The sequence below is a fragment of the Sus scrofa genome, chromosome 5 (assembly GCF_054392235.1).
Source record: "Sus scrofa isolate SSC_HxYL_T2T_F1_AM1 chromosome 5, Sscrofa_HxYL_maternal_Yorkshire_Landrace_v2.0, whole genome shotgun sequence".
Lineage (NCBI taxonomy): Eukaryota > Metazoa > Chordata > Mammalia > Artiodactyla > Suidae > Sus > Sus scrofa.
In genome coordinates, this window is record NC_139387.1 from 6,941,850 (window position 1) to 7,506,701 (window position 564,852).

At 50.4% G+C, this 564,852-nt stretch overlaps 14 protein-coding genes, 7 long non-coding RNA genes and 1 other non-coding gene across 57 annotated transcripts; 12 read left to right on the plus strand and 10 right to left on the minus strand.

The window, feature by feature from the left end:
- The first annotated feature begins 4,379 nt into the window (after nt 1–4,379).
- Nucleotides 4,380–15,270, plus strand: PMM1 (phosphomannomutase 1). Of its 5 annotated transcripts, none has more exon segments than NM_001184895.2 (8): nt 4,380–4,798; nt 7,162–7,279; nt 9,355–9,431; nt 9,554–9,645; nt 9,816–9,915; nt 13,567–13,642; nt 14,252–14,367; nt 14,748–15,268. In NM_001184895.2, coding segments are annotated over 8 exon segments (789 nt in total). In that variant the 5' UTR covers nt 4,380–4,711; the 3' UTR covers nt 14,871–15,268.
- A 218-nt stretch (nt 15,271–15,488) lies between these two features.
- Nucleotides 15,489–27,891, minus strand: CSDC2 (cold shock domain containing C2). Of its 2 annotated transcripts, XM_021090925.2 has the most exons (4): nt 27,646–27,891; nt 19,252–19,550; nt 17,893–18,015; nt 15,489–17,339 (listed from the first exon to the last, which is right to left on the minus strand). In XM_021090925.2, the coding sequence occupies exons 2-4, from the start codon at nt 19,425–19,427 to the stop codon at nt 17,177–17,179; spliced, it is 462 nt and encodes a 153-aa protein (XP_020946584.1). In that variant the 5' UTR covers nt 19,428–19,550; nt 27,646–27,891; the 3' UTR covers nt 15,489–17,176.
- Nucleotides 22,773–31,463, plus strand: LOC110260630 (uncharacterized). Its single transcript, XR_014803001.1, has 3 exons — nt 22,773–22,941; nt 23,567–23,676; nt 31,316–31,463. It is a non-coding gene; the product is annotated as an uncharacterized LOC110260630 (long non-coding RNA).
- An 8,148-nt stretch (nt 31,464–39,611) lies between these two features.
- POLR3H (RNA polymerase III subunit H) lies at nt 39,612–53,654 on the plus strand. 2 transcript variants are annotated; one of them, XM_001929133.6, is made up of 6 exons: nt 39,612–40,105; nt 43,232–43,328; nt 49,509–49,595; nt 50,000–50,063; nt 51,393–51,594; nt 52,352–53,654. In XM_001929133.6, exons 1-6 carry the CDS (start codon nt 39,995–39,997, stop codon nt 52,403–52,405), a joined length of 615 nt encoding a protein of 204 aa, XP_001929168.1. In that variant the 5' UTR covers nt 39,612–39,994; the 3' UTR covers nt 52,406–53,654. The 2 variants fall into 2 exon arrangements, with proteins under 2 accessions (XP_001929168.1, XP_013837476.1); XM_013982022.3 differs by lacking the exon at nt 39,612–40,105 and adding an exon at nt 41,598–41,783.
- ACO2 (aconitase 2) lies at nt 53,512–110,392 on the minus strand. Of its 2 annotated transcripts, none has more exons than XM_085024737.1 (18): nt 110,029–110,392; nt 79,944–80,080; nt 73,650–73,908; nt 69,150–69,242; nt 64,881–65,039; nt 64,504–64,654; nt 62,925–63,029; nt 62,028–62,119; nt 60,520–60,625; nt 58,831–58,988; nt 58,577–58,650; nt 57,816–57,927; nt 57,188–57,310; nt 56,900–57,055; nt 55,613–55,804; nt 55,075–55,207; nt 54,490–54,611; nt 53,512–54,042 (listed from the first exon to the last, which is right to left on the minus strand). In XM_085024737.1, exons 2-18 carry the CDS (start codon nt 80,015–80,017, stop codon nt 53,905–53,907), a joined length of 2,247 nt encoding a protein of 748 aa, XP_084880863.1. In that variant the 5' UTR covers nt 80,018–80,080; nt 110,029–110,392; the 3' UTR covers nt 53,512–53,904.
- A 456-nt stretch (nt 110,393–110,848) lies between these two features.
- Nucleotides 110,849–119,413, plus strand: PHF5A (PHD finger protein 5A). 2 transcript variants are annotated; one of them, XM_021091456.2, is made up of 4 exons: nt 110,849–110,930; nt 111,348–111,371; nt 111,867–112,033; nt 118,754–119,413. In XM_021091456.2, exons 1-4 carry the CDS (start codon nt 110,879–110,881, stop codon nt 118,841–118,843), a joined length of 333 nt encoding a protein of 110 aa, XP_020947115.1. In that variant the 5' UTR covers nt 110,849–110,878; the 3' UTR covers nt 118,844–119,413. The 2 variants fall into 2 exon arrangements, with proteins under 2 accessions (XP_020947115.1, XP_020947116.1); XM_021091457.2 differs by lacking the exon at nt 118,754–119,413 and adding an exon at nt 113,244–113,437.
- A 3,615-nt stretch (nt 119,414–123,028) lies between these two features.
- Nucleotides 123,029–148,753, minus strand: LOC110260629 (uncharacterized). Of its 4 annotated transcripts, none has more exons than XR_014802992.1 (8): nt 147,964–148,091; nt 139,776–139,879; nt 138,944–139,072; nt 133,072–133,167; nt 130,090–130,227; nt 128,912–129,197; nt 125,232–125,299; nt 123,029–124,200 (listed from the first exon to the last, which is right to left on the minus strand). It is a non-coding gene; the product is annotated as an uncharacterized LOC110260629 (long non-coding RNA). The 4 variants fall into 4 exon arrangements; XR_014802993.1 differs by having other exon boundaries at nt 124,058–124,200; nt 130,106–130,227; nt 139,008–139,072; XR_002343881.2 differs by lacking the exons at nt 123,029–124,200; nt 125,232–125,299 and having other exon boundaries at nt 127,490–129,197; nt 139,008–139,072.
- TOB2 (transducer of ERBB2, 2) lies at nt 126,671–138,019 on the plus strand. Of its 2 annotated transcripts, none has more exons than XM_021091455.2 (2): nt 126,671–127,098; nt 134,144–138,019. In XM_021091455.2, the coding sequence occupies exon 2, from the start codon at nt 134,240–134,242 to the stop codon at nt 135,299–135,301; it is 1,062 nt and encodes a 353-aa protein (XP_020947114.1). In that variant the 5' UTR covers nt 126,671–127,098; nt 134,144–134,239; the 3' UTR covers nt 135,302–138,019. The 2 variants fall into 2 exon arrangements, with proteins under 2 accessions (XP_020947114.1, XP_020947113.1); XM_021091454.2 differs by having other exon boundaries at nt 126,671–127,094.
- A 1,195-nt stretch (nt 148,754–149,948) lies between the features above and the next one.
- Nucleotides 149,949–185,818, plus strand: LOC110260631 (uncharacterized). Its single transcript, XM_084955250.1, has 9 exons — nt 149,949–150,041; nt 151,167–151,240; nt 156,469–156,575; nt 179,096–179,230; nt 179,673–179,836; nt 180,747–180,861; nt 182,475–182,691; nt 185,471–185,615; nt 185,703–185,818. The coding sequence occupies exons 3-8, from the start codon at nt 156,513–156,515 to the stop codon at nt 185,566–185,568; spliced, it is 792 nt and encodes a 263-aa protein (XP_084811376.1). The 5' UTR covers nt 149,949–150,041; nt 151,167–151,240; nt 156,469–156,512; the 3' UTR covers nt 185,569–185,615; nt 185,703–185,818.
- On the minus strand, nt 158,765–183,972 carry TEF (TEF transcription factor, PAR bZIP family member). 2 transcript variants are annotated; one of them, XM_084955249.1, is made up of 4 exons: nt 183,820–183,972; nt 169,080–169,397; nt 163,643–163,863; nt 158,765–162,235 (listed from the first exon to the last, which is right to left on the minus strand). In XM_084955249.1, exons 1-4 carry the CDS (start codon nt 183,920–183,922, stop codon nt 162,020–162,022), a joined length of 858 nt encoding a protein of 285 aa, XP_084811375.1. In that variant the 5' UTR covers nt 183,923–183,972; the 3' UTR covers nt 158,765–162,019. The 2 variants fall into 2 exon arrangements, with proteins under 2 accessions (XP_084811375.1, XP_020947119.2); XM_021091460.2 differs by lacking the exon at nt 183,820–183,972 and adding an exon at nt 173,841–174,050.
- Nucleotides 185,819–188,053: 2,235 nt separating the features above from the next.
- ZC3H7B (zinc finger CCCH-type containing 7B) lies at nt 188,054–240,716 on the minus strand. 2 transcript variants are annotated; one of them, XM_021091458.2, is made up of 23 exons: nt 240,518–240,716; nt 218,158–218,216; nt 214,569–214,602; nt 214,266–214,463; nt 213,022–213,180; nt 210,008–210,088; nt 209,104–209,160; nt 206,698–206,740; nt 205,893–206,086; nt 205,238–205,559; nt 204,235–204,293; nt 203,344–203,443; nt 201,737–201,898; nt 199,428–199,633; nt 198,426–198,526; nt 197,316–197,497; nt 196,308–196,393; nt 192,315–192,448; nt 192,069–192,174; nt 191,823–191,931; nt 191,535–191,668; nt 191,238–191,401; nt 188,054–190,908 (listed from the first exon to the last, which is right to left on the minus strand). In XM_021091458.2, the coding sequence occupies exons 2-23, from the start codon at nt 218,208–218,210 to the stop codon at nt 190,662–190,664; spliced, it is 2,931 nt and encodes a 976-aa protein (XP_020947117.1). In that variant the 5' UTR covers nt 218,211–218,216; nt 240,518–240,716; the 3' UTR covers nt 188,054–190,661. The 2 variants fall into 2 exon arrangements, with proteins under 2 accessions (XP_020947117.1, XP_084811320.1); XM_084955194.1 differs by having other exon boundaries at nt 199,428–200,019; nt 201,327–201,898.
- A 93-nt stretch (nt 240,717–240,809) lies between these two features.
- LOC110260635 (uncharacterized) lies at nt 240,810–248,882 on the plus strand. Its single transcript, XR_002343885.2, has 2 exons — nt 240,810–241,368; nt 247,672–248,882. It is a non-coding gene; the product is annotated as an uncharacterized LOC110260635 (long non-coding RNA).
- Nucleotides 248,883–250,676: 1,794 nt separating this feature from the next.
- Nucleotides 250,677–280,672, plus strand: RANGAP1 (Ran GTPase activating protein 1). Of its 11 annotated transcripts, none has more exons than XR_014802967.1 (17): nt 250,677–250,918; nt 253,435–253,584; nt 258,145–258,272; nt 260,487–260,546; nt 263,346–263,525; nt 265,671–265,805; nt 269,005–269,163; nt 270,164–270,277; nt 270,621–270,720; nt 270,805–270,889; nt 272,149–272,332; nt 273,833–273,952; nt 276,341–276,443; nt 276,585–276,628; nt 277,402–277,490; nt 277,766–277,887; nt 279,677–280,672. XR_014802967.1 is itself a non-coding variant. In XM_021091461.2 (16 exons), the coding sequence occupies exons 2-16, from the start codon at nt 253,473–253,475 to the stop codon at nt 279,744–279,746; spliced, it is 1,761 nt and encodes a 586-aa protein (XP_020947120.2). In that variant the 5' UTR covers nt 250,677–250,918; nt 253,435–253,472; the 3' UTR covers nt 279,747–280,672. The 11 variants fall into 11 exon arrangements, 3 of the variants coding, with proteins under 3 accessions (XP_020947120.2, XP_084811339.1, XP_084811340.1); XR_014802973.1 differs by having other exon boundaries at nt 273,870–273,952; XR_014802966.1 differs by lacking the exon at nt 250,677–250,918 and adding an exon at nt 250,962–251,370.
- A 6,029-nt stretch (nt 280,673–286,701) lies between these two features.
- On the plus strand, nt 286,702–304,810 carry CHADL (chondroadherin like). Of its 3 annotated transcripts, none has more exons than XM_084955196.1 (6): nt 286,702–286,819; nt 288,274–288,442; nt 289,189–290,892; nt 291,394–291,560; nt 292,528–292,726; nt 302,596–304,810. In XM_084955196.1, exons 1-6 carry the CDS (start codon nt 286,812–286,814, stop codon nt 302,623–302,625), a joined length of 2,277 nt encoding a protein of 758 aa, XP_084811322.1. In that variant the 5' UTR covers nt 286,702–286,811; the 3' UTR covers nt 302,626–304,810. The 3 variants fall into 3 exon arrangements, with proteins under 3 accessions (XP_084811322.1, XP_005653164.3, XP_084811321.1); XM_005653107.4 differs by lacking the exon at nt 302,596–304,810 and adding an exon at nt 298,593–298,805; XM_084955195.1 differs by lacking the exon at nt 302,596–304,810 and having other exon boundaries at nt 292,528–292,994.
- Nucleotides 297,850–317,417, minus strand: L3MBTL2 (L3MBTL histone methyl-lysine binding protein 2). Of its 6 annotated transcripts, none has more exons than XM_084955210.1 (17): nt 317,339–317,417; nt 313,727–313,967; nt 311,872–312,005; nt 309,564–309,687; nt 308,703–308,782; nt 307,231–307,348; nt 306,270–306,404; nt 305,892–305,980; nt 302,955–303,153; nt 302,512–302,588; nt 302,229–302,333; nt 301,433–301,580; nt 300,991–301,073; nt 300,541–300,775; nt 299,999–300,064; nt 298,665–298,781; nt 297,850–298,338 (listed from the first exon to the last, which is right to left on the minus strand). In XM_084955210.1, the coding sequence occupies exons 1-17, from the start codon at nt 317,360–317,362 to the stop codon at nt 298,226–298,228; spliced, it is 2,088 nt and encodes a 695-aa protein (XP_084811336.1). In that variant the 5' UTR covers nt 317,363–317,417; the 3' UTR covers nt 297,850–298,225. The 6 variants fall into 6 exon arrangements, with proteins under 6 accessions (XP_084811336.1, XP_020947121.2, XP_001929220.2 ...); XM_021091462.2 differs by having other exon boundaries at nt 299,999–300,067; XM_001929185.5 differs by having other exon boundaries at nt 302,955–303,186.
- Nucleotides 317,418–319,150: 1,733 nt separating this feature from the next.
- Nucleotides 319,151–324,303, plus strand: LOC110260636 (uncharacterized). 2 transcript variants are annotated; one of them, XR_014803009.1, is made up of 3 exons: nt 319,151–320,723; nt 322,045–322,141; nt 322,738–324,303. It is a non-coding gene; the product is annotated as an uncharacterized LOC110260636 (long non-coding RNA). The 2 variants fall into 2 exon arrangements; XR_002343886.2 differs by lacking the exon at nt 319,151–320,723 and adding an exon at nt 321,374–321,464.
- Nucleotides 324,304–350,672: 26,369 nt separating this feature from the next.
- On the minus strand, nt 350,673–433,810 carry EP300 (E1A binding protein p300). 2 transcript variants are annotated; one of them, XM_084955173.1, is made up of 32 exons: nt 433,671–433,810; nt 432,468–432,970; nt 409,655–410,292; nt 399,547–399,723; nt 396,585–396,852; nt 395,303–395,416; nt 393,903–394,148; nt 387,683–387,776; nt 386,753–386,890; nt 385,391–385,508; nt 384,452–384,626; nt 381,204–381,281; nt 380,643–380,752; nt 378,356–378,493; nt 377,154–377,591; nt 375,709–375,888; nt 375,178–375,322; nt 372,882–373,000; nt 371,167–371,406; nt 370,468–370,556; nt 368,341–368,421; nt 366,380–366,436; nt 365,858–365,935; nt 363,085–363,152; nt 361,090–361,240; nt 360,817–360,963; nt 359,993–360,106; nt 359,057–359,222; nt 358,170–358,334; nt 356,428–356,589; nt 354,103–354,384; nt 350,673–353,965 (listed from the first exon to the last, which is right to left on the minus strand). In XM_084955173.1, the coding sequence occupies exons 2-32, from the start codon at nt 432,559–432,561 to the stop codon at nt 351,770–351,772; spliced, it is 7,266 nt and encodes a 2,421-aa protein (XP_084811299.1). In that variant the 5' UTR covers nt 432,562–432,970; nt 433,671–433,810; the 3' UTR covers nt 350,673–351,769. The 2 variants fall into 2 exon arrangements, 1 of the variants encoding a protein (XP_084811299.1); XR_014802951.1 differs by lacking the exons at nt 350,673–353,965; nt 354,103–354,384; nt 356,428–356,589; nt 433,671–433,810 and adding an exon at nt 357,404–357,470 and having other exon boundaries at nt 358,014–358,334; nt 432,468–432,976.
- Nucleotides 361,405–361,506, minus strand: LOC146403100 (U6 spliceosomal RNA). Its single transcript, XR_014804720.1, has one exon. It is a non-coding gene; the product is annotated as a U6 spliceosomal RNA (small nuclear RNA).
- Nucleotides 433,811–498,020: 64,210 nt separating the features above from the next.
- LOC146403101 (uncharacterized) lies at nt 498,021–523,981 on the minus strand. 3 transcript variants are annotated; one of them, XR_014803011.1, is made up of 4 exons: nt 523,762–523,981; nt 522,185–523,393; nt 518,805–518,916; nt 514,652–515,807 (listed from the first exon to the last, which is right to left on the minus strand). It is a non-coding gene; the product is annotated as an uncharacterized LOC146403101 (long non-coding RNA). The 3 variants fall into 3 exon arrangements; XR_014803013.1 differs by lacking the exons at nt 514,652–515,807; nt 518,805–518,916 and adding an exon at nt 498,021–498,164 and having other exon boundaries at nt 523,126–523,393; XR_014803012.1 differs by lacking the exons at nt 514,652–515,807; nt 518,805–518,916 and adding an exon at nt 521,051–521,211.
- Nucleotides 514,652–518,369, plus strand: LOC146403102 (uncharacterized). Its single transcript, XR_014803024.1, has 3 exons — nt 514,652–515,584; nt 516,485–518,097; nt 518,192–518,369. It is a non-coding gene; the product is annotated as an uncharacterized LOC146403102 (long non-coding RNA).
- Nucleotides 523,982–540,182: 16,201 nt separating the features above from the next.
- On the minus strand, nt 540,183–555,305 carry RBX1 (ring-box 1). Its single transcript, XM_021091464.2, has 5 exons — nt 555,210–555,305; nt 553,209–553,287; nt 547,645–547,715; nt 544,733–544,818; nt 540,183–541,171 (listed from the first exon to the last, which is right to left on the minus strand). The coding sequence occupies exons 1-5, from the start codon at nt 555,285–555,287 to the stop codon at nt 541,159–541,161; spliced, it is 327 nt and encodes a 108-aa protein (XP_020947123.1). The 5' UTR covers nt 555,288–555,305; the 3' UTR covers nt 540,183–541,158.
- Nucleotides 547,346–548,826, plus strand: LOC146403103 (uncharacterized). The gene is made up of 2 exons (XR_014803005.1): nt 547,346–547,990; nt 548,278–548,826. It is a non-coding gene; the product is annotated as an uncharacterized LOC146403103 (long non-coding RNA).
- Nucleotides 555,306–564,852: the final 9,547 nt, after the last annotated feature.

Genomic DNA, 564,852 nt, shown 5'->3' on the forward strand with positions numbered 1-564,852 from the left:
ATTTTATTGGATTTCCCTGGCAATTGAGTGGGTTAAGGATCCTGTGTTGTCACTGCAGTGGCTCAGGTCGCTGCTATGGCTCAGGTTGGATCCCAGGCCAGGGAACTTCCACATGCTATGGAAAACACTAAAATTCTATTTGTTGTTACCGAGGTTTTAGGGGCCCTCTTAAAATTTGTGCCTACAGCAAGTAACTGAGTCCCCCTGATCTCAGCCCTGCTGGCCTGTCAGGTGCTCCGTGCAGCCTTAAGCACATCTCTTTCCTTTTTCTTCACCGTGAAGAGACAAGAACACCTCCTAGAGATGCTGCCAGAGTGGATGAAGGTATGTGGTCAGGTGTCCAGTGTGGTGGCCGGCACGTGGTAAGGGATCAACAAATACCAGGTATGACAATGTCAAGTGAAAAAAAAATGCCCAACCTAAAAACAGAAAGTTCAGTTTTATTTGAGGATCTTTCTGAGGACTCTAGCTGGGTAAACAATATCTCAAATAGCTCTGAGAAACTGCTCTGAAGAGGTGAGGGAGAAACCAGCATATGAAAGGTTTTTTGCTGGAAAAAAACAGCAAAAGATTATTGTTGATGAAACCAAGAAGAACCCCATGGGGCTCCTGGACACAGATCCACATAACAATATTTCTTTCTTTTTTTTTTTTTTTTTTGTCTTTTTGCTATTTCTTGGGCCGCTCCCGCGGCATATGGAGGTTCCCAGGCTAGGGGTTGAATCGGAGCTGTAGCTGCCAGCCTGCGCCAGAGCCACAGCAACGTGGGATCCGAGCCGAGTCTGCAACCTACACCACAGCTCAGGGCAACGCCGGATCCTTAACCCACTGAGCAAGGGCAGGGATCAAACCCCCAACCTCATAGGTCCCAGTCGGATTCGTTAACCTCTGTGCCACGACGGGAACTCCCACATAACAATATTTCTAAGCTCTTCTGCAGAGCTAAAACCCCCAACAAATCAGAAGACTTTAACTACTTGATGAAGCATTCTTCCTTCCAGAGAGACGGTTTACAGTTTGATAACTTTTAGGCCAGATTAAAGGATACCTGATCCTTATCAGCAATGCTGCCCTTGACCCCTTGCTATAAAACTCCTCACAAATCCTCTCAGGTTGGGACACACCGATTTTGAAGGCATGAACCTGCTGTGCCTGCTTTGCCTGGCAAAGCAATAAAGCTCTTCTTTCCTACTTCACCCAAAAGCCTGTCTCCAAGATCCAGTTTTGCATCAGTGCATGAAGGCTGGGTTTCAACAACATGAGTCACACAAAAACAGATATCTCGAGTTAATTATTTTAGTGCTTTTCTGTATATGGGAAGATGCAAGAGTCTGGGCTCATTGAAATTGTTCCTTAAAAATGCATCTTAGGAGTTCCTGTTGTGGCGCTGCAGAAACGAATCCGTCTAGGAACCCTGAGGTTGCAGGTTCAATCCCTGGCCTTGCTCGGTGGGCTATGGATCCCATATTGTTGTAAGCTGTGGTGTAGGTCACAGACGCAGCTTGGATCCTGCGTTGCTGTGGCTGTGGTGCAGGTTGGCAGCTGTAGCTCTGATTCAACCCCTAGCCTGGGAACCTCCATATGCCGCCAATGCGGCCCTGAAAAGCAAAAAACAAACAAACAAACAAAAACTCTGCCAATCTCCAATGCATAGAATATTTCCTGTTTTTCTCTATCCTGAATTTCCCTCAGGGCCCACCATGGGGGTGGGCTGCAGGGGTAGATGGTGCCATTCTTCTAGAACTGGAATGCCAGGCAACATTCACGTTCCACAATGATCTCATAGTCTTACTAGATAGGGATTCAATCTTTTATATAAATGAAGATGCAAAGGAAGGCAACCTGTCCAAGTCCGTAGTTATCAGGGACATAACTGTCCTCCATTCTGCCTCCAGTGATCTCCCAGGGTACCATGGCAACTGAGATGGAAAAACAAACAAGCCAACCAAAAAGCATGATGCACAACATTGCCACTCACTCATAGGTACGTGGATGTATGTGTCTCTGTAGGATCAGAACGGCCAGAGTTGATCAGAGGCATCAGGGTAAGGATGGTGGATGTGGCAAAAATGCCTGCTTACCCAGGCACACTGGCAAACTGGAGGGCAACCCCTGGGAGTAGAGAGGGAAGTAGAGGTGGGCCTTTGTCTCTGGCTTCTGGTAGAAGAAACAGACAATCTTTGAGGGGAGAAAGCTATAGCAAATGCAGCATAATACCAACATCCAGGGAGAGCCTGCTATTTTTTCCATTAGAAAAGTAGGATTGGAGTTCCCATCATGGCGCAGTGGTTAATGAATCCAACTAGGAACCATGAGGTTGCGGGTTCAATTCCTGGCCTTGCTCAGTGGGTCGAGGATCCGGTGTTGCCATGAGCTGTGGTGTAGGTCGCAGACGCGGCTCGGATCCTGCGTTGCTGTGGCTGTGGTGCAGGTTGGCAGCTGTAGTTCCGATTCAACCCCTAGCCTGGGAACCTCCTTATGCCGTGGGAGCAGCCCTAGAAGAGGCAAAAGACAAAAAAAAAAAAAAAGAAAGAAAGAAAGAAAGAAAAGAAAAAAAAAGAAAAGTAGGATTATGATCTTTTTTTTTTTAAGTAAAAAAATTTTTTTGTTGTTGTTGCTTTTTAGGGACACTCCAGGATTATGCTTTTTCCATGTTAAATATTCTACAACATAGGTGTTTTTTTTTTTGCTTTCCTTTTTTCTGCTTTTTAGAGCCGCACCTGTGGCATATGGAAATTCCCAGGTCAGGGGTCAAATTGGAGCTGTAGCCGCTGGCCTATGCCACAGCCACAGCAATGCCAGATCCTAGCCAAATCTGTGAACTACACCAAAGTTCGTGGCAATGCTGGATCCTTAACCCACTGAACAAGGCCAGGAATTGAACCTGTGTCTTCATGGATACTAGTTGGGTTTGTTACCTATGAGCCGCAACGGGAACTCCTAACAACACAGATTTCCAAGTCCTCACAGCAATTCATCTTACTGATGGATCATAATTTAACTGATCCCCAATTTTTTTTCTTTTTTTCTTTTTCTTTTTTTTTTTGGCCTTGCATGCTGAAGCTCCCAGGCCAGTGACCAGAGCCACAGCAGTGACAACACCGAATCCTTAACCTACTGAGCCACCAGGGGACTCCATCCTTTTCTTATTTTCTAAAAGCTGAATTGCTGGCTCAAAGGGTCTGCACATTTTTTGTTTGTTTGTTTGTTTTTTAGGGCCGCACCCACTGGCATATGGAGGTTCCCAGGCTAGGGGTCAAATCAGAGCTACAGCTGCTGACCTAGACCACAGCCACAGCTCCGCGGGATATGAGCTGCATCTGCGACCTATGCCACAGCTCAAGGCAATGCCGGATCCTTAACCCAGTGAGCGAGGTCAGCGGTCAAACCTGAGTCCTCACGGATACTAGTTGGGTTTGTTAACCGCTGAACCACGACAGGAACTCCAGGGTCTGCACATTTTTAAGAGTGGACATGCAATAGCTGTTTAATCAGTAACAGTATCAAGCACATTTATACACATTCTTTGGAGAGGGCCTGCTCTGTGGGATCTTTTCTTTCTTTTCTTTTTCTTTTTTTTCTTTTTAGCACCACATCTGTGGCAAATGGAAGTTCCTAGACTGGGGATTGAATAGGAGCTGCAACTGCCGGACTAGGCCACAGCCACAGCAACTTGGGATCCAAGTCGCCTCTGCGACCTACACCACAGCTCATGGCAACCGCCAGATCCTTAATCCATGGAGCGAGGCCAAGGGTGGAACCCGCCTGCTTTTGGATACTGGTCTCTTTGAAACCAGCTGAGCCACAATGGGAACTTCTATTACTTCTTTTGAAGTGCAAAGCAACCCTACAAAGTAGGTGGTGTTTTTCCCATTTTACAGAGGGAAACAGGTAAAGAAGTCTTAGAGAGGTGAAGGGACTTGTCCAAACTCACGTGGTTGGTGAAGCTGGGAAGACTATTTAGAACTGACTCCAAAGTCAAGGTGATGGTTAAATAGTTGTGAATAGAGAGGAGTCCAGGTAAACCATTAGCTGTGCTTTATGGAGTGGACAGAATGACAGCAGGAGTAAGGGTCGGAGAAGGTCATCTGGCAAACCCCAGAGGCTGAGCAAAGGCCATCAGCGGATTTCTTTAAGCTCATGATTTGTAGGTCAAAGGCATTAGTGACCGGGCGAGTCCTAGATTGACTGGCAGCGGGGAGAGTTGTGGGAGGGTGGCCCCCCCCTACACACACACACTCCCCCGGATCTCCCCACTCCCACCCCGGACTCTGCACTGCCGCTCGAGGCTCCGCCCTAGTCCAGCCCCTCCTCGGCCAGTTGCAATCAGAATCACCCCGCCAAGGGCCAGCCCTGGCCCCGCCCCTCCCTTCCGGGTTCTTTCCCTCACTTCCCGCCGGACCCAAGTCAGACCCGGGCCCAGGCCCAGCCTCCATCTGGTTTGCAAAAATCCGAAGGACCCTGCCGGGCTTTGCTCCGCCCTATGCTACGCCCCTTCTCCGCCTGGTACCATCAGAATTAACCTCCCGAGTGAGCTCAGGCCCCACCCCTGCCCGGTACCCCGGGAGAACGTGCCCTGGCCCCTCCCCCTCTTCTCTGGGCGCCGTCCGGATGGCCCCGCCCCTCCCAGGCCCCGCCCTGTCTAGCGTCTTCCCCACGCGGCTCCGGCGGCCGCATCCTTCGACTCAGCTCCGTGAGCTGAGCTGCAACCATGGCGGTCACCGCTGAGGGCGCCCGTAGGAAGGAGCGCGTCCTTTGCCTGTTTGACGTGGACGGTACCCTCACGCCGGCTCGCCAGGTAGGGCCTCGACGTTCAGAAGCTCCTGTTGGGAGTGTCACGCGGACACCTGGAGACCGAATGTGTGGCCTCCAGCAGCGTGACCCCAGATCCCCCGGGACTGTGTGTGAGATGCCGGAACACACCCGGCCCCTGACACCCCAGGGCCGCCCTCTGGGAGTGATGGGAACCCGGTTCCCCACGTCACAGGCCCCGAGCGTCCGTGCCCTCGTTCTGCCTGAGAGCGAGGGGGGGTGGGTCGGATTCTGGAGGGAGGAAGTGAGCGGGGACCTGGTCCCTCCGCCGCCAGGCCTGGCTCCACGCTCCCACCTCCCCAGCAGTGACTCCCACCCCAGTTCCAGCCCAAAGAGGCACCAGTAGCCCGATGCTGGCTTCTGAACCTAGGGTTCCATACAGGGGCTCAGTGCTCCCAAGCGTTGGAGTCCCAATCGGGCGGGGGCCGGGGGTGGGGGGAGTGTCTCCGAGCCAGCCCACCGACCTTTGCAGACTTGGGCCGCGTCTGGTTTCTCAAGCCCCTCCTCTACTTTCCCTCCCTCCCAGGCCCATCCCCCTCCTCTTGGAGGGAAGGAGGGCTTCTGTACCATTTAGGCAGAGTTTTGGGGCTTCGCCCACTTGGAGGGAGGGGCTCGTCTGGTCACCATGGGAATCTTGTGGTACCGGGTGGGCGGGAGTGCAGTTTCCCTTCTAAAAGCATCTCACCAGGTTGATGCTCCAACCTCTGCTCCACACTCAGTTTTTCTCCCTTCGGGTCTCACCCAGGATGAGCCCCCAGACCCGCCCTCACCAGGTGGGTTCATGGATGAGCAGGCTCTTTCTTGCCCTCCAATCTGGGTCCATCAGGACCTCCTGAGGAGTCTCCTAGAGCAGGGAGCCAGTAGAGGTGGGTTGCCTGGCAGAGGCTGATGGGCAGCCAGGTCTTAGTCTCCCCTCCCCTTTGTGAGGGCCCTGAGGCCAGCAAGAGGAATCAGGCCACCTCACCTTCCAGCAGCTCCCTGAGTCCTCAGGGATGCAAGGAAGAAGACAGTGGAGCGAGGGTAGCAGGGCTGAGGAACAGTGTCCACCCCTCCCTCTGACCCTTAGCTCCACTAACCTGACAGCCTGAACAAGAACAGTGGCACTGCTGGATCTGGCCTTAGCACTTTTTAAAAGTTAATTTTTAATTGTACACGTACTCGTGAACACGTTCTCTTGTAAAGAATGAAAACAGAACAGAGAAGGCTGAAGTCCCCTGATTAGTCAGGATCCCAAGCCCAGCCTCATCCCCAAAGTTGTGAGGTTTTCAAAGTGCGTTTGATTGTTTTTAATAAGTGGTATCATACTGTGTGTGTCTTTCTGCAGCTTGCTTTTGACAATAAACAGCGTGTCTTGGGGCTCTTCCGTGTTGGAAGCACAGTCCTGCCTTATTCTGTTGTGGCTGCAGTATAGAATTTCAGCGCAAGTGTGTGCCATTCTCTAACTGACTAGCTTATTTGTCTGCAGTTTTCTTCCTGTTATAAACCCTACCCAGTGAACATCCATAATGCACCTGCACAATTCCATAGACGGGGTACTTGCATTTTAAGTTTTAATAGATCCTGCCAAATTACCCTCCAAAGTAGCTGTACCAGTTTACCATCTCACCAGCAACTTGAGAGTGTTTGTGCTCTGTCCGCTCTAGATGTTGTCAGCTTTGAATAACTGAATGTTTGGAAACACGGCTTATAACTCATTAGTTTACACATTTCCTTGACAGGGAATCTTTTCAAGTGATGAGTCACTAGTCAATTGCTTATTCATTTCCAAACACCACCTCATTTAAGCCTTCACAGTGACCACCTCCAGGCAGTTGCTACTATGATCCCCATTTTAGAGGTGGGACAACTAAGGCAAAAAAAAGGCAAAGCCGGAGTTTCCATCGTGGCTCAGCGGAAACGAATCTGACTGGTATCCATGAGGATGTAGGTTCGATCCCTGGCCTCACTCAGTGGGTTAAGGATCCGGTGTTGCCGAGAGCTGTGGTGTAGGTCACAGAGGCAACTTGGATCTGGTGTTGCTGTGGCTGCGGTGTAGTCTGGCAGCTGCAGCTCCCCAGTTAGACCCCTAGCCTGGGAACTGCCATATGCTATGGGTGCAGCCCTAAAAAGACAGACAGACAGACAGGAAGAAAGGCAAAGCCATTTGCTTAAGACATCCTGCTCCTAAAGGACTTGAGCCTGCTTTTGAACCCAAGTGCATCTAGTTTTGAGATCTGGGTTCTAAACCTTGAACTGCCTCAGATGTAGGTGGAATGTGGGCTCCCAGGATTCTGAACCCTGAGTGAGATCTAAGTGGAGGGCCCAGACAGGCTGACAGTCAGAATCTCGTGCTTTCCTGTCCCCCTGCAGAAAATTGACCCTGAGGTGGCTGCCTTCCTGCAGAAGCTGCGCAGTAGGGTGCAGATCGGCGTGGTGGGCGGCTCCGACTACTCTAAGATTGCCGAGCAGCTGGGAGAGGGGGATGAAGGTAGGAGGGGTGGGCCAGAGCCAGCTTCAGGTGGAGGGAGTGGGACTTTGGGAGATTCCCTGGAGCTGTGTGCCTTCAGGGACCCCACCCTGCTTCAGGGAAAAGGAAGTAGAGTAGCAGCCAGATAGTTCCCTCGGTGAGTCAGCTATTATGTGGTGAGCACCTACTGTGTGCCAGGCACCCTGAGGGGCTTTGGAGAAACAAGGAACAAAGCGGACAGAATCCTGCCCTTCCATTGTTTATGCTCTCAGTTCTCCCTGAGCCTTGATTTCCTCATCTTTAAAATGGGCTTGGAGTTCATGTCCTCGATCAGCGGTAACAGACACAACTGGGATCCGTGAGAACGCAGGTTTGATCCCTGGCCTTGCTGAGTGGGGTAAAGGATCCAGTGTTGCTGTGAGCTGTAGTGTAGGTTGCAGACATGGCTCGGATGTGGTGTTGCTGTGACTGCGGTGTAGGCCAGCAGCTACAGTTCTGATTTGACCCCTTGCCTGGGAGCCTCCATGTGCCGAGGGTGCAGCCTTAAAAAGCAATCAATGAATTAATTAATAACTAATTAATTAAATAACATGGGCCTAATCAGGGAGTTTCTGTTGTGGCTCAGTGAGTGAAGAACTTGACATAGTGTCTATGAGGATGCAGGTTCGATCCCCAGCCTTCCTCAGTGGATTAAGGCATTGTCCTAAGTTGTGGCATAGGCCAGCAGCTGCAGCTCTGATTCAACCCCTAGCCTGGGAACCTCCATATGCTACAGGCATGGCCCTAAAAAGACCAAAAAAAAAAAGAAGCACATAATTAATAATGGCTACCATTTGTTGAGAATGACCATGTGTTAACTTCCTTTCATTTAATATTCATAATTTAGGGTTGATATGATTATCCCTTTTATTTTCTTTTTTTAAAATCCTATTTAACAGAGGAGAAATCTTTTTTTTTTTTTTTTTCCCCTAGGGCTGCACCCGCGGCATATGGAGGTTCCCAGGCTAGGGGTCTAATTGGAGCTGTAGCTGCCGGCCTACTCCAGGGCCACAGCAAATGGGGATCCAAGCTGCATCTGTGACCTACACCACAGCTCACGGCAATGCTGGATCCTTAACCCACTGAGTGAGGCCAGGGATCGAACCTGCAACCTCATGGTTCCTAGTCAAATTCCTTAACCACTACGCCACGAGAGGAACTCTAACAGAGGAGAATTCTGAAGACAGCCAGGACCCAGAGCCCCTTTTCTCAGCTGAGTTCCCAGGTTCAGCTCATTTAGGCAAAGGCCTCCAGGTCCTCAAACCAGAGACTTCCTTGACTTTTCCCTCCCCTTCTTCTTTGTTTTGTTTTCTTTATTTTTCATTTTTGGCCACCCCACGGCATACAGAGCATCCCTGGCCTGAGCCGCAGTCTCCACGCAAGCCGACGCTATGGCAATGCCAGATCTTTAACCCACTGTGCTGGGCTGGAGGGGATCAAACCCGCGTCCCAGCGTTCCCAAGACACTGCTGATCCCGTTGTACCACAGCGGGAGCTCCCACCCCTTGTTTATTCTTCAGCAAGTCCAAAACTTTCTCCCTGTGTCTCCATCTCCACTGCCCCATCATAGTCCAGGCGGGCACCTGACTCTGCATCAGCCTCCTGGCTGAGTTCCCGGCACCTCCCCGCCCCGCCCCCTCCAGCCACTTCTTGTGTTGGTCAGAGCTGGTTGGTCCCATGCAGCCAGTCTTGAGAACACAGTGATGGAAGTTGTAAAAGAAAAGGGAAGCCCCTGTGCAGAGGGGCTGCGGGAACGCAGAGCAGACGTGGCATCCTCTCCCAGGAGGCCCGGGGGGGCTTCCAGAGGAGGCGCTGGATCCTAGGGAAGGAGTGGAGGAGGACGTCCCAGCTGGGGGAGCTGCGTGAGCAGGGCCCAGAGGTGTGTCTGGCTTGAGTGCTCGTTTGGAAAAAACCAAGCTGCAGAAGGCAAGGAGGCTGGAAAGCAGGCTGGGGATGGAATGGCAGCCCAGGGAATGGGGGCTTCTTCCCTCTCCTTGGTGCTGGGCACCTGGTCTCACACTCTTTCTTTCTCCCCTGGCCTCTGCGTGGCCCTGAAGTCGTCGAGAAGTTTGATTATGTGTTTGCTGAGAACGGAACCGTGCAGTATAAGCACGGACGACTACTGTCCAAGCAGGTCAGTGTCCCCCAGGGCCTTAGGACACTTTTCCACAGTGGGATTGTCTTGGGGGCTTCTGACCGGGGCGGGCGGCGGGGTTCCGTGCCCACCACCCTCAGAGCCCTGTGTTCCTTGCCCAGACCATCCAGAACCACCTGGGCGAGGAACTCCTGCAGGACTTGATCAATTTCTGCCTCCACTACATGGCCCTGCTCAGGCTGCCCAAGAAGCGGTGAGACCCCCGCCCCGCCCTGTGTCCCACCCCTCCTGGGCCTGGGCGGGGAAGGGTGGGACTCAGAGGGGCCCTGATTGCCGGTGGGTGAATTCCTGTCTCCTGGATTCCAAGTCAGGCCCGTCTCCTCCCTCCGGCTCCCTGCCCTACCCCCTCCCCGCCCCCACCAGGGGAACCTTCATCGAGTTCCGGAACGGCATGCTGAACATCTCGCCCATCGGCCGCAGCTGCACCCTGGAGGAGCGCATCGAGTTCTCCGAGCTGGACAAGGTGCCACCCGCTGTGCAGAGCTTGGGCGATAGGCCCTCAGTCACGCAACCCTCTAAGCCTTTACTTTCTCATCCGTGGAGAGGATGGGGGCGGGGAATGCGGGTTCTGATTCGACCGGTGCCCTGATGCACGCCTGCCCTGCGCTGTGGTGCCAGGCACTTCTGCGTCTTCCCCGCACCACTGGTTCCTTCCCTTGGTGACGAGCATCACCAGCCACCTACCAACCTAAGCCAAGACCTTGGGCAGCATTTCCTCCTGCCAGCCCATCAGGTCCAACAGTGATTCCTGGCGTTTCAGCCTCCAGAGTTGGTCTTAGATCCCTTCGTGTGTAGTGTGTGTGTGTGTGTCCCCGACATGAATGAAACCCTGCCAGTCTGTGCTCCAGCAGTGCCACGGAGAACCTTCTGAAGCACATCTCTCTGGCCCTGTCCCCTCCCGGCTTACAATCCTTCCATGGGGCCACTTACCAACTGGACAAGGTCCCGGTCCCCTCCCGTGGGTCCCTGAGCCCTGAGGGGTCTGCCTGGCCCAAGCCCACCTCTTGAGCTTTCTCCCATGCATCTCTTGGTCCCTGGGACACACCAAGGTCCCTGTCACCTTTGTGCTGCCCCCACTAAACCTTGACTTGCCTTTTTTTTTTTTTTTTTTGCTTTTGATTTTTAGGGCTGCACCCGTGGCATAGAGAGGTTCTCAGGCTAGGAGTCTAACTGGAGCTGTAGCCGCTGGCCTATGCCACAGCCACAGCAACATGGGATCCAAGCCGCATCTGCGACCTACACCGCAGCTTACAGCAATGCCGGATCCTTAACCCACTGAGCAACGCCAGGGATCAAACCCGCAACCTCATGGTTCCCAGTCGGGTTCGTTTCCCCTGTGCCATGACGGGAACTCCCCTTGACTTGCCTCTTGCTTGTTGTCCCCACCGCACACTGCTCCCTTTCGGGGATGGAGCCAGTCCGGCAGGCCTTGGTATACCCGCCCCTGTCTGTCCAGCTCACCGGCCCACCCCAACAATCTGCTCTTCTCCTGATTCCAGAGATAGCAGCCATTTCCTACTTCAGGGCCGTGCCTTCTGCCCTGACACCCTGTGCTCAGATATGGCTCATTCTCTCACCTCCTCACCTCTGCTCAGACGTCACCTTCTCAGTGTCACCTTCCTTAAGTGTTGCACGTAACTTTGCACCTGCATGTACCTCCTGCTCTTCTATTTTATTTCTTCCCAAGCAGCCATCACCATCCTATGATACACTGTGTCACCTACTTTTCAAATCTTGGTTTTTGTCTGTCCCCCCAATGAAGTCGAGAGCTCCCTAAAGGCTGGGGTTTCTGTGTCTGTTCCCTGCTGGATCCACTGGGTCCAGCACAGGCCTGACACAAGTGCTTGAGAAATACCTTTTGAATGAGTGAAATAGCTGATTTTAATTTCCATTTCATGACTGAGGAAACTGAGGCTCAGAGAGGGCAGTGACTTGCCCAAAGTCACAGGGAGTTCATTTCAGCCCAAAGATTTATGGGGTTTTTGTTGTTTTTTTTTGTGGGGTGTGTGTGTGTCTTTTTGGGGCTGTACCTGTGGCATAGGGAGGTTCCCAGGCTAGGGGTCAAATTGGAGCTACAGCTGCCAGCCTACACCATAGCCACAGCCACACCGGATCCCTAACTCACTGAGCACGCCAGGGATTGAACCCACATCTTCATCAATACTAGTCACGTTCGCTAACTGCTGAGCCACAACAGGAACTCCAGCCCAAAGATTTGAATTTGGGCCTCTATCTGCTGCCCTCCGGTGTTTCCCTGAGGGTGGGGCAGTCGGACGGCGGTGGGGGTGTTGTAATGATGTCGCCCAGCTCATTCCCCTGCCCACCCTGTGCCCCAAGGCTCAGGGCGTGCACGCAGGGAGAATAGTTAGGATTGACCTTGGCCAAGAACTTCCTCCCACACACGTCGAGAGGTGGCCCTTTCTCAGGCCACCAGGTTTCCAATCCCAGCTCTACCTCCTTTTGCCCAGTAGCCTGGGAAGGTGGCTTCAGTACTGTGTGCCTCTGTTTTCTCATCTGTAAAGTGGGGATAATCAGTCCCCCTCTCATGGGCTCTGATGAGAGCTGGACAAGGTGAAGTCTGGCACATGCAACCCCCAGCGTCTTCACTTGTCTTCTTGGCTCTCGTTTGCCCCCTCTGGAAAGGAGCACGAACCTCTGGCTGCCTGTGTGCCCTCCACCAGCACAGCTCTAATATACGTGCTTTACTGTCCTCCTGCAGCCCCTCAGATGCTGAGGACGGGAGGTTCCCTTCCTTAGATGAGGACCCTGAGTAAGGGGACCCACTTGAGGTTCCACTGCTGGTCTCCGCTAAGGCTGGACTTGGCACATGCTGTCCAGTGACTAGCCTGGCTCCCTGGAGACAGGAGGTGCAGCCATCCTGAGCCGTGAAGGAACATTTATTCAGAGCATAGGGCACCCTTAGCTCTAACCCTGGGCCCTCAGAGTGGCCTCTGATAGGGACTCTGGCCTCCCTGGGGGCCCACCTACCTGCAGGGAAGACAAGGCCAAGGCTGGCAGGGAGGCCCACATCTCTCATCTCTGTTTTCTGTGAGAGAGGCAGGCAGGGCTCCCCCATTACCTTTCCATCCTTTAGCCCAGGACACAGGCTTGGAGAAGGCAGGCGAATTGCCCTGGTCACAGCCAGGAAGCATGGCAGTCTGCCTTCATCCGCCTCTCATGTGCTCCCTGGACCACTTCTCCAGGCTCCAGACTGCTGGCCACCTCCTGCCTCTCCCCCCCTTCTAGCCCTACCCAGCCCGGACTGACTGAAGCACTGGGCGAGGCCCTTCCCTCCCACGCTCCAATCCCCAGGGGCTCTTGGTCCCCTAGGATGTTTTCAAGTTCCCCAGCCTGGCCTCCGGGCCCTCCGGGAACTGATCTTCCTGCTGAGCTCTCACTGCTGTTTCAGCCAGATGGGGACTTCCCTCCTCAGCACCCTGGCACCCACCGGCCCAGCAGCCAGGACAGCTGCACCTCCAGGCCCAGCAGGGCTGCTCCCTCTGTGTCCCCAGAGCCAGGCTGGGGATCCTTGGGCTACTGAGTGCTTTGCAGACAGGCTGCAGACTTCCAAGAGGGGTGGAGGCGGGGGACTCGTGTCCCCCAGCCCTGAGCACAGGGAGGAGCTGGTGCGTGCACACTGTTGCCTGGTTGGTGCTCTGCCGGGCGTCTGCTGCCCTCTGCCCACTGCCATTTGGTCACAGGTCTTTGCCTGCTCCTGGCTACTCACCCTGTTTCTGGTATCTGAGCAATGGTTTGCTTCACTGGGCTGGGTGGAGCTGATAGGGCTGTTCTCTGCCCTGAGGCGGGGGACCTGGTACCTGGGACTCAGACTGTCCCATCCATTCAGCCTTCTTCTGCAGCCTCTTCTCCAAGGCCACCTCCCAAATACCCTGTCCACCCCCACTGGTAGGACCTGGCACTGAGCATAGTTACAGGCCCTCTGGATTCAGGCCCAGGCTCTGCCCCTGAGGCTGGGTGGCCTTGAACAAAGCACAGCCCCTCTCTGAGCCTCAGTGTCCTCCTCTGTAAATTGGGGGCGGGGTCTTAATATCCAGCCCAGGGCCTGGCACACAGCAGCCCTCTTAACCTCAGTCTGCTCCCTCCTTGTCTGCAGAAGGAGAAGATCCGGGAGAAGTTTGTGGAAGCCCTGAAAACAGAGTTTGCCGGCAAAGGGCTGAGGTTCTCCCGAGGTACGTCTCCTCCACGGAGGGCCTGTGGTCTGGAGTGGGGGCCCCGCCCGGGCCTCACTCCCCGGGCTGGGCTGCACTCCCCAGGTCTTCAGAAACCCCTCTCAACCCTGAGAGCACAGCCAGGACAGCTGAGCCAAACAGGCAGGGGACTCCAGTCCCCGAGGCTTCCCCACCTTCCCACCCAGGTGCTGAGGTCAAAAGCCAGAGCGTCTCCCAATGTCACTCACCCTGCCGTCCATCCCCTACGGTGACCAGCGGGATCCTTACAGAATAACCGACCTGGTCACCCCTCTGCCTAGAGCCTTCAGAGGCTCCTTCTCAGGCCTAATGAAAGCCAGGCCCCTCCCTGCACCCCAGGGCCCGTGCGCCTGCCCTTCCCCAGCCTTCTCTGTCGCTGGGACACTCCACGCCCTCCCCAGCCACTCTGGCTCAGGTCGCAGCTCAGTGTCACTCTCTTGGAGAGTTCTCCTGAGTCGTTCCATGCCCAGCGCCTGGTGCTCAGTAGGCACTGGGGATGTTGAATGAATACCTGGACGAAGGGCCTTGCCCAGGGCCCCCGGGAGCCACCCCTCTGCTGGTCTCGTCTGCCACCCCACTCTACCCCCGCAGGAGGCATGATCAGCTTTGACGTCTTCCCTGAGGGCTGGGACAAGCGCTACTGCCTGGACTGCCTGGACCAGGACTGCTTCGACACCATCCACTTCTTTGGGAATGAGACCAGCCCTGTAAGTGTGGCTCAGACTCAGCCCAGGTCCCCCCACCTCAGGTCGCCCCCAGATCAAGGTCAGGACACAGTTGGGACAGAACAGACCTCCTGAGCAACTCCCAGAGAACAGCCACTGCTCGCCAGCCCCAGTACCCAGATTGGAAGGCGGGGGCCCAGAGCTGGCTGGACACTTGCCCCACGTCCCAGAGCAAGTCAGGGCAGATCTGATGAAGAAGGTGAGCTTCCTGGTGGTTTGGAGGGGGTGGGAGGAGGGGCAGCTCTGTAGGAGCCAATGTGGGGAGGGGCCCCATGCCAGGGGGCTTGTTGGGCCCCCACCCTGGGGACTCCCTCCAGGCACCACAGGCAGTTAGGCCTTCACGGCCCCTCCTCTGTGTGCAGGGCGGGAACGACTTTGAAATCTACACCGACCCCCGGACCGTTGGCCACAGCGTGGTGTCCCCGCAGGACACTGTGCAGCGATGCCGTGAGATCTTTTTCCCAGAGACGGCTCACGAGGCGTGACCAGGGGCCCTCGGGACTTCCAGAAAGCTCTGCCTAGGCCTGAAGAGAGCCCCTGGCCCTGGTGTGTCGGGGAAAGGCAGGGGGCACCGGAACCCCTCCTGTTACCTGCTGAAGGCCCACCTCCGTGGGCCCAGGGTCTAGGGGGACAGCCACCCCCAGCCCGTCTGCCCCTGTGGGACTGGCCCCCGTCCTCCACCCCAGGGCCCTGGCTACAGCTGCTGCCCGCACTTCTGAACAGAGCAGGTTTCTGTCTACGCGGGAAGCGTGTGCGGGTGTTGGTACGCGGCAGAGCCCGCCCTGCCTGCCTGCCTGCCCTGGGTGGTGTGGGCAGCGAGGAAGGTACATACTTGCGAGAACTTTATCTCATGGATATTAAATGATGGAATCCGTTCTGTCTGAATGGCTATTGGTCCCAGTCACGAAGCTGTTACAGGCCCCTCTTTGCAGAGAAGGCAACGGAGGAGGCCGGATGGCAGGGACTTGCCCCAGGTCATGCGGAATCTCTGATGGAGTTGAGGAGGGTGGGCCATTAAAGCCCCAAACAAGCCGAGCCGTATGAGGTGTCTGCTCCCGGCCCTTCCCCTGGGACCCAGACAGACAGGCAGCTCTGGGCCAGGCTGAGTCACAGTTGAGGGTTTATTGCCAGTGTTAGGAAGGATGGGGGAGTCCAGGTGGCCGGGGGTCCCAGGAGGTCTGGACACTATGGGGCCATGAGTGGGGTGGCCCTGGGGGCTGATGTTACGAAAGCCTGCTTCCTGGTTGGTGCCTCAAAGGGGGCCCCTACCCCTGGGGGGCAGGGGCTGTCTTGGGGGCTCCCTGGAGTTAACCTGCACTGATAAACCTTCCACCAAGGAAGCCAGGGGGCCTTGTTCCTCAGGGGAGAGGCCTTGGGCCTTGCTGGAGTAGCCTGGCTCTAAGTGGGGTGGCAGACAGGCTGGGCCATTCTGAGTGTTAGGGGCTGGCCAGCCCAGCTAAGCAGCTCTGGCCTTCCTGCCTCTGGTGGGGACAGGGGTGGGGTTACATACCTCAGCTGCTCCCCACCCTGGGCCTCTGGGGCACCCACAGGGCCGGGGATCCTCCCGGACGGTCACTGACCTCCCCATCTGGTGCCTTTGCACCCCTGTTTTCCTCAGACTGGGTCTCATAAAGGTCACTCCCTGGCAGGACCTCCCTTGAGGCTCATTTCTCCCCCATCAGGATGGAAGGTGAGGCATGGAGGCAGGGCCCCCCCTCCTGGCCCCCCAGGCCAGGCCAGGCCAGCCCTCTGGCCAAGAGTGAATGCACGCGTCACATCCTGGCCCAAAGGGAGAAGGACACCACGCAGCTTAAGGGATGGACAAGACAGGGACCACACCTCAGCCACTGGCCCATTAGGGGCCAGCAGGAGCCTCTGTCCTGTGGCTTTGGGAAGAGGGACCTGGTCTCCCAGGCTGGGGGCCCCTGCCCGGGGGGATGTGTGTCCACCCATCGCTGGTCCTCAGCCGTCATGGCTGGGCACAGGCAGAACGTCAGTGGAGGCTGTGAGTCAGGGCAAAGGGGAGGGCTCCAGCCAAGCTGGGGGAGACGGCCCCCCCCACCCCACAGAGCCTGGCCTCCTTGGGAGAATGGAGGCAGCAAGGCCCAGCTCAGCCCAGGGTAGTGGACACAGCATCAGTTTGGGGGTCACAGAGCCATTGCCAGGCTGAGGAGGGGCCGGCCTGCCAAACAGGAGCCCCCCAGCTGCCTTCTGCTCTCAGGCCCTTCCCTCCTGCACCTCCAGGGCGCTGCTGAGGAAGAGCAGGAAGGAAGGCTGGGCCTTGGCAGCGGGGTCAGGGGGCCCCGAAAGAGGCTGGGGGGCTCCCCCAAAGCACTCACTGGCTTGGCTTCTGAGGGGAAGGATCCAGGTCGCAGGAGACCCCAGCCCGGGGTGGAGGTGTGAGTAGCACAAGCAGAGTCTGGCCCCCGAGCCAGGCCTGGGGCAGGGGCAGCGGGAGTGGCTTGTCTGGGCAATCCCAGCCCCTGGCCTGGCACAGCCCCTCAGGCTCCGTGGACACGTGGACAGGCGTTGGGGGGGGACAGGGGAGGGGAGACAGTGGATAAGCAGAGAAGGCAGGTCTGGTGGCCTCCCCCTCGGTCCAGCTCACACGACGGTCACAGGGTGCGGGGGGAGGCACACACGTCCACAAGCACAGATGGACAGACAGACACCGAGGCCGCCCGGGGACCGGTCAGCCAGGGCGGTGGGGCATGGCGCTGGCCGCTGCCCGGCTACCCTGTGTGGCTCCCCCCACCCCCACCCGCACCGGCCGCCCCGTGAGCCACCCGGCCTAGGAGCCCACGACCTGGCCGGACCACGTCTCGTGGGGAGTGTGTGGGGCCAGCTGGGTGAGCACCACCTCCACGGCTTGGAACTTCTGGTTCTTGGGCGGGATGGGGCACATCTTGTAGGTCACCTCATCGCCTTCCACTGGCACGTACTCCCCCTCGATGCTGGCGGATGGAGGAGGATGGGAGAGCGGTGTCAGCCCTGGGCTGTGGTCTGGCCCGGGGCTGCCCAGCCCTGCACCGAGTCAGGCCAGGGAGCCTGAGCCAGCTTCCCTTCTCAGAGCCTCGGTTCTCTAATCCACACAATGGGAATCACATGCAGCCCCCTCTATGCTATAAAGCGAGCAAGAGAAGGCGGTCCCGGGGCTTAGAGCTCAGACTTCGCGGGTCAGGCCTAGCCCTGGGGCTGGGGCCCGGGCCGAGACCCCTCCTCCCACCTCCTAGCCTGCCCCCGCCCCGGGCCCAAAGGCCCAGCCCCGTGATGCTGGAACAGGACCCCAGGACTCAGGCTGCGGTTCCCAGGGCTTCTGGGGTCCGAGTGTCCCCTCTCCACCTGGCCCCAGCCCTCCCCCACCGCAGCACCCGGAGGCCCTGTGGGAGGAGGAAGATGCCAGGAGCACAGGCTGCAGCGGTGGGGGGAGAGGTCTGGGGGGCGTGCTGGAGGCAATGCCAGAGTGCCAGCAGGGGCCCGGCCCGGAGAGGGAGCCGGGGGACTCACTCAGAAACGTGCACGAAGATGTCCTCCGACCCGTTCTCGGGCGTGATGAAGCCATGGCCCTGTGAGCGTGAGAACTGCTTACAGACGCCCTTGAACACGGGGCCAGCCGAGGCTCGGGCTGTCCTGAAGATACGGGAGGGGGCTTGGAGCCGCGGCCTGGGGACCCCACTCCCACCGCCCCCTGGGCCCTGCCTGCGGAGCCTGCCTCCGGGTTATGGAAAATGCTCCCTGGGCCAGAGACCACCCATAGTTAGACTAGTTCAGTCCTCTCATCATCCCTTTGGGCAGTAAGGAGACGGAGGCCCAGAGAGGGGAACTGGCTGTCCCGGGGTGCCTGGCAAAACGATCTCCTGACTCCCAGCCAGTGCCTCTCTCTCCATCCTTCCCCTCCTGAGGTGGTTCTGGCTTACATGGATTTCTGCTGTGAGAGTTCAGGGTGAAGAATGTGCAGCCTAGGCTTTAATACCTCCCAGGACGGGGAACTCACTATCTCCTGAAGCAGCAGTACCCATCCTGTTCACGGCTTTTTTCTTTTTTTCTTTTTCTTTTTTTGCTTTTTAGAGCCGCTCCCGCAGCGTTGGAGGTTCCCGGGCTAGGGGTCGAATTGGAGCTACAGCTGCTGGCCTACACCACAGCCACAGCAACATAGGATCTGAGCCACACCTGCGACCCACGCCACAGCTCATGGTGACGCTGGATCCTTAACCCACTGAGCGAGGCCAGGGCTCAAACCTGCATCCTTATGGATCCTAGTATCCTCATGGATACTAATCGGGTTTGTTTCCACTGAGCCATGACGGGAACTCCCTTCCCTTATTTTTCATTCATCCATTCATTCCTCATTTGTTGAGCCTCTGTGCTTGGCCTTGGGTTGGTCAGCACTTGCCATCAAAAACTCCTCCTTTGGCCAAGCCAAGTCGTCTCTCCCTGTGGCTCCCACAAACCCCCTCCCCAGTTTGACCCCACCTGGTGACCTACCCCACAGGCCCAGGGCTGGTCCCCGTGAGCCTGTCCAACTCACCCACCCAAAGCACCCAGCTTCCTTCTCCACCTGACACACCTTCCAGACCCAGCGAGGACGTCTTCCCTGATGCCCGACACTGGGTCCTCCCCCCGAACCCTGCCCAGTGTGGTGACTAGTGGGCAAATTCCCTCTGGACCGTAAGCAGCCTATGGGCTGAGACTGATTCATCACCGGGTCCCTCGGGCAGGACTCAGTAAATCTTGGTGGAGTGAGTGAATGCTAGCAGTCACTAGAAGGTCCATACACAGCTCCCCTGTCCTTGGGTGGAGGAAGATGGGGCTGGGCCCCGACCTGGGGAGAGGTCACTGGAGGCTGGGCGAGGGGCAGGTACTCACGCTGAGTATGTCCTGGTCCGTTTGGTGGGCAGGGGACTGGGCAGGTCGCGAGATGAGACACCGCCTCGCTCCCAGACCCTGCTGCCCTCCCGGTGGAAGGGGAAGGTGGGCCAGACAGGGGACTTGGGAGAGTGGAGTGGGGGCACGACCGGGGGCGGCGTGGGCTCCGAAGTCATGGTGGGGCCGGCCGGAGAGCCTGGTGGGCTCCCGGGCGCAGGGGCCGGCGAAGGGCTTGGGCGTCCTTGCGGGCAGGGCCCGGCCTGGCCCTGCTCGGCAGCCTCACCAGCCACAGGCTCCGTCTGGAAGGGGCAGAGAGAGAGGTACAGGTGAGTGTGGTCCAGGGTGGGCCACTTCTGGACGCAAGTCTGGAGGGCTGGGCCTGCCTGCTGCTCCTTACAGGGGGAGTTCCGGCCACTGGCAGCCGCTCCTGACTCTGTGTCCTCACCAGAAAGGCAGAATAGTCACGTGGCCTTGCTGCAGGCTGAACTGTGTGCCCGAAAATTCACATGTTGGACCCTAACCCCCAATGTGACAGTATTTGGAGATGGGGCCTCTGAGAGGTAACTAGGTTCAGATGTGGTTCGGAGGGCGGGGCCTGCGTGATGGGATTAGCATCCTTAGAAGGAGAAGCACCTGGAGAGCCTGGCTCCTCTCTCCCTGCCCCGTGAGGACCCAGCCAAAAGGGGGGCTGTCTACGAGTTAGGAAGAGAGCTCTCGCCACAACCAGACCGTGCAGGCGCACGGAACTTGGGCTTCGAGTCTCCAGAACGGTAAGAAGTACGTCTCGCTTAAGTCCCCACGTAACTGTGGTATTTGGTTACGGTGGTCCAGGCTCACCGATTCTCACCGCAGACTCCTTCCAGCTTAAAGTTCACTTGGTTAACTTGGGGGCCAGGAGGAGGATGGGCAAAGCAGCCAATGATTTGGAACACAGTTTGGCACAACTGCTAGCACTTTCAAATCCGCCGACCTGGGTTCGTGTCTCAGCCTTGTGGCCTGTAATGTGGTGACCTCAAGCAAGCCACTCAACTCTTCCAACCACTATGGCAGGTGGCAGTGAGGTCTCCGGACCCCAGTGGCCTGGGTTTGAATCCGGGTTTGCAGCCTTGGTCAACACTCATAGCTTTTGACTCAGTTTCCTACTCTGTAACATGGGGACAGTGTTGGTCTTATTTCACGGAGAGGTTGCTGTGAGGATTGAATGCCTTTCTGAAGGCTTAGAACAGGACCCGGCACGGTAAGCTCTTGGGAACGTTGGCGATTTTTCCTCAGCCCCCATTTCCTCCTCTCTAAAACGAGGTTGAGGATACTTACCACGCAGTGCTGCTGAATGTTCAATGATTTTGTGTGTGTGACAGCACCTGGCACCTTGGAGCGACCCAATAAGTTGCTATTGTCAATGCTAATCAATAGGAATTCTGGAGCCAAGAGCTCAGTGCTTGGAAAAATTCATCCTGTGTTTTCCTCTGCAGAGGAGGAGAATGTAGTTCCCCCCACCTGTGCTCTCAACACCCCCCCTCCCCGGGGGTTGGGAAGTCTTGGACGTGAAGAGACACTCGGCTGTTGCCTGAGCCTGGGGCAGGCGGCTGCGTGGTAGCTGCTGACTCCCACTGACCTCTGCTTCCTCATCTGTGTGACGGAGCTGATAAGCCCTGCCTCACTTGCTCCCAGGCTCTGGCGAGGCCTGGCTAAGAGGGGACGTAAAGAAGCTCCGGTTGTCCACGGTCAAATAGGAGGGGGGTTGATGGGCTCGCCACTTCCTCACCCCCCACTCCTTCCCTCCCTGACCCCCTCACCCAAAGGCCCTGGGGCCAGAGGTGAATCGCTGAGCTAAGTCTATTTCTGGCTTCCACTCCCCTCCCTCAAGCCTATAGTTTCCAGGGAAGAATGTAAGACTCCTTAGGACTCCTGAGCCCTGGGTGGACCCCGTTCAACCCCATCCCTGGAGCAGGACTGCTGTTACTGTTTGAGGTCCCAGCAAGTGGGACTTTTCTGGGTCAAGGTGATGAGCCTGGCTCTGCCCCCTCTGGGGATGGAGATGCAGGCTCCCTCCTCCCCAGCAGGCCCCCAGCACATCCCCTCCAGGGGGAGGGCTCTGAGGGGTGAGAATGGCCCCTCCTGGTGGTCCCTTCTGCAGATGTGAAGTTTTTCTCTCTGGGCCACTTCAGAAGGCGGGGAAGGGCCAGGTTTGGCGTTTTTATCCCCATTTTATTTTATTTTTTGGCTGTGCCGTACAGTGGCTTGATGTGGAATCTCAGTTCCCAGACCTGGGACTGAACCCAGGCCCTAGCAGTGTAAGCACTGGATCCTAACCATTAGACCACCAGGGAACTCCCTACCCCCTTTTTTTTTGTTTTGTTTTTGGCCACACCCATGGCATGAGGAAGTTTTCAGGCCAGGGATCAAAGGCCAGCCAGAGCAGTGACAACCCTGGACCCTTAACTGCTAGGCCACAAGGGAACTCCCCTACTCCCAGTTTAGAAAAGAAAACTCGAAGCTTAGAACTTGCCCCGGAATGTCCACCGCCACACAAATAATAGCTCCAAAGTGGAAACAACTCCAAGATCCATCAACTGACAAATGGAAGAACAAAATATGCTGAACCACAAAATAGAATATCATTCAGCCATAAAAAGGAGTGAAGTACTGACACATGCTGCAATTCAGCTGGACCTTGAAATCATGATGCTAAGCAGCAGAGGCCAGCCACAAAAGACCACGTACAGCATGGTTCCACGTGTGTGAAATGTCCAGAACAGGCAAACCCATAGAGACCGAAAGGAAATGAATAGTTCCAGGGGCTGGGGAGGGAGAAAGAAAATGAAGAGTGACTGCTCATGGGTACAGGGTTTCTTTTGCGGGTAATGAACATGTCCTAAAATTGACGGCAGTGATGTGGCACGACTCTGAATAGACTAAAAAATCACTGACTTGTCCATCTTGAGCAGGTGCATGACATGGTGTGGGAATATCCCAGGAAAGCTGTTACTGAAAAGGAAGACAGGCAGCAAAACTCCCCAAGATGACAGAGCCAGGAAAGCAGGAGACGCGGGCCCTGCAGCTCCCTCCTGGGTGCCCCCTACCCAACCTGGGCCAGGGTGGCAGGGGGTGAGGATGGAAGCTCCGCCTCCTTTCCCCAGGGAGCAGGGCGGTCCCGCCTGCCCACTGCAGTTTTCCCAGGCCTGGTATTGTGCTTGGCGGTGACAGCTGGTGCTGGGAGGTCGCGGGGAGGGGGAGGGGCAGCGGCCACGGTGGTTACCAAGGAGATGCAGCGGAGCTGGGCCTCGCTCTGGCCAGCCAGACCTCCAGGCCTGAGCTTGGCTCCCAGGCCTTGCAAAGCGGGCGGTGGGGAAGGGGAAAGCGGCCCTGAGTACCAGGGTTGAGGGCAGACCCCTTCTGTGCCCTCCCCCAAGTGGGCCAGGCAGCAGAGGGGAGGGGACAAATAACAGCCGTAGGCTCCAGCTCCCGGCCACCACCTGCCACCCTGGGAGGAGGCAGGGAGCTGGCCTTCAGGCAGGAACTGGGGCTGGAGGGGCAGAGGTAGTGGCCCTCGCGGTGCCACAAGTGCTGCTCCGGGATCTCGCCGCTCTCACTCCTCTTCTGAAGATGGGGATTACAGGAACCCCTCCTCCACGGCTCCAGTGAGGATGAAGGAGGATGAAGGAGGGTGGAACGGCCAGTGCTGAGCAGGTGCCGGGTGAAGGGGGCAGGACTGCTGAGTTGGGCCTGGGAGGACGAGGGAGTGGGCAGGAGGAGAGGCCCGAGGGGCAAATGCACACTTTACTCTCACCTTCCCTGTTTCCCCCAGGACTCACCTTCCCACTAGGTCCCCGCCCTGCCCCTCACAGCTTCTCTGCTCATTTAATTCCTGCAACAGCCCTTTAAGGCCGGTGTTATTATGACCCCATTGTGCAGATGTGGAAACTGAGGTTCAGGGAGGCTGTCACTGGCTCAAGGCCACACAGCAATTCACGTCTGAGCCAGGACTTGAACCAGGGCAATCTGACTCTGGAGCCCTGGAGTGGGAAGTCTGGAGTCCTAGGGTCAGGCCTTGCATTGCTGCTGACTTGCTGTGTGACCTTGGAAAGAGTATCCCCCTCTCTGGTCCCTGCCAGAACCTTGGACTTGAGGGAGCTGCGCAGTGCAGGGCAGCCTGGGAGACCAGGGAGAGGGAACAGGGGATCCAGGTCCAACCCTAGCTCCAGAACATTGCTGCAGAAGCGGGCAAGAGCAGACAGGCTTTTGTCGCCTGAATCCCATACACGGTCTTTACAAAAAGTCTTCATGGAAATTATCTTCCATTTTTATTTTCCAGTTGCCCTGAAAGGTTGAAATTACAGTCGTTTCCATTTTACAAATGAGGAAGCTGAAGCTCAGAGAGGTTAAGTGACTTGCTCAAGGTCACAGAGCCGAGCAGTGACAGAGGTGAGATTTGCCTGCAGCAAACAGTGCTTTTCTTGTGAGGATAAATCCTGTTCTGTGTTCAGCCACGGTGAGGCTAAAGTTTTCCCAAAATAATTTTTCTTGAAAAAGTAAAGGGGAAATAAATTCCAAGAGCAGAGAAATAGAAGTGTTTGTAGAACATTTGTTTCAGTGCAAACAGAGCTAAAGCCCAGCCCCCAAGGGATCCCACGTGCCTGTCTGGGGGCCTCGCTGGCCTGGAATAAAGTCCTTCAAAACTAGTAGTTGGAGGATAAGAGGACAGCTCAGGACACAGATGGCCCAGGTTTGAGTCCTGGCTCTACAGTGTCCTAGCTGAGTGACCCTCTCTTTTTGAGCCTCAGTTTCCCCCAGTCAAATAGGGTGAATCTAGGAGTTCCTGTTGTGGCCCATGGTTAACGAATCTGACTAGGAACCATGAGGTTTCAGGTTCGATCCCTGGCCTCGCTCAGTGGGTTAAGGATCCGGCGTTGCCATGAGCTGTGGTGTAGGTCAAAGATGTGGCTTGGATCCCGTGTTGCTGTGGCTGTGGCTACAGCTCCTATTAGACCCCTAGCCTGGGAACCTCCGTATGCCACGGGAGTGGCCCTAGAAAAGGCAAAAAGACAAAAAAAAAAAAAAAAAAAAAAAAAAATAGGGTGAATCTAGCACCCTGTCCAGGTCATGGGAGCAGCCAGGGAGCTCTGTCAGTGGTCTAACTGGGAGTGTTTTGGTTCTGACCTTCCCAGCCAAGTTCATCTTCATTTCCCTACATGAAGACCAGACCCCGGCAATTCCACAGACAAAAGGACAAGGCAGCTGAAAACAAAACATCAGGGCTGTTCGGAGAGAACCCTAGGCAAGGTCGTGATACAGAGTCCCAGGGCTGTGAATGGTGATTCAGCCCCATCAGCAGGGGGCCTGGTGTTGGGACCCCGCCAGTTATCAGCTCCCCAGAAAAGAACTGGGCAGAAGACGGGCATCCGAGTCCTCTGGTGCCCGTGCAAATCCCTCGCCTTCCGGGCAGGTCAGAGAAAGCAAACAGTTTCCACCACCCGGTGCTGTGTGACTGGGGCAAGCACCTGTCCCTCTCTGGGCCTCATTTTTCTCCTCAGCCACAGGAATCATCACTGGTTCAGATGACTCATGAGGGTCACTCTGGCTGTCTCCAGACGGATGAGCAGAGCACGGAATGGTCAGGCCTGAGGCGACAAGATCACGGCCACCATCTATTGATTATTAACCACGTGCCAAGGCCTTTGCCCCACTTCCACCTTGGTTGCTCACAACAACAGGGCATGGTCGTGACCATGTGTAACGTCATGCTCCTGAAAAGCAAACTGAGGCCCAGAGAGGCGAAGGGTCTTGCTGGGGTCACGAGGCCAGTCAGGGGCAGCTTCTCTGCGCCCTGGGGATGTCTTGGGGGGCGGTGCAGAAAGGCCTCGGGCAGGAGGTGGGAGGAGGACCAGCAGGCCCAGAAAGCTCCTGCCTCCCCCTGGAGAAGGAAGAGGAGGGCTTGGGGCGCTATTTCTGGCTTTGTGCTGACTCAGACCATGACCTTGGGTGAGTCACTTGCCAACTATGGCAAACTTGACAACAACTCCCACAATAAAAACATCCCAGCCCAAGGCCCCACTGTGGGGGAGCCGAGAGGCAGAGGAAGGGGTACGGTGGCTTAGAAGGGGGAAGGACAGGGACCACAGGATGATGGTGGAAGGGCTTTCTGAACTTTGGGGTCTTGTCCATGATGGGCTCAAGGAGGTTGGGGAACAGCCTCGGGACCACCAGACAGAAGCTGGCACGTCCCCGGCCCCTCCCTCTCCCCGAGCCTCCCAGACGCTCCTTAAAATACATCAGTGCCAAAGTTGCTCTAGCAGCTGGAGGTGACCTAATTAAACCTGATTCTTTCCCCCTCCCACTGTGTGTGTGTGTGTGTGTGTGTGTGTGTGTGTACGCATGGGGGGCCTGCTCCAGCCAGTACTTGAGCTTAATTGAGATGCTTTAACTCTTCTCTTTGTCATGTGCCCAGCTCTCCTGGTGGGGCTGCTATGATTAAGGCCTTTGGGCATTACGGGAGGTGGGGATGCCAGGATGGGCACCGCCAGAGCCATGCTCACACCCCAGCTCTGCTGGCTGTGACCCTGGGCAAAGCGCTTACCCACTCTGAGTCTCCCTAGAAAGAGGAATGGACGAGTCAAAGTCACATTTAGAGTAGCTGAGCTTGGACTTAAAGCAGCGTGACCCCAAAGCCCCTGAGCTTCCCAGCATGCCACTCATGGCACTCATGCCATTCCACTGCCCTTTGGGGCAGGGGCAGAGACCCCACTGCTGTTTGCCTCCCATTTTAATACTCTGCATGGACAAAGGTCTGAATGGCCCCAAGCCCTCTTCCCACCAGGTGCTGGGGCCTGGCCATGCCAGTAGTGCCCCGTGGACGTGACCAGCTCAGCCAAGCCCTGAGCGCCCTCTGCTGGTGCCACTGTCAGGGACTTGCCTCCAGACCAGCTTGCAAGTGTCCCCTCCCTACCAGCCAGCTATGTGGGGACCCACCCCGGTGCCCCCTAGGGAGCCCCCTCCAGAGCCAGTGGACTCCGTGAACAGTGCCCATTTCTGCAGAGCTGGGAGAAACTGTGGCCAAGACGGTCCTCCGGCCTCTCCCAGGCCTCTGAGCTGCTTCCTGCTTACACCTGCCTTGTCTGTTTGTTTGTGGATTTTTTAGAGGAGGGTCAGACAGATCCAGAGGGGTGGGGGAGATATGGGAGATAGATGTTTTTTGGAAAAGACTTCAGAGAATAGGAGGGAGGATGGGAGAAGGAAACATCCAGAATTTGGAGGACCCAGAGGCCTCTGGGATGGAGTCAGCTTTGGGGAACTGGCTCCCCATCTCCCAGGGGGCTGGAGACAGCCCCTTCCCAGGGAGAGGCCTCCCCTGGAGCACGTCCAGACAGGCACAGTGCCAAGCTCTCAGAGAGGTTGCCCACCCCCCACCCGGGCGCACGTCCTCCTCCCCTCCCCCAGCCCCAGCGGATGCAGCGGTTCACACTCTGTATTTATTATTGTTCTTGCTCTGCACCCCCTCCCCTCTCCCTGGGAAGAGTCTGCGGGCACCCGCTGTCTCCCTTGTGGCTTCCAGCATCGCCCCTTATCTTCTCCGCCTGGACTCCCTGTGCCAGGGTCAGGCCACTCAGGGACTTGGCACTAGCCAAGGCTGTCCCAAGTCCTGGCATCCCACAGCGGGGCACCCAGCAGCCCCCGGCCCAACTCCCCTGCCCTCTGGGGGCTGCGCCCTGGCAAAGGTGGAGGTCAGAGCAAGACCAGCAGGCAGGGGAGAGGAGTGGCCTTGGGAGAGGCAAGAGCTCCTGTGGGGGTGGCTCCAGGCAAAGGGGAAAATAATAACATGGAGCCACCTCTCCAAGCCAATTGGCACAATTACCCCCATCACATCGGGGAAGAAACAGAGTCAGGATGAGACAGCTGCTCCAGGCCCCACTGCCCGCCTGCCCCAGACAGTCCCTCCCCGGCCCCAGCCCAGTTTCCAGGGCAAAGACCCATTTGGCTCCCTGCTGCTCCGTCCTTTCAGCATCTGGTAGGAGCACAATTATTTCTCCAGTCATTTCTCTCCCCCTGGTTCCCAGACAGGAGGCTGCGGCTTGGCAGGTGTCTGCTGTTCTCCGCTTCTTGAGCCAGACACAAGTCCCAGACACACACACACACACACACACACACACACACACACACACACGCTCTCAACCACACAACCTCAGCTTCCCTTGGGGGCCAGGGAGAGGGCGGGAGGGCCAGCGGGCTCACCCACAAGCTCCTACCTCTCCTCTGTAGACTGAACTGGGCTGGGCCAGCCCCAGGGGAGGTGCCCACCTTCCTGGTGCCCCCGCCTTGCCCCTCCCTCCTTTGCCCCCACCAAAGCCCGTTTCCAGAGCCGCTGTGCCCTCCTCGGCCCCCAGCATCAGCCCTTACCTCTCCCTGGCAGCAGAAGTCCTGGCACTGCCTCCTGCAGCCGCGTCAGCCCTCTGCCTCTTTGGTGCTTGGAGCTGATGAGCAGGGGATGGGTCTGAGAGATGCGCTGTGTGTGTGACTCCGTGTGTGTGTGTGTGTGTGTGTGTGAGTGTGTGTGTGTGTGAGTGTGAGAGAGAGAGAGAGAGAGAGAGAGAGAGAGAGAGAGCATGCGGCACCTCAGGCCCCTCACTCACACACGCCTTCCTCCTGACGTCAGGACGAGCAGGAGGGAGGGACGGGGATGGGAATTTGTACTCCCTGCTTAAAGGGACGCGGGCCCCGGCTCCTCTGCCCCCCTCCCCCCAGCACCTCCTGAGTCAGGCACGGGCGGAGCGAGAGTTAGCTGCGTCTCTCAGGGCCCTAAAGCTTCTTTTTCTGGAAAGTGGCTTTTATTGCCAGGCCAGGGTATAATTTGCCCTGCCAGGTGGGAGCAGCTGCTGAGGAATGCAGGGGAGGACGAGCGGGGACCGCCTGCATTCCAGGCAGGCAGAGAGCAAGTGGGGCGGCGGGGTGAGTGTGTGTGTTGGGGGTGGGGGTGTGGGGGGGGCTTGGAGGCCACAGCAGGGTCCCAGGGACTCTCAGAGTGTCCCCTGGCCTCCGTTGGCCTGTCCCTCCCTCAGCTGAGATCCTTGTGAATGGACCAGGGGGGCCAAGACACAGGAACTGTCTGTCTGGCTCACAGCAGGCCTGGAGCTATGTCTATTGAACTGAACTGAACTGAAGGGGATCCTGAGAGGGCAGGTTGCTTCACGTGCACACACACACACACACACACACACACACACACACACATGCACGCACACGCATGCACCCACATGCATGTCCACGGCCCAGGAGACTCTGCAGGCTGAACAGCCGCCCCTCCTGGAGGGAGCCCCGCCTTCCACACCAGAGACGCCCTGGATGAGAATCTCAGCCCCAGAGCTTCCGAGCTGTGAGCTTGGCCAAGTCTGGTCCCCCACAGCCTCTCAAAGTGGGGAAGGAAGCCCTTTCTGGGGCTGAGGAGGCTCCCGTGGACCACCCCCACCTGGCCGGAGGAGGCCCCCCCACACACCCCATCTTCTTCCCTCTTCCCGCCCCTTCTCCTCAGCCTCAGCTTGGAGAGAAGGAAGTCTGGCCGTCACTTATCTGTCGAACTGCTGACTGGCGCGGCCTGGCGTTGTCCAAAGAAGTCCTATTACAATAAAAAGGAGGGAGGAGTTTTAAGGGAAACGATCAAGCACAAATGCAAATACCTAATAAAAATAGCTGGTAAGTGGCATTGACGGCGTCCACCTGTCAGGCAACCTGCTTCGCCTTCATTCAAAGTTGAGACAGGAGTTCCCTTGTGGCTCAGCAGGTTAAGGATCCCGTGCTGGGGCTCGGGTTGCTGCTGGGGCACAGGTTTGATCCCTGGCCCGGGGAACTTCCAAATGCTGTGTGTGGGTGTGGCCAAAACCCAAAAACCAACCCACCAAAAAAGAGAGAGGGTCACACCTGTTAGCTGCGGTCATCGGAGGCCCAGGGTTCTGATTCTATTCCACCAGGTCTGAAGACCCTGCCTAGAGGACTCTATCCCCCCTTTAAATCCTCCTCTTCCTTCTCTTCCATAGATAATAACCATTTTCTAGGTATCCACACAGGCATCAGCTTACCTGTTTCTCGTAACTCCGTGAGGTTTACCTGGATGAGGAAACAGGCTGGAGAGAGGGTGGGGCTTGGCTCAGAGCTGGCAGCTGGGTCAGGGGTCTGAGTCACCCCACCTGCTCCTCTGGAGAAGGGCTGGGGCCAGGATGGACACCTGCGATTCTCCCTGCCCACCACCCACCATCTGGGGGGAATCCCCCTTCCCTGCCTTTTTTTTTCCTTTTTATTTTCTTTTTAGGGCTGCACCCGCGGCTTATGAAAGTTCCCAGGCTAGGGGCTGAATTGGAGCTACAGCTGCCAGCCTACACCACAGCTCACGGCAACACCGGATCCTTAACCCACTGAGCAAGACCAGGGATCGAACCCGAAACCTCATGGATACTGGTCGGGTTCATTACCACTGAGCCACAACAGGAACTCCCCTCGGCCTTTTTTTTTTTTTTTGGCTGTGCCTGTGGCATGTGGAAGTTCCTGGGCCAGGGATTGAACCCGAGCCACAATAGCAACGTGAGCCGCTGCAGTGACAACACCGGATTGAGGTGATGATGTTTAGGTTGAGCCGCAAGTGCCAAAAGTCGGCTTTGCCACCGTCTAGAGAGAATTGCAGAATTGCAGATGCTGGACAGTCAGAAGGCCCCCCAGAGGGCACAAGCTAGGGCTACAGGGAGGAGGCAGGGAGGCCGGAGGTGGGGAGGGAGGGAGAGCTAGGATAGGGGTCTGGAGGCCGGGAGGCAGGGCCAGGTCTGAGGAGGCTGAGGCTTGGGCTTCTGTGGACAAGGTCAAGACCATGGCCAAGGGCCTGACCCCTCCCTTCAGGTCCAGCCTCCATCTCTGAGGCCCCCCCCATCCCGCCGCCTGGCGAACATGTGCCAGGGCTGCCAGGCAGCAGAGAGCCAAGCTGTGAATGAAGGAGGCTGGGCTGAGGTTGAAGGAGTGTTATGATCATTCTCGACAAAGACGAGAGGGCACAGCTGCTCATTCAGGAAATGAGCAGCGTGGCACCACCCACCCACCCACCAGCAGCTGAGTAGCAAGGATTGTCAGCTTGGAACCAGGGGCTCCGCCAGGGAGGCTATTTCTGTGAAAACGAGGAATTCAAAACCTCATCTCCCAAGCCTCCCTTGCCTTCCAGAAGCTGAAGAGGTGGGTCCGAGCAAAGGAGCCCCTTTGTCCTAGTGATTCCGACCAAACGATGATTCCTGCTTTGCTCTTGGTTATCAGCCCCCCAGTGGGGGCCGGTCCTCAGCTTATGTGGCTTTGAACCCACATAACGCTTTAAGCTGCTCACCTCCCTAAGGTGCTGATGCCACTTCACGGACACTGAAACTTAAGCACAGAGAGGTTAAGAAACGTACCCAGCACCAAACAGCTGGTAATGGAGCTGGGATTAAAATGCAGGACTTCTGGCTTCATTACACGCTTATTCTTTCTGCGATACCACACTCGCTGCCTTTGAAATGTCTTCCATTCCCGCAGTTCCCGTCGTGGCGCAGTGGTTAACGAATCCGACTAGGAACCATGAAGTTGGGGGTTCCATCCCTGGCCTTGCTCAGTAGGTTAGGGATCCGGCACTGCTGTGAGCTGTGGTGTAGGTCACAGACTCAGCTCGGATCCAGCATTGCTGTGGCTCTGGCGTAGGCTGGCCGCTACAGCTCCGATGAGACCCCCTAGCCTGGGAACCTCCATATGCCGCAGGAGCGGCCCTAGAAAAGGCAAAAAGACAAAAACAAAAAAAAACAAAAAATAAAAAATAAATGAAATGTCTTCCATTCCTTGGATGCCTGCCTCCTCCGCTATGGGACTCATTTCCAGCCCCACTGATGTTGTTGCCTAGTAAATCCGAGTTGTCCTTCCCTCTTCTCTGGCTATGCCCCAGTCATTTTTCAAATTCAGCTACTGCCCTTCTGCCAGAGAAGATATTTTTCTGCAGCTCTGGCCACATCATTTGTTCATTCATTCATTCATACCGTCGACAAATATTTACTGACAACTTACTCTGTGCCAGGTGGTCCAGGCTGGAAGACGGCAATGACGGAGACAGATACCTGCCTGGAGTTTATGAAGCTCACGTCTCATCTAGGAAGAGGCATAATACAGAGCGCACCATCGAATAAATACATCGTCGCACAAAATGAAAACAATGAACAAGCAGGGTGAGACGAAGGGGAATAATAGGGCCAAGTCCACCTGTGGAGACAGAGGGCTGAGAGGGAAGCGCGCCGAGAAGGGGCCCTGTAAGCTGAGTCCAAAGCGTGAGAAGGAGCCAGCCTTGCAAAAAGCAGGGAAGAGTGTGTCCCAAAGAGAGAACAGTGTAGTTGAACTCCCAGAGGCAGGAAAGAGTGCTGCCTGTTCAAGGAACTGAAGGTCTCCCCTGTGGCTGGAGCAGAGAATAGAATGGCAGAGGCCACATGACGGAGGGTGTGGGGGGCCTGGCAAGAGGCCTGCTCCTCATCTGGAATGAGACAGTGTTGCTGGCATCCGTGAGGCCTCGTCCAGGCTAATGGTCAGGCCAGGCAGGGGGATGCGGGGCGGGGGTGGTGGGGGGAGGTTCTCCTGGGCTTCCCTGGGCCTGGAGCCTACCCTTTGGATCCTCTCAACTCACTAGGAGGCGCTCTCTGTCGGGACGAGGGGTCCCTGGCCTGCAGTGGGTCTCCCCTTCCCTGAGGACCTGGGGCTGGCGTGGCCAGGCTGACCCCTCGGCTGAACTAGAGCTGAGCGGGGCCTCATCAGCCGTCTGTCCACAGACGCCCCCTTCTGAACACCCTGAGCTGAGGGCCCCCCCACCTCTTCAACCCTTCATGCTCACTTCCACCCTCACCTCCTGAGCCAAGTCCTCCCTGACTGCCTTGGCCAGAGGCCCATCCTCACTCTCTCACCATCACTGTGTATGACCTTTCTCAGCAGCGGTGGAATAAAGGGTCTCCTCGTCTGTCTGTTTCCCCGTTTCCTGCTGGTCCCTGTCCCTGGAGCACAAGCCCCAGGGCCGGGCCTCACGCACAGCAGCCCAACAAATACCCTTGGACTTGTTATACTTTGCTTTTGGCTCAAACCAGAGCAGAGAGCAATGTCCTTGGATGCCTTGTTTAGGTCCCCTCCAGAATCGCTGTTCCAGGAGCTCCTGTTGTCGCTCAGAGGGTTACAGACTCGACTAGTGTCCATGTGGATGCAGGGTCCATCCCTGGCCTCGCTCAGTGGGTTAAGGATCTGGTGTTACTGTGAGCTGTGGTGTAGAATCACCGTTTCCAGTGGATTTCAGCTGTGCATTTGCCTCCACGGGGTGTGTTTTAAAAGTGCCCAAATGAGAATCGTTTGGAGGCCTGTCCAGATACTGTCAAAGGCGTCATTCTGCCCCTCAGAGCTTCTGTCATTTCTTTCTTTTTTTTGGGGGGGGGCTGCCCCGCAGCACATGGAGTTCCCAGGCTAGGTAATCAGACCTGCAGCCTCTGGCCTATGCCACAGCCACAGCAACACCAGACCCGAGCTATGTCTGCAACCTACACCACAGCTCACGGCAACGCCGGATCCTTAACCCACTGAACAAGGCCAGGGATCAAACCTGCAACCTTATGGTTCCTAGTCAGATTTGTTTCCGCTTCGCTACAACGGGAACTCCTGGTTCCCAATTTAAAATAGGGGAGTGGTGGGTGTTCCCGTGGTGGTGCAGTGGAAACAAATCAGACTAATATCCATGAGGATTCGGGTTCGATCCCTGGCCTCACTCTGTGGGTTGGGGATCAGGCATTGCTGTGAGCTGTGGTGTAGGTTTGGATCCCGCATTGCTGTGGCTGTGGTGTAGGCTGGCAGCTGTAGCTCTGATTCAACCCCTAGCCTGGGAACTTCCACATACCATGAGTGTGGCCCTAAAAAGCAAAAAAAAAAAAAAAGAGGCGTCCCTTTGGCTTCTATGTTGAGTAGAGAGTGTCGGGAGTGAGGGCAGGAATGGGGCACCCAGCCTGCAGCCAGTGGAGGCAATGGGGAGGGGCTGGATTCTGGATGCATTTTGGGGGTAGAAATAAGAGTGTTCGTTCAAGGGTTCACGCAGGGTGTCAGAGACAAGGAGGAGTCAAGGCTGATTCCCAGGCTCCGGTCTGAGCGATCAGAAGGAAGAAGTCCTTTTCAAGGTGTCCTGTGGTGGTGCCACAGGTTAAGGATCCGGCATTGTCCCTGCTGTGGCTTAGGTCGCAGCTGTGTTGCAGGTTCCATCCCTGGCCTGGAAACTTCCTAACGCCTCAAGTGCAGCAAAAAAAAAAAAAAAAAAAGAAAGAAATCTTTTTGAAGAAACCTGTGATAGGAGCAGGTTTGCAGAGGAGTGGCGACCAGGAGTTCCATTTTGGCCCAGGTTGGAGTTCCCGTCTTGGCTCAGCAGAGACAAATCCGACTAAGCAACCATGAGGTTGCGGGTTTGATCCCTGGCGGAGCTCAATGGGTTAAAGATCCGGTGTTGCTGTGAGCTGTGATGTAGGTCGCAGATGCGGCTCAGATCTGGCTCTGCTGTGGCTGTGGTGTAGGCCAGCAGCTGTAGCTCCGATTCCACTCCTAGCCTGAGAACCTCCATGTTTAGGGTGCGGCCCTAGAAAGACAAAAGAAAAAAGAAGAAAAAATTTGGGCCCAGGTTACGGTTGAGTTGCCAAATGCAGAAGTGGAGCAGACAGGTGGACAGAGGACGTAGGCGCCTCCAGCCGAGGATGCTCTCCGTGCCCTGAAGCCACAGGCAGGACTGTGGACCCAGCGGCCAGGCGGGAGGCCCACCCACATGCAGAGGTGGGGGCGGAGCCTTGGAGGAAGGCGGGCCGACTGAGCCTGGGCTCCCGGAAGCCCCGTAGAAAGTGTGTGAAGAAGGAGGGGGTGATCAGCTAAAATCAACGCTGCCCTTGAGGACGGAGGAGAATTGTCACCGGTTTGGCAACGTGGAGATGGGCGACCTTGAGAAAGCAGCGTGGGTTGAGAGGTGGGGCCAAAAACCTGACCAGAGCAGGTGGAAGACAAAAAGAAAGGATTTGGAGATAGCAATCATGGATGACTCCTTCAAGCAGTTTTGGTGGTAAAGGGAGCAGAAAATGGGGCAGTAGCTGGAAGGAAAAGGGGGGTTGAGAGGGTTTTTGGTTTTCTTTTTAAGATGTGAAAAAAATGTTAATTGCTTTTTTTTTTTTTGCCACACTTGCAGCATGTGGACCCAGATCTTTAATCCAGGCCACAGCTGTGACCTATGTGGCAGCTGCAGCAATGCCAGATCCTTAACCCATTGTACCCAGCCAGTGATTGAACCCGAATTGCAGCACTGCAGAGACACCTCTGATCCCGTTGGGCCACAGTGGGAACACCCCTTAATTGCTTTTTTAATTTAAATTTTATTCAGTTTTGAATTTGAATGTAATATGTAACCATAATCCCAAATATCAAAGATTCTTTTCTTTTTCTTTTTGTCTTTTTTTTAGGGCTGCACCCGCGGCATATGCAGGTTCCCAGCCTAGGAGTGTAATCACAGCAGCAGCTGCCAGCCTGTGCCACAGCCACAGCAACACCAGATCCAAGCCGTGTCTGAGAACTGCACTGCAGCTCATGGTAACGCCGAATCCTAAACCCACTGAGCGAGGCTGGGGATTGAACCCTCGTCTGCATGGATACTAGTCGATTTCGTTTCTGCTCCAGCACCACAATGGGAAGTCTGCGCTTTGCTTTTTTTTTTTTTTTTTTTGTCTTTTTTTGGCCATTTCTTGGGCCGTTCCCTCGGCATATGGAGATTCCCAGGCTAGGGGTCGGGCATATGGAGATTCCCAGGCTAGGGGTCGAGTCGGAGCTATAGCCGACAGCCTACGCCAGAGCCACAGCAACTCTGGATCTGAGCCGCATCTGCAACTTACACCACAGCTTACAGCAACGCCGGATCCTTAACCCCCTGAGCAAGGCCAGGGATCGAACCTGCAGCCCCCTGGTTCCTAGTCGGATTTGCTAAACGCTGAGCCACGATGGGAACGTCACGCGCCTTGCATTTTTATGCTTAGCAATGTATCCTGAATCTCATTCTGTGTCATTACGCAGTGAGCATTCTCATCCTTTTTGATGTCTTCATACTGTTTCACTCCATGATACAGCATGTATATTTTTCATCCAGTCCTCCACTGATGGACAGTCATTTGAGATGGGTTCCAATATTATCTCCACTTTACAGAGAGGCTCTGGTGTGCCGAGGGGTTCTCGGGCTCGGCCGTGGTTGCTCAGCTAGGGCGCTGTGGCCTGGGAATTCCATGGCCTCAACCATCCACTGGGCTCTCCTCCTCCTGGGTTAGTTTCCAGCCCTATTTCTCCCTCCCTCCTACACTCCTAGCAATTATTTTGCCATCCTTTTGTTCATTCAAATAACACATATTTAGCAGCCCTGATCTTGTGCCAGGCACCGGCCTAGGCCCTGAGGACGTGGGGGAACAGGATGGAGACGTCCTCTGCCGTCGAGGAGCTTGCAGACCACGTCTTTGTGCGGTTTTGTGAGCCACCTCAAAGCGTCCGTGGAATGGCACAGAGAATTAATAAGGACGCCTGGTCCCTGTTTTTCCTAATGAGGAAACCAGCCGTGCCAACAAATGACTGTTGCGATCCTGTGAGCTGAATACCATAAAAGAAGCCTGGGAACCCAAAACATTGAGCTCAGCAATGCTGGCCTCGCCCCCCAGCCTGGCCCTCCTCCAGTTTCCCATCTCAGTGAAAGGCCTCAGGCGCTGGCTCCTCCCACTTCCGTTCCCAGGTCCTGCACCCTGATGCTGACACCATCCCCTGACAACCTCTGGACGGGGCCCAGCTTTGCTTTCTGTGGGCTCTCAGCGGCCCAGCCTTGCTCCCGCCTTCTCTTACCAGGGCTACTCAGGAATTTCCTCCCTGGCATTCCTGTCTCCACATCAGCCCCTTCCCATCCACTGTTCCCTCCAGCCCATGTGTCACTGTGTCATTTCCTAATTCTAACCTGTTTTGTGTTGTCTTTTTAGGGCCGCATTGCAGCATATGGAGGTTCCCAGGCTTGGGATCAAATCAGAGCTGTAGCTGCCGGCCTACCCCACAGCCACAGCAACATGGGATCCTGGTGTTTGCATCCTTGGGGCTGGAAGCTACCAGTGCCTAGAGGACAGAAGGGAGGTGAGGCTGGAGAGGAAGCCTGGGTTTAATCCAGAACTCTCTGTGTGGGCACAAGAGATTCCTGAAGGGAAGGCTTTTGTGACAGTGTGGAGGTCGCTTGCAGGCAAGATCCAGTCCAGGAGCTGGGATGTGTGGTGTCTAAACGCCACGGTGGCAGGGAAAAGAATTTCAGGGCAGTAGCAGTGGGAATGGAATGAAGAAGGGGAATTTGAGGAGTTCCCGTCATGGCGCAGTGGTTAACGAATCCGACTAGGAACCATGAGGTTGCGGGTTCGGTCCCTGCCCTTGCTCAGTGGGTTAATGATCCGGCGTTGCCGTGAGCTGTGGTGTAGGTTGCAGACGCGGCTCGGATCCTGCATTGCTGTGGCTCTAGCGTAGGCGGGAGGCTACAGCTCTGATTAGACCCCTAGCCTGGGAGCCTCCATATGCCGCGGGAGCGGCCCAGGAAATAGCAAAAAGACAAAAAGAAAAAAAAAAAAAAAAAGAAGAAGGGGAATTTGAGATTTGAGAGAAAGAATTAATATAATCTCCTAAACACACTTGTACTGAGTGCATCTTAGGAAGGATGTTAGCGGATTGTGGGAATACAGAGCTGAAGCAGCATTTTCCCCTGTCTTCAAGTAGTTCAAATCCTAGGAGAGGCAAACAGGCCTATAAATAAAAATATAGATGCTGGGAAGGCCAAATTCGGTCCCTGCAGCCAAACTCATGGAAAGATCCCTATTGGTGTGAAATCAGCAAGGTGAAGCACCATGCATTTCTTTTTTCGTTGTTGTTCTTTTTTTTTCATTTATAATGATTTTTATTTTTTCCATTATAGCTGGTTTACAGTGACCATGCATTTCTGAGTGCCTCTATCATATACTCCAAGTCTCTTTTTATTTGTTTAAATTTTTATTTGACTAAAACATGGCAGTGAGGAGCTCCCGCTGTGGTGCAGTGGGTTAATGATGGGACTTGTCTCTGTGGTGTTGCTGATTTGATCCTCGGGCCACCATAATGGGTTAAAGATCTGGTGCCTGTGGTGTAAGGCTGTGGCATGGATCCAATCCCTGGCCCAGGAACATCCATATGCCATGAATGTAGTCTAAAAAGGAAAACAAAAAACCAAAAAACCACAATGCAGTGTATGCAACTAGAGATTATCATATGATGTGAAGTCAGAAAGAGAAAGACAAATACCGTATGATATCACTTACATGCAAAATCGAAAATATGACAAATGGGAGTTCCCCTGTGGCTCAGTAGGTTAAGGATCTGGTGTTTTCACTGCAGTGGCCTGGGTTGCTGCTGTGGCTCGGGTTCAATCCCTGGCCCAGGAACTTCCACATGCCATGGTAGGCATGGCCAAAGATAAAATAAACTAAACTATGGCGAATGAATGAAACTATCTGCAAAACAGAAAGAGGCTCACAGACACAGAGAACAGACTTGAGGTCGCCAAGGGGAAGGGGGCTGGGAAAGAGACGGAGCAGGAGGTTGGGGTTAGCAAATGTAAGCTATTATACATAGAATGGATAAACAACAGGGAACTATATTCAATATCCTATGATAAACCATAGGAAAAGTATATTTTAAAAAGAATGTGTGTTTATAACTGAATCACTTTGCTGTGCAGCAGAAATTAACACAATATGGAAAATCAACTATACTGCAATGGGAGTTCCTGTTGTGGCACAGCGGAAACAAATCTAACTGGTAACCATGAGGTTGCTGGTTCGATCCCTGACCTCACTCAGTGGTTAAGGATCTGGCGTTGCCGTGAGCTGTGGTGTAGGCTGCAGACACGGCTCAGATTCTGCATTGCTGTGGTTGTGGCGTAGGCCGGCAACTGTAGCTCCAATTAGACACCTAGAATGGGTACTTCTATATGCTGGGGTTGTGGCCGTAAAAAGCAAACAAACAAACAAAAACTATACTGCAGTAAGAAATGACAAAACAAGACACTGCAGTGTAGAGTTCACTTGTGGGGCAGTGGGTTAAGGATCTGGCATTGTCACTGCAGCGGTTGGGATAGGTGCTGTGGCTTGGGTTCCATCTCTGACCCAGGGAACTTCCACATGCCACAGGCATGGCCAAAACCAAACAGACAAGAACACCCCCCCCCCCCCCCCGCTGCAGTGTATTTCCATGAAGGCTGCGTACTGTACAGATTTGCATGGGGCCCACTTCCACCACTTAGCAGCCCATGACCTTAGACAAGGTATGGAAATTTTTTTTTTTTTTTGTCTTTTTGCCATTTCTTGGGCCGCTCTCGCAGCATATGGAGGTTCCCAGGCTAGGGGTCTAATTGGAGCTGTAGCCGCCGGCCTACACCACAGCCACAGCAACGGTGGATCCGAGCCGCATCTGCAACCTACACCACAGCTCACGGCAACTCCAGATCCTAAACCCACTGAGCATGGCCAAGGATCGAACCCGCAATCTCATGGTTCCTAGTCGGATTCGTTAACCACTGCGCCACAACGGGAACTACAAGGTATGAAATTCTTTTAGTCCAAGCCCATGTTAGCTATCACATGAAGATGAGTGAGACTGGAATGTGGTGAGACAGAACAAACCAGGGCTGGAGGAGTGGACAATGACAAGACCACGCAGGGCCTTGTGAGCTATGATAAAGATTTTGGACCTTATTGCTAATTCAAAGGTAAATCAGTAAGGGTTTTTTGGTTTTGGGTTTTTTTTTGTTTTTTTTTTTGTTTTTTTTTTGGTCCCAATTTATTATCCCTTTTCAACTGAGATGTAATCTGAATTACAAGTAAATGCAAAGATCTTAAGTCTTGAGGTCGACGAGTTTTGACAACTGTCTACACCTGTGTAACCACCGGCGAAAAGAAGATACAGAACATTTCTATCATCCTATAAAGGTCTCGCCTGCTCCTTTCCAGCCCAGTGTCCCCGATTCCAGAGTATTGAAGGGTCTAGGCATACTGTGTTTGCATTTGGAAGGGCTGGCTGCGGCGTCGAGGTAGGCCTGAGCCAGGAGAGTACTGCACAGGTCAAGCAGAGGCGGCCCGGTGGCACAGAGGTCGCCTAGCAACCTGAAAGCGTTGCCTGGGATTGACGATTCCACGCAGGCGGAAGGGGTGGCCCCGTCCCGAGCAGACCGGTACGTAGCCCCGCCTCGCGACGGGGCGGACCGAAGCTTCTTATTGGTCGGTCTCCCGGAAGCTACCGGATTTGGACTATCGTCCGTAGTAGTGCTGCTGGCGTGGGTCCGCGGTGCGTGGCGGCGGCACGTGGTGCGTAGTGCGTGGTGTGTGTGGCTTGACTGGGCTGCGCGCCCCTCCCGCGCGACCAGGAGGTCCTCCCCGTGGAGCCTCAGCTTCCTCTGCTTGCAGTAGAGGAGCACGCCCCTTACGGAGATACCCTGGGCCCCGGCTTCCAGCTCCGTTGCCGACCTGGGGGGCTCCGGGACTGGGACCGACAGAGCGGGCTCCGGCATCCCCGCCGCCCCGTCAGCGACTGGGACCGACAGAGCGGGCTCCAGCATCCCCGCCGCCCCAGGTGTCTGTGCGTGACTGACACTCGCGTTCCCAGAGTCCCCCGCGCAGGCGGGATGTTTGTCCTGGTGGAGATGGTTGACACCGTGCGGATACCCCCGTGGCAGTTTGAGAGGAAGCTCAACGACTCTATTGCCGAGGAGCTGAACAAGAAATTGGCCAACAAGGTACTGACTGGGTCCATGGGGTCGCTGGCCGGCCTTGGCCGGAGAGGGCCCAGCGCTGCTTACTTGCCCGCTTTCGGCCTGTCGGTGCCAAGCCTCGGCCTTGGGCAAGTAGCCTTGCTCGGTTTCTTCACCTGTGCATGGGATAGGGGTAATCCTTACCCCACAAGAATGTTGGAGGGAATCAAAAGAAAAACTGGGCTTGAAAAAAAGGCCGTCGTGGAGTTGCCGTCATGGCTTAGCGGAAACGAACCTGACTAGTATCCTTGAGGACACAAGTTCGATCCCTGGCCGCAGTGGGTTAAGGATCCAGCGTTGCTGTGAGCTGTGGTGTAGGTCGCAGACGCGGCTTGAATTTGACGTTGCTGTGGCTGTGGTGTAGGCTCCGATTTGACCCCTAGCCTGGGAACTTCCATATGCCGCGGGTGCAAAATGACCAAAAAAGGGGGGGGGAGGGGGAAGGCCGTTGCAAGTGGGAAGTGCTAGAATCCACCCTTCCGAATTACTTTGCTTTTTTTTTTTTTTACTTTTTTAGGGCCTCATTCGCGGCATATGGAGGTTCCTAGCCTAGGCGTTGAATCAGAGCTACAGCTGCCGGCCTACGCCACAGCCACAGCAATGCCAGATCCCAGCCGCTGTCGGCAACCTACACCACAACTGCAACGGTGTATTCTTAACCTGCTGAGCAAGGCCAGGGATCACACCTGCAACCTCATGGTTCCTAGTTGGATTCATTTCCGCTGCGCCACGATGGGAACTCCTTACTTTGCAATTTGGGGCAGGTCATTTACCCCATTTGGGCTTCAGTTTCCATTTGTAAAATGGAAATAATAATTGCTGTCCAACCATCCATTGTTTCTGGGAAGGTGGATGGTAGTTTAAAGTTGGCTGTCACGTTTATTTCTGCAAAAGAACGCTTGTGCACCTTTTATGTGCCAGGCCTGCATGCCTTAGTGCCAAGTCGTCAGAGGCCTTCCCACTGCCTTTTCTTTTCTTTTTTTTCTTTTTTTTTTGTATTTTAGGGCCACACCCATGGCATATGGAAGTTCCTAGGCTAGGGGTTGAATCAGAGCTGCAGCTGCCAGCCTACACCACAGCCACAGCAACAAGGGATCCGAGCCATGTCTGGGACCTACACCACAGCTCACAGCAACACCGGATCCTTAACCCTCTGAGTGAGGCCGGGGATCAAACCCAAGTCCTCATGGTTACTAGTCGGGTTCGTCAGCACTGAGCCGCAGCAGTAACTCCCTCTCATTTTTTTTTTTGCTGGCCCGGCCCTCGGCGTGCTGAAGTTGGCAGTCCAGGGATTGAACCTGTGCCACAGTAGTGACAATTCCAGGTCCTTAGCCCCTGAGGTAGTAGGGAATTCCTGTTTAGTTGATTTCTGTTTTTCTCTTTCCCTCTCCGTGAGAGCATGAACTCTTGTCTTCTTCCCCTCTGTCCCCCATATTTACGTAAGTGTTTATTGAACGAATAAAACAGACAAGCTTTTGCTCTGTAGTCTCGTGGGAAAAGCAGATGTGAGCAAGCGATTCCCACAGTTGAGTGTCTTTAGACAAATTGAGCTAAATGCTATGAAAACAGGTGTTCGCGAACCCATGGAATGACAGAATTTCACCTGCAGTGAGGGAGACAAGAGGCTTTATTAGGAAGGTGATGCTTGAGCTGGGATCTGATGGTGAGAAAGAACTAATTTAGCAGATTTGTCTTGGAGGACACTTCAGGGCAAAGCGTAGAGCTGGGCAAAGACACTTCTGGAAGCAGAAACAGCGTGTGCAAAGGCCCTGTGGCAGGAGGGAGTCTCGCACCTAACATGGCATGGAGGAGGCTGGTGTGGCCTGAGCAGAGGAGGGGGGAGCCAGGCTGGAACTGGGCCCGTGGGCCTTGATCAAGTAATGACCTTCATCTGTAGAACAGCAGGAGGTAATAGGCTGAGGAGGAGCCAGCGGGAGGAAGATTGGCTGGTTTGAAACAGGAGGCAAGTCTCTTCCATAGAGGCTTAAGTCGCAGAAGATGGGGGGTACAGACCTGGGGGGAGTTGTTGGTGGAGAGAACACAGGGAGTCCTTAGTGGATGGTGTCTGGTTACTTTGTGAGGTAGGAGAGGGGGCCGCTAAGGGGACAAAGAAAAGATGTGAAATGACCAAGAAGGGAGTGTAGTCCCTTTGTGCCACACGTCCTTCAGTGACCTGTTGGGACAAGTATTTCCGTATTTAATCATTTGAGAGGAGGCTGTCCAGCCAAGGTCCCGTTGTGCTTCCAAAACCAGCCATTCTCTGTGCCTCATGGTGGTGAGGTCTGGCCAGGACTTTGAGTCCTCTGAGCTTCTTGCTGAGCCTTGAACAGTCTGGCGTGGTCTCTAATTCGGGGATGGTGACGCTGGTGTCAGATAGGCAGACACCAGTGGCCCGTCCTTTGGAGTAGCACGAGGTGGACATGGGGCATGGGACGTCCTCTGCCTGTTTTCTGCCCCGTCTCAGGGCCTCCCGTGTGTCACTCTGCCGGCCCCAGTCCCTGTTTTTTTTTTTTTTTTTTTTTTTGATAGGCAAGAAATAGATTTATTAGGATAGGACACTTGTGAGAGATGCAAGCGGGCAGGCACGGAAGCTCTGCTCCCCAGCCCCAGTCCCTGTTGCCACATTTCTGTGTCTGAGACTTTGTGAGCTGAGCGGCGATAGCTGTGGCTCTGACACTGAACCGTCTGCTCTAGAATGGACTCGGGACCTTAGAAAGTGTAGGTGGAACTGATTCTTCTTGGTAATGATCCTGAGCCTTGATTGAGGGTGGTTCTTTCTAGCAGGTGAGCTGGGTGCAGGCGAGGGCGTCACATCTGTTCTCTCTTGATTTAACAAGCCCACCGCCTGGTGTGTCCATTTTTGCAGATAGGGAAACTGAAGCCCAGCAAGTGACCTTGGCGGTCACACAGGGAGTCGTGGAGCTGCCATCGCAACCTGCGTCTCCCTTGTCACCCAGGCCCTGTGCATTGCAGAGCTCAGCATCCTACTGGGGTTGGGTTAACCAGCTGTAACACAGGGATGCCCTGGGCTGGGGGGAGGCCCCGAGTCAGGAGGGACTGTCCGGGGAGCTGGGCCCGAGCGTCACTGGGTGGGAACTTGGACACACACAGGTTGTATACAACGTGGGACTCTGCATCTGTCTGTTTGACATCACCAAGCTGGAGGATGCCTACGTGTTCCCTGGGGACGGCGCGTCACACACCAAAGGTAAGTACCCGCTCCTCCCGGGCGTTGGGTTTCTCGGGGCTGTTTTCAGTCGGGGGAGGGGGTCCTGGTCTGGGGGTTGGGAGACCTGGGGCCTAGTCCTGACTCTGCCAGGAACTTCCTGGGTGATCCTAGGCGGAATCTTCCCCTCTCTGGGCCTCGGTTTCCCACCTGTAAGAAAGGGGACGTAGACCAGGTGGTTCTCAAGGCCTCTGCAGCTCTGAGACTGTGGTTCTGTGTCCCCTGTGGTCTCATGTGTGATTGAGCCCTGCTCTGTCTGGCTCTTAGGCTGCTCAGGTAGGGGTGTGTGGCCAGACAACGGGAGACACTTGGAGTTGTCACTGCCAGGTTAAAAGTGGGGAGAGCAGAGTTCCCGTGGTGGCTCAGTGGTAATGAACTGACTAGTATCCATGAGGACGTGGGTTCAGTCCCTGGCCTCCATCAGTGGGTTAAGGATCCGGCGTTGCTGTGAGCTGTGGTGTAGGTCACAAGTGCGGTTTGGATCCCACGTTGCTGTGGCTGTGGTGTAGGCTGGAGGGTACAGCTCTGATGGGACCCCTAGCCTGGGAACCTCCATATGCTGCACCTGTGGCCCTAAAGAGCAAAAAAAAATTAAATTTAAAAATTAAACACAAATCGGGAGAGCAGAGGGGAGCCCAGTTACCCCTCTTGGAGGGGGTGGGAGACTTTGAGGGGCCCCAGGACATAATGGTTAAAAGTATGCCCTCCAGGGAGTGACCATTGTGGCTCAGCAGGTTAAGAACCCAACTGGTTTCCACGAGGATGTGAGTTTGACCCCCGTTCACTGGGTTAGGGATCCAGTGTTGCTGTGAGCTGTGGTGTAGGTCGCAGGCGAGGCTTGGTTCCCCAGTTGCTGTGGCTGTGGTGTAGGCTGACAGTTGCAGCTCTGAGTCAAACCCTAGCCTGGGGACTTCCATTTGCTGCAGATGCAGCCCTGAAAAACCAAAACAACACAAAAAAGTATGGCCTTTGGGTTTAAATCCCAGCTCTGCTACTTACTTGCTGTGTGTCCTGAGCAGAACATGTAACCTCTCTGTGCCTCTTTTTGTCTTTGGTAAAATGCAGTTAACAGTAGGCCTTCTCTTATAGGACTGTGGTGAAGATTACTACGGAAATACATGCAAAGCTCTTAGGCCAGGACCCTGGCACTGTGCGCGTGCTCAATGGCTCATGTACTTGAATCGTTGCTCCCGATTCTGTGGTTCTCTGGGCCGGCTTGGCTTGTGCTGGAGGGTGTGGGGTGTCTGGTGGTTGGCAGACTGGTTGGGTGGGGGGCCGGGGCTGGACTGCCCATCTCTGCTGCTGAGTATCTCTGGTCTCATCCTTCAGGAGGCCTACTCGCACCAAAGCACAGCCGGAGCCCCAGGGCACAAAGGCTGTTCAGGCCTCTGCTTATGTCCCATTGGCCAAAGCGGGTCATGTGGCCGAGGCCAGCGCCCAGGGATGGAGGAGCAGGCTCCCTCTGGATGGGAGGCTGCAGTCACACGGCCAAGGGGTGTGCACCCTGGGTCGAGGGGTGGTCACGAGACCTGGAGGGAGGGAGGGTCACCTCGAGGCGAGCGCTGGGGAGGAAGTGGGGCCTTCTCTCTCCTGCCTGGACCAAACCAAATCAGAGCAGAGGGCAGGGGCGCCTTCGGGGTGGTTCGGGGCCTCAGGGTGGAGGCCCGCTCTCGCCGTCAGCTCACCCGCCTGTCCTGCACCCGCTGAGTCAGAGGCTCTGGCCTGGGGAGCCCGGTGGTGGGCACGCGAGGCCACGTCCAGGGAGCCCTGCCCTCGCCTGTCCTGGGGGGTCAGCCTCGGCACAGAGCTGTCCGAGCTTTCCAGAACGTGCCGCGCGGCTGCCTGGTGTGCGGCTGCAGGGGCGCAGTCCACGCGGGCGGCTGCGCGGGGCGAGGGCGGCTCCGTCAGCCGCAGAGGGAGACTCGAGAGCCTCGTTTGCGGAGAAGGACGCCTTCGAGCTGAGCCGGCTCTGGCGTTGGACGGGCCCGGCTGTCCAGGAGGCAAGTGGTGAGGGGCTCAGAATGTGAAGAAAAACCCAGAAAAAAGTTCCGTCTCAGGAAGTGGCGTCCACTCATTTGGTGGTTTCTGCTCCTGGCAGGACTTCTGGCAGGTGCTCTCCCCCCTCACGCCCCTTGGCCCTGGTCCCCCGTGTTCTTGGGGACGAGGTACCGAGTAAGTGGAGCGCTGGGTTAGGCCTGGCACACGGATCCGGATTTGAATTCTGGCTCTCCCCCCCTCCCCGGCTCCATGGGGACCTTGGGCAGGTAACTGCCTTCCTCAGCCTCAGTGTCTTCATCTGTAAAATGGGATTAACACGCGCGCCTCTAAGGCTCCTCATGGTCCCTCAAGTGTGGAGCAGGGTGAGGTGTGTTGTGTGGTAGGGATCAGTTGTCAGGCTTCGGGGCCCACCCCGAGCCCAGGCCCCGCTCCCACCACTGCCCACCAGGCCTGTGGCCGAGGGGGGAGTGGGGTGGGTGGGTGGGTGTGTGCGTGTGCACGCGCGCATGTGCTTCACCCGGCCTCTGCCTTCGCTTAGAGGGTTGTTCATTTACCAGTCGACCTCTAGTTCGTTCTAGGACTGCTTGTACCTGGGGCACATGCCCTCTCTCGGGTCTGGAGAAATGGTACAGCAGTAGGAGTCCCTGCCTCACACAGCGATTGCGAGTGAACCAGAACAACCGTGGGAAGCCTTTGGTTGCTGCCTGGCACACGGCAAGTGTCATGAGATGCCAGCCTCTGATCTGTGCCCCTGGCCCTGATCGGCCAGCCTTACCCCACTTAGGGCACCTTGACATGGCACCAGCCCCATGTTCTCTGTGCCCTCAGGTCAGCTAGACCCGGTGCCCGCCTGCTGCCCTCGCCTGTGGCCAGCTTAGGGCCGCCCTGGACTCTGGAGCGGCCTGTCTGTGCTCACCGTTTGCTTTGTTCTTTTTCCTTTTTTCAGAAGTTATGATAAAACATAGGTAACGTAGAATTTGTCACTTTAACGACTTTTAGTGTCTAGTTCAGTGGCATTCAGGACATTTCCTTCATTGTGCGCCATCACCACCATCCACCTCCAGAACTTTCTTCTCTTCTAAGACTGAATCTCTCTCACACTAAAGAGCAGCCCCCCGCCCAGCCCTGGCCACCGGCGATCTGCTTTCCGTCGGTGAATTCGGCTGCTCCAGGCACCTCATGTGGGGGATCGTGCTGTTGGTCCTTTGAAGAAACTCTCTACGTCCTAAAGCAACTTGCTATCCTGGGACAAAGGTTGTTCGAGCCCACACCTAAGGACGGGTCTTTGTCTTCTTACTGGTCCTTCAGACCCATCCTTTTTGACTTTCCAGGCTTCCTACCTGCAGGTGAAACATCCCTAGAGCATCAGGTGGGGCCCTCGGGAGGTGGCCCCCAGCACAGCACTATCCACCTGGCCCTCCAGCTGGTCTCTGGCCTCCTTTATAATTTTTAATTAAGATATAATTCATATACCATAAAATTCACCCCCCCCTTTTGTTGGCCGTGCTCAGGTCAGATTGATCCCCAGCCACAGCAGTGACAACACCTGATCCTTAACCTGCTGACCACCAGGGAACTCCAGAATTGACCCTTTTAAAGCATAGAACGCAGTGGCTGGTATAGTCACAGAATTGTACGGCTGTCACCGTTGTCTCATTCCAGAACAGTTTTTCGTTCGTTCGTTCGTTCTTTCGGTCTTTTTAGGGCTACCCCCACGGCTCATGGAGGTTCCCAGGCTAGGGGTCAAATTGGAGCTGCAGCTGCCAGCCTACACCACAGCCACAGCAATGCCAGGTCTGAGCTGCGTCTGCAACCTACACCACAGCTCATGGCAATGCCGGATCCTTAACCTACTGAGCGAGGCCAGGGATTGAACCTACATCCTCATGGACACTAGTTGGGTTCGCTTCCACTGAGCCGTGGTGGGAACTGCCTCAGAACAGCTTCATCACCCCAAAAAGAAACCCCGGGGAGAGAGACGGACCGGGTGTTTGGGATTGGCACCTGCGTGGTGTACTTCTTTACGGAACGATGGTCTGCTGGATGGCGCAGCTGGTTTTGCTCAGTGCTTGTGACAACCTTTATGGGAGAAGAATCTGAAAAGAATGGAAACGTGCATGTATAACTGAATCACTTGGTTGCACAGCAGAAATTAACATTGTAGATCAACTGTACTTCAGCAAAACATTGCAAAATGAAAAAAAACTGTAGTAAACCATTAAAAAAAAAAATGGAGTTCCCTGATAGTCTAGTTGGTTAAGGATCTGGCCTGGTATTTGTCACTGTTGTGGCTCAGGTCACTGCTACGGGGTGGGCTCGATCCCTGGCCCGGAAACTTCGCATGCCACGAGTGTGGGCAAGAAAAGAACTAAAAAAATATATATGTGTGTATGTGTGTGTATATGTGTGTGTACATATGTATATGTGTATATATATGTGTGTGTGTATATGTGTGTGTGTGTGTATAAAGAAACCCCATATCCATCAGCAGTTATCCCCCTCCCCGCTTGGCTCGTCCCTGGCAGCCATCAGTATATGCTTTCTGTGTCTGGATTTGCCTATTCTGGACGTTTCATATGAACAGAATCCTATAAGATGTGACCTTTTTAAAAAATTTTTATTATAGTTGGTTTACATTGTTCTGTCAATTTCTGCTGTCCAGCAAAGTGCCCCAGACACGCACACACACACGTATACATTCTTTCTCTCATGTTAAGATGCGGCCTTTTGTGACTGGCTGATTTTGTGCAGCACAGTGTCTGCAAGGTTCATCCATGTTGTTGCCTGTGTCGGTACTTTATTCCTTTTTGAGGCCATCGTATGGACGTGTCACATTTTGCTTATCCTGTCACCTGTCGAATGGGCATGTGGGTTGCTCGCCGTTTGCTTTTGGATGTGCTTGTTCCCGACTCGAGTCCCTGAGCACAGGATCATGTAGTGTCCTGCACCCGTAAGCCCAGTGCCCAAACTAGGCCTGGCACAGATCTGGCAGAAGCTCTGTGGGGCCTTTCTTAAGCTGAATGGATGTTGGGATGGACAGGGGACAGAGTTTTTCTATACTGTGTGTGGTGACATCTGCCCTCGGCTGCTCCATCGGGGTCAGCCTGAGCCTCTCCCCTCTGGGTGATGCCCAGGCTTGCGTGTGTCTCCCCACAGGGACGGAGGGGGCACCAGCTGCCCCCTCTCCTTTCCCGCCTGGTGGAGCCCTGTGGAAGCAGCCTGGCAGGGATCTAGGGGTCAGGTGGTCCCTGCTGTCCCCAGGGTGAGGCTGGCAGACCAGGCAACTGAGGGTGCTGGTAGCAGAAGCTGTCTGAGGAAGGTAGGTTCAACTCCGAGGCCCTGTCTGGTGGTTTAGAGACCTGAAGTCCTCTGCTGGCGGAACAGCTGAGTGGCTGGGAGCAGGTTCTCAGCCTCTCTGAGCCACTTCCTCACGCACAGAGGTGGGTTGTGATGGGCACTGGGCGACTGACAGGGGGAGCCTCATGGTCGTTCTCTAGCCCTGGCCGTGTTCAGGCCCCAGACGCTGCCTCCGGGGCTCTCGGCCGGGGCGGGAGTGATGCAGAGATGGCCTTGGCCAGGCCACGGAGTCGGTGTGTGATGTGGGCATAGACCTCACCTGTGTTTTCCTTGGAGTCAGGTGAGTGGGGACAGCAGGACCTGAGAACCCGCAGAGGCATTTTTGCTGCATTATTGGCCCCAGTTTCAGGGCATTTTTAGCATTTTGTGCCAGGTCAGAGTTGCGCCTGGGGCAGACTTGGCCAATCAGCAGGACGGGGAGCTTGTTTCCAAACCTGGTTCTCTTTGCCGTTGCTTCTGCCCTCGTTAGAATTTAAAGGAGAGCCTGGAGGACGGTTGGGATTGACTTTGGAGTCATCGCTGGCCCAGAATCTGGGCTCAGGCGTGACTCATCTCATGGATTTGGCAGCCAGGCCTCAGTTCCAAGGCCAGTGCTGCTGGCCTCTTATGAGGGTCAGGCTGTGGCCTTGCAGGAGGTGGGGGTGAGCCGACAGGTCCAGGCCCACAGGGGCGCCTGGCCTGGGCTCTGGGGGGACACTGGGCCGCGTACTGTGAGTAAACGTGGCCACCAGAAAGTGCGGGCTGCCAGAGGCAAAGCCGCTGATCCTGGTGGCCCGCATGTCACCAACCCGCTGTCTTGGCTTCCAGTTCACTTTCGCTACGTGGTGTTTCACCCGTTCCTGGACGAGATCCTGATTGGGAAGATCAAGGGCTGCAGCCCGGAGGGCGTGCACGGTAACGCGGGCCCCGAGTCCTCAGAGGGGCCCTGGGAGCACGGCAGGGACAGGTGGCCTGGCCAGCCCGCCTCCCGTTAGCTTCTGTGCTGGGCTGCGTGGTCCGGGGAGGGGTCAGACACTGAAGCGGAACCTTCCCAAGTGGTCTGAGTAGCTGTGAGCGAGGGGGACACGCAGTCCCCTCGTGTGACAGGGAGGACCTCGGCCAGCTGGGGGCCCTCACCAGGTGGCACAAGTCAGGACCCCGGGGCGGGCGTTGGAGCTGGCAGAGGCGACTCAGTCCTCGGGTCTGCTGCTCCCCGCGCCCGGCAGGGGAGGGGCCAGAGCTCCTTGGGCAGCACACGTGACAGGGACTTGCCTGTCGCCGCGAGCCCTGTCCCAGGCTGTCCCCTGTGTGTCTTCCAGTCTCTCTAGGGTTCTTTGATGACATTCTCATCCCTCCGGAGTCGCTGCAGCAGCCGGCCAAGTTGTATCCTCCCAAGGTTAGAGTGGGTCACAGAGGAGCCCTGGGTGGCCCTCAAGCTGGCCCTGGGTCTGGTGGCCTGATGCCGCTGGCCTCTGCCTCCTCCTCCGGGCTGCATTTTGCTCTGGGGGCGCCGGCCGGCCTGTGCGTCCCCCACGGACCGTGGTGTTTCCACACCTGTGCCTTCGTCTGGGCCGTCAGGCCTGGTTCCAGCTCCTTCGCTTAGGTCGTCGCCTCAGGAATCCTCTCCAAGGTCACCTCCCTCTAGAGGTCCGCCCGGCTGGCCCACCTCCCCTCCTCTGCTCGAGGGCTTGGCTCTGCGGGTCCTGGGCTGGTTTAAGATCCCCTTGCTGGCTTCTCCCGTTGTCCCTGTCCCAGCACCCTGTGCACGGGGTTGCTGTTTCTGTGGGTGTCACTGAGCCTGCCCACTGGGAGGGACCCCACCTGTCCCGCTGCACCCACAGTGCCCACATGGGACTGAGGAGAGGCAGGACCCACCTGCGGGGCTGCTGCTGGAGGGCAGCCTGGCCCTTCAGTGTGGACTCTGTGGATGCGGGCACCCGGGCTGTGTAGGGATCCCGGTGTGCCTGTGTGTGTGCAGGTGTGTGCTCACGCGTGTCTAGCTGGTTGGGCCGGGGCAGAGTTTCCAGGGTTTTTGACTCTGGAACTTGTCAGGAAACCTGGCCCAGGCTGGCTGGTCCCTTGGGCTGGTGACCTCCCCTCCCGTGTGTCCTCCGGAAGCTGGCAAAGCCCTGCACTGCCTGCTGGTCAGAGCGCGCAAGGCCCGGAGATGGGCCTGGCGCTGGGCACAAGGTGTGGCCAGCTCAGCTGTGCTCGGGCCACCACGGGTCCCTGGAAAGCACTTTCCTCGTGTGCTGTTTGACTGCCTCCCCGCTGAGCCCTGGAGGGTAGGCCGTGCTGCAGGTGCTGCTTTCGCCAAGGGGACCCGAGGCCTCGGGAGCTTGGGCCTGGGCCCTGGTGGGTGGCGGAGCTGAGAGGCCTCGCGGGCCCCAAGGGGCTGGGGTCATTCCACATTGAGAGGCCAGCTGGGCTCTGCTCTGGCGCCTCCTTCCTGCTGTGTTGCGTGGTGCCAGCCGCACGTGGGCCCAGCCTGGGTCCCTGCGCTGCGGACCTCTGGCTGCTCCCTGTGGGCCCGGGGCTGGCCCGACCCGGCCTGGCCTCCTGCACCTGGGCCGGGCCTGTTTCTGTGACTTTGCAGACACAGCAAGCTCGGCCTGGGATTGGGTTTCCTGGGGGTGGGCGCCTTGGGAGGAACCCCCAGCCGCAGGGCTCCCCTGCGCCCTGGTTGTTGCCTTGACCCTGCGCCCTGCCCAGCGACGAAGCAGAGCAGGTGTGGGTGTGGGAGTACGAGACGGAGGAGGGGGCGCACGACCTGTACATGGACACTGGCGAGGAGCTCCGCTTCCGGGTGGTGGACGAGAGCTTCGTGGACACGTCCCCCACGGGGCCCAGCTCGGCCGAGGCCGCCTCGTCCAGCGAGGAGCTGCCAAGGAAGGAGGCTCCATACACGCTTGTGGTGAGCTGTGCGACGCCCCCGTTCGAACCGCGGGAGGACCCGCCAGACCCCATCCCCCCATGGCGGTCACCTCTCCCTGGGTGACCTGCGGGCCCGGCAGGGACCCACGCAGCAGGGTCAGGGCTGCCGTGGCTCTTGGGAAGGGGGGTGAGTCTGACCCCTGCCCACGAGAGAGGGACGAGGCTGCTGATCAAGGGGCTGAGGCAGAAACCAAGAGAAAGACTTCAGGGTGGGGTGACCCTCGGAGCTGGTGGCAGGGACAGCCATTTCTGACCGGGTCCCTTTTGTCTTTTACCCTCATGGAGCCAGTGACACATGACAAAAGGGGGACCTCAGGGGCCTGCTGGTAGGGTTTTCTGGTATTCATATGGGTGGCCCCGGGCATGCCCCCTCCATGTGTTTGGAGGCAGGGGCTCGGGGTCACACGGCCTCTCTGGCAGGACTAGACCCCAGGTGGCTTGGAAGGGCAGGCCAAGGACTGGTCTGCTGGTGCCTGTGTGTGTCGCCAGGTCTGGGGGCCGTGGCCCCAGTAAACCAGCATTTTCTGGACAGGCCTCAGGAGAGGCTGGAGGACAGGTGTCTGGACCAGTGGGGGTGCTGGTGTGGCTCCCAGATGTCCCCAGAGCCTCCTGATTGATTGGCACCAGCCCCACCCTCGCTTTAGCCTGTGCTGGGCTTGCTGGGTCCCTGGAGGGAGGGGCCCCTCTGCTGGAGGTGGCTCCAGCCCTGAAGGTGCCTGTTCCTCTACCCCCGGCAGGGATCCATTTGTGAGCCGGGCCTCGGCCTTCTCTCCTGGTGGACTAGCAGCTAGCCCTGCGCCTGGACAGTGGCCTGCGGCCGGCCCTGGAGACCACAGCGCTTCTGCGGATGCCGAGGAGTGGAGACCGTCCCTCACCAGGTTGTGGCCGCCCCCGACCTCCCAGAGCCGACGTCTCAGCCCGGTGGACCGCTGCCTCTCCGCAACAGCAAAGACATGTAATAAATGATGGACGAGCCACCCTGTCTCAATGATGTGAGGTCACCGGGTTGCCACAGCTGGCACAGCATGTCCTGCCTCACCCCAAATCACTTCTGGAGATGCTCCAGCCCCCGCAAGCAGGACTTGGGGGTTGAGAGGTCCAGGCGCCCTCAGGCCAGGCTCTGGACTGGCAGAGCTTGGCATAGCTGCCAGGTGCTGAGCCGGGTCTGACCTTGTAGGGCCAACCACCTTCCTTCCCACCAGCATGTGGACTCAGGAAAATGGAGGCGGTGGGCTTGGCTGGCCTAAGGGGGCGAGGGCTGGTGACCTGCTTTTGTGCCCCCACCAGCAGTACAGCAGGAAGCCTTGGGCCAGCTGTCACTCTCGGACTTCGGCCACACCAGGAACACCCTGTGGGTCTGTCTGCTGGTGATGCGGGATCCTGGCACCAGCAGGCGCCTCCTCGTTTATTCAGCAGAGTGGCTTTGCCAGACTCACTCCTGGCAGGACTGGGACATGGTCGGTCTGGTAGCACCACCAGATGTCTGTCAGGCCAGCCTTGTCCTGATGAAGGGGTCTCCCGGCTCAGGTTCAGGCGGACACGGGCCTGGAGGTGCTCCAGCGAGAGGAGCAGTTGCAGAACGGTGCCTGCTGCCACTTTGTGCTGGGGGGGGACAGTGCACAGAGGAATGGACGAGTTGTGACCTTGGACGTGGTGGCCTGTCTGTAAAATAGACACTCTGGGGCAACTCAATGCCCAGGGGAAGGGGGAGGCTCTATCTTGGGCCCACTCCCCAGCGCAGCTGGGAAGCTACTGTAATATTCGGGGGTAGGGAGGCGGCCTGGTAGGGCTGAAAGAAAAGTCCCAAGTGTGGTGACGGGTCCAGCTGTGGCGGGGCTGCCGGGCAGCCGTGGTAATGGAGTTGGTAATAGCACAGAGAAACCACCACTCACAGAGCAAGAGTCACTGGATTTAGATTCTTATTTTCTTTGCAAGAGCAAAAGGTTTCTTTAAAAATCCTTCAGCTACCAGTGAAATGATCAGGCAGGAGAAAAATTTAGATGGAAGTCTTATCATCAAAAATAAATACAGTTGCATGAAGCTGCTTAAGATCTGAATCAAACTAAAAACAGGAAGGCAAGGAGTTGAAACATTACGAACCTCGCCCCTGTCCCCAACTGGCGGCCACTCCGTGGGCCAAGGGAAGAGAGGGCCTGGCCGCACCCTCTCGGAGTGAAGCCGTGGCGGGATCAGCTCAGGTCCGGCTCTGATGACATGGACTGCACTTGGGACAGCGGAGCTGGGTCTGAAGAGCAGGACGGACGGTGGGCAGTGGTGGCAGAGCAGGGCCTTATTTCTGCTGCAGCTCCTTCATTCTGTTGAGGGCACTGCCGGCGCGGAACCACTCGATCTGGGTCTCGTTGAAAGTGTGGTTCAGCAGGATGGTCTCCTGGGTCCCGTTGGGGTGCTTGATGATGCACTTCAGGGGCTGTGAGGGAGGGGCAGGTGTGGGTGGGCTGCGGCTTGGGAATGTGGCCCCAGGTCGGCCAGGCCGTGGGAGGGCTGGGCCAGCAAGGCGGCCAAGTCCCAGGCTCGCTCTGGGCCTGGGGGGACCAAGGTTAAGACCTGGGCGGTTTAATGCCCAGAGTCCTGCTGGGCACGAGCTGGCGGCCTCTTAAGTGCGGAGCCTGGGCCAGCGAGCGGCCTGTAGGCGGGCCTGAGCTGGCTGCGCCCGCATCGCCAGGAAGGCGCAGCTCTCTGAACGGTGACTTGAACTGAAGGCCCCTTCTAGCGGGAACAAAGGCTCGTGGGAGGAGGTGCAGGTGGGGCCGGGTATAGAAGGAAGGGAACCAAAGTGGCTGCCGCCCCTCCCCCTTATCAGCAGGGCCCTGGGGAAAGGGGCTGCCTGACCCTCCCGCCTTCCCTGGCCCCTGACCTTGCCAGGGGCAAAGTCCTTCAGGCCCTGGATGGTCAGCTTGTCCACGGGGTGGATCTTGTTGTAGTCCGCTGGGTCGGCGAAGGTCAGGGGCAGCAGGCCCTGCTTCTTCAGGTTGGTTTCTAGAAGGCAGAAGACACTTAGTCCACAGGGACAGGTCCCGCACCGCCCAGATCTGCAAGGAGCCTCGCCATCCAAGCCAGATAGGGCTCTGGGAGAGACAGCCCTGGTCCTGCCGTGGTGGGACACACTGGGGCAGTGACCGTGAGAACCAGGGTGGCTGCCCTCCCAGTGACGTGGGGCCCCGTGTTGGGTCCCCGTCATGTGTACTCTGTGCCGTGTTTCACAATCGGAACATCCTTTGACCACGTGCCCCAGACTTCACTTGCTTTGGTCGGCAGGTTTGGAAGGAGACCAGCACATGCTGCAGATGGAGGCTGAGGCGGCCACACAGCCTGTGCACGGCGGTGGACAATGGGAGCTGTGTGGACGCAGCCTGGAAACCAGACACCGGGCTCTAGGCCCGCTGGGGCCTTGGGCTGCCAGTGAGGGAGTGGATGGGGCTGGGCCCCGGCCCCAGCTCACCGTGGATCCTGGCGAAGCTCTTGGTGATGATGGCCCGGCCCCCGAGGTGGCGCGGCTCCAGGGCCGCATGCTCCCGGCTCGAGCCCTCGCCGTAGTTCTCATCTCCGATCACCACCCACCGGATGCCGTGTTGCTGTCAGAAAGGGGAGGAGTGAGTCTGAGGGAAGGGGGCTCACCTCCTGCTTAGCTCTGGGGCTCTCAAGGCTCACAGGTCAAGAACAAGTGAAGCTGGAGGTGGCTCAGGCCCAAACCAGGCACTGGGAAGATGGTGACAGACAGGGGCCCTGACTGCAGGGGGCCTGGGAAGGTGTTCAGACGGGAGGCAGGTGGGGGGTGGAGGGCACAGCGTGGGAGCAGAGCCAGGCAGAGGGAATGCAGCGGGGGTGACAGACGTGGGACTGCCTCCACGGCACTGGGACACAGTTCAACTGCTGAGCTGCCGGTGTGGACTCGGGGGTGGAGAGCACCCACCCTGCCCCACCAGCCACCAGGAGGTGCCAGAGGACCCCCACCCCTGTCCCCACCACCTCTGATCCACCTTGTAGTAGCGGGCAGTGTCAGGGACAGGACCAAACTCCTGGGTGACAGCATTGCGCACGGAGTTGGCCTTGCCGTTTTCAATGTTGATGGCACCGATGAGCAAGTTATTGGAGATGTTGTCCAGGTGCCCACGGAACTTGAGCCAGGGGCCAGCAGCCGAGATGTGGTCAGTGGTACACTTGCCTTTGACCTTGAGTGGGTGAGCAGAGAAAACAGGTCAGGGCATGGCGTCTGAGTGGTGGGTGAAGGGTGAGGCCTCTAGAAACAGGCAGTGGACCCCAGTGGCTGCAACCCAGGAATGGTGACAAGAAAAGCATGTCAGTGGGAGTTCCCGTCGTGGCTCCGTGGTATTGAACCTGACTAGGATCTATGACGATGTGGGTTCGAGCCCTGGCCTCACTCAGCAGGTTAAGGATCTGGCGTTGCCGTGAGCTGTGGTGTAGGTCGCAGACACGGCTCGGATCCCGCATGGCTGTGGTGTAGGCCAGCAGTTATAGCTCTGATTCGACCCCTAGCCTGGGAACCTCCATATGCCACGAGTAAGGCCCTAAAAGGGACAAAAAATAAAAAAAAAAGAGAAGCACGTCAGGCTTTCACATATGGTCTGCAGTCTTGGCATCACCACACTCAGGCCAAGAGGGCTCAGGCCAGACTGTCGCCCACCCCCCAACAAAGGGGCAGAGACCGGACATGGAGGACAGGTATGAGATGCCCAGGCCAGAAGACCAGCTACAGACCTTGTGTCAGACACACAGAGGAGCCAAGGGATGTGTCTGGGTTTTGGCTGGTGACTGATCAGTTTCATCTACCTCGTGGGCTTAACAGCGGCTGTGTCACCGCCTGGAGACCCCTTAGTAAAGAGGGTAAGTGCATGCCTGACACGCGCCTGAGGCCTCTGGCCACACCACAAAGGCCAGTCTGCTCCACTCCCAAACACAGGCCGTACCCACTGACACCAGTGGTGGGAACAAAGGAATCAGTGGCTTTGGAGACCTGCTATGCAGGGTCACACCTAGCCCCGGCCCTCCCTGTGCCGCATTCACACCACCAGAGGTGGCCCTCACTAGCTGCAGCTGGACTGCTGAGCCAGACAGCAGCTGGCCAGACCCGCTCTGCTCGGTCCTGGGCAGTGGGAAAGGGGACCGTGGGTGACAGATGGCCTCGGCGCCCTGCCGCCAGGCCTCCCTTCCTGCCCCACCCTGATCTGGCCTGTCTCCTCCACCAGGGCCCGGAGGCGGGCGAGCTGGCGGGCAGGGCTGCGCTCCCCAGCCCCTACGCCACCGACCTTGATGAGAATCTGCAGGTCCTCCAGGTCTTTGCCGTCCCACTTGTCGAAAGGCTCCAGGAGCTGCAGGCGCTGGCTGGTGGGGCTCACGTCCACCCGCTGCCCGCTGCTGTCCTTGGGGGGGTGCTGGTACGTGTCCTGTCCAGGGTCGAACTCCTGCAGCAGGGGACAGGGCGTGATGGCACCACACGCTCAGTCCCCACATGGACAGGCTCTGGCCCCTCCCTCCTAGCGACAGTGGCTGCCTGGGGTCCCCGGGTCGAGGCGGCAGTGGCAGCGCCTGCTCACCGCTCGGGGAAGCTCGTCTGCGTCCGGAGCCTCCAGCTTGAACTTCTTGCCATCCTTGCCTGTCAGGAAGTCAGTCTCTGGGTTGAACTTGAGGGTGCCAGCGATGGCCAGGGCGGTGACAATCTGAAATGGAGGTGGCCCGCCTGTTGGTGAGCACCCAACACGAATCCCGTCCTCCCACCTCAGCAGAAGCCCAGACCAAAACCGAGACGGAGCCCAGGAAGTTTCCAGATCCTGCACAGCCCACTCTTCCCGAGAGGGGACCTGCACAATCTCTGGGACCAGGGCCCTTGGGCCTGCGGGTGCCTCGCGAACCCTCCTCTGGGGCCTGGACCTCAGAGCCCCTCAGAGGCAGGGCCATCTGTCCTGGGTGGCGACTCTGAAGCTCCTGTTCACGATGACAACTGTACTAAACAAGACAGACGCCTGGCACCGAGGGAGCCCGCCAGGGGCGCCAGGGAGCCCACCGCCTGGGGCTGGCCAGGCTGTAGCGCTTGGCTTCTGCTCCAACGAGCCCTCGTCCTGGGTGCCGACCCTGCCTCAGCTGCCCTGCTGGGTCAGATGGCCTGGCCCGGTGTCCCCACCTCCCCGAGGCCACCCCAGGACGGGCCGGGCCCGGCAGGCTCACCTCCGGGGACGTGACGAAGGCATGGGTCTCAGGGTTGGCGTCGTTGCGGCCTGTGAAGTTGCGGTTGTAGGAGGTGACAATTGTGTTCTTCTCCCCCTTCTTGATGTCCTTTCTGCCAGGCCAGAGGGGACAGACTTAGGGAGGTCTGGCCTTGTCAGCTGGCCCGCCTGCCTAGCTCATGGCAGAGGAGGGGGGTGGAAAGACCCCGAGACGGTCACCTCCTCCGGGCACGCTCGGCACAGGGGACCCTCGGGCACCCGCAGTCTGCTTGAGGCCACCCGGGGGAGAGGCCAGACCGAGGTCAGGGCTGCCTCCTGTTGAGAGGCTCCGGCAGAGCCGCCCACTGTGCACTGTGTGCCTTAGGATGAGGCCTCCCTGGCTCCTTCTCGCCAGGCCAGTGCTGCTGGGGGCTCTTCTCTACCCCTGTGCCCAGCTTTCCAGTTCCACCTGGGAAAGTCTTTTTTTGCTTTTTAGGGCCACAGCTACGGCACATGGAAGTTCCTGGGCTAGGGGTCGAATTGGAGCTGCACTTGCCATAACCAAGGCAACGCCAGATCCCTGACTCACTAAGCAAGGCCAGGGGTCGAACCCGCATCCTCCCGGACACTAGCTGGGTTCATAACCTGCTGAGCCACAACAGGAACTCCCTGGAAAAGTGCAACAGCCCCTGAAGCTGGGTTGAGTGTCTTCTCTCCACCTCAGTAACATCTCCCCTCAACCTCCCGGGCTCTGTACCCAGGACGCAAATCTCCACTTCTCACCTGTCCCACTGGCCAATGCAGGGGCCGCAGGCATTGGCCAGGACGATGCCGCCCACATCCCTCAGGACCTGTGCCTGCAACGGGAGAGGGAAGGGAATCACAGGGCAGGCCGGTGGCAGCTTGAGGGGTCAGGAGCTGCGTGGGGACCCGGGGCTGCTCCTGGGACCTGTACCAGCCCCTGCCTCCAAGGCTGTGGCCCGTCCCGCCCTGAGGCCACACTGCTGAGCAGCGGGGTGGGGGGTGGGGGCACTCACGTAACCATCCCGCTCAATGGTGGCTCGGATCTGCTCAGAGCCCGGTGTGATGGTAAACTGGGACTTGCACTTGAGTCCGTGAGCCAGTGCCTGCTTGGCCACGGCTGCTGAGCGCCCCATGTCCTCATAGCTGGAGTTGGTACAGCTGCCGATCAGACCTGGCGCATCATGGTGGGGGCGGGGGGGGGCAGGAGTCAGGAGGAGAGTGACCAGAGCTCTCCGCCCGACCTCCCCCTACCAGACCTGATCGAGAGTTCACCAGCTGTGCTGGGCCAGGGCTGTTCTTACTGGATGCAGCCTACCTCCCTGTCTAAGAGTAAAGGACCGGCTCCTCTTGACCCTGCCGCTGAAGGGAAGACGAGGGGCCGGGGAACAGGACACGGACCACCTGGGACAGCCACTCCTGCAGGAGTGCAACCCGCATGTGTGTGCACAGCCACGCGCCCACACGAGAACCCACAGGGACCATGGCTGGGTGAGGGCTTACGGGAGGTGCCGGTGTCCCTCGTTTGTACTGTCGCATTCTCTGGCTTTCTAATCAGAGGAAGGAGAGGGGTTTTTTGTTTTCTTTTTTGCTTTTTAGGGCCGTACCTGCGGCCCATGGAAGTTCCCAGGCTAGGTGTCAAATTGGAGCCGCAGCTGCCCGGCCTACTGCACAGCTCATGGCAATGCCAGATCCTTAACCCACTGAGCAAGGCCAGGGATCAAACCCACATCCTCATGGATCCTAGTTGGGTTCGTTTCTGCTGCGCCGCAACGGAAACTCCCAGGAGTTCTTTTTAAAACATCACCGTCATTCAAAAGTCAGTAAAGACTGTCTGTCACTGCAGACAGTCTCTCTCACCAATGCAACAATTTCTTTTTTTTTCCTTCGCTGCACTCGAGACAGATGGAAGTTCCCAGGCCAGGGCAGAACCTGAGCTACAGTTGCAGCCTGCACCACAGCTGCGGCAACACCAGATCCTTAATCTGCTATGCTATCCGGGGACTTAACAGCCATTTATTTTCTAGTTACTAAGATACCAAAGATTTCTCTTTGGTTCTTTCAACTAACAGGGCGGAACACATGCTACGCACTCCCTGTCAGCACCAGGGAATGTGAGAACTTGCCCCTCTTCCCGGCAATTTTTAATGGGTAGGTACAGTGTCACTGCCACTTTACAGATGGGGAGGGAACTGGGGCACAGGAGGTGAAGGACTCTGCTCACGGTCGCCCAGCTATGAAGTGGCAGAGTCAGATTCAAATCTAGGCCACCTGGGTCCACGTGCTTCAAAGCCACACTAGACGGTGACAACGGCAGGCGCTAGTGACACAAACATGCCAGCGTGTCCGTGTATGTAAATCATGTGAAGTAAAATCAGGCATCGTGGTTGGTATAAGGAGATGCTTGTAAAACAGAAAAACACCCCCAGTGTGCCGAGTACACAGAAACATGGGCAAAGAGCTCCGAGAGCTGGTTCTGCCTGAGGGTTGAGATCCAGGGTATTTTAAAATTCTTCTTTGTCAATATTTCTCTACACGGGTATACATATGTTTTATACCAAGAAAAACAGTTTCTTCAAAAAGCCTTAAAGAAAAAAAAACCAACTATTTCTGAAAGTGCCCGGCACATTCAGGAAGGACCCTGTGGTCAGCACAGGCGACTGGGCGCTGCCCTGGGTTGGCCCTGGGCAGGGGGAGGTGCTCACCTACTCGGATGTCCAGCGGCCACCCCTCCTTCTCTGCCACGCTGCCCACTTCCGCCACGGGGTGAGCCAGGTCAGGGGTGAAGGGCCCGTTGATGTGTGGCTTCAGCTAAAGGACAAAAGGCAGGAGGAGAGAGCAGGTCTTGGTGTGTGGACCGCCTCTCTCTTCAGGGCTCACCAAGTCATGCGGGGCCTGGGAGGCAGGCCAACCCCTGCTCGCCTGGCTCAGACCTCAACCCAGGAAACGCCTGAGCAACAGGCACCATCCATGCACCAGCCCCTGGGATTCCTCCAACCCCACAGGCTGTTATCCCAAGTCTGCAGGTGACAGAGCTGCCATGCTTTGCTCAAGGTCACACAGCTGGGAGATAGCAGAGGATGGAATGAATCAAGGCTGCCAGCTTCCTAAGCCCATTTTCTCCCATATTGTGGTGCTTCTGGAATCTTAGGAAAACACAGACTTAAGGGCCAGATACTTCTTAGGGCCACGCCCACAGTATATGGAAGTTCCCAGGCTAGCAGTTAAATTCACCAGTTTAGCTGCCCACCTACACCACAGCCATAGCTATGCAGGATCTGAGCCAGGTCTGTGACCTACACCACAGCTCACGGCAAACGCTGGATCCTTCACCCACTGAACGAGGCCAGGGATCAAACCTGCAACCTCATAGATGCTAGTCAGATGCGTTTCTGCTGAGCCATGACGGGAACTCCCCAGATACTTTATATGTGATACCTTTTTTTTTTTTTTTTCTTTTTAGGGCCACAGCTGCAGTGTATGGAAGTTCTCAGGCTAAGGGTCAAACTGAAGCTGCAGCTGCTGGCCTACACCACAGCCATAGCAAGAACCAAGCTGCATCTGGGACCTATGCTGCACTTTGTGGCAATGCCAGATACTTAACCCAAAGAGCAAGGACAGGGATCGAACTCATATCCTCAGGGACACTATGTCAGGTTTTTAACCCGCTAAGCCACAATGGGAATTCCTATATTTGATAATACTTATTAATCAATGTGAAGCATTTAGCAAAGCACCTGATACACAGTCAGCGTTCAATAAACGTTAGCAATTATTACCCTTGGCCACTCCGCTGCTTCTGCTCCTCTGACCCACCCTTCCTCTGGCCTTCCAAAGCCGCCCTGTCTACAGGTCTCAGGGTGCCAGGCTCAGGCCTGGGAATTTGGGGCCTTGTCCTCTGAACTCTAACAAAGCAAGCTCAAGTGAAATCTTGGCTTCTGCTAAAGCTGAAGAGGGGACAAATGTTTCTGAATCACTAGCCACCGCCACCCCTGCTCTCCCCTAGGCTACCTATCCTTCCTGCTGCCCTACCACTCCACTGTGCCTGACTCAGCCAACGGTTTGCAGACACACTAGGGAACCAAAAGCTTAGGAGCTGTGCTGGGTGTACAGGCAGGGACCTGCCCTGGCTCTCCCCAACGCCCACCAGAAGTCCCCAGACGGGGTCTGATCGCCCATCCTCAAACTCCTTGGAACCAATTCCCTTCCTCACCTCGCTGAGGTTAATTTCAATCACTTGGTCATAATGGCAGCCAGGGTCAGGTACCAAGTGGTCCTTGAATTCGTCAGCGAGGTTGGCAATATCTGAAATTAACAAGGGGGAGAAAGAGGCATGTAAAGCAAACTGGTCATAAGCCTCCATCCGTCCATCCACATGAGCCACAGGTACCTGGCACCTGCCCAACCCTGAGCCCTGGGCACTGGCTGGGAAAACAAAGAACAAAGCAAACACCACAGGACACTGTTCCTGGCCTTGAGGGGATCGCAATCAAGAAAGGAAGCTATCGGCCAGAAGTTTCAACATAGTATGACAGAGGCACCCAGGAACAGAGGGACACGGAGAAGCACTGAGTTTTAAAGGAAAAGAAGTCACATGATATAAACACAAGGGAAGGGCCTTCTAGGTAGGACTCCATGTGCCAGAGCTTAGAAACAGACACACTCTCCCCAGGGCCCCCTGGCCTCGGGCTCCCCCAATTCCCCCTCATCTCTCTTCAGAGGCTCCAGCAATCTCTCCTGCAGGCCTTATTTCCAACTCTGGGCTTCAAAGAAGCCAAGCTAGAGCCTCAGGGAAGTTGGGGAAGGCTGAGAAAGTGTTCTTGTTCCTAACGTTTCCGCTAGGGCAGGAATTACAAACAGAAGCAAATCCATGTCATTTCCAGAGCTTCCTGTAGAGGGCACTGGGGACCAGGCCAAGGAGAGCCGGTGTTCAGACACCTTTCAGGTGGAACTTCAATTCCCATCCTGAGGTACGGCCGCCTCACACCCTGAGAAGCTGAGAGCTACAGACACCCCGCTCAGGAGCAGTAGGGCACACATGCCTCAGCGACTGCGAGGGACGCCTCGGAGCCAGTCTGGAGGCCCCTGGTTTAGACCCCCACTGGCTCACCTGCCCGGCCTGTCTTGCTCAGGTACTTCTTCATCCTGTGGTTGTAAGGAAACACGGAGGTGGTGGCCCCGATCTCTGCGCCCATGTTGCAGATTGTCGCCATGCCTGCGGAGAAGCAGAGCCCACGGGCAGGGCTGGCTGAGCAGCTGGTGAGGGTCCCACACCCCTGGTTAGGTCTGCACACATGCCTTCACACCAGGGAGCTGGCATCATTCTTTCCCTCGCTCGCACTGTCCTTGTGGCCCATGGTTAACACAAGAGCCAGTAAAGAGAGGCCACGGGGCCAGAGCTCAGTGTCCCAGCTCCGAGTGGCCACTGGGTGGGTGGAGTGAGGAGGACACAAGATTCAGCCCCTACAAGCCGTGCTCCAGTTCTGGGTCTGGCTGACCTGTCGCCATGTAATGAAAGCTGACCTGGCCAGACTGCCCAGTCATTACTGTGTCTATCTGCAGGTGAGCGAACCGGCTCAGGTCCAAGGCCGGGCCATACAGCAAATGCAAGCGTGGCGTGCAGGCCTAGGTCTCTGCGTGGTGTGCAGGCCTGCACTCTTTCCAGCAATACTACCGGAATGATGTGCACTGCCTGGACAACGAGCCGCCCACAGAGCTGAAGGGGTTACAGATGTCCTGACTGCTCTCAGGACTCCAGCCTCACGGGTTATGGGGACATGGGTCTTGGCTTCTTACCAACTTCCTTTTTTTTTGCTTCTTAGGACCACACCCACAGAATATGGAGATTCCCAGGCTAGAGGTCTAATCTGAGCTACGGCTGCCTAGCCTATACCACAGCAATGCCGGACCTTACCTGCATCTGTGACCTACACCACAGCTCACGGCAACACCAGATCCTTAACCTACTCAGTGTGGCCAGGGATCAAACCCACAACCTCATGGTTCCTAGTCGATTCGTTTCCGCTGCGCCATGACGGGAACTCCACCAACTTTCTAACTGAGCTGTCCAGTGGCAGTAAGGACCACCTAAAGAGTGACCCCATTTCACTGGAGGGAACAAGGGCCAGCTGAGCTGAGGCAGGTGCCTGGGGAAGTCTGGACCAAATCCTCTCTCAGGCTCGTGCCCGGTCTACCTGGATTTCCAAGGGCCCAGGCACTGAGACCAGGGCACCCGGAGTGGTGAGTAGGAAGGGGCTGGCTTCTCCCGGGTCTGGACACTAACAAGTGATGGCCTCTCCTTCAAAGGAAGAGAGCGGGCTCCACCTTCAGCCAAGACAAGATGTAAGAATGGAGCGACTTCATGACCCAAGCCCTGGCGCTGATTCCCCGTTCCCACCACCACCCTCTGTGGATTTTTCTCCTGGATCACCCAAGGCAGCCCAGGGCCATGGCCAAGCTGGTTCAGGGCCTAACTCCGTGCGGCCACAGCTACCCGCCATCCTTGAAGGGCCCCGACTCAGACAGTCTTGGACTAGACCGTCTCCCCTCTACCTCAAAGTGTCCACCCGAAGTCTCTAAACTGCCTGGGCGGCTTCTCAGGAGGCCATCCACTGCTTCTATGGCTCGACTGCAGGCCCCATGAGGCCCAGTGCAGCCTGAGAGCCATGTCCCGTGGCCGCCTTCCTCACCAGTGCAGGAGATGGAGTCCACGCCAGGCCCATGGTACTCCACGATGGCACCCGTGCCACCTTTCACGGTGAGGATGCCCGCCACCTTCAGGATCACATCTTTGGGTGAGGTCCAGCCAGAGAGCGAGCCCGTCAGCTTCACACCAATCACCTGAACAGTAGGGCAAGAAAGCAGTCACAGCCCCTGCATGCCACGCGCCACGTCCCAACCAGGAATCCGCCTGCTGGCATGCCCATTTCAGCGTATTCAGCCCTGCCTCCTCCCCAGAGGTCTGAGCCTGAGCTTTCCTCCCACCCCCTTTGGGCCCCACACCTCCCACTCCTCCCCACCAGCCACCCCTCTGCTGCCGCCTCAACAGCCTTTGCCCACCCCTCACCTTGGGGCACTTCAGCTCCCAGGGGATCCCGGCCATGACATCCACGGCATCAGCACCCCCGACTCCAATGCAGATGCCCCCCAGGCCACCGCCATTGGGGGTGTGGGAATCAGTGCCGATCAGAAGAACCCCAGGGTACGCGTAGTTTTCCAGAATGATCTGAAAAAGAATCCAAGACCTTGGAGTTCCCATTGTGGTTCAGCCGAAATGAACTCAACTAGTATCCATGAGGATGCAGATTTGATCCCTAGCCCTGCTTCATGGGTCAAGGATCCAGCGTTGCTGTGAGCTGTGGAGTAGGTCGCAGATGCGGCTTGGGTCTCGCGTTGCTGTGGCTGTGGTGTAGGCTGGCAACTGCAGCTCTGATTTGACCCCTAGCCTGGGAACTTCCATGTGCTGCAGGTGCGGTTCTAAAAAGGGGAAAAAAAAAAAGAAGAATCCAAGATCTTAAGCTTAAAAGCCCTCAGCAGAGAATGGAGGTAGGGCTCCCGAGGGTTCTGCAAATTCCCAGGCATTCCTCCAGGATGGAGCCTCTCCAGTGAGGCCTGGACCTGGGAGAGCTGGGTGGCGTGGCTCACGGACAGCTTGGACAGTTCCTGACTGTGAGACCTGGGCTTTGTAAGTGCCTCCCCGAATCTCCGTTTCCTCATCTGTTAGCACGGTTATAAAGGCCGCCCCATCTTGACCCCGGGATTGTGATGAGAACCAGATGACCTGGGATGCAAGAATATGTCCTGTGACAAGCCCGGGGACATGTGCTGACCACACTTCCTGCCTCACATGGTGGACACGTGGAGTGTGCTTATCTAGCTTCTCAACAGGGCAGACCGTCTTTCATGGCCTGACTCCAGCACCCGCAAGGGAGCACTGGGGACCCGGTGGAGCTCAGGCCAGGAGTTCTTCCACTGCTGAACTGAAACAAAGTACAGACAACGCCTCTCCGGCCTCGGCAGCCTGGAAGCGGCTCGGAGCCCAGAGCAACTTGCTTAAGGAAGATGATGACTTGGCTCATGACCTTTCCTGGTTCAGGGTCCCTGCTTCCTCGAGGCCCCTCTCCTAGCTGGGAAGGAGCTGGCCAGGGGCAGAGTCCCCAAATACCTGACGAAGCTACAGGGGCAGCTTCCCAGTAAGATCTGCCCGCCACCCAGACACCTGAGATGCTGGCCACTGGGGGCTACACGACTGCTCTAGGAAAGCCGTGGCCAAAACGAACCACGCCTGGGTCTGGGTTCTGGCCTCACCACCTTCTAGTAGTCACTTCCTCTCCAAGCCTAGGCTTCCCATCTAAAAAAGTTGCTGGAATTCCCGTCGTGGCTCAGTGGCAATGAACCCGACTAGCATCCTTGAGGACGCAGATTCCATCCCTGGCCTCGCTCAGTGGGTTAAGGATCCAGCGTTGCCATGAGCTGTGGTGTAGCCTGGTGGCTACAGCTCTGATTTGACCCCTAGCCTGGGAACTTCCGTATGCCACGGGTGCAGCCCTAAAAAGACACACACCCCCCTAAAAGAAAAATGTTGCTAACGACAGTGTTCGCCTCATCGGATCACAGCAATCACTCAATGGAACAGGCACATCAAGCTGTAGCAGTGCCTGGGAGAGGCATTGTTTGTATTTATTATTTTGCAGCAGGCTTCTTCATCTGAGGCTCTGCTGACCTGTCAGATGGAATTACACCCCGACACACACCTAAGGATGTTGGGGAGGACATACGAGATCGAGGACGTGAAAGGCTCTGTGAACTGTCAGAACCGACTGAATGGGGGCAGGCTCCCCGGAATATCACAGAACCCCAGGACCTCTGCATCGGGCGAGGCATCTTGCCCAGTAGACTCAGCAAGGTTCGAGGGGGCTCGGCTCCTTGGAAACGCATCGAGTTAGAAGACCCGGTTTCTTCCCCAGGAACGAGGCAGCCGGCTGGGAGAACAGGCCAGCACAGAAGAAATCCCTGACAGAGAACAGCTGTTGGAGAGGACACCATTTAACTGTTTCAGTTCTCTGGCCCACCTTGCCTCGGCCATGTGCAAAGATTTAAAACTAGTTAACCTCTCAAGTTCCTCAAGGTTGGAAAAGGCTGATCCGTGAAGACCAGACACAGAGAATTCAGTTTGGTCGCACAGCAGAGACCGACTGTGGTCCACGTCAGAGGGGAGTGATCAGTGCAGACCCGAGGACCGCAGGAAGCAACACAAAGCACTGGCTGTGGCGGTGACCTCAGCGGTCGGATGGGGGTGTGGCGGGGAGAAGGGTATTTAGTCCAGAAGGCTGGACTAACATCCAGAAGGTAAAACTGGAAAGTGAGCCATCCGTCTGCACGACACACGTACACTGAGGACCTATTCTCTACTGACTGGCACCGGCCCGAGCTAGCGAAGAGAGTGAGCCCCCGTTCCTGTGCCTGCAGCGCACGAAAGGCCGAAGGCAAGGCACCTGGCACACACCGTGCTCGTGATGAGACGGGCCCCCCAGAGGATCACACACGGAGCCGAGCGCTGGGCCCAGAGGGCCTGGGACTTCACGGCGGGAAGGGGAGAGCGTGCAGAGGAGGAAGGCTCACCAGGGCCTGCGAGGCGGAGGGAGAGGGACGAAGGCTTGACTTGGACACGGTGGATTAAAGCCGCCTGACACCAAGGGCAAAGAAGGGTAGAGCTGCACAGAGATCACGGGATCCCCGGCAAGTTCCCTTTTAAAGGAGCAAATGCATCAGGCTGTTCGCCTCGTTGGTGGCCAGTGGCAGGTGTGAGCTGCCAGCACTCACAGCTCCAAACTTTGACCCCGAAGCTGCCAAAAAGGCCTGGGCGTTTGTACTGAGGTGGAACAGGGGACACTTGGATCGAGGTCAACCTGACAACAAAAGGCCAAGCCTGGGTCCCTGACTCCCAAGCCCTGCTGCTGAGAGGCTCTCTGGTGCCTGCAGACCATGTGACCTGCCCTTCCCAGGGCGCCCCTTCCTGGCCAGGGCCATGGTCTGAAAGGGCAGAGTGGGGATCTGCGGGCTCTGGTTTCAGAGTGCGGCAGTGCTGAGAGCCCTCAGGGTCGGATTACAGCCTGACTCAGCTTGTCCTGAAGGAAGGCCGGGAAGTGAGGCCGGGAAGTGAGGCCTGGGGAGGGTCACCTTGGGAAGGTACGATGGAGGCAGGTTTCACAATCAGGATGGATGCAAACGGACTCTAAGCAGTACACACCCCACAAGCCAGTCAGCGAGCCTGAGCAGGCATGAAAGCTAAGCACCCATCTCCCCAGAAACACACACAAACACACACACTTGAACTTACAGACAGAACTGCCTAGCAAGACATAACCCATCTTTGGGGAGACCCCAGGAGAACGCCTGCCCTAGGCAGCCACGCGGCCTGTGGTCCCTCCATCCTCTGGAACACCAGCAAGGGGCTGAGGCCACCAAGCAGCACAGGGGGGTGGAACTCTGACGCCAGGGCCAGGCTGCCTGGATGCGAAGCCTGGCTCCACGATCGGCCAGCTGGGTGGCCCTGGGCGAGGAGATGAACTGCTCTGCGCCCCAGTGTCCCCATCTGTGAGGTGTGGACGATAAAACCACCAGCCTCATAGCATCAAGGCGAGGCCAGGGTTACCATCTGCAGATAGTGGTGGCTGGCACACAGTGTGCACTCATCAAATTAGCTAACCACTCAACAAGGCAGAACACTCGTGGAAGAAAGCAAAACAGAAGACAAATGGTACCACAATGCTTGGAAGAAGATGTGGCAGGAAACATGTCACCTTAAAATGATGGTTACCAAGCGGGTCAGAGGGGACTATTTTATTTATTTAATTTTTTCCCCCTTTTATTATTATTTTTAATTAACATAGTTGATTTACAATGTACCAATTTCTGCTGTACAGCAAAGTGACCCAGCCATATACATATACATATATATATATGAAACATACATATACATATATATATATATGAAACATACATATACATATAAGATACATATATAAGAAAGTTACATATATATATCACCGGGTCACTCGGTTGTGTGTGTGTGTGTGGTATAGAAGGGACTCTTCTCTTTCTTATGTTGGAAGGGACTACTTCAATTTCTCACACAGAGAGTGAGAATGTATAACCTGACATACAAAAATTAATTTTAAAATGAAAGAAGAGGAGCCTAAGGGCTCGGAGAGGTCATCCAATTCCTCCTCGGCCCCGTGAACCCCCTGCTCCCGCAGGCCCGCAGGTGCTCTCTGTTCCTGAAGGGCAGCCTGTTCCCCTGCCCACACCCAAAGGCGGCCAGGCCCTGCTTTACCTGGTGAATGATTCCGGAGCCAGGCCTCCAGAAGCCCACGCCGTACTTGGCACCTGCAGTTGCCAGGAAGTTATACACTTCCTGGTTTATGTCCTGTTGAGACAAATCAATAACCAGGGCATCAGCAACAGTGTGCTCGTGCCTCCTCCCTTCACCCCACCCCGACTCCGAAATGCTGGCACCGTGAAGACAGGCCCTCTGCCGGAGACTTCGACAAACAGTTTCCAAAAGGCTTGGACGGTGGCCCACAGTCCGCCGGCAGGCCCAGGAGAACAGCAAAGGTACAGAGACACAGCTCCTTCGGTGACACCTGGCCAGGGAGTGGGTCCACATAAACCCTTCCCCGCACCGGGTCTCAGGTTCCTTACTTGCGGAAGGAACTGGGCTACATCGTCTCCAAGGGTCCCTCTGGCACTTGAGTCCTCTGTGAATGGGGGAGGGGGGTGGAGCCACCACAGGATCAACTGGGACCCTGTCGGGAAGGGGAGCTGTCAATGGGAAGCGGTGGATGGAGTGGACAGCCGGTCCCACTGCACCTCACGGTGGGTGGTTCTCTCTCCGTGGGCGCCCCACGGGTAAACCTGGCTGACGCATACGGAATGCCCACAACGGAAACAGCACCGCGCTCAACGTCCTCACTGCCCATCCCACAAGCAGGGAAGGAACCGCCACCCGTCCCATTTTATAGATGCAAAAACAGAAATGTGGGAGTTCCCGTCCTGGCGCAGTGGTTAACGAATCTGACTAGGAACCATGAGGTCACAGGTTCGATCCCTGGCCTTGCTCAGTGGGTTAAGGATCCAGCATTGCCATGAGCTGTGGTGTAGGTTGCAGACGCGGCTCGATCCTGCGTTGCTGTGGCTCTGGCGTAGGCCGGCGGCTACAGCTCCAATTAGACCCCTAGCCTGGGAATCTCCACGTGCCGCAGAAGCAGCCATAGAAAAGGCAAAAAAGGCAAAAAAAAAAAAAAAACCCAGAAATGCGGAGGTGAAATAACCTGCTGGAGATCCCAGGGTTAAACAGAGAAGCCAGTGTTTGAACCTAGGCCTATCCAGCTACAAAGTGCTCCATTATAATAAAAATAAAGCCACCTCCCTTAAAGGAGACTGCATCTCAGAACACCGAGGCCGCTGTCTGGCATGTCATAGGTGCTCAACACTTGGTATATGGTTGACGGGCCCCAAATACTGTCAAATGGATCACGTCCTGAAACTTGAGTTTCAACAAAACAAACAACAGGATGGGTCCCATCCTGCCTGTAATTCGAAGGCTATTTCCTCACGGGGAGGAGAAGGCTTCCCAGCACACGGATGTGAGGCCAGGGTCTATGTGGAAGACAAGGCACTTCCCTGGATGGGGGAACCCCGGGGACAAAGGGCTAGAAGCACAGCAGATAGCACAGAGATGCAAAGAACTCAGAAATGAGAGCTGCTAGCCTCTGGGCATGGGTGGTGCTCCAAGGCAGAGGAGGCCTCACGGTGGGCTCTGCTGGACCCTCCATAAAACACCCTCCAGGAAGTTCCTACTGTGGCTCAGCAGGTTAAGAATCTGACTAGTATCAATGAGGATGCGGGTTTGGTCCCTGGCCTTGCTCAGTGGGTTAAGGATCCGGAGCTGCTACAACCTGTAGTGTAGGTCACAGATGCAGCTCATATCTGGCGTTGCTGTGCCAGCTCTGATTCGACCCCTGGCCTGGGAACTTTCATATGCTGCAGGTGCAGCCCTTTAAAAAGATAAAAAAAAAAAAGTCTCCAGGAGTTCCCGTCATGGCGCAGTGGTTAACGAATCCGACTAGGAACCATGAGGTTGCGGGTTCGATCCCTGCCCTTGCTCAGTGGGTTAACGATCCGGCGTTGCCGTGAGCTGTGGTGTAGGTTGCAGACGCGGCTCGGATCCCGCGTTGCTGTGGCTCTGGCGTAGGCCGGTGGCTACAGCTCCGATTCAACCCCTAGCCTGGGAACCTCCATATGCCGCGGGAGCGGCCCAAGAGATAGCAACAACAACAACAACAACAACAAGACAAAAGACAAAAAAAAAAAAAAAAAAAAAAAAAAAAAAAAAAAAAAAAAAAAAGTCTCCAAACCATGCAACCCTTTACTTAAATCCCAGACCAACCACTCGCTCTCTTCGGAGGGCCCCCGTGTGGCTCCCCCAGGTCAAAGAATGGCAGACAAAGAATTTGGGTCCCCACAGCAATCTCTTTCTGATTCATAATAAATACATTGTTTTTTCATTCACAAATCAGTCATTTATAAAATTGGTCCCGAGGGTAGGAGGCAGCTGGTTGTGTAGATGGATTTGCTCGTGTGTCTTCGAGGGGGCGGCCTGAGGCAGAGGGGTGGCCAGAGTGGTGTAGCAGAGTCTCCACCTGACCTCAGCCTCCATACCTCTCTGGCTGTCTGTGTGACCCTGGACAGGTCACTGTGTTTCTGTGAGCTCCAAACAGAGGAACCCTTTATAAATACATGTAAATGTGACCATATCCCACTCCTCCTTAACCTTTCCACAACTCCCAGGATGGTGCCCACAGCCCTCAAGGCCCTGCCTGCACCTGTGCCCACCCACATCACAGCTCCAATCCCACAGGCCCCCTTCCAACTCCACCAACACACCAGGCTGCTTCCTGCCTCTAGGTCCTTGTATACTCTGTTCCATCCAGAATGTTCTTCCTTATCTGCTCAGGTGTCAGCTTACATGTTACACCCTAAAAAAGTCTATCCTGGGAGTTCCCATCATAGCTCAGTGGTTAATGAATCTGACTAGGAACCATGAGGTCGCAGGTTCGATCCCTGGCCTTGCTCAGTGGGTTAAGGATCCGGCATTGCCACGAGCTGTGGTGTAGGTTGCAGACTCGGCTCGGATCCCGTGTTGCTGTGGCTCTGGCGTAGACCGGCGGCTACAGATCCGATTAGACCCCTAGCCTGGGAACCTCCATATGCCGCAGGAGCGGCCCAAGAAATGGGGAAAAAAAAAAAAAAAAAAAAAAAAGGCTATCCTTTCCCCCTCCAAGTCTAAATCAGACACCTTTCTTACACTTTCACAGAATCCTACACTCTCCCTTCATATCACACATGCAAACTGGCAGTTACCAATCTGCGTGAATGCTTAGCTTTTCTCCCTGCTAGACGCTAAAGCCAGAAGGCAGAGGGCAGAGCCCTTGTGTGTCAGGCTCACACTGAGTCCCAATACCTAGCAGTGCCTGGCACATAATAAATGTTCAGTAAGCATTTGTTAAATAAATGAGGGAAGGAGTTCTGAAATCCTGTGATTCTGTGACTCTCATCTCCAGAAGGTAGATTAAATCCCTAGAGCAAGGTGAGGGCCGAGCCCTGGAGGTGGGGGACCTGCTGTGGGGTCTCCATCTCTGGGGCTGAAGAGGGAGAACCCAGCACCCAGCACTGCAGGGTCCTCTGTACTCTTACCAGTTACCACCTCCACTGCTGCTAACATGAAAACCACCAGCCAGAAGGCTGGGCTCTTTAGCTGAGCGGAGCTGCTGTGCCACCAGGACAGAAACGAGTGGGCCTGGGAAGGGGCTTGAATGAGAAAGCTGCCCCAAGCGTTTCCCATGGGCCTGAGAGGCAATCTGAGCTGTGCTGACCCTGGGAGCCAAAGCACTTTCAATTGCATGCCCTGCTCTGTGCCCAGCGGGCTGCAGCCCTGCCAGCATTCAGCTCCTGCCAATACCCCTCAAGAGCAGTGCTCGTTCCCACTCAGGGGGTTGCGGAGGGTGTTGGCCCAGAGCTGGGAGAGACCTGCTGTTGCCAAGAGTAGACACACTCAGGGGTACCCCAACCTGAGCCTGCAGGGAGGAGCTAGACTGTGGTTCATGGAAGGGTGAGGGGAATCCAAAGAAAAAACTCTTTGGCATGGCACCCACCCCCTCCACCCTGTCACGCACAACTCCCCGGGGAAGAAAGGCTGCAAAAGGGGCAAATCAGAAGAGAGGACACTGAGTGGGGGCTGGGATAAGGGGCTGGCCCTAACCTCGCACCCAAGCAGTTGTGGGACTTGGCCGCACAATGCCTCCACCACCTCTAATTTGCCAACAGTGACGATATGTGCCTACCTCCCTGCCATGGTCCTGAGCGGTCAGGTGACAGCACGAGTGACCACATGTGATGATGGCAGCAAGGTGACTTTATGAAGTCCCCTCTCCAGAGCAACTGGCAATATGTGTCAGAACCTGCTACTTCCATCATTTTTCTTACAAAATATTCTGTTATATTACAGCAAAGGGACCAGAAAAGAATACCTTTAGTGTAGTGAGAATGAGAATGATTTTTGTTTTCTTTAGGCTTTACCAGTATTTTCTAACATCTTCATTGCAGCAAATGGTATTTTTAGAATTAGAGAAAAGCAAAAACAATTCAAAAACAAAAGACTACACCAAAGAGCCCATTAGAATTTGGGGGTGATGCCCTAGTTCAAGGGCTCTGCCTCTTATCCCATGTCACACCCACTGCCCCCTCCACCCCTCCCATGCCACCTGCAGCTCACCTTGGCCCGACGCAGGTCTTTCTCGCCCCCGAGCTGGGCCTCGATCAGATGGTCACAGTGGATGGTGGAGGGCACGGCCACCTTGGGCAGTCCACTGCTGATGAACTGCAGCATGGCCATCTGGGCCGTGGCATCCTGCATGGCCACGCGGTCGGGCCGCAGACGGAGGTACGTCTTGCCCCGCTCGATCTCCTGGTTGGCCGGGTCATCCAGGTGTCCATACACAATCTTCTCTGAGAGGGTCAGAGGCCGGTTCAGTCTGGAGGGAGAGGGGAGGGGTTGTCTGGTACTGGCAGCACAACCCCCGTCCGCCCACAGCCTTTCCCTCTCCGTGCCCACAGCCATCCTGACGGTGGGCAAGGAGGGGGCCCTGTGCTCTGTGGGGGTGGGGCCAAATTGGTCCTGCTTGCTGTGGTACCTCCAGCACACTGTGCAGCGCCTGGCACGCCCTAGGTCAAAATCACTTGATGAACGACCTCACGAGAGGTGGTTTTTCTCAAGGATATTTGCTTTTCTGGCATATTAATCACTATTATCTGATGAGCACTTATTACATGTATATCTCATCATTTAATCCTTATTGTATCCCTGTCATTTAATAAGATGACCAAGTAGAAACAGCGAGTCAGCAGAGTTCAAAGCTCATGTTCACGGCCAGAGTCTCACTGGGGATCCTCTACTTCTCTGGCCACGGCCATCTCCCCTCTGTACAGTCAGCCCCGCCAAGACACAGAGAACCCGCACCTGCACCCCCAACCCATCCTCCACCCACAACCCTCCCCTTCACAGCAGGAGGCCTCCCTACCCTATTACGATTTCCCATCAGCCCCAGTGGCTCTCACCCTGTTAAGACAAGGGTGGCTAGCAGCTCTCAAGAAGAGACAATGCTTCCGGCCTCTCATGAGACCCTCTTCCTAGACCTGTTTCACTGTGGAACACACCCCTCCCTTCCTTGTCAGGGCCAAGACGCCAGTACAAGCCCAGGCCCTGGGGAGGCACAGTACCTGCCAGGACTCAACCGCCTCCTGGACACACAGACGGAGCTGGGTGAAGCCAACTCTCACTCGCTCACCTAGGGGCTCCCTGCTGACTCCCTGCTGCCACCCACTCGGCACAGCCACCACCCCTCCCTCTGCCTTCCAGCATCCTCAAAGCTTAGGCCAAACCTGAGGCCTCCTGGGAAGGAGCAGAGTTCCACTCACACCCAATAATCGGACGAAGAGCCAGCGGCTCTGGGTTTAGATCTGACCCTATTATTAAACCCACTGATAACCAGATAAGCCACTGCCCTTCTCTGGAGCTCACCTGTCCACCACTAAAGTCCAGAGCTTGGACTGGAACGTGATAACAAACAGCACTTGTATGGCACATACCTGTTTTTAAATAGCTTTACTGAGGTACAATTGGCATGTAATAAACCACACATAGTTAAAGCATTCGATCTGTTAAGTTCTGACACACGAATATATCTGTAAAATCACGGCCACAATGAAGTTAATGAACCTAAAAATTTCCATGCTCCGCCCTTTAATCCTTCCTCCTGCCCTCATTCCCGAGCAACCACTGATGCACTTTCTGTCTCCACCGTTTGATCACACTGTCTACCTTCAGCCCAGCACTGCCCTAAGCACTATGCTGTACAGAACTCATTTCACCTCGCAACACACATGAGCAAACTGAAGCACAGTGAGGTCAAGTACTTTGACCCTGGTCATGAGCTAGCAAGGGGCAGAGCTAGAATGCAAGAAACCAAGCGGTGTGACCCACGGGCCAGGCTCTTTACGTGGCCTTACACGGTCTCTCAATAACATCTGGAAACTCAGAGCACAGCCTGCAGTGTTCAATTATTATTATTACTGTTTTTTTTGGGAGGGGGTGCACCTGTGGCATATGGAGGTCCCCAGGCTAGGGGTTGAATCAGAGCTACAGCTGCTGGCCTACCCCACTGCCACAGAAACACAGGATCCTTGAGCCACTGAGCGAGGCCAGGGATCGAACCCACAACCTCATGGTTACTAGTCGGATTCGTTTCCGCTGCACCACGACGGGAACTCCTATTATCATTATTGTTATTGCTATTACCAACGTGACCCGGCAGGGAAACTTCCTTCTGCTAGCCTGCCTTTCGGCCCCCCGACCCTTGGAAGCAAGAGTTCCCTGGAGTGCTGGCTCTGTGGGCAGCAGCAGCAGAGCCACTGGAAATTCTGATCATCTCTACAGTTCTGCTGTCATGAGAACCTTGAATAAAAATAGCACTGGCCCAAAGTAGAGCCTGCCCCTTTTGTGGCAGCATCGCCAAGGCTGGTGTACAGCAATGACTCACTGCTCAGAGCACAGCCCCTCTTCCTGGATCCCAGGGGAGGTGAAAAATAGCACATGGGCTTTAAAAACAAAGACCTTGACAGCAAATGCCTGAAGCTGGATAAAAAAGCCTGACAATGACAAAAGCCTAAGGATGAGTTAGTTCATCACCTTATTTCCTTGGGGATTAACTGAGGATGGCAAAATGGGTCCTCTTTGTCCATCTGTCCTGGCCCCCCCACCGGATGACAGAGACCCAGTTCTCAGGAACAGAGTCAGGCCCCTCTGTCATGGTTAGGGGCTAGTTTCCCTGCAAGGCCCCTGGCCGCCTAAAATACTCATATCTATTTTAATGCAATGGCATCTTCTAATTTTATTTTTTATTTTTTGCCACATTTTCAGCATGTGGAAGTTCCTGGGCCAGGGATCAAGCCTGTGCCACAACAGTGACCCAAGCCACTGCAGTGACAGTGCTGGAGCCCTAACCCACCCTGCCACAGTGGGAGCTCCCTCACTAGCATCTTCTTATTTATTCATTTATTTTTCTCTTTTCAGGGCCGCTCCCGCGGCATATGGAGGTTCCCAGGGCAGGGGTCCAATCAGAGCTGTAACAGCCAGCCTACGCCAGAGCCACAGCAACCCGGGATCTGAGCCACATCTGCAACCCACACCACAGCCCACGGCAACACTGGATCCTTAACCCACTGAGTGAGGCCAGGGATCGAACCCGAAACCTCACAGTTCCCAGTCGGATTCGTCGACCACCGAGCCACGAAGGAAACTCCACCAGCATCTTTTTAGAACAGCCTCACTCCCCTCTTCTTTCTTTTTGGAAGGGTTTCTCAACTATGGCACCACCAACGGTTTGGGCCAAATGACTCTGCATTGTGGGGGCTGTCTTCTGCATTGCAGGATGTCTGACAGTATTCTTGGCCTCTACCCAGGTAGAAAACAGTAAAACACCACCCCAACCTGGGTTATGACCACCATCAGTCTCCAGACATCGCTAAATTCCCCTGGGGGCAAAATTAACCCTTCGCCCTTACCCCTAGTGAGACCCACTCCTCAATGAAAATGGAACATCCTTTGTCTGTGCTAATCTGGAAAATGCTGAAAGGTGCTGCTAGAGCTTTTCTGGTTAACACAGGGTTGGAACAAAAAGGCAAAGAAAAAATTTTAGGGGGAGGGTGAATTTTGGGTGAATTTTGTTGATAAAAAAATTAACCCCCCCCACCAAACAGGAGTTCTCGTCACGTCTTAATGGTCAACGAATCTGACTAGCATTCATGAGGATGCAGGTTTTTTTTTTTTTTTTTTTTTTTGTCTTTTGTCTTTTGGTTGTTGTTGTTTGTTGTTGTTGTTGTTGTTGCTATTTCTTGGGCCGCTCCCGCGGCATATGGAGGTTCCCAGGTTAGGGGTTGAATCGGAGCTATAGCCACCGGCCTACGCCAGAGCCACAGCAACGCGGGATCCGAGCCTCGGCTGCAACCTACACCACAGCTCACGGCAACGCCGGATCGTTAACCCACTGAGCAAGGGCAGGGACCGAACCCGCAACCTCATGGTTCCTAGTCGGATTCGTTAACCACTGCGCCACGACGGGAACTCCGAGGATGCAGGTTTGATCCGTGGCCTCTCTCAGTGGGTTAAGGATCCAGCGTTGCCATGAGCTGTGGTGTAGGTTGCAGACGTGGCTTGGATCCCTCGTTGCTGTGACTGTGGTGTAAGCCAGCAGCTGTAGCTCCAATTAGATCCCTAACTGGGAACCTCCATATGCCGTGGGTGCGGCCCTAAAAAGACAAAAAGATGAAAAAATTAAAAAAAAAAATAATAAAAACCCCCAAAACAATTCCCAGTACCTTAAAGGGCAGCTTTTTAATTAAATTTTTGGCCACACCTGTGGCACATGGAAGTTCCCAGGCCAGGGATCAAATCCAAGCCGCAGCTTTGACCTATGCCACAGCTATGACAACACTGGATCCTTAACCCAATGCACCAGGCAGGGGATTGAACCTGCACAGCAGCAGAAACAATACCAGACCCTTATCCCACTGAGCCACAGTGGGAACTCCTGGTTAATTTTTTAAAGCAAAGACAAAATGGTGAATAATGCTCTTTTGTCAAGTTATCTCAAAGCAAGCGTCTATGTTAACTCTCCTTCTAAGCATGACGAAGAGCAAGGGGGAAGTATTTCTGCACACTACAAGAAAATCCATTATTTTTCCACTTAGCTGTGACCCGAAAGCCCTAAGAATAAATAAAACAGTGTTTTCTGGGGGGAAAGTGCAAAAGGTCTCACAGTGATGGGGACAGGGGTTTCAAGGCTGACTGCACGTTAGAACCGGCTGGCAAACTGGCCAGGGCTTCTAACACTTTGATAGGCACTCCAGCCACCTGGGGCTCCTGATAAAACTGCAGATTCTGACTCAGTGGGTCTGCAGTGGGGCCTAAGGTTCTGCATTTCTTTTTTTAGGGCTGTACCTGTGGCACATGGAAGTTCCCAGACTAGGGATCAAATCGGAGCTGTAGCTGCCGGCCTATACCAGTCTCAGCAACTCGGGATCTGAACTATGCATGCGACCTACACCACAGCTGACGGCAACACTGGATCCTTTAACCCACTGAGCGAAGCCAAGGACTGAAACCATATCCTCGTGGATACTAGTCAGATTCTTAACCGGCTGTGCCAGGTTCTGCATTTCTCATAAGCTTCTGATGCTGCTTGTTGATGCTGATGCCACTGATACATGGACCACATTTTTAGCAGTAAGGCCCGCAGCACCTGAGCCACATTAGGAGGTCCTTGCTATAATTAGGGATGCCCCGCTGGAGGTCCTTGGAGATGAAGACTCAGATAATCCCTTAACCCTTAAAACTGAACTGGGGGTATCAGTAAACAGGAAGCAAAGTGGCAAAAGACAGCAAGGGTTGGATGGTGGCGCGGGCGCTGGACAAGCGCCTGGAGACAAGGTCCCCTCACTCGATCGCTGTGCGGCCTTGGGCAAGCTGCTTGTCCACCTGAGCCCCGTCCTCAGCTGTAAATGGGTGTACGGTGTACTCGCATGTGATCTCTCCTCCGCCCAGGGTCAGGTCGCCACACAGGGAAGCGCGCAGCGCTGTCTGTAGCAAGTCGAGTCCCGGGCACAGTGCTGGCTGCTATGCACTACCAGTCCCCGCTCCCCACCCCCCTGTGCCAGCTTCTAGCCCAGGACCTGGCACACAGGGGAGGAGTGCTAAGATGGCTGCCATTTCACCAAATGAGCTAAGACAGGCCCAGAAAAAAGGTATGCTCAAGATTCCACCTGTGCTGCCTTCTAAGTCTCAAGCCTGGGCTCTCCCCTGGGCTCATGCACCAAAGAGGAAATACATGCGTTTTTTTTTTTGCTTTTTAGGGCCACACCTGCAGCATATGTAAGATCCCAGACTAGGGGTCAAATTGGAGCTACACCTGCGGGCCTACGCCACGGCCATAGCAACGTGGGCTCCAAGCCGTGTCTGCAATCTGCACCACAGCTCACAGCAATGCCAGACCCTTAACTCACTGAGTGAAGCCAGGGATCAAAGCAGCATCCTCATGGATCCCAGTCTGGTTCGTTCACCTCTGAGCCATGAAGGGAACTCCATGCATGTATTTCTGAACCCACCAGGCCTGCCAGATCCCCAGAGAACTTGCTGAGGCTTAGTCATCTGTCCTGGAAAGGGTGGCTGGGAGGTTCAGGCCACAGCACCAAAGAAGGCCTGGGACCTTCCCTATGGGCCACATCTCCAGGCTTCTCGAGAACACCTGCCCTTTGCAGAAAGGGCAGAATGTCCACCACTGACCTGGAGCACCCTTCCTCGGCAGGGACCTGTGTACCCTAAATGACTCGATCCTGCCACTGTCATCCACCATCCTTCGTCGTCAAACATCTCCTACGCGGCCCCGGAGGGGCGGGCAGCACCAGAAGCCCCCACACCCTTTGGTGCTCTCCGCCGCCCCCGCCGTAGCCTTACCGCTTGCGAACGATGTCGATGTTCTTCTCAAGCAGGTCATAGCGGATGTACTCGTGGGGCTCGAAGTGGCTCATGGCCACCTTGGCCCGCTGGCACAGGACTGAGGCCACATGGTACTGCCGCACACCCAGGGCTTTCTGAAAGAGGAAAGACATCAGCAGCTGTCAGGGGAGTGTTTAGAGCGGGCCACCCCCCTACGGGCGCAGTGTGGGGAAAACAGCCAGGCATTAGAGTGTCAAGAGCTCTCAGCGCCAGTCAGTTCCCTCACCTGAGGCACAGGAATGACACAGCAGCCACTAAGGACACAGCATGTGGAAGAAGAAAGCACAAGGGACTTGGATAGTCAGAATTTCTGGGACCAAAGTCGAGTTCTATATCCATTTAAGAAAATCCTGGAGTTCCTGTTGTGGCTCAGTGATTAGCGAACCTGACTACCATCCATGAAGACATGGGTTCGATCCCTGGCCTCGCTCAGTGGGTTAAGGATCTGGCATTGCCATGAGCTGTGGTGTAGGTTGCAGATGCAGCTCGGATCCTGCGTTGCTGTGGCTGTGGCGTAGGCTGGTGGCTACAGCTCCGATTGGACCCCTAGCCTGGGAACTTCCATATGCCGTGGGTGCGGCCCTAAAAAGGAAAAAAAAAAAAAAAGAAAGAAAGAAAGAAAAGAAAATGCTCCATCATCTGAGAGCCAAAAAGGATAGGCAATGAGGATACAAGCTGCAGCGACCATACAGTCTGTGGGGAGGTCAAATGAGAACATCTGTGGACGTCCTCAGGCTGGTCAGTCGAAAGCACTGCCCACACGGTACCTGCTATTCTGCCGCACTGCAGCGTCCTTGAGGCTTGGGATTAAGCTTAATTTGTCTTATTTATCTGTATCTGGACTACCTGGCACATATTAGAGATTTACTTCTAGTGGATAAGCTGTGGCAGAGTGAAGCTATGGGACCTCTGAGACTAGGTCATAAAAATGACCGCTTCTGCCTGGTTTTCTCCTTCTTTGAATGCCGGGGCGGGCGGTGGGGGGTGGGGGAGACAGTCTCTCCTGCTGTGAAAACATTTAAGCAGTCCTGAGCGAGGCCCACCTAGAGACAAAGTGAAGCCTCCTGCCAAAAACCAGCACCACCTTGCTAGGCATGTAAGCTCGCCCTCTCACAAGCAAGTGCTCCTGCCACAGCTCAAGCCTTCGGGTCACCACAGCCCTGGCCAACAACCTGGGCTGCAATTTCTCTGAGCCAGAAACACAGTCAGGCCGCCCCCAAATTCCTGGCCCACCGGAACTGTGTGCAAGAAATAAATGATTGTTACAATGGGGTCTGTAGTCATTAACTTTAAACTACGGCTGACAACCTTCACAAGATATGCTGTGACCAAGGAAGACTATGGGAACCCAAAGATGCGACAAAGATAAGAACAGTGACGTTCCCTGTCTAGGAGGTCATACCCTTGGGCAAGGAAGGAGGCAAAGCTTAAGCCACTGTCCCAGGCTCCCTTCCATATGTCAACTGGACGTTTAAATCCAAGCCCTGCCAACTTTAGCGTCTGGACCAATACAAATACTCCCTGTTTAGGTCATCACCCAGCAATGAGTACAGAACGCCTCAAGCAGCACCCACCTACCCACCACTGCAGTAGTGACCTCCCAATGCCGACTTCATTTTATTTTTTTTTGTCTTTTTGTCTTTTTTTGTTGTTGTTGTTGTTGCTATTTCTTGGGCCGCTCCCACGGCATATGGAGGTTCCCAGGCTAGGGGTCCAATCGGAGCTGTAGCCACCGGCCTACGCCACAGCCACAGCAACGCGGGATCCAAGCTGCGTCTGCAACCTACACCACAGCTCACGGCAACGCCGGATCGTTAACCCACTGAGCAAGGGCAGGGACCCAACCTGCAACCTCATGGTTCCTAGTTGGATTCGTTAACCACTGCGCCATGACGGGAACTCCCCAATGCCAACTTCAGATCCACTTGTCCTCCAGCTCAAAATCCACCAAGGGACCCTCTCTATCTGCCTTACTGGGTAGGGGTGAAGAACCCACCAAAAGACTTTCAACAGCTTGTGCAGAGGAGGAGCGTGGGGCACGTGCAGCTGCAGGCACGTCTGCTGCTGCTGCTGCTTCCAGGTGGGGGCGGGGGGCACTGACAGCGGGAGAGTGGGGAGACCTGGGCTTAAATCCCAGGTGCCATTTACCACCTGAGTCACCTAGAACAATCAACCCTCTCCAAGTACTCATTTCCGCACAGAGCTGTTGTGAAAGTTAGGAGATAACGAAGTACTTGGCAGTTTCTATCACTACCGCTGTGCATTTATAAGCATACGCTCAGCCTCCTCTGTGTTTTTCACACAAATGAGAAGCTATACAAGCTGTTCTGCAACTTGCTTTTTTTCATTTATCAACCTCTGACATCTTTCCAATGTTTATGCATAAGTCTATTGCCTTAACTACCCAAACTTCAGTTTTCCTTAGAAATAAAAATGAGTACCTAGTGTCTGGCCCAATAGGCAAAACGAGTAACTGTCATAATTACACTGTAGAGAAAGCTAAAGGACCAAATTCCTAACAATCAGAACAACTAAGAAATCTATGGATACATATCGATACTTTAAAATGGATTTAAGTAATAATGCTGATATGTGAAGTTCCTGTCGTGACAAAGCAGTAACGAACCGAATTTGACTAGTATCCATGAGGACCTGGGTTTGATTCTTGGCCTTGCTCAGTGGGTTAAGGATCCAGTGCTGCCGTGAGCTATGGTGTAGGTCACAGACATGGCTCAGATCCCATAGCATTGCTGTGGCTGTGCTGTGGCCAGCAGCTGCAGCTCCGACTGCACCCCTACTCTTGGAACTTCCATATGCCATGGGTGTGGCCCTAAAAAGAAAGAAAAAAAAAAAAAGTAATAATGCTGATTGGAGAAAAAAGGGACAAAACAATATGTTCATACAGAGTACAACTTTTGGATTAAAAAAAGAGACTATTTATTAGTGCCTGGTATGAGACGAGCACCATGCTAAATAAATAAGCACTTTGTGTACGTCACACCCATGGAATCCTCACGGCCACCCAGTGAAGTGGCTTCTTTGATTAGCATATTTTCCAAGGGGGGAAACAGAGGAGTGTCCAGGACCACAGAATAGCAAGTAAAACCCAAATCCAGCCTGACTGGCCCACCTTCTGCTGGTGCCCCAGGCTCTACCTGCTAAGCTTTGCCCCCCAAATGAAGATAAACTCCATACGTTAATAACAAATGAACCATCGAACAAATCATCATCCTTAATCCTGGTCCTTCTCTGCTTACCAACTATGTGAAGATATCTGTTCATGGTACAACTACTATGGAAAACAGTATGGAGGTTCCTCAGAAAAATAAATATAGAACTGCCACATGACCCAGCAATCTCACTCCTGGGCATATACCGGGACAAAACTTTCATTGAAAAGATACAGGTACCCCTGTGTTCACTGAAGCGCTATTCACAACAGCCAAGACACGGAAACAACCTAAATGTCCATCGACAGATGACTGGATTAAGAAGATGTGGTACATATACACAATGGAATACTACTCCGCCACAAAAAAGAACAAAATGATGCCATTTGCAGAAACATGGATGGGACTAGAGGTTCTCATTCTCTAAGTGCAGTAAGTCAGAAAGACAAATACCATATCACTTAATCTAATATACGGCACAAATGAACCTTCTACAGAAAAGAAACAAACTCATGGACTTGGAGGACAGACTTGTGGTTGAGTTTGGAGTTAGGAGATGCAAATTATTGCATTTGAAGTAGATAAGCAATGAGATCGTGCTGTATAGCACAGGGAACTATATACAGTCACTTGTGATGGAACATGATGGAGGATAATGTGAGAAAAAAATATTTATGTATGACTAGGGTCACTCGGCTGTACAGCAGAAACTGACAGAACATTATAAATCAACTATAGTGGAAAAAATAAAAATCCTATTTAACAAACAAAAAAAGACACCTGTTCACAATAGCCAGACTGTCCAAGAGAACCTCCTGCCATAACGGACACGCTCTAGATCCTTGCCATCCACATGTGGCCATGGGGCACTTGAAGTCTGCTGAGTGTGACTAGGGAGTGGAATGTTTAACGTTATTCAGGTTTTTTACTTGGCTGTACCCAGGCCAGGGATCAAACCTGTGACCCGAGCCATTGCAGTAACACTACCAGATCTTTTTTTTTTTTTTTTTTTTTGTCTTTTTAGGGCCATACCCATGGCATATGGAGGTTCCCAGGCTAGGGGTCGAATAGGAGCTGTAGCTGCCAGCCAACGCCACAGCCACAGCAATGCTAGATCCGAGGTGTGTCTGTGACCTACACCACAGCTCATGGCAAAGTTGTATCCTTAACCCACTGAGTGAGGCCAGGGATTGAACCTGCAACCTTCCGGTTCCTAGTCAGATTCGTTTTTCACTGCGCCACAATGGGAACTCCAACACCACCAGATCTTTAATAACTTTCTGAGCCACATGGGAAGTCCTCAATTTTAATTAAAGTTGCCACATGTGACAGTTCAGGTTTATATATTACTAAGAATGGAAAGAGTTTTTAGGAAGGCTAGAACAAGCTGAAATGTTCATTAGTTCATTTTTTTCTAAAAACATTTTAAAATTCAGATCCCCTCATCCCACATGACTACCAATCCATTTCTGAAAAATTTAAAAATATTCTCCCACATTCAGCCAAACTGTGTTTCCTTGCAGTCTGCTTTTTAGTCTGGGGTCTGCCCTCTGGACCATATGAAATAAACCCAAGCTCTTCCTCAGGACATTGGTTCCTAGACCTCGGATGCAACAGAATCTTCTGAGTTTGTTAAGAATACATAATCCTGGAGTTCCCACTGTGGCGCAATGGAAACGAATCCGACTAGTAGTCATGACGTTGTGGGTTCGATCCCTGGCCTCGCTCAGGGATGGAGTGAGTTGGACCCCTAGCCTGGGAACCTCCATGTGCCACGGGTATGGCCCTAAAAAAAGGAAAAAAAAAACAAAAAAGAGTACATAATCCTAAACGCTACACAGGTCAGCGGCTCAGTGGCGGATGAGGGTCCCTCAACCATGTGGAGACAGCTATACCGTGTCGTTCTCTTGAAATCTCTTCTCCAGGCCAAGGGCAGTGCCGAGTTTTCCAGCACTCCCTTTACATGGCACGTTTCTAACTTCTGTAACAGGCTGACCACGCCCTGAGCTGGAGGCTCAGGGGTGGCCATCTCCTCTGTGAAGCCCGCGACAGCCCACCTCATCGCAGACAGGCACGTTACTTCCAGGTCTCCCGACACCCCAGCAGCCGTCTTCCTCTCCGACTGCTCAAACCCCACTGTACCTGCACACTTGGTTTTCAGTGCAGAGGAGCCCTACCTTAATCTCGATTTAGTTCCAGCATCAGTGTCTGTCCACCTCCAGCCCCTTGTGGTCTGCAGGAGTCCTGGTCAGTCACCTCAGGTCCTGACAGGGTGGCTCTCCCAGGGTGTGCGAGCCGCAGGTGCAAGAAGCACAAGCCCAGGTTCTTCAGCCAAGTCTCGGTACCAAAGTGAAACATCCCAGGCCAGGCTCCGCAAGGTGGACGTGTGCTCAGGCCAACAGTGATCTATTTAGTGACACTTCCCAGGACCAGGTCTTCAGCCCACAACATAACCACCTGACTGAGGTGTCACTAAGCCATGGCGTCTGTCTCGTGGTTAGGGACACCTGACCTGTCAAATGCCCTACAGAATTCAATACTCACTCTCGCTGATCTCACTCTACTAATCCCAACAAAAAAGTAAAAAGATGTTCGCTTGGCTCTGAGACCTTAAGCAATTCATTTTGTTCCTCCAGGCCTCAGTTTGCAAACTTGTAAAGGGTGAAATTTCAGCCTTGCTCCCTGCTTCACTGCAGGGCTGTGACAAGTGTATGAAATGTCACCTGTAGCTCTGCAGAGGTGGACCATGCTAATATGCTTGCTCCAGGACTGACTTCAAGGGCAAGGACACCACGTATCATTCCCTCACGGACCACACACACGTAAAATGAAGACTGGACTCTGGGTGTCTCCCCCCACCCTCAGGATAAAAACAAAAACAGCCATTACCTATTAACTACCTGCTCTATGCCAAGCATTGCCTGTGCCTAATTTTTTTTTTCTTTTTATAGCTGCATCCACGGCGTATGGAAGTTCCCAGGCGAGGGATCAAATCACAGCTGTAGCTTGCCGGCCTATACCACAGCCACAGCCATGCAGGATCCCAGCTGTGTCTGAGACCTACACCACAGCTCATGACAGAAATAGATTCATAACCCACTGAGCGAGGCCAGGGATCGAACCTGAGTCCTCATGGATACTAGTCAGATTTGTTTCTGCTGCGCCACAAAGGGAACTCCACTGTGCCTAATTTTGAACTCCAGTAACAGTGCAAGGTAATTGTTATTCCCATATTACAGATGTGGAAACTGAAGATCAGAGAGGTTAAGTCAGAGGTCTTACGTGTAATAAGCAGTGAATCCAAGATGCAAGCACAGGCCTCTTTCTAAGATGAGCAAATCCCCCTGGATTCTAGTACCCTCTTACCCCACACAGCCTATCTTTTCCTATTTGAAGGTACCATGGTGTGATGGGTCAGATTAAAGACCTGTAGTCAGACAGTCCAACTCGGTGAAATTTTATCCTGCTGTGGCCCTAGATAAGTTAATTGGCCCACCCCAAGCTTTAGCTTCCCCATAGAGGAAAATGGAGATAAATGCCAGTGCTCATATTAAATGCAGTAATCTACTTCAAGTGCTTGGCACAAAGCCTGTTCAGATAATATACGTTAAATACGTTCGCCTGGGTTTTTTGGCCATACTGTGGCACGCAGAAGTTTCCAGGCCAGGGACCGATGCTACGCCACAGCAGTGACAATACTGAATCCTTAACTGCTAGGTCACCAGGGGACTCCCAACGTATGTTAGACTGTATTATTTTCCTTCATGGAGGAGACAGACATAGAATTCGATGTTTTCTGGAGTCTGGCAGAAGGGGCATGTCTCTTCCTATCTTGCTTACTGCAAACCCAGCTTTTGGTTGATCAGCATTTTTCAGAAGCCTTAGTTCATTTGGGCCTGTGACATTCCTAACCCCTTCCTGATGTAGTCCAGCTGCCAGGGTATTTCTCCTTAGTTACTTGCCCTCCTTCCAGCTTTGGCCAAGCCATTCTAAAAATCTAAGCTGTATGTGCACCTCTTCTGCCTCTCCTTCAGTCAACTTGCAGTTTGTGAGAATCTGCCTTGGAAAGCCTCCTATCCCTCTGAAAGCCCTTCTGCTTATGGGGTCCTGGCAGTGGGACCTCATCTATTTGGTCTCTTCTGAATAATTCAGAATTTGCTTTCCTCCAGGGCACCAAACATGTTGAATTTCCTTAGCCAGTACAAATCTTTTTTTTTTTTTTTTTTTTTTTTTTTTTGGCCATGCCTGAGGCATGTGGAAGTTCCCAGGCCATGGATCAAACCTGAGCCACAGCAGCGACCCAACACCAGATCCTTAACCTGCTGTGCTACAAGAGAACTCCTTAGCCAGTACAAATACCAAAAAGTTCTGCCACTGGGCCTTTGCACATGCTGTTTCTTTTGCTTACAATGTTCTCCACCCACTCCCTTCCCAATCCACCCTTTCTCCAGGTAATTCCCATCGATCCTTCAAGTTACAAATTTCACTTTCTTTGAGAATCCTTCTTGACCTCCTAGCCCAAGCAAAGCCTCCTGTTATATATGCCCACTTACTACTTTCTGACATTCATTTATGAGATGGTATCTGTCTCCACTAGCTTGTAAGATCTATGCAGGGAGGGATTGTGTGTTTATCCATAATAAAACTGCACCTGCCTGAACACCAGGTCTGACACACAGAAGGTACTACATAAATAACAGTTAATTAAACCAATGAATGTTGCTTTTACTTTACTAACTAATTCTTCCTCATTGAGCAAGATTAAATACAGAACAAGTTCAGTAAACCTTGTGGGAACCAACAGTAAGAAAAAGCAAGCTCAGATGCTTTTGGTTAGAATGTAAACAGGTTGAAACATTTTGAAACAATTAGGCAAAACCTATTAAAATGTAAAATGTTTGTACCTTCTGCCTAGCTTCCCCTCTTCCAGTAAACTATCTTATAAAAATACTCACTTAAGGGAGTTCCTATAGTTGATTAGCAGAAATGAGTCCAACTAGTATCCATGCGGTTTCAGATTTGATCCCTGGCCCCACTGAGTGAGTTAAGGATCCAGCATCACTCAGAGTTGTGGTGGAGGTCAAAAACACAGCTCGGATCTGGCAATGCTGTGGCGTAGGCATAGGCAGCAGCTATAGCTCCAATTTGACTCCCAGCCTGGAACTTCCATACACTGCAGGTGCAGCCCTAAAAAGCAACAACAACCAAAAAAACCCCAAAGCCCCAAAACACAAAAGTAACTCGCTTAAACGAGCACTGCAGGTGGAAGGGATGTTCTCTGCAGCACTGGTTTTAAAAGAACAACCCAAGTGTCCAGAAACATGACACTGATTTTAATAAATTCTGGTTCACCCACAAAGGAATGCCATTCTACAGCTGTTTTAAAAGAATAAGAAAATGGTGGCGGGCATTCCTGCTGTGACACAGTGGGTTAATGACCTGGTGGTGTCTCTCTGGCAGCGTGGGTTCAATTCCCAGCCTGGCACAGTGGGTTACGGATCCGGTAGTGCCAAAACTATGGTGTAGGTGTTCTGGCTTGGATTCAATCCCTGGCCCAGGAACTTTCCTATGCCATGGGTGCAACCGAAAAAGAAAAAAAAAAAAAAAAAAAAAAAAGATAATGGTGGTGATCTCACAACAATGTGAATGTAATTAATGCCACTGCAGTGAAGAGTTAAACACGGTTAAAACGTCAAATTTTAGGTTGCAACAAGACAAATCAGTGCAGAAAAGCATGCTGACCATCGTGTAGCATACGCAGTATGGTAGGATCAGCTAGTAGCATGTGAGCCACCAAAAGTGTTCTGGTTTTCAGAAACATGCAAAACCTTTGTTCCATCAAGTTAACTTACAAAAGTGTATCGCTACTAAGGAAAAGGAAAAAAAAAAAAAAAAGTACCTTCACACTACAGGGATCTGGTTCAAACCTGCTCAACCTAGAGTTCAAACTTAGCATCATCAACAGCTTGACTATCCTACATTCGTGCCTTCTGATGAGACAGCATCACCTATGAGGACTTCTTGACAAAAAAAAAAAAAAAAAAAAAAAAAAAAAATTTAACCTGAATTTAAGAAAGCTCTGGGACCTTACTTTCAGTTTAAGGGAAATGCAGGGAATAAAAGAATAATCAATTACTTCCAGAAAGCGAACAGTCTATAAGACACTGGACTAGTCGCTTTGAAAGGTCAATGTAGGAGTTCCCATCATGGCTCAGTGATTAACGAACCCGACTAGCCTCCATGAGGATGCAGGTTCGATCCCTGGCCTCGCTCAGTGGGTTAAGGATCCGGCGTTGCCATGAGCCGTACTATAGATCGCAGACACAGCTCGGATTCTGCATTGCTATGGCTGTGGTGTAGGCTGGCAACTACAGCTCTGACTAGACCCCTAGCCTGGGAACCCCTACATGCCCCAGGTGCGGCCCCAAAAAGACAAAAAAAAAAAGGTCAATGCATGGGGAGAAAAGTGTATGTGGGGAAGGTAGGAATGGTGAGGTATTGCTCTAGAGACTAAAAAAGTAAAATCAATGCAGTGTGCGAATCTTTTATCAGATCTTGATTTGGAAAGAGATAGCTACTAAAGACATTTTTGGGAGAAGTGAGGAAATTAAGACTGTGGTCAGAGACGTAAGCAAAGTGCTATTAGTCTTCTAAGGTCAGGTAATGATACTGTAGTTATATGACTAATTCACTTATTTTTAAGAGATGAGGAGTTCCCGTCGTGGTGCAGTGGTTAACGAATCCGACTAGGAACCATGAGGTTGTGGGTTCGGTCCCTGCCCTTGCTCAGTGGGTTAACGATCCGGCGTTGCCGTGAGCTGTGGTGTAGGTTGCAGACGCGGCTCGGATCCCACGTTGCTGTGGCTCTGGCGTAGGCCGGTGGCTACAGCTCCGATTCAACCCCTAGCCTGGGAACCTCCATATGCCGCGGGAGCGGCCCAAGAAATAGCAACAACAAAAGACAAAAAAAAAAAAAAAAAAAAAAAAGAGATGAATGTTTTTAGGAATGAGGTATCACAATACCTTTAATTTCTTCTGAAATGGTCCAGAAAAAAATAATTTAAAATAAACAGATGAAGCAGATACAGCAAAACGTTAACTGATGACCCTATATGGTTAAGTACATGGGTGTTCTTTGCACTGCTGCCAATTTTCCCTTATGTGTAAAAATGCATAACACTTTAGGGCATCAAGTGTGGTTAAAACTATGTGTGGGAGCTCCCGTCATGGCACAGCGGAAACGAACCCAACTAGGAACCATGAGGTTAAGGGTTCGATCCCTGGCCTCACTCAGTGGGTTAAGGATCTGGCGTTGCCGTGAGCTGTGGTGTAGGTTGCAGACTCGGCTCCGATCTGGCGTTCCTGTGTCTGTGGCGTAGGCCGGCGGCTACAGCTCCAATTAGACCCCTAGCCTGGGAACCTCCCTATGCTGCAGGAGCAGCCCTAGAAAAGGCAAAAAAAAAAGAAAATGAAAATGAAATAGTTGTTTTCCAAAAAACAACAAAAAACCCCCAAAAAACAAAACAAAAACCAAACCAAAAAAAAAAAAAAAAAAAAAAAGAACCCCAGAAAATGTGCTAATGTGTAAGAGGGACTACTGAATGCTTTAGGTACAGAGGTCAGTGAAGGAAGAAATATGAGTGGTCAGATTTTTCAGGCTAAGATCTTCTCAGGGCTCAAATAAAAATCATGTTTGAGTTCAAAGCCACAGATGCAAAAGCCAAAGAGACAAAATGAGCTGACTTACTCAAAATCACATGGCATCTGTGGAGCGTCATCAGGGAAGGAGGAAGTCGTTCAAAGTCCATTGTATCCCAGTGAAACCATATCGGAGAAAGAGCCCTAGCAACATCCAAGTACTGACCAAAGTTGTTCCGAGCTAAAAGGAGTCTTAGAGAGAGGACTTTCAAATTTTGACTGAAAACACACACATACAAAATCCATTTTAGGTTGTGACCCAGCAGCAGGTAGAGAATAATGTAAGAAACAGAAGTTTCACTAAACCATACTCGACCCCTGCAATGCACACCGATACTTTTCATTCTCTCTTATTACTTCCATTGTGGTAAAATATGCAGACACAGAACTCCCCATGGTAACTATTAAGTGCACAATTCAGTACACTCACACTGTTGTGCAATCATCACCACTTTTCCATCACCAGAAGCCAGCCCTAAACAGTTGTTTCTTTTTCTCTTCACTTCCCTGTCCTAGCCACTGGCAATCACGAACGTGCTTTCTGTTTCTATGGATTTGTCTATTCTAGGGATTTCACATAAAAAAGTCTAGGTGACTTTTGTGTCTGGTTTTTTTCTTTTTCTTTTCTTCATGCACCTGCAGCACATGGAAGTTCCCAGGTTAGGGGCTGAATCAGAGCTGCAGTTGCTAGCCTATGCCACAGCCATAGCAGTGCTGGATCTGAGCTGCATCTGCGACCTACATGCAGCTTGTGATGACACCATATCCGTTACCCACTTAGCGAGGCCAGGGATCAAGCCTGCATCTTCACAGAGACAACACTGGGTCTTTAGCCTGCTGAGAAACAGGGAACAACGGGAATTCCCTACTTGTTTCATTTAGCATTCTATACTATCTTTTTTCAAAGGCAACTTGCACCCCATTAATTTCATGATCCCAAAACAGGCCAACAGGAGTTCCCGTTATGGCTCAGTGGTAACAAATCCAACTAGTATCCAAGAGAACACAGGTTCCACCCACGGCCCCGCTCAGTGGGTTAAGAATCCAGCATTGCCATAAGCTGTGGTGTAGGTCACAGATGTGGCTCAGACCCCGAGTTGCTGTGGCTGTGGTGTAGACCGGCAGCTGCAACTCTGACTGACACTTAGCCTGGGAACTTCCATGTGCCATGGGTGCCCTAAAGAAAAAAATTAAAAAAACAGGTCAACATAGACAGTTTGAAAACACTACCTAAGAGAACTTCCAATTAAAAAAATTAGTGACAGAGTTCCCACTGTGGCTCAGCAGGCTAAGACCCAAAATAGTGTCCATGAACATGCAGGTTTGATACCTGGCCTCATTCAGTGGGTCAGGTATCCGGCATTGCCACAAGCTGCAGCATAGGTCGCAGATGCAGCTCAGAGCCAGCATTGCTGTGGATGTGGCATAGGCCTGCAGCTGCAGCTCCAACTGGACCCCTAGCCTGGGAACTTCCATATGCTGCATGTGTGTCTGTTTAAAAAAAAAAAAAAAGAATGATGGTGATGGTGGAGGTGGTGAGAGGGGGTTAGAATCTGGATACAGTCTGAAAGGACTAACAATAAAGTCTGCTGACAAACTGGCCAAGGAGTAAGAGAAAAGTCAAGAATATCACTGGGAAAAAAAAAAAAAAAAAAGAGTATCACTGAGGTTTGGGCCTAAGTAGCTGGAAGAATGGAGCTGCTATACACTGAAACAGGGAAAGCAACAGGAAAGCAGTTTTGGGGGTGAGATCGGGAGTCTACTTGTCTGACACCCAAGTGGAGATGTCAAGCAGATAGCTGGATTCTCATCCTAAGTCCCATCCCTCCAGAACGCTGCTAATTTTTTTGTCTTTTTAGGGCCACACCCGCAATATATGGAAGTTTCCAGGCTAGGAGTCAAATCAGAGCTGCAGCTGCCGGCTTACACCAGAGCCACAGCAACATAGGATATGAGCCGCATCTGTGACCTAACACCAATAGCTCATGGCAGTGCTGGATCCTTAACCTGCTAAGCGAGGCCAGGGATTGAACCCACATCCTCATGGATACTATTTGGGTTCGTTACCACTGAGCCACGACGGGAACTCCCAAGAACTCTGCTAATTTTTCTCTCTCTCTCTTTTTTTTTTTTGGCCAAACCCATGGCATATGGAAGTTCTTGAGCCAGGGATCTAATCCAAGCCACAGCTTTGGCAACGCCAAATCCTTAACCCACTGTGCTGGGCTGGGAATCAAATCCATGCTGTCAGAGAGGCAATGCCAGATCCCTTACCTGCTGTACCACAGCAGGAATTCCTAGAACTCTTGCTAATTACATGGTTCATCTAGAATCTTAGATTATCAGAACCCAAAGCGACCCCAGATCATCAAATTTCCTTTCTTTTTTTTTTTCTTTTGTCTTTTTGTCTTTTTAGGGCTGTACCACAGCATATGGAGGTTCCCAGGCTAGGGGTCAAATTGGAGCCACAGCTGCCAGCCTACTCCACAGCCACAGCCACACAGTACCCAAGCCGGGTGTTCGACCTACACCACAGCTCACGGCAACATCAGATCCTTAACCCACTGAGCGAGGCCAGGGATCAAACCTGCAACTTCATAGATGCTAACTGGGTTCAACAACCGCTGAGCCATGACAGGAACACCCAAATTTCTTTTCTTGACAGATGAGGAGTATCCTAGGTCCCACGTACCTCGTTAATAGCAGTTTGGAGCAGAATCCAAGTCACTCAATGCTCAAGTCATTGCTTTTTTGACCACACCACCTCCCTAATTAAAACTGAAGTATTAAAAGGAATTCTCATTGTGGCTCGGCAGTAATGAACCTGACTGGTATCCATGGGAATGAGGGTTCGATCCCTGGCCTCACTCAGTGGGTTGGGGATCCAGCGTTGCCGTGAGCTGTGAGGCAGGTCGTAGATGCAGCTTGGATCCTGCATTGCTGTGGCTATGGTGTAGGATGGCAGCTGCAGCTCCAATTAAACCCCTAGCCTGGGAACCTCCAGATGCTGCGGGTGTGACCCCAAAAACAAAAAACAAAAAACCCCACAAGACTAAAGTATTACTGATTCATTAAATAGATGTTTATCTAGCCCCCAACTTTGTGCTGTGGTGCCTGACTTAGTGAGATAAACAAGACCGACACAGTTCTTGCCCTTGCTGAGCTTACAAGTTGGTGAAGACAAATACCAAGTAATCACCCCAGAAACTACGGAAGCAACTATGTAAGTGCTACGAAAGAGAGGCTAAGCAGCTGTAATGCTCTAACTATATAAAGCTGGAGAAACAAATCTAGACTATCCAAGAAAGTGATTATTTGAGAACCAAAACATGATGAGGAGTTAGCCAGGAAAATAAAATGGGGTTTAGGGGAAAGAAACCAGGGAGCCTGGCAGGTAGAGTGAACATGTGCAAATGCCCCATAGCAGGAAAGCATTTTTAACTGCAATAAGAAAGAGAAAACTAGCTTGGCTGGAGCAAAGCATGTAGAGGGCAGTGGAAGTGGCAGAAAATAAGCCTAGGGGTAAAACGCAGCCAGGTATTGCGAGGGACCTTGCAGGTGTATGAGAAAAGCACCCGAGCAGCCTTGAACTGCAGCTTATCTGAGTCTTGGCCCAGTATCTAGGAACACCAGATGATAGGAGGCCTCTAAAGGAGCTATGAGGCCATCTCTCCTTTGCCTCCTTACCTCCCTGGGAGGCCGTTATGGGAAAGTTTCTCCCAGACTCCCAGTATCTGATAAGGTATGACGCTTTCAGTCCCGGACTCTTCAGACTAGAGCTGCAAAATATAAACCCACTTGGTGACACTGGCGCTGCCACAACTTGAGTGCAGTCATCAGCTCCTTTTGTCCTGGTACCACCCTTTTCAGTGTGTGGGACTAGAACCCAGGAAGCTGGCACCTTCAGCTTTTGTTTCTTCTCATTCTGTATCTGAGCAAAGAACTGCCTGAATATGAAGTGGTTCACTATACCTTTAAGAGTCAGTCCGGCCTTGACCTTTCTCTAAGTGTGTGAGCTTTACAGCAGGACATGTTAAATGTTTAACTCGATGCTAAGAGCAATGAGAAGCCACTGAAGTTAAGCAGCATCCTATCTGCATTAAAAAAAAAAAAACAAAAAAAAAACCCAGAACATTGTAAATCAACTGTAATAAAAAAAAAACTTTAAAAAATCACAGTGGCTGCCTTGTAGACAATACATTCAAGAGGAGCAAAAGTGCAACAGGTTGACGGTGGCTTATCATGTAACCCCTTTCCTACACTTACACCACTTCAGTCTGTCCACGATCAGCACGTAAACACAAACCACTGTCACCTACACCAAGAAGGAAACACACAAGGGGCAGGAATAGAGCAGAGGGAATAATTAACTCAGCCTGGAATGCCCAGGCAAGACTTCACTGAGCAGGACTGTGGAGCAGAGACAGGGGTCTGCGAGGCGCTCAGAGGACAGAGAGTAACACAGAAAGTAGACAATCGGGTGACGTGTGCAGGAGCTAGAAATCACGAACGTATGAAGTGGTGGAAGGTAAACGGCAAAGCAAGACAGGGCGGAAGGTCAGGCGAAAAGCCCAGCAGGGCCGAGAAGGCTGAATTATAATCTGCAGTTTACAAGGGGCAGTGTGGCCCAGAGAAGAGAACTTGGATACAGCTCTTCGAACTTGGATACAGCTCTTCGGCTAGCCCTGTCATTTACTAGCAGTGTGGTGCCAGCAGATTTCACCTTTGGACCCAGTTTCTTCTTTTGGAAAAAGGGAATAAATACGACAGTATTGTGTGAGGTCTAAAACGACACGAATGGACCCCCAAATAACAGCACCTATGATGCAAAATGCTACAAGCAGGTTTTTGTTTGTTTTTAAGACAGCATTTACTATTTTCTTTTTTCTTTTTGGCCACCATGCAGGGTTGGTGGCCAAACCAACTGGAGTTTCCGGGCCAAGGATCAGAACTGAGCCAGGAGCGACCTACACCGCACTGCGGCAGTGCTGGATCCTTTAACCTACTGTGCCTGGCTGGGGACTGAACCTACGTCCCAGCACTCCAGAGACACTGCAGGTCCCATTACGCCACAGCGGAAACTCCAATTTACTATTTTAAAAAGCAGCACAGGAGTTCCCGTCGTGGCTCATCGGAAACAAATCTGACTAGGAACCATGAGGTTGCGAGTTCGATTCCTGGTCTTGCTCAGTGGGTTAAGGATCCCGCATTGTCGTGAGCTGTGGTGTCGCAGATGTGGCTCGGATCCCGAGTTGCTGTGGCTGGCATAGGCTGGCAGCTATAGCTCCAATTAGACCCCTAGCCTGGGACCCTCCATAAGCCGCTGCTGGGGCCCTAGAAAGACAAAAGACCAAAACAAAAAAACAAAAAAAACCAGCATATATGTCATGGAAAAAATTTAGAAAACACATGAAACATACAATTTTACAACCCCCTGAACTTATCCAGGAATACCTACCACCACCGCCCCTCCACCAGACTCCCTGGCCTAATGCCAGGTACCGTGTGGTATTTAATGCTCAGTGACTCCAAGAGAGGCTCCAAACATCAGTCCCCGCTGAAACTACCCCTCCCCACAGTCCCTGGCACCAGGGTACCCACTGTACCCAAATGCCAGGTGTTAGGGCTGAGGTTTCTGAGCAAAGACAGTAACAGTAATCACTGGTAGCAGTAGCGATGGTAGTATGTAGTACTTTCTACTGAGTGTCACATTGTAAATACTTCACGTGGACGAAATGCCCTTCTGCACATGAGGAAACTGAGGGCTGCAGAAGAGCAGTAGCTCACCCAAGGTCACAGATACATCAGGATTCAAAGACAGCCTGACTCTAAGCCCAAACACTGAGCCCTCCAAGTGTCTCCTGGCAATTCTTTTTCTTTTAAAATCTTTTAGGGCCGCACCTGTGGCAAATGGAAGTTCTCAGGCTAGGGGCTGAATTGGAGCTGCAGCTGCTGGCCTACACCACAGCCACGTAGGATCCCAGCCATATCTGCAGCCGACACCACAGCTCACGGCAACACCAGATCCTTAATCCAATAAGCAAGGCCAGGGATCAAACCCATGTCCTCGTGGACACTAGTCGGGATCTTTACTGCTGAGCCACGACCAGAACTCCTCTCCAGCAATTCTAAGTACTGATTTGGACATGAACGAATTAAAGGAATCAAACAAAGTCAAAATGGAACAGATGTTAACAGTAGCTATCCCTGGAGGGTAAAATTAAAGAACTTAAAAAATTTTTATATTTACGTTAATCTGAACCTTTAATACTATAAATACATTAATTTTAGAATCAGAAAAAAATTTAAAGACATATAAATGATAAATTCATATATTATTAAACATTTTAAATTTGGATTATAAAATTTTAAAACATTAGAAAGAAATATAGGAGTTCCCATCATGGCTCAGTGGTTAATGAATCTGACTAGGAACCATGAGGATGCGGGTTCGATCCCTGGCCTTGCTCAGTGGGTTAAGGATCCGGCGTTGCCGAGAGCTGTGGTGTGGGTTGCAGACACGGCTCAGATCCTGCATTACTGTGGCTCTGGCGTAGGTCAGTGGCTACCGCTCCAATTCGACCCCTAGCCTGGAAACCTCCATATGCCAAAGGAGCGGCCTAAGAAATGGCAAAAAGACAAAACAAACAAACAAACAAGGAAATATACCAAAATGTTAATTGCAGTTATCTCCAGGTTAGGATGGGTTACCTCTGGGTATTACAAATAATTACAGGTAATTTTTTTTGGCCATGCCTGTGGCATGAGGGAGTTCCCAGGCCAGGGATCAAACCTGCACCACAGCAGTGATGCCAGATCCTCAACCCACTGAACCATCAGGGAACTCCTATAGGTAATTTTTTGGTATTCTTTATACTTCTGTATTTTTCCAAGTTTCCTACAGTGGGTATCTTTATAAATAAGAAAAAAAGGTAAGAAATTAATTTTATCTTAAAAATAGATATTACTGGAGTTTCCATTGTGGCGCAGCAGTAACAAACCAGACTAGTATGCATGAGGACTCAGGTTTGATCCCCGGCCTCGCTCAGTGGGTTAAGGATCCAGCCTTGCCGTGAGCTGTGGTGTAGGTCACAGATGCGATTCAGATCTGGTGTTGCTGTGGCTGCAGTGTAGGCCGCCAGCTGCTGCTCTGATTCAATTTTTAGCTGGAACCTCCATATGCCACGAGTGTGGGCCTAAAAAGATTTAAAAAAAAAAAAAGAAGAAGACATTACTGAGCCTTATATCTGACCAATGTGGCTGAAGTATGAATGGCCAGAATACTATTTTAAAAAGGGTGGAGTTCCCGTCGTGGTGCAGTGGTTAACGAATCCGACTAGGAACCATGAGGTTGCGGGTTCGATCCCTGCCCTTGCTCAGTGGGTTAAGGATCCAGCGTTGCCGTGAGCTGTGGTGTAGGTTGCAGACGTGGCTCGGATCCCGAGTTGCTGTGGCTCTGGCGTAGGCTGGCAGCTACAGCTCCGATTGGACCCCTAGCCTGGGAACCTCCATATGCCACAGCAGCGGCCCAAGAAATGGCAAAAAGACAAAAAAAAAAAAAAAAAAAAAAAAAAAAAACCCATCTTAGAAAAAAAATAAATAAATAAAAAAAATAAAAAGGGTGATGACTGCAGTTTATTTTTTAAAAAATAACTTACTGGGGTTTTGTTTTTATTTCCTAAGTCCAAAAGTAAAAAATACTCAAAGGTTGGTTCAACCCAGCCTCAGGGCCCAAAGACATTCCAGAGATTACCCAAAGGCCATCCACCAGATGTCACAATTAATCCCCCCATACTTGGAGCTCAAGTCTCAGGCCTTGTAAAATACTCATGAGTAAATACCAGGCCCTTATCTAAAACAGGTACTTCCACTAAGCCCTCACCCTCCAAGTTCTCAGGAAGTGGGGAGCTGAAGGCAGCCTTAAGGCAGGAAACCTCTCTAAGTCTCTGATTCAATATGATTAGTCCGAGAAGCTCATTTCTTCCAGGAAGCCTGTTCTACTAGACAGTTCTAACACTTTACAACAACAACCTGCTGAACTGAAACATGCCTCCATTCCATCAGGCAGATTCTAGCCATGGAAACTTGGGCTCAAATCCCAGCTCTGCCCCCACGAACTGTGCAATTAACCTGTGTGGTTTTATTTAACCCCTCTACACATGGCCTTTTTTCGTCTGTGAGTGGGGATAACACCTTCGCAGGCTGCAGTGAGGATGAAAGGAGAGTACCTGTGAGAAAGTACCCAGCCTAGCAGCTGACACACTTCCTAGCCCTGTCCTTTGGAACCAGATCAGATGAGCTCAGTCACTCCTCCACATTTCAGGCCTTCAAATCAATGAAAACCCTAATTACGTCTTCTCCATTCTCAGCACTCCTCGAGCACTTCCTTGCTCCAAAACTCCCTCCACTTGGGTAGGAGTCTCTCAACAGGGGGGCCAGCGGCTAGATGCTCTCAGATGTTTTGGAGTCAACAGCAGCAGCTGATACACTGCTCCATGCCAGCTACCCTTATAAACTTGCTGGACAAATCTCAGCCTCCGTAACTGCCCTGAAGATGATGACCCTCGGAGACAGGAAGTGGCCTGGCCAAGGTCACACAGCTGGGAACCTGCTGAGCCCTTGCCCTTCTCACTAAGCTACAGTGTCCCTAACCTCCGCTCAGTCCTCCACTGGGGCTCAGAACCTCTGGTGGAATGTGGCTCCTTGATCCGATTGTGTTCCCACACCCCCTCCCTTGCTGCATGGGATACAAATCTCCAGGGCTCCCAAGGACTAAGGGAGGCTCTGCTGATGCTGCATTTAGTGACACAGAACACACTCTGAAGGAAGGAATATAACCAAAGCAGACCCACCAAGGAGCCAGGTAAGAAATGAAATGAAACAAAAAAAAAAAACTGTGCCAAGCAAGATCACAAAGGTTATCTTATGTCATCTTTCCAACAAATGTGCCAAGTGGGATTGCTATAGGTCATTCTGTCTTCTGTTTTAATGAGAAATGGAGACTGAGACAGATAAGAAGCTGAATTCCACTAAAATATAAGCTCTATGAGGGCAGAAAACTCATCTGTTCTGGTCACCACTATATACTCAGAACCTAGGATGATGTCTGCCACACAGAACCAGTTCAACACTTGGTGATGAAATGGACGAAGACAGAGCCATGATCTGCGCACAAGTCTCTCCATCAAGCTTTCATATTCAAGTTGTGAGTGCCTCTGGCAGAGGCTGTGCTGAGCCATCGGTGCCTAGTCACAAAGTCAAGCATATGGGAGCCTGGCTGGGGCCAGTCTGACCTTCTGTCCATCCTGTAAAGCATGGCATATGCCAGCGCTGCCTTAGGGAACCATGTGTTGGTGGGTTCTGGTGCTCAGAGCGAACAGAGGAGGTGGCTGAGCTGTCCAAATAGGCTGGGCTCCTGGAGGAGGCATGGTCTCTTGAGGCAAGAGACACAGCAGTCACCAGCCCCATTCTGACCTGTTGAGCGCCACTGCAGAAACACTTCAACCCCAGGGCCAAGTCACAGGAAGGGCCTCCACTCTAGAGCCGGATGGATCTGGCTTAGAATCTCAGCTCCCCTAACTATAGGACATCAGACAAGATTCTTCACTCTCTGAGCCTCATTTCCTCTTCTGTAAAATGGGGATAAAAGAGCAGAGGTTTTATGAGGGTTAGAAACAACGTACTGCTTGTAAATGCAGAGGAAAAAAGCATGGAATGAAAAATACAAAACCCCTATAGGTGGTTGCCTCTGGGAACTGGAACAGAGAGAAGGAAAGAGAGCTTTCATGAATACACTGCATTCTTTAAGGGAAAAAAAAAAAAATCTGAAAATCACCGACCTTGGTAGCCAGGCTCCCAGCAGGCATTTAATATATATGTCAGTTCTCCTGGGAGAAGGAGATGCTGCCACTAACGTGCTACCTGCCCAGGTTTTGGAGAAAGAACCACGGGCTACTGTTTCCCATTGCGCCCTTTCTCCCTTCCCAGCCGTCAAACAAAACAAAGACCAGGTCCCAAGTACCAGGATAGATTATCTCAGAATTGAAAAGGTCGCATCTACCCACTCATTCTGCCTGCAGATGCTTAACAGACCGTGTCCAGCAGTGGGGAATGAACTACCATATGGGGCCACCCATTTGCAGCAAGATCACTCAAGGTCTCGGGAAGGTTAAGATTCCTGGGTCCTGACTATTATCCTCAACTGCCTGCAGTCTCCCAGGTCTTAGCAACTGGCTGCCTAGTCCTTCCCAGCACAGAAGCCTCAGGTGAGGCTCTTTCTGGGTGAGCAACACAGGAAAGCATGTCAGTCAACACCCTCCTTAAGAAGCATCATCTTCCCACACCTCCACTGCTTCTAACAACTTCTCCCTCTCCTGGTAGGCGAATGACTGGCACCTCTCCTAAGACTCCAAAGCTAAACAATTTCCTCCTGCCAGGAGGCGATCAGCTAGCTTGGTTGCTATGCAACTGGAAGGCAAAGAAATGATTGCAGTCCTTTTCAGAGGCTTGGAAAGGGGGCAGGGAGCCGAGTCTGTCCAAGACAAAGCCTCTAAGCAGGCTCCAAGGCGGTGGGGGGGGGGGGGGGTCCTTTAAGGAATGGGTTAACAGATTCGCTCATCTGCCTAATTCTTTGCTGCTGCTGCCTGGAGCAGAAACTCCAGGCATATGGTGAACTAGATACAAATCCCAAGCCCTGCTCCACCCACACCAGGGCAGCACTCTACACTAACACGCTTCTAAAGGGCATTCTCTGCAAGCTCAACAGGCAGCCTGGGAGGCTGACCCACAGCTCTAGCCTCTCCTTCTCAAGCTTTGCTGGTATTTGGGGCTGGATGCAATCATGGTCCCAAATAGAAACATATCCAAACAGGGCATGGAGCCACCTGAACTGTGTCTGCTCTCTCTAGCCTACGCTACAGGGATCTAGTTTCTACTTTCTATGCCCAGGGGAGTTCTCTGGGCAGACAGCTTGATTGGATGGTAAAAAACCTGAGTTCTGCAGTCAAACAAACCCTGCATTCAAAATCTGGCTCAGCTGCATGCTGGTTGTGACCCTGGACAAGCCATTTCACCTATCGGGATCTGTTTCATCATCTTGAAAACAGGCTAATGACACCTACATCTTAGGGTTGTTGTGAAGGTCAAGTGAGGCAGTATTTGCCCATCAAGACCTAGTTCAATGACTGGCACGGCAGGGGTGACTGCTCAATCTCAGTATCTCTAATACCAGTGGTGCCATGGAGCAGACCAAACATGCCACCACACATCCAAGTTCCAAGATGGTCTGGTCTGGATTTAGTGCCACCCAGCACACCTCCTCCCCTCTTTGCTTCAGCCCCAGTATACATAGTTACCAAGACATGACTTCTTCTCACCAGTACAGAAGCTCCTTTACAGGCTGGGCCCTTGTCCTAAATCGGCTCTGTAGTGTTTCAGTGACAACAATAACACAATGTCCAGCAGAAGGAGTCTACCTACACAACACTCAAGTGTGGGGCAATAAAGAAACTCCTGAGACCTCTTTGGTACCACCCACGACTAGCCACAGAATTAAAGCTCCCACTCAGAAACTGTCTCAACCTCTGCAGGGTAAAAAAGCAGAAACACTCCTAACTGGGCCTAAATGCCCCAAGGAACGTCACGTGTAATGTTGAAAACACTGCAAATGTAATTCTCAAGCTCATCTTCTCAATGTTGCCCTTCAACTTAGAGAATTAAAAAACAGGGGGGTTCTTGCTGTGGCACAGTGGCTTAAAGGTCACAGCTGCAGCTGGGGTTCAATCCCTGGACCAGGAACTTCCGTATGCTGTGAGAGAGGCTGAAAAAGAACAAAACAAACACCTACCAAAACAGGAAGCCAGTGGATTCCTTTCTACCTCTTCTCTCAAATCGCTCAAATCAGTACCCAAAAGGTTCTCCTGCACAACTGCTATAGGATACCCAATATCCATGGAGAGCATGAGGCGCAAGCAACTTCCCAAGGGCTGGTCTCTTTTAAAGATAGGGGCTGGAGTTCCCGTCGTGGCACAGTGGTTAACGAATCCGACTAGGAACCATGAGCTTGCGGGTTCGATCCCTGCCCTTGCTCAGTGGGTTAACGATCCGGCATTGTCGTGAACTGTGGTGTAGGTTGCAGATGCGGCTCGGATCCCGCGTTGCTGTGGCTCTGGTTTAGGCCAGTGGCAACAGCTCTGATTGGACCCCTAGCCTGGAAACCTCCATATGCTGCGGGAGCGGCGCTAGAAAAGGCAAAAAAAAAAAAAAAAAAAAAAAAGATATGAGCTGAGAATAAACGCTGGGGCAAATGGAGGCTGTACCGATCTCCAGGGCTGGAGACACAGACTAACTTCCACTACGTGTTTATACGCTGCTGCCAGATTTGCCCCATGTACTTTATACACAAGATACTGTGTCCATTTTACAGAGAAAACTGCGGCTCTGGAACATAACAATTTTGCCCAGGGCCACACAGCAAAGTTGGTGCCCTTTCCTATGGCCCAAGTTTTACAGAATGAACCCATCACTTTCCACACCATTTCACGTCCCCCAAATAAAGAGCTCCTACAGCTCCGAGGAAACAATCTAAGGAAAAGTCTGTCCCTTGTCTCCAAGTTAGAAAGGGCCTATCCCTAAAATCTTAGAAGCCAGGCACAAATTTTCATAGTGCATTAGTTCACAGCCACAAGAACACAGGATCCAAGCCATGTCTGTGTCCTCACAGCTCACGGCAACGCCGGATCCTTAGCCCACTGAGCAAGGGCAGGGATCAAACCTGTGTCCTGGAGTTCCCGTCGTGGCGCAGTGGTTAATGAATCCGACTAGGAACCATAAGGTTGCGGGTTCGGTCCCTGCCCTTGCTCAGTGGGTTAACGATCCAGTGTTGCCGTGAGCTGTGGTGTAGGTTGCAGACACGGCTCGGATCCCGTGTTGCTGTGGCTCTGGTGTAGGCCGGTGGCTACAGCTCCGACTGGACCCCTAGCCTGGGAATCTCCATATGCCGCAGGAGTGGCCCAAGAAATAGCAAAAAAAGACAAAAAAAAAAAAACAAAAAAAACCTGTGTCCTCATGGATACTAGTCAGGTTCATTACCGCTGAGCCACAATGTGAATTCCTCCTGATATTCTACATGGTGGTTTTTTCCTTTTGGTTTATTTTTATTTTAAAAAATGTTTTTAATGGATGTGTGTACATGTATAACTGAATCACTCTGCTGTACAGCAAAAATTATCACAACATTGTAGATCAACTATACTTCAATAAAACTTTTAAAAATTTAATTAAAAATTGTTTTCAGTTTTATTGCAATATAACTGACATGTAGCTGCTTAAGTTTTAAGGTACACAGCATAATGGTTTTACTTACACCATGAAATAATTACCACAGTAAGTTTAGTGAACACCCATCATCTCATAAAGATACGAAATTAAATAAACAGAAAAATATTTTTTTCCTTGTGATGAAACCCTTAGGATTTACTCTAACAACTTTCATATATAACACACAGCAGCATTAGCACTTATCATGCTATACATTCCATACCTATAACTGGAAGTCTGTACCTTTTGACAGACTTCATCCAATTCTTGCCCCCACCCCTCAACCTCTGCACGCAGCCGCCCTGCAGTCCGTCCCCCCCTTTACGCTGAGAAGCCCAGAGCCCACTCACCACTGCTTCCAAACCAGGAGCTGGGAAAACAAGGTGTGTCCAAGAACACTGGAGCCAATGAAGACAGACCGCTCAGGCACCAACACTCATTTTATTCTTTCTTCTTTTTTTGACCACCCCTTGGCATATGGAGTTCCTGGGCCAGGGTTCAGATTCAAGCAGCAGCTGCAACCTACACCATAGCTGTGGCAATGCCAGTCCCTTTAAACCACTGCGCCAGGCTGGGGATCAAATCTGTGTTCTGGCACTGCAGAGATGGCACCAATCCCACTGCACCACAGAGAGAACGCCCAAATATTCATTTTATTTATTTATTTTTTTTTTTGTCTTTTGTCTTTTTTTGTTGTTGTTGTTGTTGCTATTTCTTGGGCCGCTCCCACGGCATATGGAGGTTCCCAGGCTAGGGGTTGAATCGGAGCTGTAGCCACTGGCCTACGCCAGAGCCACAGCAACGCGGGATCCGAGCCGTGTCTGCAACCTACACCACAGCTCACGGCAACACTGGATCGTTAACCCACTGAGCAAGGGCAGGGACTGAACCCGCAACCTCATGGTTCCTAGTCGGATTCGTTAACCACTGCGCCACGACGGGAACTCCCCCAAATATTCATTTTAAATACTTCCCAGAGAACCCTCTTAGAGATACCAGGTACCAGAATAAAGCCTAAGATGAATAGGGCTCACTTCAGACACGATGCTTGGGGCAAGACACTTGACCCAATCCAGCCTCCTCACCTATGAAATATAGATACTTGTAGAAAGCTGATGAAAGGGTCAAGAATTTATAAAGAAACTTTGATCCAGAAGTTCCTGTTGTGGTTCAGTGGTAATGAGCCCAACTAGTATCATGAGGATGCAGGTTCGATCCCTGGCCTCACTCAGTGAGTTAGGGATCTGGCGTTGCCATGAGCTGTGGTGTAGGCTGAAGACACAGCTTGGATCTGGTGTTGCTGTGGCTGTGTAGGCCTGCAGCTGCAGCTCTGATTCAACCCCTGGGAACTTCCATACACCTTGGGTGCAGCCTTGAAAGCAAAAAAAGACCCTCTGACCCTTGACCAAATTTTACAAGTATCATGCAAACACATGACTACTGAACTCAAGTTCAACAATTGTTTAATTGCTCAGGCCCCAAACCTAAAAGTCATCCTTAATTCCCTGCTCCTCACACTCCACATCCAACCCATCTACCTCCAAAATATCTCCACTGCCAACCCTAGCCACAGAAACCTTCACCACTCCTTGGATAATTCCAACAGCCCCCCTGCTGGGCTCCCCGCCGCTTTTGTTCCCCCGTGGTTCATCATCCACACAGCTGACTGAATGATTCTTCTCAATCATAAATCAGATCCTGTCACTTCATGGCTTAAAACCTTCCCATGGATTTTCGCTACCCCTGGAGTAAAACCCAATTTCCTACAAGCCCACCGGACTCTGGCTCCTACCTCTTGCTCAGACCTTCCTCTCATCACCTCAGCCACACCGGCCTTATTTCTTATCCTCAGATCTGTTTCAGGTGCTTTGCACACACTGCCCCTTCTACTGGAAGTCTCCTCTCCCAAAATGCAGAACAGCTGCCTTCTTAACATTTAAGTATCAGCTCCAGTGTCACATCTTCCGAGAGGCTTTTCTCGACCACTCCAGCTCAAGCCAGGCCACCTCCTCACCCCTGCTCTCTACAGCACTACCACGTTTTACCTTCCTTGCAGCACTTTAGAGCTACGACTTTCTTATTTGTCTCCTTGTTTATCTCCCCAGAACTACAACACAAGCATCACTATTCTCGTTCATTAGTACACTCTCAGGGTTAAGAACAGTGCTAGGCACATAGCGAGCTTTCAAAAAACATTTCAGGAACAGCTGGTTCAAAAGGCAACGGTATGCTTCCCAGGTCCTCAGGACGGTGATTCTACGTCCTCTGCCCAAATTTGAGATTGGACGTTTATTTACTCGTCCATTCACTCACTCACTTATTCACTCAGTTCAACTCAGCAGCTAACTATACAGGACACCTGAGAAGGTACCAGTGAACATGCAACCAGAATGAATCTGTTTTGCAATTTAAAGCAATACTTTTTTTGAACATGGAACTTTACAGAGGCACTTTTAACTTCTGCCAAATGTCACTTCTTTGTAGTCAACTGCCATTTGATTTGCATGCAGGAGGTTATGCGACTCCCCCAAGGTCACATGATGTGAACTCAGCATCCTAGTACCTCAAGGTAAAACCAAAGACCTAAGAAATGTGTCTGGAAGTGACCAACTCCTTTCATTTACCATCCAGAGCCATTTACACAAAAATTAATTTGAAAAAACAGTTCCCACTGTGGCACAGTGAGTTAAGAATCCAAATGCACTCTCAGGGCACTGCATAGGCTCGGTTTGATCCCTGGCCTGGTGCAGTGAGTTAAAGGATTCAGCAATGCTACAGTGCTTACAGCTGTGGCTCCAATTCAATCCCAGGCCTGGGAACTTCCATATGCCATGAGTGTGGCCATAAAAATAAAAATATAACAAGAGTAAAAAACTAGAGAATAAAGGTGACTTTTTAAAAACTTCACCTCCATCTTCTTTACTTTGTTTCTAATCTTCCTACCTGGTAGCAGGTACTGTCAAACAAGAGTATTTTCAACTTAAAGAGCCCTGTTCTCTGGTCACGGACCAGTAACGGTATCCTGGTTGACGGGCTGAGTCCTGATGCCAAAAGGAAGCAGTACTATTGTGTAGCTGCTAGGACCTCAGGCTTGGGGGTCAGAAACGTGCAAATTCAAATCACATCTACTACTAACTAGTAATAAAGCCCTAGACAAGTTTACTTTATTTTAATTAACAATCACATAGCACTTACTAGGTTCCAGCCAGGTTCTGAATACTTTGTCACTAAGATTATTAGGTAAGTCAGATGTACTACTGCCTTACAGGTGAGGTAACACACAGAGAGGTGAAGTAATTTGCCCAAAGTCACAGAGAATGAGTATCAGAGTCAGCATTCAAATAAAGAAGTGGGATGCCAGAACCCATGCTCTTAGCCATTACACTATGCCTCTGCTCTAATTCTGTTTAAGACAAAGCCAATAAACCTGCCATGTCTCACAGGTCACACGAGACTACTGACACACAAGTAAATGTGAGCGACTCTTGGTGGTAGTAGTAATCACCACCATTCTATTATCCACCTTATCTGTCCAGCCAAGGTCCAACTAAGAAGACCTTTGGTCTTCTCCAAGGGCGGAAGAAAAATACTTTAGCTGAGAAAGATGTCCAAGGTTCTCTGCAGCAGAATACCTGAGGACATAGCGGAAGCTCCATGAGAACAGGCGTTGTCTGCTTTTTTTTTGCTTCTCACTGTATCCTGAGCAAGCAGTGGGAACTCAGTAAACATGTGGTGAATAAAGTAGTAACATTAAATGCACAGACAGGGTTCTGACAGCGAAGGCATTACCTTCTATTACTCTGTAGCTAAATATAAAAGAGGTAAATTTATGAGGTTTTCAGAGGACAGTTGCAGCTGTAGCTGGTCATCATTTAAGACAAACTGGCTATCAGGAGGCAGTGTGGTATAACGCCCTTTATTCATCTTCGCTACATGAACAAAGAGACACACACGCAAGGTCTTTGGATTGTCTACCCCTAAAAGAGCAGGGTGGACAACAAGATGGTCATAAACAAGCACATTCTACTTTTTCACCGCTTTGTAACAATCATCCCAGCAATCTGAATGGGAGTTCCCATTGTGGTTCAGTGGTAACGAATCCAGCCAGTATCCATGAGGATGCAGGTTCGATCCCTGGCCTCACTCAGTGGGTTGTGGATCTGGTGTTATGAGCTGTGATGTGGGTCACAGACAAGGCTTGTTGCATGTACTGCTGTGGCCAACAGCTGCAGCTCCGATTTGACCCCTAGCCTGGGAACTTCCATATGCCACACATGTGGCCCATAAAGCAAAAAAGAAACCTGAATGGAAACCAATCACCAAGTACTTCACATAAATGTTTGTCAAAGGAGAAAATCCCCAACTGACAGAAGGGGAAACTGAGATTCAGTTCCCAAGTTCAAGATCACTTGGTCAGGGTAGAATATGAACTATGGGAGTTCTCCTGTGGAGCAGCTGGTTAAAGATCCAGTGTTGCTATTGCAGTGGCGTGGGTTGCTGCTGCGGCATGGGTTCAATCCCTGGCCCAGGAAATTCTGCAGGTGTGGCCAAAAAAAAGAATACAACCTGTGGTACTGGTATGGTCCAGATCTCTTTCTGTAGGGGTCTAATGGTCATGCTTTCCAAAATCCTGTGTCAGTTCAAAAATACTGTGATATCAGTCCTCTCTTCCAGGCTCAACAGATCTGTAATAATTTATCTTTTCAAACAATCTTGCCCAGATTCACTACAGATGGGACAGCAAGATCAGCAAGAAACAACTACTTCCACATTGTTAACTTGGAGAAACAAAAAAATCTAAGAGAAAATTTGGACAAATCCTTGTCTTTGCCCAGAATTGAGAGACCCTAAGTATTTTAAGATAAATGATTTCCCTTTAAACCATATGGTTTAAATTTTAGCAATGTAACTTTAAAAAAAAAAAAAAAACTTCTGACAACACAATACTTTCTGAGAGTACAGTACACTACTTCTTTTTAAATTCTGCAATAATAGTTGTGCTACTTGATCCAATGTAGATTCACAAATTTAAATGTAAAAGGTTGTCGGAGAATGCTTGCTTGATTTTTTATTAACGAAATACGTTCTTGACATTGAACCTTTGAGTGTAACATCTTCCTAGGGTTGTCAAGTCAGGAGTGAAAAAAAAAGAAATGGCAGTCAGTCAATCTTCTAGATGGTTCAAAAGAGGACAGTCAAGGTCAAACTGTTGAGTCTCTTTTACCCTCCCCATCTAGTAACTGAAAAGCAACTGATTGTGAGCTCAAAATACGCCATTCTGGAACTCCCACAAATACAAATGTCAGCTCCAGGACCACACTCTGGCTCAAAAAGTTCTGTGAGGGCAGGCTGAAAGGGACAAGGAGAATGGGGAGTAGTAGGGCAGATGCTCAGGCCACAGCACTTTGGTAAGACTCAGAGAGCAGAACTTTTACCTGTTTTCTAACAGCGTCATCACCTATCAAATAAAAATAATCATCTCCAGAAATGATGATATGAATCAAACGATGTGGTGAGGAATTAAGTCTTGCAATCTTGTGCAAAGCTGAGAGACTACTGTCATCATTACTATTTGCTACATCTGGGCACGGAACCCACCCCCTCGAATTCTTGGGTACATGTTCCGCAGGATCCCCACAAGATGGAATAGGTCATAGTTTTTTTTTTCCCCCCCCCTACAGACTCCATGTTTGGCAACCGTAGATGCACCTGGCTAGCAACTCTGTGCTACTGAGATGAAAAGTGAGGCCTTCAGGCTCTGGGCCTAGCGCGCTTACCAACCACCGCGCCCCCCAGTCACCTTGTCCTCACCTTGAGGAACGGGGGAGGAAAAAAAAAAAAAAAAAAAAAAGCCTTACGGGGGAAGAAACTGCGGTCCTCAAAAATGAGAAAGACGTGCCTCCACTCTTCACCCGGCCGCCGCTTCTTAGGCCCTTGCTTCCAGCGGGGCGGGGACAGGGCTGAGAGCTGACTGAGCCGGGGACGCCCTGACCTCGGGCGCCAGAGGAGCGGGTATTTGCGCTGGGCCCGCGCAAGGGACAGGTACGCGAAAAGTCGGCCGGAGGTCAGGCCCGCCTCGCCTTGCCTTGCCCATAGCCGCAAGCGCAGAAAGAGGTACCCCGCCCCCGTAAACCTAGAGGGCTCTCGGTTCGCTCACCTGCAGCCGGGTCACCAGTAGGCTGTAAGGCGCCATTTTGTGCACTGACAAAGATGAGGTCGCTTGAAAGTGACGTGACACGCGGCTTATTTAAGGCCTTCGGTGAGGGGCGTGACCTGAGGAGAAACGCGTCACGCTGAAGGCGTTCCCGCGAGCGACGTGGGCGGAGCTCCAGAGTCAACCTGGGAATTGGGAGAGAGCTGCCTAAAAAGTTGGGGTAGTAAATACCCGGCACAAAGATATCAAAGTGCAAATTTCGTCTTTGCGCTCTGCAACTTGTCCCTCCCATTCAAATCTGGGAAAGTTTTTTTTTTTTTTTTCCCTAAATGACCCGCACACCCCTACCAAGACCTGACTCCCCCACTGCCAACGGGAATTCGTCTTCGGAATTTAAGTGCTTTGATCACGCGAGAACGAGCGGGGCTTGGTGCAGAGATTGCAAACGCTGATGGACGCCTAGAGAACCAATCAGGGCGACCAGGAGGCAGGAACAATCAGGGTTAAAGGTCTGGCGGAAGCTCCCTAAGCTTCCGGTGGTTTGAGCGCGAGCGATGGCTAAGCATCACCCGGACTTGATTTTTTGCCGCAAGCAGGCTGGTGTTGGTGAGACGGTCTTCTGCCCCCGGCTGTTTGGGTGGGGATGGTATTAGGACCTTAAGAGTCCGGGGTTCCCATTACTCCTTTAGGGTGTTGCTTCGGAGGCGCCCCGTTTCCCGCCTCGCCGCCGGTAGTGTAGGAGCGCGTGGGTTTGTGGGCTCAGATGAAAGGGGGGCGGGGGCGCGCGTGCTGAGAGCTGGAGAGGGGCTGCGGAGATAGAGAAATTCTCAGTTTTCCCAGGACCTGGGAGGTCTTACGAGGGTGCGGATTTGGTTCGGATTGAAGTTTATGAGAATACGATGGTTAAGACCTCTCAGGGCTCACTGCAGACCCTGTACCTGTCCCCAACTCAAGCTCGAGGCTTTTGTCCCCTCTTCTAAACCTTAATCCTAATTGTACTCTTTATCACCTTTGATCTTGCAGCCATTGGAAGACTGTGTGAAAAATGTGAGTGGAACACGCTTCTCCAAACAGCCCACCCCTCCCACTCAGCTTCTATAGTGGCAGCAACGGACATTTTCAGCGGTGCCACGAAGAGGGCTTTGGATAGACATGATTGGAAGCATGTTAATACAAAGCCAGACTGCAACTAAAGGCCACCTTCCCGCTCCAACTTGTACATTTTAGGCACTGTATTTAGGTTTTGACAAAACCTCTAGCTTTGGACCAGAAGTAGCATGACCCTGCCCCCAACACACACAGCATTCTGCCAGTCAATTATATAGACTTATCTACCGACTGCTATTCTAAGCCCTTTATATTAATTGATTAGCTTTCCTATGTGTTGGGGAGATTGAGAAATGGACGCTAGGTAAACCAATTTTATAATGCCAAAATAGAGGGCTAAAGTCACTGTCAGAAGGACATAGTGTTTTTACCCATAGCAGGAAGAGGACCTGAGGTACTTGCAAGTGGGCGTAATTCAACCTCTTTTCCTTACAGGTGATGGCAAGTGTGTGATCTGTGACTCCTACGTGCGTCCCTGCACCCTGGTGCGCATATGTGACGAGTGTAACTATGGCTCTTACCAGGGGCGCTGTGTGATCTGCGGAGGCCCGGGAGTTTCAGATGCCTATTATTGTAAGGAGTGCACCATCCAGGAGAAGGATGTGAGTGTATACTAAGCTTTTCCTCTGATCTTTCCTTTCGTTTAGGAACACTTGGCCATCCACAGCAGACTCCTATGGTCAGGAGATGGCTGTTCAGCCAGTCACCTAGGTTATAATTTTCAAGTTCTGTAAACCAAACTGGGTGTACTCCAACAAAAGGTAGTTATTTTGCATCAAGTACACAAAGGCGAGAAAAGCAAATTTTTGTCAACACTGGCAATTTGATGTCTTTCTCTCTCTCTTTTTTTTTTTTTTTTTGGCTGTGTCCACATGTGGACGCTCCCAGGCCAGGGATGAACCATGCTGCTGTTGTGGCCTGTGCCACAGCTACGGCAATGCCAGATCCTTAACCTACTGCACCACAAAGGAACTTTCTCTCTCTTTTTTTTTTTTCCCCCCAGAAACTATGCTGCATTTTTAAATCATACCACAGTGCATGATGTGCAGAAGTCACTAATTTGTGCTACCATTAAGGAACGTTAGGGTAGATGTGATGACTTTTGAATTTGGGACAGTTCAAGTTCATTTCAGCTCTGAGTGGCTAGAGAGTGCCTTTGGTTGATTTTGCAGAATTGATTGTAATTCTTGCTCATGGCATTTTTGCCCCTTGACATTTTTTTGGTGCCAGTGGCTTTTTTTTTTTTTTTTTTTTGCTATTTCTTTGTGCCGCTCCCGTGGCATATGGAAGTTCCCAGGCTAGGGGTCAAATCGGAGCTGTAGCCACTGGCCTACGCCAGAGCCACAGCAACGCAGGATCCGAGCCGCCTCTGCAACCTACACCACAGCTCGTGGCAACGCCGGATCCTTAACCCACTGAGCAAGGGCAGGGATCGAACCCGCATCCTCATGGTTCCTAGTCAGATTCGTTAACCACTGCACCACGACGGGAACTCCGGTGCCAGTGGCTATTTATTCAACTCTTTGAGCCAGGATAGAGGGCTTGTAGATCTATTCCAAAAGCAGGCTTGGGGTAGGGGAGGTTAATCAGCTTTTATTCATATGACACAATAAATAAAAGGAAATGTGATATAGTACCAGTAGACTATTTATTATAAGGTATCTGGTTACCTAATCTAGGATAAGGCATGAGATAAAATATTTCTTAATTTTTCCTTGTGCAAAGAATAGGTAGTTTCTATGTGGGTATTATCTTCCATATTCTTCACAGTAACTTTGTTAAATAGGGATTATTACTATCCCCCTTTTACAGTCTGTCCTGCAGCTAATAAGGGGCAAGCCCCGGCTGTCTGTCTAAACCTGGTGATAGCTGCAATACACCTTATGGTCCTTTTGGTGGGATGTGCCTGGTTGACGAGAAGCAACTCAGCAATCTTTACATTTGGATCCTGTCTACCTTTAATAAGTGGGACATGTCACACCAAATAAAACTTTTTTTTTACACCATTAAGTCTTCTCTTATTTAGGGAGATGAGAAAGATCATAAAGTACCAAAGACAAATTTTCCCTTGGTGATGTGAACATTCTCCTGTCCTAAACTCTGATTTGTGTTTACTTTTGATTGTCATATCATACCTGTTTGATCTGATCCACCAGGTAGATTACACTCCCTTTACAGAAAGAAGCTTGGTTTTTGTGTTTGTCTCCCCTTTTCCTCAGTTCAAAGTATAATCCCTGCGTGTATTGTAGTATGGTCCACATTTTTGTCGCTACCCCTGTAAGTCATCCGTAAGCGTTCCCCCTACAGGGTGTCTGGTACATAGTAGGTGTTTGGTACTTATTTAAAGTCTCTATATATTCTATGGTGAGACAAGAGCACTGGAGAGAAAATAAAAACTGTCCTTAAACTAGCTAAAACTAGTGGAAGAGTCCATTAAGGACAACATTCTCTGGAACTTCTGCATGGTTGTAGCTAGAGTGTTTTGTTGTTATAGGTGTTTGTTTGTTTAGGGCCACACCCACAGCACATGGAAGTTCTCAGGCTAGGGGTCAAATCGGAGCTGCATCTGCGACCTGCGCCACAACTCATTGGCAACACTGGCTCCTTAACCCACTGAGCGAGGCCAGGGATCAAACCCACGTCTTCATGGATACTAATTGGGTTCATTAACCAACGAGCCACGATGGGAACTCTGTTTTGTTAGGGTTTTTTGGTCCACATCCCCGGCATTTCGAAGTTCCTGGGCCAGGGATCAAACCTGCACTATAGCAGTGACAACATTGGATCTTTAACCCACTGAGCCACCAAGGAACTCTTGTGACTAGAGTTCTCATCAGGCATGTGCTTGCAACCAGAAAGTGCTTAATAAATGTTAATTGCTGTCTGACTCGTCCGCAAGTAGTGTGTGACCTGATATCTTTAGTTCCTTATGCCTCATTCTGTCGCTGAGAATTATTCTAGATTCACCACTTTTCCTACTTCACATTATACAGGAATGTTCTGAGGACATTTGATATGGCATCTACCTCACATTTACTCAGCAGTAGTTTCCAAAGAACACAAAACAGTCCAGGGACATGCTCCAGCCTCTCAGCCTTACAGATCTTCATGTAGATTAAGTGCCTAACACTTTGCTGTGCAGAAATCTTCCTACGGCCAAAGCACCCCCCATGATTGTTCTCTTCCTGCAGTTTCCATAATTTACAGGGGAATTAGACCAGTAAACTAAGCTGGGTGTTCTCTGTAGCTTCTCAAAGCCTCAAGAATACTCAGGAGTCAGGGACAATATGTGTGGGCATTGCTGCCAGAGAACCAATTTGTAGCTTAGATTGTGGCATCGTAGTGATCTCCTTTCACGCCTGACTCTTTTACCTAACCATTTTCCTCAACTCTCCCAGCCAGAAAACACATATTTTTAGAGCTCTTGCTATGGCTCCAGGTACTGTGCTGGACATTCTTTTTTGTTTGTTTTTTGTTTTTAGGGCCAGCCTGCAGCTTGTGGAAGCTCCCTGGCTAGGTGTCAAATTACAGCTACAACTCCAGGCCTACACCACAGCCACAGCAACATAGGATCTGAGCCACATCTGTGAACTATACCACACCTCACAGCAATGCCAAATACTTAACCCACTGAGCAAGGCCAGGGATCGAACCTCAGTCCTGATGGATCCTAGTTGGGTTGTCACCACTGAGCCATGACAGGAACTCCTGTGCTGGACATTCTTCCCCAGAAGTTCTGTATCATACAGATGAAGAAATGAATGGCTTAGAGATATTAAGCAGCTTAGTCCAAGGTCACGTGATTAGTAAGTGGCAGATAAAGGATTAGAATCCTGATCTAACTCACTGATTCTCAACTTTTTTCCACTATCCCGCCCTCCTAAGGAGAAAAGTTAAAATCTAATTTAAATTAAAATTTCTCCCGGGAGTTCCCGTCAGAAGTTCCCGTCGTGGTGCAGTGGTTAACGAATCCAACTAGGAACCATGAGGTCGCGGGTTCGATCCCTGCCCTTGCTCAGTGGGTTAACGATCCGGCGTTGCCGTGAGCTGTGGTGAAGGTTGCAGACTCGGCTCGGATCCCTCGTTGCTGTGGCTCTGGCGTAGGCCGGTGGCTACAGCTCCGATTCAACCCCTAGCCTGGGAACCTCCATATGCCGCGGGATCGGCCCAAGAAATAGCAACAACAACAACAAGAGACAAAAAGACAAAAGACAAAAAAAAAAAAAATTTCTCCCTAACAAGGGGAATTAAACACTAAGGATTAAGATTTTGCCGGGTAGGGCTGAGCTTTAGATCACAAACCACTATAATGTCAGAGATGTTGTCATCCACATGGAAGTTAAATGGTTAACTCAGTGCTTACTCTAACCCCTCCCTCACTGTAGTGCTCTTCTCAGGGTGGGTGGTTAAGGAGTCCTTCTCCCCATTTAAGTGAACAGCAAAGCCTTTAGACAGATGCAAAAAATATTTGATACTTTTCAAAATTAATTCACACGTTTACTCTTCAACTTCCTAAACCATAGGGAAGTTTTGGTTCTTGCCCATGGGATGCCCTTTTTTTTTTTTTTTTTTTTTTGTCTTTTTGCTATTTTTTGGGCTGCTCCTGCGGCATATGGAGGTTCCCAGGCTAGGGGTCCAGTCGGAGCTGTAACCACCGGCCTACGCCAGAGCCACAGCAACGCGGGATCCAAGCCGTGTCTGCAACCTACACCACAGCTCACGGCAACACTGGATCATTAACCCACTGAGCAAGGCCAGGGATCGAACCCGAAACTTCCTGGTTCCTAGTTGGATTCGTTAACCACTGCGCCACGACGGGAACTCCTCTGGGGCTTTATAAACACTGACCTGACACTCTACAGTTGGGGGATACAAATCCAGACTGAATGGCTCGCCCACAGTCACGCAAGTTACTAAGGCATAGTAAGCCTACAGAGGCTGTCATCATACCATAGGACTTCATAGCAACCCTAAAGGGCTCAGAGCATTGTCATGTTTAATAGCCAGCACCTTGGGCTGAGAGAGGCAGCTGTTCCTGCGTCTGTACCTGACTCTCAGTACAGATTACATCACCTAGCAAGCAATTGATGGGGCTGGCCCATAGCCTGGCTCCCTCAGCTTACTGAGCTCTGCAGATAGTAGTTCTCAACACAATACATGATACTTGTTTTCTAGAAAATAATGAAATTTAGTGTTGGCTTTGTGTGTTTTCAGAGAATTTTGTAAGGTGTTGATATCAGTCCCCAAAAAGAGAAATCAACTGAATTAGAAATGAGATGTCTAAGGACTTGATTCATTGGTTCTTTCTATAGCCCAGTGTCACAGGAAGCAACCACCTTTCACTTTGTTTTTTTAAGATTTTTATTTTTTCCATTGTAGTTGATTACAATCTTCTGTCAATTTCTACTGTACAGCAAAGTGACCCAGTTGTACATATATATTCTTTTTCTCACATTATCTTCCATCATGTTCCATCACAAGTAACCAGATAAAGTTGCCTGTACTAAACAGCAGGATAACATTGTTTATCCACTCCAAATGCAGTAGTTTGCATCTATTAACCCAGACTCCCAGGCCATCCCACTCCCACTCCCTCCCCCTCCCCCTTGGCAACCACAAGTCTTTTCTCCATGTCCATGAGTTTCTTTTCTGTGGAAAGATTCATTTGTGGTGTATATTAGATTCCAGATATAAGTGATATCATATGGTATTTGTCTTTCTCTTTCTGACATACTTCACTTAGTATGAGAGTCTCTAATTCCATCCATGTTGCTGCTACAAATGGCATTAATTTGTTCTTTATGGCTGAGTAGTATTCCATTGTGTATATGTACCACATCTTCTTAATCCAATCGTCTGTCGATGGACATTTGGGTTGTTTCCCTATCTTGGCTATTGTGAATAGTGCTGCAGTTAACATAGGGGTTCATGTATCTTTTTCAATGAAAGTTTTGTCCAGATATATGCCCAAGAGTGGGATTGCTGAGTCATATGGTAGTTCTATATTCAGTTTTTTGTGGTACCTCCATACTTTTTTCCATAGTGGTTGTACTAGTTTACATTCCCGCCAACAGTGAAGGAGGGTTCCCTTTTCTTCACATCCTTTCCAGCATTTGTTGTTTGTTGACTTGTTAATGATGGCTACTCTTGACTGGTGTGAGGTGGTACCTCATTGTTTTGATTTGCATTTCTCTGATAATTAGGTGATGTTGAGCATTTTTTCATGTACTTATTGGCCATCTGTATATCCTCTTCGGAGAAATGTCTATTCAGGTCTTTTGCCCATTTTTCATTTGGATTGTTGGGGTTTTTTTTTTTTTTTTTTTTTTGCTGTTGTTTGTATATTTTAGAGGTTAAGCCCTTGTCAGTTGCGTCATTTGAAACTTTTCTTCCATTCCTTAGATTGTCTTTTTGGTTTTTTTATGGTTTCCTTTGCTGTACAAAACCACCTCACTTTCGATGTTTAATAAAAGTCATCAGATCTAGGAAGATTTCTTCCAGTAGCAACTCTCCCAGTTTTCCTCCCTCATCCAAAATCAACTAAAGCAGTCATCATTTCCTGCAGAACACAGCTTCCCAGGTGCTTCACTGAAACTTACACCTGCGAAGTGGCCAGGGGAGCATGTCATTACAGGTCAGGATGTGGACTCTCAACAGCCATGTCTAGCACAGGAGCACTTTTCCCCCAAGACCATGTGTCAAATTAAGTGAATTAATAAGGACACATCAAACTCAGTATTCTGTGATATGTAAAATGCAAGGTACTCTTTCCTTAAGTCTAGTTTTCTCTCCTTGGTGTTCTGTCCTTTCTTAGGACAGTGAAAGGGAGCTAGAGAGCTTGGTCTTTTTTTTTTTTCTCTTTTTCTTTTTCTTTTTTGGCTTCCCCATGGCACATGGAGTTTCTGGGCCAGGGATCAGATCCAAGCCACAGTTGTGGCCTACACTGTGGCCGTGGCAACCCCAGATCATTTAACCCACTGTGCCCGGCTGGGGATCAAACCTGCATCCTGGCACTGCAGAGATGCCTCTGATCCTGTTGAGTCACAGCAGGAACTCCTTGATCTTTAGATGGTCATGACCATATTGTCCCTCTCACTTGGAGAAAATCCTTTGGACACCTTACAGATTTTTAGCTTCTACTTCAACTGTATCAAATTAGCAACAAAAGAGTCAACATTCTAGGTGCTTGGTAAATACTTGATCGAATAGGATAACTGAACTAGTAAGATCAATGGCTAAACTGTTAATCCAAAAGTTTTTTATCTTAAATTCCTTCAAATTCAAGCTCAGAGACTTAACGTCTTCTCTCTTCTGTTTTCCAGCGAGATGGCTGCCCAAAGATTGTCAATTTGGGGAGCTCTAAGACAGATCTCTTCTATGAACGCAAAAAATACGGCTTCAAGAAAAGGTGATTGGTGGGTTGCCTCTTTCTCCCCCCCCCCCCCAAGCTGCTGCAGCTGCCAGAAGAAATACCTACTACTGCCAGCAGAAAGGGAGTGGCGCCCAGCGCATCACCTGAATTGCCTGTGAAGACCTTGGCACCTTTCCACCTCTTCCTCTTCTCACCCAGACGTGGCAGGAATGGAAAACAGATTCTTCACAGGACACTCTGGCAGACTGTACCCGAAAAATTGGATAGATTAGTTCATGGTGTCCCTTGAATTCATGAAGCAAGGCTGTGTTACCCATATCGAAAAGTCCTCTGCACCAAAAGCTCTAACACGGAGTGGTATTTCCGTCTTCTGTTGGAGGCCTTGACCATAGTGCCCTCTGCAGTGAGAAGCCTGTCTCTGCAGCAGCTCTGACGGTGGTCGTCCTCGGTGAACAAGAGCAGCGCACGGGGAGTCTCAGAACAGCACATGTGGGCATTTCACCTTGTAACATTTACCATGCGCTTCCGGCTCATGTTATTTTTCTTCTAAGAAATTGGAAACCCTTTCTTTTGCTATTGTATCAATAAAGTAGCTGTTTATTTTCTGGAAGTCATTCCCTTCCCAATTTTAACTCTAGGAATTAATTTTAGTCACCCAGGAATCTGTGATTCAAAATAGAGGGACCCGGATTCATTAAGCAGCTTGTTCTCTTAGTACCACTGGCAGCAATGCAAAACTACCCATGCCTTTTATCATAAGGTAAACTAAAGTTGTTTTTAGAAACTTGCTATTTTTACTTGTCAAACTTTAATTGATGAAATGGATTCCACTAATGGTCAAGGGAATGAGACAAATATATTCAAATCAGTGAGTTAGGGGAACTAAACTTGATTTGCTTTATAAAGTACATACATACTCACATTAAGGATATGGGGGGTTAGGGGAATTTTTTTTTTGGTCATGGTTTTAAGAAAATTCAAATTGAGGTGTACCTGCATGTCTACAAGGGGCAATAAGCACATTATTCTGAGGAAGCACATTCATAATTTGAGACTTCCAGCCAATTAAGTCTTTGACACTTTGGATTTGGAAAAGGTTGAGTCCTGCAGATTGCAGGGGCCTGGCCCAAGGTTACACTGCAACTTAGTGGCAGAGCCAGGGAACGAGATGAGAATCTTCTTGGGGTTTTGTCTTGAATCAACAAAACTTATTTATGATGTACTGAGTATCCAGAATAGAATTAAGATAATCTCTGCCTTCAAGGAATTTAGTAAGCTTGCCAGAAACAACTCAGTGTAACCCAGGGGACGCATAAGGAAGGGTTCTGGGCGGTGCCCGGTGCACCTCAGGAAGGCTAGGGAAAGTCCATAGCCAGAGGGTGCCCCGTGGGCTCCTTTCAGTTCCTCAAACTGCCTTTTGCCTTCCTGCCTCGGTGCTTTTTACCTTTTACATCTAAAGCTCTGCTTCCCTTCTGCTCAGCTAACTCCTACTCTTGCTTCAGACTGCAGCTAAGTAGCTCCTTAAAGATGCCTCTCCTGACCCCCAATCTGTGTTCCCCCTGTTACACTCCCACGTAGCACCGTGAGCATTTTGCTTATAGCATTTGGTAATTATTGACTCGCATCCACTAGACTGTTCCATGACAGTAGGAAGCAAGTCTCTTCTGCCCAGCAGGTAGCAGGTGTTCAGTATTGAGTGAATAATTGAAATCATAGAAACCAGGTAATAAAGTGGGTTTTGAAGGCTGTGTTAGGACCTACAGGCAAAGGTGGTGGGGAAGACAGGGCCATTGTATGAGAGAAAAACAATTCGAACAGGGTGATGTGTCTGGAGAGTCTGAGCAGTTCTAAAGCTTCAGGTGAATTATGGCAGATCAAGAGCTGCTAGATTGTTTTCAGAATATAACTAGAATCTGTCACTGATTCTGCAGTAACTTTAATGTGTAATATAAGTTAAAATGTTTTGCTTTGCTAAACGAGTCAATTTAAAATTTTTGTTTTATACATTGCTGGGGCTGTGGTGTAGGCCAGCAGCTGCAGCTCTGATTAGACCCCTAGCCTGGGAACCTCTATATGCTGCGGTATGGCCCTAAAAAGTGGGGGGGGGGGGAGTTTTTTTGTTTATTAACCAGTTGGTCCACAACTTGCATCTACAAATGTTTGAAAAGCTACTACTTAGTTTCAGCAAAGCACCACCTTAATTGTGCCCCATGGACCTCCGTGTGTACACCTCTAGAGGGTCTTGTAAAGGAGCTTAAAATTAATACCCGATAGGATTTCCACACTGATCAGCCACAGGGCAAGTTCATCCTCAGCCCAGCGAATTCCACTCAACTCTGTCCCTCTATCACCTAACTTTATAATCCCATTCTCAATTCCTTCACTTTCAGAGGCCAAGAGAATGATACAATGAATAAGAATAACTTAGATAAAATACATGGCAAGTTCAAATCCTTAGTGTCTGGTCTAGACTTTAGAATAAACTCTTTTCATTTTAAAAACTAGAATAATGGGAAGTTCCTATTGTGGCTTAGTAGTTAACAAACCCAACTAGTATCCACGAAGATGCGTGTTCAATCCCTGGCTTCACTCAGTAGGTTAAGGATCCTGCATTGCTGTGGCCTTGGTGCAGGTCACACCAGCTGTAGCTCCGACCTGATCCTTAGCCTGGAAACTTCCATATGCCATGGGTGCAACCCTAAAAAGACAAAAAAAAAAAAAAAATTGGAATAATGATAGTACCAGAGTTCCTTGGTGACTCAGTAGGTTACGGATCCAGTGATATAACTGCTGTGGCTCAGAACACTGCTGTGGCGGGGTTCAGTCCTTGACCTGGGAACTTCTGCATGCTGAAAGCACAGCCAGAAAACCCCAGTAATGACAGTACCAAATTCTCTGTTGGGGAAAATATCACTTTGAGTCCCCATTGTGGCTCATCTATAACAAACCTAACTAGTATCCATGAGGATGCAGGTTCTGTACCTGGCCTCACTCAGTGGGTTAAGGATCTGGCGTTGCCCAAAGCTGTAGTATAGGTCTCATACTCAGCTCAGATCCCATGTTGCTGTGGTTGGGGTGTAGGCCAGCAACTGCAGCTCCCATTCAACCCCTAGCCAGGGAACTTCCTTAGGTGCCACCCTAAGAAAAAAAAAAAAAAATTATTGAGTCCTTTTACCTCTCCCTCCACTGCAGCCACTCAAAACACTTACTATAGGAGTTCCCGTGTGGCTTCGTGAGTTAAGGATCTGGTGCTATCACTGCACTGGCCCAGGTCGCTGCTATGGTATGGGTTCAATCCCTAACCCAGGAACTTCTGCCTGGCACAAGCATGGCCAAAAACAAACACACCCACACTACACTGAAGAGAAAAGGGGGCTGCAAATTCAAGAGTCTGGGTAATTAATGTAAGTGATTAAAAGGGAGAGGTGTAAGAATAGCCCAAACATGATGATAATTCGTATGTGGCCCTCGACCTCAGCGTCTGGGGGACCATACAGAGTGGTAGGGACCAGGGAAACAGAATGCAAAGGTAACCAGCTGCTATTCAACTCCAGATAATTGCCAGCTTGAATGCCCAGTGTTAGCAGATTTTTTTGAGGGGGGAGGGTCTTTTTAGGGCCATACCTGCAGCATATGGAAGTTCCCTGGCCAAGGGAGGGGTCCAAAAAGAGCTGTAGCCACTGGCTCTACACCACAGCCCCATGAATACCAGATTCCAGATCCAAGCCTTGTCTGCAACCTACACCACAGCTCACCACAACACCTGATCCTTAACCCACTGAGCAGGGCCAGGGATTGAACCCACATCCTCATGGATAGTAGTCAGGTTCATTACCGCAGAGCCATAGTGGAATTCCACCAGATCTTTTAAATTTAGGACAAGTGGCAAATTAAGATATTTTTGCACAATCTTCCAATTTTTATTTTTTATCTTTTTGTCTTTTTAGGGCCACACCTGCCTTAAAAATGGAGATTCCTAGGCCAGGGGTCTAATTGGAGCTATAGCTGCCAGCCTACACCAGAGCCACAGCAACGCCAGATCCAAGCCACATCTACAACCTACACCACAGCTCACCGAAATGAATCACCAGATCCCTAACCCACTGAGCGAGGCCAGGGATCAAACCCCGCAACCTCATGATTCCTAGTTGGATTCGTTTCCACTGCGCCATGATGGGAACTCCACACAATCTCCCAATTTTTAAATGTCAATTCCTTCTTTAAATTTTAATGTGTTGGTGTTCCCTCGTGGTTCACTAGGTTAAGGATCCAGCATTGTCACGGTGTGGCCCTGGTTACAGCTATGGTGTCGGTTTGATCCCTGCATGCCTTGAGTGTGGCCAAAAAAAATTTTTTGACAGTGTCAGTATATGCCACCAGATATGGACCTTGGCCTGCCATTCAGCAGCTTCTAAATTAGGAAAATTAACTTCCCAGGAAGTCAAGTTGAAATGAGTAAATTTCCAAGAGATTCTATGTCACTATATTCTGACCTGTAACTTTTTAACAGTTTGAACAAAGGACATAAAGGTGAAAGATTCTTTGCCTTGGTTGGAATTTTCCTGCCTAAAAAAAAAAGAAAAAGACTCCAGTTCCCATCTTTTCCCAGTTAATCAATTCCTTATCAACAAGTGGCCTGTCTGCCACCATCAAGGCTAAACCAATGCTTTCTTTGCACACTGTAGTTTCAGTGCTTTAGCTAAAGACAGGTTTGTTCACTTGTCTCTTTTATAAGAGTTCACCCATATCAGGTCAATAAATAGCAAATTATTTGCCCTCAGCATCCCTCCAATCACTTTTCTCCAAAGCCAATTTCTGTTGTGGCTGTCTTTGCTCCTGCCCAGTTGGAGCAGTGGATCTGAAGAATCAAACTGAGTATTTTCTCGGATAACTGAAAAGAAACTACAAAATCTCTCACACTATGTGTGTATGAAGGAGTGACTCACCCCCCTGAGAGTTAATTGGGGCTAATTATGACCAGCCTGACTTGTCACAACAAAACATCTGGCATAACTTGCTTACTCTCAGACAGGGGAGTTGCCTCCACCCTCTCCATGCACATGCTTCCTTTTGAAGCTCACCGTTTTGAAAACAAGGTGTGTGCTTTTCAACGTATGATTATTCAAAGTGGGAGAGGACCCGGGAATGCCTGAGTAGGAATTCAGCTCACAATTAAGCCCTGGCAAGATGAACTCATACGACGGGGGAGAGAAAAATGTCCTTCTTACCACATGGTAAATGGAGACAGCAGCAATTAAGAATGGTGATTGTCTTCTTCCCCTCTACTTTATTTTTTTCCTACTTATATACTAACCCTTTACCCAGAGCTCTTCTTTGCCAAAAAGGCTGGATTTCTCAGTTTGGGTTTCTTTGCTCAACGTTGGTGTGTTTCCAGCACTGCAGGGGAGATAAATGCAGGAACGGGCAAAAATTCAACGCCTTCCTTCCAGGGATTCAGTCTGCCTTCCCTCAGCCTGCACTTGATGGAAGGAGACTCTACACTTTTATCTGCTTATATGGACTCCATCCCTCCTTCCCGTGTGATACACCCTCAACTTTCTCATGCTGTCTTGTAAGGTTTCCTTTTGGGGTATACACACTGAAGAGCACAGTACGGGAAGGATGCAAGCTGGCCAGAACGGTGACCTTTAAATTAAGAACAGCAACTATTTGAGCCAAGCTTTACATACAGTATCATATCTAATCCCCACAGGATCTCGATCTCCATTTTAAGGACGAGAGGACAGGTCTGACGGTATAAAGAGAATTTGTGCCTTTCAATCAAGATAACCCGGTTGGTGGCAGAATTGGGATTCAAACCCACCTACTTCTAAGGCTGCCTCTAGTAAATAACTACAAATACCAGTATCCCTTGCAGCGCCCCAATGCGCAAACGCACTCCCCCCCAAGACCTCCATGGCTCCACGCCCCCGCCTCCCAGTCCTAAAAGGTTGGATCGAACATCCAATCAGATGTCGCCGCTCCCTGTTTCCGACCAATGGGAAGGCTGTTGCTAACATACTGGTTATATTTTTAGCGCTTCAGCACCAGGGAGCGGCGAGCCAGATCTCGCTGGGTTGCGACTCGCGAGGAGAGGAGAGGGGAAGGGAGGAGAGGGAGGTGGGGGAGGAGGAAAAAAAGGGGAGGGATGGAGTCGGGCAAGGCGGTGGGGGCGTGTAAGTGACGCTCTGCCACTTGCTGACGCACAAGCAAGTAGTCCCTGGAGGTGCCCCAGGGGATAAAGCGCTCGGGGTGTGGGGGATGGGGACGCTCCGGCCCAGGCTCCCTCCCCCTTCTTGTCCCCTTGGAGTTTGCCCTCCAGTCCAGCGTTTCTCCGCTGCAGTCAGGAGAAGCGCATTAAACCCCTACGCTACCATTGCCGCCTGTCCTTGCCAAAAAAAGTGATCAAGGAAAAAAAAACTGCAAACCGTGTCTGGAAACTTTTGGATCTCGCCACCCCACGTGGGTTCGGCGACTGCCGTTGGGCCGGAACCATCTAGAATGAGAATAAAGTGTGAGAGAGAGTTAGGGAATGGGCGATTAAAGAAGGGATGGGAATAAGACTTAAGGCGAAAGCTCCCAGTGGCCCTGGGCTTCACCTGGCAGTCTACCGTGCCTGTGACCTCACTCGGCACAGGCCTCCCCACCCCCAACTCCGCGCCCCTCACAGTGACAAAGTAGCCGAGTGACCCCCTTGGCCATAGCAGGGGCAAGGGATGTAAGTGCGAGTCTGAATCAAGGGACCGTCTGGTGCGCAAGCCTGGGGCATCTGGCATAAACAGGCGCCCTAGGATGCCGGCGAAGGCTGTTGCTGAAGGATGAGGCTCCAGTAACCCCTTTTTTGGGGGGGGTTCGACGACTGGGAAGAACCAAAAGGGGCGTCCTCTGACGCCGGAGCTCCGCCTGCAGCAGGCGGAGGACGCGCTCGCGCGTCTGCGCAGAGAGCGCTGGCCGGGTCCCTGCGGTGAGGTTAACCCGCGCCAGAGGCCGCGAGTGGAAGGTTAATGTATCGCTTGGCTCTTTTTCCTGCGCCCCCATCCTCCTCGCCCCTTCTTACTCCCGTTTTGCGTGCCCAAGCCCCGGTTTCTCCCTCGCACTCCCCTCGACGTTAGGCGTCGTCCCCAAATGAGGCACGAGGCTCTTGGAAGATTCGGGACAACTGGAGTTAATAAAGGTCCAAAATCTGTCCAGAACTCCAGTAGTCCCCTGAGCTCCCCACCCGCGAAGAGATTTTACTGGTGTGGTGCGAGTGCTGCGGGAAAAGTCGGACTGTCAGATGCGCCGAGCTGAAGGGATTCGCCGAGGTGGCCTGCGGGATGGTTCGGGAAAGCATACGAACCCTCGGCGCCAGGGCAGGTGCAGGGCTGAAGACACAGCGGGGACGTCCCCTTCTTTTGGACACCCATTCATCCAGCACACCTAAAGTGAGCAGCTGGGTCCCAAACCGGGACCCTACCCTCGCAAGCTTGCTGTCTGCATAGGGAAACACTTTACACGATGAGGACAATTTGAGCAGTTTGGGCATGAAGAAAATAACTACGATGCCGGCGTCGTGATGGGAAGGGGAGGCGGCCCGCGTTACACAGGGCGGTCAGAGGCAGCCTTGCTGATATTTGAGCCAGGATCTGAGTGAGGAGGGTGACCGGCCACCCACGCGTAGGACTAGGGCGGTGGCCAAGGGCCCCCGGGTTCCACGCGGAGCAGGGAGCCGCGCGCCTCCAGGGGTTAAGCTGCCTGCTGGCTGGGAAGTAGTCCCGGCCCAGCGCCCGGCCCCGCCCCTGCAGGGCGGAGGGACGCATCACGCAGGGGTGGGGAAGGCGGATCCGTGCGCAGGGTTGCTAAGGGTGAAACTTTTCATTGACTTTGCTCACTTCGGGCCGGGGCGCGGGAAGGAGCGGGTTCTTGGTGGGGGGGAGCGAGTGGCTTGGGAAACGCGAGGCCAGAAGGGCAAGACCAATTCGCCGGCCACAGCCCAGACCGTACTCCGCCCCGCGACACGAACCACCCTCGAGTCCGCCATCCGCGGTTCGTCGCCGCCGGCCGGCCCGCCCGCCCTCCGTCCCTAGCCGCCGAGCCCGACCTCCAAAAAGCAGAAAGAATTATTGAGAATCATAACCCATAAGCCCCCTCAATCGTCCCCCAACCCTCAACGAAGAAAAAGACACCTTGGCCCCCGGCCGGGCGGCGCCCGGGAGAGAAGGGAGAGTGACCTCCGCCCCGCGCTCAGGACCACCCTGGAGGGAGAAGCCGCCCCGCGGCCGGCACACCGCCCCGCCACCGCGGAGACCCGAGTGAGTGAGTAGGAACCTTGCGGGCGGGGGGAGCCCCAGACCCAATAGGCCGGATGCCTTTCCCCACCCTCGCCCCACTCCAGCTCTTTTTGCTGGACACTCCACGTTGCGGTCGCACCCCCCCTTACACCTGATCAACATTTTCCTTTCTCTTCCCACCTCCCTCTGGAACCCCCCCTTGCCCTGTGCTACTCTTTCCTTTCACGTCGCTCTCATCCTGGGGTATCCCAGAGTCCCTGTCTCCCCCTGTTCCAAGTGCGGCCACCTCCTGGGTGGGGTGCATTCCCTCCCTCCTCCGCCTCCCTCCGTTCTTCATAGCCTAGGGAGTCGCTAGATTTTCCTTGTTCCCCCTGAAAAATAACTCCCACCACTATTAAATAAATCAGAGGAAGGAAGAGGATCCAGGCCTTGTTTTTCTCCTTCTTTTCTCCGGTGCGAGGAATGGGGTGGTAATAATTAATAGGGTTTATTTTTGGCCCTGTGGAGCCTGAGGAATGGAGGGTGAACACCCCCCTTTTGAACCGGTCAGGACTGTCCTCTGGCTGCCCAGCCTGAATTGACCATTTCGTCTTGAGCTTTTTATCCTCGTTAATGTTTTCAAGGAAAACTGGGCAGAAAAAAAAGTACCCTTAAGCAGTATCAACGAGTGGATTCTGGTTGATCCTGGTGAGGTGCCTAGGAGAAAGCTCCCTATTCCTACGCTCCTTCCCCTCTTGTCCAGAAGATGGACTGTGCCCTTGACCAGAAAGGGAGAGGAAGGAGGGAGCACAGAGAGGAGGGGCAGCTGGCAGACCTTTCCCACCCCCTAGAGGAACCAGAACCCCACACAGCGGGCGTCAACTCAGGGGCTAGCCCAACGGGGTTCCAGGCGGCGTCTGCTCAGTATCTTAACCATTTTTTATCTTTCCTACCCACACTACGCTGGGAGTGGGTCCCTCATCTTTGATTTAACAGCAGGAAAACACCCCTATTGCTTTCTTGGGTGCCTGCCCCCATCCCCCTCTTGAGCAGAGGTGGAAAGAAGCTAGTGTGGGAGGAAGGATTAGGGAGGTTTAACACCCAGCAGGGGAGCTTTGCGAGGATCTGGTAAGTCTGGTCACAGAGAAGGCCTTGCAATAGGAGTCTGACAAACAATTTTAAGTATTAGAAGATGTAGTTCAGGTATCAGATGTACAATTTTTCCTTCCCTGCCCGGGAACCTTTTCCCATTACCTTGCCAGGTCTGGTTACTCGGACTTGGATTAGAAGGGGGGTAAGACTTCGGCCCTGCTGGCATCAGGGCCTGATTTTCGGCCCAGTGCCTCCCCGTAGCTTAAAACTGGGAGTTTCTTCGGCTGAGAGGATGGGAGAACTGGGTTTAATTCCTGCCTTTCCTGGCTGTGAGGGTGCAGCAGCCGAGCCTGCTGGGTAGTGAATGAAAAGGCTCTTTTTTCTTTGAATACACCGTCCCTGCAGCAACTCCAAAAGGAGACCACTCAGCCCAAAGAATACAGATGAAGCGGCGGGGTTTGGGGCTGGGGAGGGGGAGGAATGTGAGGCTATCTATCCCAGTTTACCGCCTTCACCCAGGAAAAACTCACTAGAAGCAGATCTTAAATCAGCAGCCATGAAGAAAGAGGAGGAAAGGAAAGTTGAGTTTCTCAAGAAGCCGAGACAGGGATATTGGTGGGGCGATACCGTAAGGGGAGTAGGCCTGATGAGTAGAATTTATATAAAATGTATTAGGAGGTGGGTGGGGGAGGGGCGCCCTCTGCCACAGCGCGCATGTGCATCGGAAACTTTTCCTGGTTCTCCGACCCTCCGCCAGCTCCCCTTACCGGGCATGCGTAGCTCCCGGCTGAGTCTTCGCAAAGTACGCTGGGAAGTGTAGTGTGCCCACAAAGTAGGTCATATGCTTCAACCTGAGTGTTAAGTGTCTGAAGACTGCAATTCCCAGAGCGCAGAGCGCGCCTTTGCCGCCGCCCTCTCCTACGTTGGGGCTCAGTCTGGTCTTCCTGGCTTTAGAGGAACCGAAGTGCCTTGGAGAGGGCCCTTTTTGTAGCAAGAAGCCTTGTAGCCATACTTGGGCTTTCGCAGTCCATGTTTCAGGGAGATGGTGTGAGACTGTGGGCGGGGTGGTGTAGTCAGCACAAATCCTGGAAGCCTTTCAACTTTACCCCGCCCGTCTGAGCCTCCGCCTCCAACGGGCCACCGCCTTGCCTTTGGGACCCGTGTGGTGGGATGAGGCCATTCCCGGTCTCTTGCTCCCCAGAACCGGTCTTGTCAAAATTGAGGACCTTAACTCCTCCCCCCGCTTTTTAGGCCTCACCCTCAGCATTTGGAAGTTGCCAGGCTAGGGGTCAAATCGGCCGGCTTACGCCACGGCGTAATCCTTAACCCACTAATTGAGGCCAGGGATCAAACCTGCAACCTTATGGTTACTAGTTGGATTCGTTTCCGCTGCTCCACATCGGAAACCCCTTGACTCCTTTTTTCCACACTCACTGGTGGTAGTGCTTGATTGTAGGGTAATCGGGTGTTAAAACTTGAGGTGCTTGATTATTTTACAGGTACTCAGACTCTGGGAGCCCAGAGGACTCCCTCACCATTATCCCTCCTTTCTCTATTTTTGTTTCTGTTTTTGTCTTTTTAGGGCCGAACTCCCAGCATAGGGAAGATCCCAGGCTAGGGGTGAATGGGAGCTACAGCTGCCGGCCCAGGCCCCACCTCACAGCAACACCAGATCCTTAACTCACTGAGCGAGGCCAGGGAACGAACCGCATCCTCATGGATACTAGTCCGGTTGGTTACCACTGAGCCATACTGGGAACTCCTCCATTTTTGTTTTTGGCTGCTCTCCCAGTGTGCAGAAGTTCCTGGGCCAGAGGTCAGACCTGTGCCACAGCAGCACAACCAGGTCCTTAACCTGCTGAGAAACACGGGAACTCCTTTTCCCCCTTTAAAACATAACATTCTCATGTTAAAGACTTTCCTTCCTATTTTTCTCAGAAGTTACCTGGAATCTCCATTACCATGTCATTGACATGCAGCACCTTCCAGCTTCTTTCTTCCTCTCTTTTTGACAGTCTCTTAAGCACTTACTCTCCAACACACAGGTCAACACAAGAATCTGAATCCAGGATTAACTTTGTTGCTGGAAATAAAACAAGTAAAGGAGGATAAGATTCTAAATAAAAGCAGATAAAGGAGTTTCCATTGTGGCTCTGCAGAAACAAACCTAAGTAATATCCATGAGCATGCAGGTTTGATCCCTGGCTTCGCTCAGTGGGTTAAGGATCCTGTGTTGCTGTGAACTATGGTGTAGGTCACAGACGCAGCTCAGCTGTGGCTGTGGCTGCAGGTCTGATTTGACCCCTAGCCTGGGAACTTCCATATGTCGCAGGTGCAGCAGCCCTGAGAAGCCCCTCCCCGCCCCCAAAAAAAGGTAGATATAATTTTATTCTCATTTGCAACTTTTTAATATGTTTACATATATTTAACATAATAATACCTTGACAACATTCTGCTGTTGTTGAGCACTTAGCCTTTTGTTCTGTTTTATTTTTTCCTTTTTCTTTTTGCCAACTTCCTGGCCTTTTGTGCCTGGGTCGGGGCTGGAAAAGGTCTTAGAATCCTCTCCTGTGTCCTAACTCAAATCTGCTTGTTCCTTGGAGTTCCCATCGTGGTTCAGTGGAAACAAATACGACTAGTATCCATGAGGACACAGGTTTGATACCTGGCCTCGCTCAGTGGGTTAAGGACCCAGCGTTGCCATGACCTGTGGTGTCGGTCCCAGACTCGGCTTGGATCTGGTGTTGCTGTAGCTGGTGGCTACAGCTCCAATTCAACCCCTTGCCTGGGAACCTTCATATGCCACAGGTGCAGCCCTAAAAAGACAAAAAAAAAAACCCTACTTTTTCTTTTTATTGAAGCTTTCTGTTTCACCACGTTCCATGAATATTTAATATATAAGCTCTAGAATTTGTCCATAGCCTTAAAAAAAGTGAAGAAACTGATCTGAATGGTCATTCCCACCTTTAGTTAAAGACAAGCCAGCACCAGTGCTTTAATCCTCTGTTCCATAAGCTTCTTGAAGTCAAAATTAGAGCCTGAGCTGACAGAGCAGAAAATCTCATTCTAGTTGTCCGGCCTTTTTGTAAGGTTCCACCCCACAGCCATCTGGCCTGGCCTGTTCCCCAGTTAAAGAAGCGAAGGTGGCATTCATTATATACTTCCTCATTTGTGCAGCAGCATCACTGAGGTATAAACTGGTGTGCAGCTTTAGTTGCTTAGGCTGCAGAAAATGGTTAGCTGGGCAGGGCTGATGACAGTGATTCTATTGTATTTTGTGCTGGGAGGCTTATTTCCTAATGACTTTGTCCTGCGTTTAACATGCTTCCATTTTGAGGCTGAACTCTTCAGGGGAGGTGAACTTGGAAGGCAGTTATGCAGCAAAGTTTGAGAAGGCACAGCAAGGCCTAGGAGCCCTTTGGACTGCGTGGAACGACCAAGAGGCCATGAGGTGCCTTGAGACGTTTCATGTTGTGTTCAAGTGTCACTTGAAGTCCAGGCCCATTCTTGGGAACCAGTGCCAACTTTCTTCACAACTTTTTGGTCTCCTCTGTGTAGGACACCTGTAGTGGGCCACTGTGGCCCCTACAGACCTCCATTCTGAGAGGAGGCTCATAGTCCTGCTGGCTGATTTGCATCTGTCCATGAACCCAGCACTCATGAACAGAAAGCCCCTGGGAGTTCCCCGATGGCCTAGCAGTTAAAGGAGCAGTATTATCATTGCCTTGGCTTGAGTTCAGTCCCTAGCCTGGGAACTTTCACGTGCCGTGAGTGCTGCCAAAAAAAAACCCTAGAAAGCTCCTTACCTTTACCATTCTGCTTCTCTTCGAACCTAGAAGGACCCTGGAATTGCTCTGTGGAGTCCATGACTAGACATTTGTATACATGTGGAGATTAAGTCTCTGTTGGAGGCTGAGATGGAGGGAGACAAAGGTCTCCAGAATCCTGAGCCTCCCTGTAGAGAGGCTTTTGAGAGGCCATGCTCATGGCACTTCTTTTGACACCCCATGTGACCCTCTGTCTACTCAGACCTGAGATGAGGGTGGGACTGGACCTAGCCAGTATCAGATTCCCCAGACTGACCCAGTGCGTTTTCTCTGATACTCATTCTACAGAGCTTTGCCTGAAGATTCAGCCCTAAAAATGCCCCTGGCAGCCCTGGCGCATGGCCTGAGAATTACAGCACAGTGAGTTGGGGCAGGTATTCAGAAAGCTCAAAATCTGCAAGCCTAGGTGTTCCCGCTGTGGTGCAACGGAATCAGTGGCATCTCTGGAACACTGGGATGTATGATTGATCCCTGGCCCAGCACAGTGGGTTAAGGATCTGGTGTTGCTGCAGCTGTAGCGTAGGTTGTAACTGCAGCTTGGATCTGACCCCTGGCCTGGAAACTCCATATGCTGCAGCATAGCCAAAAAAAAAAAAAAAAAAAAAAATCTTCAAGCCTAGATTAGCACCTGGATATGGATACTCTGTGCTGGACCCAGAGGGGTGGTGTTTTTTTGGTTTTGGTTTTGGTTTTGGTTTTGGTTTTTTTTTTTTTTTTTTGCTTTTTTAGGGCTGCTCCCGCAGCATATGGAGGTTCCCAGGCTAGGGGGTTAATCGGAGCTACAGCTGCTGTCCCACATACGACACAGCCACAGCAACACTGGATCCGAGCCGTGTCTGCGACCCACACCACAACTCACAGCAACGCCGGATCCTTAACCCACTGAGCGAGGCCAGGGATTGAACCTGCAACCTCATGGTTTGTATTTGGATTCGTTTCTGCTGTGCCACGACGGGAACTTTTTTTTTTTTTCCTTTTTTGTGGACCCAGAGAGGATTTTAATCAAAATCCAGTTCCAGGTCTATCACAAGACAGAAGATGCCTGTGACAGATCCGGGGTCAGTCTCCTCCCTGTGCTGAGTGCGGCAGCGTAGACTCACCCAGAGTTCCGGTTAGAAACATGTTCCGGTTCCCTTGGTCCTTGAAGGTGGCCCTTTTCAGTTTAGTTCTCCCACAGCATGAGCCTGGATCCTGCCCTTTTGGAGAAAGTAGGATTAGGATCACTGGCTCTCAGGACCTCACAGATCATCTTCCTGAGACATGAGGCTGGCCCAGACCTTGGGAATAAACCTTTTTGACCTCTGTGGGATCTGGCTGTGCGAGAATCCCAAAATAACAATCTGACTGTTTATCTTGGGCTGCCTTCTCTCCAGGGATCTCCAAACACTTGATAAATCTGGTCCGCAGCCAAGGACAGGTGGTCAGACAGTCCCTGGGAGCCTGAGTGATGATGGGTCCGGAGCTGGAGGCTCTAGGGTGATGGAAAATTTCTTCTCTCTGCCCCCCGCATCACCCACACCAGCCAGAAACCACAGAGATTCCCTCAGGCCATGCCAGGGCTCCTCTTACCGCCCTGTTGGCCGATAGGGACCACGTCCCTCTCTTTTCCTCTGCTCTCCCCTGAAGCAGCCCCTCCACCCCACCCCTGTCAGCAGTCCCATCCCTCTGGTTGTGACACGTCTTGACTTTTTCCTGGGGATCATGCTCCAGTCTCCATTCTTGGAGGCTGGCTGGCTGGCTGGCAATGCATGCCTGGTCACTGTTCTGCATACACGCCCTGTGAGCCCAGGATAACAAATTGGATGTGACCAGAGTCCCAGCCTCCGTGCAAGGTGCAAGGTTGGCACTGCTACTTCCTGTTCAGTGACCTGTATCCCTTTTCTCAAGTGCCTACTGAAATTCCAGGTACAGCGTGAGGTGGTTCACATCCCTGAACTAACTTCATCTTCCTCACGGTCTCCTGACATTGATGAAACCAAGGCTCAGAGAAAAAAGTGACTTGCCCACAGTCACACACATGAGCCTGGCACTGGTGGAGCAGAAATGAGCCGCTGGGTCTCTGTGACCCAGCGCTGGTCCTTTTCTGTCTGTCCTGGGCCACCGATTCTGCACCCCCCACCCCCAGCTATCTCGCTCTTTCTACTCACGAAGCCTTTCTTTCTCATTTCTCAGAGGCGTCTGAACCCCGAGGCTGCCCGCCTGACATTCTCCGCCATCGCCCTTGGCTTGTGCACGTGCCTGCGCTGATTCTCTGCCGAAGACAGGACCATGCAGCTGGAGATCAAAGTGGCCCTGAATTTCATCATCTCCTACCTGTACAACAAGCTGCCCCGGCGCCGGGCAGACCTGTTTGGTGAGGAGCTAGAGCGGCTCTTGAAAAAGAAATATGAAGGCCACTGGTACCCTGACAAGCCACTGAAGGGCTCTGGCTTCCGCTGTGTCCACATTGGGGAGATAGTGGACCCCGTGGTGGAGCTGGCCGCCAAGCGGAGTGGCCTGGCGGTGGAGGACGTGCGGGCCAACGTGCCCGAGGAGCTGAGCGTCTGGATCGACCCTTTCGAGGTGTCCTACCAGATTGGTGAGAAAGGGGCTGTGAAAGTGCTGTACCTGGATGACAGCGAGGGCTGTGTGGCCCCAGAGCTGGACAAGGAGATCAAGAGCAGCTTCAACCCTGACGCCCAGGTGTTCGTGCCCATCGGCAGCCAGGACAGCTCCCTGTCCAACTCGCCGTCCCCATCCTTTGGCCAGTCCCCCAGCCCCACCTTCATCCCCCGCTCCGCCCAGCCCATCACTTTCACCACTGCCTCCTTCGCCGCCACCAAGTTTGGCTCCACGAAAATGAAGAAGGGGGGCGGGGCGGCAGGGGGCGGGGGGGTGGCCAGTGGGGGGGCAGGCGGCCCGCAGCCCCCGCAGCCCCCACAGCAGCAGCAGCAGCAGCAGCAGCAGCAGCCTCGCCTGGCCCGCTCCCCCACCCACAACCTGCTGAAGCAGAAGAGCCTCTCTCTGTCTCTCCAGTCCCTGAGCTTCCTTGCTACCAAGCCAGCCCCTCAGTCCCAGCTCTCGCCCAATGCCAAGGAGTTCGTGTACAACGGCTCTCCTGGCCTCTTCTTTGATGGGGCAGAGGGCCAGGGCAGTGGCACCGCAGCCCCGTTTGGGGGCAGTGGGGCTGGCCCCTGCAACAGCAGCAGCTTCGACATGGCCCAGGTCTTTGGAGGTGGTGCCAACAGCCTCTTCCTGGAGAAGACGCCCTTCGTGGAAGGCCTCAGCTACAACCTTAACACCATGCAGTATCCCAGCCAGCCATTCCAGCCCGTCGTGCTGGCCAACTGACCGCCCGCCTGCGCTCAGGGCCAGGAGCACCCAAGACCACAGAAAAGAGAAAGGAAAGGAAAGGCCAAAAAAAGAGGAAAAGAAAAATTTTCAAAAAGATTTCCACTCTTACTCTAACTTCTAGAAACAAGATCCAGCCCAGGCATGGAGTGGGCGGGGGCTCCTGAAGCACCGACCACCGTGTCTAACCCAGCCCCCTGCTGTTTTCCTGCCTGCCTTTGATTTATTTGGTTGGTTTGGGTTTTTTTGTTTGTTGGTTTTGTTTTCTTTTTTACATGTAGTTTTCTATATAACATCTTTAATTAGTGGCTTCCTGTGCTAAGAATGGTCCAGATGTGAATTGCTGCTCCCTCCCTCCCTCCCTCCTTCCCACGCCTGCTGTACGGTTGGTGTGTCCAAGCTCACAGGGAAGGAAGACCTGCAGCTGGGGCCTGGCCCTCCTCAGAACAGGGAGAGGCCGCCCGTGTCACTGCCTCCACGACCCCGCCATCCTCTCTGCGCCATCCAACCTCAGCAGGCCTCCTCCGGCCCTGCCACCCAAATGGGCCTGACTCCAGCCCCCGCTTCCTCTCAGGCCTGGGCCCTAGGGATCTGTCAGCTGGCCACCTGACACCCTCCCCTAGAGCTGATTCTGTGCTCTGGCTGGTGTAATCCCTTTCATCTCTGTCCCCTGGCCCCACGCCACCATCCCCACCTGGCCCAGAGCATCACCGGGGCCCCGGAGTCCCAGCCGTTTGCACACACAGCTTCTCTGTGCAGCCCCTTCTTTCCTGGGCCTGAGTAGGGAGGGAGAGTAAGTGCGGGCGTGGCTTGCTGTCGTGTGTTAAAGGATTCCAAGCCATGTGGATCCTCTCTGGATGTGATTCCGCGTTGCAGCAGGTGCTGTTTATGTATGAGGTTGGGGGATGGGCTGGGGGTGGGTTGTCCCTCCTTTTGTAGGGTCCTTCACACGGTAGGGGGAGCCTGGCTGAGCCTAAGACACTCCCAGGGGAAGGCACTGCAGAAGGAACTGGTTTCCACACTGCCAAGGGATCTGCACGTTTGTTTGTATTTGACCAAAAAAAAAAAAAAGTTGTCGTGCGGGGCTGCGGGATACCCAGCCTCTGATACCTAAGAGAAGCCCCTGGACCTGGACCCTCCCATTGTGGGAGCTTAGCCCAGGGCAGGGGGTGGGAACTTTGGGTCAGTGCCTGTGGTTGGCAGTTCTAAGCCTTGACTTGAGACTTTGGTCTTTCAGCTGTAGATGTTCTTTTAGTACATTTCTTCCCCTGCCTGCTTAAGAACCTTCTGGTACCTCTTGCCACCCCATCACTGCCCAGCCCAGCCCCACTAGGCCCTGATGCTGTAAGGAGTGGTCTCCTGAGCAGGCTGGGCTGGACGGGTGCTTGGCCGGCACAGGTGGTGTGTTTGGATTGTTGAAGAGCCTCGCTCCTCATCTCTGCTGGAGAGAAGCTGTTTCTCCGACCCGACCCTAGTGGGCCAGCTTCAATGCTATGATGCTTTGGCAGGTGGGGCCCAGTGCATCAGGGCCCCCATAACCAGGAAGTACCAAAGCACTTGGCACCCCACTTTCTCCTCCCCAGTGACCCCAAGTGGGCAACTGCTATGGCAGTGGGTCCAGCCCAGACAGACACTGCCAGCCTCTTCTCCTTGCAGTGGGCACCAGCTCTACCTCCCTGAGCAGGGCAATAACCCGGCTCCCCGGCCCAGCACCATCTGTCCCCCTAGACTTCTCAGGGGCCAGCCCAGCCTGGGCCACCCTCTCCCTAGCCCTCAGCCCGCGCACAGGTGACAGGCCCAGGCTGCTCTCTGCGAAGGTTGGATGTTGCCTTATCCCCCCTTCCAGCCCCTCCTCCCACACTCAAACACACAGGCACCCGCCACGCCCTGGTCGGCTTGTTTCTCACCACATACAGGGAGGGGGAGACCGACCCCTTAGTGTCTTTTGAAATACAAAGAAAAATGTGTGTTCAGGAGCATGACTCCTGTGCTGGGACCTTGGGCCCACTTCAGTCTGTCTCAAACTTAGGTGTTTTTGCTTCAATTTTATTTTTTTTAAGAAAAACAAAAATCTGCACTAATTTACCTGGTTTCGTAGGAAAACTTTTTTTTTATTTTTTACATTTTTTGGTGTCCGTTTGTATTGAATAATTTGCTACATTTGTAAAATGTAAGAGGTATATATAATATATGTATATTTCTAACGTAAAAAACGTAATTTTTTTCTTTTCAAGATTTTTTCTTAAAAAGAGGAGAGAAACAAAGATATTTTTTCAGGAAAAACAAACTTTAAAATAAAAAAAGCGGAGAATAAAGCCTACGTCTCCCCTTTCCCCATCCTTTCTGTCTACCCTTCTTTCCCAGGAACAAACCACAAGGTGGATCGTCTTGTAAAGAATGTAAACTTTTAGTCCAGAATGATGCATTTTTCTCAATGCGGTGAGCTGTGGATTCTCTGTCTAGTTTGACCCCTAGGGATGGGCAGGGGGGCATTGAGGCAACGTGACGAGGAGCTTGGGGGAGCAGGGTAATGAACTCGTTTTCTTTAGTGAAGGAGGAATACAATCAAGCATTTTGTATTCAGAATGTTGTGCAATATTTTGGAATGAAGCATTGGTGTGTTTAGAGATTTAGTTTAAAAACAAAAAGATCAAATCTGTACAGTTTATATTGTTCCAGATTTTTTTAAGTTTGTATTAAAAGCATGATATATAATAACCTTCTGTGCTCGATGCTTGTTCTCTTCCTGGGACCCCATGGGGGAGGGAGAGGGAGTGACCCAGCCCCTTGGGCTTCAGGCGGCAATTGGTCACCCTCAGCTGACCCATGCATGGGCAGAGCAGCACGGGCCCCTTTTTACATCTCAGGGTGCCTGCTCCGTCAGGTCCTTCTCCACCTTGGGAACAGGTTCCACAAGACTGGGAACTGCCCCAGCTCCCTTCAGGCCAAGGGAGGGGTTGGCCTCCATCCAGCCTGCTCTCCAGCTGGGATGTGGCCACCATAAACCACCAAACCCTTATGAGTGGGCAGCGATGAGAGGAGCTGGCCTAGGTTCTGTCCAAAACCCTAGCGCTTAGATTCTCAGCCCTTCTCTTGCCCGGGCAGTTGCTCGGAGCTGCTTTGGGGGCGAGGGGCCCTGCCCGAGTGGGCAGGGGAGGAGCTGGTCCCTGCGTGGCCATCTGCTGCTTCCTCCTTCTTCCCCGGACCCAGCCCCTCGGCCCCATTACTGCATATCAGGCCCATAAGACCCATGGCTAAAGAGGGCGATCAAGCATTTGTTGATCCCTAGTCGACGCTCATGACACCCTGGTGACACTGGTATTATCTCCACAGTACAACTGAGAAATGGGCTTCAGGTTAGATTACCTGCTACATTCATAAAACTAGGAAGTGGGAAGCTGAGATTTTGACCCATGCGTGAATTTTTGTGTACTTAACTCTGGTAACTGGTATGGGAGAGTGACACTGGGGGTGGTGGGGAGGACTGGTCTTGCCACCTCCATCCAGGCTGGGGCAGGGGGCAGGCAACCCTTCTGGGCCATCAGTGGGGTGGGTTTCCTCAGGCCCCTCACCCTCCACACAGGCCAACACCATCCCTCTCCACCCAAGTGTGTGAATTGGGCCTCAGGCCAGATATCTCACCTCTGCACAAGGTCCCAGAAGCCCTTGATGTTGTGTGAATTGGGCCTCAGGCCAGATATCTCACCTCTGCACAAGGTCCCAGAAGCCCTTGATGTTGTGCCCTCCATGGACCACCTCCCACCACAGAGCCTGTTGGGGAGAGAGAGGCCCCAGTCATGGATGCCCAAGCCATAATGCCACTCCCAGAGGTCTCCCTTTCTTCTGCCCTCAGGAGAAGCCCAGCCTGTCTCAGTGTCCCTGTGCAGAGGCTGCCCAGTGGCCTGTGGACCCCAGGGCCCCTCACACACTCATTCCTATTTATGTTAGGGAGTTCCCCAATGGCTCGGGGGTTAAGGCCTGGCACTGTCAGTGCCGTGGAGCGAGTTCGATCCCTGGCCTGGGAACTACCACATGCCATGCATGAGACCAAAATAAAAATAATAATGCAGGAGTTCCCGCTGTGACTCAATGGAATTGGCGGCATCTCTGCAGCAACAGGACATAGGTTAGATCTCTGGCGTAGCAGAGGGTTAAAGGATCTGGCAGTGCCACCGCTACAGCGTAGGTCACAACTGCAACTCAGATCTGATCCCTGGCTTGGGAACTCCACATCCTGGGGGCAGCCAAAAAAAGAAAAACAACAGCAAAAATAATGCAGCCCATATTTATGTTAATATAAATAAAACACTTAGCACAGGTCTTGCCACAGTAGGGGCTCCAGTCACTCATTCCCACTCCCTGTGCACGTGGCAGGGAGCTGACGGGCCTGGGGGAGGCCCAGCTCAGGTGCCAAGATGGCTTTCCCTGCCAGCCCCTCCGGCTGAAAGAATGGAGACTCCAGATTTGAACAAACCTCCAAATCTTCATGGCTCCGGCATAGAAATGATTCGTTCCTATGTTCGTGCCTCCATTTATTCACCAAAAACTCGCTGGCTCTGAAGCGGTGCAGTGGGGGACCTGGAAAGAGCATTCTAGTAAACTCAGAGTTCTTTGGATAACAGGTTCATTTATTCACAAACCCTCCATGAGCACCCACTGCCTGCCCTGGGAGCACAGGTGGGACAGAGTCACAGGAAAGGTGCACACAGGCGGCCTGGGAGCCAGGTCTGGGGGCGAAGAAGAGCCAGGGATAGAGAAAAGCAAGGCCAGACTCCTCCTGGGGACACATCAGGAGGGTGCCCGTCAGGGAAGTCTGGACTCTGCTCCTTGAGAAAACAAGGAGTCCAGTCCCACCCCCGCCACTCCCGAGCTGGGTGACCTCAAGCAGGCACCCCGCCTACTCAGGCACCTCAATTCCCTCACTCTAAAATGGGAATGATAATTACACCTGCTCGTGAAAATTAAATGAAATAGTGAGTGGAAAGTGCTGAGCACGGTGGCTGGCCCAGATATCATTTCAAGTATCATTTCATCATCAGGGCCATTATCATCCATCCTCAGACACCACCAGCCAACCCAGTCCAGCACGCTTCTCTGCATCAGCAAACAGGCCGAAACCCAACCCAGCCGCCAAGAGCGGGGCCGGGCTGGGGCGGAAAAGGAAGCTCCATTCTTGAGCAGACACTCTGCTGGCCCCGGGTCTGCCCTCTGCCAGGGCGGGAGGCAGCGTGCTGTGAAATACACGGATCCCCCTCGATGTGTCTGGAAACCTCCTGGGCGTTGCTCCCTGGAGAGCAGATGCACGGGGGTGGCGCGGGGGTGAGTCATGGCAGCGGGAGAGCCCTGCTCTGCTCCTCCCTGTCGGCCCGAGTCAGCGCCCAGCCTTGGGCCAAAGGGATGCCAGGGTCTGATCCCTTCTCCGCCACTCCCCCAGAGTGAGTCACGGGGCGGAGGGGCATGCGCTTCCCCTCCCCCTCCTTTCCTGGGTCTGGCCGGTTTGGCCAAGTCCTGACTGGGCAGGGCCTAAGGAGAAGGACGTCTTCAGGCCCCTGGGCAGCAGGAATCCGCTGATTTGCTGGGTTTTAATTTGGGGGATTTCACTGCCAGCGATGGAATTGGGGCCTCACTGCTGCAGACTCTGTGTAACCTCAAATGTCTTTCACCCATCTTGTTTTTAAAATGTTTTAATTATAGTTGATTCACAATGTTATCAGGAGTTCCCATCATGGTGCAGTGGAAACGAAACCGGCTGGTATCCATGAGGATGCAGGTTCCATCCCCGGACTTGCTCAGTGGGTTAAGGTGTTGCTGTTGCTGTGGCTGTGGTGTAGGCCAGCAGCTGTAGCTCTGATTCAACCCCTAGCCTGGGAACTTCCATATGCCATTCGCGCAGCCCTGAAAAGAAAAAAAAAAAAAAATTAAAACTGGGAACTATATTTAGTCACTTATGACAGAGCATGATAATGTAAGAAAAAAGAATGTATATATGTATGTGTGACCGGGTCACCTTGCTGTATAGTAGAAAATTGACAGAACACTGTAAACCAGCCATAATGAAAAAAAATTAAAATCATTATAAAATTTTTTTTTAAATTACAATGTTCTGTCAAGTTCTGCTGTACTTGTTACACATATATACATGCTTTTTCTCATATTATCTTCTATCATGTTCTATCACAAGTAATTGGATAGAGTTCCCAGTGCTATGCAGCAGGATCTCATTGCTTATCCATTTTTTTTTTTTTTTTTTTTGGGCTGTTTAGGGTCGCACCTGCAGTATATGGAGGTTCCCAGGCTGGGGGTCAAATTGGTGCTGTAGCCGCTGGCCTACACCACAGCCACAGCAATGCTGGATCCTTAACCCACTGAGTGAGGCCAGGGGTCGAATCTGCATCCTCATGGATACTAGTCAGATTCGTTTCCACTGAGCCAGGACAGGAACTCCTGCTTATCCATTCTAAATGTATCTACGTCACAGCCACAGCAACACGGGATCCAAGCTGCGTCTGCAACCTACACTGCAGCTCAGAGCAACGCCAGATCCTTAAACCACTGAGCGAGGCCAGGGATCGAACTTGCATCCTATGGATACTAGTGGGGTTGGTTACCGCTGAGCCACGACAGGAACTCCCACCAAGTGGCCCCTTTAGATTTCGTGGTTGGTGGGGAGGGGAAGCTTCCCAAGGAGCAGGCTTTCAACCTGGGATCTGAATTACAACAGAATTAGCGGAGAGAGCAGCAGAGGGGTCAGCCACTCCAGGGCAAGACAGGAACAAGCACGGTGGGCTCAGGGAATGGAAAGGCCAGCAGTAAACAAGAGGCCAGTGGCACAAGATGAGGTGGGCGAGGCCCTCTGTTGCCAGGAGCAGCGAGCAAGCGATCTCTCATACCTCAATTGACAGACCTTCCCAGGGCCCCTCCTCTGTGCCAGGTCCTGAGCCTGCTGGAGGACTGGGGGTACTTCTAGTGGTAGAAGAGTGGAGGGGCAGACAGAGCCAGGTCGTTACTTCAACAGCCGGATCAGATCCACGGCAGAAGGAGGCTCAGGGAGAAAAGGCTCCTTCCCAACCCGGAAAGGCTCCTCGGGAGGGCCAACAGAGCCAGTGGGTGAGGAGTTAAGGCCCAGCACACGTATCAAGTACCCCTGGGTGGGCTGGTGCAAGGACACCTGGACTCAGCATAGAGGGGCTCCCTGAGGGCGGTGGGGAGGTGGGACGGAGTGAGGGGGGAAAGCCATGGGCACAGCAAGTGCACATGACCCCTTCAAAAAGCCACAGAGCTATCCAGAGGGCAGCAATGTAAAATGAAACCTATAACATATTTAAAAGAGGAGGATGTCTTTGTGATCTTAAGTTATGCAAAGATTTCTTTCCTTTTTTTCTTTTTGGACTAGCCTGTGGCATGTTGAAGTTGCCAGGCCTGGAGTCAAATCCATGCCACAGCAGTGACTCAAGCCACAGCAGTGACAAGTCCAGATCCTTAACCCATGGAGCCACCAGAAAACGCCAAGATTTCTTAGATCTAACTCCAAAAGAATGATCCATAAAAGACAAGACTGACTGGAGTCGCCTGGTGGCTCCATGGATTAAGGACCTGGCATTGTCACCGCTGGGGTTGGGTCACTGCTGTGGCACAGTTTCAATCCTTGGCCCAGGAACCTCTACATGCTGTGGACATAGCCAAAAAAAAAAAAAAAAAAGACTGATAAATTGGACTTTATAAAAATAAAAAACTCCCCTTAGACACTGTTAAGAGAATAAGAAGCAAGCTACAAACTGGGAGAAAATGTTAGCAAAATACAGTTTTTGTAAAAAGAGATTTTATACAGAATCTATGAAGAACTTTAAAAACTCTGGAGTTCTCTTGTGGTGCAGTGGGTTAAGGATCCAGCATTGTCACTGCAGCGGCTTGAGTCACTGCTATAGCTCAGGTTTGATCCCTCGCCTGGGAATTTCTATATGCCAGGGGTGCAGCCAAAAAAACCCCACCCTCCATTGTACCATTTCATAGTATATACAAATATCAAATCATTATGTTTTATACCCGAAACTAATGCAATGTTAAAAGTCAGTTAGGGAGTTCCCACTGCAGCACAGTAATAAATGATCTGGCTTATTTCTATGGTGTGGCAGGTTCAGTCCTTGGCCCAGGAACTTCCACATGCAGTGGGCATGTCAAAAAAAGGAAAGAAAAAAAAAGTCAGTTATATCTCAATTTTAAAAACCCTTAGGAGAGTTCCTGTCATGGCGCAGTGGTTAACGAATCCAACTAGGAACCATGAGGTTGCAGGTTCGATCCCTGGCCTTGCTCAGTGGGTTAAGGATCTGGCGAGCTGTGGTGTAGGTTGCAGACTCGGCTTGGATCCTGCATTGCTGTGGCTGTGGCGTAGGCCGGTGGCTACAGCTCCGATTAGACCCCTAGCCTGGGAACCTCCATATGCCAAAGGAGCGGCTCAAGAAAAGGCAAAAAAAAAAAAAAAAAAAAAAAAAAAAAAAAAAGACAAAAAGCAAACAAACAAAAAAAAAACCTTAGGAATTCTCATGTGGTGCAGCGTATAAGGATCCAGCATTGTCACTGCAGCAGCTTGGGTTGCTGCTGTGGTACAAGTTCAGTCCCCGGCCTGGGAACTTCCACATACTGCAGGTACAGCCAAAAAGAAAAAAGGGAAAAAAACACCCTCAATTATAAGAAAGCAATCCAGTACAAAACTGGGCAAAAGATCTGAATAGACACTTCTCAAAGAAGATATACTGATGGTAAATAAGCACATTAAAAAAAAAAAAAAAAAGCAGGAGTTCCCATAGCGGCTCAGTGGAAACCAATCTGACTAGTGTCCATGAGGATGCAGGTTCAATCCCTGGCCTTGCTCAGTGGGTTAAGGATCCAGCACTACTGTGAGCTGTGATGTAGGTCACAGATGCGGCTGGGATCTGGTGGTGCTGTGGCTATGGTGGAGGCTGACAGCTGTAGCTTCGATTCAACCCCTAGCCTGGAAACTTCCATATGCCACAGGCTTAGCCAAAAAAAAAAGACTGACAATACCAAGTGTTACTGAAGATGTGGAAGAATGAGTAACTTTTATACGCTGCTAGTGGGATCTAAAATAGTACAACCACTTTGGAGGAACTTCCACGTGCCACGGGTGTAGCCATTAAAAAAAAAAAAAAAAAGAAAGGGAGTTTCCACTGTGGCTCAGTGGAAATCATTCCAACCAGTATCCATGAGGATGTGGGCTCCATCCCTGGCCTCACTTAGAACCTCGAGCTTCAGGGTAGGTTACAGACGCAGCCTGGATCCAGTGTTACTGTGGCTGGGGTGTAGGCTGACAGCAGTAGCTCCAATTCGATCCCTAGCCTGGGAATTTCCATATGCCACAGGCACAACCCTAAAAAGAAAAAAAAAATTGTACACAACTGGTCATAGCAGCTTTACTAATTAGTCCTAAACTGTAAACAAATGAAATGTCCTTCAAGGGGTGAATGGTTAAAAAAATTCGAGTACATCCACACTATGGAATACTACTCAGCAATAAAAAATGAACTACTGATATATGAATGAATCTCTCTCTATATATATATTTACTTATTTTATTTTGGCCATACCGAGGCATGTGGAAGTTCCATCGAACCCAAGTCACAGCAGCAACCAGAATTACAGCAGTGACAATGCTGGATCCTTGTAACCCATCAAGCCACCAGGGAACTCCTGAATCTCAAAATATTAATGCTGAGTGGAAGACAGAGAAAAATAAAAAACAAAAACACACCACACTGTTTGAATCCATTTAAAGAAAATTCTAGAAAATGCCAACTAATCGTGTAGCAACAGAAAGCAGATTAGTGGTTGCTTGGGGACAGGAGAGGGGGAGGGGAAGAGACAGGAGGGAAGGATTAGAGAGAGGAGCAAGGAAATTTTAGGGGGTGATGGTTTCATATAAAACATCAAAACATATCAAATTATAATCTTTAAGTATGTGCAGTTTATCAACTATCAATTATTCCTCAGTAAAGCTATTGGACAAGACAAAGTCCCTGCCCTCACCAGGCTCAAATCCTAGTGGTCAGGATAAACAGTAAGCCTGATAAACACTGAGAAAAATACCCCCTGGGGAAACAAAACAGGGCAACACAGTGAGCACAGGACAGAAGGTGGGTGAAGGGGGACACTTCTCAGCAGGTGGCAGCTCCTCCGGTCTCTGAGCACCCCCAGCCCCCAGGCAGCCCCCTTCCTTCTCTGAAGGATCTCAGAGGCTGAGTGGCTTTGCACAAATCCCAGCCTCTCTGTAGCTCAGCTTTCTCAGCCATATGGTAGGGAGACAGAGCTGTGCCCAGCTCATTCCATAAGGGGTCCCACGTGGTCAGTTCTCTGCCCAAGGGGGCCTCTCACCTTGGCCTGGCTGGATTTGGGGACAAGCAGAGGACCTGGGGTTGTCTTCTGGGGAGGGGGCGTGGTTTGGAGCAGCGGGCACCCCTTTGCAGCACAGCTTGCAGAGGCAGGATGAGCTGAGGTGTGCCAGGGCAGGGGACAGGCCAGGTTGGCCTGAGGCCCAGAGAGGCGGGGCAGGAGGTCATTGGCCATGGGCAAGGAGCCCATTTGGCCCTCTCTCTGGACACAATGTCCTGGACTGCTTCACAGCTTGGCTGGCCGACAGGGAACAGTGGCTGGCAGAGGATTCAGGCAGCCGGCCAACTGAGGGGGAGCAGCCCAGCTTGAGCAAAGGGCTGGTTCTTACACCCAGACCTGCCACCTTGGGCAAGAAGAGGACCAGCTTGTCCAGAAGGCAGGTAGAGGGCGGACCTCAGCAATCCCTTCCTACCCTGTGCCTTAGTTGCCTCATACCACCTGCGGCTGCCATCCCTTGAGCTAAGCCCTCCAAGAATTAGAACCCTGCCCCTAGTCCTGGATTCTAAACTCTGGTCCGGCCCCTCGCTGCTGTGGCCTTAGGCAGTTCACAGCCTTCCTGAGACACAGAACTCCACCTGAAAAATGGTATCTACTTCTTTGGGTTTCAATCCTTGGAAAGCATTTAGGATAGTTACCCTCATAGAGGAAGCCCTTGATGGAACAGTCTGCTATAATTACTCCATTAGAGCAACAATAATAATGTTTATACACTGAGGGCCTCCTGGGTGCCAGGAGCTTTACCTACACTGCCCTGAAGCCCCAGCAGCTACCCAAAGACAGGTTTTATCACCCTCATTTTGTAGGTAAGGAAACTGAGCTCCAAAGCAAAGTGGCCAGCTGATATCAGGGTGCAGTGGCTCTCCCCGTGGGAACCTACCGTGGGCAAAAGGATAAGCGCCTATTGGGCAGACACCCCCGGCAGAGCAGAACCAGGGAGGGGCTGAGGGGGTACTAGACACTCAGCAGTGGAACCCAGAGACCTTGCTTGCTTCCCACAGAACTCTACTGGTGGAGAACAGACAAGATACCCTGATACACGAGCCAGGGTGCTCAGCAAGGGTTAGGGGCAGCTGGGGGAGCGAAGCATTCATTTATTCATTCAGCAAACACCGATGGAGGGAAATAGAGTCGGTGCTACTGTGCATGGTCTCTGGAACCCAACTGCTAAATTCTGGACTCAAGGCATTGTCACTTGGGAGGTGAGCAGCCTAGGGACTCCCAGTTCCCCCATTGAAAGTGCCTTTGTCCCCGAGCAAACCAGGACAGTCCATCACCCTTCCTGGAGGAGATACTCCACCTCTTAGTTTTCTTAACTGTAAAAGGACACCAAATCTACCTCAAATTGCTGTTTTAAAGGCAAAATGAACATAAAGCCCTGGGCTAACACTCCAGGCCCGATAAAGGGGAGCAGGGATAGAGGTATTTCATTTCATCCCTGCAGAGGGAGCCAAGTGTGATCACCCTCACTTTGCAGATGAAGAGACTGAGGCGCCCATCATGTCTCAGCAGCACAGGGGTCTGGGCAGCTACTGCTCTCATCCCAAAGCCTGCTCTTTAAGTTGCTCTTAAACAGGTGTTAGTGAGGCACCCCCAGGGGCTCCCAGGGGGTCTTGTGTGAGGCCAGCTGGGCAGGGCCTGCTGTGCTGCAGCAGCAGGCCCCCGGCAGCTGTGGGCTGGTCCACAGGGCTGACCTGGACCACGTGTTCCCTGGGCAAAGCCAAAGGTCCACTGAGAGCTGACTGGCCCAGTAGGGCACCACCTATCAGCCCAGGGCCAGGCCCAGGTTCTGAACTGTGCCAGGTCCTAGGAGGGGTGAGCGGAGTTTAAGGATATTTCAGTTACCTTGCTAAGTACTCAGCATGCGCTGACATGTGGGGTTCTTCCCTAGACATTAGGAGGGTCCATGATCAGTCCCATTTTATAGGTGGGGACAAAGAGGCTCAGAGAGGAAGTTTACCCAAGGTCATCCAGGGGGTAGAGGGCGGAACCAGTCACCACTGGGCTTCACTGTCAGACTTAAGAACTCACAATACTGGGGGCCCTGACGCACTGGGATGGGAGAGGCAGCTGTGGAAGTCACCTTAGCCAGACGTCAGGGCCAGGCAGGGAACCTTTGTTCGGGGGAAGAAGCCATGGCCCCAGGCAGAGCCTGGGCTCTCGCTGCAGTCTGGGCTCCCCTGGCGGCCCAAGGATCCCAGAAAGGCGGTCACCCCCGCCCCGGCGGACACCCGCCTCCCTGTGCCCCGTCGGACAGCTACCTCAGTTTCCTCTGGGGCGCCAAGCATCAGAGAAGGATGCTGGGCCACACAAAGCCGCCCAGACGGACGACGCCCGGGCCGCGCCAGTCCCAGGCGCCCGACGCCGGCGGAGCGCTAGGGGGAGGGAGGGGTTACGTAACGGGCGGCGCGGGCGTCAACGTCAGCGGGGCGCCGGGGGGGGGGGGCGCTGGCCGCGTCCTCTCCCGGGAAGAGCCAGGCTCTTCCGTCCTCCTGACGCCAGGGCAGCCCCCTCCGCGCCCGCCCGGCCCGCGAGTGCTGTGGGCCCCCGCCAGCCGGCATCTGGGAGCGCCGCGGCCGGGAGCCGGCGTGACGATCTCGCCGAGGCCGGAGCGGGCGGGCGGAGGAGGGGCTGAGGCCTCTCACCGCGGGGACTCTCCCGCTCCGCGCCCCTCCCTGGCTCCCCAGCTCCCGGTCTAGGCGCCCCGCAGCCTCCTCTGCAGCCCGTTGTCGCACCTCCCGCTTCGGGCCCGGAAGCGCCCCCGCTTCCCCTGCCAAGGTCACCGGGACCCGAGGGAGCTCCCCGGCCCGCCTGCGTCCGCCGCTTGCCGCCCGGTGCCCGCCGGGCGCCTCTGCCCACCCCTCCCCACCCCCACCCCCCCCCCCCGTCCCCGGCGGCGGTTCCTGCCTCTGCTGGCACTTACTTCCTCCCGCCCGGCCTCGCTGTTATTTATATCCGCGTCTGTCTCCCCGGCACAGAGGGGAGGCGGCAGCAGGGCCGGCCATGCGGCCCGCACGCGCACCCGGTGCAGCGAGTGCCGCTCGCTCCTGGGCCCGCCTTTGCGGGGTAGTCTGAGGAGGCTCCGTGTCTAGGCCTGGCTTGCCTGATCCTTAGGAAAGGGGAAGGATTCGGGCAACTGTCACCTGAGGTCATCCCCAGCCCTAGATCCCACCTTGATGGCAAAGACGCTCCCTCCCTGCCCCTCGTCATGGCGTTTTGAGCTTCCATGCAGTACCCACCAAGCTCCTAAAGTAGATCATCAGGGCGTAGGGAGACTGCTTAACAATGCTGATTCCCGGAGTTACCGTTGTGGCTTAGCGGAAACGAATCCGACTAGTATCCAAGAGGATGTGGGTTGGATCCCTGGCCTTGCTCAGTGGGTTAAGGATGGGGCGCTGCTGCAAGCTGTGGTGTAGGTGGTAGAGGTGGCTCATATCGTGAATTGTTGTGGCTGTGGTGTAGGCCTGCAACTGCAGCTTTGGTTCCATCCCAGCGTGATGCAAGTGCAGCCCTAAAAAAACAAACAAACAAACAAACAAAAAAAACTGCTTCCAGGGTTCCCCACCAGTTCCATCTGAGTAGTTTCCTGGGAGTGAGGCCTGGGACTCTGCATTTGAAATAGGCTCCCTGGGAAAATCCTGAGCTTTCTAAGGTTTGGGAGTTCTCTGTCCTGTGCTTGCTTTGGGGCAAGGGAGAAAGACGCCGGAGGGTGACATGTTGAAACAGCCCTTGCTTTGATTGGATGGAGCGGGATGGAAAGACAGGGAGAGGGGAGAAGTTAGGGAAGAGCGGCTGAGGGCCTGGGTGCAGGGAGGGTAGGCTGGGAGACTTGGCCTGAGAATGAATTGTGGCTTCAGAGCAACACCTCCACCCACCGACCAGTAAAGCCAACAAAGGTGTACAGGAGGTGCCACCATTCTCCTGCAAAGTGGGCTTGGCCCCACATTACAAGGCTCCATTTAATTCCTTCATCCAAGCACTAGCTAGACATTGAGCTAAGAGAGCAGAGTATAATACAATTGCTGCCCTGAAAGACTTGCCCGTCCAGAAAGAGAGACAGGTAGCAAACATAGCAATTACAGTCAAAATCGCGGCTGGAATCCAATGGAGCAGTGATGGCTCAGAGCTGAATTGTGAAGGGTGAATAGGAGCCCCCAGCAAGATACAAGAGGGGGCATTCCAGGCGGCAGGAACATCTTGTTCAACCGCTTAGAGGCCTGAAATAGCAATCTCTGGAGGAATCTATGAGCAGTTTGGTGAGACTGAGACTTAGAGTGCGTCAGGAACGTGGTGAGAGAGGAGGCTGGATGAGCAGGCAGCGTCTTGGCTAGCCGAGGAGGTCAGTCTTGGTCCTGAGTGCATGGGGGCTTGGGCCAGTGGAGAGGGACGGGAAGGAGGCCAAACCCAGGACACCCCAACAGCACAGGTGGTAGGGCTTCCATCCCACCCTTTCCCTGTGTCCCGTGGCCTCCTGTCTCCCCCACCCCGTGTACCCAGCCTGGCTCCAGAAGCTCAAGCTGGGGACTGCCAGGGGAGGCTAGATCCCATGTGCCTTGAGGCCCGGAGTAGGTGATTTTGTCCCTCTGTTTCTCAGTTTCCTCATCTGTAAAATGGGGGTAGCAAAATAAAACAAAAAAGGAGTCCTCTGGCAGTGCCTTGGGTTAAGGATCTTGCATTGTCACTGCTGTGGTGTGGATTTGATCCCTGGCCCCAGAAACTCCACATGCCACGGGTGTGTCCACCCCCGCGCCCAAAAAACCAACCAAAATGGGGGCAGTGCTAATCCCTGCCTGTCCCTTCTCGGGATCAGAGCGAGGAGCAGAGGAAATTCGTGGGCAGGAGGAGCTTGCTAGTTCTGAGCAGTGTTGTGCCCAGTCCTAGGTATTTGCTCATCTGGTGCCCCAGCCCCATGTCCACGTGAGCCTTCCCTAAAGGGCCCCCCACCCACCCCATGCCCACCAGGCTTCAAGAATCACGGCTTGAGAAGCCAGCACTCCTGGCTTCCAGGTCTGGAGCTGTCAAATCTTTCAAAGTAGGGGTCTCGGGAAAGTCCCCATCGCCCTGGCCTCAGTTTCCTCACACGCAGAAGGAAATGCTCCCAGATACTGGGGGCAGAGGGACTCCTGGCAGCCCCTCCAGCCCGCGAGAACCCAAGCCGGCTCCCCCAAACCCCAGCGGCTCCCAGGCGCAGAAAGGGCAGATGAGCACCCCCTCCCTCCTGCCATGTCCCCTCTGCCACCTCCAGCCCCTGCCAGGGACATCTTGTGCCCTGATGATGTCACCAGGCCCTGGACGCTGTGGCTGGCTGTAGCTGACAGCACTCAGACAGGGTTTATTTTTAAACTCTCGGGGCTTAGTCAGCTCCGTGCCCCTTCCCCATCTCGCCCCGCCTCAACCTGCCTGTCTTGTCTCCTGCAGCCCAGCTGAGCCCCCAGGTTCCTCCTTGAACATTCTCTCCCCACAGGCTCTGCTGCTGAGGCCATGGGCAGCCAGGCCATTGGCCACATGCGTCTGATCACCAAATCCAGACCTGCCCAGGTAAACCGATGGGTCCCTGGAGGTGGACCCCAGCCTCCTCTGCCTCCTGAAGCCCAGAGAGGATAAAGGGACCTGCTAGGGCCCCACAGCCAGGGCTGGCAGTCATCAGATGGGCTCTGGCTGGGCCTTGGGGCTGTCACCAAGACTTGATTTGAATTCATTCTCAAACAACAGCTTTTTGCCTGCAGGCTTCGAGCTTTTCTTGATGCCATGAAGCTCAGACAAGCAGAAATAGACTGGGTGCTGGGGCAGCTTCCAGAGGCACCATGGCCTCACTGACACCCTGGGTAGGGTGTGTGTCCATCACAGTTGTCACACGCTTACCCTCTCAAGTGACTTTAGACTAAGGACCTGCTGGCACCCTGAGCTTAGAAATGATGCTGATGAAACACCCCTTTTTATCAGTTTCATGTATTGGCCTCCTGGACATGTGGCTGAAAATAAGGTTCTATTTGAAAATGGCAGCCTTGGAGTTCCCCTTGTGGCTCAGCACGTTAAGGACCTGACAACATCGTCTCTGTGAGGATGCAGGTTTGATCCCTGGCCTCACGCAGTGGGTTAAGGATCTGGCATTGCCCCAACCTGTGGCTCAGATCTAGTGTTGCCCTGGCTGTGGCCCAGGCTGCTCCTGCAGCTCTGATTCGACCCCTAGCCTGGGAATTTCCATATGCCCCAGGTAGGGCTATAAAAGGAAAAAAGAAAGAAAATAGCAGCCTTGACTCTTCCTGGGAGGCTGGGCAAGAGCTGACCGCCTCTTCTGGGCTTGTCCAAGGCAGAGACAGCACAGGAGGAGGAGGGAGGCAGACCCGGGCTCCACTGACAGACTCCAAGTCCAGGCCTCCCCAGAACTCTTCATCCAGGATACTCTGCTCTGGCTGCTCTCCCACCAAACCCTCTCCCTCCTCAGAGGGAGCCTAGATGCGCAGGCCCTGGGAGGCAGCCAGCCCTCCCTTCCTTTCAGGCTCCTTGGAAACCCCTAGATCGTGTTCTCCAGTAGCCACGGGAGGGCAGGCGGGGCCAAGGCAGTCTGTGCCCCAAAGCACCGCCTGGCACCGGAGGCCATGTGAGGCTCTGCTGAGAGGACAAATCTGGAGGCTGGACCGAAGGTCGCCGCCCAGGGATGTGTCTGCAGTGCCACCCGGTGGTGACATAGCACCCCTGCCACACTGGCCCTGGTCTCATCATCGCAATCCTGTGGATGCTGCCGACATTTAGGGAGCAGCTACCGTGCGCCAAGCACCGGGGCAGCCAGGCACTGAGGATGGAGCTGGGCCGAGAAGATCTGGGGGCAGCACTGCAGGCAGAGGGAACAGCAAGTGCAAAGGCTCTGAGATGGGAAGGGATTGGGTGTGACCCGGGACGAGCAAAACAGTCAAAGAGTCAGGGAGGGAACAGGAGGGGAAGTGGACGGGTTAGGCGGCCACATCTCCAAGGGCTTTTTAGGCTGTAGGGAGAAGCTTGGATTTGTTTCTGAGTGTGTTGGCAGGACATATGGTATCTCAGACACCACGGCTGGCCTTGGGGGGTGGGAAGAAGTGGCTGGATTCTAGAACCGACAGGAATTGTGGACAGATTGGATGGGGCTGTGAGATAAACCAGGGGATCAAGGGTGACCCCAAGGCTTTGTTCTGAGCACTTTTGCTTTGAAGGGAACACTGGGAGGAACAGGTTTGGGGAGACCAGGAGACTTTGGACAGGTCCGGGCAGAGCTGGCTGGGGAGCAGGGGCAGGTGAAGAATCTGGAGCCCAGGGAAGAAGGTGGGGCTGGAGACACATGTGAAAGTTGCTGAGGTACAGATGGCACCTGGGGCCTTGAGCTGAATGAATGACCTGGGAGCAGGGCACCGGGACCGAGCCTTGGGGCCTCTGGTGTTTTGAGTCTGGGGAGAGGGGAGGAGCCACAGGGGAGACCCGAGCTGGAGCCCGGGGAGAGAGGGTTTCAAGAAAGCAGGCATGATGGGAATTATGGATCCAGCGTTACCTCTGAAGCAGTGTGGGTTCAATCTCCCACCTGGTGCGGTGGGTTAAGGATCTGGCATTGCCACAGCTGTGGCGTAGGTCACAGCTGCAGTTCGGATTCAGTCCGTGGCCCAGGAACTTCTATATGCTGCAGGTGTGGCCGGGGGAAAAAAAAAAGGCAGGAGTGAGCCACTGGGCCAAACATTGCTCAGAAGTGGAGAAAAATGAGCTTGAGATGGAGCCTGAATGATGGGTTAACTCCACGATGGTGGGCAGGAAAGGCTGAGGGGAGATGCAGAGGCAGGCCTCCCTCCTGAGGCGCCTCACCGTAAAGGGAGCAGAAGCATGGTGTCGCCTGAGGGCCGTGGGGGCTCAGGTTGTTTCATTTTCAGGACGGAAAAGTTCAGAGCATGCATTGGGCTGACAGGATGATCTCGTGGGGAAGGAGGGACTGATGACACGGGAGAGAGAGAATCCCAGGGGCAGAGTCCCGGCCCAGTGGAGAGAGGATGGGTGCCCGCGGGAAGGGACCGGGTCCCTGGGGGCAGGGATGCATCATCTCTAGTCATGGGAGGGAGGGAAGGCTGAGAGGCAGGGCCCCGGAGCTGGGCTGCCTGGTCCACATCCTGGTTCTCCCACAGAGAAGCTGCGGGGTTAGAAAAGTCATTCCTGGAGTTCCCGTCGTGGCAGCAGAAACGAATCCGACTAGGAACCATGAGGTTGTGGGTTCAATCCCTGGCCTCGCTCAGTGGGTTAAGGATCTGGCGTTGCCATGAGCAGATGTGGCTTGGATGCTGCGTTGCTGTGGCTGTGGCATAGGCTGGCAGCTGTAGCTCAGATTCGACCCCTAACCTGGGAACCTCCATATGCCAGGGGTACAGCCTTAAAAAGCAACAAAAGCATAAAAAGAAAAGAAAAGACAACTCATTCCTCCTTTCAGAGCCTCAGCTTCCTCACCTGTGAGATACAGGGGGTAAGGAAAGTAATGGCCAGCGCCCACGGCTGCTGGGCCATTCTAAGCATTTTACAAGTTTCAACTCATTGTGTCTTCACCTCAAGTGTGAGGGAGGGGGTGGAACTGGCTGGGGGGCCTGCAGAAGAAGGTGTGGGACCTTGCCGGAGGGGCAGCTTGTCCCCAGGAGTGTTGATGGAACCTTCCTCGCAGAGGGGACAGCTGACTGAGGCCTGGAGGGATGACTAGGAGTTTGGGAGGCAGAGAAAGAGGGAAGGGAAGGCGGGGCTTGACTGGACAGTAGTGGAGCCTGGGGGTGGTCCTGAGTCTGAATGTCAGTACTGAGACCCCAAGGGGAAGCCAAGGCCCAGAGCAAGGAGGAGCCTAGCAAGTCCTGGGGGGCTGAACACTGGCTCCTGGCTCAGGACTCTGGCCCCAGCTTTGGGCACTTGCTCTGGCCACAGCCCTGAGGTCTCAGCAAGGCTCTAGGATAGGATTTCTGGGTAATTGAAGCATCATCTAGCATCTTCTTAGAGTCCTGGGGTCAGGGACGTTGCCCAGCCTTGCCACAGACCTAGATCAAAGCAGTTCTGTACTCAGACCTCAGAAAAGAGCCATGCACTTCAGCCCTGAGTGACCTGGCCCTGCTGACTTGGAGACACCTGCAGCCCAGGAGCCAAAGGAGGCTGAGTATGTAGCCCCTGCTCCTGCTGACGACGGAGAAGCAGCTCACAAAAAGGGCTCTCGCTCTCCTGGGTCCAGGCGTCGGCCTGCACGGTTGGGAATGTTTGCTGAACTGAGAACATGTTGAGGGCTGGTGAGGGCTGGTGAGGGGCTGGGGGCACCCATCTTCAACCCAGTCTCTGATTTCCTCTGCTGCTCAGCCCTGTCTCTGGCTGGCAGCTTTCCCAGCTTAGGTGCTGGCGTCGGGAGTGCCAGCCAGGCTGGCGTAGCACAGTGCAGAGGCATGTGAGGGCTGTCTGGCAGTTTGGTACAGTCAGGGGAGGGGGCATGTGTCCAGCTGTGGAGGTTTGTCCTCCAGGCAGGTGGGTGGCAGAAGTGCAGCATGTCAGGCACCTGTATGTTATCTGTGTGGCACAGCCTGATGGTACAGAGAGAGAAACAGCTTAGGGAGGTAGAGCCACTTGCCGGGGGCCACAGAGCTGCTCTCTGGCTGCCTCCCATACCCTCTGATGGGCCCCCTCCCCATGGCTGTCAGTTGCCAGGCCCTGAGGGGCTCACCTCCAAGTAGGCACCTCAGTGGCAGCTGCCAGGTGTCTGTGAGGCTGGTGTCCCATTCTATGGATAAAATTCAGAGGCCCAGACAGGGAAGTGACTTGCCCAAGATCACATCCCAAATTGGTGATGGAGGCAGATTTGAACCCAGGACTAACTCCAAACCTGTGTTTTTTGCTTTTGGCTGCACCCATGGCAGGCGGAAGTTCCAAGCCAGGGATAAGACCCATGCCACAGCTGTAACTATAGCCACAGCAGTGACAACACCAGATCTTTAAGCTGCTGAGCCACCAGGGAGCTCCCTCTTAGTCTGTATTCTTATCTGCCACATGCTGGGCAGAGATCTCCCAGCTTTGACATATTCCAAGCCCACAGTTCCTGTGGCAGCACAAATCTGTGTTTGTAAGAGTATTTGTATACAAAGTAGAAAACACAGTGGGTTACAACAGGTCGTCTCCAGAAACAGATCTCAGGTTCACAAATTTCAGGGAAGGTCTTCATAGACCCAGTTGGGGCACGTGTTCCATCATTGACCAATCAACTGTGCCTACAACGGATTGGGTCACATGTTCACTCCTTGACCAATCACCTGTGCCCAGGGCTGACCCTGTAGCAGCCCCTGGACACCACAAGGTAGCTCGGGGGGTGGGGCAGCTTTGACCCTGGAAACTAGATTCTGTTTGAGTTACATTTGCCTCCCTGGGCTTCTTCTTTTTTTTTTTTTTTTTGTATTTTTAGGGCTGCGCCTGCAGCATATGGAGGTTCCCAGGCTAGGGGTCTAATTGGAGCTGTAGTCGCCGGCCTACGCCAGAGCCACAGCAACAAGGGATCCGAGCTACGTCTGCCACCTACACCACAGCTCACAGCAACGCTGGATCCTTAACCCACTGAGTGAGGCCAGGGATTGAACCCAAGTCCTCATGGATGCTAGTCAGGTTCGTTTCCACCGAGCCATGACGGGAACTTCTCCCGGGCTTTCTTGACCTCTTATTCCCAACCTCAGGGACAGGAGACTAGGGTGACAGGGTTCTAAGCACCTAAGGTCCTCTTGTAACTGCTTTCCTTGTGCCTTACCCCTTAGACCAGCTAGTCAGGCTGCATCTGCCTGCGAACTGAGGTGTATGGATGGGGGTCAGAAGCTGCCCGAAGGACTCGGTTCTGTGCCCAATTCGTATGGGAGCCGTGGGGGTAAGTCACCTCCACTCACCCTTCTGGTCTTGGCTTAAATGTCACCCACACAGAGGTCGTCCCTGTCCTCTCCCAGATCCCCTATCTTCTCAGCCACACCACTTACCACAACCCATCATTCTATTATTTTTTGTCCTTGTAATGTTTGTCTTTCCAAGCAGACTGTGAAGGCTGGCAGCAAGGTTGACACCAAATAGACATTTAGTAAATATTTGCTGAATGAGGTTTCTCTAAACTTTGATTTCCCTGTCTGTACAAAGGAGTGACAACACCCCCCACTGTGAAATAAGATAGAGCCTCAGAGCACCCAGCCCAGGCCTAGGACGCAGCAGGTGTTCAGGATCCTGGGAGCTGGGACGAGGGGAGGCTGGGCTGGAAGGCTCTGGAAGCTCTCAGGAGCAGCAAGCTCCAAGAGCACAAGTGGTGAAAAGCTGGAACCCGAGGATAAGGAGAGTCTGGGAATTTGAATTTGAAACCCACTCTGGGTTTGAATTTTAGCCTTGCTGTTTAGTTTGGGGGCATATCACTTTGCTTTTCTGAGCTTCAATGTTTATTGGTAAAATAGCCACTTAAAGCCCACCGTGGGGAGTTCCCATGAACTGGTGAAGTAGTGAACCTGACTAGTATCCCTGAGATCAGAGGTTCAATCCCTGGCCTTGCTCAGTAGGTTGAGAATTTGGTGGTGCCATGGGCTGTGGAGTAGGCTGTAGAAATGGCTCAGATCCCGCTTTGCTGTGGCTGTGGCCAGCAGCTGCAGCTCCGATTCGAACCCTAGCCTGGGAAATTTCATATGCTGTGGGTGCGGCCCTAAAAGGAAAAAAAAAAGTCCACCTTGAGGTTCCTGCTGTGGCACGGTGGGTTAGGAATCTGACTGCAGTGGCTTGGGTTGCTGTGGAGGCGTGGGTTTGATCTCTGGCCCAGCGCAGTGGGTTAAAGGATGTAGCATGGCTGCAGCTGCAGCACAGGTCTCAGCTGCAGCTCGGATTCAATCCCTGGCCTGGGAACTTCCATATGCCAAGGGTGTGGCCATAAAAAAAAAAGTCCACCTTGCCAGTCCATCTCCAAACTCTAAATGCATGTTTTTCTCTAGAAACAAAACAGTTCCTGGTTCCTTCCAACCTCAGGAGCCCTGAATGTTAACAACATGAAGCATGGGAATGGGAAGCAGGGGAGAACGGCCTCGTTGTGTAAAGTCAGCTCCAGGGCTCACTGAGGAGGCGGCAGCGCCAGCTCTGCACACGGAGGGAGCAGAAGCAGCGTGACGAGGGCCTGGAACTGCAGGGAGGGGGGTGAATTTGCAGTGGGCACTGCCAAGGATGAGGCCACCAATTCTGTGCCCACCCCACGAGTCTGGGCCCATCCTGAGCAGGGGACCTGGGGACATCAATGCTGAGCAAATCAGCATGACAGTTCTGGTGCTCAGCAAATGGCTTTACCCTTGGGTATAAAATTGTCTTTTAATTGTGACTGTCTCATGGCAGTAGACAGAAAATGTGGCAGAAGCAGAAAAGGAAAACCTCTAGAATCCCACAACCAGCCCCCAACTCTTCCAGACTTTTTTTTTTTTTTTTTTTTTTGGCTGCCCCCATGGCGTGCAGAAGCTTCCAGGCCAGGGATCAAACCCATGCCACAGCAGTGACAACATGGGATCCTTTTTTTTTTTTTTTTTTGCTTTTTAGGGCTGCACCTGTGATGTACGGAAGTTCCCAGGCTAGGGGTCCACCACAGCCACAGCAACGCCAGATCCAAGCCACGTCTGCGACCTACACCACAGCTCACAACAATGCTGGGTCCTTAACCCCCTGAGCGAGGCCAGGGATCAAACTCGCATCCTCGTGGAGACTAGTCAGATTCGTTTCCACTGAGCCATGACGGGAACTCCAACACCGGATCCTTAACCCACTGAGCCACAAGGGAACTCCAAGTCTTTTTACTTTTTTTACACTTTGCCATTGAGTGTTCTCTGTTTGGGGCCACTTTTCAAGAGCAGTTCCCTGTCCTTCTACCAGTGGTAGAGCACTTTTCTTTGTTTCAACTGTCCTGGGCCTGATATGTGTCCTTTCTCAATAAATCATGAAGGAAGCAGGCAGAAATGACTTCCATCTGGACAGATGAGGAAACGGAGGCCCAGAGTGGTTAGGTGACTTGGCCTTGAAGTGGGGAGGGGGACAGAAAAGACAGCCCCACAATTCTCATCTCAAAATATTTAATTTTGTTTGAAAAGGATACATTCCCAGCTTCCCTCCCGCCATGTCACTCCGGCCCACCAATGGTGGCCCACGCACGCACACAAGCACATAAGGCCCATGGGCTATGGCCTCTTCCGCCCTCTCCGGCTGGGAAGAAGGGGTTTGCTCCTTGCCTTCTTCCCCAGGGAAGGTAAAGGGGAGAGGGGCCCGCTGGAATGCCAGCTCCCAGGGGAGGAGGCGGAGCCCCGCACACTCTATCACGTCACATGCACTTAGAAAAATAAAACCAAGTGGTGTTCTGGCGACCCCGACGCTGTAAGATGCAAGAGCCACCTGGAAGTCATCTTCGCCGTTTCTAGAAAAATTTATTGCACTTAATTAACAGATGTGAAAGGAGCTCTGGGGTGGGGCTCTGCCAAAAAACCAGGGGCTCACAGCCCTTTGCTCCCAGGGCCCCGGATGGAGAGCAGACCAGCACGAAGGGGCACTTTCCTGCTGGCTCCCTCGCCTGCCACCCCAACTCAGGCTGGAGGACCGCAGGAGCTGCCTGCCAGGGCCCCGCAGCACGTCCCCTCACCAGGGTGATGCCGACCCAGAGTAAAGGTTCACTGCCAAGTGCCTTTCCCAACCTCAGGACTCGGACAGGCAAACCCTTTCCTTTGGCCACGGGTAAGAGTTACCCAAGTCGTCCCCACGGCTGCTGGCCATGGTGAAAGCTCTCTCTCTAAATATATATATTTCTATATTTAGATATACATTTATTATGTGCATATTCTTGCAGCATTCTAGCTCATTCATGATTTGTCTGTTCTGAGATTGCAGTGAGGCTGGAGACAGAGCGTTCAGGAAGGAATGGTGCTTTTCCCAGCCCGCTGCAAGCCACTTATGCTGGCAGTTCTGGCTTCCAGTGCTTTTAGGAGGATGCCAAACATCTGAGCACAGGAGCCCCAGTCTTTGGCTGTCAGCCCCAAGATGGAGGGGGTCCAGCAAGGAGTTCAACTCCACGATGGAAACTGAGCAGAAGACACCCCCCACCCCCACCACCCGCCCCAAGGCCTTGATCCTTAGGCCTAGGAAGAAGACACGCTTCCCTGAGCCCCCCTTTCCCCCAAATGTCAACCTCCCCGGACATCTCCCTTCTGTCCCTGCCAGGTTCCTGGCTCAAAGGGGCTCTTCTAAAAGAGGCCGGCAGCCGTGCTCTTTCCAAGTAAGCACTTGGGGGAGGAACTGGACACCCACTGCCTGGGGGCAGAAGCGGAGGGCACTGGGCAGGCAGAAGGGGGGACAAAGAGGAGAGACGTCAGGCCATCATCCCACCCGCCGGGGTCGGAAAGTGAACGCCATCCAGAGATTAAATGTCCATCCCTTTAAAAAAAAACCCAACTGAGAAAACAAACCATACACTCCCTGGCCAAAGAAAATGAAGAGCTTTTAAGCTGGCAGCTCTTCTACCAATAATAAAATGAGAAGTGCCCTTTTGGTGGGTGGCCAGACCAGAGGGAGAGTGCCCGGGCGGGCAAGCTGCCCAGGGCAGGACACAGACATGCCGGATGCAACGGCCCTGTTGTGGTTACAATAGAGTGAAAAGTGTGACCATGGTTTTCATAGAACCACAAAGTCAAAGTCAGGGGCCCGCAGGGAAGGGACTGACCTCTCTTGGCCTCAGGAACCCTTGTCGAGTCCCCGGAGAGGCGGGGGTGTAGGTCCCTGGAACGCCATGGTGTCCCCCTGGGGTGTGGTCCACGGCCAGCGGATGGCTTCCCCTGCTCTAAACATCTGTTATGAAAAGTCTTTAGGGGTCGAGGCCCAGGACTCAGAGCCACCACTATAAATAAAGCCAGTGGTGAACATGACAAAGAGCCCCTGTCGCCCCTGACCCCTCTTTACCACAGGCTGCCCCTGCTGAGCAAATAAATACCTCCAACTCCAGCTGACCACAGGGAGCAGAGGGTTCCACGGAGTTCCTTAATTACTCTTCCCGGCAGAGCCAAAGGATGAGTCCGGCCAGACACAAGACAAAGGAGCAGCTGCGAGGTGTCCCCCTCCAAACCACACCACGGCCGGGCTCGCGTGGCCCACGTCTCCAGGGACCCAGATGGAGGGGACTCTAGCCCGTGGACATGTCCCAAGAGTCTGCTATTCCATAAGAGTGGTGCTGCGACCAGGTGACCAGGTGTCCTGCTGGGTGACACCCTTCAGGCCGCAGGCACGGGGCTGGATCCTGAAGCAAGACCTGGAAAGCCCTCTTCTGCTTTTTGGGGAGAGCGGCCCGGGCCAGGCCTGCACGGGAGAGCAGAGCAAGAAAGAACGGGCGCTTCTGGAGAAACATGCCCCGGCTCTCCACCGGCGCGTGAGAGGCTGTGGAGGCCGGTTTTCTGAACGCCGTGTGGAAGGTGGATCCCGGCTCCGGGAAGTTAGGCTTCTGAGATGAGGGACTCTTCCTTTAAAACCCAAGCGAGCCTGGGCACTGCGTGAAAAGAAAGAGCAGCCCCAGAGGCCCAGTCTGGTGGGACAAAGGAGACTCAGACGGCCTCCACAAGTGACCTGGAGAAGAGCAGATGTGTACGGGGCCCAGGGCTCAGAGACCACCGCCCTGGGATGGAGCCCCTCTCCCTCCAGGCCTCAGAGCCACAGAGGAAAGGGGTGAAGGAGCTAAGGACGGCAGGTGTGCTTCTACTGCCGGCCCAGAGCCAGAGCCCGTCCCCGGCTAGCCGTGCAGAGACCCCGCTGCTGTGGCCTGGTACCCGCACGGACACAACAGGGGACCTGGCCGGTCTGTCTGCCTCTGAGGCAGATGGGAGCGGATGTTTCTAAGACTTTCCAGGGAGGGTGAGGCGGGCGACAGACACGCCCTGCCTGGAAACGCGCGCTGCTTCCTGAGCCGATGTGAGGGCGACAGCGTCACGACTCATTCTGCAGAGAGAGGCCTGGACGGCCCAGGCCGGAGATGGAGGGCCAGGCAGGGAAGCCCGGGCTTCCTGGCAAACAAGAGCCTGTGCTCCCGCGGTCCCCTTCCGGGGCCGCCGAGAACAGAGACTAAGGCTGACTCCCGGCTCCGCAGGTTCTCTCGCGTCCCGCCAGGGAGGAGGCGGGTCCCCAGGGAAGTCGCCGTGCTGGCCGTGGGTGATGAAGCGTGAACGTGAAGGCTCCCAGGGCAGGTGCACCGCCACGCGCCCATGACGCGTCCTAAGTCTCCACGCGCAGGTGGGATCCGGGGCCCCGGGCAGAGGTCTGAGGTGCGGGCGGAGGCGCGGATTACAAGGGTCCGTACTTGGTCTCGTACTTGGACACGATGGTCTTGCACTTGCCCACCTCCTTGCGCAGCTCGGCCACCTCCGTCCGCAGGGCCGTGTTCTCCTTCTCCAGGAAGGCCGCCCGGATGGTGATCTGGTTCTCCTTCAGGCGCCGCGCGTCCCGGGACCGCTTGGCTGCCACGTTGTTCTTCTTGCGTCTCGTCCAGTACTTTTCGTCCTGTGGGGAGGGGTCAGTCCTCCGTGGGTCTGTCCTCTTCCCCGCGAGGGAGCCCACCCTCCCCTCCTCTCAGCATGCCACCCCCAGGTCCCTCTTGGAACCCATGTGGTGCAGCTGGCACGAAGGCCGGGCCTCCAGGGAAAGGGGCCGCGAGCGCGGGGGGCCGGTTGCCCTGCCTGCTCCCGTTCCCGGGGAGGCAGGAAGAGACACCAAATCTGCGGGGGCACCTGCGGTGGCAGGAAGGCAGCCCCACTCGCGGGTGGCCTGCTCGGCACTGCTCCAGCGTAAAGCACTGTCTGTCTTCCTGTCTACGCTCCGGCTGTGGCTAAGGGCCTGCACCCTGGGTCCCATCCTGAGTTCAGCCCCGGTCCTGTTAACCTCTCAATGTCCCCGGCCCCTCATCTTTACAATGGGGATGAGAGCTGGAACTGGCTCCCGGGTGGCATGAGATTAAATGAGTTAGGATGTACAAGGTGCTTATACCAGCACTGGCCTGACTTACAGCAAGGACCACGTAAAGTTCACCATTTTCACTGTGGTTTATTTATTTATTTATTTTGCTTTTTTTTTGTCTTTTTAGGGCTGCATCTGTGGCATGTGGAGGTTCCCAGGCTAGGGGTTCAATCAGAGCTGCAGCTGCTGGCCCACGCCACAGCCACAGCAATGCCAGATCTGGGCCACGTCTGTGACCTAAACCACAGCTCATGGCAATGCCAGATCCTTCACCCAGCGAGCAAGACGTGGGATCAAACCCGAATCCTCATGGATACCAGTCGGGTTTGTTACCACTGAGCCACAATGGGAACTCCCATTGTTACTATTTTAAAGCCTCAGAAACCTTTCAAGAGGCAGGTATGGTTATTGCCACCTTACAGACGAGGAACCTGAGGCCCAGCTAGGTCTGGTGGCAAAGTGGATCTGAACCCAGGTCTCCCTGATTCTAAAGCTTAGGCGAAAAGTCCTTCTGAAGAGCGTTTCATAGGATGGAATGGAAAAACTGCCAAATCCTCCTCTCCTTCCTCCCTCCCAGTTCCTACAAAACCATCTGCTTGCAGGCTGCTTGCCCGTCCCTGGGGATGGCAATACACAGCTCTCTCTGTCCCTCAGAGCAAGGGCTTCTTCACCCCAGTTGCCGTGGCCCAGGAAGCAGGAGCATCGACACAGCCGGCTGCCGGGAAGAAAAGAGAAGCTGCGGGGAGTCACGCTGGGGCCAGACAGCACCTGGCTCCCTTTCTGTCTGTCAACTGCTGCAGGACAGGGCTCTAAGCTCTAAGCTCTGAGCTCATGACTTTCTAAACATGTCCACAAGGAGGGTGGGTCCTTGAGATGAAGTCAAACATGAGGAAGCACAGCCCGTGGCTCCTGAACCAACACTGTACCTTGGCGACAGCAGATATACCAGCTTACCTTCTGCTCATCGGGGACAAAGACCTTCTTGGCCTTCTTGATCATGGGCTGGGGCTTCAGGTCCTCCTCTGCAAACTTGTGCTTCCGAGGGTTGAACAGCTCCCCGCCTGGCACACTGGACAGAACCAGGTCGGCGGGGTCGGGGTTGAAGTTCACATCCACCTCCACGCAGTTGGGGTCGATGGGACTGGGTGTCTCCCTCTCCTTTTCCAGGGAGGATTCTGAAAGACACAGAGGCAGGTGGTCCTGAAACAGTCTAGGCTCAGTGGATAGTAAAAACTCACATCCCACGCCCAGGCACCTGCTTGAATCTTAAGGTTGCGCGAACCACTGCCGTTCGGAGGGAAGAAAAACCACAACAGCATCAGCCCCTGGCCAGACTGGCGTGTGTGATTCCACTCAACAACGCACGTGTGGAAAGAATTTTTCCCTTTAGGAACAAAATGCTCAAAAGGAAACAGAGGCCCTCGAAAAAGACCGGATTTTCCAATTGTTTTTTTCCTCCCGGAAATGTTAGGCAAAATATTCAATCATTATGCCCCCATAGCTTCCCGTGGGTTCAAGTTTTCAAATAATGAGGAAACAGCTGATTACGGTGAACTACAGACTGAATAATGAAATGGTTTCCAAGTCCAAATCCCTTGAGGCAAGTCAATCCTTTGTGCTCATTTAGTCTAACGATGACTCTGAAAGGGAGATGGGTGTTAATCTCATCTTACAGGTGAGGAAACTCAGGTTCAAAGAAATGACATGGTTTCCCCCTGCTCCCAGGGATGGCACCCTGGGTCTGGTTGCCTCTGAATCCTTGCTCTTCTCTGCCCTGTCGGGCTGTGGCTTTACGGTGGACACTGGGTTAAAGAATTCAAAGGTTATGTGTTACTAGACATTATTACAAAACAATATCTTTAGCCTGCTCGTTCAGTGCTACTGCCAGGAGTACAGAAAATAATTATTCAGTTAACAGATACTTACTGGACACCTGGTACATACCAGGGACCGTCCTGGCAAAGACAAAGCAGTGAACAAAACCAGCAAAAGTCCTTCCCTGCATGGAATGTTATTCTAGCAAAGAAGGCTGACGTTACAGAAGCTAAACTACAAATAACTATGTAAAAGCAGTAGATGCCTTGTGGATATCTGGGAAAAGAACATTTCAGAAAGAGTGAACACCAAGCGCATGGTCTATTCCGACAAGCACGGGGATCCTCAAGGAAGAATAAAGGAGGCTGATGCGGCTGGAGTGAATGACTGAGCGGGGAGATAACAGGACAGGCCCAGAGCAGAAAACATAGGGCCTCTGGAGTTCCCTGGTGGCTCAGTAAGCTAAGGACCTGGCATTGTCACTGCTGTGGCTCAGGTTGCTGTTTGGCACAGGTTCAGTCTCTGGACCAGGAACTTCGGTTTATGGTGGGTACCCCCGCACCACCAAACCAAACACAGGGCCTTTAATCACAATAAAGCAGTGATTCTCATAAGGGGACAGTTTGGTTCTGCAGCAAATAGGTGACCACGTTAGGCTGGAGCGGTGTGTTCTATTGGCATCTAGTGAGTGGAAGCCAAGGATGCTGCTACACATCCCATGATGCCCAGCACAGTCCTGCCCCCCCCCAACCAAAAAATTATCTGGTCTGAATGCCAACAGTGCCAAATGTCAACAGCTGACCTTCACCCTGAGATGCAAGAAGTCACTGGAGAGTTCTCAGCAGAGGCTGACATGGTCAGACTTAGGTTTTAACTGGATCAAGCACATAAACTAATCATATCCGATTAGAAGGGGTTAATTACAAACAGGGATGCGCGTCAGAGTGCTGAAGGGCCAGGAACCAAGGCAGTAACTGTGGGAATAAACCACAAACAGCCACGGTTCCACAGGCCGACAACGAGAACGCCCCTGCCCTGCTGGAGGGAGTCTAAATGGCTACTGCCACTCTGCACACCATTTGGCAGCGTCTACAAAAGCTGCCTGTGTGCAGGGCTGATGACCCAGCCACTCTAGTCCTCAGGAAACACCCAACAGAAATGCGTACAGGTGTTCGCCAAAGACACGGACACAAACATTTGCGGCAGTGCTACACGTAAGCCCAAACTAGAAACACTTTGTGTGTCCTTAGCTGTAGGGAGCACAACTGCGGTGTGGTCGTACAGCACACGGCCTGCCGTCCAGCAACGAAATGAACAGGGTCCGGCTACAGGCAACACCACGGATGATTTTTATAAACAGCTGAGGAAAGACGCGAGACCCAAAAGAATACATACGACTTCTGTCTTTTCTACAGAAAATTTTTCTACTGAAAAATTCAGAGGGGGAGCTCGCCTTTCACGTCTACCATGTGTGCAGTTCTTCCATACAGATCTTCCTGCATCTGTATGGTGATTTTGTCTGTGTCCCGGGAGTATTCTGTAAGTTATGTTGGTAGTTACTGACACCCATATAATGTGTACGTTACTATAAAGCTAGCTACAGGAAGCCATAAACGTGAACGTATAAACGTAATGAGCTTATAATTGTGAAAAACAAAAAAAAAGAGTAGAGTTCCCACTGTGGCACAGCAGGTTGGGGATCTGGCATTGTCTCTGTGGGGGCACAGGTTTGATCCCTGGGCTGGAGCAGGGGCATTGCCACAGCTGTGGTGTGGGTCAGAGCCACCGCTCAGATTTGATCCCTGGCCTGGGAACGGCCAAAAAAAATAAAATAAAATAAATAACACATAATATACAGTTCCATTTAAAGGACATGGTGACGAACGAATCTCTGGTAGTGGAAATAAGGAGCGTGATGACCCCTGGGGAGTAATGACTGACTCCCCAGGGGAGAGAACGGGATTGGAAGGTACCTCTGGAACACCAAGAGCATCCTCTAGCCTGATGTGGGTGATAGTTACACGGGTGGGTTTGCTCTGTGATGATTCAGCAAGTGGTATACCTGTGACATGGGCACTTCTGGGTGCCCTACTTCATCAAGAATGTGTACTTAAAATCAAAGGCGAATGTCACCCAGGTGGTCTAAGATATAAGAGGAGGCAAGAAAAAAAAAAAAAAACACACAGGAAAAAATGGATGTTTCCTTGTGGTGAAGTGGGTTAAGGATCTGGTGTTGCCACAGCTCTGGCCCAGGTCACAACTGTGGCATGGTTCAATCCCTGGCCCAGGAACTTCCACATGCCCTGGGTGTGGCCCCTCCGCCCCCCAAAATAGGGCTCATTTCTAGCTCTGTCTCCTACCCACACATGGAACCAGCTTTGCAGGACAACCTGACCAACACAAAAGTGAAATGGCTTCGGGAGTTCCTGCTGTGGTGCAAGCGGAAATGAATCCAACTAGTATCCATGAGGATGCAGGTTCAGTCCCTGGCCTCACCCAATGGGTTAAGGATCCAGTGTTGCCATGAGCTGTGGTGTAGGTCACAAACTCAGCTTGGATCCAGCGTTGCTGTAGCTTCAGTGTAGGCCAGCAGCTGCAGCTCCAATTAGACCCCTAGCCTGGGAACTTCCATATGCTGCACCTGAGGCCCTAAAAAGAAAAAAAAAAAAAGAAAAAAAGAAAAAAAAGGCAGGGGGGGAAACTGGCTTCAAAGAAGAATTTGGCTGGGATTAGCTAAAGCCTCTAAATCTGAGCAGTTTACAGGAAAGAAACGAGGGGCACAGGAACATGCTAAAAAGCCGTATATGGATAGAGTCAGAAAAAATCCAGCACGTGCAAAACACTACAGGATGAAAAAATTCAGCTTATTCAACAAATAAATCACCGAGAAATAAAAAGGAGAAGGGACCCCATAGATTATAAGCGATTTAAGAGACATAACTGGACTTCTTGTCGCGGCTCAGTGGGTTAAGAACATGAATAGTATCCATGAGGATGTGGGTTCGATTCCTGGCCCCCCTCAGTGGGTTAAAGATCCGGCATTGCCCTAAGCTGTGGTGTAGGTCACAGATGCAACTCAGATCTGGCGTTGCTGTGGCCCTGGCGTAGGCTGGCGGCTGTAGTTCTGATTAGACCCCTAGGCTGGGAACTTCCATATGCGATGCATGTGGCCCTAAAAAGAAAAGAAAAAGAAAAAAAAAAAAAAGAAAAGAGACATTACTAACTGAAATGGGTGGGTCTTGCTTGGCTCCCAATTCAAGTGAACTGTAAAGCAGTAACATTTATGAGAAGACTTTTTGGAAATTTGAATGCTGATGAGTTTATTATCAATTTCAGATATAAAATTGGTGTTTTTATTGCTTTTTTAAACATATATATATTGAAATATTTAGGGATGAAATGATATAATACCTAGGATTTGACTGAAAATAATCAGGAGAGGGTAACTGAGTTGGTTAGAGAAAACAAGATTGGTTATGAGTTAAGACTTATGGAAGCTGAGGAGTTCCCCTGTGGTGCAGTGGGTTCAGGACCCAGAGCTGTCACTGCTGCAACTTGGGTCGCTGCTGTGGTGTGGGTTTGATCCCTGGCCTGGAAACGCCCTCATGCTGCAGGTACAGCCAAAAGGAAAAGGAAAAGATTATGGAAGCTGCAGGATGGCTACTGGAGGTTCATTACAGCCGCCCTTTATTTCTGCATTTGAACATTTTTCCATAATAAAAAGAAAAAACACAGAGCATTAGGATTCCCTGGGTGCAGGTTCCCTGAGTTTCACACCAGCTCCTGGGGTCTTTCCCGGGAGACACCAGCCGATACGCCTCTAAGCGAGCCTGCAGAGAGCTTACGGAGCCCCTGGAACAGGGCTGTGCCTGCTCTGGCAAGTTCGCGCCCCGGGAGCATGGAAACCAACCTACCGACCTCCAGAGCTAAAACAGAAGAAGGACAAGAGGATGAAGGAGGAATCCCAGGGACAGCGGAAATCAGCCTCCTTCGTGCCAGGGCCTGGGTGGTTTCTGCCAGTCAGACATCCTGGGTCCAAGGGCAGCCTCCACTACCTGCCAGCTGTGTGACCTCGGCAAGTTACCGATACTATGATTCAGTCTCCTCAATCATAGTATTCCTCAGATAACAGGATCAATCTCACACGGTTCTTGTGAGCATGGTGTGTTAATGCCTGGCAGAGAGTAAATGCTCAATAAATGTTAGCTGGTATTATTATTATTATCATTGCTTGAGCTTCCCAATAACCTGTGGCAGAGTGCACACAGGGGTGAAGAGCAGCGCTGAGGAAATGCAGAATGGATTTCTACCCCGCAAAGCCTCCGCCTGGGCGGGCGCACTCCACCACGCTGAGCACCGGCAGCAACCAGCAGAAAGGCTCCGACTGCCGAGGATGTGACTGCTATTTTTACCCCAGCCTTGGGGGGGCTGTGCTGAAGGGTGGGGAGCAGGGGGCTTCTCCACTCCGCAGGCCCACTGGGACCGCCCCTGGGGTGGGTGGACACAAGCAGCCCTGCGCGGGAAGTGGATTTCCCTGGACGGGGAGGGTGGCCCTCCCCAAAGGCCCGTCACCCACCTGTGCTGGACACGGTTTCCGAGGGCGGAAAGACGGCGGTGGAGGAGGATGGTGGGGAGGCCGTGGACGAGCTGGCCGACTCCTTGCCTTCCAGCTCGGCCACGGGCAGCAGCAGGTTCTGGGCCAGGTGGGTGGGGCTGGCCGGGATACCGTTCTCCAGCAGGAACTCGTCCAGGTCCATGTACTCCAGGTGGAAGGACTCGCCGTCGTAGGGGATGGTCTTGTCCCAGATGGGCGGCATGAGGGAGGCCGAGACGGCCATGGTGCTGGCTGCTGCGGCCTCGTCTTCCTCCAGCTTCTCCTTCCCCTTTTCCTTATCTGCAGACACAAAAGCTGTGATGAGACACCTCTCAAGAGGGTAACTCAAGCCCAGGAGGCGAGCAGTAAGCCTCACAAGGCAGACCCACCCTCCGGAGTTCTGATCCAGCCACGCACTTTAAGAGCTCATGCTACTCTCTGGTTACAACCTGGTGCTTGAACCAGGACCACTGGTCTCCTTTAGCAACGGCAGCACGTCCTCACCCTTGCCTGGGCTTCCCAGGCTGCGCACCCCGGCTCTGAGGGCTGCCGTGGCCCCAGGGTTAGTGCAGAATGGGCTGTGGGATCAGCATCTGCCGGAGAGAGGCTGCAGGGAGGAAACGAAGTTTCCAACCCTTCCTCTTATCTTAGGCAAGGGCTGATTCCTCAGACCAAGAGCGTGCGTGTTCTCCCGTTCATGTTGCTTCTCCACAGCAACCCAGCCTGGGGCTTGAACTCCAGGCAGGGCTCTGCCTCCCACGGCAGTGATGTGTGCCTTTAGCAATGTTCCTCAGCCTCTGCCAGCCTCAGTGTCCTCAAGGTAACTCAGGATACAGCTGGCTCTTGGGGAAGACTAGAGGTAACAGTTGACAGTGTCTTGTAGACCTCCGGGCACACAGCAGGCACTCGTTGCTACTTTACTGTGCCTGATTCATTCCTCGATCCTGGGGACCAACACAGGAGCAGGCAGATGTGTATACTGAAGGCAGAAGGCTGGGTTTTGTTTTGTTTTGTCTTCCTAGGGCTGCACCCTAGGGAGGCATAGGGAGGTTCCCATGCTAGGAGTTGGATTGGAGCTGTAGCTGCCGGCCTATGCCACAGCCACGCAGGATCCGATCCGTGTCTGAGACCTACACCACAGTTCATGGCAACACCAGATCCTTAACCCACTGAGCAAGGCCAGGGATTAAAACTTCGTCCTCATGGATGCTAGTCTATGGATGCTAGATTCACTTCCGCTGAGCCACGACAGGGCTCCCAAAAGCTGGGTTTGTAAATGGATTCCCTTCAGGTTTATTCAACAGAGAGGGCCTGGAGCTGTCTTTTCAGGACCTTTTTCAGACCAACCATTTCAAAAGACTTCTATCTCTGAATAAGCAGAGAAGACTTAAGGTAAGTTTTCTGGGAAGGAGAACAGGGAGCTGTAGAAGAAAGCTTGCTCCCAGTCAAAACAAAACTAATCAATCAGTGGGGACTGGATCCCACCTAATTGTCCCCGTCAAAAAGTTATGCACGTGGAGGAGTCCCCATTGTGGCTCAGTGGTAATGAACTCGACTAGGATCCATGAGGGCGTGGGTTTGATCCCTGGCCCTGCTCTGTGAGTTAAGGATCCGGCATTGCCATGAGCTGCAGTGTAGGTTGCAGATGCATCTCGGATCCGGCACTGCTGTGGCTGTGGTGTAGGCCGGCAGCTGCAGCTCTGATTTGACCCCTAGCCTGGGAACTTCCATAGGCTGTTGGTGCAGTCCCCCTACCCCCAAGAAAAAGAGAAAAAAAGAAGAAAGTTATGCCCGCAGATATCCAAGAAAGGGCAAATTAAGAAAAAAACACAAGAGAAAAATGTGACAAGGTTAGAAGGAACTCAAAGTGACGGAGAAGCTAATCAGGGAAGTGGGAGAGAAAATCATGACAAGCTCATAATGGGTTTTCAAATTGAGGGAGACAACTTTGAACTCTGGATTCTGAAATGAAAAAGAGAAATCAAATAGGATTATGTTGGAAATAAACCAGTCATGCATGGACTCCTACATCACATACAGCCAGGAAGCAGCCCATCGGTCCAATAAAAATGGACACACCCAGTGAATTAAGAAGGCAGAGGTTTTGACTAACAGAATTTGGTCATGGCTTTTAATACCAATTATCTTGAATTCCTGCAACTGCCTTCTGTACCAGGCTTTGGTTTAAAACCAAATGGGAAGTTAGAAAGCAAAGCTTTGGTGGGCTGGGAGGGCCAGATGGCCTCCCTATTCTTCCCTGAGATCTTGACTCTACATGCTGTTCAGCAAGGACTGTGATCCATGTTGGGCAGGTCATGGGGTTCAAAGGAGGTGTTTGTTTTTTGTTTGTTATTTTTTTTTAAGGCTGCACCCGAGGCATATAGAAGTTCCCAGGCTAAGGGTCGAATCAGAGCTGCAGAAAAACAGCCAGACTGAAGGAAGAGTAACAGTACATTCCAGGTTTTGTCTGGCCTAAGCCATTAAGGATAGTGTTTTTATTTTTAATTAATTAATTTATTTATTTTTATTTTTTTAAGGCCACACCCAAGGCATATGGAGATTCCCAGGCTAGGGGTCGAATCAGAGCTGCAGCCGCTGGCCTACACCACAGCCGAAACAACGCCACATACGAGTCCGGGTCTGCAACCGACACCACAGCTCACGGCAACACCCAGTCCTTAACCCACTGAGTGAGAAGGACAGTGCTTTAATTTTTTTTTTTTTTTTTTTTTGGATTGCACTTGCAGCATGTAAAAGTTCCCGGGCCAGAGAGCAAACCTGCACCACAGCAGTGACAATGCTGGATCATCAACACACTGTGCCACAAGAGAATTTCCAAATCAGTGTTTTTATAAGATGAGTAGTTTTTTGTGTTTGTTTTTTGTTTGTTATTTTTTTTTAAGGCTGCACCCGAGGCATATAGAAGTTCCCAGGCTAGGGGCTGAATCAGAGCTGCAGCTGCTGGCCTACACCACGGCCACAGCAACGCCAGATCCGGGCCTCATCTGTGACCTACACCACAGCTCACAGCAACGCCCGATCCTTACTCCACTGAACAGGGCCAGGGATCAAACCCAAGTGATTCCAGTCAGGTTTACTACCACTGAGCCACAACAAGAACTCCCCATAAGATGGAGTTTTCATCGTAAAGGATGATAAAGGACTAGGCCCATCACTCGGGTCACAAGGACAGTGGCTGCCAGTGACAGAGTAAAGAGCACATAAGGCCTAGCTATGTGACCTTAAGGAAATAGCCTCACCTCTTTGAGCCTCAGCTTTCCTCATCTGAGAAGTGGGGTAATACCCTATAAGATGGCTGTGGAAGACTAAATAAGACTATATCAAAGTGCTCTGTGAGTATTCTGCAAATGTGAGGTAGAATTATTGTTATAGATGGTTATTATTTGGTAATCTCAAACAAGAACCCCGACGGATGTGTACACCTGTCCTGGTAGCTTGTCTCAGCCTCAGATCCTGGAACAAAATTTTGCCTTAAAAACAAACAAAAGGGTCTGTGCATATGAGGTCTGAAGCAGGAGGAGAGAGCCTGGCCTCACCTGATGTGCTGAAGCTATATATAACCCAACAGTGACAGCCATAGGGATGGGAGCCTCAGAACACAGCCAGGAAAGGAAGAGAAATGGCATGTTTAAAAAGACAATTAATTCCCCAAGGCTGGTATTCACAGAAGGCCCATTCCTTCCCACATCCATGAACTACACCAATGGTTCTCGGAAATTCAAATCTTTGAGACTGAAAGCATCCCTCAGTGCATCTAAAACTCCACTATAGGTGGCACTCCTGCCACTCCCTGAACCTCATGTTCCCAGGCCAAAAAACAAGGCCAAACCTGCTTTCCAGGTAGGCCCCAGGGACCTCTGTGGCCTAGGAACCAAGACAAAGCCCAGCCCTGCCACTGTGGCCCCAAAGGCTAGGGTCAGCCCCAAACAACCAGGTGAAGGGCCTCAGTAGCTTCAGTCTGACCCTCATCCCTCTACCTGACTCATGTCAATCCCCCCTCAGAAGGCCCTCCCATCCCTTCTCCTGACACTCCTCCCCCACCTCAGCAGCAGCCCTGAAATTCATTTCCAGAAAACCTCTAGCGAGTACCTACCTAGTAACTGGGAATACTCACTGGAGGGGAAGAAGACAGGTCCTCATCCCCAGAGAGAAAGCCCATATATAAAGACAATTCGCTACTGTCTATCAGGGTATCTCAAACTTCAGTGGACTTTGGAATCACAGAGGTGGGGTGGGGTGTTCCTAAAAATGCAGATTCCTGTCCCAGGAGCCGCAGATTCAGTGGGTGAAAGGTGAGGCCCAGGAATCGGCATTCTAAACAAGCATCCCAAGTGATCCTGATTCAGGCGTTCCAGAGAAGGCGCCCTCGAGCGTCATTTAAGTGGCTGCTGCGACCCCCATCAGCCTCCTCAGTAACCCCTACGCGTTGCATACACTCGAGGCCGCCCAAAGGAACCTCCTCACCCCGACTCCCACCCTACCCTCTCCCTCCTGACCCCTCCCCGCCAACCCCTATCTGACCCAGCCTCGCTCAACTCGCCCCTGACCTTCTCTTCCCAATCCCTCTGTCTCGCCCTCCAGGGCCCTTGTCATCCCTGGTCCCATCCCCCTCTGCTGGACCACTTCACCCTGACCTCCGACCTCCCCGGCCCCGCCCTCACATAGCCCCGCCCTTGCAGAAACCCCGCCCCCAGGCGCGCGCGGACCCTCCCCCCCCCTCACCGAGGCGCGCCCCGCGCGGGGGGTTCTCCATCAGCTTCTTCAGGACCAGCGGGAAGGAGCCTGGCAGGCCCCTTTCCCCAGCTGCGCGCCCCGGCCCCGGGCCCGGCCCCGCCTGCGGCTCTACAGGCGGCTTCTTTCCGCCGCCCGCGTCGGACATCGTGCCCCGCGCTCTGCTCGCGCGCCTCGCCTCCCCCGCCCGCCCCCCGAGATGGGACGGAGCCGTGCGACCCGCCGCAGCTGCCGACACGGGCGGCTACTGCGCAGGCTCCCGGGGGCACCCCCGCCTCCCTCCATCCCTACCCCGCCTGCGGACTGGCTCTGGCATATTAATTATTTATGAGTCCAGGCCAGCTTCCCCGGATGGCGGCCTTGGATTGGTCCGCCTTGAGAGGGGGGCAGGCACAGCCGTCCCGGCCGTGATTGGTTAGGCCGCCCGGATAAACGAGACACGTGCGGGGCCAGGTGAGGAGAAGGGCCGAAGGCCCCGCCCCATCTGCCTCTGTGTCACCTGATTGGCGCCTGGTAGAGTCAGGGTCTTAGGCCCTTTTCGGCTACAGCCCCTTCCCCTCTACCCAAGGTTTCACTTTCGCCTCCCTGCTCATAATACCCCTCCTCCTCTCGGACCACCGTTACCGCTCTCCCCTCGCACCCCAACCTCTCCACTTTCCGGACGCGCCACTGAAGGGAGGCGGAGCTGGGAGCGGCCATGCCGGCGGGGGGAGCCTATCAGAGAGCCCCCCGGGGCCACGCGGCCGTCCCCAACTCCGCGGGTCACGTGGAGCCACAGCCGAGTCCAGTTGCAGGGGGAGGGGAAAGAGGTGGAGGGCGCGAAGCAGCCAATGGAGGGCGGGGGCGGGACCCGGGGCGGTGCACGAGGCACAGCACGTGCGGGGTTGCGGCGGGGAGGGGAGGGCCGGTTCTTTTGGTTGCGGGGACTCTGTCCAGGGTCGTGGGACCTGGACGCAGAGCCCAGCCCTTACCCCGCCGACCCGGAGGTTGGCTGAGGGCAGGGCCGGGGACGGCGGCCTGCCCATCGTAGGGACAGCCGGAACAGGCTTGGCTGCCGCTGAAGCGGGTGTCAGGTTCCCCGCGGATCCCGGGTTTCTGGCGCGGGCGTGGCGGCCAAATAAACACGAGCGTGGAGGAGCATTCTTGAGGTCGGGGCGGGGTGGTGGAGAGGAAGGGCGCGGCCCTGAGCCCGAGCCGGAGTGCACGCTTCTGTCCTCCCAACTTACTAGCTTGTGACCTTGGGAAAGTCCAGTTGCTTCCCCGGAGCCTCTTTTCTCGCCCATAAAATTTCGGGGTTGGGCTAGATAATCTCTAAAGTCCTAAACGGCTCTGAAAGCCTGTTTCTCTTGAGGACCTTGGCTTTTTCTACAGGGAAAAAAATAAAACTCCTTCGCTCAATCTACAGAGTACACACCTCGTGGGAGAACCACCGCCTCTCAAAATATAAATACTTCCTGGGAGTTCCTCAGGAAACCGGGAAAAATGGAGAACGTGAGCGGGGTCCACAGATGTGGGGACCTTTCAGGAAGCTGCTCCTAGCGGCACACAGGACTTTGTACCTCTTGATAGCACAATTCATACTCTGCCTTGAACTCAGTGTAGACTCTCCGTGCCTGACAGGGCAGGGACTTTGGCTTGTTTATCCTGTATCCTGCCTGTGACTCGCGCCTTCCAGTAGCCGGGCTGGGGAATGGCAGAGCCCAGTCCTTGGTTCACGGGGTAGGTGCTGACAGCAACACCCAGCTAGCTGAAAGTGGTCAGGCTGGTATAATGAGAACTTTGCTGGGCACTGAGGAGGAAAAAAGCGCTTGGGCCCCTGAGCAGGCCTGGAAAGCAAGAGGTTTGAAGAAACTCTGGGTGATGGTCAAGCCAGGGTGGTGGCATCTGACTCCAGAAATCAAGGTCTCCCGGCCATGCTCATTAGATGTCAGTTATTTTCTGAATCTGATACCTCCCACCAATTTCTTCATCTCTCCAGGCCTCCTTGGTTTATGTCAGATGGAGATAGGGCAGGATTTACCTTCCCAGGCTTCCGTTAGCCAGTTAGTGTAAATGCAACAAATGGTAATGACCATAGCTTTACTAACACCCATGGGTACAAGTTCATGGCTTGGTGTATCCGTTATCCTACAGGCAGGTTCGGTGCCCATGTCACTCCCTGTTGAGCGAAAGTACTAAATTGTGCACAGAACTCAGTTGTTGTTAGCGGGAATTCTGTATGTGGCTAAACTAAGACATCTCTAGAATAAACTGACCTAGAGGTTTTTAGAAATAAATTTCAGAGAGCAGTCCAAGGAAACTGATTAAAACAATGTTGGAAGCTTTAAAAATAACTAGTTTGGTTGTGGAGAGACTTGCTGGATTAGGGCTAAACGTATATTTTCATGGCTAATGTGACATTATTTTATTATTTTTTGCCTTTTAGGGCCGCACCCGTGGCTTATGGAGGTTCCCAAGCTAGGCGTCGAATCAGAGCTACAGCAGCAACATCAGATTCGAACCGCAGCTGCGACCTACACCACAGCTCACGGCAACACTGGATCCTTAACACACTGAGCGAGGCCAAGGATTGAACAGGCAACCTTATGGTTCCTAGTTGGATTCATTTCCCCTGAGCCACCATGGGAATTCCCAATGTGACATTGAAGGGAAAAAATTTCTCAAGGTATGAGAAGAGGATTTATAGCAACATAATAGTGGAAAGTTACATTTGTTTGTGACAGGTGGTATGTAATGAGATGTAGTAAAAATTTAGATTTTTTTTTTTTTTTTTAAGCTGCAGTTATCCAGTGCTACCCGACTTAAAACCTAGCCTGGAGCAACTAATCTAAGAGGCAAGTAGCACAGGGGAGGAGCTCGGTGAGCTGGTTAGGGCTTTAAAAATTAGTTTCGATTCGGTTCTCTGTTCATGTACTACATTCCCGAAAGAGGGTTTTTTTTTTTCCCCTTGGATAACCACGGTAAAAGGCGTGTCACAAACACCGCGGGAACTTTATAAACATGTTCTCTCTCGTGCTTACTTGCAAGCTGGGAGGCGCGCTACCCTGCCGCCTGGCAGCTTTCAACAGCACCATCCTGGGGGCGGGAGCCATTATGTTTTTTTCTCATTCTCCAGCCGCAGCATCCTCTCCCTGGCTCTCCCTGGCTCTGCCGCCTCTCCGTAAAAGTGGGACTAACAGCGTGGCCTTGCCCCTTCTCTTAGTGGAGGAATGCATGTTGTGAGAATTAGCTAAGGTCTGTAGTGTTTGTGAGCCCAACAAAGAATTAAAGTCTATAGGAAGAACATGTTATTACATGGTGAAGACTAGAGCTGTGAAATGGCACCTTGGAATTCTGTAGAAATAGGGTTTCAATCAGTGCAGCAGCTTCTTGAGGGAGGCGTGGTCCTGGGGCAGCGGCGCCTGGGTGGGCATGGGTAGAGTCTCCCCTCGGCGGCTGACCAGCCACCTGGCCTTGGGCAAGTGACTTCTGCTGCCTACACCTCAGTTGTTTTTCTCTTGGAAACAGAAATGGATATGCTTCCCTCACAGAGTGGTGATGAGCTGATGTGTGGGGAGCAGTGTCAAGTGCCAGCCTGAACAGTCTATGGAGTAGAGAGGGTGGACCTCCACCTTTCTTATTTATTTTTATTTTTTGGTCTTTTTAGGGCCGCACCTGTGGCATATGGAGGGGTCACATCGGAGCTACAGCTGCCAGCCTACAACACAGCCATAGCAACACCAGATCCAAGCTGCGACTGCGACCTACACCACAGCTCAAGCTCAGAGCAACACCAGATCCTTAACCCACTGAGCGAGGCCAGTGATCGAACCTGCGTCCTCGTGGATCCTAGTCAGATTCGTTTCCACTGAGCCACGGCGGGACCTCCAGACCTCCACCTTTCCTCTGCTCTTAGGTTGTGCCAGGTCAGGAGGAGAATTATTTGGGGATAGGGAACAAGGCTGGGAGTGGGTTCCAGAGTCTAAGCTACAGAGAGAAGGGATGTGAAATGTCCATTTTCCAGAGCTGGACCTGCTTTTTTTTTTTAATTTCATTTTATTTTTTGCTATTTTAGGGCCACACCTGCAGCATATGGAGATTCCCAGGCTAGGGGTTGGATCGGAGCTACTGTTGCTGGCCTACACCACAGCCACAGCAACACAGGATCCGAGCCATATCTGCGACCTACACCACAGCTCACAGCAATGCTGGATTCTTAACCCACTGAGCGAGGCCAGGGATCGAACCCACATCCTCGTGGATCCTAGTCGGGTTCATGAACTGCTGAGCCATGACGGGAACTCCTGGACCTGCTTTAAATTCTACTCTTGTGTTTCAGAAAGTTGCTAACCAACCCAAATAAATAATTTAATTTGACTGAGCATATGCAAAACAAGGGCCTTTCATTAAACCATTATACCAACTTGGATTATTTAAGCTTGAAGTTCAGAGGTGCTAAAACTCCAGCTTTTTTTTTTTTTTTTTTAAATGGCCATATCCACAGCATATGGAAGTTCCCAAGCCAGGGACCTACCAGTGCTGTAGCTGCAGCAACACCAGATCCTTTAGCCCACTGTGCTGGGCCAGGGATTCAACCCACGCCTCTACAGTGACCTGAGCTGCTACAGCCTGATTCTTAACCCACTGTGCTGCAGTGGGAACTCCTAAAGTTCCAGTTTTTGACCCAATGCCCCATGATGATCTCTTTGGCCACATAGCATCTAGCAGGACAGCACCACTCCGTCTTCTGACTCACTGCAGAATGTGACATGAACCTGGGGTCTGTAAGAGCAGGCCGATGGGAAGCCTTCCCTTGAACCCTAGCAAAGCCCAGTTATTTGTATGCTTTGCCACACCAAATGCAGGAGAGCACAAAGCTTTGTCAAGAGTAGTAACTCAGTAAATACTTGTCGGCTCACTTTGTTGGTGTTGCTGGTAGGAGGGTTCACAAAACCATTCAAAGCCGAGTTGTATATATTTGGAACAGTATCAACATTAAATCACAGTCATTGTGTCTGATTCACGATCAAACCTGGAATAACAAACATCAGCCATCCTTATGGCAAATCTTCCACCACGGGCCTTGCCAACAACTGCCGCCTTCTGAGCCCACATACCGGTGGCTGCATAGTTCTGGGCTGTGGTTTGTACCTCGGTCTCAGTGTGTTCTAGGGGAGAAGTGGTGGGTGGAGGCTCTAGACCAACTCTTGCCCGTCTCCCCATGAGTACTCATTTCCTATTTGGCTTGCATTTTGTCCACTGCCCAGGTTCAGATCATAGAAGGAGAGCTGCCCCAGCAGTGCCATTTCCAGAGAGAACCCTCACCTCCAGACTCGGCCACATCTCAACAGCTACTTCCTGACAGCCACAGGTTCTCCAGTGGAAGTCGTGTTGGTGCAGTGGTAAGGTGTGGGCTCTGGGGCTGGACCATCGACATCTGATTCCTGCTTTGACTACTTCCTGTGTGACCTTGGGCAAGTTACTTAACCTCTCTGAGCCTGAGAAGCAGAGTCAATGCAGGCACACGGCTGAGGACACACAGTACTTGGAGCATAGCAAGAGCTCGCCTGAAGTTCTCTCTTACTACAATTCTATGTTGGGTTGTTCTGGAAACACCCCATTCCCCCCGACCAGCCACATGTCCAGGAATAGTCAGGGTGGGGGGAAGCTTGCAGGCAGGGAGTCGACAGCCTCACTCTTCTTTATGACCTTCAAGGCCTTGCAGGCTCCCCCCCCCCAGGGTGGGTCTCTCCATCCTCACCTCTTCCTTCTCTCCCCCTTATTCACCTCCTACATCCACATCGGCCTTTTATTCCTCAGACACATGTGTCTCTTGTGCCCCAGGACAGGGCTTTTGCAGGTGCCATTCCCTCAGCCCGGAAGTTCTGGTGTAGCTGGCCCCTCCTCACCCCGCAGGCCTTGGCTCAAACGTCACCCCCTCAGAGAGACTGGCGCCGACCCTCTGGACTGTGGATTGTCTGTCGAGCCCCGGGGGACGCACACAGCAGGCAAGCTGGGGCGGTTTTTCTCCCTCGCCCCTGTGCCACGAGGGCAGCCAGCACTCAACATGATGCATGTGTGCCCGACTGGAGAAGTACGGCCCCGGGACGTGGTTCCAGAGGCCCCAGGGAATCCCGTGGGCAGGGAGGAGCCTGGAAGCGGACTGAGCCGGGTGGGAGCCCCAGACCCTTCCCATCTCTGAGCGCCAGTCTCCTCATCTGTAGACCGGCTCATCACGCCTCCCTTGCAAAGCCCTTTCACGGAGGGTGATGTGCGAGCACTTAGCACGGTTCCTGGCACACACCCGGGCGACAGGGGCCTTTAGGACCAGGATCCATTCCTTTAGCAGCCTGGCCTTGGGACAGACCCCTTAAGATGCAAAAGCCATCTGGAAGGGGCCCTGCTGCACGTGGCTGTCAGTGTTGGGTACTCGGTGACAATGAGTTTCTCACGTTTCTCTGACTGGTGTTGGTGGGGGGAGGTGACAGAGGAGGAGGCTGAGTCCCTGAGGCAGGCGTGAAGAAGAGGCTGGCCCTGAGGAGGTGGGGGTGAGGGTTTGAGCTAAGGCATCCTTCCCCCGAGACGCACTTCATGACATCTCAGGCGGGCTCTGGTTCCCCCAGGCCGGGGGGTGGAGGGGACCACATGGACCTTTCCTGAGGCCAAGCCCAGGACAGCCCAGGGTGCAGTGGGTCCACCCTCTCCCCTGCTCACCTCAGTCCCCCAAGAGCAGGCTACCTGGACCCCTGCCTCTGCCCCAGCAAGTCTCAGTGGGATCTGGCCGCTTATCATTCCGCCCTTCCTCTGGCCAGCTCCTCTGGGCCGATGGCACCGTGCCCCTGGGAGCCCGGCGTGCATTTCCAAGGAGACAGCCCTGTGTATGCGCCCGCAAACATGCACCATTCGCTTTTCCCGCAGGAGGAGGTGGGAAGGAGGACGCGGGGGCAGATTGCAAATGCGATGCCCTTCACAGTTTGCAGACCCTCTGGCATGGGCCAGCTCATTCCATCCTGGCCACAAGCCTGTGAGGCAGGTATTCGTTTTCCCTTTTCACAGACGGGGGATGGAGAGAATGTCAAGGACCCCCTGCCAGGTGGCCCACTTTGATTCTAGTTAGGCGCCCCTGCCTGCCCAGCTTAAAGTGAAAGCCTTGTTCAACCCCTGGTGTCCCTTCCTGCTAGACGGTGCCTTGAAAAGCAGGCCTGAGTGACCACTGTTGGCAGAAAGATGGGGAGGCAGCCCCTGAGCACAGCCAAGGAGTAAGGGAAGGGCAGGTGTGACGAGGGAACAGCTCGCTTTAGGGAAGCGGGGGCAGAGAGTGAGAGCGCGGGCAGGATGGCCTCTTGGGAGAGGATCCCCGGGACAAACAGGAAGAACAGTCCTTAGGGATCAGGGTTTGGAGACAGAGGGGACCCTGGGTCAGAGCTTGGGGCACAGACCCACTCTCTTGCTGGGCATAGATTTCTTCGCCCGCAAGAAAGTTGATGGAACGGGTGGCCCAGAACGAGGGGCAGCCCGGTGGCTGTTGTAGCCCGAGGCCAAGGAGTCTCAAGCCTGGTTGGCACTGTTAGAGAAAATCTGCTGGGGACCGGAGAGGTGGGGGGGTCTACGCGGGCCACGGGGAGAGGCCCCGGGGCAGCGCGAGCCCTCCCGGGTCGGATCTCAGGGAGCAGCTTTGAACTAGCAAACGGAGAGGCTGCAGGGAGAGCGGAGTCTGGGGACAGCAGCGCGCCCTCTGCACGGCTCCCCTTCCTCGGTCTCATGCAGGGCTGTGCTCGCCAAAGCCAAGAGTGAGCAGTCTGGAGGGGCAACCAGCCCCCCTGGTGTTCTCCTCCTGGGAGGTGCGAAGCCAGAGTGGGGGATGCACACGGGGACAGGAGCTGCTTCATCAAGGACTTTTAAAGCACAGTTGACCCTTGAACGACGTGAGTTTGAACTGCACAGGGCCACTTACATACGTGTGGATTTTTCACCAAATTAAAACAGTGCTACCCCTTCTGCGGTTGGTTGAATCTGAGGATGTGGAACCATGGATGCAAAGGCAGCAGCTGTAAAGTTATAGGCAGATTTTCACGGGGGTCAGCGCCTCTAAGCCCAGTTTTGTTCAAGGGTCAACGGACTTGCCATGCACCTGCTGAAATCCTAGTTCTGATGGTGTGTACCCTCTTCAGCAGGGTATAATGCTTTTCAGGTGGCTGCTTTTATTTTTATGAAAGGTTTGGAGAGGCTGGGAGCTTTGAAAGGGGTGATTGCAGTGTGGGGGCAGTGATGACAGCAAAGTCTTTGTGGGGCGCACCGGCCCCCTTGGCTCTTCAACCTTTGTCCCCTCATTTTATCCACCCACTGGCATCTGTCAGTCTCTCCGGTCTCGTGCTTCTGCCCCTCAATGGGACACCACATAGAGAAGCAGTAGGGGTGGGCTGAGACTCTGGTCCCGCCCCCAGACCAACCCAGCCATCTGGGACCACTGTTGTCATTCAGTGTGCCAGCTCTTGCCAGCGCTGTGCCTGAGACCCTGGGCGAGTCCCCTCTGTGCTGGGCCCTGACTTCATTATCCACTGTGAGCAATGGGGACTTTCCAGCTGTCACAGGGCTCTGGGGACCAGCTGGGAGCCAGCGACCAGCAGCTGCTACCACATTTTGTAGGCCTTGTTGTCCTGGTCTGAGGAGCGCCGCCCTGAGTTTTCTGCCCAGCTGGGAGCTCTCCCTGCAGAGCCACCCACAGCCCAGTGGCTCCCTACGTGGCACTGGGCCCCTAGGACTCCCGCCCTTCCATGGGTGCCTGGACCAAGAAGGGAACCCCCTGCTTCCAGCTTTTGGAAGGACCACCAGCCTTGCTCACCCACACAGGATGTTCAGAGAGGTAAGAAAAAGCCAGCTGTGGCTCGTTGGCCAGGCTGAGCTGCGAGCTTCCTGAGGAGGTGGGCTTCTCCTGCTGAGCAGCTGGGGTCCTGAGTGCCACCTTCTTCCCTTGGGCAGCATCTCCTGCCCCTCCTTCCCTGAGCCTGGCTCCCCGAGGGGCGTGTTAGGGCAGGGGCTGCTGTGTCTGGGCTTCTGAGTGTGGGGGCGGGCTAAGGGTCCGGCGGAAGGGAGTCCTGAGGGGACAGCCGGTGCTACCTGGTGCCAGCACAGCAGGGTGCGGGAGGGGCCTGAGAAAGGTCCCTTGAGGGGACACCTGGGCCGGCTAAGTCAGATTCTGGCAGCAGAGGACAGCTGAGCTTCTCTAAAGGCGCCTGTGGAGTCTGAGCCATGAAGACCTGGGCGTGAGTCCCTGACATCTTAGAACAGAAAAGAGCTGGAGGAATATTTGGCAGGAGGGAGGGCCCTGGGCCGGCTGGTCCCCCGAGGCTGCCGTGGCCGTGGGTTTCTCAGGCAGGACTTGGGAGACACCTGGTGCTGGCTGCCGGCGCTGCCCTTCGGTCCACACCCTCCGCCGCCGGCTCCCTGGGCCCGTGTTTGCTGTGGTATCCTAGGAACCAGGGCTTCGAGCCTGTGGTCCTGTTACATAACAGCCTCCGTCCCATCCATGGGTTCAGCCCTCCAGCGAGCGGGAGCTGAAGCCGGCGCACAGGGGAGAGCCTGGTCTCCAGACACAGGCGGCTGCCCAAGTCCACAGTCTCTGCCAGCCCCCTGCCCCCCAACACGCAGAGGGAGGGAACCTAATAAGCAGTCAGCATCCAGTGCATCCTCTCAGCAGGGCCCTCTGGTCCTGTCCTTGTCCCACGTGAGCACAGCACCTGTCAGTGCCACACTCAGGCCAGGCTTCCCAAAGCTTGCAAGCTGGGGGACAGTGTCTGAGTTGCAATGGCACTCCCCACCGTGTCCCTCTCTGCACCCCAGCCCTTCCTCCTGCTCAGGAAGAAGCCAAGGGCAGACCCCTGCTGGGGAACCTCTCTGGCCCGGAGATGCCTGTCCTGCCACCGAGCCTGTGGCCGCCCCCACCCCTTGGGCACCTGGGCAGCTGGCCCATGCAGGCCACCTCCGCTCCTACCTGTCCTCTTCTCTGGCCAAGGCAAAGAGTGCTCCAGCAGGGACTTGAGGACCTCAGGCATGTCCATGGCAGGGGCCACTCCGATCCGGTCGCAGCTCGACATGGCCCGGCAGGAGGTGCTTGCTGGGGGAGTTTAGAAGCAGCTGGAGAGGCAAGAGCTGGCCCGGGAGCCGCAGGCTCTGGAGGCAGGCGGGGCGGGAGCCCGAGGCAGCCAATGGGCAGCACGGGCCCCGGCCCGCCCGTCCACCCCCGGCTCGGCCACCTGCCAGCTCCGACTGCAGCCAGGCCTTCCCTTCCCGCTGCCTGGCAGGGCGGGCCTGGCCCTCCGCCAGCTGCAGCACGTGGCGCCACCGCGCCAATCCTCTAACAGAGAGCCCGGTGTTATCTAACTTTGCAAAGGGAAGTTCTCCCCCAGGCTGGGAGCCATAACCGGGCCTGCCAGGTGAGAACAGTGAGCTGGCTCCACGCCCACAGCCAGCGTGCACCGCGCACTCAGGCCCACTCGGCAGAGGAGCCCTGGGGGCCAGGCGCCGTGGAAACCAGCCTGGGCTAAGGGCTGGGACCCGAAACCCAGCACCAGGCAGCTCTGCACAGTGTACTGTGTGGCACAGGCAGGCAGCTCTGCATAGTGTACCGTGTGGCACAGGCAGGCACACAAGTGGGCGTCACACACTCTCCTGCGAGCTTGTAAGTCTCCAGCGGTGGTGACATGCTTTGATGCTGAGGTCTATGTGCTGTGCACACGTGCCCGGCAAGGCGCGTGGTGTGCATGTGGCATGCACGCTTAGGGCTTTACACCCTCTGCAGAGCCTGAAGCCTGCTTTTCTAAGGGAAGGGACAAGCCTGCAGCCTGGGGTTCCTGTGGTCTTCTGGGAAGGGGACGAGAGGCAGGTGCCCAGCAGATGGGTGCTGGAGAGCAGGCACCCCTGAAAGGGGGCAGCTCTGCAAACCCAGCTCAGGCTTGTCCTGGACAACGTCCTGCTTCCCAGCCAGTGCCCCAGCTGAGGGACCTTGGCAGCAATTGGCTGTTTGCTGTCGTCCCCGCCCTGGCTCTCTCACCAGGACACTGGCTTCTGTGGCCCTCAGGCCACTTACTTGAAGCCAAGGTTCTCTATGTTGCCCTCCACAAAGACCAGCACCAGACTTGGTGGTGGTGTGTGTGTGTGTGGCTCTGCCTCTCCATACGTGATGTAGCATGCTGAGCAAGGTGCGCTGCCCTTCTGGGTCTCACTTCCAAAACTGTGGTGTGTTGTCACCTCTAAGATTCCTTGCGGTTCTGGTTCTGTCTCTGATGCTCCAGGCTGGATGCAGTAAGCCTTTGGTCCTTGCATCATCTTCCCCCCTGCTGCCTCCCGAAATGCCGCTTTGCACAAACGCCAAATACTTCCGGATGCCTTCTGGCCTCTCCTCTTCCCAACAGCCCTCAGCTCATCCTCCACTTACCCCCTCTTCCTCCCTAATAGCCCTCCCCAAACCATGTTCTTTTCCAAGTTAATTAAAAGTTATTTTCAATTTTTGAATACAAAAAACAGTATATGGACCAAAGCTCAAACATTTGATAAAGGTGTATTTTAGAAATATCATCTTCATCCATGTCCCTCCTCCCACTCCCCTTCCCACACCAAATCAAATTCCCTATTTATCCTTCCAGCGCCTTTTGCTTCTGTGACCCCGCTGGAGAAGGATGCAGAGGACCTGGTGTGCAGGCTGCCTGGGTTGACCCAGGACTCGCAGGCTGGGGCTGACTGAGGCTGGGCTGGTGCATTAACCATTCCTTGGGCCAAGAAGACTTGTGTGTGAGATCGGCTCACCACAAAGGGGGTGTGGGGAGGTGCCCACAGAGCAACAGGAAGCCCCCATGTCTCAAATATACCCACCTGCAGCATGACACTTCATTCTCGGGAATTCGTCCCTGTCCGACCCTTCCCGTGTGCCAAGCCTCTTAGACTGGGAATGAGTGCCTGCTGGATCCCTGGCACCAGCCTAGACCACTCCTAGGGTGAGGAATTCAAAGCTAAATAACACACCCAGGCAGGCAAGCCCCTACCCTGAGGGAATTCTCATGCCATGGAAAGTCAGTCCACGTGGCACCCCCACTCTGTAGCCATGGTGTCCCACCGGCGCCTCACTGTGGTTCCCACAGGGGTTACATCAGCAGGATGCTGGGTTAGGCGGCTGGGGAGGGCAGAGGTCGGGAGAGGGCCACGTACGAGCCTCGCGCCATCTGGAGGGGCCTGGTGTGGCAGGCATGCTGGAACTGTCTGTCCCCCCTGGGTTTCTGGGCTCAGGGGTCTGAGGCCTGCTGTAGATGGCTCCCCTAGTGGGGGCCGTTTGTGGCTGCCGGTTCTGACAGAGCCCTCTGGAGCCCTCTCTAGAGATGCACAGCTGCCCCCACCTCCACCTCTGCCTGCAGGTCCCTGAGTCAATCCACCTGCCCAGGCAGCCTCTCAGAAGCAGCTTCCCCAGAGGTGGGCAGGAGGAGCTGGGGCACCACGGTGGCGGTGGCGGTGCTCACAGTAGCCCCTACTCACAGGTGCAAAGAAGCGGGCCTATGTTCAGTAACTGGGGGCGGCTCTGGCCCTTGGATGAATCAAGTGTCAGCCACTGACTGTAAATAGGAAAGTTGCATGGGGGCGTGGAGAGGCACGTGTGAAATACAATTGAGAGAAAAGGCAAGATGCAAAACAGTGAGTGCACATTGATGGCAACGATGCCACAATCTTTTTAAGCCTCAAATCCGGTTTCACCTCCTCCAGGAAGCCCTCCTTGGCTCCCCAGCCCGGATGAAGTATCTTCTGGGCACTTGGTGTCTCCTCCCACCATGCCTTTCCCATCATCCTACCCTCCTCCGTGGGGACTGTCTCCCCTGGCAGACTGTGGATCAAGGAAAGCAGGGGATGGGGTAGGCGCTCAGTTCGTGCTTATCCACCTGAGCTGAGAAGGGGCTAGAAGAGAATGTGGGGGAATTTAGGAGACCTTAAGAAGGTAGTCCACTAGGTTCATGGAAGTCCTGCTTATTTATTCTTGGATCTTCTGAGTTCAAGGGAGGTGCTGATGCAGGCTCATGACCTCTTCAGACCGAGGATGGGGCTGCCTTTTCTGTTGGGAGCTGGACCTTGCCATTGCCCGTTTTGCCAAGAACCCTGGAACGTCAGCGCTGAAGGGACCTTGCCGACTGCCCAGTGCCCAGGGATTCTCCATCTTTTCTGTCTCCTTTCTCAGGGTCTTTGGAAGCTTCCCAGTACCTCTCTTCGTCCTAAGATGAGGACACCAAAGGTGCGGGTTGCTGTGGAGACAGGCGTTCAATCAAGTCGGCTGCCCATGTTATGCATCCGGCCATTTATCAAGCATGTTGAGCGCCTACTGCATCCCTGGCCCTCATGATTCCCTGTGCTCAGAGAATTCACAGGCCTTGGAGCCCTGCCTCCTGTGGTGCGTAGCTGCCTGGTGAGAGCTGCTCCTGAACACGGGCAGCCCCTCCCACCAGGACCCCCTTCATCACCTGTGACCACACACAACCCAAGAGATTTGAAAAAGCACCTCCAGCAGACACGGGTGTGCTGGACTGAGGCTCCCTAATCTAGTTTACTCTCTTCTCTTGTTTTGGCCGTGCCCACGGCATGTGGAAGTGCCCAGGCCAGGGACAGAACTCGCACCACAGCAGTGACAACACCAGGCCCTTAACCCATGTCCCCACCTGGGAACTCCCAATACACTCTTTTCTTTTAAAGGTGGGGATACTGGGCCCACGTGACTGGGATCTCCCTCAGGCCCAAAGGAATCCACACTGCAGTTGGGGTCACATTCCAGAGCATGTCAGAGCCCCTCACCTTTCTGGAAAAGCTGCACCCAGAAAGGGCACAGAGACAGCCCCCGGGACCCTAGAGGGGGCACCCAGTAAAAGCAGGGAGATGTGGCTTATGCCGGAGAGCCCCACATGGAGGGCTGCGAGCAGACAGGCCGCCCAGAGCCCGCGCAGAGTGCCCACTGGGGCCACTCTGCCTGAGCCAGGGTCAGCTGGGCTGCCCTATTTACACAAGGACACAGACCTTCTGCCCCTTGCCCCTCAGAATGCCTGCCCTGAGGCGGTCCCCATGCCAGCCAGCTCTGCCCCACAGGTAAAGAGCAGCCAGGCCCCCAGGCACGAGGGCTGAGCAGGGAGAAAGCGGAGCAACACCTCGGGGACAGAGGTCAAGTGCACACATTTATTTTCTAGAACAGAGGCTAAACGAAGCAAGTTTCTTTACGTTTTATTTTAAGAAGGACAAAAATTGTTATTAAAACATCTACATTATTATCAAGATACTAGACCTTATGAATATTTAATATTAAAGTGTGGTATTCTTAAATTTTTAATACACAGACATTTTTAAAGGACCATTAAATTGATTACTGCCCATCTGAGAAATGCAGCATCCCTCTCCACACCAGCCCAAAGGGACAATCACATCAGGGGCGCTGTCCCCCGATCCCCCACAGTTGCCATGTTGTCTTGTCCCTGCCTGCTGGGTCCGATTCACCTCCCTGAGCCTCTCGGTCAGGGTCACAACCGAAATCATCCCACGTCATTCCAAGTGTCCTCCTGGTTCCCACCCTACTCCCATTGGCTGCCTGCCTCTGGCTCTCTTCCAGCCCTGTGGGGGACCAGCTCTGGCCAGGCCAGGGGGCCCCCAGATCCCAAGGGCCCCCTGCATGGAAGACAGGCTGGAGAACACCAGTCTGGATTCTAATCCTGTTCCTTTGGTTGGGAGACAAACCCCAGTGCTGTTCTTTCCCTGAGCCCTCGTGCTCCCTCCCCGTAGGCTGGGGCTGCCTAGAAGCTCTCAGGCAGAGCTGGGCCCCTGGCAGGGGCCGCTTCTCCCCTGCTGCCAGAATCACCTCTGAGCCCTGGCTCCAGTCCCTCAGTCCTTGCAAGTGGCCTGATGACCCCGAAAATCTGCCCTTCCATTATGCCAGGATGGCTGCATTTTCTGGCCAAATTCTCTATCTTTAAACCCTCATCAGAAGTGACTCCTTGGATACCACACACATATATAATATTATATAGAGCGATATATTTAATACCTGTGTATATATGCATCACGGGGGCGACATATATACACACTAAAAACAAGGCTGGTGACGACAGACTGCAACAGCACAGACCAGGGAAAACAAGTGTCATCAACATTCACGGCCACGGCCCCCCCTTGGGTCTCTCCTCCCCTCCGGCCACACCACCAGCACCTGAGCTCCTGCAGTGCTGGCCTGCTGGGGGGAGGGGGGAGGAAAGGATGCATGCCACGATTATCAGGAAAGGGGTGGGCAGTGGCGGCGAGAGGAACAGGGGTCTCTTGGCCCCGGGCGCCCGTCCTCATGGCCTCAAACACTCGAAATTCTTGCTTGAGAAGTAAAGCATATTCCGTTCTCTCTGTCTCACCCCCTCCTCCCCACTGACTCCAGCCTTGGTCCTTGGCTCCTTCTGGGGGGCCCCACCCCTTGTGCCAATGGTGTGGGGTGTTCTGGAATGTCTAGGGAACCAGGGGAGGCTGGGTCTGCCCACGGGGGTGGGATGGAGAGGAGGGGGTGCACGCAGACACGGCAGACGAGAGGGATGGGAGAGGGCTTGGTGGGTGGGGTGGGGGCTGGTGGTCGGCTGGGGTCCCAAGCAGCTGGCAGGGCCAGGGATCAGGGCGGGGCTGGAGCAGACGGTCATAATTGCATTCTGGTTCTGGCGAGAAGGGAAGAGGACTGCTGAGTCCCCCTTGACAGACAGAAGGGGGCGATGTCCCGTCCTGGAGTGGCCCATGGTGTCCAGAGGCGAGTCTCCCTTCTCTCCACGTGCCCCCCCTCCGGACCTCTCGCAGAACCTGAGCCCATGGGTGCCCCGCCCATTATGCCCCCTCCCTGAGCAGCCCTGGGGAAGCCACCTTTGCTACCACATCCCTTATGACCATCCTTAGAGGGGACTGTCCCCCTACAGGGTGCTGACATGACCAAGCCCTGGGCGGTGCTGCTTGGGACCCCAGCTGCACGCTGATTCAGGGACTGTCACTGCCCAGAGCCTGGAGGCTCCAGCCGATAACTGGCCCTGAGTCTTCAGACCACAGTTTGCATCCCAGCTCAAGCGTGCTGTGGGCTGGAGACACTGGGCAGATCACTCCTCTTTTCTAGGCCTCAGTATTTCTATCTGCAAGGTGGGGCTTTGGGCTGGGTTGTCTCTGAAGGCTCTGACGACCTTCTGTCTACTACATTCAGTGCCCATCGGAGAGCCTGGCTCCTCCATCGGGCTGCCCCACGCCCCCCACTCCTCCAACCAGCGGGGAAACTGAGGCCCAGAGGGTAAGTGACCTGAACAGTGTCCCCAGTCCTATTCTGGGGCTGCATTTTAAAGCTAGTTGGGGCCTTCTGCCCTCTGTTGTGTCCTGATCTGCCCCCAGGGAGGTGGGGGTGGGATGCGGGTGGGGCAGGGAGAAGGACCCTCCTGCTGCAGATTCACATGGGGACCCCCAGGCTCCCCAGTCCTGAGCATTGGGCCCCCTTAGGAGCAGACAGAAGTTAAAGCTGTAGGCTGAAGCTGGAGGGGTCAGCCAGGCCCCTCCCTCCGCAACCAGGAGAGCCGGTGGGGGATGGGGGTGGGGGAGGGGAGGACCTGCCCAGGGTTTCAGGGATGAGGCCCCTGGGACCAAGTGGGGCTGCAGCTCGTGCACCTGGGGATGCACTGGGGTGGGGGGGGCGCAGAGAGGGAGCCTGATGAGGGAGCCCCCCACCCCCAGCCCTGGCCTGCCCTGGCCCTTCTATCAGGCCCTCTGTCCCCACCCCTGCCCCTGATCCTAGGAGTTCACCCACGGCCAAGGCCTGGCCTACTCCCCGGGGATGGTGGCAGCAGCAGGGGCTTCTGGGGTGGCACCAGCGGTGTTCCCATCCTCTTGCAGCAGGAAGTTGTATTTGCCGAAGTCGTCGTCCCGGGGACACAGAAGCATGTCCTTGCGGGCCTTGGCCAGCTTCTGCTTCAGCACCTCGCGCCGGTCCAGCCACTCGTTGAGCTCCTCCTGCCCGTGAGCGCAGCGGCACTTGTCCCCGTCCGGGCAGGCCTTGCCCTTCTGGAGCCTGCGGGCAGCAGGAGGCTCACTGCCCAAGCCCTGCACGCTTTCCACCAGGGGCTGCGGGACCCTGGGCTGGCTGCTCCACCTCCCCTGGGCCAAGCTTCCCTCGTGCAGCTTGTCCTCGTGACAGCGGGCGTGGCCGGGCCTCCGGGAGGATCTGACCCGGGGCTGGAGAGCAGGGCTCACCACTTCCGATCCAATCCCACCCCCACATCCAGGAGCAGCTGATTCTGGCCATCCCACCCCTTGTGCGACACGCCAGGCCCAGCGGAGCCAGAGCAAGCCGGCCTCCAGCTTCGCAGCCCCGCCCATGGCCCTGTCCTCCCCCAGCACCTGTCGCAGAGCCGGAACTCGCCCATGGGGAAGCGGTAGGCCCAGCCGCTGGCGTCGCTGTCCGACGTGAAGACCTTCTCCTTGTGCTTCTCGGACTGGATGTGCTGCTGCCACTGCTTCTTGCTGTTGCTGTTCTTGCCGCAGAGCCAGCAGTGGTAGCCCATCTGGGGAACACAGCCACCATGGGTGCTCGCCCTCACGCCTCTGCCCAGAGAGGCTGAGGGCCCCCCCCACGGCCTCTGGATCAGGCTGGAACCAGGGCCCGGGAGGCGGTGGGGGGTGGGGGTGGGGCGTCACCATGATGTCGGCGTAGTCCGTGGGCATCTGGATCTGCTTCTCCCCTTCCCGAGAGCCGATGGGCGTCCCTTCCCCCGGCTTCCCTGGGTTGTGTTTCTTCAGCCACATGTCATAGGTCTGCTGCATGTCCAGGACTGGAGGGCAAAGGGGCACGGAGCCCAGGTGAGAGGGGATCCTCCATCCGCTGGGTCCCAGGACGCCGGCCACGCCCCTGAGGCAGGGGGGCGGGGGGATGGGGAGCCGGCGGCCCCGCCCCCGCCACGCCCCAGCCCCGTCACGCGCACTCACTCTTGTTCTCTTTCATGAACGTCCACATGTCCCGCTCCTCCGGGCTGTGCGCGAACGAGCAGTTCCCCACATACTGGCACTTGCGGCCGTTCTGCGCGTGGATGCAGAGCTGTGGGCCGGGCGTGAAGGGAGCCTGCTGAGTCCCGCTGGACGGTGTCGCTGCCCCAGCCAGCGATCAAGCCCTCCTGGGGCCCCACGCCCCCAATCCGAGGTCCCGCTGCCCCCCGGCACCCACCCGGCACTCACATCGTATTGCTGTGGGAAGTTGCGAATGGACGGCAGGGGCCTCACCGACACCCACTTCCTCTTGGCCTTGGACATCACCAGGAGGACCCGCCGCTCCTTGGTCCAGCTGCAGGACAGAGCGGAGGCTGGTTGGGGAGGGCTCAGGGCAGAGCAGGGGCTGCGTCCTTCGTGGGGAGCCCCGCTCCCTCCTCCGTGGCGCTGGGCGGGGGGCGGGAGGCTCATGCCGCCGCCTGGCGCCAGGCTTACCAGTGCCGGGCCTTGGCGCTGCAGTACTTGAGGTCCTTGTCAGGCTCCACCACCTGCCCGTTCCTCCAGCACTGGCCACACACAAACTTCATCTGCAGGTCAAAGGTGCCAGGCCCGTGGGTCCTCGGGGCGCCCTGCAGGGAAGAGGGGCTGGTGAAGCCACAGGCCCAGGCTGTCTGTCGCACAGGCAGCTGCTGGGACCATTAGGGCCACCCAGAGCCTTGGGATGGGCAGCCCATTACCACCTACTGGTGGCAAGTGACCCCCTAATGCCAGGCCTCATGGTCTCTCAGTGTGGGAGCCAGGCCTTGGAAGGGGCTCCGACTCCTGATGGCATGCTCTCTGCTTTATCTGGCTACTGGCATGTCCCTAGGCACAGCATGCAACCTCATGCCTCCCTGCTTTTGCATGTGCTGTTCCCTCTGCCTGGAACACCCTTTTTTTCTTTTTGCATTTTAGGGCTGCACCTGCAGGATATGGAGGTTCCCAGGCTGGGGGTCAAATCAGACCTACAGCCGCCGGCCTACACCACAGCCACAGCAACATGGGATCCAAGCCACGTCTACGACCTACACCACAGCTCACAGCAATGCCAGATCCCCGACCCACTGAACGAGGCCAGGGATTGAACCCGCGTACACATGAATCCTAGTTGGGTTCATTACCACTGAGCCACAATGGGAACGCCCCCTACTTCATTCTTCCTCAGGCTTGTCATAGAAACTTTTAAAACTCAGCTCAAGCATCACCTCCTCCAGGAAGCCTCCCTGAAGCTCTCCTAAGTGGCAACTATGAGCCCCAGAGTACCTGATCTACCTCTTGTTGACCGACTCATCTCGTTATGAGGGCCTGGAAGGTGGGAATGGAGGAGCCCGCCTCAGGGGGTGGACACACTTCTGGACAGCCCTGGACTCTGGAAGGGCCCATCGTGTTCATTCCGTCCCCTGCCTCAGCCTTTCCTTTGCAGGCAGGAGGGCCTCCTCTTCCGCACCCCTGCCTGGGACAGGGTGGGAGGTGAGAAGTGGAAAAAGTGCCCCCAGCCATGGCTCCTGCCGCCTGCAGCCCCTCACCCAGCCTGCTGACCAACCTCTGTCCCTCCCATCAGCTGGAGCCTCCAATGTGGGCTCACCCTGCCCCTCGTCCTCCCCTGCGTCCCTGGCACTATCTTGCCAGGGCCTGTCCGGAGCAGGAAGGGCTCCCTGGCGTGGCCCTGGTAGACTCACAGGCTGGCTCGGCCCCAGGATAACACATGTCCCAACAGCAAGGAAAAATCATGCCTTCGTAACTGGGACACGGTCCCTGCTAGAGCAGGCAGGAGGTTCATCTGCATCACTATCGATTTCTAGAAGTTCCACTGGATTCTCACGGAAGCGTGACAGGGCACATGTCACGGGTGAGGTAAGTGGGGTCTGGAGGGGAGCCGTGGCTTAGCCACTGCCCTGAGGGACAGCCACACCAGTCACTGAGCTTCCTGTGCACAACCGCACAGTGTCAACAGCGTCCTGCCGCAGCCTCGGCGGGAGGGGGTTGTTCCCATCTGACAGAAGCAGAGGCTCAGAGGGGTTAGCAGCCCACCCACGGGCATGTGGCCTGAGGACAGGGACCCATCGGGAGGCAGGTGCTCATGCTTCTCTGTAGGATGGCACTGCTGCGCCACGGGCACCAGCCCCAAGCAGCTTCTACCCTGGCAGCCCGTCCGCAGCCTCACACTGCCACTGCCCCACCCTCTGATGGAAAACAAGCAAGATGCCTCATGCCCGGGCCACAGCCAGGCCTGGCACTGAAGCCCCGTGGCTGAGCCAGGCCCGAGAGTGGCATCTTGAGTTGGCGAGGTGGGGCCCCGAGCAGTGAGAGGCTTCAGCCCATGAGGGCACCCGGGGCAGCTAGGCCTGCACTGTCCCTGGGGACCCTGGCCACAGCCCAGGGCAGGGTACGAGGGGACAGGGGGGTAGGAGATGGCGAAGGCTCAGTGTCTCTCTTAGAAGATGATGCTGCAGGTCCAGCCTGAGCCCCACTGTTTCCCAGCTGGGCTCCACATGGCGGGTGGGGAAGAGGACCCAATAGGACGAACAGAGGGCGGGAGCAGCTAGGCAGAGGGGAGAGAAAGAGAAAGGACAAGGGCTGCGGAGATGGAGGGAAGCCCAAGGGGGCTGGGCAGCCTTGTCAGACCGCCTGGCCCAGAGCCACCCCACCAGCCAGCCCGCCCTGCTCCCTGGCTCCCTGCCACACCCAGGCTGGCTGCGAGAGGGGCCAGGGGCCCAGGCATCCCCCCGGGTGATCAGTGGGTGCGCCTGGCATGTCATGAGGACGTCATCCCTCGTGTGTCATCCCTTGGGGATGGAGGCCCAGGCCTCCCCTCACCCGCACCGTCTCCCGGGCCCTGAGCCCACCCCTCCGTCCCCCCTGTCATCTGCCTTTACGATGATCCCTAACCCTGGGGAGGCTGTGAGGACCAGGAGGGAAGGGGGCCCAGTGTGCGCGGCAGCTTAGCCAGCTTCTGGGAGCCCCTCACCTGCCCAGGAGAAGGCAGGCAGGACTAGGGTCCCCTTTTTAAGGATAAGGAACCCACAGGGGGACAGGGATGGTGCATACAAGTCGTCGTCAGAAAACCCAGGACCTACTGGGCTCCGTGCACCCCATGCAAGCCTCTAGCATCTGCTGAGCCTCAGTCTCCCCACCTCCAAGCACCCCGGCACCCCAGCTTGTGTCCTCAGGACCAGGGTGTGGGTCAAGAGGGCTGCGAGGGGACAGGGCAGTGGGTGAAGAGGCTGGGGGGTACCGGGAAGTTCACATGCTCTCAAAGGACCTCGCCTTCCAAAGGGGGAAAATCGCACTTCCCTGCAGGGGAAGCTTTACAGCTGAGGCACCTTTGCTCGCCACCACGTTATCACCGGTAAAGGGATGCTGTGCCACCTGATCAGACAACCCCAGAAGGATGGACCTTTAACCAAACAACTGGCTCTAGAGTTCCCATCGTGGCGCAGAGAAAGTAGACCCAACTGGGAACCATGAGGTTGGAGGTTCGATCCCTGGCCTCGCTGAGTGGGTTAAGGACCCAGCGTTGCCATGAGCTGTGGTGTAGGTCACAGACGGGGCTCGGATCTAGCCTTGCCGTGGCTGTGGTGTAGGCCGGCAGCTGTAGATTAGACCCCTGGCCTGGGAACCTCCATATGCTGTGGGAGCAGCCCTAAAAAGCAAAAAAACAACTGGCTCTTCAAAAACGTCAGTGTCATCAAAGACAAAGACAGGCTGAGGGCCTGCTCTGGATTGGCTGAAAGAAAAGTAAAGACACAATTAAAGAATGCAGTGTGTGCCTGGGATCTGGGGAGCAGTCACCAAATGTGAATAATGTACCCCTCCCTGCAATCTGGACACCAACAAGAATCTCCTGATGTTGACCATGCTGTGGTTACCACGGAAGAGCACCCACGGCCTATGGAGGTTCCCAGGCTGGGGGTCGAATCGGAGCTGTAGCCGCCAGCCTCCGCCACAGCCACAGCAATGCGGGATCCGGGCCGCGTCTGCAACCTACACCACAGCTCACGGCAACGCCAGATCCTTAACCCACTGAGCGAGGCCAGGGATCGAACCTGCATCCTCATGGATTCTAGTCAGATTCGTTAACCGCTGAGCCACAACAGGAACTCCTAAGTGTGTCCTTATTTATGGGAAATCACACGACATATTTAGGGGTAAAGGGGCATCCTGTTTACCACTTACACTGTAATGGTTCAGGAAAGTGTGTATTTCTGTAAATAATGTACGTGTGTACGTGTACACACACACACACACACACACACACACACACAGGACAAAGTGAGTGTGGCAAGTAGTAAAATAGTAACATCGGGGGAATCCAGAAAAGGGTGTCCACAAATCCTTTGTCCTATTCTCCCGATCTTCTGATAAGTGAATTGTGTCCAAGTGAAGCGATGGGGGTGCTTACGTGGGCTGACTCCACCCCAGCGGCCGCCCCCCGCCCCCGGCCCTTACCAGGCTGCTGCTGGCCTTCCCTGCGTGGGCCTCCATCTGCTGCCAGTACTTCTTGGATTCCTGGACGATGTCTTCGTGGGTCATGCCTGGGGAGCGGGGAGCAGTTATGGGCATCTCTGGAACTCAGCGAGGAGGAAGGCAGGGGACCCGCGAGGGACTGGTGCCACCCTGGGCCCAGCCCGAGGAGCCCCACTCCCCTGTTAGGCCACAGAGAGATGGGGGCAGCAGGGAAACCACTGGGTCCCCTGGCTGTTCACCAGGGGACGGAGCCCTGCTCCAGGCTCACACAGGGAGCCTCAAGCCTAACCGCTGCTTGGCAGCCCCGCTGGCTCACTGAGGGGCCAGGGGTCTTCACTGCCCTTTAGAAAAGGGCAAATACCCGAGCCTGGTGGCCCCGACCCTCCCAGCCTGACTGCTGACCCTGGACCCTCCTTCCCGTGCAGGTCACAGCCTCTTCCAGGAGGTCTGTCCTGCTCCCAGCCCCCTCTGGGCTTCTAATCCCTTTCTCGGAACTGATTTCACGTCCACCCTGGTCCTCTGGCTACTGCTCCACCGCGGCCACTTTGGGGCTCACTCTGCGCCAGGCGCGGCCCTGGACATCCTTTTTCTTACGGACGATTCCCTAATACACCTCTCTAGCCCAGACCTCTCCCGAAAACTTCCAGACCCGCCTGGCCACCGGCTCGACATCTCCACACAAGTCTGATGGGCAGCTCAGACTCCCCATGTCCCACACAAGCCCCAAGGGGATCCCCAAACCTGCCCCTCCTGCAGCCTCCCCTTCTCAGAACACGCCGACCCCACGGGAGTGGACGTGTCACTGTCCTGGGTCTCGTTTCCTGTCTGGTCCATCAGCAGCTCCTGTTGGCTCCACCATCAGCACACACCCAGAATCCAATCACTTCCACCACCTCCACCGCCGCCACCCTGGCCTGAGCCACATCCTCCCGGGGCTCTCTCCATCGGCCCTGGGCGTCCTCTGAACCCCGCCCTCGGCAGCCCCCTCACCTGAGTACTGCTGCAGCAGCCAGACTTTGAGCTCGATGAAGCTGTGGGCGAAGTGGCAGCTGTCCTCCCGCAGGCAGCCGTAGCGCACCTCGTGGCGGCACACGTCGAACTGGAAGTGCTCCTGGAACTGGCGGACCTTGCAGTACTTGAGGGACGTGGAGCGGACAATGTGCACCAGGCACCTGGCGGGGCACGGGCACGATGCAGTCCGCGGCCCCCATTCCGGGCGGGCCCTCATTCTGGCATCAGGGACACGTGCAGCCAAGAGAGGGGCTCCTCCCTGGGGGGCTCCCATCATCTTAACCATTAGCAACAAGGAAGAGAGGGGGTCCCAGCTGCGTGCCCCTCCCCTGGCTTCAACCTGGGGACACGTCAAAGATAGAGCTGCCAGTAGCAGGAGGGCACTGGACCCCCGCTGCCGTAAGGCTGGGAGAGGGGGTGTCTCCCTCAGCTCCCCGGCTTGAGGCTCCAGAGCGGGTCCTACACCCGGAGGAGAAGTAGTGGAGCGCCTCCTCTGGGCTGGGAGCTTTCGTTACCTTCGCAGCACCCCTGGGACACTGGGTTCATCATCACCTTTACAGATGAGGAAACCCGAGGGTCACAGCGGCCAGAGGACACGACAGACCATGGGTCAGGCTGGGATTTGGACCCAACGCTGTCTGACGCCAGGGCCTGGGCTCTGTCACCAAGAGGAGTCAGAGGGAGCCCGGGGGTGGGGTTGGGGGGGGATGCCAGACCCAGCCAGCCCCGCCCACTCACTGCCCCGTGCCCTTGTCCGGACAGTGAGGGGCACTAGATGGCGGTCAGGGATGTGGCTCCTTCCAACCTCAGCTTTCCCAGCTGTGCATCAGAACAGTAACCCCTCCCTTCCAGAACCGCAGGGTTCATTAAAACATCCAAGGGAACGCTGGGGATAGAGCGGACGCTCAGGAAGTGTGGTTTTGTCCTTTCCAAGCGCATGCTGGATGTGAGTCCGGAACCCTGCCCCTTGCCTCACCGGCTGAGGCGCGCCTTCTGGCCGTAGCTGCTCCCCAGGCATCTACGCTGCCCCGGGGGGACTCCTCACCCACCCGCACCCTGGCTGTGCGTTTGGCTGTGAGTCCCACTCACTTGTTGTTGTAGAAGCTGTGCTTGGCAGCCAGGTTGGAGCAGACAGCTGGAGAGTCCTTGGTGCCTTTGCTGATGATCCTGGGTTTACTGTCAAAGCAGATCTGCCGGGGGAAGGTGGTGGGCTGGGACCTGGCATGGCCACCCAGGAGGGACAGATTGGGTCCCTGCAAGCCCTGCCCTGAGTCAGGGGAGTGAAGACGGGAACCCCGGGCCTGTGGCCTCTGCCGCTGACCCACTACTTCAAATGCCCGGGGCAGGGCTTGTTCCATTTCTCGGAGACTCAGTTTCCTCAACTGTAACCCGGGAAAACCACACCTGCTCTGTCCCAAGGGTTCCCTGTGAAGCTCAGAAAGGATATGATAGAACTGCAGGTGCTCAGTCTATGCAGCCACCAGGCTGTGAGCTGTGAGTCCCCACAGGGAGCAGGCAGTCCACCTGCTCTAAGAGTCGGGGTAGCGGGAGGGCTGGCATGCAATGGATGCACCAAACCCCGCCAGCCACACCCTGCATGCTCACTTCGTGGAGACAGACCTGACACTGTCCCTGCTTTTGTCACGCTATGCCTGGGGAGGTGTTGGGGCGGGGGGGGGGCAGCAGAGTCTTCGGTGACAGCTCTGGGGAGAGAACGAACAGTTTCGTGGAGCTGCTGAGATCCAAGTGGAGCCTCAGAGGGGCCAAGACGCAGAAGCACGGGGAGGGCACCGGGGGACTGGATGAGAACCTCAAGCACCTGAGCCTGGCCTAGGATGGCCAGAAGCACAGGGCAGGTGCGGCTACTTCTCTTTCTGGCCTCGGTTTCCACCTCCGCAAAATGAGGGGGCTGGATGGGATCCAGGCTGCGGTGGGGTGGGATCCCGTGGGCCTATCTTTCTGACAGCGCAGGGACTTACCGATTCTAAAGCTGGGCCCCCAAACCCTGGGGCCCAGGGCTGACACACAGGGGGGTGCCGGGAGCCCCTCCCCAGCCCTGTCTGTGCAGCGATGGCGGGGGGGGGGCGGTACCTCACAGAGGAAAGTGAAGATGCCCTGGTGCTCCTTGAGGAGCTTGGCGATGGTGAGGCTGCCCCGCTTGACACCCCCCAGCGGGTCAAAGAGCAGGTCTCGGTTGAGGGTGCCCTTCCGCTCCTCCGTCCACACGTCGATCTCCTCCTGATGGTAGGCGAAGGTGCAGTTATCCCCGTACTTACAGTCCTGCTTGTTAATCATGTCTGCAAAGAGGCAACAGGACACACGTTCCGCCAGGCGGGATGGCAGTCGGCCGCGCCCCCAGAACCACCGCCGTGGCTGGTGGCGCCGGGGTGGAGTGTGTGGTGGGCCTTGCTGACCACCAGGACTCAGGGCTGGGGTGGAGCAGCAAATCTCCAGGAAGGCCCTTCCCGGGCCAGGCCCTTCTCTGCTCTATGCCCGTGTGTGTGTTGGGGGGACCCACATGTTCATGGGCAGAGCGAGGCGTGATCCCGGCTCCACAACCCCACAAGGCTGCCTTGTATGGGTCAGGCAAGATGACAGGTATCAGAGGGGCTTTGCTGGAGGTCCCGTCATGGCGCAGCAGAAACGCATCCGACTAGGAACCGTGAGGTTGCAGGTTGGATCCCTGGCCTCGCTCAGTGGGCTAAGGATCTGGCGTCGCCACAAGCTATGGTGTAGGTCGCAGAAATGGCTCAGATCTGGGGTTGCTGTGGCTCTGGTGTAGGCCGGTGGCTCTAGCTCTGATTGGACCCCTAGCCTGGGAACCTCCATATGCCGCGGGTACAGCCCTAAAAAGCCAAAACAAAAAAAAGAGGGGCTTTGTAGATGTATATAAGCCTCTAAATAAACACGAAGGATTTTATTATTACTATTATTATTATTCATCAAGAAAACGCCACAGGTTAAGGGAGGCATGGGCCTTGGAGGTGGCAGACTTGGGCTGGGATTCCCTGCTGCTCCCGAACTTCAGCTCTCTGTCCACAAATGGGGCATGTTGGTTGTTACGAGGATGAAGTGAAATAATAAAACTTCTGGGGGCCAGGGAACTAGGAAGGCAGCAGATTTGTAGCTCAGGGACCTGCTGTTTTCTGGGGTGGGAACTGTTTCTGTTCCCCTCTCGTTCGCTTGCCCTCTAAGTCGGCCCCATCCCACCCCTGCCAGGCTCGCAGGCACACAGTGGCCGGGCGATCCCACAGCCTGCTCTGCCCTGTAACCAGCTCTGCACCCGAGGGGTGTGGGGGGCCTGCAAGGAAGGGCTTCCAAGGGTCCAGGTGCTGTTTGTGGGAGGAGCAGAGGACGACCAAGGTCAAACGGCACAGTGGGTGCCAAGGAATCAGGGGTCAGTGTGTCTGGGGAATGGTTTGGGCAGATGGGGGACTTGGAGGCCTTATCCACACTGGCAGAGGCCCCAGAGCTCAGAAATGACAAGTTGCTACGATCCAGCTGGGAAGATAATGAGCTGGTCCAGAAAGCTGGGCCTGAGGACAAAGGCAGAGCCTGGGGTGGGCCCCCACAGCCTCCGTTTCCTCCCCCAGAGTTGTGTGCATGTGTGACGGTGGGTATGAAATGGTGACTCTATAAAGCCCTTAACAACACCGAGACTGTTCTTGCCACGCAGGCTGCACCAAGATGCTTGGCTGGGGAAACAGGAGCAAGCAAATGAGGCACCTGACAAAGGTCCATCACATGCCAACCGAATGACATGAGCCAGAAGCGAGGACAATGACAGCATTACATGAATTTTTTTGTTGTCTTTCTAGGCCCGCACCTGCAGCATATGGGGGTTCCCAGGCTAGGGGTCCAGTCAGAGCTACAGCTGCCGGCCTCCTCCGCGGCCACAGCAAGGCGGGATCCGAGCCGTGTCTGTGACCTGCACCACAGCTCACAGCAATGCCGGATCCTTAACCCACTGAGCGAGGCCAGGGATCGAACCCTCCTCCTCATGGATATTAGTAGCATTCATTAATTGCTGAGCCATGACAGGAACTCCTAACGTATTAATTTTGAAAGCTAATATTTATCCAGCACTTACTGCCTGCCAGCCTCCTTGCCTTACAAGGATTCTCTCCACATCCTTCCAACAGCCTAAGAGAAGCCAGCTCTCTGTAAACTGTCTACCCTCCCAGCTGGGGCACAGACCGCCAATGGGGCGTCAGGGCCATCGGAGTGACAGCTCCTGCCTGTCTCTGGAGCGGATGCGGGCCGGAGGTGGCTCTGATGTGAGCGCCATCCTCCACGGACTACACCTGCTGTCTCCCTGCCTGTGATGAGGAGCAGAGCAGCAGCTGGTCACAACGAGCTGGGCCCTGGCCGTGCCGCCACCCCTGCCGCAGCCAACCCACCTTTGCACAGGTAGTAGGAGCCCACGAAGCTGGTCTTGGTGGGCCGGGGCCGGATCCGCTTCCAGGTCTGGTCCTCGGAGCTGCGGAGGCGGCCGAGCAGGATGTCCCGCTTGCACTTGTGCTCCAGGCCCTCGCGGTAGGTGTAGTCCCCGGCCCTGGGGCCTGTGAGGGAGGGGAGCACAGGGACTGTGGTTCCAGAAGCAGAACTGAAGGGTGATGGAACTGGCCCCCCTGCTGCCTAAAAACCCACCTTCTTCCCCTGGGCCTCCCGCCAGATCCTGCCACCCCTTCCCTGCCATATGCTCCTTGGAGACGGGGGGGCCTGGGCCGAGGGGCCACCCCTCCAGGGAGTCCCTTCTCAGCCCCCAGCCCCTCTCCACCACCACCCTGACTCCAGGGACCCTGAGTGCTTCAGCGTTTTCTTAGAAAGCATCAGGAAGACAGGGCCTGGCGGGCAGCAGGCCCCGACAGGCCGTCCCTCTCTCTTCCTGCTCCGGCCCGGCCAGAGTCGTCCTCCCTCCTCTGCTCCACTTCCTCTCCCTGGTCCTCTCAACTCTGACCAAGGGCCTCCTCTCCCAGCAGTGGGGCCGGGGGTCTCCTCAAAGAGACCAAATGGCCCCAGGGCCCTTGTGGGGACCCCACCTGATCTAGCCTTGCCAGCATCAGGTGTGCACCAGCTCGAGGGGTGTCAGGCTGCTTCCCCAGCCCAGGGGGTGGCGAGCAGTGGGCGAGCAGATGGGGGAGGCCAGCTGAGGTCTGTGCCAGGGAGACCCTCCTCGCGGGCACAGCCGTCCAGCAAAACTGTGCTCTGCTCCCCAGCCCCGCGGCACCACGGGCTTTGGCAGGAAGACTCTGTCGGGGGTGACAGGCATGCGGGGGGGTGGCAACCGTAACTAGATGACTTCTGAGGTCCTGTCAACTCCAGCGCCTCTGGAGAATTCCAGACTGGTAAGATTTTTAACCCTGAGATACCAAGAGAATGTTCTCCTAAAATGTCAGGCCTGTGGGACTCAGGCAAATGAGTCTTAGTGCCTAGAACTCCGAAATTCTACGTGTGCTGAAACTTGTCTCCCAACACTGAGCATCTATTGTGAATCGCTTCACAGTTTCCCTTGGATTGGAGGCTGGGACGCTAGGAACTACACTTCCCAGACCCCTGTGCCCCTGGGTCCTAGGCAGGGTTTGCATTCACCCAGGGAGAGGTGACAGAGGGATGGAGTGTGGACAGAGGTGGAGGCCACATTTCCTCCAGCAGGTGTGGTTTTTGCGGCAACCAACGGACTCCTCATTCCACAGCCAGGCACCCACCTCCGGGCAGTGGGGCGGCTGCAATCCTGGTCGGCCTCTCCCGCAGCCCCTGACCATGTGGGAGCTGCACAGCCCGACTCCTGGGCCTCCGCTTGTGGAGAAGGAGCCTAATGGCCCATGGGACCCCGGGGCTTCCGCTCCTCCAGCCTTCTCAGCAGTTCTGAAAGTCCCCGCCCCCCCACATCACACCCTTGTCTGTTGGAATAGCCCAGGGGCTCTGTGTATCCCGACTTGATCTATGCTCCTGAGAGTCCTGGCATCTCTGGGCAGAGGCATGGAGTGCAAAGCCGTGACCGTACCTGTTTTGGGGTAGCAGAGCTGGCAGGCCTGCTTGAACTCGTGGGTGGCAGCCAAGGGGTTCTTGATGAGCAAGGCGGTATTGGGCATGGAAGGCTCTGGCTGTGACAGAAGGAGGTTGGCCATTTGGGGCACTGGATGATGGCTGGAGCCACTGGGGCCAGCCTGGCACCAGCCTTGGGGGGCATTGTGACACCCTCCCCAATCCCACCCAAGAGCGGAACTGCAGGTCAGGACCCTCCCTCTTCCTCTAGCCTCCCAGCCGGGGGGCCCCTTATAATGTGACCCAAGATTTCAGCAGGCCTGGACCAGTCTCGTGGGGATGCACAGGTGACAGTGGTCTTGGCCTGGCACACTGCCTTGAGTGAAAGCCACCATGAAAGCAGAGAGGCAGGAGTGGGCCTGACTAGGGCTGAAACACAGGCCCTCCCCAACCCCTAGCCTCTCTCCCACACCCCCAAGCCATCAGCAGATGGAGAAGAAGCAAAAACTCAGAGAGGTTGGGTGACTTCCCCAGAGCCACACAGCTTGTGTTTAGGCTGAGGCCAGAGTGCAGGCCACCCACGTCCTGGTGAAAGGCTCTCCTAAACTCAGGCCTGGCTGCGTCCTGAGACCTGGGGTGTCACTGAGCCTGGAGAATGGTTTAACCCCTCGGAGTCTCGATGGCCTCGGGTGAGACAAGGGTGATGGTGCCCTCTGCTCACCCTCGCAACACACGGCTGGGCTGGGAGGGGTTTGGAGGGGCTTGGGGGAGGCCCTCCCAGCCTGTCCACTCCTGGCGTCCTTATCCCACGCTGAGGGCTCACTCCTCACACTGCGGGACGGCCCACAACCACCCCCCATCCCGGGACGGCATGAGGTACCTGGGCACCAGTCCTCGCCAAGTCACTCACCGAGGACGCTGGTTTCTGAGAGCTGTTTGGGGGACGATGGTCCTGGGAATTGGTTTCCTCTGGGCAAGAAGACACAGAGAAGCCGGGGTGAACCCCCTGAAGCCCCGTGCAGCCCTTGGCAGTGAGCGCCCTGGGCTAGGCCTGACTGTTGGAAAGCCAGTCCTGCAAAGGCCCAGACGGTCTGTTTCCTGCCCTGCTCTCAAGGTGGCCCTCCATGGGCGGCTTCTTACCTATTTCTAACTTGGAGAAGCCACCCACCCTCTCCTATTTGAGCCACTGCCCAGGGCAGAGAAGGATCTGAGCCAGAGCGGGTCTGCCCTGTGCTTGCCCCTCCCGCACCCCCGTGGCCCCGGGACAGAGCCCGAGCGCCTCAGCTTGGCTCATGGGTCCTCCGAGCCTGCACTCAGGCCTTCAGGGCCCCCAGCCCGCCCTCCCCGCTGGCCAACTACTCTGCTCATCTGCCAGGCCCTCCATCACCAGGCCTGAGTCTCACTGCTCCCGCTGCCAGCGGTGACCCTGCTCAGTGGCCACCTCCTCCAGGAAGTCTCTGTGAAGCCGGGGTGAATCCCCTGAAGCCCCGTGAAGCCCTTGGCAGTGAGCGCCCTGGGCTAGGGCTGACTGTTGGAAAGCCAGTCCTGCAAAGGCCCAGACGGTCTGTTTCCTAACTGGGGACCAAGCTCAGAGTGGGGCCCAAGGAGCCCGGGGCCTTGCTCCCTTCCCCTGGGATCCCACCAGTCTGGCCACCCCAGGGCCCCGGGAGGCTGGGCAGAGAGCATCAGATTGCAAGTCTGGAGTCCTGGACTAGCCAAGCTCTGCTGTTGGAGCTTGAACAGGACACCCAGCCCCTCAGGCCTCAGCCCTGCACTCTGCTGAGCGCTGCAGGAGACACAAACGCAGAAAACATGGCCCTAGACCATGAAGCAAAACGGAGCTGGAATCCCAACTCCACTCTCCAAAGACTCGCAACCTGTCAACCGTCCGTGGGTGCCCACCCAGGCCTCACCCATGAAGGAGCTGGGCTTGTCTAGGGAGCCACGGGTTGACCCAAAGCTGTCAAGGGCATCCAGTCGGGTCTCCGAGTACGGCAGCAGGTCCAGGGAGTCCAGCGCCGAGCCCGGGGGGTCGAGGGCATCCAGCACAGAGGCAGCCAGCTTCTTGGAGGGGTCCATGACGAGGCCAAAGGAGGCAGGGGGCAGCGGGCTGGAGACGGGGATGGAGCCACCCACCACAGGTGGCAGCAGTGGGGTCCCGCCGGGGAACACGGGGATGAGCTGGGGCAACTCGCTGGGCACACCGCTGCCAGGCAGGCCACCCTGCACCAGAGACTGTGAGGCGGGGACAGAGGGAGGGGTCGAAGGAGAATATGACACCCAGACTTGGGCAGAGTGGGCCCCGGGCAAGCCGACGCCTCTGTGCCTCAGCCCAGACCTGTCCCACCGGGTGGAGCCGGAGTCTTTCTGTCTAGTCCCCTCTGGGCGCACGGTCCCACCTCCGTGTTTCTACCCACAGCAAATCCCTGCCGGGGCCTCAGTTTCCCTACCTGTGACATGGAGACGGGGCCTTCCCTCCACCCCACGTGGGCCCTGAGGATGAGGGTGACCATGGGGTCCCACGGGGAAGCAGGGCTCAGGGGGACAGGAAGGGGCAGCACGGCTCACCAGTGAGTCTAGGAGGGTGTCCAGCTCCGGACCAAAGAGGTCCCCGTCGGAGAAGTCGTCCAGGCTCTCGGTGCTGGGGACGGCCCTGCTGCTGCTGTCCAGGGGGGCCAGCAGGTCCAGAACGTGAGGGAAGAAGGACATCGTGGGGGTAGAGGGGAGGGGGGCCGGGGAGCCTCGCAGGTCCACGTAGCAGTCTGCGGATGGGGGTGGGCTCAGTAGTGGCAGGGGTCCTGCCTGGTGGGAGTGGGAGAGCTGTCCCCAGGCCTGGGATCCTCCTCCGACAACCCCCCCCACCCCCACTCCTGCCAGAAGCCCTGCTGGCCCTGCCGGCCAGAGCCCCAGGGAGGCTCAGCCACAGGAAAGGAGGTGGGCACAGAGCCGGAGCGGGCCCTTCAGTCCCACGGTGTCTCCCTGGCGGGCCTGGCTCGGTGCCTGGACATCCTAGCTCCGGGGCCAGCAATGTCCTCTCTGAAGGACACTTAAAATGTGACCCTTCCTGGAGGACTTTGAAAAAGCTGGACTCCCAGGTGGGGAGAGGCCGGGGCCACCCCTGTAGGGACCCCCCACCCTCCCAGGCTGGAGGGGTGCTCCCTGCAGGGGTAGGGGGGGCTTGTCCTGAAGCCACTATTTTAGGCTTCAGGCAGTGCCTGGGGCAGGGCGGGGGGCGGGGGGGCCCGCAGGAGCCCCCGACCACAGGCAGGGGGATGGGAGGGGCTTGACCCATCTGACCTCTGGAGCCTGGGGGAGGGGCTGAGCTCTCCCCAGGGCCCATCTCCACCCTGTCCCCTCACATCAGGGACATTACCTGTTTCGATGTCATCTATGGACCCCAATCCATTGGAAATTCCCTGTGGAGAGGCAGGACAGGGCGGGTCAGACAGACAAGGGCCGGGAAGGCCGTGGTGGCTGGGGCCTCCCTGAGCGACTGCTGCTGATGGTTATCGAGGGGCTGCGGGGCTGGGAACAGATGCAGAGCAGGGGCAGACAAGCCCCAATCTGCCCCTCGCCAGGGAGCCCTCGGAGGAAGGGAGGTGACCCCTGAGCCCCATTTGCTCAGCCGCCGTGGCACAGGGTCCACACCTTGGGAGGTATTTTACTGGGCCCTCCACACACGTGCCAGGCGTGGATAGTGTGCAGCTCAAAGACAAAGGGGCCAGCCCTGAATCACCATGTCACCCCCTGCCCCACGCCGCTGATCACAGCCCTAGGCCGACTCAGCCCAGGTGAGACCCACTACCACCTGCAGACCTGTTAGAGGGAAAGCCGGACCCGAGCCCGCCCTGCGGCCCGTCCAAGTCCCTCACCCTCTCTGGACCCGTCTCCTTATCTGAAAAGTGAGGCTGACAGTCACCCAGCTCCTCCGACTGTTAAAAGGATGAAATCGTTTGATGCTTGGACAGAGCTCAGAACAGTGCCTGACACACAGGAAGTGCTGTGTGTGTCTGTTAAATGCCGTTTAACACCGGATTTTAAGTCCAAACCATCAGCAGGTTGGCCTGGGTGAACTGGTGTCCTCGGTCACCAGCCCCCACGCGTGCGTCCAGCTCCCACTGTGCTGCAGGTTTCCCCACAGGCCTCTAGGCCTTCACTCCAGCTGCTCCCCTGGCCTTGAGAGCCGCGCCCTCCTCCCCACCTGCCTGAATCCTGCCACCCTGGCTCTGGGAAGTCCTCTCCAGCCAAGGCGGCCTCGGGCTCTGACTGTTCCTAGAACTCACAGCCCTCCTTGCCTCTTGCTCCCCATGCTGCCCAGAGGCTGCTCTGGCACAGACGCTGTGTCTGCTGGGCTGCGCCATCCTGCCTGGATCACTCCCTGCCTCCCCATCACTGCTGGCAGGAGAGAAGAGGAGCCCTGCAGAGTCCTCTCCAGGCTCCCTGGCTGTTCTTCACATACACCTGCCTCAGGGCCTTTGCACACACTCTGCCACCCCCGCCACCCCCAGTCTGGCATTGTCTTTTTTTTTTCTAGGGCTGCACCTGTAGCATATGGAGGTTCCCAGGCTAGGGGTTGAAACAGCTAAAGCCGCCAGCCTACACCACAGCCACAGCAAAGCCAGATCCAAGCCACAGCTGCAACCTACACCACAGCTCATGGCAACACCGGATCTTTAACCCACCGAGCAAGGCTAGGCATCAAACCCATCTCCTCCTGGATACTAGTTGGATTCATTACCACTGAGCCACATGGGAACTCCTGTCTGGCATTGTCTTAGCCGCACGCCCTACCCCCGCCTACTCTTCAGCCTTTGGGTCTCATCTTACAGGTTGCTGATGCTCAGTCTAAACCAGGCCTCCCAGGCCCCATGGTCCACGGCTCCCCACACTCTGCCTTTACGGCTCCCTCAGAAACGGTCAGGTTAGTGTCCATCTGCCCTGGATGTGAGCCTTTTGAGGGCAGGGTCCATGTTTGTTTCATTCAGCACATACGTACCCAGACCCCGGCTCAGTGTCCCGCACATCCCAGATGTACCCAGACAAGTCACCTAACTTCTCTGTGCCTTGTTTTCTCTTTGGCACTAGGGGGTAAATAGGACCGCCCCCCAGGCGCTGTGATCCTACTTGGATTACGCATTCATTCACTCACAGCTACCGTCTGAATGTTTGTCTCCCCCAAATTCAGATGCTGAAGTCTTAACCATGAAGATTATGGTATCATGGAGTTCCTATTGTGGCTCAGTGGTTAGCGAACCTGTCTAGCATCCATGAGGACGCAGGTTTGATCCCTGGCCTCGCTCAGCAGGTTAAGGATCCAGTGTTGCTGTGAGCTGTGGTGTGGGTCGCAGACGCGGCTTAGATTGTGTGTTGCTGTGGCTCTGGTGTAGGTCGGCAGCTACAGCTCCGATTCAACCCCTAGCCTGGGAACCTCCATATGCTGTGGGTGCAGCCCTAAAGAGACTAAAAAGACAAAAAAAAAAAAAAAAAAAAAAAAAAAAAAGATTGTAGTATTAGGAGGTGTGGCCTTGGGAAGTGATTAGCCCAAGCTGTTAGTCAACCCTCTTCCCCAGGCAGGTGCCTGGCCTCAGCAGTGGGGATAAGGATAGACTGAGCCCAGCCCTTCAGTGTGATGCCTCTGGCCCCGCTGATCGAGGTCATTTAGATCCCAGAGAATGAATCCAAACCTCTCATGATGGATGAACCAAGATAGGTTGGTCCTGGGACAGGGGGCAGGGAGGAGGGTTTGGGAGGGAGGCTCAGGGTCCGGGTCCCCTCCTACCTGATCTGCCACACCCGCCGCAGTGCCGTTACTGAGCAGAGAAAAGGTTTCCAATTCCTGCCAGACATTGGAGAGAGAGGCAGAAAGAGATGACGATGCTGCAAAGATGCTCACAGTCCCACCATCCAGGGCCGCAGAGGAGCCCCCCTCCCCTCCCCGGGCAAGTGGGATCTGCGGTGCCCTCCGTGGCGCCTGGCCTCAGGCCTGCAGGGAGTCAGCTGCCCTATCTCTCGGGGTCAGGTTCGGGGGGTTGCTTCCTGCAGCCATGACTGGGGCAGGGGACTTCCAGGTACACGCTCCTGGAGTGTGCCAGACACTGTGCCAGGCACTGGCCCAAACACTCTCTCATTTTGATGGTCCCTTGAACCCTCCGAGGCGGGCACAACCGTCTCCGCATCCCAGATGCGGAAAAGAAGGGGAAGGAAGAGAAGGCCCGATTTGCTCAAGGTCACAGCGGAGTCTAGAGCACGCCCTTTCCCGTGAGCGGCTCCATGGCCCACAGTAGCAGCCAACTGCATATCCGTGGATCTGAACGAGCCAAGCAGACACCAACATTTCACCTATGCGCCGCACGGGGTTATTTGAGAACATGAGGCTGAATGACACCCGTGTCACCTGAGGCCATCTCCAAGGTGTTGAAGTTGGCGAGGGCCGGGGAACGGAGCAGGCTTTAACAGCTGGTGCCTAAGGTGAGCTGCAAGCATTGGCTGTTCTTTCCTTTCCCAAAATGTTCTGGAAGTCGTTCCAGGGCTTTCAGCCAACAGACAGGGAAGATCACCTGCCATCAGTGCCGTCTGTCCTGGCCTGGCCCCGGCCACCTCATGCACTTCTCCCAAAGGCGCCTGGTCCCCCTTGCCGGGTCTCCCTATCCCTACCCCGGCCCCAGCACCCAGAGCCCACCTACCTGGGGCCTCTTATATGCCTTCCGAACTCGCAGCCCGAGCTTCTGAGCCAGCTCCTGGCCAAGCTGAGTGACACTCTCATCCTGGGAAGGCAAGACACAGGGGAGAGGGGGGCAGACTGCTCTGCCTCACGAAGCCGTGCTCGCGACCCCTGTGCAGCCCTGCAAGGGGGTCCCTGTTACCCCACCACCCAGCTAGTGTACCCAGGCACCCACGCTTGTTTTTCCTTTTATTGTGGGGAGTAGAAAGGAATAATCTTTGGTTTTAATTGCAATATTATCTTTTCTTTCTTTTCTGGTTGCACCCATGGCATGCGGAAGTTCTAGGTCCAGGGATGCAACCTGCGCCACAGCAGTGACCCAAGCCACAGCAGTGACAACGCTGGCTCCTTAACCTGCTGAGCCACAGTAGCAAGTGACAGCATCACTGCAAAGGCTGAAATGTTGCATCAGCCCACCTCACCCTAGACAGAGCACGGCTGACAAGGCTGCTGTTTTCCAACAGGGCTCATCTAGGAATTTACACGCATGCAGATTAGTTTCTCTTTGCGGGGATCACATTATACCGTTTGTTTGTTTATAACTTGCTTCCTTCTAGAACGAGGCTGGCCCACGGCTGGTGCTCAGTAACAGCGCCCCGCTTTCCTTCCTCCCTCCAGGTCTGTACCACTGTCTGTGTACCCGTGTGCCAGGCACCAGCTAGGGGCTGGGACACGACAGTCACAGGGCAGATGGGGCCCGGGCTTCACGGACGCTGCACCAGCAGGGAGACCAATCAAGAAACAGAATCGGTGACTGCAGGCCGGGCTGCAACAGGGCAACAGGGGTGCTGAGACAGCCCGTGTTCTTGTCCACCTCTCCACCTCACTGATGACTCCTGGAGCCCAGGGTCTGAGTCACCTCTGGTCACCGTGCTGGGCCCACAAAGACTGGAAAACAGGGGAATTTGACTCAAAGGCAGAAGTCCTTGTCTGGGTACTTTCCTCAGGGGAGTTACCAGCCCTCACTGGGCCTGTACAGGGGGCTGAAAGCCATCTCGCCCTCCCATGAGTGGTGGCCATGAGTCCTGAATGGGGACCTGCTGTGGATGCTGAGGATGTGGTACAGGTCAGAGACCACTGTCACGAGACAGGCTCTTAATTGTCAAGTGACCTGAATTGGAGAAGCAAGACTAAGAAACACAAAGTATAATATCAGTGAATGTTCCGAACACTTACTGGGTCCAGCCATTGTGCCACCTGCCCTGTATGATTTTCTGATTCCATCCTCAGCACAGCCCTATCATGCCTGGTATGTTGTCACCCTGGCTTTACAGTGCTGCCAATCAGGACGCAGAGGGGCTAAACCGTGCGTCCAAGGTCGCAGAGCTAGCAGGTGGCAGATGTAAGATTAGAACCCAAACCCAGGCCAGTACTTTGGCACTGGCATCCTGGGTCACTGTGGATACAGCCTCCTCTCTGCAAAGCCCACCCAAATCCTTGCTTCTTCCAGCCGCACTCAAGCCCTGCCTCCTCCAGGGAGCCCTCCAGGATCCTGACCTCCTGAGCTCTCTCAGCCCTTCCTGGGCAGCATTTACCCCTCTCCAAGCCCTTTTACACCCATCATTTCAGAGAAAAAGTAGGAAGGGCACTTTTTTTTTTTTTTGTCTTTTTAGGGCCACACCAGCAGCACATGGAGGTTCCCAGGTTAGGGGTCCAAGCGGAGCTGTAGCTGCCAGCCTACACCAGAGCCACAGCAACGTGGGATCCAAGCCACATCTGTGACCTACACTACAGCTCATGGCAACACCGGATCCTTAACCCACTGAGCAAGGCCAGGGATTGAACCCTCATCTTCATGGATATTAGTCAGGTTCGTTAACCGCTGAGCCACAAAGGGAACTCCAGGAAGGGCACTTTAAAGATGTGGAACTGATGCACAGAGAGGGGAGGTGCTTTGTCCACGATGGTGCCAGGGGGCTCAGTGGTGGAGTCAGGCCTGGGCCCCAGGGCTGGTTCCATTTGTCTCCTAGTAGACTGCGGGTCCCTGACAGGCACCGATCTGGGCACTCTGTGGGCACTTGGTAAACATTTGTTAAGCTGATGAACAAACAGGGAGGGGACACGTGCCCAGCCGTGCAAGGGCTGGGACAAGCAAGACCCTCCACTGGTTATTTCCCATTGCCTCTTCCCCACCTCGTGGCAGCCTGCACATCAGGATCCCACACATATGGCACCCCGTTTGGCCTTCCCACGTTCTCTTAGAGTGTGGAGATTAACACCACCTGGGTTCAAGTCTTAGCTCTGCCACCACCCCTGGCTAGGATTTGGGGTTAGGTGCCTTTCTCTATGCCTCTGTCTCCTCATCTTTATTTTTTGATTTAAAAAAAAAACTTTTTGGCCATGCCTGTGGCATGTGGGAGTTCCTAGGCCAGGGATCAAACCCTTGCCACAGCAGCAACCTGGGCCACAGCAGTGACAATGCCAGGTCCTTAACACACTGAGCCACCAGGGAACTCCTGTCTCCTTATCTTCAAAATGGGGATAATAACAGTATCTACCTCAAAGGATTGTCACAAGGGTTAAATAAGTTATTACAGGAGTTACCGTCATGGCTCAGGGGTTAATGAACCCCACTAGCATCCACAAGGATATGCATTCGATCCCTGGCCTCGCTCAGTGGGTTAAGGATCTGGCGTTGCCATGAGCTGTGGTGCAGGTCACAGACACGGCTCGGATCCCGCGTTGCTGTGGCCGTGGTGTAGGCCAGCGGCTATAGCTCCGATGGGACCCGAAGCCTGAGAACCTCCATAGGCCGCGGGTACGGCCCTAAAAAGACAAAAAGAACAAAAAATTTTTAAAAAATAAGTCACAGCGCAAATGTACTTTGAGCAATGCATGGTGTTCACACCAGCACCTGCAGCTGTTTCAGAGACGGAAAGTAAGGCTCAGGGAGGGGTGGTGCTTGGCCCAAGCGAGGGCCGGGGCAGAGGGCTGGGGGCCTGGACGCCGCCGGCGTGGCCGTGGGGACGCACTCACGTGGGGCAGGGCCAGGGAGCAGCGGCTGCTGCACGCGTAGGCCTCCTTGTGGCGTCCCAGCTCGGTGAGGGCCCGCGCCTTGCGGAACAGCGCCCGGATGTTCTCGCCGTCCAGGCCCAGCGCCTTCTCGCTGTCCTCCAGCGCTTTCTCGTACAGGCCCTGCCAGGGAGGAGCGGGGGCGCCAGTCAGCACGTGGTCCCCCCGCCGCCCCCGCCCCAGGCCTCCTGCCCCCAGCTGGACTGAGGACCAGCCTCCCTTCCCCCGCAGAGGAGGATGCTGGAGGCCTGGAGGCAGGGAGGGAGCGCAAAAGCTCCAGGAAGCAGCTCCGGTGTTCGGACTCAGTCAAGAGCATCTGTGTGTCCAGCGGAAGGGGTGGCCAATGGGCACTGACAGGACATGGCGGGGAGGGGGCTTCCAATTCGACCGTGAGGAGCCCGGAGAGTAACACAGGCACCTCCAGAGGAAGTGAAATCACGAAGGCAGAACACAGTGTGGAGGGACCCGTTTGTCCAGAACGGTCCAGTCTGGACGGAGAGGTGTCACTGCCTCCTCTGCAGAGCCTCCCACAGGATCTGGGGAATGACTGAGTCAGTGAGTGGGGACAGGGACGAGGAGGAGCCTGGAGCTTCACAGAGAAGAGAGGAGAGCAGAAGGGAACCAGGAGGGAGGCGCAGGAGCGCCCGAGGTTTGCAGAAAGAGGCAGCGGGCCATGAGGGAGGCGGCTCCCTGCCCTGACTGCCCACAGACTCCCGCCAGCGCCCAGGCCCCCCTGAGATTCTGACTTCATTCCCCTGGGGTATGGGGCACCAGCGTCATTTCTAAAAATATTTTATTCTGTATCAGTCCTTTAAAAGCTGTCCAGATGAGTCTGCTGGGCACTGGGGTTGAGAGCCGGGGAGCAGAAGGCGAGAGACTGGGGAGTTCCTGTTGTGGTGCAGCAGAAATGAATCCGACTGGGAATGATGAGGTTGCAGGTTCGATCCCTGGCCTCGCTCAGTGGGTTAAGGATCGGCGTTGCCATGAGGTGTGGTGTGGGTGGCAGACGTGGCTCAGATCTGGTGTGGCTGTGGCTGTGGTACAGGCTGACTGCAAGAGCTCAGATTCAACCCCTAGCCTGGGAGCTTCCATATGCCGTGGGTGTGGCCCTAAAAAGCAAAAAAAATAAGGGGAGAGTCTGCCGGGAGGAGGTGTGGGCCTGGCTGGAGGGGCGTGGGGGGGGCAGTGGAGGGAGGGCCCCGGCTCACCATGGTGAAGTAGCAGGCGGCCCTGTTGACATGCAGCTTGCACAGCAGCTCCCGGGGCAGGGCCACCTGGTCGGATGCGGCGTAGTCGGCCACGTTCAGCCCCTCCATGTACTGCACCAGGGCCTGCTTGTAGTCCTTCTCCCGGAACAGGTCGTTGCCCTCAGCAAACAGGTTCTGCACCAGCTTGAGCAGAAAGGCCTGCCGGGAGCGGGGTGCAGGGAAGCTCAGGGGCCTTCAACAGCCAGCCCCGCCCCCACGGCCACCCTGCCCTTCACCTGCCCCAGCCCCGCCCCTGACGCTCACCTCATATTCTTCTTGCTTTAGGGGTAGTGTCGACCTACGGGAAAAGGAGAAGGATACAGGTCTGCTGGGCCCAGGGTCCCCAGGCTCACGGAGGCCCAGGAGCCAGAGCCACAGGTGAGAGACCAGGCCCGGAACGGGCTCCTCCAGCTCAAACCCCAGATGACGCCTTGTGGACTGGGGTGAGGGGACAGCAGCTTTCTTCTCCCTAAATCAGCACCATGCTGGCCAGCCCTTGGCTGCAGGCAGAGGGCTGGAGGAAGGTCTTGCATTTGCCCCAGGACCCAGCAGCCGGGCTTTCCCAGGTGCAGATGCTGAGAAAAGCAGACCAGCTCCAGCTCCAGCCGGCTGTCCTCTGCCCCAGTCCCCTGGGGATGACCACGTCCCCAAACAAACCTGCAAGTACAGGCCCACCAGCGGCACCCCCAGCCCACCTCGGGGCCCCTTAGCTTGGGAGTCTCTGCCTTCCTCCTAGCCCTGCATGCAACACACACCCCCCAGCTGAGACCGGTACTCAGAACCGAACCTCTCACGCCAGACCTAACAAATAGATGGGGCTTGGGCACCCTTCTGCCTCTGGCCAAAAAATGCCAGCTCAGCACAAAGGGTCAGCGCAGGAGCACTGGGGTATGTCTGTGAGGCCACGTGGCAGAGCTGGAAGGGAAGCTGGCATTTGTCTCCTGGTCTCTCATGCTACAGAGGGGGACATGGACACTCAGAGACGTGCTGTGACCTAGGTCACACAGCAGGTCGGAGCCAGGGCGGAGTGCGTGGCTGGGGCTCTTTCTGTTGCCCAGAGCCACCGTGAACACCTGGGCAAAAAAGAGCAGCCGAAGCTAGTGACAAGTAGTGAGAGAGGAGACACCGGAGGTCCCCTGTGTTGGGGAGGGTGTATCCCTGATTGTGACAGCGGGGCCTGCCACCCACTTTCTCACTTGCCTCTGCACCGTCAGAGACCAGGACCCGTCCCTCCTTCTGCAGCCCAGCCCCCACTGCTCTCCTCCCAACTGGTCTTCCACCTCGAGCCTCGCCCTTCCAGCATCACCTTCATCTTCATCAGGTCACGCCCTGTCCTCAGGGTCACCTCATCCTGGTGTTTAAGGCACAAACCAGCCCCCCACCTGTCCAGATCACTTTCTGGATCCTACGATGCTCTGTGCCCAGAGGTCCCTAATAAATGTTTGCTAAGCACACGACACGAAGTCTGTATGGGAGGAAACGGTCATTTTAAAAGGAGCAGGTCCCACCGTGGATCCTGCAAAGCAGCCCCTTAGGAGACCTGCACATGAGCTCCCAGGAGGCCGTCCTGTCGCTAAACTTTTGAGAAGGGGAAGGAGGACACAGAGCTAACATGTACCCCAAGCACAATGACCCTGGGGGGGGGAAAGTGGCATTACCTCCATTTCACAGGCACTGAGACCACCGGGAAGCAGGGACAACCGGATGTGGATCTAGGGCTCAGAGGTCCAGCTCCACAGAAATCAGTGACTTTTTTTTTTTTTTTTTAATGCTTTTTAGGGCCACACCCAAAGCACATGGAAGTTCCCAGGCTAGGGGTCGAATCAGAGCTACAGCTGATAGCCTACGCTACAGCCACAGCAACACGCAATCCCAGTGCATCACAGCTGCATCACAGCTGCATCACAGCTGCATCACAGCTCATGGCAACACCGGATCCTTAACCCACTGGGAGAGGCCAGGGATCAAACCTGCATCCTAATGGATGCTAGTCAGATTCGTTTCCACTGAGCCAACACAGGAACTCCAGAAATCAGTGACTTAAAGACAGAATTCTTATGAAAGAGAGCAGCTTGCCTTGTTGACCAAACTAAAACTAGGGCACTTCCCCCAAATGGAAGACAAGCCCCCAGGGAAGGGGTGGGTCACAGCTCCTGGAGCCAGGAAAAGTGACCACATTGAAAGTTGGGGAAGGAGAGTGTGTTGTGTGAACATACACCAGAGCAGATTGTGTGTGTGTGTGCGCGCGCGTGCGCGCGTGTGTGTGAAAAAGGACCCAGCTTGTGTGAAAAGGCAGGTCTGTGTGAGAGAACAAAACCGGGCCGCGTGTGAGGGAGTGCAGATGCAACTCGCAGTTTTGTGGGGAGTTGTGTTTAAGAAAAAGAATACAGCACTAGAAACAAAGAATTCCTGGGAATCCATTCAGGGCTTCGAAAGGACCCAAAGCGAGGGGCTGGGAGCTTACGGTTCATTAGCATCATGATAAACTTGCCTCGGAGGATCCATTTAAGAGAGAGAAAAGAGCTAGTAAAAATATTTCGTGTGTAAAGAAAAGGATGAAAGAACATGGCATATGGGTGGAGGGGGCAAATAATAGAAAAAAATGTAGGCTTTAGAGTCAGAGAGACTCAAATTCCATCACTTAATAGCTGTGTGACTGTAAACAAATTCCTTTTTCTTTCTTTCTTTCCTTCCTTCTTTCTTTCTTTCTTCCTTCCTTCCCTCCTTCCTCTCTTTCTTCCTTTCTTTCTTGTCTTTTTAGGCCCACACTCCTATTGCATAAGGATGTTCCCAGGCTAGGGGTCAAATCAGAGCTATGGCTGCCAGACACAGACACAGCCACAGCCACAGCCACCCCGGATCCAAGCCATGTGTGCAACCTACACCACAGCTGATGGCAACGCCGGATCCCTATCCCACTGAGTGGATCCTTAGCCCACTGAGCAAGGCCAGGGATCGAACACACATCCTCATGGATAACAGGTTCGTTACTGCTGAGCCACAACTGGAACTCTTTTTTTTTTTTTCCCCTGTCTTTTTAGGGCCATATCCTAGAGTGTGGAAGTTCCCAGGCTAGGAGTTGAATCGGAGCTGCAGCTGCTGGCCTACACCACAGCCACAGCAATGCTGGATCTTTAACCCACTGAGTGAGGCCAGGGTTTGAACCAGAGTCCTGAAGGATATCAGCCGGGTTCCTTATAGTTACCACTGAGGCCCACGGGAACTCCTGTAAACAAGTTTCTTAACCTCTCTGAGCCTCAGCTGTCTCATCTGCAAAATGGAGATAATACCACCTGCTTTACTGGGCTGTTGTGAAGATTAGAGAGATGACGGCTGGAGTTCCCCGGTAGCCTGGTAGTTAAAGGATTCAGCATTGTCACTGCTGTGGTGTGGGTTTGATCTCTAGCTGGGGAACTACCCCATGCTGCAAGTTCCGCCGAAAGAAAGATAAACAGCAGAGAAGTGATGGATGCGAGAGGCCCAGCACAGAGCCTGAGAGACGCGCTCAGTGATCAGGGGCTCTCGATTTATTGTAACATGTGCACAGACAAGCAGGAGAATTAACAGGGAGTGTAGGAGCCAACGTAGAGGGTGAGAGCAAAATGACATATGGGACAAGACCAAAGGGAAACCAGGAGCTGGGAGTCCCTGGGCGTGTGGGTTCATGGCTCAGGGTTAGCGGCACCCCTGGCTCTGCCACTCCAACCCCCTTCTAGCGTGTCCCACCTGGTCGCTCCCCAACACTCCCGGGAGCCTGGAGAGCAGGAGAGCGCATGCGCGGGGCGGGGCGGGGTGGGGAGTGGAGTTTGCCCGCCTCAGAGGACCCGCCCGGCCCGCCCCACCGCACACTCACTGAATGAACTGCAGCCCCTTCTCGATGTCCGCCTTCCGTCTCTGCCTCTCCATCAGTCTCTGGGGAGAGAACACAGTCCATCAGGCAGTCGCGAGGTGGGTCGCCGTGCGCTCCGCCTCCCCCCACTCCCGGCTCACCCCCTCTCACAGGTGCGGGGTGTCCCTGAGGGGCCACATTGACCGCCCCAACCAGCCACACAGCGCTGCCCTCCACACCCTTGACCCATGGGCTCTGGGTTTGCACGGCGCCTTGGAGGCCACCTGCCCTTTGCCACACGTGGCTTGGGCTGCAGCTGCACAGGATACCGGTGAGTTCAAGGGGCAAACCTTGTTTTACTGAGCAGCTTGGGGAGAAGAGACGCAGAAAATGCACCCTGATGCCATGATTATGGCTACAATGTAGCACCACCATGGGCCAGCCGCTCTGTATGAGGATCCCGCTGAATCTGCATGAGGGGGACAGAAATCCGCATTTTGTCCCCTGAAACTTAGGGAGCCCTTGTCACGAGCTGGCGAGCAGCTGAGGCAGGGTTTGAACCCAGGCCACGTTCCTTTCATGCCCCCAGCCGCTGCTCCGTGCAGCCCAGGCACACACCCAGAGCTGGCCTCCTCTGTACGAGGCGGGGGTGACCCAAGCTCTCATCATCCTCACACCCACGCCCCATGCCAGGCTTCCAGCCGATAGGCTCCTGTGCCTCTGAAATTCCTTCAGCCTAGGCGGTGCTGCTCCCTCCACCCTGTGAATGGAGTCTATCCATCCCTCAAAGCCAGCTCCGCCATGGAGTTGCCCTGCTCCTTTCTTTTCTTCTTCTTCTTCTTTTTTTTTTTTTTGTCTTTTTAGGGCCACACCCATGGCATTTGGAGGTTCCCAGGCTAGGGGTCAAATTGGAGCTGCCGCTGCAGGTCTACGCCACAGCCACAGCCACACCAGATCCGAGCCACATCTGTGACCTACACCACAGCTCACGGCAACACCAGATCCTTAACCCACTGAGTGAGGCCGGGGATCAAACCTGTGTCCTCATGGATACTAGTCAGATTTGTTTCCACTGAGCCACAACTCGAATTCCGCCCTGATCCTTTCAACAGGACCATCACACACTCATTCATCCTATGTCCTGGGAGCCTGGGGTCAGACCCCATCCTTGCCCTGGAAGAGACGCTCTTCTTGGGAAAGAACACCCCGCGTGGCCCAGCACTGGCAGGGGAGCTGGCGGAGGGGAAAGGGCCCACAGGCCTGGACAACGAGCAGGACAGGGCCCAGCCACGTCTGCCACGCCTGCCACACCTGGCCTGCCACTTTGACCGGGGGTCTCCATCCAGGCCCTCCCTCCCTACCCCCTGGGGTGTTGCCTCATCAGACAGGGGACCACCCTCCTCACTGCCCCCACCTCCTCAAGGCCATCACGGGGGTCCTTCAAACCCCAGACCCTGTCCTCCGGGGCCCAGAGCTTCTGTCCACCTTCACTGGTCCCCACGCTAGCCTATGCCTTGTAGGTGCACCTATTGCCCTCCTGGGACCGTTCAGCCCGCAGTCCTCTCAGAAAACCTCCACAGTCAGAGACGAGGCTCCAAGTCAGTTTCTCAGCCCTGAGGTCCGAGCAGACTTAACTGGAACAAGAGCTGCTGGTACTGGGTCCCAGTGGTAGTTCCTAATAAGTCTGAGTCCCACGCCAGGGAATAAACCTTCTCGGCCCCTGGCGGTATAAAGAAGGCACCTCACCCGCCGGGCATGCGTCCACGTCTCTGACCACAAAATCTTGAAGCAGCAGCGTGGCCGTGCACATGGGCTCTGGAGAGAGGTTCAGATACCCTCTGAGCAGCAGCTTCCTGCTGCAGAAAATGGAGATTACAAACAGCCCCCAGCCACAGCATTACTACAGAGAAGGCACTCATATCAGCCTGGCACGTAGTAAACACTTAGGTGGCTATTAGATCAGAATTCCTATGCTAGGAGTTCCCACCGTGGCTCAGTGGTTAATGAATCCGACTAGGAACCATGAGGTTATGGGTCTGACCCCTGGCCTTGCTCAGTGGGTTAAGGATCCGGTGTTACCGTGAGCTGTGGTGTAGGTCACAGACGCGGCTCGGATCTGGCGTTGCTGTGGCTCTGGCAAAGGCTGGCAGCTACAGCTCTGATTAGACCCCTAGCCTGGGAACCTCCATATGCCATGGGTGCGGCCCTAGAAAATACAAAAAGACCAAAAAAAAAAAAAAAAAAGAATTCCTGTGCTAGACATTCAAGTCAATATTTTCTATATGCCCATGATATGCAAATGAGAAGGCCAGGCGCCTTCCCTACCCAGGCCTTACACCCTAGTCAGAGACATGCAGAGATACCCCAGTAGCTCCACCCTAATCCAGACTTTTGTGGTAAACAGGCTGGGATGAGACACAAAGAAAATGGAAGTTTCTCAAAGGGGGAGCCAATGTTTGAATTGGGCTTTGGCGGTTGAGTAGGAGTTGGCTCCTTGGTGTCAGGGAGGGGAGATCTTCTGGCAGGATGCATGAGATGGTTTAATGAAACCAGTGTCATCTCCTTCATTTTATCTGATCCCAATGGATGACCCTGAAGGCTGGACTGTGCCCGGGACCCACATTTGGGAGATGGGGAGAGTGAGGCTCAGAGGGTTCACAAGGCCTACAACTACTGCCTGCAGGTTGGGAATGACACTGCTGCTCTTCCCCCTCAAAAGCTCTATAGGAGTTCCCGTTGTGGTTCAGCGGTTAACGAACCCGACTAGCATCCATGAGGATGCGGGTTCAATCCCTGGCCTCACTCAGTGGGTTAAGGATCCGGTGTTGCTGTGAGCTGTGGTGTAGGCCAGCGGCTACAGCTCCGATTGGACCCCTAACCTGGGAACCTCCATAGGCTGCGGATGCGGCCCTAATAATACAAAAAGCAAAGCAAAGAAAAAAGGCACCATAGAGGCGGCAACCTGCCCAGGCCCCTAAGCCTGTGCTTGGTGGCTGCGGCTGCTTGTGTCCTGGAGAAGGCAGATGTATCCATGGAGTGATTTGGAGGAAGGCTCCTGTGCAAAATACCTTTCTCCTAGGATCTATACATCGACCACTATAGATTCCTTTCATCAAGCATAAAGGTCCCAGGCCAGGGCCGGCAAATAGATTTCATCCCATTAGCAACACGGCCAGGCTAGTAGGGGCTGCCCAAGGGGGCGGCGCCCTCGTGGTGCTTGAAGGAAGTGCCACCATGTGCAAGGCTGGCCGTGAACAGGGGTGCCCAGTGGAGGCGTGTATGCCTTGGGCCTTCAGATACCCCTTTCCCCATGAGAGTAAATTATTGCTAAAACTCATATTTGTATCAAGTGATACCAAGTGGGAAGCCCAGGTCTTACTGGGGCCCAGGAATGCAGAAGGAGGGAAACACTGGCCTTCTCCTTTAGGAAGATTTTCCGATTCCTCCCATCACGAGTGAATTAGTCTCCTCTACACCAAGGGCAAGGACAGACCTCAAAAGGAAGGATTTAATTCAATCCAACCAACATTTATGACCTTCCTCCTTAGCCGGAGCTCTGGTGCTGGAAGTGGGGGTGGGGGAGGTACAGAATGCATCAAGTCACTCGGGCCCAACCCTGACCTCCAAGAACCCCTGGCCCAGTGGGAGGGAAAGACAGGTGAGCCAGCAGCTGCAGTGCAGGCCAGCCGTGGGTGCACTGGCTCTGTGGGCAGAGGTCAGAGAAGGATCTGCAGGAGATGGTCCTTGGGCTGGGTGTGAAGGAGAATGACAAGTTTCTGGGGTAGCTTGGGAGAGGACCCCCCGCAGCATGCACACTAGGCCTGGCTGGGATGTCCCAGTTCCCTGGAGGACCCCCCCATCTGCACAGCCGTGATGATGGGGAAGCCCAGCGACATCCCACGGGGTTGTAAACAGGTCAGCACTCAGCCCTTGCCAGGGACTCGGAGAAAGCTGGGGGGTCGCGGGCAGCAAAGGAAGAAAACCCACATTTCCTGGACGCCTGTCCTACAGCAGGTAATGCGCTTACCTGCTCCCAGTTAAAGGGCCCTCTGCCCACAACTCCAGTGGTCCCTGGGAGGATGGGCATGGCACAGACCACCCCAAGAGCCTCATGGTCTAGGCTCTACATCTGGCCTTGCCCGACCTTGGACGTCACGGAAGGCAGGCTACTAAGCACCTGCTAAGTGCCAGACCCCCAGATGCAGGGGCTGGTAAAATATAAAGCACACCACCCAGAAGGAACAAACCCACAGAGGCCACCAGAACAGTGGCCCTGGGGAGGTGGGGGAACCACACATACTTTCTCCACTCACTCATTAAACAGGAGTGGCCACTTCCACTGTGCCAAGTCCTGCTCTGGTGCAAGGGACATGGCTGCAACTAAAAACCCCTGCCCTCAGAGGGCTCACAGTCTAGTGGGGAAACCAGCCTGCAGGGTCCAGTTACAGTACAAGGAAATGGGAGCGTCAATAGAGCCATTCATCCTGCCGCTGCCAGCCATGCCGCAGTGAGCACAAGGAGCCTTCCATGTCCCAGGCCTGTTGAGGATCTACCAGTTAACATAGGCAACAAGGGTGTTCCTGCTGTGGCGTAGCAAGCTAAGACTATGACTGCAGCAACTTGAGTAGCTGCAGAGGTGAGGGTTCAATCCCTGGCCCAGTTCAGTGGGTTAAAGGATCTGGTGTTGCTAAAGCTGCAGTACATGTGACAGCTGCAGCTTGGATTTTTCTTCTCCTTCTTCGTTTTTTGTCTTTTCTAGGGCCACACCCGCGGCATATGGAGGTTCCCAGACTAGGGGTCTAATCAGAGCTGTAGCTGCCGGCCTACGACGCCACAGCCACAGCAATGCCAGATCCGAGCCATGTCTGCAACCTACACCACAGCTCACACAACGCCAGATCCTTAACCCACTGAGTGAGGCCAGGGATCGAACCCACAACCTCATGGTTCCTAGTCGGATTTGTTAATCACTGAGACACAATGGGAACGCCTCTTCTTTTTTTTTTACTGGCCACACCTGTGGCACTTGGAAGTTTCTGGTGCAAGGGGTTGAATCAGAGCTGTAGCTGCAGGCGTATGCCACAGCCACAGCAACAGCAGATCTGAGCTGCATCTGCAATCTATACCACAGCTCACAGCAACACCAGATCCTTAATCTGCTGATCAAGGCCAGGGATGGAACCGGCATCCCCATGGATACTAGTCAGATTCTTAACCCACTGAGCCACAATAGGAACTCCTGCAGCGCAGATTCAATCCCTGGCCTGGGAACTTCCATACACCGCAAGTGCAGCCATAAAAAAAAAAAAAAAAAAAAAAAAAGTGACAAAGTAGCCCTTCTTCTAGAGCATAGGTTCTAGTGGAGGAGGGATACAACAAATATAAAATGTAACAATGAAGGAGAAAATGAGGAAAGAGAGTGACAGGGTGCTTTAATTACATAGGGGACTCTGGGAAGGCCTCTGACACTTGAACAGAGCTCTAAATGCCAGAAGGGAACAAGCCATGTAAACGTTTGGGGAAAAACATTTAGGCAGAAGAAACAGTGAGTGCAAAGGTCCTGAGGTAGAGACTAACTGGTATATCTGAGAAAGAGCCAGGAGGCCAGCGTGGGAGCCAGTGGGGAGCACGGTGAGTGGGAAGGTCAGAGACATTAGCAATGACCGTACATGAGGTCTCAGAAGTGGGACAAGGACTGTGGCTTCCACCCTAAGTGCGATGAGAAATAGCAGGAGGGCAGCTGAATGACTGGCTCTGCCCTACATGAAAACATCTTGTCATTAAATAAATGAGATTTATTTAAATTTCACCCCATCAGGCAGGAAAACAGTGCTACTAAGAGGTTAGGAAAGTCATCCAAGGCCACATAGTGATCCTGGAACCTGGGTCAAAGGGCCTGGGGAGAAGGGCCTGAGACAGGCTCATTAACAACATGCCAGAGTTTCCTGGTGGCCCAGTGGTTAGGATTCAGTGCTTTCACCGCTGTGGCCCAGGTTCAGTCTCGGATCTGGGAACTGAGATCCCACACCAAGCTGGTGCACGCTGCAGCCAAAAAAAAAACAAAAACAGAAAAACCCCTGAAATAACGTGCTAGGCGAGCAAAGACTCCCCCCCACTCCTTAAGCTCCTTCCTCTGGGAAGAACACTTTTATAGGTGGTTGTTATGAGTTGAATAACCCGCCCAAATTAATATGTTGACGCCCTAACCCCCAGTTCGCCTGTACTTAGAGACGGGGCCTGAAGGAAGTAATTCAGGTTCAATGTGATCACGAGGGTAGGGCTCTGACCCAGTATTCTGCCCTGGCAGCCTGGCTAGACTAGCAGAGCTTCTGGCACCGAGAAGGGGGGTACTGCTATAATATGGAAAGTGGCTTTGGAGCTGGATGATGAGTAGAGGCTAATGGAGTTTTGAGGTACATGCTAGAAACACCCTAGGTTGCCATAAAAGACCATTGGTAAAAATATGGACACTAAAGATCTCAGATGAAAATAAAGGACGGGTTTTGGGAAACTGGAGGAAAAGGTGATCCTTATTATAAAATGGCAAAGAAGTTGGCTAAATTGTGTTTCGTGTTTGTCGGTAGGGGGACCTCACAAATGATGAAGTGGGCTATTTAGCAAAGGAACTTTCTAAGCCAAGTATGGAAGCTGCAGCATATGGGTCCCCCTTACCGCTGACTGTAAAATGTGAGAGAAGAGAGATGAGGAAGGAATCACTTAACAAGAGGAACCAGAACGTGAAGAATTAGAAAATTCTCAGCTTATGCCTAAGCCAAAAAATGAGAATGTTCTGAAGAGAACACCAAGGGTGTGGCTGAACAACTGTTGGGTAAGATTACTGTGGATCTAATCGGCCATCAGCAGAGGTCAGCAGTAGAGATGGGGAGTTCCCGTCGTGGCTCAGCAGTAATGAACCTGGCTAGTATCCATGAAAATGTGGGTTTGATCCCAGCCTCTCAGGGGGTTAAGGATCTGGCGTTGCTGTGAGCCGTGGGGTAGGTTGCAGATGCGGCTCCAATCTGGCGTTGCTGTGGCTGTGGTGTAGGCTGGCAGCTGTAGCTCCGATTTGACCCCTAGCCTGGGAACTTCCATATGCAGTGGGTGCAGCCCTAAAAAGAAAGAAGAGAAATAGAGATGGGATTATACGAGCAGAAACAATGCCAGTTTGAATTAAGGGGGACAGAGAAAGCTGGATGACGGAATGAAGGCAGGCTACAGGACTTCTGGAATTCTACAGGGCAGGACTGTAGATCTATTTGCCTGCAAACATGCTCTGTCCTTTAAGAAAAGGGAAGCATAACCCAGCAGGTGATTCAGAGATCATCAGGGCTCCCTCCTCATTTCAATGAGCGGGGCCACCGCCTCCTTTTCAAACAGGCCCAGAGCCTTAGGGGGCAAACTGTGGGCAGAGCTGTGTGGGTGATGCTATGCCCCAGGGGGCTGGCAAGGAGGAACATCGAGCCAAAGACAATGATTCCCAAGCCTTAAAATCGAATGGAATTTGCATTTTTGGACTTGCCTGGAACCCATCACCTGTTTCTTCTTTCCAATGAATCCCTTTGGGGATGGGAACTTCTACCCTGCGTCTGTCCCACCATTGAACTTTGGAAGCTCATAACTTCTCTGGTTTCATAGGTTCATAGCTGGAGAGGATGAATCCTACTTCCAGTCTCTGACTTAAAAGAGACTTTGGATTTGAGAGTGATGCTGGAATAATTTAAGGATTTGGGGGCTATTGGGATGGAATAAATGCATTGTGCATGTGATGAGAACATGAATTGGGGGAGGTGCAGGGGCAGAATTTAAAGACTGAATGTTTGTGTGCCCCCCCCCCAGATCATATGTTGGAAGTTCTGACCCCCCAAAGTAACTGGAAATATGGCCTCTAAGGAAGCAGCTAAGGATAAATGGGGTCATAAGGGTAGGGCCTTGATCTAATAGGATTAGTGTCTTTATTAGAAGAAACTGGAGAGTTCTCCCTCCCTCTCCCCGCAGGCAGGCATCACCAAGGAAAGGCCAGATGAGGCCGTGGGGAGAAGGCAGGCAGCTGTCTGCAAGCAGGAAGAGCACGCTCACTAGAAACCAGATGCACCAGCACTGCGGTCTGGGTCTTCCATGCTCCAGAACGGTGAGAAAATTAATTTCTGTTGTTTAAGCCACCCAGTCTATGATACTTTGTTACAGCAGCCAGAGCAGACCAAGACAGTGGTTAAAAGATCTTTTGTTCTCAGCCAACGAGGGTGGTGAGTTCCCCAGCTGCGGGTCAGGCACAACTCAGATGGGGCACTTGCTGGAAGAACAAGGAGCACGTGAGCCAAACAAATCTTATTTCTCCCTAAAGAAAAAAGTCCAAGGAGAAAACTGAGGCTCCCATCTCCCCAGAATCCCGCTGCCACGCTACGCAGTCCCTTTTATCCAACTTTGGGTCCTGGTTCTTATAATTTAGGAATTTCAAGCTGGACCAGCCTCCAACAGGCTCTTCTCAGAAATACAGCTGAGAACTAAAGAACTAACAGGAAGAGCTCCCTTTGTGGCTCAGAAGTTAACAAACCTGACTAGGATCCATGAGGATGTGGGTTCAATCCCTGGCCTCGCTCAGTGGGTTAAGGATCCGGTGTTGCCATCAGCTGTGGTGTACGTTGAAGACGTGGCTCAGATCTGGTGTTGCTGTGGATGTGGCACTGGCCAACAGCTACAGCTCCGATTGCACCCCTAGCCTGGGAACCTCCATAGGCTGGGTGTGGCCCTAAAAAGAAAAAAAGAACTCCTGGGAAATGATCCCCTCAATGTGTCAGCACAATATGTGACCTCACTCCCAAGTGTATACCTGGGTTCAAATCCAAGATCTGTTCCCTATTAACTGTACAAGCTGCATAATTTCCTCGTGTCTCACTTCCCTTTCCTGTAGAACAGGAATACTAATATCTACTGTACAGGATGATTTGAAGGTTCAATGAGATGTCTGACACATGATAAGCATTTAATATCAACTATTTTTATTTTATAATCATTATGATTAGGTTAAAAGATGGGCAAAGAACATAAACCAGAAATTCACAGGAAACATAAACCATTAAGAAAAGACGCAAACTCACTGATAAGAGAACTACATGTTAAAACAACAAGATACCTTTCACCTATGAGGCTTAGGAGAGGAGAGAGGAGAGAGAGCCTGGCTGACCATGGTGGAAGGACAGGCACTCTCCAATGCTGCCAGTAGACTGAGTGTGGGAACTGCTAGTGTCTCTGGGACGCCACATCTACCAAAATGAGCAAGCTGCTGCCCGGGCAGCCAGCTTCCCTTCTTCCTCCCTGGCACAGCCCAACGCTGTTCCTTTCCCATGTACTCAGGTGCACCTGTGCTGGGCTAAACCAATCATAATGGTCCTTCCTTGCCAGTGATTGGCTTGGGCAAGGGCATGTGACATCATCCTGGCCAATAGAAAGAGGGGAATTCAGCCCAGAGGCTTCTGGGAAAGATCTCCTTCATACTTAAAATGGGACAGAGGAGGCACTCCTGCTATGCGGCAGTGGGTTAATTATCTGACTGCAGTGGTTCAGGTAGCTGCAGGTTTGATCCCCCACACCACCTGGCAAAGCGGGTTAAAGGATCCAGCATTGCCACAGCTGCAGTGTAGGTCACAGCTGCAGCTGAGATTTAATCCCTGGTCCACGCCTCAGGTGCAGCCATAAAAAAAAGGGCAGAAGAGGGAGTTCCCACTTGGCACAATGGGATTGGCAGCATCTCTGGAAGTGCTGGGACGCCGGGTTTAATCCCTTGCCCAGCACGGTAGGTTAAAGGATCGGCCTTGCTGCAGCTAAGGTACAGATTGCAACTGCAGCTCAGATCTGATCCCTGGCCCAGGAACTCCATGTGCCTCAGGGCAGCCAAAAAAATTGACAGAAGAAATAATCCCCTTTTCTGCTGCTGCATGCCAGAGTGTAGGAAGAAGATGGCAGAGCAGAAAGATGGACCAAAGGTGTCTGACCCAATAAATTAACTGACCCTGGCACGGCTCCACTTCATTTAGCATGTGAGATTATAATAAATTCCCATTTTTGAGGAAGGAATTCTAGATACTTGCAGCCAAAAGCCTTCCAAATGATAAAACATCCTTTCCCTTTGACAGAAATTTCTCTTCTAAGAATTCAATCTACCAAAATCCTTGTACAAGCCCTTGACTATATTTTTACAAGGTTTTCTTTTCTTTTTCTTTTTTGTCTTTTTAGGGCTGCACTTGTGGCACATGGAAGCTCCCAGGCTAGGGGTCGAATTGGAGCTGTAGCTCCGGCCACAGCCACAGCAATTCGGGATCCGAGCCACATTTACAATCTACACCACAGCTCACAGCAACGGTGGATCCTTAACCCACTGAGCGAAGCCAGGGATCAAACCTGCATCTTCATGGATACTAGTCGGGTTTGATAACCCCTGAGCCATGATGGTAACTCCAGGATTTCTTTTTTCTTTCTTTTTTTTTTTTTTTGGTCTTTTTGCCTTTTCTTGAGCGGCTCCCTCGCCATATGGAGGTTCCCAGGCTAGGGGTCTAATCGGAGCTATAGCCACCGGCCTACACCAGAGCCACAGCAACATGGGATCCAAGCCACGTCTTCGACCCATACCACAGCTCACGGCAACACTGGATCCTTAACCCACTGAGCAAGGCCAGGGATCGAACCCGCAACATCATGATTCCTAGTTGGATTTGTTAACTACTGCGCCACGAGGGGAACTCCAGGATTTTTTTTTAGAGAGTGAAAAAACTAGGAGTGACCTTAATGTCTACCAGTAAAGAATTAACTTAATCAGCTGAGCTGTGGTATTCCCATACCGTGGACTACAAGACAGCTATGAATCTATACGTATATTGCCATGGAGATGCCTCTGCACATGGTTGAGAAAGGGAAAAAAGCAGCAGATTTCAGAACAGTTTGTGTTGCACGATTACATCTGTGTGCAACGCATGCTGATACAAAGAAGGCGTTTGAGAGAATGTTCTCCACGTTAACTGGTTCTCTCTGGGGACTGCCATCCGCCAAGAGGCGATAGGACGCAGACCACGTTCCTTCCTGCTTTATATACCTCAGCGTGGTTTAGACTTTTTGGCAGAGAGCACATCTTAGCTTTGTCATCTGAAATACAAAAGGAGATGACGGACTTGAGGCCAACAGTCGGACAGGCGCCAAATGGGAACCAGCAGCCTACGTTTCAACCCAGCGCTCAGGGCCTGCCGGAATGTCCATGGATGGTTCTTCCCAAGGAAAAGACCAAACCAGTGAGCTGAGAACCATCAAGGAAACACGTGGGGTGTTTTTCCCACTTTGGAGAAGGGTTGAAAGACAACAGAACTTTAGAGACTCAGACCTTCATCAGACCAGGCAGGGCCTGTGCCAGCCTCTTCCACACCCCAACCTCTGGTCCCGCGTTTGACATACAGCAGAGCCTCAGGAAATGGCAGTTTGGATGGCGAAGAAACGGATGAATGGGCATCAACTCATCCAACCCAGGCATTACACAGATGAGGAGGAAGGAGTGTTGAATAAATGAGAAGAACCGATACCAAGATAAATTAAGAATTGAGTAATAATATTAACAATTCCTGAGTGGCTGCCATGGGCCAGGGGCTGTCCTGAGCCCTGTACACGGAATACCTTCCTTAAGGCTCAGCCAATCCTATGCGGTAGGAACGGCCATCACTCCCATTTTGCAGAGGAGAAGTTAAACGGCCAGCCCAAGGACACACAGCTGGTACATGGGGGAGCTGGGATTCAGACTCTAGCAGCCTGGCCCCAGAGCCCACACGCATCACCGTTACCCTGACTGTCGCCCATGAGGCACTCAGCCCTGGCCCCGGGACCCTGAGTCTGTCATCGCAGTCAAGTCTCCCCCACCCCCAAATAATTCCCTCCTCGAATCCTGAACCCCCTTCTGGCTAACCTTCCTTCCCTTTCTTGGTCACATGTTAACGGAAGAGTTGTCTCCGCTGTCTCCACAGCCTCACGTGCTACTCCACCCCCCAACGCAGAGCAGCCCACGCCTGCTCCACTGAAGAGACGTGCCAAGGGTCCTCCCCATCCCGGGGACCCCCTAGCTGCGGAGTCCAGGAGGGGACAGTTTTTACTGGCCTTGCCTCGGACTCTCGGCTGCAAGTGCCAGGCCCTCCTCCTCCTCTGCCCAGGTCTTCCGTTTAAGGGACAGTGTCCTGCTCGCCTCACTCCCCATGCTCTCCCCACACGAGCTCTTGCATTTCATGATCTCGTGAGTCATGTCGATGACTCACAATCTGTTCCTCCCACCAGGCTCACCCCCTTCCCAATATTTCAGATTCACGTCTCTTACCTTCTGGACAGTGCTACCCTGATGGCCGATACCCAGGCTGCCTATGACCGAGGTACCTTTCCTAATCCTGGGCCCTTTCCCTGCCTGGAAGGCTCTCCTCCCCACCTCACCCTCCCCCCCCCGCCTCCGCCAGCCAACTCCTACTCATCCTTTAAGACCCAGCTTGGATGCCTCCAGGTCCAGAAAGTCCTCCCATTCCAGCTGGGCGCATCCCCAGCTTAACTCTGCAGCCTGTCTCCTCGTCTTGCTCCTCACCCATTATTCCCCAATTCCAGTCACAGATCCAACCTTCCTCCAGCTCTCGGTCAATCTCCAAGTCCTCCCCCCTTTACCTAAGACACTTCTCTACCCTTCTCCATCACATCCACAGGCAGGGCTCTCCTCACCTCTGGCCAACAGCCACCAACGAGCCCCCGCCTGCACTGGTGGCCAGGGCTATCGGTCTAACAGATACAGGGCCGTGTCACGCCCCTGCTCAAACCCTTCCACGTGTGCATGCACAGAAATGAACGCAGCTTTAAGGAAAGGTGAAAAGTGAATATCTCTGTAGTCCAGTAACGCGCCAATGCCAGTTTTCTGGGTTTGATAATGTCGACTAGTTGTGTAAGACATCGCCACCAAGGGAAGCTGGAAGGGAACTTGGTACTATTTTTGCAACTTCCTGTGCATAAAAAGGTAAAAAACAAACAAAACCTTCCGCAACACCCACTGTCAGGAGGACAAAGGCCAAGGTGCTCCTCCGGGGCACGCAGCACCCGTGGCCTGGCCTGGAACGTGACAACCCAGCAACTTTGGACCAGCCGGCTTCCTGTTCAAGCTGCCCGCTCTTTCTGGAACAACACGAACTAACGCTCCAGGCTTCTTTGAAGCTCAGCTGAGGTGGCTCCTTTACCGGGAAGACCCCCTTCCCCAAACCCACCGAGCACAGCACCCCAGCTCACCACAGGCGCTGCACTGATCCTTGTCAGTAAAAAGCATGTGCTCGTGTCCCCGTTCTCTCCCTAAACTAGGAGCCCCCTGAAGCTAGAAGCTGCATCTGAGTCATCTCTGAGCAGCACAGAGAAACAGCGCCCAGGAATATATTCTGAGGAGGTGGAGTCTCATGAGTCCTGGAATAACAGTGACGATGCCAATTTCAATCATCATTTATTAAGCACTTTCTCCTCCCAGATGTTCTTCTAAGAGCTTTAAGTTTGACACTTAATCCTGGAGTTCCTGTCATGGCTCAGTGGAAACGAATCTGACTAGTATCCATGAGGACACAGGTTCGATCCCTGGCCTTGCTCAGTGGGTTAAGGACCCAGCGTTGCTGGGGCTGTGGTGTAGGGTGCAGATGCAGCTCGGATCTGGCGGGGCTGTGGCTGTGGCGTAGGCCGGCGGCTACAGCTCCAATTTGACCCCTAGCCTGGGAACCTCCATATGCCACGGATGCAGCCCAAAAAAGAAAAAAAAAAAACAAAAAAAACCCAAAAAACCCACACACTTAATTAACCTCCCTTAAGAAAGTACTATTATCATCCCCATTTTACAGATGAGGAAACCAAGGCACAAGGAGGGGTCGTGACCTGCCGGGGTTACCATTAGTAAGAGGCAGAGCTGGGCTTCGGACTCTGGCAGTTGGCCTTGGGAGCGCACACAGCATCACCTCCCAGCTTAAGAGTGCTCCCCCCATCCGCTCAGGCTGCCTTCAGCCTAGACCCACACTCCAGCCCCCGGCCCACCCCTGCACCTGCGGCCTGAAGACGGGAACAGCACCTGAGGTTAGATCATCTTCCTGCCTGGCACGTACCGACAGCCAGGAAGGCTTTCATTTTGCAGCCCTGACCCCCTAGCCCGCTTTCCAGGGCTGCACTCATGCCTTCCCTGTCGTTCTTCCGCGCCCCGTCTGTCCACCCACGCACCCTCTGCTCCGAGGAGGTCAGGGAGCGGTCCCAGCTCACTTCTGGAGACTACCTACTGGCCGTCGGGTACCTTCTATGGCAGGGGTTTTGAACCTGGGGCCCAGGGAGAGAATTCAGGGGGCTGGGACCTTTCTTCTGGGGTCTGGGGAACATTTATAATTTTTCCACTAACTTCTACCTGAGAGTGAACACCCCCCTCGACTACGAACGGAGGCAATGCACCACCAGAGTGTCAGACAAGACATCACAGCTTTTCTCCCTGTCACATGTCAGCGACTGCAGACGTAAGGTGTTCGTGCTTGCCACAACTTCGAAATCACGGCACTTAGGTTAGACTCACTGCTAAATCTTATTTGTTAGTGCTTCGTCAAAAAAGCCCAGCTGTAGTTCAAGAGAACAGGTTTCCTTTGCAACCTTGCGTGTTTCGCTTTATTTAAAAAGAGTGTTCTGAGAAGGCATTCATGGGCTTCCCCAGGCTGCCCGGCAGGTCTGCGGTGCAGAGGGGATTTAGAAGCCCTGCTCTCAGGAATCCTGTTATTTATCCCTACAATAATCTCACCGTCGGTGCTATTATCCCCCCGTTTCGCTGAAAAACGAGGCTTGCAAAACAAAACGTTTTTTTAAACGAGGCTTGGAGGGATCCATGACCTGCCCAAGGCCACACTGCTACCCAGGAAGAAGGCTGCAGACACTGGCACTGCCCCAGGCTCCGCCAGGATCGTGTCCAGGAACGGACCTGCTGTGGACGCCCACAGGCCTCAGCAGGCCGCGCTCTGTTTCTTTAAACTGGCCACCTTGAATAGAAACGAAAGTTCAAGAAACTTCCGCCAGGCCTCCCCCACTGCCCCACCACAAGCCAAACTGACAGCTGCAAAGCATGAATCCTCTTGTGCCTGCAGCATTCCGGTTACAGAGGGCTTTTCCTTTCTTCATCTTGTCCTTCTCTTTCCCAACAACCTGAGGACCCATCTACATAGAAGGGTTCAAACCCACATCTCTCCCCAGGGGCCTAGCCTCTACGCCAGCTTCCCCATCAAGACCAGCGCACTATACTGCTAAAGGGAGACACTGAAACAATGACTTTTTTTTTTTTAAATAGAAAAGTAACAGAAGCTCATTGTAAAAACCCTTGGGAACCATGGGAGCGTATACTTAAAAAAAACCACCCAGAATTCGCCCAGAGTCCCCAGAGCTCAGGGTGACTGCTTACTTTTTGGTTTTTTTTTAGCAATTGAGAAGTCACCGCTCCTGTTCATGGCAGCAGAAATCCTGGGTCCTACCACCTGGGCACCAAGACAGTTTCATGGGCTGCTCTGCCTACGTCACTGCCTGAAGACAGACTGGGGCAGTGCAAAGAGCCCGGAGCCATGTTCCAATCCCAGCCCTGTCCCACACTAGCTTTCAGGATATCAATCTGAACCTCCGTTCTGCCATTTACAAGATGGAGCTAATGATATCCACTATTTTGCAGATTTACATGGTTCCCCCCCCACACACACACGAGGTCAGAAATTTGTGTTTTGGCTGAACTGGGTACTGTCAGAGAATACTTGGCAACTTTCGAAATTATCCTGTAAAGGAGTTCCTGCTGTGGTGCAACATGACGGGCAGCTTCTTCTGCAGCCCCGGTGGCTGGTTCAATCCCAGCCGGCACAGTGGGTTAAAGGATCCGGCGCTGTCACAGCTGCAGCGTGGGTTGCAACTGCAGCTCGGATCTGATCCCTGGCCTGGGAACTCCATATGGCATGGGGCAGCCAAAAAGGGAAAAAAAAAAAAAAAAAGGTCATGTAAGTATTTTTCAAACAGTCAACACCAATTTCTTTGCAGTTTCTATCTAGGCCGCTCTTTTTTGGCAAGGGCTGCCCTGGACCACACCGCTACTATTATTCATTTACTCAACAAATAACCACAGGACAGGTTTATATGCTCTGGGCTCCGCCAGATGCCGAGGGAACAAGGTTAATGAAGTCGCTGGCCTTGGGGAGCTTGTGGTCCATGTGTGGAAAGATAAATAAAAAGGCCAGTGTTAAATGCACGAGATAAGTGAAGACAGAGATAAGAGCCGCAAAGAAACTCAAACAGGAAAAGCGCCAGGACGTGATGGGGGTGGGCTGGGCCGGGAGCCTGGGGAAGGCCCTCCTGACCAGGTGGCATATAAGAGAGATAAGGAGCCAGCTGTGGGAACATGGGAGAAGGGAAGGGCACCCCTGGCACAGGGTATGGCTAAGGCAATGGCCCTGAGCTGGGAACAAGCACGTGAAGGCCAAGTAGGGAGCAAGGTGCAAGGGACGGGCTGAGGCCGGTCACAGAGCCACACGCAGGCCATGCTGGGCAGTCAGCACCGCTCTGCGTGTGCCAGGAAACCACTGGCAGGTTTTCAGCAGCGGAGGGACAGGGTCTCGTTCCCGCCTTGAGAAGATCCTCTGGGTCGCTGCATTGAGGATGGATGACAAGAGGGGAAGGTGGCAGATTAGTTAGGAGGCTACGGCAGGGGTCCAGGCCAAGGTGGACAGTGGAGAAGATCCAGGAACATTCTGGAGGTTTTAAAATGTTTTGGGTGAGGAGTTCCCGTCGTGGCTCAGTGGTTAATGAATCCGACTAGGAACCAGGAGGTTGTGGGTTCAATCCCTGGCCTCGTGAAGGGGGTTAAGGATCTGGCATTGCCATGAGCTGTGGTGTGGGTCGCAGACGTGGCTCGGATCCCACGTTACTGTGGCTGTGGTATAGGCTGGCGGCTACAGCTCCGATTAGACCCCTAGCCTGGGAACCTCCATATGCCACAGGAGTGGCCCTAGAAAAGGCAAAAAGACCAAAAAAAAAAAAAAAAAAAGAGTTTCAGGTGACCCCACCCATGACCTCACACTGGGTGGTCTTTATAGCTTTCAAAGTCCCTTCATTTGAGTCTAGAGGAAACCTGGGGCGGAGGGGATGGAATCAGCAAGGCCCTTTCAGAGACGAGGGGACTGCGACAAGGCGATGAGATGGTGGTGCCCCGGCTCACGGCGAGGGGGTGCTGGAGCTGGGAATGAAAGCCAGGACTTTGGACTCCCTGCCCTGCGGTCCTCTGCCTGCACAGGAACAGGATATGACATGGAATGTTCCAGAAACCAAGAGCTTAGCTGAGCTTCCGAAAAGCCCATGAGGGTCACAGCCTCGACCTGCCTGCAGCCGTCAAGGAAGGACTCCGCAGACGCTCACCCACGGAGCCCAGCACTTCAGAAGACTGTTCTTGGCCCAGGAAATGTGACACCCTGCTCCCTCTCTGAGTCACAGTGCAGACAGGGCAGGCAGAAACCAAGAGTGGGTGGCCCATCGGTTTTCTTCTGAAAAGCGGGGACTTCTCTCACCTTGAAGGATTATCATGAGGATTAATGAGAGACCTTGGGCAAAGCACGATACAAATGTTAGAAAATTAGGGTTTCCAGACAGGTGAGAAAAGAGTTCCATGGCGACTGAGATGGCTTGAAGGCATCTCTCCTGCGGGCCTGGCTCCCTCTGACCCCATGCTCTACCTCAGCCATGACTGAAACCTCAGTCTTTTCATCTACAAAATGGGGCTGCTAATAATCGGTCCTGCCTTGAAGAGTCCTTAAGCGGAGTCAATAAAAGAAAGCACCAAAAGTGCAAGCACAGTGTCGGTACGCAGCCACATTCCAGACCTGGTGGCTGCTGTCGCGACTGCCACTGTCACCATCAAGCACAGCCTCTGATTCTCGGCTCAGAAATTGCTGCTGAACTGAAGTCAACTACGGATGGGTCCTAAAGGCAGAAACACAGCTGCCCCTTCCCTCTGGGCCTCCCCAGCCTGATGGGGAGACAGCGCTAGTACACCTGCAGAAGCCATCAGGGCGCCTGCAAAGAAACGGACTCACCGGGAGACATAAACAAGGTGGGAAGGAGCCCCATGGCTGGTGATGACAGAGCAAGGAAAACGAGCCCGTTTTCTATGGGCCATTAAATGTGATGAAAGGAGCTGGCTTCTGTGGAGGCTCCTGGGAACTGACATGCAGCAGTCACTTCATCAACCCAGGCTGAGCCTCCAGCTTTGGCTGCAGCCAGACCTCCTCAGAGGACACCTTCCGCCGTCTGAACTCCAGCACCGCCGCCCGCCTCACCAGTCTCCTGTCTCCCTCCCTCCCTCCCGGCCTTCCCTACCCACCCCCCACTGGGCCACCTCAAGAGCCAGACTGCCCGCCTTTGCCCTTCAGTTCTGTCGCTCATGCAAGGCCAGTTAACCTCTCTGTGCCACCCTTTCTTCATCTGTAAAATGGGGGTAATTGCAATGTCCACCGAGAGGGCCACGAGGAGATTAAAGAAGCTCATCCAGGAAACGGTGCTCACAACAGCTGGCCACTAGCTCATCGCTAGGCTGGTGCCTGTCAAGTTACTTAAAAATTAGAAACCCCCTGGAGTTCCCGTCATGGCGCAGTGGTTAACGAATCCGACTAGGAACCATGAGGTTGCGGGTTCGGTCCCTGCCCTTGCTCAGTGGGTTAAGGATCTGGCGTTGCCGTGAGCTGTGGTGTAGGTTGCAGACGCGGCTCGGATCCCGCGTTGCTGTGGCTCTGGCGTAGGCCAGTGGCTACAGCTCCGATTCAACCCCTAGCCTGGGAACCTCCATATGCCGTGGCAGCGGCCCAAAGAAATAGCAAAAAGACAAAAAAAAAAAAAAAAAGGAAACCCCTCTAGCTCCTCTCATCTGAGTCTCCTTTCCGATTCCCGGGCACTGGGCTTCTCCCAGAGGTGACCACCGAACATCACCAAGCTCAGGGCTCCTTTTCAGAAAAGGAGACTTGGGCCTGGGGAAGCCAAGGGACCACAGGGGCAGAGCCTGACGTGCACCTGACCTCACACCTGCCAGCCCCACTGTGCTGTCCCAGGGGATCCACCAGTCCCTATTTACACTGCCCTGCCTTTGTCAAGCTCAGGGCCTGCCCTCAGAACGCCCTTTCGCTGGCCTCCTCAACCCATCTTTCAAATGTTTAAATGGCAGTCCTCTCAGAAGACCTGCCACCCCCGCACCCGGTGGGGGGGGGAGGCAAAGTAAATTTTCTTCCTCTACACGGAGGCATCATTCGACCCGACAACGCCATGGCTGAACGTGTTCTCCCGGCACCTCCGCTGGGGCCTGGGACGCTGAGGGTGAATCAGACCCTGTCCCTGTCCTTGGGAAGCTCGGGTGAAGCATCCTTATCTGTCTCCTCTCCAAGCTACTAGTTCCTCCGAGGCACTGAGCCAGGGGTCGGCAGGCACGAAGGAACTGAACTTCCATCTCCATGCTTGGGCCCAGTCTTCCTTCCACCACCATCCTGGCTTCGTCAGTCATGCTTCCAGAAATCTAGAGTTCTTGCCCTGGGCCAGCCCCATGAGGCCAGGGGCCAAGGGCTAGTTCAGTAAAACTCCCTGGCCTGGGGGGGCCTGCTGACCTTTCCGCTTAAGCCTTCACCCCCGAGCACTGGCCAGTTCAGACCTCCTTGCTCTCTGCTCTTGTTTACATATGTGGGTTGGAGGTGGCCCAGCCCTGACACCGTGAAGCACACTCCACAGGCACGCAGGACTGGCTGCAAATCCAGTGGGGAGACCTTGAGCCAGCCACATAAACGGCGTGTCCCTCTGTTTCTTCATCTGTGAAGTGGAGATAACCATGCCTACCCCTTACGGAGCCACTGTTGGAACAGGAGAGCATGTACATGAACCACCCCCCCCAGCACAGAAGCAACTGTGGGGAGCCCAGAATCCCCTACCTCTTCGTCGCCCCGGCCAAGCCTCCCCATTCCTTCAAGCTCAAGATCCACTGCCTGGAGGAAGCCTCCCTAACTTTTCCAATTCACCCTGAGAGCTCTCTCTTCTCTCCCCTCCCACCATATTCCCCAGGGCTGACCATTTCCTCGTTCTCTCCTTGGTTCACGAGAGTGAACGTTCTCTCTGCAGCCAGCCTGTAAGTGGCAAACTCAATCCAAGCCTGCCCCACGGCATCACACTATGCTCACAAGAGGTGCTGGAAAAGCATCTTGCTAAGGCAGCCAGGACTTTGGGAGAGGGTGAAGGTTTGGGGGCCGAACACCAGGCGGGATTCCTAGCTCTGCGATGTGACTTTCCAGGGAGACCTTCAACCCTCTAAGCCTCAGGTTTCTCATCTGGAAAACGAGGATCGAAAAATGTCGAGCTGACATGGTTGCTATGGAGGACAGATGAACCAGCATATGTGAAAGCCCTTTTGTTATAAACGAAAAAAGTGCTATTTAAGGGATTATTATTTTCAGATTCTCAAATCCAAAGCTACTGATGCTTCAATTTGCCGATACCTAAGACTCAAGAGACTAGCTCATCCCACAGAGCTTCTTAGCCCCAAATAATCCCCCCAAACCCACATTCCCTTTTTTTTTTTTTTTTTTTAGCCACACTCTGGGCATGCGGAAGTTCCTGGGCCAGCGATTGAACCTGTGCCATGGCAGTAACCTGAGCCGCTGCACTGACAATGCCAGTTCCTTAACCCATTGAGCCACACGGGAGCTCCGCAAACCCACATTCTTCACTGTCCATCCTAAACAAGAAGCCAACAACCTCGAATTCACAGCATCCATGGGACACGAACTTCGTCCCAGCTCAGGGATCACAAAATCTCTCTCCCATCCTCAGATCTCAGCCCTCACAGCACAGGTTTCTCCCTCCCAGCTTCAGGAAGCCCACCCCTCAAACCTGCTCCAACTGCGAGAGGCCAGGCGTCATTTCTAGCGTGCAGTCCCCCTGTCTACGGGAAGTGAAAACGGGGAAAGACCGCCAAGGTAGATACGGATGCATGTGAGGAGAGGGGAGAGGAAGTCTTGGTAGTAGAATTACAGATGCTGCTGGAATTCTGTGTCCAACAGTTGCTAAAGGTACGATAATGACCGCATTTGTGTGAACATTCAAGGACCTGCATTCTGCTACGTTCATGGAGCTGGATGAACTGCAAGCACTGAGGAAAACTGTAAGAAGTTGGGGTTCAAAGACTTGTACCCAGGAACCAAAGTCCCAGGAAGCATCCCCAAAGGAATGGAAATCCCTGATCAAGTCGCTATGGGCCCCCAGTCCCCACCCGGCCCAGCCCCCTTCTCCAGCCCCTCATTCCTATTCCAACCCCTACTCTTCCCAATTAATGCCAAGTTGGCACCACTGACATCCAAGTCGTTTCTACAAGCTTTTTTCCCCTGGGAATCCTGCTTTGTCTCTGTGAAAGACCCCCAAACCGGACACCTTCTAAATCTCTGAGCCAGACGGTTTTGAAGGGGGAAGCAAGGAAAGGAAGGAGCGGGCCGGGAGGGGTCCCTGCCGCCCGCGGAGGGCGGGAGGGGGATCTGAGGCCGGGGTGGGTGGCTCCCGCGCACCCATCTCCGGGGGCGCCCCCCAGGCACTGGAGCTGTCCCTCGCAGCTCGTTCCTGACCGCACGACGGACCCCTCGCTAGCCTCCCAGCCCAGGGACCGCTCCTGCGACCGGAAATGCCCCCCTACTCAGACCGCGCCCCCCTTTCCTGCTGCCCCCTCCCTGGGGCCCGGCCACAGGCCCCGGATCCCCGGGCTCGAGTGGCCGCTGCAGCCGGCAGGGGCAGCCCGTCGGCGGCCGCGGTCCTCGGCCCGCGCTGCGGTCCCTCCAACTCCCCGCGCTGCCGGGCCAAGGCGCACACAAAAGGAAGGAGCGCGCGGCCAGCGACCCCCCCCCAGCCAACGCCCTCGACCCCCATAGCGGGGACCCTCAAAGTATCCGCGCACCCCAAAGCTCCGGACGCGAAGGAGAGAACCCCCCACCGCGCTCAAGAACATTCCAAGCCCCCCCGCGCGGGGGGGGGTTGCCGAGGCGGCCAAACCACCCAGCGGCAGGTGCCCCCGGCCGCACGATAACTTTGAAACTTCGGGGCAGGGCACGGGGGCAGGGAGGGGGAGCCCCAAAAAGGAGGAAAGCGGGATTGGGGAGCTGTTTCTTTATTTTCGCAAAATCCACTTTCCGGGTGGCCCCGCGCAGCTCCGGCCTGGCCAAGGTTTTCCCGCGCCTCCTCCCGGCCCCGCGCGGTCCCCGGGCGCCCCGAGCCCTCCCGCGCCCGCCGCCAGTTCGCAGTCGGGCCCCGGCCTCTGCCCCGCGGGGCTCGGGCCGCACACAGCACTCACCTCGGCCGGGCTGCGCTCCCCGCGGGCCTGCGCCGAGCCCGATAAATGGTATGCTATGACTAGAGGTATGATTACGTTATTATTATTAGTAATAATAAGAGTAAATGCTATTTAATTACGGGCGGCCGCATCCTGCTCCCGGCGCCGCCGCCCCGGCAGCTCCGTCCATGTGGCTCCGGAGCGCTTTACTTTCATTTCCAGCCCCCTCGGCCGGCCGCTCGCGGCAGCACCCGCTGGAGGCACCGTCTCCCTGCAGTTCTTCCTCCTCGGGTCCTAGAGCGCGGCTCCCCTCGCCTGGCGCCGGGGGTGGGCGGCGCGGGCTGCGCACCTGGGGGCGGAGGGGGCGGGGAAGTCCCCCTTCCCCGTGGCAAGCTCATGCCTGGCATGCACCTTTATTTTCTTTGAAAGTGGCCTTCCCTCTTAGGGCTTTTCTTTTGGCAATTCTGCATTTCGGGGCGGATGCTGGTCTAAGGCAGCGCCTCCGCCCTGCCTCCTGTGGGTAAAAAGCCCCCGGGTCTCCAGATGCTTTCATTGACGGCATCCCCAAAGCCTAGTTGCCTTCGGTCCAAAGACGAGGACCGAAGGCTCAGAGAGGCATCGGGACCGCCTTCGGCTGTTGTACAGGCTTTCCCGAAAAGATTTGAGACTGCTTAGAAGACCCAGAAGGTAAGGGGAGATCAAGGAAAGAGAAACCAGCTCCAAGCATCCCCTGGCACTGCCGCAGAGCTGGCCAGGTCCAGGTTGGATTCGAATACAGAGCTTCAGATTCCAAATACGGTGTCATCCCACCCTCCCACCGCTGGTCCATTGATTCCTGAGAGAGTTCTGGCTCCTCTTCATTTTACACTCATGTATGTATATGTGCATGTATGTACATATATGTATGTGTGTGTGTACATTAATGTATTAAAGATCTGCTGTGAGCCTAGCAGATTTATTTTTACAAATGTTCTCTTTTCTACGTTTGTGCCAGACAAAACCCTAGGAACTGGAGATACATGCTGAGACAAATTTTAAACACACTGTGATCAATGCTGGGAAGAACAGGAAACTAGCTCAGTTTACTTATTTAATTCTCACCATAATCCTGGAAGATGGTTTGGGGGTTGTTTTGATTTTTTTTTTTTTTTCAGGGCCGCACCCAGGGCATATGGAAGTTCCCAGGCTAGGGGTCGAATCAGAGCTTCAGCTGCCGGCCTACACCACAGCCACAGCAACGCCAGATCCCTGACCCACTGAGTGAGGCCAGGGATAAAACCCACATCCGCGTGGATGCTAGTCAGATTCGTTCCCGCTGTGCCACGATGGAAACTCCCTGGAAGGTGGGTTTTAGCATGCCTGTGTGCAGATGAAGAGCTGAGGCTTGGAGATTAGGTGACTTGTCCAAGGTGGCAGTTCTAACTCCAGAGTATCCTTCCCATGGCGTCCTCTACTTTTCATCATCTACTTTAAGGGAGCCTTGGAAAGGGGGAAAAAAATGCACCTGCACTGTCAGAATTTCTCAAACTCCTCCTCCCTTCACTACACTAAGATTTTTTTTTCAATTTTTTTTTTATTGTTTATTTTAGGGCTGCACCTGTGGCATATGGAGGTTCCCAGGCTAGGGGTCAGATCGGAGCTGTTTGCCGCTGGCCTACACCACAGCCATAGCAACACCAGATCCGAGCTGTGTCTGTGACCTACACCACAGCTCATGGCAGCACCAGATCCTTAACCCGCTGAAAGGCCAGGGATCGAACCTACAACCTCATGGTTCCTAGTTGGATTTGTTTCCACTGCGCCACAATGGGAACTCCCTAGACTACCGCACCTTGCCTCAAGTGAACTAGCTGGTAAACATTGTGGTGATTCCTCCATCCTGGGTTGCCAGCGGAATAACACACATCCTTAAAAGAGGATGGGGAGTTCTAGTCGAGGCTCAGTGGAAATGAATCTGACTAGCATCCATGAGGACACAGGTTCAATCTTTGGCCTCGCTCAGTGGGTTAAGGATCCGGTGTTGCCATGAGCTGTGGCGCAAGCTCGGATCTGGTGTTGCTGTGGTGTAGGTCAGTAGATACAGCTACGATTCAACCCCCTGAGCCTGGGAACCTCCATATGCCACAGGTGCAGCCCTAAAAAAAGAAAAAAGGACTGTCCTTTCTTTAAGGTAAATTCACCTGCACACCAGCCCTCCCCTCTGCTGCCCTGTCTCTTGAATTTGGCATCCACTACTTAAACTATCTGAGCTGCCTGAGATGGTAAATAAGTCCTCAGCAGACTCCACCCAGAGGGGACGGTGCTTTGAAGAGAAAGGCCCCGAAGCTGGTACCAGCAAGGTGCCCTATGTCCACACATTAAAGCTGAAATAACAGTCACAGCCACCACTTTTCATTTACTATGAGCCAAGAAATTTGTGCATGTTGGTTCTCTTACCCTCCCTCAAAGCTTGGAAGGTAGGGATTGTTTTTACCTATTTTGTGGTAAAGGGTCAGACGCAAAGCAGTTACATGACTTGGTTGAGGTCACACGGCTAAGAGAGAGAGCGAGACAATTCAGTTCCAGGCCTGTCCTGCTATAAGAGCACAGCATCGAGACGAGGCTATCTGAAATCTGGGTGCATCACTGGTTAATTCCAGGAACCCTATCATAGGATTGGGTTGCTGGAGAAGGGGAATCAGATATCCATGCTCTGACCTTTGAGGAACTGGCAAGTACATCATTCAGTTATCCCTTCTCTAGTAAGCACCGCCTGCTCCAGGTTTAAATCTGCCATAGCCTGGACCCAGGAAATGTCTCTTTTTTTTTTTTTTTTTTTTTTTTCCCACTGTACAGCAAGGGGGTCAGGTTATCCTTACATGTATACATTACAATTACATTTTTTCCCCCACCCTTTCTTCTGTTGCAACATGAGTATCTAGACAAAGTTCTCAATGCTATTCAGCAGGATCTCCTTGTAAATCTATTCTAAGTTGTGTCTGAGGAAATGTCTTATTATCACCTGGGGAGAGCTGAGCGCATGGCAGTCTTAGTTGCAGCTGTGTACAGTGTTCACTCATATCATTCCTCGAGGGAGCTCCTGTTGTGGCTTAGTGGGTTACACACCTGACTAGTATCCATGAGGATGCAGGTCCAATCCCTAGCCTCGCTCAGCGGGTTAAGGATCTAGCATTGCCCTGAGCTGTGGTGTAGGTCACAGACTTGACTACATTGCCAAGATCCTACATTGCTATGGCTGTGGTGTAGGCCAGCACCTGCAACTCTGATTTGACCCCTAGCCTGGGAACTTCCATGTGCCACAGATGCAGGCTTCAAAAGCAAAACAAAAACAAAACACCATTCATTGCCAGGCCTCATGCCAGCTCCTGCAACTGCATATAACCCCCTGCCCTCACAGCTCCAGCACAGTCCCAGGTCCCAGCCCTCCAACAAGCGGTCTCAACTTGGGGTTTAGGGCAAGACCCTGAAGAGGAATGCACAATTTTAGGCTTAGTTTGGGAATGATAAGAATAGTCTCTGGAGAGTTCCGGTTGTGGCACAGTGGAAACAAGTCCGACTAGTAACCATGAGGTTGCAGGTTGGATCCCTGGCCTTGCTGAGTGGGTTAAGGATCCGGCATTGCCATAAGCTGTGGTGTAGGTTGCAGATGCGGCTCAGATATGGCGTTGTCGTGGCTGTGGTGTAGGCTGGTGGCTACAGCTCTGATTCAACCCCAAGCCTGGGAACCTCCATATGCTGTGGGTGTGGCCCTAAAAAGACAAAATAAATAAATAAATTTTTAAACGAGAGAGAGGTAGGAATTCCCTTCTGGTTCAGTGGTTAGGATTCAGCACTTTCACCACTGTGGCCCAGGTTCAATCCCCGGTCTGGGACCTGAGATCCCACATCAAGCTGCTGCATGCCATGGCCAAAAAATGATAATAATAATGATAATAATAGAATAAAAATAACTTAAAAATTAAAATTAAAAAAGGAAAAAGTTCCCACTGTGCCTCAGCGAATTAGGAACCTGACTAGTATCCAGGAGGCTGCAGGTCCAATCCCTGGCCTCGCTCAGTGGCTTAAGGATCCAGTGTTGCTACAGGATAGGTCAAAGATGCAGCTTGGATCCTGTGTTGCTGCAGCAGCTGTGGTCTAGCCTACAGCTGCAGCTCCTAATCAACCGCTATCCTGGGAACTAACATAGCCCGAAGTTGTGGCCCTAAAAATAAAAAATAAATAAAAGAATAAAATGAAAAAAAAATTTTAAGGAGTTCCCACTGTGGCTCAGTGGATTAAGAACCCAACATAGTATCCATGAGGATGTAGGTTTGATCCCTGGCCTTGCTCAGTGGGTTAAGGATCCAGTGTTACTATATGCTGCAGTGTAAGTCACAGATCTGGAGTTGCTGAGCCTGTGGTGTAGGATGGCAGCTGCAGCTCTGATTCACCCCTAGCCTGTGAACTTCCATATACCACAGGTGCAGCCATAAAAAAATTTTTTAAAGAAAAATAAAAGATGAGAGAGGTGGACCCGTGAGCCTAAAAGCTGAGATAAATTATAATACAGGGACCCAAGGTCAGCACACAGTTGGATCTTAGATTTATACTAATTTTTAAAAATGGCTGTCAGTTTTCATTTAAGAAACGAACAGGGCCTTGTGCATAGTCGAGGCTCCATACCTGTCTGTGGAGTGAATGAATTCATTTAATCATGGTTGTTTATCACGTTTTCTAAAAAAGCAGCTAAAGGAGTCCTGGGCTTGAATCCAGGGGGAATGTGGTTTGAGTTATCTTTTATTTTTTCCTCTTTTTAGGGCCACACGCACAGCGTATGGAGGTTCCTGGGCTTGGGATCCAGTCTGTAGCCACCGCTGGCCCACACCACAGCCACAACAACACCAAATCCGAGCAGCTCCACAGCCATCGGCGTCTCATCTGCGACCTACACCACAACTCCCTGCAAGGCCAGATCCTTAACCCACTGATGGAGGCCAAGGATCGAACCCATGTCCTCATGGATGCTAGTTGGGTTCGTTAACTGCTGAGCCACTGCTGGAACTCCTGGTTTGAGTTATCTTTAACAGATGATATAGAACCCCTTCCCCTGGGGGCGGGGGCGAGGGAAGGGCGAGGGGCAGGGGGCGGCTCTCTAGCCACGCGGGGGAGGCTAGGCCCACCCCCTCGCTCCAGGGGCCCAAGGTCAGCACCCAGTTGGATCTTGGGACTGTCTCTCCACATTCCTCTCGCGTCTGACATAGCTCAGGCATTTGTTTTTGATCCGACTGAATGGCAAGTCTGTAGCCTTGGTAGCTCTTCAGGAAACCAGAATAAATATTGTTATTTGTGACATTTACAACTGGCAATTAAGTTTGCTTTCAGGCACCCGAATGGAATTTAAAACACTCAGTAAAGTAAACCAAACTAATCAGAGGCAGTCTGCTTTGCTCCTCAAAACATTTTTTTTTTTTTTTTAAAAGAAAACCACAAAGCAATAAAAACCACTGCATAGGAATTCTCTTGTGGCGCAGTGGGTTAAGGATCAAGTGTTGTCAATGCAGCATCTCAGGTCGCTGCTGGGGTTCAATCCCTGGCCTGGGAACTGCCACATACTGCAGGTGCAGGCAAACAACAAAAACCCCAAACAAACAAAAACCCTGCTGCACAACAGAAAGAGGTCTCGGAACAGCCACTTTTCCCCTATTCCACCTCACACTCACAAAGTTGCTTGTTTTGTGTGTATGTTGAAAAGAACACTTCCACTATCTCTTGTCTAAATTACTGCGTAATTTGGGCAGGTTGTTTGATATCTCTGGGCCTCATTTCTCTATCTGTTGAAAGGAGGAGAGAGATGGCCTAAGATGGTTCTATCTTTCTATCAAAGGTTTGTGGGGTTTTGTTTTTGTTTTTATTTTTATTTTTATTTTTTGCTTTTTAGGGCTGCACCTGTGGCATATGGAAGTTCCCAGACTAGGGGTTGAATTGGAGCTACAGCTGCCGGCCTACAGCACAGACACAGCAATGCCAGATCCTTGACCCACTGAGCAAGGCCAGGGATCCAACCTGTGTCCTCATGGATCCTGGTCGGGTTCATTACCGCTGAACAGGAACTCCAGGCCCACTTCTTGATGCCTTTATCTTGGGGGTCTCTGAACAAGCCTTCCCCCTGGATGCCCAGATACTCGATGTCCTTGTAGGCTGGGAGGGGGTGGGGGAGGCTCAAACTTGTGGATGGGGCAGATGGTGCAGGTCACACACACTCCCAGCCCAGCTCCAACCTGACACCTGCGGAGGGAGGGGGAGGGAGTCCAGGCAGGCGGGGAGGCCAGGCCACCCACCCAGTCTGGGCCCAGGATAGGTCCCCAGGGGCTGGCACACTAGGGTGGAGAGGGACTTCAGGGGGGCAGGGACCGGGAGGAGGGGGGCTGACTTAGGTCAAGGCAGCGGTGACCCATAATCAACAAGAAGCTTCTGTGGAGAAAACCCATTGGTTTAGGGTATGAGCTGCCTATCGAAATTTTTAAATTTTTTGATAAATAAATATACTACTCATACTTTATTTTTTTAATTGTTTTGTCTTTTTGCCTTTTCTGGGGCCACTCCCGAGGCTTATGGAGGTTCCCAGGCTAGGGGTTGAATCAGAGCTATAGCTGCCTGACTAGGCCAGAGCGACAGCAGCTCTGAATCTGAGCCACGCCTGTGACCCACACCACAGCTCATGGCAACGCCGGGTCCTTAACCCACTGAGCAAGGGCAGGGATGGAACCCACAACCTCATGGTTCCTAGTCGGATTCGTTAACCACTGAGCCACGATGGGAACTCCTACTTGTACTTTAAATAAACATGTTCATCCTGGAGTTCTCTCTGTGGCTCAGTGGAAATGAATCTGACTAGGAACCATGAGGTTGTGGGTTCCATCCCTGGCCTTGCTCAGTGGGTTAAAGATCCGGCGTTGCCGTGAGCTGTGGTGTGGGTCGCAGACTTGGCTCGGATCTGTCGTTGCTGTGGCTGTAGTGGAGGCTGGTGGCTACAGCTCCGATTGGACCCCTAGCCTGGGAACCTCCATATGCCGCAGGTGCGGCCCTAAAAAGACAAAGAACATTTTTTTTTTAATTTTTAAAAAATGTTCATCATAAAAAAAAAGTAAGTAATACTGGAAAAGGGAGTCTGAGGGAGTTCTCTTCTGGCCTTTCAGATTAGGGATCTGGCGTTGTCCCTGCAGCCACTTGGGTCCCTGCTATGGTGGAGGTTCTGTCCCTGGCCTCGGAACTTCTGCATGCCGTGGGCAAGGCCACACACACACACACAAAAGGGAGCCCGAAGACCACCCCAAAGAAAAATCGGACTGATTCAATCAATCGGTCCTAGCTGGCATCGGCACAGGAATAGCATCAGGTCTGATTGGGAGCATCTCAGCCTTTTCAGATGATGATTCATCATAAGGACACATCAGTGACCCTGACTGGAGTCCAGTTCCAAGGAGGAAACCCGAAGCATCCGCGATAGGCCAGGCCCCAAGAGGATGCTGCCCAGAGAGAAACAGGACCTGTCCAGAGGCTCTCCCAGGCTGAGGAGGAAGCTGCCAAGAACAGTTTTACCTCTGACTGTGAAAAACCTCACAGACCAACTGCTATGGGGATTTGTAGCTTGCTGTGGGGCCCAGAGGAAGGGGACTCATTCTGGCTGGAGTGGCATAGGAAAGCTTCCTGGAGGAGGTGGCATTTGACAGGGGTCTGGTAAGCAGAGAAGGAGAGGGAGCGTGAAGAGGATCCACATCTCATAGTTGTGTGAACGGGGTCTGGAGCTTGAGTTTTCTAAGCTCTATGTGGGGAAGGGTGGCAGTGATGGTTGTAAAGATGAAATCAGCTGCATATGGAAGAATCTGGCACAAAATGCATTTAACCTTGAATGGCAGCGAATGCAGAAGCATGTACATGAGCTGAGTTATGAGTGGTGTCTTTGGAAACGAGGGCGGCACATGTTGACAGTGATTATTTCTGGGCACTAGGAGTTTCACAGGTAATGTTTACTTTTCTCTTTATCCTGTTCTGTGTTGGTTGGAATGTTTACAAAGAACACATGCTATTTGCAAAATGGTTAAAAAGTTCTTTGTGAAAAGAAAAAAACTATTTGTGTTCTAATACTTAAAAAATAATTTGAACCTGCAGAAAAGTAGCGAAAATGTAACTCCTATCAACTTACACCCAGATTCGCTTATTAACATTTTGCCACACTTGTACTCTCTCTCCCTTTCTCTCTTTCTGTAGATGTACAGTTTTTGAGCCACTTGAGGGTCAACGGCAGACCTCATACTGATTCAATCAATCGGTCCCAAGAATATAAGTCCCAAGAATAAGGGTGGTCTTTACATAACTCAGTACAAAAATAAAAATCAGAAGGTTGGAAGTTCCTGCTGTGGTTTCCTGGGTAAAAAGCCTGACTAGTATCCATGAGGACATGGGTGCAATCTCTGGCCTCACTCAGTGGGTTAAGGATCTGACACTGTCCTGACCTGTGGTGTAGGTTGCAAACACTGCTCGATCTGGTGTGGCTGTGGCTGTAGCATAGACTTGCAGCTGCAGTTCTATTCCACTCTTAGCCTGGGAACTTCCATATGCTGTGGGTGAGGCCCTAGAAAGGAAAAAAAAAAAAAAAATCAGAAAGTTTAACATTGATGCAATAGTGGTATCCAACATACAAATTGTGCTGTCTCAATATTGCTCTTTGTAGTAATTCCTCCCCCACTTCCACCAGCAGGATCCAATCCAGGACCATGTATTGAATTTAATTATCCTCTCCTTTTATGTTTGTTATTTATTTTTTAATCCATCCCTCCAGCCCCCACACATGTGGAAGTTCCAGGGCCAGGGATCTAACCTGCTGTCAGGGCCCTGGGATCTTTCACGCTGAGATAGGAGGGAACTCCAATTGTGTCTTTATTTTTATTTTTCACTCTTTTAGGGCCACACTCTAGGTATATGGACGTGCCCAGGCTGGGGGTGGAATCTGAGCTGCAGCTGCAGGCCTAAGCATCAGCCACAGCAACACTGGATCCAAGCCGCATCTGTGACTCTACATCATGGATCGCAGCAACAGCTGGATCCTTAACACACAGAGCAAGGCCAGGGATCGAACCCGCATCCTCAGGGATACCAGTAGGGTTTGTAACCCCCTGAGATACAACAGGAACTCCCCCAATCGTGTCTTTAATCTGCAATAATTCCTTAGCTTTTCTTTTTTATTTTATTTATTTATTTTCATTTTTGGTTGCCTCGCGGATATGGAGCTCCTGGGCCAGGATCAGATTCGAGCCTCAGTTGCAACCTAAGCTGAAGGGGCAACTCCGGATCCTTTAACCCACTGTGCCTGAATGGGGATCAGACGGGCGTCCTAGCGCTTCCAAGGCGTGGATCCAGTTCGGCCACAGCGGGAGCTCCTCCTCAGCTGTTCTTTGTCTTTCATGACACAGACATATTTGGAAGAGCACGACCTCGTTATTCTGTAGCATGTCCCTCGGTTTAGGAATGCCTCATGTTTCCCCATGATTAATTTTATGCGGATGGTGATGCTGTGTCCTTCTCAGTACATCTCTGCGGGAAGTGTGCGACGAATGTCAGTTTGTCTGGTTACTGACGTTAAGTGGATCAGTTAAAGTGGTGTGGAAGTTTCTCTGCTATCGGGTTACCAGTCCCCCCCTTTTCCTCCCCTTTTTAATTTGTGGCTATTTATGTCAGAGGCTTCGAATGTCCTTCCAATTTCATGGGACAAAAAAAAGCCGAGGCTTTCCCTTTAGGAAATGGATACCTATTTCTTGCTGAATAGATCCAGCAGCCAGCCTTCGGCAGTGGCAGCCTTTGTCAATAAAGTTACGTGAACCGGGACCTTTCCGGAAGGGATCAGATGGTCCGGCCGCAAGGCATGTAGGGAATTGTGGTCGCTCTGGGCCCTCACCGCTAAACGCCGCCCAGTGGCCTCCCGGAGAAAAAGCCAGAAGCCGAAAAGGGTGGGCAAAGAGGGACTCGCGAAGGGCCCTGGACATGGTGCCTCACGGGAATTGTAGTCCGCGGGCGCTGTCCTGCGGCGCCCCGCTGAGTCCCGCGCAGGAGAACTGGACTACCGTACCCGACAGGCCACGCGCGTGGGGGGAAGGGGGAGCCGGCCCGGGCCTCCAACAAATCAAATCGAAGGAAAGAAACTGCCGGCTTTCAAAATCCTCCTCCTCCGCCATCATCCGCCGCGGTGCGCGGAGCAGGTGGTGTTGAAGGTGCGAGCGGCGAGAACCGCTGGGATTGCTGACGGACAGGTGGGCTGGGCATCGGGCCTCTGGACTGGAGGCAGCGACCCGGACCTGATCTGACCCGGACCCTAAATCAGTCCTCGCCCACCTGGGCGAACGCGCGCGCTCCGGTCTCCCCACGCGGCGGCGGCGCCGCCTGTTTACGGTAGGAGCCGGGTCCCTTGCCTTTATCTGTCACCTGCCTGGGATTGGGGCGGGGGCGGCGCGGTCCTGGAACTGGGCAAGGAAGGTATGATTCCCCGGGGCGCTTTCTGCGTGCCCTCTCGGCCGAGCTCTTCGTGCCCTCGATGGCCGAGCGCGCGAGGGGGGTGAGAGTGGGGCGCTGGCCATTTACGCAAGTAAGGAAACTGAAGTTTGGAGAAGGTGTCAGGCCCACCCCGGCCGCCTAGCCCGCAGCTGCCAGCAGTGGCGTCGTCCTGTTAGCGTCGGTGTCATCTGGGGGCGGTGCGCGTCCGCCTGGGATCCCGGATGGGGCTCCCATGCTTCCCGCTTGTCATTTGTGGCTTGAACACGCGCGTCGCTTCTCCGCGGCCACCACCCGATGGGCCCACAGCCGCGCGGAGGGCCTGGACTGGCGCCGCAGACCCCGGGGCCAGTGTGAGTCACTGCTAGCACTTGACGGGAGCGGTGCCTGTGTACCTGTGGCAATCTGCGACACTCCTGTCCAGAGTGTGTGTAATGACAGTCTTTGCTTTGCTGGCCCTTTGCAGACCTTGGACCAATCAGTTCACCTCTCTGTGTGCCAGTCCCTTAGTCTTTATAGTGGATGGTGTGAGTGTACTGGACTGAGAAATGGACCCTTCTCCAGCTGAAGTTCTGTGTTCCTATTCCATCTGGTGGCCTCCCCTTCATTTTTCTAGCCTCAAATTGTCTCATACCAGAACTACAAGAGGTGGGGGTGGGGTTCGGGCTAGTTTTTATTCTTTTTTTTTTTTTTTTGTCTTTTTCTAGGGCCGCACCTGCAGCACATGGAGGTTCCTGGGCTAGGGGTCTAATTGGAGCTGTAGCCTCCAGCCTACGCCAGAGCCACAGCAATGGGGGATCTGAGCCGCGTCTGTGACCTACACCACGGCTCACAGCAACGCCGGATCCTTAACCCACTGAGCAAGGCCAGGGATCAAACCCGCAACCTCATGGTTCCTAGTCAGATTCGTTAACCACTGAGCCACGACGGGAACTCCTAATTTTTATTCCATTTCATCCCTTCATTCTTGGAGCAGCGGATGAGGTGGTCCTGTCAACACACCTGTCAGACCACCGTCTCTCTATCATTGGTTCAATTTGTCACTCACAGTAAAAGCCAGAGTTCTTAAAATGCCATTTGCGACGGAGGCCCTTCTTCATTTCTCTTTTCCTCATCGCTCACCTCTTTTCCCCCTTCCCCTCTGTGCTCGCTCTAGCCCCCCTGCCCTCCTTGCAGTTCCTCTAACCACCTTCCCCTACGGGAGCCTTTGCATTTGCTGTTTCTTTTGCAGGAATGTTCTTCCCCCAGATACTTGAATGGCTCAATCCCCGATATCCTTCAAGCCTTTGTTTCTTTCTTAATGATACCTTCTCTAACCATTCTGCTTTAAATTGCAGTAAACCCCCCCAAAACAACACACCTCTTTGTCCCTTCCCCTCTTAATTTTTTTTTCTTATCAACATCTGGGACACTAAATATCATTATTCTTCCCCGATTACCTGTCATTTCTCTTCGGGGAAGTGAAGTGACCCTTTCTACCGATCTGTTGAACCCTAGGCTGGAAGCTCTTTTTTTTTCAACAGCTCTGTCCTTTTGCTCTATTGTGATGGTGGCTGTTGTGATGTAGAGATTTCTGGTCTCCTAGGAACCCCCGAGGTCTGGCTACCCTGGGCTGATAAGGCTTCTGGCCAAGGTTGAAACCAGACGTGCAGTGGGCTGACCCCTGTGCCCCACCCCCAGAGTCATGCCAGCGGGGGTGGCGGGGGATTCCTTGGGATGGATGACCTGGATCCCTTAGCCATCTATGTCCTGTTTGAGGACTGGGACCCTCCAAGAGAGAGCAGCCAAGATGATCTGGCAGGTGTGTGCTCTGGGTAGACTCTTTGTAGCCTTTGTCTGGGACTCCATTGCCATTCACTGGTCAGTTCACAGGGCTTTGCTTGGGTCTCAGCTGAGACGTTGGGCAGAAGTAGTGAGATGGTCATTCTTCAGAGGCTGAAAAGTGATTCTTCTCCTTTCTTGCTGCCTTCTCCAGCTTTTTAGAACTGTGCCTTCCTTAATACTGTTTTTATTTCTCCCAGTGGCTTAGCCCTTGGGGTTTCCTTAGCAGGTCTCCCCTGCTAAGCTGCCCAGGTGGGGTCGGGCAGCTGAAATGGCTGATGTCCTGCCCTCCCCTCTCCAACCTCGAGGCCCAGGAGACTCCTCTCTCTCCCTCTCTCTCTCTCTCTCTTTTTTTTTTTTTTTTTTTTTTTTTCTTTTTTGGCCATCCCGTGGCATTTGGAGCTCCCAGGCCAGGGATCAGATCCCAGCTGCAATCACCACCTCGGCCACAGCTGCAGCAATGCCATATCCTTTACCCACTGTGCTGGGCCAGGCATTGAACCTGGGTCCCAGCCCTCCCAAGATGCTGGTGATTCCCTGGCACCGCAGCGGGAACTCCAAGAGACTCATCTCTCCTAATGGACCTTTGACCTCAGTTTGCAGATTTCCAGGGGAGCCCACCAACGCGACCAACATGGCCTCTGAAGACATTGCCAAGCTGGCAGAGACACTTGCCAAAACCCAGGTGGCCGGGGGACAGCTGAGTTTCAAGGGCAAGAGCCTCAAACTCAATACTGCGGAAGATGGTGAGTTTCCTTGCAGCCGCCCAGGGAGGCACAGGAGTGAACACGCGAGCACTTACTCTTCCTGCTTGCCGGGCCCGCCTAGCTTCACTGTCACGTTATTTGTCCCAGCAGTTCTGTGAGCTCTGGTTGGGTCTGTCCCAGTGAGGCTTAAAGATGCCTTGCCTCTGAGCCCGCGGGAGGCATCCCTGCTGGTGACCGCCTGGGCCGGCAGCTGGGCAAGGCCCCTTTGTCTCTTGGAGAGGATGGTGAGCAACAAGGGACCACAGTTGGTGGCCGTCCCAAGATACAGGCCTGACTTCCTGCTTCAGATCCACCCCCACCTTCACCTTGGTGATCTGGAGCTGGTCTGGGAATAGTTGCCGTCTCTTCCCTAGAGCCGAGGCCCTCGTGGAGCTGTGTTCAACCGACAGTCCAGGCCTCTCGGGAGCTCTAGTCCGTGCAGCTGAATGGCCCTGGGGGAGGGATGGATGCCCCGTCTCTGAACAGAAATCAGGACTGGAGAGAACTAGTAACCGAATGCAGACCCTGTCTTTCCATTCCTGGCCGAGGCACGGCTGGCACTGATCAACCCTGGATCCCCTGGCACCTGAAAGTAAAGGCACCTACGTCAGAACTTGTGAGGCCGCTTGAGGTTCCGGCCCAACCAGAGAAACTGGTCTGGACTTGCCTGGTTGCCGTGGTGTGCAGGCAGGCGCGCCCCCCTCTGCTGGCTCAGAGGCTGCTGGAGTCCTTGGGTTGCTGGCAGTGTGGGGATGCCCGGTCCTGACGTCTCTGAAAGGCCGTAGAACTTAGAGTTCCTTCTCGCGCTTGGCCCTTGCATCATCCCTGAGGGAGGGAGAATGTTGCCCTTTGTGTAAATCGGGACACAAGGGCTTGGGAGACTTGAGTAACCTGCCTGAGGCCCTACAGCGGTAAATGGCAGAGCCGGGATTTTACCAGCGGTCCCGCTTCATCCCGGTTCCACGGCGCTTCTCAGCAGACGTTCAGCTCAGCCCAGTGAACGTGAATTTGCTCTTGAGCGCTGGTCGTTAGTGCTGTGTCAGGCGGTCCCGAGTGCCACACAGAGTATCTCAATTTAACCCCCAAAAGGTTTCATCCCATTTTGCAGGTTGGAAAATTGAGGCTCAGGGAGGCGGTGTGACTTTCCTAAGGGCACAGCTAGAAGTGGGGAGCTGGGATTAAAATTCAGGTCTGGTCCTGAAATCCGTGCACATAACCACTTCACGAGCTGGGGCTGGACGTGCTGCCTCCCGTTTTGTGGTGGGTGACTGGGCCTGGCCAGTCTATAGACCTAGCCTCTGAGGAGCTGGTAACCTCAGGAAGAGGTGTGAGGAACCCAGGTAACTCCCAGGAGGGAGAAGGTGAAACATACCGAGAGGCAGGAACAGAAAGCTCTGGGAAGTGAGGCCGGGGGAAGGGATTGCTGTTAGCTCAGGAGGTGCAGGATGTCTCCCTGGGTGAGTGGGTACGTGGCGTGTCCTTGCAAGAGAGGGCACTGCAGGCGGGGAGAACCACGTGGGTTAGGCGGCCAAGACACACAGGGTGAGCTTGAGAGAGAAGTCAGAACCTCACTGGGAGCCTGGGCAGAGGCCCTGGAATGCTGTATGGAGGGGTCTGGTGGGTCCAGAAGGGGCCCCTCTCTTGGCTGGGAATGAGCCGGGGAGGGCAGGGGAGGGCAGGGGCCTGTGCACGAGGCCGTGAAGTTGATTAGAACAAGGCCTTGGAGTTCCCGTCATGGCTCAGCGGTTGACGAATCTGACTTACATCCGTGAGGACTCAGGTTTGATCCCTGGCCTTGCTCAGTGGCTTGAGGATCTGATGTTGCCGTGAGCTGTGGTGTAGGTCACAGACATGGATCGGATCCTATTTCGCTGTGGTTGTGGCATAGACCTGCAGCTGTAGCTCTGATTCCACCCCTAGCCTGGGAAGGAACCTCCATATGCCGCGGGTGCGGCCCTAAAAAGCAAAAAAAGAGAAAACAAGAAGGCCCTTCTCTTCCCAGTAAGTCAATTAAGGACCAAAGAAAAGCCTTGCTGCCTTAATAGCAGAGTAAGGAACACCTGGAGCTTGTTACTTTGCGAGACAGTAGAGGCTGCAGAAAGAAATCCCATCCTCGCAGCTCGTGACAGCTGGTTAGTCACCTGCCGTAGCTTATGTATGACTCCAACTTATGTGTGACTCCGTTTGCATTGACCGAGGAAGCAGGCCACCCAGCTTTACCCCCCGAGCTCTCTCTGTGCTCGGGACTGTCCCCATGCTAAACCTGTGGCAAGTACTGTACCTTTGGGTTTCTGTGTTCCTGTCACTTGTGCGGCCTGAGTTAAACCTTCCCTTGGGGCCTTGGCGTCTCTGCCGCCTGCTTCGAAGGCCTGTAGAGACATTCCGCTGAGCAGCTGTCCTTTCTCGTGGTGACCTAGCCATTCCTTGGATGTTTAGGGCTGCCTTTTGGATCAGGTCTTCCAAAGGGCAGAGAGGCCATGCCAGGCCTTCCCCTAAGTGCCAGCTCCAGGGTGGGCAGAGGGGCTAAGTGGCTTCTCTGCCAGGATGAGGCTTAAGGGCCATGACTGTGCACAGACGCCAGGGTTCAGAAAGCAGCACATAGGTTCAATTTTGGAAAACCAGTCTGGAGCTCAGCTCTGCCATTTTTCCTGAACTCCTGGGCAGAGTGGCTTCATTCCTTGAAATTTCAGCTTCCCTTTCTAGAAAATGGGAGGCTTATACTTGTCCAGCCTTTCTTGTCATGAAATGAATGCCAGTCACTACTGTCTAGCCATGCGATCTTAGTGGGCATTCATTTCCCCTGTCTGTGTCTCAGTTCACTCTGCTGTCAGGCAGACCTGGCAATAACTACCCAGTGAGATGTGGTGGAGAATGGTCAGTGCCCGTCGCTGGGGACGTAGCCGTGAGCAGAGGCAAAGCCAGTCCCTTTCTTCACAGAACTCACCAGGCACCCAGTAAGGAAGCTGGCATCAATGAGTCTCTGTGTCACGATGAAGTTACCATTCAGATGAGTGTAAAACTGTCACAGGCTGCACATGGGAGGTCGGGGGCTTCGAAGCCTGGGCAGTGGATGCTTGACCTGGGGGGAGGGCTTCTGAGGAGGTGCTGTGGTGGCAGCCAGGGAAGGGGGAGGCGGGTGCCCCAGCCTGGACAGGGAGCCCCTTACAGGTTGCAAGTTGCAAACTTTCAGACAACCCTTCTGTGGCTCTCGTAACCTGGAAGCTCACGCTCACCTTTCCTCCCATACTCATCTCCGGCTCCTCCCTCCCACGTCCCCTGCTCCGTCCAGTGCTGGCCAGACTAGATTTCTTTTTCAGGTAACCTGTGTGTTTTTTTCAGATTGCAAACTTAATACATGCTCATTATAGAATACAGAAGCAGTGAGAGAAAGAAAAACAACTTGATCTTCATTATAACATAGCTCCAGGATGTACCTACTGTTAATTTTGATGCATTTTTTTCTAGGGTTTTTTTTTTTTTTTTTTTCCCCATGAGCATTAGCTGAATTCCTCTCTTTTTTCTTTCTTTCTCTCTCTCTCTTTTTTTTTTTTTTTTTTTTTTTTGTCTTTTTGGCTTTTCTAGGGCCGCTCCTGTGGCATATGGAGGTTCCCAGGCTAGGAGTTGAATCGGAGCTATAGGCACTGGCCTATGTCAGAGCCACAGCAACGCGGGATCCGAGCCACGTCTGCAACCTACACCATAGCTCACGGCAATGCTGGATCCTTAACCCATTGAGCAAGGGCAGGGATCAAACCTGCAACCTCATGGTTCCTAGTCGGATTCATTAACCACTGAGCCACGATGGGAACTCCCTTTCTTTTTTCTTAAAGCAGTTGGGATCATAATTACAGATACTTCAGAAGCTACTTTTCTAACCTGATAACATTGAGAACATATTGAGCAGGTGATGGAAAGACAGCTTCACCCAGAATCCCACCACCTAGAGACAGTTGCTTTAACATTTGGCTTCTAGACCTTAGTGTGTGTGTGAGAGAGAGAGTGCAGACAACGTTCTAAAAGCGTGCTGAGACCAGGCACCATTGGATAACCTCATTTTTCACTGATCCCCAGAACGTGGTTATTTTCTAAGTCAAGTAAACTCCTGCGTTGCCCTCATTGCTAATGACATGAGTCGGACTGTGTATGCTCTTCCCCGGTGCATTAACCTGTCCTCTGTCGATGGACGTTTAGGTGGTTTAGAATTTTTTGTCATAATAAAATAGTACAGTAATGAATACCCCACACCCCGGTCATTTAGCCCTGGAAGCTTTCGTGCCTGAAGTCATGCCTGCTGGCCTCTGACGTGGTGCCTGGTGGGCTCTCTTGGCAGTGTCCCCCCACAGCCCACAGGGTGACCCCAGCACTTTCTTCGCCCAGAGCAGCCACTTCCTCTTCTCCCTTGGCTCCCAGGCCTCTCATACGTGCCTTGTTTTAATACTCATTACAGAGGAATTATTTGTGCAGCCATGTCCCTATCTAGACCTGGGCCTAAGCTCCCGCCTCAGCTGTTTGTGACTCCAGAAGCCTAAGTAAGGTTCTGTTTTGTTTGCTCCTGTGCAGCCAAAGACGTGATCAAGGAGATTGAAGATTTTGACGGCTTAGAGGCCTTGCGCCTGGAGGGCAACACGGTGGGCGTGGAAGCAGCCAGGGTCATCGCCAAGGCCTTGGAGAAGAAGTCAGAGTTGAAGGTGAGGCCTGCAGGGCCAGCAGGCCCGGCTGCCTGGGGACAAGCCTCCGCTCACAGCCCCCCAGCTGACACCTGTGTCCACAGCCTCCTGGGCCCCTGTTGGTAGTCACCTCACCTTGAACAGCTCCTCTTTTTAAACAAGGTTTTTATTTTATTGAAGTGTAGTTGATTTACAGTGTTGGGTTAACTCCTGCTGTGGAGCCTAGCGACTCAGTTATACGTATGTAAACATGCTTCTTCATATCCTTGTCCGTGTGGTTTATCACAGGACATTACATGTAGGTCCCTGTGCGCTGCAGCACGACCGGGTTGTTGATATAACAGAGTCCCAACCCACCCTCCCCCTCGGCAGCCACAAGTCCTCCAGCAGCTTCTCTCGCTCTGGCCTCCCCAGAACTCAGCCTGGCCGGGCCCCTCTCCCTGTGTGGCATGTCTGGGTGCTCCAGTAACAGGCCCTGAGGTGGTGGCTGGAGGTAAGAGGTTCATGGGGTAACACGAGAGAAATGTGGAGAGGAAGGAGCAGAACCAGACAGGCAGCGCTGCCAGCTCACTGTGCAGATCTGGGACCTGTGACGGGCGAGGGCCTCCCACAGGGAAGCCGTTCCGAGAGATGCCTAGGCCCCAGCGGGGAAGGGAGCTCCAGAGCAGAGATGCCCCATGGAGGAGTCTCGTGCTGAGCAGAAATAGCCAGACCTCAGCCCCGAGGCTGTGGTGGTTGGAAAGCGCCTGGCTGACTGCCCTTCTCACAGCTGAACAGCAAGTACTCTTCAAGGTTAGACCCAAGTGGTGCCCCTTTTTGGCCCACACAAAGGTTCTCCTCTTCTGGGGTGTCCCAGGTGGGTTCCTCTGAATGCTAGTCCTTTAAGATGCTCCATGAGGAGTTCTCTTGTGGTGCAGAAGGCTAAGGATCTGTCGTCACCGCTGTGGCTCTGGTTACAGCAGTGGCGTGGGTTCGATCCCTGGCCTGGGAACTAGCGTGTGCTGTGAGTGGGGCCAAAAAAAAGAGATACTGGGGTCAGAGATAGGGAGTGGCGGGCCTGGGGTCAGCTTGGTCAGGACTAGAGCCCAGCCCTGAAGCCACGTGCCGATCCCCAGGCCATCAGAGTTGGGTTTGGGATGCTTTGGGATGCGACCTTGGGAGGGGCTCTGGCGCTTTGGCTGTGGCTCCCTGGTCTGGCCCGAGCGTCCTTGTGCAGGTGTAACTCGCTGAGCAGACCCTTAGAACGTCTCCAGGTGGAAGTGATTGGCTTTTTTGGAGGATGTGAGAATTCTGCACAAACCAACTTCTCTAGTACTTAAGGTTGGATTCAGTTCGTACATTTTAAAGACTGGATTTCAGGGGAAGTTGCCTTTCCTGCGTCCCTTTGCTCCCAGGTTTGGCCCAGGAGAGGCCAGAGCTGTCAGAGCTGGTATGTGGGGTGGACACAGCAACCAGACTTAGAGGGAGGGCTTTGAGCTTGGAGACTAAACCCCGCTGGCCAGCGCGAGCCCTGACCCAGTCACGTGGCCACTACCTTTGCGACATTTACCTAGTGTCTCCTTTAAATCGGCTCACTGTGGAGTGAAAGCAAAAAAGATCCTTTCTGTAACTGGAAAATGGCATCCCTGACCATAAAGGGAATAAAATAGTGCAAATAAATTCTGGTTTGATGCCATTGCCCTCTGAAGGTTCTGAGCCTGAAGCCCGCTCTCCCTTTACAAAAAGGCAGATGAGCGAGAACTGGGGAGGTGGGTGAGACCCGCCAACTCCAAACTGAGGTCACTGCTGGAGGCAGTCGGGGGCTTGAAAGAGTCACTGCCCCGATGCTGGATCCCGTATCATTCACTTTCCTCTTCCTCCGCCACCCAAATCACGTCACACGTCGCTGGGGCCCACAGACTAGGTCTGGGCCAGGAGCCTGGTGTCTTGGTCCTCGTCCTGCCACTTGCTGCCGTGGGGCCGGGGCCAGTCCCCTCCCTCTCAGCCTGGTCTCCCTCCCGGAGACCCAGAGGGCTGGACAGGCAGGAGCTTTCCTGACGCTTCGGCTCATCCCCCGCCGTCCCCAGGGCCTCCAGCTCCTGTCACCTCGGTCAGGCTGGTCCCACTCTTGGCTGACAAAGTCCAGATGAAGCAGACTTGTAGAGCTTAGTGGCCAGAGTCCATGGGCGTGGGGCTGGGGGCTACCTGAAGGCCGGGGCAGGGCTCTCAGCTAACTCCTTCTTCCTTCTTCCAAAGCGATGCCACTGGAGCGACATGTTCACGGGGAGGCTGCGGTCGGAGATCCCACCCGCCCTGGTGAGTGAGCGAAGCCTCTGCTCCTCCCCGGCTGAGGGACCCCTTAGGCCTTCCCAGGGCTTTTTCTCTCGGCCTCTTTCTGGAGACCAGGAGTGCCCTGTGGATGCCTGAGATGCCGAAACGGACAGCAGGCCAGCACAGCCCCTACCTGTGTCCTGCTGAGCAGGTGGTGATGGGGAGCCAGAGAGGGAGGACTCAGGGTCTCAGTGACACTGGGAGGCACAGTGACAGGAGCCACAGCAGAGTCTGACCGGGGTTCGCTCTTGAGCGTAGTGCTTTGGCGCCAGGCAGGGTGGCCCTCGCCCCCTGCACCATTTCCCTCTCGCCCGGGCCCCTCCCTCCCCTGCACGTTGAGGGTCTGCCCCTCAGCCCTCCGCACGCAGCCTGCTGGCCGCCCCGTCGCCCTCCCGCCCCTCCGGGGCTGCTTTGCTTCTCACCATTGCTGGCTTCCTCCTGCCTGCGTTCCACTTCCCCGTTCCTGGGGCTCCGCTGGCCTTGGGTCGGTCCCCAGCCTGGGTGCGTGCGCGCCCGTGGGCAGGACGGATCCGAGGGGGTCTCCCAACAGAACATGGCTTCCTGGGGCTCCTGGGGGGCAGGGCTGGCGGCCTGCGGCCTCTCTGAATCCGCTCAGCACAGGTGCCCTCGGGGAGGTTCTTGGCCCATTCCTGGCCTGACCGTCCGCCCTAGGGGTGCGAGGGCTGCCTTGTCAGGTCGCTGTTTGAGATGCCTGCACCCACCCGGCTTCTGAAGGACGTCTGTCAGACAGTTCACGGTCATCCGGGGTGTGGCACATGTCCTCATGGGGGCCCTGGAGGGAGGGCTCCCTGGGCGGGGGATGAGCAAGCCCTTGGAGAGCGGCTCAAGTCAGGAACCAGCCTCAGGTGTGGACAGGAGCCAGACGGGGCTGCGATTAGGCTGCAGGGGACGTAAACCGGTCTGGTGACCGTTAAGTAAAGGCTCTTCGGTCAGAGATGCTGAGGGGACTCGATAGCTACTAGCCGTGGGCTTCTGGGCCCTTGTTTTACCTACATTTTAGCATTTAATTGCCTCAAGCGCTGAAGGAGGTGTTTTTACCTCCACATTACTTAGGACCATGGCAGGACAAAACAGGAATAAGAGAATAAGAGAATGTGGGCTCAGGGCATGGCGTGAAAGGCAGGGAGGGTGGAGCGGGCATTTGAGCGGCTCTCGCTGCTGCTTTGGGGCTGGAGGTTGGTTGGGGCCAGGTCCCCAGGGGCTGGGCTTTCTTCAGCTGGCGGAGGGGCAGCCAGACCGTGGCCCTTGGCTGTGGCTTCAGTGGTGGGGTAGACGTGGAAACGGCTTCAGCTGCCCTGACCACGGCCCCCGCCCCACTCCTCCCACCCCGAACCACCTGCCCTGCCCATGCCCAGCCCTGTTTCTGCCCCAGTCTTTGGCAGCGCCTCCCCTCCAGGCCATTTCTCTTGGGGGGGACTGCAGGCATCCCCAGGACGTTCCCAGTGGAGCAGTGCCTCCTGCACGTCTCCTCCTGGGCTGAGGTTCGAAGTTGGGCACCTCATCTGCCCAGTCCCCACCAGAACCCCTGCAGGCATCCAGCCTGCCTCCCTCCTTCCACGTACAACGAACCCCCAGCTTTGCAGGTCTCCCTCCCTCTTTGAGAACCCACCTGCAGCTCGGTCTCCCCTCCTCCATCTCCCATCACACTGGCCACTCGCACCCTCTTCTGTTGCCTGGATCACTGTCTCACACCCCTGGGTGGGTCCTCAGCCTCCAGCCTCCCTCGGATTTGCTGGCTAGGAAGTCCCCATTGTGGCGCAGCTGAAACGAATATCCATTCAACTAGTATCCATGAGGATGCCAGTTCGATCCCTGGCTTAGCTCAGCGGGGTGGGGATCTGGCATTGCCATGAGCTGTGGTGTAGGTCACAGACATGGCTCAGATTCCCTGTTGCTGTGGGTGTGGTATACTAGGCTGGCAGCTGTAGCTATGATTTGACCCCTAGCTTGGGAACTTCCATATCCTCAGGTGCGTCCCTAAAAAGCAAAAAAAAAAAAAAAAAAAAAAAAAAGATTTGCTGGCTATATGTATATATATATTTTTTTACTTAATTTTTTTTTTTTTTTTTTTTTTTTGTCTTTTTAGGGCTACACCTGCAGCATATAGAGGTTTCCAGGCTAGGGGTCAAATTGGAGCTGCAGGCGCCAGCCTACACCACAGCCCCGTCAACGCCAGAGCCAAGCTGCACCTGCGACCTACACCTCAACTCACGGCAATGCTGGATCCTTAACCCACTGAGTGAGGCCAGGGATCGGACCTGCGTCCTCATGGATGCTGGTTAGATTTGTTTCTGATGAGCCACAACAGGAACTGCTGGCTGTGTATTCTACATCCCTCACCCAGCTCAAAGTGCTTTGCTTTCAGACTCAAGGTCATGGTTCTTGGCCTGGCTTTCAAGGTTCTTGCTGAGTTAACTCCTGCCTCTTCTGGAGTTAACTTGCTGTTTCATGCTTATGTTTCTCTGCTCATGTTTTCACTGCCGGCAAGAATCTTCTTGTGTTTGATGTTTGGCTGCTGCTCATCCAGACCGAGCTCAGGTGCCGCCTCCTCAGGAAGCCTTCCCTGACAGACCCACGTATGCTAAGCCCCTCACCTCAGCTGAGTTCAGTCCAGAATAGTATGGTCGGCTCTGTACTGAGGTGGTCTGTGTCTCTGCCAGTTCCGTAGCAGCCTGGGTGCCCCCTGAGGGCCAGGAGGGCCTGGCATAGAAGCAGCACCTGGTGCCTGTGTGTAGAACTGACCTGAGCTCCCTCTGTGCCCAGATCTCACTCGGGGAGGGCCTCATCACCGCCGGAGCCCAGCTGGTAGAGCTGGACCTGAGTGACAATGCGTTCGGGCCCGACGGCGTGCGCGGCTTCGAGGCCCTGCTCAGGAGCTCCACCTGCTTCACCCTGCATGAACTCAAGCTCAACAACTGCGGCATGGGCGCCGGTGGCGGCAAGGTGGGTGTGATGGCCCCTTCGCTACGTCCCCACTGCCCCCCGACTCCCTCCCTGCCCAGTCCCCTGCTGCATTTACAGACATCAGAAGGATGTGCCCTTGGCCACCCACCTTCTGGGATGTTTGGCCTGTTGTTTTTCTCTTTGAAGGAGAACGGCCTCAAAGACAGCAGTCTCTGGCCAGTGGGGAGAAGAGATGGAGTCTGTGAGGGTGGGGTTGCTAAGCAACCATCCTCCGTTCTCGTGTTGCCTTGGCAACACCGAGGCAGTATTGCATACGTGCTCTGACCTGCTGGCTCTGCACAGCGCAGAGCTCGGGCGTCGTCAGACCTGCTGTGCCCTCAGAACAGCAGGCAGAGCCACGTGAGGCCTGGCGTGTGCACGCGGGGGAGGGAGCCCAGAAAGAGAAACCATGCAGGGGGGCCCCGGCACAGCTCACTGTTGTTCCTGCTCAGGGCTTTGCCCGAGGTGCCTCCCCTGTCCTGCCAGCAAGTCGGGCTGGTCAGGGTAGAAAGAAAGGCACCGAGGGAGGCGAGCCCTGTTTATTCTCTTCTTGGTCCACTCTGGCTGCTTTAGGCTCAGATTCTAGAAAGGCCGAGCACCAGCCAGCGTTCCCATTCTCCTTCCCCCACGTTCTGACCAAAAGGAGTAAAAGCCAGGGCGTGGGAACCGCCAGCAAATGGGGCCTCTTGTCTTTGAAGAAGTGGAGAGGTCGATGGCCTGTCCCCTTTTCTTGGCATAACTGCACTTGAGCATAGACATCTCGGGTCAAGTGCCCCAGATGGCATAGCTAGCATGGAATGGATGTGGGATTTGAACCTGCATCCACATGGCTCTGTCAGAGCAGAGAGAGGAGCCTAAGTGACGCTCACAGAGGCCCAGGCGGAGGAAATAGAGTGGCCTCCGCAGCAGATGGCCTGTCACCACCTGCCCTGTGGGAGGGAGAGCAGGGACGCTCCTGTGCCCGCCAGCCAGCCCTCCTCTGGTCTGAGTGGGCTCGAAGCTGGGTGTGTTCAGACGTAAAAACGTTTGCATCAGCTCCGGGGGCAGGTCCAGCGCAACCTGGAGGGGATGTGCTGTGAGAGCCCCCCTGCCGAGGTTCCTCGAGGCTGGTCTGCAGCAGCAGCCCGCGGCCTCTGCCCTGCGTGCACACACAGCCCGCCGCCATCAGAGTCAGGCTGGAGGTGTCCCGTGTCCCTGCGTCCCCCAGGACCAGAGAGCCCCGTGCAGTGAACGTGACCCAGCTGCCAGTCACGGCTCTGCCACGTCTCTGCTCTGGGACCTTGGCCCATTCCCGTCCCTCGCTGAGCCTTGGCCTCCTTGCGTGTAGAGGAAGGCCAGTACCACCTGCCTCACAAGCTCATTTCGAGGTTGAAGCCAGGAGTGAAGTGCCTTTGCTGAGAGGCCTCAGGACGTAGCGGGTGCTCTGAAAAACCTCTGCTGCTGCACCTGCCTGACTCCCATCCTGCTCACATGGTCTCTCCGGTTCCAGCCCACCAGCCAGCCCGTGGTTTTGAACTCTTGCACTTGTCCGTGTTGCTGGGGTAGAGGCCGTGTCCTGGCGCCACCCCAAGGTCAGGGCACACGAAGTTTTACCTTTTTACCCCCGGCTGCTGAGCCCCTGCTGTGTGGCTGGTCTGAGCACAGGCGTGTGTCAGGTGGGCGCGGTGGGGCCGTGGTCTCCTCAGCTGCCTCCCCTTAGGCACTGGGGGGCGTGGAAGAGCTGCTAGAAACGTGGGGTTCTGTCCAGAGTTGGCCACACCCTTAGCCACTGTAGGGAGGTTTCTGTGGTTCCCCGAGCCTGGGTTTCTTCAGCTGGAGACCGGGAAGCGACAGAGGACCTGGGGTGGTGACGTGAGCCGACTCTGAAGCCCCGCCCCCGGGACCTGTCCTCACGTTGGCCGCTCAGCGGTGGTGTCTCCCTGCTCCGGGTTGGGGCTCCCCATTTCTAACATGGGGCTAAACCCCACAGGTGATGGGACACACAGGCACGTGCCAGATGTTGAAATCCTTGTACCTTCAAGGTTCTGGGTACATGGGAGGTGTGACCACTGTTGCTTTTGAGCAGTTCTTTGTCCCCGTGTCCCCGCCAGTGGTGGCGGGGCGTGTTGAGGACCAGGGCCTCCTGCCTTTCTCCCCCTGCCCCAGATCCTGGCAGCTGCTCTGACTGAGTGTCACCGCAAATCCAGTACCCAGGGCAAGCCTCTGGCCCTGAAGGTCTTCGTGGCTGGCAGAAACCGTCTGGAGAACGACGGAGCCACTGCCTTGGCAGAAGCTTTTGGGGTGAGTGGTTTCTACGCATCCTGCCCTACCACACCCTCAGGCGGGCTGGGCTCGGCAGGCCCTTGGTCCGGAGTGTGCCTCCCTGCTGGGAAACTTGGATGAGAGACCCCAGGCTGGTCGCCTCCCCTCTCTGAGCCCTCTAGCTCATGGGGCCAAATTCCCATCCTGCGTACCCGCCAGGTCGCCTGCTCTATTGCCTCGGCAGCACCGTTTGAGTGACATCTGCCACTCAAACATCACATCTGCAGTGGTGCCAGAGCAGAGTGAGTGCTGACCACAGCCTGGCACAGCGTCACCCTGGCTCACGTGGTCGCCGTCTCTGGCTCTGGTGGGCAGGACACAGAGATGGAGCCCATCCCTTGCCCTGGAGACGGACGGCTCTCAAGTGTCCTTTTCCCCTGTTCTTCTTTCTCCACTCCCCTCTCCTGGCTCCCCTCCTTCCCTTCCCCAGGACATGGCCGCACCTGCCCCATGGACCTTTGGAGTTTGTCTCCTTCTTTCCTCTCCCGCTTTTCTTTTCTTTTCTTTTCTTTTTCGCTTTTTAGGATTGCACAGGAGGCATATGGAAGTTCCCAGGCTAGGGATTGAATTGGAGCTATAGCTGCCGGCCTATGCCACGGCCACAGCAACAGCAACACAGTATCTGAGCCATGTCTGTGACCTACTCCAGAGCTCATGGCAGCGCCTGATCCTTAACCCTCCGAGCAGGGGCAGGGCTTGAACCCATGGTTACTGGTTGAACTCATGGTTACTAGTTCCATTAGTTAACCGCTGAGCCATAACGGTACCTCCCTCCCTCTTCTCTGAGTTTGAACGTTTTACTTGGCAAACAACATTCTAGCAGCATTAAGCATACTCAGGCCAGAGCAGCGTCCCTCAGGGCCCTGCCACTTCAGACGGTCTGCCTACCTCTAGAGAGTGGAATCGCAGGGGAGAAGGGCCTTTTGTCTTCCTGGACCCCTGGCTGCAGGGGGAGCTCCTGCCTCCGCCTCTGGACCTGGCGGTGCCCAGTTAGTGCGGAGACATGGTGCGGTTAAGGACTGAGCCCTCTCGGCACCCCTTCCCCCGGCTGCTGTCCTCGTGCCTGTCGTGGTTGTCCCAGGCCTTCGGCAGGCGTCCTCAGTGCTCTTCGAAGAGGAGGTGCTTACCTTGGGTCTGTGGGGTCCCACTGGTCTGTGGAGAGAATTCAGGGAGGCTTTGAACATGGCTGGAGAATTGCACGACTGCCATCCCTGCCGGGGCTCAAGTTCACTGTACCTTCTCTTGTGAAATCCCGCGGCTTAGCCACCCCGAGAAAGTAGAGGTATTTTCACATCAAATAGTAGCTGTTAAGGGGATGGAAATCCTCTGTTCCGTGTACGTTAGGATCCCAGTCTCATTGTTCTTTGCCTTAGGAGGTACGTACGTTACTACAGCACACGTTTGGGCAGTTTTTCTGAATGTTTTGATAATTACATTTGAATTGATTTATTTTGTCACCTCGTATAATTTAACTTAAAATGTAAAAACATTCTGAGGTGGGAGCCCAGAGTCTTGACCAGATTGCACGATGGGTCCCCAGCCCAGGACATGTGAAGAGGTCCTGACTGCAGGTGCCACAGCTGCCTGCCTTATTCATTGTGAACCCCTCGTGCTGTGCTGGGCACCCAGAGGCAACAGAAAGTGCCAGGGTGTAGACTTAGGCTAGGCCTGTCCTCCGTCCCAGGTAGCAGTGGAGGCTGGGGACGTGGGCCTGTCCTTGAAATCTCAGGGGCTATTGGAGTGCAGACAAGAAGGTGGCTTTGATATGAACACCATGATAGGGGAAGGATAGGGCATCTGCAGGGGCAACGAGGAAGAGGGCAACAAGGCAGGGCGTTGGATTGTGCCTGGGGTCAGGGTGGGGAGATCCAGGAAGCCTTCCTAGGGGAGGAGGCATTAAAAATGAAAGCTTAGAATGCTTTTGGAGTCAGCCTATCAAGAAAATACCAGAGTTCCTGCCATGGCTCAGCAGTAATGAACCCGGCTAGTACCCATGAGGATGCAGGTTTGATCCCTGGTCTTGCTCAGTGGGTTAAGGATCCGGCATTGCTGTGAGCAGTGGTATAGGTCACAGGTATGGCCCAGATCCCACGTTGTAGGCCGGCAGCTACAACTCTGATTCGACTCCTGGCCTTGAAACTTCCATATGCTGCAAATGTGGCCCTAAAAAGAAAAAAAAAAAAAAAAAATGAGGATACAGAATGTTCCAGACAGAAGGAGGGTCAATAGAGTAGGGTGAGGGAGTTCCCTGGTGGTCTAGTGGTCAGCACCCCACACTTGGATCACCGTAGTGCAGTCCAGGTTCAGCCCCTGGTCTGGGACCTGAGATCCCACATCAAGCTGCTGCATGCCGCGGCCAGAATAAATAAATAAGTAAAACTTTGAATGTAAAAAGGAAGTGTGCAAGTTCTTGAAGAAATGGAATTCCTCTATATCTTGAGGGTGGGGGAAAGTATTTCTAACTTAAGATCTAGATGCAGGAGTTCCCTGTGGTGCAACGGGATCTGCAGCATCTCGGGAGCTCTGGGATGCGGGTTTGATCCCTGGCCCGGCACAGTGGGTTAAGGATCCACCGTTGCTGCAGCTGCGGCTTGGATCTGATTCCTGGCTGGGGAACTCCACATGCTGCAGGGCAGCCAAAAAAAGAGAAAAAACAACAACAACAAGAAGTAGATGCAATAGAAGAAAAGATTGATAATTGTGATTATTAAAAAAGAAACAGACTAGGGTGAGAAAGGGTTAGGGAAGACCCTCCTTACCCCTGAAAAAGGATGTGGCATGTAAGATGCCAGTCACGTTGTGCAAATGAGGCAGGAAGGGCCCAAGGAAGGAAGGCCGAGCAGGGCTGTGTTGTGTGGAGCAGAGGGAGGGCTGTCATCAGAGCCCAGGGTCCCCCTAGTGCAGAGGGTACCAGATGCAGACCCCCAGGTTCAGAGCTGTGTGACCCTGGGCAAGTTACTTAGCCCCTCTGGTCCCTGGTCGTCTCTATCTCGTGTGGCCCTAATCCCAGTTCGGTCTCCCTCATGAGCTTGTGAACAGGCTCAGGTGCAGTCGTGCCCCAGACGTTCACGGACGAGCCCCTCCTGGTGTCTGGTGTGTCGTGCTGCCCTGCTGCCCGCGGGACGTCCCTGGCACTGGGCCTGCCCCTGGCCCACTTCTCTCCCTCCTGCCCCTGCAGATCATCGGGACACTGGAGGAGGTCCACATGCCACAGAACGGGATTAATCACCCTGGTGTCACTGCCCTGGCCCAGGCTTTTGCCATCAACCCCCTGCTGCGAGTCATCAACCTGAACGACAACACCTTCACTGAGAAGGGCGCTGTGGCCATGGCCAAGGTGAGGGGCTGCGGCAGGGCCAGGTCGGCCCCGGAGATGGGGTCTGGCTGCAGCCTTTGCGGTGATCACGTTGGCAGGCAGCTGTGCTGCCTGCCTCCCTGCCCATCTGATGTACGTCCTGTGGGTTCAGCCACGGGACTGTGTCCAGAGCAGGGCGTCTGTCACAAGCTAGCCCGTGCCCTTGGGCAGCTGTGTGTGTCCAAACTGCCCCCATCCTGTGCCGCCTCCATGCAGCCCCAGCCATCAGTGCTGGTTCAGTCAGTGCAGGGCTGCGTGGAGGCTGCTTCAGTCTGTTTTCCTCCTTGATTCTTTTATCCGCTGTTTCTGGAACCCAGCCCTCTCCCGAGTGCAGGCCACGCAGCTGAGTCAAAGACTCTGCCTTCAAGGAGCTCTTAGTTCAAGGAGAGGAGGAAGTAGCTCTAGCCGGGGCCTTGGGGTGGGAGGCCCCACAGCTCCCATCCGTCAGGGCTCCACGACCCCACAGAAGGCGGGGCGGCGGCTGCTATGCCATGTTGGCAGGGGTGTGTGAGTTTGGGGAGCAGACGGGAAGTTCACATCAGACCCAGGGCAGGCTTCCTGGAAGAGGTCATATGTTGGCCAAGTTTTCAGGACAAGGGAACCTCCTCTGGACCGGGCGGGTGGGAGGGCCGTTTCGGGCAGCGGGGCCAGCCGCTCCTGGGAAGGCCCAGAAACGGGAGGGAGCCCTGCTCCACTGGTCCTGGTGTGAAATGGCCAGGGTTCAAGGTTTCAAGATGTGTTTGATGGCGGGGGGGAGATGCAGGGGGGAGGAGGCCTGCGGCCTGGCTGACGCCTTGAGACGTTCCGGTGAGTCTCGGTGAGCCACGAAGGGAGCTTCGCCAGAGGCCCAGGGGCCAAACGGGAGACAAGAAGAAGAGCTGATGCGGTGCCACCCACGGAAGAGGACAGGCTGTGTGACTGATATGGGGCTGACGCTGGCTGGGGGGGCCCTCACCCTGGTCACCCCGCTTCCTCCTCGCAGACGCTGAAGACCCTGCGGCAGGTGGAGGCCATCAACTTCGGGGACTGCCTGGTGCGCTCCAAGGGCGCCGTCGCCATCGCCGACGCCGTGCGCGGGGGCCTGCCCAAGCTGAAGGTGTGGCTGGCCGCCCGCGGGCTTCCTCCCGGGCCGGGCTCCCCACAACGGGGGTACAGCTGTCCGGGGAGGGCTCTGGTCTTTGAGGGCAGGTGGACCTGGGCTCGTAGCCCGGTCCTTCCACACCCTCGGGGCCCTGCGCTCCCCTCCACCTGTCTTCACGTGTCAGAGGAGGAGGGGCTGCCGGGGGTCATTGTGGTGAAAGGGACCTGGCATTGGGGGGCGGGGGGGGGGGGCCCTGCTGCTCGGAGGTCAGGGCCCGCCTCATCCCCTCACGTCAGAGTAGTCCCTGGCCTCCTGCCGCATGTTCCTGCTGCCTCTCTGTCTTCCTGCTACTTTTTAGGAGCTGAACTTGTCTTTCTGTGAGATCAAGAGAGATGCTGCCCTGTCTGTGGCCGAGGCTGTGGCAGACAAGGCCGAGCTGGAGAAACTGGACCTCAATGGTAACGGGGGTGGCGGCCTAGCCCAGGTGTGCCTGGCTGGCCCTGGCCCCCGTCCTGACCCCCTATTCCCGCCCCCGCGAGCAGGCAACACCCTGGGAGAAGAAGGCTGTGAGCAGCTCCAGGAAGTGCTGGATGGCTTCAACATGGCCAAGGTGCTGGCGTCCCTCAGGTAGGGAGCTCGGGGTCAGCGGCTCATTGGTTTGTACTTTTTCATTCAGAAAACCTTCATGAGCCCCTGTCCGGGGCCAGGCACCGTGTCAGCACTGGGGTATGAGAGTAAGACGGTCACGGCTTCTGACTCATGGGACCCCATGGTAGTCGGGGCGGGATCAAGGAACGAGATGATAATTAAATTATTAGGTGTTATGCAGAGGGGCTGACGAAGGGCTGAGAACAGTCCCCCTTTAGAGCAAGTAAGTTGGGGGCCTCTGAAGGGATGACTTTGATCAGATGTGACAGATGAGATGGGCAGCGGTGAGGCCAGAGTAATGATGGGGGTGGGCTTAAGATTATTCTTTTTTTTTTTTGTCTTGTCTCTGGCCACACTCGCGGCATATGGAGGTTCCCAGGCTAGAGGTTGAATCGAAGCTGTAGTCGCCGGCCTACTCCACAGCCACAGCAACACCAGATCTGAGCCATGTCTGCGACCTACACCACAGCTCCCTGCAACATCACGTCCTTAACCCGCTGAGCAAGGCCAGGGCTCGAACCTGCAACCTCATGGTTCCTAGTTGGATTTGTTAACCACTGAGCCACAATAGGAACTCCTTAAGATTGTTCTGGAAACCAGTCTTAGAGGTTGACTGTGGAAGGAAGAGATTGACGCCAGAGAGCAGGGCCTCCTGGGTCTGTGGAGGCAGGGGGTGTGGTGGCAAGGGGCCACCTCCTCCTCAGGCCATCAGCACCCACCTCTGTCTGCCCTCTGGCCTCTAGGGCGGCTTCATTCACTTGTCAGATCCTCACTCGTGTCCCGTCAGGGCACTTGGCATAGGCCCTGTGCTGCCACCAGGCCCCGACAGATGGGTTAAGGGGCTCCCATGGGGGGAAATGCAACAGCCTTCCTCAGAGACCGGGCGGGGGGCCCTCCCCTTAACTGTAGCTATGTATGGTCAGCACAGTGTGGGTGGCACATCCTGGGCATCTCAGCCCAGCCTGAATTCCTGCCAGGCCCTGGGCTCCAACTGTGGCAGACAGTTTTCTTCCTTTTCTCGTTCCCCCAGTGAAATTACGGGCTCCTTTGTCCAGGGCCAAGGTCTAGTGTTTCCTCGTCCACAGCATGGGCCCCCTGGTGACTCCATGTGTCCCCTCCCTGGGAGCAGCTGCTCCCCTCGCCCTCCGCAGGTGCCTGCCGCCTGGGGTCGGTGGGTCCTCAGAGCCAGTGCGGGCCCCCGGGCAGGGAGGGTCTGCTTAGCCAGTTCCCCTCTGCAGTGATGATGAGGGCGAGGATGACGAAGACGAGGAGGAGGAAGGAGAGGAGGAGGAGGAAGAGGAGGAGGAGGAGGAAGAGGAGGAGGAGGAGGAGGAAGAGGAGGAGGAAGAAGAGCCACAGCAGGGAGAGCAAGGGGAGGAGCCGGCCACACCGCCCAGGAAGATCCTGGACCCTACCAGTGGGGTGAGTTTCGTGTTTGCCAGATCAGAGCGCTGGTCCCTCGATGGTGAAGTCCTGAGACATCTTCACGGGGATGCTGGGTGTGGGAGCCTCTTAGGCACGGTGGCAGCAGGTCACCTTTGACTGCACACTCCTCTGTGGAAAGGCAAGATCAGGGACTTCTCCTTGTGGCGCAGTGGAAACAATCCGACTAGGAACCATGAGGTTGCAGGTTCGATCCCTGGCCTCGCTCAGTGGGTTAAGGATCCAGCATTGCCGTGACCTGTGGCGCAGGTCGCAGACGCAGCTCAGACCCTGCGTTGCTGTGGATGTGGCCCTAGAAAGCAAAAAGAAAGAAAGATCATCCATCCTAGTGTAGCTGTGTTTATATTTACCTTAACAGTGTAGGTGTCATTATTCATCTGTAGTTTACCGCGTGTATGATGCTGCTGCAGTAGGTACTGTCGACACTTGAACAACATGGGTTTGGACTGTGTGGGTCCACAACATGGGTTTGGACTGTGTGGGGTTTTTTTCCCCAGTGAATCCACACTGCAGTAGTAATGTGATCTGCAGTTGACTGCGGGTGCTGAACTGCGGAAACAGAGGGTCGACTATAAAGTTACCTGTGGATTTTCAACTTTGCTGGGTGTATAAGTGTTTCTAAAAGAACAGAGTAAAAAAAAAATGAGCATAGGGGAGTTCCTGTCATAGCGCAGTGGTTAACAAATCCGACTAGGAACCGTGAGGTTGCAGGTTCGATCCCTGGCCTTGCTCAGTGGGCTAATGATCCGATGTTGCCATGAGCTGTGGTGTAGGTCGCAGGCGTGGCGCGGATCCCACGTTGCTGTGGCTCTGGCGTAGGCCAGTGACTATAGCTCCGATTCAACCCCTAACCTGGGAACCTCCATAGGCTGCAGGAGTGGCCCTAGAAAAGGCAAAAAGACCAAAAAAAAAAAAAAAGAGTATAAATAGGAATTCTTTGTCCTACCCTCCTTGGTGACCTGTAGGGATGGCCCCTCTGCCAGAGACTGTGGCTGGGTCGGTGGCCCAGCTTAGACACTTGGTGTTCCCTTCATGGCGGGAGGCTGGTGGAGTCAGGGCTGCCACGTCTGTCCCCTCAAAGATCCCCGAGTAAATCCTCTGGAGAATGTGGGGCTGGACACGGCGCACACACTGTTGTATTTGGCTCCTTGTCCAGTTTTATGGACGCCCTCGCCGGCAGTGCTTGTCTGGGCTGAGACTTTAGTTCCCCGTGGGGTCCGCTTTAGCCCTGGAGTCTTTTCTGCTGTGTCACGTGTCACGGCGAGGATCCCCTTGGCCATACCAGGCTCTTGGAGTCTGAGGGAAGGTGGCTTCCTCGCACCCCAGGCTCCTTCCACATGGGGAGCCAGGCAGGGCCAGCACCCCCACCCCAGGGGATTCTGGACTCTGCGCCTGGCCTGGCCAGAGTGGGGTGTATGTTCTGGGTGAGGAGTCTGGATTTGGATCTCTCCAGAGCCACCTGTGCCACCCGTCCCCCAGGAACCAGCTCCTGTCCTGTCCTCCCCGCCTCCTGCAGACGTCTCCACCTTCCTGGCCTTTCCATCCCCGGAGAAGCTGCTGCGCCTCGGGCCCAAGAGTTCGGTGCTGATAGCGCAACAGGTAACAGCGCCCCCGACGCCAGCCTGGCCGGGCCTTGGCTTCTGGAGCCGCCAGAGGAGAGGTTCGGAGCAGGGTACGGGAAGGGAGGGGACACTGCCAGCAGGGGTCTTTCAATGCACAGAAGTGTAAACGAGCGTGACCAGCATAGTCAGCTCCCAGGGGCTGCGGATGTCCGTGCGCTGCCCCCATGAGGCCATGAGGACCGGGAGGCCTGCCGCAGCTCAGTGACAGCTGGAGCTGGGGAACCTTCCCTAGGCTTCCCGCTGTGTGTCCTCCAGGACCTGCTGCTTCAGGCCGCTGTCCTGCCCAGGCCCCCTGGGCGGGTCCCATGCTGCTTGTGGTCCTGCTCCGGCCTCGCTTGTTAGTTGTGGGTCGTCCATTGATTCATTCATTCTGGGGCATTATCGGGGCCCCCCCGTCTGCCAGCCACTGCGCTGAGTACCCAGGCATGGTCATATTTAACCTTCTTGGCAACTCAGAATGTAGGCCTTTTCACGTTACGTTACAGGAAGGAAAACAGGCTCAACAAAGTTCAATCACAAAGGCAGGCGCCCCTTGTCTGATTGCACCGCGGCTGCTGGGTTTATTTACAGATTCAAAGTCTGTGGCAACCCTGTGTCGAGCACGTCCATTGGTGTCCACGTTGCAGCAGCACTTGCTTGCTTTGTGTCTCTGTGTCACGTTTTGGCAATTCTCACAGTATGTCACACCCTCCACCACCAAAAAGATCATGACTTACCGAAGGCTCAGGTGACAGCATTTTTTATAAGAAAGTGTTTTTGTTATCATTATTACTATTTTTGTGTTTCAGGGCTGGAGCATGGAGGTTTCCAGGCTAGGGGTTGAATCATAGCTGCAGCACATGGAGGTTTCCAGGCTAGGGGTTGAATCATAGCTGCAACTGTCCGCCGACACCACAGCCACAGCAACACAGGTTTCAAGCCTCACCTGCAACCAACACCACAGCTCACCAGATCCTTAACCTACTGAGTGAGGCCAGGGATCGAACCTGTATCCTCATGGATACCAGTCGGGTTCATAAGCTTCTGAGACACAACAGGAACTCCAAGAAAGTATTTTTAAATTAAGATACATACATATTTTTATTTTTTTATTATTTATTTATTTATTTTTTGGCTTTTTGCTATTTCTTGGGCCGCTCCCGAGGCATATGGAGGTTCCCAGGCTAGGGGTCGAATCGGAGCTGTAGCCACTGGCCTACACCAGAGCCACAGCAATGCAGGATCCGAGCCGCATCTGCAACCTACACCACAGCTCACGGCAACGCCGGATCGTTAACCCACTGAGCAAGGCCAGGGATCGAACCCGCAACCTCATGGTTCCTAGTCGGATTCGTTAACCACTGCGCCACGACGGGAACTCCCAAGGTACATACATATTTTTAGACATGATGCTTTGCACACTAATAGACTGAAGTATGGTGTGAACCTAACTTTACACGCTCTGGGAAACCACAGGCTTCGTGTGACTTTACCACTGTATTTGCTTTGTCGCTGTGGCTGGAACCAGACACAGAGTGTCTCCAGGCTGTGTGGATACAGAGAAGTGAACGGGGCCACTTGCTGAACTGGCGTGGGTTTTTTTTGTTTGTTTGTTTGTTTTCTTTTTCTTTAAGGCCACACCTGGAGGTTCCCAGGCTCAGGGTCGAGTTGGAGCTGCAGCCACCGGCCTACACCACAGCAACGCCAGATCCGAGCCACATCTGCAACCTACACTGCAGCTCATGGCAATGCTGGACCCTTACTTGACCCACGGAATGGGGCCAGGGATCAAACCCGCGTCCTCATGGATACTAGTCGGGCTCGTTACCACTGAGCCACAACGGGAACTCCCTGGCTTGATACTTGGGCTTCCTGTTTCCCTTTTATATTTATCTATACCTTTTTTTACCCCCCATGGTAAATGAGATTGTGATGCAAACCTTTCCGTGGCCTTTTCCCTCAGTACCATTCATCGTCCTGTGTCACTAAAACTCTTCTCAGGCCCTCAGGGAGGGGTTGGCACACTTAAGCAGTCCACGGTTTCTGTGGATTCGCATAATTTCCACTTTCTCTGTTGTCTGTGAAGTTGAGGTAAGTTTCCTTGCATGTGAATATCGTTTGCTTTCTGGATTCTTTCGTCAGGTTAGGTTGCAAGAAGGGAGTGGCTGGGCCCTGGGGTAGTGATTTTTAACACGCATTCCCTCTGCGTGTGCTGCACGCCTGCTGCGGCCAGGCCCGTGCCAGGCTCTGAGGGGACAGCATGGGGGCAGCAGGACCCACCCTGTCTTGCCATGGCCTCCTCTAGCCAGCAGGCACATTGCCACTGTGTGCCAAGGCCCCGAGGCTCTGGCCCCTGGGGACCAGGCCTTGTCTCCTGTGTCCTCAGACTGACACGTCCGACCCGGAGAAGGTGGTCTCCGCCTTCCTGAAGGTGTCCTCTGTGTTCAAGGACGAAGCCGCAGTGAGAACAGCAGTGCAGGATGCAGTAGGTACGTGGGCCAGGTGCACACCTCGCTGCTGCGGGGCTCAGGTGGCAGTTGCTGCCACCCTCTGCTCTCCCCCGCCTGTCTTCTGGTGGGTGGGGTCTCGCCGTCCAGTAGGCCGGGTGCTCCTCTCCCTGTTTCTTGCAGATGAGGAAGCTGAGGCCTTTCCCAAAGCCATACAGTTTTATACGGTGAGAACTCGGGCAGGTGGCGTCCACCGCAGGCAGGTCAGAGAGTCGTGGCTCCGAGGCCCCCATGGGGGTGGGCCTCACAGAGGAGGGGTGGTGAGAGCGAGCCCTTGTCCCCGCCTCGGAGCCTCTGCACACACAGGCCCCTCCACCTGGAGGTCCCCCGCCACCTCCAGGTCGTTCCCAAGGCTCCCCAGGATCTCTGGTCCTGTGCGGACCCTCTCTGGCCATCCATTCTCTCAGTCTCTTCCATCACAGCACCTGTCGCCTTCCACTTTGTCCATGGTCGAGCCTCCAGGTGGGGCCAGGCAGAGGGGAGGGAAGGGGTCGGAAGGACTAGGGACGCGTGAGGGGCTTTCTCCAGGACTGGCGCACTGTGGGTGACATGTGGGGGCAGGTGGGAGTCTTATGTCTGCTCCCTGCTCCCTGGCCATTTGCGGGAATGGGTTACCCGAGTTCAGTTTCCTAGAACAGCCTGGCACAGAAGCGAGTGCCCGTGTGGTCCCTGAGGGCCCCTGGCTGCACGCGCCCCTCCCTTCCCTGTTGGCCGCCCCTCACCTCCACTCCCCCGGGGCTGGTCCGCCCCACTTTATCTCTGCCCAGGCCCATTTACACGTGAGGCCAGGACCCAGAAGGGCCGAGGTGTCCCAGCCGGCAGGCCGAGGCCTCGGCCTGGTGCTCGCCGTCTCCCCGTGCCTGTGTCCGCGCAGGAGGCAGGGCCCGGCCCGGTGCCCCGGGGCTGCAGCCTTAGGCCCCCGGCCGCTTGTGCCTTGCAGATGCCTTGATGAAGAAGGCCTTCGGCTCGTCGGCCTTCAACTCCAACGCCTTCCTCACCCGGCTCCTCATCCACATGGGTCTGCTCAAGGTGCGCTGCAAGGCGGGCAGGCGGGAGCGGGGAGGGGCCCCAGGGGCCGCTCGGGCCTCACCCCACCCCTCCCACACCTCGAGTCCTGCTGCGGCCAGTCACCCACCCGGTCCCCAGGCCTGGGTCTGCTTCCGCAGCCTTGGCCTTCCTGGCGGGATTTGGGATTCACCTTGATCTTGGCCGTGGGACTCTCAGCTGGGGTGGGTGATGGAGACCTGGGACCCCCAAGGTGGCCTGAATCCTAGCTTGCTTTTTGCTGTCTGTTCTCCACACAGAGTGAAGACAAGATCAAGGCCATTGCCAACCTGTACGGCCCCCTGATGGCGCTGAATCACATGGTGCAGCAGGACTACTTCCCCAAGGCCCTCGCACCCCTGCTGCTGGCGTTCATGACCAAGTGAGTGTGCCCAGGCATGCTGGCCTCTGGTCGGCTGAGGCTTCCTTGGCTGTCCCTGGGCTGTGGCACAGGCCTTCAGGCCTCCCGTGCTCTTGCCATCCATGTTTGAGTCTCACCACCCCTGTGCCCAGCTGAGGACGTGGGGCTCGGGGCCAGTGTCTTTCCCTAAGAGAAGCGGGAGGTGCAGTGGCCCCTGTTTTGCAGATGTGGACACGAGCACGGCCTGGTGAGGAGTGTGCCCTGGTCACGCGGCTGATCCAGCTCTGCCCGTGCCCTCAGCAGCCTAGGCCAGAGGGGCTGTGCTCACCGGCCTTCCACAGCCACAGGCCCCTCTTCCGGACGCCAGGTGTCCAGAGACGTGGAACCTTCGCCTTGTCCTTCAGGGTCTTGGGCCAGCGGGGATGGGTTGGGAAGCTTATCCCCCTCCTCCCGGAGGCCACGTGTGCCCCCGGCCAACCTCTCACCTTTCCCAGGCCTCAGTCTCCCCACTGGCCCAACCAAGTGGCAGGGGCAGTGGTCCCCAAGGGCTCTGACCAGCCGCACTTGCCGTGAATCCAGTGCCGAGGGGGAGGGGTGGGCAGAGGAGAAAGGAAGCGCCCCTGCCTTGGGGGACAGGTAACCCAGTGGGGTCCGGGCTGGCCATCAGTCAGGGTACGTAGAGCACGTGAGCAGGTGTCGTGGGGCAGCCAGGATGGGGAGGGGGGAGGACCTGGCCGCTCCTCGGCCTCTGCCACTTCGCCGCTCTTCGTTCTGGGTGCCCAGCACCGCCGCCTCAGCTTGCCCACCTCCCTGCCGCCACGCTCTCCTCCCAGGCCGCCCCTTCTGTGCCTGGACGGGCCTGGGTGCAAAGCTGAGCCGACTTGCTGTGCTCCTCTCCCAGACCCTGGTCCTGGGTCTCACAGTGGCCACAGCCTCACCACTCCCCCAGCACAGTGCGCTCCCCGCACCTGTTCCCGCAGCAGGAGATGCTGCCCCAGCCTCAGCTTGTGTCTGGCGTGGCCCTGGCCCCTGCCTGCCACCCGCTGACAAAGCCCAACCCCCTTCGTCTCCTTCCAACCCCTGGTGGGACTGTTTGCCTCGTGTACCTTTGTCCCCTGATTGCCTTTGGGCTGAGCGTGGATCCCCCCAAAAGGCCCTGCCCTGGTCGGTCAGTGACGGGCTGTCTCCTGGCCTGTTGCCTGCCTTCAGTGCGGGCCCCAGTCTGTGCCACTTAAAAGAGGGGGCTTCCCTTCCCTCAAGTGGTCCGGGATCCCACGCCTGGTCTGGACCAGGGGAAGTGTTGGTGGCCTTTGGTGCTGGCTGCACCCCAGGCTTACCCATCCTGGTGGGCACCTCTCCCCAGGTTTCCTTCTCTGCAGTGAAGCTAATGGCCTTGATGGTAGCAACAGCCATCCTGTTCCCTGTAGGGGCCCACGTGGGGCACACGTGGCCCAGCCTTCCATGTCCATCGTGGCTGCCGAGGGCGCCCTGGCCCGGCGCCCGCTGGGGAGGCCATGGAGAGCAGAGGCCTGGGTGCCCACTGGGGAGGCCTGCGTTCCGGCCCGCTCTAGGCCTTGTGGCCCGGGGTGCATCACCCATCTCTCTGAGCCCTACCCACCCGCCACCTGCACAAGGTGGGAACTTCCTCTCCTGCGCAGAGTCATCATGAAAGTTAGAGAAACTGAGTCCTGTGTATTCTTGCCTAGAAACGGCCCCTACTCCATCTTCACAGGGAAGCTGGCTCTGCTACACCTGAGCGTCCCCCACCCCGGGGCGCCCGCCCCGCCTGCTGACCCTTCTTTCCTCGCAGGCCCAACGGCGCCCTGGAGTCCTGCTCCTTTGCCCGCCACAACCTGCTGCAGACGCTGTACAAGGTTTAGACGCAAAGCTGGCCTCATCCGCCCTCAGCCTGGACCAGTGACTTGGGAAGGGACTCAGCCGAAGGACTCTGGCCGGAAGCAGGGAGGGTCTTTGTTGTGTGTGTGGTGTCTCCCGAGCGTGTGTCAGTGTGGTGTGTGTGTACTTGTGTGCTTCTTGTCGGGGTTTGGGTTTTTACATCTCCTTTGCTGGACTGGCCCTGGGCCCGCTAGAGGGGAGCTGGCCCCCAGGCAGAGGGGCTGCAAGCTGCTCTGCCATTAAACTCGCCACCATCTGAGCGCGCTCTGCTCATCTGTGCCACAGGCTCCAGGCCCTGGTGGCTGTCCCCACCACCTTCCTCACCCTCTGGGGCTGCACCAAAGCCTGAGGAGTGGCTGTCCCCTCCCTGTTGTGGTTTCCTGCCCTGCCCGGGGCTGCTCACAACGGCTGCCTCTGCTATTTATCACCACTGTCACCTGGTCCCATAGCCACCACTCTTCCTACCACCCATCCCTGCTGTGCTGACCTCTCAGCCCGAGGGGCAGAGACTCTGGTGGGGGGGGTCTGCTGGGTGACCAGCAGAGGGCACGACCCTGACACCCACATCCTGTGGACAGGAAGAGAAGCCAGTGGGCAGACACTGGGCTTGCCCAGATGGGGCTGGCTCCAAACCAGCCGCAACCCTCCTCCAGCTACAGAGATGCCTGTGACCGGCCTGGTGGCCTTGCTGGAGGGGCATCTGGGCAGCCCCAACCCTGTTCTCCAGCCTGGAGGCAGGCACAGGGCCCACTGATGCCTGAGCTGCGTCTCGGGCACCCTTAAGGACCTGGGGCAGGGGTGGCGGCTGGGCTGGGCTGGAGGTTCCCCATGACACCCTGTGCTTTCCCTTGTGCTCTTCATGTGTCTGGGCTGCGCCCGGGGCTTCACAAAATAAAGTCGTGCAGCAGCAGTGCAGACGGGGAACCTTTTCCCCCAGTGGATTGTTCTCAAGGCCTCGGTACCCAGAGTGTCCCCTCAGTCTGACCGCCGTGACCCCACCTTGGTCTGTAAGGGACAGTCTGTCTTGCAGAAGAGTTGCTGTGCCAGCTCTGTCCCATCACTTGGGGCAGGCCTGGACACTTCCTCTGTTGGGGGCACCAGCTCTCTTCTGATAGCAGCTGGGTGGCTGGTGCCCAGGAGAGGGCAACGACTCCGGGGGTAGGGGCGGTGGAGGGGATCTCCTGATCCGGGCAGAGGAGGGTCGGAGCTGGCGCCCGTTTTACTTGCCTGCCCCACCTCACCTTTGGACCATGGCTCCACCGGCCCCTTCGTTATTCCGCTTATGGACCCGGCTCTGCTGGACACTGTCCCCATTTTGCCATAGGAGCTAGTGGCTACACAGGCAGGAGCCCTTGGGTTTGCCTGAGAAGCCACCATGGGACCTGGGGTGGAGGACCCTCCCCTGGGCCCTTCTGTCCTGCTGCCACCGTGGTGTGAGAACAGCCCCGCAGACCCTCCTAACTGCCTGCCCTAGACAGCAGGCCCGGGGATGAGGGAGTCCCCCTCGGAGGGTTTTAGGGGGCGGCATGCCCTTACTGGCTCTGGACCACTCAGACAACTTTTTTTTTTTTGGCCACACTGGAGACATGTGAAATTCCCAGGCCAGGAATCGAACCCACACCACAGCAGCAACCTATGCCACTTCAGTGACGACACCAGACCCTTCACCTACTGCACCACAAGGGGACTCTAAGGCAACATCTTCCTTGGCCTGGTGGCAGAAGCGATCCCCCCCATACCAGGTGATAGTGGCAGGTGGAGGTCCTGCCAACCCCCCTCCCACCTCCTTGCCAGGCCCTGTATTAAGGTCAGGGCTACAGGTGCAGCCTCTGGGAACCTCCCAATCTGGTGCAGGAGACCAATTGTGGTTCATTGGTGGGGGGGGTGTCAGAGAAGCCTTCAAGAGTTAGGGGTGCAGGAGTTCCTGCTGTGGCACAGTGGATTGGTGATGTCTCTAGTGCCAGGACACAGGTTCAATCCCTGGCCCTGGCACAGTGGGTTAGAGGATCTGCTGTTGCCATAGCTGTGGTGTAAGTTGCAACAGTGGCTTGGATCTGATCCCTGGCCCAGGAACTCCATGTGCCATGAGGTGGCCAAAAAAAAAAAAAAAAAAGTTTGGGGTGCAAGAGCTGAGTCTTGAGGTTTAAACAGGACCTTTCACAGGTGATACTAGAGAGATGGAGAAACCGCGGCCCACAGCCAAGTAGGGCCTCTGCAGAGTTCTCCGGCCTGGGTGTTCCTTCCCTCTGTGCCTTCTGACCCTGTTCCTGCCTGGCTAACACAGGGCCAAGCTTGAGCTCAGACTGAGAGGAGGAACACGGGTTCATTTCATTAGCCTCCCAGCAGGCTGGCAGCGCCTGGTTCCTCGAAGCCACCCACTAGGAGGATGCCCGTCCCTGCTCAGTCCTTCAGACCAGCTCCAGGTGCAGGCAGGGCCCGGGGCTCTACTGGCTGCCTGCTGAGGGCGGCCTTTGGAATCTCCCCCCGACTCGGGCGTCCCCGAGGACCACAGGCAACGGTAAGATTACACAGTCCCTGAGCACTGTGTTTTGGGGTCTACAAGTTGATGGATGCCTCTGCCTGGGCAGCCCTGACCCCCACATACCAAGAGCCTGCTCAGCACCAGACTGTTCCCACTAAAGGGAGCTCAGCTGTGGCCCAGGAACCCACAAGCTAATGCCGCTCTGAAGCTCAGATTAGAAAACCCTCAGGAAGTGCAGCCAAGGGCGTATGCCCCGTCATCCCGCTCTGACAGCAGAAACAGAAGCGAAACTCACAGGCCACATCAGCCACAGTGTGACAGTCACAACAGTGAAAACGCATCAGCTGCAGCTGGGGACACACCACATACCATGAATGGATCAGCAGTGACACCGAGTGGAGAAAATCTCAGTCCGACACGCTTAGTTCAAAAGCAAGTAAACTGAACGTGTGGGCTTCCTTACACATGTGACAAACAGCTTTTCAGGAGTTGCGGAGGGCAGGGGACAGCGCAGTCACACCACCGTCATGCACCAAGATTCAGAGTGATCCACATCCATCCACCGCAGAGCCATTTTTTTTTTGTTGGTTTTTTTGGCTGCACCCATGGCATGTGGAAATTCTGGGCCAGGGATTGAATCCACGCCGCAGTTGCAGCAATGCTGGATCCTTAACCCTCTGTGCCACCCAGGAACTTCCAGACGAGCCGTATTTTTTAAAGGAAAAGGAAAAAAAAAAAAAGAAAAGAAAAGAAAAAAAAGGAGTTCCCGTCCTGGCGCAGTGGTTAACGAATCCGACTAGGAACCATGAGGTTGCGGGTTCGGTCCCTGCCCTTGCTCAGTGGGTTAACGATCCGGCGTTGCCATGAGCTGTGGTGTAGGTTGCAGACGCGGCTCGGATCCCGAGTTGCTGTGGCTCTGGCGTAGGCCGGTGGCTACAGCTCCGATTCGACCCCTAGCCTGGGAACCTCCATATGCCGCGGGAGCGGCCCAAGAAATAGCAACAACAACAACAACAGACCAAAAGACAAAAAAAAAAAAAAAAAAAAAAAAAGAAAAGAAAACACAGGAAAGCATTTTTTGACACACAAAAAACACAAGCCCTAAGAAAACTTGCCTACATCAAAAAGTGAAAGGAGGAGTTCCCTCTGTGGCACAGGGGGAATCGATGGCAGCTTGGCAGCGCCAGGTCACAGGTTCAAACCCCAGCCTGGCACAGTGGGTTAAGGATCTGGCATCACCGCACCTGCAGTTTAGGTCAAGAACTGCAGCTCATATCTGATCCCTGGCCCAGGAACTCCATGTGCTATGGGTCGGCCAAAAAAAAAACTAGGAAAAAAAAAATTCCCAGTGACTTACCTGGGTAAGGACCTGGTATTTTCACTGCTGTGGCTCAGGTATAGTCCCTGGTTCAGGAATATGCTGAGGGTGCGGCCAAGGAAAATTATGTTCCGCTTTACTGGAAATCAAGGAAATGCAAAATAAAACCACAAGTAATGCCATTTCAGACTAGACAGGCAAGTAAGATTAAGAGATGAAACCAGAAAAGCAGTGAATCTGGTTTGCATCTTACACGTTGCTGGAGGGACGGCAAGTTGATAAAAGCCACGTTAGAGAGCAATTTGGCAGATGTTGAGAAAATTGAAAATGCGTATATATAGCCTGTGACTCCCAAATTCCATTTCTAAGGATCTGCCTTAGAGAAACTTATGCATGTGCACAAGGAGAGAGTTACAATGGCAGCTTGATAACAGAAAATTAAGAAAAAACCCAAGGTCCATCAGTAGAAAATAAATTATGGCACATGCATGCAGTGAGATCATATGTAGCAGTTAAAAATTAATGGAGTTCCCAGCAGAAATGAATCTGACTAGGAACCATGAGGTTGCAGGTTCGATCCCTGCCCTCAATCAGTGCCATGAGCTGTGGTGTATGTCGCAGACGTGGCTCAGATCTGGCATTGCTGTGGCTCTGGCATAAGCTGGCAGCTATAGCTCCAATTCCACCCCTAGCCTGAGAACCTCCATATGCCATGGGTGCGGCCCTCAAAAGACAAAAAAAAAAAAAAAAAAATTAATAAACCAGATGCAAAAGCTGCTGTATCCATTAAGTTCTTCAAAATTTTGCTGAGTGAAAGAAGCAAGTTGCAAAATAATATGCACTGTTTGATACACTGTTTAAAAAAGTTAATGCCGGAGTTTCCATCATGGTGCAGTGGTTAAAGAATCCAACTAGGAACCATGAGCTTGTGGGTTTGATCCCTGGCCTTGTTCGGTGGGTTAAGGATCCGGCGTTGCCTTGAGTTGTGGTGTAGGTTTCAGATGAGGCTCGGATCCCGAGTTGCTGTGGCTGTGGTGTAGGCTGGTGGCTACAGCTCCACTTAGACCCCTAGTCTGGGAACCTCCATATGCTGTGGGAGTGGCCCGAGAAATTGCAAAAAGACAAAAAAATAATAATAATAAAAAATAAAATTAATGCCCTGCATTGTAAAAGTATACTATTTCATGAAAGTGGTTTCCTCTCGGCGGAGAGGGAGGAGAGAATGTGACAGTGTGTGCCTCTTATTACCTGCATCTGGGGCAGGTCACTCTCCTGCCTGTGTCCCATTCTGCTGTTGTGGAGTATTTATAGAATGGGATGCTATGTAAAAATGAAAAAATGAACAAATTTTTTCTTGGTCTTTTTAGGGCCACACTCACGGCATATGAAGGTTCCCAGGCTAGAGGTCGAATCGGAGCTACAGCTGCCAGCCTACGCCACAGCCACAGCAACACCAGATCCCAACTGAGTCTGCGACCTACACCACAGCTCACAGCAATGCTGGATCCCTAACCCACTGAGCGAGGCCAGGGATCAAACCTGCAATCTCATGGTTCCTAGTCAGATTTGTTTCCGCTGCACCACAACAGGAACTCCGAAAATGAACAAATTTAAAAAAATATGTATCACTTGGAGTTCCTGTTGTGGCTCAGTGGGTTAAGAACCCAACTAGCAACCATGAGGATGTGGGTTCGCCTCACTCAGTGGGTTAAGGGTCCAGCTGCAGCTTCAATTTGACCCCTAGCCTGGGAACTTCCATGTGCTATAGGTTCAGCCCTAAAGAGAAAAAGGAAAATGCATCACAGGCAAATCTCACAACATTGATTATGAAAAAAAAAAACGACAGAACAGAATACACACTGTGTAATTGTCGATAGAATCTGCTGAGTGAAATAAAGCACATGCAGAAGATTGTGTGTGTGTGCTGTAACACCTTCTTGTTTAAAAAAATAATAAAAAGGAGTTCCCGTCGTGGCGCAGTGGTTAACGAATCCGACTAGGAACCATGAGGTTGCGGGTTTGCTCCCTGCCCTTGCTCAGTGGGTTAAGGATCCGGCGTTGCCGTGAGCTGTGGTGTAGGTTGCAGACGCGGCTCATATCCTGCACTGCTGTGGCTCTGGCGTAGGCCGGTGGCTACAGCTCCGATTCAACCCCTGGCCTGGGAACCTCCATATGCCACGGGAGCGGCCCAAGAAATAGCAACAACAACAACAACAACAACAAAAGACAAAAGACAAAAAAAAAAAAAATAATAATAATAATAAAAAAAACTGAGTAATGAATGCTGCGTTTCCATCCCAAGTATCTGAAATATCACAAGATCTGAAAAATCATAGGGAACATAAATGTTTGCTATGGTCTAGATGAACTATTTAATTTTTTAAAAAGTGCACATGCCCCCAGGAAGATAAGTAGTTAGGTATTCTTTGCAACACTGTAATAACAAAAGATCGAGAGTTCCTGCTGTGGCACAGTGGGTTAAAAACAGGACTTTAGCGACTCCAGTTGCTGCAGAGGTGTGTGTTTGATCCCCAGCCTGGCACAGTGGGTTAAAGGATCTGGCATTGCTGCAGCTGTGGCATAGGTTGCAGCTGCAGCTCAGAGTCAATCCCTGGCCCCAGGAACTTTCATATGCTGCAAGTGCGGCCATGGGAGAAAAAAAAAGATAAATTTATACAATGGAATACAAGTTAAAATGAATAACTGAGAAGAATCAACTTGCATAGTTCCCAATAATCTGATGGTGAGTGAAAAAAAAAACTAGTTTGCATAACAATGTACGTATAGTGTTTCAACAACATATGGAAATGTCTCGTAAGCACTAGACAAAGTTAACCGGCTTAACTTTTCCTCAACCCCGCAGCATCCCTAAGAGCTAGTTACTGATATGTTTTTTTCAGAGAGTAGAAACTGAGGTTCGGTGAGGTGCAGCCCTGCCCAGGGGCCCCCAGCCTGGAGGAAGCCCAGGTCTCAGACCCACTGGCCGGCCTGGGGCTCCTCCCTGCTGGGCTGGCCCCAGACTTGGGTCTCAGGCCTGGGCCAGGACTCTGAGCAGGAGGCCCTGTAACTCCAGCCGCCGCTCCCGCTGTGCCCGCCCCTCCCTCACCTCACAATGCCTCCCATTCAGCCCTGTCCCTGCTGGCAGGTCTGCGGGCCGGGAGGGGGGCTCCTGCCGGCGTCCAGGCGGGGACCGTCGCCGGCCTTTCCCTGTGCCGGGTGCCTCCAGGCTGGACCGGCCGGGCAGTCAGCATGGCGGGGTGAGTCTTTGGGCCCTGGGGTTGGAAGGAGGGGTTAGAGAAGCAGAGTGGCTGCAGGCAAGCCCCTGCCCCCTTTTGGGGCCTGTCGGGGGCTCTGGGAACCGCCTGGGCAGAGGCTGTCCAAGGGGCATCCAAAGTGGATTCTAAGGAAGGCGGTGAGCATGGCTGCTGCTCCCGGGAGCTCCCCTGAGCTAGTCCTCCAGGATCCTGAGAGCTCGGCAGCCATCGGAGGCCTGGGCACTTGTCCTTCATGGCGCTGTCCCCACGGGCCACCCCCTCTCGGGCCTGCCCTGGGCCTCAGTCTCACCACAGACTCTAGAAGGTGCCACTAGCTCCAAGGCTGGGCCAGACCCTGGGAAGTCAAGGTGACTGAAAAACGTGGTGACAACCCCATGAGCAGAAATGGGGGACACTCAAGGTGGGAGCCAGCCCAGGGGTCAAGGAAGGGCCACCCAGAGAGCTGAGGATGAGGGAAGAGCTGGGATGGGGGTGTCACAGGCAGAGAGGAGGGAGCCCCGTTCTTCGTGCTTCTGGTGAGGCTGACACTGAGGGATCTGAGCAGATGCCAGATGGGGGATGAGGAGTCAGGACTTTCCAGCAAAGGCAGTGAGGAGACGCTAGAGGGTGTTCAGCTGAGGGTGTCAGGGCCCGTCTGTAGTCTGGAAAGTTCCCTCTGGTTGGTGGTGGTGAGTGGCGCACTGGGGAAGCCAGGAGCGCCAGCGTGGCGGCAGGGTCCCTGTGAAGAGGCTGGCAGGGCTGAGAGGTGAGAGGGTCCAACTGGAAAAATGGCTCGTTGGGGAGTGGGTGGACAGACCCTGTCCTAAGCACAGCCCCAAGGCCCTGGCCTCAGTTCCCCATCCCAGTCCGGCCTGGCACTAAGATGGGAAAGGACAACAGAGGAATAAACAGGAGGGAAGTCGGAGCCACCCACTTGCCTGTCAGCACAGCTCTGACCAGCCATTAAAGTGCCTCAAAGCTCTCAGATCCCCAAGTCTTGCCTCCCAGCTCGAGCCAGGCCTGAGTCCACCCCTCCAACTGCTGGGCTGTCCTCCGAGGTGGGTGCCATCGTGCCCCGCCACCGTGTGCTGATGCCACATCTGTCTGAGCAATGGCTGATTCTCCTTCCACCACCAGCCTTGCCCTGGGAGGTCAGGGCTCCCTCCGACCTGGAGCCTCTCCGCAGCCTGGGCATACTGCCTTTGACAAAGCTTCACTGGGCAGACAACCAGAGACACTCGCCAGGGGGCCTGTCTGAGTCTGTTTCCTCAAGCGTAAAACAGGAGTAACGATGGAACCTCTGCTTGGGAAGGGCTGGAGGCTCAGGGTGACGACAGCTTCCCTGGGGCCCAAGGAGGAAGACATCTGAGCGGCTCTAGGAACAAGAGCTGGGGCTCAGTGAGTGCAGTGTGGACCCCTTGCTCCTGTGGATGACTGACCCTTCCTCTCTCTCCCAGGCCCCAGAGCGTCTCCTTGGTGCTGCTGCTTCCTCTGCTGCTGCCACTGGGGCCAATCTGGCATGCAGCTGCCCAGCGCTGCCCACAGACCTGCATCTGTGACAATTCCAGGCGTCACGTGGCCTGCCGGCACCAGAACCTCACTGAGGTGCCAAATGCCATTCCTGAGGTCAGCGGGGCAAGTGGGGTGGGGGTGGTAGCAGGAGGAGCCTGCACTGGCACCAGTAGATATGCCACTGCCTGGCTGGGAGGCCTTGCAAGTCACTTTTCCTCTCTAAGCCTCAATCGTCACATCTGTAAAACAAGAATGATAATAACCAACAACAGGGAGACAACCTATTTAAAACCTTGGAGTTCTCATTGTGGTGCAGTGGAAACGAATCCGACTGGTATACACCCCTGGCCTCCATCAGTGGGTCGGGGATCCAGCGTTGCTGTGAGCTGCCGTGTGGGTGGCAGCTGTGGCCCTGATTCGACCCCTAGCCTGGGAACTTCCATATGCCGTGGGTGTGGCCCAAAAAAGCAAAAAAAACCAAAAATAATAATAATAAATAATCCTATGACTGAAACAAGTTAGGAGACCTATATGGATACTGAAGTAAGTACAGGCCGTACGGCAGAGAACTGGGATACACTGGGATAAGAGACGGTCTCTGCCCTATGGAGTCAAGTGCTAGAGAGGAAGAGAGAAGCAGGCCGTGACCATTCAATGCACAAGGTGCCAGAGTGGGGGATACCCAGGTGGCTGGGGAGGAAGGCTTCCCAGAGGTGGTGTCAGGATGACTCGAATAAGGGAAACGTGAGGGGAGGAGAGTGTTCCAGGTCAGGGCACAGCACGTGCAAAGGCTGGGGTCAGCAAGGGGCACAGGCCGTGGTCCTTGTGCTGCTCAGCCTCCCCTACCTCTCCCTGCTCAGCTGACGCAGCGGCTGGACCTCCGGGGCAACGTGCTGAGGGTGATCCCTCCAGCTGCCTTCCAGGACCTGCCTTACCTGACACACCTGGACCTGCGGCACTGCCAGGTGGAGCTGGTGGCCGAGGGCGCCTTCCGCGGCCTGGGCCGCCTGCTCCTCCTCAACCTGGCCTCCAACCGCCTGAGCGCACTGCCCCAGGAGGCGCTGGACGGGCTGGGCTCGCTGCGGCGGCTGGAGCTGGAGGGGAACCTGCTGGAGGAGCTGAGGCCGGGGACGTTCGGGGCGCTGGGCGCGCTGGCCACGCTGAACCTGGCCCACAACGCCCTGGTCTACCTGCCGCCCATGGCCTTCCAGGGGCTGGTGCGTGCCCGCTGGCTGCAGCTGTCCCACAACGCGCTCAGCGTGCTGGCCCCCGAGGCCCTGGCCGGCCTGCCCGCCCTGCGCCGGCTCAGCCTGCACCACAACGAGCTGCAGTCCCTGCCGGGGCTGGCCCTGTCCCAGGCCCGCGGCCTGGCCCGCCTCGAGCTGGGCCACAACCCCTTCACCTACGCGGGCGAGGAGGACGGGCTGGCGCTGCCCGGCCTGCGGGAGCTGAGGCTGGAGCACGGGGCCCTGCAGGCCCTGGACCCCAGGGCCTTCGCCCACTGCCCCCGCCTGCACACCCTGGACCTCCGTGGGAACCAGCTGGACGCCCTGCTGCCGCCGCAGGGCCCGGGGCAGCTGCGCCGGCTGCGGCTGCAGGGGAACCCGCTGTGGTGCGGCTGCCGCGCGCGGCCGCTGCTCGAGTGGCTGGCGCGGGCGCGCGTGCGCTCGGACGGCGCGTGCTGGGGGCCGCGGCGCCTGCGCGGCGAGGCCCTGGAGGCCCTGCGGCCCTGGGACCTGCGCTGCCCGGGAGCCGGGGCGCTGGAGGACGAGGAGGAGGAGGAGGAGCTGGCGGCCGCGCGGCCCCGCGCCCCTGCCGGCGCCCCCAAAGAGGAGGCCGGGGCGGCCCGGCCCTGCCCGCGCGCCTGCGTGTGCGTCCCCGAGTCCCGGCACAGCGGCTGTGAGGCCCGGGGCCTGCGCGCCGTGCCCCGCGGCTTCCCCAACGACACCCAGCTCCTGGACCTGAGGCGGAACCACTTCCCCCTGGTGCCGCGAGCGGCCTTCCAGGGCCTGGGCCGGCTGGTGTCGCTGCACCTGCAGCACTGCGGCATCACAGAGCTGGAGGCGGGCGCCCTGGCGGGCCTGGGCAGCCTGATCTACCTCTACCTCTCTGACAACGGGCTCTCAGGCCTCAGCGCTACCGCCCTCGAAGGGGCGCCCCGCCTTGGCTACCTGTACCTGGAGCGCAACCGCTTCCTGCAGGTGCCAGGGGCCGCCTTGGGCGCCTTGCCCAGCCTCTTCTCCCTGCACCTCCAGGACAACGCCGTGGACCGCCTGGCACCCGGGGACCTGGCAGCCGGGCGGGCCCTGCGTTGGCTCTACCTGAGTGGGAACCGTCTCACCCAAGTGTCCCCTGGGGCGCTGGGCCCAGCTCAGGAACTGGAGAAGCTGCACCTGGACAGGAACCAGCTGCCAGAGGTGCCCACGGAGGCCCTGGAGGGGCTGCCTGCCCTCCTGGAGCTGCAGCTCTCGGGGAACCCGCTCAGGGCCCTGCAAGAGGGGGCCTTCCGGCCCGTGGGCCGCTCACTGCAACACCTCTTCCTGAACAGCAGTGGCCTGGAGCAGGTGGGCACAGAGGTATGGGGGTGGGCGGAGACAGCACAAAGCCCTATATGGCTTGTGTTCCTTCAGCAAACACTGCCGCCCTGCAGCAGCAGGCCCAAGGCTGGGCGTAGGGTCCCTGCCCCAGGGAGCTCAGGTGTGGGCCACAGACCAGGCAGGATCCTGGGCCACACGAAGGGGCTTGCCAGGGAGGGCACTGCCAAGCCCTGGAGAAGGGAGGAACCTGGGTGCATAGGGTTTCCTACTTTGTGGACAGGGCTTTGCCATTATGAGGGGAATCTGAGGGTAGCTGAATGAGCTATGAAGTGGGGGTCCGAGTGACTTGCAAAGGGCAAGTGCTTTGGCTCTGAGCCAACCTGGCTCCACCCCAGCACTGCCCTTCCTGCCCACCTCAGGCTTTCTATGCCTCTCCTGTTGGGGGAGCATGGGTGGGGCTCCCTTCCAGGCCTGGGGGTGGGACGGACCTGGCAGGAGCTCACACCAGGGCCTGACACCTTCTTGCAGATTTCTCCTGGGGCCTTCTCGGGCCTGGGACCCCAGCTCCAGAGCCTGTACCTGCAGAAGAACCAGCTGCAGGCTTTGCCCCCGCTGCCCGGTCTCCGCCAGCTGGAGCTTATTGACCTTAGTGGCAATCCCTTCCATTGTGACTGCCAGCTGCTCCCGCTTCACAGGTGAGCACCCCCACTCACCCCCCACCCCCGCCCCAGCCAGGGTCCCCCCGGCTGCAGTCAAGCCTCCACCATCTCCGCAGGGCACCACGTCGGCACCAACTGAGCACCTTTGGCAGGGGAGGGTCCTGCCAGGGCCAGCTACCCTTCTTGGGGGAGCCAGACATCTGCAGGGCTTGGGGTGGCCTTCTCTGAGCCTCTCTTCCCCCATCCATAAAGTGGGCATGAAATCCACTCAGCCTAGTGGGGCGGGACCTCGTAATTGTGTGGAGACACTCTACGTAATTGCATAAGAGAGCAGTAAGAACCCCGGAGTCTGTGACCCGGGCTCAAGTCCAGCTCTTTCCTTGACTGTCTGACTTGGAGCCATGACACCTTTCTGCCATTTCCTCACCCGTCAAGGGGATGATAGTGATTACGTCTGCCTGGTGGTGGTTGGTTCTACGAATCACATTATTATTATTAATATTATTATTAGCATTGCTTTTTAGGGCCGCACCCATGGCTTATGGAAGTACCCAGGCTAGGGGTCCAATCAGAGCTACAGCTGCTAGCCTATGCCACAGCCACAGCCACACCAGATCCAAGCCACGTCTAACCTACACCACAGCTCATGGCAACATTGGATCCTTAACCCACTGAGCCAGGCCAGGGATTGAACCCCTGTCCTCATGAATATTAGCTGCTGAGCCACAATGGGAACTCCAAGAATCACATTAAATTAGCTCCTCTAAATCGGTTTGAAAGGTGCCTGGGTCAGCAGCCCTCTGTTTATTACTATCCCCGTTTTACAGGGAGGGGTTGAGATTTGAAGTGACTTGCTGGGGGTCGCGTTAATTGGTGCGAGGCTGAGCCAGGATTCCCGAGTCTGCTCTCACTCGGCCCCACTGCCCCCACATTCCTGAGGACCTCCTCACGCCACGCTGGAAAGCTCAGCACAGCAGCTTCTCTGAACCCTCTTTCTCCCCAGGTGGCTCACTGGGCTGAACCTGCGTGTGGGAGCCACCTGTGCCACCCCTCCCAGTGCCCGAGGCCAGAGGGTGAAGGCTGCAGCTGCTGTCTTTGACGCCTGCCCCGGTGGGGCCACCAGGAAGGCCAAGCGGACGCCAGCCCCCAGGCGTGGTGCCCAGAGAACTCCCAGGAAGAGAAGACAGCACGGAGCAGACAAGGTTAGCCAGAGAGCAGCTGCGGGGTGGCCTTGACGGATGGGTCAGGTTCCAGAGTCCCCGGAGGTAGCAGGGATCTGACTCATCTTGGTTGCAGTTTCATGTGGTTCTAGAGCTGGGCCGTGACCCTTTTGCTTCCGATCAGTAATGTCCATCCCCTCCTAACCTCCTTCACCTCTGAGCTAAGCCCAGGGTGGGTGTGTAAGGAAATAACTTTATGCTATTTCATCCTGTGGGACAGTGGCCTGATTAAACCACAGCATCCCTGGCCCCTGTGTGTCCGTGAGAGTGACTTATTGCTGGACGGCTATTGATTCAGCACCCCCTACCCCCACTCAACCCCCGCTGCCGCCCCTGATCTCAGGGGCCTCGCTCGCCCTGGGCCGGGAAGAGCAGGAGTGCGGGTGTGTTGGTGCCACAGGTCACCCTCCATCACCCCCTTGGCCTTACGTTTGCCATCCTGACAAATCCCCTCACAACGCAGTGCTCAGTTGTAGCAAAATCTCGCAGCTCATCAGAGAAGATGGAGCAGGAGGACATGGGCGCCCCATCCACGTGGGGGACCCTGCGGTGTGCTGCGGGTACACAGGGGAGGCAGGCCTTAAAGGGAAACCCTGGGCAGAACAGGGGGGCTCTGGGAAGGTGGGGAGAGGGCTCTGCCTGCCTCTGGAGTTTAATGATTTGGGGGCGCCTGAGGACTGTCAGATGGTGTTTGTATTAGCTTCCTAGGGCTGCTGTTGGCAAGGACAACAAACCGCGTGGGTAGAACACCAGGCATTTATTGTCTCACAGTTGTGAGGATAGAGGTCTGAGGTCAAGGTGTCAGCAGGGCTGTGCTCCCTCTGAAGGCTCCAGGGGGACCTTCCGTGCCCCTTCCAGCTTCTGGTGGCCTCAGATGTCCCCTGGCTGCAGCAGCACAACTCCAGTCTCTGCCCGTGCCGTCACATGGCGTCTCCATCTCTTCATGTCATTTTCCTGCGTCTCTGTGTCCACATTCCCCCCTTTTATAAGGACACGAGTCATCAGAGGAGGGCCCACCCCAGTGACCTCATTTTAACATATCACCTCTGTGGAGACCGTTTTTGTTTTGTTTTGCTTTTTTAGGGCTGCAGATGTGGCGTTATGGAAGTTCCCAGGCTAGGGTTTGAATCAGAGCTGCAGCTCCTGGGCTCTGCCACAGCCATGGCAACACCAGATCCGAGCTGCCTCTGTGACCTACACCGCAGCTCGCGGCAAGGCTGGATCCTTAGTCCACTGAGCAAGGCCAGGGATTGAACCTGCGTCCTCATGGATTATTAGTCGGGTTTGTAACCCACTGAGCCACGATGGGAACTCCCTGGAGACCCTGTTTCTGAGTAAGGTCTCATTCAGAGGTATAGCTTCTTTGTGGGGACGCAATCAACCCGAAACAGTGTTCCCTGTGGGGATGGGCTGGGAGCGGGAAAGGAACCCCTAAAAAGAGCCCAGGCTGAAGGTGAGCGTTTCGGGCTTGGAAACGAGACTGGGAACCTGAACGACTGACTGCAGCCGTCCTCATCTCAGCAACACGTGCGCGGCGCTTTCTGCAGAAACGGCGCTCACACGCAGCGTCGGTGCCCTCTCCCTGCGGGAGCTCGTGTGAGCGCTGAGCTCCGCTCAGGAGCAGCGGCCTTGGTGGGTCCACTCAGAGTATGGTGGCTGCGACGGTGTTTGGGACTTCTCAGCCGCTGCCGGCCACCCACCGTTTCTGTTATGGAGATGCTGTGCCACCAGTGCCAGCCCCGATCTAGGTTTTTTGTTTTCACTTTGTTGAAAGTGGCCGTTCCTCCCAGGAATACAAAGGCAGTGGAGAAGGGTAAGAGCCCTGAGCCCTGGCATTGTGTGCTGGGCTGGGGGTGCTCGCCTGGCTCAAGGCACTCAGCTGGGGGTCATGTGGCAGATGAACCTGGCTGTCACCCACTGCTGTCACTTGTCAGTTTAAGCCACCAAGTTACTAAAGTTTAATGAGCCTTTTTCTTATCTGCAAAATGAAGTCAGCATGTCCTCACAGGATTACCGTGAAGATGAAATAAGCCGTGTGGGTTAAGGATCCGGTGCTGCCACAAGCTGCAGCATAGGCCCCAGCTGTGGCTCAGATCTGGGGTTTCCGTGGGTGTGGTGTCGGCCACAGCTGCAGCTCTGGTTTGAACCTGGGTGGGGAACTTCCATGTCACAGATGTGGCCATAAAAAGAAAAAGACAACAAATAAGCTGTGTGAACTAGTGCCCGGCACAGTTACCAAGAGCAGCTCCCTTGGCTACACTGGAGGGTCGGGTGGCCGTAAAGGAAAGGGCAGGAGGCCTCGTCCGGTGTTTGCATTTGGGCTGACCCACACCAGGGAGCCACACAAGACTCGGGCTTGGCCTTTGGGGAACTTGGGGTTTGGGGAGAGGGCACTGGTGGACTGTAAGAGTACAGCGTGCTGTTGCTATGGAGACGGGGCACTCAGGAGATGACAGGTGCACTCGTTTATTGCTCTGCACCTTCCGGCTCATCTTCGGAGCGGGCGCCATGGGCTGGCACATTAGAAGGCACTTTTTTTTGTCTTTTTGCCTTTTCGAGGGCCGCTTCCTCCAGCATATGTAGGTTCCCAGGCTAGAGGTTCAATCGGAGCTATAGTCACCGGCCTACGCCAGGGCCACAGCAACGTGGGATCCGAGCCGCATCTGCAACCTACACCACAGATCACGGCAATGCCGGATCCTTAACCCACTGAGCGAGGCCAGGGATCGAACTCACAACCTCATGGTTCCTAGTTGGAGTCCTTAACCACTGCACCAGGACGGGAACTTCTAGAAGGCACTCTTGCTAAGGACATACCGACAAAATGGACTTCAGGAAAGGGATTGAATTATCTCATACAGGTTAAGTATGGGGAGGCCAGACTGGGGCTTTAATGGCAGCTAAACTTGTCCTCCAGCTCTGCATCCTTATCCTGGGGCTTCCGTTGTCCAGAGCATCTGTAAGCATCACTTCTTCATTCAGGAAGAAGCAACTAAAGGCAGAAATGCCAGACAGGTCCCAGAAGCATTTCAGCCAGAACTGGATCCTTTAACTGCAAGAGCATCAGGGATAATGAATTCCTCTCAGCTGGGCAGGTCATGGCCCAGCAAGACGCCTGAGCAGACCAAGGCGGGGTGGGAGGGAGGGAGGAAAGGGGGTGCCAGCCCACTGGAGGACCGTCACCGTCACCACTTAAGTCTGTGTGAGGTGGGGGTGGGGAAGGCATGGCCCCCGTCCTGGGACCTGCCCCATTCTTGGTTGTCGCTGTGTTCCATGCCTCGTCATGCTCTGGGGGAATTCAGGCTGTGAGTGCTTTCTAGGCCTGGTTCCTGTACCACATGGGCCTGCATAGTGCATTTGTTTAATTGTTTTCTTTACTGCCACACCCACGGCATATGGAGGTTTCTGGGTTAGGGATTGAATCAGAGCTTCAGCTGCCGGCTACAACACAGGTGTAGCCACAGATCCAAGCCACATGCTGCAGATGGCAGCAACGCTGGGTCCCCAGTCCATTGAGCGAGGCCAAGGATTGAACCCTCATCCCCATGGATACTATGTTGGGTTCTTAACCTGATAAGCCACAACTAGAACTCTGCATAGTGCATTTAGAAAAAGAAACGGGGAGTCCCCTTCGTGGCTCAGTGGTTAATGAACCTGACTAGGAATCATGAGGATATGGGTTCGATCCCTGGCCTCACTCAGTCGGTTAAAAATCTGGCGTTGCCGTGAGCTGTGGTGTGGGTCACAGACGTGGCTCAGATCCCATGTTGCTGTGGCTGTGGTGTAGGCCAGCAGCTGTAGCTCCAATTCGACCCCTAGCCTGGGAACTTCCGTATGCGGGGGTGTGGCCCTAAAAAGCAAAAAAAGAAAGAAAAGGAAAAAGGTAAGCTCTCTGAACTGACAGGAAATCAGCTCCCCTTGGGCTGGTCGCCCGTCTTTGGGGTGACACCAATAACTGGGTCCTGAGCACACCTACGGTCAGCGCCCTACTGGGCAAGCATGGCCAGTGGCAGCTGGACACCCACCCGCCACGCTGTCTCCACAGGCTGAGGAGAGGCCTGGCACACCTCAGGTTTCAGGAAGAGAAGAGACAGTGGGTCACAGGAAGGAGTTTCAAAGGAGATTAACAGGGAAAAATAAAAGCAGCTGCAACTTGGGCGGACGCTAGGTGAACTTAGAGAATTTCAGAGGGAATTGGATTATGGAGTTAAGAGGGGCACAGGCAGTAAGGAACAGGAACCAGGGAGTGTGTCCCTTGCCCTCCCCCAGGAGCTCCTGTAGGGCCACCTCAGCCAGCAGGGCTGCCCACTCCCCGCTGTTGAGGCCCAATGACTTCTGGCAGGGCCAGACCTGACTCTGGTTAATAGGGAGAAGGGGAGGGGTTCCCACTGCAGTGTAATGGGATGAGCGGGGGTCTCTGGAGCAGGTTTGATCCTCGGCCTGGCACAGTGGGTTAAGAACCCGACGATGCGGCAGCGGCTTGTAGGTTGCAACTGCGGCTCAGACCTATCCCTGGCCCGGGAACTCCATATGCTGCGGGGGCGGCCAAAAAACCAAAGCAAAACAAAACAAATAGGGGGAAGGGGAATGAAAAGGTCATGTCATCGCCAGGCTGGGCTCCAGCGCAGATAAAGGTTAATGCCGGAGGCAGGCTCCCTCTCAGGCCACAGACGCTCGTGTGCACATGCTGAGCTCACCTTCCTGCCCACCTCTCCAGTAGCACAGGGCTGGTGCAGTCTTTCCCACCAAGGCCCCTGCAAACCCCCAGTACCAGAGAACAGACCCTGCCTTTGAGCCACTGTACTTTTTCGAAATGGATGTGGTATGGAGCTCCCTGGTAGCTCAGTGGGTTAAGGACCCAGTGTTGTCCCTAGCCTAGGAACTTCCAAATGCCGAGGGTGCAGGGGTGGGGGAGTCAGTCAGTCCTCATGCCGAAAAAGAAAACAGGTCAAGGCCACCTCACAAGTCACCAAAACCTGTGTAGCCTGGTCACTGCTGTTCAGCTGCCGGCCGGAGCTGGGGCCTGGGGCTTCTGGGAGCGCAGAGCAGAGGGCCAACCCCGGAGGCCGGGAAGGCTCTTCCGCTTGCTGAAGAGGCTGCACCACTTGCATCAGTCAGGGGACTGTCTCCCCTGAGCGCTGCTCCAGACCTTTATTTATGACTTGCTCGGGCAGGAGTGTGTGCACGTGTGCCATACCCCCCCCACCACCCAGTGTGTCCCCCACCCCTGCAGTTGAGGGACACGGTGGGTGTGGAGGGGCGGTAGTAAGGAGCTCTGGCTGGAGAGGGAGCCGCTCGCGGCGCATCTGCGCGTCTCGGGCAGCCCCGGCCGCGCAGGCCCGGCCGGAGGAGACCCTGGCTGTTCCCTTGGTGCCTGGCCTCGCGGCACCAGGCCGATTTTACACAAAAAGGCTCAGTCTCCAAAGGAAGGGGGTGGAGGGTGGTGGCAGCGGCGGCGGCCAGGCTGGCAGCGAGGCGGGCTCAGTCGTCTGTCTCCTGCTTGATGTTCTCGATGGGAACAGGCAGCTGGGGACTCGGGGCCTTGTTGGGCGAGGCCATGTCCAGGTGCTCTTCCTTCACGCGCACGGTGATGACTGAGGAGGGAGAGGAGCGCGCCTGACCCCGGGCAGGGCTCAGGGCCTGGCTTCCCACAGACAGGCCCTCGGCACCGGGCGAGGAGAGGCCCTGGCCAGGTGGGCAGGCAGCAGGGGAGGCCCCACCCTGCGGGCCCAGAGGAAAGGCTCCTTTCAGCGTTGGCTGGGTGTTTGGGAAGCCTGGGCCCAGGGGGCTAAGGGCGGCTTTGTGCCCAGCAAACCCCCTTCAGCCTGAGTCTGCTCTCCCGCGCCAGGTGGGGAAGGAGCAGGCCCGCCTCTGAGCCCCAGAGCCGCCGGCCGCCTGGACCCGCGCAGGAGGCTCTTACTCTCATCAGGAACGGGCTCCGACGAGATCTTCTCTGCGGCCTGCGGGTCATCCTCCAGCAGGGGCTTCTTGGACCCCTGTCTGAGGGGCCGGGTCTTGGTTGGTGGTATTCTTTTTCCTTTGAATAAAAACAGAATGTGGAGTTCCTGTCATGGCTCAGTGGTTAACGAATCCAACTAGGAACCATGACGTTGCGGGTTCGATCCCTGGCCTTGCTCAGTGGGTTAAGGATCCGGCGTTGCCGTGAGCTGTGGTGTAGGTCACAGATGCGGCTCGGATCCCACGTTGCTGTGGCTCTGGCGGAGGCCGGCGGCTACAGCTCCAATTCAGCCCCTAGCCTGGGAACCTCCATATGCCGCAGGAGCAGCCCTAGAAGAGGCAAAAATAAATAAATAAATAAAAACAGAATGAAATCCAGGTTGGGGCTGTATCCATGTGAAGTGCAAGGGTGGGTCTCCCCCCAGCGGGCAGGCAGTGCGGAAGGCCCCCACTGGGGAGGGAGAAGGCCCGACCTCTGACCTCACCTCTAGGACTGCCCGGGGCTCAGAGGTTTTCTCCAAGAAAAGATTAATTTCACGCACCCCACCTGTGGTTATTAAGCTGCCCTTTTCTTTTTCTTCTTTTGGCTGCTCTGAGGCATGTGGAAGTTTCTGAGCCAGGGTGGAACCTGTGCTACAGCAGCAACCGGGTCACGGTTGACAATGCCAGATCCTTAGCTTGCTGTGCCACAAGGAAACTCCAAGCTTCCCTTTTCTGATCCTTTTCCCACCTCTGAAGTGTGACTTTGCCAGCCCTTGGTTTTGAAGGGCACAGGGTCCTGCCACTTGATCAACTCCACACCCTCGCAGGGTCTTAATTCTGCCTGGGGACCAGAACTGCTTCCTCTCTGCATGGTGCCACGGCAGGGGCCACCTCTCCAGCCGAGAACAGCCCTGCCTGTGGAGATGTCCCCGGAGCTTGGAGGCTGCCCTTGCTCCCACCCGCTGGGGGTCACCAGGGAACACAACAGCCTTGGGGAGCAGCTTCCAGTCCTCTGGTACCTTTTAATTTCAAACCCAGCGGCACACATCGCCTCAGAGGCCACGGCTCCCCTTCTCTCTCAAATACAACCTCTTGTCCCTTTTCCTGGCCATCCTGACCACTGCCAAAGACCAAAGACCCCCTACTTATGATCTGGGTCCCTGAACACCCGGGGTGACTGACGGGCCCATTGGGCAAAAGGCGGGAGCATGAACCAGGCTACCTAAGAGGCGACCCGCCACCTCAGCTCCCCAGGACACAGGCTCAGCTGCTGCCAGGCCCCCGCCAGCCAGGCAGCTTTAGAGCCTCACTTACTTTTCTTCCCGAACTGTTTCTTTCTCTTCTTTGTGGCCTCTTTGGCCTTCAGAGGTGTGGTGGGCTCTGCTGTTGACAGGCAGGGACAAGAGGTGAGGCTCAGACACAGGCTGCAAGCACATCCCGAGACCCCTGCCCGCCCCTCGCTGGCCCCCCTTACGCAGGGACACCCCCAGAAGGAAAGCCAGAGCTGGGCAGTGAGAACAGGGAGGGGGCTGCGGGGAGGGACCGGAGCACAGCCGTCCCTTCTTCCCACCCCATGGGCAGGGCTCCCGGAGGGACCTGGGGGTTTACCTGGGTGCACAGGGGCACGAGCATATGACAGAGTGGGCAAGGTCAAGGAAGGAGCTCTGCAGGCCAGAGGGAGAGGGAGACAGAGAAGTCAGGGGGAGGGAGGCAGGGGCCACTCTTCTCGGAAGTGGTCCAGGAGCGTCTCCATCTCATGCCAGAGAACGAGGGGGACACAGGGCAGGGGGAGTGATTGGCAGGAAGGAAAAGGAAGAGCAAAGTCAAGAGCCGCTTAGGGCCGTGAGAGCCCAGACCTGTGGCCACGGGCGGCTGGAGCTGGTAGCCGGTGAGCTCACACCAGCCGACGGGGTAGATGTCCGGGGACTCGCAGTCCACCCACTGGTCGTACTCGCTGTCCCAGCCGTCGAAGTGGATGCTGAGGAGCCGATGCACCACCCGCTTCACGGTGGCCACACAGATGAGCCGGGGCTCCATCAGGTCCACGGCCTCCAGCTTCATGCCCACCTTGAAGCCGTGGTTGGGGCAGTCCTGGGGGAGGGAGCAGGGCAGGTTCCTCTGACCAGCGATCCCACCGCACTCTGTGCCCACACCACCCCCTGGGAAAGGGACCGGCTGAACTGCTCGGCTCGGGGCTGGCGTCGGAGTTTGCGGCCGGTCTCAGCAGCACAGACTCAAGGAAAGGAGTGGGAACAGGTAGGGCCGTCCCAAGGCCACCCCGGGCCCCTGCCTCCTGGTCCCCTCACCATGTTGAAGAGTCTCGATGGCGCCGCTTTCGCCTTGGTCGTCTCCAAGTAGGTCTCCCAGCTGAAAGTGTGAGCCTCGTACCCTGGAGCAGTGGAAAGTCCGGCTGAGGGCCGAAGGGGAGCCGGAGAGAGTTCCGCCAAGCCCCCCATGGCCAAGGGCGCCCACAGCTCGGTCAGGATCCAGCCCGGAGTCTCTGCAGGAGCCTTCTCCCTCCTCCCCTGGCTGGTACCTGCTAGGACCTGGTTCTGTCCTACAGGTGGTTGACTGCTCACCGAGCCACGTACCAGCCATGGGGCGAGCCAGCCCAGACCAAGGGCTGGTGGTGACCTCGGGTAGCTCTGTCACCTCTCCAGTCCTCAGGCAGCTCAAGCTCCAAGGTCTAGCAGGGTCTAGCAAGGCCAGGAATCAGGGCCTCCCCCTGCCCCTTCCGGCTCGTCTTACCTTTCGGGGGTGTAAGCTCGATGTCGTTCTTCTGGCAGAAGGTGGCTGGGAAGATGGCGTGGGAAGAGGCGTGGTAGCAGAACCAGTCCGAGCCGTCTGTGGAGGGCCCCCCGTCCACACAGATCATCAGGTAGCCGTCCAGGAGCACCTAGTGGGCGGTGGGGAGGGGGCGGGGCAGACAGAACACGGCCTCCTGAGCTGCACCCCCGGCCCAGGGCAATGGGGCCACGAGGCGGGTGGATCCACCTGGAGCCAGTTCTCAGCCGTCCCTGAGCCACTTCAGAGCACTGAGCACTCGTGCAGCCCGTAATCGTGGGATCTCTGGGCTTCCTCACTAGACAGCAAATGCTGTGCCAGCAGGAACGCCATCTGCCCTTTGGTCACTGGGTTCTCGGGGTGAGCACATGGGCCCAGCCTGGAGACGTGCTGGATGGACAATCGGCATGTCCCCCAGTTTGCTCCCCAGGCAGCGGTGGCAAGGTCTGCAGCAAAGCCAGCCAGCTGCGGCTTTTGGCCAGGCCAGCACTCAAAAGAGATGGCAGGTCTTGGCAGGAAGGCCCCCAGCGAGGGGACAGAGCCAGGCTCAGGCCAGGGCTTCAATCAGCACCTGTCCAGCCTGGCTCTGACCGCAACTTGAGAGCAGATGCTGAGTGAGGAGCTAAGGCTCCACTCAGAAAAAGCAGGTGCCAAAGAGCAGCCAGTACCAGGAAGACGGGATGGACACTGCGTGCCGAGTTCTGCCACCCCCGTGCCCGCAGGAAGCCAGGCGGGAGGCGGGGGCCTGCCCCAAGCTCACCTTGCAGATGGTTGCCACACAGATGTTGCCCAAATTCAGGGGGTCAATGGCCTCTAGCTTCATCCCCTCCTCAAACCAACCGCCTTCCGTGTAGACGGCTCGAACCTAAAAGGAACGGGGCAGCTGGGGAAACTCCGGGCTGGCCCAGGCGATGGGGGGAAGCAGGCCATGGTGTGCCATCGGCCTGGAAGGAAGCGAGGGGGCAGGAACATGCCAGGGAGGAGGCTGCAGGCCCGGGGTGGACGTGCAGCCAAGGGGAACGCGCCTGAGGGCTGGGCCTCACCTTCTTGAACAGGTAAGGAACAGCGTCACAGTAGATCTTCCGGAAGGTGGGGTGGTGGGCCATGTCGCTGCGCCTCTCTTTTAGGGAGACGACAGATGGGGAAGAGAGAAGTGAAGCTGCTACCAGGGCCACCTCCACGCCTCCCCCAGAAGTGTGGGGCCGCCTTGCCCAGGCTCTAATCCGTATCTTCGCGCCACCCCAGCACTAGGAGGCGGAAGGCCCAGGGCCTCTCTCTGGAGGGGGATTCAGCCCTTAAGACCCGGACTCTTCTCTTCCCACTTGACGTGGGAGAGGATGGGGCCTGTAGCCTCTGGTTTCAATCAGTTTTTATGCTTCAAGCCAAGTGGCCTTGGTCAAGTCCCTCGACCTCTTGGGACCCCTGGTCAAGCACGGCCACCCGCAAGGCACACAGTCACCCCACCGCTCAGCCAGACCCACGTTACCTGACAGCTTGATGCCGTGCCCGACACGCCGTGACCAACCCACAGGGTGGATCAGGGGGCTCCACATGTGGCACCAGAAGTCATCGTCGCTGTCGCCATCCTCGTAGAGGAGCCGTAGGCGACCCCCGATGACCGTGTCCACCACAGCCATGCGGGTCCGCGACACCTGGGACTTGTCCACCACCTCGAGCCGCATGCCCTGCCGGAAGGGGTACTTCATGCTCTCCACCATCTGCAACGACAGCACCAGCCTGCCGTGGCCACGCGGCCTCTCCCTGCTCCGTCTCTTCAAAGAAGCCAGAGGACGGGGCGGGTGCGGCGGAGGCGCCCCAAAGCCCAGGTCAGGAGGCAGGCAGGTGAGCCCTCCTGTCCCCAGGTTCAGCCCTGGCTCCAAGTCCCTAGGGTGACACTGATGACGTGATGGTCACGACGTGTGCGGGTAAGTCACGGTGACGGGACTTACAGTCACTTTCCAGACAAAGGAAACAGGGACCCAGGGAGGCGGGACTTCCTCAGAGTCGCACAGGCTCGCGGGTAGCAGAGCTGGGCTCCAAGGGCTCCAGCCTCGTGCTCTTTCGGGGACCTGCGCTCTGGTCACACGGGTACCCCACGTCCCCTCTACCTTCCAGCCCCCAGCTGATGGCGCACAGGCCTCGGGGTTAGAGAACCGAGCGCCCTTTGCCTCCGTACATCTAATTTCAGCTCCGGCCCCGCTGAGCAGTGGCTCTGAACAGCTTCCACAGTGCCTCAGTCAGGATGCCACGTCTCTGACACTGCAAAAGACAGATGCCCACGAGCTGCTGCCCTGGGGGGACTCCTGGGGAGGAGCTGGAGATTCTGGAGGCTTTGGTGCTGTCCTGCCGGGGGTAGGGGATGGGTGACTAAGCTTTGTGGGGCTTTTCCAGCACCAGGGCGCTGCAGGCTCAGGTGTGGGGACTGAGCCGTGCTTTTCCAAATCCCCCCAGAAGGTCACAAAGCAGCCACCAGGACAGGGATCCTTCAGCCCTCAGCTCAAGGGCGGGAATACACCTGACCCATTTAGCAGATGGAGACGCAGGGTGAGGCCCGGGCTGGGGTCCCGGGTCCACCCCCACCTGGCCTTTTCTGACACGCTCCTTCCCTCTGTGCCTTCTCAGGGTGACCCTGACCCGACCCGACAACACCCTGGTTTAAGGCCACACGCTACGCTAGAACTCGAGGTCTGCAAAGGCAAAGGATAGGGTTAGTGTTTTAGCTCTGAGCGCAGAACGAGGCACAGAGGGCGTGCTCAGCTGACTTTTTTCTTGGCTGTGCCTACAGCATATGGACGTTCCTGGGGCAGAGATCGAACCCACACCACAGCAGTGGGCCGAGCCACCGCAGTACCACCACCAGATCCTTCACCTGCCGCACCACAAGAGAACACAAGAGAACACCCTGATGTTTTTTTTCTGACTGAACATACAAACACATGGATGATGGGCCTTCATTCAAACACTTGACGAAGTCCTTACCTACTGCAGGCATCATAGGGACCCCGCCCTTCTAATCTTTCCATCCCCACTTCTTCAAAGGCAGCTGCTTCTGCAGCCTCCAGCGTGCACTGCAGGGTCTGGGTACGTGACCCTGGGTACGTGCATGCTTGCTGACCGACTCAGAGCCCTGCTCTGCCACCCAGAATCAAGCTCCTTTTAATTTAAGCTGAGGTGAGGCCACCTGGATACTCCTAGCGGCCTGTGTCACCCACAGTCACCTGCCTCATCCTCAAACAAGGGCCAGCTGAGGATAGGAGACGTGCATCCTCAGCTGCCAAACTTGTCACCTGTGCAAAGAACTACAGGAAACAGAGGAGAAAAAGCTTACAGTTCTGTTGGAAAGAATATGAAAAGAATATTAAAACATAGAGGTAAATGACAAGTGAGTACTACCCACTAGGTTCAAATAAGAGAAAAACAGGTTTTTTTGGTTTTGTTGCTGTGGGCTGCCCTCGCAGCATACAGAAGTTCCTGGGCCACAGCGGTGCCCTGAGCCATGGCAGTGACAACACTGCATCCTTAACCACTAGGCCACCAGGGAAGTCCTAAAGTCATTCTTTGAGGTGCTTGGAACCGTTCCTCACTGAAGGCCAGTGAAGGCCCACAGTTCTCACCAGCGTCCGGGGCCTTGGGTGTGATGGCCCCCCACCAGCTTCTAGGCCGCCCACCAAGCAGAATTCAAAAGCTATATTCTCCACGGAGCCCTCGGCACCTGCTCCTCCTCAGGCCACAAGACCAGTTCAATCACATGTCACAGTGGCGCCTGCCCTGCATTCCCCTGCTTGCTGCTGTGACACTTACTCAGGGTGACATGGGAACAACACATGTGAGCATCGGGGTCAGATGTGGCCCAGGCACCTACGTGAGTGAGCCGCACAACAGCAGGCCTGGCACACTGGCGGGGGGACCCTGCCTTCACTGTGTGGCCTTGGGAGCCCTCTGAATTTTCACCATGTGTGATTTTTTTTGTTAAGGAACTAAATAATTTTTAAAAATTGGAAATGCCACACAGATGAGTGAAGCACATCCCTGGTTCAGAATCAAGGCTATTTTGTAATTAGTCATGGGCATGACTTCATCTCTGCCAGACTGGAGAGTCCTCAAGGCAGGACTCTAGCTCTTGTACTGTGTCCAAGACCAGTGATCAGATCTATTGAATGAATGCTCCTGAAAATGCTCGGAGCAAAGGTAAGCATCTAGAAGAACAAACGGCAGACCACACAACATGACTGAGTGGCTGCCCTGGAGTCTGAACCAGGAGGAGGCTGATGGGAGGCTGGGAAGGCGGACGGCAGCCGCTGTCCATCCTTTGGAAACCTGGAGCCGCTGAGACTGAGAGGCACAGGAGCAGCGCGAAGCCCAGATAAAACGGGAGGGGCAGGAAGGAGATGAGTCGGGGGACCCAAAGGGCTCCGGGCCAGACCTTGATGTGGAAGTCCACGGGAAGCGTCCTGGAGCCCACCAACCGCTTCATGAGGTAGCCCTTCCAATCGGTGAACTTGGCGTGGATGGCTGTGGAGACAGAGCAGGATCCTGACTAGACGGGCGGCGCTCCCACAGATGGAGCTGCCCTGGGAGCAGCAGAGGGGACTGATCACTTGTTCCTGCCTTTCAGGCCACCGATCACCTCATCTTATAAAATCAGGCTCCCCAGCCTGGATCTACCAAGGGGCCTCTGGGACAAGGGGGGACAGGGCACAAGGAGGCAAGTGGGTTCTGATCTGGTCTCAACTAAGTCAGGACACCCCTTCTCCCAAGGGCCCTGCAGGAACCGGCAAGGGGAAGGCGCTCAGCAACTCACTCCGCGGGGGCACCAGGATCTTGCTGTTGATGGCACACCAGCCAATGGGGTGGACGTCCACAGTGCCCAGGTTGCACCAGAAGTCATGGCTGGCATCATTTTCAAAGCCTTCGTACCGGAGCAGCACCCGGTACCCTGGGAAGGAAGAGGGAAAGGTACACTCTTAGGCCATCGGTCGCTCTTCTCCAGCCTCAGCTGAACGTTCACTGCCTGTTCCAATAACTCCTTCCGCAACAGTCAGAGCCCAGAAGCACCCACGCCGCTTCCTCAGAAAGCAGCACGGCAGAGTGGTGAGAATCCATCTCCAGCAGGACCAGCTCTGGAATAAACTTAAAAAGCTCTGCGGCCCCTCTAAGGCAGGCAAGAGAATTGCAAGTCCAGTGATCCGGCTTTCTGATTTTGGTTCCCAGGGCTGCATTGGAGGCATAGGGAGGTTCCCAGGCTAGGGGTCGAATTGGACCTACAGCTGCCGGCCTACACCACAGTCACCACAACGTGGGATCTGACCTACACCACAGCTCCTGGCAACAGCAGCTACTTAACCCACCCAGTGAGGCCAAGGATTGAACCTGCATCCTCACAGCTACTATTCAGGTTCATTACCAATGAGCCACAACAGTAACTCCTCTGTTTGCCTTTTTTTTTTTTTTTTTTTTTTTTTTTGGTCTTTTCTAGGGCCACACCTGTGGCATGTGGAGGTTCCCAGGCTAGGAGTAGAATCGGGGCTGTAGCTGCTGGCCTATGCCAGAGCCACAGCAACACGGGATCTGAGCCAGATCCCCAACCCACTGAGCAAGGCCAGGAATCAAACCTGCAACCTCATGGTTCCTAGTCGGATTCGTTAACCACTGAGCCACGATGGGAACTCCTCCTCTGTTTGCTTTTGAAGCTAATTTTCCTGCCTATCCACCTGGATATGTTTTTCTGCAGCCGCGACCCTGCCTGGGCCCGGAACACCCACCTGCCGCCTGGATGACAGAGGCGATCCAGTACACCCGGCTGGGGAGGACGGCGTCGCTGTTGAGCACCTCCACCTTCATCCCCTTCATCACGTCCTCCCACTGGTCGTACAGCGGCACCTGTGTGCAGGTGAGACAGCACGCTGCTCACAGCACCCGCCATGTGTGCGGGGCTGGGCAGGGGCGTGCGCTGTCCGTGAAGAGCCGAGTCAGGGAATGGGGGGCAGAGGCCCAGAGTCAGACAGCCCTGGGTGCTCGTCTTTCGGGACCAGCTCCTCGGGCACATCACACCTGTGCCAGCCTGTGCGACAGTAATGACATCTAGCAGCTTCTCACCCTCGCCACACCCCACCTGCACCTTCCTTAGCAACCAGAGAGGAGAGGGGTAGGAGTTAAACTGCGCTCAGCAGCAGTTCAGCAAGGAGGCCAGGAAGTGGGTTTACTCTGGTCAGAGGACTCAGACTAAAGAGGCCTCCTCCTGGATTTCCTGGGGTTTAGGAAACGGCCTTGAGAAACAAGAGAACCCCCTTGGTTTTTCTCCACGCCTGAGAGGCAACCCCACTCAGACCTGTGTGCTAAGTTCTTCCACGGCAAGCCTGGCCCTGCAGGGTCTCAGGGATGGGGGTGTAGGTGGGGGCATTTGTGTGTGTCGGGGAGCCTGCAGCAGAAGGGGGCTCCAGGAGGTATCCACACCTGCCTCCTGGGAACCAGTGGCCCAGGGCAGTTCACAAGCACCAAGCCTTCAATGGGAAAATGCTAAATATGGGGAAAAGGAAAGGGATTTTCAGAGGGGTTTTATTTTTTATTTTTTGTCTTTTTTTTTTTGCTATTTCTTGGGCCGCTCCCGCGGCATATGGAGGTTCCCAGGCTAGGGGTTGAATCGTTAACCCCCTGAGCAAGGGCAGGGACTGAACCTGCAACCTCATGGTTCCTAGTCGGATTTGTTAACCACTGCGCCAAGACAGGAACTCCTCAGAGGGGTTTTAGTTAACAAAGCACAAAGTGTCATTATGTAAATAAGCACGGAGGGAACCTCAAAGGGAGAGTGCTAGAAGCTCTCAGTGCGGGTTTGTGTGAGGACTTTCTGGGAAAAAATGGTGGGGAGTTCCCATTGTGGCTCAGTGGGTTAAGAACCTGACCTAGTCTCCATGAGGATGCAGGTTCAATCCCTGGCCTCGCTCAGTGGATTAAGGATCCAACGCTGCCGCAAGCAATGGTGTAGGTCACAGATGTGGGCTTGGATCTGGTATTGCTGCAGCTGTGATCAGACCCCTAGCCTGGGAACGTCCATATGCTGCAGGTGTGGCCATAAAAAGAAGGAAAAAATGGGGACAGAAGGGTAAATTGGAGCGAGTGGCAAAGCTGGGCTCCTGGTGCCAATGGCCAGCTTGGAACAGCACTTGTGATGCAGGTGGGTGAGCCAGGGCGGCACCCAGCATCCCTGCTCCCCCGAGCCCATCCCCAAGGCACTCACGTGTTTAAAGCAGCTGACAGGAGCAGCCTTGTAACTGTGATCCTTCAGAAACTTCCCCCAGTCGAAACCTAAGACCAGTGCTGGGCAGCAAAGAGGAAGAGAGTTCGTCAAAGCTGGGAGCTCCAGCAGCAGCCAGTGCAAGAGGAGTCGGAGAGGCAGGTCCCTCTTCCACCGTGGCAGCCCTGGACCCACCCCATACCTGCCCCACCAGTGGCCATGAGGACCAGGAGGACCTCAGCCAAAGGCTGCCAGACTGCGGTGTGAAGACGGACACTCCGAACACTCCCAGGGAAATGCCTGACCTTCCTCCCGGAGAAAGAAGGAAATTCACAGACCCTTAGGCTTAAATTCCTCAGACCTCCCCCAACCTCCCATTGGCCACAGCCAATCCATGCAGGTGGGAGGTGCACACACCTAGGCCCCTTCAACCCTGGGCCGGGGGTGGGGGGTAACTCAGACCAGATCCTTGACAGCAGAGTTGTTTCAGGCCTACGTGTGCAGAGAAATTGCTACACACGCTCAGAGAGACAGAAAGGTTCCTTTCCTTCCCCTCACCCTTCTTCAAACCAGATATGGGTCTCCGCTGCCCCAGGGCAACAGAAGCTGGAGGGCTAAAAGCACTGCAGAACAAAAGCAGCTAATTCTTGGCCTTTGAATTAACAAGGGTAGGTCCTGGCAACGTAAGCGTGGTTGAGGGATTTCCTGGGATGGTTTCGAGGTACTTACCCACCAGGTGGGGAAGATGCAGTCCAAGGCAAGCCTGAGCCCGGCACCCTTTCTAATCCCCACTCCTAGGGAGGCCACCCCAGTCCGGGCACCGCACCCCACCTACTTCCTGAGCACCAGTCCCTGCCAGCTTACCATCCTGCCCTGTTGGTGTCCCATCTGCGAGCTGTCCGGTCCCTTGGGAGTGGAGGAAGGCTCCAATTTTGGCAGACCAGGCAGCTTTGTGCAGAACTTTGGCTTTCTTGGTAGGTGGTTTTCCCTGGAGGGAGGAGAGAAAGAATAGCCCAAAGGCTAAGAAGGAGGATCTGGATCCAGAGGGCCTAGGTTTCCGGCCGGGCAGTGGTCCAGGTAACCTCTTGGGGACTTCATGTGTAAATCGAGATGATAACAATAAGAATGCTCTGCTCAGAGGGGAGCTGCAAGGGTAAGAGGTCGGTATTGTGCCTGCGCTCAGCAAGCTCAGGGCTGGTGTTCAGCTGGGGAGGGGCTGCGGGTTGGCAGAGCTCCAGGGCAGGGAGGGACACGATTTCTGTCTTTTCAGCCCCTCTTCTGCCCCAGGAACCTCAGCAGAAGGTTCCTACTTGCTGGGTCAACTCTCAGCCATCTCCTTCCTCTGGTGCTCCCACAGATTTATGGCGGAGAAAGGGCTTCGGATGGCAGGGATGCCAAGGGCAGCACGGCAGGGGGCTGAACACTCTGTACATACATGAATGTTCCAGAGTCCATGGCTTATCAGGGGCTCAAAGGGGTTCTCCCGCAAAGGGAAAGGCCACTGATCTGGTCTGGAATTTGTAACTTAAGCATAGATCACAAAGGCCCCAAGGAGTTCCCTGGTGGCCTGGTAGTTAAGGACCCAGTGTTGTCACTGCTATGGCACTTCAATCTCTGGCCTGGGAACTTTGGCATGCCTTGGGTGTGGCCAAAACAAAAAACAACAACAAAAAAACCCAGAAAAGTCCAGAGAATTTACGAGAGATCAGTGAAAGAGAAATGTGGGTTTATTTATTTATTTGTGTGTGTGTGTGGTTTTTTTAAGGGCTGTACCCGTGGCATATGGAAGTTCTCAAGCTAGCGGTTGAATCTGAGCTCCAGCTGCTGGCCTGCACCACAGCCACAACAATGTCAGACCCGAGCTGCATCTGTGACCTACACCATGGCTTGCGACAACATCAGATCCTTTAACCCACTGAGCGAGGCCGGGGATCAAACCTGCATCCTCATGGATACTAGTCGGATTTGTTACCACTGAGTCACAATAGGAACTCCCCCAAACTGTAGCTGTTAGCCATTTTATTATTAGCTCACCAAGGAGGACTTTTCTATGCCTTGACTAAAATCTGCAAAATGAGAGAAATAACAGTTACTGCCTCACAAAATGAGAGGTAAAGTGACAGGCACCAAGAAGAAGAGCTGGCATGCTATGGCTTCAAACACCTTGGGGGTCATTTAAAGCCCCTGGCTGCAGGCTATACTCCAGCCCAATCAAATCTGAACCTTTGGGAGTTAAGACCCGAGCACCAATATTTTTTAACCTTTCCAGGTGACCCCAACATGCAGTCACGTTTGAGAACCAGCGTTGGGAAAAGACAAGGCCAGGCACCGAGATGGAGCTCAGGTTTCGGCTCTGCTCTTCCCTTCCCCCAGAGCCTGCGGGTAAGTCATTCTTGCTCCCTGGACCTCGGCACACTTATCAATTAACGCGTGGGGAGACGACACAGCTCCATGACTCCTTCCACTTCTAAAATCCTACAAATGTCAATAATGAACTAGAGGTTGGTTAAGACTTTCTAAGTGGCTGCCTATATAACCTGGAGTCAGAGCTGAGGCTGGTAAAGCGTGTGCCGTTCCCCAGCTCCCTTTCAGAGCATCTGTCTTGTTTAAAACTTACTGAGGGCACATCAGACTCTGAGGGGTGAGGATGGAGGGGCAAGGATGGAGGGGAAGGGTAACTCCAGGAATTTGCAATTTCAGGAGTTCCCGTCGTGGCGCAGTGGTTAACGAATCCGACTAGGAACCATGCGGTTGCGGGTTCGGTCCCTGCCCTTGCTCAGTGGGTTAAGGATCCGGCGTTGCCGTGAGCTGTGGTGTAGGTCATAGATGCGGCTCGGATCCTGCGTTGCTGTGGCTCTGGCGTAGGCTGGCAGCTACAGTTCCGATTCGACCCCTAGCCTGGGAACCTCCATATGCTGCGGGAGCGGCCCAAGAAATGGCAAAAAGACAAAAAAAAAAAAAAAAGGAATTTGCAATTTCACACGCCCCATAAATGCAACCCTCTGCCCTCTCAAGTTTGAGAGCATAATAAGCACTAGGAAGTTTACAACCTCAGAGAGTAACAAGCAAGGTCCTTCTCCAGCCCTCTTGGCCTCTGGCCATCAGCCAGCTGGCTGCACCTGTCTCAGCACCCAGGGCCCCAGGAAGGGTCTTCCAAGTAACTGCCTCTCACCTGTAATCTCGCCAGGATACTGGCTTTCTTGGAGTTGGAGGAGTAGCTCCTGGAACAGGAGACACTGCAGAATCTCTTGGTCTTGGAGAAGAAGGCTTCCCTTGTACCCACGATACCACACATCTCACAGACAGCTGGGGAGAGAACTTGGCACGTGACTCCCTTCATAGTCACCCCGAATCAAACAAAAGGATGGGCCCTTCAAAACCTGGGGCACTGCATTAATCAGGTGAGTCCCACACCCCCTAAGGCTGACAGAACTGGACTAGAAGAAGGTTCTGGTATGTCCATCTGAAGCTGCTGGGCATCCCTGGCCATGTGTGTCGGTGGTGGGGCTGAGGAAAACCCATGAGCATGAATGGGAAACAGATGAGTGTTGGAGAGTTTGCAAAGAAGAAAATGAGAAGAAAAAAATGTACCCACATCATTTAACTTCTATGGATCTATTTTCTTCTCATCTATAGAGTAGAGAGACTGAAAGAGATCAATGTTTCAACACTGGTATCACATTAGAATCACTTGGGGGAACTTTAAAAATGCCCCAGCCTAGAGTTCCCTTGTGTGGCTCAGTGGGTTAAGGATCTGGCATTGGAACCACAGCAGCTTAGGTCGCTGCTGTGGTGTGGGTTTGATCCCTGGCCCTGGAACTTCTGTATACCCAGGTGCAGCCAGAAGAAAAAAAGAAAAAAGCCCAAGCCTGATTCTAATGAACTGGTCCGTGCTGGGTTACAGGCAGCTCCCGAGGTGGTTGTAGTGTGCAGCCAGGCACAAGCACTCCTGGACTGGATGGTCTGTAATGGTTCTTTCTACTTCTAAAGTTCTAAGACTCTAAGAGAATGGCTGAAAGAAGGCAGAAGGAGAAACATAAAAGAAAGGGGAGAGAGGAGAAGACAGGATGAATGGAAAGGAATTAAGAGTCCACAGGTAGGGGAGTTCCCATCGGGGCTCAGCAGAAACAACTCTGACTAGTATCCATGAAGACGCAGGTTCAATCCCTGGCCTTGCTCAGTGGGTTAAGGATCTAGCATTGCCAGGAGCTGTGGTGTAGACATGGCTAGGATCTGGCATTGATGTGGCTGAGGTGTAGGCCAGCAGCTGCAGCTGCGTTTTGACCCCTAGATTGGGAAACTCCATATGCTGTGGGTGTGGCCCTAAAAAGACCAAAAAAAAAAAAAAAAAAAAAAAAAAAGACTCCAGGAGTATAAGATTAGTCTTCTAAAGAATAAGGGGCCTAGGGAACAGGTGTGTCATCACAGACCATGTAGCCTGCCTCTTTTCAGTCTACACTCTAGAGGCCCTGACTCAAGGGCCCAGCAGCTGTGCAAGCATAACATCTCTGAAGCCAAGTGGCTTCCAGATGATTCACGGGGATCCTCATTGTCGCACCTCCACCCTAAACCTCCTACCAGAGGTCACTTTATTCGGAACCCTCACTGCCCCCCCATCACCTCCCCCTCGCCCCTGTAGCCCCAACTCCCAGTCGACGAGCTATTTCTTGTTCCTTCCCAGATGGAAGCCAGACCACTTTAGGTGTCCTACATTCTCAACACCCAGGCTTAGAAAACCACCAACTATTTACACAAACACAGCAGCAGCACCATGTTAATGACATCTCATACGTGGATAAGCATTAATTGGAGGACAGAATGAAATCACAGTTTGAAATCAGACTGCGGCAGAGGAAAATGATTCTTGGGGTACCTCTGTCTCTCACAGGTCCTTAGGCATCGATCCCTTCAACCTGAGATCAAAGAGCCCTTTACACCTGGACAGCTCTGCCCACCTGGCCTACATCCCCCTCTTCCGCCACAGCCCCATAAAACCTCCCCATCTTCAGGGGACACTTTGAAGGCACCTGGCTCAGAACCACTGCCGTCCAAGGAGCGGGGAGTCCCAGGGCTGAGCAAATGCAGCGGGGAGGTGGGCAGCTCCCCAGCTTCGCGGTCTTCATTTTCTGCTTCACTTGACTCCTCTAGGTAGGAGCTGCTCTCACTGCCGGCACTGCTGTTATAACTCCGGAAACTGTCATAGCCACCGAAGAGCTCCAAATCCTCCTCCTCCTCTTCCTCCTCCATGGGTTCCGAAGACGGAGTCTCCTAGGGGAAGAGTGACAGAAACCAGGCAGGAGGAACCATGAGTGGCTTAGTGCAGGTAGGGCGGCTGCAGGTCTGCTGTCAACTCCCTTCCCAGTCCTTGGTCAAGTCAGCACTTTGGGGCCAAGTGGCAGGTGGAAACAAATACTCCTTTAGCAAACACCCGGATCATTACTCTTATTTATACATTTCTCAGGTGAAATCAACAAAAATACCTCAGCAAGACAGAAAGCATGAGGAATTCACCAAGCTCCTTCTGTGGATTTATATATATATATATATATTTTTTGTCTTTTGTCTTTTTAGGGCTGCAGCCACAGCATATGGAGGTTCCCAGGCTAGGGGTCTAATTGGAGCTGTAGCCACTGGCCTACACCACAGCCCCAGCAACGAGGGATCTGAGCCACATCTGTGACCTACACCGCAGCTCACAGCAACACTGGATCCTTAACCCGCTGAGCAAGGCAAAGGATCAAACCCGAAACCTCAGGGTTCCTAGTCGGATTCATTTCCACTGAGCCATGATGGGAACTCCCTTCATTTTATTTTGTCTTTTTGTCCTTCTGTGGACTTATAAATGATGACATTTTAACACAATTCAAACAGAACAAATCGATATGAAAATATTATCCTCAGCAACACGTCTTATGAAGACTTTCTGGGAAAGATGTATTTTAGAAACTCATCCTTCCCCCTTCAGCAAAATAATTTCAACTCAAAAACAGTTTAAGTCAGGATTTCCCTTGTGGTACAGCAGTTTACGGATCCGGTGCTGTCACTGCAGCAGCTGTGTCACTGCTATAGCACAAGGTTCCAATCGCTAGCCTGGGAACGGCTATAAGCCGTGGGCACGGCCCCAAAAAACAAACAATTTAAGTCAGAGAAAAGTTAATTTGGGATCCAGACTGCCCTAAAGAGGATTTGGGAGGCAAATGACAGACTAGCTATAATATAGTGGTATATACCACAGCTTTGGACTCAACTCTGATCCTAACTATGGGTCCTCAGGCAAGTCATTTCACCTCTCTGGGTCTCTCAAATTTTTTTTTTTTTTTTTTTTTTTTCTTTTTAGGGCCGCTCCTGGGGCATATGGAGGTTCCCAGCCTAGGGGTTGAATTGGAGCTGTAGCTACTGGCCCACACCACAGCCACAGCAACGCAGGATCTGAGCCACATCTTCGACCTACAGCTCATGGCAATGCCAGATCCTTAACCCACTGAGTGAGGACAGGGATCAAACCTGCGTCCTCATGGTTCATTGGCACTGAGCCCCGACGTGCAACTCCTTTTTTTTTTTTAATGGCCATACCTGTGGCATATGGAAGTTTCCAGGATCAAGAATTGAATCTGAGCCGCAGCTGTGACTTAATGCTGCAAGCTGTGGCAACACCAGACCCTTTAACCCACTGCGCTGGGCCAGGCGTTAAACCCGAGCCTCTGCAACAACCTGAGCTGCTGCAGTCAGATTCTTTTTTTTTTTTTTTTTTTTTTTTTGTCTTTTCTAGGGCCGCTCCTGCGGCATATGGAGGTTCCCAGGCTGGGGGTCTAATCAGAGCTGTAGCTGCCAGCCTAGACCAGAGCCACAGCAACTCGGGATCCGAGACGTGTCTGCAACCTACACCACAGCTCAGGGCAACGCCAGATCCTTAACCCACAAGCAAGGCCAGGGATGGAACCCGCAACCTCATGGTTCCTAGTCGGATTCATTAACCACTGAGCCACGACGGGAACTCCCTGCAGTCAGATTCTTAATCCACTTTGCCACAGTGGGGACACCTCAATTTTCTCATCTATAAAATAAGAAAAATATTTGGCTCACAGGAATGTAAATGAGATAATGTATATATAAATCTACCTGCCATGTAGTCGAAAAGGTGTGAGGAGTTTGGGCTCTAGGCCAGGGATCCAATACCATCCTTACTGCTTTCTAGCTGTATGGCCTGAAGCAGATCCAACTCAGTGCCTCGACTTCCTCATCTGTAAATGAGGGCAGTTCCACCTATTTCACAGACTTTGGGGGAGAAGTAAGGGTTAATATAGGTAAGACACTCAGAAAATTGACTTGCCCACAGCAAGTGCTCAATAAATGTTGGCAGTCATTACTGGTTAAAAGCATGGGTTCTCAAACCAGATTTGCCTGAGTTTGAATCCAAGTTCTCCCACTTATTATCACCTGTGGGATTCTGTGTTAAGATATTTAACCTACTGCTCTTAGTTTCTCCATCAGTACCAAGGATATAATAACAACACCTTCTATAGAGGACTGCTGTGAACACTGCTAAGATGCCTCAAGTCTAGCTGTTTCCAGCAGTTACTGAAAGTTCAAAACTGAGTTATAACTTTTATTCTCCACTTTATGGTTATTCTCCTTGACCCTTGTATTGTTTTTGAGCTCTTCCACTTTATATTTAAAACTACAGGAGTTCCCCTCCTGGCGCAGCGGAAACCAATCCGACCAGGAACCATGAGGTTGTGGGTTCGATCCCTGGCCTCCCTCAGAGGGTTAAGGATCTGGCGTTGTGGTGAGTTGTGGTGTAGGCCCCAGATTCAGCTCGGATTTGGCGTTGCTGTGGCTGTGGCTGTGGCATAGGCTGGCGGCTGTAGCTCCGATTCAACCCCTAGCCTGGAAACGGCCATATGTCGTGGGTTCAGCCCTCAAAAGCAACAAACAAACAAAAACAAAACAAAAACAAACCTACATATGCAAATATGCTAGAAAGGTCACCAAATTCAAATGTAAGGTGACCAGGAGCCAAATGATTACTGGATGAGTGGGTTACAGGTTGTGGTACAGTGGAAAAGATAAGACAGGTCGAGTTTTGGAACTTGGCAGACTTAGTGACTATCTACACTTTACAGCCCTGTGACTCTCCTGGGGAGGCTCATCACCTCTCTAAGCCTCAGCCACTCGAACCATGCAAACCAGACAATAACATAGGACTGCTGAGTATCGGAGAGATAATGCACGTGAACGCTCCAGGCACGGACTGTTTATTAAACTTTAATAAACGGACTGTTCATGAAACTTTAATCTTCCTTTACTTCCCATCGGAATGTGACAGGCCTCCCTCACGATCACGAAAGACCACCGCCACGAGACAAGGAGGAGGAAGACGATGCTGGAGCGCTCAGATCCTGAACCCCACTCCCCTTCCCCTAGGCCAGAGGGGCTGCTCCTCCCTCAACTCCTCGGCTCCAGCGGCGCGCGAGCAAAAAGCACGGCCAATCGCCTCCGGCCCGCTCAGCCTCACTACCTGTGTATCCATCCTCCCGCCCTCCACCCTCCAGGCGTCGCTCAAAGGCCTGAGGAAGGGTCCACCGAGTGAGGCTCCCGGGGTTCCCTTCCCCAGGCACGAGACGTCCGCTCCCTCTCACCTCGACGCCCCGGGGCTTCTCCATGAGACCTAACACCCTTTCTTCGACCGTCACCAGGTGCAGGAAGCCATATTGGCCTGGCCGCTCTTCCCGAGCGCACTCATTGGCCGCCTCTCAGAGCCTCGGGCCAATCAGGCTGCGGGAAAGAGGAAAAGCCGGTTCCGCGCTAGCCCCCGGCCCGCCTCTCTTGGAGGTGGGGAAGCAGCGGGCGCTTGTGGGACTTGTAGTTCCCTAGTGGGTGCGTGCTGAAGCGGGCGTTGCCACAACGAAGGGGAAAGCCCCCCGCCTTAGCCCTGCTGCGGCTTGCGGGGACTGTTACCCTTTATCCACGTAGAGCTGTTTACATCATTCTGACCCCATTCTTCATTAAACATCATTGACTACCTAAGATACGCACTGTTCAGGAGCTGGGAATAATTTCGCACTCTCCCTGATTAGAAATTTAGGGTGCTTAGAGTTCCTGTTGTAGCTCAGCTGGTTAGGAACCCAACTAGCATCAGTGACGATGCAGGTTCTATCCCTGGCCTGGCTCAGTGGTTTAAGGATCCTGCGTCGCTGTGAGCTGTGGTGTAGGTCACAGACGTGGCTTGGATCTGGGATGGCTTGGCCCAGCAGCTATAGCTCCGATTTGACCCCTAGCCTGGGAACTTCCATATGCCCCACCTGGGGCCCTGAAAAGAAAAAAGAAAAGAAGGAAGGAAAGAAAAAGAAAGAGAGAAAGAGAAAGAAAGGAGTTAAGTATACAGCAGTTATTTCTGCTGGGCTCTGGTTGCTGCTGTAGTGCTTGTCTGATCTCTGGCCCAGGAACTTCTTCATGCCACCGGTGAGGCCAAAAACAGAGAGAGAGAGAGAGAGAAGCAGCAAGGAGACAAGTTAGAAGGCACTTGTACTGATCCAGGGGAAGGATGATGGTGGCTTGAATCAGGCCAGACTTAGAAGGCTGGCAAAAAAGTAGAAGAATTTGAGAAATATATTGGAGGCAGTAATTAATTGTTTGGAGTAGGTTTGGAAGAGGGAGGAATCCAGAGTGACTCTGGGTAAAGGTGCCTGTCTACTCTGGATAGGTAGACAGTGGGACCATATTCTGTAGTGGTTAGAAACTGTACAAGGAATGAATGAGTTTGGAGTTAAGAATTCTTGGAGTTCCCTTTGTGCCTCAGTGGTTAACGAATCTGACTAGGAACCTTGAGGCTGTGGGTTCGATCCGTGGCCTCACTCAGTGGGTTAAGGATCTGGTGTTGCCGTGAGCTGTGGTGTAGGTCAAAGACACAGCTCAGATCTGGCATTGCTGTGGCTGTGGCGTAGGCCTGCGGCTACAGTTCTGATGAGACCCCTAGCCTGGGAACCTCCATAGGCTGTGGGTGTGGCCCTAAAAAGACAAAAAACCAAAAAAAAAAAAGAAAAGAAAAGAATTCTGCTTGACTTAGCTCCCTAGCAAGCTAAGGATCTGGTGTTGTCACAGCTGTGGCTCAGGTCACTGCTGTGGCGTGGCTTTGATCCCTAGCTCAGGAACTTTCACATGCCATGAGCATGATGCAGCCCAAAATAAAATAAAAGAATAAAATTCTGTTTGGTCTGAGATGTCCCCAAGAGGGCAAGAAGGCAGTTGGAGCTCATCAGAGAGCCCTGAACTAGAGATATAAATTCCACAATTTTGGACAACCTCTCCTTAAAATAGAATGAGAGTCTCTAAATCCAGCTCTTTCTGATACACTATTTTTCATCACAATGCACATATGATCAACAGCAGAAGAAAGTTGAAACCTAAGCTTTCCAGCTTCCTGCCTTTGCAACAAAAGAAACAGAAATACCAGGCTTGGAGTTCCTGTTGTGGTGCAGTGGAAATGAATCCGATTAGGAACCATGAGGTTTCAGGTTCAATCCCTGGGTTAAGGATCGGGCGGGGCCATGAGTTGTGGTGTAGATCACAGACTCGGCTTGGATCCTTTGTTGCTGTGGCTGTGGCGTAGACCAGCAGCTGTATCTCGGGTTAGACCCCTAGCCTAGGAACCTCCACATGCTGAGGGTGTGGCCCTAAAAAGAAAAGAAAAAAAAAAAAAAAAAAAAAAGAAGAAGTAACAGGCTTTAGGGGAGTGACAAAGCAGAGGCAGGACCTCAGTGACAGGAACTATTAGCACAAGTTGAAATGGACATTAATTAGGAATTCAGCTGAAACATCTTGTGAAACACAAGTTTCTAAGCAACAGTGGCCACCTTGGAACAGTGTGGACGTTTTCTCTGCCATGGAGCTCCTGGGCCTGGGTGTGATGCTGTAGCAACGGTAAGCTTTTTGGCTGGTCTGAGCCATGCATCTACACACAACCTCACATACTTCCCCCTTTTTTGGGGGCCTTCCCTCAGTAAGTCACTGTCCCCCTCTCTGGGATCACTCATCTCTCTGTTGGATCATTCCCAATAGCAGCACAACTCGCTCATGTGTCATCAACCATTCTATTCAAATAAATCCCTTGAACCCACCTCCTCTGTCCCCTGCCATTGTGCTGTTCCCCCACCCCCCCATAATGTCTCGAAAGAATTGTCTGCACACGCTACCTCCATTTCTTTCCCTTCTCCATCTGTCCCCAACGCCACCAAAATTGCTCTGCCAAGTTCAAGTACACCTTCTCTGATGTACAGCCATATCTCTCTTCTCTTAGTGGCATATGACATAACTGATGATTCTGTGCTTCCCGAAATACTGTCCTTTCTGGTGTCCCTCTTGATTTTTCTCCTGCCTCTCCGGCCAATCTTCTTTCTGTCCTGGGCCGCCTTCTTTTCTCAGTGTAAGTGCTATCTTTCAGTCTTCAGCCCATATGTTTGTCCTCTGAGTTCCAGACCCATATATCCATCACAGACATAATATATTACATCATGAACTACAAAATGAATATTTCATTCCCTTACCCCAAACTTATTTCTCTTCTAGTTTTTCCCATTTCAATATCCAGCACTATCAGCCACTCAGGAACTTCCTCTTGATTCCTCCTTCTCTATCCCTTCCTTTCAATCCATCAGCAAATCCCTTTAATTCTCCAAAACCTATTTCAAATATTTCCTCTTCTTTCGATCCCTGTTGCCTCCCTTAAATCCAGATCGCCATCATCTGTCCCTCCTTTGGGTTTCTTTTTTTGTCTTTTTTTTTTTTTTTTTGGCCTTTTTAGGGACACACCCTCAGCATATGGAGGTTCCCAGACCAGGGGTCTAATCGGAGCTGTAGCTGCCAGCCTACGCCACAGCCACAGCAACCCTGGATCCTTAACCCACTGAATGAGGCCAGGGATGGAACCTCATGGTTCCTAGTAGGATTCATTATCCACTGAGCTATGATGGAAACTCTCCTTTGGATTTCATTGAAGCCTCCTGGCTGGTCTCTCTTACCCTACAGGTAAATTGGATTGATTAACTCCTCTATGCGGTGATATGCAGACAGGCTGCTTTTTTCCATATCTCACTACCCTTGTCTGGCCTTCCCCCTATCATTTCATAAAATCTTTTGGGAGAGGACAGGATGACTCGAGTTGAAGTTAAGAGTTAGGGAAGCGCCAGAATAAGAGTTATTCATTCAAATGATTTACTGCATGCGCACTGTGCTTTGGACACAGCACTGAATGGGACCACAGCACAGTCCCTGCCCTTTTGGAGCAGGAACAAAATCCAAAGGAAAGGAGACCAAGGCTTTCCCGCCCCGATCATGGGCCAGCACGGTGCGAACCGCTTTAACTTCGGCCTGCCACCTGTGACTCTGGGGAAGTCTCAGCTCGCCTCATCTGCAAAATGGGATGATAACGACTGGGTCCCTACCCTGGCGCTAGGGTAGTGGAAGCAGGTGGAGATGCCTGCACGGGAGAGGGAGAGGTGGTCGCAATACTCGTCCCACCCCCCACCCCCGGAGGGGCGGGGCGGGCCAGTGGGTCACGTGGTCGGGCGGCCGCGCGCGGCTTCCCGGGGCCAACCGCCGGCCGCCCCGCCTCTCCCCGCCTCGTCCCGCCCCGCGGCGCGCGCCCCCTCCTAGACCCCCGCCCTCCCGGACCGCCCGCTGGAAGTCTGCCTGGGCGACCCCGACCGGAGCTGGGGGCAGGGGTGCCGGCTCCCTAGGACTGCTCTTAAGCGGGGTCCAGCCTCCGGGGTCCGTGACACCCCCCCCCCGGGGGAAGCGGGCGCCGGGGGCTTCTTGGGCAGCTAAACAGAGGACTACTGAGCTGGGGGCTGCAGAGCTGGGATGCCCGTCCCAGGGCTGCTCCCGACGTAGGGGGGGAGGGGCCGCGGGAACCCCCCACCCCCACCCTCAGCTCTTTGTTTTGGGCTGAGAAGAGGGGCTGTGCTTGGCCAGAGTCATTGGCACAGTGCCTGGCACGCCGCGAGCCCTCGAAGTGTCCCGGTCTTGATTGCAACCCCAGCGCGCGGAGAAAACGCGAAAGGGCGCGATTACTGGGCTGACAAGAGGCTAACTGCCATTATTAAGCCCCCGGGCTGGTCAGGCGCGGTCACCACCCCTTTCTTCCCTCGGCAACAGCCGAGGCACACGGAGCACACAGCCTGTGTCCCAGGATTGTGAAAGAGGCGGAGCTGGGGTGCGAACCTGGGCCATTCGGCTCTCGCCCACTGCGCCAGGCTGAGGAAAGCCTCTCCTTGAGCCAGCCTTTGAAGATTGGGGAAGGGTGTGATGGGTGGAGATAACTGATCAAGTTCCGCCCTCCCTGCCCCAGTTCGCTGTTAGACCCTGGGAAGATGGTTGACCTTTTTAAAGACCACACTTTCCTCCACGTTAACACGGCTGAACTTGGGAAAACCAGTAAAGAATGTGTAAGTACTGCTTTGTAAAGTGTAGAGCACTTTCAAAGACGTTGTCAGAGATGATGTCTTACAATTAACCTACTAAGGAAGTGTTTCTTATTAGCTTCCTCTTCGAGATGGAGAGATTGTGTCATGGAGAAGTTTATAAGATCAGAGAGCAGGGGCAGAGAATTAATGCTGAATATGTCAAAAGTTTTTAGGATAATTGCTTTGGATGAACATAAAGCTCTGAAACGCAAACATCCAGTGACCGCATCTGAGCTCCTAGCTACTAGTTTAAAACAATACTTTTGCTGGATCTGCTTGCCCCTCTCAACTCCCAACAACTGTGTCCTAGCAACCCAGATCACCAGGACACAGCAGTTTGAACTCTTTATTATTTTTTAAATGTTTATTGGTTTGGGCTGGACCAACTGTGAGGAGATCTTTAGGCAAAGTCAAAATGGGAAGGTAATTGGAGAGGGAGTTGATTGGATTCAGAAAATTCCAACTGAGTCTTTGGGTTTTCGAAGTAAAACAATTCTTGTTACTGTTATTTGAAGTAACAATTATTTGGGGGGGGGCGCTTGGTGATAAATAATTATTTTTGTCCTTCCTATTGACAGGTTCACCTCCTAGCAAATTACTGGAAGGAACATGAGAAATGTAAGTAGGAATCTGGACGTGGCAGAGGAACCCAAATTGCTCGCTTATAGAATGATGGCAGTTAATTTGGTGATATTATTTCTAGAGGTACCGTTTATTGGCTGGTGCTTATCAAGTGCGGATTTTTGAGGAATGCATTTACTAATACATGCAGCCAGGTCTCCACAGTTGCTGAGAGGTACCCTGAGAGATGCTGTTCTTTTTGGTTCCCAGAGGCCTGGGAAAGGGAAGAGGGGCCAGGTGTTCTCTTTTTTTTTTTTTTCTTTTTATGGCCGCACCTGTGGCACAGGGATTTTCCCGGCCAGAGGCCAAATCCGAGCTGCAGCTGAGGCCCACGCCACAGCCACACCGATCTGAGCCACATGTTCCACCTACACTGCAGCTTGTGGCTGCCACTGAGGGAGGCCAGGGATCAAATCTGTAACCCCAGGGAGACTATACCAGGTCCCTAACCCCCTGAGCCACAATGGGAACTCTGGGCCAGGTGTTTTTTAATGTCTGTGATGTGTGCCAGGTATTTTCTGGGCTAAGTGTTATTACCTGTCTTGTAACCTTGTTTTACCTCACAACAAACTTAAAAGGCAGGAGGGGTTTTTATCCTTTTATTTATTTATTCATTTTTTAGGGCCACACTCAAGCCATGTGGACGTTCCCAGGCCAGGGGCAGAATTGGAGCGGTAGCCACTGGCCTACACCCCAGCCACAGCAATGGTTATCCGAGCCTTGTCTGTGACCTACACCACAGTTCACAGCAATGCGGGATCCTTAACCCACTGAGTGAGGCCAGGGATCGAACCCACATCCTCATGTATGCTAGTTGGATTCGTTTCCCCTGCACCACAATGGGAACTCCAGGTTTTTATCCTTTTAGAAATGAAGAGAATGAAGCTTAGGAGAGTTAAGTAAACCAGCCCCATTGGTGCTGAAAAAATTTTCCTAAACCACGCTTTTCCCGCTTTTCCCGTTGTTGATACATCCAGGTTCAGAGTCTATTAATATTTAATGAATAGCTACTTATGCCAGGTGACTTTGAGTATTTTTTTTAATCCTCAAGACAGCAGCCCCTTATGCTTTTTGCTCTTTTCAGCTGATTACTTGAAATCAACTAGCAAACCTTAAAAAAAAAAAAAAAAAACCCAATTCCTCCAACAGGATAAGCATTTATAAACCCATGGTGATGGTGTAACCCCTCTTTGTAAACATAATGTGGTGCTGTGGGGACACCAACAGCAATAACTCCTTTAATACAATCCTGATTATCTCAGAAAGGCTGCTGCGAAACAGAAATGCGGGCCTTGGAGTTCCTGCCTTGGTGCAGTGGGTTAAGAACCCAGCTGCAGCGGCTCAGGTCGCTTTGGAGGTATAGGTTTGATGGCTGGCCTGGCCCAGTGGGTCAAAGGATTTGGCCTTGCTGCAGCTGTAGCATAAGTCAGCAGCTGCAGCTCGGATTCAATCCCTGGCCCGGGAACTTCCATATGCTGTGGGTGTGGCCATAAAATTAAAAAGAAAAAAAAAAAAGAAAGAAATGTGGGTCTTGTGTAACAAATTGATTTTTTTTGGGGGGGGGAACCCTATACACTCAGCATGCAGAAGTGAGGAAGTTCCCTGACCAGGGATTGAACATGCACCACAGCAGTGACAGCCCTGGATCCTTAACCTGCTTCACCGCAAGAGAACTCCTTCTGTGTAATAAACTGAATGGCGAGAGCACATTCTTCCACTGATGACAATTGAATCTGAAAATGTCAGGAGTTCCCGTCGTGGCTCAGTGGTTAACGAATCCAACTAGGAACCATGAGGTTGCGGGTTCGATCCCTGGCTTCACTCAGTGGGTTAAGGATCCGGCCTTGCTGTGAGCTGTGATGTAGGCCAGAGGCTATAGCTCCGATTGGACCCCTGGTCTGGGAACCTCCATATGCTGTGGGTGCGGCCCTCAAAAAGACAAAAAGACAAGACATAAAAAAAAAAAAAAGCCTGAAAATGTTACTGCCTCCTGTAATAAATGCACTCATTATTGATTGATGGGATTAACCGCTGATCTGACACTTGGACCAATTAGGTGTTACTTATGAAAAAACATCTGGTGGAAATTCCAGCATGGCCAGTAAGAAGGGTGATTGGTAGTTTGTTCAAAGGCCTTTGTCTTCAGGTGCTTAAACCTGAGCACTGGGGGAAATAGTGATAGAGACAGCCTTCAGTCCTACTTCCCCTCCAACCAACCTCCACAACTCAGTGATTAAAAAAAAAAAGTCTGGGAGTTCCCGTCGTGGCGCAGTGGTTAACGAATCCGACTAGGAACCATGAGGTTGCGGGTTCGGTCCCTGCCCTTGCTCAGTGGGTTAAGGATCTGGCGTTGCCGTGAGCTGTGGTGTAGGTCACAGATGCGGCTCGGTTCTGGCGTAGGCCGGAAACTATAGCTCTGATTAGAACCCTAGCCTGGGACCCTCCATATGCCGCCGGAGTGGCCCAAAGAAATAGCAAAAAAAAAAAAAAAAAAAAAAAAAATAGTCTGGAGTTCCCTGGTTGCTCAGTGGGCTAAGGTTCTGGCATTGCCATTGCCAGTTGCTATGGTTGTAGTGTAGGCTGGCAGCTGCAGCTCCAATTCAACCCCTAGCCTGGGAACTTCGATGTGCCACAGGTGCAGCCTTTAAACAAAACAAAACAAATTATACCTCAGTAGAACTTAAAAACGTAAAAGCCCCTTTGGTTCCCCATCTCTCACCCAGTCAAGACCCTGCATGCTCAGAAGCTCCACCCTCCAGCTTCTCCCAGTGTGCCCACCATGTTCCTTGCGTGGGAGCCATTCAGAGCTAATTATAGGTCTTCCCCCCACCACCCTTTAGGGCCGCACCTGTGGCACATGGAGGTTCCCAGGCTAGGGGTCCAGTTGGAGCTGCTGCTGCTGGCCTACACCACAGCCACAGCAATGCCAGATCTGAGCCGCTTCTGCAACCCATGCCAAAACTTGCGGCAAGGCCGGATCCTTAACCCACTGAGTGAGGCCAGGGATTGAACCCGCATCCTCACGGACACTGTCTTGGGTTCTTAACCCAATGAGCCACAACGGGAACTCCAGCTAATTACAGGTCTCTGAATAGAGATTTGGTCATCGTGGGGGCCTTTGCACATGTTGCCTCTCAGCTGGGCTCTCGCCTCTCAGCTGGGCTCTCCTTCCTGTCTTTGTTATCTTTGGAACACTATTCTCTTCCTTCAAGACTCAGCTTGAGGAGTTCCCATTGTGGCTCAGTGGGTTAAGAACATGACAGTATCCATGAGGATGAGGGTTCGATCCTCGGCCTCGCTCAGTGGGTGAAAGCATCCGGCAGGCTGTGGCTTGTGGCATAGGCTGGCAGCTGCAGCTCCAATTCGACCCCTAGCATGGGAATCTCCCTGTGCCGTTGGTGTGGCCCTAAAAAAGAAAAGAAAAAGGAGCTCCCTTTGGGGCTCAGCAGAAATGAACCCAACTAGTATCCCCAAGGATGCCGGTTCGATCCCTGGCCTCAGTGGGTTAAAGAACTTGTGTTGCTGTGAGCTGTGGTATAGGTAGAGGCAGCTCAGACCCCGCGTGGCTGTGGCGAAGGTTGGCAGCTGTAGCTCCAATTCGGCCCCTAGCCAGGTGCGGCCCTAAGAAGCAAAAAAAAAAAAAAAAAAAAAAGCAAAGTACTGATTCCTGTGGGTTTAGAAGTGATTTTTTATTTTATTTATTTATTTATTTATTTATTTAGCTGTACCTGTGGCCTATGGAAGCTCCCAGGCCAGGGGCTGAATCAGAGCTGCACCAGGGATCAAACCTGCATCCTCATGGATACTAGTTGGGTTCATTACGACTGAACCACAAGGGAATTCCCAGAAGTGATTAAGATAAGACACTAGTCCTCAAGGAGCCCTCATCCAAGTCCTGACCCTGCTCAGCCTAAAGGGTGTGGTCTTGGCCAGGTTACTTAATCTTGTAAGATGGGCGAGGTTGTAGCACCTGCTTCCCAGGGCTGTCGAGGAGATTAGTGAGTTTTTATGTAAAGATATAAAGGCAGGGCCTGGCACAGGGGGTGCTCAGGTATCACCCAAGCTGGGTTGTGGAGAATAAGTAGAAATTTCTTTTTTCTCTTTACCCTGAAGCATGTTGAATGTAGTTTCAGATACATTGCAAGAGAGGCTTGTCAGCTCTACTGTAGTCTAGGAAAGCTGTGTGGACAGTATGCAGACAGACAGGCTTAAGTCGTTTATACACAGGCTAAGATGAAGGACTCTGACCTTGTTGGAGGCAGCCAGTGTATGGTTTGCCCCAACCCCAGTTCCCGAAGAAATTCTTTTGAAAAGTGTGTTGCACACTGGAGGTTTAAGTGCTGAATTCAACCTGTGTAAGCGTTTTGTTTGGCCTGTTATAAATTTTTTTTTTTTTGTCTTTTGTCTTTTCAGGGCAGTATACCTGCGGCATATGGAGGTTCTCAGGCTAGGGGTCCAATCAGAGCCTAGCCGCTGGCCTACACCATAGCTCACGGCAATGCCGGATCCTTAACCCACTGAGCGAGGCCAGGGATCGAACCTGCAACCTCATGCTTCCTAGTCAGATTCGTTAACCACTGAGCCACGATGGGAACTCCAAAATTCTTTGAAGTAATATTTATGTTAATTTAATTTTATAATTGGAATATAGTTGGCTTTAAAATACTGATTTTAGGAGTCCCCACTGTGGTGCAGTGGGTTAAGGATCCAGCTTGCAAGTCTGTGACGGCTGGCTTGGAAGAAGCTCTTGTTATATACTTAGTGTTCATCACTGGACAGAGATATTGTTCTGGGTGCCTGTCTCCTTACTCTGTGATTAGAATGGACAATCTAGGGCAAAGGATTCCTAAAAGCCATTTTCTTTTCCCAGTATAAGCCCCCTGCTGACCAAGGCCATACTTATCCTTTCTTTTTTTAGGGCCACAGCTGCAGCATATGAACGTTCTTAGGGTGGGGGTTGAATCAGCTGCAGCTGCCGGCCTACACCACAGCCTTAACAATGTGGAATCCAGGCCATGTCTGTGACCAACACTGCAGCTCATGCAACACCAGAGCCTTAACCCATTGAGTGAGGCCAGGGATCGAACTCTTGTCCTCATGGGTACTAGTCGGATCCTTAATCCACTGAGTCACAATGAGAACTCCTGTCTTTCTCTTTCTGACTTTCTTCACTTAGTGTGATAATCTCTAGGTCCATCCATGTTGCTGCAAATGGCAGTATTTCATTCTTTTTAATGGCTGAGTAATAATCCATTTATATATGGACCACAACTTTTGTCTTTTTTTTTTTTTTTTTTAGGACCACACCCATGGCATATGGAGGTTCCCAGGCTAGGGGTCAAATCGGAGCTGTAGCTGCCATCCTAAGCCACAGCCACAGCAATGTCAGATCTGAGCCTTGTCTTCAAACTATACCACAGCTCACGGCAATGCCGGAGGATCCTTAACCCAGTGAGCGAGGCCAGGGATTGAACCCGCCTCCTCGTAGATACTAGTCAGATTTGCTTCCACTGAGCCATGATGGGGAACTCCTGTACCCCATCTTCCTTATCCATTCATCTGTCAATGGCCATTGAGGTTGTTTGCATGTCTTGGCTGTTGGGAATCGTGCTACCGTGAACATTGGGTTGATTATATCTCTTCAGCCTAAGAGCTTTGTCTGGGTATATTCCCAGGAGTGTGACAGCTGGCTCATATGGCAGCTCTATTTTTTGTTTGAGGAACTTCCTTACTGTTTTCCATGGTGGTTGTACCAGTTTACATTCCCACCAGCAGTGTAGGAATCCCCTTTTTGCCACCCCCCCTTCAGCATTTATTATTATTATTATTAATTTATTTTGTCTTTTGCCATTTCTAGGGCTGCTCCCGTGGCACATGGAGGTTCCCAGGCTAGGGTCTAATTGGAGCTACAGCTGCCGGCCTACACCACAGACACAGCCACGCAGGATCGGAGCTGTGTCTGGGACCTACAGCACAGCTCACGGCAATGCCGGATCCTTAACCCACTGAGCAAGGCCAGGGATTGAACCCGCAGCCTCATGGTTCCTAGTCGGATTCGTTAACCACTGCGCCACGACGGGAACTCCAGCATTTATTATTTCCAGACTTTTTTTTTTTTTCTGGCTGCATCCATGGCATGCAGAAGTTAGGCCAGAGATCACACCCATGCCATGGCAGTGACCAAACCTCTGTGGTGACATTGTTGATTCCTTAACCTGCTGAGCCACAAGGGAAATCCCAATTTTTTGGCTTTTTGTGTGTGCCTATTGACCACCTGTATGTTTTCTTTGGAGAAATGTCTACTTAAGTCCTCTGCCCATTTTTTTCATTGGGTTGTTTGGTTTTTTTGGTTATTGAATTGCATAAGGTGTATTTTTTTTAATGATTTTAATTTTTTTCCATTATAGCTGGTTTACAGTGTTCTGTCAGTATTCTACTGAACAGCAAGGTGACCCAGTCACACATACATATATACATTCTTTTTTCTTACATTATCATGCTCCATCATAAGTGACTAGATGTATGTTTATATATTTTGGAGACTAAGCCCTTGTTGGTTACGTCATTTGCAAATATTTTCTGCCAGTCTGTAATTTGTCTTTTCATTTTGTTTGCTGTTTCCTTTGCTGTGCAAAAGCTTTTAAGTTTGATTAGGTCCAATTTGTTTATTTTTGCTTTTATTTCTACAGCCTTGGGGGACTGACCTAAGAAAACATTGGTGTGATTTATGTCAGAGAATATTTTGCCTCTGTTCTCTTCTGGGAGTTTTATGGTGTCATGCCTTATACTTAAGTCTTTAAGTCATTATGAGTTTATTTGTGTGTGTGGTGTGAGGGTGTGTTCTAACTTCACTGATTTACACGTGACTGTGCAGCTTTCCCAGCACCACTTGCAGAAGAGGCTGTCTTTTCCCCATTGTGTGTTCTTGTTCCTCTGTCAAAGATTAATTGTCCATTGGTTTGGGGCTTTATTTCTGGGCTCTCCATTCTGTTCCAGTGATCTGTTTGTCTGTTTTTGTACCAATACCATGCTGTTTTTGTTTGTTTTTTAAGGACTGCACCTATGGCATATGGACGTTCCCAGGCTAGGGGTCTAAGCAGAGCTGCAGCTGCCAGCCACAGCCACAGCCACAGCCAGCTGATTCAGGCCACATCTGTGACCTACACCACAGCTCGTGGCAACACCAGATCCTTAACCCGCTGAACAAGGCCCGGGGTCAAACCCACATCCTTATGGATAATAGTCGGATTTGTTACTGCTGAGCCACAATAGGAACTCCCTGATTCAAAGGGTTTTTTTTGTTAGTTTTTTTTTCTTGCTTTTCAGGGTGCAGGTATGGCATATGGAGGTTCCCAGGCCAGGGGTCTAATCGGAGCTGTAGCCACTGGCCTACGCCAGAGCCACAGCAACACTGGATCTGAGCCATGTCTGCAACCTACACCACATCTCACAGTAACGCCACATTTTTTACCCACTGAGCAAGGCCAGGGATCGAACCTGCAACCTCATTGTTCCTGGTCAGATTCGTTAACCACTGAGCCACGACGGGAACGCTGAGGAACTCCCAAAGGTCTTTAATGAAATGCTCTACAACAGGCGTTCCCGTTGTGGCCCAGTGGAAATGAACTTGACTGGTATCCATGAAGATGCAGGTTTAATCCCTGGCCCCATTCAGTGGGTTAAGGAGCTGGTGTTACTCTGAGCTGTGGTGTAGGTCACAGAGGCAGCTCAAATCCCACACTGCTGTGGCTGTGGTGAAGGCTGGCAGCTGTAGCTCTGAATCGACCTTAGCCTGGGAGCTTCCATGTGCAGCTGCTGCAGCCCTAAAAAGCAAAAAAACAAAAACAAAAACAAAAAAACTCAGCTTTACAACAATGTCATTGTATTTATAGCTCTACTGTTCTTCATACTGTTGTCATTTATTTTACTTCCATAAATGACATGGGTATAAACTCATGATCCAGCGATATTTTAATTTATTTATTTATTTATTTATTTATTTATTTATTTATTTTGTCTTTTGTTGTTGTTGTTGTTGTTGTTGTTGCTATTTCTTGGGCCGCTCCCGCAGCATATGGAGGTTCCCAGGCTAGGGGTCCAATCGGAGCTGTAGCCACCGGCCTACGCCAGAGCCACAGCAACGCGGGATCTGAGCGTGTCTACAACCTACACCACAGCTCACGGCAACGCCGGATCGTTAACCCACTGAGCAAGGGCAGGGATCGAACCCACAACCTCATGGTTCCTAGTCGGATTCGTTAACCACTGCGCCACGACGGGAACTCCGCTATTTTTATTTTTATTTTAACTTGGTCTTTTTGTCTTTTAGGGCTGCACTGGCAGCATATGGAGGTTCCCAGGGGTCAAATCAGAACTGTAGCCCCTGGCCTACACCACAGCCACAGAAATGTGGAATCCGAGGCACGTCTGCAACCTACACCACAGCTCATGGCAACGCCAGATCCTTAACCCACTGAGCAAGGCCAGGGATCGAACTCGCATCCTTATGGATACTACTCAGGTTTGTTGCCACTGAGCCACAATGGGAACTTCTGTTTTTACTTTAAAAAGCCAATTTATTTAAAAAAATTTAAGACAAGAAAGAACATTGGTACTGTACCCACATATTTGCCTTTTTTATTTTTATTTTTTTTATTATTTTTTTTTTTTAGTTTTAGCTTTTTTTTTTTTTTTTTTTTTTTTTGGTCTTTTTTTTTTGCTATTTCTTGGGCCGCTCCCGCGGCATATGGAGTTTCCCAGGCTAGGGGTCTAATCGGAGCTGTAGCTGCCAGTCTATGCCAGAGCCACAGCAACGCGGGATCCGAGCCGCGTCTGCAACCTACACCACAGCTCACGGCAACGCCGGATCGTTAACCCACTGAGCAAGGGCAGGGATCGAACCCGCAACCTCATGGTTCCTAGTCGGATTCGTAAACCACTGCGCCACGACGGGAATTCCATATTTGCCTTTTTTAGTGTGCTTCTTTCCTTTCTATAGATCTGAATTTTCATCTCTCCCTCCAGCTTGAAGACTTCAGCATTTCTTGGGATAAGTGTCTGTTAGCTACAACTTATTCCTGCCTTTGCTTATCTGAAAATGTCATTATTTAATTAAGTTTAAAAATTGGGGTAAAAACACACCTAAAATTTACCATTTTAAAGTATACAGTTCTGGGAGTTCTTGTCATGGCTCAGCGGAAAGGATTCTGACTAGTATCCATGAGGATGCAGGTTTGATCCCTGGCCTTGTTCAGTGGGTTAAGGATCCAGCATTGCTGTGAGCTACATGTAGGTAGCAGATGCAGCTGGGATCCTGAGTTGCTATGGCTGTGGTATAGGCCAGCAGCTGCAGCTCTGACTTGACCCCTAGCCGGCAACTTCCATACGCCTCGGGTGCAGCTCTAAAAAGCCAAAAAAATAATAAACTATACAGTTCTGTGCCATTAAGTACATTTACTTTTTTTTTTTTTTTTTGTCTTTTCGCCTTTTCTAGGGCCGCTCCCGCTGGAGGTTCCCAGGCTAGGGGTCTAATTGGGGCTGTAGCCGCTGTCCTGCACCAGAGCTACAGCAATGAGGGATCCAAGCCGCGTCTGCAACCTACACCACAGCTCACGGCAACACCGGATCGTTAACCCACTGAGCAAGGCCAGGGATCGAACCCGCAACCTCATGGTTCCTAGTCAGATTCGTTAACCACTGCGCCACGACGGGAACTCTCAAGTACATTTACATTTTTATGCAAACATCACCATCATCCATCTCCAGAGCTTTTTCATCTTTCTAAACTAAAACTCTGTACCCATTAGGCACTAACCCCCAATAGAATAGAGAGGCCAGACATAAGCCCTGGCATGTATGATTAAAATTACTTTTAACAAGGATGCTAAGACCATTTAATGGGGAAACGAGTCTTTTCAACAGTGCTAGGAGGAGTTCCCGTCGTGGCGCAGTGGAAATGAATCCAACTAGGAGCCATGAGGTCGCAGGTTCAATCCCTAGCCTTGCTCAGTGGGTTAAGAATCCAGTGTTTCCGAGAGCTGTGGTATAGATAGCAGATGCAACTTGGATCTGGCGTGGCTGTGGGCGTGGGCCAGCAGCTACAGCTCCGATTAGACCCCTAGCCTGGGAACCTCCATATGCCTCTGGTGCAGCCCTAAAAAAAAAGGCGAAAAACAAAAACAAAAACAAAAACGCAGTGCTGGGAAAACTGGATGGCTACATCCAAAGAGATGAAGTTGGACCCTCTTCCTTTACGTCATATACAAAACTTTCTCTAAAATTTTTCAGGATCAAAGACCTGAAAGACCTCAGAGATCTAAGTATAAATACGTAAGTGATGTAATTATAAAGGCCTAACAACTAAAACTATAAACCTCTTAGAAGGAAACATAGGAGAAACCCTTCATGATGGTGGGTTTGGGAATGATTTCTTGGATATGACAGCAGAAGGACAGGCAACAAAAGTAAAAATCCATCCATTTGGACTCCATCAAAATTGAAAACTTCAGTGTTCCCGTTTTGGCTCAGCAGTAACGAACCCAGCCAGTATCCATCAGGATGCGGGTTTGATCCCTGCCCCTGCTTAGTGGGTTAAGGATCTGGTGTGGCTGTGGCTGTGGTGTAGGCCAGCAGCTAGAGCTCCAGTTCAACCCCTAGCCTGGGGACCTTCATATACCTCGAGTGTGGACCTAAAAAAAAAAAAAAAAATTGAAAAACTTCTGTTCATCAAAGAACACAGTTGACAGGGTAAAAAGGCCACCTACAGGATGGGAGAAAGTATTTTCAAATCACATATGCGGTAAGGGATTAATATTCAGAATATATAAAGAATAACAACAACACCACAAAACTCCCCAAATAACCGAGTTATAAGACAGGCAAGGACTTGAACAGATATTTTTCCAAAGAAGCTACACAAAGGGCCACGAACACAGGGAAGAATGTTCGATACCTCTTAGCATTAGGGGAAAAGCGAATCAGAACCAGGACAGAAATTAACAAGTGCCGGTGAGGATGCGGAGAAACCGGAACCCTTTGGGGCTGCTGCTCGGCCTGTGAAGTGGCGGAACAGCCACTGTGGAAAACAGCGTGGCAGTTCCTCAAAGTTGCAGGAGGTGCCTGGTGGCCTAATGGTTAGGACTTGGTGGTTTCACTGCTGCACCCTGAGTTCAGTCCTTGGTCTGGAAACGGAGATCCTATAGCAAGCCATTGCCTGCTGTGGCCAAAAAACAAACGAACAAAAAACCCCCTGAAGATGTTCAGCTTTGCAAGACGAAATGTGTTCTGAAGGCTGCCTGCACAGTAGTGTGAGCAAATCTACCACGGCTGAATCATACACATAAAAATGGAGAAGATGTTAAATGTTAGGTTAACAAATTTTGATTTTGTGTATATTTTACATTAAAAACTATTTGAGAAAAAAGTACACTCCTTCCAATTTCCAGTTTGGGGTGCTTATGCGTACTGGTACAAACACTTGTGCAGGATTTTGTTGTGGACGTGTTTTCCTTTCTCTAGGGTAACTCATAGAAGTAGGAGTGCCGAGTCATAAGGTAAGTATGAGTTTATAAGAAATTTGCCAAGCTGTTTTTCACGGTGGTTGTATTTTGTCACGCTAATGTGTGAAAGCTACGGTGGTTCCACAGGCTGGCCAGCAGTTAGTGTTGCTATTTTTCCCCTTCCATTCTTATAGGTGTGTAATGATTATCTCATTGTGGTTTTTTTGGGGTGGGGGCTGCACCCTTGGCATCAAGAAGTTCCTGGGCTGGGGATCGAACCTGCACCATAATAGTAGCAATGCTAGATTCTTTTTTTTTTAATGACTTTTTTTAAAAAATTAATTTTTAAAATTAATTTTATTTATTTTTGCTTATTTTTTTTTTTTTTAGGGCCGCTCCTGCAGCTTATGGAGGTTCCCAGGCTAGGGGTCGAATTGGAGCTACAGCTGCTGACCTACACCACAGCTCACAGCAACACCGGATCCTTAACCCACTGAGCAAGGCCAGGGATTGAATCTACAACCTCATGGTTACTAGTTGGATTCGTTTCCACTGAGCCACAATGGAAACTCCAAAGCTAAGTTCTTAACACACTAGGCCACCAGGTAACTTTGGTGTGGTTTTAATTTGAATTTCCTAATGTATAGTGATGTTTAGTCTCTTTTTCTGTGCTTTATTTGCCATTTTTAGATCTTTTTTTGATGGAGTGTCCAGATCTTTACTCATTTAAAAAAACTGGGTTGTTTTGTTGAGTTTGCGATACAAGTACTTTCTATATTCTGGATACCAGTTTTTATTTTTATTGATATAACTGACATATAGCATTATGTTAGTTTTAGGTACATAAGGATTCAATATAATGTATACATTGTGAAATGAACACCACAGTCATTCTTGCTACCATCCATCACCACAGTTATACATTTTTTGTGATGAGAACTTTTAAGATCTGCTCTTTTGGAGTTCCCATTGTGGCTCATCAGGTTAAGGGACCTGGTGTCTCCGTGAGGATGCAGGTTTGATCCCTGGCCTCGGTCATTGCCATAGTTGGGATATAGGTCACAGCTGAGGCTCTGATTCAACCTCTGGCCTGGGAACTTCCATATGCCACAGGTGTGGCCATAAAACAAACAAACCTCCAAAATGAAAAAAAGATCTACTCTCTCAGCAGTTTTCAAATACACAATTGTGGACTTTTTAGTGTTGTCACCGTGCTGTACGTTACATCCCCAGGTCTTCTTTCTTTATTTTTATTTTATTTTATTTTTTTATGGCTGCAGCTGTGGCATATGGAAGTTTTCAGGCTAGGGGTTGAATCAGAGCTGCAGCTGCCTGCCTACGCCACAGATACTTCAAGGCCAGACCCAAGCCAAATCTGTGATCTATGCCACAGCTTGCAACAATGACAGATCCTTAACTCCCTGAGTGGGGCCAGGGATCGAACCTGCATCCTCATGGATACTTAACCTGCTGAGCCCCAGTGGGAACTCCAGTTTCTCTTATAGCAGGAAGTTTGTACCCTTTGACCGCTTTCACCTGTTTCACAAATTGCCGTGCCCCCTCTTCTGGCAACCACCAGTCTGTTTTCTGTATCTATGAATGTTTTGCTTGTTTGCTTTAGATTCCTCCTATAAGTAAGATTATAATGTAATTATCTGCTCCTTTGACTCACTTAGCATGATGCCCTCAAGGTCCACCCATGTCAATGGCAGGATTTTCTTTTGTATGGCTAGATAGTATTGATGGATTGATTACTTGCTTTTTTGTGGAATTTGCTAATATATTTTTATATTATTCAATGAATTTTATTACATTTATAGTTTTACAACCATCATCGCAACCCAGTTTTATAGCATTTGCATCCCAAACCCCCAGCACATCCCCCCACCCCCCAACCTGTCTCATTTAGAAAACGTAAGTTTTTCAAAGTCCGGGAGTCAGCATCTGTTGTGCAAAGAAGTTCATTGTGTCCTTTTTTTATCTTTTTTTTTTTTTTTTTTTTTTTTTTTTTTGTTATTTCTTGGGCCGCTCCCACGGCATATGGAGGTTCCCAGGCTAGGGGTTGAATCGGAGCTGTAGCCACCGGCCTGCGCCAGAGCCACAGCAACGCGGGATCCGAGCCGCGTCTGCAACCTACACCACAGCTCATGGCAACGCCGGATCGTTAACCCACTGAGCAAGGGCAGGGACCGAACCCGCAACCTCCTGGTTCCTAGTCGGATTCGTTAACCACTGCGCCACGTCGGGAACTCCGTGTCCTTTTTTTAGATTCCACATGTCAGTGATCGCATATAATGTTGGTGTCTCACCGACTGACTTCACTTAGCATGATAATTTCTAGGTCCATGTATGCTGCTGCAAATGCCATTACTTCTTTCCTTTAAGTGGCTGAATAATATTAATTGTGTATAGGCACCACGTCTTCTTCTTTTGTATACATAGAACACATTTGTGTTCTGTTCTTTTCTTTTTTTCAGGGCCCCTGTGGCACACGGAAGTTCCTAGGGTACGGGTCAAATCAGAGCTGTAACTGCCGGCCTACAACACAGCAAGAAGCAATGCCAGGGCTGAGCCACCTCTGCGACCTGTACTGCAGCTGGCAGCAACCCCGGATTCTTAACCCACTGAGTGAGGCCAGGGATCAAACCCCTCATGGATACTAGTCAGGTTCGTTACTGCTGATCCACAATGGGAACTCCTATTTTCAATTTTTTGAGGAAACTCCGTACTGTTTTCCATAGTGGCTGCACCAAATTTATCAAATTACCTTTCCTTCAATGGTGCACAGGAGTTCCCTTTTCTCCACATCCTCACCAGTACTTACTGTTTCTGGTCTTTTTGGTAACAGCCATTCTAACAGGTGCGAGGTGATACCGCGTGTGGTTGTGATGTGTATTTCCATGACAGCGACGCTAAACACTGTTTCATGTGCCTGTTGACCGTCTGTGTGTCTTCTTTGGAGAAATGTTTCTCCAGGCCCTCTGCCCACCTTTTAATTGGATTGTTAGGGTTTTTGTTGGTTTGTTTTTGCTGTTGAGTTGTATGAGTGTTTTTTGTTTGCATTTTAGGGCCGAACCCACAGCATATGGAGGTTCCCAGGCTCGGGGTCGAATCGGAGCTACAGCTGCCAGCCTACGCCAGAGCCACAGCAACGCGGGATCTGAGCCACATCTGCAACCTACACCACAGCTCACGGCTACGCTGGATCCTTAACCCACTGATCAAAGCCACGGATCGAACCCGCAACCTCATGGTTCCTAGTTGGATTCATTTCTGCTGTGCCATAACGGGAACTCTGAGTTGCAGGAGTTTTTTATATATTTTGGATATTAACCTCTTATCAGATATGGTCTGCAAACATTTTCTCCCATTTGGTAGGTTACCTTTTCATTTTGTTGATGGTTTTCTTTTTTTTTTTTTAATTTTAATTTAAGTATATTTTTCAGTGTCTATTTTTCTTTTTTTTTAATAATTTTTTTTTATTTTCCCACTTTTTTGTTGATGGTTTTCTTTGTTGTGCAGAAGAAGCGTTTTAGTTTGATGTAGCCCCACTTATTTATTTTTGCTTGTGTTTGCTTGATTTTTTGAATACCAGGTTTTTTTCAATATGTAACCTACAGATATTTTCTCAAAGTTTATGGCTTATTATTATTTTTGAAAAGCAAGTTTTATTTTATTTATTTTTTTGTCTTTTTAGGGCCACACCCACAGCATATGGAGGTTCCCAGGCTAGGGGTCTAATCAGAGCTGTTGCTGCCGGCCTACACCACAGCCACAGCAACGCCAGATCCGAGCCACGTCTGCAATCTACACCACAGCTCACAGCAACGCCAGATCCTTAACCCACTGAGCGAGGCCAGGGATCGAACCCACATCCTCATGGTTCCTAGTTGGATTTGTTTCCTCTGCACCACGACAGGAACTCCGCAAAGCAAGTTTTAAATCTTAATAAAGTCCAATTTATCATTTTTATTTTTATTAATTAATTTTTTTAGGGTGCACCTGTGGCATATGGAGGTTCCCAGGCTAGCGGTTAAATTGGAGCTGCAGCCCCTGGCCCACGCCACAGCGACAGCAACACTGGATCTGAGCTGCATCTGTGACCTACACCACAGCTTATGGCAATGCCGAATCCTTAACCCACTGAGCAAGGCCAGGGATTGAACCAACATGCTCATGGATACTAGTTGGGTTCGTTACCACTGTGCCACCATGGGACCGCCCCAATATTTCGTTTTTAAGTCCTGCTTATAGAGCTGTATCTATGAATTCTTTGCCTAACCTGAAGTCATGAACATTTTCACCTATATTTTCTTCTATGAGTCTTATAGTTTTATGTTTTGCAGTTAAGTCTGTGACCCATTTTGTGTTTTGTATTTGATGTGAGGTATAAGTTGTTGTTTCAGCATGTGAGTGTTCACGTATTTCAGCACAATAGCACAATTTTTTTTTTTTTTCTTTTTAGACCCATACCCACGGCATATGGAAGTTCCCGGGCTAGGGGTAGAATCCAAGCTCTAGCCACTAGCCTACACCACAGCCACAGTAATGCCAGATCTGAGCTCCATCTGCAACCTACACCACAGCTCACAGCAACACCAGATCCTTAACCCACTGAGTGAGGCCAGGGATCGAACCTGCGTCCTCATGGATACCAGTCAGATTTGTTTTCATTGAGCCATGACAGGAACTTCTTGGGTATTTAATTTCATCTTTTAGTGTTCGGTTCTTGGCAGCACAAAGATACTGAATATGTTTTATTAGATGTATACCTGGCTCTCTCACCTCTAACTCCTTCTTTTCCTCTTTCTAGTCCTCCTCCTTTTTGAGATATTGTTGCTACTGTAAAAAAGTCACTTTTTTTTTTTTTTTTTTTTTTTTTAGGTTTGGCTGCTGGAGTTCCCATCGTGGCTCAGTGGTTAATGAACCCGACTAGGAACCATGAGGTTGCGGGTTCGATCCCTGGCCTTGCTCATTGAGTTAAGGATCTGGCGTACCTGTGAGCTGTGGTGTAGGTCGCAGACACGGGCTCAGATCCTGTGTTGCTGTGGCTGTGGCCCTAGACCGGCACCTGTAGCTCCGATTAGACCCCTAGCCTGGGAACCTCCATATGCCCTGGGTGCAGCCCTAAAAAGCCAAAAAAAAAAAGTTTGGCTGCTAATTTCAACATTGGAGTGGTCTGTGTGCCTATTTTCTTTCTTTCTTTTTTTTTTTTTGGCTTTTATTTTTTTTAAATCTTTTTAGGGCTGCAGCCATGTCATGTGGAGGTTTCCAGGCTAGGGGTCCAATCAGAGCTACAGCCGCCAGCCTACACCACAGCCTCAGCAACGCCAGATCTGAGCCTCGTGTGTGACCTACAGCACAGCTCACAGCAACGCTGGACCCTTAACCCACCGCTCGAGGCCAGGGATCGAACCCACACAATCACATAATTCCTAGTTGGCTTCGTTTCCCTTGTGCCACGACGGGAATAGGGACTGTGTTCTTTTTTTTTAAATTAGGGCCATACCTGGAGCAAATGGAAGTTACTGGGCTACGGGTCAAATTGGAGCTGCAGCTGCCAGCCTATGCCACAGCCTCAGCAACACCGGATCTGAGCCTCATCTGCGACCTACGCTGCAGCTGTTGGCAATGCCAGATCTTTAACTCACTGAGGAATGCCAGGGATCAAACCCGCATCCTCATGGACACTATGCGGGCCCTTAATCTCCTGAACCACCACAGGAACGCCTCTTTTTTCTTTTTAATTGAATTATAATTGTTTTACAATGTTGTGTTAATTTCTGCTGTACAGCAAAGTGAATGTGTTTTATATATATAATTCTCTTTCGTATTCTTTTCCATTATGGTTTATCACAGGATATTGAAAGAGTTCCCTGTGCTCTGCAGTAGGACCTTATTATCCATCCTATATATATATATTAGCGTGGTCTGCTAATCCCAGACTCCCCATCGCCCCCTCCCCTCCCCCCATATTTTAGATTCCACGTGTAAGTGATAGTGTACAGTGTCTGTCTTTCTGACCTTATTTCATATGATAAGCTCCAGGTCTGTCCATGTTGCTGCAGACCTGTGTGCCTCTTTCTACTGCCTGGTAATCTTTGGGAACTGGGTCACATTTTCCTGGTTTTTGTTTTTCTTTCTTTATTTACTTTGTCTTGCTGTCATTTCTAGGGCCGCTCCTGTGGCATATGGAGGTTCCCAGGCTAGGGGTCCAATCGGAGCTGTAGCCGCCAGCCTACGCCAGAGCCACAGCAACGGGGGATCTGAGCCGCCTCTGCAACCCAGACCACAGCTCATGGCAACTCAGGGATCCTGAACCCACTGAGCAAGGCCAGGGATCGAACCCGCAACCTCATGGTTCCTAGTCAGATTTGTTAACCACTGCACCATGACGGGAACTCCTGCTTTTTTGTTTTTTGTTTTTGTCTTTTTGCCTTTTCGAGGGCTGCACCTGTGGCATATGGAGGTTCCCAGGCTAGGCATCTCATTGGAGCTGTAGCTACTGGCCTATGCCAGAGCCACAGCAACGCAGGATATGAGCAGCGTCTGCGACCTACACCACAGCTCACGACCACGCCGGATCCTTAACCCACTGAGCGAGGCCAGGGATCGAACCCACAGCGTCATGGTTCCTAGTTGGATTCATTAACCTCCGAGCCACGACAGGAACTCCTGTTTGTTTTTGTATGTCTAATAATATTTAATTACACATGGGATGTTACGAGGGGTTGGAGTGACTCTGGCTGGGTTGAGTTACATTTGAGTGGGCAGTTAAGTTCCTGGCAGGCCATTTGTTCTCGGGGAGAAGTGGTTTTAGGCTTCACTGGGCGATCTAGCTTTAACCTTAGGAAGCATCCCTTAGTGCTGAGATGTCACTTTTATTGCAGGTGTTCTCTCCTTGGGTGCGAGTAGGAAGCCACCACATTCCCTGAGCCGCTCTTACCCTGGCAGATGCAGACCCCACTGTGTGGTCTGCCTGCAGAGGCTGCTAGAAACCGTCCTGCTCTCCCAGCCTCCCCGGGGCCTGTGGAGTCTTGCACACTGAGTATGCAGCACGGGAATCAGCCAGTGGCTGGAAGGGCCTGTTGACAGACTCTGGTTCCCTCCTTTCCAGAAGCCTCCAGCTGCTCTGTGACCTCAGCCTCTGACCCCTGCTGCTCAGGTCTTTAAGCCTCTTTTCCGGAGCGCCTGCCCTTCCTGCTCTAAGCATTGGGAGCGCTTGGGCGGGGCTAGGGGACCTCACAAGGTGGATCTCACCCAGCCCTGGTCTCTTTTTAAAGGGTATAGTCCTCTCTATTTTGCCTGCTTTCTGTCCATCTTCAAAAAGTTTTTTCTTTTTCTTTTTGGTCTTTAGGGCTGCATCTGAGGCATATGGAGCTTCCCAGGCTAGGGGTTGAATTGGAGCTGTAGCCGATGGCCTATGCCAGAGCCACAGCAATGCCAGATCCGAGCCATGTCTGTAACCTACACCGCAGCTCACAGCATCACCAGATCCTTAACCCACCGAGTGAGGCCAGGGATTGAACCTGTGTCCTCATGGATACTAGTCAGATTTGTTTCCGCTGAGCCACGATGGAAACTCTGAGGTTTTTTTTTTTTTCTTCTTTTTTAGGGCCGCACCTGGGGCATATACAGGTTCCCAGGCTAGAGGTCAAATCGGAGCTGTAGCTGCCAGCCTACAGCACAGCCACAGCGACTCGAGATCCGAGCCGTGTCTACAACCTACACCACAGCTTATGGCAACTCCAGATCCTTAACCCACTGAGTAAGGCCAGGGGTCAAACCTGAATCCTTATGGATGCTAGTCAGGTTCATTAACCACTGAGCCAAGACGGGAACTCCCTTTTTTTTTTTTTCTTAATTTGCTCATTTAGTATAGGATTTTCCTTTATTAGGAAGAGAGCTACTCTAATACAAGGTACATTGCTGGAAACTTCACTTATTTTTATTTTATTATTATTTAAAAAAATTTTTTGGCCACAGCATGCAACAGCTTGATGTGGGATCTGAGTTCCCAGACTAGGGATTGAACCTGGCCCATAGTCGTGAAAGGACCAAGTCCTAACCACTAGACCACCAGGGAACTCCCTTTGTTTATTTACTTAATTTATTAAAGTATAGTTGATTTACTGCGTTGAACCAATTTATGCTGTGCAGCAGAGCGACCCAGTCATACATAAAAAGAATGTATATTCTTTTTGTCATATCATCTCCTGTCATGTTCTGTCCCAAATGATTGGCCAGTTCCCTGTGCTGTACAGCAGGACCTCATTCTAAGTGTAATAGTTTACATTTAGGATGTAACATTTAGAGTAGTTACAATTAGAATGTAACTTTTTCTTTTTTTTTTAGGGCGAATCAGAGCTGTAGCTGCTGGCCTAAGCCACAGCCACAGCAACGCCAGATCTGAGCTGCACGTGTGAGCTACACCACAGCTCATGGCAACGCTGGACCCTTAACTCACTGAGCGAGGCCAGGGATTGAACCCGCAACCTCATGGTTCCTAGTGGGATTCCTTTCTGCTTCGCTAAGTTGGGAACTCCTAGAATGCAACATTTTAAATCAGGAACTCCTAGAATGTAACATTTTATATGTAACAGCCCATATATTCTAAGTGTAATAGTTTGCATCTCCTAACCTGGAACTCCCCCTGCATCCTACTCTCTCCTCCACTCTCTTGGCAATCACAAGTCTGTTCTCCATGTCTGTGAGCCTATTTCTGTTCTGTAGATAGGCTCATCTGTGCCTTTTTTTTTTTTTTTTTTTTGTCTTTTTGTCTTTTCTAGGGCCCCTTCCGCAGCATATGGAGGTTCCCAGGCTAGGGGTCTAAGTGGAGCTGCAGCCGCCGGCCTACACCACAGCCACAGCAACACGGGATCCGAGCCGCGTCTGCAACCTGCACCACAGCTCACGGCAACGCTGGATCCTTAACACACTGAGCAAGGGCAGGGACCGAACCCGCAACCTCATGGTTCCTAGTCGGATTCGTTAACCACTGAGCTATGATGGGAACTCCTCACTTTTTTTTTTTTTTTTGTCTTTTTGCCATTTCTTGGGCCGCTCCTGTGGCATATGGAGGTTCCCAGGCTAGGGGTCGAATTGGAGCTGTAGCCGCCGGCCAACATCAGAGCCACAGCAATGTGGGATCCGAGCTATGTCTGTGACCTACACCACAGCTCACGGCAATGCCGGATCCTTAACCCACTGAGCAAGGCCAGGGGTGGAACCTGCAACCTCATGGTTCCTAGTCAGATTCGTTAACCACTGAGCCACAACGGGAACTCCTTTTTTTTTTTTTTTTTTTTTTAAGTAAGTAAGCTTTATTCTTGGTATGACAATAATCATCAGATTTTCTGTTAATGTAACACATTATGTTATCAGGTAAAAAGAGAACCATTTGGTCTGTTCTATGGGTACAAAATTATTCAGTTAATTCAATACTTATTTATGATTAGAATTCTAAGAAAATTAGGAAAATAGGGGATCTTACTTCACCTCATAGATGCTGTCTTTAAAAACTCACAGTGAACTTAATATCTAATGGTAAATCTTTAGAAATGTCTCCATCAATGTTAGGAACAAGGCAATGATGTCCACTTTCTGGATTCTGTTAACATTGTGCTGGAGTTATAACCAATGCAATAAAATAAGAAAAAGAAAATAGGAAATGAGAACTGAAAAGAGGAAATAAAGCTATGTTATTTCTAGGCGGTGCTATTGCTGTGCCACATTTTTGATTGCACATATAAGTGATAGCATATCATATTTGTCTTTCTCCTTCTGACTTCCTTCACTTACTTTTAATCTTTAATTGTGAATCTTTTATTTTTTAGTTTTAATTTTCTGGCTGCACCCTAAGCATATGGAAGTTCCTGGGCCAGGGATTGAATCCAGGCCATAGCTGCAGCAACACTGGATCCTTTAACTCACTGAGCTGTGCTGGGTATCAAACCCATGCCTCTACAGACACCTGAGCTGCTGCAGTCTGATGCTTAACCCACTGTGCCCTGGTGGGAACTCTAATTGTGAATTTTTATAAAGCTTCTCAGGAGTTCCTGTCATGGCTCAGTGGTAAAGAACCTGACTAGTATCCCTGAGGACACAGGTTCTATCCCTGGTTTCACTCAGTGGGTTAAAGGATCCAGTGTTGCCATGAGCTGCGGTGTAGGCTGGCAGCTGCAGCTCTGATTTGACCCCAGCCTGGGAACCTCCATATGCTGTGGATATGGCCCTGAAAAGCAAAAAAAAAAAAAAAAAAAAAAAAAGCTTATATTTCTTTGGGGATGAGATAGGGATACAATTTTTTTATGCCTTTTTTTAGGTCTGCATGTGCGGCCTATGGAAGTTTCCAGGCTAGGGATTGAATTGGAGCTACAGCTGCTGGCCTATGCCACAGACACAGCAATGCAGTATCCAAGCCAAGTCTGCAACTTACACCATAGCTCTCACAGCAACACCAGATCCTTAAACCACTGAGTGACGCCAGGGATTGAACCTGAAACAACATGGATATTAGTTGGATTCGTTTCCACTGCACCACAATGGGAACTCCCAGGTACAAATTTTATTTTATTTTATTTATTTTTGTTATCTTTTCTAGGGCCACCCCCGAGGCATATGAAGTTCCCAGGCTAAGGGTCTAACTGGAGCTGTAGCCACCGGCCTACACCAGAGCCACAGCAATGCGGGATCCACGCCGCATCCTCGACCTGCACCACAGCTCATGGCAATGCTGGATCCTTGGTCCACTGAGCAAGGCCAGGAATTGAACCTGCAACCTCATGGTTCCTAGTTGGATTCGTTAACCACTGTGCCATGCCGGGAACTCCCCTGGTACAAATTTTAAAATAAACATACGACATGGCATTTGCCCTCCTGCTGATAGGATGTCATTATAGATGCTCTGGTGACATCCTCTAATGGGGCTGTTGCCTCTGTGTTCATCTTGCACATGGCTTTGACTCCAGCCCCCTTCCTCAGTTCCATTTGCACTGTGTCCTTGTCCCATCCATTCTGATTTCTCTGCCCTGTGTGTGTCCACCAGCCTGGGAATGGTGTGTAAGCCCCAGTTCAGGTTCACTTTGCATTAAAATGGCTTTGGCAAGGGAGTTCCCACTATAGTTCAGCAGTAACGAACCCAAGTAGTATCCATGAGGATGTGGCTTGGATCTGGCGTTGCTGTGGCTCTGGTGCAGGCCGATGGCTGCAGCTCCGATTCAGCCACTAGCCTGGGAACCTCCATGTGCCGCAGGTGCAGCCCTAAAACCGAAAACGGAAAAAACACGGCTTTGGCTTTGACATCCTCACAGTGCGCTTAGCTCGCTCGCTCTCTCCACCCCCTGCTCAGCCCCTCTTTCTGGTGCTTGGACTTCTTTCCCTCCTCTCGCAGGGCATCCCCGGAGCATGGTTCCTTCCTGTCCCTTCCACAGTGTTCTTATCCCTTGCGAACTGCTATACTGGACTCCAAAGATAGCTAAGCTGTAATTTGTAAGCAGGTGCATTGTGGGCACAGCCTTCTGTCCTGCCCCACGTGCTGCGCCCTCCGCTTCTGCTCCCGTCGCGGGACACGTCTGCACCAAGTCAGGCTGTTCTTCCCGCTGCCTGAACTCTGTTCTAGTTCCTGTTCCTCTTCTCCCTCGTGGTCTTCCCTCTTCATTCTGCGTCTCTTGGAGCAGAGCGAATTCACACTCCTGACCTGAGTTTTCCCCAAAGGGAACTCTAGTGGATCTGTGTATTCATTTGCTAACTTTGCCCACAGAGACACAGATCAAAACATTATCCACGCTCAATCCAGGCAATGTGTGTGTCTTAGAGTCCCTTGTCACATGCGTTACGCAGTCTGGGCGTCTGCCAAACTGTCGATGCCAGTGGAGCCAGGCCCTGCCCAGCGAGGACCCTCCCGAGGCAGCTGGACACGCCCACCGGCTACCACCAGCTCCGCGGCTTCCAACAGCCCTGCTGTCCTGGACCTCGCGCCAAAGGAGAAGCCAGCGGGCCTCTTATTAGACACTGTCTCCTCTACTCTGAGAGGTAAGCGGCCTGCTCCAGATGAGGGCGCTGTGGCACAGATGGATTTGTGTAATTCTTTTATGGAACTCTCTTTTTGTCTTTTTGTCGTTTTGGGGCCGCTCCCGCGGCATAGGAGGTTTCCAGGCTAAGGGTCGAATTGGAGCTCCAGCTGCCGGCCTCCGCCACGGCTCATGGCAACACTGGATCCTTAACCCACTGAGCGAGGCCGGGGAGTGAACCCGGAAGCTCAGCGTTCCTAGTCAGATTCGTTTCCACTGTGCCATGACGGGAACTCCTGGGCACCTTCTTGAATCTTCTTGCATCTCAGTTTTCTCATGCGTGAAACTGAATTCACCGTAGCACGCACTTTGCTGGGGTTTTGTGAGCATTAGACGAGGTGCTGCCGTTTAGAGCTCAGCCGTGCCTGGCCAGTAGCAAGTTCTCAAGAACTTTTGGCTTTAATTGTCACTGACCAAAATCACACAGCCAGTGGGCAGTGGAACCAGGACTTAAACCAGGGAGGAAGTTCCCTTGTGGTGCAGTGGGTTAAGGATCCACCATTGCTGCAACTGAGGTGCAGGTTTAATCTCTGGCCCACATGCTGTGGGTACAGCCAAAAAACCAAACAAAAACAAAAACCCAAAACCTAAACACCAGTCCACAGGGTTGAAACAATGAACAGGAAAATTGGAGTTCCCATCGTGGCTCAGTGCGGTTAATGAAGCCAACTAGGAACCATGAGGTTGCGGGTTCGGTCCCTGCCCTTGCTCAGTGGGTTAAGGATCCGGCGTTGCCGTGAGCTGTGGTGTAGGTTGCAGACTCAGCTCGGATCCCCCGTGGCTGTGGCTCTGGCGTAGGCTGGTGGCTACAGATCCGATTCGACCCCTAACCTGGCAACCTCCATATGCCATGGGAGCGGCCCAAGAAATGGCAGAAAAACAAAACAAAACAAAACAAAACAAACCAAACCAGGAAAATCTATCAGAGTAAAGGGTTCTAGGAAGCATTAAATGGCAGCATCTAGACGGCAGTGGTGTGGCTTCTTCAGCTAGAGGTGGAGGACTTCTTTGAGGAGGTGACACTGTGGCTGAGAGCTGCAGGATCAGAAGGAGCTCATCAGATTGGTTAGGGCCAGGGCAGGGCCAGCAGAGCACGTGGGCCTTGAGGTGAAATGAGTGCTGGGCTCGGGCCCAGGATGCAGGGGACCTGTGTGACCAGAGCCCAAGCATGGAATGAGCTAAAAGATAATTGCCATAGTAACATCAAAGATCACAGATCACGGAAGCAAATATAATGAGTTCCCTGGTGGCTCAGCTGGTTAGGGATCCAGCATTGTCATTGCTTTGGCTCTGGTTACTGCTGTGGTGTGGATTCGATCCCTGGCCTGGGAACTTCTGCCTGCCTACCATGTGTAGCCCAAAAATAATCACAACGAAAAACCTTGAAGTATTGGGAGAATGACCAAAATGTGACACACAGACATTAAGGGGCCAAAGGCTGTTGGATAAATGGTGCTAGTAGACTTGCTTGATGCAGGGCAGGGGTGCTGCCGACCTTCGGTTTGTAAAAAATGCAGTATCTGCAAAGTCATGAGAAGCGTGGGTGCTTTCTTCAGTGTTGGGTGCTCCCAGTCTTCTGATTCAGGAACAAGGATGTCTTTTTACTTATTTAGTTGTTTAATTTCTTTCAGTGATGTCCTGTAGTTTTCAGTGTACAAGTCTTGCACGTTCATTAAATTTATTTCTCAACATTTTTTTTTTTTTGTCTTTTTTTGTTGTTGTTGTTGCTGTTGTTGCTATTTCTTGGGCCGCTCCTGCGGCATATGGAGGTTCCCAGGCTAGGGGTTGAATCGGAGCTGTAGCCACCGGCCTGCGCCAGAGCCACAGCAACGCGGGATCCGAGCCGCGTCTGCAACCTACACCACAGCTCACGGCAACGCCGGATCCTTAACCCACTGAGCAAGGGCAGGGACCGAACCCGCAACCTCATGGTTCCTAGTCGGATTCGTTAACCACTGCGCCACGACGGGAACTCCCCTAGTCTGTATCTTGAGTTTGTTTGTGTCCTTAGCTATCGTGCCGCCATCGCAAGTGCTTCTCTACAGGGAGAGAAAGGGCGAGGGGAGGGCGGGCTTTGGAATCCGGCAGACCCTCCGCTTCCTCTGGCTGTGTGGCCTGGCGCACACATCTGAGCTGCAGTTTTGGGGCCTGTTTTTGAGGACTGAGTTAAGCGAAGTAATTAATGAGAAAGCACCTGGATGCTGCTCGCCTCTCTGGGGCTCATTTCCTAGACTGATGTCTTAGAAACAGCCCAGGTGGAGATTTGTGGCTCCTTCTGGCTCTTCCCAACTTTTCATTGTGGCAATTTTCAAATACATACAAACCTTGAAGTCACCTTCTTGTATTCCTGACTGTAGATTAACTCACCTCCCCCCCTCCCTAGCACTGCCTCTGGCCTGGGCAAGGACAGCTTTTTTTCCCCCTCCCCATTTAATTATTTCTTTTCTTTTCTTTCTTTCTTTTTTTTTTTTGCTTTTTAGGGCCTCGCTCATGGCATATGGAGGTCCCCAGGCTAGGGGTCGAATCGGAACTGTAGCCGCCGGCCTACACACCACAGCCACAGCAATGCAGGATTCAAGCCTTGTCTGCGACCTACACCACACCTCACGGCAACGCCGGATCCCCAACCCACTGAGCAAGGCCAGGGATGGAACCCGCAACCTCATGGTTCCTAGTTGGACTGTTTCTGCTGCGCTATGACAGGAACTCCCCCATTTAATTATTTCTGCCCTCATTTTTCTCCTGGCAATATTGTAGTGAAAATACTAACACTATCTGATACTAACGCTATTAGCCAAAGAGGTTAGCGCTATGAAAGCCGGGAATTTACTGGAGATATATTAGCGTTCTGAATACTTCCCTTTAGGGGGCACAGGATTAATCCTAGGCCCCTGGTAGTGGGGGGCACCCTGGAGGCTTTTCTGTAACAAGGACTCAGCATTCTCTCTCTGGTCTCAGGCGAGTGGCCCTGAAGCTGTTTTCCCAGTAGGATCTGATTCTTTACTCTTCTGGGCAGAGTCCCTCCTCACCCCTCTCCGCCTTTTCCTATCCATCTCCCCTCCAAGATCCAGTGGAAAAGCTATCTTTCCAGAAACTTTTCCCAACAGCCAGAAGCCTTCCCACCTGCTCCCTCTGTTCCCTGTGTGTACCCTGTAACCCATCATTCTGTCTTCTCTTTCAGATCTCTGGCACACGACGCAGGCGCTGCGCGTTCATCTGCTGGACCCCCGACCTGAGGCAGGTGGATACTTGGTAGCATCTTCTGGAACAGACCTTGGTTAATGCTGAATGTGTAAGTCTAGCTCATTAAGTTGGGGTCCTGGTTATTTTCGTTGAGACGATGTCAAGCAGTAGAAAGAACAGCGGTTTGAATCAAGGTACCTAGAGGGAGATCTTCCTTCCTTAGCCCCTAGGGGACTGTCTGGCCAGCGTAAAGCTCCACTGCAGTAAACAAGGAAAACCTGCCAAATGCCAGACAGCTTGCTAGCAGTGGCCCCCTAATTTTTCAAGCTCGTTTGCCAACGTGGTATTCAGCTGGAGGGTGGCCTGGCAGCCTCTCCATCCTGGCATGGTACCGGACTTCATGCTGTCACCTCTCAGCCTGCTGGGCCCTATTTCCACATCTTCCTTCCCTGCAGCCTCATTCATTCCCCCAAAGACGTCTTGGCCAGCTGTCAGCAAAAGCAAAGTGTAACAGAGACCAGGGACCTGCTGTCGCCCTGACTTCAAGTGCTGCTCTTTCAAGGAGTTACCTGTGACTTAGGCAGATAGGACACCTCTTGGGTGTTTTTTGTTTTTGTTTGTTTTTGCTTTTTAGGGCCGTACCCATGGCACAGGTTAAGTTGCCAAGCTGGGGGTAGAAATGCAGCTACAGCTGCCAGCCCACACCACAGCCATGCTGGATCCTTAACCCACTGAGTGAGGCCAGGCAGGGATCAAACCCACATACGTCCTCATCGGTAGTCGGGTTCGTTACCCGCTGAGCCGCGATAGGAGCTCTCTCAGCTGCTTCCGTATCCCTTCAAGACCGTGTCGTCCATAGGGGACCATGGAAGAAGGACCTATGCATAAACTTGTCAGAGGCCAATTAATATAAATTCATGTTGATAAAATAGACATTTAGCTGGTATTTGTGTTTTCCCCTAACTTTGGACAATTTTACCAAAATCTATTTTTAAAAATTTTTTCAAAAAAATCACTTGATTTAACAGGGAGGGCTATAAGCTAGTGCTCTCAGCCTTCCCCAGGAATCCCATGCATCAGGCATTTAAACTGATGCATATTCTAAGACGAAGATGTGATGGCAAGAAGTGCAAAGTCAGGTGTCTGTCTCACACAGTTTATTTAACAATAGGTAATAAGAAATCAAATTTAACAGTCTATACAGTGATCCAAAGTTCATATTTATAAGTAATCAACTTTAATTGCATGATTTACAAGTTGAGGGTTTTTGCTTTCTAGTTTCAAGTTTTACAGAAAGTGTGTGTGTGTGTGGGGGGCAGGATAAGGAGGAAGAAAGCAAGCAAAGAAGAATCCCCAGGGACATTTTGCATGTTAAAATCATCCCACTGGAATCGTTTCTTACCCTCTTTTTAATTTTTCCTTTGTTAGATGTAAAAATAACGAAAAAAATTCTTTCAAGAAACAGAACCACAATATATAATACATCAATTTGGCAGCTGCCCCTGTATATTTTGAAAAAAGTCATTTTTCTCTCTACATGTACAAATTACTTTAATACTTGAAGTTTTTACGCTCAGACTTATGGAATAGAAAATTTTCTGGAGCACAAAAGTTGACTTGAGGGGAGAAAGGGGGAGGTTTTTTTTTTTTTTCTTTTCCATTTTTAAAAGAATGAACATCTTTGCACCCAGAGAAAAAAATTGGTATTTTAATATATATTTATATATATTTATATATATATAGAATGTAATTTTAAAGTAACATTAACCCCTTTTGTCCTCTGGTTTTAGAAATGTTCTTTTTTAACTCTTCCATAAAGTGAGGAAAATAGGGAAAAATGTCAACCATCTGCACCAGTAAATAATAACTATTAATATTACATATTTTCATTAATTTAAAAAAAATAATAAAACCTATTGGAGGTGCAAGGCAGGAGCATGTGGTTGGCTTCACAGACCTCAGCCTCCTCCCAGTGCACACTTGAACCACACACACAAGGGAAAAAAACCAGGCTGGTGGTAACCAGCCATAACAAAAATATATTCTTTGTATTCTATCATCCCTCAGGTTCACCTTGCATGTTTGCTTTAAACCACAAACAGCTACTGCACAGTTCTTGTGTTTTCCAAGGAAAATTGTCTTTTAGGCTAAGAAAGATTCAAAAAAATTGTTTTCAGTACAAAAAGTCTTGTTAAGAGAAAATAATTTTTTTGCTCCCAAAATACTACAAGGTGTCTCTAGTGTATGTCTAGTGTACTCTGTGAGAGGTTTGAATTCAAGTCCGAGTTCTCGGTGCTGAGTCCCAGGTCCGTGGCGCTTGCACCATGGAGGTTTGCCATGCCCGGATTGCTAGCGAGCTGAGAAAGCATTGTATTCTGGTCTGGGCTGGCAAAATGCCCTTGTTCCATGGGGTTGCCCGGGGCGGCTACCAGTCCAGGATGTGGAGAACTGGTCTGTGGGGAGACATGGTGTGGCGAAGGCTGAGGCTGCATCCTTGGGGAAGGGCTGGAGTGGGGGGGCTGGGACTGCGGCCGTGGAGAGGGGACAGGCTGGGGAGAACGCACTTGATTGGAGAGAGAAGGGAGCTGCTGGCCTTGCAGGTGTGGGGACTGAGCCTGGCTCGGGAGCATGTGCTGTTGGGGGCTCATGGGGTTGGGCTGAGCAGGCGACCCCATCTGTTGCTGAAGGAGTCGCTGCTGATAGGCCTGCAGACTGGCTCCTGCCTCTGCTCCCAGGGCCTGGGGGAGCTGGCCCACCTGTCCCATGTTCCCCTGCTGTATCTGCTGCATGTGATGCTGCATCCGCTGCTGCGGCTGAGGCTGCGGCTGCGGGGCATAGCCAACCCCTTGGGGTTGCTGGAACTGGTTATGGTTGGCCATTCCGGGGCCAATTCCTGGCCCTGCTCCCTGCTGCTGCTGCTGCATCATCTGCTGTCGTCTCAGTATGTCGCGGAACTGTGAAGGCATGGTGCTGTGGTTCACGTTCATCTGCTGAGCCTGGGGGCTCACCCCTCCCATGGGCGGCTGGAGCTGCTGCTGTGGCTGCTGCGGGGGCAGGCCAGCCCTCTGGACGCCTGCTTGCAGGGGGTTCATGTTCTGCATGGCAGGGCCGGAGTGGACTCCCTGCTGACCGGGCATGGTAGGTGGCTGCAGCCCCGGCTGGCCCTGGGGCATGCCAGGCTGCCCAGGGAGGGGCTGCGGGTTGGAGTTGGCATACTTGGCAGCCCGCTGCTTGATGAACGCAGCCAACAGCTGGGGGTTGGCATGGAGGATACTGAGCACCTGCTGCTGCTGCAGGGGAGAGCTGGGAGACCTGAGAGTCCGCAGAAGGTTTTGTAAGGCTTGTTGAGATACAGTGCCTGGTTTGAGAGGGCTCACACCTACCTGGCCCAGTCCTGGCTGGGGAGCCATGTTCAAGGGCTGACCGTGCTGTGACACTGACATCATGGCCGGCCTCGGCATCCCAGACTGGAGTTGCTGGGGTTGAGGCAACCCTCCTTGGGCCCAGGGTGGTTGTTGCTGCATCCCTGCAGGCCCCATCCCTGGCTCCAAATGCCCGCTGGGACCTCTGGCCATGGGGGGCGGGTTCATACCCATGGGGGCCATTGGAGGCATCTGGGGCATCTGGTGCTGGATCGGCCGTTGAAAAATCTGCACGTGGGCCATCTGGCGCTGTGTCTCCGCTGCCCTCTGAATCTGCATTGCCATCTCCACCGCTGCAGGTGGGGGTCCTGGAAGGGGTGGCTGAGCAGTCTGCGGAGGGGTTGGAGGCGTCACCTGGCCTGCTGCCTTGCCCTGGGACACAGGGCCAGGGGCTTGAGTCCTGGGCAAATAGGGCGGCATGCTGTTGGGCGGGGTGGGCTGGGGCTGAGAGGGGGGCTGGGGCTGGGGCGTCTGGGGGGTGGCTGGCTGTTGGCCCGTTGGTGTGGTTGGAGTGGCAGGAGTTGGGGAGGGCAGGCCCTGCTGCTGCCCCACCACGCCCGTCCGCTGCATGCTGGCCATCCTCCTGCGAAGCATCTGGGCCTGCTGGAGCCGGTGCTGCAGCTGCTGCTGCCGGAGCTTTTGCTTGATGTTGAGGCAGAAGGGCACAGGGCACTTGTTCTCCTGGCAGTGCTTGGCATGGTAGCAGCAGAGGGCGATGAGCTGCTTGCAGATGGGGCACCCTCCGTTGGTTTTCCGCTTGCAGCCCTTGGTGTGCTGCACGACCCGCTTCATCTTCTGGCAGGAGGGCAGTGAGCAGTTGGCGTTGCGGCACTGGCAGGCGTGGACCAGAGACTGGATGCAGCGCTGGATGCTCAGGCGGCGGGAGTCTCCTGGGCTCTGGGTGGCCGCGGCCTGCTGGTTGTTGCTCTCATCATCTAACCCAAGACCCAGTTTCTCCATTTTGTGGTCGTGGTTTTTAGTGTTATAGCAGGTGATACACAAATCATAATCCTGGGGGGGAAACACAGGTGCAAGTCAACCTCCCAGGACTTAGGTCCTTCGGAAGCATCTGCATATCCTGCTAGGGTTAAAAAGCCCCTTTGCCGAGGGAGCCTCAAGCGCCCGCCCCTCCCGCTGCCGGGGCCTACCTCGCACACAGTGCAGTGCCAGCGTGTCTCCACGTGGTGCTTGCACTCGTTGCAGGTGTAGACAAAGCGGTCCTGGCTCTGGGTGTGCAGCTCCACCAGCATGCACATGGTGGACCACTGGGCTCTTCGGAGGGAGGAGAACTCCAGGTGTTTGTCCCTTGCGAGGGTGAGAAAGGCATCCCGCCCATCCATCAGGTCGCAGGGGATGAGGGGGTCGGGATCCACGATGGGCGGCAGGGAGTTGGCGGCAGGGCCAGCGATGAGACGGATCACAAAGAAGACCTGCAAAACAGACAAGTCTCAACTGGACCCTGGAACTAACTGGAGCACCTTGGGTGCTGGGAGCCGAGAAGCCTGACCGGATGTGCGACCGCACCACCCGGTCACCGGACCCAGGCCTCCCATTTCACATACCTCTGTTCTCTACGACTACAGTGGGCCTAAAAATCTTCATCTTCTCTTTTCTACCTCATTCGGTAAGTCCTTCAAAATAAGACTGGTCGGGTGCAGCACAGGTACAGTGGACATTTTGCCCCTAAACGGTCTATTTTCAGAGGCAATCCAAGGTTTAACCTGACTCTAATCATAAGGAAACAGACAGGACAAATCCAGATTGAAGGACAGTCTACAAAGCGACGGGCCTGGAGTCAACAAATGCACAGGCCATGAAAGAAAGACCAGGAACTGAGACATGGCAACTCAGCCCAACACGTGGCCCTCGCAGGAGCCTGAGGAGCAGACGGGAGACAGTGGCCCTGGGTCCTGCAGAGGCTGTCCCTTCTGAGGAGGTACTTGCTGGGGTAAAGAAAATGTAGTGGAATGTTGACAACAGTGTGAACCTAAGTGAAGGGTGTGGGGGGCATCTTCTATGTAACTTTCCTAAAAGTGTGGAGGATAACGCTGACTGGGATGGAAAATTAAAACAAATCAAAACCTCCTTCATCCTTGCTAGAGAAGCAGCAAAAGTTTTGTTCACTGAAGTTTGAAAACACCCAACAACCTTAACCACTGGTGTAAAGGCTGCAAGAGGAAGCTGGTGTCATACATCTAATATTAAATGTAAAATGGAACCTTCAAGAGATCAAGAACTTGTGAGCAACTGCTGTACGGCCCATTAAATTCTAGCAGTTTTGGGGAGCCTGAAAAATCGGCAAACTGGCAGTAACACTTGTAGTCACTCCTGGGCAGCACTGTTTACACAAAACAAGAGTCTTAGCATGTGTTTCTAGAAAAAGAGCATAGGACAAGAACACAATGAGGAGACACACATAGCAAAACGGACGCCAAAAGTTAAGAGCATCCAGGGGCGACTGTGATGTGTGCTTGACCTTGTAATACCGGTTTGACACTGGCTCAAAGGCAGCACTCATAAAGCAAGAAAGAGCATTCGAAGATGGGCTCACACAGGAAAGGATTGAATCTAATGACCCATTCACAACAGGGGCAGAAAGACCACCTGGTGACTCCCGAGGAAATCTGCACGATGGCCAACCCTCCCTAACAGCCAGCAGGACGGACCCCCTGAACATCACCCTGAGCCAAGACAACCTTAGATTCTAACTCCTGAGGGGTGACACCAATAGCTACTGTCTTTAGAAGATGTAGCCACAAATTATGCCATACCTGCTAGAATATACCCTATTAGAACATGATGTCTGAGCAGAGTCAAAAATATGTCAAAGTGGAAAAAAAAAAAAAAAAAGACATCAATCACCCCTCAATACTCCTTATCAATGATTAGGTTGAGGGGAAATAACCCGTTGTGTGCTCAAACTACCTGTAACAATAAATCAGCAACCTAGACATACAATAATTAAAAATTCTAACTTTGCCAAGAAGGGGTTATAAGAGCATGTATGAAAGTTTAACCGTTCTTCAACTCCCTTTCAGGAAGGCAAGCAAGCAACATTTTAAATCATTTGTTTTGCCAAAGTCCTATTATGACAAACTAGAATGGCCAAATGGAGTTCTAAGGAGCTTGGTCTAAAATAAAACAAAGACATCCAACGAGCCAATCTCATTGAACAACCGACAGAAACACGTATAAGATTACAAACATGCTTATACTCTTCCCAATACCATGGAACTTTGAGCTACACACAAAGCCTTCTCACCGTCTCCTCTTCTGACCGTCTACGCCAGCAGCCTCTTTGTCCCTTCTTCCCCATCAAGTGATTTTTTTTTTCCTTCTGAATTTCAGATGGTTTGGTGCTCAAGTCATAAATACCAATCATGGTATGCAGTTTATTTATTTATTTTTCTAAAGAAATCCTGTCCTCTTTTTTTTTTTTCCCCCCCTTCCCATTCTTGGTGGCTGTATCTTACCTCTTTGTGCTTCTCCATGGTGGCATAGAGTTTTTGCGAGAGATCATTAGATACATTGGGCATGCCTGGCTTCTTCTTATTGCCCCTACTCAGGCTGCTCTTGTTTTTGCTGGTTTTCTTATTATTCTTCTTTTTAGCATTTTTGCTATCTCCCTTTGTCACCTGCAGGTTGACACAAGGGGACAAAACAATGTTCACTATTTGTTAACAGTGCGAGATTTGAGCAATACTAATGGCAAGGACTCCATTTTTTGAAACTAGAGATTATAACCTTTCATCTTCCATTAGCTGCTCTCTTCACTCATCCTCTTTTTTAAAGCTGTTGTTTACAGTAAGCGAAGGTTTACTAACGTTTTCACCCTGCTTTTCTCCCAGTGAAGAATCTGCACTAATGTCTCCTTACTAAGGCAATGGCAGCCTTGTTGACCAGAAGAACCTGCAGAGCGGGAGACCCTCCGATGGATCCATGCGCTCCCAGATTTGAGGACAGGGAGCAGCAGTGAGTGGCAATGTGGGGTAGTGAAGAGATTGGAGTAGGGAGCCAAAAACCTTGGCTAAATTTCCTTCCACTCACATTCTAATTTAACGGGCCTATCATAAAAAAAAAAAAAAAAAAAATCCTTGAAAAACTTTCAATTAATGAGTTTAAATCTCAGGCTGTAAAGGGTGTTAGACTGTGTAGGGGTGTGACTTTAGTGGTTCAGACCCAGCAAGGGTGATCTAGATAAGTCACAGGAAAGTGACTGACAAGGAAAAGGTCCTTGGTGATCCTCCTACAGTGCAGGTTCTGTTTGGGGGACTGGCAGACTCTGGGGCTAAGACTGGTTTTTACATCTATAAAGCGTTAGGAAGAAAAAAAAAAAAAAAAAAAAAAAAAAGAAAAAAAAAAAAAGGCTGGAGATACATATGGCCTGCTAGGCCCAAGATATTCATAATCTAGACCTTTACAGAAAAAGTTTACCAACCCCATATTCTCTTTTTTTTTTTTTTTTGTCTTTTTGGCATTTTTTGGGCCGCTCCCACGGCATACGGAGATTCCCAGGCTAGGGGTTGAATCGGAGCTGTAGCCACCAGCCTACGCCAGAGCCACAGCAACGAGGGATCCGAGCTGCGTCTGCAATCTACACCACAGCTCACGGCAACGCCGGATCGTTAACCCACTGAGCAAGGGCAGGGATCGAACCCACAACCTCATGGTTCCTAGTCGGATTCGTTAACCACTGCGCCACGACGGGAACTCCCCAACCCCATATTCTAGATGGGTAATTTTCTATTAGTTTTTCAGGTTTTCCTGCTTTTGGTTTCCATTACTAGAAATTCAAGATTTCATTTAAAAACGGGACCTGGTGATAAAAGGTTTAAAACTATTGAACTAGATGGAGTTTCTGTTGTGACACAGCAGAAACAAATCCGACTATGAACCATGAGGTTTCAGGTTTGATTCCTGGCCTCGCTCACCGGGTTAAGGATCCGGTGCTGCCATGAGCTGTGGTGTACGTGGCAGATGCGGCTTGGATCCTGTGTTGCTGTAGGCCAGCAGCCGCAGCTCTGATTGTACCCCTAACCTGGGAACCTCCCTATGCTGCGGGTGTGGCCTTAGAAAGACAAAACCCCCCAAAAAACTACTGTAACCACACTAATACTTCTCGCTCAACTGAACAGAGCTGAGAGCTTTAAGCCCACTTCTGGGCTGTAGGCGAGAGCTGAGGCAGAGGGTGGAAAGGAGAGTGCAAAGTCCTCACGTCTGTGCTTTCACTGCTGGTGTTCTCCTCGCGCTTTCTCTCTTCCTCCTCCTGTTCCAGTTCCTTAATGCTCTCTTCCAGAACATTGGGCCAGAAATCACCCTCAAAGTAAGGCAATTCCTTCGCACTTGTTAATCGATCTTCAGTAGCTTGTTTAAAAATATCCTGTGAAAATATCCATAAGAATTTGGTTTTTTTTAAAAAAAGCATTTACTATACAGAAACAGTCACAGCTGATGGACACAAGAAAACATGAAGAATTAGCTCTGTCTTCTGGAAGATGGCAGAGATTTTATAGCACAGCGCAATGCCCGGGGAGATGCTTAGTGTCACAGACAGCACGAGGTCTGGTATTTCTGGTTTCTTCTTTCCTCTACCTATGAGGACAGGGAGAGGATCTGCCCTTACATAACCAAGTGGCAAATGATCCTGCCAGAACAATGGCAGAGGCCGCATCACTGACGGCAAGGCCTTTAACCACTCTTCAGAGAGAATGTAGGGCAATGGGGGGGGGGGAGACACCTGCCTTGCACACCTCATTGAATGTGCTCAGAACAAACCAAATTACAGACACTGGAAATCACATGGCTACAGGATGATCTGCTATGCTGTTAGGGAAACATCTGAGTTCATGTTTTCCTTCTCAGGAGTAAGTACAGATAAATTCAGTGGTTCTAAGTTATCACAAGATACCCTATCATCATGAATGGTGATTAAATATTTTGCCAGTTACACTTCATCTTAGTAGTAATTTAAGAAAATAACCCCCTCCATTATCAAATTAGCTTAATTTCACAACATAAAGGAAGGAGAATAAACACAAGATTTTTAAGATGGTAAAAACGGCAGAACGCAGAGCAGCAGCAGTCCATCACCGCACTCCTGACCTTGTAGTCGTGGACAATTCGCTCGGACACGGCCTTGTCGAGCATCTTTTTGTACCACTCCTGCAGTCGCTTAGGCTTGGGTATCTTCTGGTCGGGGGGATGGCAATGGAATATATAGTCATCTCCCTCACTTGGGGGACATGCCCAAATATGCCCTGTTGTATATCTAATAATACAAAGAGGAGAAACATACAAAAGAAAAGGTTACCCAGACCAGAAAGAACGCTACACTTTAAATCAAAAGTGGAGTCCGTTCGGAAACCAATGATTTCCCCAAGATCACACAAAGTGTGCAATCCACATCATATAAAAAGTCTTGTGCCAGAACTAGGCAAAATCTATGATCATAAAACCGTAAATTTGTATTTAAAGACCAAAGAAAAGGTATAATGCAACACAACACTGTCGATCAAATACACTTCAATGAAACTTTAAAAAATGGGGGGGGGGGGGGATAACGCAAAGGAAAACGAATCCATGTCAACAAGAGAGCTAAGTGAAACGCAAACTGCAAGGTGAGATGCTGAATATTCTCAGGCACCCTGAAGGTAAGGAGCCAGTCTGACAAATTTTTCTATCTCCAGACCTTAGTTTGATTTTGATACTCAAGTGTAAAAGCATCAAGTACAGTTTAAGATTCTGGCCTTAAATGAGTATCAATGTTCAAATCAAACCGTTTAACTGAACAAAACACATTAACCTGGGATGGGTACAACTAGGGTTAAGATAGCCATTTCTTTCCCATTGGCAAAATTAACATCAAAGGATCTCTAACTAAGTTGAGATTATAGTTCCACTAGATGAAAGCCAAAGTGCAAAAAGTCACACATTTCCATGTTTTAACCTTTCTCTCACCATACCACCACAGTGGTGACTAGGTTAAAACTAATTAAACAGATTGTTTTTAAAAACAGCACTTGTTTTTTTTATGCTTACCCTAGTTTCTTGACGTACTCCAAATATCCAATTAGAATTTCATGATAGACTGCAGTCCTCAAGCATTTAGGACGGAAGAAATGAACGCTGTCGAGGTATGATATGTACACTCTCCTGTACCGAAGGGGAGAAAGAAACCAAGTCACAGGAGTTTCTCCTCGCTTTTGCCATTTGTAATGCTCATCACACAATATTACAGTTCTTTAGGACAATGACTAGATTGGGAGCCCTTTAGGGACGTTTAGTGGGCCCGTGGCTCTATTATATCTCAGTACCTGGCAGGGCCTGAGACACCGTATCGCCCGTCAGTACTGACTGAGCTAGATATATTCTGGCAGCACTCATTTTGGAAATGGAAAACTCTAAACCATACTTTATCCCCTTTGTATGACATTCTTTCATATACACCTCAGCAAGGCAGCTGACACAACCTGGATTTTTAAGTACAGTTTCTGAAAAGTAGTCATTTTTTTCCCATTCTGAACTTTAGGCTGCTATTCATATTCCTTTCCTTATTGCCACGGCCACAGTATTTTGTTTTTGGCTTTGCTCGTGATGTGGGGATATTCCTGGGCCAAGGATCAAAACTAAGCTACAGCAGTCACAACGTTGGATCCTTAATCCACTGGGCCATGAGGGAACTCTCTGAGCAGCGTTTCCTGTTTTGCTTTTTGTTTTGGTTTCACTTTAGCACTGTGCATTTGAAACCTTGGATTTCCAAAACAGGCACATCAAACAATTTCTCATCCATCATGCTTGTTCATCTTACGGTAACTTCAATCTCGCAGGCAAACAAGAAGTAGCCGTAGCATAGCAAACCCTACCTCTGGTTGGGTGGAGGGCAGTCAGAGCCGTACTCCTGAACGTGCATGCCGAAGAAGCACAGGTCAACCCCATCGATCTCTTCGAAGGCAAAGAGGGCTTTGGTTCGATACGGAAAAGATTCTGCCATCTCTCCACTGTCTACAAACCTGTACAATTCATGTTGGAGGGAAAAACCACAACATCCCACTCAGATTAGAATCAACAGTAACCACGTTCGAGCATTCGAGCAACAGTGGAGCCGCATGAGAAGAAAAGGGGGAATCCTTTGATACCTTGCTTTCATTCCTGGTTTGACTTCCACAGTTTTGTCAGAAGCATGAACTACTCGAACAGTGACCTCTCCCGACTCAGGGTGATTTTGTCGCCTCAGAAAATCATTCACACGATTCTCCAGAAAGGTGCCAAGCCTGGTAGATGGCAACCCTAGGAATGCAAACGTTGAAAGTTCAGCAGTAACCAAGGTGCAAATTTATTACTGTCAGTCTTAAGGTTCAAACCAAGTCTCATTTCTGGTTCTTCAATACTAATAGGATACCTTGCTGGATTTTGTTAAGTTAGCAATGTAGCCAATACCTAGAAAGATAAAATTTAATGTAGAAAACTTCACAAGTCTGTGTATCATCTTTGCAGAGGGCCATGCTAATCTTCTCCGTATCATTCTAATTTCAGTTCAGCTCAAACAAAACAAGCAGGGTAGTGAATACTTCTTTTTTTTTTTTTTTTTGTCATTTCTTGGACCGCTCCCTTGGCATATGGAGGTGCCCAGGCTAGGGGTCTAATTGGAGCTGTAGCCACCGGCCTACGCCAGAGCCACAGCGTGGGATCTGACCTACACCACAGCTCACGGCAACGCCGGATTGTTAACCCACTGAGCAAGGCCAGGGGTGGAACCCGCAACTTCATGGTTCCTAGTCGGATTGGTTAACCACTGAGCCACAACGGGAACTCCGGGGTAGTGAATGCTTTTTAAATGTTATTTCTCACGTTTTACTTTGAAAATATTTTCTTTTTTTTTTTTGTCTTTTTGTCTTTTTTTGTTGTTGTTGTTGCTATTTCTTGGGCCGCTCCCGCGGCATATGGAGGTTCCCAGGCTAGGGGTCCAATCGGAGCTGTAGCCACCGGCCTACGCCAGAGCCACAGCAACTCGGGATCCGAGCCGCGTCTGCAACCTACACCACAGCTCACGGCAACGCCGGATCGTTAACCCACTGAGCAAGGGCAGGGACCGAACCCGCAACCTCATGGTTCCTAGTCGGATTCGTTAACCACTGCGCCACGACGGGAACTCCTGAAAATATTTTCTATTTCAAAAGAGACAAAAGTAAGTCTCCATATGCAATCTGCCCTGATTTCAATATTTAAAAAATAACAACTGTTGAGTGCTGTGCTTCACCTTGCACAGGAACAAAAGCAACCAGGAGATGAGCAAAAAAAAACCATGCAAAGGCATCTGTGAGACGAAAGCTGACTGCCACCCCACCCAACCAAAAAGACCATATAGGTTTTATTTGATTAATTAATTTATTTTGGTCTTTTTAGGGCCGAACCCGTGGCATACGGAGGTTCCCAGGCTAGGGGTTGAATCGGAGCTGTAGCTGCTGGCCACAGCCATAGCAATGCAGGATCCGAGCCGCATCTGGAACCTACACCACAGCTCACAGCAATGCCAGATCCTTAACCCACTGAGTGAGGCCAGGGATCGAACCTGTGTCCTCATGGATACTAGTTAGGTTCATTAACCACTGAGCCATGACGGGAACTCCACTTACCTTCCTTTATATAAATCATCAGGTCTCATGAATTTCACACCAGAAAGTACATCACATAGACCATGGAAAAATTTTTTGATTTTTAATTTGGTTTAATATTTTAAATAATGTTGAAACAAAATAATTCATTTTGGATGTTTATTTTGTTTTTTGGGTTTTTTTTGTCTTTTTGCTATTTCTTTGGGCCACTCCCGTGGCATATGGAGGTTCCCAGGCTAGGGGTCTAATTGGAGCTGTAGCCTCCGGCCTACGCCAGAGCCACAGCAACTCGGGATCCGAGCCGCGTCTGCAACCTACACCACAGCTCACGGCAACGCCGGATCATTAACCCACTGAACAAGGGCAGGGACCGAACCCGCAACCTCATGGTTCCTAGTCGGATTTGTTAACCACTGCGCCACGACGGGAACTCCTGGATGTTTATTTTTAACTATGCTTCAGTAAAGTTTTGCCAAAACGTACCTAAGTAAATTTAAGTAAAGTAAGAATAAAACTTACTTTTAGCAGAAAACTTATTTTCTTTTCTAGTCCGTGCAGTTTTCTTCAAACAGCCATCACAGACAAATCTAAAACATAAACCAAGACTTTGCTTGAACAACTCAGAGAAACATTTAATGTCATACATACCATAAAAATCTCTCTTATGTGTATATACAGTTGAAATTTAAAAGACAATCTGGGAGAAATATTTCTAAATACATTATAGAGATTTAATATAACATACAAAGATTTTTCAGAAAATATTAAGAGAGAAAAAGGACAAAAAAAAAAAAAATCTAACTGAAAAATAGGCCAAATACATGAGAAAACGTGAAGGGCATAAAAACTGGTTTACATGTGCAAAGATGTTGAAGAATTACAGATTAAAGCAGGAATTTAGTTTTATGGCCTGTCACACTGGCAAACCCTCTATGTGCTACTGGTGGCAATGTAATCAAGTACATTCTGCAAACAGCACTAATCGACTTTATTTCTTGGCTGCAGCACACACCTCACTTGCTGTGGGATCTTGGTTCCCAGACCAGGGATTGAACACAGGCTGTCATGGTGAAAGTGCCAAACCCTAACCACTAGACCACCAGGGAACTCTTAGCACTAACAGATTTTAAACATTACATTCTCTTTCTGCGATTACATAAGGATGTGTGCCTAAGTAGAATTCTTAGAAAAATGGACATTACAGAAGTCAGCAGCTGGCTGATCCTCACTTGCAAGGATCATTGCTCCAAGTCTTTTAATTATTCCTACCAACTCTGTAATTAAGGGGAGCACGATAAAGGCCTATCTAAAGCCATATATACATCAACCACTGCAAATTAGCTTAGTGTTGTTTCCCGGAAATTTGTTAGTTAGCCCCCTCTCCTGTGACCTTCAAACCAACATCAACAGTCAGTCCAAGAAGAGAGCAAAGCAGAGAGCAGAGGTTTTGTCCTAATAAGAATCCCGTAATGCACAGACACCTCCCCCTTCCCCCGGAACAGAGCTGGGACCAGCCCTACTCCTGGAGAGTGACAGACAGCCCACAGCAGTGAACAGGTAAGTGTCACAATGGACCTGTGGGCTATGGAAGCCACTGATGGTGTGCAGCCTGGGTAAATATGCAGATAGTACTCTGAAACAGAAAATAAGGCCCCAGAATACCTAGTTCATTCAAGTCTGCATCTAATTTTTTTTTTTCATGCAACTCTGCTTTCACTGGACAGTAGTATACCATTCCGAACAATGTTCTCTCAGAGTCAGAGACAGAGGTGTCCCCACGGCGCCATCCATTGCCTGTATCTTCTAAATTTCTATTGCAATATAAGTAACATTCAGAATCTGCCAAATTTAACACCTCCTTGCTAGCTCCCAGGTGCTACCAATTTCCTATTACTACCTCGATTAATAAGTCTTTACTTACTAAGTATTTACCTCTGCCCCCACCCTCCTTTGGCTGCCCCACAGCATATGGAGTTCCCCGGCCAGGGATCAGATCTGAGCCACAGTTGTGACTTGCCCCAGCTGCGACAACGCTGGACTGCTTAACCCACTGGGTCAGGCTGGAGATCTAACCTGCATCCCGGCACTACAGAGATGCGACTGATTTCCCTGTGCCACAGAGGTAACTCCCATAGGACCACCAAAGGATTAAAAAACGAACCAGGAGTTCCCGTCATGGCACAGCAGAAATGAATCCAACTAGGAACCATGAGGTTTCAGGTTCGATCCCTGGCCTCGATCAGTGGGTTAAGGACCTGGCGTTGCCGTGAGCTGGGTTTAGGTCGCAGACGTGGCTCAGAACCGGTCTTGCTGTGGCTCTGATGTATAGGCTGGCAGCAAGAACTCTGATCAGATCCCTAGCCTGGGAACCTCCATATGCCGAGGGTGTGGCCCTAAAAAGACAAAAAAAGGAGTTCCCGTCGTGGTGCAGTGGTTAACGAATCCGACTAGGAACCATGAGGTTGCGGGTTCGATCCCTGGCCTTGCTCAGTGGGTGTTGTCATGAGCTGTGGTGTAGGTCACAGATGTGGCTCGGATCCTGCGTTGCTGTGGCTGTGGTGTAGGCTGGCAGCTACAGCTCTGATTCGACCCCTAGCCTGGGAACCTCCATACGCCGCAGGTGTGGCCCTGGAAAGACAAAACAAAACAAAATCCAAAACCCACCCCCCCAAAAAAACAAAAAAAAAAAAACAAAAAAAGACAAAAAAACAGAAAAAAGGCAAATAAAAAAAAAGAACCAGCAGGAGTTCTTGTTGTGGCACAGCGGAAACAAACCCAACTAGTATTCATGAGGATGCGGGTTTGATCTCTGGCCTCACTCAGTGGGTTAAGGATCCAGCCTTGCCATGAACCACAGATGCGGCTTGGATCTGGCATTGCCACTGGCTGTGGTGTAGCCTGGCAGCTGTGGCTCCAATTCAACCCCTTGCCTGAGAACTTCTATATGCCCTGGGTACAACCCTAAAAAGAAATAATAAAAATTAAAAAAGAACCAGCAAAATGTATATGGGTTGAAATAATGCAAATAAGAGAAAGATCTCTGTTTTTGGATTCTAGGTTAAATTTTTTTGTTTGCTGTGCCTGTGACTGCAGTAACACCAGAGCCTTAATCCCCTGCACCCCAAGGGAATGCTGATTTAATGTTTTAATACTGGATTTTAATTTTCTTTTTGCAATTCAAAGAAGAATTTTTAGAGATAGTAACTTTGAAGATAAAATCACTGCCAAAAAGACAAAAACTTGCTAAAATCCATGACAAAGAAAATGTCTAGGGAAAATACTGATGTCTCACCCAGATGGCCAGATGATCTCATGATGAAGGACACAGATCTGATGCATCTTTCTTCCACACTCTGTACATTCAACAAACCTAGAAATGAAAGGTCAAAGTGCCAAGATTAAATCCAAATCTTTAACCAGATCAAAACATCCAATATTTCTCAATTTGTGACAATTCAAAAAATAGCCAAGATCATTTGGAAAGAACTGAAGTAACAGGTTTTTTTTTTTTAAGAGCTAAACCCGCAGCACATGGAAGTTCCCAGTCTAGGGGTCGAATCAGAGCTACAGCTGCCAGCCTATACCACAGCCACAGCAATGTGGGTTGAGCCGCATCTTCGACCTGCACCATAGCTCACGGCAATGACAGATCCTTAACCCACCCACCGAGCAAGGCCAGGGGTTGGTGAACCGGCATCTACATGAATACCAGTCGGATTTGTTTCCACTGTGCTACAGTGGGAACTCGCTGAAGCAATAGTTTTAAAAAGAAAGAAAATCAAAGTGTACTGACTACTCAAGGAGAATGACTTACAGTTCAGGATCCAGAGTGTCATTTTTTCTCTTTGAAAATTGTTCCTTGTTTATTGTACTAAGGAAAGAAGAGGGAGACAATGAGAAAAAGTGACATAAAAGATGATCAATCAGACTACTGTTCTAACCAAAGGGACAAAAACCCCACCCTGTAAGTGGATTATTTAAATCTTCCAAAAATATACCAAGGAAACAATAAAAAGGAACAGTCTTGGCTCCCACAAAATGTGCATTTATATAAAGGAATGCCCATGTTTTTGGAAAGGACTTTGTAGTAAATCTATTACCATTTACAGGAAAAGGAGAACCCAGTAAGGACTAAAAATATGAATTTGTTCTTCTCCTTTTAAAATCTTGCCTACTCCTTTCAGTGTTAGGTATCTATACCTTTTACTAGTTTAATGTTCCTAGACTGTGTATGAGACACAATATGTGTAGAGAGGTGTATATAGAGGGAGCTAAATCATTATTTAAAAAAAATTTTTTTTTCCAGCACAGCTTAGTCAAACAACTTTTTGTATTAATAGAAAATTTCAGTATCAGGAGTACATATTTCAGGTTACTTATAGTTCGCCAAAAAACATTTCCACATGGTCTCCCATCCTGAAATCTAGCACAGATATAGCTTTATACTACCATAAATCTACCATACTGCTCAGACCCCCCCAGATACAGAAACCAACCATCTTACCCTCTACCTAGAACAGACTTCAGGTGGCTGAATTGTGGCTTCGGTGATTCCTCCTCACAAAAATGAGGACATTTCCACACTTAAACTATTTTCTACTAGTTACAGGCTAGAGATTCAAGGGTCAATGGTCTAAGATCTTGTTACTACTCCAAGTGTCCTGAAGACCAGCAGCACCGGAGGAGTGGGAACTTGTTAGTACTGCATGCTTTCAGGCCTACTGCTGGTCTGCAGAACTGGAAGAGGGATCTCTACACTCTTCAAAGCCAGGGATGTGCTTCCTAAGGTAAAGAGCATGTGGTGAGCCCTCGACAGCACCAATGCTCAGGCTGCCTCCCTTTCTTGCATCAGGGAAACCTGGCTAGAGGAGACTTCCCTGGTTTAGCCGAGGGTCAGAAAACCTCCCTAAAATTCAAGGGGACCCAGTACCTACTCCTCAGACCAGTACCAGACCCCACTATATTAAATGTCAATGGTGACTGAAGGAAAAGTACAACTTCAAAACCCAATTTGGAAACATTCAATTTTTCTCAGAAGTTCTGTGTTTACTAGTAACATAGTAATTCCACACTTTTTTGGGAAATGTTCTGAATTGCTTCTGCTTATTACAGGTTAAATTGAAAAAGCAGCTGATATTAAAAAGGACACCAACTAGTTCTTTCTCCCTAAAAACAGTCCAAATTTGAGTGTCTAACTAAATCTTAGAGATGAGAAGACCTACGAAGCAGTTTAGGCCATGTCTGAAGATTTTCCCTGGCATTTACCAAACCACGAGCGCTTCCGAGACTGCAGAAGTCCAACCGTAAGAAGGCACTCTCACAGACTCCGAAACCTCTCATGCTGTTGAAGGATGTGCATGATTATGGTGACTTTCACACTGTTACCTTTACGAGAAGGTGTAACTCGTTCATTTCCCTCCAACTCCTAACGCTAGGAATGAAGTTCCCTTATATGCGTTAGAAGTTGACTGTTTCCTCATAAAAGAAACATATCTTAAAATGATAAAACCTAACATGACATCCGGTACCGCTGTATCCCCGGACGGTGGAATGTCCTCCCTCGGCACTGACCAATACGGCAGCCACTAGCCACGCGATGTCAACCGAGCAACCGAAACTAGGAATTTAAGTTGTATTTACTTTAAATAACTACCTGTGGCAAATGGCTACCCTACTGGATAGCATAACCCAAGGCCACTTAGAAGCCTGAACATAATCACCTGATAACAAACTGAGAAATAGGACGGTACTTTCCAAAATAATGTAGTTACTTACGTTTGAGGCTGGGAAGGGTCATCCCCCAAAGAAACGCTCTCCCCTTGGATTTCATTGAAACACTTCTCACAGAAATGATACCTGTCGGCAAGAAGGCCATACTGGGGTGAACTGTTCCGTTCACACAACACAGCCCAAGCCAAGCAACGAAGCCACCAATCACAGCAGGCCAAGGAGGGGGACGGGAGCAGAGAGCAGGTCATCAACGGCGACAAGGACATTCAATGATGCAGATTTATGGACCCCACAGTTTGGGTTTTGTTTTTGGTTTTGTTTTTTGCAATCAAAGCCAAGTGCAGACAACGACAAGCATGAGGGAGAAAAAAAAAAACACAAAACAAACGAAGAAATGAGGGATTGCAGGACAACAAAAAACATAAAAGCAAGACAAGACAACACAAAGCAGAAAGCCAAGGCAAAGCACAGATTAGCATTAAATATCTCAATGGGATCACAAGTAGCAAATGATTACAGCAAATAAAACAAACAAGTCTCACACAGACCTACACCCTTTCATTTTAGTAATTAATGCTTCCTGATGCAAATGGTCAAAAGGAGAATAAATATATACTGGGGAGAGAAGAATTGCAATTCTATGTAACAAAGAAAAAAAAAAAAATCTCCCCACTTCCAAAGAAAAACTCACTATGGAATGGATACAGTACAAGGAAATAATCATCTAAAAACAACTGTGGTCTGAAATAAAACCATAAAATTTCTTTTAGATCCCATGGAAGCTACGTAAGTACAATAAAAAGTCTGCACAGCTAAATCCTGATTTTAGCCACCAATGACATAGTTTACAAGGGAAAAGAAAGTCAGTGGTGTGTGAAGGTAAATGATTACACAGTCCTTGATACGAAGCCTGTAAGCACACAGATCACTGTTAAAAATCCAGAAATGGTATATAAACGCCAAGATTACTGCGCGAGAAGTCTTATGCCCACTGTCACTTGCTTTTTTTGAATACATGGTGCTTATGACAATTTGTGACCCACTTTTCCTAGGTTTTAATGAGTGGAAAAAAAAAAAAGGTAGATTCTAATGACTACAAAGCATTAGGAGAATGCACCTAACTTTTTGTAAATAAAACAAAAAGTTTAAGTTACTTTTTCAAAGCTAGAAATACAACTGTAGCACACAAGTTCAGCAAAAAACCTAAGATAAAACACCTTGCTATTACTGTCACAGAGCCTCAAGTAAATGCCGCATGTCAGCTATACTACTGGCTGATTACACAAAATAAAAGATAAATCATGATTAAGAGAGATTACTGAATATAATTGGTGTGATTATAGCCTTATTTGAGCAGGAGAAAATAAAGAAGTGTCTAATTTATTAGAAGGCTATTGTCACATGTAAGTCTTCTTAAGGAACAGTCTGGTACAGAGCTATTTTTGGAGGTACTCCTTTTTATTTGCTTAATATAGCAAAGCCAATACCTGGGAATCCTCTATTTTTAATTTTTCTCCTTTTGGTCATGTCTGTGGCATGTGGAAGTTCCCAGGCCAGGGACTGAACCCACGGCACAGCAGGGACCCAAGCCACAGCAGTGACAAACAGGATCCTTAGCCCACTGAGCCATAAGGGAACTCCAATCCTGTTTTTATGTACTCCAAGAAAAACTCAGGGATAGGCTGCACACAAAAAGGAAACATTTCCTAAAAGATACAGCTGGCAAACAAACTTTTGGTTAAAAGTTTTCTTGGTAGTTTTTGTCAGCAATCAATAGCTGACAGCAATTTCATGGACAAGCAGAAAGACTAGTTTGAAAATTATCTGTTTTGCCCAAGGCTGTGGTGAGCTACAAACGGACAATGGAAAGAAATGTGAGGCCTGGGACTGAATCCTATGTATGACACCAACTCATAGAGTTGCTTAACTTCTTAATGCCTTCGGTTCCTGCCTTTTAAAAATAAGGGCCCCAACAACAAACACAAAGCTACTTTCTCCTAGGAAACTGTATGATTCTGCAAACAAAGGCAGAACGCAAAGACCAGAACTTGTGCTTTACAATTGTTTTCGAGCGAGTTACACACGCACCATGACTGTATGTGTGCTGGTCCATCCGCATGCACTCCCTAGACACGCGGACACTGTGACCGTGGTTCACACAGTGGAGCTTACCTGTTTTGGTAACTGTAATAAGTGGCATCACGGGGGATTGTGCATAACTGTTTGCCATAGCAACAGAGTGTCTGTGGAGAGAATTCCAACTGCAAAAGAAACCATTGGTTAAATATGGTTCGAAGGGTGAGCTAAAAAACATTTACACTGGCAAATTAAAAAAAAAAAAAAAAAAAAAAAATTTTTTATGGCCACATCTGCAGCATATGGAAGTCCCCAGGCTGGGGGGAGAATAGAGCTGCCCCATCTGTGACCTACGCCGCAACTTGCACTAACTCAAGAGCCACTGAGCAAGGCAAGGGATTGAACCTGCACATCCTCATGGACACCATGTTGGGGTCTTAACCTGCTGCACCACAACAGGAACGCCAGAAACAAACTTTTCTGAGGTCTTAATTCTCATGTTGGCTCTCATCATGGGCAATGTCAGTTTCCAACACAGTTCACGGAACTAAAACTACTCTACTTTACTACTGTATTATCTCACCACTGCGGTAAGCTTAATGGTCACATCCTTCCACCATTACCAAAGAACTCAGGAGGACAAGAGGATCTCCTTGTGAACTGGCAGGCACAGAAAAATTAGCTCATGCTGGGCACTGTGCACCACAGGCAACTATGACCAAGTTCCTAACATCTGATGATTCAGGATTTTATTTGGTCTAGTTTTTGGTGCAATTCTGTGCAAGAATTTCTTACCTTTCTACCACAACAGTATCCAAGACTCTGCATGACTGGGTCAATTTCTTGTTCAAAGACCTCTGATAGCTTGGAGCAGTATTTGTACACCCGTGACGTTTTCCGATTATATAACCAAGCATTGTTAAACATGAGCCAAATGTCGTCCACATACTGCCAGGGTTCCTGATACTGTCCAGTGTCTAACTTCCTCTTGATGGTAGAAAGATCCATGGGGCTCTTCACAATGTCAAAGTAATCCTAGAAAGGAAAGGGACACCAACATTGCCCAAAGCCTCACTCAGTATACTCAAGGTCTACAGCGTATCTTGCTGTAATCACTGGTTTTTTAGAAAACGTGAAGTATTCGATGTATGTGTATTTCCGAAGAAATGACTGATGCCCATCACTTGTTTAAATCATTAGTCTACAGAGAAACGAAGCATCCAGGGGCAGAGAAAATAAAAACTACTACAGACTAGCAAGCTGACATCTACAAAAGCAATTCCAGAGACTTTACCTTGGTATGCGTGTGATAAATTCAAAGAGTGAGAGGTCAAAGACCCTTAACATTTTACTACTAGAAGGGACCTAAAGATAAAACTAAGCCCAGAGAAGGTCAGTGACCCATCTAAGGCCATAGAAAAATATAGGGGAAAAAAAGGCTCTAATGGATTTTTGCTCCTCAAAGCACTCCAATTCCTTATCCAATACCACTTAAAATCCTCAAATGAAACCTGTCAGCAGCCTGGTGTGTAAAGGTAACTTTATAAAAAGCAGATAAAGCTAACTTGGGTCCATCTTTTCATGAACTGTTACTCAAGTGATAAAAATAAATAAGCTATATATGATCCAGCAATCCGCTATGAGCTATATATCCAAGAGAAATAAAGATGCACACACACATTCACACACAAATGTGTATGCAAATATTCATAGGCTCCGTATTCTCTTTTAATTTTATTTATTTATTTATTTGCCTTTTTGCCTTTTCTAGGGCCCCTCCCGCGGCATATGGAGTTCCCAGGCTAGGGGCTTGATCGGAGCTGTAGCCACCAGCCTACGTCACAGCGCAGTATCCGAGCCGCGTCTGCGACCTACACCACAGCTCACAGCAATGCCGGATCCTTAACCCACTGAGCAAGGCCAGGGATCAAACCCGCAACCTCATGGTTCCTAGCAGATTCGTTAACCACTGAGCCACGATGGGAACTCCCTAGGCTCCCTATTCTCAACAGCCAAAATGTATATAAACAACCCAAATGTCTATCAACTATAATGAATGAGTAAAGAAAATGCCTGTCTATCACACAATGGAGTATTGCTGGGCCCTAAAAAGGAATCAAGCCCTGACTTGAGTTACAATATGGACAAATCTTGAAAACTTATGCCAGGTGACAGATGCCAGTCACAAAGAACCATATACTGCAAGATTCCATATTTGATGAAATGTCTGGAACAGATATATCCAGAAACAGAAAGTAGACCAGCAGGTGGTTAGGAGTAAGGGGGGCTGCAGGAGGAAAGGGGACTGACTGCTTGTGGAGATGGGATTTCTTTTTTGGGGTGATGAAAATGATCCAAAACTGTGGAGACAGTTGTACGAGTCTGTTAATACACAAAACCCACTGAATTGTACACTTTATAAATAAGTGACTTGTATGACACGTGAATTTCATCCAAATAAAGCTGTCAGCAAATTTTAATAGAAACGAGAAGTACTACCACATACTTACAGGGATTCCTAGAAGTTGAGGATCCACAGGCTGACGAAAGGGAAGGGACTCTGGATCCTGACGGTAAAGTGCCTCCAATGTCGGCATCAGTGCCTGTCGTAACTCGTCAGGTTTGAAAACTTAAGAAGAGTGTATTTGAAATTAGTTATTAATTAATAAACAGCGGAAGAAAAAAAGTTCAAGCTGAAGCTATAAAATCTATCTCAAGACTCAGAAAACACAAAATTCCCCCAATCGTCCCCATGAAATAATCCCCCCTGTTTCTAACTCCTGGTTGTCTTTGGATAGAGCCTTTAAAACACCTTGTCTAGTCACCTTTAAATACCCTTCATGACTCAGCTAATTTCTTAGCCAGAAACCCAGTTAAGACAGTCTTCACCAAGTAGAAACAGAATCCTAAGCCTTCCAAAAATTTGTGAAAAGACTTGTCAGAATATTCCCAAACATACTGACAATAGGTGAGGTATCAATACCGTCGAGCAGTAACAGATAAAAGCCTTCCTTCATAGTGATAGCATATAACAAGCCAGAAATTAGACTTATCACCAAAGGAATCGGAACCACTGAAGGGCAAGAGTCCTTTGCTAAAATGCTTGAGGTTTTAGAGCTTTAGAACAAGACTTATTTACTTTTGGGGGGGGGGGGGCGCGGCAGCTGTGCCATGCAGCAGCTTGATGTGGGATCTCATTGAGCAGGGAGTGAACCTGGACCACAGCGGTCAAAGCACCAAGTCCCAACCACTAGACCACTGGGGAATTCCCTTATATTTTCTTACTATGTTAGTGGCAAATATTGGGTTTAAGTCTAAAGAAAGAGAACTGTTATTTCAAGAATGATGAACTAAGGCCATCAAATGATGTTCAAATTTATTCTCAGTAATAGTATTTCCCAAAAGTTAGGAAAGATTTGCTGGTGTGCCCCAAATGGTACTAAACTACTATTTAAGAGGCTGGCCATTAGGGTCTAGTTCGAGCTTTAAAATCCCTCTGAGGAGAGGCCTTGTTATTTCTTCTGTTTACAAATTAACTTTATCTTCAAGAGAGTACATTTGTCAGTACCTTGTGTATTTTTCACCACGTGGTTGGGGCTGCCATGAAAAAAATCAGACAAATAGATGGGAGGAGCTTTTTTGTTCCTAATTTTTTTTTTTTTTTGTCTTTTGTCTTTTTTTAGGGCCGCACCTGAGGCACATGGAGGTTTCCCAGGCTGGGGGTCTAATTAGAGCTGTAGCTGCCTGACTACGCCAGAGCCACAGCAACTTGGGATCTGAACTGCGTCTGCAACCTACACCACTGCTCACGGCAATGCCGGATCCTTAACCCACTGAGCGAGCCCAGGGATCGAACCCACAACTTCAAGGTTCCTAGTCAGATTTGTTTCTCCTGCACGATGATGGGAACTCCGCTGTTTCTCATACTTTACTGTGCTCAAAAAAACCAGAATTTGAGTAAATTTGTGAGATAAGCTGTTTTATAAACAGATTCCTAATAGTAAGACTGGGTTTGTTGCAGCCTACATTAAAATAGAACCTCAATACATAACTTTATTTTTAAATGAAAATAATTTAATCTGGCCATTTTAAAGCATACTGTATTCATGGAGCACTTTTACATATCATTTTTAGGAGCCAGTAGATTCCCCCTTGAGATAAGTCCTACTTGTACCCAAGAGGGGTTAGTAGAGCCACAGCAAATTCTAGTCCGAAACTAGTTAGTAAACTCATTTCTGTGGGAATTAACATTCTCTGCTAAGCACTGCTGCTTGCTCGGCCTGATTCATTAATATTCTGTAGTGTGGTTTGGAGCAGAGACTCTGAATTAGTCTGCCTGGGCTGAGTAAGCTGGGGCAAGTTACTTGACTTTGCTAAACCTCAGTTCTCCCACCTGTAAAAAATGAGGATCAGTAACCTCAGACATGCTGTGAAATTCTTGGATGAGACGGAGCAGGTGTGTGGCACAGTGCCAAGTGTATAGGATACATAAAATATTACGAATGGTATCACCTCCTGCATTTTAGTCGAGGATATTATTTAATAATTTGTCTCCTCTGACAAAGGTAATTTTGAGAAGTTAGCCGCCCAGTGACTATAGGAAGCGTTCGAATATACCTAAAAGAAAGCCAGTTTCTTCTACAACATTAGTGATAATGAAGCAGCCAGGCCAAGGGCTCCAAGTTTAATGAACTCACATTAAAGTTCAACTTCACGGCCCATGAAGCCCAAACTCATTCTACTAAGGTTTTAGGTTCTACTTGGTTTTCTGTCCGCCTCCACAAATACAGAGCCTAGGAGACTTACTCTTCTTCTTTGACTGTCCTGGGGCTGGAGACGACTGGGTAGCTGAAGTACTTGGCTGGTCTTCTTCCTCTTTTGTTTCAGCTTTTAATTCAGTGCCTCTCTCTTCTGTTTCTGTAGGTTCCACTTTGCAGTCTTCTGCTTTAGTCTAAGAGGCAGAGTAGGAATTTTTAGTATTTCAAAGACCTACAACTGAGAAGCAATAACATCATTTTATTTGCTCCTGTGGTCATATCTGAAGACCCTTTCTTGGTGTTTCCACGTCGCCAGCATGCAGGTTCGATCCCAGCCTGGTACAGTGGGCTAAAGGATCTGGTGTTGCTGCAGCTGTGGCTTGGATCTGATCCCTGGCTGGGGAACTTCATATACCATGGGGCAGTAGAAGAAGAAAAACCAACCAACCCAAAACCCTTTCTCTTAAGGAAATCAACAAAATGAGATCTAATTACCAGAATACTCTGCTGTTAACGTGTCTAACTAGGTTCCTAGACTGAGGTCCTAGGCAAAAAACAGTAGTGATTGCCCAACTCTCACCTCTGGAATATCCTCTGGCTGAGTATCTGCTGGTTCTGGTGGATCCACTTCCATTTTAGCCTCCATTTTCACTTCCTGTGAAGGCTGCTTCTCAGGAATGTTCTGAGAATTCACTTCTGTGCTACTAGTAGAAGGAGGGTTTGACACCTGCCCTTCGATGCTTACAGCTGGCTGGGAAAGCTGGGTAGAAAGAGGGAAAAACAAAAAGCTTGTCTATTTTAGAATCAGAATTTAGGCTGTACAACAAGATGGCACAATTAACCACCTACTTCTAGGCTAGTGTCAGGTTCTCCATTTATGGTGCTTGCACTTACTCTACCTGTTTCGCCCCCTGGAAGTAAATTATGTTTAAGAACAGGAGGATGAGGACTTGCAAATGCCTGTTGGCTGGTTGAGGATAAAAGAGCCAGCAACTGTTTCTTCAGTAACTCATTCTGTGGCACTTACGGAACCCACTCGGTAATGGGGTTCAGAAATGACTGCCTCGAGGAGCTCAAATTTATAGAGAAATGGAAAGCAAATAAGGATGACTGGCAATCTTCTTTTCAACTTCTCATTAGAAAAAGTTTCAAATGTACAGAAAAGTAAAGAGAATATCATGAACTTCCACAATGAGCAGCTGTTTTGAATCATCTCATTCTAGTGGGATAACTAGCCATCTTTTTCCCCAAGTCGTCTAATAACTTACCTCATAGTGAGAAGTTAGTACTTTCAGACTGTCCTACACAGAATGGTTTCCTTTCTGCATCCTGCCTTTCCTTACCTATCAGAGGCTAGATGAAAGTCACTGATGAACAGTTTTACGAAGCTGCTGGGACACATGGGGCTTCTCATTTCGCCAACATGAGAGAGAACTGAAATATTAGCCTCAGTGATCAAGGAGCAAGTTCTGTATCATGACACACAGAGTATGAGAAGCAAGCATGGGACTGCTGGGTGTGCATCTGGAGCTCTACTACACAGACAAGCCCTTCGCAAGGAAACTCCAGGCTAGTCCAGGCCCATACTTTTCTCATCTTACATCATGATTTTCTGACTTTGGCTAGGACCACAGACAACCATAAATCGATGATTTTTTTCATTCGCTCTTAAATATAGTAGTTCAGACTGTATGAAAAGATTCTTTGATTATGTGTAAAATTCACATGGTGTATGAAACACACCGCTGACTCTTTCCCTGTCACCTCCCTTTACGTGCTCTCAGGCCTTAGACTATAACGCGACCATGGTCAACATCAGACCTAAACAAGGCCTGTGCACTCCTTCTATGTTAGGTATTACCACAGGAAGAAAAAAAGAAAGGAAACAAAGTCTGAAACTACAAAGAGATTCTAGGCTAACTGAGGAGACAACATGGGAAAAAACAACAGAGAATAAAAACAGCACAGAAGCAATGGAACACTACAGCAGAGCTGAAATGACTGCTTAACCCCGTCTCTGCTTACTGGAGTTGCCGGCTGCGGAGGAAGCAGTGGCGCTGTTGGGGTGGGAACAGAGGCAGCTGTACTTTGCTGTGACAGAGGCTGCTGTTGCGGCTGGTCAGCTGTAGGAGCAGCAGGGAGTGAAGGCTGCACTTGGGGAGGAAGTTGCGTTGGTGGTGGTGTAGGCGTCTGTCTTGGAGGTGGATGTAGAGCCTGGGACTGTGGCCCTGGTGGCATGGCTGGAGGTGTAGGAACAGGGGCTGGAATTGCTGTTGCTGGTGGCTGCTGAGCCCCTATGCTTGGGGGAGTGTGGTGAGGGGTGGGGGTACGACTAGGTACAGGAGAAGGTGAATTCTGATGCAAAACTGGTTGAGGGAGAGGCGGACAGTGAATGTGGCTCCCTTGAGACCCAGGAGGCATTATAGGAGAGTTCACAGGGCAGGAAGAACTGGACATTTGTGCCTGTTAAAATAAAAAAACAGAACAAGGTGCAATTTAGAACAGAAGATATATTTACATAGGTAGGCTATATACATTTAAAAACACCAACTGATCAAACAGAAACCAGCAATGAAAGCCTCTAACTCAAAATATGCTGAAAACTCCATTTTTGCAGGCATATCTTTGGAAAATCCAACCAATATAGTAATTAAGAAGGCTTTAAGGAGTTCCCTTCTTGTGCAGTGGGTTAAGGATCTGGGGTTGTCACCACAATGGCTCAGGTCACTGTTGTGGCTCAGGTTCAATCCCTGGCCTTAGAACTTTCGAATGCTGAGGGAGTGGGGAAAAAAAAAAAAGAGAGAGGACCTTAAAAATTTCAGCAGAATGGCCTCAGCTGCTGCAGGGGCATGGGACAAGTGAGCGCACAGTGTTTTCTGGCTGTCCCATGCGCTCTTCAGCCAGAGTTCTTCTTTCTGCATTGTAGTTCTCAGTAAGATATCAGCATAAAAAACATTCACTATTTTTACTAATGGTTAAAAGTATTCTATTTAAAATTTAACCCTTTTCTTATCAATACGTTATTAATAGCACTGTTAAGTCACAGAGTAAACCCCTTCATGTTCAGAATACCAAATGTCCATAACTGTTCTTATTAAAAACTTAATCATCTATTTTCACTCATTATTTGCTGCCAACCTTCCCTGTAAAAAAAATCCAGATCAAGAGAAGTTTCAAAAATCACACAAGAAGAGAGAAAAGAAAAAAAATCCACTTGTGACACTTACTTGAGACACTGGTGCTTGACCGCCAGATGGCGCCAAAGGCATATTTGTTACATTCATTCCCTGTGCTGGGAACTGAGCCTGAGGAAGAAACTGGCTCTGGCTGGAAGGCTGCTGCATGCGAGGTCCATAGCCCATAGGCTGTACACACATAAAAAAACAAAAACAAAAACACAGAGCATCAAATTGCTTCTTTTCAGTTATTCTACAATAGCTGGAATCACCAGTTGCTCTGGCCCTGCTATCAGGAGGGTGGAATAGGAAAGAAGAAAGTGTACTCCAATCTGGCATGAGAGCAGCTGACTTTCATGCCAAGATAATGGAAGAACAGCTTCACAGCTTACCTAAGCCCACTCTAAAGAAATTACTCAAATGCACCCAGAACAAGGTGCAGAGGTTTCTATTTCTTTGCACACTCTGTTTTTAAAGTGAAGACAACCAGTCACAATTTTACGAGGCGTTTGCTTAGAGGGGGTAGTGTAAAAGCACAAAATAAAAACCCACAGTGAGTAATGATGGAGCACAACATGACAAAACTTCATAATCTAAGAAAGGTATTTGTCTTACAGATTAAAAGGAAGACTAAAACCTCTCATTAAACACGGCTGAATGGTGCTAGACAACTCCAAAAAGGCTCAACGACAGAAAGCACTGGCTAACTCTAAGAGGTGAGGCCAATGTGGGAAGGCGGAGGACAGGTTTCAGATAAGAACCAGTGAGATGCTCACAGTCCTTCTTCCGCAGTCTCGAGAACCAGGCAACTGCCCCACCATCACCCTGCTGACAGTTTCCTAGCTGGGTAGGTTCTATGTTTGGGGAAGACAAGCATCATGGAAGAGAGATGACTTGTCCAAGTACGTAGACTACTCAACACTGAGACTCCAAGCAATGGTGACTGGGTGCTCTTATAAGCTTTCTAGGACTGTGACTATCAATAGCATTTGGAAGCAAATCTTTTTTTTTTTTTTGTCTTTTGTTGTTGTTGTTGCTATTTCTTGGGCCGCTCCCGCGGCATATGGAGGTTCCCAGGCCAGGGGTTGAATCGGAGCTGTAGCCACCGGCCTACGCCAGAGCCACAGCAACTCGGGATCCGAGCCGTGTCTGCAACCTACACCACAGCTCACGGCAACACCAGATCGTTAACCCACTGAGCAAGGGCAGGGATCGAACCCGCAACCTCATGGTTCCTAGTCGGATTCGTTAACCACTGCGCCACGACAGGAACTCCTGGAAGCAAATCTTTATATAAGCAGCTTTCATGACATCATATATGTTTTGAAATGATCACTTATAGAGCACTCAAATTTACAGCTAACTATAGTTTAATCATAATGAATCCTTTAAATGTATATTCAGGAGATGGCCTTTTTCTTTTTTTTTTAAGGCCGCACCTATGGCATGAGGAGGTTCCCAGGCTAGGAATCTAATCAGAGCTGTCGCCACCAGCCTATGCCAGATCCACAGTAACACCAGATCTGAGCCGCGCCTGCGACCTACACCACAGCTCACAGCAACGCCGGATCCTTAACCCACTGAGCGAGGCCAAGGATCGAACCTGCAACCTCATGATTCCTAGTCAGATTCGCCTCCATTGCATCACGACGGGAACTCCATGGATATGGCTTTTTTCTAAATTTTCTTTTTTCTTTTTTTATAGCTGCACTTGTGGCATATGGAAGTTCCTGGGCTAAAGTTTGAACTGAAGCTGCAGGTGAAGCCCATGCCACTACTGCAACACAGAAATGCAGGATCCTTAACCCACTAAGCGAGATCAGTGTTTGAACCCGAATCCTCACAGAGACAACGTCAGGTCCTCAACTGCTGAGCCACAACAGGAATGCTGAACTTTCAAGTTAAATTCTTTTAGCATCTCAGAGATTATTCCTGTAGGATAGATTTCTAAAAACAATGTACAGGCAAAAAAGGTAGGTGGAAATGAATGACTTTAGTATTTACTGCCTAACTGTGTTTTAATTATTTAATCCTGTCTATGTTAAGGGCCAAATGCAACAGAACTACAGAAAAAAATCAAGGTTAAGGATTAATTACATATAGTTAGCTGTTTAAGCAAGTGTGAGAATTTGTTTACAAAGTATAAACAAAGAAAAGAGATTTTTAAAATATCAAGGAGGAGTTCTATTGTGGTACAGTGGCTGTCATCACTGCAGCAGCCTGGATTGCTGCTGAGGTGTAGGTTTGATCCCTGGCCCAGGAACTTTCACAGGCCATGGGCACAGAAAAAAAAAAATTCAGGTAAAGGCCAAAAAGGTTACCCAGAGGTCAAACTTACCGGGTTGAGAGTTCCAGGTTGAGCTAACTGTCCATGGTGCTGAAGAGGAGAGGTTTGCCGAGGTCCAATAGGGGGCTGGGGCATACTCATCTGGCCAAACTGATTCAAACCTGTAAGTGAATCAATTCACTGAACTGATGAGATCTGAACACCTTCATGTAACTGGAGAATAAAAGAGTTCTATGTCATTTTATCAGGACAAAAAAAAAAAAAAGGAACCTGCTTCCAACTGTGGAAGAATGTTTCATCCATAGCAGCCACAGAAAGGAACTGTTAATTAAGGGATGGTCTCTGAACCAAATTTTAAAATCTGGAATAAACTCTATCTCGGCCAGTTGTTTTTAAATGGATGCCTGATCATTTAATGTCTTTTGCCCCTTGACCTGCCAGCCAACCTGCGCTTTAACCCTTCCTTCCTCCTTGGGCTCCTGCTCTAAAAGGTTTTCTGGTTTCACCTGCTGCTGGCCCGAGGCAGGAAACAAGGTGGCGGGTGTAATCTTCTAATACACTAGGAACTAAAAAAGGCCGTGCTTAAGCATGTGGATTTCTTTCCTAACTTACCGGGCTGTGGAGTTATCCGAGGCATCATCTGGTTTGGCACACTGCCACGGATCACAGAGGGATCAGGCAAGGGACCGTCTAGGTGGAATACAGAAATGGTTACAAATGCATCTTTCAGGTAGCTAGTCCCTTTAAAAAGACAAAACAAAACAAAACAAAACAAAAAAACAAAACAAAACAAACAAAAAAAACCAACCAAAAAACCCTACGAAAGTGTAGTAATAACTTAGAGAATTCAGTTGGAATATCAAAAGAATGAAGCTAGACAGGAACCTGATGAAAATGCTAGTTTTGGAATGGAAAATGGCTCCAAATGGTTTTAAAAGATTATAGACGCGCGCGCGCACACACGCACACACACACTCTCACTCACTCACTCACACACACTTTTTCCATTTTTGGCCTTCCTGAAGGATATGGAGTTCCTGAGCCAGAGATCAGTTCCGAGCTGCAGGCAGATGCAACCTACGCCACAGCTGTACCAACACAGGATCCTTTAGTCGCGCTGTGTTGGGCCAGGGTTGAACCTGCATCCGGGCACTGCAGAGGTGCCAATCCCATTGTGCCACAGCAGGAACTCTTAGAACATATCTTTCTGAACCAGGTTGCTTTTACCACTGACAAGAAAATGATGTAAGACCTTATATTTGAAAAGACTAATATAGTATGTAATATGCTGTTGGTGATTCTTTCATTGATATAGAGAATATCTCTGCAGTCAAGAGTCACAGAGTTCATCCGACGGCCAAATTTGATTGTGTATAGCAATAATGCGTTTTTATGCATACAAGCCCACTGTGAACTCTGACTTTAAAATACACATATTATACTGTGCTATGTATCATATGCCTCTTAAATACAAAAACAGAAATAATTCAGAATGATTAAATATACACATGTAAATTGTTTTCTTAGATTATCTGCACATTCTCTAACAGTGGTTCCCAACCTTTTTCACACCATGAGGCACAAAAACAATGTTTCTTTTGTATCCCAGGATGCTTGTAGTGTAGTGACCCAGCTCTACCTTGCACCCCCACCCAAAGGGCTATGCACAGGCCCCAGTCCCAAGTGTGGCAGACTGTGCTCTAAAGAGAAGCCCACCACTTCAGACAACTCTCACAATTTCCTGTTACCAGTGATCCTTTACTAAAAAGTTTGCTGTACTAAACAGCAACAAATGAGTAGGACTCCTATTCTATATGTATATTAAGGAACTTAACATCTTTTTTTTTTGTCTTTTTGCCATTTCTTGGGCCGCTTCCGAGGCATATGGAAGTTCCCACCCAGGCTAGGGGTCGAATCAGAGCTGCAGCTGCCAGCCTACGCCAGAGCCATAGCAACGAGGGATCCGAGTCGCGTCTGCGACCGACACCACAGCTCACAGCAACACCGGATCTTAACCCACTGAGCAAGGGCAGGGATCGAACCCACAACCTCATGGTTCCTAGTTGGATTCATTAACCACTGCGCCACGACGGGAACTCCAGGAACTTAGCATCTTTAACATGAAAATATTTTCCTGGGTTTGCCATTAATCGTGCTTATGAATTTTTTTTCTTCTTCAAAGCTTCCAGGTACTGTTCAGTTTAGAGACTTTTCATTTCATATTTTCTTCAATATTCTGTGTAGTACTTTTGATTTTTTGTTTAAAGTTTAAATATCACTGCTTCTTTTTTTTTTTTGGTCATTTCTTAGGCCGCTCCCGTGGCATATGGAGTTTCCCAGGCTAGGGGTCCAATGGGAGCTGTAGCCACCAGCCTACACCAGAGCCACAGCAACGCGGGATCCGAGCCGCGTCTGCGACTGACACCATAGCTCACGGCAACGCTGGATCGTTAACCCACTGAGCAAGGGCAGGGATTGAACCCACTACCTCACGGTTCCTAGTTGGATTCGTTAACCACTGCTCCACGACGGGAACTCCTAAACATCATTGCTTCTGCCTGCACCAGTACCACTCTGTTTTTCTTTTAACCTAAGACTACAATTTAATAACTGAGATTTTTTTTGGGGGGGAGCTATACCCATGACATGTGCAAGTTCCCAGGCCAGGGATCGAATCTGCTGCGCACATGGGAATGTCCTGAGAGACCTTTAACTTGGCTCAAATTTCTAACGAATTCAAGTACATCCTATCACACTCAAATATCTCGAATTTGTCCACTTGTCTCTACACCTTAGTTACAGCCTTAGTTTCAAGTCATCAGCACTTTAAGTGTCCTCAACTCTAGTCATGACTTTCTTTCTGAACAACTGTTCTCTTACCTACTCAAAAAATACCTGCGTTTTCCCTTGCCCGTGGGGCCTCCATGTATGCTATTCCCTCTGCCAGAAATGCTACTGCTGTTCTCAATTCCTTTCACATCATGGACCAATAAGAAAATACATCTAGCACGCTATGGTTAACAAATGAGGCTGCTAAAGGCTAGTGGCAGTCAACAGTTCTCCACTTTATTACTTTAAGGCCTGGAGGGGGCGAATTTCTCAGCCCACTTATAATCCACTAAAAGCCTAAGAGTTGGTACCAGCTGGCTTAGTTGGTACTAACGCCTGGTAACCAGCTTTCCCTGACTCAAGAAATACAGGTTTTCTCTATCACAGCCTTTCACATATCACTTAAACAGCCTGTATTCCTCCTCACTATTGTGCACTTAACAGCATGTTTCGATGCCTGGAACTAGTAATGAGTCAAAAATGAATGAGAAAAATGTATAATCACCTTGGCTATCAAGTTAATTCATTAGGTCAAGAAGGCTGCTATAACCAGAACACTGAAACTAAACTGTCAAGATAAATTTTAAATGATGCTTCTAAAAAAATAAATAGCTCTTAGCCTTTGAACATACTGTGTTAAGAAGGTGTGACAATGCTAGTAACACCACATGGATTGCTTTGGCTGTATCAGAGCCAGTGAGGCCTGTGAACCTGCTCATCTACATCTACTGGGTGCCTCCTATCTGCAAGTCAGAGAAAAACCTGTGGGCTATCACTTCCTAGGTGCCATTATCAGAAATATCCTTTGGCACTAAAAATGAAGCCATATCGTCAAACACACATTAAGAAGCAAGTCCAGAAATCTTCAATATACTATTCATATACTGTAGAGAATTATTTTCTTTGGAAAGGCAAAAGAGTCATTGGAAGACTCTAGAATAGTTACATCAGCTAATGCAAATTAGAGAATTTGGTAAGGAACCATTTTATTACAATTTCTCCCCAAAATACCTATAATAAAAAACACTTACTAGAAGTCATCCCTGGTTGTGGCTGTCCCATATTAGGCCCTGGGTTCATGGAAACTGGCACCATGCTTGCAGCACTTGGTAGCATGTTCTGTTTTTGCAGTCTAGTCCTTCGCTTTTCTTCTAGTTCCTTCTGGATCTTATAGATCTTCTCAGCTAGCAGGTGGTAGTATTCCGCCTTTTTGTATTTTAGAAATAGAGATGAGGGGAAAGATGAACTACCATCAGGTAACAGAAAATATGAACTGAGAACAGGTATTAGTTTCATTTAAAGAGGCAGGCTGATACAGCAGAGATTATCATAACCTTGCAAATAACTATACTTCCACAAAGGATAAAATTTTCTTAAAAATTAAAAAAAAAAAAAAAAGAGGTAGGCAGAAACAAAAACAGAGAACAATCAAGCTAATCTACTTTCTTAGATCATTCCAAATTTGAGCTCATGGTTGGAATGATCACGTGAAAAGATGCTTTATAAAGAACTGACAGAGCAAAACATGACCTCTCAAAGTCGGTTTACAATTTACAGCATGTGGAAAGAATACACTACATTTTGAAGAAGTGCCAATTCAGAGAAGAAAGTTCAGCTGATACGGAAATACTACTTGAGATGAAAATACTAATAAGCAGCTGATTCACCATATTCTAGTGAAAATAGCACAGAGCTGGTAACAGCTAAACCACTTTTGAGTTGACAGAAGGACAACCCAGATAAAGTGCCACACGAGTGCACTGCATTATTAAGAGGAAAAAATGTAGGATTCTTGACACACACTTTAAGAAAACTGCTTTGTTGTCGTGACTACACAGTGAGAATAAGACAGGATGGCTAAAGGGTGTCCCCTAAAGCACTGTATCCAATGTACAGACAACAAAGAGGAATACACTAAACAACCAAAAAAGGCCCATTTTTGACTTTATCTAGAAAAAACAGATGCTTACTCGATTGTTTGCAGATTCATACATGTCTCCTTCCACTTTCCGGGCATATGCAACAAGGTTTTCCATTCGTCTGTCTTTTAAAGCAGCAGGATCCGGAGTAGGAAATATGGCTTGAACACTAGAAAGAGAAAATCCTACCGCTATTATATCATGTCAGCTTTTTGTTCTCATCATAGAAATATCAGTATTTGGGAGTTCCCACTGTGGCTCAGCAGTAATGAACCCAACCAGGATCCATAAGGATGTAGGTTCAATCCCTGGACTCTTTCAGAGGGTTAAATATCTGCCATTGCCATGAGCTGCAGCATAGGATGCAGATGTGGCTCAGATCTGGCACTGCTGTGGCTGTGGCATGGACTGGCAGCTGTGGCACCAATTCAATCCCTTGCCTGGGAACTTCCATATGCCACGGGAACAGCCCTTAAAAAAAAGAAAGAAAAGAAATACACAGTATTTCATTTATTTTTTTAATGGCCACACTTGCAGAGACTGAATCCAAGCCACAGATGCAACCTATGCCGCAGGTGTGGCAACACTGGATCCTTTAACCCACTGCACCGGGCTAGAGATCGAACCCAGACCTCCAAAGCACCGAGCCAGTGCATTTGGATTCTTAACCACGGCAGGAACACCAATATAGAGTATTTTAAAGTCTTCCTAATCATTATTTTCTCTCTCTCCCTCCCCCTTTTTGGCCGCACTTGCAGCATGTGGAAGTTCCTGGGCCAGGAATTTAACCCACACCACAGCAGCAACCCAAGCCACAGCAGTGATGCAATATCCTTAAGCTGCCGAGCCACCAGGGAATTCCTAGTATTTTCTCATTTATATACCACAAAGACATTAGGTACAATTTAATTAATTAATTAATCAATCAGGGCGGCACCTGTAGCATATGGAGGTTCCCTGGGCTAGGGGCTGAATTGGAGCTGTAGCCACCGGCCTACACCACAGCCACAGCAACATCAGATCCAAGCCACATCTGCGACCTACACCATAGCTCACAGCAACGCCGGATCCTTAACCCACTGAGTGAGGCCAGGGATCGAACCCGCAACCTCATGGTTCCTGGTCGGATTCGTTTCCACTGCAACACGACAGGAACTCCAAAGTGCAGACTTTTTAACTAATATATTGATTACTGTCACTAGGCAGAATTGTTCACACACTGTTAAGGCTGAAAGACTCCTAACATTTCATGGTGAAGAAGAGAACAGGAAGCAAGAAAGCCACAAGAGAAGTGCTGGCAGAAAAGGCCAGGTTATAAAAATATCAATAGTATTTCTGTGTCTAAGTGCCTGGCAGACTGACTTGAAGCATGCTGACCTGGTAACTCTTTAAAAGACATGCCTACAATCTTACAGTTTGTGAACAAGATGATTTCGAAGATCCTGAGTAATATCTTCATGCCATTGTTTCCGAATTCCAGTACTAGATGGTTGAGCTGCTGTTGGCATAGGACCCAGGGAGGCCACGCTGGCATTTTCACTCATCATTGGGCTTTAAAAAGGAGTCATGAAATAGTTTTAGTGAAGAAGGTAGGAGAAAGAAGGGGATCTCATTTAAGTAGGGCTGACAGTAATGACTACAGCAGGGCCAAAACACTGTGACACGTCTATTTGTATAAGGAGGTCTAGGCGAAACGGTGTGTATGTGTTTATACTTGTGTGAGGGACAACAGTTAAACCCACAATATTTCAGTGTGTGGAAGGGTAGACAATTGTCTTTGTTTAAAAAGACTAAATCTTCTATTTTAAGACTAAGCTGTCACTTTGACAGAGCTTATCCTAGGGAATCCACTGGGCAATGGATTGTCTCTAGGATAGGGCAAACTCTTTCTTCCTCCTCCTTTTCGGCTGTACTCACAGCATATACATTCTGGGTCAGGGATCGAATCTGAGGCCGTAGCTGCAGCCAATGCCACAGCCATGGCAATACCAGATCCTTACCTACTACACCAGGCCGGGATCAAACCTGCACCTCAGCAGTGACCCAAGCCACTGCAGAGACAATGCCGGAGACTTAACCCACTGTGCCACAGTGCAAACTCCGAAACCTGTAATTTAATTAGCTGACTTTGCAATTTCTTCCTATGTTTGGGAAGGTGTCAGTTATCCCAAATAACTGATACAATTTCTAAACAGGTTCTAGAGAATGTTAAGAATAAACTCAAACATACTATTTGTCTTTATTCATCAAGGTATCTCCAAATTAAGGAAATTTAAAAACTCAGACAAGGAATGTCTAACAAGTGCTTGAAACCTGACAAAGGGCAACAAAGACAAAACTTACTTTTGAGAATTTATGGCTGAATGCAACATCGAGTCAGAAAGAAGATTCGATGTTTGAACTCCCACACCTCCATTTACTCCCATAGGACTAGCACCTAGGTCAAAACAAAAAATAAGATAAAGTACTTCAAAAATCAGTAACAACAACAAAAACAACAACAAGGAAGAGAAAGGAAGAAGGAAAAGCTACTTAAGTACTAGAAAACATCACAAGAAATTTTTATCCTTCCAAAGTAAGACTCAAAACAGAATTCTTGGAGTTCCCCGTGGTGGTGCAGCAGAAACGAATCTGACTGGGAACCATGAGGTTGCGGGTTCGATCCCTGGCCTTGCTCACTGGGTTAAGGATCCGGCATTGCCATTAGCTCTGGTGTAGGTCACAGATGTACCTCGGATCTGGCATTGCTTTGGTTCTAGCGTAGGCCAGTAGCTGTAGCTCTGATTAAACCCCTAGCCTGGGAACCTCCATATGCTGCTGGTGCAGCCCTAAAAGTACAAAAGACAAACAAACAAAAAACGAAAAAAAACCGACACAGAATTCTTAAGAACATTAAAAAATTTGAGTAACAAGTAAAATAATCACCATAAACAAAGAAAGAAATGACAAATGGGGGGGTGCTAGCAATATACACAATGAGTAACTACTTGCAATATAATTATAGGAGCACTTATGTATGGGCTAATACACAAAGTACCTTACAATCAACCAGTTAAAAAAAGAACAGGCAACTTACATAAAAATACAATAGCTTTAAAAATGCAAATATGCTCTGTTGCATTTAAAATAAAACTTCAACATATTTCTCCAGTATAAAATGGTGAAAACGTTTTTCAAAGTTTGAGAATACCAAATGTTTAGGAAGGTTTGGGGAAAGAAGCATTTTCAATGGACATACTCATTCTACATATTTTGTCTTACTATTTTTTTAAACAAACACAAATTACACACAGACAATAACAGTAATGATGTTAAAAGGAGTAAAAAATAAAACCAAAACTGCAAGGAATTAAGTTATACATGCATATGCTTTCATAAGCACAATCTATATAAGGACATAAGGAACCTAAGTATGAAGATCCCTAGGGAGGGGAATGAAACACAATGTTTGAGTTAAAATTAAACGTCTTTTTTTTTTTTAAACTGCCACCATGTGCAGCATATGGAAGTTCCTGGGCCAGGGGTGGAATCAGCTGCAGCTGCGATCTACACCAAAGCTTGCAGCAACTCTGGATCCTTAACCCACTGATTGAGGTCAGGGATCCTATCTGCATCCTCCTAGATACTATGTTGGGTTCTTAACCTGCTGGGCCACAAGAGGAACTCCAAAATTAGACATTTTTATTGAATACACCTTCAAACTGGCTTGAATAATTCTATATGCCAATAATACTTTTTCAGATAATAACAATTTTAATAAACACTCTATTTGTTTAAAAACAAAAAAACGCAACAGCCAAACTCATACCAAATTTTCATGTGGTTAAAAATTCTGATAGACAATTCTATTAATATACTCAAGATATTTTAGTTAAAATCAAGAAAAAAAACTTTCCACTAAAATGCAAATAATTGACTAGATTTCTAAATAATGTGTAATAAAAACCCTGTTGCCTTCTTTCCTATGCTTCTAAGTGCTCAGGCAAAACTTTGCTTCTGTCAGCACCAGGGTGGCTCTGAAATATAACTGCTGGTGGTCTGTTTACTCCATGTGTATACTCATTTGTAGAAAAATTATGTATCCTTAACACAAATTTATTGGTGGCAACAGGATGGAGGGAGGAGAAAAAGTAATTACACTGCATATTAATTTGCTTATCTTACTGCCTTCTGATGGCACATGAAAACACAGCCAAACATCCTCTCCAAAGTATTAAGGTCCATTTAATACCTGGCATCAATTGTAAGTAATGGCTCAATCCTAACGTGAAAAGGAATGCCCTTACCCAGGTTAGTATTTAAGACCCCAAGAGTCAGCATTCATTTCAGAATACAACCTTATGGTCAGACACTACTGGCAGAGACAATTAAGTCAGAAAGAAAAAAAAAAAAAAAAAAGAACAAAAAAGAATTCATAGCACATAAAAACCAGTGAGAATATCACACACGCAACCCCATGTATATATTTTAAGCTCTAGGAGGAATCCTTAAGCCCTAGGAGATGACCTATTTTCCCTAAGCTCTAACGAAATCTTTAGAGAATAAGTGAATTTAACAGTAACTAGAAAATTAAGAATGTGGTCAAATACGGTCTCAGAGGGCTTTAGTCAGCTCTGGTTTGGGCTTCCTGTTCCCTCCCTGCTACAGAATCTCTAAAGCCTGATATACACAGTAGAAACCCTATTCTTTTGTTTATTTACTCACTTACGTGTACATCCAGACCTGAGATGTTTCAAAGGAGGGATCATGTCCCTTTAGTATGTTTGTTTTTAGCACACAGCACACTGAAGTGAATGCTGTCTATTATTTATTCGAATGCCCTTGTCAATCACAGGTACCTAAAATTTATTACTCTGAGAATGTCCCAGCATTATAGCCAGTTCTGCCACAGTGAGACACATCTCTAGTCCCAAGTTGTTTCTGTGAATATTTTCCCCATGAGTTAGTAAAAATGTGTGTTTAGGTGCTTCATCCTACTCAGTATCACACACCTCAGGTAAAGGTTGTATGACATAGATTCTTAAACCATAAACATGAACATACTTCTAAAAAAAATCTGACAGCCCGTGGAAACAAACTAGGGACCATGTCTAACAAGTCAGATATAAAACCTCCAGAAGAGGGTACAAAACAAAACCCAGACGTTCTTGACAGTAATAGTTCCACAATTTCCATAAAATAGTTGAAAGTTAGGTAATCAATGATTTGAAGGTCAGCAATAAAACAAGAGAATAAGGATACTATGAAGGCTAGCTAAAAGCAAATGAAGAGTCCCAAGAAATTTTTATGCCAATGGGAGTTGCCATCATGGCGCAGGGGAAACGAATCCGATTAGAAAACATGAGGTTGCAGGTTTGATCCCTGGGCTTGCTCAGTGGGTTAAGGATCTGGCGTTGCTGTGAGCTGTGGTGTAGGTCAAAGACACAGCTTGGATCCCGAGTTGCTGTGGCTCTGGTGTAGGCTGGCAGCTGTAGCTCCAATTGGGACCCCTAGCCTGGGAATATCCATATGTCAGATGTGGTCCTAAAAAGACAAAAGACAAAAAAGAAAAGAAAGAAATTTTTATGCCAAAATTATTAAAACTTGACGGAATACACACCACCATCCACGACATATTCGTCCCCTAAATGTTTAACCAAGGCCTAGTGATAAGGAAACCATCAGACAGATACAAACTATGAGACAATCCACAGGGCTCATCAAGTCAAGTGATGAATAAAGAAAAGTGAGATGACTTCTAGATTGAGAGAGACAAAAAGACAACAAAATGAATACGAAATACTTCACAGATTTGGGGTGACAATTACAGAAATTAAAATACAGATTGTATATTTACTGAGCCAATGTTAAATTTTGCAGGTGTGGTAACAATACAGTGGTTATGGAAAAGACTGTCCTTTGTTACTAGGAAACACATGCTGAAACAGTTAGTAGTCAGGTGTGAGGATATCTCCAGTCCACACAGAAACAAAGCTAATGTGGCAAAAATGTTGAAAATTAGTAAATCTTGAAAAACAGTATATGCTATTATCTTTAGTGAACTACAACAACTTTTAGGTAGGTTTGAAAACTCCGAATTGAAATTTAAGAGAAAAAATGTAATCATACAGGGGGAAAATGTCACCAAAATACTATCTTTAAATCTGCAACAACTACGAAAGAAGAACCTGGAATTTTTTTTTTTTTTTTTTTTTTTTTTTTGCTTTTTAGGGCCACACCTGCGACATACAGAGGTTCCCAGGTTAGGGGTCTAATCGGAGCTACAGCTGCTGGCCTATACCACAGCCACAGCAATGCAGGATCCGAGCCTCATCTGTGATCTACACCACAGCTCAAGGCAACACCAGATCCCCGGCCCAGTGAGCAAGGCCAGGGATCAAACCCGCGACCTCATGCTTCCCAGTCAGATTCATTTCTGCTGCCCCACAACGGGAACTCTGAACCTGGAATATTTTAAATCACTTGTCAGGGAGAATACACTGATGCTTTTATGTAAGTTGCTTTTGTTTACAAATAGGATAAAAATATTACATTATTAAGGGGACACAATATAATCTTGTTTGTGAATTTGGCCTACCAGATCTAGTCCGAACCTGAAATATCCTAAAATAAGGATCATCAGTGGAAGGAAACCAAAGTGAAAAGAGCTTGGCTTAATATTTAAAAATCATAAAAGATGTCAAGAGTAAGAATACAGTCATAACACTTATTTGAAAATTTAACAACTTTGAATTTACTTGTTTTTTTCTGATAATAAGAGTACTAGGCTAGGGCCAAGCTGCAACTCCAGAGTCACATTTCTGATAATTACTCAAATTACTATATTCCTGGAGTTCCTGCTGTGGCTCAGTGGTTAATGAATCTGACTAGCATCCATGAGGACGCAGGTTAAATCCCTGGCCTTGCTCAGTGACTTACGGATCTGGCATTGCCATGAGCTGTGGTGTAGGTTTCAAGTGCATTTCGGATCCTGCGTTGCTGTGGCATAGGCCGGCAGCTACAACTCTGATTCCCCTATCCTGGGAATCTCCATATGTTGCAGGTGCAGCCCTAAAAAGCAAAAACAAAAAACCCACTATATTCCTAGTTAAATCCATTATAGAACAGTAATGGTGACAGAATCCTTAAAGGATCACTCCTGAAAAAACAACAACAACAAAAAACTCATATTCTAAAAACCCCGGTCCAAACATCATCCAAAAGTATAGTTTTTTTTGGCCATACCTGCGGCCCTGACCAGGGATTGAAATTGAGCTACAGCTGCAACCTATGCCACAGCAATAACAACATGGGATCCTTAACCCACTGAGCCCAGCTAAGGATCTAACCCACACCTCATCAGCAACCTAAGCTGCTACAGTAGGACTCTTAACCCACTGGGCCACAGCAGAAACTCCTCTAGTCCACTTCTTAAAACTTCTTTCTCAAGAATTATTTAACAAGTTGGCATTGCTTGTTACAGTTAAAAATAACAAAAATCCTACATTTTCACAAGAGTAGTGAGCCCAGGGAGTTCCCGTCATGGCTCAGTGGTTAGTGAATCCAACTAGGAACCATGAGGTTGCGGGTTCGGTCCCTGCCCTTGCTCAGCGGGTTAACAATCCAGCGTTGCCGTGAGCTATGGTGTAGGTTGCAGACGCGGCTTGGATCCCGCATTGCTGTGGCTCTGGCGTAGGCTGGTGGCTGTAGCTCCGATTCGACCCCTAGCCTGGGAAGCTCCATGTGCCGCAGGAGCGGCCCAAGAAATAGCAAAAAAAAAAAAAAAAAAAAAGAGTATTGAGCCCAATTTTGTGTTCTCATTTAGAATCAAACAGTAATGTGCAGGAACTAAAGTCTGCACTTATTAACAGAAGGATGGAAAGGTTTCATAGGAAAAAACATGGTGGATTATGGCAAATCAGACTGTTTTCTAGTTACAAAAGAACTTCATTTTAGAATATGAGGCAATCAACTATACTGATATAAAACTAAAAAAAGGCAAAGTATTAAAAGTCATGAGCTTACTTGTGCTGGGTTTTTAAACTATTTGTACAAAATTGCTTAGATGTTCAACTGCCTGACAGTAAAGATAATCATACAACAAATCTCCTTTATTTTACCATACAGTTAGAAAATAAAAACCACCCCAAATGAGGATATTAGAACACTGCTCACACTTCCGCTTCCCTCTCAGTTATATCATAGGAAGAGAGGTTAGTCAAACAAATGTATTTGATAAACTGAAAGTCACCCATATTGTGTAAAGAAATATTCTGTTGTAACACATGGGATCCCATTTCTAGAAATCTAAAATCATAAATGTATAATAGGATTAAGAAGCAAATAAACCAGTAGCAGTTGCTTCTGGTATATGGATTATAAGGGGATTTTTTACACTATAATCTTTTAAAAGTTACTTCAAAAAAATTACTCAGTAACAAGAAAAGTAAGAGGGGAGACAAGGGAGAGAGAGAGACAGACACAAAGAGAGATTAAAATAAACTGAGAAGTTGGTCTTGCATACTACATGGCATTTACACACACAACTGCTATCACATCTGTCACTAGCAGGACCCAAACTTACTCATGTTGCTCATGGGCCGCATCCCCTGGGGAGACTGCCCAGACTGCTGGTTTTGCTGGCTCTTTGCTTGCACCTGGGGTGGTGTGGGCATCTGGTTTACTTGGTAGGGTAGTCCAAGGGCTGCATAGGCTCTTTCTATGGAGCTGGGGTCAATCTGACTAACAGTGCTTAGGCTGGGAGTAGACTGCTGACCCACTCCTAGAGAGCTAGTATTTCCAAGTCCAACTGGTGCGCCAGTCAGAATTGCTAGAGAAAACAAAAGAAACAGTATTACAACATTAAAGATAGTGAGAAAGAAAACAATACTGTGTCTTAAACATGAATTATTGTTACGGGGTTATGAAATATATGCATCTTATTTCCCGTTACTTCCTTGAAAAAATTTCTAGACGAAGAACTGACTGGTCAAGAGGAGATCACTGGCATGAAGGGCTTCTGATCCAAAATACAAAAAGCCTTCCCATATCGATGTTCCCATCAATACTGTATGAATGCCTCACAGCCACACAAATGCCAACATGAGGTAACGTCACTTTTCTTTTTTGTCTTTTTGACTTTTCTAGGGCCACACCCACGGCATATGGAGGTTCCCAGGCCAGGGGTCAAATCAGAGGTGTAGCCTCCAGCCAGAGCCACAGCAATGCGGGATCGAGTCTGCAACCTATACCATGGCTCACGGCAACGCCGGATCCTTAACCCACTGAGTGAGGCCAGGGATCGAACCTGCAACCTCATGGTTCCTAGTCGGATTCATTAACCACTGAGCCACGACGGGAACTCTGAGGTAATGTCACTTCTGTCAATGTGACAGGAAAGAAATGGTAGTTAACTTCACTTCTTAATTAATGGGGATTTTGGGGTTATTTCCACCCTCTAGTGAATTGTCTATTTTCGAGTCTAAATTCTCTACTGGGCTATTTATGATTTCTTCATTATTTATGGAATTTAATGCCTTTTTTTTTAACATGTTATACACACAATTCCAAATTTGTCTTTCCGTCCTAAATGCTAAGTGCTTTTTGTTTCTAAAGGTGTGGTGGCTGCATCTTCTACTTTTGATTTGTCTTTTCTCTAAGAAAAGCTCATCACCCCAGGCTTCTACAATAATAAACTATTTTTATCTTTACATAATTTCAAATCATCTAAATATTTAGATCGCTAGTATAAAGGAGTTAAGTAGCCTGCCCAGCGATCTTTCTGGGTCTTACTTTAGGTAGTAAGTGGTTTAAGTCTAATCTGATTAATATGAAGTTACTGGTAAGTGGAAATAATCTAGGAGACAGCATTACGCAGTCGCAGGAAGTCACACAACCAAGAGGCACTCTATATCTCACCAAATTGCTTTGGTGACAGTCTAAGAATATTTTTGACATAGAAACTTTAAAGATTTAATTGCTTACACTGCTGATTTCTCTTATCTCCAGCATTTTTAAGGGGCAGGCACACAGGACAATCATGCCTTGTACAATTCTTCCAGTGTGAAATGATTTGTCGAGAAGATGCACAGTGTGCCACTAAAAAGAAGAAAAATGATGCTTTACATTATTATTAGCAAAATTATTTATTTACTTACTTATCTGTCTTTTTAGGGACGCACCCATGGCATATGGAGGTTCCCAGGCTAGGGTTCTTATCAGAGCTGTAGCCTCTGGCCTTTGCCACAGCCACAGCAATGCCACATTCAAGCCACATCTGTGACCTACACCACAGCTCACCCCAACATTGGATCCTTAACCCACTGAGTGAGGCCAGGGATTGAATGCGTGTCCTCATGGATACTAGTCAGATTGGTTTCTGCTGAGCCACTACGGGAACTCCCTATTAGCTAACTTATTGATCACACAAGTACTACAAATGTTATTAAACCTCCTGCCTCTTCATAGGGTGGTTATTAATATCCAGAGAGGTTATTAACATTCATGGAATATTTATTGATATTTTATAGTTGAGAAAATAGGCAAAAACTAGTTAAGTAATTTGCACAAAGTCACAGAGCATACAAAGAGAGATTCAAACTCAAGCAGTCTGGCTTCAGGAGCCCCTATTTTTCACCACAAAGCTCAATAATCGACTTGTATTATAAAAATCTATAAAAACAGATTTTTTTTGGGGGGGGGGTCTTTTTAGGGCTTCACCCGTGGCACAAGGAAGTTCCCAGGCTAGGGGTTGAAGTGGAGCTGTAACTCCCGGCCTACACCACAGCCACAGCCACACCAAATCTGAGCTGTGTCTGACCTACACCACAGCTCATGGCAACCACTGAGCAAGGCCAGGGATCAAACCCGTGTCCCCATGGGTACTAGTTGGGTTTGTTACTGCTGAGCCACGATGGGAACTCCAAAAACAGATTTCTAATGACTCCAAAAATATGCAAATTATATTAAGTTGTGTAATACTATGTTAGCACTGCCCACATGACAGTTAGCAAACCCTTAATAATATTTAAAGTAGGGCAAATAAAAGTCAGAAGAATCATCACAAAAGGAAAGTCTCTAAAACCGCCTCTCCTACTACCTCTCTAGATACTCCTTCATAGACTGATAACTGAATTGTATCATAACTTAATATAGTGTAAGGCATTATCAGTAAGGAGTCTCAAAATAGAGTAAAGAGAATATGTGATCACTCCAACTATATATAAGTATTAAGTGCTGAGCACAAAAACCCTCTGAGCCCACTCACCTTGGCAGGACTTGCCTGACTGGCAGTGTGTCATGTGGTTAAGGACGTTCTTCATTGTACGACAGTGGGGAAGGTTGCACTGCCTCACTTCCCCATTAGCCTGCTCCCGGCGCTGGCACTTGTGAGCATGCAAGAGGAGAACAAGCTGCTGCTGGATAAGCTTGCGCTTCTCTGGATCAGCCGTGTGCGCTCCAGAACCCATCCCTTGGGCTACTGGAGTCACCAGACCTGGCTGCTGGACCTGTGGGGGTGGGGCCTGCTGCTGGCCCTGAGGGATAAAATAATAAAGATACATTTGTTAGGTCTCATAGGGTGCTACCTCCTTAATAAATATGGACTTGCAGATTTTTCAATGAACATCTTTAAGAACTACTATACTGCAGACCCCATTTTTTCTTTTATTAAAAAAAAATTTTTTTTGTCTCTTGTCTTTATAGGGCTACTCCAGTGGCATATGGAGGTTCCTAGGCTAGGGGTCCAATCGGAGCTGTAGCCACCAGCCTATACCAGAGCCACAGCAACACCGGATCCGAGCCGCATCTGCGACCTCCATCACAGCTCACAGCAACGCCGGATCCCCAACCCACTGAGCAAGGCCAGGGATAGAACTTGAAACCTCATGGTTCCTAGTTAGATTCATTAACCACTGTGCCACGACTCGAACTCCATTTCCTTCTTTCTTTTAGGGCCACACCCACGGCATATGGAGGTTCCCGGACTAGGGGGTGAATCAGAGCTACAGCTGCTGGTCTACATCACAGCCACAGCAACGTGGGATCTGAGCTGCGTCTGTGATCTACACCATAGCTCACAGCAATGCTGGACATTCCCTAACCCACTGAGCAAGGCCAGGGATCAAATCCGCGTTCTCCTGAACCCTAGTCAGATTAATTTCTGCTGAGTCATGATGGGAACTCCACAGCAGACCCCATTTTTTGGTATAGGGTTCTAAGACATCTAAGATAAATGATGGCTTCTATGATCAAGAAGTTCAATTTAGGGAGTTCCCGTCGTGGCGCAGTGGTTAATGAATCCGACTAGAAACCATGAGGTTGCGGGTTCGGTCCCTGCCCTTGCTCAGTGGGTCAAGGTTCCGGCGTTGCCATGAGCTGTGGTGTAGGTTGCAGACGCAGCTCGGATCCCGCGTTGCTGTGGCTCTGGCATAGGCCGGTGGCTACAGCTCCAATTCAACCCCTAGCCTGGGAACCTCCATATGCCGCGGGAGCGGCCCAAGAAATAGCAACAAGAAATAGCAACAACAACAACAACAACAACAACAAAAAGACAAAAGACAAAAAAAAAAAAAAAAAAAAAGTTCAATTTAGTAAGAAAAAAAATCACTACATTACTAAGCAAAGCATGAATAACATACAGAGAGCAAAAGAAAGAGGAGGACATGGCAAACTCCAGTGCAAAGGAGAAAAGGATCTGTAGTGAAGAGAATGTCAAAATTAGGTTTTTAATAGTGAAGTGTTTCTTGAGAGACCTGGCAGGGGTCTTTCAAGTGGGTGAAAAATGAGTTTTTATAAAGTCTGGAAGAAATGTGTTTTCTCCAATAAAAAAGTAAACATTTCTGGTGACAGAGATGCTGTGTTTTATTCATCTTTCTATATTCAGTACTTAAGTGGAGTATCTGAAATATAGGCACCAATGAATATGGGACGGAATAAATATGTGAAATGGAGGAGCTCTCTCATGGTGCAGCAGGTTAAGGATTGGCTGTTGTCACCACTGTGGTACAGATTCAATTCCTGGTCCAGGAACTTCTGCATGGGTGTAGCCAAAAAAGAAAAAGCTAAAAAAAAAAAAAAAAAAAAAAAAAAAATCTGGCAAGAAAATAAAATTCCTTATAGGACAATTTTTCTAAAGATGAACATGGACTACCTGACATATTTACAACTAGAAACAGCTTTACTTTAGAAAAACAGCAACATTAGAAGCTTTGGAGATTTTCCCATAACAAAAATCATTGTTAAAAACAACATATATAGGAGTTCCCGTCATGGCGCAGTGGTTAATGAATCTGACCATGAGGTTGCAGGTTCGATCCCTGGCCTTGCTCAGTGGGTTGGAGATCCGGCATTGCCGTGAGCTGTGGTGGAGGTCGCAGACGCGGCTCGGATCCCGTGTTGCTGTGGCTCTGGTATAGGCTGGTGGCTACAGCTCCGACTGGACCCCTAGCCTGGGAACCTCCATATGCTGCGGGAGCGGCCCAAGAAATGGCAAAAAGACAAACAAACAAAACCATATATATAACTTTGAGAAGGAAATTACTTTTGTGTAATAGAAGATACAAATTAGTAAACATGGTCGTCAGGGTTAGAATCCTTTGCCAGAGTCCTTCCTAAGAGGAAGAAGGTTCTACTTTCTTGTCCTACAGGAAGAATTGCTCACAAAGAGAAGCTACATATAGCAGGACCCCAGAACTTTCACTGCAGCAGCCCCACTTGCTTCTACTTGGACCAGCACCCTTACCTGTCAGTATCTCAAGTGAAAAACCACCACCTGAGGTTGTCAAACCTCAAGTGAAATGGAAGGAAGGCACCGGCTTCCCTGATCACAAGAGCCATCCATTACACCCTAATGTATACAGCAGAAGACATAAAAGTGTAACATAATGCTTTTCTTTTTTTAATGGCCACACTTCATGGTGTATGAAGTTCCCGGGGTAAGGGACTAAATCCAGCCACAGCTGTGACTTAGGCTGCAGCTGCAGCAATGCTGGATCCTTTTTTTAACTCACTGTGCAGGGCTGGGGACTGAACCCTCACCTCTGCAGCAACCTGAGCTGCTATAGTCAGATTCTTAACCCTATGCACTACAGTGGGTTAAGGATCTAGATTCAATCCCTGCCCTGGGAACTTCTATCTGTCGTGGATGTAGCCATTGAAAAAGAAAATAAAGTAAATAAAAAAACTTTTCAAGTGTCAAAAGACAAATTTGTAGATTGATTACTACCCACCATGTTGGGCATTCCTCCACCAGGAACTGCCTTTTTATCCATTGCAAATGGAGATAAGCTATTTGGTAGTACAGACTTTGTCGGTATCTGGAGACCAAGGCCACTGGCTCCCATCTGCTGTCCAGAATTCTGAGTGTATGGTGAACCGTAAGGATTAGGGTTGTTCATCATTCCCATCTAAGAACAAGAAAAAGGAGAGAAATTAAATCTTATTCCCCCACTAAAAGAATATTACTATAGCTTTTCCTTTTCCATTTCCTAATTTACAAAGACAAATTCTTTCTATAGATAAACAGACTGTAACCTAGGGGACTCAGGTACAATTTAGAGCTGTTTTCTATAAATATGAGATAAATGCTTTAGAAAAATGTGTGTCTTCATTTAGCTATATCTAAGTAGGGTTTGTCTTTCATCTCCACTTTTTTTTTTCTTTTTGCTTTTTCGGGCATATGGAGGTTCCCCGGCTAGGGGTCTAATCAGAGCTACATCTGCTGGCCTCCGCCACAGCCCCACAGCCATGCAGGATCTGAGCCTCATCTGTGACCTACACCACAGCTCACAGCAATGCCAGATCCTTAACCCAGTGAGCGAGGCCAGGGACTGAACCCACAACCTCATGGTTCCTAGTTGGATTTGTTTCTGCTGCACCACAACAGAACTCCTTTCATCTCCACTAAATAACTTTCATTTAATGCACAAACTATAACTCAATAAACCATCTAATTCCTAAATATATTCCAGAGCTTCATATATCGAAGCACTTGAATGCTTATTCCAGCATTTTGCTTATATAAAAGGTAGAAAACTGGTAGTCCTTTTTTATTTAGGGACATGATAGAATAGTGATTTTAAAACTTTTCTAATCTCAATCCTTTACATACGGCATGCAAATTCAGGATATGCATCAGTCCCTGCTGTCTTACACCTAGCTGCTTTATTAGTTAAACTAGCTTCATGGCCCTTAAAGTAATCTGAATATATGTGCAATCCCTATGTGCTTTTTTGTCTTTTCAGGGCATATGAAGTTCCCAGGCTAGGGTTCGAATAGAGCTGTAGCTGCTGGCCTACACCACAGCCACACCAACACCAGACCCAAGCTGCGCCTGTGACCTACACCACAGTTCATGGCAATGCCAAATCCACTGAGCGGGGTCAGGGATCAAACCTGCGTCCTTACAGATACTAGTTGGGTTTGTTACCGCTGAGGCACAATAGGAACTCGCTATGTGCTTTATTTATTTTAATGATTTTTATTTTTTCCATTACAGTTGGGTTTACAGTGTTCTGTCAATTTCTACTGTACAGCAAAGTGACCCAGTCACATACATGTGCACATTATCCTCCATCATGTTCCGTCATAAGTGACTAGATATGATGCGCTGTGCTTCTCCTCTCCAAATGCAATATTAACCCCAGACTCCCAGTCCATCCCACTCCCTCCATGTACTTTAAAAATAAATTTTGTTCCTGTGTTTATGTAAGTCCATCTGGAACCATTATACTGTGTAATGATCAACCTAAAGAACAGAGTATTGATTATTCAAAAGCCAAGTATTTGACTGGTAACAATGATGCAACTTACAATTCCTGTTCCACATAAGACCCCACTGTAAGGCAATCATCACCTACTAGAAACATACAGCAAGCACTCAAAATAGAACCCAAGGATACTAAAGCCACTGCCCAATGAAAAGCAGTCATACTAGATTTCTATATCCTTCTCAGATCCGATTCTATCAAACGGTCCTTCGAATTCTACCTCTAACTACCCAATCCTCATCATTCCCATGGATCCATGCCCACTGTCGCAGTCTTAATTCAAGCCCCAGCATCACAGCTTCTGAAGACTGTATCTAACAGGTTTTCTTGCTTTTTTCTATTCATAAGGGGGAAAACCATGGCATATGAGACCCTTCACTGTCTCCATGAGAACTGACTACTTATTTCTTCATGGCCTCCTTATCTCCCACACCCATTAACTTGGAAACCTGAGACCGTCACGCTTCTTGAGTCTCCAGCACTTGTTTAAGCTTTTCCCTTTGCCTATAACCGGGCAATGACACATACTTTCCTATTTGACTTCTGAATGTTAACCTGTAAAGGAAATCAGTAAGAAGTTCTAAAAGAGGTAGGGATAATGACAGGGAATTGAGACAGAGGGAAGAGCAAAGTTTGGGTAAAAGCATAGAAAAATGGCACAGCCTGAATGGGAAGCATTTTGAGTAAAACATTTACTGTCTCTAATAATTGGAATTTCCTATGTGAATCTGGCAAGTAAGATTGTAGGGACAATTAAATAAAAAAACAGGCTTAAAGGCAAAGTTCAGGTTTCCGTGAGATTCAAATGTGGCTGGGAGTGCTATGGCTACATATGCCTTTTAAGTAATAATATTTATACTAATATAGTTCCAATAACATGCTTGCTTATATCTGAGGGAGCTGTATTTCACTTGCCTTTCTTATTAGAATGAAAATTCAGATTGATATAAAACAAAAGCTATTCTATCATAGAACCCACATAACAGACCATAAAAGACCAAAAGATAATAAATTATGCTTTTCAGAGTCCATAATTTATATAAATAAAATGCTGGGATTTGTAAGATGCCTTGATGTCTCTTGCTAATAAGCATAATGTGTTTATCAAACATATCCTAGTAGACTCTGGTCCTTTTTATTTTTTGTCTTTTTAGGGCTGCACCCAGGACATGTGGAAGTTCCCAGACCAGGGGTCGAATAGGAGCTGTAGCTGCTGGCCTACGCCATGGCCACAGCAACGCCAGATCCGAGCTGAGTCTGTGACCTACACCACAGCTCACAGCAATGCCAGATCCTTAACCCACTGAGCAAGGGCAGGGATTGAACCTGCGTCCTCATCGATAATAGTCAGATTCATTTCTGCTGAGCCACGACGGGAACTCCAGACTGTGGTTCTTCAAAGGTCTGTTCACACAGACACTGCCTCGTCTGCCTACACCAGTTGAGTTTCGATTCCTGACACTGCTTGTTCCCTCAATCACTACGCATTACCTAGAAACTCCAAGTTCACTCTGTAGCAGACTATGGTCTCAAATACACAGACAGCACTAACTGCTGGTCAGCGGGCAGTAATCCATTCCTGACACTTCTGGTCACTCTGACAAAGACTCTCAGGCTTTTTGCTTCCCCATTTTCCTCAGAGTTCTGCTGCCAGGGTTAGAAAATAAAACACAGCCAATCCTCCCAAACCCTACCCTTTTTATCTAGCCACCCTCCACAATCGCACCAAAGAGACTAGGAAGGGAATACAGTGATCTTAATTTCTGCTATACTGTAGTTAGTTATTTGATCATGTTCTCTTCTCTGTAGCTACTGTGATCCAGATGACCAACTACCCACCACCTAGCTGGACCACAGCGATACAGATCTCCACCGAAACTGAAAAGGCAAAGGATCAGGAAGCCACAAACACTTCTAGGCAACTAAACCAAAGGACCTGCAGGGGACTGTTTATCTTTCTTTAAAAAGAAATCTGACTCTAAGTGTTCAATACATTAAAAGCAGAAACCTGGGGAACACAGGAACACATTAAAACACATGATGGTGACAATCACTGCCAAATAGAACGTAGTGCTCAAAACACAACAAATATTGCAGGTTACGGACATTTAACATTGGGGCAAAAAAATCCCTTAAATGTGACCTGCAGGCAGTAACAGTAACACACACCGATACTAAATGTGAAAATGTTACTCTAAGAGCCGCCAAATAATAAATCTGGAGTTCCCTGATAGCTCAGCAGGTTAAGATCTGATGTCCTCACTGCTGTGGTGTGGGTTTAATCCCTGCCCTGGGAATGGCTTCATGCTGTGGGCACAGCCATTAAATAAATAAATAAATAAATAAATAAATAAATAAATAAATAAATAAATAAATAAATAAATAAATAAATTAGAGCTCCTGTTGTGGCTCAGTGGTAATGAACCTGACTAGTTTTCATGACGGCATGGGTTTGATCCATGGCCTCGCTTAGTGGGTTAAGGATCTGGTGTTGCTGAGTTGTGTAGGTTGCAGATGAGGCTCAGACCCCACACTGCTGTGGTGCAGGCTGGCATTTATAGCACCGATTTGGCCCCTAGCCTGGGAACTTTCATATGCCTCGGGTGAAGCCCTAAAAAGACAAAAACAAGCTACATTTTTTTTTTTTTTAGGGCCACACCAGCAGCATATGGAGGTTCCAAGGATAGAGGGTGAATCAGAGCTGTAGCCACTGTCCCACGCCACAGCCACAGCCACCCAGGATCCGAGCCGTGTCTGAAACCCACATCACAGCTCATGGCAATGGTGGATCCTTAACCCACTGAGAGAGGCCAGGGGATCAAACCTGTGTCCCCATGGATGCTAGTCAGATTCATTAACTGCTGAGCCACGATGGAAACTCCACAAACTACATCTTGACAAGTCCTCCTACCTACTGGATTTGATAAACACATCTATACCCAAGTCAGGCACTATGTTAACCAAGGCAGGGAGGGAGGTATACACTGATAAACAAGGAAGACTGGGGCTCTCTCAGAACCTACACCCAAGCCTAAACATTCCTCAGACTCTTCTCCATTACTTTTATACCACTGCCTTAGCTTAGTGGACCTCACTACCCCACAGGGACTATTTTTCAAACTGATGTAGTGCACACACAAAATACATAAAATGTGGACATGGGAGTTCCCGTTGTGGCGCATTGGAAACAAATCTGACTAGGAAACATGAGATTGTGGGTTCAGTCCCTGACCTTGCTGAGTGGGTTAAGGATCCGGCGTTTCGGTGAGCTGTGGTGTAGGTGGAAGACACAGCTTGGATCTGCTGTTGCTGGGGCTGTGGTGTAGGCTGGCAGCTGTGGCTCTGATTCGACCCCTAGCCTGGGAATCTCCATATGCCATGGGTGCGGCCCCAAAAAGACCAAAAAAAAAGTGGATATCAATCTATCTGGGTACCAGGTAACACACACTTCTTCACAGCACTTGAGATAACCAGAGCCAAAAGAAGGTTGAAGTTGTATTTCTTTTCCTTAGACCCAGGGCTACAGAGTAAGAACTGAAAGTAATACATTAAGAGGCTCCAAAGCTGTTGTCTGTGAAAGGTCCAGGGATCACTAAGGCAGAATGAGAAAAAACAGGCATGGTTCCTGCTCTTCTAGGTCTCAGTCTAGCAATGATCGTGCATATATAAGACTATAAACAAGCCAGGAGGTAAAATGCTGACACAGCAAACACAGAAACCTAGTATTTGTTTTTAGCTGTATGGGTTTTATCAATGTAAGAATCATAATAACAGAATGACACTGTACTATAGTGATGAACACACACTTTAATTCAGAAGGACAACGTCCTCTGTAGTATCTCCCCCTTGGTTTCCTGACTTGTACAGTATGAATAAAACTACCAATCGTAGGGCTCATGGCCCCATCACACAGCAGACACCTATTGATATTCAGACACTCATAGCATTTGGAGCCTAACACTACATAGGTACAATTATACTGTGTGATACTGTTATTTTAATAACATTCTGTAACTAGTTTCCTAATCATATACAATAAGCTCTTTCATAGAACAGATTTGTTTTTATTTTCTAAGGGGGAAAAAAACCCCAAATTCCAGAATATTAATAAACACTTGAATTAACAAGTTACAAAAAGCTGTGAAATGTGGACATAGAAGTCCCCAAAATGCTGAAATTTAAAATAAATAGTTTGGGGAGTTCCCTTCATGGCTCAGCGGGTTAACGATCCTGACTAGGATCCATGAGGATGCAGGTTCGATCCCCGGCCTCGCTCAGTGGGTTAAGGATCCCGTGTTGCTATGGCTCTGGTGTAGACTGGCGGCTACAGCTCTGATTAGACCCCTAGCCTGGGAACCTCTGTATGCTGCGGGAGTGGCCCTAGAAAAGGCAAAAAGATAAAAATAAAATAAAATAAATAAATAAAAGTTTGTATATATACCATTATATACGGTATGTGTATACATATGTGCGTGTGTATATATATCTGAATCAATTGCTATACGCCTGAAACATTATAAATCAATAATATTTCAATAAATTAAAATAAATTTTAAAAAAGCCCCAAGCTTCTGAGTTCCCTGGTTGCCTAGCAGTTAAGAATTTGGCACTGTCACTGCCGTGGCTCAGGTTCAATCCCTGTCCTGGGAACTTCCAAATGCTGTGGGTGTGGCCAAAAAAAAAAAAAAAAAAAAAAAAGTCCCACTTTCAAAGACAGTAAACCTTTCATCAAATTTATATAATATTAATCCACTGAAGTCTCTACTATTAGCATCCACATCCTCCAGTCAACTGCTATTCATGGGGTATACTGATTTGACCTTCCTATTACAGCTGACAGCTATGCTTCTAAGACACTCCAGCTTAACTACATGATGTGAGTTTGATTTTTTTCCTCTTCCCATAAAAATACTGCCGGAACGTCACAAAATGGAAACTCTAAAACTATGTGCTTGCTACTACTACGCTGCTGTAATAGCTTACTTATATTAACTCATTTAGTTCTCCAAAAATCCTACGAGGCAGGTGACACCTACTCGTATTATTTGCATCCTACAAATGGGAAAACTGAGGTATAGCAAGTAACTGGTGTGGTGTAACATAAGTACTATGTGAATGACTGAGTCCATTTTTAATGCAGGAAGCACAGCTCCAGAGTCCACACCATTAACTGTGATGCTTATTCATACATCAAGGGTAACTATTTTATTATTTATTTATTTGTTTATTTTTTGTCTTTTTGCCCCTCTGAGCAAGGGCAGGGACCGAACCCGCAACCTCACGGTTCCTAGTTGGATTCGTTAACCACTGTGCCACGAAGGGAACTCCAAGGGTAACTATTTTAGAAAGGGTTTTCAAAAATTTTTGTCACCTGCATTTTTTTTTTTTTTTTTGGTCTTTTTGCTATTTCTTGGGCCGCTCACGTGGCATATGGAGGTTCCCAGGCTAGGAGTCGAATAGGAGCTGTAGCTGACCTACACCACAGCTCACGGCAATGCCGGATCCTTAACCCACTGAGCAAGGGCAGGGACCGAACCCACAACCTCATGGTTCCTAGTCGGATTTGTTAACCACTGAGCCACGGTGGGAACTCCCATGTCACCTGCATTTTTGAGGAGGCAGATATAATGTCTTGTAAAGTTACTGGGGAGTGATATGATTTAACTGAAAAGCTTCACAATTATACAGCTAAAGAGGAAGATTATGGTATAGCCCAGATTTCAACTCCAATAGTACGGATCAGAATCAGTACACTCTTCTGCCTTTTACTTGTAACATCCTGAACTCATCAGTCAGAAAAACTTTAAGACAAAACTTCTTTTTTTTTTTTTTGTTTTTGGCTTCACCCATAGCATATGGAAGTTCCCAGGCTAGGGATGATTCTGAGCTGCCAGAGAGAAAACACTGGAGCATTAACCCACTGCACCACAGTGGGAACTCTAAGACGAAACATTTTGTCTTTGATTATTTTATGCTGACTCTACAGTTACAGATTAAAGTAAAAAGGGGTATGATCCAAGTTTCTTCCCTTAAGTCACCATTAGCGAGACTTTTTGAAGATTAGTCTCAACCTACCTGCGTGTTTCGAACCAGTCATTCATAATAAGAACTATATACAAAAGCCACTGCCATTTGCCAACAGGGTTCAAGTCATCAAGTCTCAGTTTTCCTTGCTTAATTCTTCATTCTTAAACATCACCAGAACTCTTTTTAAGAGTTTTTGAAAAAAAGTAATGAATATATAATCAAATCTCGGAAGCAGTTTTAGGATGTGCTACTGTGAAAGGGCAACTGCTAGCCAACAACTAGAACACCTGACTTGAATTTATTTATTTTTCTTTTTTGGCTGCCCAGTGGCATATGGAGTTCCCAGGCCAGGGATCAGATTCAAGCCACAGTTTTGACCTATGTCGCAGCTGCAGCAATGCCAGATCCTTTAACCCACGGTGCCAGGCCAGGGATTGAACCTGTGTCCTGATGCTGCTGATCCCGCTGCGCCACAGCAGAAGCTCCAATTTATTTTAATCTTTAACAGGAAAATACAGAAAATGCTTTTTTTCCTCTCAAAGAGAAAATTAGTTGTTTTACTTATGTAAGTTCTCACTTGCATAAAAATTATCTCATCCTAAACTTCCATAATACAAAAAAACTAATTTACTAGACATTTACCACACTTATGTGTCAGGCACTGATGTTACATGGTTTGTATCAACTTCTATTTTATAGGTGGGATTCATTTAAAATAAGAAAATATTTTAACAATAAAGTTAATGATAAAGTTAAATAAGTTAATAATAACTTTAATAATAAAGTTTTTATATTTGTATTTGAATGCCCCCTCCCATGAAAATATAAGCTCCACAGGACAGATTTTTTTGTCCGATTAATTTACTGCTATATATCCAATCCCATAACAATGTTGGTGCAAGAAATTTGTTTTTTAGATTATAAATAGGACAGTGTCCACTCTACCTAGGCGAATGCCAATGAGCCTTTCCTTACTTTTCTTACTTTTTCTTCATAGCACTTGCCAGGAATACTATAAATTTACATCTTATGTGTACACTAGAAAGTAAGTTCCACAAAGTGAGTTTATTTACTACCTTCAGCATCAGAGCTAAGACTCCGTAAAGATCTGCTCAATCAGTAAAGGTTTAATTTTTGGCATCCCTGCCCACGCCCCACCCCATATAAACATTGGGGGGCAGGCAGGGACTCTTCATAAGCATATTTCTATAATCTCTAAGAGGTAACTAATAAATATTTTACCTTTTTGTTTCTAGTTTTCATCCCAAATATTCTAAGTAAACCACATCAATACAACAACAGAAAACTGCCAGAGGGGGAGAACCTAGAGAGTAGGTAGGGATGCCAAACAAAATCCTTTCCTAATATGACTTCATTGTACAGCAAAATAAAAATATTTAAAGGTTTTCATATAAATACATGGGACCTCAGTCCTCCAACTCCCAATTCATCCATGTCTTAATTTCATCCTTGAACTATCACCATCATTATTCTCAGGAACACAGAAAATTCTAATGCCTGCTCAAATGATTCCTCTTACACAGCAGGCTTACTCCTGACTCCTTGTGAAAAGCTTAGCCATCTCTAATATCACCTTCCAAGCAAAGCCATCTCTTTCATTCAAAAAATATTTACTAACTACATGCCAAGCACTGGCAACTACAGTGTGATGCCATTTTAAGAAAGAGGCTTTTGGAGTTCCTGTCGTGGCTCAGCGGAAACAAATCTGACTAGGAACCATGAGGTTGTGGGTTCGATCCGTGGTCTCACTCAGTGGGTTAAGGATCTGGCATTGCCATGGCTCTAGCCTGGGAACCTCCATATGCCGTGGGTGCAGCTCTAAAAAGCAAAAAAAAAAAAAAAAAAAAAGAAAGGCTCTGTGTGTAGGAAAACATGGAGAAATAAGCACCAAATATGTTTATAACATCATAATTATACATAGAGTGCACACATTTAAAAGGTTTTTAAATACGTATTTAGCATTCTCTACTTAATAAGGCTAAGAAAGTAGGCTTTTTAAAAACCCAGAGCCTTTCAAGAAATAGCTACAATCAGGTTAACTGGAACACCAGGGAGGTTGGGTAAGGTTTTCACAGTAAACTAATGAATCTTTATTTACATCAACTAATAAGAAAAAAAATTTTTTTCTTAAAGAGTCCAAGGACACTGTAAGCAATAGGAACAAACTAAGTCTATCTGAAAAGAGTAATAATGCTTTTTTTAAGGAAGACTATGAAGACGTACATGAGATGAAAATATTCTAACACAGGTGCCACAGGGAAAAGGAAGAGCTGGTAACATTACAATACCTTCGCAGGTATAAAATAAATGTATTACTTAAATTTAATATGAGAAAGAGCTTTATAAAATTTGTGACAACACAGTAGATCTGTGGCATATAACATGGGAAATGCTATACTATGTAAAAAGATTAAACATGCAGAGTAAAGAATAAATGAAAAACTGCCCTCAAGCCCTCCTCCTCCATCACCAGGACACTTAAAACATACTGATGGTGCACACAAACCCAAACTGCACTTACCTTAAGAGGCTGAGGGCCTCTCAATCCTGTCTGTCCTCCCATCTGGGGAGAGCCTTGCTGCAGGGGCTCAGTCATTAAGTTGCCAGCATTTGCCAGGCCTGGGTTTGGGTACTGCATATTAGGTCGCCCCCGGCCTGCTCCAATTGAACCGTTCATGACTTGATTAGGCATCATCCCCTGTCCATTGCCTGCAGCCAACATTCCAGGATTCATGCCAGCATTCATCCCTGTGTTCATTCCCATGGCAGGCTGATTTACTGGACTGTTCATCATACCTGTTGCAGATGGCGTAGGACCCTGATTTGGTCCACTAGTGCCCATCCCCATGTTGGGAGAAGTCAAGCCTGCCTGTGCCATTGGGCTTTTGACCATACTATTTATCAAACCTAATCCAGGACTGTTCTGTTGGGCCTGGCTGGCCATGCTTTGGCCTGGGCCACCAACCCCCATATTGAGGTTAGGGGAACTACCAGACCGTAGCAATTCTGACAGTTGTTTATGTTTAGAGGCTGCATCTTGTACTATGCCAAGACTTGTCTGAAGCTGACTAATATCACCACCATTGGTTAGTCCCAATTCTGTAGAGTTGATTAATTCATCTGGTAAGTCATGCTCCAAGTCAAATAGAGAGCCAAAATCTAGAAACAAAAAGGAAAGATAAAGGTGAAAGCATGTCAGAGTCAAAATTACAAATTTCTCTATATTTCGTTCTTGACAGGCATTAAATATCATTCTTGAACCTTACTCCATGGAATACTATTTGTATTACAGTTTTTTATGTTATACTGAAAAAAGGTTTTGCTACATTTATATATTTATATATATATATATATGTTATATTTTACACACACACACACACACACACACACAAAAATTAAAGAATATTTGGTCAGGCCAAGTTTAAACACTTCTAAACTGCACCTAAAGTAAGACCAAAGAAAAGGAATACATCTTAATACAACACTTACACAAGTTGTCAGAAGTTTGTATTGATAGCCATGAAAAAGCCATACAATTGTATATTATTCCAGAATTCTTTAGAAGAGGTTGAAATAACTTATCAATACACAAACTAAATTCAGGATGAAACAAAAGATTTTAAAATATAATAATAAAAGAAAGACACCTGATTAAAAAAAGACCTGCCATTTACAGACCATTCAGTTTCAGTTCCATGAAGACAGGGTCTACCTGCCACTCTTTATCAAATTCCTATCACAGTGCCTGCCACAAAGCTGAATGAAATTGCTTTCATCCAACCTCAGACTACAGATTAGTTTTCCTTAATCAAAATCTAGCCGAATAGCATATAAAACCATGCCTCTAGTACCTTCAACAACACACGAGCCAAAACCACTACCAAACCACCTCTGCCCCAACCCTGTCAAAAAGAAAATGCAAATTATAAATTAACCTAGAGTTTCTCATCTTTGGCACTATTAAACATGCTAAGCTGGATGGATAATTCTTTGTTTCGGGGAAAGGGAGATTATTCTGCGCATTCTAAGATACTCAGCCCTCCTAACGCCAGTAGTAGCCCTAAACCCATTTGTGACAATTAAAAATGTCTCCTAGTATCACCAAATGTCCCCTGGAAACACAAAACTGTCCATGGCTGATCTACTGACAGTAGTAACTTATTATATAGATCGAGGTAAACTTTAAGTTTTAATTCTCCAGGTAGTTTTCACACTAAAAGGGCACTTTTGGGTATTTAATAATTAAATTATACTTGAATCTGCAATGATAATCCTATTTAAAAAACCATCCAATGAAGACAAAATACCGCTTTATTAATGATCTTCTTGGTCCAACCACCCTTGGTTCATAAGCACAACTCTTCCTCTATGTTCCCCTCCCATTCTTTGGCATCCTATCATGGCACAGAAACAGTACCTGTGTCTTTCTCTCTCCCCTCCTCTCCTGCCATCTTCTCCCCAGCACCACCCCTCACCCTACCCATGCACCCTGGTCTGTAGCTCTGGGAAGGACATGTCTTACACACCAACTCCTTGCCTGATGCCCAACAGAGTTAAGCAACTGGTCACGTTTTAGTTGAACTGAACTGTAGCCCATGATCTCAGGACATGATTTACAATTCAGACTTACAGAATTACTCTTTCCTTTTGAAAAATCGTATGTGTTCCTACATCATAAAAATCTCTTGTGAATAGTTTCGGAATATAAACAAGGTTTCAAATAAAATTTACCTGACATCACTTCTCAAAAGACAACCGCTTAATATAATGACACATTTCCTTCTTCATTCCCCTCTATTTACATAATTCACAAAACAGGAATCATATATGCTTTTAAATGATTTTGCATTCTACTTTCCCCCTGGAGTATATAAGGAAACATTCCACCATCAGCATATTTTTACTGTTAAACATTTAGGGAAAAAACAAAAATAATCTCTACCTATATTTAGAGATTTGAAAAGTACACATGTATGTAAGTGATTAATTAAAAGAGAAATCACAAGAAAAGGAGTAATAATAAAAATACATTTCAAAACTGAAACGTTTATGTTAGAAAATAAAGTTTGAGATTAATGAATTAAATATCCAATTTATTATGTTAGAAAAAGAATAGTAGAAATGAGCAAAGATAAAAGCATAAAATTACAACAAAAGAGAAAAAAACGGAGCTACAACCAAGAGGATATTAACAAAACCAGACGTTGGTTCTTTGAAGAGAGTAATAAAAGATAAACTTCTGGGAAAGCTAGGGAAAAAAGACAGTAAAAAGACAAAGTGAGGGCAGGCAGCTGCGGCTAAGAAAGAAAGACCCGTGGCAGCAGGCGGGAGTCGGGGACAGTGTCATCGGTTCGGGTCCCCCTACTTGGGAGATTTTCTCAAACTCCATATACAGAAAGCCACCTATCTTATTCTGGACTGAATGAAACCATTATGAAGAACACCCCCTAAACTCCCATAATCGATGGTGATTCCTATGGGGAAGGCCCATACTGTCGACATCTTCCAGGCCTTGGTTCTGGACCTTGAGAAGGAGGCTGAACTAGTGACAGCAATGCTTTTTAGGGTAAATGTATGCAGGTACTGCGGGAAGGGGAGGATCAACCGAGAAGGCATGGCACTGATTTAAAGTTCACATTTCAGTTTTTGCTGCTCATATAGAGTCCAATTTAGGAGTTACTCATTTATAGGCTGCAAAGCTTTTCCAGTCTAAAAATGTCTGAAAACCGAGCATGGATTAACTCCTGATACAAACAGTAAAGTGCAAATTCAGCTGGTGGAAATAAAAAAAAAAAAAAAAAAGAAAAGAAAAGAAAGTGAGGAGTTCCCACTGTGGCAGAGTGGATTAAGAACCAGCTTGGGTCATAATGGTGGTGCAGGTTCAATCCCTGGACGCAGCTGTGGCTTGGATTCAATCTTTGGCCTGGGAACTTCCATATGCCATGGGTTCAGCCCTAAAGTGACAAAACAAACAAAAAAACAACCCTCCAGCAGAGGAGTTCCCTTGCGGGCAGTGGGTTAAGGATCTGGGACTGTCACTGCAGGGGCTTGGGTTGCTGCTGTGGCATGGGTTCAATCCCTGGCCTGGGAACTTCCACACGTGGCAGATAAGGCCAAAACAAACAAACAAAAAAACAATACCCCACAAAAAAAATCCAGCTGAAAAAGACTGCATACAGGGGTAGGGGTGTCAAAATTATAGTTCCACTGGCATGGCCAAAAACACACAAAAAAACCTGACAGAACTTCCTTAAATTGATTTTTTTTAAAAAAGTCTTTTCCAAAACATAAAAACTGATAGCAAATATGGATGATGGATCAACATTAAGAGAAGCATCCTGGAGTTCCTGGCATTGTGCAGCTGGGAAATGAATCTGACTAGGAAACATAAGGTTGCAGGTTTGATCCCTGGCCTCGCTCAGTGAATTTAGGAGCTGGCGTTGCCATGAGCTGTGTAGGTTGCAGATGCGGCTCGGATCTGGTGTTGCTGTGGCTGTGGTGTAGGTCGGCAGCTACAGCTCCAATTGGACCCCTAGCCTGGGAACCTCCATATGCCGCAGGTGTGGCCCTAAAAAGACAAAAGACAAAAAAAAAAAAAAGGAGCATCCTGAGCATTAGAACAATAAAAGATATCCATAACAACCACTTCTATTCAATGCTGTACCAGAGTCTCTAGCCAAAGCAATGATACAAGAAACATTTGAGTCAAGACTGAAAAGGAAGAAACACAACTTACTGTATGCAAATGATATGACTGTCAACACAGAAAATCCAAGGCAAAAAACTGGAAATAGTGATAGGTTAGCAAGGTGACTGAATATACCACAAATATAAAGAAATTAAACAGCATTTCTGTACATCAGTAAAAAATGAGTAGAAATAATTTTTAAAATACGGGAAAATATCTGTCAATGTTATTCGAAATATGGTAAAGTGAAACTAAAGACAACCTAAATAGAATAATATCACAGGAGTTCCCGTCGTGGCGCAGTGGTTAACGAATCCGACTAGGAACCATGAGGTTGCGGGTTCGGTCCCTGCCCTTGCTCAGTGGGTTAACGATCTGGCGTTGCCGTGAGCTGTGGTGTAGGTTGCAGACGCGGCTCGGATCCCGCGTTGCTGTGGTTCTGGCGTAGGCCGGTGGCTACAGCTCTGATTGGACCCCTAGCCTGGGAACCTCCATATGCCGAGGGAGCGGCCCAAGAAATAGCAACAACAACAACAACAAAACAACAACAAAAAAGACAAAAGACAAAAAAAAAAAAAAAAAATAATAATATCACAAATACCTAGGTACAAATCCTCAATATTATATAAAAACATTGACTCTTTCCCAATATTGATCTATAGATTCAATGCAATGCCAATCAAAATTCTAAGTTTTTTAAAGAACCAGATAATTCAAAAGTATACACAGGACCTCGTTTCCACCTCTGTGTAAATGGAAAGTATCCACTTCATAGGTTATCTGTGAGAATTCAATGAGTTAATTATTTAGAACAGTGCTTGGCATATATTAAGCACAATGAACATGTTACCTGCTAATTCTTATTTAGTGGAATCATTACTTTGTTAGGAGATAAGACTTGCTTATAATAATGAGAGCAAATTTTTATCAGGTACTTTCAATGTGTAAGGCACTGTGGCTCCTCAATTAATTGTATTATTCTTGTTAATTCTCATTCTCAGAAGTAGATAATAACCACATGTAGAGAGTTCACTGAGGAGAAATCAACTTAAGTAACACAGAGGTCTTATTCTAGGCCCCAGTCTTGAGGACTTTAACTTAACCTGTCCTATAGCCAAATCTGCTACACTGGCTTGTTGTGTTAGGTTTAAGTAAAGCATGTAACATCACATTACAAAGTTAGGCTCCAGACTGAAGCAGACAACACTGACACTAGCAGACCTTGAAAATAAAGGTTAGGGAGTGCTCAGTGGAAACAAATCTGAGTAGTATCCATGAGGATGCCGGTTCAATCCCTGGCCTTGTTCAGTGGTTAAGGATCCAGCGTTGCCGTGAGCTGCGGTGTAGCCACAGACGTGGCTCAGATCCCGCACTGCTGTGGTGTAGGCTGGCAGCTACAGCTTAGATTTGAGCCCTAGCCTGAGAACTTCCATATGCCGAAGGTGCGGGCTGAAAGAAAGAAAAGAAAGAAAAAATAAAAGGGTAGAGGGTTGTTGTTCTAATGGCAATCCTGTATTTTCAACTGTCATAATTGCAGTGAACACTACAAAAGACCCACTCAGGTTTCAATGCAAAGATTGATTCAAATACTATTTCCTGGAGCTCCTGTCGTGGCACAGCAGAAACAAATCCAACTAGGAACCATGAGCTTGCGGATTTGATCCCTGGCCTCGCTCAGTGCGTTAACGATCTGGTGTTGTCGTGAGCTGTGGTGTAGGTCACAGACGCGGCTCAGATCTGGTGTTGCTATGGCTGTGGTGTAGGCCGGCGGCTGTAGCTCCAATTAGACCCCTAGCCTGGGAACCTCCATATGCCTTGGGTGCGGCACTAAAAAGCAAAAAACAAAACAGACAAAAAACAAAAACAAATACTATTTTCTAAGATGGCTCACTTTACTACCACCTCAACTATGTACTTTGTAATTTCTATCTTTTGTTACAGCTAAATATTTGTGTGCATCTTTTACTTCATCGAATTATAAGTATCTGAAGGATAAAGGTCTAATTTAACAGATATTTATTTCTATTTCCCATAGCACCTAGCACATACTTAAGGAATGAATTTGATGATAAACATTTCCAACAATTCTGCAATTGCATACTATAACTATATCTGATTGGGTATTTATAACTTTATAAAAGTTTTATTTTATTTATATTTTATTTTTTGTCTTTTGTCTTTTCAGGGCTGCACCCGAGGCATATGGAGGTTCCCAGGATAGGGGTCCAATCGGAGCTGCAGCTGCCGGCCTACGCCACAGCCACAGCCATGCGAGATCCGAGCTGCGTCTTCGACATACACCACAGCTCACAGCAAAACCAGATCCTTAACCCACTGAGCGAGGCCAGGGATCAAACCCGCAACCTCTTGGTTCCTAGTCAGATTCGTTTCTGCTGTGCCACGATGGGAATTCCTATATAAAAGTTTTCTTTAAAATGTGTTATTTTCAATTATTATATTAATTAAAGTTGGAAGACTATGTAAAAAAAGTCATACATACTTTGATCCATGATTAAACATATACATTATTTCAGCTGGTATCACTGTCTTTATTACTCCTAAGCCATTCTGACTGTAGCTCAAAGTTCTGAACTTTTATGATTCCTGAATGCTATCAGCCACCACTGGTATCCAACATGGCACTGCTCAAGGAGTACAAATAGGATCTAAATGCAAATCCTACACGACCTCATTTACCAATTACTTTCCTATGAGCTCATGTTGCTTCTTCTATCAAAAGGCAGTAAAATTTGAAGTTCTGGAAATTCCCATTGTGGTGCAAAAGAAAGGAATCCTACTAGTACCCATTCATGAGGATGCAGGTTTGATCCCTGGCCTCATTCAGTAGGTTAAGGATCCAGTGTTGCTGTGAGCCGTGGTGTTGTTACAGATGCAGCTCAGATCCTGAGTTGCTGGCAGCTGTGATTTGATCCCTGGCCTGGGAACTTCTATATGCTGTGGGTTTGACTCAAAGAGTTCCCTGGGGACTCAGTGGGTTCAATACCTGGCTGGGAATTTTTTTTGCATGTTGCAGGTGAGGGGGAAAAAAAAAAGGCAGTAAAACTTACTCTACCTCCTTCATGGAGTTAAGAACCAATGAGATGGTCCTTAATTTTTTATTTTTTATTCTTTTTGCTTTTTAGGGCTGTACCCACGGCATATGGAGTTTCCCGGGCTAGGGGTCCAACTGGAGCTACAGCTGTCAGCCTACACCACAGCCACAGCAATAGCAAGGCCAGAACCAAGCCATGCCTGAGACCTACACCACAGCTCACGGCAATACCAGATCTCTAACACACTGAGCAAGGCCAGGGATCGAACCCACAACCTCATGTTTCAGATTCGTTTCTACTACACCACAACGGGAACGCCATTTCTTAATATTTTAAAAGATAGACTCTAAATCATATAAATGTGTGTGTCTATATATATATGTGTAAACTTATTAATCCTCTTTAAAAGTTACATTCCAGGTGGGACAGAGCAAAGGATCCTTCGGGATCTTCTAGTAGTGTTTACTTAGAAACACAGACAAAAAAAGCAGAACCATATTGGGTGCAAAGGAATTGGGAGAATGAAGATTCATTTTCCTCAGGCCTCTTAAAACACTGCCCCTCCCAAGGATGGCCCAAGTTTAGAAATTACCGATTCTCTCACTTTATAGATGCAGAAACTTGTGCATAACTGGGTTCCCTAAGATCGTACTATTGCCTATTGAATACAGACTATTAAGTTTCCTAAATCCCAGGTGAATGTTCTATGTAAGCAATAAGCAAAGAGCTTCATTTTTAGCAGTTGTTTTAATTATTGAAATTATGAGAAGTAAACCTTTCTACATACTTTTAAACTGAGAAAACAAATTTTTTTTTTTTTTTTTTTTTGGTCTTCTTAGCTATTTCTTGGGCTGCTCCCGCGGCATATGGAGATTCCCAGGCTAGGTGTCGAATCGGAGCTGTAGCCATCAGCCTACGCCAAAGCCACAGCAACGCGGGATCTGAGCCGCATCTGCAACCTACACCACAGCTCACGGCAACGCCGGATCCTTAACCCACTGAGCAAGGCCAGGGACCGAACCCGCAACCTCATGGTTCCTAGTCGGATTCGTTAACCACTGTGCCTCAACAGGAACTCCCTGAGAAAACAATTTTTAAACAAAATTTAAACATTTCCAGATTAAGAAAAATTACTCAAATTGTAAATAGTCAATTCTATACTAGTAAAGAGTACTAAAGCTCAAAATACGTGGATTTTATTTTAACCATCAAATTTCCAATGATGGAGTTCCTGTTACGGCTCAGCGGTAACAAACCCGCACGAGGGTGCAGTCTGATCATGGCCCCACTCAGTGGGTTAGGAATCCAGCAATGCCCCAAGCTGTGGTGTAGGTCGCAGACGAGGTTCAGAACCCAAGTTGCTGTGGCTGTGGCACAGGTTGGCAGCTCCAGCTCCAATTCAACCCCCTAGCCTGGGAACTTTGATAAGCTGCCATGTACAGCTCTTAAAAAAAAAAAAAAAAAAAAAAAAAAAAAATCCCATCAGGTCCTTCTGCAAGGGACTTTTTAGAAATAACCTGGCTGCAAACTCATGAGCAGAATATTGGAAAAAGGCTACCAAAAATAAGAACTTATACCTTTAACCAGTTTGTCATCAATACCAAATAAAACTCAATGGTCTGGAGTCCCTGGCATGGCTCAGTGGTAACAAACCCAACTAGTGTCCAAGAAGATGTGGGTTTGATCCCTGGCCTCGCTCAGTCGGTTAAAGATCTGGTGTTGCCATGAGCTGTGGTGTAGATCGCAGACATAGCTCGAATCCCACGTTGCTGTGGCTGTGGTGTGGGCTGGCAGCTGCAGCTCCTGATTCAACTCCTAGACTGGGAACCTCCATATGCAGCGGGTGCAGCCCTAAAAAGCAAAAACAAAACCAAAACAAAATAAAAAAACCCCACTGATGGGCTAAAACTAGTGGAAAAGCAGTATGTATGAAGATGCAAGGGAAAAGTAATTGGAAATTTAAATGTCATAATTTATTAGAGTAGGTTTTTGTTTTTTTGGCCACACCCATGGCATACAGAAGTTTCTGGGTCAGGGATGATTCCTCCGAGCTACAACTGCAACTTTTACCACAGCTGTGGCAAGTCTGTACCCTTAATCCACAGCACCTCAGTGGGGACTCCTGACAGCGGGTTTTAGTACTGACCAGCTTCAATCGATGCCTAAGATCCTCAGGCTCTTCCTTTCTCCTTCAATGAAAGGGAAAAAATTAAAGTTGAAATAAATCATCTCGGGCTTGCTCTTCATAGAGAATTCAGATCAGTGAATAAAATTTATATGGTCAACAAATATAAGAGGCAACCTAGAGGGTTCTATGACATACTAGCTTGGGATTTTTACTATAGAGAGAAAACTGATCTACTGAAGAATACTAAGCAGAAACTTATATAAACAAATCTGCATTTATTAGAGCCCACTGAGGCAAATAAGATGAAGAATCAATTGGACAGACAAGTCTAGAATCAGGGAGAGTGGTAAGGAGGCTGCCGCTAAAGAGCCAGAGGCACCAGAGAGGCCAATCAAAAGATCTGACTATATGTAGGGGATTAGGAAGAGAAAGAGAAGAATGACGCCTAAATTTCAGGCTTGCATAACCTAAGAGTATAGTTATCCAGATGGGCAATCAGCAGAACACCTGGCAACATGAGAGAGAAATGAGGAGCTTAAGTCGCCATTGGACATTAAGGGGACAACCAGACATGCCAGTATTTAAGGGACAATGATCTTAACCAGCAAAGAATGCTAAAACTCAACACTGCCCAGCACATCCACCAAGAATACTGTCCTGGAACACCAGGTTCCAAGAAAGAAAGGTCAGTGGGGTTCCATGCTCTAGAGAGAATTCAATGAATACAGATAATAGACGGTATTTAGTAATCTAGGTAGTTCAGCCAAGTTGTAAAAAGCAAAGCTAGACTACAGTGGATTGAGAAGTAGGGGGTAAGAAAGTAAATGACAGCAAGTACTTTTTCTAGATATTAAGGTGAGCTCTTACATATCTAATTTGCTGCTAAACCCCACCCTTTCTTTGATTAGAAATTTACATATCTGAAATTTACCCCATTATCTTTAAATTACCCAATGACAAATACTGCAGTACAGTTACCACAAACAGCTTTCAATGAATGAACTCACACTAACTTCAGAAAGACATTTCCAGTGTACTTTCTAAAATATCAACCAATCAACATCATCAACAGACTACTTTTACCAGTTTACTGACAAGTTTCCAGATGCTCAAATGCAAAATGACTGAGCAAAATGTTTCTTCATCTGAGTGTATATTCGATCCAAAGACACAAAATGTGACTGACAGGGCAGATTTAAATCTGATTTGAAAAGTTTAGCATAATACACTTACCCAATAGACCATGTTTTAGAAATGCGACAATCTAAGCAAAAACAAATTTGGCTTAAACATGGGAAACTAGTGTTGAGTCAAAACATCCTTTCATTATTATTACATACTGATTCTGTAGGTCCCCCTTGATGTGTTCTACATTGCTGTGGTCCTTACAACAGATTCAGACATATAACCTCTTGTAAAATATTCTGCTCACTTAGGTTTCCAAAAATCAAAAGATAAATTCCATGATACGTGAGAAATTAGACACCTTTTTTTTTTTTTTTGGTCTTTTTGCCATTTCTTGGGCCGCTCCGGCGGCATATGGAGGTTCCCAGGCTAGGGGTCTAATCGGAGCTGTAACTGCCAGCCTACGCCAGAGCCACAGCAACGTGGGATCCGAGCCATGTCTGCGACCTATACCACAGCTCTTGCCAACACCGGATCCTTAACCCACTGAGCAAGGCCAGGGATTGAACCCGCAACCTCATGGTTCCTAGTCGGATTCATTAACCACTGAGCCACAGTGGGAACTCCGAGAAATTAGACAAATATTTCCCACAAGAAACACATAAATGAAGTATAACCTTCAAATGAGGATTACTGGAGTTCCCAGCTGTTGCTCAGCAGTAATGAACCCAACTAGTATCTCTGAGGACACGGGTTTGATCCCTGCATCAGTCAGTGGGTTAAGGATCTGGTCATGCCATGAGCCACGGTATAGGCTGCAGAAGTGGCTCAGATCCTGAGCTGCTACAGCATAGGCCAGCACTACAGCTCTGATTCCACCCCTAGCCAGGGAACTTCCAAATGCAACAAGTGCGGCCCTTAAAAAAAAAAAAAAAAAAAAAAAAAAAAGGCAAAATTAGGATTATTAACAATATAATCCCAAACACTGCATTGTCTCTGAGATTTTTTTTTGGAGTTCCTGCTGTGGTGCAGTGGATTAAGGATCCACTGTGTCCATAGTGTTGCTGCAGCTATGGCTCAGATTCGAGCCCTTGCCTGGGAACTTCCAGATGTCAGGGGCGTGTCAAAAAAAAAAAAAAAAAAAAGATTTTTTTTTTTGAAGTTATAAACTAGGGTGCAAAACTGCAACAATTTTGGCTCAAAATATAATTCTATGACATAACAATACCTCTTCCAGTTACAAATTTTTCCATTTAGAAGGCTCAAACATTATTATTTTGTCTTTTTGCCATTTCTAGGGCCGCACCCAAGGCATATGGAAGTTCCCAGGCTAGGGGTCGAATCAGAGCTGTAGCTGCCGGGCTACACCAGAGCCACAGCAACACCAGATCCGAGCCTTGTTTGTGACCTACACCACAGCTCACGGCAATGCCGGATCCTTAACCCACCGAGTGAGGCCAGGGATCAAACCTGTGTCCTCATGGATGCTGATCAGATTTGTTTCCGCTGCGCCAGGACGGGAACTCCTCAAACACTGTTTCTGAATAAAACAGGCTTAATTTTGTATTTCAGGTTAACTGAAGTCAAATAAAAACTCAGTTCTCAAACTGTATACATTAAGCAAAATACCTGGGCGTTCCCATAGTTGCTCATTGGTAATGAACCCGACTAGTATCCGTGAGGACACAGGTTCGATCCCTGGACCGGCTCAGTGGGTTAAGGATCTGGCATTGCTGTGAGCTATGGTGTAGGTCACAGATGTGGCTCGGATTTGGCGTGGCTGTGGCTGTGGCAGAGGCCAGCAGCTGCAGCTCCAATTTGACCCATAGCCTAGGAAAGTACATATGCCACACGGAAAAAAAAAAAAAAAAGCTGGAGAATTATTCTAAAGCTAGTCATTTCTCAAATATCCACTTAGAAAACAGAATCCACCCATCGATTCTGCTTTGTTAGTTTTTCCCCGTGGTATTAAAATGCTTTTTAAAAAATGAACATTCTAATCTTAAAACCTTTCTTTCATCCCAATGGTGAGGCCAGAGGATGAGCATGAGCTGGACAAGAAAAGAGTAAAGAGAAGGAGAACAGGATGTGAACAACTCAAGCTTAAGCCACAGCAACTGAGGGAATTCAAACTAGAAGGAACCAGGAGATTGATGAGGTGGGCAGGGATCTGGGATTTAAAGACAATGATTGGAGATGAAAGTCAAATCTATAGAACTTTCATAATTCTGAAAACAGTTTGACTAGACGTGAAACTATGAATTTCACAAAGATCTCTCCTCCTTACTGATTTGGGGCATTTCTATTCTTACATTAACTCAGCTGTTTTGGGTGCTTAAAAAGCATTTAAAACTTTTTTTTTGTTTTTTTATTTTTTTAGGGCTGCACCTGTGGCATAAGGAGGTTCCCAAGCTAGGGGGGGAACTGGAGCTGTAGCTACTGGCCCATGCCACAGCCACAGCAATGCCAGATCCGAGCCATGTCTGTAACCTACACCAGAGCTCATGGCAACTCCAGATCCTTAACCCACTGAGCCAGGCCAGGGATCGAACCTGTGTCCTCATGGATCCTAGTCACATTTGTTTCTGCTATGCCACGAAGTGAACTCCTAAAACATTTTAAAACACCTGTAGCCTTTAACATGAGGTGATTTTGCAAACTTCATGAATTTATTAGGTTAAAATAACTATCCTTTTATTCAGTGTTTTACTTATTTATTTAGTCCTTTTAGGGCCACACTCACAGCATATGGAGGTTCCCAGGCTAGGAGGTGAATTGAAGCTGTAGCTGCCGGCCTACACTACAGCCAGCAAGAAACCTGCATCCTCATGGATGCTAGTTAGATTCATTTCTGCTGAGCCACGATGGGAACTCCACTCAGTACTTTATTTAAGAGAAACTATTTTAATACTCTGTAAACAAAGGTAAAGTAAGCTAATCATAAATAACACATTCATCAAGTAAAAGATGCATAAACACTACTTAATTTGAAGCAACACTAAGAAAATGTAATGAAATATCCATACTGGAAAGATAGGTAAGACTTCTAATACTTTCCAAAATAATTGGTAACAACCTTCGAGTTACACACAAATTTTACTGAAGATGATAATCACATAGTTATGCGTGTTGACAGCTACTGCCTTTTGAAATCCAAAAGGGCAAAAGTGGAAGTTAATTTTCAAAATATGCACTCTTAGGGGGTTCCCGTTGTGGCGCAGTGGAAATGAATCCGACTAGGAACCGTGAGGTTGCAGGTTCAATCCCTGGCCTCGCTCAGTGGGTTAAGGATCTGGCGTTTACGTGAGCTATGGTGTAGGTTGAAAACTTGGCTCGGATCTGGCATGGCTGTGGCTGTGGCGTAGGCTGTCAGCTACAGCTCTGATTAGACCCCTAGCCTGGGAACCTCCATATACAGCGAGTGCGGCCCTAAATAGCAAAAGAAAAAAAAAAAAAAAAAAAAAGGCACTCTTAATATTGCCTTGCAACCATAATAATCAAAAAGTGTACCTATATTTTAGGAAGTGATTGAAGTCTTATTCTTAACCCCAACACATTTAAGTTAGGTCTCAAAAGTTTAAACAGAGATGGAGTGCCATGACTGGGCAAGAATGTGACCAGGGGCCCACTTTTAGAAGTTTTACACTATCTGTCTAGCTCTTCATCAATTTATTAATACAGTGATACTTCTTGATGTGAAATTAACTAAAAGATGACATGCTAAGTTAACTACCACTGATCATTTCTTGATTTTGAGTATAGTTAACATCTTGTGAAAAGCTTTGCAGTGAGGGCTGGATTTGTTTGCTTAAGTAGATAGATGATAAAGCTATCATACCATCTCTTAAAAAGCCTCTTAGAAATTGTATAACCAATAAATAAAAAGGGGAGGACGTCTGGGTCTTTTTTTTTTTTTTTTGAGTTATCTGATATATTTTCTACATGAATGTGTATATGTAAACAAAACTTGGATCTTAAAAAAAATAAACAATTCACTTTGGTAATTACAATTTACCAAAAACTTCAAAGACAAATGATAGGTACATTTCAAGAGATAAACAACAAACCTTCGGTCTTCCTGCCATTAGGTTCCCTTCCTGCTCCTCATTCTGTGCAGTGTCGCTAGAATCATTCTTTCCCTGATGACATCACTTTTTTTTTTTTTTTTTTTGGCTTTTTTGCTTTTTAGGGTCACACTCACGGCAAATGGAAGATCCCAGGCCAGGGTATGAAATTGGAGCTACAGCTGCCAGTCTGAACACCACAGCCACAGCAACATGGGATCGGAGCCGGGTCTGCAACCTACACCACAGCTCACCGTGATCAATGACCCACTGAGCAAGGCCAGGGATCAAACCCACATCCTCATGGATACTAGTGGGATTCGTCTCCACTGAACCACAGCAGGAACTCCTGATCACGTCACTCTTCTAAAATTTTTACCCTGGTATTGAGATGAATGTCAAATTTCTTAACATACTTCTGTCTTTTCATAAAAGGACTTTAACTCCACCATATGGTCTATGTTTCAGTCACATAAAAACCACTTGTATTTGTTCTACTTGAAATACCTTTCCAACTTTCTCTCTTCCAAGAAAAAGGAGGTCATACTCTCCCATCCTCATTCAAATACATTTTCTCTATGAAGTTTTTTTTGCCCCTGATACTCCAAAAACCCACCCCATCAGAAATAATCCATATCCTCTAGCTTTATCTAGAATATTCGAAAAACCTTTCTGAGAAACTCACAGGAAAACTGTGTGGACATGTATACCAACTACACCAGATCCTAAAGGCTTTGAGAAAAGGCCCTGCACCTTGATTCATCTTTACATTCCAAATACCTAAAACTTGGTTGGCAGTCAATGTTTGTTGGCTAAAATGAAACAGTGACTACTCAATTCAGGAGAGTCATGTGACTTTAAAATGTCCAAAATTTAACTCATTACAACCCCTCACCCCATCCATATCCATACATGAATACTTGTCTTCCCATGTTTGCTGTCTTATAAATAATAACATCCTCGCCAATCCTGCTGCCCAAACGTGAAACCTGGGAATTACCCTTGACTCCTCTAATCATCTAATCATTCACCAAGTTCTGTGGAATACTCACACCCTCTCATATCTTTTCGCTTCTTTCCATCTACTAATCCAGGCTACCCTCATCACAGGCGGTATTCTGAAAAAACCACCTCACTTGTCACCCTGCCTATTTTCCCCTATTCCTTTTAAAACCATTCCTCACTTTAGCCAATCTTCTATGGTACAATTCTGTCCATTTAAAAGAGCTAAAATGGGGAGTGCCCGTCATGGCACAGTGGAAACGAATCCAATGAGGAACCATGAGGTTTTGGGTTCGATCCCTGGCCTTGCTCAGTGGATTAAGGATCCAGCGTTGCCGTGAGTCGTGGTGTAGGTCCCAGACATGGCTCAGATCTGGTGTTGCTGTGGCTATGGTGTAGGCAGGAGGCTACAGCTCCAATTCAACCCCTAGCCTGGCAACCTCCATATGCCGCAGGTGCGCCCCCCCTAAAAAAGAGCTAAAATGTTCTGCTGTATAGCACAATTATATCTAATCACTTGGGATGGAACATGAAGAAGGATAATGTGAAATGTATATAAATGCAAAACCGGGTCACTCTGCTGTACAACAGAAATTGACAGAACACTGTAAATCAACTATAATAAAAAAATTTAAAATAGCTAAAATGGAGGGAGTTCCCACTGTAGCACAGCAGAAATGCATCCGACTAGCATCCATGAAGATTTGGGTTCGATCCCTGGCCTAGCTCAATGGGTTAAGGACCTGGCACTGCCATGAGCTGTGGTGTAGGCCGGCAGCTGTAGCTTGGATTCAATCCTAAGCAAAAAAAAAAAAAAAAAAAAAAAAAGAGCTAAAATGGAAAGTCTAAACTACACCAAGCAGTAACTCCACTAAGTTATGTATGAATGGCCGGCCCATTGCTCACCTCTATGGTCTAGTTTTTGCTGTTTCCCACAGCCAGATGAAATTTACAGATTCCCTGAGAAACCATACTCTTGTTTTCAACCTGTGTTTACCCTTAGAAACCCTATCCTTCAAATCCCAAGATCAGAAAGCAGTTCCTCAAAGACCGCCATCAGGGTAACAGTAACAACAGGTCAGGTCCCCCCATTTCTCCTACTGTACCCTGTACTACCCCCAAATATAAAACTGGTGACATCAGACTTGAATGTTGTTCTCCCCTTATCATAAACTCAAGGAAGGAAGGGTCCATGTTTGTTTGGATTCCCTGTTTTGAAGATAAATGCCCCGCATACAGAAAATGCTGGTCCAACACAACTGGTAGCTTGTCAACTATTTTAAACTAGTATTTTTCAGATTGTAAGAAGCCATAATGGGTCATGAAATCAATATGGTAGGTCACAAGTGACACTTAAAAATGAAATGCAATAAAAAATAAGAGTCTATTACAAGTAGTAAGGCAAGTAGGGTAAGTATTGTTTGCTCACTTGCTGAGATAGGGTCTCTGGTTCTCCATATAAAATGCAGTTCTTATTTGGGAGCGGTCAAAAAATTTTGAAAAGCAATGCACTGCTCCTTCTACTTTTCCTCCTCCTTTAAATAAGTCTTTTAAGACCCAGATAAAAAAATAATGCTCAACAACACGATAATTTAGAAAAAAAGCCATTCTTACCTTGAGCATTTCCAATAAGAACTATTTGCTGATTTCTCATTATGCCTTAAATATCCATTTATTTTCATTTCAATTACTAACACATACAAGACTCACCATGTGACAGTACACAGCCTTTCATTCTTATTTATAACCTCTGCTGCCATATACTTACAGTCTCAAAAAACTTAAATCTTTGAGTAGATGAATGTATAGGCTAATTGCAACATAAGCCTTAGGTATAAAGACTACTCTTTGAACTTTATGCACTTGGCTTTCTTTTTACCCACTCTACCTGGACATCCATTAAAAAAATCCATTATGGAGTTCCCGTCGTGGTGCAGTGGTTAACGAATCCGACTAGGAATGATGAGGTTGCGGGTTCGATCCCTGCCCTTGCTCAGTGGGTTAACGATCCGGCGTTGCCGTGAGCTGTGGTTGTAAGGTCGCAGACGCGGCTCGGATCCTGCGATGCTGTGGCTCTGGCGTAGGCTGGCAGCTATAGCTCCGATTCGACCCCTAGCCTGGGAACCTCCATATGCCGCAAAAGCGGCCCACGAAATAGCAAAAAGACCAAAAAAAAAAAAAAAAAAAAAATCCATTACCGCTTTTTGAGGGTATATTTAGCAGTAAGGTTAAAAACAGTTACACTTAATGAGCACATACAAAGCTGCCTAGAAGCACTATGCTAAGCATTTAACAAAGAGAATTCTCACTTAATTCTCCCAACAATCCTATAAGGTGGGTACTACAGGTGAGGAAGCTGAGACAGAGAGGTTAAGTAACAGGCCCAAGGTTCACAATTAATAAAGGCAGGTGTGGGATCTGAACCCTACTAGTCTGACTCCAAAACCCATTCTCTCAACCACTCATTTTTTGGGGTAGGTTAAATTTTACACTCAGGCTTAACTAAATTACTCCTAATTGCCATTTGGGCCATTTATTAAAAAAAGACCTACATCTAAAAAACAAATAATATCCTAATTGTTTGGAAGAGACCTAGGGCCTTAATATTTACTCTTAAACATTTTTTGAGCACTGAGTAATAAAAATCTTTCCCATTAAAATTTTAGAAGGACGGGAGTTCCCGTCGTGGCGCAGTGGTTAACGAATCCGACTAGGAACCATGAGGTTGCGGGTTCGGTCCCTGCCCTTGCTCAGTGGGTTAACGATCCGGCGTTGCCGTGAGCTGTGGTGTAGGTTGCAGACGCGGCTCGGATCCTGCGTTGCTGTGGCTCTGGCGTAGGCTGGTGGCTGCAGCTCTGATTCAACCCCTAGCCTGGGAACCTCCATATGCCGCGGGAGCGGCCCAAGAAATAGCAAAAAGACCAAAAAAAAAAAAAAAAAAAAAAATTTTAGAAGGAAACTACCATCCATCTCAGGAAAAAAATCGTCTGCAAAAGCCAATGTTTTAAATATTTTCACACTTGGCATAATTAAGTTTCAAACTGCCCATTAATTTCTCTAATGCTTGCCACACTAAAAAAAATTCAACTTCAGAAATTCTCAAGGCAGGAAACGCTAAAATCTCAAAAACACACAGAACAAGTTGTCTTATTTTCCCATTGATTGTTGGGTGTATGAATTGGCAGAATAACTCATGAATTGTTTTTGTAAATATACCAGGAAGAAGCATTTTATACTCCCACTTGTATCTGCAACATTCTTCCTACTCTTTTTTCCTTTCCTATCTACAACTTAATGTCCTCACAAACACCCCTATGTATTAATTTTCAACTTCTTGTTTTACCCCCCCCCCTTATAAAACAGACTCAGAAGAAGGTAGAAAAAGCAAAGTGAAACAGAGAAGGTAATGCTAAAAGGCAACCCAGGGCAGAAACCCTTTCCTCCCCACCATCAGTCATTCCCTGGACATGCCAACACATTTCTTACCTCTGCAACAGTATGTGAACTCCAGCTGGAAAAGGGCACCCTTATTGTAACACATACAAGATTTACAACTTAACAAAAGTCACCTTATCTCACTATCAACCACAGATAGCTTTCTTGAAGCCCTGTAAATGAACTTACAAAGCCTTGAGAATAAGCAATTACTGTAGTTCAAGGCACTTAGTAAAATGTTTGGCAATTTAATTTAAAACTGAGGTCAGGAATACCTCACTGGACCAAAGAGCCATAACTCAAAAAACTTCAGAAGTACGACTCTCCTGTAAACACCCACGACCAAAAAATAAAACTAAAACATAATATCACAGGTTTAAAAGCTGAGAAAAAAATGACCTCCACCAAAAATATTCTGGTCAGATGATAAACCATTAAGACACAATGGTGTCTCGAGAAAGTAAAGCTGACATTAAAAAAAAAAAATCCTTGGCACTTCTCTACTGTGTACACTAACCTAGTGGTCAGAATGTAGATACATCTGCCCAGGGTCTTCAAAATGAAAACAGGCATAAAATCCAAGCCAATGCGGACACATGAGTATACAACACAGTAGGGCCACAAAACTGTACCAAGACCAGATCTTTCACTCTTTTTAATACGCCAGATCCTAGTGCTGTCACCTCTCCTTCCAAAGGCTGTTCTTTCAGTGCATATAGAATTAAGTATTTACAAAGCAGTGACAGAACATGCCCAATGAGCAGCAAAGGCAACATATCATCCTCACCATTCCCAACACTCAGGCTATCATCAGAAATAGGGTCAAGAAGTATTTCCAGAATTTACCTATTAACTATTTCGGTCAATAACTTTACCAAAAAACTTACAAATGGCCTTTATGATTCTGGGAGTGGGATGAGGGAGTGGAGGAGATAGGAAGAAAGTCATTTGATTTCTCAAACAGTTTTGACCTAACAACACCAAGTTAAATAAAGTTTTTAATGGATCAAGTGCAAACACTGAAACCAGAACGTTAAGATACAAAAGCTCTAAGTCTCCCCATTTCAACATGTAAAACTTAAACTTAATTCCAATTATCACCAACCTGGAAACTTTTTAGAAGACTCTGAGAATTAAATACATCATTTTTATTCTGCATCAGTGGATAACCTTAGAAATTCCAAATTTGAGATGTAATTTGTTTTGAACGCTTTAGCATGTCAACCCAAGTGGATTCCAATTTTCTTTCCTATAAAACTGGCACATGCAAACATTCTTGGCAGGTACACTTACACTACTAAAAAAACCTGCAAGCCTCAATCATTTAAAAAAAGTTTCTGGAGATCATTCCGAACAATTCTAGATAAAATGCATCATCAAGTACCAAGGAATGATTTACAATGACATTTATAAAAAAAAAAAAAATCTAGGTGGCAACTCAAAAGTAAAAATGTAGAAGTTAAAAAGTTTGAAACGTAAGGTTTAAAAGTATTTCTGTTAACAGTTGCCTATAAACTTACACTGACTACAAAGTGCTGGATGCAAAAACCAATCAAAATGTAATGGTGCCCAACATGAAGTTAAGTTCACAAGGGGACAGTATGTTCTTAATACCCATTCTCCTCTTTCCCCCTTCAAAAAATCCAGACTGGTTAGGATTAAAAACTGCAGGATACCAGATAATTCCTGGAGTAGACAGAATTTTAAAGGGACAGGAGGAACAAAACCAAAGTTCACTACAAAACTTAGAGAAAAGTAATCAAGACTAAGATAAACCCTTAGACTGAGTTAACCAAGACTGAGTTAATCTCAGTGTTGAGGTTCTTTTTTTTTTAATTATAAAAACCCACTTGATACATTTAGGACTCTTATAATTATTCAAAGATATTTCAAGTAGCAAAACAGTTTCTGTGTATTAGTCAGGTGAGACACCACCAAACTGAATTAGCTAAAGTTACCAAGTACACATATCAAATATGGAGAATGCAGTAGTGCACCTGAACAGTCCCAACCGAGCACAGCTTCCCTCTCAGGACTTGTACTACTTCAAGACAAAGCTGCTCAAATCAGGAGTCATCAAATAATGTATCTAACAAGAATTCTCTACAATACCCCAAGTCACCAGCTAACTCAAATGTAAAATCCAATACCACATTACCAAAAAAAAAAAAAAAAAAAAGGCAACAACTACCACAGTACACAAAAACTAAAACCCACCAAAAACCTACAGGTGAAAAACACGTCTAAACATGATCTAAATATCCTTCTGCATTTAGTTAAGTGCATTTTACTAAGTGCAAAGTAATACCATACTCAATATGTGTAAGAATTCCGAGAAAAAACAGGTTAAAAAAAAGTTTCTCAAGACTACAGACACTGCAAGGAATGAAGACAGATCAAAGTTCATGTATTGCCAATGCTAGAAGCCTAATGTGGACGGACTCTGCAAAAGTCCCACTGCAGGTTACCTCAGGCTCATGATACAACTTTCTCCTAAAACCAAAGAATCCAGAGTATTTGCCATATCCTCACATTTTCACCCAAGCATAGTTCTAAGAAATGAAGCCTACTTAGAACTATGCTTTTACAAGTTCTCTACAAACTCGAAGGGTACATTTAACTCCATTATGCACCCTCCATAGCAGATGGAGGGATGACGTTGAGCCTGCTCTCAGGGAGTTAAAGAGATGCTCCGTAGTAAGGGGAACAGCGTGTAGACTGTCAGATGGTCAGCCATTCTTAGTCTTCATTATCCTGGCACCTCCAACAACTATGAGAGCAAAAGCGAAGGCCTGTGGCCATCAGGATAGCACCAAACTAATCGCAAGGGAATAGATGGAAGTCTTCCTTGACCAAAGGGCCAGTCCACAACCAAGTAAAAAATTTGAAGAGCTCTTTTAAACTGTTATCTGAATCTCCATATATGTTTAAAGTGTAAAAAGAATACACATACAGGAAACGTCCTTAATGTACATTTTGAACTTTTGTGTGATCAATTCATGTTTGCAGTTCATGATTGGTGCTCTTTCACTGCTAATCTTGATTGCCAAGTACATAACTCCATAAAATCAGTTATGCCCCTCAATCTTCCCCAAAGAGAAAGTAACTACAAACTGCAAAGAAAATGCCTCTACTCTCTTCCAACCCAAAACCCCAGAATTTCAGACATTTCGATCTTACACCAAAGAAATAAGAGAAATAAAATGAACTGCGCTCCATATTGATTTTTAAAGCAAATAAGGAGTGGAAGCAAAAAAAGCTAGCAATGGCAGGCAAAGTAATTCACGCTAAATTTCAGGTTTGACGTTTAACTTCACGTCAAACTTAAAATCCTGGATCGCATACACACAAATAATTAAAACCAAGACTTTTTACACACCCATTCTCAACAGAAAATCTTATGCAAAGAGAAATTCTTGAAGAGTAGAAAGGAAACAGGACAAGTGAGATTAAGAAGAAAAGATTGACAATTTCTCATATACCAACAACAACAAAAGAAATTAAAAGTCAAACTGCATAAAAAACCCTTACATGTAAACGCACTGGCAATTCCAAAATTAAACTGTATGGGAGCAACAATAAAGGCCATTTCTACAGCACCACTCAGGAGCTCTAATTCCAGAACACACATCGATATGACATAGTGTTGCAATGAATGTTTTAGGAAGCAAAGAAAATGGTTGGGCTACTGGACGCCTTCGACCAGCTCATTCAAACACCTTTAAAATTAATCAAGAGGCAAAGAAGTAGGAAGAGAGGAAGAAAACATGGACGAATAAAGGTGCAGCGAGCAGAAAAGATCAAGGAGGAGGTGGGAGGCCTGGGCTCCCAAGACTAACCTGTGCCATCGCTGGCGGACGCCGAGAGGGCCGGAGATGAGAGTTTAGGCCGCTTGGCTGAAGGCGGCCCCGGTTCCACCACATTCTCGGCCATTTTTAATTCTTTCGGAGATACAGGCGAGGAAAACGAGAATCCTCGGGAAATCTCTTCTTCAGCCCGGGGTCCCCGCCCGGATCCCTGGGGTGGGCTTGGGGGACTCCGCCGGCCCCCGAAGGGGGTGGGGGAAGTTCCTTTTTCTCTTCGCCGGATCGCGGTGGCTGAAGAGGGATGCGGACTCGATAGAAAAGGTAGGGGCGAGCGCGAGGGGCCGGGCCTGGGCCCAGGCCCGGAGGAGGGCACAGGCACACAAATGCGCCGAGCGCGTCCGCTGCGGCGAATTCCCGAGAACTCGCGACTCTAGAGGCGCAGTCCCCGGCCCGCCACGGCCGGCCCCTGCCCAGCCGAGGTCTCTCGGAGCTCCGCCGCCGCCATCAGCTTCTTCCTCCTCGGCGCTGTCCTCCTCCTTCTCATCGCCACAAGGAGGCGGGGGCGAAAAGGGGGGAGAGGAGGAGGCGACGAGAGACACTCACCTCCTCCCGGTGCCCCCTCCCGGACCTGAGCCCCCACCCTCCGAACCCTCCTCCTGCCGCCGCGCTCCGCGCCGCCGCCGCACCGGCCCCTAATGGCCGCAGAGAGCTCGCCCGAACCGAGAGCCAGGCTGGCGCCGCCGCCTCACATCGCGCGGCGGGCGGCGGAGGCGCGGCGAGGACGCCGGGCCCGGAGCTCGCCGACCCAGAGGGCCAAGGGGGCCGGGCCGAGCCGCGCCGCCCGCGCCGACACCAAGCCCACCGAGGAGGCCCCGCTCTGGCGGGCGGCGCAGGCGGCTTCCCCTCGCGCCGCGCTCTCCTCTTTCGCTCTTCCCTCCCGCGGAAAATAAATAAATACGGCCGCCGCTACGGCCCCCACCCCCGGCGACCAGGTGCCGGGAGCGCCCGCCCCCCGGGGCTCCGCTCGGGGCCGCCCTCGGCGGCGGGCGAAGGCGCCGCGGGGCGCGGGGTTATGTAATGGTCCCCCCTAGGCGTCGACGCCGGCCCGGCTCCCGGGCCGCGGTGGGGGTGTGTGCGGGCGGGAGGGGCTGGGGGTCGCCTCAGCCCGTGCGCCCCGGGCCCCCTGCCACTGTCTCGGCCCCTGCCGCCTCTCTCCGGCCCGGCTCCCCTCCGTACTCTCGCTCTCGCAGTTCGCACTCAGCCCGGCGTCCCGCTTGCCCACTCTCGCCCGCTCCCTCTCGCCCTCTCTCCCCCCCAGCCTAGCACACAAACAAGATGGCGGCTGTTGTTTCTTCCCTCTGCCGAATCCTCCTTACAGGCTAGCGGTAGCAGCGGCGGCCGGAAATGAGCCAAAGGGGGGGGTGAAAAAAAGGGGAGGGGTTGGGCCTCCGGAGGGAGGTGGCAGGGGGCGGGGCCTCGGGCCTAGCGGCTCACACAATGGGGGAAGAGGATCCGGGGGCGGGGCCGGCTCCAATCACGGGATCCGCCCAAGGCCCCAACGCGGTTGGCGCTTCCGCAAACTCCCCCGGCGTCACCCGGTGGCTCCCTTTAAAGGGGAGGTTTTGAGGTGGGGGGGGGTCAGGGGCAGACTTGGGATCTATTTTCAGTCGGTGGACACTTACCAGGGAAGGTGCCTGGGCTGGGTCTCTGCGTAGGAGCCCGGTGGGAACCGGGGGTGACGGAGCCCAGCAGTTACGCCGGGAAGGCGCCAAGTCACCGCACAGGTGGCGGAATAGGAGCGCCGTGGGGATGGCCCTGCGCCCCGGGCCCTTAGCTGGCTGGTCTTCCGAACCCCGTTGAATTTAGCAGGCAGAGGATACCCTGCCGCTCGATATTCCGGGCCAGAGACAGTGCGTTCTTCTCCATCTCTTAACCAAAGGGAAAAGCTCATATCCAAAAACCACGCCGATTACGAGTTGTTGTTTCCTTTTCCCCCTAACTTTCCAGTTTTTTTTGCCAGTGAACATACATTATTTTGATAATCAGGAAACAAAAATCACAGCAGCGAGAAGATGTTTTAAGACCAGATCCAAATTATTTCTTGCTCACCACGTGGACACACGCCCCTACCAGGTAGCACTCTAACCAAAGGAGCCTTGAATTATTTTCTGAACACGTCCTGGACCTGAAGACATTTTAGGGTGTTTCTTTTAACCCACTCTCAAAAACCAGCTTGAAACAACAACAAACACGTTTAGGCAGTGCCTTAAAGATAATGTATGGGGAAAGAAGCAGAAACATACTGTGCTTAAGGTAATGTAAGGAGGGAAAAAAGCAGAAAAAGAAGTAATGATGGAGGAAAATGCTTGAATATAAATAAAATGTATGTGTGACAACTGTTGTGCAAAGGAGGGCCTCACCAGCATTCTTTCGCATTCCTACACGTTACAGGATTCCTCCGTGTTTGGCCTTGGGTAAATTGGTACTCGAAGTGGCAAGGTCTCCCTAAAGAAACTTCTATCAGTAGTATCAATGGAGATAGTTAAAAACTTTTAAAGTGTATTTCAAGTCTCATGCTCCTTAGTTGATGTTTGCCTATTGTCGAGTTTACTTTGTTTTTTGTTGTTGTTTATTGCCTCCCCCTCTCCCCAGAATTGAACTACTTGTTTATTGAATTTTAAATGAATAGGAGAATAACTTTTAAGAGCCTAGGAGTGAAAATCTTAACGAAGCAACTCAGGTTCCCACCAAGGATGAATGCTGTTGTGTGATTTCAGGCCTCATTCACCTCAACTGCAGTAGAAAAGCAGGCAGATTGAAAAGGACAGTTCGACTTACCTTAAAGTTGTTTGGATTCACCAGGTAGGGCTAAGGTCGGAATGGGTCAGAATGATTCAATTATTTTTAGCTGTTTTACCCACACTCTCAGTAAAGAGAACAGAGGAAAGAAATGTGGACAATACCTGCAAATTTCGCCTATATATTCCTCAGGGGAGGTTGCTCATCTGACTTTTTGAAGAGTTTCTGACTTTTGGGCAAAGATTTGCCTAGTTTTGCAGAGACTAAACAGTGTTCAAACACCTAGCCAAATATACTACGGGACTAGGTATAGGAAAGGCTCAAAGAAGATCTGAGGGACATCTCGTGAGAAAATTCTGCTAAGAAAGAGGAGTCAGGGGACCATGGACCTGCCCCAAAGGAAAGGCTCTGCTGTACACAGGGGATTCTGATGTATGGCACTTCTTCCTGGGATTGATTCCTCTGGGTTTTACCCTGAGTCCAACCCTGAAGTCAGCCATGTTGGAAGTGGCTGGAGAAATGTTATCGCACAAAATGCAATCAAGGTGAAACTGCAGGTATGTTCAAAACCAGAGAATTGAATCTTCAGCTTGGCTTATAGCTAGCCTAATCAAATATTTTTTATTTTATTTTATTTTATTTTTAGCTATGGGGATATTTTATTAGATGCCATTATCTAATCAAATAAATTTAATTGATTGTGGAATGCTACTTGTAGATGAAGAGTGGGTTCATGAAGAAAGAATTGTCTGCCAGTAGCCGTGTGGTGGGGGCAGGGAAGGGAGGCACATGAGACAGTAGAGGCATATGAGAAGTAAGAGCTGGGACACTGGGTTTAAATTCTGGCTCTGTCACCTAGCAGCTCTGTGACTTGGGCCAGTTCCTCATAGGTAAAATGGATTTCTTTCTTTTTTCTTTTCTTTTCTTTTCTTTCTTTTTCTTTTTTTTTTTTTTTTTTTTTTTTTGCTTATGCCTACAGCATGCAGATGTTCTTGGGCTGGGGATTGAACCTGTGCCACAGCAGTGACTCCTTAACCACTAGGCCACCAGGGAACTCCTGGATTTCTTGATTAGACTTTCTTTATTGTTGTGAAAAGTAAACATCATAATTTATGAACAATGCTTATTACAGTGCCTAGCATATGGAAAGTACTCAACATGCTTTAGTTGTTTGTAGTTATCCTTTTCAAAAGGGATGGAGAATGAAAATGCAATGTAAGGTGATTAGCAGTGCCCAGAGCCTGGCCATTGCTCCTTGGCTACCACACTGGCTTCTCCACAGTCAGAAGGAAATGCCTCACAGGGTCATCTAACTCCTTTGAGATGTTCTCTGTTTATCTTGCCACGTACTGATCACTAATCTAGCTTCCCAGGTACCCTGAAGGCCAAAAGGAGACCCCTAGAGAGTAGGCACAAAAATAGGAGGAGAAAGGTGTTACCCCAGGGTGAATCCATCAGCTGCATGTTGACAAGATGCTACCCACATGACCCGCAGGCGCAGTAGTCTTGGTTCACTCCAACCCCCGCTCCCCAGGATCTATACCTTTTGTTTTGTGTTTCTTCCACCTCTGCGTAATCCTGCTGTCTCTTTGTCCAGCTGGACATCTGGACACCTTCTGCAAGTCCACATAGTCCTCCCGATGCCTTCTTCCTTGCCCTCAACCATCAAGTCCTGTGGATTCTACTTCCTGAATTGTCTTCCAAAGCAAGATGCTGAACCATGTGCAGGAGCCGCCTAGGCACAAAAATTAAATTAATAAGGGCCTTTATAGGTGTGCCCTCCACAAATTTTTCCAAAGCCTTTGTCATCAAGGGAAAAAAGTTCACGAAATTGGTTTGTGCCTGCAAATGCGAATGTGGACGGGGTTGTAAGAGCGGCTGCACAGCCATCACAAGGAATCCCTGATTTATATATTATATATCCTTGTGAAATGTTGTCCATGTCTGCAAGAACACATTTTTTTCATATCACACATTCAATGAGGTCTGTTCTTAAAAAGAATTTTAATAGCCAGTATTGGCAAAGGTGTGGAGCTTTGATGCTTTGATGGGTGCTTTGATCCACTGTTAGTGGGACAGAGCATGGCACAGACATTAAGGTTCATAACAAATGTTTATAGGCTTAGAGAAACCCAGTATGTCTAAGATGTATTCTCTAAGTACACAGAGATAAGACTGTCCCTGCAGCATTGTGACAGTCCCTCCCCCACCCCAAAAAGGGGAAACAAACCAACAGCCCATCTCTACATGAATGGTTGAAAAAAAAACAAAAAACAAAACAAAAACAGCCAACTGCGGATATGATTCCACTTATATAAAGTACCTGGAGTCGTCAAATTCACAGACAAAGTAGAATGAGTTTGTTTTAGTTTGGTAAGACGAAACACCTCTGGGGGTGGATGCTGGTGCTGCTGCACAGCAGTGTGAATGTACTTTATGCCACTATGCACGTGAGCATAATTATGATGGTTAACTTGTATGTTATGTGTATTTTACCACCACTAACTTCAAAGTTTTAAAATGGTGAAAATGAAAATTATATATATATAAACCACCATTTAAAAAAAACACGAAACAGTGTTAGATAATGGAGTATTAGCAGTCATTAAAAACGAGCAGGTAGAGGAGTTCCTGTTGTGGCTCAGCAGAACTGAATTTGACTAGTATCCATGAGGATGCAGGTTCGATCCCTGGACTTGCTCGGTGGGTTAAGGATCCGGCATTGTGGTGAGCTGTGGTGTAGGTTGCAGATGCAGCTCAGATCTGGCAGTGCTGTGGCTGTGGTGCAGGCCAGTGGCTACGGCTCCGGTTTGACCCCTAGCCTGCAAGGCTCTATATGCCGTAAGTATGGCCCTAAAAAGCAAAAAAAAAAAAAAAAAAAAGCAAAAAAACCTAGCTGGTGGATATGTACTACCACAGAACGATGTCCATATATTCCTAAGGGGAAAAAGAAAATCATAGGACAGCACTATAATTAATAATAATAATGACTTCGAAACAGAGTGAATATGCACCAAACTCTTACAGGGGTTGGGGTGAAAGCAGTGCTACCGGGCGCTTTTATTCTCAATTATAAATTTTCGTGGTATGTGAAATCAGAACCAAAAAGCATTTTTTCAAAAACTTTCAATAGTTCCTCTTTGCTGTTAGGGTAAAGTTTCATGTTCAAGAAATGGCCCTTGCCGACCTATCTCATTTCTCTCAACTTCCCTCCTTGCAGCCAAGTGGAATTATTTCTATTCTGTTTGTGCTATATGCTCTCTCTGTCCCCAGGACACTCACACATACATTCTTTCTGTCTAAAACACTCACCACCCCCTTCCCGTCCACTCATCTAATTCCCAATCATCCTTCAGATCTCAGCTCACACATTCCCCCCTCCACCCTTTTTTTAACCAAAACAATTTTCCTTTGTGGTTCAACATCAATTGCTCATAAGTTGTCTTCCAGGCATGGGTCTAGGCTTTTGGAATACCAAGAAATAGATGGAAACCTCTGCGTACATCCTAGCTGGGGGAGAAACAGTAGCTACGAGACACGATAAATTAAGAAACTTTTATGCTATGTTAGAAGGTGACAAGTGCTGTCACACATCCCTTTTTCTGTCAAGTCCTCCCCACTCCCTGAGTCCAGGTTTCCAACTCCCGCCATGCCCTTCCAGGGCGACCATCCTACACTTTAAAAAATTTTTATTTTATTTATTTTGCCTTTTAGGGCCACAGGTGCAGTATATGGAAGTTCCCAGGCGAGGGGGTCGGATCAGGGCTGCAGCTGCCCCGGCCTACAGTACAGCTATGGCAACGCTGGATCCGAGCTGCATCTGCGACCCACACCACAGCTCACGGCAACGCTGGATCCTCGACCCACTAAGCGAGGCCAGGGATTGAACTTGCATCCTCGTGGATACTAGTCGGATTACTTACCGCGGGAACTCAACATCTTACACTTCTGAATGGCCCCACCTTTCACCTTGTCATCGTCCTTGTGCGCCTTCCCTGTGGCAGCAGGGAGGGCCACCGTGTTATCCATCTCCCTCTCCCCAGGTCCTAACTCAGGACCTGATGCAGAATGAGAACTCAACTCCAATTTCTTGAGCAAATTAACAGATACCATTGATTTGAGAATCTGGTCAGGGTAGGTGGGTCTCCCCGCCTGTCCTCATTGGTTTTACTGCAGCAACAAGGACTTTTGGGCCCTGAAAAGGACATGGCCTATTTTATCTGTCTATCACAGGGCCAGCCATTCTTCCCCTCTCTCTCTCTCTCTCTTTTTTTTTTTTTTTTTTTTTTCCCGGCTGCACCTGCAGGATAGAGGGATCTGAGCCTCAGTTGAGACCTACTCTGCAGTTTGTGGCTACACCAGGTCCCTAATCCACTGAGCAAGGCCGGAGATCGAAGCTGAATCCTCACAGATGCTATGTCGGGTTCTTAACCTGCTGAGCCACGACAGGAACTCCTCTCTTGGAATCATAAGTACCTTGACCTGAACTGTTTCTTAATTACAGCAGAAAGAGAATGATGTCTGTATTCGTTAATGATCTGGGAAACCGGGGGCTCTAAAGCAAGTAAAATGTCCTTCATGAGACCCGAAACTGAGGCAAAGGAAAGGCTTGAACTCAGGTCTTTCAACATCACATACAGGCCTCTTACCACTGAAGCCTTCGGGCAGGAAGCAGCTTCCGTGTATCTCTAGCACCTGTTACAGAAACTGCCACAGAATTCATAGCCAAGGAGTAATTGCTGATTGACTGAATGAACGGATGAATGAACGATCAAGGGAGAAGAAACTTCTACACATAAACACACTCATAATAGCTTTTCTATAAAATAAGAACACAGGAGTTCCCACTGTGGCACAATGGGGTTAAGAATCTGACCGCAGCAGCTTGGCTCACCCCAGGGGGCTGGGGATTTAACCCCAGCCTGGTGTAGTGGGTTAAAGGATCCGGTGTTGCCATGGCTGTAGTATAGGTCGCAGCTTCAGCTCAGATTCAGTCCCTGGCCTGGGAATTTCCATATGCCGCAGGTGCAATCATAAAAAAGAAGAACAGAGTGCCAAAGCCGCAGAAGCAGCCACAGAACTTGAACTCGTAACTGTCCACAGTATTAGGCACGGTGTCCCACCATCAGGACTGAAGTGGACTAGCAGAGGTTAAGGTAACCCAAGAACATGCACTCTTTATATCCTGAACCATCCTTAATGCGCCTCTTCTTGGTACCCAGCACGTCGCTGGATACTGTGGATTCCAACACGGAAAAGATAGCGATCCTGTCTCCCAGGCACCCCATCTGGTTTGAAAGAAACTCAGAGAGGTAAATAGTTCCTGGACAGAGTGACAGAGGTGCACTCAAGGCAAACAAGAATGGATAATTCATGAGCAAAACCACTTGTCACTTTGGTGCCTAGATGCTGCTCACCAAGGCTGAGCATATGCTAATAAGAACGGCCAGGCAGGAGAGGATGCCGGAAAACTGGGCCCGGCCAGGCCACAAAGGACTGTGTGTGCCAGGCTGGGAAGTTGGGGCTGAGACCTAAGTCCTGCTTTTTTGTTTGGGTTTTGTGGTCCTTTGATCTACAAATTGGCACATCTGTAGAGTAATTCAGTGGAATATTAAAATAGCTTAGTAGTATAGCAAATAAAAATCTGATTGACTGCAAAATAAGAAAAACCGTGGCCTCAAATTTGGTACTTTATATTCTAAAAGGGTGCTCTAAAGGGTGGCAAAAGAGACAGATATGCAAATGAGATGTTTTCAATGTCTTGTACCCCTAAGCTGACGGTAACCATCGCCACAACGTGTGGGCCTATCAGACTGTGACTCTACCTAAAGGATCTCAAAATAGCTCTGCTCTGCTCTCTGCGGCAGGCACGCTTCTGCTCTATTCTGCGGTAGCTCATTCTTTACTATTGTTGCTATGTGACAAACTATTGGCTCTCAGTGTTAATCCAAGCCTGCTGGAGAGGGAGGGCAGGCAGAGGGTTCTGGGAAAAGCACGTTTCCTAGAATCGAGTGTAACCAACGTGTCCTGAGCATTTCCGAGGTAACCCCTCTGTACCTGGCCCTAAAGATACAGATGTCCACTTGTGTTTAGGGACCACTCGTTTATTGACTAGCTTCTATATGGGAGGCATCATGCTGGGCTCCAGATATACAAAGACCAATAAAATTCACATCGTTTCTGACCTCAGTTGCTCACTACCTAGTGGGAGAGATAGGCTCATACATAGGAAATTACAATCTCATATCCAAGATGCAATGAAAGGAGCTTGGGTGTTCTGTGGACACTCACGGTGCTTCAGGAGATTTCGGCTTTGGACATGGTGATGTGTTGTGAGACACCCACGTGGAGCTCTCCCTTGGACACACAGGTCTGTGGGAAATCAAAGTCAGTCCTTGCCCTGGAGGGTCTTGCTATGGAGTGAAAGAAACAAATGATCAGTGACAATGCCCTGTAGTGAAGGCTACACAGAGGTTCACTCAGAGATGACGGTATGGGAGTTCCCGTTGTAGCCCAGCAGAAACAAATCTGACTAGGAACCATGAGGTTGAGGGTTCGATCCCTGGCCTGGCTCATTGGGTTAAAGATCCAGTGTTGCTGTGAGCTTTGGTGTAGGTTGCAGATGCGGCTCAGATCTGACGTTGCTGTAGTTGTGGTGTAGGCTGGCAGCTATAGCTCCGAGGTGGTGTGGTGTAGGCTGGCAGCTATAGCTCCGAGGTGGATCCCTAGCCTGGGAACCTCCATATGCCACAGGTGTGGCCCTAAAAAAGAAGCAAAAAAAAAAAAAAAAAAAGATGACGGTATGACTACTTTGGCCTGGAAGTTGTGGTGTCCCTGGAGGAGACAGCCTAGGAGCTGAGTCTTGAATGATTCAGAGTGGTTATCATTGTTAAAAATAAATACATAAATAAAGGAGAAGCCTACGTGAAATAACTGAGCACCTCTTCTTTGGCTCTGTAAGTCCAGGCACAGGTAAGGGGAGAGTGCCCAGAGCTGGCACAGCAAACATAAGCCTCTGAACCTGGACACTGGTCACTGGTAGAGTGGCTTCCTGGGGAGCTGAATGTATGCTTGGTGATGTAAGATGTTTTGGGCGGTTGAGGGCATTCGAGACAAGGCAGCAAACCCAGAGTTCTCCACTCTGCCAACCCAATAGACGTCTCCTTCCATAGGACTTCAGGTGCATGGCCATGAGACTCAGGTGGAATATCTGCCTGGTCGCCCTACCAGCAGTCTCATTGCAGGTTTAGTCTCAGCACTACTCCTTTGACTCATCTTGGCATAAATCAAAGTCAGAGCAATTTCAAGTCAAGCCCAAATCAGTCTTCTCACCCATCCTTGAACCTTAATTAAATTTGCTTTGACTCAGCTCAGCTTACTGGGCAAGGGAAACAGAGGCTACAAGGGCCTGAGGAAGTCACTGTTGCTGTAGCTAAAAGTGCCTAGAACAGGAGTTCCCTGGTGGCTCAGCAGGTTAAAGATCCAGTGTTGCCACTGCTGTGGCTCAGATCGCTGCTGTGGCGCGTGTTCGATCCCCGACCTGGGAATTTCCACATTTCCACACAACTAAAGTTAAAAGGGGGAGTTCCCATGGTGGCTCAGTGGGAATGAATCCGACTAGTATAGAACAAATAGGAGATTCGTGAAGTCATTTATTAATTCATCAAAAATGATCTGTGGAGTTCCCGTTGTGGCTCAGTGGAAATAAACTAGACTAGTATTGATGAGGACCCAGGTTTGATCCCTGGCCCTGCTCTGTGGTTTAAGGATCCAGCATTGCTACAAGCTCTGGTGTAGGGTGCAGATGTGGCTCCGGATCCTGTGTTGCTGTGGCTATGGTGTAGGCCGGCATCTATAGCTCTGATTTGACCCCCTAGCCTTGGAACTTCCATATGCTGTGGGCAAGGCCCTAAAAAGGCAAAAAAAAAAAAAATCTGAATTGGTACTTCATGTGACAACAAAGGGTTAAAGTTTAATCCACAGGGCTTTTGCAAATAAAGAAAAAAAAATAGAAAAAAATTTGGGAAAACCCCTCCGCAAACAATAAACATTGTGGCTGACAAACCCTAAGGTGACTTCCAGTAATTCTGACCTCCTGAGATCCATGCCTCTATGTAATCACTGCCCCCAAGTGTGGGCAGAATCTGTGACTCCCTTCTAACCCATAGGATACGGCCAAGGTAATGGGATCTTGCTGTGTTATGTGCCACTGCACCAAGACTTAGCAAATTGCACCAAGAGCAGCCACCTTGAAGCAGCCCACGTGGCAAGGAACCACAGGAGGCCACCAGCCAAGAGAAAGCTGGGGCCCCCAGTCATACAGCTACAAGGAAAGGAATTCTGCCAACCATCTGAATAAGCCTGGAATCAGATTCTTCCCCATTCGAGCCTCCACATGAAAATGCAGCCCAGTCAACACTTTGTACAGCCCTGGAAAACCCTGAGCCCAGGACCCAGCTAAGACATGCCTGGACTCCTGACCCACATAAACTATGACATAATAAATGTATGCATTGTTTTCAGCCACTAAATTTGTGGTAACTTGTTAGGTAGCAGTAGAGAACTAAAACAATAGGTCAGGAAAGGAAACACAAAAAGGACTTTTAAAAAAAGTAAATGTGGAGTTCCTGTCATGCCGCAGACGAAACGAAGCCAACTAGGAACCATGAGGACGCGTGTTCGATACCTGGCCTCGCTCAGTGGGTTAAGGATACGGCATTGCCGAGAGCTGTGGTGTAGTTTGCAGATGTGGCTTGGATCCTGTGTTGCTGTGGCTGTGGTGTAGGCCGGCAGCTGCAGTTCTGATTTGACCCCTAGCCTGGAAACCTCCATGTGCCACAAATGTGGCCCTAAAAAGCCAGAAAAAAAAAAAGTAAATGTATTTTAGGTAGGTTATATATAATAATATTTTAATATATTTTAATTATATATATGTGGGGTTTTGTTTGTTTGTTTTGTTTTGCTTTGTAGGGCATATGGAAGTTCCCAGGCCAGGAGTTGAATCAGAGCTGTAGCCACCGGCCTACAGCACAGCCACAGCAACGCCAGATCCTTAACCCTCTGAGTGAGGCCAGGCATTGAACCTGCATCCTCTTGGATGCTAGTCAGATTTGTTTCTGCTGAGCCACAACAGGAACTCCCCAGTGACAATCTTTGTTACCAGTTTCTTGCGTGTGCCTCCAGAGCTAATCACTGCATATATGAGGAAACAAATTTATATTCCTTTATATATTTAAAACTTTCTCTCTCTCTCTCTTTTTTTTTTTTTTTTGCCTTTTGTCTTTTTAGGGCCGCACCCATGGCACATGGAGGTTCCCAGGCTAGGGGTCCAAATTGGAGCTACAGCTGCCAGTCTACGCCAGAGCCACAGCAATGCCAGATCCAAGCTGTGTCTTCGACCTACACACAGCTCACAACAACGCTGGATCCTTAACCTACTGAGCGGGGCCAGGGATCGAACCCGCAACCTCATGCTTCCTAGTTGGATTCGCTTCCAGTGTGCCATGATGGGAACTCCAAAAACTTTTTTTCTCTTAAGTGGTATTTCCATACGCTCTTCTGAACCATTTTTATTTTTATTTCTGTATTATGAAGTACAAAATACAAAACCCATATGCTGATTTTAAAGACAAAGGCAACCCTTGGGGATGGTTCCAGATCATGAAATAAAATCAGGGCAGTACCTCCGCAGCCCTTCCTCTGGCTGAGTGGCTTCTCCTATTACATACTCCTTGCTTCTTTGAAGATGTAACCACTACACTGGCTTCAGCCATTATCATTCCCTTGCCTTTTAAATGCAGGTTTCCCCCCACGTATGCATCCTCAGACACTGTACAGTAGTTTAGTTTCGCCTGATTTTGACCTTTATATAAAGGGAATTGTGGAGTTCCCGTCGTGGTGCAGTGGTTAACGAATTTGACTAGGAACCATGAGGTTGTGGGTTCGATCCTTCGATCCCTGGCCTTGCTCAGTGGGTCGAGGATCTGGTGTTGCTGTGAGCTGTGGCGTAGGCCGATGGCTATGGCTCCGATTAGACCCCTAGCCTGGGAACCTCCATATGCCGCGAGAGTGGCCCTAGAAAAGGCAAAAATACAAAAAAAAAAAAAAAAAAAAAGGGAATTGTGCTCTTCATTTGTGACTTAGCTTGACATCTTTATGCAACCTAGCCATGTTGACACATGCCGTAGTGATGTGTTCATTCTACTTCTGTATGGTTTTCCACTGTATTAATAAACTACAATTTATTTTTATTTTTCCAATCTACTATGGAGGGATACTTAAGATTTTACATTTTTGTTTTATTAGGCGCAGTTCTGCTCTGAAATTTATTCACATACCTCTTGGTACACAGGGGTAAGGCTTTTGCAAGAAGTAGAGATACCAGGAATAGAATTTCTAAGATACATGGCATGTATCTTCAATTTTTCTGAGTTTACCAGTTTACACTCCTACCAGCAGTTTATGAGTGTTCCTATTGCTCCATGTCATGGAGGACATTTGGTGTTGCCAGATTTCTCAGTTTTAGCTACTCTGGTGGGTATGTGGTGCAGTCTTGGTGTGATATTAATTTGTATCTTCCTTAATGTCCATTTGGATTTTTTCTGTCTTTTTTTTCTTTTTCATTAAAGTGTAGTTGATGGGGAGTTTCCATGGTGGCTTAGTGGTAACGAACCTGACTAGTATCCATGGCCTCACTCAGTGGGTTAAGGATCCCGTGTTGCCATGGGCTGTGGTATAGGTCGCAGATGCGGCTTGGATCCTGTGTTGCTGTGGCTGTGGTGTAGGCTGGCAGCTGTAGCTCCGATTCGACGCCTAGCCTGGGAACTTCCATATGTTGCAGGTGCGGCCCTAAAAAAAATGCAAAAAAAAAAAAGTATAGTTGATATACAGTGTTGTGCCAATTTCTGCTATACAGCAAAGTGACTCAGTCATATGTGTGTGCGTGTGTGTATATATATACACACACGCACACACATATATACATACCTTCTTTTTTAAAATATTATTTTCCATCATGGTCTATCCCAAAAGATTGGATATAGTTCCCTGTGCTGTACAGTAGAACCTTACTGTTTCTCCGTTCTAAATATAATCGTGTGCATCTAGTAACCCCAAACTCCCAGTCCATCCCACTCCCTCCCCCACCCCTGGCAACCACAAGTCTGTTCTCCATGCCTGTGAGACTGTTTCTGTTTTGTAAATTGGTTCATCTGTGCCATATTTTAGTTTCCATATATAAGTGATATCATATGGTGTTTGTCCTCTTTCTGTCTTACTTCATATTATGATAATTTGTATTTGCATCCATGTTGCTGCGAATGACATTTCGTTCTTTTTTATGGCTGAGTAGTGTTCCATTGTATATATGTACCACATCTTCTTAATCCATTCATCTGCCAATGGGCACTTTGGATTTCCTCTTTTATGAAGTGAAAGAAGTTCACTTCATAACTTGAAGTTATTGTTCAAGTTATTGTTCAATTTTCTGTTGGTTTGTTCGTCTTTGTCTGATGGACGATTGATAATCTCCTACTTTGCCATTTGTTATTTGCAAATGGATCTTAAGTATGCAAGATGCTCCCGCTCAGTTATAAAAAGAGATGACAAAACTATGCTGGCATTCTTTTTGCTATTATCAGATTGGCCAAAGATCAAGGGTATTGGCAGGCATGTGAGGAAGGTAGAGAGGACATCAAAGATGGGCCTGCAAATTAGTGAACTTTGATGAGATCAGTTTGGCATGTCTAACACACTATGAACTGCATGTATGGTTGCATTCAGCCACTTCATTTCTAGGAATTTATCCCCAAGACGGTCCCCAACTTACGATGATTCAACTTTAGGATGGTGCAAAAACAATTCTCTTTCAGTAGAAACCATGCTTCAAATTCTGAAATTGGATCTTTTTTTCTTTCTTTGCACAGCCCTACCTGCGGTATATGGAGTTCCTGGGGTAGGGGTTGAATTGGAGCTGCAGCTGCAGGCCTACACCTCAGCCCCGGCAATGCTGGATCCGAGCTGCCTCTGTGACCTATGCCACAGCTTGTGGCAGCACCGGATCCTTAACCCACTGGGCGAGACCAGAGATTGAACCTCCTCCTTACGGAGACTGTGTTGGGTTCTTAACCCCCTGAGCCACAGTGGGAATGCCCGAGACTTATTTTTTTACTCTACGCCCCTTTGCCCCGTTTAGATTTCTACCAGGTACGTGTATCACCTATTAAAAGTACGTCAAGTAATTTTAGAATGAGCTCTGATTATGGGCCAGTCCTGTGCTAATCCTAGAGATACGGTGGTGAACAAAACAGAGACTTTGCCTTATGGAGCTCCTGGTCTAGTGACAGGTGGCAGTCACTGAAACCATCATTGTGGTGATATGTGATTCGTGCTGTAGGAGAGGACACGGAGGCCCTTTGGAGGAAGGTGACCCAGAGCAGGCACATCTAACGGAGACTTGCAGGCAGCCTACTGTTGACATGGGGAGCAGAAAGAAGAGAGACAGCCTGTGGAGGTGGCTTACAGAGACCACAGGCCCCAGCAGAGGAAACAGCATTTGCGGAGGGGGAGCAGAGCTTGGTCCATTTGAGGAACTGAAAGAAGTTCAGCTCAGCCGGAAGTTGACATGAGCTGAGCTGGTTGTCAGAAAAAGCCAGAGTAGAAGTATGGAGAAAGGATTGAAAAGGGACAAGAGTGGAGTTGGAAGGCTGGTTAGGAAGCTTCTGCCATCATCACGTGAGAGAGGTCAGGGAGCTGGATCAAGAAGTTGGCAGTGGGGATAGAAAGTATGGGACAGATTCCAGAGCTCTTGACAATATAGACTCTATAGACTTAGTGGTTGGATGATGGTGAAGGAGAGAGAGGATCATTCTAATAATAAAAGCTAATATTTGGTAAGGATTTGCCATGTGGCGGTCACCGCCCAGCACACGGCATGACTCTACCATTCCGTGGTCAGTGATCTGGGAGGTAGGTCTTGCCACCATGAGAGTCTACAGATTTAAAGGAGGTTAAAGAACTTGGTTGAAGCCACACAGGGACTATGTAGCAGAACCAGCACTGGAAGCCATTTATCTGGCTGCCAAGTTCATGCTCTTAACCCATCTCTTAAGGGTGACTCTCAGATGTCAAGTTTGGGCAAATGAGAGGTTAATGATGCCATTTACTGAGAGAAAACACAAGAGAGGAAGAAGGTTAGCGAAAGAAAACCTCAGAACCATCTGATTCTGCCAATTTAAGGTGCCTTCTTTATTTATTTATTTATTGCTTTTTAGGGCCACACCCTGCAACATATGGAGGTTCCCAGGTTGGGGGTCAAAGCAGAGCTACAGCTGCCGGCTTTTGCCACAGCCACAGCAACACAGGATCTGAGCTGTGTCTGTGACCTACACCACAGCTCATGGCAATGACGGATCCTTAACTCACTGAGCAAGGCCAGGGATCAAACCCGCATCCTCATGGATACTAGTTGGGTTCGTTTCCGCTGTGCCACAACCGGAACTCCCAAACCATAGCCAGTTTTATACATAAAACTGGAGAAAGATCTTGGCTGGAAATTTGGGTATCCTCAGGGATACCCAAAGTGAAAGGAGTGAAAGGAGTTGATGAAACTAGACTGAGACGGACTAAGTAAGAGCAAAGAGGAGCCAGGACAGTTTTTTTCCAGCAGGGAGGTCACATGATCAAAGCTTGTTTATAAGAAGATAGCTCTGGCAGCAGTGTGGAAGCTTGGCTGATTTGGAGAAACAGGTAGCACAAAATCCAACACATGTATTTATGTTATCATTTAGTCACCATCCAAGCATCACCAAACACTTTGTGCCGGGGATTACCAAGTCCAGGGAACACTGAGACAAACCAGACCCTGTCCTTGGCCTTGTGGAACTTCAGGGCCAGGAAGTCTCTTTAGAGAGACTTGTGTTATGAGAGGGGCAGGTGGGCATGGGCTGCCGGGGAGCTCAGGGGAAGGGAAAGGAGATCTAAATCCACCTTGGACAGGAGGTTCTGTCATAGAAGACACGGCTGGAGGTAAATCTTGGTGATCAAGTAAGTGACACCCAGACAAGAAATAGGCAGAACTGGAGTTCCTGTAATGGCTCAGTGGTTAACGAATCCGACTAGGAACCATGAGGTTGCGGGTTCGATCCCTGGCCTTGCTCAGTGGGTTAAGGATCTGGCATTGCTGTGAACTGTGGTGTAGGTCGCAGACATGGCTCGGATCTGATGTGGCTGTGGTTGTGGTGTAGGCTGGTGGCTACAGCTCCGATTCCACCTCTAGCCTGGAAACCTTCACTTGCTGCGGGCGCAGCCCTAGAAAAGACAGAAAGACAAAAAAAACAAAAACAAACAAAAGCAAAAGAGAAAGAAAGAAATAGGCAGAACATGACAGGCAGAGCCAGCAGTGTGGGTGGAGGTACTGTTAACTAAAAATGCTGCATTCCGTACCTTTGTGGGATTCAGTGAGATTGGGGCAATGTGTGCGTGTGTGGGGAAGGGAAAGAGACAAGGTTGGAGTTCTAGACAAGCTCCGAAAAAGCCGGGGTGCACTTAAAGAAGGAGATTGAATTTTACCCTGAAAATAGTGGTGAGACTTTGGAGGTAAGCAGGGAGGTCATGCGAACAGATTTTCCCTTTAGAAAGATCCCTGTGGGAGTTCCCTTCGTGGCTTAGTGGTTAACAAATGTGACTAGGCTCCATGAGGATGCAGCTTTGATCCCTGGCCTCACTCAGTGGCTTGAGGAGCCGTGTGGCCGTGAGCTGTGGTGTAGGTCGAAGACGCAGCTCGGATCCCCAATTGCTGTGGCTGTGACATAGGCTGGCAGCTGTAGCTCCAGTTCCATCCCTAGCCTGGGAACCTCCATATGCTGCAGATGCGGCCCTAAAAAGAAAAAAAAAAAGAAAAAAGAAATAAAAAGATCCCTGTGGATGCAGCGTAGACAATGGGCAGGAGGAGGCCAGAAGACCAACAAGGAGGCCAGCTGGGAGGATGCTGCGGTGGGAGTGGGGAGTGGTGGCAGTGGTCCAGGTAGAAAGAATAAGGACTTGGACTCCGGTGTGTGCACTCCTTTAGCTTCCTCTACACTATGCTGTGTAACAAACAACTTTAAAATTTCCAGGCATACGGCAACATGCATTTATTTTTTTGCTCATATAACATGAAGGTTGCAGGTTGACTACCCCTCTGCCTGATGCAGCTGCACGAATGTTTTCCTTCTGGAAGCCAAGTTGAAAGAAGAGCCACCTTCTGAGACATGCTGTTCTCCTAGTGGAAGGTTAGAGCAAGAGTCCCTCAGCCAAGCCACACAACTTCATTTATTTTGTTTATTTATTTATTTATTTGCTTTTTGTGTTTGCACTTGTGGCATGTGGAAGTTCCTAGGTGAGGGGCTGAATCGGAGCTACAGCTGCTGGCCACAGCCCCAGCCACAGCAACGAGGGATCTGAGCCACATCTGCAACCTACACCACAGCTCATGGCAACACCAGATCCTTAACCCACTGCGCGAGGCCAGGGATCAAACCCTCAACCTCATGGATACTAGTTGGGCTTATTACGGCTGAAGCCCCATGGGAACCTCCCACAACTGCATTTAAAGCTGCTCAATTGTGACGAAGGTCACACACACTCACATCCCACTGGCCAAAGCATATCAAGTGGCAAAATCCAAGGTTAACAGACCAGGGAAACATGTCAAGGGTTGGAGGGAGTTAATGCTTGTGAACATGTAAGATAGGCAATAGCGACATGTCATTGAGGACAGAAAGGAAAAATTGATTCGAATCCTGGTATTTGGTGGGATTTGACTGGATATGGGGGATGTGCCAAGGATTACTTCAGGTGGTTAAGTTAAAGGTGGTATGACTCAATAAGAAAAGGGATACAGGAAGAGGAAGCTTATCCTAGAAGATGCTCAGCATCCGAGGTCCCGTTGTGGTGCATTGGAAGCGAATCCGACTAGGAACCATGAGGTTGCAGGTTTGATCCCTGGCCTCACTCAGTGGGTTAAGGATCCGGCATTGCCGTGAGCTGTGGTGTAGGTCACAGACGCGGCTCGGATCCCACGCTGCTGTGGCTCTGGCGTAGGCCGGCGGCTACAGCTCCGATTAGACCCCTAGCCTGGGAACCTCCATATGCCGCAGGTGCGGCCCCTGAAAAGACAAGAGATGAAAACAATGCTCAGGACCAAATCTGCTTCTCGTGACAATGATACTTTGGTTTTGCTTTATTAAGGGACCATCCTTCCCCCACTATCAACCATTATGTTTTGGGTGAAACTTTTACCCATATACCAGGGTGGAGCATGTGACCTAGTCTTAAGCCAATAAGAACATTCTGTGTTCTTAGCACAATGATCTATCTGTTCAAGACAGGACTCACGACATAAATCTGGCTAATCAGCGCCGGGAAGGCTCCACCGTAGGTCTTTAATTGCTGATATGAATGAGAAAGGGCAGGGATATGGTGGCACACGGGGAACAGAACAAGGAATCTTGGAACAGCGTCAGCACAGAGGAAGCAGAGCAGGGAGGAGATAAGACAGTGGTTCCTGGTGACATCACCTGGGCTTTGCCTGAGACATATGTGGAGCAATCCCAGGGAAATGTTAATTCTAAGCATCAGAAACCCAGAGGAAAAAGCTAGAGAACGCATGGTTCATGAAGGTAAGAAGAGTCTGAGCAAGAGATAATGAAGAATTGAAATAAATCACTGGCTTTGGAAATGGATAGAAACACTGAGTGAGAAACATGGTGGAAGACTTAGTTGGCTCATGGCACGTGGGGGTAAACGGACAGAGAGGCGAAGATGATGAAGTGCTAATCCACAGACGGGAATATATGCAGAAAAGGTGAAAGCATTGAGAGCAAGAGTACAGGAAGCGGGGCACCCTCAAGGGTCAAAGAATAGGTTCTATTTTGGACTTTTTTTTTTTTTTTTGTCTTTTGTTGTTGTTGTTATTGTTGTTGTTGTTGTTGTTGCTATTTCTTGGGCCGCTCCCGCGGCATATGGAGGTTCCCAGGCTAGGGGTTGAATCGGAGCTGTAGCCACCAGCCTACGCCAGAGCCACAGCAACGCGGGATCCGAGCCGTGTCTGCAACCTACACCACAACTCACGGCAACGCCGGATCGTTAACCCACTGAGTAAGGCCAGGGATCAAATCTGCAACCTCATGGTTCCTAGTCGGATTCGTTAACCACTGCGCCACGATGGGAACTCCTGGACTTTTTTTTTTTTTGTCTTTTTAGGGCCGCACCTGCAGCATATGGAAGTTCCCAGGCTAGGGGTCAAAAACAGATGTAGCCGCTGGCCTAAACCACAGCCAAGCAACACCAGATCCATGATGCATCTGCCACCTACACCTCAGCTCATGGCAATGCCGAATCCTTTAATCCACTGAGCGAGGCCAGGGATCGAACCTGTGTCCTCATGGATACTAGTTGGGTTCGTGACTGCTGAACCACAACGAGAACTTCTATTTTGGACATGTTCAGTGTGAGGTGCCTGCTGTGGACAGAAAGGCTGATATGGGACATGATATATAACAGGTCAAGAATGGACACGTAGGGAGTTCCCATCGTGGCTCAGTGGTTAACGAATCCGACTAGGAACCATGAGGTTGCAAAAGCAGAAAAAAAAAAAAAAAAAAAAAAGAAAAGAAAGGAAAGAAAAGAAAAAAGAAAAAGAGCTGGAGAACTGGTTGTTGGTGTGGAAAAAAACACACATGTGGTGGTACAAAACAGTTTATAGTGGCCATTCACAAACCAAGAAGAGAGGTCTCAGCAGGAACCAGACCTGCTGACACCTTGATCTTGGACTTCTAGACTCTAGAAGTGAGAAAGTATGTTTCTGTTGTGTAAGCCATCAAGCCTGGGGTACTTTGTTATGCAACCCTAGTGAAATGGGTTTTTTTTTTTTTTTTGCTTTTCAGGGCTGAACCCGAGGCATATGGATGTTCCCAGGTTAGGGGTCGAATCGGCGCTACAGCTGCCAGCCAACACCACAGCCACAGTAATGCAGGATGCAAATCTTGACTGTGACCTACACTGCAGCTCATGGCAACGCCGGATCCTTAACCCACTGAGCAAGGACAGGAATCGAACCTGCATCCTCATGGATGCTAGTCAGATTCATTTATGCTGAGCCATGATGGGAACTCCAAGATGAATGCTTTAATGATTTACTGTTACACTAAAAATGACCCATGGAGTTCCTGTTGTGATTCACTGGAAACGAATCTGACTTGTATCCATGAGGACGTGGTTCTTTCTCAGAGGCTACAAGGAATATATCAGCTGAGGCTGCAGTCATGGAAAGACTCTACTGGGGGCATGGGGGGGATTTGTATCTAAGCTCACTTATCTGGCTATCGACGGACCTCAAAAGACCCACTTCCAAATTCACTCGAATGAGATTCTGCACAGGACAGCCTCCATGGCAACTGGATTTCCCCACAGTGAGCCATCCAAGAGAAAGAGAAAGAAAGCACCCCAGACAGAACCACCATCTTTTCATGAACTAATCTTGAAAGTACTATTCCACCACTTCTCCTGTATTATCTTCCCTAGAAGTGAATAAATAAGTCCAGCTCACGCTCAGGGAGAAGGGGTTACACAAAGACATGAATCCTGAGAGGCACGGATAACTGGGAGCCATGCCAGTGGCTGCCCACCACAGGGGGAGTATGCTCACCTCTTTACCTGCTGGCTGGAAGGCAGAGATGGTGGCTGGAACTCGAGCAACCACCTTGTACCATGAGGTGCTCTTGGAAGTGGAAAGTGTAAATGGCACAACAAAAGGATGGAAGGAGCCAGGGTCCCTGTCATTGTGGAGAACCATTCCTTTATGTCTCTCAATTTTTATTTAGAGAAAGAAAAACACTTTTCTTGTTTAAGCCATTGTTATTTTGGATTTTCCAATTTCTGTCAGCCAAATCTAATCCTAAGTGATCCAAATTCCCTTTGGTGTAGCCCTGGAAACTATTCCAATTAGTAAAGGGGCTGATTTCTTGTTATTTTTTATTCAATTTTTTGCCTTTATTTTATTTATTTTTTTTTAGGGTCCAACCCACGGCATATGGAGGCTCCCACGCTAGAGGTCTAATCCGATGTTTGGCTGCTGGCCACAGCCACAGCCACAGCCATACGGGATCCAAGCTGTGTCTGCGACCTACACCACAGCTCACAGCAACGCCAGATCCTTAACCCACCGAGCAAGGTCAGGGATCAAACCCACAACCTCATGGTTCCTAGTCAGATTCGTTTCCACATCGCCACAACGGGAACTCCTCTTTTAATGCTTTAGATGTGATCATTACAAGGATTTGCTCTTGACTTACGTTCACTGAAATCACTTTCAGTCTATTTCCCTCTCCTTCAGGTTCCGCCCCAAACTGTTCTGTGTTCCCTTCCCTCACCCTTGACGCAGCCTCTGTCCTGTTTCAGCTATCTTCCCATTAAGAGGCAGATACTCAAATATATTTGTAGAACGTGGAGAAGAAATTGGCATAGAGGAAGAAATAAAAAATCCAGAAGGGACTCAGGAAAGCCTGGCGGAACAATGCCCTAGAGCAGGGGTCAGCAAACCACAGCTGCTGTTTTTGTAAATAAAATTTTATTGGAACAGAGCCCCTCCCCATTCATTTACCTATTGTCTATGGCTGCTTTCTTGCTACAAGGGAAGAAAAGCCAGCAAGGCCTAAAACATTTGCTATCTTGCCCTTTACAGAAAGTTTGCTGACTCCTGCCTTAGAGGTGGGGGTCGGGGGTGGGAGCACAGAAGGAGTCAAAGATGCTGGTGAAGCTGGAGAGATAATAAAAAGTTCAGGAGAGTGACGGTGCACCCTAGCCCAGTAGGAAAGGCAGCATGATTAAGGCAGGGCTGAGGAATTCCCACTGTGGCACAGTGGGTTAAGACTCTGCCTGTAGGGAGTTCTCGTCATGGTGCAGTGGAAACGAATTCAACTAGGAACCATGAAGTTGAGGGTTTGATTCCTGGCCTCACTCAGAGGGTTAAGGATCCGGCCTGGGAACCTCCATATGCTGTGGGTTTGGCCCTAAAAAGCGAGGGAAAAGAAAAAAAAAAAAAAAAAAAAAAAAAAGATCTAAAAATTGAAAAAAAAAAAAAAGAATCTGACTGCAGTGGCTCAGGTTGCTGCGAGTTGAGGGTTAGATCCCTGGCCTGGTGCAGTGGGTTAAACATCTGGTGTTGCCACAGCTGTGGCCTAGGTCACATAGGATTTCCACAGACTTACTGAAAGATCAGTAACATGTGTCTATTTAATACTATTTCGAGTATTAAAATAATAGGAGTTTAGTGTGATTAGTATCCATGAGGCTGTGGGTTCAATCCCTGGCCTCACTCAGTGGGTTAAGGAGTCAGCATTGCCGTGGGCTGTGGTGTAGGTTGCAAACATGGCTTGGATCCCGTGTTGCTGTGGCTGTGGTGGAGGCCAGCAGCTGCAGCTCTGATTTGACCCCTAGCCTGGGAACTTCCATATGCTGCAGGTGCAGCCCTAAAAATAATAATAATAATAATCAATCACTAGCTACTGAGAGTACCTGTAAGAATTAGAATCAGAAAACCTGAAAACACATGAGTTTATTTTTTTCTCTGGTAAAAGTCCAGAGGTAGGTGATCCGGGGCTGGTGTCAGGGAATCCAGCCAGAATCAGAGACCCAACCTCCTTCTGCCCCATTGCTCTGCCCTGTGCATCTTCCCCAGTTATCTCTGTTCTGAGTTCTAGCAGTGATAACATTTCTGTTCCAGGTGGGAGGGAGAGGAAGTGGGAGAAGGTGGCTCCTGCAAGGACCCGCCCAGAAGCTGCAGCTGCCTTTACATTTCCCATTGGCCAGAACTTAGTTACACAGCCGCACCTGCCCGCAAGGCAGCCTTGGAAATACAGATTTCATGCTAAGTGACCACACACACACTGGAATTTTATAGATGGAGTAAAGAACATACACTACGAAACAATTTTCTCTGCCACATTCCTCCCATATATCTATGTACGCTAAAGACCGCCACGCATCTCGGGGTGTGTGGGATAGTCACGGTTTATAAGGTTATCCCACAAAACGATTAAAAGAATTGCTTTTCACCCAAAAGTGAAAAAAAGAGGTCCCAATGTGGGGCAGAGGAAACAAATCCGACTAGTATTCGTGAGGATGCAGGTTCGATCCCTGGCCTTGCTCAGTGAGTTGGGGATCCGGCATTGCTGTGACCTGTGGGGTAGGCCGCAGCCGTGGTGCAGATTCCGCTGTTGTGTTGCTCTGGCTGTGATGTAGGCTGGGCAGTTGTAGCTCGGACGCAACACCTATCCTGGGAATTTCCATATGCTGAGTGTGCAGCCTTTAAAAAAAAAAAAAAAAAGTTTGATGGGTCCTCAAGTTAAACATAAAATTACCAGATGATCCAGCAATTCTATTTCTAGGAATATACCCCCAAGAATTGAAAGGAGGGACCCAAACAGATATTTGCACACCAATATTCATGGTAGCATTATCCATAATAACCAAAAGGTGGAAATAACCAAGTGTCTATCAACAGACTGATGGAGAAACAAAATGTAGAATATACATGCAATGAGATATTATTCAACCATTAAAGGAATGAAATACTGATACTTTTTACGACATGGATAAACCCTGAAAACATTACACTAAGTGAAAGAAGCCAGACAAATAACAAATACTGTATGGTTCCATTTATATGCGTTACCTAGAATGGGTAAATTCATAAAGACAAAGTGGTTACAAGGGCTTGGGGGGTGGAAGAAATAAGAGGTACTATTTAATAGGTATAAGAGTTTCTCTTCGGGATGATGAAAACGCTCTAGAAACGAACAGGGTGATGGTAGCACAACCATGTGATTGTATTTGATGCCCCTAAACACTTAAAAGCTGTTAAAAACATATGTCAAAGCTTTTCAATTTGTACGCTTTAAGTATGGAGTTGGGGGGGGCAAGGATTGAACCCGTGCCATGGCTGTAACCAGAGTGGTAGCAGTAACTACACCAAATCTTTAACCCCCTGAGCCACAAGGCAACTTCTGTGCAGGTTTTTATTTTATTTTATTGCTTTTTTTTTTTTTTAAGGGCTGCATGTACGGCATATGGAAGCTCTGAGGCTAGGGGTCAAATCGGAGCTGCAGCTGTCAGCCTACACCACAGCCATAGCAACGCAGGATCCCAGCCGCTTCTGTGACCTACATCACATCTCAGGGCAGCGTCAGACCCTTAACCCACTGAGCAAGGCCAAGGATCGAACCGGAGTCCTCGTGGATCCTAGTCGGGTTTGTTAACCACTAAGCCATGACGGGAACTCCCTGTGCAGGTTTTTATATGTCAGTTACCCCTTTAGAACACTATTAAACATGCATACATAATTGCATTAACACAGGAATAAACAATATTAAAAATAAATGTTTTTTTAAATGTCTTACTTTGGATGCTAAATTAAATGGTCACTCTCTATATATTCTTATCTCCATTTATAAATCGTGCTCATCTGTTCCCTAATAGAGAGATCCCTAGGAGTTCTCCCGCGGTGCAGTGTGTTAAGGACCTGGCATTGCCACTGCAGCATCTTGGGTCACTGCTGTGGTGTGGGTTCGATCCCCCTGGCCCAAGAACTTCCACATGCCAAGGGTGCAGCCAAAAAACCACAAAAAGAAACAACGCCTCAAATCCCACTGTGTCCAGTTCAAAGTCCATAACCAAATCCTTTAACTATCCACAGGGTCCAGATATAGGTGCAATCTATAAAGTAAAAGACAAACTATCTTTAAATAGGTGCTAGTAGAGTAGGAACAAGAGAATCACAATAAAAAGGACTGTTCTGGAGTTCCCATCATAGCGCAGCAGAAACGAATCCAAATAGGAACCATGATGTTTCGGGTTCCATCCCTGGCCTTGCTCAGTGGGTTAAGGATCTGGTGTTGCCGTGAGCTATGGTGTAGGTTGCAGACGAGGCTCGGATCTGGTACGGTTGGGGCATAGACTGGCAGCTATAGCTTCAATTGGACCCCTAACCTGGGAACCTCCATATGCCATGAGTGTGGCCCTAAAAAGCAAAAAATAAAATAAAATAAAATAAAGTGTTGGTCCACTGTCCCCAGTAACGTCCTCTGACCCGGAGCAGTGAAGATCCCCTTCTCTTCAGCAGATCAGTTCCTAAGTGCACCTGTCTGACAACCCCCAGCTCTGCCGTCAGGGAGAGTCTTCCTTTTCCGTTACCCCCTATGGACCCAGGAGAGGTGGGTGTGGGGGAGATGGGCCACTGGGACCCACGCAGTTTGCAGGGCCTGCTTCCTCCTGGTGTATTTTTGGCGCCTGGAAATGGCTTCGGGGTTGTGTAGTCACACATTATTTTTCAGGCCAAGTTGGTGGTTTCTTTGGCAATACAGTAGTCCCCTCTAGCCCATAGTTTCAGTTTCGCTTTCACTTTACCCTGTTTCTATTACCCAAGGTCACACACAGTCCGAAAATATTAAAATAGAAAATTCCAGAAATAAACAATTGATAAGTTTGAACTTGCACACCGTTCTGCATCTGCAAGGAAATCTTGCCCGGTCTCCCTTGTCCCTCCAGGGACATGAATCATCTGTCTGTCCAGTGTCTCCTCACTGGACATACTTCCTGCCCCTCAGACATTTAGTAGCCTTGGGTGATCAGATCGACACTGGCCATATCTTAGGGCTCGTGTTCAGGTAACTCTTTTTTTCTTCTTTAAAAAGGCCGCGCCTGCAGCATAGGTAAGTTCCCTGGCCAGGGATCAACCTCACACCCCAGCAGCGACGCCAGCAGCTGCAGTGATGATGCTGCCAGAGCCTTAACCCACTGTGGGACAAGAGAACTCCCAGGTAACTCTTTTTTTTTTTACTTAACAATGGCCCCAAAGCGCAAGAGCAGTGATGCTGGAAAATGACAGTATATATAGGTTTCATTACTTGTCAGACGATGGGGGGAGGACTGTTTAATTCTTTCGAACTCGTAGCAGCCCTTCCAGATGATGTGCTTCACGTGCAAATGACCTCAGCCAGAGATGTCACCTAGAAGTAACTTCAGCCTGGACACTTGGTCGTCTGCAAAGGTGCCTCTGTGCTGCACCTAAGGACAGCCACCTTCAGTCTCTCTCTCTCTAAAACAGGGTGGGAAGGCAAATACCTTAATCCCTTTTCTGCCTTCAGGCTCATGGCCTCTGGGGGAAAGTTAGTCTTATCGCTCAAGATGGCTCCGAAGCCACTCCTAATTGCTTAGGTCTGAAATACCGAAGCAGATGGCTTCTTTCAGTCCCCACAGTCCTTGTGTTAGGGAACTCTTGGGCAATTTGGTTGCAGGCCGCCAGCGAGGACATTCCTTTCTATTTCTGCTGAAGACGAGCGCTCCAGTCTGTGCCTGGCTCTCTGAAGACTCCTGAAAGCAGCCAACAGCACCCAACACACTCGACGGCGAAATGTTCCCTGCTGGTTCTCCAGCATGCCTGCCCTGTGTGGAGCTTGCCCTTCGAGGGCAGCTGGCACGTGTGACCCATTCGTGTGCTGTGAAGACCAGTGGATCGCAGCTTTTTTTTTTTCTTTTTAGGCCCGCAACCGAGGCATTTGCAAGTTCTTAGGCTGGGGGTCAAATCGGAGCTGTAGCTGCCAGCCTACACCACTGCCACAGCAAGGCCAGATCTTAGCCGCATCTGTGAGCTGTGGCAATGCCAGATCCTTCACCCACTGAGCGAGGCCAGGGATTGAAACCTCATCCTCATGGATCCTATTAGGGTTCTTAGCCTGCTGAGCCACAACAGGCATTTTATCTCTCTCTCTCTTTTTTTTTTTTTTAATGAGGTAGACTAGAATCGAAAATATTTGATGCATAAAAAAAAAAAAAAAAAAAGAAAAGAAAAGAAAAAAAGAAAATATCCAATGCAGCCCAGGGCAGGAATAGAAGTTTTACTCCACGAAATTCCTTGCTCAGCTGCTTCCAGCTCCCTAGATCACCCTCCATTGCTAATGCGTGGCCTTCAGCCTCAGGCACCAAGTCAGTATCTGCAAGCCAGGCAGACGCTGGGGAGAGATGAAGAAGCAAGCGAAGAATATACCAAGAGCCTTTTTTTCTGTCCCCAGAAACTGCCATGTAAATACTTCTACTTATGTACCATCAGCAAGTGTTTAGACACATGGCCACATCTAGTGCAAGGAGGGTGAGAGATTTTAATTTTATTTTGGGTGACTGTGTGCCCACTTAGTTATATTGCAATAGCAAAAATGGAGGGAGGATGCTAATTATAAGCCAACTAATAGCTACACATAGGATACCTGCGTGTAAAGTCAAGACATCATGAGTGGTAAGCAATTTTTTCTTTTCTTTTTAAAATATGTTATTTATTTATTGCTTTTTTAGGGCTGCACCCGAAGCATGTGGAAGTTCCCGGGCTAGGGGTTGAATCAGAGCTACAGCCACAGCAACTCAGGATTCAAGCCATATCTGCGACCTACAATACAGCTCATGACGATGCCGGATCCCTGACCCACTGAGCGAGACCAGGGATCGAACCCAAATCCTCATGGATACTAGTTGGATTCATTTCCGCTGCGCCACAACGTGGACTCCTCTATTTCTTTTTTAACCAATGATTTCTTTGAAAACTCTCAGGCTGTTCCCACATGGGAAGAAGACACTGCGTTCTTGGTCTGCCTTTAACCCGTTTCCACTTCTTCAATCACCAGATATAGTCCTTAAACTTGAAAGTGGAGTCAAGCTTCCTAGGTTCAAATCCAGACTACCCCACTTATGAGCCATGTGACTGTTGCTGGCAAGTTATTTTAATTTAGTTTCTTTGGCTGTACAATGATGGATACCAATAGTGCTATAGCAGAGTATTTGTATGAGGATGAAATATGAATTTGCATGTAAGGATGTAGAGGGCTAGGCACATAATAAACTCTTAATAAATGACAGTTCTAACTGACTCTTCAGTAGCTCCTGAAGGCTTAACTTCTCAGCACGAGCATCTTTTAGAATGTGCCTGCGGTGCCTCTAGTCAGTCCCATCCCCCACTTTATGATTCCTTATTTATTTATTTATCCTTTTATGGCCGCACCTGTGGCCTACGGAAGTTCCCAGATCTGAGTTGCATCTGCAATCTACGCCGCAGCTTGTGGCAACGCTGGATCCTTAACCTACTGAAGAAGGCCAGAGACCCTTCATCCTCAGAGAGACAATTTGGGTCCTTAACCCACGGAGCCACAACAGGAATGCCGTCCTTTATTTTTTAGCAACGTTGTTTCCAATTAAAAGGGAGGAGTTCCCTGGTGGCCTCGTGGGTTAAGGATCTGGTGTTGCTGTGAGCTGTGTGGGTTGCAGACATGGCTCAGATTGTGTGTTGCTGTGGCTATGGTGTCGGCTGGCGGCTACAACTCTGATTCGACCCCTAGCCTGGGAACCTCCATATGCCATATGTGTGGCTCTAAAAAAAAAAAAGAGCATATTTAAAAATTATGGAATAGCCCAACTCTGGAATCCCATAAAACCATTTAAAAGTCCCAGACTGACTTCCTCTGACACCACTCTCCTGTGGGGTCTGGAACATTCCATTCTGTACCTACTGCAGGACTTCTACGTGAGCCCTCCCTCGGCTTGGCAGGTTCTGGCCCTGACAGACTTCCCCAGGATCCGGCTTTCCCTAACCCACCTCTCGATCTGAAGGAATCCCTCAGCCCGTCCCTAGCACATCACCCTGTTTCATTCCTCAAAAGAGCACTTTCCACTAACAAATTAATTTATTGTCCGCCTCTCCCAACTGGAACATAAATGCCAGGACAGCAGTGCTCTACCTACTCTTGTTAATCCTGATGAGGGAGTTCCTGTCGTGGTGCAGCGGAAACGAATCCGACTAGGAACCATGAGGTTGTGGGTTCGATCCCTGGCCTCGCTCAGTGGGTTAAGGATCTGGCGTTGCTGTGGCTGCAGATTGCAGACATGGTTTGGATCCTGAGTTGCTTTGGCTGTGGTGTAGGCCGGCAGCTGTAGCACCGATTAGACCCCTAGCCTGGGAGCCTCCACATGCCTCAAGTACAGCCCTAAAAAGCAAAAAAAAAAAAAAAAAATCCTGATGAAAACCGAGCCTGTTGTGTAGTGAGGATTCACTATATATTCACTGAATAAATAATAGTAGCTATACTTACTGTTTTCTATTTTCTGGACATTGTCCTACATCCAATATGTATTTTAATATATATACATATATTATCCTCACAACAATTTTATGAGGTCTTTATAATTATTATCATATCATTTTACAGAGGAAGCATTTGACTAAGGCCAAGTAGCTAATAAACAGCAGAGGTGAATTTCAACCCAGGGTGTGTGAATTCCCCGTCCTGTGGCCTTAACCCCTATGCAACACTGCCTCTTAAATCTCAAAGATCACAATGTATAGAATGTAGTTAAAGTAGGACTCAGGGAGAAATTTATTACTGTAAATACCTATTATTATTATCACTATTATTTTTTGTCTTTTTAGGGCCCCACCTGCAGCATATGGATGTTCCCAGGCTAGGGGTTGAATCTGAGCTGTAGCTTCCGGCCTATGCCACAGCCACAGCAATGCCAGATCATTTAACCCACTGAGCAAGGCCAGGGATTTGAACCTGCCTTCTCAAGGATACTAGTTGGTTTTGTTACCACTGAACCATAACGGGAATTCCTTAAATGCCTATTTTTAAAAAGAAGAACATTCTCAAATCAATCACCCAAACTTCCACCTTAAGAAACTAGGGGGGAAAAAAAAAAAAGAGCAACAAAAACCCCAAGCAAGGAGAAGGAAGGAAATAATAAAGACTAGAGCAGAAACAAATGAACTAAAGAGTAGAAAAACAATAGCAAACATCAACAAAACCCAAAGTTGGTTCTTTGCAAAGATCAACACAAGTGATAAACTTTCAGTCAGTCTGACCAAAGAAAAAGGAGAGAAGATTCAAAGGACTAAAATCAGAAATAAAAAAGAGGACATAACTATTAAACCTACGCACCTAAGAAAGATTTTAAGGGGACACCACATGAGGAGATGCTGGTCAAAGGGGACAAGAGTTACAAGATGAATAAGCCCTAAGGATCTAATGTACAGAACGGTAACTAGAATTAATAATACTGTGCTGTGTGCTTGAAATTTGCTAAGAGAGTAGAACTTAAGTATCTTGAACACACACACACAAAGGTAACTACCTGTGATGGATGTCTTCATTAATCTGATTGTGTCATTATTTCACAAAGTATACATATGTAAAATCATTGCATTGTACACTTTTTTTTTTTTTTGCGTCATTTCTTGGGCCACTCCTGCAGCATATGGAGGTTCCCAGGCTAGGGGTCTAATCGGAGCTGTAGCTGCCAGCCTACACCACAGCCACAGCAACTCAGGATCCGAGCCGTGTCTGCAACCGACACCACAGCTCACGGCAATGCCGGATCCTTAACCCACTGGGCAAGGCCAGCGATGGAACCTGCAACCTCATGGTTCCTAGACGAATACATTAACCACTGCGGCACGACAGGAATTCCACTTTTTTTTTTTTTTTTTTTTCAATGGGAGTTGCAACATTTATTTCAGGTTCTCTCTTGTTTGTTTGTTTGTATTTTTTTTTCTTTTTTGCCACACAGGCAGTATGTGGGAATTCCTGGACCAGGGATTGAACCTACGCTGCACAGCAACAACCAGAGCCACAGCAGTGAGAACGCAGGAGCTTCAACCCACTAGGCCATCAGAGAACTCCCTGTTTTGTACACTTTTAAGGTATACAATTTCATTTCTCAATTATACCTCCATAAAGCCGAAGAAAATAGAAAAGGAGAATACTATGAAAACTGTATGCCAGCAAATTAGATAATTTGATAAAATGGGCAAATTCTAGAAAAGTGCAGATACCAAAACTGACTCAAGAAGAAAATTGAACATAAGAATAGGCTTGTTACAAGTAAAGACATCAAATCCATAATCAAAAACTTCCCACAAAGAAAAGTCCAGTCTCAAATAGCTTCACTGGTGAATTCTACTAAACATCCAAAGAAGTGATACCACTTATGGTAGGCTGAATAATGGCTCCCCAAAGCTATCCATGTCTGTCCCAATCCAAAGAACCCATGAATGTTAATTTATATGAAAAAATGAGATTTTGGAGTTCCTGTTGTGGTACAGCCGAAATGAATCCGACTAGTATCCGTGAGGATTCAGGTTCGATCCCTGGCTTTGCTCAGTGGGTCGGGGATCTGGCATTGCTGTGAGCTGTGGCATAGGTCTCAGATGTGGCTCAGATCCTGTGTTGCTGTGGCCGTGGTGTAGGCTGGCAGCTGTAGCTCGGATTTGACCCCTAGCCTGGAACCTTCCATATGCCAAGGGCGAGGCCCTAAAAAAAAAAAGAGAGAGAGAGATTTTGCAGATACGATTAAAGTTAAGAATCTTGAGGAGTTCTCCTGTGGTACAGTGAGTTAAGAACCCAGCATTGTCCCTGCAGTGGCTGGGGTCACTGCTGGGGTGTGGGTTCAGTCCCTGGCCTGGGCCTGGGAACTTCCACATGCTTTGGACAGGGCCAAAAAAATTAAAAAAAAAAAAAAAAGAATTTTGAGATGGGTAGACTATCTGAGCAGGTGTGATGTAGTCATAAAGGTCCTTACAAGAGGGCTAATGGAAGAGTCAGGGTCAGAAAACCACGTGAAAGAGGGAAGCAGAGCCTGAAAGAGAAGCTTCTACTCGGCTGACTTTGACGGTGGAGGAAAGAGGAGCCACGAGCAGCTCTAGAAGCTGGAAGAGGCAAGGAGCAAACAGATTCTCTCCTGGAGCCTCCAGAAGGAATCTACCCTGTTACATCTTGATTTTTGCACTTTAAGCTGATTTTTGGATGCTCATGCTCCAGAACTGTAAAAAAATAAATTTGTTTGTTTGGCCATGTCACAGCATGTGGAAGTCCTCCTGGGCCAGGGATGGAACCCGAGCCAAAGCAGCAACCCCAGCTATTGCAGTGACAACACCAGATCCTTAACCTGCTCGGCCACAAGGGAAATTGTAAATTAGTAATTTTAAGCCACTAACTTTGTGGTAATTTGTTACAGCAGCAAAAGGAAAGGAATACACCAACCTTCCATAAACCCTTCTAAAAACAGAAGAAGCGGGAACACTTCCCAACCATTGCATGAGACCAGAATTGCTGATACCAAAACCAAAGACATCGCAAGAAAAGAAAACCACAGACTTGGAGTTCCCGTCGTGGCTCAGTGGTTAACAAATCTGACTAGGAACCATGAGGTTGCGGGTTCGATCCCTGGCCTTGCTCAGTGGGTTAAGGATCCTGCGTTGATGTGAACTGTGGTATAGATTGCAGATTAGGCTCGGATCCCACGTTGCTGTAGCTCTGGCATAGGCCGGCGGCTACAGCTCTGATTCGACCCCTAGCCTGGGAACCTCCATATGCCGCAGGAATGGCCCAAGAAATGGCAAAAACCAAAAAAAAAAAAAAAAAAAACCACAGACCAAGATCCCTCATGAATTTAGATCAAAAAAGTTCTGAATAAAATATCAGCAAACTGAATCCAAAAATATATTAAAGACTATACACCATGATCAAGTGGGATTTTTCCAGGAATACAAGGTTGGTTTAACATCTTGTTCGAGTTCACACATGCAGCTTGAGGCTGCTATCCTTGCCAGCTTGAAAGGCTGGCCCTGGCTGGCATCTGGGAATGTGGATTTCAGGACTGGTAAGAGTAGCTCACCGTGCTTATACTGTTTGCAGAAATGATGTGGTTGACAGAGTTCCCATTGTGGCTCAGTGGGCTACGATCCTGACTAGTATCCAGGAGGATATGGGTTTGATCCCTGGCCTTGCTCAGTGGTTAGGGATCTGGTGTTGTTACAAGTTGTGGTGTAGGTTGCAGACTTGGTTCATATCCTGTGTTGCTGTAGCTGTGGTGTAGGCTGGCAGCTGCAGCTCCAATTCGACCCCTAGCCTGGGAACTTTCATAGGCCGCAAATGCGGCCCTAAAAAGCAAAAAAAAAAAAAAAAAAAAAAAAAAAAGCAAAAAAAAAAAAAAGAAAGAAAGACAGAAAAAGAAAAAAGAAATAATGTGGTTTAGGCTAAATACCTACTTTACCTCTAGCAGTCGGGAATTCTGGTACACCCTAGGTAAAGGATGCTTACATGACCAGCCTCTCTTAAAAACACTGCGCACTGAATTTCAGATGCGCTTTCACGGCTGTCAACACTTCATGTGTTGTCAGGATTTGTTGTCGGAGGACCTGGGCGTGTCCTATGTTGACTCCAGTGGGAGATCTCTGCATGCCTGTGCTGCTTTCCTCTGGACTTTGCCCATGTGCTGTTTCCTTTTGCTGATTTTTCCCTGTCCTTTCTCTATAACCGAACTTAGCTATAAGTATGACTACCTACTGAATCCTGCCAGTTCTCCCTGTGAATCACTGAGCCTGAAGGTGGTCTTGGGGATATGAAAATCAATTAATGTATTATATTACATTAACAGAATAAAGGACAAACACCATATGATCATCTCAATAAATGCAGAAAAAAACATGACAAAATCCAAAAACGTTTCATGATAAATATACTCAACAAACTAAGAATAGAAGGGGACTTCCACAACCTAATAAAGGGAATCTATGAAAAACCCATAATTAACATCAGATTTAATGGTGAAAGACTGAATGATCTCCTCCTAAGATTAAGACAAGGGGAGGAGTTCCCGTCATGGTGCAGCGGAAACGAATCTGACTAGGAACCATGAGGTTGCGGGTTCGATCCCTGACCTTACTCAGTGGGTTAAGGATCCGGGGTTGCCGTGAGCTGTGGTGTAGGTTCCAGAAGCAGCTCCGATCTGGCGTTGCTGTGGCTTTGGCGTAGGCCGGCAGCAACAGCTCCGATTGGATGCCTAGCCTGGGAACTTCCTTGTGCCACGGGTGTGGCCTTAAAAAGACAAAAAGACAAAAAAAAAAGAAGAAAAAAAAAAGAATAAGACAAGGATATCCACTATCATTACCTCTATCTGTCTTTGGGAGGTGCTAGCTAGGGTAATCAGGCAAAAAAGAAAAAAAAAAAAGAAATAAAAGAAATGAAAGTTATCCAGACTAGAATGGAAAAAGCAAAATGATCTCTGTTTACAAATGACATAATCTTATACACAAAAAATCCTAGGGAACCCACTAAAAATATATTAGAACTAACAAATGAGTTCAACGAGGTTGCAAGATACAAGATCGATATATGAAAATCAACTGTATTTCTTTTCTTTTCTTTTTTTTTTTTTTTTTGTCTTTTTGCTATTTCTTGGGCTGCTCCTGCGGCATATGGAAGTTTCCAGGCTAGGGGTTGAATCGGAGCTGTAGCCACCGGCCTACGCCAGAGTCACAGCAACGCAGGATCCGAGCCGCATCTGCAACCTACACTGCAGCTCACGGCAACGCCGGATCATTAACCCACTGAGCAAGGGCAGGGACCGAACCCGCAACCTCATGGTTCCTAGTCGGATTCGTTAACTACTGAGTCATGAGGGGAACTCCTCAATTGTATTTCTACATGTTAGCAATGAACATTCCAAAAATGAAATGAAGAAAACTAAGTTACAGTAGCAACAGAAAGAATAAAATACTTAGCTGTATGTAGCTTTAACAAAAGATGTGTAAGATTTGTACAATGGAAAGAGCAGAACAATGTTGAAATAATTACATCAGATGTAAAAAAAAATGTAAGGACATCATATGTTCATGGATCAGAACACCTAATATTGGAGTTCCCGTCGTGGCTCAGTGGTTAACAAATCTGACTAGGAACCATGAGGTTGTGGGTTCGATCCCTGGCCTTGATCAGTGGGTTAAGGATCCTGTGTTGCCGTGAGCTGTGGTGTAGGTTACAGACGCGGCTCGGATCCTGCGTTGCTGTGGCTCTGGCATAGGCTGGTGGCTACAGCTCCGATTCGACCCCTAGCCTGGGAACCTCCATATGCCGTGTGAGTGGCCCAAGAAATGGCAAAAGGACAAAAAAAAAAAAAAAAAAAAAAAAGACCTAGTATTTTAAGATTGATTGATTCACAGATCCAATACAATCTCCCCCCAAATCCCAGCTGCCTTTTTAAAAAGAAACTGGTACAGCACAGGGAACTCTACCCAGTATTCTATGATAATTCATGTGGGAAAATAATCTGAGAAAGAAGGGATATGTGATATGTATGACTGGGTCACTTTGTTGTACAGCAGAAATTATCACAACCTTGTACATCAACTATACTTCAATAAAACTTAACAAAAAAGAGGAGTTCCCATCATGGCGCAGCAGAAACAAATCCGACCAGGAATGGTGAGGTTGTGGGTTCAATCCTTGGCCTTGCTTAATGGGCTAAAAATCTGGCATTGCCATGAGCTGTGGTGTAGGCCAGCAGCTGTAGCTCCGATTCAACCCCTGGCCTGGGAACCTCCATACGCCACAGTGCAGCCCTAAAAAGACAAAGAACAAAAACAAAAACCCAACTTAACAAAAAAGAAATACCAAAATTAAAACTGGCAAACTGAGCTTAATATTTAAATTAAAATGTAAGGGCCCCGGAAACAGTTGGAAGACTCAAACTTTCTGATTTTAAATCTTGAGGAGACACTGGCATAAGCAAAGGCATATAGATCACTGGGAAAGAATAAACAGTTCAGAAATAAACTGTACATTTATGGTTAATTGATTTTCAGCAGGGGTGTCAAGACAATTTATGAGGGAAAAGATAATCTTTTTAAGAAATCCTGCTGGGATAACTGACATGCATAAGCAAAATAATGAAGTTGGACCTCTATCCCATACACAAAAACTCAAAATGGATCACAGACCATTTGATCTTACTAAATTTACAGTTAGTAAGAGTTAAAGCTATGAAGACTCTCAGAAGAAAGCACTGGACTAACTTCCATAACCTTCAATTAGGAAATAGTTTCTTAGATATAACACCTAAAGCACAAATAACCAAAGGAAAATAAATAAATTGGCCCTCATCAAAAATAAAAAATTCTGGAGTTCCTGTCGAGGCTCGGTGGTTAACGAACCTGACTGGCATCCGTGAGGACTCAGGTTTGATCCTTGGCCTCGCTCAGTGGGTTAAGGATCCGGCGTTGCCATGAGCTGTAGTGTAGGTCACAGATCTACAGCTTGGATCCTGAGTTGCTGTGACTGTGGCTGGCAGCTGTAGCTCTGATTGGACCCCTAGCCTGGGATCCTCCATATGCTGCAGGTGCTGCCCTAAAAAGCAAAAAAAAAAAAAAAAAAAAAAAAGCAAAAAAAAGAAAGAAAGTGAAAAGATATCCCAAAAGATGGAAGATAATGTTTGCAAATCATGCAGCCACAACATATAAAGAATATTTACAACCCAAATAAAAGGACAAATAACAACAACAACCAAATAAATAAATAAAGGACAGATAACTTTAAAATGAGCAAAGATTTGAACAGATAATAGAAGATATACAGGAAATTCCCACTGTGGCACAGTGGGTTAAGGAGCCAGTGTTGTCCCTGTGGTGGTAGGGGTTTGCTCCTGCGCCGGCCACAGTGAGTAAAGATTCGGCATTGCTGCAGCTGCGATGTAGGTCATAGCTGCAGTTCCGATTTGATTGCCTGGCCCTGGAATTTCCATATGCCACGGGTGCGGTCAAAAAAAAAAAAAAAAAAAAAAAGATGTACAAATCAAGAATAAACACATGAAAACATTTTTAACATCATTAGCCACCAGGGAAATGCAAATCGAACCCCCAATTAGATATTACTTCACATCCACATAAGGATAGACAATAACAAGTGTTTGTGACGATATGAAGAAGCAGGAATCCTCAGACACTGATGGTAGGGATTTAAAATAGTGTAGCTCTGTGGAAACAGTTTAGGGATTCCTCAAAAAATCAAACATAGGAGTTCCTATCGTGGCTCAGTGGCAACGAATATGACTAGCATCCATGAGGACACAGGTGTGATCCCTGGCCTCGCTCAGTGGGTTAAGGATCTGGCATTGTTGCAAGCTCCCAGACGCTGCTCAGATCCTGTGTTGCCATGGCTGTGGCATAGGCTTTGTTGCAGCTCTGATTCGATCCCTAGCTTGGGACTCCCATATGCTGCAGGTGCGGCTGTAAAAAGAAAAAAAAAAAAAAAATCCAGAATAGGTAAATTTATAGAGACAGAAATCTAATCAGTGGTTTCCAGAGCCTGTGGAAGCTGGGGGGAAATGGGAAGTCACTGCTCATGGGTATGGGGTTTCCTTTTTGGGTAATGAAGATATTCTAAAATTGACTGTAGTGGTGATGGTTGCACAACTCTGTGGATATACTGAAAGCCATAGAATTTGTACACTCTGAGTGCACGAACTGTATGGAATGTGAGCTACATCTCAATGCAGTTGTTAAAAATTGTCAAGGAGGCACTCCAGTGTGCCCCCTGATAGGAGAGGCTGGAGCAGGAGCATTAAACTGGAAGTTACTGGGCCACAGAAATAAACTGGAAGTTACCGGGCTGGGAGGGCTCTTACTGGAACGGTGAGTAGAGGGGTAAGAGGATTCATGATCAAGTCCTGGGACCTCTCCCCACTGGAAAGAGGAAAGGAGGGAGGTTCAGGAAAGGAGGCTAAATAGGAGCAGACAATGGGGTGCGAGAAACACACCTAGCAGAGGCCAAGAGAGGAGAGAGTTTCAAGCAGGAGGAGGGATCGAGTGTGTCAAAGGCAGCAGAGTGAGCAGGAAGCTGCGAGCAGGAAGCAGGGCCAACCCCAGACTGTCTAGCACCTTTGGCAAAAAGTCGACCATGGGCCGGGCTGCAGCCTCCCTGATGTAGCAGGGGGTGTGCTCCAGGGAAAGAGTAGGAAAAAGAGGGCAGAGTTCAGCACACCAAGGGCAATCTCAACTCGGCTGCTAAGTGACCCTAGGAAAGATCCACGCCAGCTCCCTCCGCTCGGGAATGGGGCTGGTGCTACTGTGCCCTCTGCAAGCTGCCTGACACATAGTGGGCAGTTTAGTGGTTAAACGGCTCTGGCTCCAGAGACAGGCAGCTGGCTGTGAGATCTTCGTTAGTTTCCCTAACTTCTTGGAACCTCAGTTTTCAGGAGGTTCAGGGACACATTAGTGAAATCAACCTCACTGGCTCGTTCCAAGCGTTAGATGAGGAAATGGAAGTGAAGCACTTGGCAGGGGCCTGGACGCGGCAGGGCTTCAGGAAGAGCTGGATGTTCCCTCCACTCTCAGCCCGTGCTTGGATGCCTGCCCTCCGGGGACAATCAGGGGCAGGGGCGAGCAGCTCCCACTAGCTAGTGTCCCCGCAGGGCTGACCCAGGCAGGGCTCCTCAGCGACCGCTCAGCTCAGCCTGAGAGCCCGGCGCTGGGCTTTCGGGCTTTCGCTGGGGTGGGGTGAGCGCCTGTACGCTGGCGGGGTGGGGGGCCCTGGCCTCTCCTTCCCTGGTATTGGCTCCGGGACGGGCAACATGATCACCGCCTTGACCCCGAGAGGGAACAACTGCACCGAGGCTATCCCATGACTCGAGGCCCTCACATAAGGCCCCTTAACCTTGAGCAGCTGCCGCATCCACGCCAGCAGCTGGGCCCCGCCGGCCATAAATCACTGCCGACGCGCGGCCGCCGAGGGCGGCTGCTGCTGCCGCCGCTGGCGGTGGGGGAGGGGGAGCAGGCAGGGGCCCCGGAGCCCTCCCCCGCCCCACACCCCCGAACCCCACTCGTTCCTTTCAAGCCAAGGGTGGCCGGCTTTTTGCAGGGCGAACTTTCCTTACATCAGCAGACGTCTTTCGACACAACAGGCACTACCCAACAGAAGCAACGAGGGCGTCCAGGGGAAGCTGGCTACACGGATAAGCCAAGTGGGACGTGAAACTCCCTCGAGCACACGCTGTGGGGCCAGCAGGGACCTGCAAGCCCGCGTCTCCAACCCCAGGCCGGGCACGCATCTTGCCCCTGCGCGGCGCGAACACCCGGGCGCACAGGAAGCCGGCTAATCCCACGGCCTCTGCTAATACGCAAAACACATGCTCCCCGGCAGCCCGCGGCCACCCGGCAAAGGCAGGGGGAGCACAGCCGGGATGGGGTGGGAGTGGGGGTGGGAGTGGGGGTGGGGGCGGGGGGAGCCCGGACACACGCCCCAGGGTACGTTAGTGCAGGACACCAGAAGACAGCCTGGATTTTTCCATTATCTGATGAGAGTGCATTCCAGGCAGTTCTTCCACGTGTTTACTTTGCTCCTGTGTGATTTGTCTAGAAATGTCTGTAATGGCATTTTCCCTTTAACATCGCAATAGGCAGCGGAACGGAGAACAGTAGTCGGGTTCTTTGCCACTGGATTCCTCACAGCAAAGAACTGGCCGGTGGTAGAAACAAAGGTGGGGGGCAACTGCCTTTTGGCAATGGTCACCCTGTGTTTACATCTTGAAAAGAATGGAAGGAAAAGGACCCTTAAAGTTTGTGTGCTTTCCTGTGTGTCTTACTTCAATAAAATGTTGGCTTTAACAAATGTGTGTGAATGCTATCTTCTTATTTGTAAACCATAAGGTGTTTACAAAGGTACTCACAGAGCGAAAGGAATTTTAGGGGTTCCCTAAACCAATTCCACTGCTGTACGGATGAGAAAGGGAGACTCAGAATAAAACCAGCCACCGAGATCCACTGAGTCAGAGGCTGAACCAGACCTGAGACCCCCAAAGCCCCCTCCCCCATTCTATCCCACCCAACCAGGTGACCAGGGAGTGCAAGCTCACTGACTTTTTTTTTTTTTTTTTTTGTCTTTTTAGGGCCGCACCCAAGGCATATGAAGGTTCCCAGCCTAGGGGGTCTAATCAGAGCTACAGCTGCCGGCCTACGCCAGAGCCACAGCAATGCCAGATCCGAGCCGCATCTGCAACCTACACCACAGCTCATGACAATGCCAGATCCTTAACCCACTGAGCGAGGCCAGGGATCGAACCTGCAACTTCATGGTTCCTAGTCAGATTCGTTTCTGCTGTGCCACGATGGGAACTCCTGACTTTTAAAAGAATAGCAATAACATTTGCACACTTAAAAAATTAATACGGTGTTATTTAGTTAGTTTTTGAATTGGTTATATGTCCAACCAAGAGCTACACAATTGGTATGCAATGCAAAGCCTTATTCCCATTCTCAGCGACTCTGTCCCACCCTGGCCCTCGTACCACTGCAAACACTTCTGTGTATCTTTCTGGAGATGGACTGTGCGTGATTAACACATTCCTTTTTTCTTTTTTGGCCACACCTGTAGCATGTGGAAGTGCCCAGGTGAGGGATCAGAACCCATGCCACAGCAGTAACCAGAGCCCCAGCGGTGACAAAGCCAGATCCTTGACCCACTGTGCCACAAGGGAAATCCAACACGTTCCTTTTTTTTTTTTTCTGCTTTTTTTTTTTTTTTTTTTTTTTTGCTTTTTAAAGGGCCGCATTTGCGGCATAGGGGTTGAATTGGAGCTGCAGCTGCTGACCTATGCCACAACCACAACAACTCGGGATCCGTAATCCACCGAATAGGGCTAGGAATCGAACCCACATCTTCATGGATACTAGTGGAATTCGTTTCCGCTGAGCCACAAAGGAACTCCGCAACGCGTTCCTTTCTTTTTTTTTTTTTTTTTTTTTTTTTTGTCTTTTGTCTTTTTTGTCTTTTGTTGTTGTTGTTGTTGCTATTTCTTGGGCCGCTCCCGCGGCATATGGAGGTTCCCAGGCTAGGGGTTGAATCGGAGCTGTAGCCACCGGCCTACGCCAGAGCCACAGCAATGCGGGATCAGAGCCGAGTCTGCAACCTACACCACAGCTCACGGCAACGCCGGATCCTTAACCCACTGAGCAAGGGCAGGGACCGAACCCGCAACCTCATGGTTCCTAGTCGGATTCGTTAACCACTGCGCCCCGACGGGAACTCCTGCGTTCCTTTCTTATTCACACTTCACACTAAGCGAACACGGTGGACACACGGCTCCACACCTCACTCCCGTCACTTCACAACGCTCACTGAGCCCTGTTCATTTTAATACTCTTAATACTCCCAGCCTCTTACTCCTTACCCCTTTAAAAAGCTATAGAGCGCTTCTTTGTATGGACTATTCAAACAAATACCCTATTTGTGGACATTTAGATGGGTTCTAATCATTTGGTACTAGATCAATGTGGCAATATAGACTTTTTCATGCTATTTAGCATAAGTGTAAGTAGACTGTAGGATAAATTCCTAGAAGAGCGGTATTAGTGGATCAAGGGTGCATCCGTTTAAAATTTTAGTAAATACAGCCAAATTGCCAGCCTCAAACTGTGCCATCTTACAGTCTCACAAGCGAGGTCCGAGAGCACCTGTTTCCCTATACTCTTGCGACACAGTCTTTCAAACTCTTTGGACTGTACCGATCTGATAGACTCAAAAGAGTATGTCAGGCTAATTATGATGTATGTTTCCCTTGTTATGAGGGAGAAAACATTTTTTTCATTTGTTTGACTCATTTGCTTTTTCACTATGAGAACCATCTGTCCCATATTCTCTATTCATTTTTCTATCCCATTTTTAATCGGGCTGTGGGTTTTGCACTATCAAATTTTTATTTGGAGAATATAATTTATAGAGTGAAAAATCACACCCCTTCAGCACAAAAATCACAGTTATTTTTGGTGTGCTTTCATGGTCTCTTCAAGGGACATACACATTTTTACATTGTTCCAACTAATAATAATATCTACCATTTATTAAATACTTCCTGGGTGCTAGGCATTGTGCTAAACAATAGCAAGGATACAAGAAATTTCTAGGTTTTTTTTTTTTTTTTTTGCTATTTCTTGGGCCGCTCCCGCGGCATATGGAGGTTCCCAGGCCAGGGGTTGAATCGGAGCTGTAGCCACCGGCCTACGCCAGAGCCACAGCAACGCGGGATCCGAGCCGCGTCTGCAACCTACACTACAGCTCACAGCAACGCCGGATCGTTAACCCACTGAGCAAGGGCAGGGACCGAACCCGCAACCTCATGGTTCCTAGTCGGATTCATTAACCACTGCGCCACGACGGGAACTCCCTAGGTTTTCTCTTTTTTTTTTTTTTTTTTTTTTTTTAGGACTAAACCCATGGCATATGGAAATCCCCAGGCTAGGGGTCTAATCGGAGCTGCAGCTGGAAGCCTATGTCAAAGCCACAGCAACACTGGATCCTTAACCCACTGCCACTACGCCAGAGCCACAGCAACACTGGATCCTTAACCTCTGCCACTATGCCATAGCCACAGCAATGCGGGATCCGAGTTGTGTCTGTGACCGACACCACAGCTCACGGCAACGCCGGATCCTTAACCCACTGAGCAAGGGCGGGACTCGAACCCACAACCTCATGGTTCCTAGTCGGATTCATTAACCACTGTACCACGATGGGAACTCCAGAAATAATTTTTTTTTAATTGGAGTTCCCTTGTGGTGCAGCAGGTTAAGGATCTGGCATTGTCCCTGCAGTGGCTCGGGTTGCTGCTGTGGCATGGGTTTGATCCTTGGCCTGGGAACTTCCACATGCCAAGGGTGCAGTCAAAAAAAAAATTTTTTTTTTAAATATACCTAATAAAGAGGGAAAAAAGACTATAAGGAAATACACAAAAAAGTTTAAAAAGTTTACAGGTGAGTTCCCAAATTTTCCTCTGTCAGATAATATTACAATGAAAACCAAGAAATAAAAAAAAAATAATTTTAAGGAAAGAAATCATAACAGTTATTGGATAATAATCTGATTTAGGGGCCAGAACATTTAGGGAAGAATTTCTGGTGTCCTCAACCCAAAATACACAGTGGGAGCTCAACTGATTACTTTCGCCCATGCACAGCCAAGTGAGAATTCAGTTTAGGTAGGACTTTTTTGGGGGGGGTTGTCCCTGAGGCAGGGTGGAAGTTCCCGGGCCAGGGATTGAACCTGTGCCATAGCAGCAACCCAAGCCGTTGCAGTGACAATGCCAGGTTCTTAACCCACTGTGCCACCAGGGAACTCCTAGGTAGGATCCATTTACCTTGGAATAAAACAGAGCAGAACTGATGTCAGATGTGAGCAGGGCCAGATCTGAAAGGGGTTTCCAGAACTGGAGGTTAAGGTTCCTCCAGGGCTGTAGGAGGAGATGAGGAGCTCCCCGAGGGAGACAGAGAGGAGTGGAATTCTGAGGAAGACTTGGGGCAGGGGGAGGGTGAACACAACCAAAAGAGTGAATACTGCTCTGGTTACGTGGCACAGCAAGCCCACAAGGGCATGTGACTTGATTTTAGTCGACGAAGGCCCCACCTCCTGCCTACACACCTGGGTGGGTTCAGCCAAGCCAGACGAAAGACTGTTGGTCCCCAAGACCCCAGCGTGAGGTCTCTGCCCCTCTGAGCAGGGGTCCAGGCTGTCACGTGGGTTTACTTATTTGCTGTACCGGTGCAGGGTTGCTCAGCACCCCCTGGCTCTTGCATCAGACGACATCATCCTGTCTCGCTCCCAGAGATTCCCTCCACGAACACCCAGGACTTGGCTGTTTCAGCCTGCAAACAGGTGGTAGGGTGCAGCTTTCCCTGCATTGCCGCTCTGAGGTTTTATCACTAACAAAACTGGTTACCATGGCAACTATGCAGCAGTTTAGTCTCCTGATACTCATCCACCTAGGCTGGCTTAAGGGGCAGGCGTTTGGGGGCTGTATTTGGAGTTCTGTAAACTCTATCATTAAGTCCCCTTTACCTTGAAAAAAAAACTATATATATATATATGGGAGTTCCCATCATGGCACAGCAGAAACGAATCTGCCTAGGAACCATGAGGTTGTGGGTTCAATCCCTGGCCTCGCTCAGTGGGTTAAGGATCCAGCGTTGCTGTGAGTGGTGGTGTAGGTGGCAGAGGCGGCTTGGATCTGATGTTGCTGTGGCTGTGGTGTAGGCTGGCAGCTGTAGCTCTGATTAGACCCCTAGCTTGGGAACCTCCATATGCTGTGGGCACAGCCCTAAAAAGCAAGCAAACAAACTAACATACAAAAAAACACATAGAATTGGCCACCCAGTAGCTGCCCAGGTTCACACTCTCCCGTTTGAGACCCAGTTCTTTCTCTCTTGTCTTCCTCCTTGCCACCAGACAAATGCAGAGATCACCAGAGGGAAAGGCTGGCATAGGAGGAGGAGGCTGAGGTGGGTCCAGAGAGGTTCAGTGATGAGCCAAGTGGTGGTCCTTCACTCCTCTTTGCTCTTCACAGCTTGCTGTCCAAAGCCCTCCCTTATTGATGCCACCCACCCAAGGTCACCTAGCTAGGGTGGCAGAGCTACACACAAGTTCTAGCATTCTGTGTTCTCATCTCTGGCTCTTTTTCCTGTACCAGGATGGGGAAGGCATGATATCACAGAGGCAGTGGGCCCCCAGGGAGAATGGGAATAGCAGAGGACAACTGGACTTCTCAGCTTATACCACCCTGGGTGCCAGGCCATGCCAGCCAGCGGGCTTCCTTCAACCCTAGTGAGAAGCAACTCACAGAATCCAGTACCTACCACAGTGTGTTGAAATAATCCATGATTTGCCAGCCTCCTTGCAGTGAAAGCCTGTTTTTGTTTTTGTTGCACCCCTCTTTCCACTGGGAGACTGGCCCTACCTTGTCCCATGGAGGGACGGTCACTCACAGGGCCTTGGTCACCTGACGGCAGACTGGGACCAGTAGTCAAGAGTTGGACAAGAATAGTGCCCAATTTCCTGTCCAAAGTGAGTGGTCAAAGGGGCAGGTAGCCCAGTGTGGGCCAATCAGTTCTTTCCAGTCCGTCTTGCTTAGGGACCCTGGGAGGAACAGGTTCTCCTTTGAGGCTGTGACGTTTAAGGGTGGAGACTGGGGTGGCCAGCAGCTGCCCTTCCCACCAGTCGGAGAGGGTCTGGCTATGGCCAGAAAGAATGAGACAAACATGCCCAGAGAAAGAGAGGCAAGCAGAGTCAGGAAAAGGAGAGCCTCGCCCTCTCTGTGCCACCTAGCCGTGCTCACAACAGTACCTCCCCGGGGCTTCACAGTCACCTGCTCAGTAAACTGTCAGCCAGTTTCTACACCAGTGCAAGAGGAAGGCCAGGCATATTTCCTCCCGATAGTCTGCAGAGATGCCAATGACTGGAATTATCAGAGTTACTGATGATTCTTTACACAAGTGAAATGCAGATAAGCAGTAAGGAGAACGACGCTTATGAGCCTGGTCCTAAAGCCCGGTGACATGGCTTTGTCACGAGCAGTGCAATTTGGTTACATTATGTGACTTCCCCTAAGCTTCATTCTTCTTCTTCTTTTTTTTTTGTCTTTTTGCCATTTCTTGGGCTGCTGCCATGGCATATGGAGGTTCCCAGGCTAGGGGTCGAATCGGAGCTATAGCCGCCGGTCTACACCACAGCCACAGCAACGTGGGATCCGAGCCGTGTCTGTGACTTACACCACAGCTCTTGGCAACTCCGGATCGTTAACCCACTGAGCAAGGCCAGGGATCAAACCCGCAACCTCATGGTTCCTAGTCGGATTCGTTAACCACTGAGCCACGACAGGAACTCCCTAAGCTTCATTCTTCTTATCTATCAAATGGGGATGATAAAGTTCCTCGGTGGCTCAGCAGGTTAAAGACCTGGCATTGTCACTGCTTCCGCTTGGATTGCTGCTGTGGCAAGGGTTCAAGCCCTGGCCGGGGAACCTCCACATGCGGTAGGCACTGCCGAAAAAAAACAAACAAAAAAATCTTTGAATAAAATGGGGATGACAAAGACACACACATCATAAGTACTCACTATATGTGGTGGTTGTTATTACATGATTGTTATTGTTTTGGCAGGCTGTAATAGTACCTGACATGTAGTGAAGTTTGATGTTACCTTACTCTTTTATTATTCTTGTTATTGTTGATATTTTCATTTAAATATTGATTATACTTTTTTTTTTTTTTGGTCTTTTTATGGCTGCACCCATGGCATATTGGAAATTTCCAGGCTAGGGGTTGAATCGGAGCTACATCTGCCGGCCTACACCACAGCTACAGCAATACGGGATCCAAGCCATGTCTGTGACCTACACCACAGCTCATGGCAGTGCCAGATCCTTAACCCACTGAGCAAAGCCAGGGATTGAACACGTGTCCTCAAGTTTCCTAGTCAGGTTTGTTACCACTGAGCCATGATGGGAACTCCTGTATTTTTATTATGGTAATTGTTGGCTACTATTATTTGCTATAATGAACATTTTTATTTTTATATTTTATTTTTTTTTGCTTTTTAGGGCCGCATGTGCAGCACATGGAAGTTCCCAGGCTAGGGGTCGAATGGGAGCTGCAGCTGCCAGCCTCCACCACAGCCACAGCAATGCAGGATCCACGCCGTGTCTGTGACCTACACCACAGCTCACGGCAGTGCCGGATCCTTAACCCACTGAGCAAGGCCAGGGATCAAACCAGGGTCCTCATGGATACTAGTCGGGTTATTTCACCACTGAGCCACGACGGGGACTTCTGCAGTGAACACTTTTTAAAGGCTCGCCCTGTGCCAGGCAGTGTGCTAATTCCCCTACGTGGATGGTCTCACAGCAAGTGTGTGAGGATGAGAAGGAACGTTTACAAGTCCCTCCTCACGTGGCTGCCCCAACGGGAAGGGAGGGCCCTTCATCCTAATGCCCATAAAGAAGACTTCTAAGCCTTTCTTTCTCCCCTTTCCTTGCTCCTTAGGGGAAGAGGAGCTAACCCCACAGGCAAAGCTTGATGATCATTTTCAAGCTGGGTGGCGTCACTTTAAAATGATTGGCAGGAGGTCCCGTCGTGGCGCAGAGGGTAACGAATCTGACTAGGAACCATGAGGTTGCGGGTTTGGTCCCTGCCCTTGCTCAGTGGGTAAAGGAGCCGGTGTTGCCGTGAGCTGTGGTGTAGGTTGCAGATTAGGCTCGGATCCTGCGTTGCTGTGGCTCTGGTGCAGGCTGGCGGCTATAGCTCCAATTAGACCCCTAGCCAGGGAACCTCCATATGCCGCGGGAGCGGCCCAAAGAAATAGCAAAAAGCAAAAAAAAAAAAAAAAAAAAAAAAAAAAAAGATTGGCAGGTACCATTCTGTTCTGTGTGTGCTGAGCTGTGTGGGACAGGTGGCTGGTCTCAAGGGCCTGCAGCTTTTCTACCTCCACCTGGTAGAATGTCGAGTCAGGCTGCACCAAGGACCCAGCTGTCTATTTCTGGGGGAGAGAGCAGGCAGGTGGGACATAGGCCCATGGCCGAAGTTCTCAGCGCAGGTAACCCAAAGCCCTGGATCGTAGTTACAGGTTGCCCAGTCCACAGAGTACTTTTATCTGAATTAATCTATGTAGGAGTTTCTGCTGTGGCATAACGGCCTCCGCAGTGTCTCTGGAGCGCTAGGAACCAGGTTTGACCCTGGCCTGGCACAGTGGGGAAAGGATCGGGCGTTGCAGCAGCTTTGGCGTAAGTTGCAACTACAGATCTGATCCCTGGCCAGGGAACTCCACGTGCCACAGGGAAGCCGGGGGGTGGGGGGCGTGGAGGGGGGAAGGATGCAACTAGAGATTTTCATACTAAGTGAAATAAGTCAGAAGGAGAAAAAAAATACCGTGTATGATTTATATGTGGAATCTAAAATGTGGCCCAAATGAGCCTATCTACAAAACAGAAACAGACACACAGACACAAAGAACAGACCTCTTGTTGCCAAGGAGGTGGGAGGAGGAAGTGGGATGGACGGGGAGCTTGGGGTTAGTAGATGCAAACTATTACATTTAGAATGGATGGGCAATGAGGTCCTGCCGTACAGCACAGGGAACTATATCCAGTCTCCTGGGATAGACCGTGATGGGAAATAAAATGAGAAAAAGAATGAGTGTGTGTATATATACACACACACACATATACACACACATACATATATGTGTGTGTGTGTGTATATATGTATGACTGTGTCACTTTGCTGTATCGCAGAAATTGGCACAACATTGTTAATCAACTATACTTCAATTTAAAAAAACTTTAAAAAAAGGAAAAAGAAGGTAAGCTATGCAGGTTCTGATCTATGGGCCTGGCAAATACAGAAAAGAGAGACTGAGAAAAACTAAGTACTGAAATAACATAGGCTCCATCCACCACTCACCTCTAAATCTCTGGCCCACAGCAGCGAAAGAGCCTAGTTTGCCGTTTCTCCAATCTACTCAATTCTAACATCAGGCCCCGCAGTGTGTGGCCCTCCTGCTTTACTAAAAGTGATTCTGATGCCCAAGGACGGGAATTTTTCATAGGACATTAGCCTTGAGATGCAGGCTAGCCACCTGCTCTGTGCTTACCTGCGATCTGCTTCCTAGAGCAGGAGGGAAACTTGTGTTGAACTTACTGTGGATCAGGACAGTCTCCCATAGGCCACCTTCCTAAGGATTGTGAAGAGCAATTTTGCGGGGTTTGTTTTGTTTCGTTTTGTTTGTTTTGTTTTTTTTTAGGGCCACACTTCCCAGGCTAGGGGTCAAATCCGAGATACAGCTACCGGCCTACACCACAGCCACAGCAACTCGGGCTCTGAGCTGCATTTGCAACCTACATTGCAGCTCACGGAAACTCCAGATCCTTTAAGCCACTGATCGAGGCCGGGGATTGAACCCGTATCCTCAAGGATACCAGTTGGATTCTTTTCTGCTGCGCCACAACGGGAACGCCCGGGAAGAGGAGCTTTAACCCTGAGCAACAATCACCTCAATGGCTGGCTTTTGTGTCTGCTCTCCTTTCCTTCTGAGCTAGTTCTGTGTCAGAGCCCTGCAGAGAAGAGGCGAGAAGCACCCGACCCCCTAAGCAGGAAGCTACTTATGCTCAGAGAGGGTGAGGCATCCTGCCCACGGCTGCACAGCAAAATGGCACAGCCTGGATTCAAACCCAGGTCTGCCTGGAAGCACAGCCCATGCTTCTAACCACTTGACTGCTTCTGTGGCTAGTTTAGTAGTTGACTCAAAGCTTTTGTTTTCCTTCACAGCAGTGACAACACTAGATCCTAACATTAAGCCACAGGGACCTCCCAGTTGACTCAATCTTGCTCTACAGAAACAGCAAAGTTCAGACCAAGGAAGCTGGAAGGAACAGGTAACCATCTAGCAGAGCCTCTTCCCCACTATGGCTCCCCTTTTTTCCAGCATCTTTCGTGGATGGTCAGCTCACCTCTGTTCAGATATCTCTAGGGATGCTGAGCTTCTCACTTCCCTCCAGGCCACCCATCTCATTGTTAGAAATGCTTTCTTCTGGGAGTTCCCATCGTGGCTCAGTGGTTAACGAATCTGACTAGGAACCATGAGGTTGCAGGTTCGATCCCTGGCCTCACTCAGTGGGTTAAGGATCCGGCATTGCCGTGAGCTGTGGTGTAGGTTGCAGACGCGGCTTGGATCCAGCGTTGCTGTGGCTGTGGTGTAGGCTGGCAGCTACAGCTCGGATTTGACCCCTAGCCTGGGAACCTCCATATGCCATGGGAGCGGCCCAAGAAATGGCAAAAAAAAAAAAAAAAAAAAAAGCTTTCTTCTAATTTCTCTGACTGTAAGGTCCCTGCTCTGCCCCTGGGCCCTACCTAACCTGGGAGGCCCGTGTCCCCTGGAGGTGTCACCTCTTGTTCTTGTGAGCACCTCCTGTTCTTTTTTGTGCCAAACACAGAGGTTATTGCCCTCAGGATGCTCACAGAACAGAGGGGGAGCCAGTTGAGGACACAGAAACCAACAAATCAGAGTTAAGAGAGACCCAGCCAGGGCAGAGACTCCTCCAGGGATGCCTTCCCAGCAGAAAACAGCTCCCGCACGCAGCTGGGGTTGAATTAACAGAAGAGCCTGCCAGGCCCATGCGATGATGGGGAAGGGTGTCCTGGGAACACGTGCTCCAGGCTGACGCGTGGAGGGAAGAGTCAGGTTGGGCTGGAGGAGACGGAGCCTGAAAAGCCCTGACTTGGCAAAACCCAGATTTACTTTCGACATTGAAACCCCGGAAGATTTCACATTAAAACCTGGACTTGGGGGCCTCTCCTGGAAAGTCGGAAGATCTGGGGCCCACAGTTCCCAGAAGCGTCTCTCTGCGCTGAGGAGCAGCGGCTCCCTCCAGACATGAGCCACACTCTCCTCCGATAAGTGGCTCCCACTTAGACTTTCCTGCCTGGTTCTCGCAGGCGTCTGTGTAGACTCTTGTGTTGAACCCAGCCCACTCGGTTTCCTTATTACTCTTATTTAGAAAGCTTTTAATTCAGTGATTCTCAACATGAAAGATGCGGGCAAGACATCCTCTAATACACTGGAAAGACTCTAACTCCCCCCTCCTGTCCTTCCTCTCCCCACGCACAAGGAGGATCACCGTCGGAAGCCCAGCCTCACCCCTGCCACGCTGGCAGTGCTCAAGTGTGGAAATTCCACCCACGGAGTTTCCCTGATCCTGCAGGAAGATGTGTAGACTCTTCTCACACAACAGCAGTCACCCCCTCCTCTCTCATCATCACTAGAGTTGGTCACCTAGCAACACAGCATCCATCAGGGTAGCAACTGCACACCAATTCATTCATCCCTTCGGCAGACATTGACTGAGCTGCTCCCACGCCTGGGATAGGCAGGGACTCAAAAAAGATCTGTTGCGTAAATGAATAAAGATATAAGGATGAATGAGGCCGGAAAGGAGGTCATACTCTGGAGGAAAAGAGATTAAAAGAAAAAAAAAAATAAAAAAGCGGTGTGGTGTAATACAGGCCATGATAGATGTGTACATGCATGTGTGAATTCCAAAGAGGAAGCTACAGTCCCATATGGGGAAGTCAGAGAAAGAAGAGGGAATAGTTCAGTTAGGTCCTGAGAGAGAAGCAGGCGTCTCAAGGACGGAGGAACAGGGGTGGGGGGATGCGCTGGGGGTGTGGGATGGAAATCCTATAAAATTGGATTGTGATGATCATTGTTCAACTATAAATGTAATAAATTCATTGAGTAATAAAAAAAGAAAAAAAAAAAAAGGCGGAACAGGAGAAATCATGCTCCTGGGCAAAAGAGCATCACAGGCAAAGGCCTGGGGTCTGGACCCGCATGGCAGGTCTGAGGCCACAGGGAAGGTCAGTATCAGTAGAGCAGAGGGTGTAGCAAGAGTCCTAAAATCTACATCCACAAAGGTTCGAGGCAATCCCCACGTTCGGACAACAACTTCAGAGTTCTTTTGAGACAGAACTCAGCCCCACATCCCTGCACAGCTCACTTGAGGCATAGGGCCTGGGCTGCCCTGGGCAGGAGAATGTTTGTAAAATAAAGCTGAAGACCACATACAGACAGGAAAGGAAAATGGGAACCACCCACATGCCAGGCACAGCCAAACGCTGCCTTGGTGGTTTCCAATTTTTTTTTTTTTTTTTAGGGCTGCACCGCAATATATGAAAGTTCTCAGGCTAGGGGTTGAATCGGAGCTATAGCTGCCAGCCTATGCCACAGGCACAGCAATGCCAGACCTGAGCCGCGTCTGTGACCTACACCATAGCTCGTGGCAATGCCAGAGCCTCAACCCACTGAGCGGGAGGCCAGGGATCGAACCTACATCCTCATGGGTACTAGTCATTCGTTTCCGCTGAGCCAAGACAGGAACTCCTGAGGGAGCTTTTGTGAGGGCACGCATCGCCTCTCTCCTTGCCTTGAAGCACGCATCCATCAAAGCACCCCAAGGCTTCCTGGTACAAAAGCACCCAGGCTCTCTGCCTAAAGGACTTTCTCTGGCCACAGGAACACGCTCAGCCTGGAGGTGGGCCGTGTGTGAGCGCCAGGAAGTGAACACCGCCGGGGAGCAGCCTCACTGACGGGAGGTGGAAGTCAGTGGACAGTTACCAAGCTTCCCTGATCCCCAGGCCTGCTCTGAGAGGGGGGTCTGCCACGGTGTCCTAGGTACCCGAGGTGGGCACCGCTCGTTAATGTACCCTGTGCATCAACCACACCCTGTACTCGCTTCCTTACCTTTCCTGTACTTTGGCTTCCTTACTTCCCCACTGCTCGACCTGTGGCTGCCTGGGGTCATTTTCCAAATAAGCTGCTTGCTCTCAAATTCCTGCCTGAGGATCTGTATTGGACGGAATTGAAAACAAGATGTTACTAGAAGTGCTTCCAGGAAAGAGGCTCTCAGAATGGGATTTTCAACGTTTTTCTTTGCCTATTTTTAGGGCCACACCCTCGGCATATGGAAGTTCCCGGGCTAGGGGTGGAATCTGAGCTGCAGCGGCCGGCCTACACCACAGCTACGGCAACAACAGATCCGCGCCGCGTCTGCAACCTGCACCACAGCTCGTGGCAGTACCGGATCCTTAACCCGCTGAGCAAGGCCAGGGATAGAACCTGCATCCTCATGGATGCCAGTCAGATTGGTTAACTGCTGAGCCAAGACGAGAACTCCTCTCAGAATGGGATTTTGGAAGTGGATCACTTGGCAACAAGGAGCGGGATGGAGACGACCACAAACACGCTGGCCCTGGCACAATGACTACGCCTCCCACCTTTGGCAGGTGGGGAGTGGAAGAGTGGTACTGGCATGTGCAACATTGCTATCCCTTGAAAATGCAAGGGTAATGGATTAGTGCAAGGGTTGTGGGGCTGGCTGGCTGCTTTAATTGCCACAAAAACCCAGAAGGAAGAAAACAATAGACACAAATCAGTCAACTGGCAATGCAGAGCATAATGTGAAAGCCAGCAAGTCTCCATGGCAGCATCTAAAGAGACCCTCTTCTCCTGTAAGCAGAGGACAGACAGTGCTGAAAATCAGGCTCAAGATTTTATTTAGGGGAGTTCCCATCGTGGCTCAGAGGAAATGAATCTGACTAGCATCCACGGGGACAAAGGTTTGATCCCCGGCTTTGCTCAGTGGGTTGAGGATCCAGCATTGCTGTGAGCTGCGGTGTGGGTCGCAGATGAGACTCAGGTCCGGCGCTGCTGTGGCTGTGGCACAGGCCAGTGGCAACAATGCCGATTGGACCCATAGCCTGGGAACCTCCATTCGCTGTGGGTGCAGGCCTAAAAAAAGCAAAAAATAAAAGATTTTCTTTAGGAGTTACAAAGGAGGCTGAGCGTGCAGCCCCAGCAAGTCTCCTCTGCTGGGGCCTGGAGAGGCGAGGAGCTGGGCTGTGGGGCCTGGGGGTGACATTTGTGTAGATGATGCCGAGAACCTTGAACACCCAAATTCACCTTAACCATCCGCTTCCCTTCACTGGGGAAACAGCTTCCCATTACCTGGAGACCACACATAGCCCTCATCAGAGGCAGGTGTCTTAATGACACCCGTCCTCCTTGAGAGCTGCCCTTTTCTGCCCTCCAGGATTCTAGAACAAAAACTAGGGGCAAGTCTCCCTAAAAGTGTTTTAGAACTTTTGGCTAGTATGTTCCAACAGGAACAAGGAGAACATTCCTAGGAATGGATTCTGGCTGCTGATGGACCAAGGAGGGTGGTCCTTGGAAGCATAAGGCTGGAATGGGAAGAGTTTACTGATGTGAGGGGACTCCTCTCATAAGTCAGGATTTAATATTCCAGCAAGGACTTTGGGAGCCAGTTCTGACACCCTCTGGAATAGCTCCTTACTGCTGGGAAACAATGATATCCTACAGAAAATTAGATGGAGGAGTTCCCATTGCGGCTCAGGGGTTAGTGAACCCAACTAGTATCCGTGAGGGCGCCAGTTCACTCTCTGGCCTCGCTCTGTGGGTTAAGGATCTGACGTTGCTGTGAGAGCTGTGGTGTGGGTTGCAGAAGCAGCTTGGATCTGGCATGGATGTGGCTGTGGCTGTGGCGTAGGCTGGCAGCTGTAGCTCCAATTGGACCCCTAGCCTGGGAACGTCCGTGAGCCGCAGGCACAGTCCTAAAAAGACAAAAACATAAAAAAAGTTTAAAATGAAAAAAAAAAATTAGATGGAAGTGCTGGCCTTGCTTTGGCAGTGTGTGGAAAGAGTCATAAAGCTGAGAGATAAGCATATTAGGATGAATTTATTATGGAAAACCAGCAAACCTGACCTTCATCTCTAGGAGACACTGTCTTCACTAGAGCAGTACAGAATATACTGATGAGGGGTCAGCATGGTTGAGAAACTCAATGGTAGTCGTCCTCCGTGGACCAGGGTTTCCATAAAAGATGCGGCTGTGTACCTTGGCTCCCTAGTGCTAATTTGCATGTTGGCATTCTGAAAAAGCAGAGGCTAAGCGGTAGCACGTAATCAACAGGGGCAAGGTAGACACGCTTTGTAATGGGGAACAAAATGGCAATGGCAGTCAGGTGGCCTTTAATGCCAAGATCTCATGGTGATTGACAGCTTTTGCAGATAACTGATGTCAGGCATTAAATTGGAAAAGTCTAAATCTCTCCCCTATGTAGCAGACATGAGCTGGTTCTTAGGCCAAGAACCCATCAAATGAAGGGAGGCCAAGTCCCCTCAAGAGAGGACCTTGCAATGCCACGACGAAGAGGACATACTTCTGTGGCTTCTCCAAAAGGACTTTTAGTCATTTACCAGAGTAACTGTATATCACAGAACAGCAGAACGGTAAGATCTTTGGAGGGCTCTCGGATATAGGTCTTAGCTGCCATTGAGACAAGGAGACCCAAATACCATGATGGCCCCCTTGCTAGAATGAAGGTACACGGAAGCTGGTGATAACTGGACTCCTGGTCTTCTGGTCATTTCCTACATCTTTGAGTGAATAATCAGAATGGATCTACTTATCAGCCAGCAGGACCCCACACGTTTATTTCTTGATTTAGAGAGTAAGAACTTTTATGTTTGGAAAAGTCACGGAGAAGTCCCTGAAACTATTGGGTTCTTTCCTCGATAGTAAATCAGAGCACTCTTGCATTCTAGATGAGCTAGGAGAAATCAGCATCCTATTTCATTCACTGGTCTAACCTTTGCAAAAGCCGAACGGATGATGGTGGATGACTGTAGGCTCTCATAACTAAACGGCAGCCCTCATCACAGTTGCTGTGTCAGATGTAGCATCTTTAGTGTAACAGAGCAACACAGCCTCTAACACTTGGTTTGCAGCTATTGACCTGGCAAATACACTCCTTTCAATGGCTACCAAGGAGTTTCCATTGTGGCTCAGCAGGTTAAGAATTCAACTAGTGGAGTTCCCATCGTGGCGTAGTGGTTAACGAATCCGACTAGGAACCATGAGGTTGCAGGTTCGGTCCCTGCCCTTGCTCAGTAGGTTAACGATCCGGCGTTGCCGTGAGCTGTGGTGTAGGTTGCAGACGTGGCTCGGATCCAGCGTTGCTGTGGCCCTGGTGTAGGCCAGCGGCTTCAGCTCCGATGAGACCCCTAGCCTGGGAACCTCCATATGCCGCGGCAGCGGTCCAAGAAATGGCAAATAGACCAAAAAAAAAAAAAAAAAAAAAAAAAAGAATTCAACTAGTGGAGTTCCCGTTGTGGTGCGGAGGAAACGAATCCAACATCCAACTAGGAACCATGAGGTTTTGGGTTCGATCCCTGGCCTTGCTCAGTGGGTTAAGGATCTGGCGTTGCCATGAGCTGTGGTGTAGGTCGCAGACGAAGCTCGTATCCCGAGTTGCTGTGGGTCTGGCATAGGCCAGCAGCAACAGCTTCAGTTGGACCCCTAGCCTGGGAACCTCCATGCGCTGTGGGTGTGGCCCTATAAAGACTAAAGACAAAAAAAAAAAAAAAAAAAAAGAATTCAACTAGTATCCATGAGGACTCCGGTTCCACCCCAGGCCTCACTCAGTGGTTAAGGATCTGGCATTGCCACAGGCTGTGATGTAGGTCGAAGATTCAGCTTCAGATCTGGTGCTGCTGTGGCTGTGGTGTAGGCTGGCAGCTGCAGCTCTGATTCGACCCCTAGTCTGGGAACTTCCATATGCTGTAGGTGCAGGCCTAATAAGAAAGCAAGCAAAAAACCAACCAACCAACCAACCAAAAAACAATAGCTACCAAGAAGGAGGCTCAAAGCAGATTGCTTTCACCTGTGATGAAGAGCAGGCCCCATTCATCGTCTCACCCCAGGCCTACATTAACTCTTCTGCTTTCTATCACCATCGAGTCCTAAAGAATCTCGACCAACTTGACACTGATCCTACCTTATACCACATCACCTTGAAGCTGCTGGTCTGAGACAATGTTAGAATGACCTTCTAAGAGGCACAGCTGCAGTGTCTCAATCCCACAGTCCTTTGCATGGGGTCTGGAACTGCTCACAAGGCTGCTTTTTCGTTTGTTTTTGTTTTTGTCTTTTTTAGGGCCGCCCTCACTGCATGTGGAGGTTCCCAGGCTAGGGGTCTAATCAGAGCTACAGCCACCGGCCTATACCACAGCCACAGCAACGCCGGATCCTTAACCCACTGAGCGAGGCCAGGGATTGAACCCGTAACCTCATGGTTCCTAGTCGGATTTGTTTCTGCTGCGCCACGAAGGGAACTCCTTTTTCTTTTCCTTTTTTGGGCTGCACCCGCAGCATATGGAGGTTCCCAGGCTAGCAGTTGAATTGGAGCTGCAGCCACTGGCCTATACCACAGACACAGCAAGGCGGGATCCAAGCCGCATCTGCATCAACCTATAGCATCTGCAACCTATAGCATCTGCAACTATAGCTCACAGCAACGCCAGATCCTTAACCCACTGAGTAAGGCCAGGGATCAAATCCGAATCCTCATGGATACTAGTTGGGTTCGTTAACTGCTGAGCCATGACAGGAACTCCAAGGCTATTATTTATTAACTCCTTCCTCCACTACGCACTCTATTTCTTCTGCTTTCAGCCCGGACTTCAGCAAGTGAGGGTTCTTTACCAGGTGGAGTGCTTTTCTCTTTTATTTTATTTTATTATTTTTTTTTTGCCATTTCTTGGGCCGCTCCTGTAGCATATGGAGGTTCCCAGGCTAGGGGTTGAATCGGAGCTGTAGCCGCCGGCCTACACCACAACCACAGCAACGCCAGATCCTTAATCCACTGAGCAAGGCCAGGGATCGAACCCTCAACCTCATGGTTCCTAGTCGGATTCGTTAACCACTGAGCCACGACGGGAACTCCCCAGGTAGAGTGCTTTAAAACCTCACACCTAAAGGGTTTGGATTCTCTGTGGCTCTGCTTTGTTGGGCTGCTTTCCTATTACCTTTTACTTTTGGACATAATAAGAGGTGCTACACAGAATGCTCTGGGTTCCAGGTATAGTTTTGCAGCCCACCTTTGCAAGCAGTAATTTGATTTGATAATTGGGGTGAATCATCCCAGCCAGTAATTTCTTTCTTTACCAGCCGGGACGTGCCAAAGGTCCATATTCCAACTGAATGGAATCACAGTTGAATGTATCCCCTAATATTAGGAAATACTCCTCCTATGAGAACTAGGACCTCCCATCAAGCTTAAAAGGTGTGGTCGCAGGAATTGCAAGTAAGTGTAACGGTGAGAGGAGCTGCTCCTATTCTTGACCTTCCAACAGCACCACATACTGACCACTGGTTGAAATTATGTGTAAGACCCCCATCCCTTTGGGGTACTTTTCTCAACGGGCGCCAGAACGGAAGCTTCAGTAGGCCATTCCACCATCCTTTCAGGCTGGCTGCTTCTAAGTGATGGAGTACATAGTAATATTACTGAATTCTATGCACACATGCTTACAGCTCTAATTCTTTTTCTAGGAAAATACTCCTTGGATCGATGTACTGTTCTGCGGAATACCATGAAAGTGCAAAAGGCATTCCAAAAGACTATGGATGGTGATGCTGGCAGGAGCTTTGCTTCAGGGTGAGGCAAATCCTGTGCAGAAGGCATATTTAGTGAGAAAAACTGCTGCCCCCTCCATGATGAGAGGGGTGCAGCAAAATCAACCTACAAGCAGGTGGCTGGCTGGTTCCCCTGGGGGTGGGGGATGTTGGCATACGCGATGGAGGGAGGGAGGTCCTGGCCTCTGCTGCTGGAAGGTTAAGCTGTCAGGAATGGCAGTAACCAGATCAGCGTGTCGAGGGGATGGCCTTATTAGCCAGGCCTGTTCTCCATCCCTGCCACGTGGACACACTTGAACCAGGGCTGCTGGGGAGAAGTTGACTGACAGCCACAGAATGTGTCGTTTCGTCCACTTGATTTTGAGAGCCTCCTCTACAACAGACCTCCTTTGAAGAGCATGCACGTAAGACACAAATATGTCCACACTGTGCCGGTTCTGAGGGTCCCCTCCACAAGCCTCTTCTCCAGATTCCCTGTTACTTATTCTGCTCTCTGTCAGCATCGCCCAGAAGTCTAATCGCAGGTCATGTCTGAGTCTAGACCAAGTGGACAATGAAACAGTCTGCTCCAAGCTTTGCCCCTGGGAAGGATTTCTCGTCACCATTATTTTTTTAAGAATGCTCGTGATTGGGCTTGTAATGCTGATGGGGTGACAGGTGAAAGGCTGATGAGGAACTTTATAACAGAAGGATCAGGCTGAAAACACCTGATCAGCTACAGAGTGAGACAACTAGACTTTCTTCGACGTAACAGGAAGTTCATAGCGTTAGAAGGATGCCATCAGCAAAATCCAGAATGTGGGAAAGTCTAAAAGACAAATGATCTGGTTTCTTAAAATTTTTTTTCAATGGCTGCACCCGTGGCACATGGAAATTCCTGGGCCAAGGACTGAATCCTAGCCACAGCTACAACCTACACCAAAGCTACACCAATACTGGATCCTTTAACACCCCCCCCCCCCACCAGGCCAGGGATTAAACCCACACCTCCACAGGGACCCAAGCTGCTACAGTAAGATTCTTTTTTTTAAATTTATTTATTTTTTTTATTTTCCCACTGTAAAGATTCTTAACCCATAGCAGCATAGCTGGAACTCCTTTAAATTTTTTTTTTTAAAAGAGGAAGAGGAAATGTTATAGATTAAAACATAATCTAATCTTAAGAGACATATCAACCAAATACAATATACGGGCCTATTTGGATCCTGATTGTAACAAACTAATTATTAGAAAATCACTTATAGGACAGTCAGAAAAATGTGAACACTGGAGACTGGACATTAGATGCTCTTAAGGAATTATTGCTAATTGTTTTTAGGTAGGATAATTATGTTGTGGTTATATTAAAGAATGAAGTCCTTGGAGTTCCCGTAATGGCTCAGTGGTTAACGAATCTGACTAGGAACCATGAGGTTGAGGGTTCGACCCCTGGCCTTGCTCAGTGGGTTGGGGATCTGGCGTTCCCGTGAGCTGTGGTGTAGGTTGCAGATGTGGCTCAGGTCCCTCGTTGCTGTGGCTCTGGCATAGGCCGGTGGCTACAGCTCTGATCCAACTCCTAGCCTGGGAACCTTCATATGCCGTGGGAGCGGCCCTAGAAAAGGCAAAAACAAAACAAAACAAAAACAAATAAATACATAAAAATAAAAATAAAATAAAGAATGAAGTCCTTAACTATTAAAGATTGAATCCTATCTGTTCGAGCTGCATACTGAAGTCTGTCTATGATTGAAACAGAATGGATTCTAAGATTTGCTTTAAAATAACCAGGCGGGTATAGATGAAATAAAATTGCCTGTATGTTGATAATCATTGATGCTGGAGGCTGAGTATGGGTTCATTATATTAATCTACTTTTGTGTAAGCCTGATGTTTTTCTGTATTAGAAGGTTTTTTTGTTGTTTTAATGTAGCTTGACTTCATGCTCTCTTTAGTTCCATTTCTCTAGTTGCTCTTCACATCAAAATTCCTTCAAAGATTCATCACTCTCTCATTCCTGTTTTCTCAGTTCTCTCTGGTTTCGCTTTCACCTCTGTGGCTCCTTTGAAGTCACACCTGCCAAGGTCACCAAGTGCGTCCCTGTTACTAAATCCATGGTCACTTTTTTTTTTTTTTTTTTTTTGGTCCTCCTCTTCCTTGACCTCTCAGTGACATTTCACACTGTTGATCCCTCCGCTTTCCCGGAACACTTTCTTCCTCTGACTCTGGGAAACCACACTCTCCTGATTTCCCTCCAACTTCACTGGCCACCATCTATACCAATTCCATTCCCATGATTCTGAGTCCACTAGAAGCTCTCAAGGTCTGGATTTAAATCTCGAGCCCTGCTCTCACCTTTGAGAATTTTCTTTAAACACCTATCTCTGTGATGTCTCCACTTAGACATCTAAATGGCAGCTCAGGTGTAAGGGACAAACCCTATTTTGATTTTCCCCATAGCTGCTCCTTCTCCTGTCTTCCCCATGCCAGTTGAAAGCACTGCCATTCATCCACTGTCCCATCCTGGAAGCCTCTCTCCTTCAAGATCCCTGTCTTGTCCATCAGCCAATCTGGTCACTTCTACCTTCAATTAGTGCCCGGAACACACTTCTTCTCACCAGCTCCCTGGCTCCTTTCTGCTCAAGCTCTCACCTGGGCAACCTGATGTCCCAGGAGGCATTGCCAGGGCTTTCCCCATCCTTTCAGTCTTTCCACTCCTTTCACTGTTTAATTTCCTTATCTTCATGTTTATCTCCACTCCTTAACATTTTAATCTACTCAGTTTTTAAAGTTTTCTCAACAAACAATGGGCTTTTTCAACAAACGCCAGTGATTGTTTCAGGGGGCACGCCTGAAACCCAACCGGGTGCCATGGATTTGCTTCCCAGGGATGGGAAGGGGCAGTTGGGGGGGGTGGGGGGCGCAGACAAAACCGGACGCTCATGAGTTGGTACTTGTATTTGAGTGATGTGCAACCGGGGCTCATTTTATCAACAGGACTTTCGTTTGTGATACGAATCCTCCACAACGAAACTGAACGGAAACTCCGAGATCACCAACTCCTCTAACTTTGTGGATAGAAACTCTTACCGGGCTTTTCAGGTCGGACGTCTGTGCTGTCCTCGCGACAAGGCGGTGCGCGCTTACTGCCATGAACTGCCATTAGCGCGGCACTGACCCTCCCCGAGCTCCACCCGGGCAGGGGCCGCCGGCTCTCCGGCGGCCTCACAACCGCAGCCCCAGCCCCCTTGGCTGCAGCAGGGAGAGAACGCAGCGCCCCCGCCCCGCTGAGCTCCGCCCGGGCAGAGGCCCGGCACGTACAGCCGTGGGGTCCCAGGAGCCGGCGTCCCCGACCCCACCGCGGCCACGTGACGCGCGGGAGCGGGGCCCGGATGGGGGCTGTGATCGCGGAACAGTGAAAGGGGCAGCGAAGGTTAGGGGTCGACGCCCGGGCAGAGCCCTGGGGTGTGGGTGGATGGGCCCAGGGGATCTCGAGTTGAGGCCAGAACAAAGATGCGACAGAGCAGAGCCCTAGGGCGCAGCGGCCCAGCCCGCGCCAGGGCCGGAGGGCGGGCGCGGCCCCTCCTGCGCCGGGGTGCAGGTGTTGGGGTGTGGCCGGAGCGAGCCGCCCCCAGCCGCCCGGGTTTCTCTCCTCCACGGAAGGGCCGGGGGCGCCGGAGCCGCCGGGTCCAAGGCCGCCGCCCCGCGCCGCTACGCCCGCAGTTGCCTTTGTGTCCGGGTCTGGGCGCACGAAACCGCCTAGGGTTCGCTTTCCCGTCCGAGTTCCCTTTTCCGACCCGCCCCCACCTCCCTCCGCCTGGGCCCTCGGAGGCCGGAGGAAAGACTCGATCGCTTGTTTAAAAGCAGACGCGGCCCCTTCCCGCTCAGCCTCCGGAAGTGGCGCGAGTCCCCGACCCCGGCCGGTCCCCACCCGGGGCAGGTGTGCCCGGGCCGCACAGCGAAGCAGCTGGACCGTGCGGTGAACGGCCAGGCCCGCGGCGCCGCACTGGAGGGAGGCAAGGGGCCACGGCGGCTGTGGCCAGGAAACCCTGAAAGGCAGGGGGAGGCCGGGCGCTGGACAGTGGAGTCGGGGCTTCCGACCGCAGGACTGACGAGCTCCGCCCCCACCTATTCAGGGCTCGGGGATCCCAGGCGCGGAGACCGAGTAGACGAGACGCTGCCCAAGGGGCAGGCAGCGCTTGCACACGGGATCTGTGTGACCTCAGCAAATCGCCTCTCTGGGCCTCGGCTTCCTGGTCTATATAATGGGAATGGCACTTGGGCACCGCACCTCAGTGCTCAGCAGACCGCCCCTCGGCCTCCTTGCTCTGGAGGGAAATGTGCGCAGAAATCTAGCAACGGTGCCGTAATACGCTTCCATGTGGGACAAACCCAGTTACACAGGTTTTCGCTCCTTCCTCCCATTAAATATTCTGAGGCTTCTGGCACAGGGCCTGTGCAGGGCGGAAGCTGCAGTGATGAAGGCAGCAGGCTGGGCCTGGAGAAGCCAATAAAAGAGCCTTTCCCTCTGGCAGGGAAGTGGGCCCCGGGAAGCTGCCGGAAGCCCGGCTGCCCTGGGCCCTTCTGTTTATCAGGGCCCAGGCTCTCCAGGTAGGGCCATCCCCTTGGAGTATTTGCTCCCTGGCCTGTTTTTAGAAAAGCTATGTGACTTCAACACTGTTGGTGCTTCTAAATGATGATGAGATACTTGGTGATACTCCAAGAAGCCAGACCCTGATCCTGCAGTTGGCTGAAAGATCCTTTTCTCTTGCCGCCAGTGTGAAGCGTTCCAAAGGGACCCCCTTTCCCCCACAACTTTCCTAAGTCCTGCACTAAGTCCAGTAGTGCCCGATGCCATTGTCCCTCCCTGGGTCAGTATCAGCACCGTGGCTTAGTTGGTCTTGTCCAGGGCTGGTCCCCAGGGTGAGTACTGAGTGACTGGAAGAGGTCTTCTTTTGTCCCTTCCAAGTGCTCCCCACAGAGGTGTAGCAAGTTAATAACCCCTCTTACCATTTACTGAGTATCTGTGCTGTGCCAGGGTCTATGCCAAGTGCTAAGTTCATGCTCTTACATAAGAGGGACAGAGACAGAGCACCCTTTCCCTCTGACTGCCAGTTCTCCCTTTGTAACCCACTCCTACCTGCATCTTATGGGAAAAGCAAGTTCAATTCTCAAAACCCCAGGGAGCGGGCCCTTTGCCCTCTGAATAAATCCACACCCCTTTGGTCAGCTTACAAGGCTCTAGGCCATATTTTTAGCCTGTTCCTCAGCCCCCCGCTGCAGGTTTTAAAATGCAGCAAAACGGAACAGTTCTCACTTCCTTGCCTTGCCTCAGCTGGGCCTTCCACCTGGGGTCCCACTGTCCACACCTGCCTCTCCAGGCAGGGCCACATGGTCCCACTGCTGCCAGACTGATGTTGTCTGTTTGTTCTTCTGCTTCCTCTGTAAGGACTGTGAGCTCCTAGAGAGCAGGGCTGTCATTAGGCACTGGCTCCCTAACATCCAGCGAGAGTCCAGCGAAGGAGAGAATGAGTGAGTGAAGGAGCTGCAAATGGACTAGCTTGTCCCTGTGGGCTCCAGTGAGTTTCCAAGACACACCTCGAGCAAATAACCTGACATGGTTACACTCTCACCCAATACAGCTGAGGAGGCGAAGGGCAGGTCTAGGGTGGGAGCTGAGCCAGCTCCTGAATCCAGGGAGCCCCGGGCCTTGCCATGTGGCTGAAGCCCCCCCTTCATCTCAGGCCACGCTTTGATTGTCCCAGAAAACTGTCCTGCACCTCACGGTGGCTTCCCTGTGTGAGGACGCCTCTGCGCCTCCGGTCAGACTTCTCTGCAGAGGATGGAAGGGATGGGATTTAATATTAGCTGATATTTACCACCTTCCAGGGATGCGCAAAAGGCTTTCTGGGTATAATCTCATTTCATCCCCACCTTCCCATGTTACAGTTGGGGAAAATGAAGCTCAGAGAAGATCAGTACCTTGTGAGGACACAAAGCGTCAGAAAGAGTCAGAGTTTGGATTGGATGGTAGCTTGTCCTCCTCCACTATGATTTGAATTTAGGATAAACAAGTGGGCCTTTCTCGGCTCACTGGCTTGCTGGTGCCATGGGCCTCTTGGTGATAAGCTGGCCTTCCTTCCCTCTCAGTGCGGTTGAGAAGCAGAATTTGAGGAAATCTGCAAAAGCGACCCTGTTACCATGGCAACAGTTCTGTCACCGCAACTGCGATTTTACAGGCAGAATATCAGCCATACCAGCACAGGCATTGCCGGAGAAGTTCAGGCAGCACCAAAGTGGCCGCACCTGCTGGGGTTCCAGGGCGGTGAGTGGGGCCAGCCACAGAGGTGGGCCCCAGGGGTGAGGGGCCCTATTACTGTCAGACTGTGGCAACTTCCAAAATACAAAATGTGCAGAAGAGTGCCCTTCATGAACAACTGCTTTTCTACTCAAAAATCTTCAGTGGCTGCAAATAGTCTGCCATGCTGGAGATTTACCCCTTTAGCATGTATAGGATGTGAACTGGCCGTAAGGTGTTTTCTCACCATTAAAAACAAACATCTAGATTCTACCTCTGCAAATCCTTCCCCGTCTGGGCTTGTTTCTCTCGCCCACCTACCACCCATCCTCCACTACTGACCTCCGAGGACCCAGCACAGACCTAGTTTTTTGTTTTGGGTGTCTTTGGTTTATTTTGTTTTGTTTTGCTGCCTCCTCAGCATATGGAAGTTCCTGGGCCAGAGATCGAATCGAGCCACAGCTGTGACCTGTACCACAGCTGTGGCAACCCGGATCCTCAGCCCCCTGTGCCACAGTGGGAACTCCCAGACCTACTTTATTTTTTTGCTTTTTAGGGCCATACCTACAGCAAATGGAAGTTCCCAGGCTAGGAGTTGAACAGGAGCTGCAGCTGCCAGCCTACACCACAGCCACAGCAACTCGGGATCCCAGCCACATCTGTGACCTACACTGCAGCTCTCTGCAACGCCAGATCCTTAACCCACTAAGCAAGGCCAGGGATAAAACATGCATCCTCATGAATACTAGTCAGATTTGTAACCCGCTGAGCCACACTGGGAACTCCCATCCCAGACTTACTTTCGTTTTCACCTTGGCTGGTATAATAATTTCTTTCTTATTCTCCCAGGGCAAGCATCCATTGGCTCAACAAGTGTTTCTTAGCTGGAGGCTGTGCTTGGAGCTGGGGACGCCACAAAGTAGACTGGCTGCTGCTGACTGGAGCTGATGGTTAACAAAGGCAAGCCATTGTTAAAACCCAGTCATGCTGAGGGTGAAGGTGTGGGGAGTTCAACAGTCTCAGAAATGCCCAGAAGGACAAAGGTGAGCTACAGGAGGGATGGGGTTAAGGGCAGAGCGATAAGAGGCTTGGGCGGGGGCAGGGCTGGAGCCCAGGGGGCATCGTGCACATTACGCTGCAGGCAATGAATGCAGGGCCCACGGAAAGCCACAGGGAGAGGCAACAAGTTTGTCCAAGTTCGAACCCGGTTACCCTGCCAAAGGCTGACCAGAGCGGCCTTGGGACCTGAGAGCACTTTCCAGCCTTGGTCTCCCTTGTAAAGAGGAAGGGCTGGGTGAAACAGGCTTTCAAACCTTTGGACAATGTCAAACTCTAGAGAAAGGTGAGATTTTTCCACACAGAAAGTTTTCTCAAGCTGGAGAAAGGCCTCCCCAGGCCTCTCTTGCTGCTTCTCCGTAATGCATCCCAGGGCACCCAAGGTTGCAATAAAGCCCCCCTCCCACTTCATTCACTTGGAATGTTGGACTTTTTTTTTTTGGTGTTTTCTAGGGCTGCACTCAGGGCATATGGAGGTTCCCAGGCTAGGGTTCTAATCTGAGTTGTAGCTGCCAGCCTCCACCACAGCCACAGCAACATGGGATCCAAGCCGCGTCTGCAACCTACACCACAGCTCACGGCAATGCCGGATCCTTAATGCACTGAGCAAGGCCAGGGATCAAACCCGCAACCTCATGGTTCCTAGTCAGATTCAATTCCTCTGTGCCATGACAGGAACGGGAACTCCAGAATGTTGGACTTTCTGTTTTTCAAAATAAATTGGAAGATTAATATATACTGGAGGACAGCTTTAAAATGTAAATCACTAAAACACTAGGGATACTTTTTTTTTGGCTGCACCCAAGGCATTCAGAAGTTCCCAGGAGTTCCTGTCGTGGTGCAGCAGTAAACGAATCTGACTAGGAACCATGAGGTTTCGGGTTCAATCCCTGCCCTCGCTCAGTGGGTTAAGGATCCAGCGCTGCCATGAGCTGTGGTGTAGGTTGCAGACTCAGCTCGGATCTGGCATTGCTGTGGCTGTGGTGCAGGCCAGCAGCTGAAGCTCCGATTGGACTCCTAACCTGGGAACCTCCTCCATAGGCCACCGGTGCAGTCCTAAATAAAAGACAAAAAAAAGAAAAGAAAAGAAGTTCCCAGGCCAGGGATCGGACCCACACCACAACAGTGACTGGAGCCATAGCAGGGACAAAGCTGGATCCTTAACCCCCTAGGCCACGACACAACTTCAACACTAGAGATGCTTTATTTTTGTTTGTTGTTGTTGTTGTTTAGGGCTGCACCTGTGGCGTATGGAAGTTCCCTAGACCAGAGATTGAACTCACACCACAGCTGCAACCCCACGCCATAGCAGCGACCAGGCTGGATCCTTAACCTGCTGAGCCACAAGGGAATTCCCATAAAGGTCTTTTTTTCACCTGTGAAGTGAGAATACAAAATAGTGCGACCTCACAAGTTAGTTGTGGGAATTGAGTTTATGCTCCTATAACACAGTAATCACTCAGAGGTGTTGGGCGTTATTACTGTTCTTAAATGATTTGGGAAACCTTTGGCCGCGTAGACTCCGCAATCTTAGCAGTGGTTGGTGGCCCCGACATTATAAACAAGGCAATACTCACATGGGCTTGTAATTATAAGTTATGATAAATGCAAAGCAGAAAAGTGGACCTGAGGACAAGTGTGGGAGTCAAGGGGCGGGTGCAAGCTTTGGGGCCCCCGGTATTCAATTCTCGGGAATTAAGGAAAATGAGACTTCACGCTGGAGGGAGAAAGGTTAATAAAAAGAGGCTGAGAAACAAAATTATTGGGTGGAGTCTTTGCTTCTTCAGAAACGAGCAAATGGAATATTCCCCCAAACACAAGCTGCATCGTGTACTTTCTTTTCTCTTTTTCTTTTTAGGGCCGCACCTGTGGCATATGGAGGTTCCCAGGCTAGGGGTCGAATCAGAGCTACAGCTGCTGGCCTACACCACAGCCACAGCAATGAAGGATCAGCAATGCGACCGACGTCACAGCTTATGGCAACGCCGGATTCTTAACCCACTGAGCATACCAGGGATCGAACCTGAATCCTCATGGATGCTAGTCGGATTCGTTTCCACTGAGCCACGATAGGAACTCCCCGCATAGTGTCCTTTCTAAGCTTAAAACGCCTTGGCGGCTCTCTGTCCTGGGGATAAAGATGAAATTCTACAACAAAATCAGACCTCACATCTGTCCTCTACGTCTCTGATGTCTGGCCTTGGCTGCCTTGCCTTTCCCACCCAAGAGTGGTCCAGGAATATTCCTTTGGCCCAGAAAGCTTATCCTCAGTTGTTTTATTTTGTTTGCCACTCCCCCCTGCGTCCCCCCCACCAGCCCCAGTGTCTCCAGGGCCTGGCACGTAAGAGACCCCGGACAGACACCTGCTAGGGCTCCACGTCCCAGCCACCTGGACCATCCGGAGTGCCCCTTGAGTGACCTGCTCCCTCTCACCTGTTTCCTAAAAGCCTTTCTCCCTGACACACCTCCATTCACCTCTCTACCACCTGAATAACCTTTGGCTCCAGATCTAGAGGCTGCCTCTTCCGAGAAGCCCTCCCTGACCAGCCCTGTGGGCTTTCACAAGGTGTTATTACTGGTCCCCTCCTGTTGTCACACTGCAGTACCTCTGCTTCCCCTGGAGCTTAGGTTCCGGTGGAAGAAGACAGAAAATTAAAAAAAAACAAATAGGGAGTTCCCGTCGTGGCGCAGTGGTTAACGAATCCGACTAGGAACCATGAGGTTGCGGGTTCGGTCCCTGCCCTTGCTCAGTGGGTTAACAATCCGGCGTTGCCGTGAGCTGTGGTGTAGGTTGCAGACGCGGCTCGGATCCCGCGTTGCTGTGGCTCTGGCGTAGGCCGGTGGCTACAGCTCCGATTCAACCCCTAGCCTGGGAACCTCCATATGCCGCGGGAGCGGCCCCAAAAATAGCAACAATAACAACAACAACAACAACAAAAAGACAAAAGACAAAAACAAACAAACAAACAAACAAAAAAAACAAACAAATAGGAAAAAATATGTAGTGCTGTGGGGAGAAGGAAGCAGGCAGTGTGGGAGGAGAGGAGGCAGTTTGCGTTAGGGTGGTGGCAGAAGTTCTGCTAAGACCTGCAGGAGGAGAGGGACTGGGGAGCCCAGGGGACATCTGGGGAAGAAGAGTCCAGGCAAGTGCAGAGTGAGAGGAAAAGAAGGCAGGGAGGGACTGGGGGACCCAGAAAAGGCAGGCTCAGAATTTTTTTTTTTTTGCTTTTTAGGGCCACACTCATGGTATATGGAGGTTCCCAGGCTAGGGGTCAAATTGGAGCTACAGCTTCTGGCCTACAGCACAGCCACAGCAACGCAGGATATGAGCCGAGTCTGTGACCTATACCACAGCTCATGACAACTCCAGATCCTTAACTGACTGAGCGAGGCCAGGGATTGAACCCACAACCTCATGGTTCCTAGTTGGATTCGTTTCCACTGCGCCACGTCGGGAACTCCGCAGACTCAGACATTTTTTAAGCCTTGGGCTTTTACTCTGAGTGAGATGGAGAACGTTGCAGGGCTCGTAGGCTGAGGAGGGGCAGGATCTGACATAAAGGAGCCCACATTCCCTGCACCTGCCCTGGCCAGTCTGAGTCCTGAAGACAGAGATAAATAGCCCCCCAGGGGCTCCCAGGGCAGTGGGGTACCCCCCCAAATCATGTCTACAGTGTAGAAAAGCCCCTGCCACCAGCACATGGGTAGATTGGACCACTTTGCCTGACTGTGTGGTGTGTTCTGAGAAAGATTGATTAAATATAAATGAATAAGACAAGTTCTCCATCAATTTCCTCTCCCTTTCTTTCTCCTTCTCTGCTTGCCTTGCTTTCTTCCAGAAACATTTAGTCAAAGCCTATTATACTAGCAGCAGTATGGGTTATACCCCATAGAATAAAAAATCCACAAATCCGTAGTGATATAAAGGAATGAATGAATAAATAAATAAGTAAATGCGGAGGAGGAAAAGACAGCTTGCTTGCTTTCCTTTTCTTTTTAGGGCCACACCTGTGGCATATGGAGGTTCCCAGGCTCAGGGCTGAATCGGAGCTGAAGCTGCCAGCCTACACCACAGCCACAGCAATGCGAGATCCGAGCCCCATCTGCGACCTACACCACAACTCACGGCGACGCCAGGTCCTTAACCCACTGAGTGAGGCCAGGGATCGAACCTGCAACCTCGTGGATACTTAGTCGGATTTGTTACCGCTGAGCCACAACAGGAACTCCTGGGAGACACCATCTTAACCCAGTGGTTAAAGCTTCATGTGTCAGGAATTAGTCCTGTCAACATCACAGACCCCCTGATGTATTAGAAAGAGGGTGACTTCTGTGTCATGCTTCCCCAGAAGGTATAACATTCCTCAGATGATGAGAAAATGTGGGACAAATCCAAGGGAAGGACATTCTACCAGACACCTGACTAGTGCCCTTCAAAATGTCAAGGTCATGAGAGATGCGGAGGAAAGACCGAAGGAGTGCTGGGGACAAGGGGAGACCAAGGTTATAGGTGAGTAGGTTCAGTGTGGGCTCCTGCATGGGATCCTGGAGACGGTGGGGTGGGGGAACATTGGTAGGAACTGTGGTGAATTCTGGGTTGCGTCTGTCCTTTAATTCATAGCATTGTGCCATGGTTATTTGCTTGGTTTGCGTCGTGGTACTGTGGTTATGTAAGATGTTAACCTGAGAGGAAGCTGGGTAAGAGGATATACGGCAACTCTCTGTGCTATTTTTGCAACTTTTCTGTAAGTCTAAAATTCTTTCTTTTTTTCCTTTGGCCGTGTCCACAGCATCCAGAAGTTCCTGGGCCAGGGATTAAACCTGGCCACTGTCCAGGCAGGAACCCAAGCCACAGCAGTGATAACACCGGATCCTTAACCTGCTGTGCCGCAAGGGAACTTCTCAAATTATTTCAAAATAAAAAGTAGAAAGAGAGGAAAAATTAAGAAGCCAGTCATAACCCTAGCACCCAGATTATGATCTCTAAATACCATTGTGGGAGTTCCCTGGTGGCCTAGGGGTTAAGGATTTGGCATTGTCACTGCTGTGGCTCAGGTCACTGCTGTGGCGTGGGTTCGATCCCTGGCCAGGGAACTTCTGCATGCCGTGGGTGCAAACAAACAAACAAACACCACCACTGCCCTCTAAAGGAACCAGGGCTCCTTAGAGAATGGCTGATTCTAGTCTGAGGCCAAACATAAGAGGAGTCTGGAAGGTTTGAAAAGTCAGCTGGCAAGGGGGCTACCGAGACTTACAGGGTGTGTCCAAAGGAGCTGAGTTGAAGAGATTTCCACAGACCTTTGGGGGGTGCTGGAGAACAAACTCATTATTTTGAAAACAGATTAATAAAGGGTGAGAAAGAAGCATTTTTCTTCCCCTTCCTTTAAAATCCGTACCTCAGATGAATCTAATGGATGACGAGGCAAAGATTCTCTTCACAGAGGGATGCTGGCTGGTGGTAGATGAGAGAATGATCCGATTAGATGGTTTCTCATCTTGCAACCTCATCAATTTGGGGATCTAAACACTGAGCACCAAGAGCACTTATCTCACATGAAAAAAAAAGAACCAGACGTTATTTTGCCTCCTAATGAAATCAAACAACACCTCCCCTGAATTAGTCCTGTCAAAAACTCTCATCTGAATCGAATCAGGCTCTCGGTGAAACTGTCCATTCACGATAAATACAAGAGACAGAGAAACTGGTTAAATTATCCCACAGGGATGCAATCAGCGAAGTGTGGGCTATGGTAGGATAAATGATGTGTCTGCAAACAAGATAAAAAAAGAGGGAGGTCGGAGGGACTGGGAATTTGGGGTTAATAGATACAAACTATTGCCTTTGGAATGGATAAGCAATGAGATCCTGCTGTGTAGCACTGGGAACTATATCTAGTCACTTATAATGGAACATGATAATGTGAGAAAAAAGAATGCATACATGTATGTGTGACTGGGTCACCTTGCTGTACAGGAGAAAATTGACAGTATACTGCAAACCAGCTATAATAGAAAAAATAAAAATCATTATAAAATTAAAAAAAAGAGGGAGGGGGAAACTATGGATATAAGATGCCAAAGGGAATATCAACTAATTACAAAAACATGGTCCTTATTTTTATCCTGATTTTGTTTTAAAGCAACTGTGAAATGGAAACACCTATACCTATGTGAGACTGCTGGAAATTTGAACACAGACTAGCCATTTGATAATATTAAGATATAATTGTATGTTTTCTTAGGTGTAATAGCATCGTAGTTACCTAGTCTATGCATTTTTTTTTTCAAGACTTTATTTGGAGAGACACACACTGAAATATTTGGAGAAATCATCTGATTTGGAGGAGCTACTGCCACGGAAAACATTACAGAAGGGCAGGGGGGCCATGATCAGGCAGGGATGCTCAGTTCCTGTACTGACCGAGGGTCACCAGCGAACTCTGCTTTTCAGTATATGTCCAATATTCTACATAATGAAAAGAATTTTTTTTTCTTTTTAGGGCTGCACCCACAGCCTATGGAGGTTCCCAGGCTAGGGGTCGAATTGGAGCTACAGCTGCTGGCCTACACCACAGTCACAGCCATTCGGGAATCCCACCCGTGTCTTCAACCCTACACCACAGCTCACAGCAACACTGGATCTTTTTTTTTTTTTTTTTTTTTTGTCTTTTTGCTATTTCTTGGGCAGCTCCCGCGGCACATGGAGGTTCCCAGGCTAGGGGTCGAATCGAAGCTGTAGCCACCTGCCTATGCCACAGACACAGCAACGTGGGATCCGAGCCGTGTCTGCAACCTACACCGCAAGCAGCTCACAGCAACGCCGGATCGTTAACCCACTGAGCAAGGGCAGGGACCGAACCCGAAACCTCATGGCTCCTAGTCGGATTCGTTAACCACTGCGCCACGAAGGGAACTCCAACACCAGATCTTTAACCCACTGAGTGAGGTCAGGGATCAAACCTGCAACCTCATGGTTCCTAGCTGGATTCATTTCTGCTGCACCCTGGCGGGAACTTGAACAAAAAGAATTTTAACAACGCCTGCAAGAGTTCCTGGCGTGACTCAGCGGTAACGAACCCCAATAGTATCATTAAGGATGCGGGTTCAATATCTGGCCTCACTCAGCGGGTTAAGGATCTGGCGTTGCCATGAACTGAGGTGTAGGTGGAAGACGCAGCTCAGATCCCTTGTTGCTCTGGGTGTGGTGTAGGCCGGCAGCTGTAGCTCCAGTTCGAGCCCTAGCCTGGGAACCTCCATATGATACAGGTGCTGCCCTAAAAAAATCAGTAAATAAATAAAAAATAAAAAATAAAAACACCCGCAATCAGAGTTCCCTTGTGGCACAAGGGGTTAAGGATCTGGCATCGTCACTTCCACATGCTGCAGGTATGGCCAAAAAAGGAAAACAACAATACTACCTGAAAACTGCAACTTAGAGACAACAACTATTAGCATTTCTACCAGTGTCAAATTAAAAAATGTGTACATGCCTGTGTGTTATTTTTTTTAGGGCCACACCCATGCCATATGGAAGTTCCCAGGCTAGGGGTCAAATCGGAGCTGCAGCTGCCGGCCTACACCACAGCCACAGCAACACAGGATCTGAGCTGCATTTGTGACCTGCACCACAGCTCATGGCAACACTGGATCCCTGACCCACTGAGAAAGGCCAGGGATCGAACCCACATCCTCATGGATACTAGTCGGGTTCGTTTCAACTGTGCCACTACAGGAACTCCCTATTTTATAAAATGCGGATCATACCACAAATATCCTTTGGGCAACCTGTTTCCATACTGTATTGCCCTAACAGAAAATATCCTCCCAGCGGATAATTTTTAAGTTGTGTTATGCCCTGGGTGCTGTAGATGCAGAGTTAAGCCTGATTTCCTACCTCCAAGGCAGCCTGTGATCTAAGGGAGTGAGCAAACTCACCACAGTGACTCAGTGTGCCCCTCTCTATAATGGCAGTGCCCTGGCTACCTCTTAGCTATGCAGTTTCAAGGACTGAATATTTCCCTGTGCTGCCCAGGCTGCCCTTCCACGGGAGACCTGGACTTGACTCTGGGCAGGAACAACTACCTGGCTCCACGCCAGGGGCCTCCAGGCCTCTGAAGGACAGTGTCCTGTGCATTAGGCACTTGAGTGACACTCAGAGCTCACTTCACAGCCTGGGGCCTTATCTGGTTCTTCCTGTATTCCTCTGGGCAGGGTCCTGCCTTCCAGGCTGCGTTGGGGACTTCCCGGGGGCCCCAAAGCCACCCCCTCCTGCTTACGGGGTTTGCCATGTGGTTTGCAGTTGCCTTTCTAGTTTCTCAGGCAGGCCCTGAGCTCCTCAGGCCCCTGGTGCCAGGCCAAGGGTCTAGCACAGAGCAATTGCACATGAATGGGCAGCAAATAAATTAAACATGAAAGAAAATCCATCAGCGGGCATGACCAAGTGTGTGTGTGTTTTCGTGTTTACTCAAAGCCCCATACCAACTCCTTAGTGACTCTTTACAAAATAAAGTGCCAAGGAAGTTGAGGATTAGTTGGCTGAATTGCTTTCCCCTTTCCTGGGGAGGCCTGGGAGGAAGGCTAAGGGGCTGAGCTGCAGCAGGGCAGCCGCAGCCAGGAGCAGGGAGGGGTGCAGGTGGTGGGCCAGGAGCAGGAGCAAGAAGAAGCGCTCCTTGGTCCCCCACCACTGTGCTCAATGAGCCCCAGGGGTTGAGAAAAGGGGGAGGAAGCCCCGGGAGGGTGTCTGGGGCTGGCGTCTTCCCCGTGTGGCAATCGTGATTGCTCCAGACCCAGCACTCCGCCTCGCCCACACTTCCTCCCAATCTTCCCGCCTCTCAGCCTGCGGAGAGGTTGCCCTGAGCCGCACTCCCGCCCCTTGGGACTTGTTTACCTGGGGAGGTGCAGGGAGCTGTGGACTGTGCTCCGAGGGCCTCCCTCAATCGGGGGACCAGGGATATACCAGGCGGGGCTGTTTGTTTCTGTTGTAAATGAGGGACATGGGTTCGGACAGACTGTTTAGTGGAGCTAAGGAGATGCTGGGGAGAGGGAGCCCCTTCGTTCAGTTTCCAAAGCCCTGAGGACCTGAGATCCTCCCTGCTGCCAGCAGGACCCAGACCCATGGATGGGATGGTCCCCAGACTGCAGTCAGGGCCTGGCCTGTCAGTGGGGGAGAAGTGGAGGAGACTTGGGAAATATTTACTGAATGAATGAGTGAGTAAACCAGGTTAAATATAGCTGCAGGGACCTCAGGGCCAAGCAGAAAAGAGCAAGAATTCCAGTGTAACTTGGGGCAGGTTGCTTAAAAAGTTCTGAGCCCCGGGTTCCTCAACTGTAAAATGGAAGCAAAAAGTTCTACCTTGTTTATGAGATTTATGTGGGTTCTTTGTAGAGTTTGTGGCACATAATAGGCGAATAAATGGTCACTGTTGTTGTTAGTGCTGTTTACTGATTCAGCAAATACGCATCAAGCACCTACTATGTGCTAGGTACTTTCTAGGTATTTGGACGAGACAACTGAACAAAACACACCAAGCTCCCTCTCCTCACAGGGTTTACATTCTCAGGCAGAGGAGAGAGAGAGAGAAACAATAAGCCAGTAAATGAAATCACATGTTGGAAAGTGATGAAATCCAAGCGGAAAAAAAAAGCAGAAAAGTTTGGGGGATGAGGAGTGCAGGCAGTGGGGCTGGATTGTCATTTTACTTAATTATTTACTATTATTATTATTTTGCTTTTAGGGCGACACCCAGGGCATATGGAGGTTCCCAGGCTAGGGGTCTAATCCGAGCTGTAGCTGCCGGCCTACACCAGAACCACAGCAACAGAGGATCTGAGCCATGTCTGCAAACTACATCACAGCTCAGGGCAATGCCAGATCCTTAACCCATTGAGCGAGGCCAGGGATTGAACCCGAAACCTTGTTGTTCTTAGATTCGTTTCTGCTGCACCAGAACAGGAACTCCTATTTTTTTTTTCTTTTTTTTTGTCTTTTTGCCATTTCTTGGGCCGATCCCACGGCATATGGAGGCTCCCAGGCTAGGGGTTGAATCGGAGCTGTAGCCGCCGGCCTACGCCACAGCCGCAGCAACGCGGGATCTGAGCCGCATCTGCAACCTACACCACAGCTCACGGCAACGCCAGATCCTTAACCCACTGAGCAAGGCCAAGGATCGAACCTGCAACCTCATTGTTCCTAGTCGGAATCGTTAACCACTGAGCCACGACGGGAACTCTGAGGAATTCCTATTATTTTTAATGGCTGCACTTACGGCATGTGGAAGTTCTCAGGTTAGGGGTCGAATCGGATCCAGAACCACCAGCCATAGCAACTCGGGATCCAAGTCATATCTGTGACCTACACCACAGCTCATGGCAATGCTGGATCCTAAACTCACTAGGCAAGGCCAGGGATCAAACCCACATCCTCCTGGTTATTAGTTGGGTTTGTTACCACTGAACCACCATAGAAACTCCAAGGATTGTCATTTTAAATAGGGTGACAGAGTAGTTCTCTTTGAGAAGGTGGCATTTGAGCAAAGACTGGAGGTGAGGGAGACAGACGTGCCAGTATCTTGAGGGAGAGTATTTGCACAGAAGGCACAGGCTGGGGGCTGTGTAGTGAGCGGGGGAGATGATATCAGAGGTTAGGTGGACGGACTGCATGGGGCAGTGCCGGCCATGGTGAGCTTGGCTTTTCCAGCAGGTGGAGAGGAGCCACTGCAGGGTTTTGAGCAGAAGAATTGCATGATCTAACTTACATTTAAAAGGATAACCTGGGAGTTCCCATTGTGGCTCAGGGGTTAACGAATCTGACTAGGAGCCATGAGGTTGAGGGTTCAATCCCCGGCCTTGCTCAGTGGGTTAAGATCCGGCGTTGCTGTGAGCTGTGGTGTAGATTGCAGATGTGGCTTGGATCCCACGTTGCTGTGGCTCTGGCGTAGGCCGGTGGCTACAGCTCTGATTGGACCCCTAGCCTGGGAACCTCCATATGCCACGGGAACGGCCCAAGAAATGGCAAAAAGACAGAAAAAAAAAAAAAAGGATAACCTTGGCAGCCAGGTTGCGCACAGACTGTATAGGGTGTATTTTCCAGATGGAGTCAGCTTGGTTTCCTAAAGGTTTAGATCTGGAGTGTGAAAAAAGTGGATTCCAGGATGAGAGCAGGGCACTGACCCTGAACAAGCGGAAGGAACAGATTGTCACCACCTGAACTGGTTGAGGCTGCAGGTGAACCAAGTTTTGGGAAATCAAGACTTTGATTTGGGTGTATTAAGATCTATGTGTCAGTCAGACACATGCGCAAAGCTATCTAATGGGAGGCGGATGCAAAATTGGCAGTTTCCTCCATTTTCACAGTTGACCCTCGAACCAGCCAGTGAGAAAAGCAGGCCAGGGATTACTCCCCCAGCTCGACAGAATGGAAGTTCTACAGACTCTACACCCAAAAGAATTGAGAAGAGGTATTTAAACAAATACTGGGGCATGGTTGTTCATGCAGCACTATTCACAACAGTCAAAAGGTAGTGATAACTCCCATGTCCATCGATGGTTGAATCAGTGTCTAAAATGTGGGCTACCCACACAATGGAATATTACTCAGTCATAAAAAGGAATAGATTGGAGTTCCTGTCGTGGTGCAGCGGAAACGAATCTGACTAGCATCCATGAGGACGCAGGTTCGATCCCTGGCCTCGCTCAGTTGGTTAAGGATCTGGCGTTGCCATGACCTGCAGTGTGGGTCACAGACACGGCTGGGATCCTGCATGGCCATGTCTGTGGCGTAGGCCGGCAGCTGTAGCTCCAATTGGACCCCTAGCCTGGGAACCTCCCTATGCCACAAGTGTGACCCTCAAAAGCAATAAAATAAAATAAAATGATTACCTTTATGTTATGTTAATTTTATCTCAAGGAAAAGGACAAAGCAAAACCCTCTCTCTATAAGGGACCTCAATGCCAGGCTTGTGGCATTTTGCACCACGTGGTGACTCCCACGGCAACCTTCCCCAAAGCCTGTGAAGGACGAGCACGGGTTTTCCATTCCTCTCTGAGCAGAGCAGCCCAGAGAGGCAAAGGGTTATGTCCCCTGAACGGTTAGATGAAGGCAACTGGATTTCCCCAGCCCCAAACCAGGAAATCTGGTCTGACAAGCATGGGATTCACATCTGATGTCAGCCCTGCCCTCAGAACCTGTGGCTGGGGGTTGCTGGTGTCCCAGGAACCGGTGCTTCCGGGTGTGCTCTGCTTGGGAAGGAAGGAGAAGGAGCAGTCAACCTAGCTTCTCAGAGCTGCCATCCTTAACCTCAGGGTCCAAGGCTCCTGGGCTGGAAGGGACTTTGCAGATCATCTATGAGGAAGTGGAAGCTCCAAAGAGATAAATATCTTCTCCCAATCCCACGGCTGGGCTGGGACGAGGAGGAAGGGAGCCCACACGGATACACACCTACTCTTTGTCCAGGAGCCTCCCAGATATTATCTCTTTTTTTTCTTTTTTTTTTTATGTTTTTGTTGGTTTGTTTGTTTTTACTTTTTAAGGCCACAGGTGCGGCATGTGGACGTTCCCAAGCTAGGGCTGAAATGGGAGCTACAGCTGCTGGCCTACGCCACAGCCACAGCAACTCGGGCTCTGAGCTGCCTCTGCGACCCACACCACAGCTCACGGCAACGCTGGATCGTTAACACACTGAGCCAGGCCAGAGATCAAACCAGCATCCTCTTTGTTTTTGTGTGTGTGCTTTTTTTTTTTTTTGCTTTTTAGAGCTGTACTTGAGCCCCTGAAGTTCCCAGGCTAGGGATCAAATCGGAGCTACAGCTGCAGACCTACGCCACAGCCACAGCAATTCAGGATCTGAGCAGCATCTGTGACCTACACCGCAGCTCATGGCAACACTGGATTCCCCCACCCACTGAGCAAGGCCAGGGATCAAACCCGCATCCTCAAGGATGCTAGTTTCTGCTACACAGCAACAGGAACTCCCCCGAATCCTCTTGGATACTAGTCGGGTTCGTTTCCACTGAGCCACTCCTTTCTTTTTAGGGCTGCACCTGAGGCATATGGAAGTTCCCAGGCTAGGGGCTGAATTTGACCTGCAGTTGCTGGCCTAGGGCACAGCCACGGCAATGCCAGATCCAAGCTGCATCTGTGATCTATGCTGCAGCTCTCAGCCACTCCAGATCCTTAACCCATCGAGTGAGGCCAGGGATTGAACCCGAATCCTCATGGATACTAGTCAGATTCTCAACCCCCTGAGCCACATCGGGAACTCCTCGGATATTATTTCAACCACACTGTAAAGCAGGTGCTCGTGGCTCCACCTGCAGATGAGACTCAGGGAGGTTTAGGGACCAGGCTGACATCACGTAGCTATTAAGAGGCTGGGCTGGCATTTGAAGGTGGGTCTACCTGACTCCTCAACAGTCTCTAGTTCTTGCTAGGCTCTTATCTGTCGTGTTGATGTGTGTATCCCCTACACCGAGGGAATGAATGAATGAACCAAGCTCTTTTCCTTGTACCACGCCTCTATCCAGATTCACCCTGTTCAAAGTCAACAGAGCTCTGGGGCTTTCACATGGTTGCTATGGTAACAGAACTTTTTGAACTTTCAGAAATAATAGCTGCAGGCAATCCAGGACAAAACCAGTGAACCCTTCTCTTGCTAAACTAGTTAAGGCTTTTCTGTCCAAACGGACAAGGATTTATCCAAAGCTGCAAACGGGAGAGATTTCCTCACATGCCTCCATTGTTCTTGATCATCCTCGTTGATCAAGGACCCTTTGTTTATTTGCCCCGCCACTGCCACCTTCACCACAGAGCCGTGGTGTGTGGTAACTAAATTGTAATCCCACTCTTTTTGCATCGACAACCACAGAGATACCCCCAGAGCTTCAGGTCAGTGGGAGATAACTACCATCCGCCCAAGGGGTTGATAGCATTTTAGCCCAAAGTCAGAAACTTGACGGTTTTGCCAAGTAGTACATGCCTGTAGGGTCTGGACTTTTTGAAATACAGAAAATAGCTTCTTGGGGCTATTCCAAGAAAAATAAGAAATGGGAATGAGGCTATAACCACGGCTACACAGAAGCTTAAAGGAATTGAGATTATTATGCAGGTAAATGAGAAAGCCTGAACTAAGTGGATGGTTTACCGGAGTTCCCTTGTGGCACAGTGGAAATACATCCAACTAGGAACCATGAGGTTGTGGGTTTGATCCCTGGCCTCGCTCAGTGGTTTAAGGATCCAGTGTTGCTGTGAGCTGTGGTGTAGGTTGCAGACGCAGCTAGGATTCCGAGTTGCTGTGGCTGTGGCTGTGGCTGGCAGCAACAGCTCTGATTGACCCCTAGCTTGGGAACCTCCATATGCTGCAGGTGCCGCCCTAAAAAGACAAAAGACAGGAAAAAAAAAAAAAGGTGCGTGGTTTTCTAGGAAACCATAAATTATCAAAATCAATCCTTAAAGACCATTAAATTCTAAACAGACCAAATATCACTTAGGAAAATGAAAATATTATTATTATTTTTGCTTTTTAGGGCCAAACCCACAGCATATGGAGGTTCCCAGGCTAGGGGTCCAATTGGAGCTGTAGCCGATGGCCTACTCCACAGCCATAGCACGCCAGATCCGAGCTGAGTCTGCGATCTACACCACAGCTCACGGCAACGGCAGATCCTCAACCCACTGAGCCAGGCCAGGGATCGAACCCACAACCTCATCGTTCCTAGTCAGATTCGTTAACCACTGAGCCATTACGGGAACTCCAAGAAAATGAAAATATTATTAAAGAGTTATTCTTCCAGACACAAAAGGAGAAAAAAGTACCAAGTCCAAACAAGTCTTCAGGTGAGTTCAACCAAAACTTTAAAAAGTGTTGGAAGTTCCTGTTGTGGCTCAGTGGTTAACAAATCAGGCTAGCATCCATGAGGACTTGGGTTTGATCCCTGGTCTTGCTCAGTGGCTTAAGGATCCGGCATTGCTGTGGCTATGGTGTAGGCTGGAAGCTACAGCTCTGATTGGACCCCTAGCCTGGGAACCTCCATATGCCATGCGTATGGCCCTAAAAAACAAACAAACAAACAAAAAACCTTTAAAGAGTGTTGAATAAAAAGCCATTCAGGGAGTTCTCTTGTGGTTCAGTGGGTTAAGGATCTGGTGTTGTCACTGCAGCTGTTCCAGTTGCTGCTACTGTGTGGGTTTGATCCCTGGCTGGGGAACTTCCACATTCCCTGGGTATGAAAAAAAAGAAAACAAAACAGGAGTTCCTGCTGTGCCTGTAGGTTGCAGACAAGCTTGGATCTGGCATTGCTGCTGCGTAGGCTGGTAGCTGCAGCTCCAATTTGACCCCTAACCTGGGAACTTCCATATATTGTGGGTATGGCCCTAAAAAGAAAATGAAACAAAACCAAATGCCATTGAAATAGTTCAAGATCTGGAGTTCCTGTCTTGGCTCAGTGGTTGACGAATTCGACTAGGAACCATGAGGTTACAGGTTCGATCCCTGGCCCTGCTCAGTGGGTTAACGATCTGGCGTTGCCGTGAGCTGTGGTGTAGGTTGCAGATGCGGCTCAGATCCCGAGTTGCTGTGGCTCTGGTGAAGGCGGGCGGCTACAGCTCCTATCGACCCCTAGCTTGAGAACCACCATATGCCGTGGGAGCAGCCCAAGAAATGGCAAAAAGACAAAAACAAACAAACAAAAATACAAATGGTTCAAGATCCTAGAAATAATAAGAAGAAAGCTGCTCTAGGAGTTCCCGTCGCGGCACAGTGGTTAACAAATCCGACTAGGAACCATGAGGTTGAGGGTTCGGTCCCTGGGCCTTGCTCAGTGGATTGAGGATCCGGCGTTGCCGTGAGCTGTGGTGTAGGTTGCAGACGCGTAGGCCGGCGTCTACAGCTCCGATTAGACCCCTAGCCTGGGAACCTCCATATGCCTTGAGAGAGGCCCTAGAAAATGCAAAGAGACAATGAAATAAAATAGACTAAAATAAAATAAATTAAATTAAAAAAAAAAAAGAAAGAAAGCTGCTCTATTTGTTGAGTCCGCCCATGGCAGATGCAGTTCTGGGTGTTGTAGTCATTTAATTCTCACAATCATCCTGTCAAGAAGGTAAATTACTGGTTTGTTTTTTGTTTTTTGTTTTGCTTTTTAGGGCTGAACCCTTGACATATGGAAGTTCCCAGGCTAGGAGTCAGGTCAGAGCTTCAGCTGCTTGCCTACACCATGGCCACAGCAATGTCAGATCTGAGCCGAGCCTGTGACCTACACCACAGTTCATGGCAATGCCGGATCCTTAACCCACTGAGTGAGGCCAGGGATGGAACATGCATCCTCATGGATACTAGTCAGGTTTGTTACTGCTGAGCCACAAAGGGAACTCCTGTTCTCATTTTATTTTATTTTTTATTTTTATTTTTTGGCTACACCTGCAACATGAGGAAGTTCCTGGGCCAGAGAAGCTCCTGGTGAACCTGAGCTACACCAGTGACAAGGCCAGATCCTTCACCATTAGGCCACCAGGGAACTCCTCGTGCTTCTTTTAGAGATGAAAAAACTCAGGCAAAAGGAATAAATATGTAATTTGGGGCAACACCACTAGAAAGTGGCAGATCCAAATTTGAATCTGGTGAGTTTCGCACCAGTATTCACTCTCTTAACCACTATGCTAGGTCGAGTCTTCCAAATTCCTTTTATGGATATTACGTATCAACACCCAAATCTGCCAAAGATAGCACAAGAGAAGGACACTACAGGCTAGTCTTATGTGTGAATATTAGAGCAAAACTGTCAACCCAATACTAGCAAATAAAATCCAGCAGCACGTAAAAATAGTTATATACTACAAATGAGTAGGGACATAGCGGGAATACAGGATGGTTCAATATTAGTAATATTATTAATACCAGTCACCATATTGACAGATCGTTAGAGAAAAATTACATCGATGCTGAAAAAGTATTTGAAAATGTCCAAAAAATCAATGCCCGATTTCAAAAGAAAATCCTTTAACAATCAGAAGGGAAGAATGTATCCTAAAATACAGTTACGTCCCCCGCCATATATATACTTCAAGCCAAAAAAGCCAATTTGTAAGAATAAAATACTAAAAGATTTCTCATTAAAGTCAGGACAAAACAAGGTTATCCACCACCATCACTTTTATTTATAATTGTTCTAGAGCACTTACCAATGCAATTAAATAATTTATAATTGTTCTAGAGGCGCTTACCAATGTAATAAACAGGAGTTCCCATTGTGGTTCAGTGGTAATGAACCCAGCTAGTATCCATGAGGACGTGAGTATGATCCTTGGCCCTGCTCAGTGGGTTAAAGACAGGGCTATACCTGCACCTGCGGTGTAGGTCACAGACACAGCTCGGAGCTGGTGTTGCTGTGGCTGTGGCGTAGGCCAGCAGCTGCAGCTGCAATTTGACCCTTAGCCTGGGAACTTCCATATGCTGCAAGCATGGCCCTAAAAAGATACATACATACATACATACAGAGGCATAAAGATTGAAAAAGCAATGTATACATCTAAGGATAACCTGACCCCCTTGCTGTACAGTGGGAAAATAAAAAAAAAAAAAGAAAGAAAAAGCAATATAATTATTTATGGGGGATATGATACAATGATATTTCAGAAAGCCTTCAAAATTCAACTCAAAAAACTAGCTCAAGGAGAATTCTTCTAGGCTTCTAGGTACAAGCATCATCCATGAAAAACTAATAGCCTTATTAGATGTAAAAAAGATTGGTTTAAAAATATAATGGAAGGTTTACATTTTGAACCAGTAGTCCAGGTTCTGGGAATGTATCTCACCAACATACTTGTGCATTCATTCATTCATCCATTTGTTCATTTAGCAATTATTACTGAATGCTTACTTATTCAGTATCAGATAACTTTCTGAGTGCCAAGAACGAAAATAAACAAATTGACAAGAAAAAATAACAAACAACAACCAAAAAAAAAAAAAAAACCCTTTATAATCTGGAGGTAGGAAATAGATAATAAGCATAATTTTATTTATTTATTTTTTGTCTTTTTGCCTTTTCTAGGGCCACTCCTGCAGCATATGGAGGTTCCCAGGCTAGGGGTCTAATCGGAATGGTAGCCGACAGCCTACGCCAGAGCCACAGCAACGCGGGATCCGAGCCACATCTGCAATCTACACCACAGCTCACAGCAACGCCAGATCCTTAACCCACCGAGCAAGGCCAGTGACCGAACCCACAAACTTATGGTTCCTAGTTGGATTCGTTAACCACTGAGCCACGACAGGAACTCCAGCATAATTTTAAAAGTACATGTTCCACTGTTATAAGATGATGGTTGCTACCCAGATAGGGAGGATGGGAATGCTGGGTGGTCAGGATGGGCTTCCTGGAGGAAGGTGAGGGGGTGAGCCATGTGAATATGGGTTGGGGGTCAGGTGCAAAGTCCCTGGGGCAGGATTGAGTCTGGTGTGTGCACATAAAATGAGTCATGTGTGTAACAGCAAAAGAATCAAAGAATAAGTATTCATCTATAAGAAACCAGTTAAACAAAAGTATACCTAACAGTGGAATACTATGCAGCTATACAGAAGACTAAGGAAACCATGACATGAGAGGAGAAGATCTCCACGATACATTGTTTGGTGGAAAAAAGCAGGGAGCAGAATAGTTTGTGTGATATGCTAGCTTTTGTACACAAAGGCGGTAAGTCAGTATTAGAAAGATATCAATTCTTTCTCAACTAATTTATAAATTTAATACGAGCTCCCCCAAAGTACCAGAAAAGCTAGGTTTTTAAGAGCTAAGAGAATTCTTAAAAAGGAGAGTAAGGAGAGTAAGGCTAGCCCAACCAGATATTAAAACATACTGTAAAAATATGGTAATTAAAACACTTTTGTATAGGACATGAGTAGACATCAATAGAATAGAATGGAATATCCGGAAACAGACCCAAATATACACAGGAAATAATAGATTATGTAGTAAATCATCCTGGGAATATTGAGTAGTCATTTGAAAACAAATACATTTGTATCCTTCCTGCATTACTTAAAATAAACTGCAATTGGCTGAAAGATATAAATCTAAAATATGAAGTCATAAAAGTACCGGTTTTAAAAAAAATTATAATCTTGCAGTGGGATGGGCTTACTTAAGCATGACTCAAAACTCAGAAGTCATCCACTTTGACCACAATAAAAGTTTTAAAATTTTCCATGGAAAAAAATAACAAAAGCAAAAGAGAACAATTTATGCAACTCATGCAATGTAAAATCAACTCCTATTTATGAAAATGCAAAAGGCTAAGATCTTACAGAAAAACAGTCCCAGGATATGAACAAAGAGTTCACAGGAAGGGAAATAAACTTTTTTTTTTTTTTTTGCTTTTTGCTTTTTAGGGCCACACCTGTGGCATGTGGAGGTTCACAGGCCAGGGGTCAAATTGAAGCTACAGCTGCCAGCCTATGCCACAGCCACAGCCAAGCAGGACCCAAGCCGCATGTGCGACCTATACCACAGCTTACGGCAAGGCCAGATCCCCAACCCACTGAGCGAGGCCAGGGATTGAACACACAACCTCGTGGTTCACAGTCGCAATCGTTTCCACTGTGCCAGGATGGGAACCCCAACATCTCTTAAATATATTAAAAGATGCTGGAGTTCCCACTGTGGCGCAACAGGATAAGGATCTGGCATTGTCCCTATGACAGCAAGGGTTTGATCTCCAGCCTGGCACAGTGGGTTAAGGATCTGGCATTGCCACAGTTGTGGCGTAGATTGTAAGTGTGCCTCAGATTAGATATTACATTCCTGATTGGGAACGTCCATATGCCACAGGTGTGGCAGATAAAAGAAAATTAAAAAAAAAAAAAAAAAAAGATGCTTCAGTCAGAGTTCCTGTATTAATTCAGAGGGTTAAGAATCTGACTAGTATCCATGAGGATGTGGGTTCAATCCCTGGCCTTGCTCAGTGGGTTAAAGGATCCGGCATTGCCAAGAGCTACAGTGTAGGTCACAGATGCAGCTCAGATCTAGCATTGCTGTGGCTGTGCTGTAGGCTGGCAGCTGCAGTTCCTATTCAACCCCTAGCCTGGGAACTTCCATGTGCCATGTGTGTAGCCCTAAAAAGACAAATAAAATAAAATCACAGTGAGCTTGCTTTCGACGGTCACACAGACCTGTCTCTCGCTTCAACAGTTTGGACAGAACAAACCCAGGGACACCCAAGGACCTTCTAACCTTTTTTCCAGTCGAAACCTTCAGAATCAGCCACTCAGCTATTCTCTGTCTTCGGGACCAGTCAACACCGTTTTTTGAGCTTAACTCCTTATTACCGATCACCCGTGAGCTCCCAGACTCGTCAGAATTATTCCACCAAGGTCAAGACCATCCTCCACTGCCTGATCAACAAGCATCTGCGGGCTTTTTACACCTACCTCTCTCTGGGCTTCGATTTCGACCTTGACAGTGTGACTCTGGAGGCTGTGAGCAAATTGGCCGAGGAGAACCCCACGGGCACGCAGCCGCTCTTAAAAGTGCAAAACCAGGGAGTTCCCGTCGTGGCACAGTGGTTAACGAATCCGACTAGGAACCATGAGGTTGCGGGTTCGGTCCCTGCCCTTTCTCAGTGGGTTGACGATCCAGCGTTGCCGTGAGCTGTAGTGTAGGTTGCAGACTCGGCTCGGATCCCGGGTTGCTGTGACTCTAGCGTAGGCTGGTGGCTACAGCTCTGATTCGACCCCTAGCCTGGGAACCTCCATATGCCACGGGAGTGGCCCTAGAAAAGGCAAAAAGACAAAAAAAAAAAAAAAAAAAAAAAAAGGCTCATCCTCAAGCATAACCAGGAGTCTCTGGAGCTCAGTGCCCTTTGAGGAGCTCTCCAGGTATCTAGGCTTCTGCTGGAAGACCCTCTCTGCAGCCACAAGGCACCTTTGAAACCACCCTGGAACTCTCTTGGACCAAATGAAAACAATACAGCTTTGAGTAGCAGGAAAAAAAAAAAAATCACAGTGAGATACCATTTAGCCTCAATGATGGGCAAAGATAAAAATACAGTCCTTTCATAACATACATGGCTCATAAATCCATGTTTATTGGACATGCTGATCTAGACTGAGACAAAGTCGCTCTTCAGTTGCTACGTCCCTGAGCCACAGGGCCCGGTAAACTGGTCCTTCTGTATCCATCAGGACCCCTGCGGGAGCTGCCTGGCCTCAGCCTCTGAGGCCCAGGCCAGGATCCCCATCCCCCCCACACCTCTTTTCCTCTCAGAGCCCAAAATATCAGCTCCTCTGCCCATCCCTTTTCTCCACCCTGCTCTGTGAATTCCCCTCTTGTTGAATGACCCTCTGCTCTCTGTCTTCTGAAACCTCTTACTCACCCCTTTGGAAAGCTGACTCTTGGTCAAGAAAATTACCTCTACCCTCCCTCTTGCCCCGCACAGCCTCGGGTTTCCTCTGGTGCCCAGCAGGTAAGGGAAATGCATGAAATGTGAAGACCTTTGGGAAATGCCCACGTCCGCACTGAGCGGACTGGGTGGTGAGAACTGAGCCAGCGGGACTTCCTCTGCCCTAATCCAGCTGTTGGCACATGGGGGATGTGAACCCAGCAGGGCCAGACCTTCAGATATTTCAAGAGAGACCAGAAACCCTCAAATACCACTGGTGGGAATGGAAAATGGTGCACCTCTGCGCCAACAGTTTGGAGGTTTCTTAGAAAGTTAAACATAGACTTACCCAGCGATTCGACTCCTGGGTTTACACCCAAGAGAACTGAAAACGGTTCACAGAAGAACTTGAACATGAATGTTCATTGCAGCAACATTCATCGTGTCCAAAAAGTGGAAACAACCAGAAAGTCCACCAATGGAGGTATGTGTGAACCGCCCAGGGTCTGTGCCTATGATGGCATATTATTCAGCTATAAAAACGAATGAAGTGGAGTTCTTGTCGTGGCTCAGCGGTTAGCAAAGCCGACTAGCACCCTTGAGGACGTGGGTTGGATCCCTGGCCTTGCTCAATGGGTTGGGGATCCGGCGTTGCCGTGAGCTGTGGTGTAGGTTGCAGATGCGGCTCAGATTCCGCGTGGCTATGGCTCTGGCGTAGACTGGCGGCTACAGCTTCAATTGGACCTCTGGCCCGGGAACTTCCATATGCCGAAGGTGCGGCCCTAAAAAAATGCAAAAAAACAAAAAAAAAGGTGAATGAAGTACTGACATGTGCTACAACCTGGATGAACCCAGGAAACACGCTAAGTGAAAGCCAGATACAAAAGACCTTTAACTGTATGATTCCATTCATATGAAATGTTCAGAATAGATAAGTCCCTAGAGACAGAAAAGAGATGAGGGGTGGCCAGGGGCTGGGGGAGGAGGGAAGGTGGGGAGTGATTTCTAACGGGTGCAGGCTTTCTTTTGGAGACGATGAAACTGTGATAGAATTAAATAAAGGTGTTGATTGTACAAACTTACAAATATACTAAAGACCACTTAACTGCTCAGATTAAGATGGCGACTCTTCTGCTGAATAGCATTGAGAACTTTGTCTAGATACTCATGTTGCAACAGAAGAAAGGATGGGGGAAAAATATAATTGTAATGTATACATGTAAGGATAACCTGACCCCCTTGCTGTACAGTGGGAAAATAAACAAACAAACAAAAAAAGATGGCGACTATTATGGTATGGTGATGGTGTCTCAGAAATAAACAGAAAGAGGCCAGCAATCTGGATCTTCGTGAGACACTTAATTTTTTTTTTTTTCATACTGACCTAACTTGTGTGTGTGTGTCTTTTGTCTTTTTTTTAGGGCCACACCCCCAGCATACGGAAGTTCCCAGGCCAGGGGTCCAATCAGAGCTTCAGCTGCCGGCCTACACCGCAGCCACAGCAACGCGAGATCCGAGGCGTGTCTGCCACCTGCACCACAGCTCAAGGGAGCTTACCCCACTGACTGAGGCCAGGGATCAAACCCACGTCCTCATGGATACAAGTTGGGTTCATTAACCACTGAGCCACGACAGGAACCCTGTGTACGGACCTAACTTTTGAGCAAGCAAAGCAAACTAGCGTTTGGCCCATAGGCTGCCTTTGGAACTCTGAGCAGAAATCACGCTCTCCTCTGAGGCCACCCCTTCCCGGCACCCCTCCCTGGCTCGGCTGTCCCTCTCCCCTTGTTTCTGGCTCCTCCCGCACCCACCACAAGGCTGTGTCTAGACCATCATCCTCTCCTGTCTCCAGGGAAGTCCTTCACTCTCAGCTGGGCTCCTTCACTGACGACTCACTCCCTGTCCTCCTCTCCCCACCCCGCCCCAGTCCCTCCTCTGACAGACAACCTGTCTGCATGGCCCCTGCTTCCTTCCCACCCTGTCCTTTCACCATCTCAGCCACCCATTCGCGGAGCCAAACCTTGGACCCACTCCTGTCTTCGCCTCCTTCCCCTCCACCGTGGATTCCACAGCGGCCCACCTTGACCCCCTCTTGGCAACATCCCGACTTCTCTCCCCCTGTGTCTCTGCTGCACCTGTTCCTGGAACCCCCAACTCAGGGTCAGTCTGATTGTCCTTCCTCTCCTGGGAAACACCTGGGCCCTGAGCGCCACTGGAGAAAATCATGTCACCACAGAGTCTGGCACCATTACTCCACGGACAACGACTGCTCCCGGGCTGCCAAAGCCATGCACCAACGACTCTGCCTTCCCTATCAGCACACCCTGCCATCCTCCACAATGACTTCTTATTTTATTTGTATTTATTTATTTTTGCTTTTTAGGGCTGCACCCACAGCATATGGAAGTTCCCAAGCTAGGGGAGAGCTATGGTCAGAGCTACAGCTGCTGGCCTGCACCACAGCCACAGCAACATCAGATCTGAGCCACATCTTCGACCCACGACACAGCTCACAGCAACGCCGAATCCTTAACCCACCGAGTGAGGCCAGGGATTGAACCCGAGTCCTCATCGACCCTCATCAGATTCATTAACTGCTGAGCCACGAAGCGAACTCCAAGGGCTTTTTGAAAAGTGGGAGGAACCCCCCAGTTTGTGAAACTGCTAGGAGGTCCATGTTCCTGAAGTTGCACTGGGAGACGGGTTATGAAGGAATCTGAGGGCCAGGTCAAAGAGTTTGCTGTTTGGATTTTATCCTAGAAGCAGTGGGGAGCCATTGAATGACCTGAAGGACAGGTCACTGAACTTTTTATGTAAAGGGCCACACGTAGGTGTAGTAGGCTTTCGCAACTTCTCACCTCTGCGGTATAGCACAGAGGAAAGCCATAGATAACACATCTATGTATGTATGTATATAAAGATTAAAACTTTATCAACCCTGAAATTCGAATTTCATTTGATTTTCATATGTCGTGAAAGACTATTCTTTTTTTGGCCATGCCCACAGCACGCAGAAGTTTCCAGGCCAGGGACTGAACCCACGCGCCACAGCAGCAACTCGAGCCACAGCAGTGACAACACCAGAGAACTCCACCAGAGAACTCCACCAGAGAACTCCACGAGAGACGATTCTTTTGAATGTTTTCCAACCACTTAAAAATGTAAAAAACTGTTCTTAGCTCATGGGCTATGCAAAAACAAGGGGCGGGCTGGGTTTGGCCCACCGGCTGAAGTTAGCCAATGCTGGGGTGACGTAATTAGAGCTGGGGTTTTAGAATGAGGGAGCAGAGTGGAAGTGATTAAGCCAAAGAGGCTGATGAGCAATCTGGGAGAGAGAATAAACAGCTAGGCAAGAGACAAAGAGGCTGGAGTTAAGCAGGTGGATTAGGCAGACACCATGCTCCGCGAGGGCGTCGAAAGCTCCCCACCACACCCCACTCAGGGAGAGATTAAACAGGCTCGGCGCCTTTCCTCCTTACCTCACTCCCGGGAACAAAGCTGGGGTCGTGGGAGTCACATCACCACTGCCTGCGCGAAGCGGGAATAACCCCAAGCGAGTTCTGGATAGATCCTCCCAGAACACGCGCTGGGGGCGTTCCACTCCCACGAACCTCCCCGGGGCGGGGGCCCTCGCTGTCTGGGGAGGGCTTGCATGGGTCGTGGGCTGTTGCCGAGGCCTTCGTGCACTTGGCTGGACCGAGGGAGGCTTCGAGGCAGAAGGACTTCGCCAGCCAGGCCGCCTGTGGGCTGTGTGGTCACAAGAGGCTCACCTCTGAGGGCCAGATGCACGGCTCCCAGTCTTCCTGGACACGGGCGAGAGGGGGCACGCTGTGCCCACTCAAGCAGGGGTGTTTCCGATGGCCCCAGGAGTTGTTTGGGTTCCTGTGGAATTGGGGCACCCAGAGAGGATCCCCACTTCTGCTCTTCTCCTGGGTCAGCAAGTCCGCCCCGAACTCCACCCCTCGCCCCAGACACAATCGTCTCCTCCCACCCCAGGTGAAGCCTCTTTTGTTTTTTTTGGCTATACCGTCTCATGTGGAAGTTCCCCGGCCGGGAATCAAACCTACGCCACAGTAGCGACCTGGGCTGCTGCAGTGACTCTACCGGATCCTTACCCCACTGCACTGCAAGAGGACGGCAAGCTTAATTCTTTATGTCTTCTCTTTCCCAGCTACTGTTGATGGAGAAAGACACTGTCCTTCCCCATTAAGGGGCTACCGCGCTGGTCTCCAAACCCAGCTGGTGCCACTCGAACTCCGGCTCTGCCTCGGCTCTTCCCGGGCAGGACAGGAGGGAGAAGGAGGCGGTGTGTCGTGCTGATGACTTCTCGACTCTGAGACTCTGAGACGCGAGAGAGAAGAGACCAGCCTCTGGGGTGGGGTGGTTGCCGGGCAGCATGGAGGCCCTCCTTGAGGTTTTCGTGATAACGTCCAAGTAAGGCTGGCTGCCTTTCCCGGCGGTTCTGCAAGGCGTGGACTACAGCGACGGGCCGTGGCGATGATGTGGGTAACGAGGGACGTGCGGATGGGAAAGGCGGTGGAGACCCGTTAAAAGACGGAGGGCCAGTGGCTTAGGGGCACCACACAGGGGGGCAGTTGTCTTATCAGGAGACTAGAACGGAGGAGGCATAGCTGGAGGTGGAAGTCCAAGACCGGTTTGTTTTTTGTTTTTTTTTTCTGTTGTATCAATTTTTTTTATTAAACATAGTTGATTGACAGCTTCTGCCAATTTCTGCTGTCCAGCAAAGACATACACATACATTCTTTTTCTCATATTATCTTCCATCATGTCCTATCACAGTGGTGGGATATAGTTCCCTGTGCGGCACAGCGGCACCTCATTACTTATCCATTCTTTTCTTTCTGTCTGTCTGTCTGTCTGTCTTCCTGTCTTTTTAGGGCCGCACCTGTAGCATACGGAGGTTCCCAGGCTAGGGGTCAAATTGGAGCTACACCACAGCCACAGCCACGCCAGATCCAAGCTGCATCTGCAACCTATGCCACAGCTCACAGCAATGATGGATCCTTAACCCACTGAGGGAGGCCAGGGATCAAACCAGCATCTTCAAGAATACTAGTCAGGTTTGTTACCACTGAGCCACAACAGGAACTCCTACTTATCCATTCTAAATGTAATAGTTTTTTGGGGGTGCACATTGTGGCTCAGGGGAAATACATCTGACAAGTATCCATGAGGATTTGTGTTTGATCCTTGGCCTCGCTCAGTGGGTTAAGGATCTGGCATTACGGTGAGCTGTGGTGTAGGTCGCAGATGTGGCTTGGATCCCATGTTGCTGTGGCTGTAGCTTAGGCCAGCAACTGTAGATCCGATTTGACCCCCAGTCTGGGAACTTCTGTATGTCGTGGGTGTGGCTCTAAATAGCAAAAAATAAGTAAATAAATAAATAAAATAAAACATAAAAAAATAAATGTAGTAGTTTGCATCTACCAACCCCAAACTCCCAGTCCATCCCCTTGGCAACCACAAGTCTGTTCTCCAATAAGACAGAGTGTTTAATGTAGAAGGTCCAGAGGTGCTGTTGTTCTCGCAAGGGACAAGGTCCAGGGCATAACAAGGGCAGCAAGTAGCCCAAGAACACATCCTTGGCAGCATGGGAGTCAGGGAACTGAGTGCCCAGGGGTTGGACGGATTGTCTACATGGATGTAGGATTCATAAAATGGAAGGCAGGAAGGAGGAGAGGAGGAGAGAGAGTGAGCCCTGGGGACAAGGTGCAGCCCCTGGGAGGAAGGCAGGTGACCTGCAAGCAGGGACATCACCCAAGGGCCTGTGCAAAAGGGTCTGAGGAAGGAGAGAGGGACGGTGGCTAGGAGAGGCAGTGAGTAGCGTGGAGAAGCCCCATCCCGCCTCCAGCCCTTTGGTACAGGGAGTTTGGAAGAAAACACTGTCTCCATTTCAGGGCTGAGAGGAAGCAGTGTCCTCAGGGGAGAGTCAGGTTAGCAGAGAAGAGGCGGCAGATAGAGACGATCTCGAGGACGGCAGGCTGCAGGTCCCACAGCACGGTGGGAGCACTTGGCAGATTAGCAAGTGTGTGAGGCTGGGGATCCAGGTAACGTGGGTGGCCTGGGAGACGTGGACTTGGGGCCGCGTGGAGCCTGACGGCTCCTGTCCTCTGTGTGCTCCTGGGGCCCCTTCTCTTCTCTATTGACGCTCACTCCATAGGTGATCTGACCTAACCCCGTGCTGGGAACTCTGCCAATGAACCCCCAATTATATCTTCACCTCCAGCCTCTTTGGGTTTTTTTGTTTGTTTGTTTTTGGCTTTTATAGGGCCACACTCACGGCATATGGATGTTCCCAGGCTAGGAGTCTAATTGGAGCCGTACCCACCAGCCTATGCCACAGCCACAGCAACACAGGATCTGAGCTGCATCTGCAACCCACACCACAGCTCACGGCAACGCCAGATCCTTAACCCGCTGAGCGAGGCCAGGGATCAAACCCACAACCTCATAGTTCTTAGTCGGATTTGTTAACCACTGAGCCATGACGGGAACTCCACCTCCAGCCTTTTTGCAGAGCTCCTGGCGTGCACACATAATTGTCTGCTGGACGCCTCCACTCAGGTGTTTAAAAGACCTTTCAACACGGAAGGGTGAATCCACAGAGCCTCTCTTCCTTAGTAAACGGCACTACTGTTCACCCGGTGCCTTAGGACACAAGCCTGGAAGTCACCCTAGGACCCTCTATTTGCTTTACGTCCCTCTCTCCAACCCTTCACCAAGTGTCAAAAGCACTCGTTTCAAAATCCACCCAGCACCCAGCACCGCTCTCGGCATTCCCCACTGTTGTCCTGGTTCCCCGACAGCTGCCACATCTGCCCCCCTACAGTGTATTTTCATGGATCAGAGAGAGGCCGTCTTCCAAAACATATATCAGAGCAGGTGACTCCCCTCTTTTGGCTTCCCAGAACCCTTGGAATAGACTCCCCAGTCCACGACTGTAGTCCTGCCAGATCTGGCTGCTCTCGGCCTTTACTTCCCACGGGGCTCACCCTTGCTGGCGCCGCCCCAGCCACGCTGGCCTCCTTGCTCAGACACCCAGGTCTGTCCCCGGCTCCAGCCTGTGCCTGGAAAGCTCGCTCCTCACCTTCAGCGCTCGGCTCCAAAGGCCCTTCTCTGCGAGGCCCTCCCTGAGGGTCCTGCCCCAAATAGTCCCCCCTCCACCTGCCCTCACTCCGCTTTGGTTTCCTTTTCTTCTTTCCTTCCTTCCTTTTGACGGCTGAACCTGTGGTGTATAGACGTTCTCAGGCTAGCCGTAGAATAGGATCTACGCCTGCGGCCTATGCCACAGTTTAGGGATCCTTAATCCACTGAGTGAGGCCAGGGATCGAACCCACATCCTCATGGAGACTATGTTGGGTTCTTAACCTACCGAGCCACCATAGGAAATCTGCTTTGGTTTTCTTCATCTACATCTTTGCATCAATATACTTAATGTCAATCAATACCATGCTTATTTGTCCTTTTTTTTTTGGCTGTGCCCTTGGCATGTGTAAATTCCTGGACTAGGGATCGAACCCTCGCTGTGGCAGTGACCATGCTGAATCCTTAACCTACTGAGCCACCAGGGAACTCTGCTTATTTGTCCATTTGATGACTCTCCCCTGGAACAGGTTCTTGGAGGCGATGGCAAAACTTCACCTTTTCCACAGCTGCATCTTCAGCTTCAAACTGTTCCCAGATCAAAGCAGAGTCTCAGTAAGTATTTGTGGAATAAACAAAGAAACTAAAGAAGGCCATTTTATCTGATATGGGCTTCAATAGCTCATTTTGAAAACCAGAAGCCCGGAGTTCCCTTCATGGCCAACAAACCCAACCAGGATCCATGAGGATGTGGGTTCCATCCCTGGCCTTGATCAGTGGGTTAAGGATCTGGTATTGCTGTGAGCTGTGGTGTAGGTCACAGATGCGGCTCAGATCCCAGGTTGCTGTGACTGTGGCGTTGGCTGGCAGCTGCAGCTCCGATTTGACCCCTAGCCAGGGAACCTCCATATGCCATGGGTGCGGCCCTAAAAAGCAATAAAATAAAACAAAAAGATAAAAGTTATGGGCTGAATTGTGTCTACCCTCCCCCCTCACCTGCCCCAAGTATGTTGATGTCCTAACCCCCAGGCTTCAAAATGTGAACTTACTTGGAAATAAGCTTGTTGCAGACATACTTAATTAAGATGAGGTTATACTAGAGGGGGGGTAGGCCCCTAATCCAACATGACTAGTGTCCTCCTTGTAAGAAGAAGGCCTTGTGACAACAGAGACACATGGAGAATGCCAAGTGAGGAAAGAGAACCAGAGTGATACACCAAACATTGACAACCCCCACCAGGAGTTAGGAAGAAGCCAGAAAGCATTGTCCCCTACGGGTTTCAGAGGCTGTATGGCCTGCAGACCCCTTGATTTCAGATTTCTAGCCTTCATAACTATGAAACAATAAATTTCTGGGTTTTTTTTTTTTAAAGCTACAGCATTTCTGGTACTTGGTTACAATAGCCCTATAAATTAATAGGTACATTAAAATAACATTTGGAATTTTGAGGTTAGTAGATAAGCAATGAGGTCCCACTGTACAGCACAGGGAACTATATTCAATCACTTGTGATAGAACATGATGGAAGATAATATGAGAAAAAATGCATATATATATATTTTTAGATATGTGTGTGTATATATATATATGACTGGGTCACTTCGCTATACAATGGAAATTGACAGAACACTGTAAATCAACTATACTTTAATTAAAAATTAAAATAAAAAATAACATTGAAGTGCTTTCTTATTTTTCCCATCAGTTTGGGAAAAACACCCAAAAAAGATCCAGTCCTGGGAAGGATGTGAGACAATCCCACACAACTGCCAGTTGGAGCGGATTTAGCAACACTTATTTGGAGGGCGTTTGGCAGGACATCATCAAATAGAAATGACAAGACCCCATGACCTAGAACTTGGAGATTCTTGTTCTTTCTTTCTGTCCTGGAGAAATACATGGGTTCATGAGAGGGTTGCATGGATGTTCTTTTGCAGTCCTGGTGAAGTGGCGAATCCATCCTGACCACTGGTAGAGGATGCTTGCATAAACTCCCTTGTCTCTTCTCACAGAGGATTAGCTGTGAGGTTAAGGAAGCTTAAGCTTTGGGGCCTCTCACTTGCACAGCTCCTTCAAATGTGCAGGAGGGGAGCTACTAATTTCTCAATGTAACTTGTATCATTTTTTTGGCCATGCCCATGGCATGTGGAAGTTCCTGGGACAGGAGTGGAACCCAGGCCACAGCAGTGACCCAAATCACGGCAGTGACAATGCTAGATCCTTAACCACTAGGCCACCAGGGAATTCCTGTACCATTTTTCATAGAGAGTTTCCTCCCAAATATGTAGGCTTTAGGACCCATGAAACTTGAATCTGCCCCATCATACTATAAAATGCATGGTGACCACTGAAAAGAGATGAGGCCGACAACTTGAGTGGAGAGTTTCACCAAGTGCAGGTCTGGATTCCTACAGAGAAGGACTGAGAATGACAAGTTGGTTTGTTATTTGGGAGTTCCTGGTGACCTGGGTGGGCAGTTGCAGTGGAGAGGTGGGTAAGAAACGGCAGACTGCTGGGAGGGATGGTGGCAAAGTGGGACCATGAATGCAGACAGTCCTTTCAAGAAACCTGGCTGTGTGGAGAGATGAGCTGCAGGAAGAAGTCTCATGAGGGAGGAAGAGGCTCAAGCCATCACACCAAGGAAGAAGAACCAGGTATTGCTGAGCATTGAGGCTGAGTAACAGCAATTCTGAAAACATTGGTCACTTGGTTGCCCAGCCTCCAGACACTCTTCTAATTTGGGGCATTATCTCAAGATGGCAGAAGCAGAAATGTATCAGAAATTACCCTCTTCATCCTCTTCCACCCACCTAGAGCAGCCAGCGAAATTTTTCTGTACCTTTGATGTCTATTACCACTCACTGCAACTAGAACTTCATTAAAAGTAGTGTTTGGGAGTTTCCTTGTGGTGCAATGGGTTAAGGATCTGACATTGTCACTGCAGCGGTTTGGGTTGCTGCTGTGGTGCAATTTCGATCCCTGGCCCAGGAATTTCACATGCTGTAGGTGCAGCCAGGAAAAAAAAAAGTAGCATTTGATCCGACACAGTTTTGTTTGGCATGCTTGTACGGCCTTATTTATTGAGGGTTTAGTACTAATCCCCAACTTGTGCTCTGCCATCCAGGAACCAAGTTTTGAAAGTCTGAGGATTCCTGGGCAGATCCCTCTCCATTGTGAGATAATCCACCAAATAAGAAGATTCTCATAACACTCAACACTTTGAGATTTTGTTCCCTCTGTAAGAGGTGAACAGATTGAGAGTGCGTGCAAGTCCAAGCTCGCCTTTGACACGCTGTGTGCCCTTAGGCAACCCCCTTATTACTCTGAGCCCCAATTTCCTCATTCGTAAAGGGGGACAATTGTCCTCCTATTGACAAGCAATCTGGGGGGACCTGGGACTGAAGAAAGATTCAGACAAGGTTCTTGTGAGCAAGTTGTTCTGTTTTATTCCTTGGAGCTCCCAAATGGGGACCAAGAGAAGATCCGGGCCTGTGGCAAAGGCGGTCAGCTTTGAAGGCCAGCACCTGATGAGCTGGTCTTGTGTGAAGGCCCCGACTCAGTCAAGGTGGTGACTTGACCCACCAGCCAAGCTTCTCTGGAGGATACCTTAAATGCAAGACCACTGCAGAGACTTGGTCAGTAGAGCGACACAGAAACCTGGGGATACACAGAGACCAAAGCCAAATGTAGAAGTCAGGCAGAACCAGCTGTGAGCCCAGAGGAGTCACGAAGTAGCCAAAGGACAGAGACACTGCTGGTGCCCTGCTCCCCAGCGCCCTCATCCTTCTTGGTTTACCTGAAGGTGCAGGAGATTGCTGTTCGTGTGCACTTTCACCTCTGGTGCCCCTGGCGCCCTGCTTCTCCGCCTAAGGGGTTTTTCTGGAGCTGTGGCGACTTGCCCGGCCCTTTGTACCAGGCCGCCCAGAAAGGCCAGAGATTTAAAGCCTCCAGGGCGGTTGGGAGCCAGTAGACGCATCCCCCGGGGGCACGGTGCTGCCCTGTGCTTGCTCGGTTCCTCCTCCCGGCCACCCGCAGAGGTTTCCCCTCTTCCTTCTCCCTTTCACCTTCTGTCTCACTTTCCCTTTCCGGTGCTGTGCTTCCGGGAATCACCTCAAAATCAGCTATCAGGTCCTCATCTCTGGGTCAGCTTCGGGGGAATCTGAATTTAGACAGTCGCACTAGAGGACAGGACCAGAAACGGAAGGTCTACTTCAGATGCTGCGAAGCTTTGGACACTTGCTCAGGGGCAGCCAGATGAGGGCCAGTGGAGACAGTCCCGTCTCCCCAGGCCGATCGTGCCGATGGGGATGTTTTCACATTAGACCAAACTGCCCGTGGCTCTGAGGGAACCTGAGTGGGTCTCTGGTCCTTCCAGCCTGCAGGCACCTAACCAGCCTTCCCCTGAAAATAGCTGCCATTCGTAAGCACCTGCTATGTGCCAAGCCCTGTGCCAGGCACTTCACTTACCTTATGCTCATTCTCATGACAACTTGCAGGGAAGATAATATGCTCTTTTAACAAACAAAGCAGTATGGGAGTGCTATAAAGACAGATGTGTAGACCAACAGATCAGAATAGAGAGCCCAGAAAGAAATCTTCACACGTAAGATCAAAAGTTTTTTTTGGAGTTCCTGTTGTGACTCAGTGGGTTAAGAACCCGACTAGTATCCATGGGATGAGGGATCCAGCAGTGCCACAAGCTGTGGTGTAGGTTGCCAATGCAGCTCAGATCTGGCGAGGCTGTGGCTGTGGCTGTGGCACGGGCCAGCAGCTGCAGCTCCGATTTGACCCCTAGCCTGGGAACTTCCATATGGTGCAGGTCGGTGTGGCCCTAAAAAGACACACACACAAAATTGTTTGACAAGGGTGCCAAGACTATTCAATGGGGAAAGGACAGGCTCTTTAACAAATGGTGTTAGGAAAACCCGATATCCACAAAAATGCAGTTGTGCCTCCTTATACCATATACAGTTATTAACTCAACATTGCTCAAAGAATTAGATTGAAGCGCTTAAACTATAGGAGCAAACATTTGTGACCTTAGATTTGAGAATGATTTCTTAAATATGACACCAAAAGTATAGGCAACAATATTTTTTAAAACAGTAAATTAGACTTTATCAAAATTTAAAAAAATTTTGCACATTAAGGGACATTACCAAAAGAGAGCAAAAATCCACAGAATGGGAACAAGATTTTGCAAATCGTATAACTCATAAGCATCTAATATCTAGTTTATATAAAGAACTCCTAGAACCGATCACCAAACAACGCAATTTTATAAACCTGTAAAGAATTGTACAACTTGGAGTTCCCATCATGGCTCAGTGGTTAATGAATCTGACGAGGAAACATAAGGTTGCAGGTTCGATCCCCGGCTTCACTCAGTGGGTTGAGGACCTGACGATGCCGTGAGCTGAGGTGTAGGTCGCAGACATGGCTCGGATCCAGCATTGCTGTGGCTCTGGCTCAGATCCAGAGCTGCTGTGGCTGTGGCATAGGCCAGTGGCTACAGCTCTGGTTAGACCCCTAGCCTGGGAACCTCCATATGCCATGGGTGTGGCCCTAGAAAAGACAAAAAAAAAAAAAAAAAACAGAATTGTACAACTATACATAAAAAAAGAAAAAGCAAAAAAAAAAAAAAAAAGAATTGTACAACTATGAATGCAATAAATTCATTAAGTAATTAAAAAAAAAAAACCTGTAAAGATCTTGAATAGAAGTCCCCATTGTGGCCCAGTGTAAACAAATCTGACCAGTACCCATGAGGATGCAGGTTTGATCCCTGGCCTCACTCAGTGGGTTAAGGATCCGGTGTTGCCTCGCCTGTGGTGTAGGCCAGCAGCTGCAACTCCGATTTGACCCCCAGCCTGGGAATGTCCATATGCCGCAGGTGCGGCCTCAAAAAAGAAAACAAAAAACAAAACCAAAAAGACAAAACAAAGCAAAAAAAGTTAGTTAGATGATGCAAATATTTAAAGTTATCAGACTAAGATCTCCAAACTGAGGTTAGCTTTGCAGTAATGGGCTGTTATTGGTCTAAGTCTATTGGCTGAGGCTGCTCCCTCTGCAGAGAGCAGGGGCGGGCACTGCCTACTTTTGCCCCAGGGAGTCTCCAGTTTTAGGTGTCCAAGATTAATCCCATTTAGAGGTCAACTGTACACTTTATTTGGGTATATTAATGCTCTCAATCTCATTATAGCCCAATCTTGACTGCCTGGGATTCACTGTTTCTGTCTGCCCCTCTGTAATCCTAGCTCTGATCTCTTTGCCGTTAATTTCAGCAGGTAATCTAATTTACTCTACTTCTCACTTTTCATAGTATCCCTAGGTATACCATTTTTATCCTTATGCCTATTTTAAAGATAAGGACCCCAGGCTCAGAATCGTTGTCAGAGTCACCTCATGTATTGGGAGCAAAGCCAGGATTTTAACCTAACCTCATTTGAGCCCCTCGCCATGGGAAGATCCTGGGGATCAAGAAGACCGGAGGGAGAGATCTGAGGAGGATGGAAATACGCAGACAAAGCTGTGTACTCAGGAGGATGAGGATATAACGAAGTAAGATGTAATGGCAGCAGCAGCGGTGCTGGGAACTCGGGCGAAGCTGGGAGAGAAGGCTCCAGAGCCTTACAGCATCTGCCACCTTTACAGTATCTTTACACTGGAGATAAGGAACAGTGAGGTGGACAGTGTGACACAAGGAGGTAAATACAGCCTCAGATGTCTCCAAGGTAATCCGGGATGGGAGTGGAGCCCAGGAGCCCAGCCACTGACTTTGTTTAAAAGCAAAGATCTGGGAGTTCCCGTCGTGGCACAGTGGTTAATGAATCCAACTAGGAACCATAAGGTTGCAGGTTCGGTCCCTGCCCTTGCTCAGTGGGTTAACGATCCGGCGTTGCCGTGAGCTGTGGTGTAGGTTGCAGACGCAGCTCGGATCCCGCGTTGCTGTGGCTCTGGCGTAGGCCGGTGGCTACAGCTCCGATTCAACCCCTAGCCTGGGAACCTCCATATGCCGCGGGAGCGGCCCAAGAAATAGCAACAACAACAACAACAACAAAAAGACAAAAGACAAAAAAAAAAAAAAAAAAAGCAAAGATCTGATGGAAGAAGCAGCTAGGAAGAGCAGATGAGACTGAGTCTATGAGAGCACTGGGGAAGCAGTAAATTGTGAGGATAATCCTTCAACAGGCTGAGTCACTGATCTCGGGGGGAGCCTTACCAGAGTCTGAAGACAATTTAGCATCTTAAGGAGGGGATTCCTGTCTTCCTTATTTTATTTTATTATTACATTTTTTTTGGCAGGGTCCATGGGATACAGAAATTCCCAGGCCAAGGACTGAATCTGCACACAGCAGTGACCCGAACCATAGCAGTGACAATGCCAGATCCTTCAACCACTAGGCCACCAGGGAACTCCCTTTTTTCCTTATTTTATTTTATTTTATCTCATTTTATTTTATTTTTGCTTTTTAGGGCCACACCTGCCGCATACGGAATCCCCAGGTTAGGGGTAGAATTGGAGCTGTAATCTCCGGCCTACACCACAACCACAGCAACACAGGATCTGAGCCACCATCTACGAACTACACTACAGCTCACGGCAATGCCAGATCCTTAATCCACTGAGCGAGGCCAGGGATCAAACCCACATCCTCGCGATCCTAATTGGTTCCTTATGGCTGAGCCAGAAGGGAACTCCCATCCTTATTTTAAATGCAAGCGAAAACAAAGCAAGAATAAATGAAACATGGTTACAAATGACCCACCATTTAATCTGATAATTGCAATCTCATTTTCACACAAATCTCATTTGTGTATGGCTGTACCTGTAGCATGTGGAAGTTTTTGGGCCTGGAATTGAACCTATGCCACAGTAGTAACCTGGGCCATAGCAGGAACAATGCCAGATCCCTAACACACTGAGCCACCAGGGAGTTCCTATTTTTAAAATTTTTAATGAAGTATATTGCATATTTCTCCTATGTTGCAATCACAATGTCCATGATAATCCTATTTCCTTTTGGCATCATATAATAAATGCTTCTCCTGTGTGTCTTACATTGTCACAATTAAAGAATCTATTCCTCCCTATTGAAATACTATCATATAATCATAATTCCATGTGATTGGTGTTCGAGCATTTCTCTAAGTTTGTACCTTTGAGGCAATTGTACTTTTTTTTTTTTCTTTTCTTTTTTGGCTGCTTGGGCCAGAGATAGATCCAAGTGGCACCCTGGATTCTTAACCCACTGTGCTGGGCCAGGGATCGAACCTGCATCCCAGCGCTTTGGAGAAGCTGCCGATTCCATTGCACAACATTGGGAAACCCACCCTTCTGCAGAGTCTTGAGAATATAGCTCAAAAGAGTTGGGGAATGTGAGTTGTTGTTGAGGGGGCAGAACCTTTAGACACTACAGAACTGAGTCTTCTGGATTATTCTTTTATGATCCTTTTCTATTGTTAGGGCTCCTAAATCTTGCTGGTGAGGGGAGTGCTGAACCCATCTCAACAATTCAGATGATGACAGAGGCCTAAATCGGGGAGGTAGAGTAGGGGGAGGGTGGATTTGAGTGATGGAAAATTGAAGTATAACAGCTAAAACATGGTAACCCCATGGATATCGGGGCTGAGCGTCAAGGGGCATTAAAGGTGATGCTAAGGTTTTTAGTCTGACTGGATGTTAGTGTCTTTAAATAAGAGAGAGGCTATCAGTTACAGGAAGAAGAGTTTGTTTGGCAGGAAATAGAATATTTAATTATCAAGGCATCTGAAAATAGTTTAATTCACCGATAAGTATAGGCTGATGGGGTCTGCTTTCGTGTAATGGATAGTTTCACGTCTCTGAAGGCAAAGTGCAGACACCATTGGTTTGAAAAATTGCTACTCTGAGGTTGCTCTGACTAGAGCCAAAGAAAGGGGACTCTTTGGTGAAAGAGACCACGCTGTGTCAGCCCTCATCAGATCCTGGGTTTAGCTAGAAATGTGGCCTTGCTTTGGGGGTGATTGCAGAAGTTTCAGAGACAAGAGGACGCTCTGACATCAGGGGCTGTAATGGGAGGCAGATGCCAGCCTCTGCTTAGAGGTGGCTGGGAGAGAACCAGCCTCACAGGTAGCTCACCACTGAGGCAAGGGAGCCGCGAGCTTGGCTGGATTGGGCAGGAGATGGTCTTGGAGGGACAGAGGTTTCAGCAAATTCAGCCCTGGGCTGGCTCAGAGGAGCTCGTGCCAGGCTGGAACGAGATAAGAATGTGTTGCAAAGTTGCAGGCCTGTGAGGCTCTGTACGCCGTGGGGTGAAGGCCCAGTTAAGAGGGCGGGGCAGCGGGCTCCGCTGGGGCAAGAGGTCCCCCAGAGGTGTCCCAACAGCAGGTTGAAACTCGGTCCAGATAGGAAGGAAATAAAGGGCATCTAAAGAACAGACTGTCACTACACAGGGAATCGGCTCTGCCGTGAGCTCTTTGAAAAGAACCGGATCAAATACGGAACAAAAACAAAGGAGAGAAAAGCCAGGCCAAGGACGCAGAAGAGTGTTCTCCAGGCTGAGGAAATGAGTGGAAAATGTTAGCCGAGGTTATCGTAAAATGATGGGCTTTCTAGGAATGTCGAGAATAAATGAGGAAAAGGTGTGGCCCACCTGGCTGGGACTCAAAGGGACAATGGCAAGAACTGAGAACCAAGGAGCTGGCCGACTGTTGTAGCACAGTGGCTGTTAGCAGAGCGGATACATAGCCGCACACATGTAACAGCAGAGCCGATATGTAGCAGCACATATGTAACAAGAGAGTGGATATGTAGCAGACCTCATAGCAGCAGCACTGGCAGTGCTGGTGAGTCCGGCCCAGAAAATGGGCAGCAACTGGGACCGCAGCCAAAAGGATGCCACAAAACTAGTCTGGGAAGGTGTTGGCCATTGAGGCTATTAAGCACCGGATGTTGTCACCCATTTTGCCATTTGCACTGGGCCTTGGGTGCTGCAGTGCTGCTGCCCGCAGCTGTAAGAGATGGCAGCTTGAGTGTGTCTGATGGAGATTATGTAACCTACCTGGTCCCTCTGCGAGTCAGGGAGCGAGGATTCCGTATGCTCAGAGTCTACGATGGGAAATGAACTCTGCGTCCACCAAAGTGGGGATTTCTCTGCTAGTGGAGGGGGCATCAGACCAAACTGAAGACTCTTTCAGGGAGTTCCCTTGTGGCTCAGTGGGTTAAGGAGACAGCATTGTCACTGCTGTGGCTCTGGTTACAGCTGTGATGCAGGTTCGATTCCTGTCATGGGTATGAAAAAAAAAAAAAAAGACCCACTTCAGGTTGTAGCAAGGAGACTAATGACAACATGGCCAGTCAAAGAGGGCCTGGGCTTGGTCAGTGGCAGTGGGAGTGGAGAAGAGCAGATAGTTTGTACTGAGAGCACAACAGTAGAATGAATAGAATTTAATGACCGCTTAGATATAGAGGCGAAGGAGAGGAGAATATGTAAAATGACTTTTGGGGAGTTCCTTCCCGAGCACAGTAGGTTAAGAATCTGATTGCAGCAGCTCCTGTTGCTGAAGAGGCATAGGTTCAATCCCTGGCTTGGTTGCAGTGGGTCAAAGATCTGGTGTTGGAGTTCCCATTGTGGCACAGTGTGTTAATGATCTGGCTTGTCTCTGTGGTGTTGCTGGTTTGATTCCCGACCCAGCACAGTGGGTTAAGGGTCCTGCATTGCTGTAGCTGTGGCACAGATCACAGATGTGGATCTGGTTCAATCCCTGGCTCAGGAACTTCCACATGCTTTGTATGCAGCCGAAATAAATAATAGATAAAATGACTTTTGAATGCTGTGGCTTCAGGAATTGGATGAGTTTCAGTGCCATTAATCAGGCTCGGTCATCCGGGGGGGAGGTATATTTTGAGAAAATGACAGGTCAGTCTTTTTTTGAGGGGGGTGGGGCCGTACCCGAGGCATATGAAGTTCCCAGGCTAGGGGTGGAAGCGGAGCTACACCTTCCGGCCTACACCACAGCCACAGCAACACCAGATCTGAGCCTCATCTGTGACCTACACCACAGCTCATGGCAATGCTGGATCCTTAACCCACTGAGCGAGGCCTGGGATCGAGCCTGTGTCCTCATGGATACTAGTCAGATTCGCTTCCACTGAGCCATATTGGGAACTCCCCCTTTTTCTTTTCTCTTTTTTTAAGGGCACAGTCTAGAGGTGGAATCGGACTTCATCACAGCCACAGCAATGTGGGATCCTTAACCCACTGAGCAAGGCCAGGGATTGAACCCGCAACCTCACGGTTCCTAGTCGGATTCGCTAACCACTGAGCCAAGACGGGAACTCCAGGTGGGTCATTTTTGACAGGCTGAGACCGACGTGTCTGAGAGACACAGCCAGGGAGAGAGAGAGGACACATCTGGATGCCGTTTGCCTAACGATAGTCACTGTGCAAGGGTGTGCGGGCAAGTGACTGATAACAGGCTCTCCAGAGAAAAGAAATGCTGAACTGTGGGCTTTCTCAACTTCTGTGATGTACATATAACCACTCCAGCCAAGTTCAAGGCACCCGCATGAGGGAACGAAAGGGGGGACGATTTGGGAAGAGACGAACACAGTCAGCCCGCCTCGGGGTCCCGCACACTGTAGCGACTATGAGGCTGAGGTCTACCAGACAGAGCAGAACCCTGAGAAGACTCTTCAGGGGTGGACTTAAGAGTAGGAGCTGTGAGAGGACTCTAAGGGAGAGCGGGCACCTTCCAGACGAAGTTCAAGTCTGGGCCCTGCCAAGCTCTCCAGGATTAGCTTCCACCAGTCGTTCATTTTAAGGAAGCCTCAGGGATTTCCTATTGTGGCTCAACCCATTAAGCATCCAAGAGGATGTGGGTTCCGGCAGCTGCAGCTCCGATTCAGTCCCCAGCCTGGGAACCTCCACATGCCGCAGGTGTGGCTGAAAAGAGAAAAAAAGAAAGTCTTGGGTTCTCTTGTGGCACAGTGGGTGTTGTCACTGCAGCAGCCTAGGTCGCTGCTGTGGCGCAGGTTCCATTCCCGGCCCATGAACTTCCATGTGCCATGGGTATGGCCAAAAAAGTCTCTGACTAGACTGTGAGGTGTTTGAGGGGAAAAGCTTCATCTAACTCAGCTGTGTCCCCGGATAGCACACAGCAGGCATTCATTCAGCCAGGAATTCCACCAAGATCTCAGGGAAGGTTCACCAGTTTCACGAGACAACAGAATAACAGGATCTGTTACAAGGGGACAGTTTGGGCTCAACCTAAGAAAGACTTCCTAGACACCTCCCGTTTAGTCTGCCCACCACTTCCTCTGCTCTGGGAACTGTACCCCTCCAGCCCAAGGCTGAGCTTCTCAAGGCCATCACTATTTTCCATGGGAATCTACCAGTCAGTCCAGGGATGGGCCCCTGACACAGTTGGGAATTTTGGGGTCAGGACTAGGAGATAGCCCCTCTCACGCACCCGAAGAGGCATCGGCAACCAGGGTTTTCCGGCCACAGATGAAGCTGCTCTCTGTGAACAAGCGGCAGGGAGAACCCCCAGAAGCGAGGCCTGGTTCTCTTCACTCATTATTACATTCAGCTATTTCTCTCTTTTTTTTGGCCACATCCACGGCATGTGCAAGTTGCCAGGCTGGGGATCAAACCCGTGTGGTCTGGCCCTCTCTTCCATGACAGGATATAGCCCCATTGCTCTCTCAGAATCTGCCTGTCTGGGTCTCGGGACTCTACGAACAAGTGCAGATGAAGGGCCAAGCAGAAGGCCCGGATACGCCACCTGTGCAGAGAGCTGAGCTCTCCACCGCTCCAGTGTCCCCGAGGTCCGCACGACCACTGGAAAGGGGTTTAACAGTGGGGATTTCTGCCAGGGCGGGTAGCCCCGAAGTACCACCCACGACAGCAGCCACCTCCCGGTGGCAAGTGTTTGCTCCATGTGGTGGCCGAGTGCGGAATGGGTTTGACTGGGCTGTGGCCTCAAAGTTCTTCACCACGAAGCTAAAGGGGCTCAGACGTTTTGGTCTCAGGATCCCTTTGCGATCTTAAAAATTGAAGACCCCACGGAGTTCCTGTCGTGGCGCAGTGGTTAACGAACCCGACTAGGAACCATGAGGTTAAGGATTCGATTCCTGGCCTCGCTCAGTGGGTTAAAGATCTGGCCTTGCTGTGAGCTATGGTGTGGGTCGCAGACGCGGCTCAGATCTGGCGTGGATGTGGCTCTGGCATAGGCCAGCGGCTACAGCTCCGATTCGACCCCTAGCCTGGGAACCTCCGTATGCCACGGGAGCAGCCCCAGAAAAGGCAAAAAGACAAAAAGACAAAAAAAAACAAAAACAAAATGAAGACCCCAAAGGGTTTTTGTGTCGGTTCTACAGATAGATGTTTACCATAACGGAAATTGAACCAAGAAATTAAAAAGATTTTAAAAGAACCAAACCCCATCACATGTTAACATAAATATTTTTATTAAAAGTAACTTTCTCAAACAAAAAATTAGAGGAGTGGCACCGTTTTACATTTTTAAAATCTCTTTTATATCTGACTTAATAGGACACAGCTGGATTCCCACCGCTGCTGCTTCTTTCAGTACGTTGCTTTGGTTGAAGGACAAAAAGAAGAGCTGGCCTTGCTGGTCATGCAACTGGAAAAGGGATTTTATAAACCTCCTCAAAGGGCTTCTGGCATCCCCGGAAGTCCTTAGACCATACTTTGAGAACCAATGCAGTAAAAGACCCTGCCTCTCAGTTAAAGACTATACAGCCACCGAATTAACATTAGAACTGGCAGTTCCCTCTACAGCCAAGGCATTTTAAACAAATCAAAAAGGGAAGGAAACGCGAATTCTCCTGTTAACTCAATTTTAAATGACATCAATTTCCAACTTTAGTTCACAGATCACTCTTTTGCCAGCTAAGATTATTTCAAGATGAGTTTTCTAAACTAAGAAGAAACACATTATACACAAAGTTAACATTTATATAGTGTTATAAAGCCTCTTTAGGTACCCAAATGATAGCATTTAATCCTCAGCAGCCACTTTACAGAGGAAAGCCTAGAGCAGAGCGGTGACTTGCCCAGAACTGCCACCGGGAACCAGGCTGTGGACCAGGCTTCCTTGTGACCAAGCGACGTGCTTGCACGACAGTTCTGCTCCGGCTTTAGTGAACAAACACCTTGCTTTCCAAAGCTGGAAGAGAGGACCCCTTTGTTTTTTTTTTTACATACACAAGAGACAGCATCTGCTCTAGCATCCAACTGGATTTTATTTGACACAGAATACAATATGGCTAAGGGAACAGCAAACTGAAAAGACAAAGCAGAAAAGACATGGTTCTATCTAATTTATAATTAAGTAACACGAGGGCAAGTCATTACATGAATAACAAAACAGTTGAGCTTGCTGGAAGAATTCTCTTTTTCTAATGCCCATATCTGAAAAACAAAGTAAATTATTTAATTAATTCCTTAGTAGTTTCCTGTTTGAGGCTATAAAAGTTGCTTAAATAATCAGCAAACCTGGTTAAAACTTGGAAGAGAAGTGTGTGACTGCAAGTGTCCTCCAAGACTGGGAGACCTGACCTCTGCCTCTTTCATCTTAGCAACCTTGGTGACATCTTACCCCCTTCTGAGTGACGGTCACCCTCTGAGACTCAACCCCACCCACCTGAGCCTCCTTCCAGTTACCAGACAGACACTGGGCACTAACAGGGAGGCGAGGGGGAGACGTCAGAGCTGGTGGTGGTGAGAGGGAGCCCCACGGTTGGCCCAGTCAGCAGCTCCGGAAGCTTGTTGAACTCTCAGCCTCTCCTACTGGTAGCAGCCTGGTGTCACCTCAAAGCCCGTACTCAGGCAAATACAGAGAACAGTAACTGAACAGCCTTCCATTTCAAAATCTATCACCAGTTCCAATTACAGCTCTGAACATTCAGCACTGTTGTGAGAGAACTACGGAGACTGGCTTGGATCTCAGGTCCTTTCTGATTTCCCCAGAAGCCAAAATTCCTTTCTGACTTCCCCAGAAGCCGAAATTTGGCTCTAACAAGATTACAAGCAAGGCCAGGAAATTTTTTCCATATAAATGGATTTCTTTCTTTCCTTCCTTTTTTTTTTTTTTGCTGCTCCCATGATATACAGAAGTTCCCAGGCCAGGGATCAGATCTGCAACACAGAAGCAACCAAGCTATAGTGACAACCCTGGATCCTTAACATGCTATGCCATCAGGGAACTCCCTAAATGGATTTCTTGAACACAAAACCCTTCATTATTATCCTAATCTTTTGCCATGGTTCTTTTTGGGGCAGTTAGCCTCTGATTAAAATACTCTGTGGAGTTCTTGTTGTGGCTCAGTAGTAATGAACCTGACTAGTATCCATGAGGATTCAAGTTTGATCTCTGGCCCTGCTCAGTGGGTTAAGAATCTGGCATTGCTGTGAGCTGTGGTACAGGTCGCAGACATGGCTCAGATCCGGTGTGGCTGTGGCTGTGGCGTAGGCCAGCAGCTGCAGGTCTGAATTGGACCCCTAGCCTGGGAACTTCCATATGCTGCCGCTGTGGCTCTAAAAAAGGAAAATAATAAATAAAATAAAATAAAACACTTTGTTATATGGATGGGAACCAGGGCACTAGAACTCTGGTTCACTGCTTCCGTCATCCTGAAGGGCTGTTAGGTCTTTAAGCCGTTGTCATAAAAAATCCACTTAAATACTGTCTAAAAAAGTTCTCACAGGGTAGAGCTCCAGCATTATGTTAGTGGGCTGAAGAATAATCCAGAAGTGGTCTATCAAATATTATAATTTGTTTCTTATGAATTTGTTTTCCCAATGCACTGGTAACCATGGCTGGGAAAAGTCACCAGGTGGATAAAGGGACAGTGTCAAAGCTGGAATTCTTCACACCATCTTCTTCTTAGGCACAGCCCTGGGCATGTGTAACAAGCTATGTGAGACAGTTTTGGTCCAAAATGGAGCCTTGAGTCGGCTCTAGGGCAGAGCCAATTATAAAGGCATCTTGAGAACTAAGAAAAGTTCTGCTTCTGCCTTGACATGCATTACATATCACGGTTCCACACAGAACGCAAGCTCCTCAAGGACACGGAATGGCTGTCTCCCAAAGTTTGTATCTTACAGATTACTTAGCATACACGTTGCTGAATGGAGTGTGATGGTGGAAGATACTGAGTGTTTGGCAGATTTCCTAAAGGATGAACATGCATTTGACAAGATTTCCAAAATTCTTTACCAAAATAAATAATCAAGTCTAAAAACAACAACAAAAAAAAACTGTAGCAATAAGGGATTTCTAAACATTTCACAAACTAAAAAATCCCTATATATATTTTACTCTTTTTCTTTTCTTTTTTTTTCTTGCCACACTTGTAGTACATGGACGTTCTCAGGCCAGGGATCAAATCCAAGCCAAAGCTGCAACCTACACCAATAGATGAAGCAATGCCGGATCCTTAACCCACTGCACCAGCCCAAGGATCCAACTGGCGCCTCCACAGAGACAAGCAGGATTATTAACCCATTGCACCACAGAGGGAACCCCTATTTCATTCTTTTTAAACATAAGAATATCCTACTAGTCCAAACTCATATTTAAATAAAAATTTCTCTTTCCACTGAAAATCTGATAAAGAAAATGACCAAAAATTCAAGATTGGCATTCCCTGGTGTCCTAGCAGGTTAAGGATCCAGTGTTGTCACTGCTACGGCACGCATTCAATCCCTGACCAAGAACTTGTGCATGCTGTGGGCATAGCCAAAAAAAATTCAACAGATAAAACAGCATTTCACAGAGAAATATGAGAGGCGTAAAAATTAATGAAAAGTAATACAAAATCACTCAAAATTTTTAAAAAATGCAATTGAATAAAATTTTCACCTATAATATTAGGTGAGATGGAAAAGTTTTTTTTTTTTCTGCTTTTGAAGGGCCACACCTGTAGCACATGGAAGTTCCCAGGCTAGGGGTCGAGCTGGAGCTGCCGCCTATGCCACAGCCACAGCAATGCCAGATTTGACGTGAGTGTGCAACCTACACCACAGCTCACAGCAATGCTGGATCCTTAACCCATTGAGTGAGGCCAGGGATCAAACCCAAAACCTTGTGGTTCCTAGTCAGATTCATTTTCACTGTGCCATGGTGGGAACTCCTTTTTTTTTTGCTTTTTAGGGCTGCACCTGCAGCATATGGGTGTTCCCAGGCTAGGGGTTGAATCAGGAAGCCAGGGGATCAAACCCACATGCTAACGGATACTGGTCGGATCCGTTTCTGCTGCGCCACAAGGGAAACTCCCCAACACATACATACTCTTTAACCAGCAATTCCTCTTCTAGGAATTACTATTACAGATACATATAAAAAAAGTCTCTATGTATGTCCACCCGTATACATGGAAGCACACATGTGCGGACACTCAGGAAAGCTGCTGAAAAGCTCCTGCTGACAGTCACCTCTGGGAGAGAGATGGGAATAAGGTACACCCTGCGACTATTTGATTTTTTGAAAATTTACATGTCATGCTTTATTTACATAATAGAAAAAGCACCAACAATAATAATTTAGTTGAGATAGCCATAAACGCCACATCAGAATTAATCAGCGGAGATAATGCAATGAAACCTGATAGGTGGATATACTTCTAGCCCAAAGCAAAGATACCTGACACTGGTTAGCTCCTGGAGCCTTACTGCAGATGTGATTTTGGAAATAGTTAACAGTTTGTGAATTATCGTATTTTCTACTTTCACGGACCCTAGACGGTTAGGAAACTCTAGGCTGCAGGCTTCTAACTCTGGTCTCACCTTCTATGTCTATCTTCCACATAGATGAGTCCTTGTCTAACTAACCAAGAGCTAGTTTATGAAACAAGGCAAGTTTCACGTGTCCATCTTTTAAGACCACGCGCCCGCCAAGCTTGAAGTGAGTCAAAGAATGGCACCAACCACAACACCCACCCTTACAATGTCAAAACAGCCAGAGACACCTACTTTTGGAATTCCCACTCTCTGTTGTCCAACGGACACACCTGCCGTGTTTTGAGCCAGCGGGAGATGCAGTGGAAGTGAAAAGCATGCTGGAAAAAAAGACAAATTTTATTAAAAATAATCCTGTGCAGCCTCAGCTATCTACTGACGATCCATCTCATCTCCAGGGCAGTAGGGTGGTTACACACGGGGCTGGAGAACAACGGGCGGTGACAAACAACAGGAGACAAAAGAGCCCCAACTGGCTATACCTTGGTTAGGTACAAGGCCATGTCCAATGAAACATCTGTTAGAAATGTCATTACTAGAAAGCATGGCGGATGTTCCAGCAGGGAGCTCTCTTCTCTTCTTTGTGTTTTTTTTTTTTTTTTGCTTTTTAGGGCAGCACTTGCAGCCATATGGAAGTTCCCAGGCTAGGGGTCCAACCAGAGCTGTAGCTGCTGGCCTACGCCACAGCCACAGCAAAGCGGTGTCCAAGCCACGTCTGTGACCTACACCACAGCTCACAGCAACGCCAGATCCGTAACCCACTGAATGAGGCCAGAGATCAAACTGGAGTCCTCATGGATGCTAGTCAGACTTGTTACTTGAGCCACAATAGGGACTCCTAGTAACAGTCTTGAGATCTGGTCAGTGTGTCTCTTAAAACATGCCTGGAACTTAAAGAATCATAATGTGGATTATCACCTATGAACTGTCCTTTGACAAAACAGAAGCAGAGCTCAGTAGGGAAGCATGGAGTCCACAGCCAGTACCCGGGCCACCAACAGGACAAATACTCCCCCAGAGCTGACAGCCTTTTGAAAGATCCCTCTCCTCCTGATGACCATACAGTACAAAAAAAGAGGAAAAAAACAAAACTTCCCAAAGGCAGAAAGCAGAGGCATTCTTCTCAGTCCCCAGGTGGCAGGGACAGGCGCACTCAGGCCACCCAGCCCCGGCTCCCCGCCGTGCACCCCGCAGCCGCACTCTCCCAGCCACCTCGGGAGATGGAGGCAGAGAGGGGCTGCAGGCCAGTGACAGCATCCCTCAGCGTCCCGGATCCCAGCCTCCTGCCCGTTAACAATCGAAGACCTAGTGATGGGTGCATGGAGCAGTCTCAAAATACACTGCCTAGCGCTTCACGGGAGACCTGTAAACATCTATGACCTCATTTGAGCCTCTGGCAACCCTGGCGAACAAGCACAACAGGTATTATTATCTTCATTTTACAGACAGAAAACTGAACCCCAGACAAGTTAAGTAACTTGCCTCATTCACAGGGTGGTCAGTAAAAGACCCAGAACTAGAACCTGGGACTAGTCCAGATGTTTCAAGCACACCTGGCAGCTCTTATTGGCAGGCTCTTTCCTTCCGGCACAAAGTGCCACGCTTCTTAGTAAACGCCTGGATGCCATGGAGAACACAGACCCGAGAGACTTTATTTCTTGGTCCCCATAAATGACAGACATTGTCCCTTGGCCAACAGGGGCTAATGTGAAACTGCCAAGGGGCCCTGCCGGCATTAGGAAGGTGCCCACGGGGTGTGGGCAGGGCTTCCACCTGAGGGAGAAAAGGACTGACAGGGACTCTCTCCTCAGGATCACCACCCCAACTTTAAGCTTATTAACAAGTACGCTCGCGACATGCACGAGGTGTTCTACGCACCTCTTCTTTTTTTTTCCTTTTTATGGCACCTGCAGCATATGGAAGTTCCCAGGCTAAGGGCTCCAATCGGAGCTGCAGCTGTAGGACTACGCCAGAGCCACAGCAACACGGGATCCGAGCCATGTCTGCGACCTGCACCACAGCTCACAGCTCACAGCAGTGCCGGATTCTTTAACCCAGTGAACGAGGCCCGGGATCAAACCCGCAACCTCATGGACAGTAGTCGGGTTCTTAACCCACTGAGCCACAAGGGGAACTCCCTCCAAGCACTTCTTAAGAATCAGTTCATCCTGATGCCGACCCTCAGCTCCATTTCACACGAGGCTTAATGAGGCCAATACCTCGCCTGAAGCAGCAGAGACAGGAAGTGGGGGTCTGTCTTCTTAGCCCTATGACAGGCGGGGAGCCCTCTGTCCCCTGGGCACAGGATGCCCGGACAGGACAAATTTAGCTCCTATGACTGGGACTACGTGGCTATAAGAATGAATTTTTTCACACTTGCTGGAAATAACATACTTGGTGTTTGCTGTCATTCACAGCTGTCACACCCTGGAAGGCTGGGCCTTCAGTCCAACGATGTTGCACAAACATTTCTGGCATGAGCCACATTGAAAATAACCCCAATCCCAACTTAGTACATTTGCCAAACTTAAAATACACACATAAACATGAACAATTTATTCACCTTAGTTCCACAAGACATCTAGCCTTTTAAAAATCTCAAGAAATTAAAGATCTCAGAGTTCCCTTCGTGGCTCAGCAATTAAGCAATTAACAAACCCGACTAGGATCCATCGGGATGCAGGTTCGATCCCTGGCCTCGCTTAGTGGGTTAAGAATACGGTGTTGCCGTGAGCTGTGGTGTAGGTCACAGACATGGCTCGGATCCCGAGTTGCTGTGGCTGTGGTGGAGGCCGGCGGCTGCATCTCCAAGTCAACCCTTAGCCTGGGAACCTCCATATGCCTCAGGTGCTGTCCTAAAAAGCAAAAAAAAAAAGGAAATTAAAGACCTCCACTAACAGGAGAACGTTGCTGACAAAAGTGGGTGCCCTTTAGAATGAATACTGACTCTGCAATAACTAGTAATTTTTACCTCGTAACAAGTGAAAGTACAGTGATTTAAAGTCTTTTTTATTATTTAACCATTTGTGTACCTTTTGGGAGAGAGGTGGACGAATCATTTTATTTTTCTTATTTTAAAGACTGGCAAAGCAGGGAAAGCGGTACTATGTTTACAAGCCATGCTGATAGGAAAGAGGTTTCCTTACGTTACAGACTCCCCACGCAACGGTGCACTCTTCAGAAGTAGCCGACGCCTGGTTGGCTTGACACTCTATGCCTGTGGGAACAAGAGCAACGAGATCACTGGACCCAGGCGCAACCACCTTGTCATCTACAGCTGCCCTCTCTGCACAATTGCACAACAACACGACTGGGGTGGCGGCGGTGGTGATGGCGGAAACATGAACAAAATCTCAAGTGGCTAATTAGTCATAATTGTTTTTTAATGAATGTGGAAAGGAGCAAAGACTAGAAAAGGCAGAGATCCGACTTAGCAGTGTGCTTTGCAACAACTTCCTACCCTCGTTTGCAAGTGGAGTAACAAAGGAAAAGGCACTTTTTTTTTTTTTTTTTTTTTTTTTTTGTCTTTTTGCTATTTCTTGGGCCGCTCCCGCGGCATATGGAGGTTCCCAGGCTAGGGGTCTAATCGGAGCTGTAGCCACCAGCCTACGCCAGAGCCACAGCAACGCAGGATCCGAGCCGCGTCTGCAACCTACACCACAGCCCACGGCAACGCCGGATCGTTAACCCACTGAGCAAGGGCAGGGACCGAACCCGCGACCTCATGGTTCCTAGTCGGATTCGTTAACCACTGCGCCACGACGGGAACTCCGGAAAAGGCACTTTTTAATTGTGAACATAACCTGACTTGTCCAAATGCAAGTGATTCCTCCTAATTTGGCAAATTTAGTAATTCTTAAAGCCACCTCATCAGTTTTACTTTCTGAGAACTGACATCTTCTCCCTGCTCTTGGTGAATGCTTCCTCTCAGGCCCTTCCAACACCCAGGTTTGCCCACAGGAAAGCCTAGCTGGTGACAAACTCCAGTCCCTAAAGGAATCAGGCAGACACATGTGAGCTGGGACAGAGCAAGTAAAACGGGGTGAAGAGGCCGGCGGCAAACGGCAGCATGTGCTCTGCATGAGGACATCAAAACTCGAGCCCTTAAAACACCGTCAGCACAGGAGTTCCCCTCGTGGCGCAGTGGTTAACGAATCCGACTAGGAACCATGAGTTTGCGGTTTGATCCCTGGCCGCGCTCAGTGGGTTAAGGATCCAGCGTTGCTGTGAGCTGTGGTATAGGTTGCAGACGCGGCTTGGATCCCATGTTGCTGTGGCTCTGGCGTAGGCCAGCGGCTACAGCTCCAATTCGACCCCTAGCCTGGGAACCTCCATATGCCGCAGGCGTGGCCCTAGAAATGACAAAAACAAAAACAAAAACAAAACCACCACCAGCACAGCAAATCTGTGAGGTCACTGGTTGAGAGACTTGGGGCCCCCATTTAGTGATGCTTACTGCCCCTGAGGCGACTCTGCCTGGTGAATGGAGCAAGTTTCTGCAAATGTATCCAAATATCAATTTCACAGAGGGGGAGAGAAGGGAATTTAAATGAAGTAAAAATCTGACTGAGATCAAGAAAGGCTGAGTAAAGCTCTACTGGGGATAAATACGCAAAGAACAAGAATTACTAATGTGTAATTTGCTTTCTCTGAAGGTGGTAACTAAATGGAGTCTCCCTTCTGAGGAATAAAAAGCTTCAGGAAAGACTATTTAATAGAAGCCAATTACTTCAAACTTCCATAGGTGGCAAATAGTGAAACTGTAAGAAAGTAATGCTGAGATGTTAATGGGTAATTGGTCTTCGGGGAAGAGATAGACCATAACAGTCTTTCCCCACCCTTCGAAAATACGAAAGGCAAAGGTTCTGAAATCACAGAACTTGCTTTTGCTCCCCAGGTTCACACTACAAAAAGAATAACTGGTTTTCCTTCTGATAAAAGTGCAGAATCTAGGCTCTCTGCAGTATATTCAAGAATGTACCAGGATTCCGAATGCATCATATTCAAAGAGATGGCAGAGGTTCCTGTTGTGGCGCAGAAACGAATCCGACTAGGAACCATGAGGTTCCGGGTTCAATCCCTGGTCTTGCTCAGTGGGTTAAGGATCTGGTGTTGCCGTGAGCTGTGGTGGAGGTCGAAGACGTGGCTGGATCCTGCATGGCTGTGGCTATGGCGTAGGCCAGCAGCTATAGCTCTGATTAGACCCCTATCCTGGGAACCTCCATATGCCGCAGGTGCAGCCCTAAAAAGCAAAAAATAAAAAAAATAAAAAAAAAAAAAGAAAGAAAGAAAAAAGAAAACACTGATGGATCTGTGGTTTTAGGAAAAGACTAACTTTTTTAGGGGCAAAGTCTGGGTCTAAGCACTTCTGGATGCCCCTTTCACCTGAGGAACAAGATTACCTGAGGCAGTGGAGGAAATTACACCCAAAAGACCATGTATTTCAGCAACTCGAAAACAGCCGAGAAACGGGGTGATGCACAGTAAGTACAAAGCGAGAGCAGGACATGCAGTATCAATCTGGATTCCAAAGAGGAAGTCTTCAGACCAAGAATGCTTTGTAGGTGAGTTCAACCAGAACAGAGCCAGAACCACTCTTAAGTATTTATGTAACTATTCATTTAATGGCAGACAAGAACTTACTAGAAAATGGTCATTGTTAAATCAAGATTCTTATTTTCATCTTTAACAAAAAGTCTTTTTACAAGAATCATAATTCATCTATTTTCTTTTTTTTTTTTTTTTTTTTTGCCATTTCTTGGGCCGCTCCCGCGGCACATGGAGATTCCCAGGCTAGGGGTCTAATCGGAGCTGTAGCCATCGGCCTATGCCAGAGCCACAGCAACGCAGGATCTGAGCCACGTCTGCAACCTACACCACAGCTCACGGGAACGCCAGATCCTTAACCCACTGAGCAAGACCAGGGATCAAACCCACAACCTCATGGTTCCTAGTCGGATTCGTTAACCACTGAACCACGATGGGAACTCCCAATTCATCTATTTTTGAAAGGAAGACAAGCCCAGTAATGGCAACCAGATTCCTCTTTAGTGCGTATATGTTTCTTATGGGTAAAGCCCTGATTCAGTCCTTGCTTTATCCTAGAGCCCTGCAAAAGGCCCAGAATATAAATATCCATCAAATGAATAAAAGATATGACTTGAAAATACTTTCATAATTGTTACAGGAGTTCAATCTTCTACTTCTTCGCCTGACATTTAAAATATATAGCAAAAAGACAGAAAAAAAAATTAAAATATATAGTAAAGCAGGTGCCTAACTAAAAGCCCACATCAACCCCTCAATCATTCAACACTAAGACAGAATACCAATGGCCTTTGTCTGCTACCATCTTCCCAAGAAGTGCATTCTCTTGCATGCAGAAAGAAACACAGTGACTTAAATACAGATGTTAAAAAAAAGTCTGGATTATATAAAATTATTAACTAGTTACAAAAGAGAGCCCTGAGAAAGTAAAATTTTCTCTGGGTGAAACCCCTTGTGAAAAAGCACAGCAAAAAAAAAATTGGCAAGCATGTAATCAAAACCCCCACCCAAGCACATTTAAAACTGGGCGTGTGTTTTTCTGTGATAGGTGCCTTCTCTTTATACTAAACATCATGGTAGCTGCTGATCTGCTTGGACTGTCCTATGAAAAGGTAAACAGGGTCAAAACTCAGAGAAACCAAGGGCCACAAACTACCAACACAAAATGGCTGATTTGTGCTTTCCAAATTGCAATGGTCACAGACGAGTCCCCTATTTTGTTTTTATTATTAACTGAGCAAATATCGAGGGAGAACCTATTATGTACTGGACACTAGGCTAGATGCTGGAAACACAGGAGTAAATAACATGGACTTATAAATAACCAACCAAATCAAATAACTGCTATAAAGGACACTACAGGATGTCTTAGAAATATTTAACAGAACTGTCATAGCTTGTGTTTGTGTGTATGGACATAGGGTCACGGAAAACACCTTTGAGTGAGTTCAAGGTAGGATCCCAAGACCAATCATGGGTTAGTTTTACACTGCCTAATAAAGCAGACACTGGCCAAGTGTGGTTACTGAGCATGTGAAATGTGGCTAGTCTGAACTGAGATGTGCTGAAGAGTAAAATACACTGTGACGACCTAGTACCAAAAAAAAAAAAAAATTCACTTTAAAATACTGATTACAGAAAGTTCCTATATGTGGACCTATAATAAATAAATAAATAAAAAGAAAATACTGATTACAAAAAGGGGGAGGGGGAGTTTCCTTGTGGCCTAGCAGTTAGGGATATGGCATTGTCACTGATGTGGCCTGGGTTCAATCCCTGCCCTGGAAATTTCTGCATGACACATGGATAGCCCCCCCAATTAATTAATTCACTAATTAAATACGGATTACATTCTGAAATAAAAATATTTTGGAAATAATAGGATAAATACAATACAAATCACTTGTTCTTTTAACTTCATTAATGTGAGTACTGGAAAACTTTAAATTACATATGTGCTCATATTTATGGCTTACACTTAGACTGAATAGTGCTGGGTTTGAAAAAGATAAGGGGGAGAAGAGGCGGTGAATATTCCAGTAGGGGGAACAAGATATGTAAGAGCTCTATACAAGACCACGGATAGTTCCAGAATGGAAGGAAAGCCAGGGTACTACCAGAGTAAGGAGAGTGGCTCGAGATAAAGCTGAAGAGGCACGTATGTGGTTTTCAAAATAAGTTAAAATTTCAATTCTAGAACGTTGAAATTTCTTTGCCCTATTTCTTTCGTGTGTGTGTGTGTGTGTGTGTGTGTTTAGAGTCATACCTGTGGCATATGTAAGTTCCCAGGCTAGGGGTCGAACCAGAGCTGTAGCTGCCAGCGCACGCCATAGCCACAGCCACACCAGATCTGAGACACTTCTGTGACCTACACCACAGCTCACGGCAGTGCCAAATCTTTAACCCATTGATCAAGGGCAGAGATCAAACCCCCGTCCTCATGGATACTAGTCGGGTTTGTTGACCACTAAGCCACGACGGGAACTCTTCTTTGTCCTCTTTCTGATCTCAGTAACAAACCATTTTAGTAACTGAATAAAAAGTAACCTCAACTGCTCCTGGTGTGATCAATAATTCTTGCCCCTAGTACTACAGAAATACTAAGTCCATTAACAGCTATAATTAAACCTACTGTGTGCTGACCACTATGTGTAATGGACTATATGGAAATTTAAATGAAATTTTCTTAGAGCAATTAACTACCTATTTAGATGTTGGCAGTGATGTTAACTACATTTGGGGCTAACACTGAAAATGCATACTCCTTAGACCTCTTCATAAATCTTCCCCAGCAAACATTTGCTCTGCTAGGATATTTTAGCTCAAAGTTAATTTTCTTTCTTTCACTATTTTTGCCTTTAAGTCTGGGTGCAAGATGGGAAATGGAGAAGAAATAATCAACAGTACCTCTGTGCCCGCAATTCATTCTAAATGTGGCCTTATCTTTAGATTGAATAGCCTTATTCTGAGAGATGGATATGCCTTCAGGACACCCTAAAAAAATTACTTTATTTCAAACATACCAACACACCAAATGCAGAAGTCCCCAAGTGCTAAGAATATACTTTATCTTTCCTCGTGAAGAAGAAAATTGGTCACATCAGGATAGCTGCAATCTCTGTAACCTTCTCAAACTTCCTCCCATCCTCCTCCAATTACTTACAAAGATCCATAATGTGGTTCCTGCAGATGGCACAGTTATCAACCACAATATCCCAGGCCCAGAGGGCTACTGCATTCCACTGCAAAGAGAAAAAGGGGGAACAATGCATGCTACTCTTTTAACACAAGCGCACACGCGTGCACACACACACACATACACATACACACACACACTCCAGGATTTCATCCTGTAGTTATCACCTTTTTGGCCACAAAGACCACCAAATAAGAGTTTCTGGATGTTACATGACTCTTTTTTTTAAAATTATATCAGAGAGCATCAGTAGGCTACACGTATGCTTACCCATTCTCTAAACTGTCAACTATATAAACACAAATGAATATCATCTTTTATTTTTTCCTACAGTTTAATTTAGTCAGCCATATCAATATAAATAAATCAGGAATAATTTATAAGTGTCGGTTTTAGGTCTAATAATCACAAACTTGAATTACTGTGCAGGTTCTCCTGGCAGTTGCAAAAGAGCTCAATTTCTGCATAAATACCTGCTCTTCAAGGCAGCTTTTACGCAGGAATGGACAGGTGAAGGCTAGGAAGAGAATGAACTAAGATGTTGATTGGATCATAAAACGGGTAATCGTAGGATAAGCTGGATAACTACCCAGTGTGAGTCCATAGAACAAGGTCATCGCTTAAATCTTATAAGATTATTTCACAACAAACTCTAAAATTCACTGGAATTTCGTATAGTTCCTATCATCAAATAAGCTGATGTTCTCAACTTTTATATGCTCAGACTGTTATATTTAGCTAGGATAATTTCCTTAAGAGTTTATCTAAAAGTGGTATTTCAATAATTCAACCTCTGGCTTCTGCAATAAATATTCCCAAACTCCCTTTCACCCCCTAATTTGGTGACACGTCCCAAACCTTCATCTCCTTCAAACCTAATTTTCAATGTCTAGCAACTTCTTCAACACTTTTCACCGACAGCTTCAACTTGGAGGAAAGAAGAAAAAAAAAATCTTACTTCTATTCTTCAATATGGCTGCTGGCTGTAACTGAGCATGCAGTGCCCACAATGAAACGCCAAAACGCATTAGACGGGGGAATACCGTCAGGGTTTAGCTAGATGTTCCAGGGATAAAATCTTCCCTATTTGGAATCTTCATTTTGGACAGATTTGTTTTATCTAATGTGGGATGGGCACTTTTCTCCCAAACTGCTGGCAAATCACTGTAAGGCATTTCATGCAAAAAGACACGTTCCACATTTCTTCTTTCCCACTTTACCAGGTTGTTCGCAACTTGTATTCAACCCTCCCTACTTGAAACAATACTTGGGCTCCGTTTTCTTTTTAACAAATTCCACCATGCCTTTTTCTTTTTTTTTTCGGATGGGGATTCTGGATATGACCGCAGGACTGGGGCGGCTGTGTAACAAATCAACAGACCTTTCAGAAGAGCCAAGAGTTACACTCGAGAAACTAACTCGGCAGGGGCGAGGGCCAGAGAGGGCTAATGGAGGCCTCGATTAGGCGAGGACCAGGTCGAGGTTCCTCAGAGGGACCCCAAGCTTTGGATAGGGGCGGGGCACGGAGATCACTAGCCCGGTCCTCAGAAGCCTCCAATGCGGTAGGACCTCAGGTTCCCGGCTTGGGCCGTACTGTCCCATCCTCCACCCACCGCAGCCCTCGACTCCCCCTTCCACCCGCCCCACCCTCGCCTTCCCCACCCCTCCACCACTCCAGTGACAGCTCAGGCGCTTGGCTCCTGCATCCAAGTCGCAACCCCGCGCATCTCAATAAGCACCTCCGTGATTGGCCCCTCAGCCTCCGAGCGAAACCAACACTGGCACTGACAGTGGGCCGCAGTCACGCCGATCAACCCTAAGACCCGCCTCCCGGCTTCCTTTGGTGGTACCCGGTCCCCGGAACGCCCTGAAATGAAGCCCTTTCCTCCGCGCCTTGGTCATCCTGGGCCTGCCAGCCAGATCCGCGCCTCTCTAGTTTCCCTGAGGAAGGCGCTGGCGAGACCCAACCTTTTTCACTTCAAAGCGCTTCTTGCCCGCGCCGCTGTTGGTGCCGCTCGGGGTATCCACATCCATCGCTGCCGCCATTTTGGAAACACACGATCTGTCGTCTCGTTACTGCGCCTGCGCGCCAGCGCACGTCTCACTCCCCCTCCCGTCCGGACACCTCCTCCCGCACCCCACCCCTCACTGGCGCGCGAGGGGCAAGTGGGGGCGGAGCGTGTGGCCACGCCTCTTAAAGGCGCTGGTGCTGGTTCCCCCCGCCCCCCACTCTACCCCGCGTCGGCTGGGAGGAGGCGGTTGCCGGAGCTGCTGGGGCGGGGCCGGGCGGGGCCGGGCCGACGCGAGAGAGCCGGGTGGAAACGTTCGAAAGGACTCGCTCTCATCGCCCTTCCTCGGGAAGCCCCCGGCCTCACTCCCTCCGCAGGGGCGGCGGCTGTTTCCTCCGCCTCGGCCGCGACCTGCAGCCCGCGCACAGCCTATCCTTCCCCGCCGCCGCGCAGCTCCAGTGCCCGCGGGTCCTCGTCGCGTTCTTCCGGGGAAAGGGCGAGGGTGGGCGTCCCGCCTCCTGCTGCGGAAACCCAAGACCTCACTCTTAGTGGTCTTTCTCAGATCCTGACCCACTTCTGAGCCCGGCCTGAGGTCCTAGCCTCCTTGGGCCATAGCACCTTTCCAGCCAAAGCACCTGTGCTTTCTATCACCTTCCCATTTGTAGACCACCTCTCCACTTTTTTTTCATCTCTAATCTTGCAGAGGTATGACTGCTAGATCACTCTTAAATCTTGTATTGGCTTATTTGAAATCTCGTATCTTCTCTTAAAAGAAAGCTGAAGAGTAATGGATGGTCTTGACTCCACTGTTAAACCAGAAGTAGGGTTTGTTTCCTTGTCTTAATTTTAAACAGGAAAACAAATCTGTGAAAACGCCGCAGCTTTAACCGGAGTAGAGAGAGAAGACTTGTGAGAGACCTTAAAGTTTTAGTAGGAACACTACCAAGTTTTTCTAAGACCAAGTTTTGTTAAATGAATGATTCCATATCAAGAGTTCTGTCATCTAATTTATTGTGTTCCCGCAGGAATACTAGAAACCCATAGTAAATTAAGGTATCGAGGGCATATTTATCCTTCATTCAACACTTTCACTGAATGTAACTATATATATAATATGTATTCATTAACTATGTATTATATATATATATAAATATATATGAAATAGGACCTGGGGTCCTATGTATGTATATAGGTCTCATAATGTATATATACCCCAGGTACTATTATAGATGGGAGAGACTGATGAAGGAGTGAAACTTCTGGTAGGGAAGTAACACACAAGTCAACAAATAAATGCTTCAAAAAATCTCAGTAAAGGAATTCCCATTGTGGTTCAGTGGAAGCAAATCTGACCAGCATCCATTAGGACACAGGTTCAATCCCTGGCCTCGCTCAGTGGGTTAAGGATCCGGTGTTGCGGTGTTGCCATGAGCTGTGGTGTAGGTTGCAGACGCAGCTCAGATCCCGCGTTGCTGTGGCTGTGGTGTAGGCCGGTGGCTACAGCTCCGATTCGACCCCTAGCCTGGGCGCCTCCATATGCTTCGAGAGCGGCCCAAGAAATGGCAAACACACACACACACACACACACACACACACACACACACACACACACACACACACACACACAAAGAGTCCCAGAATGGAAGGACAAAGAGGGCCAGGCATGGGCCAGGCTGAAAAGGTAATTGGTAAAGTAAGTGCTGAAATACTTCTCAAATTTGGCAAGAAACATAAACCTATAGATTTAAGAAACTGAGTAAAAATTGATATGCCGAGACACATCACCATTAAACTTCTAAAAACTAAAGACAAAAAAAAACCTTGAAAGCAGCCAGAGAAAATAACACTACTGAGGAAAATTGATTTGAATGAGTGATTTCTCATCACAAATAATGGAGGCCCAGAAAGAAGTGGCAAAATATTTTTTCAGGATGGAAAAAACAAAATAAACTGTCAACCCAGCTCCTATACCCAATTAAAATATTCTTCAGGAGTTCCCGTTGTGGCTCAGCAGTAATGAACCTGACTAGTATCCATGAATCGCTGGCTTTACTCAGTGGGTTAAGTATCCCACGTTGCCATGAGCTGTGGTGTAGGCCAGTAGCTACAGCTCCAATTTGACCCTTAGCCTGGGAACTTCCATATGCTATGGATGAGGCCCTTTAAAGACAAATGCAATAAAATAAAATATTCTTCAGCAATGAAGGGACAATCAAAAAAGTTTCAAAGCAACTGAAATGGAACAAATAAAAATTGTTACCAAAAAAACCCCACAAGTTTCAGATGGGCGTTCCCTTGTGTTGCAGCAGGTTAAGGAACTGGCATTGCCACTGATGCAGCTTGGGTAACTGCTGTGGTGCAGGTTTGATCCTTGGCTTGGGAACTTCTGTTTGCCAAGGGCACAACCAAAAAGGAAAAAAAAAGTCTCAGGTGAAGGAAAATGAAGAGAGTCTTTGTTACTAGCAGAACCATACAAAATATGGCTAAAGGAAGTTCTCTAAAACAGGAAGGATGGAGTTCCCGTTATGGTGCAGCAGAAACAAATCTGACTAGTGTCCATGAGGATATAGTTTTGATCCCTGGCCTCGCTCAGTGGGTTGGGGATCCGGCATTGCCATGAGCTGTGGTGTAGGTCGCAGGATGCAGCTCGGATCCTGCTTTGCTGTGGCGGTAGCGTAGGCTGGCAACTGTAGCTCTGATTGGATCCCTAGCCTGGGACCTTCCATATGCCGAGGGTGCAGCCCTAAAATAAATAAATAAATTAATTAAATTAAATAAAACAGGAAGGAAACAATAAAACAAGGAAGCTTGGAACAACAGGAAGAAGAAAGAAAACAGTAAAAAAAAAAAAACAACAGGTAAATTTGACAGGCTTCCCTTCTCCACTTGAGTTTTCAAAATCATGTTTAACAGTTGAAGTAAATCTTATAGCACTGTCTTATGTGGTTTTAAATATATATGGAGGAAATATTTAAGAAAATTATAAACTGTGGAGGGTAAAGGAACATAGAGGAAAGTAAGTTATCTATTCTTCCCTGGTAAAATTATGACACCAGAGTTCCAGTTTTTGCTCAGCAGTAATGACCTGACTAGTATCCATGAGGAAATCTGTTAAATCCCTGGCTTCACTCAGTGGGTTAAGGATCCAGTGTTGCTGTGGCTGTGGCATAGGCCAGCAGCTGCAACTCCGATTGACCCCTAGTTTGGGAACTTCCATATGCTGTGGGTTTGGGCCTTACAAAAAAAAAAAAAAGACACTAGTATACTGTCATGAGTTATTATGTATATATAATGTAATAACTAGAACAACCATTTTAAAAATATAAAAGAGATACACTCAAAAATATAGACCAATCAAGATGGAATTCTAAAACAGGTTTATGTAACTCACAGGAAAGCAAGAAAACAAAAAGCAAGATGTGAAAAACAAAGAGAACAAAACAAAAAATGAAGCAATAGACTTAATTCTTATATCAATAATTACATTAAATGTAAATGGTCTAAATATACCAATTAAGAGACAGAGATTGGCAGAGGAGATTAAAAAAGCCTGACCCAATATATGCTGTCTCACTTCAAAAATTATGATATAGGGGAGTTCCTGTCATGGTGCAGTGGTTAACGAATCCGACTAGGAACCATGAGGTTGCGGGTTCGGTCCCTGCCCTTGCTCAGTGGGTTAACGATCTGGTGTTGCTGTGAGCTGTGGTGTAGGCCGGCGGCTCCAGCTCTGATTAGACCCCTAGCCTGGGAATCTCCATATGCCGCAGGAGCAGCCCAAGAAATAGCAAAAAGACAAAAAAAAAAAAAAAAAAAAAAAAAAAAAGATATAGGAAAGGTGCAAGTTAAAAGACGGAAAAAGATATATCTTGCAAACATTACTCAAAGGAAAGCTGGAATTACTATATTAATATTGGATAAAGTAGACTTTAGAGCAAAGAATATTACCAGAGAAAGGAGAGGACTTTATAAATGCTCAAACAAAAAAAGTCAGCCCACCAAGAAGACACAGCAGTCCAAAATGTATACACATTAAAACTGTGCTGCAAAACATGTAAGGCAAAACCCGATAGACCTGAAAGTAGAAACAGACAAATCCACCATTAGAGTGGTGACTTCAGCACCTCCCTTTCAACAATGGATAGAACTAGACAATCAGCAAGAATATAGAAGAACTCAACACCACCAATAACCAATGGGATCGAATCAAATTTGCCCAATAACAGCAGCATAACGTATTCTTTTTCAAGGGCCATAGGGTAGGGAGTTCCCTGGTGGCTCAGCAGGTTAAATATTCTGTATTGTCACTGCTGTGGCTGAGGTACTGCTGTGGTGAGAGTTCAATACCTAGCCCCAGAACTTCTGCATGCCTCAGGCAAAGCCAAAAAAAAAAAAAAAAAAAACAGAAAAAACAAAACCACAAAACAGTTCCATGGAGCATATACCAAGACAGACTATATACTGGGCATAAAACAAATCTTTAAAAATTCTAAAGGATTGATGGAGTTCCCGTCGTGGCGCAGTGGTTAACGAATCCGACTAGGAACCATGAGGTTGCGGGTTCGGTCCCTGCCCTTGCTCAGTGGGTTAACGATCCGGCGTTGCCGTGAGCTGTGGTGTAGGTTGCAGACGCGGCTCGGATCCCGCGTTGCTGTGGCTCTGGTGTAGGCCGGTGGCTACAGCTCCGATTCAACCCCTAGCCTGGGAATCTCCATATGCCGCGGGAGCGGCCCAAGAAATAACAACAACAACAACAACAACAAAAAGACAAAAGACAAAAGACAAAAAAAAAAAAAAAAAAAAAAAAAAAGATGTTTAAAAAAAAATTCTAAAGGATTAATTATACAGTATATTCTTCAACCACAATGAAATCAGATTATAAGTCAAAAAGAGAAGATAACAGAAAATTCTCTAAACACCTAGAAATTAAATAACACATTTCTGGAGTTCCTGTCGTGGCTCAGTGGTTAACGGATCTGACTAGGAACCATGAGGTTGCAGGTTCCATCCCTGGCCTTGCTCAGTGGGTTAAGGATCCGGCATTGCCATGAGCTGTGGTGTAGGTTGCAGATGCGGCTTGGATCCCACATTGCTGTGGCTGTGGTGTAGGCCGGCAGGTGTAATAGCTCCAATTCGACCCCTAGCCTGGGAACCTCCATATGCCTCGGGAGTGGCTCTAGAAATGGCGAAAAGACAAATAAATAAATAAATAACACATTTCTAAATAACCTATGGATAAAAAATGAAGTCTTAAGGGAAATTTAAAAACTTATATTGAACTGAATGAAAATAAAAACAGGACATCCAAATTTATGGCACACTGCTAAAGTAGTGCTGAGGAAAATTTTTAGCACTAAATGTAGACATGAGAAGAGAGGAAGCAGAGAGTTCCCGTCGTGGCTCAGTGGTAACAAACCCAACTAGTATCCATGAGGACTCGTTTTGATCCCTGGCCTTGCTCAGTGAGTTAAGGATCCAGCACTGCCATGAGCTGAGGTGTAGGCTGCAGATGGCTTGGATTCCTTGTTGCTGTGGCTGTGGTATAGGCTGGTAGCCGTAGTTCTGATTTGACCCCCTAGCCTGGGAATTTCTATATGCCCCACATGCAGCCCTAAAAAGCAAAAAAAAAAAAAAAAAAAAAAAGAGAGAGAGAGAGAGAGGGAACAATCTAATTTTCCATTTCAAGAACATAGAAAAAGAAGAGCAAAACAAACTCCAAGCAGATTGAAAGAAATAATAAAGAGCAGAAATCATTGAAGTTGAAAACAGAAAAACGATAAAGAAAATTAAGGAAAAAAATAGGTTATTTGAGTAGTTTGATAAAATTGACATACTTTTAGAAAGACTGACGAAGGAAAAAGGGAGAAGGTGCAAATTACCAATACCAGGATTGAAACGGGAGATGGTTACCTACTCTGCTGACGTAAGGAAAAACCACAAGCTCTACACACATACATTTATCAACTTAGACAAAACGGACTACGTCCTCAAAAAACACAAACACCACAACTCATCCAATATGAAATAAACAATCTGAATACCCCTGTAACTATTAAGGAAATTGAATTTGTAATTTTATAACTTCCCCAAAAGAAATCTCCAGGCCCAGATGGTTTCACTAGAGAATTCCACCAAATGGTTAAAGAAGAATTAAACCAATTCGACACGATCTCTTCCAGAAAATAGAAGCGCACTTTCCAATTCATTGTATGAAGCTAGTTTGAACCTGATAACCAAACTGAACAAAAAAGAGAGTACCAAAAAAGAAAACCACAGGCGTTCCCTGGTGGCCTAATGGTTAAAGGATTCAGTGTTGTCACTGCTGTGGCCCGGGCTTTAGCCTGGAATTTTCCACATGCCATGGATATGGCAAAAAAAAAAAAAAAAAAAAAAAAAAAAAAAATCAATGGGTTCCACCATATTAACAGGTTCAAGAAGAAAAATCATAAGATCATATCAGTAGATACAGAAATAAAATTGTCAAAATTCAACATGCACTTATGATTAAAAAAAAAAAAACTCTCAGAGAGGTAGGAATACAGAGCTTCCTGAACTTGATAAAGGGCACCTACAAAACCCTGCAGCTAACATTATACTTAATGATGAAACACTGAATGCTTTCCCCTACAACTTGGAACAAGGTAGGGATGGCTTCTCTTATCACTTTTATTCAGTATAGCACTAGAACTTCTAGCCACTCCAATGAAGGGGAAAAAAGATGTAAAAGGCATACGGATCAGAAATCAAACCGTCCTGTTTTTAGATGACACATAGTTTGTGTAAAAAATTTCAAGGAATTAAAAAAAATTCTTAGGAGATGTAAGATTGGCAAGGTCACAGAATACAAGACACACATGTAAAGATTAATTGTGTTTGTAAGTAGAAACTATGGACATGACATAGAAATTTAAAACTATGCCACTTTATAATTATCAAAAAATTAAAGCTATAAATTTAATGAAGCATGTATAGGTCTTATATGCTTAAAAATAACACTGATGAGAGAAATTTTAAAAGCTTTTATAATATACGGAGAGACAGACTGTGTTCAGGAAGTGAAAGAATGAACACAGTAAAGATGTCACCTGTCACCAAATTGATGCACAGTATCATGCAACTCCTATCAAGATCCCTGCCATTTTTAATAGTAAAATTTTGTTTTATTTTATTTTTTTGTCTTTTTGTCTTTTTTAGGGCCACACCCACGGCATAGGGAGGTTCCCAGGCTAGGGGTCGAATTGGAGCTACAGCTGCTGGCCTCCATGACAGCCACAGCAACGAGGGATCCAAGTCGCATCTGCAACCTACAGCACAGCTCATGGCAACTCCAGATCCTTAGCCCACTGAGTGAGGCCGGGAATCGAACCTGTACCTTCATGGATACTAGTCGGGTTGTTAACCACTGACGAGCCATGATGGGAACGCCAATAGGAACTTTTTAAATTAAAGTACAGTTGATTTATGATGTTGTGCCAGCCAGCCTTTTTTTTTTTTTTTTTTTTTTTTTTAGTTACAGAAAAAATTATTCTAAAATTTATATGGAAAGGCAAAGAAACTAGAATAGCTCAAACAATTTGGACAAGGGAAGAATGGGAGGAGGGTGGGAATAACATATACACACTACAGTATAAAGTAGATGATTAAAGAGAACCTACTTTATAGCACAGGAAAGTCTATTCCACAGTTTGTAATAACCAATATGGGAAAAAAGAGTGGATTATATACATATGAGATTCACTTTGCTGTACACCTGAAACGAATACAACATTGAAAGTCACCTATACTCCAATAAAATGTTAAAAAAGAAAAACAGGAGTTCCCGTCGTGGCACAGTGGTTAATGAATCCGACTAGGAACCATGAAATTGTGAGTTCAATTCCCGGCCTCCATCAGTAGGTTAAGGATCCGGCGTTGCCATGAGCTGTGGTGTAGGTCGCAGGTGTGGCTTGGATTTGCCATTACTGGGGCTCTGGTGTACACTGGCAACTACAACTCCAATTAGACCCCTAGCCTGGGAACCTCCATATGCCACAGGTGCAGCCCTAGAAAAGACAAAAATAAATAAATAAATAATTTAAAAAAAAAAGAGAAAAGAAAAGGAAGAATAAAGTGAGAGAAACAAGCTGCTTTTAAGACTCGGAGTTCTCTTATGGCGCAGCATGTTAAGGATCTGGAGTCGCTGAAGTGGCTTAGGCCGTTCCTGTGGCACGGGTTCTATCCCTGGCCAGGGAATTTCTGCATGCCCTGGGCACAGCCAAAACCAAATAACCAACCAAAAAGCTAAAGTAAGCAAAACTGGGTGGTACTGGTTAAGAAATAGACTTACAGATCAATGGACTAGAGCAGAAAACCTAGAAAAAGACATCAAATGCCCAACTAAATTTTGACCGATGTGCAAAAGCAATTCAGTGGAAAAAAGAGCAGTTTTTAAACAAATGGTGGTGGAGCTACTGGACATCCATAGACAACAAAACCAACCCAAATCCTTGACCTTATACAAAAATTAACATGTATGGTGAACTTAAATATAAAACATAAAACTCAAAAACTTTTGGAATAAAACATGGAGGAAACATGCAGGATCTAGGGCCAGAGTTCTTAGGCTTGACATCAAAAACATGAGCCATAAAAGCAACAACTGGTAAACTGAACTTCATTGGAATTAAAAACTTTTGCTGTGCAAGACTGTTGAGAGCATGAAAAGGTACAGAGTGGGAGAAAGTATTTGCAAAGCAAGTATAGGACAAAGCACCAGTGTAGGGAATATGGAAGGAAATCTTAAAACTCAGCAGCCAAAAGCCAAACCCATTAGAAAATGAGCAAAAGACAGAGATATTTCATTGATGAGTGTATACAAATGGCAGATAAGCACATGAAGAGAAGCTCAGCATCATTAGTCATGAGAGAAATGCAAATTAGACCACAGTGAGATATCACTACACACTTGTCAGAGGGGCCAAAGGAAAAAGCTGTGACAACAACAAATGCTGCTGAGAATGTGGAGAAACTGGATCACTCTAACACTGCAGGTGCGGAGTTCCCTTATGGCACAGCAGGTTGGGGTTCTGGCATTGTCACTACAGCAGCCGGGTCACTGCTGTGGTGCAGGTTCTATCCCTGGCCTGGGAACTTCTACATGCTGCGGGCACAGTCAAAAAACAATACAAAACAAACAGAGAAAAAAAAAAAAACGAACAACAACAAAAGAAAACAAACAAAAACATTGTAGGTGGGAACACGAAGTGGTTTGGCAGAATCTTGAAAAGGCAAACACGCAACTCCTATACCACACAGCAGTGCACTCCGGAGATTTAACTCAGAGAATTGAAGGTGTCTGTTAACTCTAAAGTCATAAACAGGTTTCAGCAGCTTTACTGACCAGAGCCCCAAGCTGGAAGCATCCAGATGTCCTCCACTGGGTGAATGGACTGTGGTGCATCTAGGAAGTTCCTCTGTGGCACAGCAGGTTAAGGGTCTGGCACTGCCACAGCTGCGGTGCAGGCTGCAATTGTGGCATGGGTTCCATCCCCGGCTCAGGAATTTTCTTTCACATGCCACGTGTGCGGCAAAAACAAAACAACCCCCCCCCCCCGCAAACTGTG

Coding starts and splice junctions, on each gene's coding strand:
- PMM1 (XM_085024443.1), top strand. CDS start 9,617: ATGGCCCTGCTCAGGCTGCCCAAGAAGCG. Junction 13,643..14,251: donor AGGGCTGAGGTTCTCCCGAG/GTACGTCTCCTC, acceptor CTACCCCCGCAG/GAGGCATGATCAGCTTTGAC. Junction 14,368..14,747: donor TTGGGAATGAGACCAGCCCT/GTAAGTGTGGCT, acceptor CTCTGTGTGCAG/GGCGGGAACGACTTTGAAAT.
- CSDC2 (XM_021090925.2), bottom strand. CDS start 19,427: ATGACTTCGGAGCCCACGCCGCCCCCGGTCGTGCCCCCACTCCACTCT. Junction 18,016..19,251: donor CGGACCAGGACATACTCAGC/GTGAGTACCTGC, acceptor CCGTATCTTCAG/GACAGCCCGAGCCTCGGCTG. Junction 17,340..17,892: donor ATCTTCGTGCACGTTTCTGA/GTGAGTCCCCCG, acceptor TCCATCCGCCAG/CATCGAGGGGGAGTACGTGC.
- POLR3H (XM_001929133.6), top strand. CDS start 39,995: ATGTTTGTCCTGGTGGAGATGGTTGACACCGTGCGGATACCCCCGTGG. Junction 49,596..49,999: donor CAGCCCGGAGGGCGTGCACG/GTAACGCGGGCC, acceptor TGTGTCTTCCAG/TCTCTCTAGGGTTCTTTGAT. Junction 51,595..52,351: donor AGGCTCCATACACGCTTGTG/GTGAGCTGTGCG, acceptor TACCCCCGGCAG/GGATCCATTTGTGAGCCGGG.
- ACO2 (XM_085024737.1), bottom strand. CDS start 80,017: ATGAGCCACTTCGAGCCCCACGAGTACATCCGCTATGACCTGCTTGAG. Junction 60,626..62,027: donor TTGAAATTAACCTCAGCGAG/GTGAGGAAGGGA, acceptor TTTGTCCTTTAG/CTGAAGCCACACATCAACGG. Junction 55,208..55,612: donor ACACTGCCCGCTACTACAAG/GTGGATCAGAGG, acceptor CCTTTCTGACAG/CAACACGGCATCCGGTGGGT.
- PHF5A (XM_021091456.2), top strand. CDS start 110,879: ATGGCTAAGCATCACCCGGACTTGATTTTTTGCCGCAAGCAGGCTGGT. Junction 111,372..111,866: donor TGGAAGACTGTGTGAAAAAT/GTGAGTGGAACA, acceptor TTTTCCTTACAG/GTGATGGCAAGTGTGTGATC. Junction 112,034..118,753: donor GCACCATCCAGGAGAAGGAT/GTGAGTGTATAC, acceptor TCTGTTTTCCAG/CGAGATGGCTGCCCAAAGAT.
- TOB2 (XM_021091455.2), top strand. CDS start 134,240: ATGCAGCTGGAGATCAAAGTGGCCCTGAATTTCATCATCTCCTACCTG.
- LOC110260631 (XM_084955250.1), top strand. CDS start 156,513: ATGGGGGTCAGAAGCTGCCCGAAGGACTCGGTTCTGTGCCCAATTCGT. Junction 180,862..182,474: donor GCCACAAGCCTGTGAGGCAG/GTATTCGTTTTC, acceptor CACATTTTGTAG/GCCTTGTTGTCCTGGTCTGA. Junction 182,692..185,470: donor CACACAGGATGTTCAGAGAG/GTAAGAAAAAGC, acceptor TTATCCTTCCAG/CGCCTTTTGCTTCTGTGACC.
- TEF (XM_021091460.2), bottom strand. CDS start 173,997: ATGTCCGACGCGGGCGGCGGAAAGAAGCCGCCTGTAGAGCCGCAGGCG. Junction 169,398..173,840: donor CCCGCGCGGGGCGCGCCTCG/GTGAGGGGGGGG, acceptor TTGTGTCTGCAG/ATAAGGAAAAGGGGAAGGAG. Junction 163,864..169,079: donor GGAAACCGTGTCCAGCACAG/GTGGGTGACGGG, acceptor TGTGTCTTTCAG/AATCCTCCCTGGAAAAGGAG.
- ZC3H7B (XM_021091458.2), bottom strand. CDS start 218,210: ATGGAGAGGCAGAGACGGAAGGCGGACATCGAGAAGGGGCTGCAGTTC. Junction 204,294..205,237: donor CAAGCCCAGCTCCTTCATGG/GTGAGGCCTGGG, acceptor CTTCTTGCCCAG/AGGAAACCAATTCCCAGGAC. Junction 197,498..198,425: donor CACAGCTTCTACAACAACAA/GTGAGTGGGACT, acceptor GTGCCCCGCCAG/GTGCCTGGTGCACATTGTCC.
- RANGAP1 (XM_084955213.1), top strand. CDS start 251,253: ATGCTTCCCGCTTGTCATTTGTGGCTTGAACACGCGCGTCGCTTCTCC. Junction 272,333..273,832: donor TCCTGGACCCTACCAGTGGG/GTGAGTTTCGTG, acceptor CCCGTCCCCCAG/GAACCAGCTCCTGTCCTGTC. Junction 276,444..277,401: donor AGCAGTGCAGGATGCAGTAG/GTACGTGGGCCA, acceptor TGTGCCTTGCAG/ATGCCTTGATGAAGAAGGCC.
- CHADL (XM_084955195.1), top strand. Junction 290,893..291,393: donor ACAGCAGTGGCCTGGAGCAG/GTGGGCACAGAG, acceptor ACCTTCTTGCAG/ATTTCTCCTGGGGCCTTCTC. Junction 291,561..292,527: donor CAGCTGCTCCCGCTTCACAG/GTGAGCACCCCC, acceptor CTTTCTCCCCAG/GTGGCTCACTGGGCTGAACC.
- L3MBTL2 (XM_005653110.4), bottom strand. CDS start 317,362: ATGGAGAAGCCCCGGGGCGTCGAG. Junction 308,783..309,563: donor GACACCAACAGGGCAGGATG/GTAAGCTGGCAG, acceptor TTTGCTGCCCAG/CACTGGTCTTAGGTTTCGAC. Junction 300,776..300,990: donor CATCGAGACTCTTCAACATG/GTGAGGGGACCA, acceptor TCCCTCCCCCAG/GACTGCCCCAACCACGGCTT.
- EP300 (XM_084955173.1), bottom strand. CDS start 432,561: ATGGCCGAGAATGTGGTGGAACCGGGGCCGCCTTCAGCCAAGCGGCCT. Junction 371,407..372,881: donor CTCAACTTCTAGGAATCCCT/GTAAGTATGTGG, acceptor TTTCCTTTCTAG/GATTACTTTGACATTGTGAA. Junction 359,223..359,992: donor GAGTACGTCAAGAAACTAGG/GTAAGCATAAAA, acceptor TTGTATTATTAG/ATATACAACAGGGCATATTT.
- RBX1 (XM_021091464.2), bottom strand. CDS start 555,287: ATGGCGGCAGCGATGGATGTGGATACCCCGAGCGGCACCAACAGCGGC. Junction 553,288..555,209: donor AGCGCTTTGAAGTGAAAAAG/GTTGGGTCTCGC, acceptor TTCTCTTTGCAG/TGGAATGCAGTAGCCCTCTG. Junction 547,716..553,208: donor GAACCACATTATGGATCTTT/GTAAGTAATTGG, acceptor TTGTTCCCACAG/GCATAGAGTGTCAAGCCAAC.